This window comes from Gopherus evgoodei, chromosome 2, assembly GCF_007399415.2.
Source record: "Gopherus evgoodei ecotype Sinaloan lineage chromosome 2, rGopEvg1_v1.p, whole genome shotgun sequence".
Classification (NCBI taxonomy): domain Eukaryota; kingdom Metazoa; phylum Chordata; order Testudines; family Testudinidae; genus Gopherus; species Gopherus evgoodei.
In genome coordinates this window covers 137,655,365-138,154,924 of record NC_044323.1, presented here as the reverse complement: position 1 = coordinate 138,154,924, position 499,560 = coordinate 137,655,365, and the positions used below count along the sequence as shown (strand labels likewise).

Genomic DNA, 499,560 nt, shown 5'->3' with positions numbered 1-499,560 from the left:
CCTTGTACACAAATCAATAGATCACACTCTTTAGAGAGGCGCGCATAGTTAGCAAAGTCATGCAGTTCCCATTTTCCTGATATGGACACTTTGTAATACAAAGAATTACAGAAATACACTAGACTGGGAGAGTTAGTGAGCACAAGCCAAAGATCTCGCTAAAGTGATAGCACTCGAGTATTATGCATAATACATCGTCTGTATTTCAGGAGTAACGACGAGCCAGGATTTTGTAGACATTCAAATACAACAGACTGTGTGCGACATGCACATTTCCGCTTTCAAATTTGTCCTTTCAATCTAGCTAATCTGCCTCTTTCAGTATGCAGTAGCTGATGCCATGCCCGTACATTTCCAAAAATGGAAAGCGTCAAGAAATCCACACGTACGGTGTTGCTGGCTCGCTTTCATGCTGGGGACAGCAAGCCCCAGAGAACGCGATTGGAATATAGATCCACATGTTACCATAGAAACTAGAGAGAGAGCCTGCATCGGGATTAAGAGCTGCAAATTCACAAGAACACAGCTTGTGGTTTCCTAGTAGCTGTTCTTATCAAGATCAAAAATCCTGCGCTCTTCGTAGGCATTGATTAAATAGTTTTATTAGCGTAACAAATCTCGATATTCAAAGCCTTACCATAAATCAGTGTTTAACTAATGCCACCCTTAATATCTTTAAGCCTGTAAACCAAGAACAATTCAGTACTTGTAAAAATGTCTTTTGACACAGCTTCCAATGTGTACAGTTAAGGAGATTTCTTACTAATCTTTAAATCTTTTTCAGACAGTATGAAGACATCACAGTATATTCTCTCTCTCTCTCTCTCTCTCTCACACACACACACACACACACACACACCTCTTCCACCTAGCAATCATTTGCAATTTAGGTAAGGTGAAATGGCAAAATGCTGTAATGTAAAATGGCTTTTTGACACCTTACTGCATTAATTTCATTGACTGCAGAGCCTTGAAACCAGTCTGTTTGATTAAAGGAGGTTGGTTAATTGGTAACCAGAGCTGAAATTTAGGGTTATGTTTAATAATTAGAAAGGATTTTCCACCAAGTTAAAGCAGCAGTTCCAATATAAGTTAGGTTGGAGTTTGGTACAATGACACTGCAGAAACAGCTGTGTTGACTAAGCAGACTAATATTCTCCTAAGGCCCAGCAGAGTTTGTCAAGAAAGAGGATGAGACAGTACAGTTGAATTTGGTGCCTGATTGCAGCGCCCAATGTTGCTTTTCTTCACTCTCAATCATTTTAAGGTGTCCACTTTTAGGTGTATAGAGCCACTGCTGCTCGTGCTCACACACCTACGTGTTCACCTGTGGCACCTGAAACAGAGTGCAACTGACTTGAGCCTGACCAGTTTCACCATTATTGCCCTGCGGAGAGTGACATTAAACAAGCTTGCATCAGACAATTACCCTGCTGCTACACCTGCTTCGGACATTCTGTGTGCAGAAATCTGATGTTGAAGTGGGGTCGGGAGGGAGTGTATATTAGATCGACAGGGAAACAAAAGTGAACTGCTTAGTTTTAGTGTGAAAATTACAGAACTAAAAATACTCAAACAGCCTCTTCTGAAAGAGATTAGGCCCTCAGGGTTTCATAAGAGACCTTTGATCAGATATGCTTATTCAAGTAGAGATCAGAAAAAATAAAGCGGGGTGACTGAGGAAGAATTGCGGTGCCTTGCTACAATCCTTGCACATCATTTACACTCATCTATATATATGGGCAAAACATAGGGTTCAATTCCCTTTTGCCCTCCATTTTGTGTCATCAGTTACACTTGTGCAAAGTGCCAAATCAGAGTAGTCCACTCAGAATGGTGGTAGCAATTTACATTGGCTTTGCACCAGCATAAATGATTACACAAGAAGAAAGAGGAGAATCAGGCCCACAGACATTACATGTGTGTGTGTTCATTTCTCCAAATTATTTTTCAGAAGGACAAACACCATGTCCACAGGAGTACATAACTTCTGAACAGGCTGTGATTCGAATGTTGGTAGGTGGGATTCCTGCCTTCACCAAATCAGAGTGCCACTAGTTCTTACATGCTTGCTCATTCATGTATATGGTCCTAAATCTACTCATGATTTGTAGGGTTAACAGGATTCGACCAGATATACCAAAGGAAAATGCAGTTATGAGGTAAATGTGCAAAGTATTTCAAAAATATTCCTCCTAAAGGCATACTGAACAGAGGAGAAAATGGAAGTCAGAAATGAAGTTACTTATTATAGGAAGATTACTGGTGTGCTAGTGCAGATATGTATGCAACTGATATTTACATTGTAAGTACTGTATCACACACACAATGGCCCTACACACCAAAATCTTTTTAGTGTATCATAGGCAAATGCATTAACAAGCCTATACACTCTTTCTGATGGTGCACCCCATAAGGCTTTATGGAAATATGCTTATGAATGTATCTATGACAAAACTGGAATATGTTTTATGCTACATATGCCATGTAACATATCTATGTAAAGATTATGATCTACTGAATATATTCATCCTATTTGTATGCATGTGTCACTGTTGTATTCAAAGTTATGAATATTGGCTGTATACTTGTTTGATTTTAAATAGCCTTACTAAGGCATTTGGCCAGCTTCTTGAGAAAGGAATGTGCAAATTAAGTGCCCAATCAAGAAACACTTAATGAACAATGGATCTTGGAAGGCTCCGATCACATAAGAAGTCTTCCGTGAGACATTCAAGATAGCATGTGGGCAATGGCTGCTGCCTCTAAAAACTGAGTTGTGCATGGACATGTGATTTGCCCATGTGACTCCAAAACTCCATCTTGGAGCTGGACTTTGCAAAGGAGAGAGGAGGAGGTCTCCACCCGCAAGAGAACGTTTATTTAAGCTCATGGGAGACCCTTCCATTTTGTCTTCAGCTGGCTCAAGAGATAGCCTCTCCACCCCCAAAGGATACCTGGAAGAAACTGAAACAAAGGACAGTAACCACAGAGGTGTGAGTGATTGCTGGATCCAGACTAGAAGGAGACTAGTCTGTAAAAGGAAGCTTACTGGAACACCTCTGAGGGTGAGGTTTTATTGGTATTCAGTTTTCTTGCTGTATTAGGCATAGATTGCATGTTCTATTTTATTTTGCTTATTTTACTTTGTTCTGTTGGTTACTACTTGGAACCACTTAAATCCTACTTTCTGCATTTAATAAAAACACTTTTTACTTATTATTTAACCCAAAGTACGTATTAATACCTGGGGCGGGAGAGAACAGCTGTGCATATCTCTCTATCAGTGTTATAGACAGCAAACAATTTATGAGTTTTCCCTATAAGCTTTATACAGTGTAAACTGATTTATTTGGGGTTTGGACCCCATTGGGAGTTGGGCATCTGAGTGTTAAAGACAGGAACACTTCTTAAGCTGCTTTCACTTAAGCTTGAACTTTGTGTGAAGTGCTTCAGACCTGGATCTGTGTTTGTGGCCGGCAAGCATGTCTGGCACAACAAGGCAGGGCTCTGGAATCCCAAGCTGGCAGGAAAGCAGAGACAGAAGTAGTCTTGGCACATCAGTTGGCAGCCCCAAGAGAGTTGAGTGGTTTTACTCTAAAATAGGGTGACCATATATCCTGATTTTATAGGAAGAGTCTCAATGTTCAGGGCTTTGTCTTAGATAAGTGCCTATTACCCTCTACCCCCATCCTGATTTTTCACACTTGCTATCTGGTCACCTGACTCTAAAATGTGTTAAACTGGTCAAAGTCATGTCAGACTCATGGACCTCTCAACATCAGCAGGGTGATTAATGCCCTTACAGTTATTAATAAACAGCCTGAGATACTAGGTGTATGGAGAAAAAGCAAAATACTGTACTGAATTTTGAACTAGAACTTCAGACTCTTGTGTTACAATTTGTGTAATTTCCTCTTCAATCCCTGTGTCTTTAGAGAGGGATTTGGCCCCAAGGATTTAAGGGAAAAAGTTCTTTAAGAAAATTTCTCATCAGTTATGAAAGGTATCAAATTTAAACTCTCTTACCTGATATGTCAAAATTGTGTTGTGAGTTATTGGCAAGGAGATCCATTTTCCAAATCAAATGGATGCCATTTGGGGGGTAGTATACTTTAATTGATATATTACATAGAAGTAGTTTCTCCAGAGTTGTTAGTATTCAAATATTTATTTCTCTCTCCTTCTCCCCAGTGTATTTTACTTAGCAAGCTGGTTTAAAGAGCAAATAAAGAGGAAATGACTAATGGCACTGACAACAGAGAAAAGTTACCATTTTTTTAAAAGGATGGGAGAAACGTGGTTTTGTTGCAATCCAGCCTTTCCTGGGAAGAGTCATCATGACTTCCCTTTCACCTCTGCACCATGTGAAACCTATATCCATTGCTAGGTTCATAAATTGTATGCTTTAGGAGGGCACTGTTCAGTTAAAAAAAAAACAAGTTACCTAACTTAGAGAGACTAGGTTATTAAAAGCAACAGAGTGTCCTGTGGCACCTTTAAGACTAACAGATGTATTGGAGCATAAGCTTTTGTGGGTGAATACCCACTTCGTCAGACACATTAAAGGAGTTACAAAACATGCATCTGGCCTGTGTTTCACAAAATGATGTTCTTTACTTTTCACCTGGGAAAATTAAATCCAGTGAGTAGCCAGTCCGTAATCAATTTTGGTTTCAGGTTCTCATACGCCTGCAAAAACAAACATTCTCATTAATAAACAACAGGTGCATTGTGAAACATGATATGCCATCCAACAAGCATAATTCAATAGCCTTCATTATTTACCAAATCACACTGTTTAACAAGAAGAGAGATGCCTAGCAGTAGCCATTGTTACAGTCCTAGAGCCCACTGATAAAGTAAGCTAGGTATTTTTCCCAGGCTTGAAGAAATACTACAGTTCATAAGAATACACTCTTTATGAACTTCAGAATTTTAACAAATGGTTGTGTTTCCTGAGGACTTTATAAATGTCAGTGTGTTCTATTATCTACACATGCCATTTTCTTTTAAAAGACAAAATCAATATGTATCATAGGAACTAGAGCTCCTAAGAAATGCATGTTATTGTTACCAAGGGAGTTAAAACTCTAGCCATTCTTTTGACTCCTGCCACTGCTATTGTGAGAATCTTAAGTAAGGCAAAATCAAGTGAAACATATAAGAGGAAGTTGTTGAATATCAAAGTGATCCAGAAGAGAGCAGAGACCATGAATACTCCAAATAAGAATGATAAGGTGGGTGAGGTAATATCTTTTATTGGACCGACTTCTGTTGGTGAGAGAGAGACAAGATTTCAAGCCACATGGAGTTCGACAGAAGTTGATCCAATAAAAAGATATTACCTCCTCCATCTTGTCTCTAATATCCTGGGACTGACACTGCTACAACTACAATGCGTACCCCACATAAGAATGACATTCTCAGAGGAGCTTAAACTGAAAGTGTATGTCAATTTCTCTTAAATCTCTTGCTTCTGGTGGCTCTATTCACAGAGTATGTTTAAGTGTGCACTTCAGGATATCGCTGTAGTTGAAAGACATATGATTTAATACTCTGAAACTACAGTAAAATCGTGATTGTCCAAACTTCCCTTTTCTAAGGAACTGCCAGGTTGTCTTCCTGTTCTATGGCTCCCTATTATGCTACTGGTTCTTCCAGTACAACTCAAGTAACCAAGTTTTATTGGCTTTATTACATAAATCATCCAACACAGGCTTTTAATTTTTAATCAACCCACTATTGTTAAACATTTGTAAGTTTATCAGCACAGACCTCTAGAGGGTGCCCTGAGCTTAGAGTTTGGAAGCTCTATTTAGGCTCACAGAAAGTCAGCGATGTTCCTTTCTTCAATCTGAATTCAGAATCTCACAAGGAGTGTGTGAGATGCTATCTTGGGGTGCCCCAAATTGTGAGAGACCTTGTTATCTCTGTCTCAGCAAGAGGGGGACTTGTTTGCACTTAACTCCCTGACGCTAGCAGTCTGTCAATCATTCAAACAATCTCCACAGAACTCTGCCAGCCCTTACTTTGCCTTGCAAGTTAACAATAGGAGCTCCCTATTCCTTGAACCCCTCTGAAAGTGTCCTCTTATCATATCCAGCCCATCACCCACTCACAGAAATTACCATGTAAGCTGTCTCCAGAGGGACTGCGTACAATACATGACTGGCATTACTCAGGATCAGGTCTTTTATAACATTACAGCACTGAAATATATTTATAATGGAATACTCATAAGTTTATTATCAAAGGTTTAATTTTTAAGAGACAGTGAGTAAGGATAATGAATGGAAACAGAAATGGCTAGAAATATAAAACAAAACATATAATGCAATCCTGGCCTTACACTTATTAATGATTATGTTTCCTAATAAAAGAGATTTTCTGCCAAGGATTCAGTCCTCAACAAAGCTGTTGATTTCCAGTCAAAAATCAGGATCCAAACTTCCATGAACTGAACACCCCACACCCTTCAAAGGGTTTCCCCAGTGAATGGATGACAAATGTCTTGTCTCCCAGTCAGTAAATCTTTGAAATGCTAACCTGTTGTTTGTTCTTTGGCAAACTCTTCCCTGTTGGTTTCCCTGTGGGGCTTGTCTACACTGGCACTTTACAGCGCTGCAACTTTCTTGCTCAGAGGTGTGGAAAAACACCCCCCTGAACCCTGCAAGCTTCAGCACTGGAAAGCCTCCGTGTAGATAGCGCACCAGTGCTCAGAGCTATGCTCCCAGGACTGCTAGCTACAACCCTTGTGGAGGTGGTTATTTTAGAGCCATGACTACACAAGCCACATTAACAGCACTTTAAAGTAGCCCACAGTGCCTTGTTGGAGCCACATGCAGATGGAACTTCCATTGTATTGACTTACAACCAGGCAGAGATATACATCTTATCTTCAGCCTGGAAGGAACCTGTTTGTCAGCTCTGCTTGGGACACAGTTTCTAAACCTATCATCAGTACCTACATATTACTCCTTAAATATCATCTGTGCATACATCTCACAACAATTCTGAGGAACAGTCTGATATAAGCTTTTATTAGATACCTCACTGGATCCTGTTTGGATAAATACTATGAAAGCAATGTGTTGGGTGTAGTGAATGTATCAGGTCTCAAGAATTGCTGACAAAGAACAGTGCTCATTTTGTGTGATGCATTCAGACAATCAGCAGATAATGCTGAGAGTGACACAATGAAGTAGGGATTCTAGTGTAGTCCTACATCAGTAGACCCGTCGTGCAAAGGGAGGAGGGGTGTGGGGGGAGGCCAAAGAACTTTAGGGATCTGTTCCTCCTTCCTGTACTTCAAAACTAGAGCCCTACCAAATTCACAGCTGTGAAAAACAAATCACAGACCATGAAATCAGATCTCTCCCATGAAATCTAGCTATTAGTGGAGCAGATTGGGGGCACCCCAGCTGGGGGCTCCTACCATTCACCAGGCTCCAACTACTAGTCTCTGGGGCTGGAGAAGAATGGGACTTCAGCTTCCACTGCATGGCCACTCTTCGGGGGGAGATCAGACCCACCTCTGGGTACCTCCATCAGCCACAGGAAGCTCTGCGACTGCACTACCTTCAGAGTCCAGCTCTAGAAGGGCCCTATTCATAATAGAAGAAAACACAATGACTGGTTGGAGGGAAAGCTGGTATCTCATAGGTTGAATAATCACAGTTGAATAATCTTGGGGGAAATGGGCAAGGAGAGCGAGTGAAATGGAAGCTAACACACCTGGACAATTAAAGACCAACGTGTGCTGAGTATACGGGGGGAGGGAAGCAAGACAAAGGAGAGGCCTGGCAGAGCCAAAAATTGCCTTTTTACTGGTTTTGCAGGATATTTTTTACTTGTTTTCCTTTAGCGCACCTGGGAGAGTGACTTTTTTCAGCTAATTAGCTAGAGGGCACAACTGAAAGCATGCCAGGCAGGTGCTTTACCAATTAGCATTCCATCTTCTTTATAGAACGATATGCAAATTGAGGACACCTGGCCAAACCAAACACAAACCTACACTTGGTATGCCACTTTTCCCTCAGTAATCCTGCTACAGTCTACCCTCTGATAATCAGCACAGCTGGGCGTGGGCTGGGACAGCAGGGATTTCTTTGCTCATAGCCCCCACACACTTTCTTTGCTAAAGCCTAATCTGCAAAGATTCCACAAAGTTTACACATACACTCTACTTGCGAGTAATGGAAGTGTGCAGGGACAGGCAGGGGTCAGCAGGAGAAGTGTTAGGAAGCCTTAGGCTACATGGTTTGCCTTCAGTTACACTGAAAAGCCACTTGTGGCAGCTTACTGCCCCCTGGGAGCTTTAAGAAGATGCCAAGAAAATACAGCTGTTGCCTAACCATAAGTGGGAGTGATTACAGCCTCAGTCTGCAGCATACACCTCCTGGAGCTTGCATGCTGAGGAACCATTGATGAGCAAGCTTACCTGAAACAGATGAACAGCGGTGCTATGAGGTACAGATGTCTGGGTGAGGGGGGGACAGCAGGCCCTGTAATGAAAAAGAGAGCTCTGCCTCTGCTGCCCATCTCTTGCACAGCAGCTCACTGGCCTCTCCTAAATCCTTTCCCATAATTCAACTATTTGCCCTGCTGCCTAAGACCCCTTCCTCTGCAAAACATATTACCCAATTTGCAGCTGTCCTCCCCAGCCAACCCCCACCAGCCCAGCCACAATGGAATCCCCCAAACCTCCTTGCCAGTCCTTTCTCACTCCCATTCCCCCAACCTATACACCATGGTCACTACCCCAGTCCAGCAGTCCCATACTTAACCCCAAACCCCTCAACTCTTCCCTCCAGGATTCATCTTCCCCTTTATATCTTTAGCTCCTCCTTTGGAGAACAAACCCAACTCCTTGTTACCTTCTGCTCCCCCTTCTCACTGAGGCCACTTTAAGTTTCTGATTTTATACTTAGGCTGTAAACTCTTCTGAGCAGAGTCCTTCCTCTGCTCTCACCTCCCTCGAATTGAAGCCCATGCCAGTTTCTCAGGAGACCCCTTATTGCCCATCTTCATCCCCACTGAAGTCCCCTGAGGTCTCCTCCACATCCCAGTCTGCCTATTTCCTGTCTCTCCAGTCATTTTTTTCCTTCTCTCCTCTCCAGTGAATGTTTCCTCAAGTCTTTGATCAGTACTGGCAATTAGTGGCAGGAGCTTGCAAACAGTGAAGGTTTCTTCCCTTTTCCTCCTCAGTTTCACCTTCTGGGGAAAGGGCAGAAATGCTTGGCAGCGGTCAGCAAGAACAAAGAGATGAACAAATGTCCAGTTGCCCCTCCTCCAGATGTTGGAAAGAGGGTAGCATGGCAAGAGAAAAAAATCTTTCTTCCCTTCCATTTAGATTATGGGCGATCAGAAATAAAAACTAAAAAAGAAGTGACCCATCACCATTGCAAGCCAAAACTGTGCATCTGTCAACTCTGACGGCACCATCTGCCTTAGTGGCCTGGCATCTGGAAGATCCTTCATTCTGAGCAACTTGCAAAGGTATTTCCAAGAATTGACCACAAGGGGGTGCTTTCAGTTCATCACATGCTTCAGGCTGAAGCCTTTACTTCTTGCTTCAAGGAAGGAAAGGTAGTCAATTCTTATACCATTTTCACTCATGCTGAGATTTCCCTAAGTAATGACGACCATTTGTCCTTTTCCATATGGTGACCAACACTGCACTGCTGTTGGGATTCCAAAGGTCAGCAGTGCACCACTGCTAGTAGTCTGCCACTCCATTTTATGAAGAGGATTTTAAAATGCATTAAAAGTCCAATTTACTGTTGACCTGCACTTCATGCAGTCATTTACACCAGTGCAAAATCGGTGCAGACTGGGAGTAAAACCCTATTCTAATCTGTTTGCATGCACACCTACGTTGCACAAGTATATCTAACTACCCCACGTTCAGGGTGCTGATGAGTGGGGGCCCATAAAGCTTAAAGTATGGGGGAGGTATTTTTTCAAGTTTTGTATTTAAAACCTTTTGTATTTTTTAGTCATTACTGGGGCTTGTTTCTAAGGCACTGGGACTCAGCCTTAGCATAACAACAACATAGCTCATAGCACAATGTGATCTTATAAGAGTGTTGCCTGGAAATTCCTGTGAAAAGTTCTCTGGCCCAGATCCTCAAGGGTATTTGGGCTCCTAGCTTCAATGGAAGTTAGGAGCTTCAATACCTTTGAAGATGTGGGCCTTTGCCTTTCTATATGTTTGTAAGTGCTGAGCACACATTGGGCACTATTCCAATATATATATATACACTAAATTCCATTCTATTTAGGTTCTTATATCACACCCATGAGCAGTATCTGACATCTAAGTAATTCCATCATAAATCTCTCCACTTTATTGCACAAATACTTGATGATTGATTGACAGGTCGGAAGAAGAAGAATGTGATTTTTATTAATATAACATCAGAAAAGTCTGCAGGGACTGGCCCTATTTGCCTGCTCTATTCCTGGAAGCAGAATGTTTACGTATACAAGTATTCTTGTTCCAATATGGCTAAATCCCAAATTCTGAAAAAAAGCACACAACCTGAATGTGTGAGCTGCTTAGGAAACACATGCAATTGGCGCTGAAGAAGGCACTCCTCAGCCCCAGTCTGCCATAGTGGACACCCTGTGGTTACTACTGCATAGTGTGGACAGGCCCATCCCCTTTCTTCCCCACCCCTCCTTCTGTGCTCCCCTGGACTGCTCTGCCACAGAGATTGGCTTTGTGCCATTCAGGCAGCTGCCATGTTCAGTGTTGTGACCTCTCTAGACTTAGGTCCATAGTTAGGGTTGCCAACTTTACTTTCTGAAAACTGGACCTCCCCTGCTCCACCTCTCCCCCCAGACCCCACCCCATGTTCCACCTATTCCCTTTAGGTCCTGCCCTCACTCACTCCTCCCCCTTTCCCCATCACTTGCTCCTCTCCCCATCCTTCCTCCTCACTGGATCCTCTCCACCTCCTTTTTCCCCCCCTCCAGCTGGGCTCCCTCTGCTCCAGGGCTGGGACAGGAGATGCAGCGCTGATATGAAGCCTGCTGCCTGGCCACCCACAAGATGCAGGTAGGAGATGGCCCCAGCTGAGCAGGAGCTGGTGCGGGTTGATGACCCAGTGCCTTTCCCCACCAGTGGTAAAAAATGGTTACCTACCTTTTTGTAACTGTTGTTCTTCGAGATGTGTTGTTCACATCCATTACACCTTAAGTGTGCGCACACCGCGTGCATAAACATTGGAAACTTTTTCTCTTAGTGGCTCCCGTCGGGCCGGCAGGGGAGCCCCCACCAGAGCGGCGCCTCATGCTGGTGCATATATACCCCTGCCGACCCGACCCGACCCTCCCTCAGTTCCTTCATGTCAGTGACTCCAACAGAGGGGAAGGAGGGTGGGAAGTGTAATGGACATGAACAACACATCTTGAAGAACAACATTTACGAAAGGTTAGGTAACCATTTTTTCTTCTTCAAGTGATTGCTCACATCCATTACACATTAGGTGACTCACAGGCTTACCATAGTAGGCGGGTAGGAGTCATGGAATAATTGATTGAAGCACAGCCCTGCCGACCGCCGCGTCCTCTATGGCCTGTTGATGGACTGCATAGTGGGCTGTGAATGTGTGCACTGATGACCAGGTGGCTGCTCTACAGATCTCTTGGAGCAGAACCTGTGCCAGGAAAGCTGTCAAGGATGCTTGAGCCCTAATCGAGTGAGCCATGATCGCCGGGGCTGGCACCTTGGCGAGCTCATAGCACGCACAGATGCAATCCATGAAGAAATCCTTTGGACCAAGACCGGAAGCCCTTTCACTCTCTCAGCAATGGCGATGAACAACTGTGTCGACTTGCAGAAAGGTCTAGTTCACTCCAGATAGAATGCCAGGGCCCTACGGACATCTGGAGTATGCAGGCTACGGTGAGTCAGGTCAGTGTGTGGTTTTGGAAAGAACACTGGCAAACAAATGTCCTGTTCCATATGAAATTGCAAAATTATTTTAGGGAGGAATTTAGGGAGTGGCCTAAGTTGCACCTTGTCCAAAGTGAGGGCCCTCAGTTCTGACACACTCCTTGCGGACATAATGGCCACCGAAAATGCCATCTTCCAGGAGAGGGGAGTGAAAGAGCAAGAGGCTAGGGGCTTGAAAGGGGGTCCCATGGGTTTGGTCAGGACCAGGTTAAGGTTCCAGGAAGGGACCGGTGGGCAAGAGTAAAGAAACACCCTCTCCAGTCCCTTGAGGAACTGGGCTACCATGGAGTTGGAAAACACCGAATGCCCAGACTCCCCCGGATGGAATGCTGAAATTGCAGCCAGATGCACTCTAATTGAGGAGGGGGTGAGTATGACTGGAACAGAGGCCTGTAGAGGCTGTATGTGCTTTGGTTCACACCAGCAGGAGAACCTCTTCCACTTAGCAAGGTATGTCGCCCTAGTGGAAGGCTTCCTACTACCGAGGAGAATTTGTCGCACCTGAAGGGAGCAATGACTCTCCATAGCATTCAGCCAGCCACAGAGTTTCCACACCATTAGATGTAGCAATAGCAGGTTCGGGTGGAGCAGGCGCCCGCGGTCCTGCGTGATGAGATCTCGGTGCAGGGGCAGGGCAATCAGGGCGGCCACTGACATTTCCAGCAAAGTCATAAACCAGTGTTGGCGGGGCCAAGCCAGTGCGATGAGAATCATCGCCGCTTTGTCCCTGCGAACCTTGAGGAGGACTCTGTGGATGAGCAGGAGCGGTGGAAAGGCATACTTCAGACTCCCACTCCAAGGGATCGCAAAGGCATCTGCGATCGAGCCGGACTGTGGTTTTGGAAGAACAAAACTGCGGGCATTGACTGTTGTCCTTGGTCGCAAAAAGGTCATTTGGGGAAATCCCCACTTCGGTAAGACTGAATGCAGGATATCCGATCTCATCGTCCATGTCATAAACAGATAGCTAAGGGTTAATGTCTCTTTCACCTGGAGCACCTGACCAGAGGACCAATCAGGAAACCGGATTTTTTCAACTTTGGGTGGAGGGAATTGTGTGTCTGGGGTCTTTGTTTTCTGCCTGCCTGCTTTCTCTGAGCTTTGGAGAAGTAGTTCTGTTTTCTAATCTTTTGTTTCTAAGTGTAAGGACAAAGAGATCAGATAGTAAGTTATATGGTTTCTTTTCTTTGGTATTTGCATGAATATAAGTGCTGGAGTGCTTTGATTTGTATTCTTTTTGAATAAGGCTGTTTATTCATATTTCTTTTAAGCAATTGACCCTGTATTGTATCATCTTAATACAGAGAGACCATTTGTATTTTTTCTTTCTTTTTTATATAAAGCTTTCTTTTAAGACCTGTTGGAGTTTTTCTTTACTTCAGGGAAATTGAGTCTGTACTCACCAGGGAATTGGTGGGAGGAAGAAATCAGGGGAGATCGGTGTGTGTTGAATTGGCTAGCCTGATTTTGCATTCCCTCTGGGGGAATAGGAAAGTCCTTTTTGTTCCAGGACCGGGAACGGAGAGGGGGAGTCACTCTGTTTGGATTCACAGAGCTTGTGTCTGTGTATCTCTCCAGGAGCACCTGGAGGGGGGGGAGGGAAAAAGGATTATTTCCCTCTGTTGTGAGACTCAAGGGATTTGGGTCTTGGGGTCCCCAGGGAAGGTTTTTCAGTGGGACCAGAGTGCCCCAAAACACTCTAATTTTTTGGGTGGTGGCAGCAGGTACCAGGTCCAAGCTGGTGACTAAGCTTGGAGGTTTTCATGCTAACCCCCATATTTTGGACGCTAAGGTCCAAATCTGGGACTAAGGTTATGATAGTCCATTCGTGCATTTGGCACAACCTGCTGAGGAGGTCCGCGAGCTCATTTCACCCCCCCGGAAGGTATGACGCTACAAGGTGCACTCAGCGGGCTATACAAATGTCACATAGGAGAAGGGCCTCTCAGCAGAGGGGAGAGGAACGGGCTCTGCCCTGCTTGTTTATATAGAACATGGCGGTGGTGCTGTCTGTCAGAACTGTCACGCTGTGCCCTTCTAAAGTAGTGTGAAAGGTCTGGCAGGTGAGGCAAACCACCCTGAGCTCCTTTGCATTGATGTGGAGCAACATTTTGTCCCTGGACCACAAACCCTGCGTCCGTAGGTCCCCCAAGTGTGCTCCCCAGCCGAAGTCTGACACGTCTGTTACCAGTGTCAGAGTGGGCTGCAGTGCGGCGGAAGGAATCCCTTTGCAAACTACCTGCTGATTGAGCCACCAGCGCAGGGAGTCCAATACCTGGGCAGAGACTGTCACTACAAAGTCCAAGGGGTCTCTGTCGGGGCGATACAACTGGTCTAGCCACAATTGCAAAGCCCTGAGATGCAGACGAGCGTGTTTGACCACATGAGTGCATGCCACCATATGTCCTAAAAGCTGCAGGCAGCGTCTGGCCATGGTTGTGGGGAAACTCAGCATTGAGTCTATGGCACGCTGGATGGCCAGAAATCTGGATTCTGTGAGGCTCGCTCGCGCCTGTACCGAGTCCAGGACTGCCCCAATGATCTCCAGCCTCTGTGCAGGTATCAGGGAGGACTTGTGCACATAGGCTAGGTCTCCTAGTCAGAGGAATACGTCCAGTGCCATCGCCACATGGGAGCGGACCTCCTCCTTGGACTGACCGGCTAGTAGCCAGTTGTCTAAGTATGGGTATACCCGCATTTTACTTTTGTGAAGAAAGGCTGCCACGACTGACATGCATTTCGTGAACACACGTGGGGCAGTCGCCAGGCCGAAGGGTAGCACCGTAAACTGGTAATGGTGCTGGTTTATGGTGAATCGCAGGAACCGCCGGTGAGCGGGATGAATGGCGACGTGAAAGTATGCATCTTTCATATCGAGGGCAGCGTACCAATCCCCCGGACCCAGGGACGGGATAATATAGCCAAGGAAGACTATGCAGAAGCGGACTTTGACTAAGAATTTGTTGAGACCCCCCTTTGCTTTGGGGATAAGGAAATAACAGGCGTAAAACCCCTTTCCCCTTAGGTCCCGAGGGACCTCTTCCACCGCCCTCGCCTCAAGAAGTGCCTGAACCTCCTACATAAGGAGTTGCTCATGAGAGGGGTCCCTGAAGAGGGACGGGGAAGGGGAGTGGGAGGAAGGGGAGAAGGAGAACTGAAGCATGTACCCCACTTTCACTTTCACTGTAGAACCCAATGGTCTGATGTTATATGGGACCACGCACAGCAGAAGCGGGACAAATGGTTCAGGAATCATAGGGAAGGATCTGGTAACTGGTTCGGTGCGCTATCCTCGAGCGCACCTTCAAAACCCTTGTTTGTTGCCGGGTCGCGGCTGGCCTCAGCCCTGGCCTTGGCTAGGCGTGTTGTTCCGCCTATGCCTATTGTCTCTGCCTCTCCTACGGTATGGCTTCTGCCTAGGGTGAGGTTGGTATTGCATTTGTTGCGGCGGCTGGGGCTTGAAGGGTTTCCTCTGTGTCACCAGGGTGTGCATCCCCAATGACTTAAGGGTTGCCCGGGAGTTTTTAAGGCTATGCAGCCTGGCATCCGTTTGGTGCGAGAAGAGGCCAGACCCTTCAAATGAGAGGTCTTGAAAGGTATTTTGGACCTCTGGCCAGAGGAGAAAGGGGATGATGGATCCCAGATATACGGAGGTGTTCTTCGCAGAGAGTTCCTGTGTCGTTCCAGGCTGCGCTCCAGGGTCTGGTCTCCTGAGGAAAGGGGCAGTCTGACAGCCTGAGAGGCTTGAGAGACTTGTGCAACAGCTCAGGGAGACTCAGCAGAGGCATTGTGAGGCACAGTGGACCCTACAGGAACAGTTGGGGCAGCTGGCAAGGGAACAGTGGGACCTGGTAAAACTCCTCAGACAGGAGTTTTGGAGGAACTGTGGAGAATGGTGTGAGAAGCTGAGCACCAGGGCCAGAAGGCCTGGGGCAGAGTTCAGGGCTTGTTAGACCTGTGGGAGGCAGGGACAGGTAAGGGTGGATTGTCCTTACTGGGATGAGGACATGAAGCCTCAACCAGAAAGGGAGAAGGGACAAGCCCCTACGAGAGGCCACCTGGCAAGGGATGTCAGGAGACGAAGAAGGTGTTGGGCCTGTGAGCGGTGGGGGCACCTTTGGAGGGAGTGCCCTGCCTCAAGGAGCACGCCCCAGGGCAGCCCAGGGAGGGCTGTCCCAGAGAAGGACTAACGGAAGAAGTCTGGGACCAGGGCAGCAAAGGGATGGGGAGCCTGCTTTGGCTGCCACAAATTGGGCCACATAAAGAGGAACTGCCCCCTTGGAAGAGGGCGAACTCAGGTGGAGGGTCCTGAGGACCCAAAGAGCTCAAGGACCAGCCAGGTAACTGCTGCAGAGAGAGCAGTAGATCTGCCCGAGAGCCACCGACAGGGGATGGCAGACAAAGAGATTGGGACCGAGTGGGCCCAGCAAGAGGCCGGGACCCAAGCTATTGTGGAGCAGGTCGCAGTAGGAACACAGACCCTGAAGGAGGAGGGCCCGGGGGAATCTGGCCTCCATGCGCAGCTGGAGGCTGCAGAGCAGGCCCGCCACGAGGCCGAAGCAAGCGCCATGGACCTTGCTAAAGAGTATGTGGCCATCCTAGAGGAGGAGACCTGCTTGCGTAAGCAGCTGGAGGAGTCAGAAAAGAAACAAGTGGCTCTGGAGGTGCATGGGCAACTGGTCTAGGCTAGGAGACCTCCCTACCCCCAGAGTTGATGATCTTGGGGGCGGGGTGTAGCAGGGCTGTCACCCTGCTCCGGCTCAGAAGGGTTAAAAGCCAGCCCTTGGTGAGGGCTGGGGCTGAGAGCCAATAAAAAAAGGCTGATTGGGAAGGCAGCCACAGCTGGGGCCACACCCAATTAGGAGACAGCCGGCCCTATAAAAGGGCTGTGAGTGAGGCACTGTGGGAGTCTCTCTCTAGCAGTGGACAGAGAAGGACCTAGATGCCTGGAGGCAGGGTACCAGAGATAGAGCAGTGCTGGGGAAAGGCAAGAGGAGCTGGGGAACTCCATCCTGGCAATCCCCCAGGCTGCAGGCCTTGTGCAAGACCTAAAGAAGGTACTGGGGCTACAGAGGTGCAGTCTTGGGTTAGGCAGAGGCAGCTGGTCCAAACCTCTATGCCAATGATGAGTGGCCATGACAGATTGTAGTTTGCCCCAGTGAGCGGGGGGCTAGATGCTGACTGGCAGTGGCCACTGAAGCAAGGTGGGTGAGAGGGTTGGGAGTTCCCCTGGGAGGGAAGACCCAGAGCGTGGGGGGGTACTGCTGGGGCAGAACCCCGAGGTAAAGGGCACCAAGGTCTGGGGGGGGACATGGGGGCCAGCAGCAGGCGAGACAGCGGCCACTGGGAGGTGCTCCGAGTGCTGGAGAGCTAGTTCCCAAGACACCAGCAAGAGGCGCCGCACCAGCGAGTTTCACTTCGCTACGTGGACCTCTGCATAAAACTCAAAAATTGCTAAAAAAATAAGCTCCCCTGAAATGAAATTAATTATGAATAGGGTCTCTGTTTTCCACAGTTTATTATAGGGTAATTATTACAGTTTACTAGCAATGTTGCTATATTTGAAAGTGCAATTTGTGTTCAGGGGACTAGATTTTTCATGCCCTAAGCATGTACATATAATTACACATTTTTTAAGGGTCAATATATTTTGAGTCTAGTTTTGTTTTTATTTTCAATAGCTTATTGAGGAGTAGTGGGGAGGGTAAATACAAATCCTAAAACTGCGTAGGTTGGATTACATTGAACCAAACCGCCATATTGGAACAGTGCTGAATACAAAGCCAAATTCTGATCCAAATAATGGAGTGAGTCCCTAGCTCCACAGTGGTATGAACAAAATAATTGGATCCAAACACCCTTGAACATTGTGGTGGCTGACATCTAGATCCCAAAGTGTTGTGGTATTTCTGAATATATTATGCTTCTATGTAGTTATTTAGTCCATAGCACATGGTAAAACAAACAGCAACAGGGAAAAAATGACTAACCAAATCCTTTTGGACTTGTAAAATTCATAAAAGTTGCATTATATTTATTTAGCACATTTAGAGAAGACCACATTTTTCTTCATTTCTGAACAGGAAGGGAACTTCCTTTTGCATATTTGGAAAAAAGACAACTATATGTCCACACATTTTGAACACCTGTCAGTTAATTGGCTCTTGTGTTGGCAGCTTCTCCATTGCCAATATTGAGGCTAGCTCCTGACGCCCTAATTCCATTTTCACTTAGCTTTGTCTCTTTTGGACCCTTTACTGGAGGAAGAACTGAATTAAGGGCTTCAGCCTTTGGCACTTTGGCAACAAAGTTCCTTCCAGCTAAGAGTTCAAAAATTATCACATCCTGATATTGATCACAATCCTTATCCTAACCCCACATTATACATGACCTGATCCTGTGCCCACTAACGTCAATGACAACAGTCCCAAAAATTTCAATGACACAGCTCCATATTGATTTATTGGATGAAATCTACTATCTACTTTAAGTATTTATATGGCTCCCATCATCTGAGCACCTCACAATCTCTAATGTATTTATCCTCATACCACTTCTGTAAGGTAGGTAAATTCTATTATCCCCCTTTTACACATGGGGAACTGAGGCAAGCAGACTCGGGCCTAGAAGCTCAAAGATATTTAGGATCCTAAATTCAATTTATTTCAGTCAAAGTTAGGAGAGTAAATACCTTTGAAGATGTGAGCCTAAATGACTTGTCCAAAAGAAGCGTATGATAGAGAATGGACTTGAACCCTTGTTCATTAAAGTCTTAGGCAAGGGCCTTAACCACTTGGGCCATCCTGCCTATCTAGAAAGTAAAGCCCCCACAGCTAGAACACCTGTTCCCTCAATGTAATACAAATGCCAGTAATATTAATGAGATTTTAACCATAGTCCAAAATCCTTTTAACATTGATGTTGTTTTCTTAATGTAGATTTTGCACATAGAGCTTGATCCAATGACTTGATCCACTGACTTCAGAGACAGATGGATCAAGACCTTCCTGTATAGCTACCTTGCGGATGGCATGACTGCTCTGTTCTGTATTAATAATAAAATCTACCAAGTATAATTTACATGCTACTGAGATCAGTTTTTCAAAAAGTTACCTCTAATTTGGGTGCCTCCATTTTTCAGTGTCTGCCTTTAGATATCTAGGGTGAAAACCTGGCCCCATTGACACCACAAGCAAAACTCCCATTGACCTCAATAGGGCCATGATTTCACCCCAGAGGTGCTTTGCAATCAGAAAGGATTTGGGAAAAAGACCCCCACCCCCAGGAGTGTGATTCTCTCCGTTTGCACCTGGTATGATTATTTCTACTTGTGCAAACTGAGTGTAAAACTAATGTAAAATACTACCACTGAAGTGAGTACAGAATTCTGATTTGACTCATTTTGCACAGATGTGAGTGACTAAATAAGGTACAAGGTGCTGAAGAACCAAGCCCTACAGCCCTGAACCTCAGTTCTCAGAATGGTCATTTTGCACCATTAAAAGTGCCCTAAAATTCCCCTAATATGGCCACTTTACATCACCTTCTCCCTATACCACCCCTTGACTCACGGTGCTTTGGAGGTAGCTTGAGGACAGGGAAGAGAGTTTGAAAAAGGCCAGAAGGGCTGGAATTGGAGTATGATGTGTTTTGCTGACCTCTGGCCAATGGAATGGTCCCTAAAGAAAAGGTCTAACCAGCATAAATTAGAACAGCTCTGTGACTCCTCTATCATGCATCAGGGTCTTGTTCAAACCCCAGATGGCCATAGATTAAAGCATAGGCATGACACAGCTGGGAATTGAACCCTAGCAATCAAATTAAGCTAAACACCCAAAAGTGAAGGCATCTAAAACTGAAGGAGAGATTTTTAAAACTTGGGCATAAGTGATTCACCCAAAGTCACATAGAAGCTGGCAAAACAGAGAATGCTGACTGTCAGTCCTCAGCTATAACCATTAGACTGTGTCCAGAAAATACATTATTCTGTAAGATAGATTGCTTCCATGTGGTAATGGAATTCTCGTTTGGCAAATTAATAGTCAACGGTTGTGAGACTCTTTTGTAAAATGAAAATGTTGGCAGAAGATTCTGAAGAGTATATAGCACAATGGTCATGGAAGATAACTGTCTTCTACTGACCTTCAAACTGAGAGACTTGAGTTTCAGCAGGGACATTGGTCATTAAGGTGTGGTTGCATGCAAGTTAATTTGCTATCTCCCATTAAGTAGGATACATTCCCACAGTGGTGCACCAAGGATTTAGCCACAGGACTCTTGTCTATGTTATAGGGAGACATGCTGTCTGTCTCCTGAGCCATGCTTTGGAATGTTACCCCATTTTGTTTGAGATGTTTATTTTCATCTCTGTTTATGTGCTAAGTTTAGTGACCATGGAGGGAAAAAGAATTTGAGCTTTAAAGAATCTTGAAGATGTGTACTACCAGCTGTCTATCTCTGACTGAGTGAGGATCTAATTGCTATACCTTTTGCCTATATTAGGTGACTTGTGTGGTTGCCACAAATGAATGAACATATGGGGAAGGCCTAAAACATATGGCAGGATCAATGCTGTTTTCAGTTTTAGATGTTTGCATTATATACACACTAGAAATGACTATCCTGTAGCTATACTGCAAAACTTCAGAAAGGAAATGAGAGAGAAGCCAGTGGTGTCTGTGGAGATAGAGAAACAGATGATGCACTCAGCTACAGTGAAGAGACCACTAAGTATCTACTGCTTGAGCGATTAGAACTTGCTGATCTGCATGCTTGTGCATCACAAAGGCATATGTTTGCTTGCCCAGTGACACGGATGGACTTATAGGGAGAGACAGGTAACAGCCTTCATGCCAGGCACAAGCTGCCAACACCACTAGGTCCCTCAGGCAAGGTCATTTGATTGCCAAGACCATCCAAGCTTGATTTTGAAAAATGGCAGCAAAGGTTTCCATTTATTTGGTTTAAGGGAGAGATGCTGGCAATGAAACTATGGATACAGGACTAAGAAATTAGGGCCTAATCCAAAATCCACTGAAGTCACTGGACGGTTTCTCATTTATTTTTCAGGCCTGATGCAAAGCCCATTCAAGGAGCATTCTGTTTGAACAGAAAGTGTGAATAACAACATTCTGTAGAGATGAGGTTTCAATGTCACTGGACTGTTCATCCAACGCCTGTATTAAAATTGCTAATTGTGAGCCCTTCTCTGCTTCTTCAGAGAGCTACACACAGAGGAGCTGGCATCAGCAGGGGACAGCAAGAGCTTAGGCTCAGGGGTCTAGGGTTCTCCTCTTCTATATGCTGACTCACTGCCTATGTCCACACTACAGCTTTAAATCGATTTTATAAAACAGGTTTTGTAAAATCGATTTTACGCGTCCACACTAGGGCACATTACTTCAGTGGTGTGCATCCATGGTCCCAGGGTACCATCGATTTCCAGAGCGGTGCACTCTGGGTAGCTCAGTAAAAGAATAGGACCAATAACTTCGATATCCGTCCACACTAACCCTAAATCGATTTAGTAATATCAATTTTAGGGTTACTCCTTTCGTTTAGCTGGAGTACAGAAATCGATTTTAAGACCCCTTAAAATCGATTTTAAGTGCCTTGTAGTGTGGACGGTTACAGCGTTAAATCGATTTAATGCTGTTTAAATCGATTTAACGCTGTAGTATGGACCTGGCCACTGTTAGAGCAGGTGAACACTTTCCCAAGTTTCAGATTTGGACGATAAAGTGTCACCATCATGACAGTTTGTGACAATACTATCCAAATTTTCAACCAGCCCTACTTGTTCTACAATCTCAATTAAGTCATTGTCTGTGCCTTGCTTTAGCCAGCTGTAAAATGAGGTTAATACAGTTATAATTCAAAGGTGCTTTGTCTATATTAGATAATAATGGTATTTTGCACAGAATGAACTTCAAAGCCTAAAGTTGAGCTGTTTGTGTTAACAATTTGAAAGTTAAAAGCAAAGGAATTTGTTAGCACAGTATATGGTTATTCCTGAGTTAACAGGAAGTACCCTCAAACAGCTATTACACAATACTAATATTTTTAATTAAACTTTCCAAATTAAAATGAAAGAAGGAGGAAGAACTACATAACCCAGAATGGCTCTACATCTGCTGAAACATAAAGTGTTTAACACATAAAAGCTTAAGAGATTCCTTTCCAGAGATTCTTGGGTTACAGAGAGGCCAAGTCTGCAATTAATAATACAGATACAAATGTCTCCAGTCACCACCTGGCCACTTTGTTTTTTTGGTTCCCTTTCCCAACTTTCCACCTTTGTCTCTGCTGTCTTCCTAGAGTGTGAGCTCTTTGGGGCGGGGATTCATTTATGCGTATGCAGCACTTGGCTCATTGTGGGTGTGATGGGTTTGATCACCGGGATTCCCTTGGGACTGTCACCTGATGTGCTGAAATTACTTCTGAGCCCATTTTCCCTGACAGTTTGGGACTCCAGAACCCCTGTCTTGTTGAGCCAGACACGCTAGCCTGCTGCAACACATACTCAGGGTCTGGGCCACGCCTCCAAAGCTGTAGACTTTAACCAAAAACACCTCAGCAGGTAACCTCTCCAGCACCCAGGAACCCAGTTCCCAATGGTATCCAAACCCCAAATAAATCCATTTTACTCTGTAGAAAGCTTATACAGGGTAAATTCCTAAATTGTCCACTCTCTATAATGCTGATAGAGAGATATGCACAGCTGTTTGCTCCTCCAGATATTAATCACTTACTCTGAGTTTATTAATAAACAAAAGTGATTTTATTAAGTATAAAAAGTAGGATTTAAGTGGTTTAAAGTAATAAGACAGAACAAAGTAAGTCACCAACAAAGTAAAGTAAAAACATGCAAGTCTAAGCCTAATACATTAAGAAACTTATTACAGGTAATATCTCACCCTCAGAGAAGTTCCAATAAGCTTCTTTCACAGACTAGACTCCTTAGTCTGGGTCCAATCCTTTCCCCTGGTACAATCCTTGTTAGTTCCAGCAGACATCTTAGGTGGTAAACAGGGGTTTTCTTATGACTGGCAGCCTCTTTTGTCCTGCTCCACCCCCTTTTATAGCGTCGGCATAAGGCAGGAATCTTTTGTCTCTCTGGGTCCCCACCCCTTCTTCTAAAAGGAAAAGTACCAGATTTAAGATGGATTTCATTATCAGGTGACATGGTCACATGTCATTGTAAGATTCCCTAGTCTCCATTCTCCAGGGGCTGGCTCACACATACAAAGGAAGGCTTTGAAGTAACTAAGGCCATTTATAACTGATTGTTTCTGGAGCACCCTTAATGGCCTCCAGTTAATATGTTTACATCAGTGATACAGGTTTATATCTTATTCTCCTAATTCCAGACAGAGAAATAATACATGCAAACAAATAGGATGAACACACTTAGTAGATTACAAGCTTTCTAATGACACCATACAAGGGGTATTTAGCATAAAGCATATTCCAGTTATGTCATATTCATAAGCATATTTCCATAGAGTATATGGAGTGCAATGTCACAGGGGGCACTAGCAGAACTAAATAAACAATAGGCAAGAGCATGACCCTGACTACACAACCACATAGAAAAGTAAGCAGTCATAAAAGCCCAGATCCTCAAAGGTATTTTGACTGCTAAATTCTATTGAAATCAATGGAATTTAGCAACCTAAATACCTTTGGGGATCTGGGCCTACGGGCTCCCTGTATCACCAATAGAAGCATATGGTGAGTCAGGGACATGAGTTTCCATCAGGTTGTTACTGCCCATCCTGTGTAATTGACTAGGGAGCAGGTGGACATGGGTGAGTACTGGGAGGAGTCTTGGCTTTACCTTCAACACAGCCAAATTAGCACAGATGGGGGAAATAATCTGCACTAGCTATAGGGCTAGCACAGGTCACTTTGTCCTTGGAGTAAGGGAGAAACCAGGGATCAGAATGTGACTCCAAGTCTTAGTCTGGTCCCTGGTCTTCTCCTGGGGAAGCACGACTAGATCCCATCCCTTGCATAGAGTCCTCCAGTAGTGAGGGGTGGGGGACAATCTTTAATGCTCCAACATGCTCTGTATAAGTTTCCAGTGTGTGAACATTATGCCCTACCACTAGAGGTGAGACATAGTTAATGCTGAGAAATGCCAAGTCATTCTGGATAGCCACAGTGGATTCATCATCGAGCAATTCAGCCCTGATGTTTGTGTGGTTTGATGGTCTAATCTTCACTAAACTGTAATGCAAGCCATGTTGGAATATTGGCTAGCCCAGTACAATCTACTGACACATGGATTTCATTTTCTTCCTCTGCCTGTGCTAGTTTGTGCAGCTTTGTGTGTTTCTTTTATTTGTACATGAGTAAAAAGCAGCATGTTTGTAAGAAGGAGGCAACATAGGATTTACAGGTCGGGGGTGAGAGGCGTTAATGCTTGTGACAGCAGTGGACTTTTCTGCCTTGGGAAGTTAAATCCCCTATCTAAGCATAGAACAAGTACAGCAGGGGCAGCAGTACAAGCTTCCCCGCACTGCCCTGCCAAGTACCTTGACCTTAGGCCAAGTCTACATTACAGCTGTCACAGTAGCACAGCTACAGTGCGGCAGGTGTACCATGGTAACACAGTAGTGTAGATGTTTCCCACATTGATGGAAAGGGTTTTTCAGTTGCTGTAGTTAATCTACCTCTCCAAGACATGGTAACTAGGTCAACAGATGAATTCTTCAATGACCTAGCTGTGTCTGCACCACGGTTTAGGTCGACCTAACTACAGCATTCAGGGCACAAAATTGTTCAAACCCATGAGCAGCATAGTTAGGTCAATCTAATTTTTTAAGGGTACTCTAGGCCTTATTTTAAAGGAATTACTTCTAGGAGTGAGAGAATTTTAGTATCCACTGTCCATTTGATCTTTGGCCTTTCTGCTGACACTGCCATTGGTGATGTAGGCTACTGTCCAGGAACTGGACTGAGACTGGCAATTCATTTCCCTCAGGCCATTACACAGCCAACTAATTGTATTTAACACTTAGTCACTGTATGCCTAAAACAAATTTAAAAAGAAGACTAGAGGGCAAAGATGCTGAAACGAGGAGTGCAGGGGGTGCTGCAGCACCTCCAGGCTTGAAGTGGTTTCAACCATTTACAGGGATTACAGTTTGGTTCAATGGCTCTCAGCACCACCTTTATAAAAATTGCTCCAGCGCCCCTTTCAACTATCCAGACCCACAAGGCTCTTTTAAAGACAATCTGCAAATGAGTTTAAGAAATTGGTCTGGATTTTTTTTTATGATGGTTAAAAGCAGACAGGTTTTCCGAAAACAAATAGTTTTATCTTTGAGTCCCTAGGAGGTACAGTAATACAAATAAGTAATAATCATAATATTTTTATTACCTTAGAAATATCAAGAATGCCAAATACAGTCAGCCTTTATTTTACTGTAGGTGCTCTTGAGAGCCTTAGGAGATGTGTATTGTGAGTGCTTACACCTTAACAGAAAAGGTGCTGAAATTTTAACAAAGCCCATTTTTCTTCCACACTGTTACTTGGGCATTGGAGTTAAGTAGATGTTAAAAAAAATATTGACTAAAAGTCTTTTCCCTCTCAACTGCTCAATTGTCAGTCTCTAGCGATAAACAATTTATTAATTCTCTAGAGTTTTCAGGGTATGTAAGACCTCAAATTCTATCATTTCTGTCTCTTACATACACACACAGAGACAGACAGACACCCACACTTCCTTTCTAAGCCCCTCCCCACTTTTGCTCTCACCCTTGTATACAAAACAAATGAAACAAAATGAAAAAAACCTTGCACACTTCTTTATCCATCATAAAGAAGCAAAGAAGGCATAAGCCAAACTATTTTTCCTTTTCAGGACACAACTAGAGCTTAGGTATCTTTCATAGTCTAACCACAAGTATTATATCAGCCAGTTAGAGGTGTACACTACACATACAAGAAAAAGTGCACCTGCTTGTCAATTTTTAGCTATAGGTTGGAGAGAGGCTCATACTGTACTAGAGGGGAATTTGGAATCTGCATTCAGGACCTAGTTACTTGTTAGAATATAATTAGCTTTCCACCCACTCTCACAGCCATATAAACTCTGGCATTTTAAATGGCATTTCCCTTCCCTCTGGTCACATTAATAGAGAGAAAAAAATCCAGGGCATTATTTTTTCTAACTGGTGTATGTCAGAATTATTGCAACTGGGGGAGAAAGGAAGGGCAGCAGTGCCACTTGCTAATCAAACCAACATCAACCTCAGCTATTTTGAAGCTCCCTTCTATAATGCCACACACCTGCAGCAGCATAGGTTTGTATAGCTATATTTCTGACAATTATTATAAAGCAGAATGAGTCTCTTTAAGGTGCTTATGTGGCCCCCATTACTGTAGTGTCTGGGTGCATCACAACATCCCTTTTGAGTAAGGAAGTACTATTATCCCATTGAACATACGGGGAACTGAGGCACACAGAGAGAGAGACTAAAGCCTGGTCTACACTTAACTATTCCACTAAAATGTAAGTCTGTTCAGGGTGTGATCATTTTTACCAGCATAGCTATACAGGCAAAACCCTCTAGAGTGGCTGCATTTACATTAGTATAAAAGTAGTTACACTGGTATACCTTATGCTGGTTCCCCAAGCCAGCATAAGCCAAATCAATATAAACACTTTTATACCATTATAACTTCATCCATGCTATAGGGTTTTGTTGTATAGCTAAATTGTTATGTAAGCAGAGTTAGGATAAGCTCTACCCTGACATCTGGTGGAAAGCATTTCAGAGAGTGTATTTGCATAGGCATGCCTACCCTATCCCAGACTGCCGAGCTGTGGGACTGCTTGGTGACAAATGACTCACCCTCAGTTGGGTGGTACTTGCTAGACAAGGGACATGGGTTCCAAAACCCAGTGAATTGAGAGAGGTTGGAGACAGGTATCTGTGCCTGGTGGTGCAGTCTCCTTGTGGAGCCAGAAGCACCAGTTCCACCCCCTCCTCTCTCCACTGTGGAATGTCAGAGTTGATTTTTTTTATTCTCTCAAGAATCTAAATACCGGTTACTGAGCTGAACTCACTTTGGGTTAATGGTGCACTAGCACTGGGGCTCCCCCACTAAGAGCTGAGATCACTAAGAGTTGAAATCCCTAAAGAGCTGAAATTACTGAGCTGAGAGCACTGAGTACTGTGCTAACTAGTGGAGGAGCCTGAAGCTATACTGTGGAACAGAACAGCTGGTGGAGTGGAGCAGTTGTGGGGATGGCTGGAGCAGCTCACGGGACAGCTGGTGGCAGTGGAGCGGCTGGCAGAGCGGAGTAGCTGTGGGACGGGTGGAGCATCCCACAGAGCGAGCGGAGCCGAGCAGTTTGCAGAGAGAACTGGAGCAGCTCATGGAGCAGAGCAGCTGGTGGAGCAGAGCAGTTTCTGAGGACGGCTGGAGGAGCAGCGTGGAGCGGCTGGTAAAGCGGAGCAGTTCGTGGCGAAGGCGGAAGCAGAACCCACGGAGAGGCAGGGCAGTTGGCCCCGGACCACGTAAGGTGCCCCTTTCTACCCAGGCAGGGGGGAGGGACCTCTACAGATAAACTCTCAAACTCTGGGGTGGCATTGACCAGAGACTTTTGGGTTGTTGGACTTTGGGGTGATTGGACTTAAAACCCTAAGGGGAAAAAGGACAGTGCCAAACGTACTTGGAGGTGGGTTTTTGTTTATGGTTTGTGTTATAACCCTGTTTGTGGTGTTTCTCCAATGGGATGCCGCATTGATTCCTTCCTTTATTAAAAAGATTTTGCTACACTCAGACTCTGTGCTTGCGAGAGGGAAAGTATTGCCTCATAGAGGCGCTCAGAGGGGTGTGGTATGTGAGTGTCCCAGGTCACTGGGTGGGGGCTCGAGCTGGTTATGCATTGTGTTACTGAAACGGAACCCCTGGATACTGAACCCGGCCCTTGTCGCTGCCAACTCAGAGGGGCAGAAGGGTTACATTTTTAAGTGTACCAGCAAAACCCTTCTAGTGCAGACAAGGCCTACGTGACTTAGGTTCCATTTCAAAAGTGACTTTGTCACTGAAGAGTCTTTCTCAAGGTCTCACAGGAAGTCTGTAGCAGAGCAGTGATTCCAGATCTCCAAGGTCCTTTGCTAATGCCTTAACCACTAGACCATGCTTCCTCTGTAAGATTCAAGTCTCCATACGAATGATATTTTGGATTCCCTTTCCCCAAAATGTACAGACCCACGGGATGCCTGCCAGGGAAAAGAAATACAAATAAATGATGCTAACCTAAAAAGCTGCCAGCATCTTTCTTTGCTTTTTCATTTTACGTATATAGTTCTTTATTCCCTTCTGTCCACCTTATGATGGATTGGATCACAGAACCCCCCCTTGGGAGCTGCCACCTTATGTGCCAAGAATACTCCTGCCCCTGCTTTCCTGCCCCATCGGCTTAGGACTTCAGTGCCCTGCCTGGTTTGAACCAGACTCGCTGGCCTGCCGCAAACCCAGACCGAGGTCTGAATCACATCCCCTAACAGCTATAGGCTTACCTGAAAGCAGCTTACAGAAGTGTTCTTGCCTTTAACACTCAGATGCCCAAATCTCAATGGGGTCTAAACTCAAATAAATCTGTTTTACCCTGTATAAAGCTTATACAGGGTAAACTCAAAAATTGTTTGCCCTCTTTAACACTGATAGAGAGATATGCACAGTTGTTTGCCTGCTCAGGTATTAACACATACTCTGAGTTAATTAATAAGTAAAAAGTGATTTTATTAAATACAGAAAATTGGATATAAGTGGTTCCAAGTAGTAACAGACAGAACAAAGTGAATTACCAAGCAAAATAAAATAAAACAAGCAAATCTAAACCTAATACAGTAATACAATTGAGTACAAATAAAATCTCATTCTGAGAGATGTTTCAACAAGTTTCTTTCACAGACAGGATGCCTTTCTAGTCTGGGCACAGTCCTTTCCCCTGGTACAGCCCTTGTTCCAGCTCAGGTGACAGCTAGGGGATTCCTCATGACGGCTGCCTCTTTTCTCTGTTCCACCCATTTATATATCTTTTGCATAAGGTGGGAATCCTTTGTCCCTCTGGGTTCCCACCTCCACGCCCTTTCTCAATGGAAAAGCACTAGGTTAAAGATGGATTTCAGTTCAGGTGACACGATCACATGTCACTGTAAGACTTCATTACCCCTTGCCAGCACACAAGTATACAGGGAGACTTACAGGTAAATCAGAGCCATCTGCAGTCAATTGTCCTAGTTAATGGGAGTCATCAAGATTCCAAACCACTATTAATGGCCCACACTTTGCATAATTACAACAGGCCCTCAGAGTTATATTTCATATTTCTAGTTTCAGATACAAGAGTGGTACATTTATACAAATAGGATGATCACACTCCATAGATTATAAGCTTTGTAATGATACCTTACCAGAGACCTTTTGTATAAAGCATATTCCAGTTACAGTAGCATATTTTCATAAAATCATATAGAGTGCAACGTCACACCCTTCTATCTTTAATTCCAGCCCTTTAGATTCTGATTTTCCTCCTTTCTGTTTGGTTTGCATTCCTTACTTTGCCTCTCGCTCTCTTTTTCCTCTTCTTTTGAAAATAAAAATCTTCCTTTTGCTTCTGGGAGGAGCAGCTACTCCTTTCCCTTTCATAAAATCATATAGTCATAGCAATGCAGAGCTGGAAGGGACCTTGAGAAGTTATCAAGTCCAGCCCCTTGTTTTGAACCATGACCATTCCTGACAGGTGTTTGTTCAACCTGTTCCTAAAAACCGCCAATAATGAGTATTTCATAGTGTTCCTTGGAAGCCAATTCTAGAGCTTAACTATCCTTATGTTAGAAAGCTTTACCTGATATCTAACCTAAATCCCCCTTGCTACAGATTAAGGCCATTATTTCTTGTCCTACCGTCAGTAGATATGGAGACCAACTGATCACCATCCTCTTTACAACAGCCCTTAGCATATCTGAAGTCTGTTATCAGGTCCCCACAGCAGTCCCCACAGCAGTCATCTTTTCTCAACACTAAACATGCCCTTCTTTTTTTTTTAACTTTTCCTCATTATTCAGGTTATCATTTCTGTTGCTCTCCTCTTTTCTTTCATAGAATCTAGAATATGAGGGTTGGTAGGGACCTCAGGAGGTCATTTAGTCCAACCCCTTGCTCAAAGCAGGACCAATCCCCAACTAAATCATCCCAGCCAGGCCTTCATTAAGCCTGACCTTAAAACTTCTAAGGAAGGAGATTCCACCAGCTCCCTAGGTAACCCATTCCAGTACTTCAGCACCCTCCTAGTGAAAAAGTTTTTCCTAATATCCAGCCTAAACCTCCCCCACTGCAACTTGAGACCATTAATCCTTGTTCTGCCATCTGCTACCACTGAGAACAGCCTAGATCCATCTTCTTTGGAACCCCCTTTCAGATAGTTGAAAGCAGCTATCAAATCCTACGTCATTCTTCTCTTCTGCAGACTAAACAATCCCAGTTCCCTCAGCCTCTCCTCATAAACCATGTGCTCCAGCCCCCTAATCATTTTTGTTGCCCTCTGCTAGACTCTTTCCAATTTTTCCATATCCTTCTTGTAGTGTGGGGCCCAAAACTAGACACAGTACTCCAGATGAGGCCTTACCAATGTTGAATAGAGGGGAATGATTATGTTCCTTGATCTGCTGGCAATGCCCCTACTTCTACAGACCAAAATGCCGTTAGCTTTCTTGGCAACAAGGGCACACTATTGATTCATGTCCAGCTTCTCATCCACTGTAACCCCAGGTCCTTTTCTGCAGAACTGCTGCCTAGCCCCTTGGTCCCTAGCAGGGCTGTTTCCAGGCACCAGAGCAGCAAGCAGGTGCTTGGGATGGCCAATGAAAAGGGGCGGCACGTCCGGCTCTTCTGTGGCAATTTGGCGGTCGGTCTCTCAGTCCCTCTCGGAGGGAAGGACCTGCCACTGAATTGCCGCCGAGGAATGAAGCAGCGGCGGTAGAACTGCTGCTGAAGTGCCGCCAATCATGGGGGGTTGTTTATTTTATTTTGTTTTATTTTGTTGCTGCTTGATCCCTAGTCTGTAGCAGTGCATGGGATTCTTCCATCCTAAATGCAGAACTCTGCACTTGTCCTTGTTGAACCTCATCAGATTTCTTTTGGCCGAATTCTCTAATTTGTCTAATTGGTCCCTCTGTATCCTATCCCTACCCTCCAACATATCTACCATTCCTCCCAGTTTAGAGTCATCTGCAAAATTGCTGAGGGTGCAGTCCACGCCATCCTGCAGGTCATTAATGAAGATATTGAACAAAATCAGCCCCAGGACAGACCCTTGGAGCACTCTGCTTGATACCAGCTGCCAACTAGACGTGGAGCCATTGATCACTACCAGTTGAGCCTAACGATCTAGCCAGCTTTCTATCCTCCTTATAGTCCATTCATCCAGCCCATACTTCTTTAACTTGCTAGCAAGAATACTGTGGGAGACCGTATCGAAAGCTTTGCTAAAGTCAAAGAATAACACGTCCATTGCTTTTCCCTCATCCACAGACCCAGTTATCTCATCATAGAAGGCAATTACATTAGTCAGACATGACTTGCCCTTGGTGAATCCATGCTGACTGTTCTTGATTACTTTCCTCTCCTCTAAGTGCATCAGAATTGATTCCTTGAGGACCTGCTCCATGATTTTTCCAGGGACTGAGGTGAGGCTGACTGGCCTGTAGAGTTCCCCAGATCCTCCTCCTTCCCTTTTTTAAAGATGGGCACTACATTAGCCTTTTTCCAGTCATCCAGGACCTCCCCCGATCGCCATGAGTTTTCAAAGATAATGGCCAATGGTTCTGCAATCACATCCACCACCTCCTTTAGCACCGTCATATGCAGCACATCCAGCCCCATGGACTTCTGCTTGTCCAGCTTTTCTAAATAGTCCCAAACCACTTCTTTCTCCACAGAGGGCTGGTCACCTCCTCCCCATGCAGTGCTGCCCAGTGCAGTAGTCTGAAAGTTGACCTTGTTCATGAAGACAGAGGCAAAAAAAGCATTGAGTACATTAGCTTTTTCCACATCCTCTGTCACTAGGTTGCCTCCCTCATTCAGTAAGGTGCCCACATTTTCCTTGACTTTCTTCTTTTTGCTAACATACCTGAAGAAACCCTTCTTGTTACTCTTAACATCTCTTGCTAGCTGCAACTCCAAGTGTGATTTGGCCTCCCTGATTTTACTCCTGCATGCCCGAGCAATATTTTTATACTTCTCCCTGGTCATTTGTCCAATCTTCCACTACTTGTAAGCTTCTTTTTTGTGTTTAAGATCAGCAAGGATTTCACTGGTAAGCCAAGCTGATCACCTGTCATATTTACTATTCTTTCTACACATGGGGAGGGTTGGTTCCTGCAACCTCAATAAGGATTCTTTAAAATACAGCCAGCTCTCCTAGACTTTTTTCCCCCTCATGTTATTCTCCCAGGGGATCTTGCCCAACAGTTCTCTGAGGGAGTCAAAGTCTGCTTTTCTGAAGTTCAGGGTTCTATTTTGCTGCTCTCCTTTCTTCCTTGTGTCAGGATCCTGAACTCAACCATCTCATGGTCACTGCCTCCCAGGTTCCCATCCACTTTTGCTTCCCCTACTAATTCTTCCCAGTTTGTGAGCAGCAGGTCAAGAAAAGCCCTGCCCCTAGTTGGTTCCTCCAGCACTTGCACCAGGAAATTGTCCCCTACACTTTTAAAAAACTTCCTGGATTGTCTGAGCACCGCTGTATTGCTCTCCCAGCAGATATCAGGGTGATTGAAGTTCCCCATGAGAACTGTGATCTAGTAACTTCTGTTAGTTGCTGGAAGAAAGCCTCGTCCACCTCATCCCTCTGGTCTGGTGGTCTATAGCAGACTCCCACCACGACATCACCCTTGTTGCTCACACTTCTAAACTTAATCCAGAGACTCAGGTTTTTCTGCAATTTTATACTGGAGCTCTGAGCACTCATACCGCTCTCTTACATATAGTGCAACTCCCCCACCTTTTCTGCCCTGCCTGTCCTTCCTGAACAGTTTATATCCATCTTTCTTAAAGTGTGGTGCCAAGAATTAGACACAGTACTCCATCTGAGGCCTCACCAGTGCAAGTACACAGGAGGTAATTATCCTACCCTCTTACATATCACACTCCTGTTAATACGCCTGGGGAAGTTTCATGTCGGAGCCCAGCAGTATTGACCAGCAGCAAGTCTCTATGGCCAACAGTAAGGAAACCTGCCCCTCCCCAGGTCCACCGGGTTCCAACTCAGGCCATGGTCAGATATGTGGCCTGTGGGGGCAGACACTACCATGCCTTTTCCCTCAATCATTTCCTGCTGTGTTCGCAGCACCCTCCAAAATCACAACAAGGATCAGCTTATGGACTCACATCAGTTCTCACTGATCTGGAGACTCTTCTCCTTAACTTGTGGTCTCCACAAGGCCTTCAGCAGCTCTACACTGGGGATTGGTCCAGGCAGGGTGAAGCTCCTACAGCCTCTCTAAAGGAGCTACCAGCATAAGACTGCTCTATTGCTCTGCTTGCCCTGACTGAGCTGGACTGCTCCCTTTTGAGCTCCACCTCCATTGTGAGCATGCCCAGAAGGTGTAGCTGGGTGGGGCCTTCTGGGCCCAGAGATGCTTCCTAAACCTTAGTTTCCTGGTTTGGGACTTATACATCCTCCCCCTCAAGCTAAGAGCCAGGGGCAGATCCTCCTGCCACCTTCCTCCATCCTCAGAAAAAAAATTGGCATTTTTGTGAGCACCTCTTGGGCGATGGAGTACCTGAAAGTCGAAGGGTTCCAGGGAAAGGTACCATATCATGAACCAGATGTTGGTGTCTTTCATGGAGTTTAGCCACCACAGTGGTGTGTGGTCTGTGATGAGTAAGAAGGATTTCCCTAAGGAGATAATATCCAAGTGCCTCTAAGGCCCATTTCACTGCCAGGGCTTTTTTTTTTTTATCATCAAGTAGTTCGCTTCCCAAGGGAACAGCTATGTGTAGGATCAGCTGTTCTTTGCCCTTAACTTCTTGGGACAGCACAGCCCCAAGGCCCACTTTTGATACATCCATTTGCAGAATGAATTGCTTTGTAAAGCTGGGGTGGCCTCTGGATTAGCCAGTCTTACAAGATCTTGAAGGCTTAGTCGTATGCCTGCATCCACTGCACCTTCTTGGGGATAGTGCCTTTCACCAGATAGGTAAAGGGGGCAGCTATTGTGATGAGATCAGGTACAAACCACCTGTAATAGATGGTAAAACCTAGGAAGTATCGCACCTGCTTTTTGGTTGATGGTATCCATCAATCTGTCAGAGCCTGGACTTTGTCCACCAGCAAGTGAAGCCATCCCCATCCCACAGTGTATCCAAGATATGTCACTACCCTCTGTCCTAGGTGGTATTTGCCTGGGTTTGCTTTAAGCCCTGCCTTCTCGAGGGCCAGAAAGACCGTGGTGACATACTGTAAGTGGGCTTCCCAGCTGTAGCTACAGATGACTGTCATCAATATAGGCAGCTGCATACTGGTTGTGGAATCGCAACACTGGTCAATAAGGCACTGAAAGGTGGCTACCATTCCATGGAGGCCAAATGACATAGTCACAAATTGGTACAGTCCAAAGGGGGTAGGGAAGACTTTTGGTACCAGCACAATCAGGCTCCTCCATTCACTGTGGGACTCCTTGATGATTCCCAGCATTAGCAGAACTTGTAGTTCCTTGTGGACCATTTCCCACATCTTTCTCAGCAGGGGCCAATGATTCTGGCTTACCCTCTGCCCTGGCGTTGTCACTATGTGGTGTTAGGTTAGGAGTGTCCTCTCCAGAAGGGGAAGAGACCACACTGAGACTTGAGGGATTTCGTCCACCATGACAACACAGGCTTTAGCATGCACTGTACAGGCAGACCCTAAGTATGCACTCACATTGCAAGCCTGCGCTGAAGTCCATATCACCGTATCTTCAATACTAAATTTAGCAGAGCAAGCTAGATTAAAGCTAGCGTGAGTATGCCAGTCTATTCTTAGCCTTAGAGAGATGGATAGTGATAGTGGAGGATACATATTTTGCAGGGTTCTGAGATGACATGCTCATGCAATAATATCGGGGACAAGGAAAGACAACTGTCACTTGTCCTCCAGGATATAGGAAAGGCTAGTGCCAACACTCATGCTCTACCCACTGAAAGGATGGAAAAGAGAATACAAGGCTTCCAACTGGGAAATACTGACTGTTGGACTCTCTCAGCAGCACTGCCAGACAGAAAACTGGGTATAAAGGAATCCAGATACCACTGTCTCTTCTGCTTGAAAGAGATTTTTTTTCTTATACAAAACCCACAGTTTTAAATTATAAACATGTCAAAGCTAGTGCTGAGTGATCATTCCCAAATATCACTGCGAAGCTTATCATTAGTATTGTATTTCAAAACAGTTCTCGTTTTTTGCTACTGATATTAAATGTAGGAGATTTGAGGGACGTATAACTGGAATACGTCAAAGGTATCCACAACGTACACCCATATTGCCATGGGCTGTGCATGGCCTTGACAGATCTATACTGTTCTATAAAGATTTTTATACTACATTCATCACCGTAGAGTCTGAGCATCTTCCAGCAGTGCATTAAGCAATGTGACTAACATCAGTTGTGTGTTTGTTCTCCATCTAATAAGCTAAGCATTGTCAGGAGAGGAAAGTCCTTCCATTCAACACTACCAAGGAAAAGTCAGGTGCTGCTGAACATAATGTTAGTGATTCAGAAAGTGACACTCTTCACTCTGACATAGGCCAGGTCTATACTTACAGCTAGATCAGCACTGTGATCAATGCAGTGGTGTCGATTTAGCGGGTCTGGTGAAGACAAACTAAATTGATTGCAAAGCACTCTCCCGTTGACTTCTATACTCCAGCTCGCAGAGAAGCATAAGGGAAGTGGACAGGAGAGTATCTCCTGTTGACACAGCATGGTGTAGACATGCTACGTTGACTTAGGTAGCATAACTTAGGTCAACTTACAGCTGTAGTGTAGACCAGCCCTTAGTTACTGAAACAGAGTCCTAGCACAGTGCTGGTAGCCTTTTTTTGAAGGGGACATCAAACTGAAGTCCTAACAACTCCCTTCTATATGGATCTGATATTCTCTATTTCCTGTCTTTAAACTGTTATGTAATGATCCCAGGTTCCATTAAACAGCCGCCAAGAGTTAGCAGCACTTCAGGGGCTTTTCCTCAACTGGTGTCATCAACTTCACCCCTTGATTCCATTGGCACCTACATCAACTCCATCAGCTGACTGAAAAGCTAATGGGCCAGTTATTCCAGTGCAAATTCAGATTAACTCAGCTGAAGCAAGCAGAGGTGTTATTGTGGGTTTACTACAGTATAACCTATGCAGAATTTGGCTCAGTCATTTAGCAAGAGTAGCATCATTTTTTGTAACAATAAACCCAGTTATTTCAGCTTTAATTCTTAAAGGGTTCTGTATATTATCCAATATCAGGAAACAACATTGCAAAAGCACAAAGGGCCTGATTTTATTTAAACTGATGGAGTCACCAAAGTAAACGAGATCAGAGGCAGGCTGTAAGAATGGGTTGTGACAAAAAAAATGAGAGCATGTGCATTACTACAACTACAATTAAAAAGAGAGAGAGAGAGTGAAGCATATACAACTTCTCCACCGTCTTTAAGAAATTAGGGCCTAATACATTTATATTTGTTGACATTTGCTGTGCTTTTGGTGAACAGTTAGGCTGGAAGTATACTAACAGGAAATTCCATTCATGAGATAAGCAGCTGTTCATGCCAAAAGCTTCAGCAGATCAGGGGGGCAAGAAGCTACTTTAGACAACTACTGGTTTAATGAATAGTCAGCATTCCATACTCACCCAAAGGAAATGCTTTGAGGGCAACTTTTATAGATATGTGTAAATCTCATCTGCTTCTGAAAAGGACAGAAGTCTGCCAGTAGTTTATGAAACCGGAATGTGTTTGAAAGGTTATGCTTTCACCACAAAAATCTCAAGCTGTAGGCATTCTGAAATGCGTAAGAAACAGCCAATTTTGCAATGTTGATTTTAAGTGGACTATTACAAATGGGGGGGCCAGACCTTGTCACCAATGTTAAAGTAGAAATCCCCAGGGATATTAACAGTGATTTCTGCTCAAACATTAGTGCTACACTATGGCCTATAACTTCCATAACTCATTCCAGTAGACTACTGAAAAATTCTAATACAATGATCCTTTAATGTTACCTTATGCCATTCAGTAGAGTTCCTCAGCTTCAGGTCTGTTGGCTCAATACATTTTAATTGCATTTAAAGTAATCTTACCAGTGGAGCAGCAAGAACAGAAATGTGTTGCCAGTTATGTACTGTAGTTATGATGAGTTAGTAAGACTATATCACTTTATCTGTAGAGCTCACAGTGCTCTGAAGAGATGGGTATTATTCCTATTTTATAGGTGGGGAAAGTGAGGCATAGAAGACCAGATTTTTAACTGTACTTAGGAGCCTAAAGATGCAGTGGATTCCAAGTGGCATTTTCAAAGGTGCCTAGATACCTAAATACCTTTAAAAATCAGGCCCTACATTGCAACTGGGAATGAGCTTGGCTGGCTCGTCTGTGTCTTTACCAGTGCCGCAACATCCGCACTGCTAAAAATAGCGTGCTAGCTCAAGCCCTGCTAGCGCACATCTGTCTATCCAAGTTAGGAGGCTTGCTCCCGGATGCAGTGTAGACAAACCCTGAGAGGATAAGTGACTTTCCAGGATCGCACAGTGGACCACATCCTCAATGGGGGCAGTTAGCAAAACTCCACTGAAGTCAAGAGCTATGACGATTTATATCTGCTGAGGATCTGACCTGGTGAGTCAGTGGCAATTTTGGAAATACCCCAGGCCATCTGCCTCTTAGCCCCACACTGAATTCAGTATAAAAATTCTGTTCTTGGTAATACACAGTGGGGATCTCCATTGCTTAATCCACACACTTCATCATGAAACTCATTGTTGGCAGTAAAAATTCTGGTGGGGATGTCCAAAATATGCAATAGAGCTCGCTTTGCAGTACAGATCCCAGGCAACAGAGAACTCAACAGGAGAGTCAGCTGTAGAGAGTGACAAATTCAACACGCAAAAAGAGGATAAATTACTGTAGGATCTATATGTTCTATTTGTAGCTGAACAAAGAAACATGAGAGCCCTGAATTCCTCCTGGTGGAAAAAAGCCTATAAGGAGCCTGGCATTCACAGAATCTTAATCCAACAACACTATAGATTTAGTAAACAATGCTTTCCACAGGAAGTCAGGAGTGATTATTTTAAAACCAAAAGATCTTTAAGATCCAAATGATAAAGAATGCAGCTGGACTTCAACCAATCTGGACTTAAGCCATGTTTTTTATTAAACATGATGGCCCAAATTCCAATATTTAATCTGAAGGTTACATTTACTCTTGACTTCAGTAGAGTTATTCTGGATTTACACTGGAGTTTGGCTTACTTTCGCATTTCTTCCAACTCCCCCCACCACCACCACTAGAATAACCAAAGGAAGTTTGTACTTGGTAATGTACTAAGGAATGTTAACATACACAAAACAAATCTTTATGGATTAAAAGAAAATAATTTCAGATATGGAATGCTAATCAGTTGCAAGTTGGGTGTATGTTCAATTTATTGTGACATTTCCCCTACAAGAATGCCCAGATTGTAATCATGTACAATGAGCATTTGGTTGTTCAATTTGAGAGACTGAGAGTAGAGAGAAAGATACAACAGAGTAAAACAAAAACATCAGACTTTGATCATTGTGAAACATATATTGATGTCAGTAGAAATACTGTATCAAATTTCCTTTCATTTTTGTCTTATGAATTTATGGCTAAATATTCATACGGCCAGAATCTCCCGTTGAATCTGGCTCCTTTGTTCTCTTCGGCTGGTGCGGAGCTGGATAAACCAGTTATTCTTATTATTCCACCTTCCCCCAGCCTCATCCCACCACACACACAGCCTGGCATAAGGGACAAGTTGGGTGCAGGAGAATGAATGGCCAGAGGGCAACTGTGCTCCAGCAGTCCTCAACTGGATAGCCCATTGAGGCCATAGCCAACTGCCTTGTGTGTCTACACTGTGTTTTTAACCCGGGGCAGCGAGTCTCAGAGCCTAGGTCTACAGACTCAGGCTCATGCTACAGTGCTAAAAACAGCTGTGTAAATGTTGGGGACTCAGGCTCTGAAACATACCCCTCTCACCAGCCTTCAGAGCCCAAGTTCAACCTCTACACATCTGGTTTTAGCACCGTAGTGCAAGCCCATGTCTGTACATCCAGACTCTGAGTCTTGCTGCTGTGGGTTTTAAAAAGCAGTGAAGCTATACCATAGCTGCAGCAGATCCCACAGCCACAATGGCCTCCTTTCCAGACCTGCACTGGCTATTCTCAGGGGATACAGGGCACAGCTGAGATCCTAGATCACAGCGTGAAAAGGAGTAGGATTTTCTGAAGCTCTCTGGTCTCAGTGGAAAATACAATACTGCCCCCTTAGTCCCTGGACTCTGATAAGCTTTGCACTATATTTCCTAAGTCAGCAGTTATCAAACTTGAGCAACCCAAGGACCCCCATTTTCATTTTAAAAATTTTTGGAGACCCCCAAACCCCCTCCTCAGCCCCAGGCCCTGCCCCCTCTCCACTCCTTCATTTTATCACCATCTACAGTTGTTTACTTTTAGTCCCACATTTCCCATAGGTTCTCCATGTTCTGTGTGCCCAAAGTGCATTCAAACTTTTCCCCCATGCTAGGAAGCCCAGAGTCTTCCAAATCTAGTAACTTCTTTTCTAAGTCCTTATTTTTCCTTGGACACTAATCAAATACTATCTCTCCTCTTTGGAGCTGTTTCCTCCTAGCACTCACTCAGTAGCCTATCCTTCTCCTGTACTGCCTGTCCTCCTGTCACCCTTGGACTGAGCTGGGCTTGTATTATACAGGACTCCATGCCCCTCCCACTGCCAGCAGGCTTTGCTAAGGATTCGTAGTTAACTGGAGCCAGCTGGACAACACCATAGTTCCAATTCTTGTGATAGTCAAACTTTCTACAGATGCATCTTGTAAAATCTAGCTTCTCAAAGGGCTTGGTTTTCCTTTCATTTTTTCCCCAGCTACAGTTTACTCTTCCATCGCCAATTTAGTGCAGCATAATGCACTGCGCTATTTGGAGGATACGCCCATCTGTGTCTTTGAAAATTTCAACCATTTACCCACATTTAGGGATAGTTTGTCACTTATTCAAATTTATTTTTATATTCTGAATGGATATTATTTGGAAGTTCAAATATTATAATTAAGAACAATATCTTATAATAGTAAGTATGGGTAGTTAATGTTGAAATTCAGCTGCTATCCTACCCCCTCTTTTTTGCATTGTTTATAACTCAAACTCCTTTGGGGCTTCAATTTTCCATGCTCAGCCCAAAAGTGATTCTTTTTTAGAAATTTTGAGCAAAATCTGTTGAGCTATTTTTAAATTATTCAGGTGTGGAAAATATACACTCCCCATATGCTCTGACCAGAAATGTTCTGCTGAAATAACACAAAAATAAAAGGAGAGAGACGTTTTAAACAGCAGGCTGTGGTTTGTTGGGGGGGGGGGGAGTTGTTTGTTTTTTAGTTTTTGTAGAGTTCATTGAATAAAACTGGTTGATGATTTTTAAAGTTTCCTTCATCTGAATTAGAATTTTTCAATATTTTATAAAAACACATTTTCAGGATTCATGAAAGAAGGAAACTCAGTTATAGATTTCCTATTCCACTGACAAAACATACAAGTTCCACGTGCTTAGTAAGAGTCGGGTGACTAGACGTCCTATTTTTAAAGGGACAGTCTGTTTTTTTGGGACTTTTTCTTATATAGGCGCCTATTACTCCCCACCCCCTGTCCCGTTTTTTCACAGTTGTTATGTGGTAACCCTAAGTAAGAGCCTCATTGTGTTGCTATGGACTTCATTGGGAGCAGAATTAGATATAATAGGTCTATCTTATTCCAAGAAATTTACAAGCACCACTTACAAAGATATCAAAATTTATGTTTCCCAAACCAAACAGAGCAAGATTTTTCTTTAGATGAGGTTGACGATATGGATGCTGCTAAGTTTCAGAAACAGATTTCCCACATCTACTAGTGCAGCGGTTCTCAAACTGTGGGTCGGGACCCCAAAGTGGGTCACAATCCCATATTAATGGAGTTGCCATAGCTTACCTTAAACTTGCTGAGGCTAAGGGCCAAAGTCGAAGCCCAAGTCCCACCATCTGGGGTAGTGAGGCTTGTGCTTTGCCCCCCGCCCCCAACCTGGGACAGCAGGGATCAGACTTCAACTTCGTCCCCACTCAGGGTGGCGGGCCTCGGCTGGGCTCAGGTTTTAGTCCTCCTTTCGGGGGTCATGTAGTAATTTTTGTTGTCAGAAGGGAGTCATGGTGCAATGCAGTTTAAGAACCCCTGCACTAGTGTCAGTCAATAGTAATTTCACCAATGGAAGAAGAGAAGATTATTTAAAGAAAAGGTTCAACTCATACACTGAGCATGATGAAGACCATATGGACAAGGAGCAGAATAAGGCCATGTCTACATTACCAGCTAAATCGGCACTGCTGTGATCAATGCAGTGGTGTCAATTTAGCATGTCTGGTGAAGACACACTAAATCAATGGGAGAGTGTCCACCTCCGCGAGAAGTGTAAGGGAAGTCAGAAGGAGAGCATCTCCTGTCAACACAGCATGGTGTAGACATCACACTAAATGGATCTAGCTGCGTCAACTTCAGCTATGTTATTCATGTCACTGAATTAGCATAACTTAGATCGATTTACCGTGGTACTGTAGAACAGCTCTAAGAGAGAAGCTGTAATTGAAGTATTATTAATGTGAATAAATGAACAACTGCACACTGTAAGGCTGTTCTAAAATCCATAGAGCCCAATGGAAGTTTTTCCATTGACTTCAGTTGGCTTTGAGTCAGACCCTGTTACAATGAGTTAGGAAGGGAAGAATGCAAGAATGTGTGAGAGAGATTGTGGTGGGGTTGAGTCATACTACTAGTTAAAATGGAGGTAAATTTGCAGTTGAGATTAGAACAGACGTGACTATGGGAGTGAAGGAGGCAGTAATTCCCAGACAGATGAAGTGGTATGGATGATGAAAGAACCTAATGATGGAAGTAAAGTCATAGGGGTGGAACCAAAAAAAAGCCCTCAGAGCAGGCCAAGAAGTGGCTTTCCAGACTTCAAATAATTCTTGTCACTCTTTCCTGAACCCTTTCCAATTTATCCACATCCTTTTAAAAGTGTGGATGCAAGAACTGGACATGGTATCTCATGCATCTCATTACTCATGCATGCTGGGGTAATATCCCCTCCAAACTCTTACTTCTCATGACTCTTAAGCAGGAAGTTTTATGTATCCAATGTCATGTTGTCCTTTTTAGCTACAGTATCTTATGGGGTGCTTATGTTCAGTTGGCTATCTGTCAAGGCCTCCAATCCTTATCAGTTATCAGAGGGGTAGCCATGTTAGTCTATATCCACAAAAACAATGAGGATTCCGGTGGCACCTTAAAGTCTAACAGATTTATTTGGGCATAAGCTTTTGTGGGTAAAAAACCCACTTCTTCACATGCAGTCACGTGAGTTACCCTACCCAGTTTCTGTTATTCCAGATCACATCATAGTTCCTTGACTGTGCCAGGACTTCCAGTTCTTCCTGTTTGTTTCCCGGGCTTCTTGCGTTTGTGTACAGGCATCTAAAATAACAAGCCAATTGCCCTACTTTCTCAGTATGAATCAGGAGGCCTCCCCTGTTGCACCCTCCTCCTTGTGTTTCCTCCTGGTATCCCACTTCCCCACTTACCTCAGGGCTTAGGTCTCCATCTCCTGTCGAGCCTAGTTTAAAGCTCTCCTCACTAGGTTAGCAAACCTGCCTGCGAAGATGTTCTTCCCTCTCTTCATTAGGTGGATTCCATATCTTCCTAGCAATTCTTCTTCTTGGAACAACATCCTATAGTCAAAGAATCCAAAGCCCTCTCTCTGATACCTCCTGTGTAACCACACATTTACCTCCACAATTCGATGGTCCCTACCTGGGCCTTTTCCTTCAAAATGGAAGATGAACAAGAACATGACTTGTGCCTCAGACTTCTTTATCCTTCTTCCCAGAGCCACAAAGTTTGCAGTGACCTGCTCAAGGGCATTCTTGGCAGTATCATTGGTGCTCACGTGGAGAAGTTGGAAGGGGTAGTGGTCCAAGGCTTGATCTGTTTCGGCAGACACTTCTACACATCCTGAATTCTATCTCCCAGCAAGCAGCACGCATCTCAAGTTTCCCAGTCTGGATGGCAGATGGATGACTCCATCCCCCTTAGGAGGGAGTCCCCACATACCACCACCTTCTTCTCTTGGGAGTGATGGTTGTGGAACCCCCATCCCTAGGACAATGCATCTCATGCCTTCCGGTCGATGGGGTCTTCTTCTGATCCCTTCTCTCAGATGACTCTTCCAAACCATTCTCCACCGTGATACCTATACAGAGAGCCTGAAAACTGTTTCTCACCTCTATCTGCATACATGGATATGGGAGTACATGGGTTCTCCTCTTTCTTCTGGAGGTCACATGCTGACAATTTCTTCTGCACTGCCCTCTCAGATTCTTCACCATACTGTGCATGCAGTACCAAATGCTGATTTTTATCCAGAAAGTCTTCATTTTCTCTGATGCAACACAAGGTTGATACTTGTGTCTCTAGTCCTTTAACCTTCTCTTCCAATATGGAGACCAGCTTGCACTTTGTACAGATGAAGTGGTTTCTATCCTCTGGGAGAAAGACAAACATGGCACATCCTGTGCAGGTCACAACAGCTGATCGCTCACTATCCATATTGTCTTCCTTCGAAGAGCTTCTTCAGATGTTGTATTTACTGCTCACAGAAGCCTGAAAGGCATAAAACTCTGTGGGAACTCCCCATAGGCAAACTCCCTCTGTTTGCTTCTCCTGTGTTGCTCTGGCTCAAAGCCTTCCCTCCAATCAACCACTCAAGGCTCACCTGGAACAAAGCACTCCCAATTCACACTTTTCAAACAACCAACCACACGGCCAAACAGTCACACTCTGCAAACATATAAAGAACTGATACACTGCTCATAACTGGTCTGGCAAACATTCCCAAAAGTACATAAGCCACAGACTGGAACTCTCATGTGAGTCAAAACCCTGACGTTTTGTGGTGTTCCCTACCCACCACTAAATTACAGAAAAGATTTCAATATTTCTCCATCAATCCCACTAAAGAATAGGACTCATATTTAACATCTAGGCCATTGGAGGCAGCACAGTCTAGTAAAGAAGGCACTGGATTGGGAATCAGAAGCTGTTCGTTGTAATCCTGGCTCTGCCATAGACCTGCTATGTAACTTGAGCCCAGATTTTTAAATGCAGTGTTATTGCAGTCATGTTGGTCCCAGGAGATTAGAGAGACAAGGTGGATGAGATAATATTTTTATTAAGACCAACTTCTGTTGGCAAGAGAGACAAGCTTTCAAACTTACACAGAACTTTTCTTCAGAGCCTGAAGAACTCACTGTAAGCTCAAAAGCTTGTCTCTTTCACAAACAGAAACTGGTCCAATAAAAGATATTACCTCAATCCTCTTGCCTCAGATTTTTAAAACTACCTAGGTGTTGCAATGCCTAACTGGCTTAGAAACTTGTGTCTCATTGTAAATCAATTGGATTTAGGCACCTAAGTCACTAAGGCTTTGTCTAGACTAGCACTTTTGTCGTCAAAACTTTTGTTGCTCCAGAGTGTGAAAAAACCCACCCCTGACATAAGTTTCACTGACAAAAGCACCAGTTTCACTGACAAAAGCACCAGTGTGGACAGCGCTAGGTCGGTGGGGGATGCTCTACCGCTGGCACAGCTACTGTCACTTGTTGTGGGTGGTTTGATTATGCCAGCGGAAGAGCTCTCTCCCATCAGCATAAAGCGGCTAAACAGGAGACCTTACAGTAGCCCAGCTGCAGCGATACAGCTGTAAGGTCTGTAGTGTGGACATAGGTGTCATACCTTATGTATTGCAATGCTGAGCGGAACCATGCTTAAACACCTTTAAACATTTGGGCTTTCATCTCTCTGTATCTCTATTTTCCCTCCCTTTGTTTTATCTATTTAGACTAGGCATTTGGGGGCTGGGACAGTCTTTTATGATCACTAATCAGACATCTAGGCATGACTGCAATACAAATAACCCTAGTGAAGTATACTATTTACTATTCAAGCAATATCAGCATCCACTACAAGTGCTCTGAGCAATGTCACCTAGAAAATCGCACCCTATTTTCAGATTTGCATTATGAAAGAAATAACAAAAATGCCTCCCAAAACAGCATGCAAAGGAAATGACTGCTGCTTCAGAAATGGCTTTGGAGCCAGGCTGCTACTGTGCAGTTGAAATTATGAATTCTCTGTGTTACAATGTGTTAAGAGTTGAACCAGAACCTCAGTCAGTCTCACTCCATAGCCCAGCAGAGGCTGGAAGGTTGTGAATATGATCTTTTCAGCTCTAGCATTAGTAAAACTCACTGGCCTATTGAGTGGGTAGCATAGAAAGGGTTATAAATGGCCTCCCTGATAACAGTGCAGCGTAAAATTGCCTCTGACTGGGAATGAATGGAGCATGTCAAGCAATAACCATCCTTGATAAGCAAGAGAAAAGTCTATGGAGAAAGAACAGCTCCTATATGAAGAGACTGGTTAAAAAAACCTTCTTGAACCACAGGTTAGTATCTGGGAAGCAGTCTACCCAGTGATAGAAGCAGCAAGGAGGAGAGTAAGGGGCAGAGCTCCTGGGTTTTATTCCTTGCTTTGCTACTGACGTGTTGTGGCCTTCCGCAAGTCACTTACACTGAGACAAAGGGAGGCTATCTGTTTGTAAATGAGTACAACATCTACCTCACAGGTGTGTTATGAGGCTTAATGCTTCTAAATCTTTTGGATAAGATGATGGGTGTATCATCAATTCACCTATATCGACATGCCTAAAGTTTGAGGTTATGTAAGTAGAGTGATCGCCGCTTGAATGGAAAAGAGGAATGGAACAGTGGTTAACAGTCCTGGCAGTCAGGACATGCAACTTCTATGCCCAGCTATGCCACCACACTGTTCTTATTTGGCATTTGGAAATCAGTTAAGTTTTCTGTACTTCCATTTGCTCAACTAAAAATAGATATAATACTCACCTATCCCAGAGGGGTGTTATGACAGTCTGTATCCGTATGTCCACCTCTTTTTTCAAGATTATGATCAATTTCATACAAACTATGCCTTGTAAGGTATCATCTGAAAACCCATGCTGCACTGATCTTTATTGTCCTCCTAATATTGTATTCAAGGTTATAAGATTCTACTCTGTGATATAACTAAGACATATTCCAAATCTGGGGAAGCAGCCACAAACCAGTTCTTCAGAGACAAAAGGCAAACTGATACCTCAGCCAGATGTCAACAAAATCAAATGGATTATCACCTGTTTAAGTGGCCATTCTTTGGCAGGAAAAAGGGTGTGAGCAAAAAATGTACATCCTGGCGAAGAAACAGCTGACCGTTCCCATCCCCACAGATTTTCTGTCTCCTGAACCCCAGCTGGAGATGATTCTCAAAGAAGAGGAAAAGGTATATGAATGGAGAACAGATGCACCAAGATATCTTTCCCTTCATCTCTACTCATGGTATCAACAACACTTGATGAACAAAGGAAGCATCACTGAAATGGGGACGGATCCCGGCAGAAAGGAATTCAGTCAGTAAGACTGCTAGAACATGTGGTGAGAGAGACTTTTGCTTTGAATTTGCTTAGCTTGTTAAGTTAGGTATTAGTTGTGTTTCACCTTTTTATTTCTTTGTAACCAATTCTGACTTTTATGCATCATTACTTGTAATCACTTAAAATTGACCTTTCGGTAGTTAATAAGTTTTTTTTATTGTTTTAACTAAACCACTGTGCTGGGATTGAAGTGTTTGGAAACGCTATTTGAGATAATGGGATATGTGCATATCATTTTCTATTAATAAAATGACAGACTTAACATGAACTTGTGTTTCCAGGAGAGGGCTGGGCAGTACAAGAAGCACATTTCTGGGGAAGAATCTGGGACTGGGAATTTGCTGGTGTTGCTCTACAGTGTAATTCAAGAGTGGCTGGTCATAGCACTTACACAGTAAAAGTGGGAGTAATTTACATGCTGGAGGCTGTGTGTGAGCAGACCAAGAGTGGTTGCTGTCACAGCAAAGCAGTGTAAAAGGCACCCACCTTGGAAAATTGAGGAGACACAGTTGTTCAACAGTCCAGATTGTACCCCGGATAATGTCACAAGTGCTGTGTGGCTTAATCCTTTAATGTGTGTTAGGTTGGTGGATAGAGTCTGCTGCAGGAGAGAAGTCTGAGAAAGGGAGAATCACCCCTAGAACTGGGAGTAGAGTCTCCCTAAAGATTAAGGAGTGCAATATTTTAAAATAGTTACTAAACTTTCCTTTTCCATCCCCCATTAGTTTTCTTGACTAATGGAGGCATTTTAGGTTTGTTTCATCCTTCCTTCCCAGCCAGTGGTGTACACGTCTTGATCATAAATAACCAACGTCAGCCTATGCACAAAGGAAAAAAAAAACAGATTCCAGTGTTCTGTTTAAAATACAGAGTATTTCTATAGTACAATTTCTTTTTTTTTGCACAGCCAATGCCATAGCAGACTAATGATTTGACAGCCACAGAACTACAAGAGATCTAAGCTTTCAATGACATTCTATTCTATATAAAAAGCCTGTAGGCTCTTCATTACCTCCTTTCTCAACCCCTAACACCCACAATGAATTGTTCGGGTTAATCAGGTCATTAGAATTGTTTTTATTTTTTTCCCCCGGGTTACTTGTGTCTCCTTATTCTCATATCAATAGTAATGATCTCTTACTACGCATAGATATAGTTAAATACACACTTACTAGAGAAACAAAGGCTGAAAAATCACATAATTCTAAAGACCATCACCATCTGCTCAAAACATCAATTAATATTGTGTGGATAGATTCTCCTGGCTTCAATTTCACCAGAAACAAGTCTTTCAGCCTTGACTATAGGGTCACTGGTATCAAAAGCTGATCTGTTAAAAATGAATAATCATTCTATGAAAAAAGCTGCAGAGACAAAGGGTTATGTAGGCCACACACTCCCCTTAACTATTCAAAGTATCCATTATAATAGTTTTGTTTGTTTTTAAAAGACTTCCACCAGGAATTAAAACACGCTCTATAATTTTTGTCTATATTCAAAAAATGCCTGACTTTTTTGACTCAAAGCTCTCTAGGTTTTTCTCTTCTCCAAGGGGAAATAAGAGCCCTAGACTAATGCTGTGCAGAGGTGACAATTTTGGAAGAAAAGCTGACTGAGACCAGGAATTAGATGTTATATTCAGATAAGCAGCAGCCATCAGTTTCTCAGTTTCACCATCTGCTTTTTAAATTAATTTCCACTGTGGAAAGTTAAAATTGAAGAAGGGCACAGAGTCCCTATTATTTAAGATAAGTGGCATTTTAAATACTTTGGGCCTGAGCACTGACAGGTAGCCATTAGCCAAGAGGACAGAGAGAGAGAGAGAGAGAGAGAGAGAGAGAGAAGCAGGCAAAATTTGTCTTTCCCCCTCAGATACATAATGGAAAGTACATGCCTTACATTAAACAAAGTTGCTGTTTTATCCACGTTATGGAGAAAGAGTCTTTAAAATCAGATTAACTTCCCAAGTAGCATGTTTGCTTTATTTGGATTTAAAAGAGCAAAGGGTTCCTATTTTACAGATTCGGCTCCATGAACAATTAAAAACACAATAGAGTACAATCAATCTCAACTCAAGAAAAAACAGCAACAGCTCTACAGAGGATAATAACTAAATAAGCCACACAGTAAAATCAAGTAATATTTCCTGCCCTTTTTAATCACCACCACCAAGTAATATGCCTGCTCCCGCCACCTTTGTGTACACACCATTCCAAGCAGGTTTAAAAAGATGATCCTTGTAGCATGCCCTGTCAGTCAACAAGCTCTGGTATTGTGGACCAATGAGAGTGAAAGGAGTGCACTTCTTAAAAAAGGGATCTTAAGGAGAGCTCTCAATCACCGGTTCCTTTATGTCAAGGGAGTTTCTCCAGTTTAGGCACTTCCATAGACCTCAGCTGTGGCAGTTTGCCATCAGGAAAAAGGCAGTCTCTCAAACTGGGCTTAGTGCTAAAAATCTTCAGTGAAATTATTGCCTACATAATAAGTGTGCAATTGGACACCACCACCACACACATACACACACACACACACACACACCATGGGTCAAAATCAGCTTGTTTTACTCACAGGAAGTCCCAATGATTTCTATAGGATTACTCATATGACGGGGAGGAGAATTTGGCCAGATTTCACCATTCAAGGTATTACTCCACTATTAGGTTCCATTCTTGCTGTCATGAGCATGGTACACATTTAAGGGAATCTCATTTTAACTTTTGTAATTAGACTGAACAAATGCTGTTTGGACAGGTCATAAAGTTCTATCACCTTTAGTATCCGTTTCCTGTTTCTGCCTACCATTTAGACTAGAAATATTCCACATGACAAGTTTCAGTCCTTGCATCTTTATAGATTAAGAATTGTCAAGCAAAACCAAGGGAAGAGTCATTTTACAGAGTTGTTTTTTTTAGAGCTCCTTTCCTTGGAGCCATTTAGTTTTACAACAGTCTTATCAAGGGATATGCAGATGAATCCTGGCCTTTTTAGGATACCTTTCCACTCAAGTGTGTACCTTGGTTCTTCTTCTACTAATTTAGACAAACCATGTGAATTAGACAATCATTCGAGACAAATATTTATACACATTTAATTTAAATGGTCTTCCCATTCATATCAGAAGCATCCTTTTAAAGTGAAATTATATTTAGGGCTTGAGTAGTTCAAGCCAACTATCTTTGTCATGTCAGCTTTCTCTGTACAAGATTCAGCCTTCAGTGGCCAGAGTCCAGCAAAACTGTATCAATGCAGACCCCAGGTGTTGTGAAGGAAAGCCAGCTGATCTTCCCATGGTGTCAAGCAGATGCAAATTCAACTGGTGCAAGTCACAGCTCTTCATCAATGCCTGGGGTCACTCCAGTGCAGTTATATCAGATGCTGGCCATCAAAGGCAGAACCAAGGCCAATCCCAAGCATAGGCAAGGCATTCATTAGATTGATCTCATCTTAGTTTTGCTATAGTTCTAGTCAGCTATAGTTATGGTATAATGAGATGGTCATTGGCCATTTTCTGATTGAGACAGGACATGAGGTTCATTCTGTGACCCCTATTCATACAACTAGCCTTCCAGTTGAATTACTCGGATGAACAAGGGCCGCAGACTCAGGCCCAGGGGGAAAGAGCCTGGGTAGATGTAAAAGATACATGCAAGCCATATTTCATGAAATATTTGATGGAATATCAGTAAATATAGGTACTCTTTGAGTCCCTGTATATATTTCTCTTATTATTATTTATACTTTTATCAATTTTTAAAAAACAAAGAGACCAAAATACCAGATTCATCATAATACACAAAGTGAATAAAGAGGGTAGGATAAAGGGAGGGGAGGGACAGCAACACATCTATCCTTAGGGTCTATGTTAATCATAGACCTCTAAAAAGTCAGCCCAAATTGCTTTGAATTTTTTGGGCATTCCCTTTCTACAGAATGTCAACCATTCATTAGCTGCAGGATCAGCCATATCCTGACCCAAGCATCAATATTTGGTGGGGATCAACTTTTCCATTTTTGCTAAATGAATTTTTTAGCAACCAAAGCTGCACTTTTGAACCACACATCCTTGTTACCAGGTAATCTCCAGGTATCAGAAATATATCTAAGAATGAAATTGAAGTGGGATGGCTCCATCTTAGCATCCAATATGAAATTGGTCTTTTGACCCACTTTTTGTAGCATTAGATACAATTGTATTCCATTGGGTTGGAGATAGTTGTGTATCCAAATCTCTATTCCAAGCAACGCACAAATTATCATTCTTTGGCAGAGATTTTTGATCCAGAAAATCAGAAAAGGATGCCAATGACCCAGTAAATCCACGAAGTTTCCTCTAAAATACTAAAAGTTCTGGAGCTCCCTATGCATCCGGTCCAAGCAGATCTGCAAGTAATGTTTTGACTGGAGATATTACCATGCTCCAGAGTAGGGTAAGCCAAATTGTTGCTGGAGGTCCACAAATGGTTTTAATTTCTCATTGTCATTAGCTGCGACACAGTGATCATTTCTCTGACCATCCTCTCCCTCCACATCAAGGATTTGTCACCAATTTTAAGGATAGACTTGCTCCAGAGGAGCACCTCTACATGGAAGAATGGATGGAAACAGAACTTTGACAAAGCTTGCTTCACAGCCATTATTGTGGGAGCTCTGGAGCTATCAAATCTACAATAAATTTGATCCGACAATGCCTGAAAGGGGGAGATGGTATACCAATTCTCATTCAATCTGGGTCTATGTGATCATTACTAATAGCCACAAAGATGGCTGTCTTAACAAAAAGGAGATATGATAATTTTCCAAGTTAGGAAAACAAAATCCTGCCAGAGATAGAGAGAGTTGTAATTTGTTCAGAGTTAGCCTTACCTGTGCCCCAAATAAACTTTCTGAAAATATTACTGAATTTCTTGAAATAAGTTTGAGGAAATAGAAATAGAGAAACCCCTGAGGACATACAAAATTCTTGGAAGGACATTCATTTTCAGTATATAATTTTACCCCACAAACTGAGAATTAACAAACTTCCTCTCCCCAAATGTTAGGCTCTGGGGCAATAATTATTTCTATATTTATCTTATGGCTGTCTTGATTATTTTTGGGAATCAGTATTTCTAAATATTTCCCATAAGAGAATTGCCATTGACAGTCCCAATTTGAGAAAAGGCCTGTGTAGGCCTATTTGTTAATGACTAAGATTTCTGATGTACCTCAGTTAATTTTATATCCTGAGAGGAGTCCAGACTTATTAATAGTGGTTAGAAGAATGGTAATCTTGGGCTTAGACAGTCTGCCTTGAGGTAGACACTCACAGTCATGAGCCACTCCAGATAGTGTGATAATATGGTTAATTTTGCATTGATGCTCCTTTCCCATGTAGTTAAGGCAATAGGAAATAAATTAATATTAACCCTTTATTCCTTCCACCCCAGTGAGAGAGAGAGAAAAGAAAAAGAACTAACATGTCAGAATCAGCTACCATCCACTGAAGTTCATCTAGATAGCTGGATTTTTCATGTTATCCTAGCAATATGGACAGGGGGAGGTTTGTAGCTCCAATGTCAAGAACAGCAAATTATGTTCAGAGAAGCACTAAGCTAGCAACTAGGTCAAGAAAAGTATGTTGTATTATTTTTCCTTAGATCAAGATATTACTATAATAAGTAAAAAGAAAAGGTGAAGAATGCTAAGCCAAGGCACATAAAGACTCCTAAAGCCACTTAGAACCAGATATCAGCCTTTTTGTCTATCACCTAGTGTAAGGAGTACAGCCCAATGAGACATGAAAAGTTTGTCCAGACTCAGTAGTATTTTCTGAACAGTTTCCTCCCTTCAGATGTTGAAATACTTGAAGTCTTTGGCACATGGACCTGTTCCTATATGATACTTAGTTCTTATCTAGCTCTCTTCATCCATAGATCTCAAAGTGCTTTACAAGGGAGGTCAATATCATTATCCCTATTTCACAGAAAGGGAAGTTGAGGCTTAGAGAGGCAAAATGACTTGTCCAAGGTCAGCCAGCATCAGAGCAGGGAATAGCACCCAGATCTCCTGACTTCCAGTTCAGTGTGCTGTCACCTAGGACACTCTGCCACCCAACAAGGTTGCCTTTAACACTTACTCACAAGAGTATTTCCATTGGGCCTGATTTTCCAGTGCCTTGCACCTTGAGTAATCTCTTGCATTTGTGCAGTGCAGTATGTGAAACTCTGTCAAATCAGAATCTTATTGACACCCACATAAATTTGAAGGAACTTAGAAAGTAAATGGAATCACATCGCTTATAAGAAAAGAATTTGGTCCACTGCCTGCAGTGGGGCTGCTTTTATGAGGGTAGCAGGACTGGCCCATCAGCAGGAGTCACATGAGGGGATTATAGGCTGGTGATATATGCCTTGCAGTTTAGGGTATTGTAGTGAGGAGGCATGGCCTCCCTCAGATGTTGCCAGAGAGGGACCACAACATGTCCCCTGGTGTGCAGAATCAGGAAAACCATGCCTCTCCTGCAGGAAGTACAAAAGGTAGTTGGGCTGGAACTACCAAGGGAGACAGACACATCGCATCAGTTGCTGGAACCTGAAGAGGCTCCCCGCCATTCCAAAGACTAGCCAAAACTTCACAGGCCACTAGCCGACCAAGATGCCAAGGAGCTGCTGGGACTGCCACCTGAGGACTGGCTAGAGCTCCCCAAGAAGACAAAAGACCTCCCATGTTAGATGTACCAAACCCCGGAGATGTAAGAAGTAGCCACAGGGAACTAGACTACTGCCTGGTTAAGTGATGGCCTGATTCTAGGTCAGCGTGTTGTGAGCAGATCCCTGCTGACCCAGTGGCAGAACACTTCACCACTGTTATGGCCCTGGGCTGGAACGTGGTGGAGTCAGGTGGGCCCACATCCCCCTATCCCCTGCCACTCCACCCCCAGGATGGCAGCCTCCCCATATTAGGCGAGGAAGCCTGTGTTAGTGTACTGGAGCCCCTAGACTCTGCTGGTGCTCACCCTTACCTGAGCCCAGAGTCTGTGTTGGTGCTCACCCTTACTGGAACTCATAGACTACTTAACCACTTTCCCCTGATTGCAGGCCAGAGCCTGCTAACTGGTTTCTGCCACACCTTGACTGAGGATCTGGGGCTCATAGACTGCTGTACTGCTTTGCCGGGCCAGAGCCCTAGGTACAGCTAATTCCCTCCTTTTGGGCTCACCTTTACTGGTATGTGACGGCAAGGAGGTGTGGCCTCCCTCAGAGGTTGACAGGGATGGGTGGCCATGCAGCTTACAAGTATAGAGATAGCTATAACGCTATAAAGGATGCATACTGTGATTTCCTATTAGTTCTTTTGATAGGTTTTGCTCCCATTCTTTAGGTCTGATCCCAAGAGATGACTGAAGCGTACCCTCCTACTCTCTAGAAGATCATCTCAACATTTTACGAATCCTCTACAGGAGGACTTTCCACTTGAGACACTGCCCCTGTAGAAATACATTTAGGAGATTTGTTACAAGATGAAGTATTGCGGTCAACAGTTAGAGTGAGCTCCCTGAGTTCGCTAACAACCCATTTCTAGAGAAGAAAATTACCCTGTATGAACAGTGTACTCACGCCCCCTAAAGCCCCAGAGCATGTTGTAGGGTAATATGAGGCCAGCATGACACACTGCTTTTGAAAATTAAAGGCAAAGGCAGGCGAGTTAAGGTTAAGAATTTGGGGCAGGCTATGTATGCTATTAATACCTACTCCAACTCAGGAAGATAATGAATATGAGTAATTTATGACATACTTTGTAGTGTTTTGTTCTTTGTTTCTGTGGTTAGATTTTATTTTCTTAGGAAGACCTTTAAAAAGAATAAAACCTAATATATTCCATCTCAGCTGTACATTTGTAACAACAAAAAAAGGTTCATGTAAGTTAGAAGATACGTTTGACACCACATAAAAGTAAATCTATGAACATCATGAAGTTATTTAAAAAAATGCAAAATGAATGAATGTATGTTAGCATATAAGGCATAGTGCTGCCTCTTAAAGGAGCCAGCTCTACACAGAAAGTTCTAGGAGAAACAATGACCATAGCTTACCCCAGTGGTTCTCAAAGCCGGTCTGCCACTTGTTCAAGGAAAGCCCCTGGTGGGCCAGGCTGGTTTGTTTATCTACCACATCTGCAAGTTCGGCCAATCGCGGCTCCCACTGGCCGCGGTTTGCCACTCCGGAAGCGGCAGCCAGCACATCCCTCAGCCCGTGCTGCTTTCCGCCGCCCCCATTGGCCTGGAGCAAAGAGCTGTGGCCAGTGGGAGCCACGATCGGTGGAACCTGTGGATGCAGCAGGTAAACAAACTGGCCCGGCCCACCAGGGGCTTTCCCGAAACAAGCGGAGGATCGACTAAGAATCACTGGCTTACGCAAGTCACCCTATAACAAGTCAATAGAAGTATATACTCCATAGGCCACTTCTTTCCTGGAAAGAAGTGCTCCTGACAGTAACAGCTTTGGAAGACAGGGGAATGGGGAAGTAGCACCCTATAGACCCACAGTATGAAAGTCACACCACACTGCCACATAAAGGAGAGACCCACTAGTCCCTCCTTTAAGGAAACTGCCCTCCCCAGAAGGAAGGGCTTCCAATAGCAGTGGCTGCAGCTTCTGCAGTGAGCAGACATAAGTAGGCAGTTTCACAGCTGTTGAAACTATGCTGAGGTCCTGGGTACCAGGCAAAGATGACACATGCCTACAATAGTGTGGAGGGTGGCAGAGTGAAGGCAACCAGCTGTAGCAGCTTCAGCCCATGTGAGCATGCTCAGTACAAATGGGGGAGGGAGCGCACATGACACTACACACACACACACACACACACACACACACACAGTCTGCTTCTGGTACCGGGCCCGGTGAGTCATTTCTGTGGGACAGGTGGTTTGACTTTGTGGAGGGAGGTATGATGAGAGGAGCGAGGGCCCATGTTGTTGGAAGTATAAGACCAGGGTAATTGCCAATGAAATGGACAGAGTAGGGTGTTAATGAATAGGCAGGGCTGGCTATTGAGGGATGATGCTGGCAGGAGGCAGTGAGCAAATGAGGAAAACTTGAAAATCATGGGAGAGACACATGGTATGGAATGAGCTGGTGTCTCAATTGATGAAAAATAAAGGGTAAGTTGTACCTGGACAGAAAGGTATTTATTTAGTTTAAAGCACAAATACGAAGAACATCCATCCTATGGTTTAAACACCACATATTAGGAGCACCCATCCTATGTTCCAAGCACTGCTTCAATAATTAAATTAACATACCAAAATCCAGTGACCGCCTGTACAATCAATTAATTCCCACTTCATCATACCATTCTCTCAACAGACTAATAAGCACCACAATTTCATCCCATGCCGTGCCTTCCCCAAATGCCTACAGAAATAGCTTTACAGCACCTCAGAAAGGCTAACAAAGGCTGTAATAAATTGGATAGGGGAAAATAAACACGTTCTAGAGTCAACGGGCTCTGCAGTGAAAGCATACTGCTAGCAGGTCAATCTCCTCTATAGAGAGAGCTCCTGCTGATTTCACGCAAGGCAGCATGGAACAGGTGGAGGGGCTGTCTTCTAGGTAACCCAGATTCTAGCCATTTAAGGTTTTAAAAGGTCAAAATTAACACCTTCAGTTCCGCCTGGAAACCCTGATTATAGGGGGGGATCTCTTGGATCTAACTACTTTCAAATAGTAATGTGTGTTCCATTATTCTGCATTAAGACAATGGGAGTAAGCCAGTGATAATTTTTAAAACTGATTTTTTTATTAAACACAAAGGAGGAAGACATTTGAAACATTTGTAGCCTAACTAAATTCAAAACTTTCATTTTGTTTCCTTTATTGTCTGTTCCTTTATAGCTCTACAGTATCTTCTAGAGGGGAAAATCCCCTATTTGGTAGGGTCTTCAGATAATATTAAAAGTTATTTTGGAATATAATCCATTATAGATTTTGAGTTGTTTAAACGACAATATTGATTCTTTTGGGGAGGAGAAAACAGAGTAAGAAATTATAGCAGAGAAAGCGATGCTGCTTCATTCCCTGTTTACTTGCACCCTAAACATCAGGAAGTGAGAAGCCTACTATGTAAACTTGTTAGCCATTTTGACAGCTTGCAAATTTGAATGGGATCAGGCAAAGCTGTTGTTAAGCTTGCCTTTTTAAATATATTCATGTTATAAAGGTAAGTTTGTTTGTTTGTTTTGTTTGTTTGTTTGACTAAGCCAGCATTTATTCAGACAAAGAAAACAAATAGAGAAAAGAGAAGAAATATGAGAAGGAAGAGTGACACTTAAGAAGGCATGAAAATAAGCATCTCAAATTCACATCCCAGATGTTAAGGATAAAGCCAGACCTGATGGAGGCAGTGATATCATCTGATTCCATCTCCTGGCCAAGTCTGGGCAGGCTATCTTTCGATAGCCTGGGATTGGTCCTGCTCTGAGCAGGGGGTTGGACTAGATGACCTCCTGAGGTCCCTTCCAACCCTGATATTCTATGATTCTATAAAATCTACAGCAATGAAGGCTCATCAGTAGGATAGCAGATTCCTGGAACTCAGCAGATGGTAGTATCTATGATAGAGTTACTTGCTCCCGAAAGAAATCTTAAACAAGTGGCCACTAGCTACCACATTCAACAACAGATTCCTGGATCTCATAGGGTGTTGGTATTTAGGATAGCAATCTCCTCCTGAAAGAAATCTTAAGGAAATCTCTAAATTTCAATCACTCATCAAATCAAGCAGTTATCTGTTTTAAGAACAACCATAGTATCCACTGCCAAGATAACTGCACCTCTGAGCCCTTCATAGTCTCCTTGAGGGTGCCACTCTTGGGTCTCAGGCCTATAGCCATCATGCTTCTCAGGGAAAAACCCCATGGACTAAAGCTGCAGTCGTCTGCCATTCCCTGTGATCACTTCAGTCAGCACCTATAGTCCTGTGACAGGGTGGACTAAGCCCAGAGGCCCGCTGTCCCAGAAAGGAGCAGAATGGCCTAGAGTGGTTGCAGGGAAGCAGCCAATGAGGGGGGCCACAGGGAGCAGCCAATCAGGGCCCAGCAAACGCACATAAAACAAGCTGCGGGGTCAGAATCAGTTAGTTGCTGCCTGGAGCTGGAGGAGAGAGGACTCTGTTCCTGGCTGGCTGAAGGAACAGCAGGACCACAGCTAGATCAGTTGCTGGCAGGGACTGGAGGAGCAAAGAGGAAGCTCCTGGCTGGCTGTTGTGACTGAGCCCAAGACAGTCTGTTGGCAGGGACTAGGAGAACAAGGAAGGTGTGCCTGGTTACCTGCTGGGACTGAGTAAGGACTGAGCCCAGGGAGGGCTGCAGGAAGACATCTCCAGGGAGAAAGCTTGGGGGATATGGCCCCATACCAGAGCCAGGACTAGTTAAAGACTGAGCCCAGGGAGGGCTACAGAGATACCAACAGAGGTTTTCAGTGACTCAGCAGAGGGCTGAGTCACTGAAAACCTGCCTGAAAAATCACCAACAGAGGTTACCACAAACTGAGAGACTGCAAGCACACACAGGCTCAATCTGGGGGCACCCATGAGAGGGGGTGCCACCCTGTTACAAGTCATCTTCTCTCAGGGACAATGAGAGGGAACCAGTGATCAGCTTTTATAAAGCAAAGTACTATTTATTCAGAACAAAACCATTTCAAAGAAAACATAATAAAAACAAGAAACAGCTTATTCACATCTAACTTACCAGGCTCTCACTCATCTTCCACAGGGAGACTCTAATAGGACCAACGTACTTCAATCTATCTCACATGACCAGTCTCTCTTCATAGACCCATGGCATTTCTTGAATTTAGTGTAACTGACTCACTCTTCCAGGTGTGGGTTATCACTTTATATCAGTTCAAGTCCTCTGTATCCTTAGGCTTCTTGAACCAGGTCTGTGATAAATGAACGGTGGGAGGTAGCATCCTTTTATGGACACCCAGCCAGTCAGTAGTTATAAAGTCCTTCTTAGTAGCTGTTCTCTAATTGCTCTACCTCTAAAGGGTTAAAAAGTCTCTCTGTGATGCATAGGTAAAAGGAAGTGAGTAGGCACCTGGCCAAAAGAGCCAATGGGAAGGCTAGAACTTTTTAAAAGACTCCCCTTTTGTCTGTCTGTTGTTGTTCTCCAGGGAGAGGCAGACAGGCAGCAATTATGCTATGAGAAGCTTGGGTCAGGTATGAAAAATGATCAGTATCATACCTAGAAACTACACATCTAAAACCCCAGACATGGAAGTAGATCAGGAAATGTCTAGGAAGCCACAATTAGGTTTATTCCTTTTTTTCTTTATGGCTTGTGGATTCCTGTGTGCCAACCCCAGGTGCCTTGCCAGCCCCCACCTTCTGCACTCGAAGTGCCAGCATGGGGAATCAGTCTTGACAAGGTCAAACTAGTATGTACTATTTCCCAAGGGGGCACAACTTCAAAAGGCTTGATTCCTGTATTATTTTAGCATTGAGGATATGGATTAATTACCCTACTCCCATTCCCTTGACTTTAAATTCCTATAGGATGCACCCTTTAGTTCACCCATAAGTCAGAAACACAATCACTAACAAGCTCATTAAGAGATATATAACATGTATAAAGAGAGTACAATAACCTTTGAATATTCCATGTATCCATAGCCTCTGTCATATCTCAATATAATAGTCTTTGAACAGTCCATGCTTCCAAAGTATCATCTCTATCCCACCTCCCTTAGCAATTGTGTGGTTCTGACTTAATGTTCCTTGTACAGTCTTGTCCTTTTGCAGGCACTTTTCCCTCAGCATGGAGAACCCAAGTTGCAGTCCTAAATAGCTATTTTGCACCTGATAGGCTGTGAAGCATATGTTGTTGACTATTGATTGTAATTAAGGAGACTGTATAGTTTTCTAGAGGTATATAACAATAAGGTTAATTAATCAGAATGAAAATAATGAAAATGTCTTTCCCTACTTGTCTCTTTTCCTTTTAGAGTGCAACCTTTTAAAAAATACCATATAGTCCAAAAGGTCAACAAAAGCATACTGGAGATCGAGTAAAGGTATGTTGGCTGGTCGCTGCCTTGGTGGGACTTTTGTGCTATGAACAGGGGATTAAATCTATTTCAGCTGTCTTCTCCCTTTGCACAGGTACATAGGAAAGGTCTATCGGAGCGACTACTTGTGCAATAGGATGGGAAGAGTGCATAGGGCAGGTTAGTCTCCACACATGGGGTAGGGCTGAACCCCAAACTGGGACACTTTCTTGCCAATTTTCAGTAAAACTATTCATTTAAGGCTTTGCTGGTTGTTCCTTCAGTTTTTTTCTGCTGAGTCTTTCCACTAGCTTATAGTATAATCCATTTATACTCATTGATTGTCCAGGCAAGGAGGTCCAGTTTTATGCCATAAGGCTGCATCTATTCTAGAAGAGCCCCAACAACAAAACTGCCCACAATTATCCCATGACTTGAGGGATTTGCCCATTGATTATGGGAGTTTTTACAGCAAGTAGATGGTAGGTAAGACACTTTTCATTCAAAAATTAAGGAAAGCGAAATTCCCAAGATAAACACTAACCATCAGTAAATGTAGGTGATAATCAGAAATGGTGCAAATTGCAAAGTTCAAAATGGAGTTTGAAATCCTTCAAAGCTAGGGGTTGTTCTGATTTCAGCTTTTGGTTTCAGCCCTGCTGTCATGGAAAAGCCATATATTAAAACAATATGTGAAAATAGCACAGTAATAAACTTGGAAGGATATTCATTTTGATACCTGCAATGCAAAGCTTGTATGGTTTATTGCCCCCAGTATCCCTAGCTTCAGTTACATCACTGCACAAATAGTTCTGCTGCATCTAATGTTTTAACAATGCAAATATATCATCCCAGAATATTGTAAAGAATGTATGTGTATCACATCTGGCTATAAAGCTCTCAATATCCTGTGTTATACAATGATAATACTCTTTATTATTTGCATGTGTGACTTCTTATGTGAGCATTTAACACTAACATTTGTGCTAAGCAACAAAAGGCTTGCAACTGTCATTTGCTCATAAACCTATTCTGATCTTCCACATATTAGGAAGGTCTTGTGGTTAAGGCATGAGACTGAAAATAAGCAATCTGGGTTCTATCCTGTGTCTACAGGCTACTGGTATATCTCTTGGCAAGTCATTAGCGACACTGTCAACTTTAAAAGAGTCACAGTTCTTTGTAAAAAATATTTTATGTAACCCTGTCACATACAACATTTAAACTTACTATAATGGAAATTCCAGATAATTTTTTTTTCATTTTGCTTATAGTCTACATTTGACAGCATGTGGTAATATGAACCATTTCTTTCTTTTACCTGTACAGTTAGGTCCCAATCCTGCAAAGTTTTATACACTTGCTTAGCTTGGGTAGTTCCACTGGTTTCAGTGGGGCTACTCACACGCAAATGTATTTGCAGGGTTAGGGCTTTCAGTTTGTGCGGGTCTTTGATCCAGTAAAATACCCACTTTTAAAATCAGAGACTGTGACTGTAAAACCACAAAATGTTGGCAAGATTTAGTGGTAGGTACAGAACTTGGAAGCATTTTAACTTTTTTTTTTTTTTAAAGGAGTAGATTTCAAGTTGACAATGTTCATTTAATATCTCTGTGCTCTAGTTTCCATATACATAAAATGGAGATAATAATACTTCCCTTCCTCACAGGGGAGTTGTGAGAGCTAAATTCAGAGTATGTCAACACTACAAGAGCTACAGTGACAGAAGAGTTTTTTCCTTCATTGTAGTAAATCTACCCTCTCGAGAGGCTGTAGCTACGTTGACAGAAGAATTCTTTCATCAATCTAGCCTCATCTACAGTGCTGGGGTTAGGTTGACCTAACTGTTGCACTGGCCATGAATATTTTCACAGACCTGAGCAACGTAGCTAGGACAACGTAAGTTTTAGGTGTAGACCAGGCCTCATCAAAGTTCATTACATTCTTTGCGATCCTCAGATGCAAAGCACTACACAAGTATAAATGATTCTGATTCTGACAAATGAAGTAAGTACATTTACTATTTTACAGTCAACATCATACTTTAGAGTAAAGATGAGAGAAGCTTTTGGCCTGATCTCCAGAGGTTGTGAATCCCCGAAGTTCCTCCTGACTTCATTTGAAGTTGTGGATGCTCGCCTTCTCTGAAAATCATACCTCTAGGGTGTAAATGTCCTATAGACCACTGAAAAAATAATGGGTACGATATAATACTAGCACCCTTCCAGCAATCTTGTTGAGAACAGAAGGTTTGTAGCATAAGGTCTCTTAATTTTTTAAGCAAAGTAATTAAGGATCAGCACTGAATATTTAAATATTTAAATTTTGAAAATTAGCTATTGCCATCCAAGATTTGGGAATACCATGAAGAAAAATTAGCTCACACATTATTTCAGCCCCATCGGCATAATGCCCTAAGACATTACAACACTCTGAGAAAAGGCAAATACAAACACAAATATTCAAAACACACATGCAAGTAAAACACATGTAAGATCAAACTGATGTAGCTAAGCACCAGGAGTAGCCCCTCCTGAGCTCAGGCTGAGTGTCATTAATGTTTTCACCACTATCTTCCAATGGGAGTTATACTAGGAAACAGAAGCTTTCCCTTTTGGCCAGGCCTCCATTGGTTACCTCTGACAGATGCTGAGACAATGACCCTCTGCTATGGCCAGACTTTGTGAGATAACTTGGTCAGCTCCAGACCTCATAATAAAATGAGATTGGTAGGCAGTTTCAGGAAACATCCCACCATCCATGGTTTCTTTACCACCAGTGTGATCCAGAGGTGAATCAAGTCCATATAGCTGAAATACACGTATGTGTACTCTTATAAATTACAATGAAACCTATCCTAAGCAATCACTCAATGGACCAACAAAAACTGGCTGCTTGGTAGAGGTGACCTGCTAATAAAGTTGTAGAAGCACGCTGCATACATTTGAGGATACCTCCTCAAAGACAAGTCAGGATTCACTCTATCTGATGCATTTATGTAAGAAGAGCTCTCACTTGCTCATCACGGTTCTGCTAGTACAGACATGGTAGTACAGATAACAACACAGAGTTCTTATTAGCTGCCTTTTTCTCCTCTTAGACGCCAAAAATAGCACTCTGCCTTCAACTTGGTTCTACATGATGCACTAGAAACCTACATCCAAGACAAAAGAACTCTAAACCTTTGTACATTATGAGTTAGGACCCAGTGCTGTGCTACATTGCCCTACGGTGCATATCCTTGGTAGGGAGCCACTCTTCCCTCAGTCTTCAGGTCTCATCAAATTCAGTTGGAGTTACATCTGTAGAAATAAGATCAAGATTGGGCCCTTGGAGTTCATAAATAGTTAACGGGTCATTTTTTCTGATTCACAGATTAGATTTTTGAAAAGTGTATCAAATAGGTGATGTCTGTTCTCTGCAGGTGAGGAGTGTGGTCTATGGATTGTACCCTAAAGCATATGTGATTGTTTTTCTTTCACAGGAGTGTGGATTGGTTGGATCTGGCAATATTTAAGTGGAACAGAACATTAAAAATAGTCTTAATTCCCCCCACACAGACACACACCAGTGTATGCAGAGTAAAAAGAAAGCCATGACATAGCAAACAAGAATGTTTTCATGGCTGTAAAAATCTAAATTTAGAAACTGGTCCCAAGCTGGTGAAAAAGAGCACTTTGTTTGGAGATGAAGGGCACCATTTGTAGGGTAACCACATTAAAGTATCATGCAAACCTATGCCTAATCTCTGCTATAAATGTCCTTCAAGAGGTCACATGCGTTGTTGGTTTTCACTAGTCTTTTCTAGACTCTTCAGGTTAAAAATATTATGGGCCTCATTCTGGTCTCAGACTAGTCGGTGGGTGCATTGATTGATTTTAGCTGAGTTGCATCTGATTCTCATCCATATTACCAGAGAAATCAGCTCGTTTTACTGTCACGTACAGTATTGTTTGCATGCCAGAATTGCCCTTATAGACATCCCTGGGGAGAAAAGAAAATATTCTCTAAAGTGGGTAATATTGTACTTTATTCTAAATTATAAATTACAGGCTGCTGGCCTTCCAAGGTCTGGAAAAAAATATACAGGCAAGGAGACTTTGAAATCAAAATTTCTCTCCAACACAAGTGCACAATTGCTATGTCCCATCTCCCCTACCCTCTCCAAGCTGGATAGCAACAGTCGCATGTGCAGGCAGAAAAAGACCAAAATCAGGTTAATGTCATGTGTGGCAAATATCACCCACAAATAAGCACCTAAGTCTGAGATGCCCTCACGCCACTCAAAACAGAGTGGGTAAGGATTGAAAGAAATGGCAGTAGTTCCCCCCGGCATAACTTTTAGCCTAGTGACTGGAACACTCACTGGGGATACAGGAGACTCAATTCTCCCCCTCCTCAAGGAAAAGAGAGCCCCTTGTTCAAATCCTTCCTCTCAGGAGAGTTTGCTAACCACCAAGCTATGGGACATTCTGACATAGGGCTCCCTCAGTCTCTCCTGTTGAAGCTGTTCCATTGTGGATGAATATTTAGAATAATTGGACCAGAGAACAAGTGACTCTGTAGTTCAATGCTTAGGGTACTCACTTCGGCCTGGGAGACCCTGCTCCACAGGCTCTTTAATTATTTATTCACAGTGGAACAGCTTCAACAGGAGAGATTGAGGGAGCCCCCGTTAAAATATTTCATAGCTCAGTGGTTGGCGCACTCACCTGAGAGGAGGGAGACCCTTGTTAAAATCTTTTCTCCCCCTCTGCCTGAGGGTTTCCCACCGTCCAGCTGAATGCTCTAACCACTGGGCTAAAAGTTATAAGATGGGTGTCAGAACCATATCCTCCTCCTCCAGCCAGATTTATAATGGGACCCAATCCAGAAGGCAGCCTGTGAGCAAGTGATTTAGATGTTCATTCCCAGTTTGTGGATCACTCGAGGGCTTAAGCAGAAGATAGGCATCCAGACACCTAGTGAGAGAGGCAGCTGTGCATGTGCTCAGCTGAAGAAACTTAGGCCCCAGGGTGCCAGATGAGTTTAAGTTTTGTGAGTTACAGTGGAACCAAAACGGGACTTAGTATCTAAACCTCAGATGTAGGTGCCTAAGTTCCTTTGTGGATTTGGACCTAAGTGACTTGAGAACACATATCCTATTTATTCCCAGTTGGGCTTGTGCTCTTAAGTCACTTATATGCTTTAGAAAATCCACCAGAATTCTTATCCTAATTTTTTTCACTACTTCTGCTACTCTCACAAGGCAAAAGCTGAGATTTTTACTAACTGGAATCTAGCAGTGTTTTACAAATGCCTCGAGGCCTAACTTGCTCCCACTGAAGTTAATGCCAAAAGTCTCCCGGGCTTCAGTGAGCACAAAATCAGGCCCTTTGTGTGAGTTGTGTACTACTATCTACATAAAGGACAATAGTCAAAATCCTGCTTTCAGTTTACTTCACTACAGCTGCATGTGCATATCTGTTTAAGATATGGAATTCTGCATCACTCACTGGGAACCTGTACACTGAGTGACTATAGCATTTGGTCCTCAGAATAAAAGTCTGCAGAAGAAGCCTACCAGTGTGAAGATTTGGGTGGACAAGTGATAGACACAAGCAAGTAATAAACAGGATCCCACATTTGAATGCCTCCCTGGTTTGCACCTCTTCACTCTAAAAAAGGAAATGAAAGAATTCAGTTAGTATTCTTGTAAACTTCTAATCTTTGAAAAGTGACAACACACTTTGCATGCTAGAAAAATATTTCCATACATTAATAGAACATGAAGGTTGCAATGAGAAGGTCTCAGAAGTCAGGAAACAACAAAGTTAAGGTTATATGTGTGTGTGCTCATTATGATAGAGGCTTTAATTACATGATCCCATGGTAATTTTTCCCCTGGACCCCTGCCTAATTCAGTTAAGACTGAGTGAATCTGGAAACTGGTTGAGTGATAGTGTGTGGTCAAATATCACAAGCAAGTGGAGAAATAACTATGTTTCCAGACTTCCTAACATGTAGGTTTTATTAAGAGGCGTGAAGGGAGGTTTAAAAATATTTGCTTGAGTTTTGCTTTTAAGTGCTTTAAAACCTAACTATCTTGCAAAGTTTGAGTGGGAATATTAACCAATAATCCATAAAAGTACTAATAACATCACAGCATGCACGTAGCGGCCCTATTCTCGCCTCCCAGAACACGTAATAAGCTTGTTCTTTATTCTCTCCTGGCATATTAAAATGAACTGTTGACATAGTTTAAAAACAAAATACAGACTCCTCTGTCCAGCTCTGAGAAAACTGTCCAGGAGAGACAGACTCAGTGCCAACTTCTCCATCCTTTCATGCTCTTTGATTTGAATCTCCCTTTGTGTCCAGTGTGGAGTCAACAGGATACTGCATCATTACCCTTCCTGATGGCAGCTTCCTTTGATTTTTTTCAAAGGTTTACTATTGCCATTAGTACAGACTCCAATCACCTGGAATCCTTCTCCTAACAGTTATCTTGCACTAACAGTAACTATGCTTAGGCACTTATATTGGCAACATTTAACTTCTAAAGATTTGTATAGATAATTAATTTCTCTTCACAACACCCATGTGAGGTAATAGTAAATAAATAATACCTAGCACAAGTGTAGTACATTGTATCTGTAGATCTCAAGCATTTTGCAAAGGTAGGTGTCTCCATTTCACACATGGAAAGACTGAGGCAGGGAGACTGAATGACTTGGCCTGGTAACAAAAGAGTGTGTCAGAGTCAGGATGAGAACTCAGGTTCCTGCGCCCAGTCCTCTGGTTAACAACTCTACTATGATAAAACAATTATTTGATCCCTACTTCCATAAATTCCCCATCATTACCCAATTAACATATTAATATACCAAGTCCAAATGAATTTGCACAGAGAGCAGAATTTGATCTGAGTATTCTTTGTGCATCAGAACTAGCCATACAATTTCTTTCTGTTCTGCAATAAATTCATACATTATTATATATAGACAGAATTATTTCTTTGTGAGTAGGACGTTCACTAGGTATCTAAAAGATATTGGCCAAATCAACTTCTTCATCTGTGACTGTGAAGGTCAAAATGTATTGCTATCTCTTATTGCCTATTTTTGTTCTACAGTAGTATATCGTGTAAAATGACACAACCTATATCCACTTACATCCTGTACAAAACTCAATCCTTGGAACTCATTGTGTGATTTTTCTATGCCAATGAGAAATATGCTAGTGCATGTGAGCCAGGAAGTGAAAATGACTAAAAGCTGATTAGAAACATACATAAAATTAAACTTGTCTGCTATATTTTCATTGTCCAAGCTGAGAAGTGAAAAGCTAAAAAAGAAGAAACAAGAGCATAAATAATTAAAAGTAATTTAGATTTTTAAATGACTTCAGTTTTACTAACCTATGATGCTAGTAATATAGGTGAGGAATATTTTTTTACACATTGAGCTGGTGAGGTTATACCTAGGATGAATCTGACAGTGTACCTTAATGGCCTGCAGCTGAGACTCTGTAGTTTGAAAGCTACTGTAGATGGATTTGGTTGATTTTCTTTAGCTGTGCTTCCAGGTATCTTCATTTGAAGAAAGAAAGATCGTGACAATTTGATCTGATAATTCCAGCATGTGCCTGACATGAGTTAGTGGCCACTGAAAAAGGCAGCTGAGTGGAATACTAAGCACCACTACTTTCATTAATCCTTGCCCATCGAGACAAAGACTTCTATTTTCAGAAGGAATGGAAATAGAGGTGCATTACAAACCAAATCCCTTGAGAGCAGTATATCTTGCTGCATAACGACTAACATTAAATCTTTAAAGATGTTTCTTTTCTTGCAGTATCTGGGCTGATGCTATGCAACTTTACTGCTATCACAAAATAGATCTTGGATGCATAAAAACAACTAAACTCTGAGTAAGACAGGCAGGCACAGAACTCACAGCTCAGGTGGGAGGGGGAGTATGATGATTTCTCCTTTGTATCCTCTCAGTCCTCCTCTACACAGGTGATTGGAGAGGCCCCTAGTGCAGGGGACACCAACCTTTCAGAAGTGGTGTGCCAAGTCTTCATTTATTCACTCTAATTTAAGGTTTTACATGCCAGTAATGCATTTTAAAGTTTTTAGAGGGTCTCTTTCTATAAGTCTATAATATATAACTAAACTATATTGTATGTAAAGTAAATAAGGTTTTTTAAATGTTTAAGAAGCTTCATTTAAAATTAAATTAAAATGCAGAGCCCCCTGGACCAGTGGCCAGGACTCGGGCAGTGTGAGTGCCACTAAAAATCAGTTCAAGTGCCACCTTCGGCACACATGCCATAAGTTGCCTACCCCTGCCCTAGTGTAAGACAGTTATGAGAATCTGTCTAACTTAGGCAGTCTCTCAGGGTTACTCTATGGGCTGCAGTGCTGCCTAGAATCTTGGCGGTGCTGTGTCCCGGCCCCCAACACCCATCTCTTGGCCTCCAGCATGCCCCCTTGCCAAGGCTTGTTGAAAGATCTTTAGAGGGCAGTCTTATGATCTCTTGCCATGATACCTGTGCCAGGGGAATCCTTATCCAACCTGAACTGGGGCTTTTAGGGTCCCTTTATATGACTGCAGCCCTTTTACATAACATAAAGGGACCAGAGCAGGGGTGAGAATCTTACTCTATTAAAGAATTCAACATACATTTTCCATTAATAAAATCCTGCCTTTATCTGAGGGAGGTTAATGGTCCCCAAAAAGAGGGAACATGTGTTAAAACCCAGCTATTTAAAGGGTTAGAGAAAAATCTTACTGAGACAGAGTAGGTAGAAGGTGACATGGAAGGTCACTCTAACCTATAAAGATGTTACGTAAAATGTTATTAGAAACATAAGTACGATACTGAGCTGAAAGTATGTGTAATTAACTGTGTTTTGTCTGGAAAAGTGTTTGAGATTTCCAAGGTCTCTGATTAAGCCTGTAATTGTTATGGGAACCATCGCAAAATAACTTGAGTTCTCAGAGATGGGGAGGTACAGTACCTGCATCCAAAGCAAAGAAAATCTTTCGTTTGTTATTTCTAATGAGATGCTAGTTGAATAACTATTTTTGGACTTTGGAAATTGGCCAAGATGTTCTTCAGGATCCTTCATTTCCTGCATTCTTCTTCTGTCTCACTAAGAGACAAAGCCTTTGGAAGCAGACATCATTTTCCTGCCTCTAAATCTGGATGACGCTTTGCCTAGACAAGATTGAGGGAAGAAGGATCAAGTGGAATAAGCCAGTTCATCTATTGACATCTCACTGATGGTATCCATTCCTGACTCCAGAAGAAAGCTCAATGCCACTCTGGGATCTAGCTTCTTACATGGAGACTGTTACTGTAGCATCTAAGCACCTAAAAGAATGCGTGTGTGCATACTGATATGTTGTTTTCTCTTCCCTCCAGCATCAGTCTGTCTTCCCCTATCGCTTCAGCCTCTCTCTCCATTAGGCCGCCAAACTTGATCATCATCTCTTTGAGATCTCTGCCATTTTGACTCACATAAAGGCAATATGTCTAGATGAGATATTGGCAGCTGTGAATGACAAGTCCATGCTGAGCCTGGTGTCAGAAGACAAGACTGCACCCTCTAAAGCAGCAGATCACCCCATCTTGTGAATGTATGCATGGGCTGGCATGCCAACAGAATGTATCGCCCATTGTCCTCTATCAGGATGCTTCCCTGCACTTGTATAAACATTAAAGGTAATGGAGCAGCTGCAAAATAGAACCAATTATACAAAACTTCTAAATGTTTTGGTGAAATTTAGTGCAAAACTTTCTACTATTAAAATGGCTACAAAAATGTGGTGACCAATTTTTGCATTGCTTTTTTAGAATTTCAAGCTGGGTTGGCTGTTATGGATCCCAAAATGTGTATTCTGGTCCTCTAAGGGGCTGATCCTGCCCTTTAGAGTCTTGAGGGCAATTAGCAAAAATTGTCTTGATTTATTTTCTCACAAGGCATAATTTAATTTTGTGTCTGTGCTCTGAGCCAGAATATAGCCAGCAGGAATGGCTCTGTGCTTACCCCTGTGTCAGAGGATATGGGCCTGGAGGTGCTTTTCAGATATAGAATGGTTTGGTGTGCTGTTTAGAACCGGGAAAGAAATGGTTTTCCCATCCTATGGACATTTTTAAGATTTACAAAAAAAATTCCCATTCCACACTGGGACAAAATCAGAACCTTTCACAATTTTTGGCAAAAAAACCAACACATACAGGGTATATCTACATTGCAATTAGACACCCGTGCATGGCCCATGCCAGATGACTCAGGCTCACAGGACTTGGGCTGCGGTGCTGTTTAACTGCAGAGTAGATGTTTTGGCTCAGACTGCAGCCCAAACTCTGGGACCTTCCCACTTTCCTAGGCCCTAGAGCCCGGGCTCTAGCCTGAGCCCAAACATCTACACAGAAGTTAAACAGCTGGACAGTGGGAAACTCTGATTCAAGTCCCGCTGTGTAGCAAGGGGGTGTGGCCTCCCTCAGAGACTGACAGGGAGAAACCTCCACCCACTTCTTGATGGGCGGAGGCAAGACACCCATGCCCATCCCACTAGAAGAAGATGGGCAGGACAGGAAGTATAAAAGGTGGACCCTGCATCTCAGCTGGGCTGGAGCAGCACAGGGAGACTGAGCCTTCCCGCCTGCTGCTGGAGCAGGAGCCTGAAGAGAACCTTTGCAGCACTGAGGACTCACCAGAACTGCCAGCTGAACAGGGTGCTGAGGAACTACTGGGACTGCTACTGTCAGTGTACCCTGGGGAGACAAAGGATGACCCAGAGATACAGGTACACAGCGAGGGGAGCGTAGAAAGTAGCACAGTGATGCCAGACTTTAGTTCAGGTATGCTGTTGACTGAACCCTGGTCAGCGTGCTTTGTTCGGATTCCTACTGCCCCAGCGGTGGAACATACACCACAGTTAGAAACCTGGGCTGGGACGCAGTAGAGCAGGGTGGGACCAGGTCCCCCTACCTTCTACTGCCATCCCCACCCCTGGGATGGCAGCATCCCCTCCTTAGGCCACGAGGCCTGCATTTGTCTGCCATCTGCCTGAACTAGGACATTAGACTGTTTGGTGCCTCTCCTTGCCTGAGGGCCTGAGTCCCCAGACTGTTTGTTGCTCTGCCCTGCCTGAGGCTGTTGCCCTAGACTACTTGCTGTTTGGTCCTGCCTACAGGGCCAAACCTTAGAGACTACTAATTTCCAATAACCCTTGCCTTGCTAGGGACCAAAGAGTGAGAGAGTGTGGCCTCCCTCCAACAGAGAGAGATGGCCACACACACCTACACACCAAAACTGAGATTTGAGCACGGGATTCCCCCGCTAGAGTTCTTTTGTTTTGACTCAAAATTCTACTCTTCCTCTTCAGCGCTTAGCCTAATGGTCGGCTCTAGTGATCATTTGCCATTTGGCCCATTCCTGTGTCACCACAAAAGCTTGATGAACCAAAAATCCAATGTCAGAAGAGATTTGATGCACCCATATAATAGCGGCTCTGCCTCTGGGCTGCCCCTTGGTTGATGGAATTTTATCCTGGATGTTACAAGCGACACAGAGAACAGTATTTGCCGGAACATCTTTTGGCCTTCTTGCAACATGTCTGAAAAGAATAAGACACTGAAATTCTACTCTGGACTTGAGAAACCTGCTGCCCTCCCCAGTGTCCCTGTGGAGACATTAAGCATGAGTGGTCCATCCAACCAGTATGCAGGAGAAGGGTACTAGTCCACTGTTCTTTCTTGCAGGAAAACAAAATAGGTCAGTGCAGGGGGATTGTAAAGAGACAGTTCTTCTCAGTGCTTGTTGGGTGGGAGGAGTACTGTATGGCCTGGTGGGAGTAGGGTGACCAGCTAGCAACTGTGAAAAAACAGGACGGGGGTGGGGGGTAATAGGCACCTGTATAAGAAAGTCAAAAAAAACGGGACATCTGGTCACCCTAGGTGGGGGTCCTCCATGTGCCTAAATAGCCCAGATAAGCAGCCAGACACTGAATCTTTTGTGGTTCCTCCATCATAGAGCTGAGTTGTATTTTGAGCCTGGCCTTCACCAGCTCCGTTTTTGCCCCTGAAAACTTGGAAGTGCAATCAAGTTGTTAGCTGTCCAAATGGCCTAAATGCCATAGCCAGTCAGGGAGAGCAGGCTGTGGAAATCTGGGCTATGCAATTCTGTTAGATTGAATGGTTTACTGTGTGCTTTTACATGTGAATTTGCAGCGATGAGGCTAGCTTACTGTGTTCCTTTATATGCAGTTTGACTAATATGATGTTGGGGTTAAATGTTTTTCTTTTATTCCCCTTGCAGTCGAAGTGCACAGGTTACAATCAGTTATGCTTTGAGGACACTGTGGGATCTTGCTGGGGGAACAGGCTAGCTATTGTTTTAGTGACCTATTTCTCTTCAGCATTATTGGGAGATTATTGATTTTCCTTAGTTTTCCATGGCTAGGTGGAGTGTGTGTGTGCTTGAGGAGTAGCCAACGGCCCTGAAATAGATCTAAACACCAAAACATAATGTTAATGTAGTATAACACTTTAGTGCAGATGCTCCAGAACTCTGGACACAGAGGCCCTCACGTCACGTTGCACTGGGAAAACCTGACTCCTGGTATCAAAAGGTTAAATTCAAAAGCAGTTTATTTGTAGAAGCATTAAACAGTTCTTAAACCTCAAATAAACAGAGGAGGGGGGAGGAATATATTTTATTCTCCAGATTACTGTGATTCAATCTCCTTGAATCTTAAAACAGAGAGCAGGGGGGTTGGATAGGAGGTAGGGTTCCAGGGAGGCAGTTAGGGGCGGGGGGTCCAGGGATGGGGCGGTCAGGAGACAAGGAGCAGGGGTGGGGGTTGGATGGATCGGAGGTTCTAAGGGGGGCAGTCAGCTCTTACCTGCTGTCAGGGGCAGTGAGTGAAACTCCCCAGTCCACCTCTTCTGCCTGTGGCCCCACCCATACTCCACCCCTGCTCTGCCCCAGGCCCCGCCCCTACTTTGCCCAGGCCCTTCCCTCCCCTTCCCTGCTCACTCCCTTCCACCCAAATCCCTGAACCCAAATGAAGCAAATGATATTTGAAAAAAACACTCTTCTGCAATTTCTTTCTAAAGAAAATGGAGCATATTTTCCACTGCATGCCAGAAGGTGAAGACTGGCCATGCAGAAGGTATCTAATTAAAAGCACTAATCTTGGGAATAAAAAATGTCAGTCACGAGTTTTTTGCAATACCCTGAAGTTTGTCAGAGATTTATTTGCAAAATCTATGTAGTAAGGGCAAGTCAGCTGTCCTGCTGAACACAACATTAAATATGGAATACATGATGCAGCTCTTCTGTTTTACATTTTCTTAATCAGTATTTCTAAGATGATTTTATTTTTAAATTTATTCTTAAGCCTTCATAAAGTAATCATTCCAGATTACAACATATTTAAGTCACTGAAACAAAGACATTATTTTAAATTAATCAGTCACAGAAGTTTAGTGGGTTCATAACAATGCTCATTGCTTTTAGAAAAAGGGAACAGTAATTTACTTTGGGAGGGAGGATAGCTCAGTGGTTTGAGCATTGGCCTGCTAAACCAAGGGTTGTGAATTCAGTCCTTAAAGGGACCACTTGGGGATTGGTCCTGCTTTGAGTAGAGGGTTAGGGCTTGGCTACTTTACAGCGCTGCAACTTTCGCGCTCAGGGGTGTGAAAAAACACCCCTCTGAGCGCTGCAAGATACAGCGCTGTAAAGCCTCAGTGTAATGAGTCCCGCAGCACTGGGAGCACGGCTCCCAGCGCCGCAAGCTACACCCATAAGGGATGTGGTTTACGTGCAGCGCTGGGAGAGCTCTGTCCCAGCGCTGGCGCTCCGACCACACTCACACTTCAAAGCTCTGCCGCGGCAGCGCTCCTGCAGCACTGCCATGGCAGCGCTTTGAAATTTCAAGTGTAGCCATACCCTCAGACTAGATGACCTCCTAGGTCCCTTCCAACCCTGATAATCTATGATCTCCATAATAATAAACATGTTTATGAAATTTCACCAACTTTAAAAAATATGATGCCAAAAATTTTAGGCATAACAAAGGAATTTATATCTTACTAAGGTACTGATTTTTCTGGAGGATTCTCCTAAAACTAGTTCATCAAATAGTCAGAAGTAAAGAAAGGCAAACTCATTTGTCCAGCTATCTGGAAGAAAGGGGTGATGATCTTTTAAGGGCTCTCTTCAATAGAGGAGTGAAGGGAGAAAGGGATGTATAGGAAGACTTTGGAAGCAAGTTTTTTGTACTGTAATAATTAAAATTAAAATTTGTATTTTAGATAAGGGTGGTCTTTTGAAGGATTTGTTTTAAAAAATATGTCAGAAGATCCAAGCATTTAAGGCTAAAGATGGATACCCAGATTGTGCATCTAAAAATCTGTGCAAGAATTTTTGAGACATGTGATTTTATAATCTTCAGCAACACATTAATAAAATATTTTTAAAGCAAATTTTAAACTAAGGTCCTGTAGACTAACATGTTCTGAGTAAATATTACAGTAATGCACAACTGGTTTTGTCAGTAAATTCAGAAACTGATGGTATATACCTGGGGGTTGGCAAATGCCTGTTAAATGGTTTCGTTACCACTTGAATGGCTCTTTAACAGTTTCAATGTTGTGCTAAAAGGTCTGGCAGGCTGGAAAGCTTTTTCACTTCTAAGGGCTTGGCTACACTGGCACTTTACACCGCTGCAACTTTCGCGCTCAGGGTTGTGAAAAAACACCCCCCTGAGCGCTGCAAGATACAGCGCTGTAAAGCCTCAGTGTAATCAGTGCTGCAACGCTGGAAGCGCAGCTCCCAGCGCTGCAAGCTACACCCGTAAGGGATGTGGTTTACGTGCAGCGCTGGGAGAACTCTCTCCCAGCGCTGGCGCTCTGACCACACTCACACTTCAAAGCACTGCCACGGCAGAGCTTTGAAATTTCAAGTGTAGCCATACCCTAAGTTACTAGATCCCCTCCAGAGGAAGACTCACCAGGCTCCAGCAGCCAGCTGTGGAAGCCTGCAGGAAGGGTCAGAACAGGGATAGGAAGAGGCAGGAGGGTGGACACTAAGGGTATGGCTACACTTACATTTGTGCAGCGCAGGGAGTTACAGCTGTGTTCGTACAGCTGTGTAGGGACAGCGCTGCAGTGTGGCCACATTTGCAGCATTTGCAGCGCTGTTGGGAGTGGTGCATTGTGGGTAACTATCCCACAGAGCACCTCGTCCCATTTTGGCGCCGTGGGTTGTGGGAAGGGGACGGAAGGGTGCGGGTCATTCCGCTTCCTGTCCCAATGCCCCATGGTGCTTCGCTACACATTCCAAGCAGTTTGGCGCCATTGTGAGTCTGCAGCACAATTTCTGTTACATATGGAGCCCGAACTGCTGAGGACCTTGCTGATGAATGTTGCCAGCACATCACGTTTGGCAGTTGAGCTATTCCTTCAGCTCCAAAGTGACAGTGAGGAGTCAGACGATGATATTGATTCGCCTGACGCGCAAGACACTAAATTGCTTGTGGCAGTAACGGACGTGCTCAGCACCATGGAACGCCACCTTTGGGCTCGGGAAACAAGCACTGAGTGGTGGGATCACATCGTCCTGCAAGTCTGGGATGACGAGCAGTGGCTGCAGAACTTTCGGATGAGAAAAGTCACTTTCATGGGACTGTGTGAGGAACTCACCCCCACCCTGCAGCGCAAGGACACGAGATTGAGAGCTGCCCTGCCAGTGGAGAAGCGGGTGACTATTGCAATCTGGAAGCTGGCAACTCCAGACATCTACCGATCGGTCACGAACCAGTTTGGAGTGGGAAAGTCGACCGTTAGAATTGTGTTGATGCAAGTTTGCATGGCCATTAATCGCATCCTGCTAAGAAGAACCGTGAGTCTGGGGGACGTGCAGGACATTGTGGATGGCTTTGAACAAATGGGTTTCCCTAACTGTGGAGGGGCAATAGATGGGACACATATTCCTATTCTGGCACCACCCCACCTGGCATCCGAGTACATTAATCGCAAGGGGTATTTCTCTGTGGTTCTGCAAGCACTTGTGGATCACCTTGGGCGTTTCACTGACATTTACTCAGGAAGGCCTGGAAAGGTGCATGATGCACGCGTCTTTCGGAACAGTGCCCTGTTCAGGAAGCTGCAGGCCGGGACTTTTTTCCCAGACCGCAAGATCACAGTAGGGGACGTCGAAATGCCCATTGTGATCCTTGGAGACCCCACTTACCCCTTAATGCCATGGCTCATGAAACCGTATACAGGGAAGCTTGACAGGAGCAAGGACCGGTTCAACTACAGGCTGAGCCGCTGCAGAATGACTGTGGAGTGTGCTTTCGGCCATTTAAAGGGACGCTGGAGGTGTCTTTATGGGAAGCTAGATTTGGGGGAAAGCAGCATCCCCGCTGTTATATCCGCGTGCTGTACCCTCCATAATATTTGTGAAGGGAAGGGTGAAACATTCAGTGAGGAATGGACCTCCGAGGTTCAACGCCTAGAGGCTGAATTTGCACAGCCAGAGAGCAGGGCTACTAGAGAGGCCCAGCACAGGGCTTCAAGGATTAGGGATGCCTTAAGGGAGCAATTTGAGGCTGAAAGCCAACAGTAATCATAGATTATTAGGGTTGGAAGGGACCTCAAGAGATCAGCTAGTCCAACCCCCTGCTCAAAGCAGGACCAATCCCCAAATCCTTAAATGACTCCCTCAAGGATTGAACTCACAACCCTGGGTTTAGCAGGCCAATGCTCAAACCACTGAGCTATCCCTCCCCCATTTGGTGTTTGGTGCCTTGCACGGGTGTGAAGTGCAGTGGTTACAATGTTTTGCTGTGCCTGTTTTTCCCTTGGGGTACAGTATTTCTCACTTTCTGCAATAATAAAAAATGTTTTAAAAGCTAAGAAATTATTTATTCAAAATACAGTACATACACAGCAGGGGGGTAGGGTGGTGGACTGTACATTCAGAGGTTTGAATATGTCCTGCCTGGATTGCTGTGCAATGCCTGCTGCACTTCAGGATTAATATGCTGCATGGTGATGGGGGTTGAGTGCATAGGGTAAGGGTCGTAGTTCTCAGGGCTGGTAGGTGAACCTACAGGTGTTGGGGGCAACTGGTGGTGGTAAGAACCAGGCTGCTGGAGAAAGGTGTTTTGAGCAAACACTGGGGCACAAGGGAGAGAGCTTGGGAGTGGGAGGGGTTAGCACGGTACTGACCTGCCTGCATGGCTATGAGAGACTGCATACAGTCCGTTTGGCGTGCCAGGAGGCTTATCAGCTGCTTTGTGCTTTTCTTGGTAGCCAATTCCTTTCTCCTGCTTTGTGTTTCCCTCCACTCATGCATTTTCTCTCTCCAGTCCTGCAGCCTCTTGCTCTCTCTGGCATACTGATTCATAACTGCTTTCACCAAATCTTCTTTGCTTTTCCTTGGTTTACGCCTCAAGTTCTGTAATTTTTCATCAGGCTGTGATAGGGCGGGAGAATTCAAGGACACTTAAAAAAACAGAAATAGAAACATTTAATACAGAGGCTGCATTGTTTATTATCACAGTGAAGGAGTTTGTAGACTATTTGTAGCATCATTTACACATAGCAAACATAGCACAGAGAGGCCACAGCAGTGAAGACCTGGTGAGTAATGGGGTGAGTGTTTCTGCCGCGACTCACCTGGGAAGGGGAGCTGCTTGAGTCAGGGCTCACTGGGGTTTCTGTGCATTGGGGAAAGCAGAGAGCAGCTGTGGGGAAAGTGCACTGAACACCACCCCCACAATTGCCACAGCAGTTACTCCTCTGGGAAGGGAAGCTGCTTGAGTCATGGCTCACTGGGGTTTCTGTGCATTGGGGAAAGTAGAGAGCAGCTAGGGGGGACCTGCACTGAACACTATCCCTACATTTTCAACAGGATTTTCTACTGCCAGATATATCACTGCTGCGTGTTACCTGGGAAGAGAGGGAGGGTCTTCTACAGCAATGTGGATTCCGCCCTGGTCCCTATGCAGCATGCCTGTGTGCAGCAATGGTCCTCCCACCCCTCACGGCACAGTGGTGCGGACACGTTAGCCTGACTGGGACAAGGACCATGGTGGCTCTCCCTATAAACTTGCGCAAGCGCATTGCCCATGCTCTGACTGAAACTTTTGAAGAGATTACCAAGGCCGATTACAGAGACGTGATAGACCAAATCAATGGGCTATTCCACATCTAGGCATGCATGCATGCAGCCATAACCCCCCCCTCCTCCTCCTCCTCCTCCTCTCCCAAAACATTTCCATCCTTAAAATAAAAGCTGCTTACCGGGAACCCGCTCCTCTGCTTCTTCTTCACCAACAAGTTCCAGCTGCTGCGACTGGCTAAGTTCCTCCTGGCTTGAGAAGAGCTCCTGGCTGCATGCCTCCTGGGACTCTGGGGTGTCTCCCTCCACCCCAGTAGCCTCACTCTCGGCTTCCTCTACACCCACCCCCACTTCTCCCTGCTCTGAACTCTCCATCGTGGTCCTCAGATTGGTAGTGGGGTCACACCCAAGTATGGCTTCCAGCTTCTTGTAAAAACGGCAGGTCGTGGGGGCAGTTCCTGAGCGGCGGTTTCCCTCACGGGCTTTGCAATAGGCACTCCGCAGCTCCTTTACTTTAACCCTGCACTGCAACGCGTCCCGTTCGTGGCCCCTTCGCAGCAAGGACTTTGATATCTGCCCATAGGTATCATAATTTCTACGGCTGGGAGCGCAGCTGTGACTGCACAGCTTCCTCACCCCAAACACTGATGAGGTCCTGCAGTTCGGAAGTGTTCCATGCTGGGGCTTGTTTGGGGCGTGGAGGCATGGTCACTGATTGATTGATTGATTGCACTCCACACCTGGCTGAGCAAATAGGAAGGAATTTTTTAAAATTCCCGGGGCATTTAAAGGGCGGGTCACCTGAGCCCAGGGCAGTGGAGTGCGAAACGATGAGCAGAGTGGCTGAAAAGGTATGCTGGGATACCTTCTAATACCCTGGAGGCCAATAAAAGCGCTTTTGGTGGCCACACTTGATGACCAGCGCTGGAATCACTCCACCCCAAAGACCAGGTGTATAGCCAGCGCTACAGCCAGGGAGTTGCAGCGCTGGCTGTGCTTTGCAAGTGTGGACACAGAGTGAGTTGCAGCACTGTAACCCCAAAACCAGCGCTGCAACACTCCAGTGTAGCCAAGCCCTAAGATCCAGGGGTGCCCCAAATTTTCCAGTGCCCTATGCAGCTGCATATGCTGAGTATGTCTAAGGACCGCCCTGTTCAGTAGCTGCCTGGAGCTCGAGGAGGGAAAGTCAAGCTCCTAGCAGGAGAAAGGAGTGCCAGCACCCTGGACAGAGCAGTGCTGCCAGCAGGGACCAGGGGAAGCTAAAGACTGCTCCTGGGTGGCTGCAGGGATTCACAGGCTGAGAACCTGAGGCAAGAGCAAAGAGGGTGCTGGGGGAAAGTGGTCCAGGGAAATTAACTGAGGAGTTGGAGGGAATATAGCAATTGGTGGCCATTTACAGAGTCTCTAGTCTGGGATCTGAAGTAGTAGGCAGGCCTGGGTCTTCTCCCCAACTTTGCCACTGAGAAAGTGCCCAGACAACTGATGGCAGTTGCCACCGAGGGAAATGGCTGGACAGCAGACTGCAGTTCCCCCAGAAGTGGGGAAAACAGACTGTGATATGGCTGGAGAGTTGTGTCATGAAGAGGATGCTGCAGTCCTAGGAGTGACATGGGTCCTGGAGCAGAAGTGACGGTGGGCGAGACACCATCGAGAGTCAGCGTACCAACCTGTGGAGCTGATTGGCAAGAGCCAGCAGGAGGTACAACAATAGTAAGTGACACACCTGTCACACAGCCCTTAAAAGAATCTCAGTGGCAGAGCATATTATATAATGTTCAAAATGGCTCTCTGAATCTTGGATGATACTGAAACAACAAAATATTTGATTCAAAATGGATTGGATGCCACAGAGATTGTGCAAGATAAAGGTCTTAGCCTACGTGATTCCACCATTATCACAGCATGGTGTACAAGCCTGGGCTAAGGACCTGGGGGGAGAGGGCGGTGAGTGACATGATTTCTGGCTGCAGAGGCAAAGCTTCAATCCTAGTGATGGGTTTATATTGGTTTACATTTTAAAAGATATCTTCACAAGGAAGAAGGCTAGAAACCCTTTAGAAGATTGAGGATATCGTCAATTTTTAGACTCCCAGTTCTTCTCAGATCAGACAGGGTACACAGAGCCATCGAGCCCAAAGTCTGGTTTTGCCTGCATGACTGCAGGGTCTCCCTGGCTGAGTGATAAACATCCTGTGGCCCCCTCCCTGGAGACACAGGACATCGTCATCTTAATTATTTCTCCCATTCCTGATTAATCATGGTCAGAGGAGCAGAAGCATACATAATCCCACATGATCACTAGACTTCTTTAGTGGACTTTGACTCAGTGCCTCCACCCCTTGATGGGGAGTCTCACTGGCAGCTACAGCAGTCCCTGGGCAGCAGAAGTCTCTAAGGTCCTTGATTGTGATGCAAAGGGGACCAGTATCTGCAAACTGTGGAGAGGGGATTGGGAATTCATTTGCATGAGCTTCCCATCTCTGCTGAGCTCCACAGGTGTTGGCTACATGGCATCTGAACAGCCATCCACACCACTACACTAGTCTGACCGTCCTGCTAATCGGTCTTGAAGCCACAGACCTCCTCTCCAGAGAGCATAACATTTGGACCATATATTTTGGAGATGAACCCAAACTGCAACATATGGATTAAGATCTGGATCCCAGCTTACAAAAAGTTCAGAGCTGTTTGGATCTGGAGTTCTGGTGCTGCCTATTAGAGAGAAGGATCAACTAAGAAGGTTGAATCCCGAATGCTTCAACATTCAGGGCTTTTCAGACCCCAGGGTTTGGTTTGGGCCATCTCTACACAGAAAAAGGACTACTTTTTCATAACATTTTTCACTATGCCAATTCAGCATTCACTCGAATAAGGTCTAGCACCATAAAAAAATTCCCATGATGAAGTCAGTGGAAGCCTAGAAAAACGACACTGTGAGGGACACATACAAGATTTAAATGGAAATTTAAGATACAAAAAAGACACAATTACATTGATCATGCAACTCTATAGCAAAGATATCACAGTGTAAAGAAAAAAAATTAATCAGAGCTGTAGATTTTGACATATTTAGTTGTGAGCAAACCTCACACAGTCTGGCAATTCCATTCAGATCATCATACACAGGTTTGGATTCTTATCCAAGCCTCATTGAGCTGGAAGTAAGCTATGATAACAAGTATACTCGACTGTGTGCCTCTACCTTCCCTTCCTCAATATGAGCTCTACCTCCCCACAGTCTTGTTCCCCCATCCACCCACTTACAGACCTCTCCCTGCAGCACTGGAAGTAACCTATGAGCAGGCAAAGAGTCACAAGTCTCTCCTCTGGTGTTAGCCTCACCTTTCTGTAAGGAAATATTTTGGATACTGTGCCAGTTCTTATATTCCAGCCTCTACCCTTCTCATAGGTGCTAGCTCTCCCCTGGTAGTTTTTGGCCTTCAGGGAACCTATGTTTCCATAAAGGGCAGGGATGAGGTTGGAGCCACCTGGACTCCCAGCAGGTATAAAGCCTGAACCTGGTCCGACATCCAGTGATCAGAAATCTTACCTCCCTACGACATACTTCTCAGTGGCCCTGAAGAAACTAGTCATTGCCCAGTTCTAGGCTGACATCCATATGAGGATTAGTTTGTTTAAAATGTGAGTAAAGTTGAGAGGGCTGCATTTAAACTATCTGCTTGTCATCACTACTCGCTTTTAAAACAAACCACCCTGCTGAAATTCCCTTCCCAGAGGAACTGTCTGGATCATGTCACAGTGAAGCAAACTGGAGGCTGATGCCATAACAAGATCTCCAGAAGTACTACTTTCTACAGTGTCACTCTTGGAAATTGAAGGACAACTATTGGTTAATAGGTAATGGGGCAAACATGTATTTTCTGAGTCTGTTTTGCTGATCAACAGTGTTTAGCTAAATCAGCTAATAGAAATTATACTATGATAGGAGGAAGGTCAAAATAATGTACAGCCAAAGCATGTGTCCATGAAGCTACAGAATGCAAAACAATGTCAGTTTGTATTGGTGGAGATCAAATTACCAGGAAAGGAAAAGAGTAATTGAGGTCAGGAAAAAGAAACCTGGTAAGTATGTTGTATTACTATGTTGTACCGTATGTTTATATCTGTGTGAATAATGTAGTTACACCAATTTCCATCAAAAAGTTTCCAATTTTGGATATTAAAAGCTATTCTGAAAAAGTTGTAACGTAAGCTGCATCAGCTTGTTTAACCTTGGACCACTAGCTTCAGACTACACCACTAAACGGAGTCAATATTATTTTTTGCTTTTATTGCTATATCTTATCATCCCATGCTCTATAGCAGTGGTTTTCAAACTTTTTTTCTGGGGACCCCGTTGAAGAAAATTGTTGATGCCCGCAACCCAATGAAGCTGGGGATGAGGAGTTCAGGGAGTGGGAGGGGCTCAGGGCTAGGGTGTGGGGGTGAGGGCTACGTGGGGCTGGGAATGAGGGATTCAAGGTGTGGGAGGGGGCTCTGGGCTGGAGCATGGAGTTGGGATGTGGGAGGGGGTCAGGGCTCTGGGCTGGGGATGCAGGCTCTGGGTGGGGCCAGGGATGAGGAGTTTGGGGTGCAGGAAGGGGTTCCAGGTTTGGTGGGGCTCAGGACTGTGGCAGGGGATTGGGGTGCAGGGTTAGGGTTTGGAATTACCTCCAGTGGCTCCTGGTCAGCAGCGCAGCCGGCGTGCAGAGACAGGCTTCCCGTCTGTCCTGGCACCATGGATCATGGCCAGCAGCAAATCTGTCTCCTAGGTGGAGGCGTACAAGCAGCTTTGTGCAACACTTGCCTGCAGGCTCTGCCCCCCAAGCTCCCATTGGCCAGTTTCCAGTGCTCAGGGCAGGGGCAGCGTGCGGAGCCCTGTGGCCCCCCGTCTATAAACCAGACCCGCTGCTGGCCGCTTCCAGGGCACAGCGCAGTGTCGGAACAGGTAGACATTAGCCTGCCTTAGCTGGGCAGCACTGCCAACGGGACTTTTAACATCCTGCTCAGCAGTGCTGACCAGAGCAAGGCGACCCAGTGCCTTATATGCCGTGACCCAGTAGTGGGTTGCAACCCACGGTTTGAAAAACACTGCTCTATAGGTACTTATCTACTTTGATCAGGGGGAACAATCAAAATATTAGTTATGTTGATGCTGACCCCACAAAGAAGAAGAAAAGACTCCCGTTAAGGACTAGTAATGTAAAATCTTACAGAATATAACATTTGTTGGTTTTTTAACCATCCTATAAAATTTAATCATTATCTCCCCTCATACGAAATTCTATTTAAAAAAAAAACCCTACAGAGAGGCTACCATTTTCTATCAAACTGTGTGTGATTTAAAGAGCATTTTCTATAGAACCCTACTGATTTATCTGCATTAAATTCTATAGGATTTTCCCATAAGGATGAAAATATGTTGCATGGTTAGTTTTCATTTGTAACTGTGTCTAATGGATAGCCACATTGTATTGGCCTTATTTTTTTTTCACACTTGCAGAGATGATTTTATTTTTGTGGATTTAATTTTATTTATGTTGGCTGCCACATCCTTCTTTAAACCTTCTACAAATACACAGTGAAGACTGGGATCTTTAAAAGCTATTGGCATTGACCTAATTCTGGATACCACTGGTATAAACGGCAGCAGAAAGAGGATAAAACTAAGCATTTTGAAAATCCCATCTCTCAGGTGTGTATAAAACCTTTGCTCCTAATCTAACCAGCTAAAACTGTTATCCTTTCTTCACTTGCAGGGTGGTTGCCCCCTTTCTGTCACAGCATATCATACTGTAACACAGCTAGCCCCCAAAACAGGGTGTGATGGGTTCTCCCCAGGTGCCACCTGGAACTGGGATTCCACTGAGCCCTCTGACTCACTAGCCTGGGCTCCCTCTCACACTGTGCTGCTGGGACAAGCTGCAGACCCGCTCCTGGTCTTACACTTACACAAGCATTCCGCAGGTAGTGACACACCCAGCTGCAGTTATATACAGGCTCTCGGACCAGCCACTGAATGAACCAACAATACAGAGGCTACAGCTAAGATAATCCTCAACTCCCCTAGACACTTGCCCCCTCTAGAATAAAAACCCAAAATTATACCACCTTGCGCTGCACAGGGAACTGTACAGTGTAAGCTCATGGAGTTAATCCCTCCCTCAATGTGGAGAGGAAATGCAACAGCCCCTCCCCCTCGAGCAGTTCACTCCAAACTTACTGGTTTAGAAAAAAAAAAAAACAAGTTGACTAACTACTAAACAATAGATTTTAAGTGATTGTAAGTGATAGCAAACAGATCAGAGCAGATTACCTAGTAAATAAACAAAAATGCAAACTAAGCTTAAAATACTAGAAAGATAGGATATGAATTAGCAAATTCTCACTCTGGCTGATGATACAAGCAGGCTTGCAGATTCTCAAGGCCCAAGCTGCACTTGCTTTGCAGCTTGGGATTCCCCAGGTTTTCATACACAAGCTAGAAATCCCTTTAGCCTGGGTCCAGCATTTCCTCCAGTTCAGTCTTTTTGTTCCTTGGGTATTTCCAGGAGTTTTCTTGTGTGGGGAGTGAAGAACAACATATGATGTCACTCCCTACCTTATATAGCGTTAGCATCTGGTGGGAACCCTTTGTTTTAAAATTGGTTCCCAGACCAGTTTGTGGAAAAATACAGACATCCCAAAATGGAGTCCAGAGTCATATGGCCTGGTCATATGCCCTTGCATATCTTGCTGAGTCATAGCAGCCATTACTTACAGGCTGTCTGGAGCATTCTCAGAAAGGCTTACTAGGTGGCAGCTTTTCCTATTCAAGGCGATGGGCCATTAGGAAAAACAATAGGGTTTTTCCTAATGGCCCATCACCCTGAATAGGCCCTTCACAGACAGCTAGCCTAATGGGTGTCATCCAGGTGTAATTACATTTGAAATACAGATACATAGTCAATATTTATAACTTCAGATGAAAAAATGATACATGCATACAAATAAGATAATCATACTCAGCAAATCAGCTATTTCAATGACACCTCACATGACCTGTCTTGTACAAAATCATCATAATTATGCCATAATCATATCATAATATCACTGTGAAGACTCTGGGGTGTAGTGTCGCACAAGATTCTTAGGGCTAGTTACACTGGCAACACTAAAGCGCTGCCATGGCAGTGCTTTAATGTGGCTTGTGTAGTCATGGCAGAATGCCGAAGAGAGCTCTGTCAGCGCTCTAAAAAAAACACTTCCATGAGAGGCGTTGCTACCACTGGTGCACTGTATACACTGGTGCTTTACAGCACTGAAACTTGCTGCGCTGGGGTGGGTGTTTTTTCACACACCTGAGCAAGAAAGTTGCAGCACTGTAAATTGCCAGTGTAGACAAGCCCTTAGTCAATTTCTCTTCTTTCCTCCTAAGTAAGAGCTCTGATTATGGGCTTAGTGCAGTAACATCCCCCCAGAATTCTGATATAATCCTAAATGCAAAAATCTTTCACCACTCAGCAGTCCAACATAATCAGCTTCAGAAAACACCTTACAGGCTTCTTACAGCCATTTGATACCCCCCTTGGAGAATATAACCATAGTAGCTGGAGTCACACAGACTCTATGAATTAATTTATCATTTACTTATTTGAATTGTGTCATCCTAGGACCTGATCTTACAAACTCTTCCTTATGCAAGTAACATTGGTCCTACTACAAAGTGGCACTACTGCCATGAGTAATTAGTACTCACTGAGTAAGGGTTTTACATGATCGGGCCCTTAGACAACAAGACATTCCTATATTTTTGCAGTCTTCTTTCCCTTTCACAGAGGTTTCTTAATTTATTATCCCGTGGTCCTTTGATCTCCTACAGAGAGAGAGAGAGAGACTAAAAGCCTAGATCCAAACATTTCCAAACTGGATAGGAAAGTTTGCATCCAAACTTTGTGGCTCATCCGTCTCACATTTCTGAACCAAATCAAACCCCTGGCAAAAAGCTCTACCCAAACTTTGTAAAGTTAGAATCTGGGTAAAAAGACCAACTGTACAACTCATTAGACTTATCCCTATACTATTTTGTGTAAGTCATGAATGCTAGGCCCCTTTTCCCTTACTTTAACTGTGATTCTTTTGTCCTATTCTACCTTTGCTGTGCTCTAGACCTACTTGCACTTAATAAAAGAAAGGGGAAATAAGTACAAGTTGAGGAATTCAAAGAACTGAGTTGCATTGTATAGTCTTTAAATCCAGTTATCCTCTGAGGTCCACATTCAGTGAGAGCTAATCCCCTTCCTTTCTCTCCAGTTTGGTTCAAACTGGAATGTGAGGGTTATAGCTCCCTCTCATTTGTCATTTATTTAGCACAGAGAGATTTTATACAATCTTAAAGATTAGCAAGTAATAAAACTGGACACTGAAGTAATCAAATCACCGAGGAAAAGAATAATTGTGTATGACCCAGAGTCACCAATGGCATCTCTCTGGCAAAGTGTCGACTGCACAAAAGACATAAAATATTAACCATAGAAACACAGGGGTCTTGATTCTCCACTGTGCTGCACTTCATGATGGCATTTACAGCTGTGCAAAATGAGCATGAAATACTACCAGACAAAATGGTAGCGCTCTATAGTGGGTCCAGCTGGGGATGTTGCGGCAAGTTTGGTTTTGCTGTCTTTTGAGAAAATTATGACTAAACACAGAACCAGGAAACATTAATCACTGGTGAAGTTAATGGAGTTACACCGGGGATCTAATTGGCCCCAAAGGTGCAGAACGGAATTGCCTTCTTCTAAATCAATATTGATCCAAGGTCTCAGCATATTGTTAGGGAGTACTGGCAGCTCATCTGTTAGAGGAGATGAATATATATCAAACAAAGATCCAGATCACTTATCATCAACAAAAGATCCCATAGGACTTTTTGTAAAGTGTTAGTGCCAGTGCCCCCACCAAATTCCAACAAAAGTAACTATATTCTACCTTCAGTGAATAAAACTGTGTTTTCAATTTGGAGGATATTTTCTTTACTTCATCTACCAAGAGCTGTTCTATAGCGTTGATAGTGCAAAACAGCTTCCACACATGCAACCTTAGAGCTATGACGCTATGAAACACAGTCCAAAAAATTCTCTAAGTCCCTAGAAGTTGCTTTTGGGGATGATGATGCTTATTTCCATCTCCCGCCCCTGCTGCAGAATTAAAAACCTAGTGGAGTGACCTTGAACTGGATAGGAGGTAAATGTGCATGCTCCAGGGCATAAATCACCCTCTAATTCATAGGGATTAGGAAAAAAATTCTCCAGTGTGCAGGTTTTCATAAATGTCCACTATGGGATTTCTTCTACCTTCTTCTGAAGCATCTGACCTGGCCACTGTCAGAGACTGAACTAGATGGATTGCTGGTGTGACCCAGTATGGCAATTCCTAGGTTAATCCATAATACGTTCAAGTTGCTACAAAAATAGCCAAATTTGTTAAATGGTGGTAAAATCCTATTAAATGATAGTATGGATAAATTGACATGACTGATGTAAAATGAAGTAGGGACCACAGGGAGGTAGGTGATTGAATCTAAATGCTTTCATCTCCTAGTTAGAATTCAAACCCTACCTAGTTTGGAAGCAACACAAAATTATTATCTGATTGTCCAGTGGTTTGGTAACTTCTGTCCATTTTCCTGTGGAAAAGAGCCCACACAACAAAAAAACACTACTACACATGATGCTTATTGGTTTTCTGAGGACAGATATAAAAGACTGAAGAGATATGGAGCCTGAACCAGTGGCAGATTATCCAACAGGCCCACGGGGCCCATGCCCATGCTCATGCCCAGGGACCCCAGCCAATTGGCCCCTGGAAAATGAGTATCTCAGCAGAAATCTGCTGCAGGGCGGAAGAAGTCCAGAGCCCTGGCAGAAGCCACAGGGCAGCCCAATGTCCCTACCCCAATCCCCGGCAGCAGCGCCTGGCAGGGTGGGTGAAGCACTAGCACCCAGACCCTGACTGCGGCCCCAGCACTGGAGGAGTTCTCGCTCCCTGCCGTGGCCTCAGGGCTGGAGTAACTCTCTCTCCCCACTGCAGCCCTGAGACTGTGGTTGTGGGGGACAGTGTTTCCCATCCAGTGGGAAGGGGGATAACAGAAAGAAGCAAACGGGGCAGGGCCACAAGAGGGGGCGGAATGGGGCAGGGCCACGGGGGAAGGGCCAGAACGGAGGAAGGGCCATGGGTGGGCCACAGAGAGAAGAGGCGGAACGGGGGTAAAGCCAAGGGCAGAAGGGTGGGGCAGGACCACAGTTCTGCCGCCGGGGGCCCCTCCACTTCCTATGGCCCTGGACCCCAGAAGACCTTAATCCACCTCTGGCCTGAACTATCTTCTAACTCCTAGAGTGGTGCCCTCCATGGCAATATGAGGATGCTCAGGCAATATTCGTTATAATTATACATGACCCACCTTTCTGCACCTCAGCAGAAGCACTGTCTTTTCAGGAGATTTCAAAAAGCATTACACAGAGTTAACCTCAAGGCTTTTGTGTGTAAAATCTTCATAAATGGATGTTATTAGTCCGCAGTCAATTTCAAAGAGAGAGCACCATACACTTCCTTAATATTTGCTTCCAAAAAAACCACTGCAGGTAGTAAATTTTATTGTAAATAATATTTGGATTACTATAAATAACTTATAAAGCAAAGCTATTAGACAACTGGTGTCCCTTATGCAGAGTTCCTCCCTTTTCCTTCTGTTACAAACATTCAAATTTAAGATTTCAGAGTAATATTTTCTATATTTAAGCCCACACATAAAAACACATCCCCGGTGATCTTTTCTAACAGCTGATTTCTCACTCTTTATAGTATATCCATTGTACATGTGCGTCACATGAACCAGGAGTGGCAATAGGTCCCTAGAAGTGGGGGGCCCACCGATGCCCAAACTGTGGCCCTGCCCTCCCATGCCTCCCCTTCCTCCTGAGTCCCTGCCACCTCACCGCCCCTCCTCCCTGAGCCCTCACCCTCACACCACCCAAGGCCCTGCTCCAGCACTGCCCTCACCCCCAGGCCTCTTCTAACTCTTGTCCACCCCCAACTCTCCCCCGCCCCAATTGCTTGTCCTAACAGCCAATAAAAAGTAGAAGGACATAGCCTCCCACTTTTAAAATTGGGAAGGGCCATGACCCCCTGGCACCTCCATCCCCTGACGTGAACTCTCCAGAGACTGAGAAATGGTAGCATCTCTGTCCTTTCAAAGACTTCAGAACCCTATCAGCAAACAAACAGGCTGGATCTCCACAGACAGTGGCATTCCAGCCCTTAAGTTAATAGCTGACTGTTCCTCTCAGTCGCTAGTGAAACTGAAGTCTATAGCCTGTATCCAAAGTGGTGCAGGGATTGGGATCAGCATATAGCATATCAATTTCCTGGATCCCTATAAGACTCTCACTCTATAAACTACCATCTTCTCCCATAAGCCCAGCTAATTCAGGCAAGAATTCACAAACCCTCACCTCATTAACTGCTGCCCTGTTCTCGCTCTTTAACTGAGATAGAATCCCAATTTACTGCAGTTAGTTGATAGCTAAATGCAAGTTCAACAGATTCTGTAGCTTCTAAGGGTAACAAATGCCTCAGCTCTACCTCTTGGCCCATAAAACACACCACAGTGGACCAAACATTATCATAATGAAGGGATTCCCTAGTAAATAAAATTAGAATAGCATTAAGTTGTATCCAAAGTGGTACAGACAGTGGGACCCAGCCCTCACAGTTGACACATCTTGGTCTTGTGTTGATCAGCCACTGAGTCCACAGGGACAAGAAAAACTGTCTTTTACTTTTGTATTCATAGCCTTTCCCCTCTTGCATTCTGATTGGCTCAGCTCTAAAAGGGTGTGACCTGCCACGTGGGTTGCCAACTTGACAACAATTAGAACTATACAGCCTCAGAAACAGCTACTGTGCATGTGTAGAACTGCCATACCCTGTTCTGGATGTTTCTGGATCCTTCTAATGGAGTTGCCCTGCCCTGCTCTCTGCATGTGTGCAGAGACACAGAATATCCAGCTAAGATCCATGTCTCCACCCTACTGCTTCTCTTCTCCTCCCCTTGAGAAACAAAGTCAAATGCTGCAATACAAAACATGTTCGTTACACATACAGCTTGGCTTGATTTAGGTGCTTCAATGGCCCTCATCACCATTCTTCACGTGTAGAGTACATATTGCATTGCAAAATTGAGACCGTCATTCATTTAAATTTTGCCCACAAAGTATGCTCTTACTAGCAAATTACCAGGGACTTTTTAAAATGTTTATAGCCTACATCATCTGCTTGGGTGTGTGAGTCTGTGTAGTGGAACAGGCAAAAGAATGGTACTGAGAAATCAGTACAGTTACTAAAATATCCAGTACCAGCTCTGATATAAAATTATTGTACCTATAGAGAAAGCACTATTGGAAGGTAAGAATGCATCACAAATATCTTCTCTTCAGGCTTTCTACTGGATCTTCTCCAGTATTCTTGATTAATTTCATTATTTAGTATCACTGGCTCCTAGAGATTTATCACTCCCCATTTGATAAAAAGCCAGTACAATTTCCTCTCATGTTAAGCATTAGGGTTTTGGGGTTTTTTAAGTCCTCTTCATCCGTAGTACACAAACCATGCTTCTGGGCCAGTTAAGCTCTGTCCCATTCTTTACTGACACAATCAATTCTCCCTCTCTCTTATAGACTACAAAATTCTCATGTTATTTTAAGGCAGCCCTAGCAATCCCGCTCAAGCAGTTTAATTTACAGAAAGGCTACAAGTTAAATGAGGGGCATGGAGGAAAGGAATCATTTCTCTTAGAATTACAGCACCAAGTGTGAGTATAATCCACTTACAAATGATACAAGTTAACATCCCTTAAATCTGCTGCAAGGGAGTCTTGCTTCTAGCACAGAGAGCAATAGAAGGCATTCACTACAGCCTTCATTAGGGCTTCTCCAGTCTGAGCAGCTGGCTTGGAGCGGTGCAGGAGTTTTATCCACAGCATCACCACGATGTGAACCAGCCTACAATAACTTCCTATCATGGAGCCTGATCATCCTTTCTACGCCTTGAGTAGATGGAGTCCAGAGCAGGTGAAACTGGGCTTGAGGAGCCCAACTAAACTCCACTGCAACCTGAACTTGCAATAAACCCTCTATGGGTACACCATGGATACCAGACCATGTGGGACTGGATGGGAGATGGCTGCTGTCTGCAGCAGCATCCCCCACAACTTTAGCGTACAACATAACATAATACTAATACATGCAGCATTACTTTATATTGGTAGATGTCTCTACAGAAGGGTCCTGGTGGGAAGACACCAACAGCCAGGCCAAAAGAAGTGGCCTGGTACCTTGAAATTAAGATTTTGCAGCTATAGGTACTTTAAAACCAGGTCATGCCTGAATCTAGATAAAAATGACACTGAAGCATCTAGTGTCCTCCATGTGAGATTAGTTGTTCATATCCTATGGGAAGACAGATGAACAAGTCAAAAGACATATACCTAGGGTGACCATATATCCCATTTTGGCCAAGATGGTCCCTTTTTTAAGCCCTGTCCCAGCTGTCCTGACCTTTTTAGCAAAAGTGAGATGCAGAGGGACAAGTGGTAATGCCAGCCCAGTGCAGAGTGGGGAAGGAAGGCCTAGGTGGGGGGCAGGCAGGGCTCGGGAGAGCAGCTCGGGCCAGTCCCACATGGGGATGAGGGTTAAGGCAAGCAGCTCAGGCCAGCCCTGCACAGAGGGAGGGGGAGCTCAGACAAGTGGATCAAGCCAGGCCAGGCCAGCCCCACCTGGGCGGCAGGGGCGGCTCCAGGCACCAGCACGCCAAGCGCGTGCCTGGGGCGGCAAGCCTCGAGGGGCGCTCTGCCGGTCGCCGTGAGGGTGGCAGGCAGGTTGCCTTCGGCAGCATGCCTGCAGAGGGTCCGCTAGTCCTGCGGCTTCGGCGAACCTCCCGCAGGCGTGCTGCCGAATCCCCGGGACCGGGGACCTCCCGCAGGCAAGCCACCGAAGGCAGCCTGCCTGCCGTGCTTTGGACGGCAAAATACCTAGAGCTACCCCTGCTGGGGGGGATGGCCTCGAGCTAGCCTTAGGGCATCCCATTTTCCTTTTGAGAAATATGGTCACTCTACATATACCAGAGACCTGACAGGTTAAATTGTAGATCCCTCGCAGCAGTTTCCTATCATTGTCAATAGCTCAACACACGTGGATACTGTCAGGGATCTTGTAGCCACATTACTCAAACCCTATCAGTTTTCATGCCAGAAGTCTGACCAGCCTATCCATTATTTGGAGAAGAATGAGGAGAGGAAGGCTTTTCTAATGACTTTCCTCAGGATGATCCTGCTGACAGGGAACGAAGCAGCCTAAGAGGCATGGTGAGGAAAACAGGACCTTGCTTGAAAGTGGGAGCAGATTGGAAAATTGCTAGGATTTCAGTATCAGAATAGTGACCATCAGAGATTTGTCTTAGTAGGACTTTGAATTCCAGATTTATAAACCTCTCAGAATATTTGGGGAAATTTTTGTGATCACTCACTTCAGCTGCCTTATGGTTTACAGTGGAAGGAACTGGCTGGCCCCAGGCAGTTTCCAAAATACTTGTAATGGTAGATTAGCGAGTGTAGTCAGGGTAAACAATGGGGATTGAATCTCCAGAGCTAAAAGCATGAGCTGAAGACATCTCTGCGGGTCAAGCACAGAGGAAAATATATAACATCCACTAATAATAATATATATGGAGATATGCCTATCTCATAGAGCTGGAAGGGACCTGGAAAGGTCATTGAGTTAAGTCTCCTGCCTTCACTAGCAGGACCAAGTACTATCACTGACAAGTTTTTTTTTTTCTTCTTTTTGCCACCCTTAAATGGCCCCCTCAAGGATTAAACTCACAATCCTAGGTTTAGCAGGCCAATGCACAAACCACTGAGCTATCCCTCCCCCCTAAGTCATGTGTGAAGTCCCATTAAAATCAATGAGGTTCTTTTGAACAAAGTCTGGAAATGTGTTGATAGATAAGCATACAAGCAACATTTAATATATGGCAATAGGTAGATAACATCTGCCCCCGGCTCTTCATATTGACATGACCTCCTATGATGCTTCTCCACTGGCAGAGAAGCTACTTCAGTATGAGAACAGAGTTGCGGGGTGTCTTTTAAAATGCCATTTAATAACTGAATAATATTAGAAACATTTGAAAGGACTTAAAAGCAATAAGGCAGAATGGCATAATCACTGTATAGAACTGCTGGTGTTCTGGTACCATTCTCTGACTGCTGTTTTTCATCCCCAAATGGTGATTATGGGAGAAAAAATGAGCATGATAACAATGAGAATTTTTCCAAAGATGGTGATAAAGATCTCTTCCCTTGTTTGGAATTGCCCTTTGACCACTAGACTCTTAATCAACAGAAAGAGGAAACAAAAGGTTCCTTCCCTGACTTGACCTGGTTTCAACTGAGATGCAAGATTACCTTTCACAAAACACTCTCGTCATCATCTATGTAAAAGCCAGTTTTTAAAAATAGCTTAGGGCCTTGCTTCCTCCACTTCTTAGACTAAATAATATTTATAACAGCACTCTTTTTAATGTGCGTTTGTACAAGGGAAAAGCCCTTCTTGCTTAACACAGATATAGCAGCTTCAGTGGTGTTATTCAGTCTGCTTTACAAGCGCCACAACTGTTTACATCTAATTCAAGGAATGACATTTCAGTAGGTAACCTACATTTAGGAACAAAAAAAAAAAAACCTAGCCAGCTCTGCGGGAAGTCAGACTAATTGCAGGTTGCTGACAGTTGTCTGCATGTTTGAAAGCAGCTAATCAGTCCCTATGTATTACTTGGAAATGTTTTGAACTCTAGATCTGGTGAAGAGCGGTCCAAATATGGGACTATGGGCTATATTATCCTTTAAGTGGGGAAAAATCCATGGACTTATGGAGTTTCAATTCTGTTGTTCCATTTGGGGCTGGGATTTACCACCACCCCTTGCAGAACAGACAGGGAGTTCATACTATTAGCCCATATAAATTGGTACATCTACCAAGGCCAGAAGCACATCTGTGCCTATAGCTCCCTGGACTATCACCGCTGGGCTTCTCCAATAGTGGCTTCATCCAAAGCCACCTTCAAAGAGCTGTACTATGTGCAGGGGAATGACCGCTAAATTCCCTCTAAGCTGTGCGGCCACACACCTGCCTATTAAGCCCCATGCAGGAGCTCAGGGCTGCGGCAGGGAAAGATGCCTCTCCTCCAGCACAGACCTGTCCCGGACTTGCCCCTGCCAGGGAAGAGGCATCCCTCTCCTGGCTCCAGCACAGACCTGCCATGGCCTGGGGGACAGGTGTCTCCCCCTGCCCCCGCCCATCCCAGGTGCTGCTGCGGGGAAAGAGAGCTGGGGTGAGTCCTCTCTCCCCACCATAGCCTCCGGGCAGCCTGCATCCCAAGCCCCTCATCCCCGCCCCAGCCCAGAACCTGCACCCCCAGCTGGAGCCCTCACACAGCTCCGCACATCCTAATCCTCTGCCCCAGCCCTGAGCCCCGCCCCCGGCACCCCAATCCTCTCCCCCAGCCCTGAGCCTCCCTCCCACACTCTAAACCCCTCAGCCCCACCACATGAATTTTGTCATGTGCACCAATATGGAGGTGATGTGTCTCTTCACAAAATTCATTCTGCACATATACATGGGAGAAATTAGAGGGAACACTGGTTGACTGCATAAGCTTGTGTTGACTGGCAGCAGTATTACAGGATGCACACCAGGTTTGAGGGGGAAAGAACCATTATAGAAAGGGGTGTGGTTAAAAAAGAGAGGAGAAATAGAAGGAACTGGAGATATTGGACAGCAGCAACAAAGCTAGGCAGTCAGACGTGATTACATGCTTCACCCTTCTAATGGTGAATTGTGCAATAAACACACACCTCCTGAAGACAGGGAAGCTCTGGGAAGAGTTATGGGTAAAATTTACAAAGGCACCTTAGTAACTTTGCCTAAGTCACTTAGGCACTGTAGAAAATTTTACACTGTATCTTCTTGAAGCACAACGCCTTCTGGGGTTCCCGCTGGGGTGGTGCATCTTTGCAACTGTGTACTGTCCCCAACACAGGAAATGCTTATCTGCTGCAGTTTGGCCCCAGATCTGTGCTGGAGACCTAGAAACATGTAGAAAAGGGACAAAATGTTTCACAGTCTTTTTTGATACGCATACTTACTTACAGCTGCGTACGGTTACAGCACTGAAAAGGATATGCAATGCCTGTAAATTTGGTAAATTACCGTGTTACTTTTATTTTCATAGTAATAAGAGTGCTGTATCTGCATGTGTGTGTACAAGTATATATAGATATAAAGCTCTATAGATAAATCCAACTGTCATTTGCTCAGAATTGAAATTCTGAATATGCCCTTCCCCAGGGCTTTTGAGGCTTTTTTCAGTTTCTGCCCAGATTTCTTCCATCTTCCTTGTTGCTTTTATAAATGTCCCAGGGAAGGAGCCCTACTGAAAACTGTCATATACGGGCAGGAGCAGGCTACAATGGCCACCGTGCAGCTGACTGGATGGCAAATGCAGAGCATGCCTGCAGGAATGAGGAGGGTGAAAGTGCAATAGACTTTGAATGTTCCTATCTGTGGTATGCCACTAACAAGTCCTCCACAGACTCCAGTTGTCCACAGATCACAGTATGAGAAACCTCTGTTTCCCTGTAGAGTTTGTCACCTTACTCAGACGTGTATCTTCAGTACTTTCAACAGAGAGAGAGAAAGTAATCAGCACACAGGAAAGAGACATCGGGCTAAGTTAAGGTCTGAAAATACACTGATATAATTATACCACTATAATGTCACCATGTGGACACTCTTCTTTCAGAATGAGTATGGCTTTTTTCAGTTTATCTTATACTACTTTGGAAGGGGTTCAAACTAAAATCAAAGAAAGCTACTCTTATTCCAAAATAGGTGTGTCCACACAGGGGGGTTATACCAGTATTCGTTTAACTATATCAGTATAATTATATTGGTATAACTTGGGGTCTGTCTACATGGGAAAGTTTCACTAGAGAGTACATAACCTGTTGGAATGAAATGTAGGAGTGCTAACCCTGAATTATTTCCACTTGTTATTGACCTTACAATACTTTTAATTTAAAAACAAGACCAAAAAAAAACAAACCTGTGAATGTAACCACAGTGACCTCATTCAGATATCTCAACTATCCTTCCCTATGGTATAGGATGTGTTGAATCAAAAGCATTTTTGCACTTGACAAGTTCCCTTGATCCATATTTTCCAGTTGTCATGAAGAAAACGCTATGAAGTACACATGGACAACTTTTCTATAAACACTGATCAGGAAAACTCCTGAGAAGAAGCTTCCAAGTTAAAAAGTAGAAGTTCAAGATTGAGAATCTTCACCCAAATGGGACATCACTGTTCACTGTGTTGACCAGTGTGATAAGGAAAAGAGATCCTAACATTACCAAACAGGTTTTTAGTTGTGAAAAATTGTAATGAAAGTTTAACAACCCATGAAAAAAGAAAAATGTATGCACTTTTGTACTGTATTTTAATAAAGTGTAAAAATTACAAATTGTCACTTTAAATCCTAAGGAGTTTACTGGTCCTGCTTGCAGAGCAGGGGGCGCTGAGGGAAGCAGATGATTGGAGTCCTCTCTCTGCAGTGAGCCTGCAAAGAGCCAGCCTCAAGTCAGGTGGGTTGAGCTGCGACTTTCTGCCATACGGAGCAGCCCATTTTTTCTGTGGTTTTGGTTCTTATAAGAAATAAAGTAGTTTATATTGCAACCTTCCAGGAGCAGCATTTCATGTTTTTATATAACTGTTTGGATGCCATAAGCATAACATCTTTCACCACAATGACTGAGATGGAAAACCTAATGTTTTACATAACCATCAAAAAAGTTATTTGCCCCAATGGTGTGTAGAATTTTTGTAAGGCTGCATTATTCAGCTACTGAGATTCATTGCTCATGCTAGATTGGGCAATGTGGTCTCTTTACAGTGGAATGTACTTTTCAGTCAACCTAACTTGAATAAAAAAAGAAGTGACTGTTTGTATCGCTTGTTAGAGAGAAGGTCAGTTAGGCCTGTAGCTGCACAGCAAGTGCTGCTCCAGTTTTATACTGGCTCACAAATGACCAGAAAGGGATCTCTATAGGAAAACAGAAAGTGCAGGGTTCACAAGCAGCCACAAGATGTTTTTGACATCTGGCTAGGCAAAAAGACAACAGGGTCAACAGAGGGGCCCCGGGGGGCCACCATCTTCAGTGAACATAGGAACAATAGTGAGCATGTTTACCCAAACAAGGTACAGTGGTTTTGAACTACTATAGTCGGGTCCCATAAACACAGATGTCACTGGGAAAGAACTTGAAATCTCCATGTTGCCAGAGGTTGTGAAAGGAATAAACAGGGATGAGATAATGCAATTCAGTTATATATGTTTATGTCCTCAGAGCATTCTTCCCAAGAAAGTGCCAGCCTGACTTATTCCAGCCTATACACTATTCATTCTGCCTAGTGGATGAGTGTGTTAATGGTTATTTAGACCCTCTGCTATATTCAGTGTCATATGCCACTCTAGATTAGGTGAGGGTAGCAATTATGAATTTTGCCTAAGGCTCACTGTGATACAGAGTGAGCTTTTCACTTTCTTATCCAGCCAACCAATTTTCACTAGGTTGGCTCTGACTATGAAGACAGCAAAATATGCAGGTAAACATATGCCTGCCGGGTGTCACTTTTCTTCATTTTTTGAGACATTAAAGTGTGGTTCTGTGCTTAAAAATCAATATTCAAAATTACACTTTCTTACTTAGCATTTCCATTCCCTGACTCTATTTCTATTTGCATCTGCTTTCTGTGGTGACAAAAGTAAGTTTTCAGTACTTTTAACCCTGAAGAACCAACACCGCTCTGGGAGAGTGAAGTAGATCTCTTCTGGCTCAGATATCAACAGAATTGTAAATTATTAAGGGGTAGATTTTCTTTCAATCAGCCCCAACAGTTGGGATCAGATTTTCAGAGGAGCTCAGCTCCCATTTCGATGCCAGAATGAATAGCCAGATTTTCAGTATGGCTCACTGACTTGGGTGCTGAGCTGTTGTGAAAATCTGGCCCTAGTGTAGGTGTTTAAATGGGTGCTGGGGTATTCTGGAAAATCTGGTCCTGGTTATGGGTGCTGACCACTTGAAAAATTAGGCCCCATGTTCCCCTTGCAGAGGCACCTGTGCAACTCTCTTACCCTCCAACTATCCCCCTCAGTGACAGCTGTGCAACTCCACTGGTGGAAATAGGGTTGCACAGCCTATGCATCACTAAGAATGCAATTTGATAGTGGGTCTGCACAAATGTAACTCAGGAAGGATTTAGCTTGAAGACTTTATTACTGATGGTGTGATTCCAAGCTGAGTTTCCAGGACCTCCATCTTTACACTGGTAAACTGAACAAATGTGATACGCAAAAGATTTGCAAAAAGTTGGTTAAATATTCTTATAGGCAAAGCTTGGTAACTAGCACTATTTAAGACCCTGCTGTCAATTACTTATAACTTTGACAAACTGTAACTGTTCAGGATGAAATTTTCCATGCCAAGTGTCTGCTGCAGGTTGAATTTTTTTCCAGTTTCAGCTAAAATGGTTCATTTATGTCTGAGATTGAGACTAGGAAAAAATACATTGTTTTGACTATGCTAAACAAAAAAATTTCAACCACTTTGTTGAAAAGGTTGGGTCCCCCATGCTTTGAAGCAAGGCCTTGAATTTCATAGGAGGGTGGCCTGTCTATCAGGTATGTCTTTTGCTGTCTCTATAAAATTGAGCCAAGTTATATGCCTCTGAAAACTCTGTTTGCACATGATCTATAGAGGTTTTTAGAGTTTAGCAGCTAAATTTTCCAAAGATTGCATCTGCCATCCAGACAGAATATCTAGCCCTAATGTGCTGACTGGAGGGCACATGTGCCACTTCCATGAAGCAACAGAGCATGCTCTAGCCCAGGGATGCAGAGGCTGAGCGGGGCTGTTTCTGTAATTGCTCCTCCTAGCAGCTGGGGGACTACTGTGGCATCAGACCTGAGAGCAGGGAGATACTGGTTGGTGCTTTCAGTGCCTCCTCCACTAGTTCCCAGGCAGTGGAGAAGAAGGGGGAAATAAGTGACTTCAATGCAAAGAAGTATAGGGGGGCAGGGACAGTAGGCATCAGGGTGTAAATAGGAAATGAGGGGCACAGGGACAGTAGGCATCAGGGTGGGGATGGACAGTGGCCAAGGGCATGGAGAAGAGGGCTAGGAGTGGAGTGGGGCAGTGGCAGGAGCCAGGTGAAAAGAGAGTTGCGGGGAGGGATACAGGGACAAGAACTGGGGACTTGGATAGGAGCAGACCAGGACAGAAACGGGCAGAAGATTCTATACCATTTGAGAAGATTCCCCTACAGAACCAAGAATTGAACCCATGATTCTTCAGTCTCAACATTCCTCTGCTGTCTTACAAATAGATGAGAAAACTTCTGGAAAATTGTCTTCTTCCTCTAGTGGTTGGTCCATGTAGACAATAACAGTCTGATACTACTAGTTACTCTGTTGGTTGTAGTGACAGTCTGTGCTGTGGATCAAAAAGTTACAGTCCTGCTGATGAGTGAAGGCCCACATGGGTGTCAGTACTGTTCCAAAAGATGGAATTTGATTTTCTGTTTGTTTTTTAAAAAACTTTAGCTTTTCTGTATGTAATTTTCTATGTTAAAAGAACATGATTAAAGTTTCAAGTCAAGACCTCAAAAGTTAGGAAATGCCAGAAATAAATTTGCCTTTGTAACCTTAGTTGGGCCTCACGTGCATATGCATTATGATACAATCTTTAATTAAGTGATTATATATTTTTTCCATATGTCCATAGATTTGTCCAGTATGAATTATACTTTTACTGGCAACTTTCTGGATGTGTCAAGTGCTTCTACCAGCACTGATCTAGAAACATTGCTAATAATTTCAGAGGACTAATGTTTGCTGTCACTTAAACCCATGTAATTCTGAGAAGAATTTGGTGTAGATATTTTAGCAGAAGAAAAGCTTTAAATTAAAAAAACTAGAAAAAGGAATTAATTAAAATACTTTGTATTAAAATTAGGATTGTTTAATGCCCCCATTTACAGATAGATGGATTAAAAACTGAGCAGGGAATCTCATTCTATTTTTGTATCAGTTTACAATCAAGAAAAGGAGATGAATTAAAAGGATGGATCTCTTGCTAGTAAAAAGTTAATTCAGATATCTAAAGTAACTTTGATCTTTCTAAACTACTTTGTTGTGTAAACATGTAGACAAATCCAGAGAGTTTAAATTATAGGGGATTTAGTAAAGTATCATCTTAAAAATAAGTAAAGAAACTGAATGCTTGAAGAATGGCTCATACATTCGTCACTGATTAAATATGGGTATTTTTTCAGTGACTTACTTTATTTTTAATAACTAAAAGAAAATATAGCCAGATGTGCTATCCAAAACAAAAGCAGCTTTATATTAATGTTGTTAATAAAGTTGGGATTTTTGGCTGCAATTAAAAGGACCTTCCTGTCTTTCTCAGTATTAAGCCAAATACAGATATGAGGGCTCTTATGACTTTAGTATTTAGAGACTTGTTAATTATGCACCTATTGCAACTATTAAGTACAGTTACAACAAGGGCACTGTTTGTGTTTATTACATGAATCTGGCCTATATCTGAATGTTCATAGTGATGACAAATTCTCTTTAGGCCCCTTTTTGCTTATGAGCCCAATCCTTTTATGAAGTGCTCAACACCTGCAGCTCCTGGTATGCCAAATTCTGAAGTCCTTGCATAGGGCATGCCATGTCATCAATTTTTAAGTAACTTTGAGATTAATGGAAAGTGTTTAAAACCTGATAAGTTCAGGCCTGCAGTTTTAACTCAGTCCTTCCTCAAGCAAAACTTGTATCAACTAATGGGTGCATGATCAAGACCTAAGATTATTTGGAATGGTTAGCATGTTGTATTTTATGGCTTCCACTGTGTTTATTCTGTAAGGATAAAATATATTAAGGACCAGCTCAGAATCTCAGCTTCACTTAGGTCAGGGCCCTCAAAAGTTTTGAAGTGCTTCTCTGCACTGGCATGAATTTCATCCTCAATGCAAAAAGGATATGAATATATCAAATTCAAGATCTTGGCCATCATTTTCAAGGCTGATCTGGGCCTGGGATACTTAAAATTGCTGCATAATCCTGAATCAAAATGGCATTAGTCCATCCTACTCATCTGGCACAGAAGAACTGCCATCAGTAAGTTGGAGAGCTCTCACGGGCACTGCTGTTATAGTCCTGCTGACAGCCAGAGCTCTGTGCTCTGCATTCTGCTAGATGATTTTTTTTTAAATAGGTAAACACCCTAGAATGGCTTCTACTGCATGCACAATCTTTCTGGTGCACTAGAGCATGAAAAAAAGCTGTGCTTTACAGCATAGGCACCAACAGCATCGATGCTCTGGGGCTGGAGCACCCAGGGAAAAGAAGTAGAGGGTACTTAGCATCCACCAGCCACAGCTGTCAGGCAGTTGAGGGAGGGCAGAAAGCAGCAGGCAGGCGTGGGCCTCGGAGGAGGGACAGAGTGGAGTGGGAAGAGTCGGAGCAGGGGAGGGGGCGGAGCGGGACAGGAGGAGGCAGAACAAGGGCAGGGCCTCGGGAGAAGAGGCAGAGTGGGGGCAGGGCCAGGGGTGGAACAGGGGTAGAGCACCACCAGGAAAAAATAAAAGTCAGCACCTATGCTTTGCAGAAGAGAGGCTTCAGTGAATGGAGAGGCCTCACTTGAAAGGAAAGGCCACTTATACTGCAGACCTGAAGAAGGGGGAACAAATCACCAGAAGCCTGCCTTGAAAAGCCAATGGAGGAAATACATGTCCTATCTTTCCTGATTTTCCTGATTGCCAGTCGATAGATCCTATAGTATCTGGCCTTATTTGGAATGGTTTTACCACCAGCGAAGCAATAGAGCTCTGCAGAGTATAAAGGAGAGGCAAGATGGGCATGTTAGATTTGTTGCATCAGTCATTAGAACCTAGGACAGTAGGAAGTTTCCCTAGCCAGATACAGCATGTCCAAGACAGCTGAGCCCTGTGTAATCTCTCCCCAGCAGGGGCGGTTCTATGTTTTTTGCCTCCCCAAGCATGTCAGGCAGTCCGCTTTCGGCGGCGAGCCTGCAGATAGTCCGCTGGTCACACGGTTATGACGGTGTGCCTGCGGAAGGTCTGCCGGTGCCACAGATTCGGTGTCCCCGCCGCCGAATTGCTGCCAAAGTCACGGGACTGGTGGACTTCCTGCAGGCACGCCGCTGAAAGCTGCCTGCCTGCCACCCTCAAAGCGACCACTGAGCAGATACTTGATAGTAACAACTTTTGGTCACTACCAACCCTGCCCATTCAGGTCTCAGGTAAGGTATAGGTGCCATAGGCCTGACTCCTGCTCGTGCAGTGGTATGATCAGTTCAGAATCTCAGCTTTCATTTCTAATAAAGTTAGTTTCTCGCCTTCATGGTTGTGAAGAAAAGCTTGAAAATGTGACCTGAGTGTGAACTGGTGCAACAGCAGGCTGCAGGAGCCTGGTACAATAGTTTTGGGAAGGGGAATAGCCCCATTTATCTCAATGGAGTGTTAATACAAAGACCCAGTGCTCTGAGTAGCCCAGCCTATCCAGTGAGGCACATTGTCCCAGCCGCTGGGGTAAGTACTGCCTCCCACCTCACCTTCTATCACCTGCCTCTCTGGGAGGAAGAGGATGCCTGCTGCTCCCAAAGGGAGGGGGCCCCTTTTGCCATTCCTAGGGAGGAAAAGGATGCCACATGCTGCAGCCCAGACCCCTCTTTGGAAGAGGAAGCCCTGGCATGGCTACTGTAAGTGCAGAAAGAGCAGGACCATGGTGTGTCAACAGCAGACAGCTGTTCCTAGATCCACAGATTAGCTTAGACCCTGACCCCATTATTAAACCCCTTGCTCTTTCAGTGTCCACAGACGAGGTTACTTTGCTTGCTAACATTATGCTGTATAACAATACATGCACATACAACACGAAACAAAAAACAATAGTGTTTACCTTTGCTGCCATGCTGCCTTTTTCTAAAACAAACCAAAGAAACATTCCCCTGGTGAGAACTTAAGGGCTCGTATTGCTTACTGAGGAAGGAGTGTGGGGCTAGCTATTTCTGTCAAAGGAGGAAAAGCTCCAATGAATGTTGATGATTGTTCCCATAGTATTCGGACTTATTGTTTTTCAGCAGCATTGTGGAGCAGGTTGTGCCAGGAATGCAATGGGCTTTGAATGGAAGTGGATGTTGATTGGTAGTGCACCTCTCATTGTGTGCCACAATGGACTTTGTGAAAAAGGAATTTGTGCTGTGTGTATTGCACTGCTCAGACCCTCACATGCTAAACTGGCTTTAGAGATCCATAAAAGGAAATATACCTTAACCATGAAAATACAACTCTGATCAAATAAAAACAAAACAAAACAAGGGGGCCAGCTAAGATGGGGTGCAGCTGTAGAGAAACAGGTACATGGAGAGTTAATTTCAGACACTTAATGTAATTATCAATGTGGTCCAGTAGACAAGCACTGAACTAATAGTCACAAGACTACTATTCTGCATAGACTCATGACCTGCTGTGGTCTTGGACAAGTCCTTGTGCCTGTTTTCACTCCTGCACATGTCTCTAATCCATTAAGACTGTGCAAGTACTATGTTTGTTAGTACAGCACCTAGCACAATGGAGCTCTGACCTTTTGGGGGGGTCTCTAAATGCTAAGATAAATAATCTTATCTGACAAATCAGTTTCTCCGTCTGATTTGAATTTTGCAGGCAAAGTAAGATGGGACAAAAAACACTTCATGTTTTAATGTTGTAATAATTTGCACTTTTACTGCTCCTTCCATCCAGAAAGTTTCAGAACACTTCCACTCCGATAAATTAAGCCTCCTGGGCAATATCCTTTTTAGGCGAGTGATAGGATACCCATTTTAAAGATGAATAAACTAAATTATATTGAGCTCACTTGTGCCATTTAGGCATAGCCTTACATTGGCAGTGATGTTAATCTCACAAGCCCCTAGGGTAGCACTGGCAAGCAAATGAAGAGCAATTGCACTGATGTGCCTGTTTATGAGTACAGTATCCTCTCCCTCTCTCAATCACCATTTAGTGTTAACTATTTCAGTGCCAATCATTAGGTATGAACAACTTAGGCTACTTTTTTAATATAGACAGGGTTTGGGATTGTGGGAGGAGCTTGAGAAGAGTACCTCCTCTTTTTTTCCTCATTTTGCCCTCCGATTAGCTGGTTGAATTTCCCATAAAGAAATCAGAGGGAAGTGTAGATGACCAGTTCTATATATTGTTCAGTCCTTTCATGGATGTAAAAAGAACATGCTCATGAAAGGTTGCATTTGTGCCTAAAACCTAGGCATAGAAACCTAGAACACAGGAATGTGCCAGTATGTGGGACAGAATAAAGTGATGTTTTAGTCCTATCAGCATGTTTAATGAGAAACACTAAGAACACGTAAGACTTGAGATGTGTATCAATAAAGCCCTGTGCTATGAAAAGCTGTTGCAAACTGCATGTTAAAATAATGTTTTCTTTCATCCATCAATGTTTGCAACGTGTAACTCTTGTAATAGAAAATGTGGAAATGGCAGAGGTGCTTAATGACTTCTTTGTTTCGGTTTTCACCAAGAAGGTTGTTGGCGACTGGACATCTAAAATAGTGAACGACAGTGAAAATGAGGTAGGTTCAGAGTCTAAAATAGGGAAAGAACAAGTCAAAAATTACTTAGACAAGATAGATGTTTTCAAATCACGAGGGCCTGATGAAAGGCATCCTAGAATACTCAAGTAGCTGACTGAGGAGATATCTGAGCCATTAGCAATTATCTTTGAAAAGTCATGGAAGACTGGAGCCATTTCAGAAGACTGGAAAAGGGCAAATATAGTGCCCATCTATAAAAAGGGAAATAAGGACAACCCAGGGAATTACAGACCAGTCAGTTTAACTCCTGTACCCAGAAAGATAATGGAGCAAATAACTAAGCAATCAATTTGCAAACACCTAGAAGATAATAAGGTGATAAGTATCAGTCAGCATGGATTTGTCAAGAATAAATCATGTCAGGCCAACCTGATAGCTTTCTTTGATAGTATAACAAGCCTTGTGGATAGGGGGGAAGCAGTAGATGTGGTATATCTTGACTTTAGTAAGGCTTTTGATACTGTCTCACATGGCCTTCTCATAAACAAACTAGGGAAATACAACCTAGATGGAGCTACTATAAGGTGGGAGCATAACTGTTTGGAAAATCGTTCCCAGGGAGTAGTTATCAGTGGCTCACAGTCATGCTGGAAGGGCACAATGAGTGGGGTCCCGCAGGGATAGGTTCTGTTCAATATCTTCATAAATGATTTAGATAATGTCATAGAGAGTACACTTATAAAGTTTGCGGACAATACCAAGCTGGAAGGGGTTGCAAGTACTTTGGAGGATAGGATTAAAATTCAAAATGATCTGGAGAAATGATCTGAAATAAATAGGATGAAATTCAATAAGGACAAATGCAAAGTACTCCACTTACGAAGGAACAGTCAGTTGCACACATGCAAAATGGAAAATTAATGCCTAGGAAGGAGTCCTGCGGAAAGGGATCTGGGGGTCATAGTGGATCAGAAGCTAAATATGAGTCAACAGTGTAACACTGTTGCAAAAAAAGCGAACATCATTCTGGGATGCATTAACAAGTTTATTGTGAGCAAGACATGAGAAGTAATTCTTCTGCTCTACTCCACACTGATTAGGCCTCAACTGGAGTATTGTGTCCAGTTCTGGGTGCCACATTTCAGGAAAGATATGGACAAATTGGAGAAAGTCCAGAGAAGAGCAACAAAAATTATTAAAGGTCTAGAAAACATGATCTATAAGAAAAGATTGAAAAAATTGGGTTTGTTTAGTCTGGAGAAGAGAAGACTGAGAGCGGACATGATAACAATTTTCAGGTACATAAAAGATTGATACAAGGAAGAGGGAGAAAAATTGTTGTTCTTAACTTCTGAGGATAGGACAAGAAGCAATGGGCTTAAATTGAAGCAAGAGCGGTTTAGGTTGGACATTAGGAAAAACTTCCTAACTGTCAGAGTGGTTAAGCACTAGAATAAATTGCCTAGGAAGGTGGTGGAATCTCCATCATTGGGGATTTTTAAGAGCAGGTTGAACAAACACCTTTCAGGGATGGTCTAGAAAATACTTAGTCCTGCCTAGTGCAGGGGACTGGACTAAATGACCTCTTGAGGTCCCTTCCAATTCTATGATTCTATAATAATAACACAGTGTTTCAATTAACCAAGAAAATCTATGGGAAAAGTGAGGTTTCATGGTTCAGCTAGTGGGTGGAGAATCAGGACTCCTCCCTTCTTGCCTGTCTGTGCCAATGACTTGCTGATTTCCTAGGGAAAATCACTTAACATAACCTCTCTGTGACTTAAGTCCTATCACAGGCCAGTATGATGACTACAAAAGTGCTGGTGATGTTCTCACTGCTGAACAAGGCACAACAGAGGCAGATTCTGTCTCACATGTAAAATGCACAGCCAAATGTGAAAAACACATTGTATTCAGTCAATAACAGCAAAATCAAATTATGCTTCAACTTTCTTGGGTTGTTACCCTCTTATAAATCAGATCCCCATCACAATTGTTACATGAGATGATGGAGTTTTGTTTACTACTCTATAAAAGAGGTATAATACTTCACAGGGGTAGTGTTAATAGCATGGTTACTTAATAAATGACTGTGATGTGTTCTAAGATCCTCAGCTGAAAGGGACTGTATACTTGTAATGAATCATGACTGAAAAATATTAATAAAATGTTCTGCATGATTATTATACAGTAGCTTGTGACATGTTTATCATAATAAAAATGATAGATTAAAGTTGAAATTAAATGTCTGTTCCCTGACCACAGTTTTTTTATTATTCCTTCGAAATCTGATTATCTGCGTTAACCAGAGAGGGTCTATGTTCACTTCTTCCTGCAAATTCCAATCTACACTATTAATAACTGTGCTGTATGAAGAGTCATCAGATAACCCATTTAATCACTATTCATTACATATCTGCTCCATGGAGCTCATCTAATCTGTCAGCTTGAGATATTAAATGTTTCTTTGCAGTACTTCTGAGAGATAACAGAACATCTTAAAGGTGAGCTGCAAAAAAGAAAAAAAATTGGGTAAGTGCTTCTTTATAATGGATGAAGAAGGCCTGAAAAAGTTTTATTTTTTCAGCATGTTTTCTTTGGTACTTTTTTTTTATATTAAATCAGGAACTGTCTATGGTCCCACCTGTACAGTGTCAGTTCTGAAAGTAAAAAAAATTGCTTGAGCCCTGGCACCTAATTGCCTGACATCTGGCACCTATTTTATTACAAATTAAGCTATGCACCTATGGATCAATAAAGGACTAACAGAATTATGGACTCACAAGTACCAAAGATGTGACTCTAGAGCAAATAAAAAGGGAAAGGAATTTTAATTGTGCGGTTTAAAATGTTAGGTTTGGGAGGAAGGTGTTTTTTTGTTAATACTTATTTAAGTTAAATGCCAGAAAGTTAAGTTGTGTTAAATATTTAACATCTCAGCCTTTCAATTGGTGGCTTGGAAAGATCACACTGCAGTTCTCATGATCCTCCAAGATCTGTATAAAAAGCAAGGGATACTTGTTATTTCTGGTGCATCTAATACAAAAACAAGCAGGAAAAAGCTTATTAAATACAGAGCTTCATAAGGAATTAAAAGGACACAAATATATTTTCTTTACAAGACACATTTAGCCTCAACTGTAAAAAATTCAACCCCTACAAGTACATGTTCTTAGAAGGTATTTTGAGGTCTAACTACATTATACAAAGGCTGTTGTAATTGTCCACCATATGATGTAATAGTATTTATCAGGATTTTCTAAATGTAGATGTTTAGAACTTTTTTCTAATTACAGACTATCAGTTTAGCCAGTTCTTTGGTTATCTACCAAGAAATTAGAAAGCCATAGGCTCCAGAATGATTTATGATTGTATATATCAGCACGTTGCAGTAACTTATTTCTTAGCATATTTTCTTCTTTAAATTACCCTTCTGATCATTCTGGTTTATTCATTAGCCAAACATAAATCAGGATATATTGGGCAGTATATTTCCAAATGGGGGCACCCACTTTTTAATTTTTTTCTCCAGGTAGTCCCTCAAACTGCTGTAAGATGAGTCTGTTTCAAAATATTGAGTGACCACATTCCATGTTCTTGTCTACATTAAGAAAAAAAGTGTGCAAGACATTTTATTATACTAGCCGAGCACAGAGAAGGAATCTCAATGTAGCTGGTTAAGGTGAACTGACAGGGGCAGAAACTGCCAAAGGAGTATCTGCTTCACTGAGAGAGAAGGGGTAAAATGGGGCCCAGTCAGGGCCACCTCCATCCCCCTCCCGGACTCATATCTGCAAAGAAAAGACACCCCACCCCATACACTTGGGGCACTAGGATCCACAAGGTGTCTCTCTCCCCACCACGCAGGCTTGGGAGGAAACTGCGAAGAGGAGCCAGCCAGAGATTTCAACTAGGAGAAGCAACCAAAGCAGGGATCTCTGGTCCTTTGGAGAAATTTCTACTGTTTTGACTGGACTTCCTCTGCCCTGTGCAGATTGGCTGTTTGCGCCAACCTTCTCCCTCACAGTCTCGCCACCCCAGTCTCACTCCTTCCCTTTAGTGGCCCCTCTCCCTTCCCTTTAGCTTGGCCCTTTCTAACAAAACACATTAAAAAAAGGTGGACCTAACATGACATTTGCTGTCATCACATTGTTCACTCTGCTTGTGTGTTCTACTCCTTTTCCCATCCTGTGTCTGTCATGTCTATTTAGACTACGAGCTCTTTGGGGCTCTTTTCTTTGTACAGTTCCTCGCACACTGGGGACCGAGTGCACGACTAGGGCCTCTAGGTGCTATGATAATGCAAATAATAATAATAATGAAGCCTTGGTGAGTCCTAGTGTTCACCTCCACCAGCTACACTGAGGTAAAAGTACCACTACATTGAGGTTGGTTGTCTCCACTAAGATATTATGTGACAGATATTTCATTGTTAAAATACACACCCATATACCCTTTTTTCCCCTCGTGTAGGCATAGCTCATATTAATTCTGACAAGGGATGCAGGAGGCCATATAATATCTGATCAGATTTTTAGTTTCATTTTGAGGTCTGTATATAAGATTATACAAGACAGGACTGGCAAAGCTCCCAGTTCCACTCATGTTGCTCAAAAACATGCAGCTGGGGGCAAATGTACAGAGGGGTCTTTGATTAATGTTGCCTAAACTCTCTGAGCCACAAAGTAAAATCGAACAGATAAACGGGAAGCATTGTGTTTTTAAAACTGAGACAGTTAACTCCTCCCCTAGGCAGGCTTTTACCTGACACCCACACTTCGATGAGGTGTGACACTAATCGTTGACCCAAAATGAGTCTTGTCCTGCACAAATCTGCTGTTGTCATCTGACTTATTAACATCAGCTTCTGACAAAAATGTTTAACCTTGCTTTCAGGTAAGGTTCTAGAAGGCGGTATACAACCAAAAGAAATTGAATCCCACCTTTTAAGCTTCTGCCTCTGCTAATTTTTGTTGACACCTTCATTTAAAGTGTTTCCAATTTTAATCACTGTCATGTCACACATTTGGACACCAGCCAGCTCAGAGCTATGGGCCTGTGTAGTCAGTGGGAAGCTTTTCATCAGCTTCAATGGGCTTTGAATTAGGCCCTGTGTCACTAACGCCTTGGTGAGACAAGGAAACAAGGTGCTCCCCATCACCGCAGACAAATTAATTCAATCAAGCTAACTTAACTTGATTAAAAACCCCATTAACATCCACGTAGACGGGTTATATTGTCACTGCCAAAAAAGCTGTCTCCACTAGGAGTTTACAAGGAGATAAGTCAGGCCTTGGCTACACTGGCGCTTTACAGCGCTGCAACTTTCACGCTCAGGGGTGTGAAAAAAACACACCCGAGCGCTGCAAGATACAGCACTGTAAAGCGCCAGTGTAAATAGTGCCGCAGCGCTGGGAGCGTAGCTCCCAGCGCTGCAAGCTAATCCCCATGAGGAGGTGGAGTACATGCAGCGCTGGGAGAGCTCTCTCCCAGTGCTGGCGATGTGACCACACTTACACTTCGAAGTGCTGCTTCAGCAGCGATCCCGGGGCAGCGCTTTGAAGTTTCGAGTGTAGCCAAGCCCTCAGGGTTAGTTTTTACCTTGATGTAACTAGGTAAACCTTATAAGCTCCACCTGGAGTTTACCACACTAGCTACATCAGGGTAAAAAGCCAAGTGTCTTGAGTCCACTAGGATTTTACACTGAGATAGCTGACATGAGTGATCTAGCTTGCTGTAAAAAACACTCATTTTATTCAGTGAAGACAGCCTGTGAGAATGGAGCGGGCAGGCAGAGTGCAGCTGTGGTGGGTGTGGTGGGCACAGGTGCAGTAGAGATCTCAAACACAGTGGCTGGAAAGTTGCCTAGCTTTTAAAATATCCATCATCCTTTTCCTGTGCTAACAACAGCATACAGTGCTCACTCAGCAACTAAAATGTTCTCAGAGTGAAAATATGGAACAATGCCTCTAGCAGAGGTAGTTTCTAAAATACAGGTCTCCTCTTGGCAAGTTTGAGTCTGTCTTAGAATATTTTAAATAAAGGATCTGATCTGGCAGCTACTGAGCCTCCTCCACTCCCATTGAAGTCAATGGGAATAAAAGGCATGTGGTACTCTACACAAGGCCCACAGAACTTCTCAGGGTCAGCCCCAGCAGAGTGGTTCCTAATGCCCCAAGCCTGCACTGGTTGGCTCCTTTGCTCATGGAGAGCTCATCACAGGGTCATGGTCAATGTTAGAAATATCAGCGCTAGCAAACCCTTTAATTTCATAAGAGCTTTTTCTGGAAGCTCTGAGGTTTCATCCACATAAGGAAAAAAATGGGTGTTCTTGCCCCACATACTAGTTAATATATGGTAAAATCCATAGTAAAGACAAGGCAGTTTTTAGTTTTACATGTATTAACAGGTCAGGGTACATTTTAATGATAAGAACACGCCTTTCTTAGTAGGGAAGACAAGGCCTCTATTATACAGCCATGTCACAACATGTTACAATGCCACTAGCAAAAAATATTCCAGCTTGTGTTTTCTCCACCCATCTATCACATTCCACCCCAGCGTTAATACTATAAATCAGCTGCTCACTTTTGTCAATAGCACTCGCTAGACATCTTTCTAATGCTAATAGGAAAGTTTACGCAGACCAGCGGGCTCATCTGAATTTGTCATAACTCCATTTCAAAGGATAAGAAGGATAGACTTCTGACTCTTCTCCTTCTCCTCACCTCTAGTTGCTGTGAGTGGGGATAAAATTGGGCCCAGGTTGCCCTTTAATTTTGGTATTTGTCTATAAGTGATAGTGATAAGGGCTAAAGTTAATTTATTCCTCTCGATATGCTGCCCTCTTTCAGTCCATTCTCCTTCTGTTGGCTGGGGCGTGGTTTCCTTGTTCTGAGATATAAGCCCACATTACTTGCAGCCAAGATCAAACAGTTACATGTCTTGATTAGAGGGACTTCATCTGGCAAAACTCAGATTTGGATTTGAACACTACAAAGTTTAGAAGCAGTCCCATCCAATCCAATTTAAAAATGTGGAAATCACCAGGGCTTTGGAGCGGATCCCGGAGTTGGAGTGCAGAGCAGCTCCAGAGCAGTGGAGCTGCAGGTTTTTGCCTGGAGCTGGAGCAGAGCTGGAGCACAGCTCCAAAGTCCTGGAAATCACAATATGAAGATACTGCCATTACTTGCCAAATATTGTATAGAAATTGTTGCCTGCTTCCCAATGCTGCCATGATAATGGGATCTGACTCATCCTTCCCTTGTACATGCTTCACCAACTCTGACATGATGATAGGGGTCTCTCTCATGCTCTCTCTCTAGAATGGGGTCTGTCTCTCTCTTCCTTTCCCCCCCTAATTTGTGGATAAATTTGAATAGATGGGCCATAAAGTTTGTCTCAGATGAACCTGTCCATAAATTTTTAAAAAAAATAAGTCACATAATCTTCAATTTCTTGTACTTGATTGCATATTTCCTTGACAGATAACTAGGAGCTTGTACTTTGTATTTGCCAGCAGTACAAACCTGTGGGTGACCAGTTTTATCTTACCCTTACTTAACCATAGCATTTGTCCTCAATGCAGAGTTACCCAGGCTCTTACTCAGGTTTTAGCCCAACCCCTCCTACCATCCACACACAAACATTTTACCTGGATTTGGCGATGCTTTAAGACTAAACTAGTTTACCTGGCTTGGGGAGGAGGGATTAAAGCCCAGGTGCCATTTTAAGTCAGGCTGGAACATGGAACCCACCCATTGAACAGGAAGGATGCAGGCTAAATCACTGAAGTGCCGACAGTTCTCCAATGCTTTCCCACAATTCCCCTCAAAGACAGACAAGTTCTTCTGAAATTGACTGAGAAAGAATCCTAGATCATCTCAGCACAAAGAACCATGAGATATGTCCCCCAACACATAGGTGAGTGCAGATACAGTGAGGACTCAGTAACACGCATGGGGCTGTGCAGTGAGGATGCTCACACCAAGGCTAAGCTAACCAGGGTGCTAATCATCCAGGCTAACCCTACAGTGAAGATATATTATAAGAGAGTGACCATGAGCTGTATATGGCCTTTGGGACTCTTTTTCTGGAGTCAAATTCGAAGCAAAGAAGGCATCCTTATGTCATAGTGAGACATAGGACTTGCTTCCATTCACATTGATTTCAACTGAAACAGGATAAGAACAAAAGAACAGCCATACCAATGATCCACCTAGCTCAGTATCCTGTCTCCAGCAGTGGCCAGTACTAGAGCTTCAAGGGGAGAGTACAAAAAAAGGGCAGATGGAGTGATTTCCACCACCACCCCAACTTCTCCTCCTGGCTTCTGGCAGTCAGAGGTTTAGGGTTGCCTGAGCATGGGATTACATCCCTGACCATCTTGGCTAAGAGACGCTGATGAACCTATCTTCTATGAACTTATTTAGTTCTTCTTTGAACTCATTTATCTTTTGGCCATCACCACATCCCATGGCAATGAGTTCCACAGATTAATTGCACATTGTATGAAAAAGTGCTTCCTCTTGTTTGTATTAAACTTGCTACCTATTAATTTCATTGAGTGACCATTGGCTTTGGTATTGTGGGAAAGGGTAAATAGCACTTCTGTATTCATTTTTTCTACAGCATTCGTTGATTTTATGGACCTCAATCATATCCCCCCTTAATCACCTCTTTTCTAAGCTGAACAGTCCTAATTTTTTTAGTCTCTTCTTTTTGAGACGATCAAGCAGAATTTGCTTATTTACCCAAAACAATTTTTTTAAAGTGGAATTACCATGTTTGCTGCCCATTGTTCTGATCCCTTTGCTTGCGTGTTTACATACTTTTTCTCTTCGTACGTCCATATAAAGATTAAGTCCTGCAGAACAAGAACTGTCTCTGAGTCCTGGTCCTCACAACACCTCTGTGAGGTAGGAATTATTGGTATACCCATTTTACAGATAAGGAACTGAGAGGCTAAGTGACTTGCAAAGTACACACAAGCAGCATATAACCAAGCAGGGACCTGAACCTGGCTCTTCCAAGTCCCAGGCTAGCAATCTAATCTCTGGACCAGGCTTGCTCTCTTCATTCTCTATTCATGTCAGGTACTGGTATAGGTAAAGCAATACAACCATCTAGCGCTGATTGGGGCCTCTAGATGCTATTGGAATACAAATAATAAGACCTGACTAACGCTTGATCTACACTAAAAAGTTAGGTCAACCCAGCTAAGGACATAGTTAAACTGACTTAACACATGGCATAGATGGTGCTAGGCTGAGAGAACAGTTCTTCTGTCCACCCAGCTACTGCCTCTCAGGTAGGTGGATTATCTATAGGAGGAGACCCCTCCCATCGCTATAGGGAATGTCTAAACTGAAACTCTACAGCAGTGCAGCTGCAGTGCTGCAGTTGTATTAGTGAAGCATTTCAAGTGTAGACAAATCCTAAGGCTTTGAAAAAAAAGGTCTGCATACCTCATTTCTCAGATAGGCATGCATAGGACCAATTTCTAGCAGGGGCTAAAGTTTTCTGAGGAAAATGGCTATGGCTGAATGAAAACAAATATTTGGAGGATAGTAAAGGATCCTGATAAGATGCAGCATAGCATTCGAAAGATGTACATTTGAGCACTATGTGTCTTTCAAATACTAGAGGAGAAATCTTAAATTATAGGGAGATTCTTTACATACTGAAAAGTATCAGAATTATATTTATAATATTGAAGCATTACTTTTCTCTACCAAAATCTGAGCAAGTCACACCCCCTAATGCTGGCTTCTTTGACAAATCTCTCTTGGAATTTAAAAAGATCACTGAATCCTAATAGGAAGACAATTCCTATGTACTGCTGAACTCATCTTAGCATACGACCACAAGTTGTGCTTACTCTTTTTTTCCAGCATGACTGGAAGATTTACTATAGACTAGGGAACTACTACTACTATTATAATCAGTGTAATAGTAGCCAGTCTGCAAAACATCTGAAAGGTTTTCCCTTCGTGTTCATCATGAGTCCTATTTTCAACTATTAGAAAACTGATTCTGACACTAGAAAATCTGGGATTCACTTCCCATTTGGTGTTCAATTCCTGACGTGCAAAATGCATGCAAAGCCTGATGCTGCAATCCTGTACAGTCAAAACTCCAGTGTTCCCAACCCTCACAATTTTATCATGAGCCTCTCAATATTTGGTGTTTTTACTTAAATCCCCAGCTTCTGGAGTCATGTGATTATTGGGGGGAAATCTCAGTTTTTAAAACAAGATTAGGAGAAAAAGTTTGTGGAAAAAAGTTTGAAAACGTAAATCCTAAAAGATAAAAAAACAGAAGGCAAATAAGAACCAAGAATGTATTATTTTCAAGCCAGTCTTGTGACTGGAAATATTGAAACTCTCATTGATATCAATGGAAGCTTTGCCTGTGTAAGGACAATGGGTTTGGCCTTATAGTCCTTTACATTATATGGTACATCGATTAGCTGCTTTGTTTTACTAAAGATAGAACATGTCATTAGGATTCATCAAACTGCCAAAGTCTGGATAATCACAAATATTGAGATAGTTCCAGTTTGGATGTTGAATATGAAAAAGTGTCAGATGGGTTTTTATTTCTTCTTTCTTTCTAAGAGAACCAATTATGTATTCATTTGTTTATCCGAAACTGACTACAATTAGCTGGAAAAGAAGCCCCATTTTAGGAGCTTAAGCCCACCTCGCCTTCTCCCTGGAAGAACTCTTGAGAATGATCAGAGGAAAGAATCTCTGAATCGTCCATAAAGGGATGGGCACTTGTTCCTTGCAGAAGAGTCGGGGAGTCCAGACTCCATAGCACAGAAGGGATGAACAGAAAATGCTATCCTCATTTGGTAGCATATTCCCTGTGAGGATTGTGGAAGGAAAATTTTGTTAACCCCACCAGGACCACATCTGGCCTAATTCCTTCCATTCAACATGCAGGCTCTGCAACCCACAGAATGGCAGGGGACAGGAGTGTCTGGGGGGAGTGGCTGTCCCATCCTTCTGTTCAGACAGGCATGATCCTTGCACAGAGGACTGCTCCCAGCTTGCCTTTGATCATTGGGGAGCAATAGGGCCTACAGTCGTTAATGAAAGAAAAAACTAAATAGATCATTCAGGGAGCTTTGGGTTTGATGTTAAGAAAAAGCTCCTAACTATAAGGTTAGTTAAGTTATGGAATAGGCATCTAAGGGAGGCTGTGGAATCCCTATCATTGGCAGTTTTTAAAAACAGGTTGGACAAAGGCTTGTCAGGGATGGTCTACATCGGGGTGGCCAATCTGTGGCTCTGGAGCCCCATGCAGCTCTTCAGAAGTTAATACACAGCTCCTTGTATAGGCACCGGCTCCGGGCCTGGAGCTATAGGCGCCAACTTCCCAATATGCCAGGGGGTGCTAAATGCTCAAACCCTGGCTCTGCCACAGGCTCTGCCCCCTCCCCCGAGCCTGCCATGCCCTCGCTTCTCCCCTTCCCTCTCAAGAGCATCCTGCACACCATGAAACAGCTGATTGGGAGGTGTGGGGAGGGAGGGGAAGGCACTGATTGGCGGGGCTGCCAGTGGGTGGGAGGCAGTGGGAGCGGGGGAGGGGGAGGAGCTGATGGGGGGCTGCTGACATATTACTGTGGCTCTTTGGAAATGTACACTGGTAAATTCTGGCTCCTTCTCAGTCTCAGGTTGGTCTAGATTTACTTGGTCCTGCCTCAGCATAGGGAGCTGGACTTGATGACCTCTTGAGGTCCCTTCCAGACCTGCAGGTCTGTGACTCTATGATCACAGAGGACTAGACTTATTTAGGACATAGAACCAGAATATCTCAGATAAACCAATATCAACTGATCTTCACTCAAGAGCCTTCATCAAATGAGGTGACTTTGACTATATTGCTTAGCGGAGTAATCTTGCTCATATCTTGTACATTGTCCAATCATGCATTAATCTGAATTTTAAAAATATAATTAAATACACAAAACACAACAAGGATAAAAATAGCACTGGATCTCTCCTTAATACTTAAATCAACAAGCACTGGAGGACTATGGCCCAGTCCTGAAAAGACTTCAGCACATTAGCAACTTTACTCATTTGAGGTTTTTGCCAAGGAGGCATCTCACAAGTAGTGATGCAACTGGTGTTGTTATCTCTTGCAACTTTACCGTGAGTCTCGCAATACTTGGGTGTAAAAGAGGAAGTTTCTAGCCCTTACTGCAACAGAGAAAAGCTTGAAAACATTAACCAATGCAACCTAGAGGCTCAGAACCTCAGAGGCAAATAAAAAGAACCAAAAATGATTGCTTTTTTAAATCTCATGATTTGTAGGAGGCCTGACTCAAGATTTTTGACTGCTTAGAATTTGAACTGCTCTGGCCCTGATACAAAGACCAATTAAGTTAATGGAAAACACAAAAAAGCTCAGGCGCCTTGTCGTGGTATAAACCCCCGCTCTGAACCTTAGCGTCCAAAAGATGGGGTACCAGCATGAATTCCTCTAAGCTCAATTACCAGCTTAGTACTTGTAGAGCTGCCACCAACCAGGAATTCCAGGGCCTGGTACACGCTGGTCCCCCCAAAACCTTGCCCGGGGACCCCCAAGACCCAGTCCCTCTGGATCTTAACACAAGGAAAGTAAACCCTTTCCCTCACCGTTGCCTCTCCCAGGCTTCCCCTCCCTGGGTTACCCTGGAAGATCACTGTGATTCAAACTCCTTGAATCTTGAAACAGAGAGGAAAATTCACCTTCCCCCCCTTCTCTCTCCCCATCCCAGACTCTCCGTGAGAGAGAAAGTAATCCTAACACAGAGAGAAAATTAACCTCTCTCCCCCTTCCCTCCTTTCTCCCCAACAATTCCCTGGTGAATCCAGACCTCGTCCCCTGGGGTCTCACCAGAATAAAAAAAAACAATCAGGTTCTTAAACAAGAAAAGCTTTTAATTAAAGAAAGAAAAAACAGTAAAAATTATCTTTGTAAATTTAAGATGGAATATGTTACAGGGTCTTTCAGCTATAGACACTGGGAATACCCTCCCAGCCTAAGTATTCAAGTACAAATTAAAATCCTTTCAGCAAAATACAAATTTGAACTCCTTCCAGCCAAATACACATTTGCAAATAAAGAAAACAAACATAAGCCTAACTCGCCTTATCTACCTAGTACTTACTAGTTTGGACACATAAGAGCCTGTATCAGAGAGATTGGAGAGAAATCTGGTTGCACATCTGGTCACTCTCAAAACCCAGAGAGAACAACCAAATTCTAACAGCACACACAAAAACTTCTCTCCCTCAAGGTTTGAAAGTATCCTGTCCCCTGGTCAGGTGACAGCCAGGCTCACTGAACTTGTTAACCCTTTACAGGCAAAAGAGACATGAAGTACTCCTGTTCTATTAACCCTTAACTATCTGTTTATGACACGCCTAGGTAAACTATCTTACAACAATGACATTTTTCCCAGTTATATGGCCACATTCTATGCTTATGGTATTGAAGGAGTTTATTAAAATTAAACTATAAAATATTTGCTTTTCCTAGAGTCTGTTCTATCTATGGATCTCCAAACCCTTTTCAAGCAAGCTAAATAAGACTAACTCCTATGTGAGGGAGGGAAGTATTATCAGACACATTTAAAATGAGGAAACCAAGTCACAGAGAGGTGCGTCAGGCCAAGAATTCTGTTGTAGAACTGGTAATGGAAGCTAGATTGCTTGACTCCCAGTCCTGTGCTTTAACCACAAGACAGTTCTTCCTGCGTTGCTTCAAAGCATAAACTGGGAATACTTAGGAAACAGAGTTAATTGCATCAGAAAATTGATGACATCGGGTAAGCTATCAGCTATAACAACAAGTGTATATTGTAATAAACGTGTAACACAGTAGTTCTGGAAAGAAATTGAATTGTATTTCCTGGGCCCATCACTTGACCTGAGTCACAGTTACAAGAAGCTAATACCCTGCCCTTTGACTTCAGTGGCTCCTGTTACAAATGTGGTGTTCAAAGTGAGTGACTAACAGCGCTGACCAGATCCAGATGCAATGTCGACTCTTTGCAGACTTCCCTGCACACAGCTTTATCTCCCATCTAATTTACATCATCATTGTGTGTCCAGTCTTGAGCCTTTCGTGGACAGAAACTTCCCAAATTTACCATGTTGCACAATGTTTGGTGATGTGGTCAGGCATCCATGAGGGACTGAAAATGAGGCTGCGTTCATTTTCACTATTGATATAAGAAGGATATGAGTAGCATTGTTTTGTGAATTAAATCTCTTGAGGAGAAAAGAAGCTCTTTGTCATTTTATTCTGACTCACAGCTTTTGCACAGTATTTTCCAGCTTGATTGTGGACAGTGTTTTCCTTCATATTTCCCCCCTTATTAAATAACACCTGTCATAAACAGATAGTTAAGGGTTAATGTCTCTTTGTAAAGGGTTAAGAAGCTCAGTAAACCTGGCTGACACCTGACCAGAGGACCAATAGGGGGACAAGATACTTTCAAATCTTGGTGGAGGGAAGTCTTTGTTTGTGCTTTTTGTTTTGGGGGTTGTTCGCTCTTGGGACTAAGAGGGACCAGAGGTACATCCAGGCTCTCCAAATCTTTCTGAATCAGTCTTTCATGTTTCAAAATTGTAAGTAATAGCCAGGCAAGACAGGTTAGTCTTATGTTTGTTTTCTCAACTTGTGAATGTTTCTTTTTGCTGGAAGGATTTTTACCTCTGTTTGCTATAACTTTGAATCTAAGGCTGGGGTGGGGTCCCTCTGGTCTATATGAATCTGAGTACCCTGTAAAGCATTTTCCATTCTGATTTTACAGAGATAATTTTTACCTTTTCTTTCTTTAATTAAAAGCTTTCTTTTTAAGAATCTGATTGATTTTCCTTGTTTTAAGATCCAAGGGGATTGGGTCTGAACTCACCAGGGATTGGTGGGTGGAAAGAAGGGGAAATGGTTAATTCCTCCTTGTTTTAAGATCTAAGGAGTTTAAATCTGTGTTCACCAGGAAATTGGTGAAGTCCCTCAAGGCAGCCCAGGGAGGATAAAGTTTTTGGGGGGACAGGTAGTGCCCCAAACACTGAAATTTCTGGGTGGTGGCAGTGTTACCAGATCTAAGCTGGAAATTAAGCTTAGAAGTGTTCATGCAGGTCCCCCACATTTGTACTCTAAAGTTCAAAGTGGGGGAAAAAACCTTGACAACACCTTTATCTTAAATGAAAAGTGATTCAGGACCTGTGTTTTCATGCACATTCTCTAATACTGTATATACATATGGCCACACGTTTTTCTTTCAAGAGACATTCCTGCAGGGTCCACCTGAGTAGCAGCTGAATAGGAAACCCACAAAGAGTTGTTATAGCTCCAAATGCATTACTTCCTGGCCGGATTTCCACACAGAAATCTGGCAAGCCCACAGGGGCCTGTGCTGTGGGGATCATTCAGTTCCTGTTCCTCCCCTGGCTCCCAGCCTTGCTATCCAAACTAGCTGGAGTCATAGCAGAGAGACTTGCACACGTTTAACACAGTGAGGGCAGCAGGGACAGATGATGTAAGTTGATCCGGGCAGAAACCCATCTTGTGTTTGTACGTCACCTGGCACAATGAAGCCCTGCTCAATAATCGGGGACCCTCGGTCTTACTGCAATTAGAACTAGTTGGGAATGCTTCAAGGAAATGGTTTTTCATTGAAAAATGGAGATGTGTCAAAACTGAAACTTTGCAGGGTGGTGGACTTCCCAGTTTAGTCACAGAGGTTTCTCAGGTCCAGGATGGAACTTGGAGAGACCTTAACCCACAGTAGTCAGTTGACCAGAGCACTTAAAGTCTGATTCAGGCCAGGGAGTTTAACCTATGCTGGGGTGGGTCTCTTACTTGCTCTGTTTTGTTATGAAAAACTTGTGAACGTCTCAGTTTCATCCCACTGCAGAATGGGAACATTTTTGAAATCTCAAAGTTTCATGGACGGAAAACTCATCTCCCACCCTGCACTAATTACCATTCAAATAACCATGCTCCCTACCCAACCAGGCAGAGGAAGAAGCATGTGCAGATGTCCTGCTCTGTGCAGAGCTCCACAGGTGGAGCCAGTGTTAAATCAAAGACTGGTCTTACATTCCAAAATAAACTGCCCACGATTTGCTGTGGGTAAGGAAGAGAATAGATACAGAAGGGCAGAATCTCCATCCTGACCAAGCTACACACAGTGCAGGCAACAGAACCTGTGGCTTGACCTCACCTTTGGGTCTGATCATACTCTGAGCTGGCTGAGGGCCGGTCTGACTTCCAGTGCAACTTCCAGCAGCCTCGGGGCTGCTACAAATTGCAATGATTTGTAAGAGCTGCAAATGAGAATAGCTGGTTAGATGCATGCTCCAGCCATATCCCTGGCACCCTCCCTATTGTCAGAGAAGGAAACAGAGCCATTTTCACAGCTCTGCCTCACCAAGGGAACTCTCTCACCCTAAGAGTATTTCCTGGGGCTGTATTATGACTTCTTTACACTGCTCTGGTAGTGTACAGGTGTCCTTAGCATACTGCAGAAGCTGCCCAAGTATGTTCAAAATCTAGATCTAAGGTGACTTGAGCCCATCTCTTATTTTAACCTTGGTTTGTGACCAGTAATAGAACAGGGAGAGGAAGAACATACTGTTCTTCTTCGAGTGATTGCTCACATCCATTCCAGTTAGGTGTACGCGCCACGCGTGCACGCTCGTCGGAAACTTTTTACCCTAGCAACTCCAGTGGGCCGGCAGGTCGCCCCCTAGAGTGGCGCCGCCATGGCGCTCGATATATACCCCTGCTGGCCCACCCGCTCCTCAGTTCCTTCTTACCGCCATGTCGGTCGTTGGAACTGTGGAGCGCGGCATTGCTGTCCTCCACGTCCCTAGCTCTCCTTGTTACTACCGTTGTTACTACCGTTGTTAGTTAGTGGTTAAGTATAGTTAGTTAATTAGTTTGTAGTGTAATTAATATTGTACATAGCTGTTAGCCGGTCTGGGCTGTAGCCCTTCCAGGCACCCGGCACCGGGCTCATGCCTGGTTCGCCAGGCTTTAAGCAATGTGCGGCCTGTAAAAAGCCTATGCCAACCAGCGACCCTCACGACGCGTGTCTAAAGTGCCTGGGGGAATCGCACAGGTCGGACAAGTGCCACATTTGCAAGGCTTTTAAGCCCAGAACAAAGAAGGAGAGAGACCAGAGACTCAGGACTCTCCTAATGGAAGCGGCACTTAACCCAGCAGCTTCGCAGGCCGTGATCTCTACGCCGGCACTGGATCGCACCGGCACCGGAAAGACTCCCCGGCACCGACCTTCCCCGGCACCGGGTGCAGAAACAGGACCATCGAAGTCTGCAACTCCAGCCAGGCAGACTCGAATGGAACGCCCGGCATCGACATCTGCCGCGGCGCTACCGGCACCGTCGACTCCGGGCCCGGTGGGTCCGTCGAGTCCGGTGCCGCCGAGCTCCCCCATAAGATCTGGGGTTGAGCTATTGGTCCCATCCACTCCAGAGACCTTTGCCTCGGCACGGGACCTCATTGCCCTGACTGAGTCAACTCAGCCGCCACCCCCGGTACCTCCGGTGCGGGTAGCGTCCAGGGGCAAGCCCATGATGACGGCGCCATCTCGGGACTCACGCTCGCGATCGAGGTCCCGACGCCACGGTCGCTCGAGATCCCGCCGCCGCTCGCAGTCCCGGCACCGCTCCCCTCGGCGGTACCGGTCGTACTCGCAGCACCGATCGACCTCCAGACGGTCACGGTCTGGTTCCAGCCGCCGATACCGACACCGTGACTCTAGGAGCCAGTCTCGCCTTCGTTCAGCGCACCGGTCGACCTCCCGGCACCAAGCTGGTGGCAGGTCCCGGTCCCGGTCAACCTCCCGGCACCGTGTCGGTGGCAGGTCCCGGTCCCGATCCCGGCACCGAAGCAGCGGCCGGTACCGGTCCAGATCCCGGCACCGAGACAGAACTCGGTCCCGATCCCGGCGCCGGTATGACTCCCGGTACCGATCCCTGGCACCGAGAACATCTTCGGTGCCGGACCACGGAGACTCTTACCAGCCACGGTCGGCCCCACCATGGCCTTCTAGACAGCCGTCGGTGTCATCACAAGCGGACAGTGTATATGCGCTGGGCACCGACAGGCAAGCGGCTCTATTCCAGGACCCTCTGCAACAGGACCAGGGTCCGCAGCAGTGGGGGTTTTGGACACCCTGGGCGTACCATCAAGCCCAGGGCCCCCAACAGCTTCCTCCTAGGCCTGCAACGGCGGAGCACAGGGTGCCAGAGGCGTCGTTGTCTCGCCCCCCTCCCTCCCCGGATGGAGAGGAAGGATCGAAGCAGCAAGACACTGATCTTGCTCCTGAGCCAGAGGCGAGGGCTGAGGCGGACCCCCCGCTGGACACTTTCTTGCCAGGGGTCTCCTCATCCTCCTCTCCTGACGAAGCGGTGGCTGGCACTTCCTCCAATAGCCCTCCTCCGCTAGATCTCAGGGCACACCAGGACCTCCTTAGGCGAGTAGCACAGAATCTGAGCCTGCAAGCCGAGGAGGTCTCTGAGATCGAGGACCCCGTCGTCAGCATCCTCTCCTCCAATGCTCCCACCAGGGTCACCCTACCCTTCATTAGGACGATCCAGGCCAACGCCAATACAATCTGGCAGTCACCGGCCTCCATCCCCCCTACGGCGAGGGGCGTCGAAAGGAAGTACATGGCCCCCTCCAAGGGCTATGAGTACCTCCACGTTCACCCGACACCATGTTCCCTGGTGGTGCAGTCGGTGAACGAGAGGGAGCACCACGGACAGGAAGCCCCAGCCGACAAATCCAAGGAGGCCAGGCGTATGGACCTCCTCGGCCGCAAGGTCTATTCGGCTGGGGCCCTTCAGCTCAGGGTTTCAAATCAGCAAGCCCTTCTTAGCCACTACGCTTTTAACTCATGGGTGGCAGCGGACAAGTTTAAAGAGCTGCTGCCGCAAGAGGCTCGTCAAGAATTCGCGGCGATTCTTGACGAGGGCAAGAAGGTTGCACGAACCTCGTTACAGGCCTCTTTGGACGCTGCAGACTCGGCTGCCCGTACCCTCGCCTCGGGGGTAACGATGCGCCGCATCTCCTGGCTTCAGGTTTCTGGCCTTCCACCGGAGCTCCAATACACCATCCAGGACCTCCCGTTCGAAGGCCAGGGCCTGTTCTCAGAAAAGACAGACCCCAGACTGAAAAGTCTTAAAGACAATCGGGTCATTATGCGCTCCCTCGGGATGCACACGCCGGGGACGCAGCGCAGACCCTTCCGGCCGCAACAGCAGCAGCAGCGTAGGCCATACCCCCAGTTCCGCCAGCGGCAGGACCTTAATAGGCGCCGCGGCAGGAATGGAAGGCGTAGACAGTCGGGGAACCAAGGGGGGCAAAATCAAAGCTCCTCCAAGCCCCCGCCTGGGCCCAAACCTTCGTTTTGAAGGTGCGCCTGAGGGCGCAGTACCAGTTTCCCCCACGGATCCTTCCCCCCCATTTTCCAACCGCCTTTCGTTTTTCCTCCAGGCGTGGACCCAAATAACATCCGATCGCTGGGTCTTACGCACGGTGCAGACGGGATACCGCCTGCAGTTTGTATCTTTTCCTCCCTCCCGCCCCCCTTCCTTGTCCCTCTTCAGGGACCCCTCTCACGAGCAATTCCTTCGGCAGGAGGTACAGACGCTCCTCGACAAAGGAGCTATAGAGGCGGTTCCGGAAAACGAGAAAGGCAAGGGGTTTTATTCCTGCTACTTTCTGATCCCCAAGGCCAAGGGAGGCCTCAGGCCCATCCTCGACCTGCGAGAGCTCAACAAGTACCTAGCGAAGTTGAAGTTCCGCATGGTGTCCCTGGGGACCATTATTCCATTCCTGGATCCGGGAGACTGGTATGCCGCCCTCGACATGCAGGACGCCTATTTTCATATTGCCATATGGCCACACCACAGACGATTCCTTCGATTCGTGGTAGGCCGCCTTCACTATCAATTTGCAGTCCTCCCATTTGGCCTTTCTACGGCTCCGAGGGTATTCACAAAATGCATGGCCGTCGTTGTGGCACATCTTCGGCGCAGTCGTATCCACGTGTTCCCGTACCTAGACGATTTGTTCATTCGGGGCACGTCGGAGCTACAGGTTTGCAGCCATGTCCGCAGGATCACCGGCCTGTTTGCTACCTTGGGCCTCATGATCAACGTGGGCAAGTCCACCCTGCTCCCCTCGCAGAGGGTGGAGTTCATTGGGGCCACCTGGACTCCACCGTGGCCAGGGCCCTTCTGCCGTTGCCAAGGTTCCAGGCGTTGTCGGCGATCGTTCAGCGCTTGCGGGCAGCCCCTTGACATCGATTCGGACATGTCTAACCCTGTTAGGCCACATGGCAGCATGCACATTTGTGACCGGTTACGCTCGGCTCCGCATGAGGCCCCTCCAGTCGTGGCTCATCGCACACTACCGGCCGGCAAGGCAACCACTAGACATGCTGATCACTATCCCCCAGGGGGTGTTGGATTCTCTCAGCTGATGGCTAGACCAGTCCGTAGTGTGTGCGGGGCTCCCATTCCACCCGCCCCAGCCCTCGGTGTCCCTAACGACGGATGCCTCAGATCTCGGCTGGGGGGCCCACCTGGGAACCCTGAGAACACAGGGCCTGTGGTCCCCACAGGAGGTGAAGCTGCACATCAACATGCGGGAGTTGAGAGCGGTCCGCCTTGCTTGTCAAACGTTCTATCACCAGCTTCAGGGCCGTTGTGTCGCGGTATTTACCGACAACACGACGACCATGTACTATATCAACAAGCAGGGCGGCACCAGATCCTCTCCCCTATGTCACGAGGCGATGCGACTCTGGGACTTTTGTATAGCCCACTCCATTCACCTCACGGCTTCCTTCCTCCCCGGAGTGCGGAACGTGCTGGCGGACCGCCTGAGCAGATCCTTCCTCTCACACGAGTGGTCCCTTCGCCCGGACGTCGCCCTCTCGATCTTCCAGAGGTGGGGTTGTCCCCGTGTGGACCTCTTCGCGTCCGGGGGGAACAGGAAATGCCAGGCGTTCTGCTCCTTTCAGGGCCGGGAACCCGGGTCTATAGCGGACGCCTTCCTTATTCTGTGGACGACCCACTTGTTCTACGCGTTCCCCCCGTTCCCACTGGTCCACAGAGTCCTTCTGAAGGTGCGCAGGGACAGGGCCCGCGTGATCATGGTAGCCCCGGCGTGGCCCAGACAGCATTGGTACCCCATGTTGCTGGACCTGGCCATAGCCGACCCAGTTCCCCTGCCCCTTCACCCAGACCTGATCACCCAGGAACACGGAACTCTCTGTCACCCGGACCTCCAGTCGCTGCACCTAGCAGCGTGGCTCCTGCATGGCTGACCAGTTCTGAGTTGCGCTGCTCCACCCCGGTACGGGAGGTACTCTTGGGCAGCAGGAAGCCTTCCACTAGAGCGACATACTCGGCCAAGTGGAAGCGTTTCTCCTGTTGGTGCGTGGAGAAAGGACTCCGCCCGATGGAAGTTTCGGTGGCCAATATTTTGGACTATATTTGGTCCCTCAAACAACAGGGCCTGGCGATATCGTCCCTGCGGGTCCACCTGGCGGCTATCTCCACCTTTCACCCGGGTGGGGATGGCCGCTCCGTTTTTTCTCACCCGACGGTGACTAGATTCCTGAAGGGGCTGGAACGTCTATACCCTAACGTCCGACTCCCTGCCCCAGCCTGGGATCTTAACCTGGTGTTGTCTCGGCTCATGGGGCCCCCCTTCGAGCCGTTAGCTACTTGCTCCCTACTCTATCTTTCTTGGAAGACTGCCTTTCTAGTAGCTATCACCTCAGCTAGACGGGTGTCGGAACTCCGGGCTCTCACGGTAGACCCCCCGTATACAGTCTTCCATAAAGATAAGGTGAAGCTGAGGCCACACCCTGCCTTTCTCCCTAAGGTGGTCTCAGCCTTCCACGTCAACCAAGAGATATTCCTCCCGGTTTTTTTCCCAAAACCTCACTCTTCAGGCAGGGAGCAACAGCTCCACTCGCTTGACGTCCGTAGGGCTCTCGCGTTCTATGTGGAGAGGAACAAACCGTTCCGCAAATCCCCCCGGCTTTTCATGGCAGTAGCGGACCGCATGAAGGGGCTTCCCATTTCTTCGCAGAGGTTATCCTCATGGGTAACTTCCTGTATCAGGACCTGTTATGAGCTGGCCCATGTTCCTACGGGCCGTGTGATGCGCATTCTACCAGGGCGCAGGCGTCGTCGCTGGCTTTCCTCGCCCATGTGCCCATCCAGGAAATCTGTCGGGCAGCGACCTGGTCATCGGTCCACACCTTTGCTTCCCACTACGCCCTGGTCCAGCAGTCAAGAGAGGATGCGGCCTTCGGATCTGCAGTGCTCCATGCCGTGACTTCTCACTCCGACCCCACCGCCTAGGTATGGCTTGGGATTCATCTAACTGGAATGGATGTGAGCAATCACTCGAAGAAGAAAAGACGGTTACTCACCTTTGTAACTGTTGTTCTTCGAGATGTGTTGCTCACATCCATTTCACACCCGCCCTCCTTCCCCACTGTCGGAGTAGCCGGCAAGAAGGAACTGAGGAGCGGGTGGGCCGGCAGGGGTATATATCGAGCGCCATGGCGGCGCCACTCTAGGGGGCGACCTGCCGGCCCACTGGAGTTGCTAGGGTAAAAAGTTTCCGACGAGCGTGCACGCACGGCGCGCACACCTAACTGGAATGGGTGTGAGCAACACATCTCGAAGAACAACAGTTACAAAGGTGAGTAACCGTCTTTTCTTAGCCTGATAGTGACCTAAGATCAGTCATGGTACTAGCCTGATAGACTCCATCCATGGAAACTCAAACAAAAATGAAAAACAATTCAACAATAACATTCCCTGAGCAACAAGCCAGCCAGTTCCCGTCAGTGACAATATTCAAGCTAGCTGCAGGGTCATCCATGCTAGAAATACATTGGTTAATGGCCAAAACATCTCAAAAGATGTGCATGTGTCCTTGAAATTATACCTTCAGTTTTGTCAGGTATAGAAAAGACAACCTCACATGCATTGTCCTTTAGGCTTTTCTTTGTCAGCATCAACCCTCTGCTTTTCATTTGCATGCTGTGACTCATATTGGGGAAGAAAAGCACTTTACTCTTGTTGTAAGGGAGAATATATTTTCTTCTGTATAGCATGCAAAATCCAAGCCAGTTTCCCATATGTTGGAAACTGTAATTATAATATTTCTCATACTGGTCTTGTTGGCGTCCCAGGTCTCTCATTTTGCAATGCTATAACAGTTAAGTAATATTAGTGGGTTAGACTGAGCGCCAGCGTTAAGATCGTTTTGTGGTGAAGGCATGGGACTAGAACATCTGTGTTCTATGTCCAGTTCTGACACAGACTTAACCTCTCTGTGTCTTGGTTCCTCATCGTAAAATAGGGATAATACTCACCAACCTAACTAGGGTGTGGAAAGGCTACATTCATTAATAATTGTCAAATGCTTTGAGATAGATGGTGTCATAGAAAATTACAAGCCGTTGTAACTTCTGGGATCCTTTTACATTAAAAAACTATGTCTGAATCATTTTCAAAAAGCCCCAGTTTCTTCTTGTTTTGTGTCAGGATCAGTTTGCAAATGATTCACAATAGAAAAAAAGTGCTAAACTCACAGCAAATATGAATAATCTGATCAGCTTTGTTCAAGATTACACTGAGCTTCATCTTAAATTTAAAGAAAATTAAGGTCACACGATCATGTGTCCAGCTCAGGCCCCAGTTCAGGCAAATGCTGAAGAATTGCTTCAGTGGGACTTAAGCACGTGGCTCAGTGCGTCTCTGAATGGGGGCCACAGGCACTAGCTTGCTCACCTGTCTTCAAGCTATATTTTTAAAGTTCATTTAAAAATAATACTTATTGGGGAGATGATTTAGTTGGGGATTGGTCCTGCTTTGAGCAGGGGGTTGGACTAGATGACTTCCTGAGGTCCCTTCGAACCCTGATATTCTATGATTCTATAAGAATTTCCAAACTCTACAAAGAGCATTAAGTCTATATGAGATTTGGTGAATATTCTTATTTTTATTAATTATTGTTGTTATTAATTATTTGATTACCATAACACCTACGCCAGGAGCCTTAGTCATGGGCCAGGACCCCATTGTGCTAGGTGCTGTACAAACACAGAACTAAAAGACAGTCCCTGCCCCGAAAGGGCTTACATTCTAGCCCCCAAGTTCCTGCCAGCTAAGACTGTCAGCCTGTTCTTGACTTCATAGCCTTGGTGGATATTGGATCAGATGTAGTTAACTGTCTCGCAACTGCTAAACAAATATTAAGATGTTGGATATTGGTAGATCAGGTATGAATCAGGCTCGCAGGGTTGTACTGTACTATAGAACTTTGACTCAAATAGAGCTGGCACTAGGCATAAGCACACTAAGCAATTTCCAAGGCCCTGAGCTTGCTCAAGTGGGGGCCTCAGGCCCGCTGAATGCAATTCCCGGGCCCAGGGGAGAACAATCAATGGGTGCTCTTCCAGCATGGCCAGGATTTCCACATGTCCATCCGGCTGCCTTTGCCGCCGCCAGTACCTCCCTGCACGCACCTAGGAGCCCTGCATCCCACTCCCAGGCCCTTTTAAATCTCCTGGGCCCCTGGCCAATTGCCCCCTTTACCATCCTCCCACCCATCAGCAGGCCTGGGGGCCCTATTAATTATTAGTATGTGTTGGGGGGGGCCCAAAATATTCCTACTTAGGGCTCCGAATGGGTTTCCACCAGCAGTTGCAGGGGGCCTAGAGAAACATATGTGGCATGAAAATAACTGCAAATGGACACAATGCAGAGATTAATGAAGACTGTAAAGTGTTGATAAAGTGAATTGATGACCTGGAAAACAAGCTCAGATCAAGATGTTAGATTAGCAGGGGGTTCCCAAAGGCACAGACGCAGCAATAATGAAGCTGTTATTATTTGTCAAAATGGATGAATGGTGCTGTGGATGGAATATTTTAAACTTCCTTTATGGTCTGTTTTGGTTCATTATGGACCTAATTTTGCTCCCAGTGAAATCACTTGCATTTATTTCAATGAAAGCATATCTGGAATATTTGTTTGAGGAGCCCTCTAGGGCAGATGGAGCTTTGGGAAGAAGGAATAAAATGTGAAATTTATAGTTAAGCATTAATAAATATGAGGGTGAAAGAATCTCACATTATTTCATGTTCAGGTTGCAATTTGATGGCATTTATTGAATATTACACAAACATCCTGAGATGAAGCTGAGAAACTGCCAGCCAGCACAACAGGGGTTAAAGATAACCTTTGGGCCCCGCTAGCCCCACCCCGCTATACCTGCGGCCAGTGCCAGGCCTGGGGGTGGGAGGAGAAAAGGCTCAGTTTGGGGCTGACTGGCAAAGAGGCAGGAGCTAGCTGCCTCTCTACCTGAGGGGCCAAGGCAGCCCAGAAGGTGTAAGCACTGGACCACAGCCATGGGAGACTGTGAAGGGGACCTAGTAGCCTCCAGTGCTGGAGGTAGCTGAGTGAGTGAACGCCAGTGCCACTGTGGGGCTTGCCCTCACCACCTTGCAGCTGCCCTGCCTGAAGGAGCCTGGGACTGTGGCCAGGTGCTGCCCGAGACCCCAAAGAAGACCCTATGGGAAGCAAGCAGCCCACCAAATTGTGCTAGATGCCAGGGCCGGTGCAACCACTAGGCAGACTAGGCAGCCCCTAGGACGCCAAGATTTGGGGGCGCTGCCGCCAATCAAGACCCTGGCTGCAGATCGCAGACTGTAGGGAGGGGAAGACGTATATGATAAGAACTACACTCCCAATGAATTGCTCTCCTGCCTTTAGAAAGTCAGCGGAGTCCTTTGATTTGATTGCTGTGTTGATAGGTACATTTACACAGTAATAGCTCCTTTGTCTTGCAGATTGCACAGCAGCCAGAAGGGGAGTGGAGCAGCTTGCGGCAGGAAGGGTAAGACCCCTGCTGGGGCTGAGCTGTGCTGTCATTGAGGTGCAGCCAGGGCGGTTTGCATGGCATGCTCGGAGAGCGGGCTGCAGGATTTGCAGGCAGAGGCTCTGCTGCTCTGTGGGCTCTCTCGCGTGGGGGGGCGACTAAGCCGCTTTAACCCATCTCCCTGTGTCCCAGCTTTCTACTCTCCTGACCCTGCTTTGGCATGAGGGCAGCGCACTCTCTGCCTCACAGTCCTGCCTGTCTCACACCCCCCTGTCAGAGCTAGAGCTCAGCATTCAACTCCTCAGCCCGGGCGCAGGACGGACTCGTGAAGGCAAAGCAGGCGACACACTTCCATTGCCCTGTTGCAGTTGCACTTGGCCTGCTGCTGCTGCATGCCAGGGACTGGAGAGGAGAGCGCCCATCTCACCGTGTGGCTGTTTGAATCCTTCCCCGCTCACCGCTCCCTGGCCAAACCCAGATTGTGCCCTCTCCCCCCTCCACACCCAAAACCGGTCTGCTTCCCTTCCCCACCCCAGCCAAAACCGAACCCGACTGACTGAACCGAATCTGCTTCCCTTCCCCAGCCAAACCCAATCCCCCACTGACCCGAACCCAGTCTGCTTCCTTCTCCTCTTGGCCAAACTCAAACCATCACTGACCGAATCCGGTCTGCTTCTCTTCCCCTCCACAGCCAAACTCAATCCTCCCAGTGACTGAATCCGTTCTGCTCCCCTTGCACTCCCTAGCCAAACCCAATCCCCCACTGACTCAAACTCAGCCTGCTTCCCTTCCCCCCAAACCCAAACCCAATCCCCCTATGACAGAGTATCTGCCATTCTAATTTTATAAAAACAACAAGGAGTCCGGTGGCACCTTAAAGACTAAGATTTATTTAGGCATAAGCTTTTCTGGGTAAAAAACCCACTTCTTCAGACGCATGGAGTGAAAGTTACAGATGCAGGCCCTATATAATGACACATGAAGGGAAGGGAGTTACTTCACAAGTGGAGAACCGGTGTTGACAGGTCCAATTCAATCAGGGTGGATGTAGTCCACTCCCAATAATAGCTGAGGAGGTGTCAATTCCAGGAGAGGCAAAGCTGCTTCTGTTATGAGCCAGCCACTCCCAGTACCTATTCAAGCCCAAACTAATGGTGTTAAATTTGCAAATGAATTGCAGTTTCTCTTTGAAGTCTGTTTCTGAAGTTTTTTTGTTCAAGAATAGTGACTTTTAAATCTGGTATAGAATATCCAGGGAGATTGAAGTGTTCACCTACTGGTTTTTGTATGTTACCATTCTTGATGGCCGATTTGTGTCCATTTATTCTTTTACATAGGGACTGTCTGGTTTGGCCAATGTACCTGGCAGAGGGGCATTGCTGGCACATGATGGCATATATAACATTAGTAGACGTGCAGGTGAATGAGCCCTTGATGGTGTGGCTGTTGTGGTTGGGTCCTCTGATGGTGTTGCCAAAGTAGATCTGGGACAGAGTAGGCAACTAGGTTTGCTACAGGGATTGGTTCCTGGGTTAGTGTTTCTGTGGTGTGGTGTGTAATTGCTGGCGGACTCCATGTTGTTTTTGTGGATACAGACTAAAATGGCTACCCCTGATACTTAACACCATGCAAGGCTCTAATTTTATAAATTTTATTAATAACAGTAATTGGATATTATAAAAGGTAGAATAAAATGTAGTAGATTTTGAAATGAAAGAATGAAGGAAGGAAGTGACAGTGTATTGTGTATAATGTATGTGATTTATTTTAAGATCTGTGCTATGTTGTGCAAAGTGAAAACAATGTCAACACTGTCAGGTTGTTCATTTATTTTTATTAAATATGTAGTCTAAAATAGTGAAATTAATAAATTTTCAAGCCGAACGTGTATTAATTATAATGAACAATGCCACATTATGCAGTATTCATTTTTGAAAGTTTATAAGCAGCGATGCTCCGGGGGGAGAGGAGGAAGTGGGGGGGAGGGAGGGTGGAAGTTTCTCCTAGGGCACAAAATATCCTTGCACCGGTCCTGCTACAGGGGCCATGCCCCAAACTGAACAGACTGGTAGAAAGTAGCCAAGGGCAGTTGATTTTGACTCCCTGCTGGGAGGGCCTCCTCCTCCACCCCGTTCAGGGGTTGATGTACACAGGGCCCTGGACAAGGACCTAGTAGAGACAGAATGCCCACGTGTCCCCATACCCCTTGGCCTTAAATACTGAGGGTCCTCAACCAAGCAGGGGGCTGAGAGCCAGGTACTCTAACCATTAGGCTACCTGGCCCTCCACGCTGCCTGTCACACACACAGTATTGAATAATTTGGGACTGGAATAGAGTGGGTCCAATTATTCATTGGAACTAATATTCATAGGGAAAATAGTTCTTTTTTCTGCTTGTGAATTGGTCCTGATTTCTAAGAGTATATTTTTGGATTATTTGATCAGCTCTGGAACATGCATTGTTTTATTTTGCTAGTGCAAGAAATGGCTGTGCATGTATCCAATGTTATCAAGGCACTTTATTTGTCTTAGCAAATTACTGATGTCCTGAAAACTTACTAACCTTCAAACAATCTTTTAATTAAGAACGCTTTCAAGCCTAACTATCAAGTTTTCATAACCAACAACTTGTTCATTCACCTTGGAGTTTTTCTTCATTGACATTGATACAAGAGCTTCCTTAAAGTGTGGTGCCCAAAACTGGCTTCATCTGGAGCACAGTTTTGAGCACAACACTTCAAGAACGAGGTTGGCAAATTGGAGACAGTCCAGAGGAAAGCAACAAAAATGATAAAAGTCTTAGAAAACATGACTTATGAGGAAAAGTTGAAAGAATTGGGCATGTTTAGTCTCGAGAAGACAGAGGGGAGACATTACATGTCTTCAACTATGTTAAGGACTGTTATAAAGAAGACAGTGATCATTTGTTCTCCAATGGTAGGACAAGAAGTAATGGGCTTAATCTGCAGCAAGGGAGATTTAGGTTACATATTAGGAAAAAAATTTCTAACTATAAGGGTAGTTAAGTACCGCAACAGGTTATCTAAGGAGGTTATGGAACCCCTGTCACTGAAGGTTTTTAGGAACAGGTTAGACAAACATCTGTAAGGTCTTATAGGTATACTTGGTCCTACCGCAGTACAGACTTTTTGAGATCCCTTCCAGCCCTACATATGGACAGGGACGCCCAGAGGATTCAGGGGGCCTGGGACAAAGCAATTTCGGCAGCCCCTTCCATAAAAAAAATTGCAATACTATATAATACTATATTCTCGTGGGGGCCCCTGAGGGGCCCGGTGCAAATTGCCCCACTTGCTCCCCCTCCCCACAGGCGGCCCTGGGAAAAATAAACCTTCTGCATGTCGGCACAAACCCAGTTTTGAGAAAACTTCTTTACAAGGTATCTCTGGTTCTCAGCATCAGCTAGTGCTAAAAGGCACTACAGCTCATTATAAGGGTTGGACAAATATTTTCCATCAAAACTTTTTCTGGATCAAAAACTAGGGGGGTTTACAAAGCAGAAAAAAATCATGGACAATGTCTGCTTTCCTTCAAAATTTGTTGTGGTTTTTTTAATTGAAAAGCTGAGATTAGTTTGCCAAAACCTGAATATGGTTTGGAGTTTCAGAAGTGTGTGGCCAAATATTTGCTGTTTGTTGTGTTTGATTGTTTAAAGAAACAATAAAAAAATTCTGCTTAAAAAAAATCCAAAACTTTTGAACCACCGCAGCTTGTGACCAAACGCCTGAGTCCATCTAGTCAGAGATTTTTCCAGGTTTCTGATACTGTGTTGGCTTCCTTGACTCATATCTGTCTCCATAACTTTGGGTTCATTTAGGTTAGAACATAAAAACAGCCATACTGGGTCAAACCAAAGGTCCATCCAGCCCAGTATCCTGTCTACCGACAATGGCCAATGCTGAGTGCCCCAGAGGAAGTAAACCTAACAGGTTATGATCAAGTGTTCTCTCTCCTGCCATCCATCTCCACCCTCTGACAGAGGCTAGGGACATCATTCCTTACCCATCCTGGCTAATAGCCATTAATGGACTTAACCTCCATGCATTTATCTGTTTCCTGGAGGCTGGCTCCATGGCATCCCTCACAAACTGGAGATGGTTACTCTGGGTTTGTCTTTAGTATAGCTTATGTACATACTCCACAAACTGAGCATTTGAGCTTGTTCCAGAACCTGGGATGAGCCTATGCTGTGAAAACTGAAATGCTCAAAATAGCACATGCATGTGAATGGACACAGGGTGCTAAAATTAAATTAACCCAGGGGTTCTCAAACTGTGGGTCGGGACCCCTCAGAGGGTCACGAGGTTATTACTGGGGGTCATGAGCTGTCAGCCTCCACCTCAAACCCTGCCTTTCCTCCAGCATTTATAATAGTGTTAAATATATAAAAAAAAGTGTTTTTAATTTATAAGGGGGGGGTCACACTCAGAGGTTTGCAATGTGAAAAGGGTCACCAGAATAAAAGTTTGAGAACCACTGAATTAACCCCTCTGGAGCCTCAGGGAATGCAGGGGAGAGGGTCTCCCTTGGTAGGGGTGGGAAGGAGCTAGGTGGTGTAGGATATTGCTCTTCTCATGTGATCCCTCCCCCAGTGGCTAATTTTAAATGAAGCTACCCTCCCCTGACATGAATCTCCCCATGACACTGAAATTAAATGGAGACTATAATTTGGCATTTGAGAAGTGAAAGGGATGGTAGCCCTAATGGAAAAGCTAATAGCTTGGCTCTTCTGCAAGCCTCAAACTGCTTTGAATGAGTTTTAGGGTAGGGAAGGCTGTGCCTCCCAAACAGCCTGGTGATGCCCCCTATTCGACCCCCACCCGCTTCCTGCCCCCTGACTGCCCTCAGAATCCCCAACCCATCCTGCTCCTTGTCCCCTCACCGTCCCCTAGAGACCTCCCCAACCACCACCCCAGGACCCCACCCCTGCTTCCTGTCCCCTAACTGCCCTGATCCCTATCCACCCCCACCCCCTGCTGAGTCCTGACCCCCCCCCAGACTGCCCACAATCCAACCCCCCCATTCCCTGTCCCCTGACTGCCCACCAACCTCTGCCCCCTCCCTGTGCCCTGACTGTCCCTGGGACTCCCTGCCCCTTAGCTAACCCTCCTGCCCTGGCCTTTTACCCCCCTCACCTGGAGCCTCAGTCCATCCAGGAGCGTCCCTCGACAGCTGCAGCGTGGCTCCGGCGGGGGCCCCTGAGCTCAGAGTCGCTCAGAACCGCGTGGTAAGGGGAGGAGCCGCTCGGCCCAGAGCTCGCAGCCCCACCCCTTACCGCGCAGCTCTGAGCGGGGCGGAGCTCAGCGGCCCGGCCAGGGCTATGCTGCAGCTGTTCAGGGACGCTGCTGGATGCGCTGAGGCTCCGGAAGAGAGGCGGAGACGGCATCGGGTGGGGCCGGGGAGGGAGCCTCAGCCATTCTCGTGGGGGCACCTGTACAGCTGGGGATCTGGGGCAAATTGCCCCACTTGCCCCCCCCCCGGGCAGCCCTGCACATGGATGATTATCGTGCTGTTGGTTTAAAGAGAAGTAATTCTCCAAACTTTTAAAATCGCTCTCTTTCTTGAGCATCACAAAATTCTAACACTGTCAGAGATGCCAGTTAATAAAAACAACTGAAATCTGCCTTCAACATAAAAACCAAATGTGAGCTTGCAGGGTCATTCCAAAGCTTAGGTATGCTGAGTCCCGAGCACCATTTATATCAAACGACTTCTCTCCTGCTTCCAATTCTTTAGAGAATTAGCCAAGATTAAAAAAAAAGAAAAAAGTGCCTAAAGTTAGACTCCTAAAGCCATATTTAGGCACTGAAATAGGTAATTTGGTTTTGAAAAGTGCAGAGCACTCAGCAGTTTCTATTGAAACCCAAGAAAAGTGCTAGGGCTCTGCACTTTTGAAAATCAGGCAACCTATTTACCAGGCACTCATTTTAACTTCAGGCACCCATTTTTTAAATTCTTAGCCCCCTTAGTCCAGTAGTCCACATAACTATATTGTCTTGTTAACATAATGCTAAACTTATGTCTACACTGAGCCATGATTACACTTAAAAGCTTGCAACATTATAGTACAGCTGTGCTGCTGTAGGTGCGCGCATTAGTCTTGGGGGAATTCTGTGCCACTGCAGTACAACCAGGGATATTAGTCCCAGCTGGTATGGAGGTGGGGGGGAAGAGGAGGAGGAGGGAGATGGAGATGGCCTCCACCCCACTGAGCCAAGCCCCCTGCATCAGGAGCCCCCCACGCCCAGACTTGCAGCCCCCTGAGCCCCCAACAACTGCACCCTGACCCCTCACCCCACCAAGCCCCACTCACCCAGCCCCCACCCCCCATTGAGCCCTAACCACCTTCACCTGGACTCCCCTGCAGACTCCCATTCCCCCTGCACCCAGAACCCCACACCCACCAGATTGCACCACACAGAACCCTGGTACTCTTGAGGGAATTCTGTGCCAAAAAAATAAATAAAATAATAAAATAAACATTTTATAATTCTGCAAAGTTCTGCATATTTTATTTGTCAAAATAACATAGTAACAACAACAATATAATCACACCATTTTCAGTTATTTTGGTAATTTATTTCAAAATACTTGTCAGCAAATAATTGAAAATAGTGTGATTATATTGTTTCATTATGACAAATAAAATATGCAAAATTTTTAATTTTTGGCACAGAATTCCCTTAGGAGTAGCACTCCTGTAGCCACTTTACACTGATGGGGGAGAGCTCTCCCATCGACACAATAAAACCAGCTCAATGAGCAGCAGTAGCTATGTTACCAGGAGAGCATCTCCCACCGACAGAACTGTGCACTCGAGCGCTTATGCCAGCAAAATTTTTGTTGCTCGGGGGGGGGTGTTTTTTCACACCCCTGAGCAAGAAAAGTTTTGCCGACATAAGTGCTAGTGTAAACATGGCATTAGAAGCAGCATTTTACACATAAGAACCTTTTTTTAAGCTACACTTAAGAGAGTTCTGTAGACCATTTTGCAGTCTATTACTGGTACAATAAAGTGACTACCTCATTAATTGTGAATATTATTTTCTGAATCTATTACTGTTTACAGCAGTTGCTATTAAATTCCTCAGTGCTCCATATTTTACTTTCTACAGCATTTCTATTATTAAAATGAGATCCAACTCAGCTCATCACTATTAAAAGGGCTCTGTCAAGCCTCAGCATTCAGCCTCAACATTGACATCAAAATGATATATTTGGTTTTAAAATAGCCACCGCAGCTTAACTGTGGATCCTCCAAAATGAGTGTTGCAACAGAGTTTCAGTCCCAGCTGTTATGCTGAGTGTCGCAATACCAACAATTTCTAGATAATGGATTTGTTACAAATCTGTATGTTCATATGATGGGAATGCATGTGTGTCTGGCATGCTTTTCCTCTCCCCTCCCTTTTAGTTCCAAGCTTCAGAATCATCAAGGGATTACAATTAACAAGATGCCTACTTTCTAAAACCACTTGAAGAGTGAGAATCTTGTCAATTTCAGTCACGTGCCAGTTCACAAGATGAGACAAGACAGAGCACTGAGACACAGTGCCTCTAAATGAGTGCCTCTGCAGTCATATAACTAAACATTTGGAGTCTGGTGGTGGAAATCTGGGGGCAAGACTTTTAGGTGACTAGTGATTTTGCTGCCCAACTTCGAATACCTTTAAAGAGTTTGATTTTCAGAAAGTGCTGTGCATCCACCTTCTGAAAATCAGGCTCCTCTAAGATGGCCGTTGGGACACCTAAAATCAGAAGTCACATTTGAAAATCCTGGCCAGAGATGTGAAAGTCCTTTGTTATGCCAGATAATATAAGGGAAACATTATCAGGCTTAATAAAAAAAGAAACATCTTGACCTAGGGAGAAATCAAATTATATTCTTCAACAATGATATGTTAGACCAGGGGTCAGCAACCTTTCAGAAGTGGTGTGCCGAGTCTTCATTTATTCACTCTAATTTAAGGTTTTGTGTGCCAGTAATACATTTTAACATTTTTAGAAGGTCTCTTTCTATGTCTATAATATATAACTAAACTATGGTTGTATGTAAAGTAAATAAGGTTTTTAAAGTGTTTAAGAAGCTTCATTTAAAATTAAATTAAAATTCAGAGCTCCCGGACCAGTGGCCAGGATCCAGGCAGAGAGTGCCACTGAAAATCAGCTGGCATTCTGTCTTTGGAATGCGTGCCATAGATTGCCTACCATTGTGTTAGACGCTAAAGTTAAACTAGTTACAAAGAATGGCTAACCCCAAAGGAACATACTAATGGTAATTTTTTAGTTCTGCTTATTTCATTCTTCCAATCCTTGAAGTTGAAAGGCTAGAAGAATGAGGAATTCTTGAGTCAGTACCAGAAGGAAATCTGCTTTTCTTGCAGAATTTAAATATGAAGTGCAAGGCTTTTAGATGAATTCCATACCTGATTTATTACTGTTGTATCATTTCAATCCTTATTTATGACTGTGTAGAATATGCACTTTCTAGTGTTCTTTATACAGATACTCCAGAGACCTTTTTCAAAAGCTGTTTTTTTTAAACTACCAACAAGTTTATTTTGTTTGCTTTCACAATAAGTGGCCCAAGTCCATCACAGTCTAGTGGACATTTGACACTACAAAAGTGAAACTGTTCAAGGTTCTGAACAGCAATTACTCAAATTAAAAATGTGAATCCAGTTACCCATGAGTTTTGAGGAACTTCACATTCGGATGTGCACTTCATAACTTAGGCCCACCCACGATACATAAGTATCCATACTACATACATGGTCCTGCCTCAGTGCCAGGGGATGGATTAGATGACCCCTCACGATGCCTTTGAGCCGTACATTTCCACGAGTCTGTGAATTTTGAAAAACTTCATGTTACAACCACACAATCCCCACATTAACTTGACTGAACAATTAGGTTGCACAGTTAAAAGTTGAACTGTCAGGAAATGCTCAAATTAAGGTAACCTTAATTTTCTCCTTTGATGTAGTCTTTTGTAACCACATACTAAGATCTTATCTACGCTATGGAGTTAGGTCGAATTTAGCTGCGTTAGGTCGATTTAAAAATGACTGTGTCCACACAACCAACCCCGTTCCATCGACCTAAAGGGCTCTTAAAATTGACTGCTGTAATCCTCCCCGGCCAGGGGAGTAGCGCTAAAATCAACTTTGCTAGGTTGAATTTAGGGTAGTGTGGACACAAATTGAAATTATTGGCCTCCGGGAGCTATCCCAGAGTGCTCCATTGTGACCGCTCGGGACAGCACTTTGAACTCCGATGCACTAGACAGGAACACAGGAAAAGCCCTGGGAACTTTTTAATTTCATTTCCTGTTTGGTCAGCATGGCGAATTCAGCAGCACAGGTAACCATGCAGTCCCCCCAGAATTGTAGACCGTAGAATGTTTCTACGCTCCTCCTATCATCTCTATCCCTGAGGTTATCGCAGATTAGAAGGCGAAAAAAAACGCACTCACGATTACATGTTTTCTGAGCTCATGCAGTCCTCCTGCACTGATAGGGCACAGCTTAATGCATGGAGACATTCAGTGGCAGAGGCCAGGAAAAAATTAAGTGAGCGCAAAGAGCAGAGGAAGGATGCGATGCTGAGGCTAATAGGGGAGCAAACAGACATGATGAAGCATCTGTTGGAGCCGCAGGAAAGCCATCAAGAGCACAGACCCCCACTGCATCCACTGTATAACCAGCCACCCTCCTCCCCTTTTTCCCTAGCCTCCTCACCAAGACGCCCAAGAACGCAGGGGGAGGGGAGGCTCCTGGCACCCAGCCACTCCACTCCAGAGGATGGCCCAAGCAACAGAAGGCTGTCATTAAAACAGTTTGATTTTTAGTGTGGCTACAATAAGCAATGTGGCCTTGTCCTTCCCTCCTCCCCCACCCCACCCAGGCTACCTTGTCCATTATCTCTTTTTTTTAATTAATAAAGAAAGAATGCATGGTTTCAAAACAATAGTTACTTTATTTCGAAATGGGGAAGGTGGTTGGCTTAAAGAGAATTAAAATCAACAAAGGGGGCGGAGAAACACATCAAGGAGAAACACACACAACTGTTACACCAAAGCCTGGCCAGTCATGAAACTGGTTTTCAAAGCCTCTCTGATGTACAACACGCCTTGTTGTGCTCTTCTAATCGCCCTGGTGTCTGGTGTGAAACAATTGTCTTCCGTTGCTTTCATGGAGGGAGGGACGACTGACGACATGTACCCAAAACCACCCGCGACAATGTTTTTACCCCATCAGGCATTGGGAGCTCAACCCAGAATTCCAGTGCGTGGCAGAGACTGCAGGAACTGTGGGATAGCTACTCACAGTGCACTGTTCCATAAATCGATGCTAGCCACGGTAGTAAGGACACACTCTGCCAACTTAATGCACTTAGCGTGCACATACAATCGACTGTATAAAATCGATTTCTAAAAATCGACTTCTATAAAATCAAAGCAAGTTCGTAGTGTAGATGTACCCTAAGGGCTCATCTTCACTAGACTTTTGTACCTAAAGTAAATTGATTGCCAATTAACTCTAGGTACTTAATATACTTGTAAAGGCTAGTGTGGACACTCCCTACATGTTTGTTCTTGGTTACTAATGTTTGTTTTTTAGCCTTACCTGATCACTAGTGTAAAGAACATGTATGGAGTGTCCACACTAGCCTTTAGATGTGTTTTACTACTTCAGCTTAATTGATTGACAATTTGTATGTCTTCACTGGGAAAAAAATGGTGTTTTTATATCCATAGCATTCTCAACATAAAATCCTAGTGGAGACAAGAAGCCACTCTAAATTTTTACCTCAGTGTAGCTTGTTGAAGTCAGTCCCCCTTAATATCAACCAGATAAATAGAGGTAAAAACTATAGCACCTTGTTTCTACTAGGTTTATATGGTGATATTGTTATCTTAACGTTAATACACCTTTTTTTCTTTCAGCGACAACAAAGCCAAATGGTATAGATGTGTGGCCTATACCTAGAAGACCTAGAGGGATGGAGCTCCCGGGAGTCCTGTGTAGGTGAAAAGGGGAGGAAACAGCTGTGTGAATTCTACTTCCATAATTATTTACCCAGAGTTCTACTCATCAGGTTGGATATTAATTTGTGTTTGAGTATAAGGGCAATAATAAATAATTTCCTTGTCAGTGCTTATTGTCAGTACTTACAAAAGAGATATTGTAATTGTGTTGAAAATGCCCTGAGTGCAAGGTCACCCTAACACTACCAGAATTAGATTTCAGAGGGGTAATGAAGCTTGAGCCCAGAAAGGACAGATGAAAGGAGCTCTTTCAGGTATGAGTTCCCTGACTCCAAGAAGCAGGCACTCTCCCCAGGGCTTTTGTGTGCCCTTGGTTCCTTAACTGAGGATCCTGCAACCTAAAGGGAGTATCTGTGGATTCCAGACTGCCAGTCGTGTAGGGTGGACTTCCTAGCTGGACCAGCTGAGCACACTTCTGCATTGGAGCGAGAGTGGAACAGAGTGGACTCTAGACAGGAGGCAGTGACAGAGTAGACTCCATAGCCAGTTTAGCAGAGTTATACCAACCCAACTTTGTGGGGCCCCTACCTGCTCCATGCTAGGGCAAGCGGACATCTCAGGGTGGGATCAGGCTGAGCAGCACTGGATAGACCAACAGAGAAGAGACTCAACACTGGATGAAACAATCAAATTGTGAGTGAAGTTTCAAGTGAGTGGAGTTGTGGTGATCAGTGTGTTGGACTTCCAGCTAGTGGAAACTTCCTGAGACTGGGGTTGAATAAACTCCTATTATATTGATTTGGGTTTCTTGCTTATATTATATACATAATACACACACATAAGAACAGCCATCCTGGGTAAGACCAGTATCCTGGTCCAGCATCTAGCCCAGTATCCTGTCTTCTGAAAGCGGCCAATGCCAGGTGCCTCATGCCAGGTGCCCCAGAGGAAATGAACAGAACAGGTAATCATCAAGTGATCCATTCCCTGTCACCTACTCCCAGCTTCTGGCAAACAGAGGCTAGGGGCACCATCCCTGCTTATCCTGGCTAATATCCATTGATGGTCCTATCCTCAATGAATTTATCTAGTTGGTTTTTGAACCATTTGTCCATGTTCCCTTTCTCATTAATAAAATATTTCTTTGTGTTATGTCCCATACTAGACTTGGAACTGCCTGCTAAGGTGACCAAGAAGAGTTTATTTTATTTTTCCCAGAGCTGACATATGAGTAAAAGGCTCAGTGGGCGTGCTCATGCCATTTATTTTTAGTTAATTTCCAAGAAGGACGCCTAGACATTTTGATGGTGGCCCGTATTGCTGTAAGGTAGAAGGGAGAACTCTTTTTTGAGGGATGGATTTTTTGGATGATATTATAATGCTTAGGAAGTTGTCAAAGGGTTTCATGTGCAAATTTTAGATTGCTTGTCTTTGCCTTCTGCCTTTCATTCATCCTAGGAAGAATATCAGCTAAAAGGCACAGTGCTCTGGCAGCCCTCAGACACTTGGCTTGTCGGGGAAATTGTGTCTGGGAACTTTCACGCTATGGTGAGAACACTACGGACAAGGAGACAGACACAGGGATTAAGGACCTGAGCCTCCACAGTGCTACATTCACTCTGTTCTCATTACAGACAATGGGAGCTGAGGGTGTCTGACATTGTGCAGGGCCAGGTCCTAAGTGACTTGTCCAAGCTCAAACAAGAAACCAGGAGCACTGCCACTTCACATTCCATACCTCAAAACCACACCACCATACTTCCTTCCTGATCATGCTAATGCAATATTAAAGCTGTACAGTTAAAAAGCCAAAGTAAGGCCCTGATCCTGCAAAGACTTTTGCACAGGCTTAATTTTACACCCATTGAAGTCAATGGCATTACAGAGCATAAAGTTAAGCACACACAAAAGTCTTCACAGGATTGGGAACTAAGTAAGGGAATGGAAAACTCAAGGTTCCAAGGGCACCCTTAAGTTGAGTATGATGTGGCCTTCTCTCATCCCAGTCGTCTTGTAAAATGTGGAGCTTAGATATAATGTCTTCCCCTTGCAGCTGGCTGTGCCATTGTACAATACCTCGTGGGCAGATACAGCTCAAGGATAAGAGTTGTTGTTGACTAAGTTCTGGAAAAAAAACAAACAAAACACAAGATTTCAATGTATCAGAAACAAAAAATACAGAATGTGCCACATGGCCGTAATAATGTTGCTGTTGGAAAAAGTGTAACTATGTATTTTTTTTTAAAATATTAACTCTGCTAACTTAATAGTGCTTTAATGCAGTTTTTTACAGGAAAAATGTAGAGATAGTGAGAGAGTCCCCTACAGAAAAAGGTTAAAGATCCATCAAAACCAAAAACCAGGCTTCTGAAATTCTGCTGTCAAAAGTATTTGATATTAATTTAGGCTCTGGTTCAGCAAGGTATTTAAGTATGTATGTGAATAGTGCCGCGGACATCAGTGAGACTACTCATGTGCTTAAAGGTAGGCATGTGATTACGTACCTTGCTGAATCATGACAAAGGTTATTTATGGCTTTTATGTGTCCATCCATCTCTATCTGGACCAAACTGAATCCTGGTCTATAGTGAGTACTCTCTCACTGAAGTCAGTCTTAGTTGCATCCACTTTATGCCAGGTCTGAATTTCCCTCTGAGGCCTGGTCTACACTAGCCTGTTATTTTGGAATTAGCCAAGTTAATTAAAAAAAATAGATTCAGTTCACACGACCAAATCATTTTTTCCCATTTAAAGGGCTCTTTAATCCAATTTCTATACTCCACCTCGGCAAGTGGAGTAGCGCTTAAATCGAGATCACAATTCCAGGTTAAAGGTATTGTGGACGCAATTTGACGTTATTGGCCTCCAGGAGCTATCACAGAATGCTCCCTTGTGACCGCTATGGACAACACTCTCAACTCCGATGCACTAGCCAGGTGGGCAGGAAAAGCCCTGGGAACTCTTAAATTTCATTTCCTGTTTGGTCACCATCAGCACAGACTACCATCACAGGAGATCACACAGTCCCAGATTTGCAGACGAGCTCCAGCATGGTCTGAACGGGAGGTACTGGATCTCATCGCATGTTGGGGAGACAAGTCTGTTATGGCAGAACTACGTTCCAAAAAAAGGAACACAAATATTTATGATAAAGTCTCCAGGGCCATGACAGAAAGAGGCTACTCCAGGGACACAGAGCAGTGTCATATAAAAATCAAGGAGCTCAGGCAAGTGTACCAAAAAGCCAGGGAGGCAAATGGGCACTCTAGGTCACAGACCCATACATTCCGCTTCTACCATGAGCTGCATGCAATTATGGGGGCTGACGCCACCACTTCTCCACCACTGTCCATGGACACCTGCAAGGGGAGAGTTGCACGGAGCGAAGAGGAAGAGTCATTGGAGGATGAAGAGGAGGAGGACAGTGCATAGGCGGCAAGTGGAGAATCCATTTTCCCCCCGAGCCAGGAACTATTCTTAATGCTGGAGCCAATAGCCTCCCCCCACTCCCAAGGCGGGCTCCCAGACCATGACCCTGGAGAAGGTACTTCTGGTGAGTGAAAGCCTGATCAGAGCCACACAGTGGAGGGGAAACTCAGCCACCCTGGGCTGTTCGCGTATAGTTTAAAGGGCTCATCCCTACTCAGAGCCTCATCAGAACCATGCGGTGGGGGGGAGGGTGTTGTGTAAAGTAATTGTCCCAGAGAGTCTGCAGGCCCCCCTTTTATATAGCAAACCTACCAGGCATTGCTTATTATGGGAAAGGGCACCCTGCAGTTTGAAAGCATTGAACTGAATGTAGAACTACCACCACCCCACATGTCCCTAGGCTGCCTACAATCTGAATTCTGTTGCCTAGCCGTGTGTGATGGCTTACTCATACCAAAGTGTCCCCTTTGTTCTCTGAAATGTATCTTTTAAAATACTACCCTCTCTTTTTCTCCTCCCACAGGTGCAAATGTTTCAACATGGCTCCTATCTACTCCGTCCCAAAGGCTGGTCTAGATTAGAAGGCGGAAAAAACGAACTCGGGACAATATGTTCGCTAAGGTCATGCAGTTCTCCCGCACTGATAGGGCCCCGCTGAATGCACGGAGGCAAACAATTGCTGAATCCCGTAAAGCATTACAGGAACACGAAGAGAGGAGGGACGCGCACAATGAGAGCAGGCAGGACGCTATGGTCAAGCTCATGGAGGAGCACACTGACATGCTCTGCTGTATGGTGGATCTAATGCGGGAAAGGCAGCAAGACCACAGACTGCCGCTGCAGCCCCTGTATAACCACCCTCCCTCCTCCTCAAGTTCCATAACCTCCTCACCCAGATGCCCAAGAATACGAGGAGGGAGGCTACGGGGACCCACTCACTCAACCAGAAAGCTGGCATATGCAAACTTTTGATTTGATTTCTGGACTTGTCCTTCCCTCCTCCTCCACTGCCCAACCCAATACCCCCCCTTCCCCAGTTTACCTTTGGATTTCTCTCCATGTGTTGTGCAATAAATAATAAAGAACAGTTTTTAAAACAATTTTGACTTTATTTCCTTTCATATATATTATGTATATCGGGAGCAGGTAACTTCAAGAGAAACAAACAATTGTCACACCATACCATGGCCAGTCATGAAACTGGCTTTCAAAGCTTCTCTGATGCGCAGCGCACCCTGCTGTGCTCTTCTAATCACCCTGTTGTCTGGCTGTGCAAAATTGGCTGCCAGGTGAGTTGCCTCAACCTCCCACCCCGCCATAAATGTCTCCCCCTTACTCTCACCATTGTTGTGTGCAACCGCGGGAGCCCAGAGCCCTTTAAATCCCCGCCACAGAAGCCAGTGCAGTCTGGCACGGTGTACTGGCTCTTGCTGGTACGCCATACCGGACCGTACCAGCTTACTTTCACCTCTGAATGGTTGTCTTCTGTAGCTTTCACAGAGTCGGGAAGCTCGCTACAGCTGCAAGAGTGGGATAGAGTTTGGGGCAGAATCGTGAGCAGAGTTTACGGTGGAAGCTGTGTGGCTCAGGTCACGATGGCCGAAAAACAGTGGGGGGAATTGGTGCCTTCTGTAGCTTGCATGCGAGCCCAGGACAGACAACATGGAAAAATTAGCTAGCAATGCAAGAGCGGGGGAGCAGAGTTTGTGGTGGAAGCTATGCTGCTTGGTTCATGGTAGCCGAAAAAAGGCAGGAAATGGTTAGATAAAAGAGTAGATAGAAAGATGACAGGACATGCGAGGTGGATTCATAGTACCAGGAGACAGGTGGTGCACTGTACTGCACCGTCTGCTGGCAGTATGGCATCTGCCATAGCTTTCACGGAGGGAGGAGTGAGTGATGACATACACCCAGAAACTCCCACAAGAATGTTTTTGCCCCATCATGCACTGGGAGCTTAACCCACAGTTCCAATGGGCGGCAGGGACTGCAGGGACTGTGGGATAGCTTCCCAAAGTGCACTGCTCCGACATTCAATGCTAGCCTTGGTACTGTGGACGCACTCTGCTGAGTCCATGCGCTTTAGTGGGGACACAACACCGAATATATAAAATCACTTCCAAAAATTTGAATAGAATAAATTTGAATTAATTTCGTACTGCAGACATACCCCAAGTGTCAATTTTCTCCTAAAAGTTCCATAGAAGTCAAATAGAAGTGGCATCTGATTTAAATTAACAGGATGGCCTAAAACCTTTTCATGAATTTGTTTAGCCAGACTTGAGATGTGGGCTGAGCATTGCTGATCCTTTGGGGATTTCTGACTGTTTAATTATGGTGAATCATATTGAAACATGGAAATTGTCATAAATGCTCACTTCATTTTATGAAATTCTTTGCTTGTGAGCACAGACTTTGATGGCTTGCAATGCCTCTACACCAAGAGAGGAAATTTCAAGACCAGTTTTAGCTATTTCAGTGGCCATGATTATATGCAGCTGTCACAATTCTGCACCTGTATAATCCACTGTCAAGTGCCAAATTCCAGAAGTCCTGACTTTTCATAGCTCCAGGGCCATAGCTCTACTAGCCATTAGATTTGCTTTAACTCTTTCGGTGCAGTGGATCTGCAATGTATGCTCAGATAGTCACAAATCTTTTAAAAATTGTGAAGACTAGGGAAACATTCCAAGGTGCAGCTCACTCAGCATATCAGGATATGAAAAAAAAAATGCTTGTGTGGTAAACCCAAGGGAGTGAGTCATTGGCTTCTCATTACAGCTTGCTTTTAAGTCTGTAAATGACATTAATGAAGAATGAGGCACATTGATAAGACTCAGGAGAGGAACCTGCATACAGAAAAGGCAGTGGTATCTGTTCTGCAGCTAAATAGAAATTAGCAGGACTTTTCTTTTGGCAACTTTTGTATGAGCTAAATTTGCTGTAAAAGAAATGCTATCACCTGAGAAGTCATGAACTGGTAAAGACCATTTTGCTGTGGGCCACTGGTGATCTAAAAAGCACTTGCGAGTGATCCTTGGAAAGCTGGCTGGTAACTTGGTACTGGACCCTCCTGATCACCAGCTACCATATCTCTTTAGAAGAATCTAAAAACTTATATTAAATGCTTTTATTTTTCCATACAAGCAACTGCTGTAGTTGTCAGGGGGATGTTTTGCAGTCATGGATGGAAGAGAAGCTGGTCCTTGGAATGAATCATGACTAGGAGGGAGGTGATGCATGCGAGTGACTCTAAGGGTATGTTTACACTACCTGTTGGATCAGGAGATGTGATATATCAATCCCCGAACTCACCTCCATCAATTCCGGAACTCCACCAGGGCGAGTGGCGGTAGTGGAATCAACACGGGGAGCCGCGGCCGTTGATTCCGCGCTGTGAGGATGGGAGGTAAGTTGAAATAAGATACGTCGACTTCAGCTACGCTATTCCCATAGCTGAAGTTGCGTATCTTATATCGACCCCGCCCCCTAGTGTAGACCAGGCCTAAGATGTGGTCCATGCAGAGAAAAAGCCCCATTGTGCCATGCAATTAAAAATGTCAAGAAAAAACAAAGAGTAGACTGGATCAGCAGAAGGGCTAGATGACCAGGTTTCTTTCTTGGGAGACAGCAAAAAGCCTCTCCCTCAGAAAGCTGCAGAAACAAAGGCTGTACTGATTGCTGATGTTCTAATAGAATCCAACACCCTTTACCTCTGGTGTTATTTAGTTGAGTTTGTTTCCTGTTGACCTCATCCACTGTTGCTAGTCTGATTCAGCTGTTGAATAATGTCGGTGGCATCTCTTTGAATATTTCCATCCACATCCTCCATACAAAAAGGTATGCACTTTGAAATATCGGCTATCTCCTCTCTCCACTAGCAGCAGAAGAATAGTGTAATTCTCTGATAATTAGCTGACACTGAAACCATTACATCTTTACTAACGTGATGCAATGAGATGCACGTAGTTATTAGTAAGCTAATATGTAGCACAATCCATATTCAATAAATCTTATAAGGCACAAGGACGATGTCACATTCAGGAATGGAGACATTCACTTCTCAAAGCCCAGCTGCTTTGGACCCAATTGATACAGGAGTAATTTTAAGAGTGTAGCTGCAGTTTGAAGCAGAAGGGATCAGGACAGAGGGAAAGGAAAGGTGGACGAGGAGCTAAACAGAAGGGAAAGGAGCGGGAGTGGCAAGATGAGTCAAAACAGGAGGGAAGGAAGTGTAAAATGTGGGGAACTCTATGGACATAGTGCTGTACATAACATCAATAATAGGCAAGTTTTGAGTTATGAATCTCTAATTCTATTGGGAGGTTCTAGTGACTCAAGATTCACTATCATAGTTAATGACATCACCTGAAATTTTTGATGGAATTATAACCCTGTAATTTACAGTTGCTCATAATTTATTCCTTATAAATTGGAACAGGGACTTTCAGTGATATCGTAAACCACAGAAGCATCGCTCAAGCTATAAAATCAGAATCTTGATATTAGTTTATAATTGGACAAGCTACCCACATGCATTATTTTTGAGAACATACAGAGAAAATGAAAGCTTGTGCTTAATTGTTAGACGTACCGTATATACTCGATCGTAAGCCAGTTCGTTTCCTATAATTCAGGGGTCAGCAAACTTTGGCTCGGGGCCATCAGGATGGTTTGTTTACCTTGAGCGTCCGCAGGCATGGAGATAAACCTAAGTAAACAAAGTGTCCCGGCGCACCTTCTGCTGACCCTGACGGGTTGGGACAGCAACTGGTGGGGAAATGTTTTGGGGGTGAGAAGCTGGGGTCAGGGAGAAACACCTGTGACTGCCCCCCACATGACCCCACCCCTAACCCGGGACCCCCACACTCTCCCCATCCCATCCCTTCCCACTTTATCTGAGGAGGGTCAGAGGAGGATGTCTCTGTCCTGGCTGGAGCTGCTCCGGTAGGCTGGGCGGCGCAGCCACAGCATGCTCCAGTGGGCTGGGCCGGGCGGCACGGCCACAGTGTGCTCCGGTGGGCCAGGTGGTGCAGCCACAGCCTGCTCTGTGGGGGCAGGGCCAAGCGGCACAGCTGCAGCCTACCAGCTCCAGAGCTGCAGCTGCTCTGGAGGCTGTGGGGAGAGCAGAGTGGCCAGAAACGGAGACACTCTGGCCCCGCCTCTTCCCTTCTGCCTCTGCTGGTTGTGCTGCCTCTGTAGCGGGGAGGGGCTGTGTCCCACCTCTCCCTCTCTATACCTGTTCATAAGCCGACCTCCTTCGCTGGTGCTTCCCTTGTTTACTAAAAAAATTTGGCTTATGAACAAGTATATACAGTGTGCTGTTTAGATGTGCTTGTAATTATTAGAACTGGGAGCACTGGCTATTGGGAGTCTTAAAGGACAGGAAACAGGAAGGAGTAGGGAGGAGTTGAGGAGGCTGAGTGAGAGTTACAGAGGGTGCATGCACTCTGTTTCCACTGTAAAAATAAAGTCCTGTTGAAGTTGTTAGTAACTTGCTTGGTTGATACAACAGACAGTAATTGTTAACATATGAATTTCATTTATAAAATTCCCTCCCATGTGAATGTTGCTCTTATGCCTCAAGATGACTCCATGCTTATTGGATCAATGAACAGGTTCATTAAAAAAAAAGTTTTTGTCAGAGTTGTGATTTTACACTGCATATTAATAACCGATTCTGCAGCGTCTCATGATGTGACTGTGTAACCCAGTGTGATGGGGTGTCCATCGCATACAAGGGGCTAAGGTGGCCATATGGGCCAATTAACTGCATAGGCTACAGCTGGAGAAGCTAGGGAGCAATGCAGATTAAGTAAAGAGGAAGCTCAGCTGGACAGGAAGAGCCTGTATAAAGCCCAGTAACTGAGAATAGAAGTGGGTTATAGAAAGACAAACAGACTGCAGTCACTCTCAGGATGAGCGATGGCAAGATAGGTAGTAGCCCCGGGATACAGCAGTAAGGGATAGAACTGTGCAGATAGGTCCTGCCATGAGGGCAGGGGACTGGACTCGATGACCTCTCGAGGTCCCTTCCAGTCCTAGAGTCTATGAGAACTTGACTGCTGGTTGTAGGGTTCCTGGGCTGGAACCCAGTGTAGAAAGTGGGCCTGAGTTCCCTTACTAGCCACTGGGGAAGTGGCACCGTTAAGGGACAGTGAAAGAGAACATTACAGAGGGCAGTTCTGAGAGACTTTGTGCATGTGATTACCCTGGAAGAGGAGGACTGTTGTGACTTGCCCAGAGAGCTAAGCCACAAAGATGAGGTGCAGCACCACCTAAGGAACAAGAGAGGGGCTGCAAAGCAAGAGAGCAATGGTGACAGGCCAAGGACCTGCAAGAAGAGGGTGTTGGGCCAAAAGAGCTAATTCCCAGAGCAGCCAGGAGGAAGTGCCACCTAGTGGGGAGTAGAGGCCCCCTGACACCTAGCCAAATATTGTATTTACACGTCACAGGTACAAAGAATATCCAGGTTTCTTCTAATCAGAAATTGGTAGCCATGAGCTTAGGCAGTAAATCAGTGTTGGGAATGGTTCAGTGGATATATCATATGTCCCTGAGCTGAATCAATAGCAGCTTGCTTGCCATATCTCTAGTGCTGTCCTCTGTAAAGTCACTGATGTGCTTTATTGACCTTAATAACTGTTAGAATATATCCAGCAGAAATGAAAAAGGCTTTATTCTGTGATGAAAATCTGATATGCTCTTTTCTATAGTCCTTAGACTTTCAATACATATACCTATCTCAGAATGGGAAGGGACCCTGAAGGGTAATAATTGGAGATATACCAATCTCCTAGAACTGGAAGAGACCTTGAAAGGTTATTGAGTCCAGCACTCTGCCTTTGCTAGCAGGACCAATTTTTGCCCCAGATCCCTAAGTGGTCCCCTCAAGGATTGAACACACAACCCTGGATTTAGCAGACCAATGCTCAAACCACTGAGCTATCCCTCCCCCCAGTGTATTGTGCAATTAATGTAAAATTCCTTGCTAGTCATTGACCTACTTATGAAGTATTTCCTAGGAGTAATACTTTTCCATCTCTCTTTATCTTAAAATACACTAGACCTGATTCTTCTTCATCTTACACTTGTTTTACACAGAGGTAACTCCATTTGCTTCAGTAGTTACATCAGTGTAAGTGAAAGAAGAACTAGCTCCATTGCGTGTAGCACCTGTTATCTGTTTAAGTAAAATTAGATGATCGTAACAATGGTCCAGTAAGAGCCATAAGTATTGTCATCTTTTTATCCCCCACTGAATAAGGTCCGTCCATGCAGCAGCACAGACTTCCCCATAGCACCCTGCTAAAGTGCCTCATCTCTGACTTGGAGGGACCACTTAAAGTGAAAGGAAGAGTTCAGCATCCATAACTACTCAATCCTTGGCGTCCCTGGGACTGTTAACAGCAACATGTGTTCTTTATGGTTTTGTGAGGTGGACATTTAGGACCTGATCCAAAGCCTAATGAACTAATGGGAATCTTTCCCCATATTTCAGATCAGACCATTAGGAACAGAGACCATCAACTTGTTCGATACACCTACCTGTAAGGCAGATTCCCTTCTTGACTGGGATGGGGAATTAAAGAGCTCCTTTGTTCCCAATCCACCTCAACTTATTGCACCTGTGAGGCTTGTCCAGCCTGGAGATGAGTAGGCCCTTAAAAGGGAGGATTTCCACTTAGTGCAGGGAAAGTAACAGAATTGCAACCCAGAGCTCCTGGAAATGGGGTTGCTGGCTGGGAAAACAGTTTGAGGGCCTTGGCTAGCCCTCTCAGACAGGGGAAGGCCTAGTACTTTTCCTATTAGCTTCTTGAAGGAAATCTGCTTTTTGTGGCCAGCAGAAGCATGCAGACTTATTTTGTTTGGTCTACTTTAACTCCCCATGTAAGGGGCAGGCACCCTGAATAGCATAGCTGGAGGACTGGGTCTGGATTCAGTCAGAAGCAGCACCCTCTCTCCCTCCAAGGGGGTGCTAGAGAGAGGTAGAGCCTACTACACTACCATGGTATGGTATCAAGTATCAGAGGGGTAGCCATGTTAATCTGGATCTGTAAAAGCAGCAAAGAGTCCTATGGCACCTTATAGACCAGGGGACATATTGGAGCACAAGCTTTCATGGGTGAACACTCATTTTGTCAGATGCATGTCATGGTAGTCACTTTCGATCACTACCAACCTAGATTAGATTTAAACCAGTAATCTAGTATTGCAAAGGACCCTGCTCACATTACTGATCCCCTGAGCTATCTAGTTCCTGTACAAGTGCACTTTCAGACAAAGTGGTGATCAGAATAGCTTGCTATCCCAGCTTCTAAAACAAATTAAAACAGATGCTTCAAGAATCAGCTATGTACCTGTGTCTTGTTACTGAAGATTTTTAAGACTGATAATCCTACGGCTGCAGACTCATTAGTGAACAAGTATTTGCTCAGTATTGTGAGCCTCTTACATGTGTTGTTCATGAAGGTCTCACAAGAAAGCTGATGGACATTCTATGTGAGATTCATACAGCAAATGCTCTATCACACATTTCAAGTGCTGAGGGAGTTGTAGCAAGGAAAGCTTTGCTCATCTATATTTCTGAGTGGTATAATGCTACCATTTCTGGCCTGATAATAGGGCATAATCATGGCATTTTCAACTGCTGTTTTTTCAGGGTAAGAATAAAGACCAACTGCAAGAGATCCTGTGGGATTATCATATTACAAACACATAAAACCACTGGTGCTGCTCTAGCAGCATTCAGATTTTGCTGTAAAGTACCATATAGATTGGCTAGTGCTGAGGTCAAAGTAATCTGGGCAAAAAAAACTGCCTTACAAAAGAGAGACAATATTCCCTTTGTTGGTCTGTTCCTCAAAATGCGAGTGATCCAATCTCGGTACTGTTTCCTGCTGGCATTAGCCTTCAAAAAATCAATTCTGCCTTTGTGAATTTTTTAGAGGTTGTGCAAGCATTAAAAAGGAAACCTCTGTCCATAGATATAATGTAGATGGGACAAAAGACTTAAATGGCTGTGGGGGAGGGCTGCAGTGGAAGGGGTATGAGCATCCTAAACATTCCCCACATTGTAGAGTTTCGGTAATTTGAGGTCACTCAAAAAAACAAGCCAGTTATGACTTTACTGCTTTTTTTTTTTAAGCGATCTTTTAATTACTAAATACAAACAAAGTGCAACTATGGGGGCAGCGAGCTGAGTTCTGCTCTTAGGGTATGGCTACACTTGCAGCTGTACAGCGCTAAAAGATAAACCTGTCCTCGTACAGCTGAATAGGGAAAGCTCTGCAGTCTGGCCACACTGACAGCTACCAGCACACTATCGTGGCCACATTTGCAGCATCTGCAGCGGCATTGGGAGCGGCGCATTATGGGCAGCTAACCCAGCATTCAAGTGGCTGCAACGTGCTTTTCAAAAGGGGTGGAGTAGAGTGTGACAGGGAGTGTGGGGAAGCGAGAGAATGGATTTTTGGAGCTGACACTGTATCAGCAGCTGCAAGTTCCGACCCGCTCCCCCACCCCTCTCTAACTCACTGAAGGCAAAAAACAGCTCTTTTTTTCCTCACAGACCAGATAAGAAGCCTCGTCGAAATGGACCCGCCCGCCGCGCTGCTTCTCTCCTCAAGCAAACACTAGCTGTGGGCATTCCAAAGGGAGCCCCCTTCCTCTGCTCATTCACAGAAAACAGGAGCTGTGTTTGTTTTTTTCACAAGCAGCTCTGGAGCCTGGAGTTCACAACAAAACAAAGAGCAGAACCTTCATTTAAAAGGGTTATGGGAAGCTTCCGGAGGTCAGTCACAGCGCACTAAGATTATTCCCTGTTTACACTGGCAGTGCAGCCCTGCAGCAGCAGCGCTATACTCTTTATTCCTCTCATGGAGGTGGAGTACAAGCAGCGCTGTAGCCACAGAGATACAGCGCTGTATGTGCTTTGCCAGTGTGGACGGGGAGTGAGTTACTGCGCTATAAAGCCACCAATAGCGCTGTAACTCAAGTGTAGCCAAGGCCTTAGAGAAGAATCCAGTCTCTTCCTCTGCAAGCTTAGCTGGCCTCTTTGCAGTGGAACTGCATTGCTCCATTGTGCAAGCTCTGGGGAGGGCACAGAAGGACAGGCACAGGCGTGCCCCAGTATGCAGCAGAATGCCCTGCTCTGCACAAGATCCCTAAACTGCAGCACAGGGGACAAAGCATAGGCAGGCTGCAGGAAGAGGCAAAAGAATAAATGACTGAGCAAATCCATGATGAGTTGTGTTAAAGAGCATTTGGAGGCCACTAGCCTGAAGTAGCCTCTCTGTAGCAACTCTACAATCACTTCATGGCCTAATCTGGGTATACCTCCACACTGCCCATCTTGCCCAGTCTATGGCCTAACTACTCAAGGTGGACTCTGGATTTATCCCTCAATTACACAGATGTAATTAAGATGTAATAGTCATTTCATTACAGCTATTGGAGTTGCACTAATCTGAGTTAATCAGTAGTAAGTCTCTCTCAAAAATGCACTGACCTATGTTACTAATATTACCTGAAAGGCTCTTAAAACTGAAATTTATTTTATCATTTATGCCGTTTGGAGGGTTTTGCATGTCATTCAGCCTGGACAGTGAAGCCAGACTGTTCGGTTATCTGGTTCTCAGTATTAATTATGCAATGCCTGAAAACAGGCTAGGTACTATCCAGAACAACAGTAACAAGGCAAGCTCTTACAACCAGTGGCCCTAGTCTTGCCAAGACTTACACAATCCCCTTTACGTATATGGCTTTGGGGGGCTATTCAGATGCATAAGGGTGAGCACATGTTTGTCTGAGCAGAATGGGTGCCTAATTTATGGCCCCCATCCTGCAGTTGCATCTGTGCAAGTAAATCCCTGCATCCATGCAGACCCCCATTGACTTTGTGTGGCTCTCCACAGTTGCAGTAGTCTACCCCATGTGGGTACAGAGCCATGATGCCTATGAGTGACAGTAACACATAATAGGAGGACATGGAGTGAGGAAGGACAAAAGTTACAGCACTGGGATTATACAGCTACATAGACTCGAATATAAGCAGACCCTGAAGAACTTTTTAAATATTAATAGCTCACGTGATGCATAAGTCTAATATCGTTCCCGGAACCCAAGGGATTGCTGAAACTTTTAAAAAGTTGAAATGAATTAAGACCAAAACCTCATTTCTCTATTAAAATGTTGTAATCCACTTTTTTTTTCCCCACAAAGTTTAAGTTTGGGGACCTGTCTTTTTAAAATTATTTACAAATAGCCAATTATGGGTTGTTGTTTGTTTTTTTTCACCTATTGCATGTACAGCCATAGGTACAATTAAAACACTATGCCTTGATTTAAAATGAATTTATTATTAGTCTCCAAGATCGGATCACAGACCTGCTAAGACCAAGCCAAATCAATTAAATATATGGGAGAAGACAAAATGACTAGTCTGACCCTAAAATGTCCTTATAGGGACAATTCTTTACTATCCTTACGGATGAGAAAGTGAAAAAAAAAATTATAAATGTGATGCTGAGGAGCCCCAAGGCAGGAAAGTAACATGCATTACAAAAACTGTCACCGATGTTAATAGCATGTATTAGAATAGTTCCAATTGCTAGACGGTCACAATGACCTCTGAGTTCAAAGACCAAAAATGGCCTCTTTTAGTCCAACATCTGCCATCCTCCTCCCCGCAGAGAGACCCATGTACAGCCATGTTACCCGAGTTCAACGAAAGGGCAAATTTTATAAATCTAAACAAGGAAAAGTAACACTGAAAACAACAGCACTAATGCCCTTTATTGTAGCCCTTGTTATAAGCTAAACAGCTCAAAGGCAAACACAAAAGCAAGGTGCAAAGAGAAATTACAGTTTCTGGATTGCAAATAAAGATTCTTTGAAATTAGGCTCAATTTGGGCTAAACAATTTAACCAGATTGACGCCTCTCAGCCCTGTGAGTCTGACACCTCTGAGTTGGGATCAATTAAGTCCATAGTCCATCAGATGGCTGACAAATTCAATCACTGCTTCTAGGGATAAAATGTGGTATTGACCTCTTAACGAGTGGGTGTGAAAGGGGCATGCTTCCATTTCAGCTACTCTAGCCTCTAAGTGATTGTCTCCTTTTATAAAACCATGCCGGTAGGTGAATCACGTGGACAGATGATTACGCATCTCTACAGATTCCGCAATAACTTGAGAATTTTGTAGGGTAAACTCAAGGGTGTAAGCAATCATGACAGATTTCAGTTTAATCTGACACCTTGCTTACACAGGGAAAATAGAAGGGCTTCACTGATTCTAGATATATTGGCTCAGAATTGTCCCAAACCACAAGTAGTTCAGTCATCTAGTGAGTCAATCTCTCCTGAGCTGCTACTATTACAGGAACAACAAGCTCTACAAACCTAGTTTAGCACAGTCTGTTCTCAACTGCATCCAACTTAAACTTCTGATGTTCCTTTATTTTTTCTGAGAAGATTATACTCAAGTTTCCCAGAAAATATTTAAAAGGAGCAAACCTTCTACCCATCACCTTGAGCTTGAATTTAGCTGGAGCCTAACCTAGCAAAACTGAGCTACAATGTGCTATGTTGCACCTAAACTATGAAAAAGGTCAAGTGTAGGCTGGGTTTAGCTACCTCATGTTAGCTAAAACTGTTCTAAACTCAGCTACTTTTCCTAGTCAAGACAAAGCCTTAGGTTTGTTTAGATGACCAAGAGAGACTGAAGTTTGCTAGCATATGTTAGCTAACCCTGACGTAACTTAGACCTCTTTGCTTAGTTTACTCTAGTCTAGACAAAGCCTTAGACTAACTCTGCAGGTCAGGATGGAGGCAAACCTATATTGTACCTGTTCTCTGGATGGATAAATAAAGGGCTTCATTCTCCAGCGTTTCCACTCTGGTACCTTTCATTAGCCCTAAATTCACATGAATATGTTTTTAAAAGGACATTAAGAAAAAATTCTTAAAGGTGTCCATTAAAAGCCACAATGTATCATAAGGATGTACTGAACTACTTCTTTCAGCATTTTCTAATAGCTGCCTCCAATGGTAGCTGCTCAAAAACTACCGTCAGTGTGGTATTTTGTACATCCTGCAATAAGCATTCAAACAATAGTATCAAAAGCAAAATAAAAACAGTTCCCCCCATGGTCCATCATCTTGCTATTCAAGTTAACCTGGGAATAAAAAGGATATTTATAGATGACAAACAAGACAAATTCTTAGCATCTGATCAGTGGCTGAATAGACACTCTAAGGAAGGTCCATCATTTTGGGAAATGGTGTTTGCAGTTCATTATTTGCAATATCTCTCTTATCTGAAGCAGCACTGAGCCAGGCTTCATGGTGCTAGGGGCATTATGATACTGGAGGTATGTGGTCTTTGGATCAGATGCAAGTCTGAGGTAGTAACCCAGCTGTGGTTATTGTTAATCTCTAGTAGCATAGCACCCAGAGACCCTGGTTATGGGCAAGGACACATGCCATTGTACTATCACCACAGTAAAGATGTCAGGTCTGGAGTGCTGGCAAAATTCTAATTTAGGTCATTTCCTTCTGTCTGACTCAATTCTGCTGGGAGTTTCAAACGGATATGTTGTCTTTCACTTCCTCTACTTACCTAAGAGGTTGTTTTCTGTTTTTAAAGCTGTTGAATCCAGAGGGTTCAAGTATCCAGATTAGGTTTAGATATTGTAGATTCTATAGAGAGTGAGCTGGGATCCTTTTGCATGAAACTCACTGTGTAACTGTCAAAGATTTAAAAAGCCTGAAATGGAAATACTTACCAGCATATTAACTGAAGAGTAAAATCAAATATATCCCACAATGTTATATACCAACTTCTGTCCAGAACCACAAGAAAATCCTCACAGTTATGGGAATGCTGAAATGTTTAAAAACCCCAAAATCTTTGGCAGGTTATTGTGCGCTTATTGTTGTTAGCCAGAGCCTCATGGGCTCCCACACCGTAACATTCACCACTGGTATAAGCAAATTGCACTCCAATGCCAATAGAGCTTTCCTGCTGCATCTGTGAACTGGCCCCACAGTCTCAATATTCTTGACATGCATGTGACTTGATGAATCCAGACTAACATCAGCTGTCTATGAGGGAGATTTTCAAAGGTACAAATGGCAGTTCTGTAACTGCCACTGAACATCAATGGGAATTAGGGGCCTAACTGCCATTCGTGCCTTTGGAAATCTTCATCTTTTTGCTACTACATTTCCTACGTATCAAAAACCCCATGAGTGTTTTCTGCAGAATTACTCTCCTCTGTTTTTCCATCCAAGATTCAAAATACCACCTACAGTTTATTGCTGCAACCTATTAAAATCCCATCATCTTTGCAGAAGCATAAAATAGGTGCTGCCAGGTGTTAGAGGAATGGTAGGTGCTGGACGAAGCACAAGTTGTATGAACAGTCTAGGCCAATAAAAACTAGAACAATTGCTTTCTTAATATTCATAACTTCTCCAACCAGCTGGGAACAGAAGTTCTTCATCATCTCAGTTTAGTCTGTACTCTGCTGTTGATTGCCATTAATGTTGCACAGACAAAGTGCAAGTGCAGACAGACTTCATGCCACTACCACTACTAGCACTATACTTGTTAATTTCCTGAACTTCCCTGACTTCCTTCGAGTCTTCAAATTGGAGTGCGTAATCTCGTTGTTTACCCAAAAACAAATGCCTTCCTATTTCTAAATAAGGACAAAACTAGACTGATTACATTGTAATCCCAGAACAGACACAAGAACAATCTCAGACAGGAATTTTGCTTTTGTCTAGTTTTAATTAGAGAGCCATTCAAACAAACATACACAATCCAATACATAAGCAAACCTATACAGCTGTAATTCCACAAGGACCCAAGCCACTTCCCAAAATAACTCAAGAAATTTAGACCTTAAAATGACCACAACTAATCAGGCCTGAAATGTATCATGTGTAGTCCACTGCTAAAGAATGTTGTGGGGAGTCTGAGGACAATATACCCAGTTGTTAATAAAATATACCAATATGAAGAAAAATCAAATTTCATTTTTATACTATTGATCACATTTTTGGAAGGTGATTTTACAAACCACTTTGGCCTTGAATTTACAGATTTTCTTTATTCTATATGCCCATTAGCACTTTGGGCAGGGTGCTGTGGTTAATATTTAAATTTGGTACAGGCTGCTGGAGAAGCTTTGAAAATTCTGCCCTGGGTGAAGCGGGTATCACACTTTCATATAAAGTCAATGATGCTGAGACATCCAAAGATGACAGGAACTGAACAAAGACTGTTCTCTCTCCCTATCGGTGTTAAAGTTGTGTGAAAGAGCAGAGAAAACAGGTACTATAGGAGGAAGTGAAGAAAAAGACTACATCTTTTAAGTAGATCATAGCAAGATTTAAAAAATGGGAAGGCAATGCCTGGATGCCCTAACAGAATTTAGAAACTGGAATCTGAAATGCATGGGGAGTCATGGAGTTGACTGAGAATGGAAATCATGGACTTGTGCTTCTTGGTACATGTGTTGCCTGCTGCTAAAGCCAGAGGTAACTGCATTTCAGTAGTAGATGAAGAGATTAGGTTAGACACAGTATGTTCTGGAGAGTGATTGAGGATCCTTTTGAGTACAAGTCACTGTGTAAATGTAGAAGAAAGATTTTTAAATCATGTTATGTAATTACTCAGTAGCATTTTAAGTAAACAGTTAATCCCAATATATCCCACAACATGGTTCTGGGCATAAGTTTGTAAACAATCAAATCCTCACTCTTGTGGGAACTCTGAACAAAAATCATTGGCAGGGTAACACGCATTTAATGCTGTTAATCAGAGCTTCATAGGATCCCAGACACTCAGGACTAAATGCACTGTGGGTGTAAGCAAACTGAAGTCACCAACCAATGGAGTTGTACCCACTTACACAACATGTGAATTTGGCCCACAATCTCAGGACTCTTTATAAGCACCCAGCCTGATAGATACAGAAAAGCAGCAAGTCTCTCTGCATGTTGCTACTAGGGTGACCAGACGAGAGGGAGAAAATATCGGGACACATGGGGTGGGGATGAGGGGGTCTGCCGGCGTAGCAGTGAGAAAAAAAAAAAAGGGAATGCTGCTGGCGGAGCAAAATGTCGGGACAAACTGCGTCCCAACCAAAGATCGGTCGGGATGGAGGACAAATATCGGGACGGTTCCGATTTTATTGGGACGTCTGGTCACCCTAGTTGCTACTATGTTTGCTACCTGTCTATTCCAAAAATCTGCAGTTCTAAATCTTTTTCCACCTAGGAGAAACCCAAAGCTCTCTATACTGAACAGATGGTAGTTTGGAGATCTGGAGCTTAAGGAGGCTATAATGAAGGCAGAGGCATTGGTCAGGCAGGAAGATATAGAGGTTTGTGAAATGATCAAGGCGTCTCCCTTCCTAAATTTTTTCCTCTCCTATAAGAAGCTTGTTTACTTAATGTCGGAAGGTTGGGATTACTCACTGCTACAACTGCTATAAACACATAACCAAATTCTGCCAGCTATACACATTTTTGAATTATTACTCCTGGTGGTTAAGAACTAAAGTTCAGATATAAACATTAATAAATTAACTTGATCCATTACTAGTTAAGATTAAGAGCCTTATTTACCTTTCACATTGGTGTAAATCAGGAGTAAAATCCATTGAACTCAGGTCCCATGTCAGCATATAAAACTGGTGTAAGCGAAAGGAGGTTTGCTCAAAGCCTTACACTGTTCTGCAGTGAACTTCCTGATGATTCTACAATCAAATCCTCACTAGGTATGGAAAGCCATTATGAGTCAACCTTCCTATTTTGTGCTTCATTTTTTAGGTGTAAATAAAGCAGTCTGTGTGGCCTTTTCATGGGATAAGCAGCAAACCATGGTTCAATGGGTGTTATTTTCAAGTCACAGAATTAAGAATTATTCAGGAACACAATGCTAATCTCAGGCATATGCTCATTTAAATGGAGAATCCTGCAATAATACCTTTGAAACAGGAAGTCTTTCCTGACATATCTTAACAGTAAAAACAATTTTGTTCCCTGTTATGGCCCAGCTGGTAGGAATCAAACAGGAAACAGTTTTTTTAATCATAGTTCCAAGCCTCTTTCCACCCATCACTCTGCCCAAAAATCCTTTGCTTTGCCTTTGCTCAGAATCGCACTCCAACTGCTCCTCTTATGGTCTCTTTGGCTTTCTGGCTGCTTCTGCTCACAGACAGTTCACACCCCCAAATATACCCAGTACCCTACATTTGCATTCAGTGCCTAGTGAAGTCCCCCCACCCACACAGCTCAGCTCAGCTTCTTACCAGTATTGCATGTGGCTTATGAATGGCTTCTACTGTTTCATGTCAGGAACTAGCGGCTTGAATTCTCTCAGATCAGTCAAGGACTAGCTTGCTCAGCCTCAGGCCAGTTAATGAATCTAGCTGGGCTGTGTCAGGATCAACTAATTGGCTGGCCCACCCAATTGGCTGCGAGGAGCCAATAAGTCTTCATTTAAGCTCAGCAGTAGTGACAGGTGGCCAGCTACACAATACTTATACCTGCTGCCAGGGCCGGCTTTAGGAAGTGCGGGCCCAATTCGAACAGTTTCGACAGGGCCCCAGCAGGGATAACTGAAAAAAAAAACAAACCAAACCAACAAAAAACACCTGTAGAAAAACACGTGGGGCTTGTACTCACCGGACAGTGCTCTGAGTCTTTGGCGGCACTTCGGTGGTGGGTCCTTCACTCACTCCAGGTCTTTGGTGGCACTGAAGGACTCGCCACCAAAGTGCTGCCGAAGACCCAGAGCAAGCGAAGGACCCGCCGCCGAAGTGCCACTGGATACCTGAAGCGCCGCCAGGTGAGTAAAAATTAAAAAGGAGCCTCTAGCCAGGGAAGGGATTCTCACACAGTGTGGGGCCCTCTTAGGTGTGGGGCCCAATTCGGGGGAATTGGTGGAATTGGCCTAAAGCCAGCCCTACCTGCCACTGCAATTGTTTCTGGGTCTACCTTGCTACTGCCTCATTCCTGTCATGCTCAAGTCTGCTTGGCTTTTGTCTCCAGTTCTGATCCCTGGCTTATCTCCTGGTTCCTGTACTTAGTAGGTCAGATTACCCATATCCTGGTCCCTGAAACTTCCTACATTTGTCCTGAAGGAAGGGCACTATCACATCCATCAGCTTCAACATCTATTAGAATAACACCTTTGCATTTCTAAGGCAAGTCATTATCCAATTGGATTTCACATTTCAGGACAAATGTTTGTAGTGAAAACAAGACCTTTAAAAGATAATATCCAAGATCTAAAAAATACACATGTAGCCATAATGTACTGTCCTACACTGACTGATAATAACCAAGGCTCAAACCCTATCCTGATTGGACAGACCTGTTGTGAATAGCTCCCAGTTCAGCTCCTGGAAAGCTTGGCTGCTAAGCTCTCTTTGTGAATTAAGCGACCCATGCAGTCCACCAGGGTACCTTCACCAAATAGCTTTCACTATTGTTTATGCTCAGGTACCACACAACATAACAGTAGCTATATGAAACCTCTTTCCTGCACCCTAGCTCAGCCATTTATGCTATTCGCTTTCTTCTCAGTGCTACTCAGCTGGTGAACTAATGAACTCAGCAGTGCATCAGGCAGGCTCCCTACAGATGCAAGGGATCCCTTTCACGCATCCCAGCTCACACTACCTAAATTCTTCCTATGCTCTACCCAGTGACTAATGTGCTGGTTTTCAAAGGGCTCAGTTTATACTGCTAACAGCATGCTGTCATCCCCATACACACAGGCAACTAGATGCAATTCTGTTCAGGGGGTCAGACCAGATGAGAATAATGCTTCTCTCCTCACCTTAAAAATCTATGCAGAACTCCCATTACTTCAGAGAAGTCCTATGTGGATGCAAGTTGCCACTTGTGTGAAGCTCATGCTAGTTCTGTGGCTTAACACTTTTTTGTTCTACTGACACTTGCATTGTTACTCTGTAAACTCTGTACATTCTTCTCATGGCCATATTGAGTTTAAAGCTACATCTGGACAAAAAGTGTACATTCTTGTAGGCCAGTCCTATAAATCCTTACTCAGTGTTGTCATAACCTTAGTCCCAGATTTGGACCTTAGCGTCCAAAATATGGGGGTTAGCATGAAAACCTCCAAGCTTAGCTACCAGCTTGGACCTGGTACTTGCTGCCACCACCCAAAAAATTAGAGTGTTTTGGGGCACTCTGGTCCCCCTGAAAAACCTTCCCTGGGGACCCCAAGACCCAAATCCCTTGAGTCTCACAACAAAGGGAAATAATCCTTTTTCCCTTCCCCCCTCCAGGTGCTCCTGGAGAGATACACAGACACAAGCTCTGTGAATCTAAACAGAGTGACTCCCCCTCTCCGTTTCTACTGGCAGAGTAGGGGAGAGAGGGAAACTGGGACTGGATGTTGGACGGGGGAGACTTGAACTATCTGGAAAAGGAGACTGGGAGCTAAGGGAGTGGAACATGACTAACAGAGTAAAGAGGCTGGGACTGTGGGCAGGGGAGGGAAATGTGTGTGGCAGAGACAGAGAATCAGTAAGTGAGGGGGAGACTCAATTCAGATAAGAGGCCAAGATAGCGAGAGGCTTGGAATGGCTGGACAAAGAGAGGGACTGAGAACCAGTGGGACTGGAGAAGGAGGGGAAGGGAGGCAGATCTGACAGAGCCAAAATGTTGGGGGTGGGGGGCAGCTAGGACTGACTGGGCAAAGAATCTGGAACAAGGACCTTGGAGGCTGGAGACAGGAACTATTAATTGCTGGACAAGGAGATTGGGACTGGGAGTTGTGGGGAGACTGAGATGGGCAGTCTCCAGAGTTGAGACTTGGACATGCTAGGCAAGGAGATTGGGAGTGGAGACTGGTACTGGCCAGGTGAGTAGAATGAGAGTGGGGGGAGCCATGGGTGGGGAAGAACAGCCAGGGTGGGAAGGAGACAGAGCAGAAGTGGTGATACCTGTGGGGCAATGGGCAGAAGAAGGGTCTGTGCCACCTGAGAACACTCCCCTCCAGAATCTGGAATGGAACCCAAGATTTCTGAATTTCACTATTCCTCCGCTGTCAACAAATACTGTGAAACCCATAGAGAAGTGTCTCATCCCCCTCTAGTGTTTGTTCTCATAGAGGATGACAACTTACTACTGTTATCAGTTAATCTGTTACCTTAAGTGGCAGAGGTTTAGGCAATGGAGCTAAAAGTTCCAACCCTGATGATTAACCATGTGGGTGTCAACTGAATGCCATGTGATGGAATTTCTGGTTTTCTAGTTTGCTTTTTGAAAAACACACACAAAAACCCTATATTAAAAGAACATTATTAAGGTTTCAAAATCAAGCACTCAAAAGTTAAGAAATGCCAGAATTAAGGTTGCCTGTGCAACATTAATTTGACCCTCTTGTATGTCACTTTATGATACAGTCTTTAATGACAAGATCACATACTATTTTATCCACAGGACCCTGCTTCAGTCACTGTATTAGTTTGAGGGTCAATCAAAGTCAATATGTAATTCCTAACTTTCTCCCACTAGCAAAAACCTTCCATGTTTATTCATAGGCCAAAAAAGGATGATATTGCTATTCAAAACATAAAAAGAGGACCCCTTCCAAAATTCAGGTGCCCCCACCCCCAAAAAAAATGCAAGGCAGTTGTCATATTAGCACTGTTCCATAGTCCCTTCACTTTACTTATCTCAGTTCATCCTTGCTGTCAGTCATGCTAACTACTTATGAAAAGTCAAATATTTTACAAATATTTATAACACATGCATGGCTAAACAGAGTACTAATTTTCTGTGTGGCAGATCCTCAGCTGGTGTACACTGTCACAGTTCTAGAAGGCAATAGTACTTGAATGGTAATGGTTTATTGCAATTTACTAAATGTTTATTTTAAAATACATATGCTACTTTTATAGGAATGATGAAAATTTTTCACTTAACTCTTCGTCTTTATGATTTTAAATTATTTTGTTTTTAAAATTGTAAATTGCATTTAACAGATGTCTGCAAAAGGATGTATAAAAGTCATGCACATGAATTAACTACCAGTTGCACACGGATCCAATGTCAAATAAGAGTCAATCAGAAGTCTAAAGAATTTAATATATCCCCAGCCTGACTCAGCCCTCTTCAAATCAGAGCAGGCCTGCACGACATATGGCCCACAAGGGGTGAATAGGCAAGCAGCGGGGTGAGGCAAGCCAACGGCTGGCTGGCCAGCGGGTGGGCAGGGTGATGAAGAGGCCAGTGGCAGGCTGGGGAGTGAGGGTGAGCCAGCGGCAGAAGGTAAGAGGCCAGCTGGCGGCAGTGGGAGCAGGTGAGCTGGCGGTGGACAGGCAGGTGAGCTGGTGGTTGCAAGCAGGCAGTGAGTAGGCGAGCCGGGGGGGGTGACGAGCCAAGCGGGAGGGCAGTGGCGGGGGGGCCGGTGACCTGGTGGCAGGGGAGGGGGAGCTGAGGAAGTGAATAGCCGGCGGGGGGTGAGTAGGTGAGCCAGGGAGGTGGGGGGATGACGAGTGGTTGGGCAATGGCAGGGGAGCTTTATACTTGAGGGGATGAGGAGGCGAGCGGCAAGTCGGTGGCTGACCTGTTCTACTGATCTTGTCTCTCATAAAAATTGTCAAGTATCAGAGGGGTAGCCATGTTAGTCTGGATCTGTAAAAGCAGCAAAGAGTCCTGTGGCACATTATAGACTAACAGATGTACTGGAGCATAAGCTTTCGTGGGTGAATGCTTCTGACGAAGTAGGTATTCACCCATGAAAGCTCATGCTCCAATACGTCTGTTAGTCTATAAGGGAAGCATTCACCCACGAAAGCTTATGCTCCAATACGTCTGTTAGTCTATAAGGTTCCACAGGACTCTTTGCTGCTCTCATAAAAATTAGTCCTTTTTGCTGCTTTTCTCTGGGTTGGGGGTTGTCCCAATGCTGCAAAGAGGGTGTTGCCAAAGGAAGGCGCTTGCTTCTAACCGCCGAGGCCATCAGTATGTCTGCTCTTCTCTAGTCAGCCTACTTGACAAGTTTTAGGCCATGGCTACACTGGCACTTTACAGCGCTGCAACTTTCGCGCTCAGGGGTGTGAAAAAACACCCCCCTGAGTGCTGCAAGATACAGCGCTGTAAAGCCTCAGTGTAATTAGTGCTGCAGCGCTGGGAGCGCGGCTCCCAGCGCTGCAAGCTACACCCGTAAGGGATGTGGTTTACGTGCAGCGCTGGGAGAGCTCTCTCCCAGCGCTGGCGCTCCGACTACACTCACACTTCGCGGCAGCGCTTTGAAATTTCAAGTGTAGCCATACCCTTATTGTCCTTGGTATGGCTCCCATCTCCTATCCAAGGCTTGCAGCTGTCTGCAGGTGCTCCCTTCCATGCCTTCCTCATTCACTCCTCATTCATTCAGCAGGGCAATTGATTACAAAGTGGGGGGAAGATCTCATTCTACTTCTAGCAAAAAGACATTTTTCTTTTACCTTAATTATACTACCTTAGGGGCTCGCTATAACATATTACCAAGGTTCAATATTGCTGTTTCAGTGGGGTTGCTCTGGGGAAGGACAGTCTGTTTCCGCAGGGCGGGCGGTGCTGGGGGGGGGGTTGTTTCCGTGGAACAGGGCGGTGCTGGGGGGGGCGTGTTTGGGGGGGGCGGTGGATTTCAGCCCTCAGCTGTTTTCTCTGGAGTAATATAGCCCTCGCTGCTTTACGAGTTGTGCAGGCTTGGATTAGAGCTTGTCTATGCAAAGATATTTCCTGTCATAGCTATGGTGGAATCATTATTCAGCTATAGTTATTTGGTATAAATCTCTGAGTAGAGACTTTATTCTGAAATAAAAGTGACTTTATTCCAGCATAACTTTTCCACTTCCTAAGAAGAGTAATTATTCTGGACTAAAATCACTTTAATTCCAAAATAGTATCCATATGGAGACTTATACTGAATAACTGTAGTGGAATAGTATCAGAGGGGTAGCCATGTTACTCTGGATCTGTAAAGCAGCAGAGTCCTGTGGCACCTTTTAGACTAACAGACGTATCGGAGCATGAGCTTTCGTGCGTGAATACTCACTTCGTTGCATCCGACAAAGTGGGTATTCACCCACGAAAGCTCATGCTCCGATAAATCTGTTAGTCTATAAGGTGCCACAGGACTCTTTGCTGTTCTTGTAGTGGAATAATTACTCCACTATAGCTATGCCAGGAAATGTCTCTGTGTCGACAAGCCCTTACTTCTCCAGGTAAAAGCAAGTGTAAATAACCTTGTGTCTTGCAGCATGACCTAAAGATTGACAGATTTGGGCCAACTGTGGAGAAAATTCCAGACTTGAGGGGGCAATTCAAACTCCCTACCACCAACTCCGAGACACTTCAAAGGTGGAGGCTTTTAGCTAAGGAACCTTGGCAGATCTCACCTACTGGAAGTAGAAATCACCTCTCAATGTAAACTCTAAGATGGCCACGCCTCAAATCCTACTGGGCACTACAGGTTAATACAAACACCTTGGATTGTACTTGGAAATGGGTTGGAAGCTAGTTTGGACTATGGAACAGAGGTATTATGTTGTACCCATGAGAATTACTAAATAAACCAGGGGCCCCAATCTTCACTAGCTAAAGTGAATGAGCGGTTTTCAGATGTAGCCTCATGTAGAAAGCTTTGTTTTATTCCAAGCTGGATGTGAAAAAGACAAGGTTCCTGGTGTGCGAGAGTCACAGCAAGAAAAAAGTTACTCTTTGCCAACCACAGATGAAAATACACTCTTGGCTATAGCTGCAACTTGACTATCTAAAGACTCAAAATGTCTAGCTAGAGGCTGAACTTTATTTCGCGGCCTTGGTCACCTGAGCTAAATCAAGGTTCCAAGGTAATTTGCACTATCATATGACAGGGATCAGTATCTGTTGACTCTAATGGCTTATGTTATAACGGTCAAGGGGAGCAATCAGGTGAAGACATTGTGACAATTCTTGTTGCTGGACTGAGGTCCTTAGAGGTCTATCCCCAAACAACAGCCAGACAATACAAGATTCAGAAGATGTGCTGCTTATGTCCCAAGTCTGAATATATGCAGACAACAGCCAGTTTCAGAAGTAGTCACAGGAGCTGGAATGACTAGTGGAGAAAAATGCACTGAGTGGCAGAAGTAGAGAAGTGACAGACAGTGCTGCTTTCACATGGTGATGTCATAGGTTTGGGTGATGCATCCCCAACTACTCTCCTTTCCTGTCCATCTCTATTGTGATCATTGCCTGTACCAGATCACTGTCTTAGGGCTTGTCTACATCAGAAAGTTGCAGCGCTGGTGAGGGAGTTACAGCGCTGCAACTTTGAAGGTGTACACATCTGCAGGGCACCACCAGCACTGCAACTCCCTGTTTGCAGCGCTGGCCGTACTCCCGTTTTGTCTCGGGTGTAGAGGATCCAGCGCTGGTGATCCAGCGCTGGTAATCCAATGTAGACAGTTACCAGCGCTTTTCTTGACCTCCGTGGAAGGAGGAAGCCTCTGGTAATCAAGCTGGTTTCCTTTCCCGGTTTGCTCTCTCGGTCCCGGAGCCACCCAGCAAACCGCAGGGAAGGAGACCTGCTTGCTCGGGGTTCCGGGACCGAGAGAGCAAACCGGGAAAGGAGACCAGCTTCGCCGCGGTTTGCTCTCGCGTTCCCGGAGCCACCCAGCAAACCGCAGGGAAGGAGACCTGCTTGCTCGGGGTTCCGGGACCGAGAGAGCAAACCGGGAACGCCGCGGTTTGCTCTCTCGGTCCCGGAGCCACCCAGCAAACCGCAGGGAAGGAGACCTGCTTGTTCGGGGTTCCGGGACCGAGAGAGCAAACCGGGAAAGGAAACCAGCTTCGCCGCGGTTTGCTCTCTCGGTCCCGGAACCCCGAGCAAGCAGGTCTCCTTCCCTGCGGTTTGCTGGGTGGCTCCGGGACCGAGAGAGCAAACCGCGGCGTTCCCGGTTTGCTCTCTCGGTCCCGGAACCCCGAGCAAGCAGGTCTCCTTCCCTGCGGTTTGCTGGCTGGCTCCGGGACCGAGAGAGCAAACCGCGGCGTTCCCGGTTTGCTCTCTCGGTCCCGGAACCCCGAGCAAGCAGGTCTCCTTCCCTGCGGTTTGCTGGGTGGCTCCGGGACCGAGAGAGCAAACCGCGGCGAAGCTGGTTTCCTTTCCCGGTTTGCTCTCTCGTCCCGGAACCCCCCTTGAAGCCGCCCAACAGCGCTGCAGTGTGGCCACATCTAACACCACTTGCAGCGCTGGTTGCTGTAAGTGTGGCCACTCTGCAGCGCTGGCCCTATACAGCTGTACTAATACAGCTGTAACAACCAGCGCTGCAAAATTTTAGATGTAGACATGGCCTTAGTCTGTCCTGCTGCTCAGGGTGCTATGTGCTTTTGCCTACTCTTTCACAAACATCTCTTTGGGTATGTTACTGCAGCCAGAGGCTCTTTTATTTGAAAATGTTTATTTCATGGGAGCATACAATACAGAGACATTTCCCCTGGCTGTATTCTGTGTTCCTAAGGCTATTGCTTCTGGTGCTGTGTGCTACAGGAATGCAACCATTCCCTTCATCCTTTTATGAGCTGGGGGAGCATAGCTATTAGAAGGGGATTAGTACCTCTTTTCTCACCCTTCTCAGGAGTTTATCCTTTCTTTTGTACCTTCAATGGAGGAGAAGATCAAGTCCGGACTGTTTTCAAACACAACTTAATGTAAATTAAACTAAAGATGTAGCTATTAGTATAAATGACTCCCTTGCCTCAATTGTAGGATTTTTTTTAATATGTCTGATCCTACCTTTCAGCTGTATCTCCCATTGCTTTACCTCTCTTATTTTAGATCTAAATCTACTTTTGTCAATGTCATACCTACTGGAATTTCACTTTTTATTTCTACATATTATGACACCTAAAATGTGAAACTTCAAATGAGGATGAAAGGTAACTTTATACATTTGTACTGAAGAAAAGATCCCATGTTATTTCAAGTTTGTGTAGTAGTGTTTGTTGTGCACCTTACATCTGAGTCTGTTACACCCTAAAAAGGCCAGTGTTGTTGGATGTTATGCTGCTGATTTCCAAGGATCCTGTCCTGTATTACTCACCTATGCAAAACTCCCAAAGAAGCCAACGGGGTTCTAGGTGTGAGAGGAATGCAAGACCGAACACTACATTTTCTTTATCTATTGTTGTAACTCCTTTTTAGTGCAGTTCTTCCTGAAATATAAATGTGCCAGGTCACACCTTTTTAACCATATATTTAGAGGGCCTGACTCTCCCTGGCCTTGCACCTTGTGTAGTGATTTATGACAGCACAAGGCAGGTGTAAAATGATATTAAAGCAAAATGGTAGCATTCTACATTCGCTGTCTACAGACGTAAAAATGGCTGTACAAGATGCAGGAGAATTAAGCCTAGTATACTCTAAAATGATGGACTCCCACACTGAAATAGGACTATTTTGATGTGTACTACTGAGAATATGCCTGTAAAATATTGAATACTACAGTATATTTTTATAAGGGCAGAGGATGTGTCCTGATGAAGTAGATGCTAAGTAAAAAATTCCTATGGACTTTAATGAGTTTGTTGTGTGCAAAAACACTGAAGGATATATATCCTTTAAAATAGGTGTAAACAATGGTCTCCTAGTACCTTTGTTTGATGACAACACTTCACAGGGCTTTGCATTTCAAAATAAACAGAACCTTTTGCACTAGGAACTAAGGGAGTAAGCAGGGCCAACTCTTTGTATCTTACCTGTCTGGGTTTGTTTGCATTTGTGTTTACATTTTGAAAAGGCTTTTGTATGCCTTAGGGTGGGATTTGAAGTGTCTTTTCATGGCAATTCAACTTCTGATTGATAGGAATACACGAAAGGGAACAAATATATATTATTTTTGCCTCCTCCATGGCTCACTGAGGCAAAAAACAGAAACAAAAAACAAGAATTTAAGAACATCCTTCAGCGGGCAGGAACACCACAAAATCCAGACAGGGGTGAATTTCCTTTTTTGCATTATGAGGTGGGAAAGTGCATTGGATTCCACACGAGGCTCCAATAGCTCAAAGTAAGCTGCTTGGGACGAGACTAGCTTCGCTTCTGTATCCTTGGCGGCACTAAACAGATTATTAAACACCAACAAACAGTGCTGTTCCTGAATCGTTTACTGTACACGGCTCCAAACAGCGTGCTGGACTCTTGCGTCTCCCATAGGTTTATTTAGTTTGTGGCTGCCTCAGGGAGCCACCAATGGGGGTGCAAATGAAGCGAGATCAGGTCTTCGCAACCACGCCGCTGCAGAGCAAAGAAGTGACCCTCAATGCCTGCGTTCCACCAGGCAGCTCTGAAATCCCCGTCCCTTCTCCTCTTCAGAAGACTGCGCGGCTTAGAGAACGATATTGCGGGACAGTGGGAGGCTCCACGCGCGGTCCCTTCTCTCCGGATAAACACCCGCAGCAGCAGCAGCGATCGCATCGGCTCTTTGTTGTGCGGGGGCAACCCCGAGCGAGCCCTAGGTGAGCCGGGCAGAGCACGCGGCGACCGCCCCAGCCCGCGGGCAGAGGAGGGCTCGCGCCGGCCGGGCCGGGATTCCAAAGAGGCGCTTGGCCGGGATTGGCGGCGCCTCTCCCGTGGGGGCGGGGACTCTGCCAATCCCTGGGGACTCTCCCGCGAGTGACCTGAGAGGGCCCTGCTGGCTGCTGCTCTGCGCAGGGAGCAGCGCAGCCGGAGCGTGTGTGTGTCTCGCTCTCTCTGCAAGTCCTTGCAGGAGCTGCACGCCCAGGGTAGCTTGGGGGCACTTACGCGGCGCAGACACGTGCTTCTCGGCGGCTGGATCCTCTCTCTCCTCATCATTTTTTCCCCAGCTCCTGCTCCAAGCGAAGGCAGCGGCGTGCCACCAAGGTTTCTGGTGCAGCCACTTGCCACGGAACTGAGGACACTGGGGAGAGAAAGAGACAAAGGAGCCTGTCTGAATGAACGTGCTGCTGACTTTTGGGGGAGAGGAAGGAGTCAAGAGAGGGGGCAAAAGTGATGGAAGGGGTGTGAAAACTGAAATACCTCAGTCTTGCTGGGAGTAATCGCTCTGGCCACACATGGTTTGCTGCTCAGCCCTTTTGCTGGACTGACTTCCTCAAGTTGCATTCTCCACTTCAACAATGGATAACTTCTTCACTGAGGTGAGTACGGCAGGGGGCAGTTTTCTGCTGTAGTGATCAGCTCTTTCTAAAGAGCAGATTTATGAGATCTATTCCCCCCTTCCTCCCTATCTGGATTGCTTTGTTACAGGAGCCTCTCCCCTTTAAAAATAAAAGGGGGGCAAGCTGCTTTTCCAGTTACTAGCCCTCTGGCTGAAAGTTTTCTGCTTTTCGCATGGTTTAAACACATTATTTTTGCTGCTCTGTCAGGGTGTGAGAGTTGGGAGATTACCAGAAGAAAGTGATATATATCACGGAAACTCCCATGGCAAAAAGTATCCTTTAATGACAAGAGGGAGATAGTTTTAAAACTATGAGTCGTGGCAGGTCTGCAGTGCGTTTGCCTCGTTCTCCACGTTGTATTGTAGGTGAGTTTCCTTTTGTGTAGACTGCTGTCTGTGTAGCACATGCACTGTGTACTCTGTATTAGGTCAGCAAATCGTGAGGCTTTTGGCCCATTGACGGCATCTGTGAGCTAAATGCTAGAAGAAAAATGCCGGCTTTGCAAGATCACCCTTGTGCAGAAAGCCCACTAAAACTTTAAACAAGGACATGGCTAAATGCCTGGTTTCTCATGGAGAGGTCTGGTATTTCCTTTCAAAAACTTGTTGGCTTCCTGTGAGAGGGGTACGCTAGTGACTGCAGGGGTTCGTGCACTTCACTGCCAGAGCAGAAGGGGGGGGGCAAGGGGAAAAGAAAAGGATTTATTCCACTTCTGTTTCCCCTGCTGACCAAGTCATAACATTGGCCAGACATTACTTTTTAGTAGTTTGGGATAATTGCAAACAATGCAATTTTAAGATTGTCACTTGTAATCCTGCATTTGGTCAGTTCATGGTTGATATTAATTGTGCTCTGACTCAAGTTAATTTAAGAACACTTTATAAAGAGTATAATAAACATATCTGCGGGACTCTGATGGCCTGATATACAGAAGTGCTGAGAACTCACAGCTCTACTGAAGTCAATGGGACTTGTGGATGCTGTGCACCTTTTGAAAATCTAGATCTAATGTCCCAATCCTGCAAAGATTTACACTCTTGCTCATCTGTACAGCGAGTAGTGCCATTCAGATCCCTGGAACTGCTCACTGCATAAAGTTAAGCACATGTGAAAGTCTCTACAAGATTGGGGCCCAAGTGTGCTACTGATTGTCAACCATAATGTCTTCAGTTTCGCATGCACACACATTTAGAGCTGAAGTCAGCATAGCAGATGAAAAATAACAAAGAGTCCTGTGGCACCTTATAGACTAACATGTATTGGAGCATAAGCTTTCGTGGGTGAATACCCACTCTGTGAGACATCTGACGAAGTGGGTATTCGCCCAGGAAAGCTCATGCTCCAATACATGTTAGTCTATAAGGTGCCACAGGACTCTTTGTTGCTTTTTACAGATCCAGATTAACACAGCTACCCCTCTGATAGTAGGTGAGTTTGCTACTTACAAAATAGCTTTGGTTGCTGTTCCCTTAGCTGACTCAACGGATTTCAGTATTCTTGCACAGTACTTCTGCATGTAATTTTGTATTCAGAGAAGGTGGTGTGTGACAGTTCTCCCAGCTTTTTGTTTTGTTGAATGTTGTGGTTTTAACATAGAAGGGGTCCCCACAAATTCAGTATAGTGCTTTTGATCTTTTGACACCGAGAGAAAAATGAAATGTTTCTGAGGATAACAAGCAATAAAAATGATACAACTTTGACCATCAGAATGTCTTATGGACACTGAGTAAATGCTGGTAATTAAGGTTTTGGATAACTAAGGACTTTCTCAATACAATACATATTGGCGGACAGATCCTGTTTTGGATAACTGGGATAGTACTAATAGAGAACAGGACAAGGTGTTGTGTGTGATTAAAACAGGACCAGGTATCTGGAAGTCTGGTTTCTATTCTTAGCCCGGCCACCAATGTACTATGGGGAAATCACCCTGCTACTCTGTGGCTTAGCTTCCCTCCTCCATAAAAGGGCCAATCCTCTCCTACCTTGGGAGTTTCCCTGTGAATGCTTTTCCCTTCCACTTCAGGAGAAGACACTGTGTTTTACCAAACAGCATGCACTTTAATATGGGTTAATGTATACTTCCTAGGAACAAAGAAAGTAAGCCATATCTACAGGATGAAAGACTTGATTCTGGGAAGCAGATGGGGAAACAGAGTCAGAGAGAAGTTGTCACTTACCTAAGGTTTTGCAGAGGGTCTCTGACATTGCTGGAAGTAGAAACTGAATCCTCTGGCTTTGTCTACACTAGATAGTTGTACCGCTTTAACTATACCAGTACAGTTAAAGCGGTACATCTCCTACTAGTGTGGTTGTAGATATATTGATGCTTTATTTTGGCATAGCTATTCCAGTACAGGAAGTGGAATAACTATACTGGTATAAGCACATCTGCAGTAGGACGTATTCCAGTTTAAAAAAAAAAAATCACACCGCTAATGAAATAGTTATGCCAATAAAGCTTCAGGTGTAGACTGGGCCTCTGTCTTCCAGTACTGTGCTTCAGCCACGAGACTATCCTGTATCCTCAGGATATAGCATCTTTCATGTGTTTGGTGCTGCTATCCCCACCCAGCCACGAAAAATAAAATAGCTAGTCTGTTTCCCAGAATTATAATTAGTCAGATAAAAGAAGGTTGTATACAGCACTGCATACAAGACATCTTCATATGTAAGGCAAGAAAAATTCTGTCATATACCATAAGAGGGAAATTTGCTAGGTTAACTCGCAAGAATTGTGAATGGTAAATCCTAAAGTAATGTTGGCTTTTCTAAAGAGAATGGTCCCTCATCTTTCCAAAGCTTATTTTGCATTAAGAGCAAGTCTCTCTGTAACGTTGCCAAATTGTCTTAAAAAGTCACCAGCCCTGACACAAAATACACTTGTTCATCCTACTATGATGATGAAGAAAAGAACTAATGGTATTTACTTGTCCATTAGCTGAAATTACTTGCTCCAGGCAACTGATTGCCTAAAATTTTGCCAGGCTGCATTAGCATTTCAACGTATGTTTGTTAATTTATGGTTGCTAAATGTGCCTTTGATCTCTCCTAAGAGCTTTTTCAACATGTTGATATTACTTTAAAAGATCGGTAAACATTGCACCTTGGCTTTAATCTATATCCAAAGTCCCACCCAAAAGTATAAACATTTTCTTTCCTTGAGCTGGTAAATGTAAGTTCTATATTGAGCTCAATACATAGTAAAGTAGAAACACATTAAGGGCCTGATCCAGCTGCCACTGAGATCAGTGGAAGTCGTTTGAGTAAGCCGTTAGTTGGCTAAACTTGATTGAAGCAAACATCCTGTAACTGATATCTTTGAGAATTTAATTGTGTCCCATTATATTAATATCCCATTGTACCATGTGAAAGAAAGGAGCTGTGTAAGAAAAATGCGTATCCAGACGACAGGCCTGATTCTGTTCTCTTTTAGCAGCAGCATAGATCAGGAGCAATCCCTTTGAAATCAACGGAGTTAAAAACTGTTGTGAGAACAGAACATATATGACTTTATTTCTTTTTAAAAAATAAAATTTACAGCGCACCTCCAGTCTCTGTGTTCTCAAAATATTGCAGGCCAGGTTATTCACAAAACTCTCCTTTTTTGAGATTTGTGAATAACTGCAAAACAGCGGGACTGTTGCAAACAGGCATTATGGGAAAAACATACCCATTGTTGTCTGCATGTATTTTTTTCATAAGTGCCTAGATAATGGTAGGTGCTAATTGTAACCATCTCTTAATACACTGTGTTACTCACTGGAGCGAACACATCAAGCAATTGCCTAATTGTATTAACGTGTGTGTATGTTACAAAAAAACCCATTCTTGTTGGCACTTGTCTGTTTTAAACAAGATCTGGAATCCTGACTGAATGTTGGGAAGTTCATGCCACTCAGCTGACATACTCACTTCAAACTGATTTTTTTGGAGTGAAAAACCTGAAGGCATTAAACTCACAATTGAGTTTCTGTTTCCTCACCACCTACCTTTGTTAGGCAGTGCTGTAACAAGAACTTGTGTCTGGCCTTCCATAGAAGCCTTTTCTTTTTTCCAGTGGTTTATAACTCAGCCGTTTAAAAATTGCTTCAGGGAGAAAACTAGTTTAGAAGGTCTCAGTCCAAGAATCTGTTTTTCCCCTCCCCTCTTCTAAATCCTGTTAAAGTTATACTTTTAAATAGTTACTTTCTTAAAGTTCTTAATTAAATAAAATTAATTAAAAATTGATTTTGATTTTAGAATACTTTTTCAGGATGGTTAATGTGGATTAAGACCTTTGTTTATTTGAAAGAAACTGATTGGTTAGGTTATTAACTTTCACTGACTATAAACTTAATAGTATTTCATATTCTTTTAAAAATTGTCTGTTAACGTCCTAAGGCTCTATGATAAGCGAAACCATTTTTTAATAATTTTAATTCTTAATAGAGCCATTATGATCCATTAAATAAGACAGCCCAAATATTTCCCACATATATAGCCAACTGGTTAAACAGACTGGCTCAAGAGGAGACATTCTCGTCTTTTAGCTGAGGTCAAAATCTTGGGATTTCAATGGGAGTTTTGCCCAAATAAGCACAGTTGGCTGCGGGATATAATCGTAGTGAGGAAGGAACACAAGCAAATATTGTGTTCGCACACAGAAGTGGAGGCATTGGGGGCAAACAGCACCATCTCTTTTGCCCCTGAAACTTGCAGGAGGCCACATCTAGGGTGACCAGACAGCAAGTGTGAAAAATCGGGATGGGGGTGGGGGGTTATAGGAGCTTATATAAGAAAAAGACCCAAAATGTGGGACTGTCCGTATAAAATCAGGACATCTGGTCACCCTAGCCACATCACATGTTTAGCTTCTGCAGTTTTGGAGGCCAGTAGCAGAGGACGAGGCCAGGCGAAAGTTGCTCTCCATAGCATCCATCCCCTTCTGACCCCATGAGGATGTTGTCAGTGCTGACCCAATGCTCCTTCACATCATGTGAGTTGCCTCTTGGGGTGAAGTTGAGGTTCCTGAGGGAGCTGTGCTATCAGGGGGGCCAAGGGTGCTCCGAGAATGGCCTTCCCTTTCTCATGGAAGTTGCATGGGATTCCCTAAGGCTCACAGGAGCTCTGTGCTCCTGCTGTTTCTTTGGTGGAGCTTGTGTGGCCACATCCTCTTGAGCACTTGTGGGCAGGGGGGCAGAAAACACTTTGGCCTACACAGTTGAGAGACTGATGAGTTGGAAACTGAGAAACTTCACATGCATCAGGATGTATTTCCCTGATTATGCCAAATGGTTCCAAACATAGCGTGTTTCCTTGAAAGACAAACAGAACGTGTTAACCAAAGCAGGTCCAGTTCTGCAACCTATCCACATAGCGATTGAGTTCAGTGGGACTTACACATACAGAAAAGCTGCAAGATGGGACCCAATTGCTGTTATACCTAAAACTCTTTAAAAAGATAGCACCACGGGACTGTTTTCCCTAATTCTTGCAACTCCTGGGCCAATGCTGGCCTCTTCCCTGGACTCAGATGATGTATGGGCCCTGAAGGCACTGCAGCCATCTGAGGGGGAGAATGCTTCCTTGTGCAGGAGCAGCGTAAGACTGCTATATGCATTCCTACCTACACCCCTTTGGAGACTTCGGTACAGAGGATGGCCTGGGGAATAGAGGAGGAATCTCCTGTGGCACAGCATAGACTGAGTCTGTGTGTTTAATTTAAAGTATTTTATTGTACTTGACCTGTCCTTTTACACCAGTGATTCCTAGCCCCATGATAGAACAGAAAAGAAATTTCAGGATACTCTGGACCCCCTCCAATTTAGCCACAAAGGAAAGGAGGATGGCCATGATTCCCCTAGATCTGTTTGTGGAATCCTTCCCCCCCTCCTGATTGAGAGCCCATATATTAGACCAAACACCAGCATTTGACTTCTAATAAGTAGTCGTTCTACTTGAAGATTACCAAGATTATATTTTTATTTGTTTAATGAATAGAATAGCTTACATGTATGTGTAGATCAAATGCCTTTCATTCCAGATGATCACCCACCATTTCACTAACTACATATGCAGCCACTACTAGGCCGGAGAGCAGCCGGAGGTGAGATATGCAGCTCCTCTAGATGTACCTGCACTATCTTTAATGTAGCTAGCTCACTAAAAATAGCAGTGAAGATGCAGCAGTGTGGGTTTGAGCATGGTCTGTACAAGCCCACCTGGCCCCTTGGATTTGTCCTGGAATTGCTAGCCTGTGCTGAAGTCTGCTGCTGTGTTTTTGCTGCTGTTTTTGGTGAGCTACCTGATTAAAGCTAGAATGGGTATTTTTGCAAAACTGCAATTTACACCACTTGTTGCAGTGTAGAGATAGCCAAGTGCCAGTTGTAAGCCTCCTTTTATGTGATTGTCGAATCTGTTTTATAGGCTGAGGAATGGAGGTTACAGCTGAAAATATAGCAAGTACTATAGGTATTTTTCTAAATGAAAGTGTCCTGCAAGTGGACCAGGTATATTTGTTGCTTTTTCCCATCCAGAAACAACCTGAATGGCTGAAAAGATTTACTCTGGAGAAATTAAGTGAGCTGCAATGTGTACAAGAGGCCACCTTTATAAGGCAACTTATTTGTTTTTAAAAAGGAGCTAGTAATTTATCAAAATAAGTCGTCTGTATAGTTTATTGACCAGTGGCGTGTGGTTTATGATTATTTTATTATCGGTTGAAAATGTAATCCAGCAGATGTGTTGGATTAGAGAGTGAGAGTTTCAATATCCATCTATGTGGGGAAACAGAGCTCAAGGGTCTGTTTTACGCTATACCATGCTAATAGAAATCACTTGAAAACCGTGTGGTTTAATATATTTAGCTGACAGACTAACCCTGTATGCAACAGCAGTGTGTGTCACTGACAGATTCCATGGCTTTCAGTGGATTTGCCGCCCTATTATGGCACAGATGATGGGGTGGCGCAACTCATCAATAATTATAGTTTTAATTAGGTCAGGCTTTCAGTAGATTGTACTGTCATTGTAATATTCTTGCTGAATCCTAGGTTTATGCTTGGTGAAAGCCTATTAGTTTTTCATGAAGCTCTTAAATTATTTAGCTTTAAAAGTTGTCTCCAGGAAAAGAGATACTTCTGGATCTTTGTATAAACAACTGTAGTTCCATGGAACAAACAAACAGTCCCAGTCTCTGGTAAGCGTGTGTGCGAATGTTGATATAATTGTATTAGAAACTAACATTCTGCGTTTGTTCAGCTTCTTTTTGTAGAACTCTGAGAAGGTCCAAGTGGCTGGGAACATTCAGCAGATAAAACTGGTCGCAAGGGCTGTACTTTCCTTAGTGAATCACAGTTCCCGCTTGTGGTCTGAGCAGAAACATAGTTCTGGGTGGAGTCATGGTTAAAGGAGCAGGAGATGAGGAAGTCTTTATGAATCAATAGACTGTTGGAAAAAATAATACCAGCCTTCAACTACTAATTCTAGCCACTACTGCATATGTACTTACAGTCTCTTGTAAAGTATTCAAGGCTTGTCATCGTCCCAGACAGATCACAGTTTCAAATTCCAGGGAAAGGGTCCTGGTTTGGGTGTTAGAATTTCTTCTGATTTTCTTCTATTTCCTCATTACCCTGGATTTTGCCAGTAGAGAGGCAATAAGCAACAGGATGGCTGGGCACAATGACAGCAGTTTTCACCGAATTCACATCCATTTATTTTTTGTTTTTGTTCTAATTTTTGGCTGAGTGAAATATAGTTACGTACCCCTGAAGAGGAAGAATAAAGGTATGTTAATAATGGCTATAATTTCAGAGAATGCTACCATGAAGGTCCTGGACTTCAATCTCTTACCTAGCAGCCTAAATTTGGCCTTCAGGACCTCTCTCCTACCTTCCCTGTGGCATCGGTACCTACACATCCCACAACCACTAGCTCCTCCCCACACTACACATACATCTCTCTAGATGTCTCAAGAGACAACCTTCGCACTAGGCTGGCAAGTCACCATGCAATTCTCCTGGTCATCACAAATCCAGCTATCTCTGTTTCTAATGATTGAGTTCCCCATAACTGTTACCTGTCTCTTCCTAATAACTGGAGTTCCCTCCCCCTCTCAGTGCAATTGGATGCCATGACATATCTGGAAGAAGGGTCCCAACTATGGAATCGTTTCCCTCTGTTCCAATTGGATATTCTCCTTCCCTGAGACTTTCATCCTCCTCAACAACACAGAAGCTGTCAGATGGTGGTGGGACCTTTCTACTGTGTCCCGGAGAATCCCATTTGTGTCTCTCTTAGCTCCTCCAGTTCAGCCACTCTGGTCTCCAAAGCCCGTACATGGTGTCTGAGGGCCAGGAGCTCCTTGTACCAAATGGACATATATGCCACCTGCCTATAGGGCAGATAATTATACATGCTGCTTTGGGTGCAATAAACTGGATAGCTCCCACTGTGTTACTGAACTTCTGCCTGCATTCTCTTTTTACTCCTGCAGTTCATTCCTTTGTTGATGTTTTGTTTTTATCAGGGGTGGTTTTGGCTTTAAGTTTAAAGAATGTTAAGTGCATCTAGCCCCCTCTCACAATCCACCTCTAAACTTTTTAAAGTCCTGGTCTTCCTGAGTATCCCTGCCCCGTGGTTAAGGGTTGATGGGTACAAGTACAACTCCGTTTCAGACAACCCCTCCATTAAAACAGGTTTACAACATTTTCATTATTGTAGAAAAGCTGCTAAATAACTCTGGCACTCTGCAGTTTAAAGAGGTGACCTTTTGAAGTTTGGGAGTAAAATGAGAACTGATACTGTGATACAGAGCTAGAAGATAATTTAAGTACATCCATACTAAGGAAAGTATTAAAATGCTGAGTGGTCTGTAATATGCCAAGGCATTATCCATGTTTTGGGAACGTGGGGGGGACAAAACTTCTATCTAGTCTTCAGCATTTCTAAAGATATCATTTAAAGATAGCATAGAGACAGGATTAATTTGATTGGCTTCATCGTAAACTCAAAGATGCATTGAGGGTAATTAACCATTGGAACAATTTATCAAACGTTGTGGATTCTCTGTCCATTTGAAAATCAAGATTGGTGTTTTTCTAAAAGATATGCTCTAGTGGAAACAGGAATTAATTTAGGGAAATTCTTTGACCAGTGTTACAAAAGAGGTCAGACAATTGTCCTTTCTGGTATTATAATATATGAATCTTTTGTATACAGGATGAATCCTTCAAAATTGGAGAAATCTGGATTATTTATTGTTGGTTTTGTCTAAAATTAGCAACAATTGGGAAGGGAAGAATGAAGATGGGGGGGAAACAAGGTTGTCAGTTAACATCAGCTTTGGGTTGATTTGATCTATGGTGTCTGTCTAGATCAAAAGATATTACTATATGATGGCTGTCCAATTGGGTTGGTGATCACTGTTTAGTTTCTCTTGGGCAGGTGTCTATGTCATACAAATCACAACATTTGGCTCCCTTATTAGCAATCTCCTTAGAGAAGCCAATGACTGAGTGGGCAGGGACACTGAATTATCCTACATGCAGTCTCCTGTTATTGCAGTAAACCTTATAAATTAGGTAAAAGGTTCTCCATGGTCACTAGTGCTTTGGCTAAATAACTGTTGTACAAATTCTGTTCAAAGAGGGAAAATATTGGTTATGAATTGATACTGACAGTTTCTAAAAGGCTTTTCTCCAAGTAAGCTCATTATAGTTCACACCAGCATAAGGAGCTCTTCCAGTCACAGATGGGTTCAGATGGATAGGTAAATTGCAGTACAGTCCTTTATAGGTGAGATTATTGAATTTCTCTGTGTGTTGTGTCCCTCCCCCAATGGAAGGAAAGGGAAGCAGGAGGGAGAGGAGCTTTTCAGCATGGAGTCTAAGCCTAAGATTCTTAATTACCCATATGATCCCAACAAAGGGCTATGCTCAATGTATGTAGCACCTTTTTTAAGCTAATGACTCAGAAAATATTAAGTTAGGCTCCCTTGCATGGAGTCAAAATCATTTCCTTTTTATCTTCTCTTCAAAAACCGTCCACCCTCATTTCCTTTCCCCAGTAACAGCACAACACTAAAAAGATTAGGCCAAAACTTTCAAAAATGATCCTGATTTTTGGGCCTCAGGTGCCTGCTTGGAGATAGCAAGGACTTGATTTAAAGAAGTGCCAAGTACCTGCAGCTGTCACTGACTTTAACTGGATTAGTGAGTGCTCAGCACTTTGGAAAATCAGATTCAACCCAGAATCTTCTATCACATTTTCCATATTCCCATAAGTTCTTGCTGGATGCCGAAGGCATCATAATTTAGAGCAGCGTTTCCCAAGGAGACCCCAGGGGGTCCATGGGCCCTGCTGATCAACTGCTCCCCCTTCCTCCCAGCACTCTTAAACATGCTAAAATCAAAATGTGGGTCCTCAGGTGGCTAAAGTTTGAGAACCCCTGATTTAGAGAATGCTCAGTCCACAAAGTTTCTTTACATTCTGGTATCCAGATTCAAAAGTGTCAAATCTGTTACAGACTTGATTAAAAAAAAAGCTTTTATTATCTATCTTCCAACTTGCACATTTTTGTATTGTATGTAATGTGCACGTTCCTGCTTGCATTGAAATTAACAAAATTCCTCTTGACTTCAGTGGAAACAGAATCAAACCTTACAATTGTGTTTAGTGAAATCAGTCCTTTCCCCTCTTTTTTTTTTTAATGAGTCTACTCGTGCATTTCATCTGTTATATTTCAGAAGAATATTTAGTCCCATTTTGTAAATATTAATTGGTTAGCATATCATTAAAATGTTTTCAAATTAAGTTAAATAAATTCCTTATTTAAGATAGCATGTACTTTTTTTTATTAAATTGTTACTACTGTTGGAAAAAATCAAGTAATTGTTTTATGTCTCTCTGTCTAGTTAATGGCAACAAACTGAACTGGGGGAGGGATTATTGCAATTTGACCATTTTCCCTTCACTGAATAATATAATGAATAGCATATCTTGGCACGGGATATTTATGTACTCCAGAAAAAAGCCAAGCTTGCAGAATTGTGGAGTTCAGGTCAGGACAAGAAGTGGTAGAGTCTCTAGTTCAAACTTCTAGTCTTATTTGTCTTGGTGTTTTTTTTACTTAACATACACTGTAGTTTTGTGATTAGAGCTTTTTGTTGTTTTGCATGATGAATAGTTTGCTTGCTGTGTTTTGAGATGTAGAACACATTTATTAATTTTTTTCACAGAGAAGACCAGTGTGGCTTTTATGGCAAAGCTGGCATTTCCTGTTTCTTTTCAAAGTGTATACCAGGAAGAATATCCGATGAAGTGATCTCTTTGTTATTTAAAGTCTGAGAATCATATTCTGCCATGTGATACTTAATAGTCTGTTTTCAAGAATAAGCAAGTCATGGGGCTGTTTGTCTATGCTGCATAGCATAATTTGTGCAGCTGCCTTCTTTTCATGATTTTTTTTCTATTTCCAATATTTTACACTCCAAATCTGAAAATGTATAACAGATGGCAGGCAGTTCTTGGGGCTAAGGAGGCTTGGGGAATGTGGAAGTTGTGTTTTTATCTTATACAGCAGTTGCAACAAAGGATGGTTTTATTACTATTAATTTCTTACATTGCAACACTGAGGGCCAAATTCTAATCTCAGATGTGTATCATCATTACAATGAAACAGCCACAAAATCTGCCTTGCTCATTCAGGTCCTAAGTCCCACACAAGGTCCCTCAGTCACCTGGGTCTGCTCCCTGGCCTTTCCTGAGGGAGCACAAGAAGAATGTAATGTAGCTCTTTATGTTGAGCTGATGATTACCATGCTCCTGCGCATGTGTAATTGGGCTACCTCCTCTTTTATATTATAAAGGCAGGGGCACTGTCAGTGCCTGGTGCAAGGACAGAAGGTTAAAGCCAATTAAATGTGACATTCCTAACATTTTTGCTCGCTTTTGGGATGCTCTTGTTAAAGGCTTAAGCCTTAGCTCTCTGAGGTTCTAAGCAGCAGTTATTGGAGTCTTAAGTGGCAAATTATTCATCACCTAGCACACTATGAATGCAGCTGGAATCTAATATGTGTTGCATTGATGGATTTGAAACTATTCTGAAACTTTTACTGCCACTTTGTAAAAGTAGTAGAATTTGTGTTGCCTGAGAATTGTCTAATTGGGGAGAATCAGCCAAACAGTCCCTTCGTGAAGTCAATAATGCCACAAAAGTTTTGCTGTTTCCCTATCTTTGTCTGTTGGAAACACTCTGGTACAGGCACAGAGAAGGGCTTTGGGAAACCAAACAAACATGAAAGGCAAGAGAATGCCAATGATGCTCCTCAAGGGTAGCCAGGGTTGTGAGGCACCTCACCACCACCTGCTCTTAGTCTGAGGAAGACTTGTTGATGCCTGCTGTGAGTCAGCTCCCTGAATTCACCATCAGCCTTTGGTGACGCAAGCACTACCTTCGAGGCATTGCTCTCCCTGTACAGGTAACGACAGGCGTATTGCAGCCCCTTATCCACTGAATGCTCGCAGAATTACCTGGCCTGCTGTTCCCAAAGGAATGGCGCACACCAGTTAGATTCAATTCAGGATCAGCACTTTGCTTAATACCACAGCACTATTCCTGTTTTCTCCATAAATATATCTCTTATCAAAGAACAGCGATTCAGATGTTCCTGAGGAAGAATATTGGAAGCAAATGGTTACATGTAAAACAAAATCATAACATAGGCGCCGACTCCATGGGTGTTTGAGCACCCACAGGGAAAAATTAATGAGTGCTCTGCACCCACCGGCAGCCAAGCTCCCCAGCTCCTCCTCCGCCTCCTCCCAGGGCATGCCGTGTCCCCACTCCTCCGCCTACCTCCCAGCGCTTCCCGCCTTGCTTCTGTTTGGCTGCGTGCTGGGAGTGAGCGGAAGGAGCAGGAACGCAGCACACTCAAGGGAGGAGGTAGGGCCAGGGCAGCGGTTTGGGGGAGGAGTCAGAATAGGGGCAGGGAGGGGGTGGAGTTGGGGTGGGGACTTTGGGGAAAGGGTTGGAATGGGGGTGGAGTTGGGGTGGGGCCAGAGACAGAGGGAGGTTGAGCACCCACCGGCGGGAGCAGAAGTCGGTGCCAATGAATCATAACATGCTTTCTGGAGACTAAATTTAACTAACAAGTTATCCTTCTGTTTAAGGAAGCTTATCTCACCCAAAGTTCTCACCAGCATTTTCAGCCAAGCCTAGCTGAGATGCCCCACTGTTTACTTCCTGTGTGAAAGATGTCAGCATGTCTTTGTCCAAAAATATACTACAACAAAGCTTTGATGTGTACCTAAAGATAGGGTTCCCTCGTGCCACTGCCCCCCACCCTTCACTAGTTTCTTCTTCTTGTTATTTTTCTCTGAATTTTTCATAATCCTTCATTAGCATTTGATTCAGGTTGATGAATGGAGGCGCATTGTGTACCAGACAATACTTAATTTAACAGATAGATAAAAAGAATTTTGTCTGAAAGAAAACCTGTTTTCCACCTTTCCTGGTGACCAGTCTCTAGACAATGTATATACATAACTCATAAGAATGGCCATATTGGGTGAGTCCAATAGTCCCTCTAGCCCAGTATCTAAAAGTGGCCAGTGCCAGGTGTTTCAGAAGGAATGAACAGAACAGGGCAATTTTCAAATGATCCATCTTGTTCAGTCCCAGCTTCTGGCAATCACAGGTTTAGGGACTCCCAGAGCATAGTCATTGATGGATCTATCCTCCATAAACTTTCGTTCTTTTTTAAACCCATTTATGCTTTTGACGTTCACAATATCCCCTGGCAATGAGCGCCACAGGCTGATTGTGTGTTGTGTGAAGAAATGCTTCCTTTTGTTTGCTTTAAACCTGCTGCCTATTAATTTCATTGGGTGATACCTGCTTCTTGTGTTATGTGAAGGGGTAAATAACACTTCCCTCTTCACTTTCTCTACGAGCTTTTCTAGATGTTTGTCATATCCTCTCTTAGTCGTCTTTCTTTTAATATGAACAGTTCCAATCTTTTTAATCCCTCTCCTCATATGGAAGCTGTTCCATACTCCTAATAATTTTTGTTGCCCTTCCTTGTACCTTTTCCAATTATAATATATCTCTTTTGAGATGGGGCAACCAGAACTGCACACAGTATTCAAGGTATGGGTATACCATGGATTTATAAAGTGGCAATATGATATTTTCTGTCTTATTATCTATCCCTTACTTGATGGTTCCTAACATTCTATTAGGTTTTTTGGCTGCTATTGCACATTGAACAGATGTTTTCAAAGAACTATCCACGAGGACTCCACGATCTCTTTCTTGAATAACAGATAATTTAGATCCTATCATTTTGGATGTATAGTTGGGATTATTTTTTCCAGTGTGCATTACTTTGCACTTATTTGAATTCCATCTCCATGTTGTCACTTGATCACGCCAGTTTTGAGAGATCCCTTTGTAACTCTTTGCAGCCAGACTGGATTTAACTGTTTTGGGTAATTTATTATAATCTGCAAACTTTGCCACCTCACAGTTTACCCCCATTTCCAGATCATTTATGAATATGTTCAACAGCATAAGTCCCAGTACAGCTCCTTGAGAGACCCTGGTATTTACCACTTTATATGGTAAAAACTGAACATTTATTCTTCTTTGTTTCCTGCCTTTTAACCAGTTGTTGATTCATGAGAGGACATTCCCTCTAATCCCTTGACTGTTTACTTTGTTTAAGAGCCTTTGGTGAGGGACTTTGGCAAAGGCTTTCTGAATGTGCATGTGCGCTATATCAACAGGACCTCCCTTGTCCATGTGCTTGTTGACACCCTCAAATAATTCTAATAGATAAATGAGTCATGGGTTTTCTTTACAAAAGACATGTTGACTCTTCCCCAGTATCATCTGTGTTTAATAATTCTGTTCTTTACTGTAGATTCATCCAATTTGCCGAGTACTGAAGTTAGATATACCGGCCTGAAATTGCCAGTATCACCTCTGGAGCCCTTTTAAAAAATTGGGATAACGTTAGCTATCTTCCAGTCATTTGGCACAGAGGTTTCTTTGAGCCATAGGTGGTACATACAACAGTTTGTAGTTCTACAGTTTCTTATTTGAGTTCTTATTTGAGTTCTTGTGTGAATACCATTTGGTCCTGTTTAAAATTGCTGTTTATTTATCAGTTTGTTCAAAAACGTCCTCTGTTGACACCTCAATTTGGGACAGTTCCTCAGATTTGTTACCTAAAAAGAATGGCTCAAGTGTGGGAATCTCCCTCACATCCTCTGCAGTGAAGACCAATGCAAAGAATTCATTTAGCTTATCTGCAGTGGCCATGTCTTCCTTGAGTGCTCCTTTAGCACCCCAATTGTCCAGTGGTCCCACTGATTGTTTGGAAGTCCTCCTGCTTCTGATGTACTTACTTTTTTTTTTTTTTTCGGTTTGTTTTAGTGTTAGAATCTTTGATTAGTTGCTCTTCACATTTTTTTTTTGGTATGCATAATTATATTTGACTTGCCAGATTTATGCTCCTTGCTATTTTCCTTAGTAGGATTTGACTTCCAGTTTTTTTTAAAGGATAGAGGCAAAAATACATCTTCTTTTACTCTTACACAACATCCACACGTGTTTCAGAATGATATTGATGGCCAATGTGACATTGGCTTTTTAGTAGAGACCTCACATGGCACTCTTAGTGAACTAGAATATAAATTCGAGGCCCAGGAGATCCTTGTAATCCCTATGCATCTCCTCTGTGCTCCTTGCGAGTTGCCACTCAGAGGTTCCTGGGTCAGAATGTCCATGAAGGAGCTGATCATAAGATAGAAATAATGGGCCTGATTCAGCGCCTATCATCTGTTGTCATTATGTGGGTGTACAGTGGGGCTGGATAAGGTGGAGGTGCTGTGGGCTAAAATTAAGGAAAGAAAAACAAAATATCTGACAATTAGAGTAACTGATCATTGGATTAAATCACTTAGGATACCTCAACTACATCTCTAACTTTGTGGAGGTAATTATGAGAAGATTAGCTTAGAATCTAGGCAGAATGGAGGAATCAGCCTTGTAAAATACCTGTCAGACTGAGGGCTGATCTACGCTATAGTTAGTCAGTTTAACTACACTGCTCAGGGCTGTGAAAAATATCAGTCCTGGGTGATGTAATTAAGCCAGCCTAAGCTCCAAAGTAGACCCTGCTAGGATGAGAGGTAGATTTACTACAGCGAATGAAGAACCCCTCTACTGCTGTAATGTTTCTAGTGTAGACCTACCCTAAGTGATCAGTCTTTCCTGGCCCCACTATCTACAAGTTCTGTTTAATAAACAATGTATTCGTACATTATTGTTTACAAGTCTCTTCCCTGCTCCCTCCAAGAAGAAAGATTTCTTAATTGTTATTTGACAATAGCCAAGATGGTACTGGCCACAGGTTGAGAGACAGGTCAAGCTGATACATAGACTTGCCAATTTGAAATCCCATCCATTCTGTCAATCCCTGAAAGAACTCGAGTGAAATCCTGACCCTGTTGAAGTGAATGGGAATCTTGCAATTGAAGTCAGTAGGGCCAGGGTTTCATTCTATGGCAAAGCCAGTGGGTTAGATCATATGGTTTTAGTGACTTTCTGTCAATGAGAACTCAGTTTTGAGAGTGTTTTGCTACTTTGGAGAATGGAATTAGTTTCTTTACCCATAATTCTATTAGGTCTGTTGGTTTTATTACCATGTTTTCCTGTCCACAGTGACAATGAAAATGTTTCGTAACACTTATGCTATGATTAGAGATATTCGGCTCTTCTTGTAGCATAGATAGGTCACGGTGCTTGTATTTGCATGAAAGAGAGAAACATGCCTCTTAGGCCTGGGTCTACACTAGGGCGGGGGGAGGGGGGAATGACCTAAGATACGCAACTTCAGCTATGAGAATAGCGTAGCTGAAGTCGACGTATCTTAGTTCGACTTACCTTGTGTCCTCACAGCGCGGGGTCAGTTGCCACGGCTCCCCCATCAACTTTGCTTCCGCCTCTCACCGAGCTGGAGTTCAGCAGTCAACGGGAGAGCAATCTGGGATTGATTTATCGCATCTACATTACACGCGATAAATCGATCCCCGATAGATCAATCACCACCCGCTGATCCCGCGAGTAGTGTAGACGTAGCCTTAGTTGCTAATTAAAAAACAAACCCAAACACCCTTCTGTCTTTGCAGTTCAGATCCAATTAAGGGAATGGCTTTCTGTCACTGTTCTGAGAACAATCAGGTGTTTTCATGGCAGTAATTTGTATGTATGTTTTTATACTCAGTGGGGTGGTATAATCACTAGCAGTTGAGCAAACCTTTGTTCCTATACTTTATTGAGCAAGGAAATCTACTATGACTGTTACAGTGCATGTTTTAGGTTGACTAGAAAGGGATTAGTGGTAATGTTTTACAGAAAACAGCAATTTGTTTCTGTAGAGAGAACAGGCCTTCAGCATTGTTGTTGTTAGCAACGTTGCATTTGTGGGAATATTATTGTGGTAACAAATGTAATTTTGTTTTATTGAGACTGAAATTCTCCATGCACGTTGTCTTCATGAGATATACTGCTCCTCCCATGATTTAGTTCCCGAACTGATCAGAGGTTGCATTTTATGTTGGTATGATATGGTGGTCTTCTCTTTCATAGTGATGCTGTTGCACCACTGTCATTCTTTACCAAATGGTTATTACAGAAGGCTGCATGACTTCTAGTAGATTATGTAGTTACAAGACAGAGAAAAAAGAGGGAAAAGTTTAACACAGAAAAATGCTGAAACATGACTCTTCCACTTCAGAGATTATAAGATGGTAGATCTATAAGGCAGTAAATTGATTAAATGATCAGAATCTTGAGAATAAATTTTTTAAACCTTTAAGGATTTGCGAGGTGTCAGAGCCTGAGAATTGTTTGTCTTATAAAAACAAAACAGAACTTTGACCTGGCTGAAATATTTTTTAAAAATGTCACTACTAGTATGGGCATATTTATTTCAGACTTCTTGCAATACAATAACAGGACATCTCTCCCTATGGCTGCCACCCCCACCTCCAAAACTGGACTGTTTTACATTTCTACAAATACAACACTAAATGTGATATTATTGGAGTTCTCTTTAGATTGCTGCTTTACCGTGCTTTGCATTACAAATGGTGATAATAACCAACTTGTACTTTGGAGTAATGTCCCTGTACTTTGCAGATGCTTTATTCTGTTTGTCCATTTTTGCTTTTGAAGTCTGAATAAATAATTTGACTCAGCTGGGGGGAGTGTCCCTGATATTTTGGAGAAAGCATATCACAATGAATTTATTTGGGAATAATACAGTAAAAAATCAAAATTCTGTTTATGCTGCTTTCCTCTCAAATTTTCCTTGGTTCTCTTAGCTGGAGTTTAATCACTCTGGGGGGAAAAAGTTACATATCTTTTTTGAGTTTATTTGGCAGTATACTAGGAATCATGCTGATAGTTTTGTTTCGGATGGTTTCTGAGCTAACGGAAAAAATCTGAATAGCTGAAATTCAATTTTGAGGAGGTGGTTCATTAAGGAGAAAAAGTACATCTGGAAACAGTAACTGTTGGTAGCTATAAATAGATTGCTTACTCATTTGGATGCTTGGATGGGTAAATGAAGTTGGTGTCTGAGATTTTCATCTGTGCCATCTAGTAAAGACTGAGGTACAACATGATGTATCATATCCAAGATTTCCCTAGAATAACTGCATTCATTTCATTCTGAGCTAAGTTTATGTTCAGTGTTTTCTACTTTATGAGCATATCCATTTTTCTGTAGCAGAGGCTGCCTAAAAAGTAGATTGAATGTAAATGATTTAAGCCTGAAAATCCTTCTGCCCTCCCACCTTCCCCCTTCTCTTCCCCCCCCCCCCCCGCTCTATTTTATGAGCTCTTCAGGGCCAGATCTACTTTGGTATTAGTATGTTCACTGCAGTGTGGGGACTGCAGGATTTTGGTGTAAATTCAGGTCTGTTCTTTAGGATCCTCTTGCAAGATTCCAGTATTCAGAGCAATTGGTGTGTGTGGTGAGGTTGTGCATTGGTCTTTCTAGGGACAGCAATTGGTTTGCATCCTCTTGGTTTGTATGGTTAGAGTGCACCCCTTGTTCCATTTCCCAAGAGTTTTCAGTGGCACTAAAATTTAAGGGAGAGAGAACTGCTTTCATAGTATTGAAAAAAGCAACGTGAAATTAAATTTGGTCTCAAAATTGTGCTCTTTAAGGATTTGGATTAGTGATTTCTGCTTGTGACAGAACACCTGCAAAACTACTTTTAGTTTCAAGTTCAGTTTTGTTGGGTTTAGTGTGCAAGCACTGTCTGGTGTTGGAGGCCTATGATATATAAGAGGTCATGCTACATGATCTGGTGATCCCTTCTGACCTTAAACTTTCTGATTCTGTGACTTTAATTTGTTGTGCTGAAATATTCCCAAACATATAAGATCATCATTTAAGCGAGGAATTTAGGGCACGCTTCTGCTCCCATTTAAGTTAATAGCAAAACTCCCTTTGACTTCACTGGTGCAGAATTTGGGCTTTAATCCTCAAACCTGAATTTCTCTTAGTTTACCTGACCTTTAATTTTGACTTGAACATAGCTTTTTAAAGAATAACATGCTAATATCCATCATGCAGTATCTGCACATGCTTGTCTGTGTGGATGTGTTTCTTCTAAACAAACCTAACTGAACATCCATCTTAAGCAAAAAGTAATTTAAAAGGACAATGTCCAGCACGTTTCGTTAAACTTTAAAATGTTTTTGATGTTGGGAGATCCTGCTCAGTTTCTCTCATTTTAAAGAATAAAACTAATAAAACTACTGTAACATGAAGAAGTAATAAACACTTCCTCTGCAGAGGGTCTTCTCCTGACTTGCAGCAAACTAAGACTCACTAATTCTGTATTTTCGTCCTGTTCCCAGAGGTATTCTAGTTCACAAAAAGTACATAAACAAAAGGGAAGCCAGGACAGCAGTTTCTCAAAACATGGGGAGAGGAAATTTGTTTATTTGGGGGAGAGAGAGAGACAATATTTGTTAGCGATTTGAACCAAAAATATCTGAGATTGTTACCAATAATGGTTAATCAAAACAAACAGTAAAAAAGTAGACTGGTGGGCAGTATGGTCAAAATATTCAGACTTGGATACCTAGATTAGAAGTTAAACTCTGACATTTAGCAGCCTAATTTTTCTGAGGTTCTGCGCTCCTGGAGTATCTGTTGAAGTCATTTTTATTTAGGTACCTGCAGTGTTGATTCAGCAAGGCACTTAATTGTTTTTAAGGCCTAAATGTGCATTTAGGTCCCCTGGATCACACTGGAGCTGTGGTGAATCCCAGTCGGGCTATATCAAGATGATATATAAGTTGGTCCTTGCTGTGGAAGAGTTTATGAACCTCTGGCTTAGTCATAACTCCAAAAAACTGAATTGCTGCTTAATGGTAACTCACTGATTTGTAACAAAATTATTAAAATCCAGCAGACAGATTTTCTTTTGCGCTGAAGTAACAGGCCTCAATCCAACAAAGCCTCTAAGTAGAAAATGTTTAACTCCTGGGACAGGTCATACATTTACAGTTAAGTATAAGATGAAATGCTTTGCTGGATCAGGGTTTTAGTTTGGAATTTGGTAATGAAGTGGAATGGGTCCCACTCTGGTGTATGCTCCTTTGTTTTTCTTTTAACATGGAGTACTGATGTGAGCTCTCTTGCCATGCTTATATCCTGAAGTAATAGAACAGGAAGTGTGTTTCACAGTTTGGTCTGTGTTCTCACTACATAGACTATGACTTTGTTAAAAAGTGACTGTTCTAATGCTTCTACAGCTTTTTAAACCATGTCTGTGTCTTTGATGCAGTGATGTACATGTTGTCTTTAGAGCTGCTTTAGTGGCAGTTACATTCCCCTGGAGCACTGAGATGTCTTCATAAATCAGAAACTAAATTTCCCTTCTCCTTACCTATCCGGTGAAACAGTGGAGGCCATGCTGTGGGGAGAGGGCAGAATACATACTGTGAATTCATGGCTGAGATGCTGAACATTTACTTAAAAGTTCATAAGAAAATCTCTTTGGCTATCTGCTCTACTGTTCTTATTGTGTTATAAAGAGATGTTTATACTAGACTTCTGTAGATTTGGGAGCAAGACAATAACCATACAATATGGAAGCATTGTATTTAGAAATCTTGTTAGGTGAGTATGATGATAGCAATACAGACTGCTGTGAGGAAGACTTGATTTTCCGCAAAACGTCTATTTTTATTCTCTATATCTAGAATTAGGAATTAGACCCAGCAAAGAGGGAGCGGCTTTTCTCAAGGCAGGGTTTTGGACAGTTCTTTGTTCCTTTGCCCCTTTCCTGGTGGAGGAATGAAACTGCACCAGTGGTAGAACAAATCACATGCTGCATTGTGCCTTCTGGGCACAAGATAGTGCCATCTTGGCATTGGAGAAGGGAGAATGGTGCAAATCTTGAGCATGAGAGAGATTGTAGAGGGAAATAGGTAGGCTCACAAGGAGAACTAGGCATTGCTCTTGTCATAGAACATGAGGGGAAAAATGTGTAAATGATGGTTACGTACAATACAGAGTAACCTGAAGAAAATAGATGAGTTATGCAAGACATTCAGATGTTAAACCTCAGCCAGGAAGTATCACCGTGTGTAGTGGTGTACAAATCACACATTACACACTTAACCCTTGGAACTTGTTGGCAGGGGATGTCGTGAAGGCCAAAACTATAATTGGGTTAAAAAAATAATTAGATGTGTTCAGGGTGGATAGGTGCATCAGTGGCCATTAGCCAAGATGTTAAGGAATGCAATCCCATGCTCTAGGTGTCCCTACACCTCTGACTGCCAGAAGATGGGCCTGGACAAACAGGGGATGGATCACTCAATAAATTGTCATGTCCTGTTCACTCCTTTTGAAGCATCTGGCACCGGCGATTGTTGGAAGACAGGATAGTGGGCTAGATGGACCATTGGTCAGTTTGAGTATAGCTATTCATATGCTCTTAGGTAGCATGTACACCCATACAATATTATATCCACACATTTATCTTAAGAAGAGAGGGTATAAACTTACCTGCAATAGGCATGATTCATAGCAAATTAATATAATCATGTGCATGCTCTCTGTCTCTCACACTCACATATTGTTTTTGTCTAAAAATAATTTTATTTGAGAGAAAAGAGAAGCGTAGTGTACTGATGATTGAAAGACTAAGCCAAAACTTTCAAATTTGGGTGTCCAAAATTAGTCATTTAAATTACTGTTTACCATAGGCACCTAAATAAGTGACCTAACTTACAGATGTGCTGAACTGTCACAGCTCATTGTAAATTAAACTGAAGCTGCTCACCACTCTGAAGATCATGGTGTTTAATATAGGTGTCTAAATATGTATTCAGGTGCCTAAATCTAGGCATGCATGTTTGAAAATTGTGGCCATAGGACTTAATCCTGCAATCCTTAAGCAGGCAAAATTCCCATTAACTGCATTAACTTAATTCCCATTAAGAGCTGGAGGTTTAAGCCCATAGAAATAAAGAACAAAACAAAAACAAAAAAACTCACAAAAAATCTTGCATGTAGCTCTGTAAGTGGATATTTAAATACATTGTGTGTGTATAAAAACAATGGGGAAAAATGTTGTACAAGGGCTCTCTTCAATACACAATCATGCAGAAGGCCACACAAGGAGTGCTCAAAATCAAACATGCACCTACTGTGGCCATTTAATAACAAAAATATAGCTGTTTAGATGAACTAGTTAACGTTTGTGCAGTGCTTATCAGATAAAAGCACTACTAACATAAAGTCATTTGCAACGTTTATGTAAAATAAAAACAAGGAATCACTTGGACTCATCAGAAATCATAAGAAAGTTTTGCGATATATAACCTACATAGAAGAAGAAAGATCATGTTAATGTGTGATTAAGGCACTGAAATGGGATGCAGCAGATCTAGGTCCAGTTACTGGCTTTGCCAAAGATCTCCGGTGTGATCTTGGACAAGTAATTTAATCTCTGTGCCTTGATTTCTCCATCCATAAAATGGGGGATAACAGTTCTTCCCTTTCCCCATTTTTGTTTGTCTTATCTATGTAGAACTTGGCTTTATGAGCTAGGAGGTGAAAACATTATGTAAAAATTGTAAGCTCTTCTGGGCAGGTGCTCTCGCTTTCTGTGTGTTACCACAGTGCCTACCACAATAATGCCCTGATCCTGATTGGGACTCCTACATGCTATTGCAGAACAGGAGATAATACTGATAATGGCTAAGTCTTTTTTGTAAACAGATCTACTACCGTTACTTGCTTCGGTAGCAAGGATTATTACAGAATTCCAACATGCCTGGCACATGCTGTTCTCCAGTGGACGTGATCCTGAATGTAGAATGTTCCCTATGCAAATATATTTAGCTCTTTGATAAACACTGATCCTCCTCCCATTTAAGTCAGTGGAAAAACTCCAATTAACATCTATGGTTCAGAATCAGGTCCATAATCCTTGCAATATAAAATGATAGTAGTATGCATGAAGGGAAAGAATGGATCAAGGGATGCTGTCAAACTCTTTAGTTCTCAAAAACAGGGCTGCCCAGAGGATTCAGGGAGCCTGGGGCCCCCGCTGCTGAATTGCCGCCGAAGATTAGGCACTTCGGTAGCAGGTCCTGGAGTGGAAGGACTCCCCGCAGCTGAATTGCCGCCAAAGACCCGCCTCCGGTCCCGCCGCCGAAGTGCCGGAAGGACTCCCTGCTGCGGGTCTTCGGGGCACTTTGGTGTCGGGTCCTGGAGCGGAAGGACCTCCTGCCGCCAAATTGCCAACGACGACCTGGAGCAGAAGAAGCTCTGGGGGCCTGGGCCCCGCAAGAGTTTTCTGGGGCTCCCGGAGCGAGTGAAGAACCTTGCTCCAGGGGCCCCGAAAAGCTCTCATGGGGGCCTGTGGGGCCTGGGCCCTGGGGCAAATTGCCCCATCCCTTCCCCCCCAACCCTGTGCGCGGCCCTGCTCAAAAGGTTAAGGAAAGAGAAAATCTCACTCATCCCTGGTAGGTGAAAGATTTTATATACTGCGTGGGATTTCAAGGTAGGTTAATTTTTTTGGACTGAACAAGCGGTCATTGTTCCTTTTAAATTATTTTTATAGGTGTTTTTGAAAAGCAGATCAGTTACTTTTACAGTCATGTTGTTTGAAATGGACAAGTGTTTTTGACTATCAGTTAAGACGGTAATATGGAGCTGGCAACAGATAAGCATGGAGCTAATGAAAGGTTTATCTATGATAAACTGTAAGCAGATTTTGATAGTTCCTCCTGTTGCAGCCCTAGAAAGCACTATGTTGTCACAGCAGCTTGAGGTTTAATAGTGATGTTTGCGACGGTTCTCAGATGGCTTCTGCATATCTGTAGTTTTTAAGATTAATGATGGTAGGAAAGCTAGTTTACATGTGAGAGAGAGAGAGAGTCAGTTCCTTCTTGGAATGAAAAGCGCTCAAGGAAATCTTTGGACGAAAATGGCCTGTGAATAATCAGCAACACTGTTAAAATGTTTGAAACTACTTTAGGCTCCCATCCTGCCATGAGCCCTGTGTGAGAGTACCCTAATGGGGCAGAGGTCCGCCAGCATGTATGAACTTACAGGATTCTGGCCTGAGTGTTTTATAAAATGAGGCCCTGATTCAGGAAAGCACTTAAGCATGGCCTTAAGTTCCATTGACTTCAATGGGACTTGAGTATGTGCTTTGTCCTTCATGAATAAGGATACTTTCTTCAACTGGGGCCTGAATCCTGTATTGCATATTGTTTCTGACATATCCATATAGCATCTAGCTTTGTACACTTCTACATTTACAAGTTATGAAAAGACTATTTTTAATTTTATGCCATTAATCTCACTACATCTTTTACATCAGATTTTAAAAAATCACAATAAACTAATTACATCGGAAATGAGAAGTTTATTTCAAAGTAATGTCCAATTGTATGAGAAAGTGACAGATATTGCTGTGTTGTGCAAGGAACATAAACATTAATTTAAATCTCTCCTTTAACTTATATATTTGCAAAATATTTTGTGTGATGTGAGTAGCAATGCACATAGGGTTACATTTTGCATTCCTGAATCAGGGCAGTAAAAGTCTATTTGTTAATATGCAATAAATATAACTGAAGCATATTTGGTAGCAATATTTTTAACAGTCAAAGAAAACTATAGATCAGAGTTTGTGCGGTCTGTATGTATTTGGATACTGTTAATCTTGTACATTCTTTTTTTCCTGTGGATGGGATTTTCAAAAGCACCTAAGTGACTTGGAACACTAAGGGATGTGTGCTTCTAATGGCACTTGTGCTCCTAAGTAATTTAGGAGCTTTGAGAATCCCACCCACATACTTAAATATATGTATATTGGTTTTGTTAGGTAACAAAGAACTTGTAAAATTATGGGGTAAAATTGTTTAAAGAAAATTGTGAACACTGGTCTCATCTTCTGCAGGAATGCCCAGATTTCAGCTCTCCTGCTTTCAAAACCCATTTTCCAGACATCAGTGCCATATTTGGGGCACTTACATATGGGTTTAAGCATTCTCAGGCCAAATCTTTATTTAAAATGTACGCCAGCATGGCTGTGTGGGTAAGGCGTGTGAAACCCCTAGTGACGTAGCTATAATGACGCAGTCTAGAAGACACATTTATACTGACAGAACAGGGCTTCTATCATCAGAGTTAATGTCATTTGGGGAGATGATGTTCCTAAGTCCGCAGAACTCCTTCTGACAGCGTACACTGTGTGTTTACACTAGGACTAAGGCAGTGACTCAAACTTTTTTACTGGTGACCCCTTTGAATAACAAGTCTCTGAGTGCGACCCCCCCTTATGAATTAAAAACCTTTTTTATATATTTAACACTATTATAAATGCTGGAGACAAAGCACGGTTTGGGGTGGAGGTTGACAGCTCGCTATCCCCCATGTAATAACCTCGTGACCCCCTGAGGGGTCCCGATCCCCAGTTTGAGAACCCCTGGACTAAGGGGTTATGATGACATAGCTACACCAGCATAAACTCTCTAATGTCGACATGGCCTTATGGTTTGAATAGAACATGTGGCTTTTTTAAAATCAAGATAAGGTTAACCAGCCTCTTTGTGGAGTGTGTAATTTAGCACCTACAAATATTGTCACTTGAAGTAAATGTTTGTGGAGTGTCTTGATGAGCATTTACAACAGCATTAATTGATGGCCAGTTAACTGCACTTAACTAGAGGTAAAAGGGGAGTGACACTGTTGTGTAGGCATACCTTATAGGTGTTTATGGGAAATCACTCCTCCTCTGGAAATGCACATGGTTGGGAAGGTTGTTTATGAAAATTCCTTATTATTCAGTCCTTAAAGTTTCCTACTTATCTTCTTTGGGGGTGGAAGAACAGGTATTTTCCAGCTCACTAGGCACTGTATTAATTGACATGGAATATATGGGCCAAAGGTGTTAACATAACCCAGCCACTGTCCAGCATTAAACAGTGTTAAACAAGATTGGGGGTTTGGTTTACAGAGACCTTAGCTTGCTTAGCACCATGGCAAACACATAATTAATAAGACTGAAAGCATTTTTAAAGCTACGGAAAAGAAGGAAAAATGTTAAAGCATTTGAAATATGAAGTATTAAATGGCTTTCATTTTAACAGCATCCATTGTTCCTTTTCTCTTTAGCTAGAGAGTTTTTAGAAGGATAAAAACCCCTTGTTTGACTGTCTCTTAGATGGTATCTATGGTAACAGCTACCATTTTGGGGAAAAAGGCTGGTGCTGTCGTCATTGCTGTTAAATTCTGATCCTGTTTCCTAAGAAGATGAAAACAAGACCAACACACACAAAATGGGTGTGAAAAAAATAGCAAAGATTTAAACAAATGTAGCTTCTGTCTCTGGTGTTGACTACCACTTGAAACCTCACTTCTGGGAAAACACAGGCGACAGCACACAGTCTTATCATCACTCTGAGGCCTGATCAGCTTGCTCCAGCATGGAGCATTGCTTGTACCTGTGCATTGCTTTTAGTTGCTGCTTCCTGATCACAGGCTCATAGCTAGATTGCAAAATGTACAGTCTTGGCTGACTAAGGCAAATTCTTATTAGACGGAAGGAAAAAGAAGAGGCATAGGAAAGAAAAGAAATAAGGCAGGGAAGTGGGGAGGGAATAAGACAAAGTCTCACATCCCAGCTGGTGCTTGGGATTTAACCAAAACCGATAGAGGTGGCAGTGTCACTGGCTCGGTCTGGGGCCAAGACACCTTTCAGCATTAGAAAAGAGAAGGCCCCGGTGACAGGAGATGGTGGGGGTGGCAGCCATGGTGGTGAAGTTTGCTCCTGTAACCAGTTATTCTCTTTCTGTAAGGAGCCCAAAAGGGACACACCATTTTTGATTAATTGATTTTGGTTCCACGCTGTTCTTGTTTACCAGGCATGACCTTAACGCAGTCCTTGAGTCACATCAGTGAACCTTTTTATTTGGACTAATTCAGTCTTGTTTTTCTCTCCCTTTCATACCTTTTTCCCACTAATATTTTGCATATTAACATGGCAGTTTATTTTAACATCTTATAAACTTACACTCGCTTTTTGCAGTTCAGTTCACTATTAGAGTAGGGTTGTAGGCTCATTACTACAACAGGCTTTGCCTTCAATTAGGAAGAAGGTGTGGGTTTTTCAATACGTTTAAAATCCTAGCATTGACAAGGAAAGATGTAGTTATTGTGTGAGCTGGTTGAGGTAAAGCCTAAGATCCTTAATGAGTTAATGTGTTAACTAACGAGTGTTTAAAAACACACCTTGTTCCTAGTGAAGATAAGGCCATAGAGGGAAGAGGTGTGTCACTCCAGTCACATGCCCACGTCATGTCTCCCAACTGGCAGAATGACTTACTGAGAATCTGCTCTTTTGTTGACTCCCTGTACACATACTTGTGCAGTGTGTGCACGTACACACGCACACACTCTCGCTCCCTCCCCCAACACCTCGGTTTGCAGACTTGGAGATAATGCTGAAATTGTCAACTTTAAAATCTACTGGAATTTCTTGTGGCAATTTCACAAGCTTGTTGGGAGGAAGTAACATTGCTGTGTAAAACAGATGTTTCCCTGCTATATCCCCTCCTGGTTTAACATACAGTCTCCCATCATCCGAACTATACTCACTGGTGTTTCCAGAGTCCTGGAGGAGGAGTGTGTTTGATTGTCTAGCTTCCATATTAGCTTTTCTGCTTATGGATATATTTAGCAGGTATGTGTGCAATGACCATATTATCCTACCCCTTTGAATTTAGTGGACATACTCTGGATTTAGACCCAAGAAACGGAGATCAGAAACTAGCCCCCAGCAAAGTATATTGGGATTAAGAGTCATCACTTAGGGCTAGTCTGCATTGGCAATGCTGAAGCGCTGCTGTGGCAGTGCTTTAACATGGCTTCTGTAGTCATGGCAGAGCGCTGGGAGAGAGCTCTCCTAGTGCTCTAAAAAAACCACCTCCAGAAGGGGAATGGCTTCCAGCGCTGGGAGCACTGTCTACACTGGTGCTTTACAGCAGTGAAACTTGCTGCGCTCAGGGGGGTGTTTTTTCACACCCCTGAGCAAGAAAGTTGTAGCACTGTACATTGCCAGTGTAGACAAGCCCTCAGTTTCAGCCTGATTCTGTACTCCAGTCAGCAGGGTTCAATTCAGGATAGTGTTTGACCCTCACCCATGCTAATGTCCATTGACTAGAGGTGAGAATTGATTGCATGTGCATGCAACTTCATCAAAGCTCTCTGGTTGACACAACACTGAGATCTGAAACAGAACTGATTTTAAGCACACTTTCATTTATGTGCCTTTCTGCCTTTTGCTATTTGAGGCATTCCACAGTTTACCCTTACATTTACGTCAGCTCACCTTCATTGTGCCTACATCCCTGTACACTGAGGGGGCAATCTCAATCAAATAAAGTCTCAGCTCATCTGTGAGGTATCTTTGTACTGAATTACTCCAAGTCCTTGTTCTGTATTTTCTATCAATTATCTCTGGGAGAAATGCTCGTTTTGCCTGGTATTAATGCTCTAAATCACTTTTGTTTAGTTAAGCGTGGTAACTGCTTTGTGGTTTGTTACTGGATTATATGCTGCAGTACAGAATGACATGCGCACACACTTAAAAAGAAATAAAATGAGCAACTGCTTTTTGTTCTCCTTCTCCTGCCACAAATACTGCTCAAACAGATGTTCTTTGCCAGCTGCTGCAAGCCTACCTGTAGCTGTGCCAGAGCACCGGGAAATGTTTATAGCTCCACTATAGTGGAAAAAGAAGGAAGAATGAGAATGAGTCAGATCTCAAGAAGTTACAAAGAGTCCTGTGTCACCTTATAGACTAACAAGTATTGGAGCATGAGCTTTCGTAGGGGGAATGCCCACTTTGTCAGGACTCTTTGTCGCTTTTTACAGATCCAGACTAACGTGGCTACCCCTGCAAGTGAGGAAATTCACACGCCTTTTCTTACTGGAAGGTGGAGTGCAAATGTCTCTTTATTTAAAAAAGAAGCCTTATGCCAAAGGGGAAGGTCTGTTACATGTCCTGTGAGTTGCTTTATATCTGTTGTCCTGAATCAAGCTCTAGCCTGCCATGCACTAACTGTCCATGGGGACCCTGGTGACACACACTGACTGTTAGGGCTTGTTTGCAGTTAAAACGCTACAGCGGTGCAGCTATGCTGCTGTAGCTACAGTGAAGACACTACAATGGGAGGGACTGTCCCATCAGCATAGGTAAGCCACCTCCCTGAGAGGAGTCAGCTAGGTGGATGAGAGAATTCTCCCGTTGACCTAGCACTGTCTACACTGGCAGTTAGGTCAATTTAACTTCGTCGCTCAGGGCTGTGGATTTTTCACGCCCCCTGAGAGACATGGTTATAGTGACCTAATTTCCTAGTGTAGAAGCAGTCATTTTAGTGTGCTTGATGTACCCCTGCTTTGAAATGGTTCTGTTTGTTAATGTTCGTGCACAGCAGCAGGGTCCACATGGACAGTTAGTGCACAGCAGGCTAGCATGGATTAGAGTCACACTCCAGCTTTCTGCAAGCTACATCTTCGTGTAGAGAAGCCCTATATGAATTTATACAGGGTTAGAACTAGACTGAAAGCAACATGGAATTACAAATTTCAGTCAACCCTCTGTAATTAGCTGGAGTATTTGTCTGTAGTGAGATCAGGCGTGCTTTGAAATAAATAACTTCTTGTTATCTGGGTTCTCTAGTGCAAGGTGTTAATTTATCATTGCTTAACGGTGAGCAAGTTTAAAGAAGAGTTAATATCCATTATCTGTAACCTTTGTGATAGACTCTCAATAAAAAAAAACTACTCATGAAAGTGGGTCAGATAGCTTTCCCGTTGAACACTTCATCTTACGGTGGCATAGTTACAGAAAAATAAAAATGCCATCTGCTAATAGAGTGTAGAATTACTAAAAGGAAATGCATCTGGTTGGCGGGAAAGGAGGGAGACCAAGCAAAAACAGGAGATTGCTTTTCGGAGGGTTATGACCTTGAGGGATTGATTATAATGAATGCAGTGTTTCAAACCCTTTTTACCTTGGAATTCATGCATGCTGTTGGAAAGTTCACTCACAGTGATGTGGCTATGCTGTAGAAAATCATACAATAGCATCACCTCATCACTGGTTGAAAGCTTTCATAATGTGAACAGGTAAATATTTTACACAAACCAAAATTCACATTTTGCCAAAGTTAATTAAATCATTAATAGACTTCACTTAAAAGATAACCTTAAAAAGTTTGATATACAGGAGACAACGTTGCATAGCTTATTTATCTTCATTAGAGATCCTGAGCCTGAATTATCACTTCTTCTTTGAGTGCTTGCTCATGTCCATTCCATTTTAGGTGTGTGTGCTTGCCACATTCACGAGTGCCGGAAGTTTTTCCCTCAGTGGACCAGTTCTAGCGCCCTCTGGAGTGCCACGCATATATGTGCCGGGGTCGCTGGTAGGTCTTGAAGTGGACTCAACAGGAGTGGCCACTGCCTGGAGAGGAAGAGCTGCATCGAGCAGATCTTTGCTCACCTCTGGCTCTCTCTTCCCTTGATGGGATGTAGGAGATTGCCCCCTCCTGGACTTTCTTTGCTTTTTAGCTGCTACCGGGGATGGGGTTTGGTGCTGGTCAGTTACGGTGGCACACTCCGCATTGAGGTTGTGGTGCTTGGAGCAGAGTCTGATCTCGTCAGCTGCGAGGCTGGTGCAAGGGCCGACTCCATAAGGAGCGCTTGGAGAGAAATGTCCCTCTCCTTCTTGGTCCATGGCTTGAAGTGCAAATGTGACACTTGTCGTTCACGTGGGTTTCCCCTAAACGCTTCAAGCAGCTTCTATGGGGATCACTGACTGGCATAGATTTTTTTGCAACAGTCATGAGGTTTGAAGCCCGGGGACTGGGGCATGCCCTGTCCCTAGGCTGAGTCCCATATAGGACTATTTCTAATTTAAGACTAGGGTAACTATTAACTATACAACTTTAAACAACTATATACAACAAATTCACTATTAGACACTGTAGAAATAGGAAACCTGGGTGAAGCAAGGAGATGTTCCAGCACAGTCACTGGCGGCAGGAAGGAACTGAGAGAGGGGGGAGCTGGTGGCACCCCTTATACCAGTGCATATGCACGCCACTCCAGAGGGCGCCAGAGCTGGTCCCCTACGGACCCCTACCACTGAGGGAAAAACTTCCAGCACCGATGCATGTGGCAAGCACACACACACCTACAGTGGAATGGACATGAGCAACAAATCTCAAAGAACAATAGTTATGAAAGGTAACCATCTTTTCCTTGCACATTGTGCTGTCATTTACACCTATGTAAAATGCTGTAAAATCTGAATACCCCAAAGTCACGCAGCAAATCATTGATAGATTTGGCACTAGCCCTGATTCCCAGTCCCCTGTTTTCACCACTAAACCAAACTCCCTCTATTTGACTGTTTTAAATTAAAAATGTGACCACATCTTGAGATTCCTCATCTCAATTTTTTTTCATGAAGGCTCCATTCTCTTGATAACGTGATGTGAGTTGAATATTTTTAAAAATTCTGGTGCAGTCAGTTTTTTTTATTATTGTAGTTAATTTTCAAACAACTCTTCAGAAATAACCAGTGACTGATTCAGTACCTGCATTTACATGAATGGAATTGTTCTCTCTCATGGGAAGGATAACTATGGGCATGCCTATATTACAAAATTAAGTTGACTTAAGTTACGTTTATGTATAGCCACCACAGTATTTAAATCGGTTTTGTATGTCTACACTAGCTCCTTCTGTTGGTGGTGTGCACTCTCACCAGGAGCATTTGTACTGGCTGTCAGTGTGGGGAACTGTGTAGAACTAACAGCCAGAGCACCACTGGGCTGATGGCAGGGTTCTGGCTTTCAGCTACCAGGGGCTGATAGCCAGAACAGTCATCACACTGACAACACTGAGGCTGCATCAACCTAACTACACCAACCAGAATGCTACACCTCTGGCAGAGAAGGAGTTAAGTCGGTGCAGTGGTTGACTTACATGAGCGAAAATTCCATGATAGTTTAGACGCTTACAGAGTAGTAAAGTGTAGATCAGGCCTTAGTGATGTATCATTGTATTTTCCAGCAGACGGTTGAGCCTTATCGCTAGGCAGATTAGGACTGAGAAGGTTCAAGTCCCATTTAGGAATAATTGAAAAAGCAGACTGTTTTTAAAGTGAAGTAAGATCAGACATTTAGGGAGCCACCCTTTCTCCTTCCACAACTTTGCATATTCAACACAAATCTGTGTTTTTTTTCCTTTATTGATGCCTTTTAAAATAATCAAGTGAGTGCTGGTATTTGTGCTTTAGCTCGGGGGTGGGTTTCGTTGAGACCCTGCTCTCAGTTCCTGATTGAGAACAAGGGAAATATTTAGTAATAACATGTGGCATAGGAAGAAATGGCAACAGCTGTTGCTGATAGCCAATTTCTCTGCCTACTGAAAAGCCAAGAGAACTGCTTCCCAGACCCTAGCAAGGGGGTTCTTCCCCAAGAGTCATAGTATCTTAGAATGGGAAAACTGCGTAAAGTGAAGCAGGGGGCGGGAGAAGGTGCTGCTGCTTCTCCTTGTAGAGCAGCAGAGGCACAATTCCAACTTGCTAGAGAGGCAGTCAGGCTAGCATCCTCTTTCAGCTGCAGGGAGTGCTGCCTCTGGGCAGGCTGCTTTGCAGTTTAGATTCTAGAATAAATGAACATGAGGGGCAAAATTCTGCCCTTTGCTACACTTAGGTATCCCCCCAGTGGGGCCTGCCTGGGGGGATGAAACTGAGAAAGGATGCTGGGCAGAAAGCTTGCCATTTCAGAAAACTGAGGAAAACTTAATTTAACTGACAAATGCAATAATTGCTGTAGAAGAGAGAAGAAAGAAATGCCTGTTGAATTTTTCTGTTTATTTGCTACTAGGTTCAATGTTCGTCCATCCTTTTATATAATATAAAACTCTTCTTGGACTACGTTGTACATTTCTGTGAAAAAGAGAAGTTGGCTAAAAGACTGCCAGGATTTCATTAAGATAGTGTTGTCTGCCCATGTTTGTTTAAATCATGTTTTTTCTTGTTGTAAATATGGCAATAAACCCCAGGAAATCTGAGGAAAAGGATGTCCGGTATTACATTCTGTAAAGAGCGCAAACATCCTTGTGAGTTGTCTCCAAAAAAGGCAGAGAAAAATGTTGTTCTGTGTGTGTGTTCTTGTGTGCGTTTATTAATATTCTTGTTCCCTTAGGCCCACAACTGACTGACTTTCCCCCTTGTTCCCTTAGGCCCACAACTAACTGACTTTCCCCACATTTTAAGAGTTATGTTAAAGATTGCAGCAAAAATTTTATATTCATAAACGTATTCTGAGTGGAGGCCCATTGGCTTCAGTGGACTCTGTACAGACACAATAGTTTGCCTGAGTGATGTAAAGTATGAGACAGGGCCTTGCTGTGCCCAAACCAGGAGCTACTATCTTTTCTGAACTGACTGGTGTTTGCCAACTATCGATATGCATACCAGTACAAGTACCTCAGTTATTCGTGAATAGGCCCCTGCTCTGTATTTTAATGATATATAAGCTCTGTGCGCCATTGCTGTCTGTTGCCCATGCAATTGGGAGTGCTTTTACCATGTGACCTCACACATTTTGGAGCTGTTCAGTGTGGTTTAGAGTAGGGGTTTACAACTGCTGTGGGTCTCCTGCTGGTGGTATGTGAGCTCGATGTTCCAGCCGTTCATTTCACAACCCTTTTTTGAGACGGTCATGCATAAACCAATGAAGTTTGCTCTAAATCAGCAGTCCCCATACAAACTTGAATGTGAAGCTGCTCGCAGTGGCTGGCAATATTAGGAACCACCTTCTATGCTGATTTTAAAACAAAAAAGGCAACAAAAGAAGAGTTGCAGGAAATTTTACATTCTCTCCTCTGCTCATCATGATGTGTTTATATACTACATTAGTGCCTGTTATTTGAAGACTACCCACTGTTTGGAGACATTCCCCCCCGCAACCCCCCCGTAATACCAAAGCACGACAAGTGTGTTCAGAATGATGTCCCCAAATCTTTAATTTCCTTGCTCTTGTTTGTTGTTACAACTTGGTTTTAGTTGGTTGCATCCTATATACATAGCACGCACTCCCTGCTGTCCCTGCTTGCTTCATAATCCCTCTTAGTACCATTTGTATCATGCTGCAAGTCTAGTAGATTTGTATCATGCTGCAAGTCTAGTAGATACGGTCTCGCATTATATTCTTATACATAAACTAGGAAAGTACAATTTAGATGGGGCTACTATAAGGTGGGTGCATAACTGGCTGGATAACTGTACTCAGAGAGTAGTTATTAATGGCTCCCAAACCTGCTGGAAAGGTATAACAAGTGGGGTTCCGCAGGGGTCTGTTTTGGGACCGGCTCTGTTCAATATCTTCATCAACGATTTAGATGTTGGCATAGAAAGTACGCTTATTAAGTTTGCGGATGATACCAAACTGGGAGGGATTGCAACTGCTTTGGAGGACAGGGTCAAAATTCAAAATGATCTGGACAAATTGGAGAAATGGTCTGAGGTAAACAGGATGAAGTTCAATAAAGATAAATGCAAAGTGCTCCACTTAGGAAGGAACAATCAGTTTCACACATACAGAACGGGAAGAGACTGTCTAGGAAGGAGTATGGCAGAAGGAGATCTAGGGGTCATAGTAGACCACAAGCTTAATATGAGTCAACAGTGTGATACTGTTGCAAAAAAAGCAAACGTGATTCTGGGATGCATTAACAGGTGTGTTGTAAACAAGACACGAGAAGTCATTCTTCCGCTTTACTCTGCGCTGGTTAGGCCTCAACTGGAGTATTGTGTCCAGTTCTGGGCACCACATTTCAAGAAAGATGTGGAGAAATTGGAGAGGGTCCAGAGAAGAGCAACGAGAATGATTAAAGGTCTTGAGAACATGACCTATGAAGGAAGGCTGAAGGAATTGGGTTTGTTTAGTTTGGAAAAGAGAAGACTGAGAGGGGACATGATAGCAGTTTTCAGGTATCTAAAAGGGTGTCATCAGGAGGAGGGAGAAAACTTGTTCACCTTAGCCTCCAATGATAGAACAAGAAGCAATGGGCTTAAACTGCAGCAAGGGAGATTTAGGTTGGACATTAGGAAAAAGTTCCTAACTGTCAGGGTAGTTAAACACTGGAATAGATTGCCTAGGGAAGTTGTGGAATCTCCATCTCTGGAGATATTTAAGAGTAGGTTAGATAAATGTCTATTAGAGATGGTCTAGACAGTATTTGGTCCTGCCATGAGGGCAGGGGACTGGACTCGATGACCTCTCGAGGTCCCTTCCAGTCCTAGAGTCTATGAGTCTATGAGAAATACTTCCTTGAAGTTTCAACACAGTCCTTAACTCTGCCCCTGGCAAGGAGGGGAATTTGGTTGTTGCAGGAATGAAATTTTAGTCTTCCCGGTTGTGTGTGTCTGTTACAATCACATGACCTTTTGTTGCTTGATATTACCTGCACCTACTTTTCTTGCCTGTGTAAAGAGTATGGGTTCTCCTAGACCTATTTTAAGAATGGATGATCTGTTCCATATGCTCCAGGAAGACTTGGAAAAAGTATATCTTCATCCTGTGTCTGGACAACATTGGGACTGTGAATGGAGTGGGATAAGGAGTGTGGTGGTGGAAAGGGGAAGGTTTTAGTGTAGAGTGTAGATCACATGAGTTGTAGTCTGTGGAAAAGGAGTGAGTGGATGCCACCCAGAAGTTAGCAGGTGGGTTTGCAGGTTAGAGTTCATTGTCTTAGGGATAATTGCGATTTGTGTTCCTTTGTTCAAAGTTGTATGGGAAATGGTGATCATTAGTTAAAAAGCAGCACTAAAGTTGCTGGGGGAGTTTCAGCTGAATAATTTAAGTGGAACATTCTGACTTCCTGACTTTCAAACAATTGAGTTCTTTCCTTTTAATGAAAATATTCTAATCAGATATCTATATACAATAAGTCCTGATCCTGCAAACACATGCTCACATAATTTTACTCACATGGGTAATCTCACTGATTCTGATGAAACTGTAGTTGAGTGTAGTTAAGTGCAAGTGGATTATTATTTATTAATTTATTTATTTGTGGTGCTTAGGAACTGCAGTCATGAGAACCAGGAGCTTCATGTGTTAGGTATTGTACAAACACAGAACAAAAAGCCATCAGAGTACAAGACAAGAGACAACAGACGGATATGGACAGAGAGACAAAGTACTACAAGACAACGCGAAAATGTTGTCTAAATAGACATGGCAGACACAGGGTAGGGGAAGAGGTAGTACACACAAGCAGGGTGAACAATGTGATGGCAAAACAATAGTTCCACGATTTTTTTTTTTTGGTTTTCGATAGGGTGACCAGATGTCCCGATTTTATGGGGACAGTCCCGATATTTGGAGCTTTGTCTTATGTAGGCGCCTATTATCTCCCACCCCCGTCCTGATTTTTCACACTTGCTGTCTGGTCACTCTATTTTGGGGGTTTTGGTGTTTTTGGGTGGGGTGAAAAAAAGAAGGGCAGGGGGACAGGGCAGAGAAAGAGACTGTAGAAGGGGCAGGTGTGGAGTGAATCTGAGACAAAGAGACTGTGAGACGGAGGAGTAGGGTTGGAGCAAACAGCCAGTCAGCGCACAGCAGAGACAGAGAACAGTCTCTCTAGCTTTGACAAGAATGTCCAAAGGTCACAGCTTTAACTGCTTCTGGTCCTTCCAGTGTTAGCAGAATCAGGGTCATAAACCGTTAGCTGAAACTGGTCCAGAATTTAAATTTGATAAAAGGTAGGATGATAGAAATATTTCTACAGATTGTTTGTTTGTTTGTTTTTTCTTTAAATTCCCGTGAAAACTTTAAAAACAAATTCATTCCTTGCAGTGTTTGAAACCCAAACATTGCAATGCCCAGACTCTGAAAGTGAAACTATAAACAGAAGTGAAACTGGCTCAATGATTATTCTTTTTTCAAGGTGAAAGAGGCAGTAAGCAAAATAAGTATAAATATGACTTAAATAGTGACAAGTAAATTGGAATTTTAAAATTCTTCCACTTCTTCAATAATCTGTGGTGTTGTTAGTAATATAAGTAAAACAAATGTTTGCTGACCGTGTTCAGCAGTATCCCCTTTATTTGTATTAGATCGGGGAATACAGTATTTCTAATCCAAAGTGCTCAGAAGTCAGGAGCCAAACAATCTTGAGATTGAGTGATTTTAAAAATCAAGAGACTTTTTAAAATTTGAGTTCTTTTTATTTCCCTTTAGCCTTTAGGGTTCACATTTTCAAGTTTATTCTCTGCAGCCATGAGGGATGGATATATATATAAATGCTGAGATTCTCGTGTAATCAGATGTTTCCAGGGGCTAGGACTTTAAGGAAAACACCAAATATTGTGAACCTGGCAGTAAAATCATGAAAATTGGCAATATTGGGAATCGGAAGTGAATCAGTCCTCCTGAGCCTTATTTGATGTTTGTGATTGGCAGAGGTGGAGCCGTGGCTTTCTTACAATGGGAGTACAAGTAACTCCTCACTTAGAGTCGTCCCAGTTAACATTGTTCCATTGTTACGTTGCTGATCAATTAGAGAACATGCTCATTTAAAGTTACGCAATGCTCCCTTATAACTTGTTTGGCAGCCACCTGCTTTGTCCACTGCTTGCAGGAAGAGCAGCTCATTGCAGCTAGCCAGTGGGGGCTTGGAACCCGGGTGGACTGGCAGCCCCCTAGTTCCCCATTCCGCTGAGTTCCCTGTGTGGCAGCCGCCCAGCAGGCTATCAATTTGCTGGCAGTTCAGTTGTCCCTCCCCCCATTGCCATGTGCTGCTCCTGCCCTCTGCCTTGGAGCTGCTCCCTGAAGCCTCCTGCTTGCTGTGCGGGAGGGAGGGGGGGAAAAGGGGGTTAATGTCAGGGTGTCCCCCTTGCTCCTGCACCCCACTTATCCCATCTTTCATAGAGCAGGGGGAACACACGACAGGGCTCAGGTTGGAGGGAGCTTACTGGCAGCAGTTCACAGTGTGTGTCTCTGTCTGCCTGTCTCTCCCTCCGTTTTGCCTTGTAGAGTATGAGGCTATGTTAACAAAGAGTTAACCCTTGAGGGCACAGCCAATTGTTAGTTCATCATTTAGCAGTAAGGCATTCCCTGGGAAATATCCCACCCTCTGACTTCACCACCTCAGGCAAGCTTCACAATCACCATTGCTGTGTACCAGTATTAAATTGTTTGTTCAAACCTTATACTGTGTGTGTGTATGTGTGTATGTATGTATGTATGTATGTATTGTGACAAAGTTTCTCCTCTACCTTGGTGGGTTCTGCGCTTATTGGCAGATTTGCTCACCTCAGTGATCTTCCCCACAGTCTGGGTCAACTTCTCCTGTGTCTGATCAGGAGTTGGGAGGTTTGGGGGGAACCCGGGCCCGCCCTCTGCTCCGGGTTCCAGCTCAGGGCCCTGTGGATTGCAGCTGTCTATAATGCCTCCTGTAACAGCTGCATGACAGCTACAACTCCTTGGGCTACTTCCCCATGGCCTCTTCCAAACACCTTCTTTATCCTCACCACAGGACCTTCCTCCTGGTGTCTGATAATGCTTGTACTCCTTACTCCTCCAGCAGCACACCCTCTCACTCTCGGCTCCTTGCACCTCTTGCTCCCAACTCGTCACACACACTTCCTCTCCTCTGGCTCCCCCTCGCCTGACTGGAGTGAGCTCCCTTTTAAACCCAGGTGCCCTGATTAGCCTGCCTGATTGGCTGCAAGTGTTCTAATCAGCCTGTCTGCCTTAACTGGTTCTAGCTCGTTCCTGATTACTCTAGTGCAGCCCCTGCTCTGGTCACTCAGGGAACAGAAAACTACTCACCCAGTGACCAGTATATTTGCCCTCTACCAGACTCCTGTACCCCACCGGTATGTGTGTGTGTGTGTGTATATATATATGTATGTCTTTTGTCTGGTGAAAAAAAATTCCTTGGAATCTAAGGCCCCCATTTATATTAACGCTTATATGGAAATTGGATTCGCTTAACATCGTTTTGCTTAAAGTGCATTTTTCAGGAACATAACTACAACGTTAAGCGAGGAGTTACTGTACTGATTTGAATGTGCCTATCATTTTGTGCAATCTTCTGTATATTAAAAACAAAATGCTTGCTTTTCAGAAGGATTTCATTGAGCCAAGTAGATGAGGGACAAACTTCACCAGAGTCAGGAAACAGTCTGTCTCACAACTCTGCTTTCAGATCCAAAACTGACATTGCATATTTTAGTGTTAGAGCTTCTTTCAAACAAGCAAATCTTAGTCTGATACACTCCACATACTAGAAAAAATAGGATGACTGGCAAAAAGTAGTTAAATAATAGAGGATTTAGCTACATGACAAATTTACGCCATTGTAACCTAAGAGGTGAATTAAGCTAAATGGACAAAGACTCTTAATTCAAAATAAATATGTCCATACAGACATTTGTACTGGTTTAACTAAACTGGTTTAAAAATTGATTTTAAGTTGAACCAGTGCATCTTCCCTGTGTAGACAAGGCATAATGGTGGTTATGTAATGTAATTACAGCCTGCAAAAAGTACAGTACGACATGGCTGTGGAGTATTATGTTTTATTCTGAAAAGTGAACAGTAAAGTACATCTTATTCAGCAAAAAAATGTTCAGAAACGGATGCAATCATTGGTGTGATGAGCTGGAAAAATGTGCATCTTCCTAAGTAAATGGCAATTGCTTCCCACCCAAGTCTGAAAGGAAGAAAATTATTTCTTTACTGTTAAATAAGTTTAAAATAATTGGATTAAAGCTGTTTGACCCTTGCCTTACTCTGCAAGTAAAGAATTTAAAAATTAGATTATTTTTCCCTTGCTAGTTGAAAAATTGTTTTTGCAGAGGAATCTGCACAAGCCTAATAAACAGTTAGCAAGAAACATATTTATCACCATTGGTCTCGAACTGAACCATGGACTTTGCTAGTGAGTTCTTCCTTTCACATGTTGCTTGAGGCATGCATAAGTCAGCTACAATTCCCTTTGTTGTGTGTTTTTTTCTAATCAGCCAGGTGGCAGGCAGAAGAAAAAAACAACTTGGATGCTAGGACATGCTCCAGGTCTGTTGTGAATAGGGTTGAAATACTCTTCTCTAGATTGCCAGGTTGCTGAAAGTTAAGTAACCTAGAATGTTGTAAGAGGAAGATTTCTGAGTTTAAAAAAACAACAAAAAACTAAGCAGAGTGTTACTGCAAAGCACCAGTGCACGACTAGTGTAGAGGAAAATATTTGTGCATTAATCTAGCTTCTGGGCTACCAAAGTTGTCTGGGCAGAAATCTAAATGTAAGGAGAGGGTGGAAATACTAGAAGATGAGAAACGTGATAATTGTCATATATTAGAATTCTTTCTCCAGTCAGTCCATTTTAGTTTATGACAGCGGACAAGATCATAAATTAAGATTGGGCAAGTCTGGCCAGCTTTTGAACTGGAGACCACCAAACTGCTGAGGTGCTGCATGCACTGTTTGCTCTGAATCCTGGCACAGTGCTAAAATTGCTCCTTGTTGTTTTTGCTGTTGGAGTTGCTGTCTTTGGATGAGATGTAAAACCATGCTCCTGACCATTTGTGACGATTGAAGGTGCCCAAGGTATCAGGAATTAGGGGTGTTAAATCCAGTGTTTGGCCCTATTCCCACTTGTTGGGGCAATTACATTGGGCTAAATACATCCCTTCTGTAACTCCATTGATTTCAGCAACGTTATAGTATGGTGTGAATGTGGATCTTTCCCTTGCCTTCTGCACCTTCATTTACACAGATTATTTTTCTTTCTTCCTGTCAAACTACTGAGTAGTTTTGCTGGTTCTGTTGAGTAACTGCCACGTTCCACTTGGAAGATGAATGTAGTGTGTGTGTGCGTATGTGTGTATAAATTGTCAAAGACTTTGAGATTCCTCTAGATAAAAGGTTCTGTAAGGTAGTTGATCAATTAAAACTAATAAATAGGGGAAGGGAGGAAGGTTCAAAAGTGCTCAGTGTTGGCCTAATCTTGTTCTGTTTGGATTCAGTGGTAAAACTCCCTCTAAAATCAGTGAAAAAAGAGTTAGGGCAATGCTGACTGCTTTTGGAAATCCCTCCCCAAGAGAGTAATATTTATCTATTTATCCTATTATTTCAGTACTTTAGATTTATAAGAAAAAGGCTCCAGACTTATGCAGTGATTCCAGCCCAGCTGTGACCGATGCTGTTAGGGGACTCGATCAGTATGTGCTACTGCAGCTGTGATTCTACAGTATACAATGGGTGTTCTTTACTGTTAGAAACAATCATATTTTTGGGAATTAGTTTAAATTTAAATAACATTTATGACTCTTTAAAAATTAATCATTTTGGTTGTATTAAAGTATAATATTAGTTCTTCGGTGTCAACAATATGGCAGTATAGTTGCTATGTCATCAACTGAAGGATTTTCTTTCTACCTTATCTGTTATAATGGTGTAACTGAAGTAGCCAACATATAGGTGAACTAATATTGCTTGGGGGTCTCCAGTCTCCTGGAGTTGATGTCCTCTTCTGAAATCCATTAATCAAAGAAATTGTGTGTGGCCATAGAAAACCATCCACTAGTAATAGGTGTGTTGAAATCAACCAAAACTGGTGTGCAACATGTGCCTGTGTGTGTGTGTAATTATAAAAATTACACACATACATATATTTGTTTACATGAACAGTTAGGTTCTGTTTATGAAGGAAATTCTTTGTCAATAAAGCATGAGAGAATAAATGGGGTCTCGGGAATGGGGTCCTGGTCCATAACTAGGGCTCTTCTGTTCTGCAATAATACAAACGATAATAGTAATACTATGTACCTAACTTTAAGCGTGTGAGTAGTTCCACCGAGCTTGAAGTTCTTTAAGTATCTTACTAACTCAGGGCCTATGTGAAGTTATCCCATGAAAAGCAGTCATGCCATTTTGTCTCCTTTCAGTGTCTTCACAGACATATTGAGTTCTCCTTGACCCACCGGCCAAATGTCAGTGAAATATTGTTAGTGGAAAGGTAATGCATATTGTGCACTAGGGTCAGTGGATTTTTCCAGAACTGAAATTCTGGAATAGTCATTTATTTTTCTGTGTGGGTTGCATGGTGCTGCTGAAATAGTAGCTCAGATTTTAAATAAATAACATTGATTTAATACTGCACTTTGCATAAAAGTGCAAATTCTTCTTGTGCTTTTATCAGCAAAGTGATTCAGGAAATGTAAACTGGGAAAATCAGTGCTACTGGGAAGGAAACATGGAGCAGACAAAATGGCTAGAGACACTAAACTAGTGGCATAAATACATAAAGCAATGTAAACAAATTGTAAAAAATGTCCACTAAATTTGGTTGCCCCGTTCTTGAGTGTCTAGCCTGACATACACATGGAAGCTTGATATTTAGAAAAGCTGAGCACCCACAACTTGAATTTGAAGTCAGTGGGAGCTAAGAATATTTGACATGTGAAATCCTGGTCCCACTGAAGTCAGTGGAAACTTTGCCACTGACTTTCAGTGAGGCCAGGGTTTCACCCAGCATTTCTGAAAAACTGTCCCCCTAGATGTCTCAAGTTGGACATCCAAAATGGAGACACCCAGAATTGGAGGTCTCTTCTGGAAATGTATATCTTTCTTATTAACCAGAGCAACCTATGTTATTACATTAGTACTGTTGGTGTGTGTGTGGAAGACCTGTTAAATTATCTTTCTTTGAAATGTTGCAAAATGTGTTATTTCTGACTGGAAAACTCCTCAAGTTGTAGCTCCTCCACTGGTGTGAGTGTGAGGTGGAGTCAGGAAGAATGGAAGGCAAACATGGTTTCTTGCGCAGGATTTTTTTGTTTATTCTTAAAAAAAAAAAAAAAAAATTGTAACTTGACCCAATTAAAGTTGCATCATTTCTCTCTCTCAGACTTAGCATTTATAGCCAAGTTGTTGTATGGTGCATAAGCTAGAAATCTCTGCATGGCTCTGACATGTATGACTGTTCCATTTCCCTTGCTGCGCATGAAAACAAAAACACTTAGGCTGATTAGTGAATATAGCTTAAAGAATATTCATCACTAGCCTAAATTTAAAGCAGCTTGAAAATATAGTGTAAATAAATCAGCTGTAATTAACAGTGTAAACATGTAAATGAATGGCATATGATGTGGATCCAAAAACAAATACATGTAACATACAGTATAGTACAACATTTTAATTACTGTGTAAACAAAACATTGTAACAGTCAGTGTCATTAATATGGACTCTCAATAGGTCACGTACGTGTTGTTTTCTGCAGGTAGCTTGTATGCTCACAATTGTCCATGCTTTGAACAATTAACTTTGGACTTTGCTGGCTTTGCAGAAGGTTGGTCTGTCTGTTAGTAAATTCAAATACAGTGTTTGACTAATGTTATCATTTGTAGAACATATATTTCCCCTACAAAGGAAATAAGAGCTGGAATTTTTATCCTGACAGCACATGGGTAAGAAAGTATGGGCCATATTTATATTTCATAGTAAAATATGCTAGATAATCCCCACCCTGAACCTCTTAAAGAAAGTGATCTGCAGATGTGCAATTTACAAACCAAGAGGTAAAACCAATAATTAAAAGCTGTTCTGGAAATGACAGTGGTCTAAGTGACTCAGTACAAAATCTTATTGATAATAGACCTCCCCCCCCCCTTTTTTTTTTTCTTGGCACTCTGGGGAAATGTATTTCCTGGTTATAGAAATGATTGTGATGGCCCTCTTCTATGAATGCTATTCTAAACATTTTTATAGTCTCATTTAACTGAAATAAAAAAGCGTTAGGCTCTAATCCAGTGAGTAGTATCTGTAACAGAAATGTATGTTTCATTGCTTTATTTTGCCATAGAATAACAGACTGGCAGTATGTCAAATTGCACATTAGGGAGCTTTATAGTAACAAAGTTATCAGTTGTTTTTCATCTAAAAATAAGATTGGAACAATGAGTGATAGCATGTGCATTCACCAGATCCCTTTCTCATATGAGCCAGTTGTTTGAATATTAACATGAGGCTGGCCAATAGCATGTGATGGTGATATCCAGGGCCAGTGCAAGGATATTTTGCGCCCTAGGCGAAACTTCCGTCTTCCCCCCCACCCCAAAATCACATACATTATACACAATACATGGTCACAGAGTAACATGTTATAATTTAGAATTTATGTTTCCGCGCTTTAAGTTTAGCAAATTTAGAAACAAGTTCCTCCAAGTCAATGCTGTGAGCAATGTCATGTACTATTGACAAGGTAGATAGCCCAACAAGTCTTTGTTGCAACATTGATGTTCGCATATATGTTTTTATCAACTTGAGCTTCGAGAAGCTTTGCTCACCACTGGCCACAGAAACTGGGAGAGTCAACAGGATGCGAAGAGCAATAACTGTGTTAGGGACACTATCTGTCAGCTTATTTTCCCATATGAAGTTCAATACATCTTGCGGTGATGAACTCCTTTGGACTCGTCTTGCAATAGCTTGCAATTCACTGCACAAGTCAAAGGCATCAATATCTTTGGATTCACCATGTTGCAAAGCTTTCTCCAGATTCAAGCAATGTTCCATAATTTGCTTTGGCGTTTTGTTTTGCAAACTGTAAACATCATATATGAAGCCAAATACTGAACTAATTTGCTGCATCAATGTGAATCTTTCTTCAACCGAATGTATTGCTGTGTCAATGACTGCAAAGTAAAAGTTAACTTTGAATTTTTCTTTCGGATCATAAATAGGTTTGTCATCTGCTTCATATGTGAACTGCTTCCTCTTCTTTCTAATACGGATTGGATCTGGTTCAAAAAGTGCCGGTACATCCAACTCCTCCGCAAGTTCACCTGCATCTACCAATGTTTTCTCAAAGGCTGCGTCACTTCTGCGGCCCACAAGAAACTTCTTGGTTTCTCCAAGTTGATTAATGGCATCACATATATCAAATTCTTTTGCCTGAAGTTGTTTGCTAGTTATGTTGATCTCAAACAATATGTCATACCACAAAACAAGAGAAACAAGAAACTTGAAACTAGAAATGGCTTTTGTAAGAGCCTTTGCATCAACTCGTAATGTATTGCCAGATGATCCTGTCAGAGTATTGTCTTCTTAGATATCTACCAGAGCATCACAGATGTCACCAATGAAAGCAGGATGGAAAAGCTCCCCCCACAGAAGACCTAAGACATGATGCTGGATACATAAACAGACACCTGTCCCTCACAGGCACTACCTCATAACATGCCAATTTTGCTCAGGACAGAACATCATAGAGGAATACTACGCATTCAGTGGTCTCTACACTGGCCAAGCAACAGCATGACAACTAACTTAACCAGTCCATCCAACTTTTTTGACTGCTTCTTGGGCACTGGTGAGGAGTAGCGGTGCCAGACTGAGCCCAGTGATGGGTGCACTACAAATCTACAAACTAAGGCATGGTGCTGGGCCTAGAGTCCTGCTGAGACTGCTGTCCTGCACCAACTGGAGCACAGCCTCCATGAGGAGAGAACTCAAACAAATATCACGCTCCTTCTGCATGATTCCCCTAAGCACTTCGTCAGGCAGCTGCTATGGGGGTCACTCACAGGCTTAGGCCTGCCTGTTGCAGGCAAAACACAGCAGCAGGGCTTAAAACTCAGACAGGGCCGCCCAGAGGACTCAGGGGGCCTTGGGCAAAGCAAAATCGGGGGCCCCTTCCATAAAACATTTGCAATACTATAGTAACATGTATTAGGAAATGTAAAAAATAACTAGTGAAATAAATTCAAAAATTAATTAGTAATAATTTGAAAATAAACTAAATACATTATTTAAAAACATTAAAAGCTGTAATGGTATGTATACATTTGCAATTACATAATGGGCAGTTGCTGAGTGATTGTGATGGTTGGTACCAATGGGCTGTCGTTGCCTGGGGGTGGTGCTGTTGTTGCCCACGGCTGGGTGGGGAGCTGGGCTCTGGGTTCAGGGGTGCCCAGCTCACAGGGGCTGGGCTCAGGGATGTGGGGAGATAGGGTCAGGGGGGTGTCCAGCTCAGAGTGGCTGGGCTCACAGCTGGGAGTCAGGGCTGTTGGGGGGATGGGGTCAGGGGATTTCCAGCTCAGAGGAACTGGGCTCGGAGCTGGGGGTCAGGGCTGTGGGGGGGATGGCATCGAGGGGGTTTCCAGCTCAGAGGGACTGGGCTCGGAGCTAGGGGTAAGGGCTGTGGGGGGATGAGGTCGAGGGGGTTTCCAGCTCAGAAGGACTAGACTTGGAGCTGGGGGGTCAGGGCTGTGGGGGGGATGGGGTCAGGGGGGTGCCTGGGGGCACTGGGGCAGCTCAGCTCTGCAGGCTGCTGTTCTCTCCAGCCGTCCAGGCACAAGGGAAGCAGGAGCAGGGACCAGCTAAGGACCAAGGGGGCAGGAGCACAGGCACCTGAGGCCGACTTGTGGGGAGGCACTTGCTTACCTTGCCCAGTGCATGAGCTCTAGGGTCCTCTTTCTTCCTCCACTCCACCAGACCACTGCTGAGGCTCTTTTCTTCTCCGTGCCTCTCGCTGGGGCTGACGTGGAGGCTGAGCCAGGGGGCAGCCGCGGCTTTCCTCCAGAAGCGAAGCCCTGGTGTTGCGCCGCTGTTGCAGGGCCCCTGCCACGTGCCCTAAGCAGAGCTGCGCAGCTCTGCCCAGCCACCGGTGCCCCCGCCGGGCAACGAGAAAAATTGCAGAGGCTGGAGCCCCTGCTCTGGGAGGGAGAGGAATTCTGAGCCTCTGCCTGCAGCTCAGGGATTCCCCTGGGTCAGCACAGCCGCCCGTCAGCCCAAATCTCTGGGCTGTTGCAGCAACGCGCTGACCCCGGGGGCGCGCTGGGCTGCCGGGCTGCCGCAGCGGCTCCCTGACCCCGGGGGGCGCCCTGACCCCGGGGGGCGCCTTGGGCTGCAGGTCTGCCGCAGCGGCTCCCTGACCCTGGGGGTGCCCCTGGCTGCTGGACTGCCGCGCGGCGGCGCGCTTACCCCAGGGGCGCCCTGGGCTGCCGGGCTGCCTTGCTGGCGCACTGACCCCAGGGGGCGCTGTGGGCTGCCGGGCTGCCTCAGTGGCTCCCTGACCCTGGGGGCGCCCTGGGCTGCCGGGCTGCCGCAGCGGCTCCCTGATCCCTGGGGCGCCCTGGGCTGCCGGGCTGCCGCGGCAGTGCGCTGACCCTGGGGGCGCCCTGGGCTGCCGGGGCTGCATGCTGACCTGGGGGGCGCCCTGTGCTGCCAGGCTGCTGCAGCGGCTCCCTGACCCCGGGGGCGCCCTGGGCTGCCGGGCTGCCGCCCTGACCCTGAAGGCACCCTGGGCTGCCGGGCTGCCGCAGCGGCTCCCTGACCCCGGGGGCGTCCCGGGCGGCTGGGCTGCCGTGCGGCGGTGCGCTGACCCAGGGGGCGTCCTGGGCTGCCGGGCTGCCACAGCGGCTCCCTGACCCCGGGGGCGTCCCGGGCGGCTGAGCTGTCACGCTGCGGCGCGCTGACCCCGGGGGCGGCCCAGGCTGCCGCGCGGCGGCGCGCTGACCTGGGGAGCGCCCCGGGCTGCCGCGGCTGCGCCCTGACCCCAGGGGCGCCCTGGGCTGCCGGGCTGCCGCAGCGGCTCGCTGACCCCGGGGGCGCCCCGGGCTGCCGCGCCGGCGCTCTGACCCCGGGGGCGCCCCAGGCTGCTGGGCTGCTGCGGCTGCGCGCTGACCCTGGGGGCGCTTTGGGCTGCCGGCTGTAGGTAGCTGCTGCCGCGAGCAGCTCAGACTACCTCTCCAGCAGCAGCGGCTGCAATCATTTAAAAAAATTTTTGGGGGTGCCGCTTTTTGGCGCCCTCAAATCTTGGCGCCCTAGGCAACCGCCTAGTTCGCCTAAATGGTTGCACTGGCCCTGGTGATATCCCAACTGATACAAAAAAGAAACAGGCAGTTTCTAGTTATCAGCATTTATTCATAACTGTCCAGAAGACATTTGGAATAAAGCAGTTTGTATTTCTGCTTTTTTCCTCCTTCAGGGAAAAATGTTGCTTTTATGGACATGCACAAAAACCCTTCACTTCAACCTGTGGTAGTTTCTTTCTCTTATCAAAGTGAAGTGAGCACCCATGGTCTTGAAATTGTTCTTATGAATGGAGTTGCCAAAGATATTGACTGACACCAAACCACTGTTCCCCAGTCTCATCTAAAAATGATGCAAACCTAAAAAGGGAAAAATTTCATTATGAGTAAAAAGTTAAAGTGAAAATGTACCTAAAGAATTTAAATGAAGCTTACCTTTGGTAAGATTTATTTTAAAAGCTCTTGATTCTGAGGTAGAAAGAGGTGTCTGTTTTCTAACCAAATATAGTCCAGTGAGATTTCTGTGTCGCTACCCAGTACACGTCTTGGGCTATTGTATAAGATCTAAACCATGGGTACTCAACCTGGGGGTGGGAGGGATCCAAGACACATGCCCTTGGGATCACAAACTAGTTTCAGAAGGTTGGGTGCATCCACCTCTTCTTTATCGCTAGATGTAAATGGTGTACGTTTGTCCAGAATTTTTTTTTTAAATTTCTGTTTTAACATGGGGGCATGGGATGGAAAATTTTGAGAAATATCCTGAATAAACAAAACAGAGGTGCTGCATCCTAAAGCATGTAAGGCCGTTGCACTTAGTAAATGATTTTGAATGCATGTGAATGGGTTACAACAAATTTACAAGATGTACCTTTTGTTTTTCACACCTTTTAAATCTGATTCCAAGCCATTACTTGCTCTGTGTGCCAAATTTTGCCTTGTAATCCAGAAATATTCACAATGGGCAATTTAAATGACAGGCTGAAATTTTTCTCCTCCCCTTATGAGAAAACGATTGGAACACAGAAGTAAAAGGGTAAACGTGTGGGTAAATATTTGTTTTGGCAAACCTTGCAGGTCTGTGTTTGTAAGTCAGACAGTATCCTTACAGAGGAAATGACAAATCCTGCAAAAGTGCATGGACCTGATTTACCACAGTGGATTACTCCAACTGTACATGGGTGTGACTCCGGTTGATTTCAGCAGAATCACGCTAACCTAAAACTAGGGTAATGCAATGGTGAATCAGGCTGCACAGTGGTATTTATGTAACATAATTTGTGCTCAAACAGCTTCTTTCACAGCAGTGTTCTCAAATCACTTTCCTGATATTAAGCCTCACAACACTCCTGTAACCTAGGTATTATTTTCGCTATACAGAGGGACAAAGCTAAAGTGGAAAGGATAATGACATGACCAAGGACATGCACGCAGTCAGTTGCGGATGAGTCCATGCTGTCAATTCTAACCACTTTACTGTCACTCTCTGTATATATGTTATGTCTTAGTTATGTATAGATATGGCCAGATTGTGTAATTGATTCACTGGGGTACTGCTAAATTACACATTACCACAGGGGAAACTTCAGGATTCTATCTGTGTTGGGAGGCATAATCCCTCCCAGAGTTTTAGCCGGTGCAGGGGAAATACGTTTACTGCCCCGTCCTTCAGGTAGTTTGCTCCTTTCTTTGTGATGGCCAGTTTGCAGGCCCAACATTGTTCCTGGGAAAAGGTTTATGGACCTTTTTTGCTCCCCTTGTCTTAGTTTGGACCTCTGGTGCAGAGAGAGAAAAGTCCCTTTACTTGAGTGGATAAAGAGACTGCAATTATGAATGGCCTATAGTGGGAAAGACACTTAGTGCTTCTCTTTTTCCAGTGTCCTTGCACAGGGGCCAGCACAATCCAGGTCTGTGCGTATGTCTACTCTGGCTCTGCGTACATGCAGTTTAAAGCAAACAAAAGCGTGAATGTTAAAACCCCACTTAGTGAATTGGAGAAAACAGCCATGCTTCCTAGGCAGCAGCTGTCTGCTAATAACTGAACTGACTGTGCTGACAAGCAGCTGCAAGTGTCAGTTTTATCTTTTGAGCTACTGCTGTCTTCATATCACACTGTCAACAGTGAAGACTGTTTCGATCCAGAGGGTATGGATCTGTCTGAAAACAATAAGCATGTATCTGAGCAAGCACGGGCTGGCTTTGTGGGATAGTTGTGTTGGCAGAACCTGTTCTTACTGATGGTGACGAATGTATTTATAGCAATAATGTGTCAGTAGTTAACATAAAAAAGCCTTTGTCCTTTGCATTTGGAGTGCTCCCATTTGTAGTAATGTTGAGAAATATTGCTCGATGACAAGCCTGTTTCCTTGTAAGTTGTGTCATCACTCTTGAATCAGAATGAGCATTACACTGATCTATAGGAGAAAAATAACTTTTGTGGGAATACTTTGTACAGACAGATACTTTTTTTACTTACTTTGTTATTGGCTCTTACAGAAATGTTAACAATGGGAGAAAATCCTAAGATAAAATGACTATTGTGCTGCAGTACTAAAGTTGGATAGATCTAAACATGCAAACCACATCACTATCAAGCATCTAGAAACATGGCTGTGCTCAAAGAGGAACAAACCTACCATCCTCCCCTGAAAAGGCAAAATGGAATGTGCTCCCAAGTCATCATTTTAGGGCCTGATCCTGCCAGGGCTAAATGTACTTGAGCGCTTAATTCCTTGTAGGAGAGGCCCATAGGGTTGGGCTGTTACGCAGCTTTAGGGCCTGATCTAAAACTCATTGAAGTCGGTGGGAGTCTTTCCATTGTCTTCACTGAGGTTTAGATTAGATCTTTAACAATCACTTAGGGCTTGTCTATATTTGAAATGCAACAGAGGCACAGCTGTGCTGCAGCAGCTGAGATACTGCCTACACCAATGGGAGAGCTTCTCTGTTGGCGTAAGCAATCCGCCTCCCCAAGAGATGGTAGCTAGGCCAACAGAAATGTTCTTCTGGCAACATAGCGCTGTCTGTGTTGAGTGGGGTTAGGTCAACCCAGGTTCGTCGCTCAAGGGCGTGGATTTTTCATATCCCTGAGCAACGTAGCTGAATCGACCTAACTTTTTAGTGTAGACCAGCCCCTCCCCGCTCCTTCTGCCTTCCTTTGTGACACCTCTTTCCCAGTCCCCCAATGTAAGGAGAGATTCTGAAATGTCTAAAATACAGTTGACTTAAAGGGTGTGGAAGAGCAGTGCCTTCAGGAAAGGTAGAAAATGAAAGCACAGTGGGGTTGCCAGCTCTGGGAAAACCCTTAACTTGGGCTGTAAATTAAAAACTACTTTGATGTAACTTCATGTACGTTAACCCATAAGGCATAGGACTCGGTGATTTGGTTTCAGCTAGTTATGCTGACAATAAAGGGAGCATTGTAGTCTAAATATCCCACAATTACTGTTTGAGTAGTAATTGTCAAATATTCACTGGGAAATGATCTTGTTCCATTCTCTTACTTGCCTACTTGGACCAGACCTTTGTCTCTTGTTTGGCAAATGTTTCCAAGAAAAATATTTCAATTGAATAGTTTGTGTTTGTTGTCTATGTACACCCACCTTCTGAAGTCTGAATGTATTTGTTTGTTATAGGGATCACGAGTCTGGTTGCGAGAAAATGGTCAGCATTATCCAAGCACTGTACATTCCTGTGCAGAGGGAGTTGTTGTATTCAGGACAGATTATGGTCAGGTAAGATGCTACTCTTAATCTTTTTTATCACTGTTTAGAAAATAAAGAAGACACCCTATGTTTTAAAAAATAATTATACGAGTGATGAACTTTGGGGAATCTGGATATAAAAATGTTGCTGTTTTTAATAGATCTTCCGGTTGTATTGCTGGTGGTTTGGTGTAACTATGTTGGACAAAGCTGAAGAAACATTGTCAACATTTGTGAGGGTTTAAAGTTGATCTTCTTCGCAGAAACAAAAATCCAATCCTTATTGACACCAGTTGGAAACTCTGATTTCATACGAGCCATACATTGGTAATCCACAGTTCATATACCTATCGAGTAGTTCTGTCTGTCCCCACTGCATCTCACCCTGTTTCATCCATTGACAGGGATCGAGCTCCAATTATATATTCTCCAATCCTACAGCAGGTGAACGCAGAGAATCAGATTTTTGTTAAGAGTAGTCAGAATCCCTCAGAAAACATCTTTGCCTTAGCCTGATACTAAAAAGTAACAGTAATAGAACCAAAATGTGTGCTATCATAAGAGATAACCCTTTATATTTTGGCTTCTTTATATTGGGGGACACATTAAGTTGGGTGTCAAGTGTAGCTAAAGCTTTAAATGTCAAGCTCTTGCATGTTCCTTCTTTACTCTCCATTCTTCTGTACCAGTTTGAAATGTTGGCTGTAGTTCTATCCACCCTGCAGATGGAAACATCACATGAATTCATTTCAGTTTGTTCAGTGAATTTTTCAAGTTATTTAGGTTTGACCGTTCCTGTTCGATCCATTTGTGTAATGTCGATCCATACCACTTCCCAACCCTTCTGAAATTTTAAGACTAGATCATCAGTTGGTGTAAAATCTGTCACTTTACAAGGACTGATAATCTAATCAGAAAAATGGAAAGACTGGTCACGTTAAAGCACTAACTTTATTTGTGTTTACGGAACAAATTGGTTGTTATGTACATCATGTGTACATATATATTTATTTTTAAAATGCAGGCTGAGTCTGGTACTAGCTGTCTGGTTTAATCACAACCCTACCCAGCTTCTAAAAATAACAGCCCAAATTTTCAGTCTTGGGCATCTACAGTTGGGCATCTAACAGAGCACCGCAACTCCAACTGGAGGTAATGGGAGCTGCTGGTGCTTGGCACCTCTGAGCCAGTTTTAATTAGTTGTTCTAAAAAGTAATTTGGTGACTGACTTTGACCCCCACAATGAAAAATGTGCCCAGTAGTTATTATGTGAGTATGAACAACTCTTGTGTACACATACTATCTGATATGTAGTGTTGCTCTCTTTTCAGCATGTACATACTGAACTGCACAGGACTTGAAGCAGGATTCATGCTGTTACCTTTGTAAAATGTGGATGATTCCATTTCCTGAGGGACCCCTTACCTGATAGTAAATGGCACCTTCAGTGTTTTAACAGACACCATTTACAGTAGCGTGAAACATAAGATGTTGGCAACAATCAGTGGAACCATTAAGTAGCATTTAATATAAATAATACAGTCTACAACTTGATTGGCTAGCATATTTTTAGTGGGACAAAGTAACTTTTAGTGGGACAGTGAGTAATCCTGGTGTTTTTAGAAGGATGCTTTGGGGTTTAGCAGCACCACACCGGTTGACATTAAGGATGTTGCACAAGTAAATTCTCTTGTACCTATTTGAAAGTTTCCCCTTGATACGTTAACCACTTATGTGCTGTGTAACGTAACAAATATATGGCTTAAAACAGATTACCAGTGTTGCCTGTCATACAGTACCTGGCAGTCACCTTTAGAAGTGCTGACAATCCAGTGAGACACTAGAACTTTAAAGGAATACTGCTGCATGGGAAGTCACATGGGTGTAGGACTGAGATTTTCGATAGAGTTAATGTCCAATTGAAATTTTATGTGTTTGGTAACTAATTCCTGGGCTCTTTAGGAAATTCCACGCATGACACTTATGTCTATCAGCAAATTGATTATGGAAGTGTTAAGATCTTTACTGAGCGCAGAACTATGTTTGACCCCATATCTGCTGCCAGAACTTGTAGGTATTGCCCCACGCTCAGTTTTCAATTGTACAGTCAGTCATTTGAGTGGAATGTGAAGATGTAATCAGGGAAACATTAGGAAGACATGTTTCCTGGGGTTGCTCTTGCACCCTTGTTCATTCAAGAGACTCATGTTATCTTAACTTTAGCATGCTCAACATGGGAATCTTTTTCTGTTTGGACTTGAGATCATTGTCACTTTATATTACTGCAATGGACAATTTGCTATAGCTAAGCAGAAGACAGTGTTTCATTTTTCTTCTTCTTTCTTTCCATACTATTCTGAGCACTGGAAACTTATCTTTTAGATGACTCTATGGCACTTAATTGTTCTTTGAAGGAATGCTAATCAAAGTGAATGCTGCTAAATACAAACACCCTTGCGCAATGTTTGATGTGACATTAAGATGACAGTAAATTACATATCAGGAGCCCTCATGGAAAATGGAGTGCACCGCTATTTCTTGATCAGGAAAAATTCAGATAGCATTAAACTAGTCATTTAAAATAAAGCTGTTTTGTTTATTATGATTGAAACACTGTGGTAGCATCACCCTGCTGCTGCTGTGGTACTTTGTGCATATGCATGGAGACAGTTTGAAACTAGTAGCAGCTGGTAGCTTAACTGTAATATGTGGTCCTGGCCATCCCCAAGCATCTGCCCACCCAGGTATTCCTGGGGTCCACTTTTGGGGACTCCCCTTTTATCACCCTCTTCTCTTTTAATTTTTGGTGGAAAGAAATGAGAGAGTGTGTTGCTTCTTCATGTTGCATTGAAATCAGCTGGTGGATGAACTTCCAAAGTGGTTTGAAGACTAGGTTGAAGCAGAGATTTATTTGTCCTGTCTAGAATGAGCTAAAAATTGTGATAAGTGGCAGTTCTAAATTTTCTCTTCTTTCTTTATAAGCTTCTATGGGGTCTGGGTGCCTTCCAGAGTGGGAGAAACTTCACTGTGATTGTTGTTTTTGTATCAGACTCTTTCCTCTGTTTTGACCTGAGTAATGCTAATGTGTGTGTAGTAGTTGAGGCTATGCATAATATTTTGTAAGGTGCATGGAACATCTGTGTATGGTTCTATATAGTATGTGTGTGTCTGTGTGTGTATTACACATACAGAGTATGAGACTTATTCTTCCCTTGGATCCCCATCATATTTCAAAGAGTGCATTAAACTTACTGCATCATTTTTATACTTGTGAGTACTTTCATATGCTCTTTTGGGGATAAAATATGATATTTTCTCATTTTAAAAAGCCTTTATTTATTTAATGATAAAACAGGCATTTCCTCATCTCCACATTCTATAAATTTTAATGGAGTTGTGTGAGCTTATAAAATACTCAACTGAATGAAGTAAAACCCTAAAAGCACTGCTGTCACTGTAAGCACCACTTGAAATGGGTGCATTGCACACACTCAATAAAGAATATGAATGGCTCCATCTATCAAGATGCCACAAGAGACCTCAAGCAGCTGTTGAAGTTAGGAAAGGGTCCATCTATCCTTTTGCACTTCTTCAGATAGTTTGGATTTCACTTTTACTATTATTATTACTTTGTTTTATACACAGTAGTGTCTAAAAGCTCTCCCGAAGATTAGGGCCCCATTGTGCTAGAAGCTGTACGTAGCCATAGTATGAAATTAGTCTCTGCCTCAAAGAGGTTAAATCTAAATAGGTAAGTCAAAGGGTGGGAGAAAGGTGAACCCAGATCTCTTGAGTCCCAGTTTAGTGCTTTAACCACAAGACCATCCTTCCTGTCCTAATCAAGATCCTTTTCCAGCGCTTACATGTCAAAGGGCTGATCCATGTTTAAAAGTGCCCAGAACCTTGTATAAGCTATATAACAGCATACCGGGGATTCAGTTTTTAGGCGTCTGTTCTTGTTTGCAGAAGTTTTATATGATGGATTTGAGATGGATACCTAGCAGTCTTTCTGAACTATCCCATGAAAAATATGATTTCTGTAACATCCTTTTCCTTTCCCTTCCAGAAGACCTTGTCTGTAAGTTTAACAAGACTTGACACAATGAGGGGACACAACTTGTTCTGCTATGAAGAAACTTGCACAGAGAGTATAAGCTGAATTGATTGCCACAAACTGATTAGCATCTGTGACATTGAAATTGCAGAATGCTTAATTACATACTCCTTTAGTTGACTGAGAGAAACTTTTAAATCAAAATGCATTCTAAATGGAAGCAGCTGAGATATAATATCCCTAAAATATAGGTTCTTTAAAAACACAGATGGTAAATATCACTAGCAAAGACCTTGTCAGTCAGAACAACTTTCTTTGAATTTGCTTTACAAAGAAGTAATTCATGGTACAGTATTATGTCAGCAAACAGGACATAGCTTAGTATCCTCGGCCTCAAGTAAGAGCACCTGTAAATGGTTTGGTCTGCATTTTCTAGACGTTTAACTTAACGTGGCTCTGCTGGAGTATTTATGCCCAGCAAGAATGGGAAGACTACATATGTTCTGTGTTAAGCACAACTCAAGTATGTTTTCCACAGGGGTTTACACCTTCCTTTTTTCCTCCTCACTCGGGGGGCTGGGAGAGTTTCTCATGATGAGCTCATTCAGGAAGGTTAGAGCTGGACTTTACTTGAGAATATGCTCAAGGCAGTGATGTTCCTACAGTGAAGTTGCTGTGTGATTATATACATCCATCCAACTAGACAACATTTAAATTTAATTAAAACAAATCCCCCCCAGTGTTACAACAAGCATCCTGAGTCTTATTTTTATATAAACACTCTGTCCTATGTCTCACATCATCTGTTCTTGCATCATAATTTAGGCCCCTATTTTGCAAACCTGTGCTACTGGGTGTAGTGTTAATATGATGAGTTGTCCCTTTGGGTCAGATTCTGCTACCATACTCTGTGTGGCATACTCAACTGTGTAGGTAGACCCACTGAAGTCATTTGAACAAAATTCTTCTTTGCCTTGATGCCTACAAAAAACTTGTGGTTAAGCTGTTTGTGGACAGAGATCATTGTCTATCATGTTTACCAATATTGTCTCATTGTTTACCTGTACTCTGCCATTTGCTGGCTCTGTCTGTTGTCTCCCACTGAGATCGTAAGCCCATTGGGGCAGGGACTGTCTTTTTGTTCTGTATTTCTGCAGAAAGGTCCTGGTCCATGACTAGGGTTCCTAGGTGCTATGGTGATAGTACTACTACTAATAATGAATAATAATGAAAATATTGAAGGCAATTGAACTGGTCATCAGTAAATGCTATACTCTATGTTAAGAGTTTGTAGACTCATCCCAAAATTCTGAATTCTTCAGATCAGGGATTGTACTTTAGTTCACTATTTAAAGTCCTATGCGCTCCTGTGACGCTACATACAAATAAATGCTCAGTAATAATCCCCAAACCATATTTTATTATAACTCCTCGGTTGAACCTGTGTCACTACAGAAGCATGCCTACCAAAAGTGTCTGCTTTTTAACACACCCTCATGGTATTCCTTGCATTTTCAAACTTGCTTAGAAAATATGCAGGGATACTTAGGTGACTTTTTTTTTCTTTTTTTCTGAAAGCAGCTTTTGGAGTTAAACTTTGCATAAATACTGAATGATTATCACTTGTAAGAATTTTTCCAGGATGCTTTCAGTTTAAAAAACTCAATAAAATAATTTGCAGGACTATTGGCTTACACCATTGTAGTTTTACAGCATCTTTCAAATAGCAGATATACACTGTCCCTGGGCTAGATTTCAGATTCAATGGCTTAATTTCAGGAAATTGGATTCCATCTGTCTAAACACTGTGAAATTAGGACTAATTCTTTAGTTAGTGGATATTGGGCTCTGCTATAATAATTCTGGTAAAGATTCTTGGGTATACTTGCAAAACCTACTGCTGCGGGTATTGGGACCTTGGTTTCCCAGAAGAAAAATAGGGCAATATTGGAGATGGAGGCAGGGAAAGCGCTAAAACTCAGATTGTGTTTTTTAGTACCCTGGTTTTATCTTGTGTTGAGTAATGTATAAATCTTTGTGCAGGATGTCAAAGTTCAGTGTCTTTTGCTCCAAGCATCTGTTGACACCCTTGTAAACAGAGCTAATGACATGTTAACTGAGTGACTTCTGGAGATGTATACTTGTGTAAAAATGAGTTAGAGCAGGGGTTCTCAAACCTCATTGCACCAGGACCCCCTTGTGACAACAAAAATTACTATACAACCCCAGGAGGGGGGACCAAAGCCTGAGCCCACCTGAGCCCCGTTGCCTGGGTGGGGCGGGGGAAGGCAAAGTCTGCGCCCCACTGCTCCAGATACGGGGACTGAAGCTGAAGCCCAGAGCTTCACCCCCAGGCAGGGGGCCTGTAACCTGAGCCCCAGCGCCCCGGGCTTAAGCCCTAGAGCTTCGGCTTCAGCCCCAGGCCCCAGCAAGTCTAAGCCAGCCCTGGCAACCTCATTAAAATGGAGTCATGACCCACTTTGGGGTTCCGACCCACAGTTTTAGAACCGCTGGGTTAGAGCATGTCTTACCCCCAGTCAGCAAGTGATTGGGCAGTTTTTGTGCAAATATTGTGATGTTCTAGAAACAGCCTCACAGCGTATAAATGCCAAGATGGCAATAAGCCTTTTAGGTCATTTCTCAGCTTTTGGGTTATGACCCCCAAGGGGTCTCCAGAAGTTGTTGGAGTGAAGAGGACTGTGTGCATAGTCTGTCTCTGATGTGCCTTTGAGACAGGTTTGTTTAAACCAATTCAGTCCTCAGATGCCAAAAGTACCTCATGGGGACCATTGTGCTGAATGTCATAGTGCCTCCTATCAAGCACCTTGTGAACTGTTGCAAAAGATTCTGAGATCCATTTAGCACCTCACTAGTTCACACATCCTATAACTGAAACACAAAAAAGCCTGTCTCTCCACATCAGTACAAAGATTTGATAGAATGCTGTCATGAGGTCTTGTGTTACCAAGGCATTCCTTACTGTTACAAATGTATACTTCAGAACACTTTCTGATATACTAATTCAAGCTAAGTACACTTGCAGAATTAACTAAGTATATTTTCTGATGAATGATTCTTGCCTTTTGAGTACTTTGTTTAATTACTTACTAGTTTGCAAAATTCAGTAGTTTGCAACAGGCCTCGTTAGTCTGTGTTGTGGAGGTTCTGGTTTATATAAATGCTAAAAAGAAAAATGAAAACATTCAGTACAGCCATTACTTTAAAGGAAAATGTGATTCCTTTGCTTGCAGTTGAGCTGATGTAGCAACTGTCCAGTTATCGCTTTGAAAGGCCAAACCACGTGCTCTGTCACTTGCTTTGCACCAAGTGTGATGTTTTTACACACCAATATTAAGTCCTTGAAAGCTTGTTCAGGGCTAATTTAGTCCATAGTGTTTTTATTTGGCCTTGCTCAAGATTAACCCAGTGTTCAGAAAAACAAGCCTTGCTGTGTTTGTTTATATTAAAGGCTGAGTGGAGACATTGCTACTAAGAAGGAGCAGTATTTTTTTCAATTTGTTCCCTCTACTATTTGCTCATTCCATCATACCCTCATGGGCATTTATTGTAAAATGTGTAAAATATCATCTACTGAGGCATACATTGCCTTTTCTTTTCCAAAGGCACAGTCTCTTGGTATTTGTCCCCTTTCACTCACCAAAACACTATCCTTGTTTAGCTGCAGGATGGGAGCATCTGGGAAATAGAGTGTTTAAAATAAAGCTTAAATTGAACAAAGATTATAGGCCAAATTATGCTCTGTTACACCTATGCAACTCCATTAGAGCCACTGGGATTGCAGTTTAGCTCTCTAATTATAGCAGTGTAGCCACCCTGTATTTAACGCTGCATGGTCAAAAATGGGAGTGTTTGAAAGAGGTCGAGCCAAAGAGTTATAAAGCACATGAGTAATTCTTAAAAAAAATAAAAATGACCACCAGGTCAAACAAATTGTTTCTTTTGTTTCTTCCAGGGTACTGTTCTCGACTTACTGAGCATTATTAGGTACTATTTGTTGTAACTGCCGAAATCCATTCTTTTGGGATTAGTGCCGCTATCATTTATGGAAAAATGAATGTTTTAGTGGAGTATGAATTAAAACTTTCCTCTCACCGCTGTGCAATGCAGAAAGTGGTATTTTTAGTCCCCGTGAGATGTCAGTGAGAGCAATTAATTTCTGAGACACCTACATAGGGTACTTTTTTGTCTTCTACAAATTCTTGACCTACTATGATCCCTATGATCTGTCTTGGCTATGTAAACAGTTAAGATGTCAGTCTTTTCAGTTGCTTTCTGTAAAGAAAATCTAAACCATCTGTGCTTTTATTATGCCTGCACTAAAGAGAGCAAAACTGCTTTTGTTTTAAGATTAAAGCAGATGTACACAGACTGCCATTTTAATTTCTTTTGTAAGGGTTACAATACATTTCAGCTGTTCACAAAAAATGGAAAGGAATTCAGGCTACTTTGTTCGTAAAAATCGAGTATTGTGATGAGTAAGCTTGTCGATTCAATTTTGTAGTGCCGTTTCCAGACTCCTTTGGATGTGGAACTGAGTTTATTGTTCGGTGTTATCAGTGCCTTATGAGCATATGGTTTGGTTTAAACAATATATACATTACTGTGTCAGTTTGCAACAAGGAGATGCTTCATATTGCTCAGCTGAAGTATTGTCCATTGGGCCAATTTTCGAGGTTCTTATTCAAATCAAAACTCCTGTTGCCTTGTATGGGACTTTGCCTGAGTAAGAACTAAGTGAAAACATAAGGATCTCTAATGGCTCCATCCTGCAAAATTCTACTTTCAGGGAGACACTGAGACTACTTGTTTGAGTAAGGACTCCTTATGTGTAGGGGTTTGCAGGTCTGGCCCAAACGTTTTAAAGAACATATGTAAGGAAATTAAATTAGCTAAGTCTTTTTCTTGGCGTCATTTAATTGCATCAACTTTTCAAATAGATAAAAATATATTCCGCCCCTTCCCCCAGAATAATTTGTCCCAAACATTGTATAATGGCACATTGCAAACAGCAGTGTCTGAGCCACTACTGTAGAATGCTGCTTTTTTGTTTTTGTTTTTTTAAATAAGGATTTATACATGATGGAATACCACTACTGTGTGTGAACCATGGCAGGGGAAGACAACTACAAGAAAAAGGCAGGCTGAAGTTAAGCAAAGAGCTATGTGGCAGGAACTTCACCACCTGTAATCACATAAAAAGTAACTGCTATCCTATGAAAAGGAGAGGCCAACGATCCTTTTAACACTTAGGCTTGGGTCTCCAATAATTGGCTGTTGAAAAGAATCTGATAGCAGGTACAAGAAACTAAGAGACACTTATTCCGGTAACATGTAATTTGTACTTAGCCACCCTTCATTAGTGTCAGAGCGAGCCATGTCTTTTTCCTCTGTTTTTGTACTATCTCTTTTATTTTGTACATGGTTTCTCAATGTAGCATCACCAAAAAAGATCCAAACTCAAGAACATTAAGAGTCTGCCTCAAATTTTCTGAGGGTCATGTGTGAAGTTGCTGCTTTCTTTCTTTTTTCTTTTCTTTTTTTCCTTTTTTTTAACTCTAGGTTATTGGTTCAAATCCAGCCAAGTGAGTAGTTACAGATTTATTTATTTTTTTTAAGTCATCTGGCAGCTGTTCGGGGCCTATGTGAAATGAGTGATCTCAATCCAGTCCTTAGTGAACAGCTATCCAGGTAGTAAAAAATAAACAGAACAAAACAAAAAAAACACCATGGTCACAGCTGGCATTATTTGGCATAATAGTTGCCAGTTTCAGCAGACAGGCCAAGTTGGGAAGTTTGTGATGCTGACACCTTCTCTGTGCCTGGTTTGTGGATTAAAAAAAAAGACTTTAATTTCCACTGTAGGCAATCAGAATGATTTAAAGAGCTGAATTAACTTTATAGTGTTTTAAAAGAAATAAGGAATAAAGAAAAGTGGACACTACATGAGATCAACACTCCTTTTCCACACAAAGTAGCTTATTTTGTTTATTTAAACCTTTCCCCTCAGGACTCTCAGTGATATTAATATTCATTATGGCTAATGTACAGATTTTTTTTCCTTCAAAAAAAAAACCTGCTGGATTTTGGAAAGAGACAATCAAATGCCTTTTTGTAGTTTTAAGTTTTGCTTTGAACTTGCGGAAATAGAGATTTATAATGGAAATGCTGTTTGCTAACTGCAGTAACTTTAGTAAGAAATATTTAAGCGAGAGAGAACATATGCTTTTCAGATGTAGAGGTAAGCCCCAAATACATGTGTTCTGGAAAATTTCTAAAGTGACCTTTTATTATTTAATTAAGAATATTAAATTATATCATGAATGAGAGGAATATCTGTGCAATGTTTCCTCCCAAAGCATATTGCAACGTGACAGTGAAGTTATTTTGATATGGATATTTTAATTAGCTTCAAAAGAGCTTTGAAGTAATTTTGCATGTTTGGTTTAACTTACTCAAAACACAGAAAAAGACTTTGAACAAATAAGTCACCCTTTCCTCCCCTCCATTTTTAGGAATAAGTAAGTCACACTTCATTGCACACAGGTTGGAACTGAGATAGCTAAACAGACATATTGTATCCAAGCTGATTTATATTAACTATTTTGTACATTAAAATACCTACATTAAAAGCACATTATTAAGGTTGCAGAGTCAAGCACTGAAAAGTTAGGGAATACCGTAATGAAAATTGACTAAAGAACCTTAATTGAGCTCTGTTGTGCATATGGATTATGATGCAGTTTTTAATTACATGATCAAGTACTATTTTAAACTTCTTCACTCAGTCAGTTGTATATTCAACTCCTCAACATTAGCGTTTTGGAAAGAGTCCTCACTTTGTTTCGAATAGTATCATCATCCTTTTGGGGGGCCAGGAATAAACACAGAAAGCTTTTAATGCTGGGAGAACCGCAGGAATTACATATTGACTGTGATTTACCCTCAAACTAATGCACTAAATGAGGCAGGGTCCTGTGAAAAAAATAGTATGTGATCATGTCATTAAGGATTGCATCAAAATGCAACAAACAAGAGGGTCAAAGAAATGTAATGTTGCACAGGCAGCAACCTAAATTCTGGCATTTCCTGACTTTTTAGTGCTTGACTTTGCAATCCTAATCATGTTCTTTTAACATAGTTTTCTGTGCTTATGTCATTCATAGTTTTAAAAAGCCCTGAAAAAACAGGAATTCCACCATGTGGCATCCTGTCGACACTGTACAAGGGTTCACTGGGGCTTGACCCTCTCTGGGGTGGCAGGGAGCCCCACTGGCTCACTATGCACAAGTGATATTGGGGAATTAGTCTATTGGGGAATTAGTTTGGCCGCGGGGTCTCCCTTGGCAGCCCTTGCTATAACAGGGACAAATACTGTAAGCCCAGGCCCTGGGTCAGGGTGGGGCAACACTGGGTCAGGTGCTCAGGCCCTCGGGCCGGAGCTGAGCACTGGTACTATAAACAGTAGTAATAAGTGCAGGCCCTGGGTCAGGGCGGAGCAGTGCAGAGTCACAGGCTCAGGCCCTCAGACAGGGCTGAGCAACAGTAGTAGGCCCCAAGCCTCCAAAGGCCTGGGAGATGGGGAGACGGCCACCCTCGAGTTGGGTAGCAGGGGGGACGCAGGCCCTCCCACTCCCCTGCATCCCAGCCCGGGGCCCTAGCAGCAGCAGGAGACCCGCTGCTGAGTCAGTGGGGATCCCGGCCACAACACACTGACATGGGCTGAGGGTGTGCTACAGCCAGACTAGGGTCGGCTGCACCCAGACTCCCCCTTGGGTAGTACCTGGGTCAGGAGGTGTCCTCTAGGGGGGTCCAGCACCATAGGTTCCTCGGCGAGTGGCACGCTTAGCAACTCCTCTGGGTAGCGAGCGCAGGGCAGGCCTGGCCAGTCCCAGCGGCTGCCTTGGGCCGCGGAGTTTTCCCAGTCACAAGCTAGGCTGGAGGCGTCTGGCCTCTCCAGCGGCTCAGGGCTTACTGAGCTCTGAGGGTGAGCCTTTATACTTCCGGGTCGCCGCCTGACCCTCTATGGGGCGGGCTCTGAGCTCCCTAGCTCCGCCCACTACAGCCTCCGGATGAGCTCTTCCCCCTCTGGGAGCGGCGGGAAGCCACACCACCTCACTTCAGGCCCCAGCATGGTTCATCAGCAGAGTTGGAACCTTTAGATTCACCACACAGACCTCTGCCACTTGAAGTAACCAAGTAACTGATAGCAGCAGTAGGTTATCATCTCTATCAGAAGAAACGCTAGAGGGAGATGAGAAGCTTTGCCAGTGGATTTCACAGATGTTTGCTGACCACAGAGGAATGGTAAGACTCAGGAGTTTTGGGTTCCATTCTAGACTCTGGAATGGAGTGTTCTCAGGTGGGCTCAGACCCTGTACCCTTTCCCACATGCATGACCCCTTCTGTCCCATTTCCTCCAACCTATCTCTGTCTCAGTCCTGTTTCTTTCCTACCACAGCTGCTCATTCCAGTCTCATTCTCCTGACTTACCCAGTCCCAGTCTCCACTCCCAGTCTTTTTGCCCAGTAAGTCCTAATCTTGCCCCTCCTGACTCCTAGTCCCAGTTTCTCCCCACTCCTGGTTTCCTTGACCAGCCATTCCCAGTTTTTTCCCCTTACTTCATTTTCTTAACCCCAGTCGTCTTGCCCTGCCAGTCCCAGTTCTCCTCCTCGCAGCTTCTCATCCAATCTCTCTTCTCCATGACCTCCAGTCACACAGACCTGTCCACTTTCCCCATCCCCGCTGGCTTCCCTGGTTTCTAAATAAAAAGAGGAGGAGCAAAATGACTATATCAGATTTTTTTTTAATTGTTGAACAGGGGCTGCTTGATTTGATGCTTCCTGAACAGAGACATACTTAAATTGAACCCCCAACAAGCTAAACAAACGGAAGTTACCCTAAACGCTTAGCTGTTTAAGCTGCTTGAAGGAGCCAAAGTCTTTAATTTAAATTGTAAAGGTTTAGAGGACATCAGTTGCTGAAACTACTTTAGAAGTATGGGACATATATATGCTTGAATGTTTAGCGGGTTTTAACGCGTTAACTAATTGTCAATTATAGGGTAGCCACTACCCAAACATTAGTTGCTAATCGGGTTTAACTCTGCAAGAAATACTTGTTTTATTCAAGCTTGAATAACTAGGAAGTGGCTGATTGTAAACAGTTGACTATTTTAAAACAACAACAACTACCAAATCAAACTCCAAAACAAATTCATTTTGGGTTGAGAGCAAACATGGAAAACATTAACTGCAAAGCCTTTCCATCTTGGGAAATTTCTAAGTGAAAATGACGTTTATTATGGAAGATGGAATTCAGCCTTAAGTACAATGGGTGCAAAATTCTGTCCTAACATCAAAGTGCGAACTGAGCCTCTCTGCATACCAGTGAGTAAATGGAGATTGCTATGTCATCAAAAAGACAATCTAATCTCCCTCACCATTTGTGTGATGCAGGTTTTAAACCTGTGCTGAATTTGCCTTCAGACCTACTTGCATAAGGAGTGGCTGGCACTGAAAAAATGATTTAGAAGCATGAGGCAGTCATACTAAGCCCTGGCCACAAATCTACACAACATTCCATGACTTACTTGGGAGTTCTACACACAGAGGGATTGCAGGGTTGGGCCCCGTGTTTGCGTCAAAACAGCAAGTCAAACAAACAGTTAAGATTATGGCTGAAGTGTCCGTCGTCTTTCAGTACATCTTTTGGATTTATACATTTTCTTTTGCAGGATAGGTAGATCTAAGGGATAGAATGCTGTACATTTCATGAAAAGACATAACTGCCCTCCTTCCTGTCATATTTACTAAGTCCAAAATGCACTAGGATTATTAAAGTTTTTGGAAGGATTTGTGGAATAGAAATGTCAACTAAATTCTGGGTACTAATCTGGTAATTGAAAATTATCTCTATTGTAATAATTAAACCTTGAGCACTTGTAGTTTTGTTGAGTCTGTGTTTTGTTTGAAGCTAATTTAGTTTACAGTCTGGTGAGAATAATCCCCTGAAGTCAGTTTTTGTTTAGCATTCTTAGTTTAGTGCCTAGTTACAATGGGGATAGTATAAAGTATCTGTCTACTGAACACGTCCCCAGAATATTGACCTAGTTCTTGAGTTATACGCCTACTGTCATGCTTGTCTCCTAGGTGAGTAACAGTTCTGCAGAGCACATTGGGTAAATATTTACATTCTAGTTCCCTCCCACTTGTTAAAATATTCTATTTTAAAATATTTCAATGAAAAGCACGGTGGATATAAAACTCAGACTGTGGTTTTTGTTTTGAGGGGGTGATGTATTTACTTAACAAAGGCCAACCTAGACACAGCATGTGTTTTCCAAGTCCTGTTTTCAACCAATTTCGCAGCTGTGTTGACAGATTTACTAGGAGGTGATGGACTTTCTCAAGGTCACACAGTGGTTGATTAGAGAGTAGAACTCCAGATCCTGCTGGCTTCAGTGCTTTGCTTAGTTACTAGAACATACACCTTTTTCTTTCCAAATTATTGCAACAAATAACCAGTGCTCTACAGTTAATTTATATGAATAAACATTGGCCTTGATTCTATAAGCACTTACAGCGGGATTGGTACTGAGGGACCAAACTTGCTCTCATTGAAGTTGGTGGGAATTTTGAAAATTATTTCAGTGGGATGTGGCCTTGAACGATAAAAAAGATGAGATGTTTGGCAGCTTTACATTAAAATAAATACATATACATGGTTTTTAGGTTAACCAAGTAAATTTTTGTGTTTTTGGTTATCATGGTTTCACATTCATATTGTGGACCCAAAGGCCCCAATCTTGATTGGGGTTCCAGTGTGCAAAGAGCTGTACCAACACAGGTAAAGAGACAGTCCCACAAAGTACTAGCAGCTGTGACAAAATAGCAATGTGTCAATTCTGTATAAGAAACTATTGCTGGTTTGGGCCAATCTCATTCCAAAATATATTTTTTCCCCCATTTTCCCCCCCTGTATTTTGTAATTGGGTAAGGTGGACTCTAGGGAAGAGGATGGGCTTGGGTGATTAAGTGAAGCCAAAATTGACATTAACCATTCTTTTCTAAGAAATAAGTCACTGCTTGGAAAGGGGAGTAGTTTATGGAAGCCAGCAGCCCTGTGGGCAAATTTCATATTGATATGACTTTTTAACTGCAGTAATTTCTGAAGTGAATAGAACACACTCTGTGGCACATATGCCACTGGAAAGGCCAGCTTCTTCTCCCCCTAAACTCAATGTGAGTTTTGCCACGGACTTCAGTAGGATCAGGAGTCCCCAGATTTTCTGACATTAAATAAAGGGAAGCATCAAGTGTTTTTATACTACAAATTTTGCTTATTGTAAAATTAATAATTTTGCAGATGAAGATTATGCCAAACGTCTTCCTTGTTCACCCAATAACTGATGTTTTTGTCACCCATACTCGGATTTATCCGTACAGAATGTTCCATTTATTAAAAATATGCTTTTAAATTCAAATATATAGGTTAGATATGAATGAAACTGTACAGGTGAATACAAGGAAAGAGGATGGAGAACAGTCAGCATTTCTTAAGAGATCTTATACTACAGGAATTTAAAAGCAATTTACAACTATGTAGCTAATATAGTGATCCATACAATACATTTCTCTGTCACCGTACATATATACACACTCACACATGCTATTTTTGCATGTTTGGAGTTGGCTGTATAAGAGTATACACATGTATTTTTCCAGACACAATTAGGACACCTGCTTCTGAAAACTTGGTTAAAACTTTTAAAAAAATCATAAGAACAATCAGCCCTTTAGATTATTCAATTATTATTATTTAATCATTTATTAATACTATATTTTAAACTTTAAAAAAAGTTTTAGCAAGAGTGGAATGGCCAACAGACCATCCCATTCTCATAATTTGGAGTGGGGAATATTTACAACACCTCTTACACCTTTTTGTCAGACGTGTCTGACCAAGTGGATATTTACCCATGAAAGCTTATGCTCCAATACATCTGTTAGTCCGTCAGGTACCACAGGACTCTTTGTTGCTTTTTACAGATCCAGACTAACATGGCTACCCCTCTGATACTTGACACCTTTTTGTTTGTATTTCTTATATAATATCAGGAACCTTGTTTACTTGCACCTGTTGATACACACTTTTGGATTTATTTTTAATTGGTCAGTCTTATAGTTGATTTATTTTGACTATAAGAGATGAGAAGATGCTGCTGGAGTCTTGTATTTGTAACTTTGTCAAAGGACTCTAGAGTATCAAGCAACTTTTCTAACTTCCTTCATAAATTGCAATTCATAAATTTATATGTCATTGTGGTTTTGGTCTGGACATGCCTTGTGGCTTTGGCGTCTTCCAGACAGCTCACAGGGCCATGCCCTGTCAGTGAAATACAGTGATAGGCACAGGAATTTCTAAAATAATACCTTGCATTCAGATAGTAATTTCCATCCCAAAATAAGTACCCTGCACCAGTCCCAGAGACTTTCAGGATGTGACCTATATGTTCAGGAATACCCCCTCACCACCACCCACTTTGGATCACTGATATGTAGCCAGCCCCAGAGAGAAACACAGTGAATCTCATCTATACTAACAGTGTAAGACCAGAATTACTCAAATTGAAATTTGACCTGGTGACTGGACATCACACTTCTCTTGTTAAAAGTACCACGGAATCTCAAATGACCACAAGAGGTCAAGACCTGGGCTTTAAGTCGCCTGTAAAAGAGGGTACCCTCAGCAACCAGAACATGAGTTCAGTTCTGAGCCATGGGAATAGTGCCATCACTACTTCCTGCAGCACTTTGGGTTTTCCTTTGTGGTCTCCTATCCAGCAACTGACCCTGTTTAGCTTGTGAGAGCTGATGAGTTTGCAGGTATGGCTAAATAATAATTGTATGGCTTTCTTTTTAATTTTCACAGCATGCTAAACAAACATCCATTTCAAAAGCCTGTTTCCTTTTTAAGATTAACAAAAGTTTCTTCTACTGCAACCTCTTTATACATACAATACAATATTCCTGATCCAATTTTTTTTCTAGAAACCCGATGTGATGAATCATTTTTTGTTTCAGCACCACTTGTGGGTGAAAAGAATTGTTTAAGAACAGAATGATGCAATACTTCATCTGTGTGAAATACTTACCAAGGCCAAAGCCCAGGTTTCATGTAGGAAGCTAAATGGATATATCTTGCTAGAATGGAAAAGGTCACACAGACCTGTCTTTTTGCCAGTTGCATAACGCCCACCCCCAAAAAACCAAGCTTTATACATTTAATAATTAGATTTTATTGTGGTGTTATCAGCTTCCAGTGGTCTGCTCAGTTGGAAACTTGATGTGTGGTGAGAACTAAAGCTAATACTTGCTGTTCCAGTTTCAAGGAGGAAGGACACCAAGAGCTCAGGATAATGGAACAGCAAATTTTGCTATTGGGCACAGTTTAAAAAGTTCATTAAAGAAGGACAGATTTGAGAGAAGGCTTGGTAGGGAAATGAATTCTATTGTTCAGTTACAAATAACTTAAATTTTGTTACAAGTATTTTGAATCAGAGTAGCTCTAAAAGTCTGTTCAGTTCTGGTGGTCTGCAAATGCCCAGAAAATTAGGTTTCTGGGTCTAAAAATGGAATGTAACAAAACATTCGATTGCTCCTGTTCCTTATACCCAGAAATCCGAAGTAAAACTGACTAGTGAGCACCTCTGGTTTTGCTCTCCACTTCTACTTAATTTTCATTGTTCTTCTATTCTTACTATAAGTACTTTCCAGGTAAAAAGAGAGAGGGGGAAAATGGAGTAATGGAGACACAAATATTTCAAACAAAACTTGTATTAGTCCGTAGCAAATCTTCACAAACACACTCTGTTACAGGCTGTAAAGTAGCTTATCTGAGCTAGTTAATAGCTCACTTGGAACAGGGCTAATTCCTTAGCAGACATCTGTTGCTGTACCCTGGGCAACACTGACATTCTCCTTTTAACCTGCAACATACTTGGAGGATATAGAGCAGGGGTCGGCAACCTTTCAGAAGTGGTGTGCTGAGTCTTCATTTATTCACTCTAATTTAAAGTTCACGTTCCAGTAATACATTTTAACATTTTTAGAGGGTCTCTTTCTATAAGTCTATAATATATAATTAAGCTATTGTTGTATGTAAAATAAATAAGGTTTTTAAAATGCTTAAGAAGCTTCATTTAAAATTAAATTAAAATGCAGAGCCCCCTGGACCGGTGTGGGCAGTGTGAGTGCCACTGAAAATCAGCTTGCGTGCTACCTTCGGCACACGTGCCATAGGTTGCCTACCCCTGATATATAGGTTAGTCAACAGGAAGATTTCGGATCTAAGCTATAGTTAGTGAAGAGCTGAAGAGTCCTCCAGAACTGTATTGTAAACATAGGCTCTCTACTAATATTAATCGTCTTATGAGGAAAAAATTGTCTTATGATAATGGGCAAAAAATTTGAGCTCCCTTACAGGTCTTCCCCAATGGAAGCAACCTCTTTGCAATCCATTACATTAGGTTCACTCCTTTACGCTGCCAACTCATTGCATTTATACTGGATATTTTCCAGTTTGCTACTTAGTTTTGAACTTATAAAAGTAACATTTTTTTACATTCTGTTTACTTTGAGGTGACAACTTTTACTACCATTTAGACTGCCATCAGGTTATGAGACCTGGCCAGAGCTTCCACTTTGTACTTTATTACCATGTATACGCTCCAACACTGTGAAATGTTTTGAAAGAAGATGGGTTGTTTTAGTCATAGTGTCTCTGTTGAGATTTCTGTGAAGAACACAACGCTGTAAACAATCTCTATCTTTGTAACTGTCCAAAACATATTTCAGTACAGCTTTGAACCAGATGCCGTTTAGTCACGCAAATTTTGACTGTCACTGTTATGGAACACTCTGCCCCTCCTCATCTAAACAACCACGTAAACCAATGCCATACTCAATTGCCTCCTGTAAGAAGCTCCTTGAAAAATCACATCTGCTGGTTGGTCCTGTGCTAAAAATATAGTCACTGACAAAAGGAAAAACTTCCTTGAGAATTCTTTTACAGAGCAACTTCGAGATACTTAAGGCGTATCTACACTGGAAAGCTATACTGGTATAAGCTAAGGTGTGAATTTGAGGTGCTGTGGTTATACCTGTGTAACTCCCCGTTTGGTAATAAGAGTACCTTTTCCGGGGTTTATTTGTTGTTTTGGAAGTGGTTTAAGCTAAGCCAAAAACAAAAGTTGCTCTCATTCCAGAATAATTATGTTCATATGGAAGTTACACTGGTTTAGCTCCATTTGTTTAAATATAAGGATATAAATGTAACGGTATAATTGGAAAAATCTCCCACATAGTCAAGTCCTTTCTTTAGAAATTAGATTACTTCAGATAGTCTATGTCAGAAACAGTACATTTGAAGTATATATGAATTGTCTTGCTGCTTGTTGCATAAAGATGCTATTTAAAGATAATAGGCAGATTTGTTTATTGCAGCAGAGTTTACCTGTGCGCTCCTTAGCATGCCTTCTCTGACTTAATCTAGATAAAATGTGGCATTTCTAGCATACAATTTCTTTGATTGTCTCCTACAAATAAGTAGATACATACTTGGAGTTTAATAACAACAAAACCAGTTAACAGAGCTACTCCCTGTACAGCAATCTAGCAGCATGGAGTATGTATCCCTTATAAGGAATATGAAATTCTGCTAATGGCTTGAGCCCAGGAGTGGGAGTACTGAATTCTCTCAGTCTCTGACATCTTTCCTGGTCTTGGGCAAGTCACTTAGCTCAAAATTTTCAAACTGATGCCTGAAGTTAGGCACCTAAATCCACATTTGGGCACTGTGGCTGGATGCTGGGAATCAGCAACTTGAACTCACACTCTGGTTAACCAACTAGGCCCCCAAGGAAGGCTTGATTAAGGAGAGGAGTTTGGGATTACCAGATCAGATTGGGGCTGGGTTGCTAATGAGCTAATTAGCCAATTAACAAAGAGACAAGATAAGAGAGCCCACAAAGAAAATGCAGGAGGGGAGAAGTGAGGAAGAGAAAGAATCAAAGACCGGAAGTGAGAAAGAAAGAAAAGGCTAATAGGGCCTGACAGAAGAGTTTTCTGGATTATGACATCTTCCTCTGCTCAGCCTCCCGCTCTCCCCCTCCCCTTTTGTCCTGTCTTTGGGGAAGGTGTAGTAAAGATGGATAACCTTGTAAATACTGTGACCACACTAAGGGTTTGGCTACACTTGCAGGTGTGCATCACTGGGAGTTAAAGCTGTCTTCGTACAGCTGTGTAGGGAAAGCGCTGCAGTGTGGCCACACTGACAGCAACCAGTGCTGCAGTGTGACCAGATTTGCAGCATTTGCAGCAGTATTGGGAGTGGTGCATTATGGGCAGCTACCCCACAGAGCACCTCTTCCCATTCTGGTGCCGTGGTTGTGAGAAGGGGGCGGAGGGGGCGGGTCATTCTGATTCCTGTCCCAGCACCCCGTGATGCATTGCTTCACATCCGAGCAATCCCTATTTTTCCGTCCATGTTTGGCACCATCTTGCTTCTTTCAATGGTTTCTATGCAGTATGATTTCTGTGGGAAATGGAGCCCGAACTGCTGAGGAATATGCTGATGAGTCTCGCCAGCACATCACGTTTGGCAGTTGAGCTATTCCTTAAGATCCAACGTGACAGTGAGGAGTCCGACGATGATAGCAATACGAAATTGCTTGTGGCATTCACGGACATGCTCAGCACTGTGGAATGCCACTTTTGGGCTTGGGAAACAAGCACTGAGTGGTGGGATCACATCGTCATGGAAGTCTGGGATGACGAGTAGTGGCTGCAGAACTTTCAGATGAGAAAAGCCACTTTCATGGGACAGTGTGCTGAGCTTGCCCCCACCCTGCAACGTAAGGATACGAGATTGAGAGCTTCCCTGCCGGTGGAGAAGATGGGTGGCTATTGCAATCTGGAAGCTGGCAACTCCAGACAGTTATTGATCGGTCGGGAGCCAGTTTGGAGTGGGAAAGTCAACCGTTGGAATCGTGTTGATGCAAGTTTGCAGGGCCATTAATTGCATCCTGCTCAGAAGAACCGTGACTCTGGGAACGTGCAGGACATTGTGGATGGCTTTGCCCAAATGGGTTCCTCTAACTTTGGAGAGGCGATAAATGGGATGCATATTCCTATTCTGGCACCACCCCACCTATTATCCGAGTACATTAATCGGAAGGGGTATTTCTCCATGGTTCTCCAGGCGCTTGTGGATCACTGTGAGCGTTTCATTAACATTAACACAGGCTGGCCCGGAAAGGTGCATGATGCACGCATCTTTCGGAACAGTGGCCTGTTCAGGAAGCTGCAGGCCGGGATTTTTTTCCCAGACCGGAAGATCACAGTAGGGGACGTCAAAATGCCCATTGTGATCCTTGGAGACCCCGCTTACCCGTTAATGCCATGGCTCATGAAACCGTCCACAGGGAGCCTTGACAGCAGCAAGGACCGGTTCAATTACAGGCTGAGCCGGTGCCGAATGACTGTGGAGTGTGCTTTTGGCCGTTTAAAGGGGCACTGGCAATCTCTGTATGGGAAGCTGGACTTGGGAGAAAACAGCATCCCTGCGGTTATATCCACTTGCTGTACCCTTCATAATATTTGTGAAGGGAAGGGTGAAAGATTCAATCAGGCATGGACCTCCGAGGTTCAATGTCTAGAGGCTGAATTTGCACAGCCGAAGAGCAGGGCTACTAGAGAGGCCCAACACAGGGCTTCAAGGATTAGGGATGGCTTGAGGGAGGAATTTGAGGCTGAAAACCAACAGTAATGTTTGGTGCCTTGCACGGGAGTGAAGTGCAGTGGTTACAATGTTAGTAGGAATCTGTGTTTGCTAAGCTGATTTGCAGTGCCTGTTTCTTTCCTGGGCTAAGGTATCTTTGACTTTCTGCAATAATAAAGACTGTTTTCAAAGCCAAGAATTCATTTATTGAAAAGAAAATAACTTTATTGACAGATACACAAGTTTTTGGGAACCCAAAAGGGTAGGGGGTGAGGTGGGGAACTATACAGTCACAGGTTTGAATATGTCTTGTCTGGAGTGCTTTGCAATGACTGCTGCACTTCAGGATGGCTATCCTGCATGGTGATGGGGGTTAAGTGCAGAGGGTAAGGGTCGTAGTTCTCAGAGCTGGTTGGTGAACGTACAGGTGTTGGAGGTAGCTGGTAGTGGTGGTAAGAACCTGGATGCTGGAGAATGGAGTTTTGAGCTGACGAGGACACAAGGGAAAGAGCTTTGGGACAAGGGCGGTGGGGGTGGGTGGGTGCGGTAATGCTCTGCCTGTGTAGAGTCTGCTTGGCGCTCCAGGATTGTTATCAGCTGCTTTGTGCTTTTCTTCCTGTCCGCTGCATTTCTCTGGCGGATCCTGCTTTCCGTTTCCCTCCAGTCCTACACTTTTTGATTCTCTGTGACAGAGTGCTGCATAACTGCTTGCAGCATGTCTTCTTTGCTTTTTCGCAGCTTCTTCCAGAGGTTTTGTAGTCTCTCAGCCTTTGATAACATGGGCAGCTGAGATCTCCAGGTTTCATCTGTAAAGGCAAAAATGCAACACTTAACAGAGGCAGCATTGTTTATACCAGACAGTTATTCCCCCACAGTTAAGGAGGGTAACAGTCTTCACAATAGCATAATTTTCCCATCCCAAAGAGAGCGCACATAACCCATGAGAGCCCCGAAATAGTGAGTAAGGGGGACTGATTGTTTCAGGGCTGTACTGTCCTCAGGGTTTCTGTGCGTTGGGGAAAGTAAACAACTGCAGGGGGCACCTACACTGAACACTATCCCAACATTTTCCACAGAAGTTTATCCTGGAAGATATCTCGCTGCTGCGGGTCACCTGGGAAAGAAGGGAGGGTCTTCTACTGCAATGCAGATTCCGCCTTGGTCCCTACGCAGCTTGCCTGTGTGCAACAATGGTCCCCCCACCCCTTGCAGCACAGTGGTGCGGACATGTTAGCCTGACTGGGACGAGGACCACAGTGGCTCTCCCAAGAAACCTGCGCAAGCGCATTGCCCACGCTCTGGCTGAAACTTTTGAAGAGATTACCGAGGTCGATTACTGCGACGTGATAGACCACATCAGTGCGCTGTTCTGCATCTAGGCATGCATGCATGCAGCCCTAACTCTCCCGAAAAATTTCCATCCTAAAAATAAAAGCCACTTACCGGGAACCAACTTCTCTGTTTGTCCTCCACCAGGCACCGGACGCCGCGACTGGCTACCTTCCTCCTGGCTTGAGAAGAGCTCCTGGCTGCATGCCTCCAGGGACTCTGGGGTGTCTCCCCGAACCCCAGTACCCCCTCTCTCGCTTTCCTCCTCCTCCTCCCACTCCCCCCTGCTCTGAAGTGTCCATCATGGTCCTCGGAGTGGAGTTGGGGTCACCCCCACGTATCGCGTCCAGCTCTTTGTAAAAATGACAGGTTGTGGGGACAGCACCAGAGCGGCGGTTTCCCTCGCGGGCTTTGCAGTAGGCACTCCGCAGCTCCTTCACTTTAACCCTGCACTGCAGCGTGTCCCGGTCATGGACCCTTCCAGCATGACCCTTGATATCTGCCCATAGGTATCGTAATTCCTACGGCTGGAGCGCAGCTGGGACTGCACAGCTTCCTCCCCCCAAACACTGATGAGGTCCAGCAACTCGCCATTGCTCCATGCTGGGGCTTGTTTGGCACGTGGAGGCATGGTCACCTGGAAAGATTCACTGATTTCACTCTACACCTGGCTGAGCAAACAGGAAGGGGATTTTTAAAATTCCTGGGACATTTAAAGGGCAGGTCTGATGGTTGGTCACCTGAGGCCAGGGCAGTAGAGTTCGAACTGATGAGCAGAGTGGCTGAACAGGCATTCTGGCATACCTCCGAATATCTCTGGAGGCCAGTAACAGCACTTTTGGTGGACACACTGTCGGAGCAGCGCTGCAACAGCAGCGCTATAGTCGTTATTCCTCAGGCCGAGGTGGAGTACAACCAGCGTTGTAGCCAGGGAGAAACAGCGCTGTATGTGTCTTGCAAGTATGGACGGTGAGTGAGTTGCAGCACTGTAAAGTCACCACCAGCGCTGCAACTCTTCAGTGTAACCAAGCCCTAATATATAAAAGGTGGTGGAGTGAAACACCATAGGGGCTGGTCTGCACTAGGAACTTACATCGGCATAGCCACGTTGCTCAGGAGTGTGAAAAATCCACACTGCTGAGTGATGTAGTTAAGCCTCCCGAACCTCTAGTGTAGACAATGCTAGGTCAATGGAAGAATTCTTCCTTCAGCCTAGCTACTGCCTCTTGGGGAGGTGGATTACCTACACCAGTGGGAGAATTCCATCGGTGTACATAGCATCTACGCTGAAGTGCTGCGTGGTGAAGCTGTGCCGGCGTAGCATTTCAAGTCTAGACAAGCCCTAAATAAACTGCATGGTGATAGCTACAAAAGGGTAGATCTCTGAGCAGTCAGTGTGAAGCAAAAAAGGATGGGCACAGGGGGATGCCATCACAGGTAAGTAGATTAAGTGACTTATTTTTCATTCAGAGATGCTAAGCATTGATATCAGTGGCACCTTAAAGACTAACAGATTTATTTGGGCATAAGCTTTTGTGGGTAAAAAACCTCACTTCTTCAGATGCATCTGTTTTTTTACCCAGGAAAGCTTATGCCCAAATAAATCTGTTAGGTCTTTAAGGTGCCACTGGACTCCTTGTTGTTTTTGTGGATACAGATTAACATGGCTGCCCCCTGATAATTGATATCAGTGATATCTGTTGGTGCTGAGGACCTCTGAAAATCAGGCCACTTTACTTACTTGCCTAAGTTTAGGCATCCATGTTTGAAAGCTTAGATCCTACTCTCTCTGCTTCCATTTTGCCTTCTGAAAAAATTGGAATAAGTTGCCTACTACACAGTGACATTGTGAGGATTAACTCAGTTAATGTTTTTGGAGTGCTCTGAAAATAAGTGCACGTAAAATTTTCTTACCTTGACTCCCATGTCTTTATATCACTAATTTTGGATCCAGTTCTCTGAGGTATTGCATGTCTCCTTTAAGGTGCTGAACACTCTCAACTTATGTTGACTTAACTAGGAACTGAGGTCACTCAGTGTCGTGAACAGTCTGTGGCTTGCTCAACAAATAACTCATCAACATCAAAAGGAATAACAATCTTAAAATTGGTCTCCTTTAAACCTGTCATAGTGAGGAAGGGCTGATAATTGCCCTTCCAGTAAAGTATAACCTGAGTGTGCTTCCCCTAAACTTGGGGAGAGGAATATAATTTAGCAAATCCCTTTGAAAAAGCAACTCTTTCTGAATTAGTTTGTTTTCGACTGTAAGAAACACACTTAAAGAGCATGTTGTTGAAGCACATTTTGTGTAGGAAAGAGCTTGCAACATAGTTGTTATGAGACCTTTTCAGTAGGATCACAGCATTTATCAAGATTTGTAGTTGGTTTAGAGTTAATCATTAATTAAACAGTACCTGATGATGGGTCAGTTTAGCACTACAAGGTCACTTCACTGTGAATTCATCTTTTCCCAAGAGTAGGGGCGGGAGAGAAGGGAGCAGGGACTTGAAATGAAGAATTACTGTGTCATAAGGCTTTCTGCTCACCCAGGAATCGTGACCTTCTGTAGCAGTGCCACAATCCCTTAGCTCAAGTCAGTTTTTGTGGAGATGGTTCAAATAAAATATTTAGAGGAGGCAGTTAAGTACCCAAGTACTGTGAATACATGATGTATTGTATCTTTCTCATTTTGAATCACCTCATCTTTTCCCTCAGAGGTGTGGCAAGGATGGCCAAAGACTAGAAGGTATAATCCTTGCTTTGGATCTGGAACTCTCAAGTTTTTGTGAAGAGCAGAGTGCCTGCTAGTGTTGCACTAAAGACTCATCTACATTTCACTGAGTTGGGAGCCAGTCTGTACCATGGTTGATTCCACAGATGGTACTTGCCCACACACAACATATTTGAAGCAAGATTGCTTGCTGTGAGGTGAATTGTGTTTTGGCCTTGCTGGTGAGCAGCATTGTAGTACAGTTGCCAAGCTTTTAACATGGTTATGGGATGTTACTGCTGAAGTGTGTATGGGACTGCCTCACCATGTCTGTATAACAGTGTTAGCCAGTCTTCATATGTACCAGATAGGAAGAGCTCCTCTCAGCACTCTGTGATCCCTGGATCAGCTATCCCACAGCATGTTTCGTTGAGGCATGGTGGTTTGCCCTGTACTTTGGTACACAATTGATACAGTAACGTAGCTGGTGGGATTCAGCGGAAGCAGCTGCTTCCACTCAAGCCAGCAGGCATGGAAGCGGCGCCTGCCAGCCGCATGGCCGGAGGAGCCGCGGGGCAGCAGGCCGGCTCGGAAGTCGCACCTGCCGGCCGCGCTGCCCACCGCATAGCCGGAGGAACCACAGAGCGGCAGGACGGCTTGGAAGCAGAGGAGGGAAGGTGAGCAGGGGTGGTGGTGGGGTGTCCGGTCTAGGGACGTGGCCAGAGGGGGGTAGCCAAGGGGGCGTGGCCAGAGGGGGAGCCAAAAGGGGGGCGCCGTTTTTTTTGTTTTTTGCTCCCCCTACCCTGAAAACCTGGCTACGCCACTGAAGTGATGCCATGGAATCTAATGATTCTGGGATCACTACCAAGCCCCCCTAGAGTCCTATGTTCCCAATGGAAGCCAAGAAAGAGTAGAATAGTACTGAGCTCAGACTTTTAAAAAATTAGTGAAACAAAAGATAGATGTTGTAAGACTTGTAAAAAGAACATCTCTACATAAGGGAAAGTTTTCTGTTGCCCATTTAAGTCAGTAATGTGTGTGGCAAGGAAGAATTTCAGACTTGATACCATAAGATAATGAGATTGGGAGAAGAGATACCGTCTTTTAAAGCAGAGGTCTTGCTGTTCTTAAAACAAAGAATTGTAAGCATGCTAGAAACTTCTGGGTTAGTCTACTACACTCAAGAACTGGCTAAATGCACCCAACATTATTAAGTCAATCGAATAATAAAGACGTGCGTAGAATATATATCCAGTGATTAAGCACCTTCGTTCTAAATCATGTAAAGTAGAAGGTGGGGGGAAGGGAGAAGCAAATAGTGTGAATTATGATGACTAAATACTTCCAGTGTGAAATGCCATTAGCTAAAGATCAGATAGATAAACGAAATGGGTATCTAATATAGTCCAACTTTCTTCCAATCTGATTCCGCGGATGCTCCCTAGGAGAAGTTTTCAAGGTTAACTTATTTGCTGTGCTATAGTAGGTGAAGGCAGATGCATCCATCAGCTTGGAAGCCTTGTGTATAATGAATACTCAGAACAACCACTCTGGTATTCGTCGCAGAAATCGTTTTGCTTCTCTTCTGTAATATAAACTAGGTTAATTTTTTTTTTTAAAAGTTCCTTGGCTTTCTAGCATTCCACGACAGAGTGGAATAAACAGGGCAGTCATAGCATGGGATGTGCTTCGCTGTGTTAGTATTATTGTATAGTATTTCCATTGTTGTGTGAGCAAAAAAGTGAGAGCTGAGTTTCAGTCTTCAACTTGTGAGGATAAAAGTGGCCTAAGAGAATCCTTTCCCCTGCATGGTTGTGTTACTTTTATTCCCTACTCTGTCTCATGTTAAAGATGAGACCAACACTAGAAATTGCTGTAACTAAAGAAGAAATGGTACACAGGTAAATTGAGAAAAATGCACGGGAGGCAAGAGCATGCAATATGTAAGATGCTCAAAAGAGAGCCTACATTATCCTCCTTGAGGGGATAATCTCATGGAAAGGAAACATTGATATAGTATCGGTGATTGCTGGGAAATCTGGATGCATTCCCCTTTGTCACACCCTAGTTCCCATTTGCATGACTCCTTTTCCATCGTATTGCAGGCAGAGCTGAATAAGTTGTAATAAATGCTTTTGTTAATTTTCATCAGACAACTTAGTGCAATTCATTTTGGGTAGCTGAGAGGTGCATGGGAAGGTATGTAAAGGGTAATTTATTTGTCAAATTAGAAAGTTGTCCATATAAGTGTCTCACAACCTTTGCTGCTGTGTGAGCCCATCAGAACAAGGCCTGATTTTATTCAGTTCCTTTTAGCTTTAAAGTGTTTTCAGTAACATGCCTGGATAATCTGACCATATTTCCTGTTGAACTCCAGTGTAACCCATGTTATTTAAAAGAATGCAGATGAGGGCTTTTAGGGTCTCATGTGCTGAAGGTTCATCAGGCAAAACTCACAAACAAACAAACGATTTACAGAAAAATGCTGAGGTTTTTTTCTCCTCTTTATCTCAGATTTTCTTTTTTGTACATTTAACTATGTCTGCAGTTTTATAAGGCTAAACAGCTCCCTGTATTTAAATCCTCTTTCTTGCCTACATTCTCCATAACCCCAGCAGTATCTCTAAGAAATACTGTCCTTTGGTGTATCAGATAGATATGGGTTATCCTTTGTGTTAAATGTGCCATAGAATCATAGAATTTAAGGCTGGAAGGAGCCACCAGATCTTCTAGTCTGACCTCATGTATATTACCAGTTGGCCTTGTATTGAGCCCAATAACTTCGGTTAGACTAAATTATGCATCCCTCAGGAGACTATAAACTGTTGTGTGACACTGGCAGAAAAGAGAAGGAACGGAAGTGCACTAATGCCTGAGGACTTTGCAATGGCAGGGAATTGATTTGGCGAGATATACCTACCTAATCCTAGCAAGTGACCCATGCTATTCCTATGTACTCTGAATACCAAATTTTATTAGGGTCCCCCAATATGTATACATGCAAATTGGGGTAGCAAAGTGCAAAATTTTCCAGTATTTAATGCAGATATTGCTTCTGCCTGTAAAAACAGACTAGTTGTACAAATTAATGTGTAAAAACAATGAGGAGTCCTTATGACACCTCAGAGACTAACAAATTTATTTGGGCATAAGCTTTCATGGGCTAAAACCCACTTCATCAAATGCATGGAGTGAAAAATACAATAAGCAGGTTATATACATTACAGCACATGAAAAGATGGGAGTTGCCTTACCACGTGGGGTGTCATTGCTAGTGGGACCAATTCAGTAAAGGTGGAAGGGGTGAATATCAACAGAGGGAATTACTTTTAAATTCACCCCTTCTTGCTGCAGTGGGTGATCAGCTGAACATCTCTTCACATTAGGATGGTCAACTTTCTAGTTGCACAAAACCAAATGCCCTGCCCTGTCCCTTCTCTGAGGCCCCGCCCCCTACTCACATCACCCCCCCGTCCCCCATCACTCACTCTCCTCCACCCTTGCTCACTTTCACCAGGCTGGAGCAGGGGGTTGTGGTGTGGGAGGGGGTGAGGATTCTGGTTGGGGATGCAGGCTCTGGGGCGGGGCTGGGGATGAGGGGTTTGGGGTTCAGGAGAGGGCTCTAGAATGGGGCAAAGGGTAGGGATGCGGGAGGAGGTCAGGGGTGCAGGCTGCAGACGGGTGATGCTTACCACAGGTGGCTCCTGGAAGCAGCCAGCATGCCTGGCTACTAGGTGGAGGGCCGAGGAGGCTCTGCCTGCCCGCCCCTCAGGTGCCACCCCTGCAGCTCCCATTGGCCATAGTTTCTGGCCAATGGAAGCTGCGGAGCGAATGCTTGAGGTGGGGCAGCATGCGGAGCCCCCGTGGCTGCCCCTGCACCTAGGAGCCGGACATGCCGGCCACTTCTGGTAGCTGCATGGAGCCAGGGCAGGCAGGGAGCCTGCCTTAGCCCCACTGCGCTGAGCCCCTGAGGTAAACATTGCCTGGCCAGAGCCCCCACTCTGAGCCCCCTGCCCTAAGTCAGAACCCCCTCCTGCACCCTAACTCCCTCCGAGACCCCACAAGCCAACTCCTTGCCCAAGCCCGCACCCCAAACCCCTTGGCGGCAGCCCGGAGCCCCCTTCTGCACCCCAAACCCCTCATCTCCAGTCCCACCCTGGAGCCCGCAACCTCAACCAGAGCCTTCAACTCCTCTCCTGCACCCCAACGTCCTGCCCTGGCCTGGAGCCCCCCACGCACCCTGAACCCCTAATTTTTGCCCCCCCTGGAGCCTAGGGGAAGCCCCAAGCCTCCGTGCCCCCCCGCGGGACTGTGTGTGGCCCACAGCTGATTTTTTAATGTGGGTCAATTTCCCCTGATTTAAAAAAAAAAAATTCCCCACTGCTGGTCTAAAGGGTGCTTCAGAAACTTCCTCTTAAATGTGTGTTTGTTTGTTTTTTATTAAGTAAACACTAGATTCAAAACCATGAATTCTCTGCTACTTAGACAATTTTATTCAACATTAAAAATGCATTTGTTCGGGTTTTAAATCAGCTTAAACAGCCATATCCTTGCCACATTATATGCATTTCAGAATAGAAGGGTAACAAGTCTGTATAAGCAGCAAAGAATCCTGTGGCACCTTATAGACTAACGGAGGTTTTGGAGCATGAGCTTTCATGGGTGAATACCCACTTCCTCAGATGCATGTAGTGAAAATTTCCAGGGGCAGGTATATATATGCCAACAAGCAAGCTAGAGATAACGAGGTCAGTTCAATCAGGGAGGATGAGGCCCTGTTCTAGCAATTGAGGTGTGAAAACCAAGAGAGGAGAAACTGGTTCTGTAGTTGGCAAGCCATTCACAGTCTTTGTTCAATCCTGAGCAGATGGTGTCAAATTTGCAGATGAACTGAAGCTCAGCAGTTTCTCTTTGAAGTCTGGTCCTGAAGTTTTTTTGCTGCAGGATGGCCACCTTAAGGTCTGCTATAGTGTGGCCAGGGAGGTTGAAGTGCTCTCCTACAGGTTTTTGTATATTGCCATTCCTAATGTCTGATATGTGTCCATTTATCCTTTTCCGTAGAGACTGTCCAGTTTGGCCGATGTACATAGCAGAGGGGCATTGCTGGCATATGATGGCGTATATTACATTGGTGGATGTGCAGGTGAATGAACCAGTGATGGTGTGGCTGATCTGGTTAGGTCCTGTGATGGTGTCGCTGGTGTAGATATGTGGGCAGAGTTGGCATCGAGGTTTGTTGCATGGATTGGTTCCTGAGCTAGAGTTATTATGGTGCGGTGTGCAGTTACTGGTGAGAATATGTTTCAGGTTGGCAGGTTGTCTGTGGGCAAGGACTGGCCTGCCACCCAAGGCCAGTGAAAGTGTGGGATCATTGTCCAGGATGAGTTGTAGATCCTTGATGATGCGTTGGAGGGGTTTTAGCTGGGGGCTGTATGTGATGGCCAGTGGAGTCCTGTTGGTTTCTTTCTTGGGTTTGTCTTGCAGTAGGAGGCTTCTAGGTACACGTCTGGCTCTGTTGATCTGTTTCCTTATTTCCTCATGCGGGTATTGTAGTTTTGAGAATGCTTGGTGGAGATTTTGTAGGTGTTGGTCTCTGTCTGAGGGGTTAGAGTAGATGCAGTTGTACCTCAGTACCTCAGTGTAGACAATGGATCGTGTGATGTGTCCGGGATGAAAGCTGGAGGCATGAAGGTAGGCATAGCAGTCGGTAGGTTTTCGATATAGGGTGGTGTTAATGTGACCATCACTTATTTGCACCGTGGTGTCAAGAAAGTGGACCTCTCGTGTAGATTGGTCCAGGTTGAGGTTGATGGTGGAGTGGAAGCTGTTGAAATCGTGGTGGAATTTTTCCAGAGTCTCCTTCCCATGGGTCCAGATGATGAAGATGTCATCAATGTAGCGTAGGTAGAGAAGGGACGTGAGTGGACGAGAGCTGAGGAAGCGTTGTTCCAGATCAGCCATAAAGATATTGGCATATTGTGGGGCCATGCGGGTGCCCATAGCAGTGCCACTGATCTGGAGATATATATTGTCATCAAATTTGAAATAGTTGTGTGTAAGTATAAAGGCACAGAGCTCAGCAACCAGTTGTGCTGTGGCATCATCAGGGATAGTGTTCCTGACAGCTTGTATTTCATCTGTGTGTGGGATGTTTGTGTAGAGAGCCTCTACATCCATGGTGGCTAGGATGGTGTTTTCTGGGAGGTGACCAATGCATTGTAGTTTCCTCAGGAAATCGGTGGTGTCACGGAGATAGCTGGGAGTGGTGGTGGCATAGGGTCTGAGTAGAGAGTCCATATATCCAGACAGTCCTTCAGTGAGAGTACCAATGCCCGAGATGATGGGGCGTCTAGGATTTCCAGGTTTGTGGATCTTGGGTAGTAGATAGAATAACCCTGGTCGGGGCTCTAAGGGTATGTTGATTTCTTCTGGTGTTAGTGTAGGGAGTGTCCTGAGTAGATGCTGAGTAGATGCTGTAAATATGTAGAGTAGAAGTCTGTATATGCTCTTTTGAGAAAGTACTGGCGCTGAGGAGATACAATAAGGATTTACCCCTCTTTCATTTGTCTTCTCTGCTTCACAGGAGACCAAGATTTACAGTTTAAATTGTTGATCTAATTAATTGTCAATTTGCTAGTCGTGTGGGAGTAATGAGCTGACCTATCAAATATAAAGAGCTGTCAATATTTTTATCAGCCAGCGCAACTTATGTCTGTCTGTACATGTTGGCATGACATCCATGGAATAAACATGGTTCTGCAATTTATCACACACCTTTGACCATTTCACTTGCCCTTTGGCTGCTAATCCATCTCTTGGGGTATCTAACATTCCGGGCCTCTGAGTAGCTTCAAATAGCTGCCTTTGTTGTTTTTGTTTTTTCCAGTAACCTGCTTGCTAGAGAAATCTGCTCTACGATGAGTAATATACAGTCCTGAATCAATGATGTGTTTAAAGTTTGATAGCTTGCATTCCAGCAGGGGATTGGAGAGATGAGGTTCGTGGCTTTCCAATAGGTTGCACAGCATTATTTCTAGATGTACAGGGTGGAAGTTGTGACATTGTAAGCTACAGAAAAGCTATTTTAAGTCATTCTACAGGTTTCATTGGTACTCTCTAAGCCTGATATAATTGGGCTTCTTGTAAGTGAAGTACCTGGTTTTATAGGCAAAGAGATTGGGGGGTGGGAATTCACTAATAAATCATTTTGCATAATTCAGCTTATTATTTGTATTGTGGTAATGCCTGGCCTTGGGGGGCTTAGCCCCACTATACCAGCTACTGCAGAAAGAGATGGTCCCTGCCCCAAAGAGCTTTCATGTTAAGTAAGAGGTTACCATGGCACATCGAGGAATACATGAGGGTGGAGTATAAAGATTTATTAGCACTTACTTGGAATAGCCTACATAATTCATTCACTGCTACACCACTTGTGAGTAATGCAACTGTCCTTACCACATGCTGCTAACACTTTTATATCGCACTGCATCATTATGCACCCTGGAAGATCATTCTGAACGAAGCAGGTCTTCTGTGGTTCACTGGCTCATTCAGTGTGCAAATCTTGATTACAACATGTTTTAATAGTGTAGTACACAACTAGGGTAACTATGCATGTGTGCACTATGTAGCCTTCCTTCATCTTTTACTCTGGCTGATTGACAGTTGTTAAAAATATCATCGTTAGTCTTACAACTATGCACATAGGCTCATAACTCAACCACGTCAAAACCAAGAGCTCTCTTCTTCCACAGTGGTTGAATTTCTCTTTTCTATCCTCAATTGTTAGAACTGTTCCAAACAAAGTGTGCAACAATGCTTTTATACTGGGGAATAGGTGTGTCCCCGTCCCCCCCACTTCCATCATTCTGCAAGACTGCTGAACTGCTTTTGCCCAAATTAGAAACAAAACCAAAGTTTGTGTGTGTGTAAGAGAGAGAGAGAGAATCATCTTTGAGCAGAACAAGGACTGGAAATTTTAGCTAGCTTATTTGGGGGGTGGGAGTGGGAGCCTGAAAAAGGAGCTCGAATAGAAATTCTTGGGCAGTTGTAAGTAGCTGTGAGCAGCACACTAGCTATAATTAGTTAGTTAACATTGCTTTATCCCCGTGCATAGAGGTATGATTTCAGTAAACATGAGTTGGTCATGCTTTGAGGGTGTGGAACATGGTTTCACAGTCCCAACGAAACATCCTCAGGCCAACTTTTTGCTATTATGAGACATGCATGCTCCGGCCTGCCTCTTTGGCTCTCACAGGAAAGATTTTTCCTACTTTGGTTAAAAGTATAGAGAGGGGGAAAACCAGCCTTTAATTACGCATGCTGTGTAATACATGCTCTTCCCTCTCTGACACAGGTTGACTCAGTAGTGGCTATTTAAAGCAACAAGGCTTGGCTGTAGGTGTGGTTCTGTCAAATTGATCACACATCAGTGGAGCTGGAAGACTTCTTACAAAAGTAAAATCTTGATTATTTCATAATCTCTGCCCTTCCTGTGTCCAGCGAGGTGCCTTGGTAATTTTTATAACAGATTCCTTGTAGTGTACAAGTCAAATGAAATGAAGCTGGCACAATGACAGGTGGCAGCAGTATCAGTGTTGCCAGCCCTTGTGATGAGTGGGTGTCTTGCTAAAAGCTGCAGCTGCTGGAATCAAGACACTGGAGAAGTGTCTGTTTTCAGTTGAAGATAAAAGCTTGAAAATATGAACAGGTTTCAGTGGTAGCCATGTTAGTCTGTATCAGCAAAAAAACCAAGGAGTCCTTGTGGTGCATCATAAAGACTCCGAAATCAGCAGGCAAAATTGATTCATTATTAACAGTAAACTTATTATGATTTTAAACTAATCTAATTATTTTAGGGGCCCTGATCTTTGGTTTTTGAATGCTTGGGGCTGTCAGTGTGGAGTATGTGACTTGTATAGTAACCATAAGTGATCTGGAGAAAGGGGTAAACAGTGAGGTAGCAAAGTTTGCACATGACACTAAACTGCTCAAGATAGTTAAGACCAAAGCAGACTGTGAAGAACTTCAAAAAGATCTCACAAAACTAAGTGACTGGGCAACAAAATGGCAAATGAAATTTAATGTGGATAAATGTAAATTGCACATTGGAAAAAATAACCCCACTATACATAGAATATGATGGGGGCTAATTTAGCTACAGCGAGTCAGGAAAAAGATCTTGGAGTCATCGTGAAGAGTTCTCTGAAGATGTCCACGCGCTGTGCAGAGGCGGTCAAGAGAGCAAACAGGATGTTAGGAATCATTAAAAAGGGGATTGAGAATAAAACTGAGAATATCTTATTGCCCTTATATAAATCCATGATATGCCCACATTTCGAATACTGCATACAGATGTGGTCTCCTCATCTCAAAAAAGATATACTAGCACTGGAAAAGGTTCAGAAAAGGGCAACTAAAATGATTAGGGGTTTGGAGAGGGTCCCATATAAGGAAGGATTAAAGAGGCTAGGACTCTTCAGCTTTGGAAAAGAGGAGAGTAAGGGGGGGATATGATAGAGGTATATAAAATCATGAATGATGTGGAGAAAGTGGATAAGGAAAAGTTATTTACTTATTCCTATAATACAAGAACTAGGGGTCACCAAATGAAATTAATAGGCAGCAGATTTAAAACAAATAAAAGGAAGTTCTTCACGCAGCGCACAGTCAACTTATGGAACTCCTTACCTGAGGAGGTTGTGAAGGCTAGGACTATAACAGTGTTTAAAAGAGAACTGGATAAATTAATGGTGGTTAAGTCCATAAATGGCTGTTAGCGAGGATGGGTAAGGAATGGTGTCCCTAGCCTCTGTTTGTCAGAGGATGGAGATGGATGGCAGGAGAGAGATCACTTGATCATTTCCTGTTAGGTTCACTCCCTCTGGGGCGCCTGGCATTGGCCACTGTTGGTAGACAGACTATTGGGCTAGATGGACCTTTGGTCTGATCCGGTACGGCTGTTCTTATGTTCTTATGTTCTCTTTGGGAAGGCTTGCAATCATCCCATCAGAACATTTTGCAGTCCAAATGCTCATGTTGATTTAGATGCTCAGGATATGCAGGTGTTTGGTTTGGGTGATGTCTCCTACTTATGAATGGACATCTGCAGGTTATGTGGGAGGAGTGAGAAAGGGAGGAGCAGCAGCTGGAGTGGAAGGAGATCTTCGGTACATGCCCTATCAACCAAGAGTTATCTGCTTGGCTGGGTGGACTGAGTCCTCTGCACTCTTCTCCTAAGTCCTGACTCAAAGGGCATGTCTTCATTACAGAGTTAACTTCCGTTCTTACCTGAGTCTCGACCCAACCCTCCCCCCCCCACTGTCTACATTCATAAACCTTTTGCTGGCTTTGGAGGTGCTTTAAGCTAGGGCTAGCTGACCTGGCTGGGTGTATAGATTCTACTTTCACTCAAGCTTGAATCTGCCCACTTTGCAGTGAAGATGCAGTTTTAAATCACTTAAGTGCTGATAGTCATCCAGTGGCTTCCCACAAATTCCCTGAAGTTGACTGGGAAAGAATCTTAAAATGTCTCAATGCAAAAAGCCATGGGACTTTCCCCAGACAACCATGAATGCAGAAACAGTGAGGGTACAATAACATGGGTGGGACTTTGCTGGCACACCCAGACTAGGCTAATCCAATGAGCTCACACGTCTGGCTCTGTTGATCTGTTTCCTTATTTCCTCGTGCGGGTATTGTAGTTTTGAGAATGCTTGGTGGAGATTTTGTAGGTGTTGGTCTCTGTCTGAGATACAACCGCATCTGCTCTAACCCCTCAGACAGAGACCAACACCTACAAAATCTCCACCAAGCATTCTCAAAACTACAATACCCGCACGAGGAAATAAGGAAACAGATCAACAGAGCCAGACGTGTACCCAGAAGCCTCCTACTGCAAGACAAACCCAAGAAAGAAACCAACAGGACTCCACTGGCCATCAAATACAGCCCCCAGCTAAAACCCCTCCAACGCATCATCAAGGATTTACAACCCATCCTGGACAATGATCCCACACTTTCACTGGCCTTGGGTGGCAGGCCAGTCCTTGCCTACAGACAACCTGCCAACCTGAAACATATTCTCACCAGTAACTGCACACCGCACCATAATAACTCTAGCTCAGGAACCAATCCATGCAACAAACCTCGATGCCAATTCTGCTCACATATCTACACCAGCGACACCATCACAGGACCTAACCAGATCAGCCACACCATCACTGGTTCATTCACCTGCACATCCACCAATGTAATATACGCCATCATATGCCAGCAATGCCCCTCTGCTATGTACATCGGCCAGACTGGACAGTCTCTATGGAAAAGGATAAATGGACACAAATCAGATATTAGGAATGGCAATATACAAAAACCTGTAGGAGAGCACTTCAACCTCCCTGGCCACACTATAGCAGACCTTAAGGTGGCCATCCTGCAGCAAAAAAACTTCAGGACCAGACTTCAAAGAGAAACTGCTGAGCTTCAGTTCATCTGCAAATTTGACACCATCTGCTCAGGATTGAACAAAGACTGTGAATGGCTTGCCAACTACAGAACCAGTTTCTCCTCTCTTGGTTTTCACACCTCAATTGCTAGAACAGGGCCTCATCCTCCCTGATTGAACTGACCTCGTTATCTCTAGCTTGCTTGCTAGCATATATGTACCTGCCCCTGGAAATTTCCACTACATGCATCTGAGGAAGTGGGTATTCACCCACGAAACTCATGCTCCAAAACGTCTGTTAGTCTATAAAGTGCCACAGGATTCTTTGCTGCTTTTACAGATCCAGACTAACACGGCTACCCCTCTGATATTTAAAAGGAATATATCATTGGTGTCTGAGGAAGCAGCTGTTAAAATGAATGGGATAGTTCATACCTCAGAGCTATGTTTCAGGCGCTCTCCAAATTCTGGACAGGTGTGTCTGCTTGGAATACACTTGCTTCACATTTTGAAAGTTTTTTTTTTCTTTGCAAACATAACAACTAGGTACTCCCTTTTTTTAAACCATGAAAGCTGAGACTTCAGTGTCTGATTCAAAGCCCATTGGAGTCAATGGGTAGACCCTGGGAACAGGACTCTGGAGATCATTTGAGAAATCTGTCCATACCTCTGTCCCCCAACATGCAGGACTTCTATGCATCCCGCACTTTGGGACACTGGCTGAACAAAGGTACCTTAGAGATAGACTTGATATTAAGGTTGGAAAGTCACACTGAAAAGAGAAATTAGGATGAATAAGAAGAGTAGCCCTTTGTAGATTTGTCATATTATGTGCTATTTTTGAAAATATATCACAATGTGCAACCGTTCCTTCACCTGGAGAAATGTACACCAGTCCTTTAACGTTCTGCAGGCTAGGTGTGGCGGTCTGTAGTGAATATATGGGAAAATAAATACTGTACACTTGTGTGGTTTTTTTTTAAACTCACAATCATTTGTGAGATGAGTAATTTGAGAGTAATCAGAGGATGTTGCTACTATGTGTATGATATTTGAAATAGGAGAAACAAAGCCAAGATTTAGTATATATCAGAGAGACTATTATAAAATATACGTTTAATCAAAATACTACCTTGAAAGGAACAATAACATTTCACAGTTGAGGACTCAGAAGCAAGGAAATGTGCAAACTAAGTTTGCATGTGTATCTGAACTCTGTGTCCATCAATTGTTTTTTGTCTTATACCAAGGGTATGTCTATATTACAAACGCTACAGTGGCACAGCTGTAGTGTATGTAGACAGATGGAATGGGTTTTTCTATCCCTGAAGTAAATCCACCTCTTCAAGAGGTGATAGCTAGGTTGATGGAACAATTCTTCTGTTGATCTAGCTGCATCTACAGCGGGGATGAAGGGGGGTTATGTTGGTCTAACTATGTCACACAGGGCTTGAAATTTTTCACAGCAGTGAGCAATGTAGCTAGGCCAACCTAAGTAGTAGGTGTAGACCAGGCCTTAGATTGTAAAATTTATGGGGTATGGACTGTCTTTTTGTTCTGTTTGTATAATGCCTACCGTAATGAGGTCTTGGTGCATGACTAGGGCTCCTGGGCACTATGGTAATAAAAATTATAAATAATAATTAGAGCTGTCAATTAATCACAGTTAACTCAAGCGATTAACTCAAAAAAATTAATCATGATTAAATTAATCTTGATTAATCACACTTATAACAAGAGAATACCAATTTAAATTTATAAAATATTTTTGGATGTTTTTCTACATTTTCAATATTGATTTCAGTTACAATACAGAATACAAAGTGCACAGTGCTCACATTATATTATTATTTTTATTACAAATATATGCACTGTAAAAATGATAAACAGAAGAAATAGTATTTTTCAGTTCACCTCATACGGGTACTGACGTGCAATCTCTTTATTGTGAAAGTGTAACTTACAAATGCAGATTTTTTTGGTTACATAACTGCACTCAAAAACAAAACCGTGTAAAACTTTAGAGCCTACAAGTCCACTCAGTCCTACTTCTTCTTCTGCTAATCGCTAAGACAAACAAGTTTGTTTACAGTGACAGGACGTAATGCCTGCTTCTTATTTACAGTGTCACCTGGAAGTGAGAATGTGCGTTTGCGTGGCACTTATGTAGTCAGTGTTACAAGGTGTTTACATGTCAGATATCCTAAACATTCGTATGCCCCTTCATGCTTTGGCCACTGTTCCAGAGGACATGCTTCCATGCTGATGATGCTTGTTAAAAAAAAATGCATCAGTTAAATTTGTGACTGTGCTCCTTGTGGGGAGAACTGTATGTCTCCTGCTCTGTTTTATCCGCATTCTGCATATATTTCATGTTATAGCAGTCTTGGATGATAACCCATCACATGTTCATTTTAAGCAGCAGATTTCACAGCAGATTTGACAAAATACAAAGATGATGCCAACGTGAGCACTTGACACAAGGTTTAAGAATCTGAAGTGCCTTCTAAAATCTGAGAGGGATGAGGTGTAGAGCATGCTTTCAGAAGCCTTAAAAGAACAGCGCTCTGATGCGGAAACTATAGAACCCAAACCACCAAAAAAGAAAATCAACTTTCTGCTGGTGACATCTGGCTCGGATGATGAAAATGAACATGCATCAGTCCGCACTGCTTTGGATCGTTATCAAGCAGCATCTATCTACGGTGACCAGACAGCAAGTGTGAAAAATTGGGACGGGGTGGGAGGTAATAGGAGCCTATATAAGAAAAAGACCTAAAAATTGGGACTGTCCCTATAAAATTGGGATATCTGGTCATCCTAAACCCATCTCACTTTCAGGTGACGTTGTAAAGAAGAAGTAGGCAGCATTATCTCCTGCAAATTGTAACCAACCTTGTTTGTCTGAGTGATTGGCTGACCAAAAAGTAGAACTGAGTGGACTTGCAGGCTCTAAAGTTTTACATTGTTTTGTTTTGAATGCATTTTTTTTGTACATTATTCTACATTTGTAAGCTCAACTTTCAGGATAAAGAGATTGCACTACAGTACTCATATGAGGTGAATAGAAAAATACTATTTCTTTTGTTTTTTACAGTGCAAATATTTGTAATGAAAAATAAAGTGAGCACTGTAACTTTGTATTCTGTGTTGTAATTCAAATTAATATATTTAAAAATGTAGTAAACATCCAAAAATATTTAAAAGGAATGGTATTCTATTGTTTAACAGCATGATTAATTGTAATTAACTTTTTAAATCATGCAATTAATTTTTTAATTGCTTGACAGCCCTAATAATAAAAATAATAATAATAATTGTGCATTTACATGAAAACACAATCTTCAATCACATACTTTTCTAAAATAATATAATGTACAGTAATAAGCATTTTTGCCTGTTGCAAACCTTAAATCCCTGAGTAACACCTTGCCGTGCTCTTTCAGTGCTTATTTTCATTGTCATGATGGTTCAGTTCATCGTAACTTTGGCTTTATATGATCTAAACTTTTTCTAGAATGTACTCCAGTAATTTAGTCAGCACCCAGGTATTATCTATTTTATTTCCAATTAACACCTCTTCCTTCCTTTGGTGCAATACAGGGTACAAACCAGTTAACTGTAAATCTGGTTCACTAGAGTTCACATGTGTGGTACAGCATTCTGTGGTTGCAATTCAGGGAATGAGGTAGTTAATGACAAATCTAAATTAATACTATATGTCCTATGGGATTGAAGTTAAATGCTTCAGGGGATAATTCACCATTTTGTCACGCACATTATTGGCCTGGCAACGCTGTTGACTGGAATAAATCCAGTGGCCCCACTGAAAACATTCCGTTGGTGGAGAGAAGAAAGGAAGGAAGTGAGGGTAGTAGAGGGAGCAGGAGGGAAGTAGCATTGTGGCTGGAATGGATGAGGGATGTTGGCAGTGGGCAGGTGTGGGATTAGTAGCAGTAATGGAACTGGAATTTGAGTAACTATGGAAAGCTGGAAGAAAGACCAGCAGCAGGAAGAAGTAGGCAGGAAATTAGGATGCCAGGCGAGCTACAAAGATCGCTGTGTGGACTTGTCACAGATAACTATGTACAGTTCTAGGTAATGTATGGTAATACTGGATTACTAGATATTTTCCCTGGTCAGACAATAACATGTTCGTCAGCCCATAAGCATATTTAGGGACTAGATCCTGCAGTGGCAGTGTGATGATCTGATGGGACTTTTCCGACTTGGCCTTCCATGATTTATGTTTTTTGAGTGTGTTTCATTACCATACATGACGGAGGAAGCCTGGGAGCTAGTGCCTGTCAGCACGCTGTCTTAGGTCAGCCAGTTAGCACTTGGCTCCGTACAGTGTGAAGTTCTCTTGGCAGTAACCGTTCAATTGTCGTCACTGCTGTGCGGGAGCATGAGACGCTTCTCACTTCATCATGTCAAGCAAAGCCCTTCGTACAGCTACTGGGAAACGGGATGTAGTTCGCCCTAGCCAGCCTTTCAGTCGGCATTGTTGATCAAGCAGGCAGTAAAACGTGCTTAACATCATGGTATTCACTCACAAATGATTGAAATACAGTGGGACTGGCTTTCAACTAAAAGTAGATTTTGTCTCGGTTATTTTTAGTAAAAGTCACGGACGGGTGACGGGCAATAAACACAAATTTGTGGGCGCGGTGACCTGTCCGTGACTTTTACTAAAAATAATGGGGGAGAGAAGGCTGGGGGGGGGGGAAGGAATGACAGGTGGAGTCCAATGCGGGGGCCTGACAGCCATGGCTCCAGTCCCTTCTGCAGCTACGGGGAGTGTGTGTGTGGGAATAGTCCCAGCCAAAGCTGTGGGGCAGGGGCACACAGCAGTGGCTCCGACCCCATCTGAAGCTATGGGGCGGGGCACACAGCCCCAGCCCTGGCTGAAGCTGCAAGGGGTGTGTGTGTGTGGGGGGAGTGCATAGCTACGGCTCCGTCCCCACTGCTGATAGCTAAAGCTGAAGTCAGGAGGTCCGGTAAAGTCACGTGACCTCTGTGACTAAATCATTTATTGACTCATAACAAACGATCCAGTAAAGTAGAATGGATGTCCTAAATTGTTTCAGTGCACTGAAATGTGCCAGTTGCAACTGTGACTGTGTCAAAGCTCTGCTTAAAATTATTTTGTGAGAATATTCATGTCACCATAAGAGGCTTTCCCTATACTGTGTTCTGGTTTTCTCCTTTCCCAGCCTGCAGATTCTGCCTGCCTCCTGCAATAGCTGAGTGACTGTCACCTTCTAGCCTCTGTTGGAGTTGAGGGCACTCAGCACCTTGCAGGAACTGGGCCTTTGTTTTCAGAGTGAATGCTGAGGAAACCCACTTAATTTTTGAAATCATGTGATAGTAACTCATTCAGGAAAATTTCATATGAGGCATTTCTAACAAACCTGCCGTGTTCTGTTGCATTTCACAGTGCAATTACCTCCCTTGCTTTCTCCTGATGAACAGTCCCCCTGCTAGTCGTGCCTGATATTAATGTCATAAATAACGGCATACTGGTGCCGCTGCAGTGTGGCTTACTCACTTAATCACACACCCGCATACAGAGAACCTTTTGTCTCGGGCAGCAGCCATGACTGCAGAATGTTTAGTCTTTGCTCCCCTAGAATGCCGCAAGGCTAATAAGCATACGTAGGATGAGAGTAAAATAGCAGCTTACGTTGGTGCAAATTATTTCCTAATTCCCACAGGAGGTATGGAGATGGGGCTGCAAGGAACAATTTGGCAAAGGTGTGAAAGTGGGTTGTATATGGAGTAACAAACTGCAAATCCTTCCCCATTTCTCCCTACCATTTGTGGGTGTGGAAGGCCCTATCCTGAGGCAGTTCTGCTGAGTAGAGGGGCCATAATGCCAGGGGCCCTTGCAGGAGATATGCACCATTTTACTCACTGCAAATTACAGTGCCTTCTTTTACACGCACTCAGGGTGAGTTCAAGATGGTGCTGGGCTGAGGGAAAGGTAGGGACAAGGTCCGTGGAACATCAAAAGTGTCTATTTTCCTCAGCTTACGTAACAGGGCTACTAGAGTCTCAGTGACTGACTACCATGGCTCCGGGGGTTCTATGATGCAGCTGCATCCACTACTGCCCCACAGTTTGAAGGAGGATTCATTTGTCTCAGACCCTGGCAGAACTTATCAAAGGACAACCCACTTACTGCTTGGATTTGCATTTGGGACAAGACTTGCTTGACCGTGATGGCCTGACAGATGTTAAAAACAGACAGGCTAATTGTACTGAATTGGCCTCCAGATTTTGTTAGTGTAACATTTCACAAAGATTATCCATTTCTCAGATCCAGAGACAGTCCTGTCAATTGCCTGCAATAAAAAAACAAACAAACTCATTTTAAGACTAATTTTGTTACTTCAGCGGAGCTAGTGTAAGTGACAGGCTGCTAATTGAAGAGGCGTGTTCCAATTTTCATAGCAGGATGCTTTACTCAAATTCTGCCTGGTTTGTTCAATTGAAAATAATCATTGTTTATTTCTCATGAACCATTGAGCAAATACGAATTCAAAGCAAGGAGTTTGACTTGAACTCTACATTATATTGACAGACAAGTGAGCTCATTCAGTGCCATGTGTTATCTATAAATGTATTTCCCATCTCATGGAATATGAGGTGCAAAGAATGATAGTTGTGTTGATCTTCCTTCTGTATGTAACACCAGTTTCTTTCTCTCTACTGGGCTAATCACTGTGGTTTATCCTGAAGATGGATAGCAGATGGAGTATTTCTGCTACTTTTGTAAATTAGATGGCACTAGAGTGACAGCTGTGCATTTAGTCACTCCAGCAAACAAGGAAATGAACCAATTATGGGGGTGACCCAGATTGTTATTCTCCTGATGTTTGTTTGGCCTTGCTTTCTGATTCCATCTCCAACACCCCCAATTTACTGCAGTTTATTCTGAGGCCCCTTTCAATTATTTATCTACCAAGCACTCAGCCTTGGGGTTTGGTCCCGACTCTGCCACTCTGCTGCGTGACATGAGGCAAGTCACTTCACCTCTCTGTGCCTCTGTTCTTCTTCCCACTCTGTCAGTCTTATCTATTTATACACAGTGCCTGCCCCCAAATCTTGCTATCTCTTCCTACATGCGTGTGCAGTGCCTAGCACAATGGGGGCCTCAATTGCAGATGATGATGAGGGAGATTTGCAGGGTGACTTTGTTGACTATACAAACAGACAGGATGACTCTTCATTTGTGCTGTCTCCTGCCTCAAGTTACAAAAAGTTCTGATCAGACGTGCTAGAATGGCAGCTACAAAAATCAGGAGATTCTGAAGGCAGTCAGTTGATTGCACCTGAAATTAGGACATCCTTTCTACACTCAAAAGTTAAGTCAACCCAGCTTCGTCACTCAGGAGTGTAAAAAATCCACACCCCCTGAGTGATATTGTGAAGCCGACCTAATCCCCAGTGTAGACAGTACTAGGTTGACAGAAGAATTCTTCCATTGATTTAGCTACTGCCTCCCGGGGAGGTGGATTACCTAAAATGATGGGAGAACACCTCTCATCACTGTAATGAATGTGTATGCTGAACCACTGCAGCTGTGCCACTGTAGCTTTTCAAGTGTAGACAGGCCCTTTGTCTTTTGGCCTCACTCATTTGTGAGGTATCAAGGGGTAGCCATGTTAGTCTGGATCCACAAAAACAACAAGGTTTTTCTAGTTTTGTGAGGTCCTTTGCATTTCTCTGAACTGAACGTTGGGAGCTGCATTATTGTTGTGTTGGGAGGAGAGGAGGTACTAAAACAGTGTAATCTGCTTAAAGGATAAATTCTCTACAAAATGTGGGATTTATTTATCAATTAAACCACTTTTGTTGCGCAGTTGGGCAAAGGCTGAAACATCTTTACAAACAAATTTTATTCATTGAGGGCAAGATTGTCACTTGTCCTTTGGTGATCCAGACAATAGGTCTGAGTGCTCCAGCTCCTGCCCCTCAGCCCAGATCACCACTCTGAGCATTAGGAGGAGAGTCAGTGAGTGGGGTGGGCTCAGGGAGTGGGCAGGGTCTCTGGCTTCATCCATCCCCAGTATATATCAGTCAGTGGAGCTGGGTTGATGCAAGAGAAAGGATTCTGCTGTAAAGGGCTGTGCCAAAGTATTTCCTTTCCCCAGAAATAAGGGGGGAAACCAGGGGAAAAATTGTGACTTTGAGTTGCAATTGCTTCTCAGGGTTTTGTTTTTGGAGCAATGTAGCTCTGTACCTCCTTTACTCAGGTATAATAGCAATGTCTCAATCTAGGCTTTATATAATCAACACAGTTGAGGAGAACACGTTCCCACCCAAGGATCTTTCAGCCTGAATTAGACAGTCAATACATAGGGCTACATTATTTAATAGAAAAAATTCATTCATTGGTGGTACACCAGTGGTGGATTTGCCCAAGAAATATACCAGATAACCAGAGGATGGCCTGAACTCAAAGCATCATAGGTTTTTATGTCTCTGAACATGTTGTGTTTGTGTTGGTGGATTGTCTTTGGAAGGCTCTGTGGGGGGCAGCATGTATGAAAGAGCGTGAACAGAGAAAGGGTGATCATTTAGCGCACAGGGAAGTGGCTAGGAAGAAGGCACAACGATGAGTCTGAGAAGGATCCAAAAGGGGCTCCCAGGAGGGAGTCTTGGGAGGAGCTTAGACCATGGTAGGCATAGGAGGAAATGAGAGTAGGGATATAGGTGGGGCAGAACTGAGCAGTGCCTTGAAGGCCAAGGTAGTCAGTCAGTACAGGATCTGCCTGGCAATAACGCATTGGTAACAGAAGAGGGGCAAAAGATTTTAGTAGCAGTGTTATGGCTGGAGCAGGGGAAGATTAGACAACTTTTCTGTGAGTGTCTGAAATGACTGATAGGCAGTCTCCAGTGTTAATGAACTAGAAAACCCAAGTCTGGAAAGTGGAATCCACTCCTTGTCATCTGTTGCTTTCCCTGCCCTGGAAGGAAGACTGAAACTATAAGTGGAGCTACCAAAGGGGATCAAGAGTAGCTGGCAGGGGTTGAGCGAGTATTTCTTGGGGAAGTTGCCAGACCCAGTGTGGAGAAAAGCTGGGATCTGGGCTTGTATGAGAAGACTGTTAGAGGTGGTAAGGAGGAGCTGGTACCTGGGATGGGAGGATGCTACCCGGGACAGATAAGGAGGAAGGATTTTGAAATCCTGAAGCTGGTGGAGGGAGCAATCATCAAAGGCAGGACAAAACAGGGAGCAAGGCAGCAATGTGACAAAAATTGCTGGAAAAAACAGATGAGTTCCAGGTGATACATGCACATTACCACACTTGTTGTGGCAAAGACCAGTATCAATCACAATGGTGCAGGGGCCCATTTAGGCAGAAGAAATATCCCTTTCTTGCTAACCAAACAGTGCTTGTTGAAGCGGCAAAGAGTTCTGTGGCACCTTATAGACTAACAAACGTATTGGAGCATGAGCTTTCATGGGTGAATACCCACTTTGTCGGATTCTTGTTGGTTACCTTCAGCAGAAAGAGTGACTGGAGAAAATGGAGGTAGAAAAAGAATGTTTACTCACCTTCTTGTAACTGTGTTTTTCTTCGAGATGTGTTGCTCATATCCATTCCAATGGACAAGAATGGACAAGAACAACGGTTACGAGAATGTGAATAACTGTTCTTCGAGTGATTGCTTATATTGATTCCATTTAGGTGAATGGACAAGAACAACAGTTACGAGAAGGTGAATAACGGTTCTTTGAGCGATTGCTCATATTGATTCCAATTTGGTTACTCCTAAGGCTTACTAGGTGGTGGGGTCGGAGTTATGGAATTGCTGAGTGGAGCATTGCTCTGCTGAAAGCTGCATCATCTCTGACATGTTGGTTGATGACTGTGCACGTGGCACGCGCACACCTAATTGGAATGGATATGACCAACACATCTCGAAGAAAAACTCCATTTTGCAGTTAATCGCAAAAGAAATTAAATGTATGGATTACAATGGCATTTGTTAAAGAAAAACTAGTCTTGGGCTCTAGTAGACTGTTTTGCCTGAGGATCATATTGTCCCATGTGGTAAAATAAATGTTAATAGAATGGAAGTTGAAGGTCAGGTTTCCAGTGGGAGGGGGAAAATAAGGAGGGGAGGATAAAGAATCAAACCACAGTGTTACAGTGGTGTGTAATCTTATTGAAACAAACGCTACAGAAATTTTAAATTCTGCCCTTGCAGTTTGCTGCTTCTCTTTTGTGTTAAATTGTTTTGATTTCTAAGCACTCCTCTTCATCCCACATTTTAAATATTTACATTCTATTTTATATAACTAGAAAAGATAAGAGCTACAAAACATTTCTTTTTTAATCTTTGGGTCCTTGAAGGACTTCTGGTAACTTAAATTTTTCTCCCTAGGATGTTGCATTCCACAGCTTGTAATGTGAGCTCATGGCCTCTGTTCCCCACTTGGACTCACGTCTAGAAAGATTTTGTAAGATTTATTACAATAGGTCTTTTAACTTCTAAACAGAGGGGAAACATGAATGATTACCCTCCATACAGACCAACAGCAGAGAATGCGTAAAGTTATTTTAAAGCGGATGTTCTGGCTGTAAGCAATTTACTGGAATTTACCTACAAAAAATGGAATGATATTATTCTCTCTCTCAAATTTGCAGTACTAAGGCTGAAATTTGAAGGATGTTGTCCAGTTAAAATCCAGAACTTTATAAAATAATACAGACATTACCTGTGTTTTCTTTAAATAGAGATAAATTTAATAAACAATTTTATAATCTAATTGTCAGTTATGCTTCTTGTTCACTTTTTGCACCCCACTCAGGGCTCATCCACATAGGAAGTTATACTGGTATAACTATAGTGGTTTAACTGCCTGTGTAGACACTAAAACAACAAGGAGTCAGTCCGGTGGCACCTTAAAGACTAACAGACTAATATTTGGGCATAAGCTTTTGAGGGTAAAAAACCTCACTTCTTCAGATGCATGGAGAGAAAGTTATAGATGCGGCATTATATAATGACACTCTTAAACATTCTTATTCCACTTTAGCTAAAACTGTTTCCAAAGCAACGTAAGCTAAATAAAAAATGGCACTCATATCAGGATAAGAGTTCCTACCTAGGGATTTATATAGGTATATCTATAGCGGTTTAAATTTATGCCTTACCTTATACTGGTATAACTTCCCATATGGATATGCCCTCAGTTTGAGCAATGAAAGGGGGAGGCCTGTCAGTTTCCCTTTTGTTTATAGTTAAATTCATTTTCTGGCTTCCATGCATTAACAGGAAGTTGTAGGTCTTGGGTTGCATACACTTCAGGGAAATGTTTATTATCAAATGTTTCTGTAACAATAACTTCTGTAAAACTCACTTTCTCTGCCCGCACCTCTTTGAATTTTAGATCTAAACTACAGTACTTTACAATAACCTTCTAATTGTATAAATTCACATAATTAAAATGAAAGTTCCTTTCTTGCACATATGAATTTCAGTAGGGTGTCCCATAGCATTATATATGAAGCCTATGCACTCAACAAAATAATATAGATGTACATTTCAGATGCACGGAAAGTTGCAGTTTAAGTAGATCAGAATGGCAGTACAGAAAAATGTTCAGCTCCTGTACTTTATCCTGCATAAAAACACTTGAGTGTATTTCCACACCACAACACACATGCCAAAAAACAATGGCATCCTAAATTAAGCCAACATTTATGCCTGACTTAACACCAGTCTCCAGCTGCCATCATGATAGTAAACTACACCAACACATTAATACCCCTCTCCCCCGTTAACCAATTTTCAGTTCAACACTGTCACCAACAGCAGAACTGGAAGGGGGAAGAATTAATGTTCCCTGGAAATTATTTTTCACGCCTGCAGCATATATTCTGCTGGGGAGGCACTGAAATTACACCTTTTACCCACCAGGGTCTGCTGTAGCTCCAGAAGAGAGGGCAACTGGCTCACCGCCAGAGCAGCTGGTCGCAGAGAGGGAGGGGCATTTTGGCCTTGTGTCCCCGTCCTCTACTTGTACAAAGTTTCCAGTTCCCTTGGTCACCACCCTCAGTGCTGGATATTTCTGCTAAAATGATCAGAGATGAAATAGTTATAAACAGTGTTGACATTTAAATTGTAACTGCCCACGCCCAGTGAGATTGCTGGCGTGCTGCATCTGAACCATATGAGCTTCTACAAGTCAGTGAGTTTTTCCTGTCCCACACTCCGTGCTGGGAGTCACTTTGACTCAAAGCAAGTATAAATAAAAAGAGAATGACAGAATGAGTGAGCGTATGGAGGCAGGGATACTACTTGCATGGCATGCACATGACAGTGATGTCAGCAGGAGACAGAGCCTAAAGCCCTCAGATTGGGCCCCTAGTGTCTATACATTGAGTTACAAGTTAATTCCGCTACTGTCATGTTTTTCCATTAGTTCTTGGTTCTAAGGGCCGATTTGTTACTAAAGAGAAATTGATGCAGTGATTTTTTTTAAAGGTAATGATTAATGAAAAAAGATTCCTCGCTATTTTCATTAGAGATTAATCACTATGCAAAATAAAGTGGTATACTGCACATAAAGAAACAGGGAGGGGCAAACTAGTGGAGATTTTTAATGTTCTTTTAAAAAGCGTCCTTTGAATGATTTTAATTATAACGTTACACTTCAGTTGCATGGCTTTTTTTTTACTTTTCATAATTCGTCAATGAATTATTGAGTAGATTTTTAAAAAGGCACTTAGGGATCTGGGGCAAAATCAGTACTTGGCCCTGCTAGTAAGGAGAGAGGGCTGGACTTGATGACCTCTCAGGGTCCCTTCCAGTTCTGTGAGATAGGTATATCTCCATATATTTAATTCCCCTTTCTAGCTGTCTTTTCCTTAGCTGACTATGTTAAAGTCACAAAATCATTCCTTGTGTGACCTTGCTTCCACTCCCTCAATCATTTCCTGTTGTCTGTATTACTTCCAAAAGGTGGGTATAGTTTTCGCACTCAATACCCAGAACTGCGTGTGTTATTTCATGGGAGGCCTGGCAAATGGAAGGCTTCAGATGGTACTAGCCTTGAGTGGGTGGGTATTTATTTATTTATTTATTTATTTATTTATTTATTTATTAATTAATTAATTAAGCACTGGATGTTGGTCTGCTTTCAAGTGAAATCAGTGGAATTTTACCATTGACTCAGAGGGAGTAAAGTTAGGCCAACAATGAGCATGTTTGAAAATCCTATCTATTATGTCCCTAAAGTTCTAAACAGAAGTGAGTCAGAAAGTTGAGGTGTGGGGTTATCTCTGGCCCACTTCTCTTGCAAGCTTTGATCAAATCAGGGCAGATTATCCACTGTTTTAATCTCATCTTTCTTCATTCCCTCTCCTCCTCTCTGCCTATGTCACCTTGCTAATGTTAACATTTATCTAATGATCCCTGCTCATCCATGTAACATTCAGTATTTTTAGCTGAGAGAAGTCTAACATAGTGGCCTGTATTTACCTGCCTTCAGTCATATTTTCCCGCTTCTCCAAGTTTGGCACTAAACCAGTTTTTCTCCAGTCCTCAGGTGTGTGTGCTCTGTTTTTAGCAATTTAATGGTATCTGGGGATTTGGCAGTTCCCTTTCTAAATTCCTTTAGAACCCTGGAGGGTTCATGCTTGTTTTTCTTTCACACTTTGTTCCCTCCTGACCATAGTTCACAAATAGTCTTCTCCTCACTATTGTCTGGTCAATAGTCACCTTCATCTTTGCTTTATCTATGGTGTGTTTACCTCTGCAGGCTAGTCATTAAGCATTTCTGAGGTGTCACTGTCCTCACCGGGTGGGGTGCCCTTTACTCCTTTAGAGAGACCTATTTTCTTGTGTATTTTCAGAGCATTTGTTTCGTTTCCAGTTATTCCACACTCTGTGTTCCCTTCTATTTTAACCTCGAACTGATTTTCTTGCAAGACTGAGCCTTCCGATTGTATTCCAGTTTTGCTGCCTCTCCCCCCTCCATGGTAATTTTTAGACCTCTTACTTTTATTTTGCATACCCTTTCTTCCTTAGGATTTAATTCATAGCTTCCCTATGCATTCAGCATGTACAAATTATCTTCCTGGTATATTTATATCTTGAGAGGAAAGCATTTTTGCTGAGTCCTCATCTAGTGCTATCTTAAATTTTGTTCCAACCTTCCTGTGTGTTTTGTATGACCCTCCGATACCGCTGCCAGTTCAGAGAGGGTGTTAGGTTCTGTGTTCTGCCAAAGTTTGATCTTTTAAAGTACAGAAATCTGCTTGTTCATCTTCCTCTTCTAGTGCTTGCATTGGTTCTGTAACCTGTAATGGTGTTGTGGTCACCCCACCCCCGCGGGTTTCCTGTGCTACAGTATCTCACACTGTGACCTTCTAATTAGTCCTTGCAAGGTTTAAGGTTGTTTTTTTTTCTTTTCACCCTTGTTTCATTCCTTTATTTATTACTGATGCTAATAGTGTTTGTGCTTAACTATTCAGGAACTCCCTGCTCACCTGCGTGACCTGCCTGGATTCTGAGGCAGGAATATGAAGGAAATTAAAATCCCCTAAAAATAAATCCCCCCTTTAAAAATGATTTTTGTCTATTTCCTTGGCTAGTGCTTACTCCCTTTACATGACCCATACCCTACAGGAAGCTGACTTCACACACAGTTTTTTTTTCTTTTTGGCTTCTTAACCCTTCTCAACATAACCCATTTTGTTTTAATTTCATCTCTTTCCTCTTTGATAGCCTCTGCTCAAGTTGCTCATTTCTCTCATATAATGCTATCACTCTTCAGTCATTTCCTACGCCCTCCGCCCCTCTTCTTTTTGTCTGTTCCCTGCCCATGATATTCTTCCTTCTATCCTGTTCCTTTTGCTTTTCCACCATATGTCCTGTATTTATTAATTAATTTATTAATACATTTTCTCTGTTTGACATTGTGATAGAGTTTAAGGCTAGGGAACCACCAGATCATCTAGTCTGACATCCTGTATATCACAGGCCACCAACACTACCCAGTGCCTGAAAACTAAACCCAACAACCAAAATTAGACCAAAGTTTTACAGCTCCCAGGAAACTAGACTGTTACATGCCACAGGCAGAGAATAGGAGGGACCGAGGTGTACGAGTGCCCAAGGCCCCAGCAATGGCAAGGAAATTATGCCTGGCTCTGTTTCCAGACTCTGTTCTTTTTGTATGATTTAGTCTTAAGGACTCTAAAAATGTTTGCAGGCCACAGATTTGTTGTGACTTCATTTACCTTTCTGTGCCCCAGCTTTCCTCCTGCCCGTTCTCTCCCTCCCACCACTGCCTGGTTTAATTCCCTTACCCTCCTATTTGGCCATTCCAAACAACTTAAATCTTCCCTGATCAAGTGTTTTTCTTGTCTTCTATATCCAACAGTTCTCCCTGCAGAACACTGTCCAGGGCCTCCAGAAGCTGAATCTTCATTTGCCCTTAGTTAACCATGCATCTTCTGGATCAGCCTGGGTCTTTGTGAATGTGCGTGCAGTACTGAGAGGTTTTGGAAGTCTGCCACTTTTGTTAGAATTGTAAAGTTTTCTGAATTCTTCCTTCTCTTCCACAGTATTTGTTCCAATATGAATAATACCTAGTGGTGGTTCTCAAACTTTCTGCCACAATTCTGCGTTCCATCCTCGTGATTTTTAATGGACTTCCCAGAAGGCCTATTATTCTGATAATGATCCTGAATACTGAATTTCTTCAGCGTTACAACCTGTTTCTGCCTTCCATTCAGTCTGTAACTGATCTTGGTCTCCTTCCTCCCTCTGTTTCTGTTGTAGCAATGACATGGTTTTCACTGTTTTACTGTGTCTAGTAGTGGCAGGCCTCTATTTTTGCAGAGTGGCTTCCTATAATTCTGAACATTACTGCACCTGTTCAGCTCCTCATTAGAAAAAATATGTTCAGTGTTTTTCTCTGAAAATATTTGGGTTTTAGACGTTTTTTCTTTTCCTGAGAAGACTTGGCATCTTGCACCGTATTGTTCCAGTCTCCAGTAACATGAAATTTGTAGCCCACATAGGCAACTCTGAGGTGTTCACAACTAGTTAGACTGCCAGTTATCACAATCTTTAAATCAGAAGAAAGCTTTATAAATATTATTTCAGAAGGCTTTGGAAGATTTTTTTCATGTACCACATTATTAAAATCTCTGCATATTTTCCCAGTGTTTGGATTTCTCAGTTTTTAAGGGTGATTATGTTACCAGTGAATAAGATTGCCAAGTAGAGTTGGCTATATAAATAAAAAAGCAACTCCTACAGAAATTATTTTTATGATATATTCAGTGCATATAGAGGTTAGCTGCCAGGAATGTGAATTGAAAAAGAAACAGGAAACTGAATTCCAAAGATATTAGAAACCTTGGTAATGATTTTGTCACAAGAACCCATACAAGGTGATTTACTTGGATTCTGTATGTAAATATCTTCCAAGCAGATCTTTAGAACAACTGTATGGAAAATGCATGAACTCATTTAATGAGTAAATACTCTGATTGTGTTTTGTCCAATGCATTTTCATCACAGTCTGACCCCTGCTCTTGAAAAGCCTCACCACATGGTACTTAACCTGCACATTAATGTTGGATTAATGACCTAACATGTCATTGATCCTGATTGTAGAGTACAATGGAAAGATTTAAATGAGAGTTGGACCAAGCCCTTAAATGTTTACTTTGCTAGCAATGATTGAATCGATCATTTTTTATTTCAGACACTTGTTACTGCAAAACATGTTTCTTTCCGAGTGTAATTTCACTGAAATCAGTAGTGTTAACTTTAGAGAGAAATTTGTTCTGGTAAATGAAGTCCTAAATAGTGCAGTGTGCAATGATGGGACTTATTCACCTCAAACCGAACTGTCATCCTCTGACTACTCATTATGTAGTTATTAGTAACCTCAGGAGTAGTTTTTTCCTGTGCAGGTCTACAAGGCTTATGTCTCCCATAAATCCTCAAAATAGGTATAAATTGGACGGACATGGTGAAGGTGCTTTGTTTTGACCCTCTGAATTTCACCTCTGTCCAGTTTATCAGCTTGAACAATACTTTTTTGTATAGCCATGATACTTTAATGCACTGCCTGTTTTTCCTCCTTCAGGTATTCACTTACAAACAGAGTACAATCACGCACCAAAAAGTAACAGCTATGCATCAAACAAGTGTGGAAAGTGTGGAAGACATGGCAGCGCTCGTAGACCTCCATGAGGGCTCCATCATGCACAACTTATTCCAGCGATATCAGCAAAATAAAATTTATGTAAGTATCTTCTGAAACAAAAACCATGAAGAATGTTTTCCTGCATGTAACAGAAATATTTTACGCTGATCTAGCACCTCCCATCCCCTAAATTCTTCAGTCTATATAAACGCATAGGACTGAAATGAATCCATCTATGTGTTGGAGGCTGACTTTCCACCAGAAAAAAATGGAGAGAAAGTTTGGTCAAGGACTCCAGGGAAACCCCTGCTTATGAGAAAAGTGCAATGGAATCTTTGATGTCTATGAAAATCAGACACGATACTGATTTTTAAGGTCTTCCTGTTTTATTCGTTAAAATATGTTGGGACAGGACAGGAGAGCAAAGATGCTGGGTTTTTGTTTGTTTTGTTTGTTTGTTTGAATATACTGCAACAGATGAAGTTGTGAGAAGATTGTCTGAGAGGACACAATGGAACAGTGCTTCTCAACTTTTTCCATACTGAGTCCTCCTCTGGGGATCCCACCTGGCCAGGATCTAGCTGAGACCCTTCTCCCATTCTTCAATATGGGTAGGACAGGGTGGTTATCATGATCCCACAAGTGGAGAGCCCATGCCATAGAAATTGGTCAGATTTAGGAGCTTACATCAGTGGAAGCAGCCGGGTGCTCAGGGCCTCTGAAAATCAGACCATTAGTCTACATGGAGTTTTATTTTTCTTGACTTTATATTGGCCACTTCTGTGGCTACTAGAGTTTAAATTTTACTTTTTAGCACCGATCTTGATCCCAGTCTAACATTATTGTGAGCAACTTATGGAGAACAATAATGGCTCCTGTAGGCTTCCTTTTATTCTTATTTTTCATTTTGTAATAAAGTGTAATAAAATAATTTGACATGCAGAAAAATGTAATTTAGCCTAAATTTTCTTTCCAATTTCTTGGACTAGCCAGCATAATGTTATTTTCTACCAAGGTCCATCTCTTATAAACAAATAGGCTGAATTTAAGTAAACGCATATTTAAAATCCAAACAACCACCATAAAGAAACACAAAAGGGCACAAACCTGTTTTTGTTCCATTACATGTCACTACCAAAGGAACAGTAAGTTATGATAATCTTAAATTTTGAGCTTGTCTTTTTTTAATATGTTTTGTGAGGTCCTCATAATTTTTATTAGGGCTGTCAAGCAATTAAAAAAAATTAATCGCTATTAATCGCACTGTTAATAATAGAACACCATTTATTTAAATATTTTTGGATGTTTTCTACATTTTCAAATATATTGCTTTCAGTTACAACACAGAATACAATGTTTACAGTGCTCACTTTATATTTATTTTTGATTACAAGCATTTGCACTGTAAAAAACAAAAGAAATAGTGTTTTTAGTTCACCTATTACAAGCACTGTTATGCAATCTCTTTATCATGAAAGTTGAACTTAGAAATATAGAATTATGTACAAAATAAAACTGCAATCAAAAATAAAACAATGTAAAATTTTAGAGCCTGCTAGTCGACTCAGTCCTACTACTTGTTCAGCCAATCGCTCAGACAAACAAGTTTGGTTACAATTTGAGAGAGATAATACTGCCCACTTCTTGTTCACAATGTCACCTGAAAGTGAGAATAGGTGTTCTCATGGCACTGTCGTAGCCGACGTCGCAAGTTATTTATGTGCCAGATGTGCTAAAGATTCATATGTCCCTTCATTCTTCAACCACCATTCCAGGGGACACACGTCCATGCTGATGATTGGTTCTGCTCAATAACAATCCAAAACAGCTTTCTTTTTTGATGGTTCTGGTTCTGTAGTTTCTGCATCGGAGTATTCCTCTTTTAAGACTTCTGAAAGCATTCTCCACAGCTCACCCTCCTAGATTTTTGGAAGGCACTTCAGATTCTTAAACCTTGGGTCACACACTGTAGATAGCTTTAGAAATCTCACATTAGTATCTTCTTTGCGTTTTTTCAAATCTGCAATGAAAGTGTTCTTAAAATGAACAACATATGCTGAGCCATCATCTCAGACTGCTATAACATGAAATATATGGCAGAATGCAGATAAAACAGAGCAGGGGACATACAATTCTCCCCCAAAGAGTTTAATAATAAATTTAATTGACAATTTCTTTTAATGAGTGTCCTCAGCATGGAAGCATGTTCTCTGGAAAGGTGGCCAAAGCATGAAGGGGCATATGAATGTTTAGCATATCTGGCACATAAATACTTGCAGTGCCCACTCAAAAGTTCTCATTTTCTGTTGACATTGTAAATAAGAAGAAGGCAGCATTATCTCCTGTAAATGTAAATAAACTTGATTGGCTAAACAAGAACTAGGACAGACTGGACTTGTAGGCTCTGAAGTTTTACACTGTTTTGTTTTTGAGTGCAGTTATGTAACAAAAAAAATTCTACATCTGTAAATTGCACTTTCATGACAAAAAGATTGCAGTACAGTACTTGTATGAGGTGAATTGAAAAATATGATTTTTGTTGATATGTTTACAGTGCAGATATTTAGAATAAAAAATCATATATACTTTGATTTCAGTTAGAGCATAGAATACAGTATATATGCAAATGTAGAAAAACATCCAAAATATTTAACAAATTTCACTTGGTATTCTTGTTTAACAGTGCGATTAAAACTGTTATTAATCACGATTACTTTTTAAAATTATGATTAATTTTTTTGTGTTAATCGCATGAATGAACTGCGATTTATCGACAGCCCTAATTTTTACGTTTTCTTCAAACAAATGAACCATTTTCTCTAAAAATAATAATAATAATATAATAAATAATAAAATAAAAATCAATAAATAAAAAATCAATGCTGATAGCTCAGCATACATACTTCCTTTGCATGCACAGAGTTGACGAAATTAAGGAACCCGTTCCAGGCTTCCTTGGGATTGATTGATTGATTGATTGATTGATTGATTGATTTTAAAAGTAAAACTACCTATAAATTTCCCATTGCGTAGACAGGCTGACATTTAGATTCTACCTTTTTTTAAAGGTATAAAAGCCCTTGTGGAAAATCAAGCAACAGCTATATTTACAGAGCTGTTTTCTAGTTTGTTCCCTGTCTTGTTATGGCAACTTGTGGATCTCTCTAATATTCTGGTGAGGAGTGCAGTATAAATTCCTAGACGGACAGATTTGTGTTCTGTTGCTGCTGACATGGCACCTTCAGTTGCTGATGCTGCTCATTGTCCCTGCGATATTGTTGATTTTACTGTTTGGGTCCACTGTGTTGTCATCTCACAAAACCCAGATTCATTCAAATACAATGCAGTGAAATTTGTATTCAAGCAACCCACTTGGCCTACATATGCGACCAGAGTCTGATATAGGAAGCAGTTCTATTCCACCCCAGCTAGAGCACTATCGCAGTGCTGAGGGTGATGCAGTAATGGGATAAGGGTTCCAAGAGTGGTGGCACTTCAGATAGCAAGATGCAACCTGAAATTTTTTGTCATTGGGAGTGGCCAATCATAAAGTGGATACTGTATGCCCTAATCAGAGCTATTGAACCATGTAGGGACGGTGCAATGATACATTACTGAGATAAAGCCAAAAAAAGGTTAGATTAGGTTCACTTAACATTTGCCAAATGTTTTCATACAGCTCAAGGGATAAGCTTCATTGTCATTCTCGCTTTGGACTGGATTGTTCCTTGCACAGAACACACAAGGAACCACCCCTTTACATTGAAGTTTTTTGTACCAGGGCCAGAGGCAACCATAGCCTTCCTCCATGTCCCTCTTCCCCACTGGGTCAGGAAGGGTATGGAGCCATTAGTTCAATGGTTTGAGCATTGGCCTGTTAAACCTAGGGCTGTGAGTTCAATCTTTGAGGGGGCCATGTAGGGTCAAAAATCTGTCTGGGGATTGGTCCTCCTTTGAGCAGGGGGTTGGACTTGAGGTCCCTTCTAACCCTGATATTCTAATGATTAACCTACTCCCTGCCACTAGCCCACAGAGGTGGCTGGTCAACAGGAGCGTAATGCATTGTAGGGAAATTGGCAAAGAATTGTGCCTCTCTAAGCACTGTCCTCTTCCTGGGGTGAGCTGTCTCCAGACCACCCCGTATCACAGGCCATTGTGCAAATGCCACAACCTGGCCTTTAGCTTGTAGATCTGTTGTGGTCTGTCTGCTAACTTAATTTTTTTCTGTGGAAGAATGTATATTCATTGAGTAAAGTTTAATATATGTAACTTTTTTTAAAAAGCAGCATACAAATTCTATTTAAAGTAATACAGACATTATGATGTTTTTAAAAAAACCTTCTGGCTCACATGACAATGAGACTAGGAAGTAGCTTAATACTCATCATAGTGAGTGCAGTATAATGCTGTAATTTACTTGTTTGTTATAACATCCTTGTTTACACAGCAAAATGTCATGATCTAAATGCAGTCCACTAATTTCTAAATTGTATGTAGAAAGGCTTGTGAAGATTATCTGTGAAATTACAGAGGAGAATAAATAGATACAGATATTGTGGAGAGAAAAGTTAACGTTGTTGCTTTCCAATGACGACATTTTAAATGTAGCGCTTTTCTCTTGATAATCCATTTGTTCCAAACAGTAGTTTTTCTTTCTTGTATTAAAATACTCTTATTCCTGCAGAGAAGACATAGGTAAATATCTGAAGATTTATTTACAATTTAAGTTTGCAGTTCACTTCAGTTAATTACACCTTTTATGCCTTTTTGTCTGGCATAATGAGACCTTTATTCTTAAACCCTCCATTATTTCCTTATTATCGTGAAGATATTTGCCATGGATGCCACAGTTTATCAGGCTCCTCATTGATTTGCTCAGCCTCAGCCAGCAACTCCAGCAGTGAAGACTAGTGTAAAATATAAGCCTTGTTATTTTTCCCCTCTTCCATTCAGGGAATGCTAGGCTATAAGGAACTTCTCCACTATCAGAAACTTGTCTAAATCTGTAGTCAATATTCTGAAGCAGATTGAGGCTGGAAGAGATGATAAACTCCATTCTAATTTGAGTTGAACCATTTTGACATCTCAAGTCAAAACTGAACGTATCTAAATCTGTTCTGTATTTAATGTGTTTTCCTCAGACACCGCTTTACTCTTTCCTTGTTTTCCTTTATGGAAATTCAGACAAACGTGCTGTTCCTCTCTCCCTCCTTGTTTTGTTATAGAACCATGGGAGGTACCTGCCCTTTTAAACGACTGTAGAACAGAACGGTCACTTCAGTAGCTAGGTCCCAAACACAATACACAAAGAAGTAAAACTGTTTCCTGAGGAGGGATGCTTTTCTCTGCGCCTCCTTTATTTAGGATGTATTTTTTTTTTGAGAGAAGTTATCTAAGGGAAGGGACAGTCTTCGTAGCTCTTCTGTAGTCTTTCTTGTGGACGTCTCTCCAAAGATGTGTGCTATGGGTTGTGTTCTAAAAGAGGAAACAGGAGCCTTTATCTCTGGTGGTAGGGAGCCCCGTCGTTCGGGCCCTCCTTGCAATGCATTCTTCTTCTAACTGCTGAGAGTTGCACCTTGGGCTCTGTCTGCTGTATTGTCCCTGCTGATAGTAGTTTTCTTGGTGTAGACATGAGGAACAGGTGGATCCTGAGGTAGCCAAGTCCTAGTCTATTGATGGAACTGAAGATAAGGAATTGGCCCTCAAGTGGATCTAGAAATGCACAAGGGAAGAGTGGGGAGCATGTGTCTCTTATCTCTCCTAGAAATGAGGTGAGTTGTCTGGTGTTAGATGAGCTGAAACTTAAATGTGTCTTTCTTGGACAGACCCAAAGAGACCGTGTAACAGTAGCCCAACCTGGGCGGGATGAAGGCACAAGTCACCATGACTAGGGCCAAGTCTGAGCGGAAGAGGTGCAGGCTCCTTGATAATTGAATATGGAAGGATATGTTTGTGACTACTGATGCAGTTACGTAGAGGGGAGCCTGGAAAGACTCTGTAGCAATGCATGACTTCAATAATCAAGGAGCAGAGGTTTTGGATAGAGAGAACAGTTGTTGTTTCTGCCATTAGTGTTATCTGTGTGCCATGTGCAGATCTGAAGCCTTATGAGGAAGTATTTAGGCAGGACACTAGTGGAGATCAGAGGTTGTTGAGGTGATTATCTCTACCTTCTTCATTACTTTGCTGGGGGAAAGCTGGGGTTAATTTAACATTGGAAGTCCAACTTTATGTGTGAGCCTAAAAGAGGTCAGACTCCCATATTTGAAAGCTCAGATCAGCACTCACGGTAGGTATGTGAATGGCCTTTTAATAATATCTAAATGCCAGTATCTGCATCCAAATGCTAAATGTGGACATCATATTAAGGTGCCCATGCTTGAAAATGTGACCTCTTTGAAGGGAAATCAGGAATTGAAACAGTCTTTCTTATAAGTAAGCCAGCGATGTGCACATGATAAAACAGACAACTGAAGGATATAATTTCTACTTCATTTAAATGTTCATTTCCAAAAGTAGAAGTGTCAGGCAGTTCAGTGGTGTAACAGTTATGCTTGTTACCATATCAAAGGGATAAATGTCCCCAAGCACTGTTGAGACTGCCACTCCTTGGGTCAGTTTCAGTTAATCACACATCATAGAAGAGACTAGCTCCGTCTTGGGGAAGACACCATAAACCACATCACTTGGAGTGTACCAGAGGATAGGACATTTAAATTATGGTGTTAGAGCTGCCGCTGAAGAGAGCTGCCTCTTTCTTGTCCCAGCCAGTCAAGTGGTTAGCGACTGGTCCAGGCAAGCACATTTTGTAGAGATCAGAGTAAGGATGTTTTTTTTGAAGTTAGAAGATATCTAAAAATAAAATTAATATGCAAGCTCACCTCCTCTTCTATACTTATAAATACTGCATTATTCAATGTTGAAAGCATCCTTATTTGACTTGTTTGCCATTTAAACACAATCCATAAACACATTTGATTTTCCCTTTGAATTCAACTCTGAAGTAGGAATTAGTTGGTTCTTGCTTTGAAGTGATTATTTCTTTGAAGTGTGCACTTTTCAAGACTTTAGGAAGCCATGAGTAGCTTATTCACTGTAACTTAAACAGCCTTTTCTTTTACCATGCTTGTGATGCCCAGAGTCAGGAATTCATTCCACCAGAGGTTCAATTACCTTGGATTTGCAGTTTTGAATCTGTTTCATTTTCTTAGCTCAGTACACTCAGAGAAATTCAGAGTGGGTTCTCTACCCTGCCCCTCTTTTCCCCACAAGTGCTAAGGAGCAGTTTATCTGTCATTGCTGCAAGTTCTCATGTGAATAATGAGCTGAAGATTGTCAAAAAGGTCAAATAGTTGTCTCAAATTTGGCAGACAGTCTGTAGTGGGATTGCAGGAGGGGTGGAGTAGGTGAACAAAATGGATTATTTTCTAGCTCAAATTAAGACTGTAGCTGCCTGCAGATGATTGTAACCATATGTTAGGTGGTGTGTGTGTGTATACATAGTTCTTGTACCAAGAATTGAGCTGCGAAGTATTCCATCAGACAGTGGCAGTGGTAATTGAGAGCTCTGTTTCCATTTATTTGCGCTTTTATACCTTCTTTTTGCTACCACTCATTCTCCATTAGGTGAAGAGGCAAATGTATAATAACCTGGGATGAGATAGCAAAATCACTCTTAATTTTAAAAAGCTCTGAAATTGGTACTTAGTTCCTTCCTGATTCTTTGTTTGACTGCAGAAATCTCAGCAACTTCGTTGGAATCAAAACTAGTTATATGTACTTAGAAAAGTATATAAAATGTCTACAATCAGATTTAACTCTGCTTTCTTTTCATATGATTTCTTTTAACTGAGTATGCTCTGCTACTAATAATTCAGCCTTCTAATTACGGCATGTTTTTCTCTCGTTTAATTTGCAAGAGTTCCCTGAGGGAACTGATTTATGCTTGTACATAATAATCAATGATATAATGAATTGTCTTGCCTTTTTTTGTTTTTCAAATTCCACTCAGAGAGCTTTAGGTTTAGCATCCAGGTCAGTAAACCCATCCAATCTATCTAGATTCTTATATAGTGTCCATTACTATGGTATTTGGTAATTAACATTTCCAGAGGCAGCTGCCTTAGATTATACCAAAGTTTTATTTTACTCACAAAAATATCATTAGGTTTTGTGTATTAGTTGTGCAGTTGCTCTGTGCTGTACCATGCCTATGTGGCCAACAGGAAACTGATGTCAGTGCATGTTACATGGTAAAATAATGAAACATGCTTCTGCAGCTGTTACCCATCCTAAGAAATTCTGTTTTCTATTGGATTTAACTAATGCACTATAGAGGCATTTGTCTGATATCCCCTGGCATATGTACAAGTTTAAAGAGGTGCAGAGGTGAAGGTGAATGGGAGGACATGGTCAAAAAAATAAAATGTCGGTTTACAAAGCCAAAACCTGTAGTGATTTTATGCAAAAGTTTGGATGTATTAATCACAAGCCTTTATGGTATGTGTAAACTGCCCAAACATGGTCCTAACCAGCTGAATGTAAGCAGCCTTTGGGCCAGATCTTCAGCTAGCACAAATCAGCATAGCTTTACTGAGTTTGGTGGAGCTATGCCAGATTACACTGGCTAATGATATGACCCTTTGCCCCTAATTACACTGAAATTGGTGTAATCAGGAGTAACCCAGAAAACAGTAGAGTTACACTGCTGTGAAACTCTTGTAAATGAGATCATAAGCATTCCTATATGTCAGTGTCAATTGCATCAGTACATTCTCAGTAATTTACAATAGAAGTGACATGGCTGTTCTGTATGCACAGATTGGCCAGGTCATCAGTGCCTCAGCACAGATCTCTAGAATGAAGTTAATTCCTTTGTCTTGGTCCAGTTATTTGAGAATAAGATGCACCATCCACCAGTAATTGCACATTCCCCTGAATTGCTATTCAGTGTTCTGTAACTATCCCATATTATCATTCTCCATGCAGAGACAACCAAACAGTATTAAATACTCATTAAGTAAACTGCTGTTTATCTGGTTACTACACTTGAACTGCATATGTTATAGATATTAGGTCTCTACATTGACAAAGTGGATTGCATGGCTTATTAGGGTCCATCCTGTTGCATCACTGGGCTGAGATAGTTGTGTCTACCAGTTGTTCAGGTCTGTATTAAAGAGAGATAGGGCATGTGTTAAAACTAGGGTTGTCAAGTGATTAAAAAATTAATCGTAATTAATCATGCAATTAAAAAAATAGCAATTGCACGATTAAACGTGCTGTTAATAATAGAATACCATTTATTTAAATATTTTTGGATGTTTTCTACATTTTCAAATATACTGATTTCAGTTACAACACAGAATACAAAGTGTACAGTGCTCACATTATATTTGTTTCTGATTACAAATATTTGCACGGTAAAAAACAAAAGAAATAGTATTTTTCAGTTCACCCAATACAAGTACTATAGTGCAATCTCTTTATCATGAAAGTGAACTATGTACCAAAAAAACCTGCATTCAAAAACAAAACAATGTAAAACTTTAGAGACTACAAGTACACTCAGTCCTACTTCTTGTTCAGCCAATCCCTCAGACAAACAAGTTTGGTTACATTTTGCAGGAGATAATGCTTCCCGCTTCTTGTTCACAATGTCACCTGAAAGTGAGAACAGGTGTTCTTCTTCGAGTGATTGCTCATATGCATTCCAGTTAGGTGTGTACGCGCCGCGTGCACGTTTGTCGGAGAAACTTTTACCCTAGCAACCCAGACGGGTCGGCTGGGCGCCCCCTGGAGTGGCGCCGCTATGGCGCCCCATATATATCCCAGCCGACCCGGCCACCCTTCAGTTCCTTCTTACCGCCCGTGTCGGTCGTTGGAACTGTGGAGCGTTGCTTCGCTGACCTCCACACTCCCTAGCAGCTCGTTTTGCTACCGTTGTATATAGCAGTTATAGTTGTTATTGTACATATATAGATATATAGTTCTTAGTTAGTAAGTTATATAGTGTGTTAGTTTAGTTAGTAGTGGTAGCGAGGGGATCGGGGTACCCCCACCCCCCGCACCGGGAGCCGGAGCCCATGCCCAGCTCATCGGGCTTCAAGCAGTTCTCGGCTTGTCACAAGCCCATGCCCGTGGGAGACCCCCACGACTCATGCTTGAAGTGCGTAGGGGAGTCGCACTTATCAGCCAAGTACGCGATCTGTAAGTCCTTCAAGCTGAGGACCAAGAAAGAGCGGGACATTAGACTGCGACAGCTCCTCATGGAAGCGGCCCTGACACCCTTGCCCTCGGCACCGAGCGCAAGTCAGCAGGTGAGCAAGAGCACCGCCACACCGAGTGCCACCACCAAGAAGCCGGCACCAAAACCGGCCCAGAGCCGCTCCCTCTCCCCGAGGCCAAAGGCTGCAAAGGCACAGATTATCTTGCCTTCAGCCATCCCGCAGTCAGACCCTGCGCAGAAGGTGGATCGCCCGGCACCGATACCTGCCGCGGCACCGCCGAAGCCGGTACCGTTGACTCCGACCCCACGCGGGCTGTCGAGTCCGGCACCTGGCAGCTCCCCGGTACACACCGTGGTGGAGCTCGCCTCTCCCTCTACCCCGGAAACATTTGCAGCGGCGAGGGAGCTAATTGCAATCACCGAGGCACCGATGCCCTTACCCCCGGCACCGCCGGTGCGGGTTCTCTGCTCTGTGGGCAAACCGACCCTGACCAGACCAGCTTCGGTCAGTGTAACAGGCCGGCACCGCTCCAGATCGTGGTCCCGTGGACGCTCCACATCAAGCGCCACTCAGGCTCAAGGCATCGATCACGATCCCGGCACCGATCGCCTCGGCACCGCTCAGACTCCCGGCACCGGTCGAGCTCCCGGCACCGATCACCCCGGTACCGCTCAGACTCCTGGCACCGCTCAGACTCCCGGCACCGGTCGAGCTCCCGGCGCCGGTCTACTTCCCGAGGGTCAACTCGGTACTCCCGACACTGCTCTAGCTCTCGGCACCGAGGTGGGCGCCGCACCTCCAGGAGCAGATCTAGGCAATGGCGCTCGCGATCCCGGTCGACCTCCCGGCACCGAGCCAGTCGCAGGTCCCGGTCTCGATCCCAGCACCGATGCCAGCACCGGTCACCGTTGTCCAGAGGTGTGAGGTCGGTCGGTACCGCGGCACCGACTTTTGAAGCACCACCGTGGCCATCAAGGGGCTCGTCGGCATCCTCCCAGGCGGGCAGTTACTATGGGGACCAGGACCCCGAGGCACCGCTGGGTGTGTTCCAAGACCCCCGACTACAGGACTCGGGTGCCCAACAGTGGGGTTTTTGGACACCCTGGGCTTACCATCAGGCCCAGGGCGCCCCCGTGCCTCAGATACGTCCCACCGCCTCAGAGCATCGGGTACCAGAGGCCACTGTTTCCCGCCCCCCGGTGGTTGAGTCGGACAGACAGTCGCCCACGCACTCCCCGGGACAACAGGAGCAGGAACCAGGTCAAGAGCAAGAGGCCGTACAGGAGAGCCTTATCCCCGGGGTATCCTCCTCCTCTTCCTCACCAGATGAGGCAGTGGCCGGGTTGTTGGCATCGGGGCCTCCACCGATAGACCTCAAGGCCCACCAGGACCTCGTCCGTCGAGTGGCTCTTAATATCAACCTCCCGGTCGAGGAGGTCGCAGAGGTGGAGGACCCGGTAGTGAGCATCCTCTCGGCTGATGCGCCTACCCGGGTAGCCCTTCCGTTCATAAGGACCATTCAGTCCACTGCCGAGAACCTATGGTAATCACCAGCCTCCATCCCGCCGACAGCTAAGGGGGTGGAGAGGAAGTACATGGTACCCTCTCGGGGGTACGAGTACCTGTATGTTCACCCTCCTCCCTAGTGGCCCAGTCGGTTAATGACAGGGAACGGCATGGCCAGCAGGCACCGGCCCCCAAGTCCAAGGAGGCAAAACGGATGGACCTCATGGATCGCAAGGTATACTCGGCGGGGGCTTTGCAACTCCGGGTGGCCAACCAGCAGGCCCTACTGGGACGCTATAACCACAACATCTGGACGGAGGTGGGAAAGTTCGCCGAACTGCTTCCCCAGGACTTGCGCCCGGAATTTAACGCGTTCCTGGAGGAGGGTAAAAAGGTGGCCAGGACCTCCCTCCAGGCCTCCCTCGACGCGGCTGACTCGGCAGCCAGAACCCTGGCGTCCGGGATAACCATGAGGCGCATCTCATGGCTTCAAGCCTCCACACTACCCCGGAACTGCAGTATACAATCCAGGACCTACCCTTTGACGGGAAAGGGTTGTTCTCGGAGAAGACGGACTCCAAATTACAAAATTTAAAGGACAACCGAGTCATCATTCGCTCCCTGGGGATGCATACCCCTTCCACCCAGCGTAGACCCTTCAGGCCCCAAGCACGGCGCCCATACTTCCCACCCCGTCAGAGGCAGGACCTCAATAGACGGCGTGGCCGGGGGGGACGCAAACGCCAACCCAACTCCCAGGGAGGCCAGAACCAAGGGCCTTCCAAACCACAGCCGGGCCCCAAGTCCGGCTTTTGAAGGTGCGCCCGGGGACGACTTACCAGTCTCAACACAGGATCCTTCCCCTACCTTCTCCAACTGCCTCTCCCACTTCCTCCCGAATGGTCCCGATTAACGTCAGACCGTTGGGTGCTACGCACAGTGAAGCAGGGTTACCATCTGCAATTTGCTTCCTCTCCCCCTTCCCGCCCCCCTTCCCAGTCCCTCTTCAGGGACCCCTCTCACGAGCAAACCCTCCTGCAGGAGGTTCGTTCCCTCCTGGCGGCGGGGGCTATAGAGGCAAGGGATTCTACTCCCGATATTTTCTGATTCCAAAATCCAAGGGAGGTCTCAGGCCATCCTAGACCTAAGGGGCCTCAACAAATGGATGCTCAAGTTGAAGTTCCGCATGATCTCCCTGGGAACCATTATCCCATCCCTGGATCCTGGAGACTGGTACGCCGCCCTCGACATGAAGGACACGTACTTCCATATCACCATCTTTCCACCACACAGGAAGTACCTCCGCTTCACGGTCAGACACCAGCACTTCCAGTTCGCAGTTCTGCCCTTCGGCCTCTCAACAGCCCCGAGGGTGTTCACCAAGTGCATGGCTGTCGTGGCTGCCCACCTCCGTCGGCGAAAAATCCACGTCTTCCCGTACCTCGACGACTGGCTCCTGAAAGGGTCCTCCCAGTCTCAGGTGCGACGGCATGTCGAGGCCGTTACGGACCTCTTTTCACAGCTGGGCCTGCTTATCAATGCTGAGAAGTCCAGCCTGATACCCACACAGAGGTTGGACTTCATAGGCGCAACCCTGGACTCAGTTCAAGCCAGGGCCTTCTTACCTCAATCTCGCTTCCAGGCGATCGGGGTGATCATCCGGAGCTTGCAAGCCTCCCCACTCACCTCGGCTCGAACCTGCCTCACACTGCTCGGCCATATGGCCGCTTGCACTTACGTGACAAAGCATGCCAAACTCAGAATGAGGCCCCTCCAAACGTGGCTTCACTCAGTATTCCGACCGAGCAGGGACCAACCAGATGTATTAGTGTCGATCCCCCCCGACCCTCTCCGCTCCCTCAACTGGTGACTGACCCCATCTCTACTATGTGCGGGCATGCCGTTCCATTCAAAGCAACCATCGGTAACTCTAGCAACCGATGCGTCATCCCTGGGGTGGGGAGCCCACTTAGGGGACCTGTGTACCCAGGGCCTCTGGTCGCCCCAGGAGCTGTCACTCCACATAAATGTCCGGGAGCTAAGGGCAGTCCGCCTTGCCTGCCAGGCGTTTCAACGACACCTACAAGGCCGCTGTGTTTCCGTACTCACGGACAACACAACGGCCATGTATTATATCAACAAGCAGGGGGGGACCCGTTCGTCTCCCCTATGTCAGGAGGCCATTCGACTCTGGGACTTCTGTATAGCCCAGTCGATAGACCTGGTGGCATCCTTCCTCCCAGGGGTCGAGAACACGCTGGCGGACAACCTCAGCAGATCCTTCCTCTGCCACGAATGGTCGATCAGACCGGATATCATCCATTCCATCTTCCAGAGGTGGGGATTTCCCCGCATAGACCTCTTCGCAACCAGGTCCAACAGGAAGTGCCAGGAGTTTTGCTCCTTCCAAGGTCTCTCTCCGGGGTCGATCTCGGACGCATTTCTCCTGCCGTGGACCCACCACCTCCTGTATGCCTTCCCGCCGTTTCCTCTGGTGCACAAGGTCCTGTTGAAGCTGCGCAGGGACAAAGCGCATCTGATCTTGATCGCACCTGCGTGGCCCAGACAGCACTGGTTCACCACCTTGCTGAACCTATCTGTGGACTACCCAATTCCCCTTCCTTTCCACCCAGACCTGATTACCCAGGATCACGGCGCGCTTCGTCACCCGGACCTACGAGCGCTACACCTCACAGCGTGGCTCCTGCATGGCTGAGCACAGTGGAGCTCAGTTGCTCCGCACTGATCCAGCATATACTCCTTAACAGCAGGAAGCCCTCCACTCGCTCAACGTACAGGGCCAAGTGGAAGCGTTTCTCTTGCTGGTGCGCTTCTCAAGGGGTGAACCCTACACAGACTCCGATGTCCACGGTCCTGGACTACCTCTGGTACCTTAAGCAGCAGGGCCTGGCAACTGCCTCCTTAAAGGTACACTTAGCGGCCATATCCGCCTTCCGGCCAGGGGAAGGAGTTTGCTCCGTATTCTCCCATCCCTTAGTCTCCAGATTTCTTAAAGGCCTGGAACGTCTATACCCCACAGTACGCCGCCCTGCCCCTTCCTGGGACCTTAACTTGGTCCTGAACAGACTCACGCTCCCACCATTTGAGCCACTGGCAACTTGCTCGCTCACGTACCTGTCATGGAAGACGGCATTCCTGGTGGCCATTACATCGGCCAGGCGGGTCTCCGAGCTGAGAGCTCTCACAGTGGACCCGCCCTACACCGTTTTCCATAAAGACAAGGTACACCTGCGGCCCCACCCGGCGTTCCTCCCTAAAGTGGTTTCCACCTTCCACACCAACCAGGACAACTTCCTCCCCGTCTTCTTCCCGAGACCACACGCTTCTCAGCGGGAGCAACAGCTACACTCCTTAGATGTACGTAGAGCGCTGGCTTTCTACATCGAGAGAACAAAGCCATTTCGGAAGTCCCCTCAGCTGTTTGTGGCGATCGCAGAACGAATGAGAGGGCAGCCTATATCCTCACAGAGGATTTCCTCCTGGGTTACTGCATGCATTCGCGCATGCTACGACTTAGCTCGTGTCCCCTCTGGCCACCTCACGGCACATTCCACGAGGGCTCAGGCGATGTCGCCGGCCTTCCTTGCGCACGTGCCTATGCAGGAGATATGCCGTGCAGCGACCTGGTCGTCGGTCCACACATTTGCCGCGCACTATGCGCTGGTCAGACAATCAAGAGAGGATGCGGCCTTCGGCGTAGCAGTCTTAAATACCGCCACATCGCGCTCCGACTCCACCGCCTAGGTAAGGCTTGGGAATCACCTAACTGGAATGCATATGAGCAATCACTCGAAGAAGAAAAGACGGTTACTTACCTTTGTAACTGTTGTTCTTCGAGATGTGTTGCTCATATCCATTCCAAACCCACCCTCTTTCCCCACTGTCGGAGTAGCCGGCAAGAAGGAACTGAAGGGTGTCTGGGTCGGCTGGGATATATATGGGGCGCCATAGCGGCGCCACTCCAGGGGGCGCCCAGCCGACCTGTCTGGGTTGCTAGGGTAAAAGTTTCTCCGATGAACGTGCACGCGGCGCGTACACACCTAACTGGAATGGATATGAGCAACACATCTCGAAGAACAACAGTTACAAAGGTAAGTAACCTTTTTTTCATGTGGCACTGTTGTAGCCGGCAGTGCAAGATATTTTCATGCCAGATATGCTAAAGATTCATATGTCCCTTCGTGCTTCAACCACCATTCTAGAGGACATGTGTCCATGCTAATGACAGGTTCTGCTTGATAACGATCCAAAGCAGTGCAGCCTGATGCATGTTCATTTTCATCCTCTGAGTTAGATGCCACCAACAGAAGGTTGATTTTCCTTTTTGGTGGTTTGGGTTCTGTAATTTCCGCATCGGAATGTTGTTCTTTTAAGACTTCTGAAGGCATGCTCCACACCTCGTCCCTCTCAGATTTTGAAAGGCACTTCAGATTCTTAAACCTTTGGTCAAGTGCTATAGCTATCTTTAGAAATCTCACATTGGTACCTGCTTTGCGTTTTGTCAAATCTTCAGCGAAAGTGTTCTTAAAACGAACAACATGTGCTGAGTCATCATCCGAGACTGCTATAACATGAAATATATGGCAGAATGCAGGTAAAAGATAGCCGGAGACATACAATTCTCCCGCAAGGAGTTTAATCACAAATTTAATTAACACATTTTTTTTTAACAAGCCTCATCAGCATGGAAGCATGTCCTCTGGAATGGTGGCTAAAGCATGAAGTGGCATGTGAATGTTTAGCATTTCTGGCATGTAGATACCTTGCAATGCTGGCTACAGAAGTCCCACGTGAACATCTGTTCTCACTTTCTGGTGACGTAAATAAGAAGAGGGCTGCATTATTTCCCATAAATGTAAACAAACTTGTTTGTCTTAGCGATTGGCTGAACAAGAAATAGGACTGAGTGGACTTGTAGGCTCTAAAGTTTTGCATTGTTTTGTTTTTGAATGCAGTTATGTAACAAAAATAATCTACATTTGTAAGTTGCACTTTCATAATAAAGAGATTGCACTACAGTACTAGTATGAAGTGCTTTGAAAAATACTATCTTTTGTTTATCATTTTTACTGTGCAAATATTTGGTAATAAAAATAATATAAAGTGAACAGTGTACACTTTGTATTGTGTTGTAATTGAAATCAATATTTTTGAAAATGTATAAAAACATCCAAAAATATTTAATACATTTCAAGTGTTAGTCTATTGTTTAACAGTGTGATTAAAACTGCGATAAATCGTGATTAATTTTTTTGAGTGAATCACGTGAGTTAACTGCAATTAATTGACAGCCCTATTTAAAACACTGTGTGAAATATGTCCATACAGATCCATTTGACGCTATACTGGGCATTTTGAAGACAAAGATCTGCATAAACCGAGTGGATTTATAAATGGAATTATAGTAGCATTTGCTTTTAATGATCTCCATTTCTAGTGGCCATTCAGTTATATGGATCAATAATTTATTTTCCAAAGGCCAAGTGCTATTGATATTGATGTATGCACCTTTATTCGGGTGAACTGAGTTTTAAGGATCAGACTAGAAGTACACTTGTTTATTTTTATTTATTTTCAAAGTTAGGTGAGAATTTTTCATCCCTTTGAATGCCTCTTGGCTGCAGGTAAAGAAACTTACAACTTATAAGAGTGACAATTAGAGCCTTACCTAGCTTGGTATGAAAATATGTAGCTGAATTCACTCCACACTTGTTACTGGAGATGGAGATTTTGCTGCTACTTTGTACATCCCTCAGTTGGGATGTTTGCAGTTGTTTTTGGATTTAGGTGTAGTGATGAGCAGGATATAATCAAAATGGGAACTGTTCAAATAGATTCTGATAACTGAGTTACACTGTAACACTTAGAAAATAGAAGATTACAGATAATGCTCATCACAAGTTGTGTCCATGCTGCATCCACTTGTTTGTCTGTCTGTCTACCTCTGTGGTTCCCATCACCATAATATCCACGCATTGCATAAAGCATAATGTATTTATCCTCACAATACCTCTGTGAGGAGGCAAATATTGTTCCCATTTAATAAATAGGAATTGAGGCACACAAGGGTCTGATCTAAAACCCGTTGAGGCCAATAGGAGTCTTTCTGTTGAAGCCAGTAGATTTTGGATCAAGCCCAAAGTGTTATAGGAAGTCTGTGACAGAACTGGGAAATGAACCAGGAGCTCTAAAGTCCCAGATCTTAGAGTGATTGCTCATGTGTATTCCACAATAGGTGTGTGTGCTCGCAACGTGCACTGGTGCCAGAAGTTTTTCCCCTAGCAGTACCCGTAGGTGAGTGCCTTAGCGACCCCTCGATTGGCGCCTCCATGGCGTGGTATAAGGGGCACTTATCCACAGGGCATGCCAAGAAGGCTAGGAAGAGGCCTTCTTTGCCACCGCACCGGAGTAAACCCGGGATAGAGGCTAGACCCTTGTTGGGCAGTCCTCAATCCCCACCAGCCTCTAGGCTGCTGACTCAAGTCGAGCGGAGTAGCCTGGTCCATTCGGAGCAGGCCTCCCTGGATGTCCGGATGCCCTCCGCACCGGAGGCCCTGCAGGTGGCCCAGGATGTTACGTCCATGCTGGTACCAGGAGCACTGCCGATGTCGGCCCCGCGCTCCAGAGGCAAGCCGCCACTGGGATCTCCGTAGTCAGCCCTGGCTCGGTACCGGGCTCAGTCGAAGGAACATTCCTAACGCCATTCGCTCCTCAATGACCATTCAGGGCAAAGTCAACGTGGCTCACCCTCAACGCCCATGAGACTGTCTGGCTGGGTTCTGTCTGACCAAGACTCTTGGCACCACTCTACTTGAGGAGCGAAAACCGACGGGACCGAGGTAGAAAACGCCAAAGGACATACCATCCATACCAGGGATCAGCAGCTTCTGGCATGCAGCTCACCAGGGTAAGCACCTTGGCGGGCTGGGCCAGTTTGTTTACCTGCTGCGTCCGCAGGTTTGGCTGATCGCAGCTCCCACTGGCCGCAGTTCGCCGCTCCAGGACAATGGGGGTTGCGGGAAGCGGCTCAGGCCGAGGGATGTGCTGGCTGCCCTTTCCGCAGCCCCCATTGGCCTGGAGTGGTGAACCGCAGCCAGTGGGAGCCGTGATTGGCTGAACCTGCTGACGTGGCAGGTAAAAAACTGGCCCTGCCCTTCAGGGTGCTTATCCTGGCAAGTCGCGTGCCAGAGGTTGCTGACCCCTGGTATGGATGGTATGGTAGCAAATTGCACTATTGTTGGGCTGCCTATTAGTCCTTTGATTCAATTTATTCATCCTTGTTCATATTCATGTGGAGATCGAATTTATCAAGCACTGCTAAGGGTTCCTTTTTATCAAAGGTCTTTCCACTTTCACCTCAGTAAGGTTTTGATTTTTCTGTATAGTGAAGTGATTCATAGATGTAAACACTTCTTGCTGTTGTGGATTATTACCAAGTGTCTGGATACCAAATGGAAGTCTGGAGGCTATTTTTCCAACCGTGGATTTTGATGATATGATTCAGTGGCATTGTGTTTCTTATTGTTTACAATCTAGTGTCTGCTTCATTCTGATCACTTGTTCCAACTACAGAAGGAACTGCTGTACTTCTGCAAGTATACACTTGTATGATTAACCATTTATTTCAAAACTATAGTGGTATGTAAAAATATAAGTTTTCAAAATTTTCAAAAGTATCTAAGGCTCACGAATAAGAATTAGGCTCCTAAATGCCTTAGTCTCTTTTGAAAAATGGTCTTGGTTCGTAAGTCTTGGGGGCTGTAGGTTCCTGAAATGGTACTAAACATGGTTTGTCCTTTCCTACGATTGCAGGTAAGCAGTGTTCTGGACCAGTTCAGCTATGCCGTTGTCCAGAATGGATTAGTTGTACTATAGTCAAGGTTATTGTAGTAATAGCTTAGGAGAACAGAGGAGTCTCAAGCAGCTTTCACATAAGCATCCAAACTTTCAACTTAAGGGAATCTAGCTGAGACTCTGAATCTTTTGTGAGTTACCGATCACCAACATGAATGTTTTTAGCATGACAGTTTTAAGAGTAAAGCAGGCAGGGTACATTTTACTGTTTCTGCTACATACTGCTTAACTGCCTCTTTTTCATACAATTCCAATTTAGAAGTGTTGTAAGTGTGAAAGCAACTTGATAATCTGAGCACAAACCAAAATCATTGTTAGGGCTGTCATTTGCCTGCATAAGTGGAATATGGGTCCACAGTCTGCCTTTTGGAAGGATGTAACTTTGTGTGTATTATCCCTCAGTTAGTGTCAATCTTTTCCTGCTGTTCCTTCTGCTCATTAGTGTTTCTTTTAAAGTAAGTGGGAGCCCAGCATTTCCATTTAAGAGAAGAATTTGACTATTAATGTTGTTTGTATGTTTCCCTTTGTGTGGATTTAAGATACGCAGCCATTTGACGGCTAAGACAGTTCAGTGCCCCCACATTATTCTTGGAACTGCTTTAGTTTATTTAACTGATTGCCTTTTTACATGGCAGGTTTTTTCCCCCATGATGGAAGTGAACTGGAATATACATATTCTGATTTGGGATTTTTAGTTTCTTTCCTTTTCACAGTCTGTCTACTAATTGCATAGTAAAAACAAAAAAATATCCTTTTTTGTAGAGAAAGTTTTAAAAGTTTGAAGAAACATGCAGAATATGAAAATCTATGTGCTGGCTTAGAAAATAACCTTAGACAAAATGAGAGCACAGAACTTCAAACTTTATGGTGCCCGTAGAGTTCTCCAGTTCTAGAGCTCTGTTCATCTATATTTCATGTAGCAGAATGGTTTTTCATTTGCATGGGACTCTTCTAGGTGGCCAAGAAGCCTTTTAGTCAACACAACATTTGGCTACCTGATTACTTTTTCTGAATGTAGCTGTATGTCTGCATTGGGGCAGGGCTAGGCGGTGTGCTTGAGCAGAGATTGATGCCATGATGGGCTTGCTTTTGACCTTGCTAGAAATTGCATAGGACTAAGCACTTAGCACAATGGTGAACAATAAATGTATCATTTAGGAGCGGAAGAAGAAAGAGGAGAAACATATCCCGATATAACACAAATTTGGACATAATGCAGTAAAACAATGCTCCGGGGGGGGGGGGGGGGGGGCGATCAAAGCAAGTTTGATATAACGCAGTTTCACCTATAATGCAGTAAGATTTTTTTGGCTCCTGAGGACAGCGTTATTTTGGGGTAGAGGTGTAATACCAATTTGACTCTCTGCAAGGTCTTGGAATTTGAGTTCTTTGCCTGGGGCGGTAGCAACAGGTTCACCCCAACATTTCAGCACTTTACCTGTTTTTCTTTTGAATTAGCATGACTTGATTGCTGCTGCTGCTTCTTCTTTGTTCTCTCTCGCCTTAGAGTGCCTCATTCTTTGGGGTTTTTGGAGTCTTCCTCCAAGCAGAAATCACCTGACTGTGCTGCTGCTCAGACTCTGCACCCACAATAATCTAAATTTCTCTATCGTCACCCATCACTGTGGAATCTGATATGATAAAATATCTCTTCTTCCAGCCCTGCCACTGGGAACAAGTCTAAAGTTATCTTTGGGATGTTTTGGGGTTTTTTAAAATAAATATGCAGAGCTCAGTTCTTCCTCACATCTGAGCTCTGCTTGGCACAGGGAGCAGAAGGGCCATCAGGGAGATGACTGGTAGCTAGAGCAGCCAGCAGGCTGCTCCAATGTATGCCACTGCGTGGCCAGAGCAGAGCAAAAAGTACAGCCTAATATGCAAGAATGCTGATTTATTTGAGAGGAGGGTTATGGGAAAGCTAAGTTAAGGAGGGGGGTATTTTGCATTTAGTTCTGAATGGGGAGAGCTGATCAATCTTATTTCATCTGGTGGTGAATTTTTTAATCTTGTTCTGGCTCCTAAAAAAGCGTGGACTCCTGTGGATACTAGTTTTCCCCTAGTTGTAGTATTACACTCTGTTTCTGTGTGTGTGCGTGCATGTGTTTTGCAACCATTGCTGGCATTGGCCCAATGAAAAGAAAAACAGAAAAATATTTTTTGCTGTGTTTAACAATAAACACTTTGATACTGTGAAGCCACCCAGATTTGTGTTTGTATGGATCATTTGAAACACGTTGAGCCGAATGCACATGGTAAAGCCTACAAAAACCCATGCATAAGCATGATTACAGGGTATGACATTTCCATAACAGAAATGGCTCGACTGGTTGAAAACTTCTTAACTTATAATCAAATTGATGTGCTAAACTAAGGCTTCTAAGAAAGAAACTTGGCCTCAGACATTTAGCTTATAATTTAGGCAGTGAACTGGACTCAGTCCTGTCCAAATTAGTATGGGACAAGCTGAAATACAGGACATACTTACCACAGCATCTGTAAATCAAGCCAGTAGCATGCGCAAGAGCATTAAATTTTTCTCTGTTTGTGATGGCCCCCCCCCAAAAAAAGAATATGCGAAAATGCAGTTGCATCTTGTTTTGCCTTTTGTGCTAACGTGTTTTATTGTTGACCTACTTGACTTTGCCTAGAAAAGCAAGCAAGAAAAACAATGTTAACCCCTTTTACCTGGAAAAATTTAAGGCCTTGTCTACACTGCCACTTTACAGCACTGCAACTTTCTTGCTCAGGGGTGTGAAAAAACACCCCCCTGAGCGATGCAAGTTTCAGTGCTGAAAAGTGGTAGTGTAGACAGTGCACCAATGCTGGGAGCTACTCCCCTCACGAGGGTGGCTTTTATTACAGCGCTAGGAGAACCCTCTGCCAGCCCTGGTGCTGCAACCATGTGGCTGGTTGAAGCGCTGCTGCGGCAGCGCTTTAACATTGGTAGTGAAGACATACCATAAGAAACAACTGAGGAGACATCACAGCATTCAGCAAGCTCTTCTGTTCCCTGGATTTGTTTTTTGAATCCCTGAAGTTTCAGATTGAAAATGGACACAAAGAAGCCTGGCAGCTATTTGTGGCATTTCGGACTGCAAGTCCTTTAGTGCTATCACTTAATATGACCGAGGCCAATCTTTTAATGTATACGTTAGTTTAAAGATAATGTGTAAAAGTTGTATAAATGGTGAGGGCAGTACAAGGTTAGGTACTGAGTACCCCAGCTGTGCAGGGGATTCCAGCAGATAACATTGTTTAAAAACCCAACAAGACATCTTGCTAAATGCCTTTTTAAAAAAAATCATGTACTGCACTTTCTGTACACTCTAGGACACGGAGGGCCAAATTCATCCCAGTAAGGTCAGTGGAGTTACTTAAGAAATAGTTTGAAAAAATGTCTTTAGAAACGTATGTAAGATGCTCTTTTTTTCACAGTGAAGATGAATATGTTCATATGTATGATGTGCATATCATGACCTGAAGAGGAGTATTTGGCCAAGAAAAGCAAAGTCTAAGGCAGTGGTTTTCAAACTGCGGGTCATGACACAGTACTGCAGGGGTGGGCAAACTTTTTGGCTTGAGGGCTGCATCAGGGTTCCGAAACTGTATGGAGGGTCAGGTAGGGAAGGCTATGCCTCCCCAAACAGTCTGGTTGCTGCCCCCCTCACTTCCTGCCCCCTCCCACTTCCTACCCCCTGACTGCCCACCTCAGAACCACCGACTCAACCAACCCCTCCTGCTTCTTGTCCCCTGACTGCCCCCTCCTGGGACCCCCGCCCCCTCGGGACCTCACCCTCATCAAACCCCTGTGCTCCTTGTCCCCTGACTGCTCCCTCAACCTCTGTCCCATTCAACCGCCCCCTGCTCGCTGTCCTCAGACTGCCCCCCAGGATTCCCTGCCCCTTACCTAACCCCTTACCATGCCTCTCAGAGCAGCAGGACCGGCAGCCGCGCCGCCCGGCCAGAGCCAGCCATGTCGCTGCGCTGCCTGGCAGGAGCTCGCAGCCCCCGTGACCAGAGTGCTGGCAGCATGGTGAGCTGAGGCTGGGGAGGGGACCAGCAGCGGAGGGGCTGGGGGCTAGCCTCCCCAGCCGGGAGCTCAAGGGCCAGGCAGGACGGTCCTGTGGGTTGGATGTGGCCCGCAGGCCGTAGTTTGCCCATGTCTGCAGTACTGGGGTGCAGAATGTAAGGCACTGGGTCGCATCAGCTCTGGTCAGCACCGCTAACCGGGCCGTTGTTATCGGTGCTGCCGGCTAAGGCAGGCTAGTCCCTACCTGTTCTGACACTGTGCTGCACCCCGGGAGCGGCCAGCAGCAGGTCTGGCTCCTAGGCAGGAGGGCCACTGGGCTCCATGTGCTGCCCCCACCCTGAGCTCTGGCCAATGGGAGCTGGGTGGGGAGGCACAGTGCCTGCGGGCGAGAGCTGCACCTGCTGCAGGCTGCTTCCAGGGCACTGCATGGTCTGCGGTGCCAGGACAGGTAGGAAGCCTTCCTTAACACCCCTGCTGTGCTGTTGACTGGGAGCCGCCCAAGGTAAGCCTGCGCCCCAATCCCCAGCCCTGAGCCCTCCCAAACCCAGAGCCCCTTCCTGCACCCAAACCTGTCATCTCTGGCCCCACACCAGAGCCTGCACCTTCAGCCCAGAGCCCTGAACTCCTCCCATACCCCAAACCCCTACCCCAGCCCTGAGCCCCCCCAAACGCAGAGTCCCCTCCCACACTCCAGACCCCTCATCCCCAGCTCCTCTGGGTCATGGACATTAACAATTTTCTTCAAGTCGGTCGCCAGAAATTTTTTTTGAAAACCACTGGTCTAAGGTCTGCTCTATGCTTAAAAGTTTTGCTGGCATTGCTGTGTCTATTAGGAATGGTGAAAAAAATCACTGCCTTGATTAGCATAGATATGCTGGCAAAAGTACGGTTAAACTGGCAAAGGAAGACCTGCTGGCAAAAGCATCATTTGCCAGTATAATCTGTGTCTACACTAGGAGGCTTTGCCAGTGTAGCTATAGCAGTATGGTGAGGGAAAATGGGAAGTAATGGGGATGAGTACACGTGGACTCTCTGTCTGGGGTGAGAATGGGGAACCATAGGTGCTGAGGGTGCTGCCACACCCCTGGCTTCACCATCGCTATACAAATTGTTCCAGCATGCCTGGGGGGGAACAGAAGGGGAATGAGGGGCACACAGGAGCCACTGTCATGAGGAAGTGGAGAGGGGAGTCCCACACTGGGAGTTTGCATGAGAGGGCAATGCGGGTGTGCAAGGAGCTCAGGCTTTAGAAGCAATAAAGTTTAAAACTTGGACTTACTCTTCTTTGTGGCTCTATGTGTATGGAAAGGCTGAAAGGTTTTCTGAAGTGTTTAATTTTTTTGTCTGCTTTTCTAACCAAAGTTTTTTTCTACATGAGAAAGTTGCCCTTTTAAAAACTTAAATAGATTCTTAAACCGAGTTAGTTAAACTGTTGCAAACCGATTTCTATTCAGTCTTAATCTTAAACAAGACAAAATGTCCACCCAGCTTTTTGCACCGTTTTGACTAATGTTGCAAATCACACCCTGAGTTAATATTTTTTGGGGGTAGGCGAGTCCTTAGACATATCAGACATGTCCACTCTGATTTTCCCTGGATTTGGTGGAGGACTTAATCTTACTGTGAACTCTAGCACATTAGCTGAAGGATTTGGGTGTTGAGTCTTTAACAAAGGTTTCCTTTCTCCAAGATGTTAATTAGTCACTGAAATTAAGCCCACGTCCACACTACAGGGTAAAATCGATGTTATTAAAATCGATTTTATAAAGCAGGCTTTATAAAATCGATTTTGCGCGTCCACACTAGGGCTACTTACATCGATGTTGAGCGTCCATGTTCCCTGGCGTCCATGTTTTCCCTGAGCGTTGCACTCTGGGTACCTATCCCACAGTTCCTGCACGGGTCCCTGCCCTTTGGAATTATGGGTTACTAGCCCAGTGCATGATGGGATCAAAGTCCCCGTCCTGGGTGGTTCTGGGTACAGCCCCCCCCCCTTCCTGTAAACGGCACACAGTCAGTTCGCGCTGTTTTTACTGGCTGCAGTGAGGGAAACGCCATTTTGCAGCAAGCATGGATCCAGGTCTGCTCTTGTCCTTGATCGCGAATGCTGTAAATAATTCACGCATTCTCGTTCTATCACTGCTGACCCATGATGCAGAAATGCAAGAGAGAATGCTTGAATGCGGGGACGACAGCGATGACGAACTGGAGAACGAGTTTTCTGACACCCCGGGCCCCTGCACGTTGGAGCTCCTGACGGTTATGGGTGAGGTTCTACCCGTTCCGCGCCACTTTTGGGCACGGGAAACAAGCACTGACTGGTGGGACCGCATAGTCCTGCAGGTGTGGGACGATTCGCAGTGGCTGCGGAACTTTCGCATGCGTAAGAGCACTTTCTTTGAACTTTGTGACTCGCTTTCTCCTGTCCTGAAGCGGCATAATACCAGGATGAGACCAGCCCTCACAGTGGAAAAGCGAGTGGCAATAGCCATATGGAAGCTTGCAACGCCAGACAGCTACCGGTCAGTCGGGAATCAATTTGGAGTGGGCAAATCTACTGTGGGGGCTGCTGTGCTGGAAGTATCCAAAGCAATCATTAAGCTGCTGCTTCGAAAGGTTGTGACTCTGGGAAACGTGCAGGCCATTGTGGATGGCTTTGCTGCAATGGGATTCCCTAACTGTGGGGGTGCCATAGATGGAACCCACATCCCTATTTTGGCACCGGAACACCAGGGTGCCCAGTACATTAACCGCAAGGGGTACTTTTCGATGGTTCTGCAAGCCCTGGTGGATCACAAGGGACGTTTCACCAACATCCACGTGGGATGGCCAGGAAGGGTTCACGACGCACGTGTCTTCAGGAGCACTACACTGTTTAAACGGCTGCAGCAAGGGACCTACTTCCCTGATCAGAGAATAACAGTTGGAGATGTCCAAATGCCTATAGTTATCCTTGGGGACCCAGCCTACCCCTTGATGCCCTGGCTAATGAAGCCATACACAGGCAGCCTTGACAGTGCTCAGGAGTTGTTTAATTACAGGCTGAGCAAGTGCAGAATGGTGGTAGAATGTGCATTTGGCAGGCTTAAGGCGAGATGGCGAACGCTTCTCACTCGCTCAGATCTTAGCCAAACCAATATCCCCTTTGTCATTGCTGCTTGCTGTGTGCTCCACAATCTCTGTGAGAGCAAGGGGGAGGCCTTTATAGCGGGGTGGGAGACTGAGGTAAACCACCTGGCCGCTGATTATGCGCAGCCGGACACCAGGGCAATTAGAAGATCTCACCAGGATGCTGTGCGCATCAGAGAAGCACTGAAAAGTAGCTTCCTCATGGGCCAGGGTACAGTTTGAATGCTGATTTTCCTTTCAATTGATTGCTGCCCTCCCCGTCTATGCGGTGTTGCTGCTGCAAGATACTTTGCCTGCAGCATTCCTCAATTGCTTGCTTAGGTTACTTGCGAGAGCTGTCCATTGGAAAACATATAATTCTGTATTTCCCAATTATTACCTACCTCCACCATTAGCTGCTAGGCACAGGACCTGCAACCTTCCTTAACTGCTTTTTTATTGAAAATAAAGTTATTACTATGTGTTACAAGAATTGTGTTCTTTATTTAAAAACAGATCGTTTCATCAATCAAGCATCATGCTTGTTGTTACAATACTGTGCTTGAAATTTCATAACTCAGCGTTCTATGGGGGACGGAGCGAGGGAGGTTTGGAGGAAGGGGGAGGGAGGTTTGAAAGAAGAAAGTGCATCAGAGTAGACAGAACAAGAATTCTCATGGACCAGGGTACGGTATGGCTGCTTTCTTTGTTTTCCCTTTATTACCCATATCCCCAATTGTCAAATCCTGATGCTGATAACTAGCTTCCGTGCAGCTTTCCAAAGCTGCTTGCTTCAGTTCATTACCAAACTACAGTCACACTTCCTTAATAGCATGACCTGAGAGTAAAAATAGGCAAAGGTGCCATGGGAGAAGTTTGGATCATTAGAGGAGGGAAAAAACAGGACACAAAGGGCTTTTCAATCTAATGAAAGCCTTCTGGTTGGAGTGTCCGCAGCAGTGGAGGGGGCTGGTGTAGAGAGCCTTCCCCCACGCGTTCTTACACGCCTGGTTCTGGAAGGTGTGGGACAGGGTGAGTACTGAGGGAGGTTATACACGGGCTGTAGGGGCATTCTGAAACCACGGAGCTCTTGCAGCATATCACGGAGGATGTCAGTCTGATCACGAAGAAGATCCAGAGTTGCTGCTCGCCAGCGCTGATCTTCCTGCCACCTGACATCATTTTTGGCGTCCCTCCTGTCTTCGCGTTGGTCCCTCCTGTCTTCGCGTTGACTGGCAGCCTCCCTGTACTTTGCGACCAATTGCTTCCAGTCTCCCTGCTGAGCTCTCTCTGTACGGGTCACTGCCATAATTTCGGTGAACATGTCCTCACGCGTCCTCCTTTTCCTCAATCTTCTTATGATACCCCCCCCCACGTGGATGAGAAGCGAGAGGGAGGCTGGAGAAATGTGCAGCTGTGTGTGGGGGGGTGGGGTTTGGAAAGAGTGATAAAAGAATCATGAGACACATTTCACACAACCATTCATACAGTCTTTCTCCTCACTGACCTGTGCCTGTTACCGAACCTTGAACATTTTACTTTACCACAAGGTCACCTTAGGATTCCTTTAATACTTATTGCTTGTGGCTGAGGACAGAGAGTTCTGCTCAGACGCAGGTCAGGGAAGCACACAGACCTTGTCCGGAGAAAATGGGAAGTTAATAATGGCTAGTAATCCCTGTAGTAGATTGTACTGGTAATCAAGCTACTGTCCTTCCCTGCTTTGCTCTCGCCTTCCCCGAACAAGCAGGTCTCCTTGCCTGCGGTTTGCTGGTTGGTTCGGGGAACCGGAGAGCAAACCGCGGCGAGGCTGCTCTCCTTCCCTGCTTTGCTCTCGCATTCCCCGAACAAGCAGGTCTCCTTGCCTGCGGTTTGCTGGTTGGTTCGGGGAACCGGAGAGCAAACCGCGGCGAGGCTGCTCTCCTTCCCTGCTTTGCTCTCGCATTCCCCGAACAAGCAGGTCTCCTTGCCTGCGGTTTGCTGGGTGGTTCGTGGAACGGGAGAGCAAACCGCGGCAAGGCTGCTCTCCTTCCCTGCTTTGCTCTCGCATTCCCCGAACAAGCAGGTCTCCTTGCCTGCGGTTTGCTGGGTGGTTCGTGGAACGGGAGAGCAAACCGCGGCGAGGCTGCTCTCCTTCCCTGCTTTGCTCTCGCATTCCCCGAACAAGCAGGTCTCCTTGCCTGCGGTTTGCTGGTTGGTTCGGGGAACCGGAGAGCAAACCGCGGCGAGGCTGCTCTCCTTCCCTGCTTTGCTCTCGCATTCCCCGAACAAGCAGGTCTCCTTGCCTGCGGTTTGCTGGGTGGTTCGTGGAACGGGAGAGCAAACCGCGGCAAGGCTGCTCTCCTTCCCTGCTTTGCTCTCGCATTCCCCGAACAAGCAGGATGGAGACTTTTCTAAAAACCACCTCATGGGTCAGTGTTTTAGGAAAGGTAAGAAAAATTACACTCACCAGAGGACGGTCCCTCAGCTTCATTTTCTGGAGTACTGCCTTGAGATGGCTGGCAGGGAACCTCAGTAAGGGTGAGGAAAAGATCCTGGCTGTTTGGGGGGATAAAATGCTCTGTGCTCTCTGCTGGAGCCTCCTCCTCTTGGTCCTCATCATCCTGATCATCGCCATCAAATAAATCTTCCGTAGTTGCAGGAATCACGATGCCCACCTCTGAATCAACAGACAAGGGGGGGTTCGTCGTTGCGCTGTTCCCCAATATTGCGTTAAGCTCGTCGTAGAACCGGCATGTTTTGGGGGCAGAGCCTGACCTGCCCTTTGCTGCTTTGGTCTTCTGATACGCCTGTCTGAGCTCTTTCACTTTCACTCGGCACTGTAACGAGTCCCTGGTATGTCCCCTCTCCCGCATGGCATTAGAAATTTTTTCAAAGGTTTTCTCATTTCTTCTGCTCGAGCGCAGTTCTGAAAGCACCGACTCTTCTCCCCATACAGCTATCAGATCCTGTAACTCCTGTGTGCTCCATGCTGGAGCTCTTTTCCTATTTTCAGGAGACTGCATTGTTCTCTCTGCTGCTGAGAGCTCCACGCTGTGCAAGCAGGAAATGGAATTTCAAAGTTCCCGGGGCTTTTCCTGTTTACCTGGCCAGCAGAAGAGTACCTTTACCTGTGTAGAGCGGCCACTAGAGCACTGTGGGATACGTACCGGAGGCCATTAACTTCGATGGCCGTCCACACTATCATAAAATCGATTTTAAAAAATCGATTTTGGGGTTACTCCTCTCGTTTTGATGGAGTTCCAAAATCGATTTTAGGGACCCTTAAAATCGATTTTATGCACTCTGTAGTGTGGACGGTTACAGCTTAAAATCGATTTAAAGCTCTTAAAATCGATTTAAAGCTCTAGTCTGGACCTGGCCTAAGTGTTAGCAAAACCGAAAAGAAACTAACAATAAAAGTGTTTTAGACACCAACTAAAAATCCCTTTTTCCCTCAGGTGCTCAACTTTCGCTTTCTTGACTCTTGTTCATCAGTTTTCATAAAGCCTTCTGGGCTAGAAAGGAGCTAATGTAAAAAGACCTTTTTTACAAATATCAGATAAATACTATTTCCCTCTTTCTGAGTTATACAGAAGCAAACCCAATTATCTTCTCCTTTTAAATGGACAGACTCCTTTTTTTATTTATTATTATTAGTAATTATTGTTGTTTAACATTTATATTGCAGTGGTACCAAAGCCTCCTATTCAGATTTGGGCTGCATTGTGCTATGTATTATTTTCTGATTGTTTTGTACTGTAAACCACATTATTAAATAGATTCGTAGCAGACATCTACAAAGAATGAATTATTGTTCTTGGTTTTGTTACATCTTGCTCTCAGTGGCACTGCAGGGTCTCTATAATAACTCTCAGCAATTCTGTGGGAATCTGCAGTGGGGGGTTGCATGGAAGCTGTTGGCCCCAAGTCTTTTATTTGGATGGTGGTTGTGTAATGGGAACGACAGACAAGTGAATATAAGCTTTTCCATCCAAGATGTTTTCACTGATTTATGAAACTTGGGCTTATGGTGGAGGCCAGGAGAGTGAAAGCTCCTTTAACTGTGTTTCTTTGAAACATCCTTTAACTTTTTCAGAAATGTGAAATCCTGTGTGCTTGTTAGACCACTGGCAAATGTAAAAGCTGTTCCGTTCGTTATTCCCTTGTAATGTATGCATCACAGGAAGTTAACTCTTAATTTTCAAAGTCCAATTAGAAGTTTCAGGAAATCAACAGAAAATGGAATTCATTCTGATTTCAGCAAAGGGGAAATGATGGGCATTTAGTGAGAACTGCCTTCCTTCTGGAACAGCCTTTATGTGAACCATTGCTGCATGGTATTTGCATAATGAAGTAGTTAATACGTATTTTTGACTAATGACTGCTTCAGTTTACGATATAAATGAGGGTTGGCATAGACATAGGATTATTAATGTCAAACCCATGTAATAAAAAATTCTGCTCCTACTTTTTTGCACGTGTACCTCCACCCCCCCAATCCTATTCACCAACACATTCACATATGCACACACAGCATTAACAAGGAAAGGATTGTGTCATTTCTAATTTTGCTTATTGTGATTCAGTGTAGTGTAGTGCCCATGCTCCCGTGTGGGCCAGAAAGTTGAGTCCTAAACTAGGACACAAGCCCATAGTAGTTCTGACCCATACCGTTTAGATTATGTGGGTAATGAAAACATCCTTAGTCCATGAGATGGGCTAAAAATTAGAAGTATCGGGATCTCGGCTACTGGGCGCAGGTCAGGGCCTGGGTTAGAGGGGGCTTGATAATGTGGCCTTTGTTCAGTCTATCTGCTCAAGGCCAGAAGCAGAAGTTGGTACAAGTGTCACAGTGTAGGCTAAGGTCAGAGTTCAGATAGATGAGCTGCAGTGGATAGGAGCCAAGTGAGTTAGCCAAAGTAGGATTAGGGGAACAGAGGCAGGGCAAGGGGCCAGGAGCTGGGACCGGACTTGAGGCTAGGTATCAGGAGCAGGGCTGGAACCAGGAACAAGGTAAGATATCAAGCGCAGTGTAGCAGGGTCTGTTTGCAGGAACAAACCAGGGGCATGCCTAGTTGCACAGACACTCTTCACTGCAGCTGCTTTCCCTAGGCTTTAAATAGCATGCCTGAGCCAGTCTGGGCCTCCCTGGGTGGGATATCCAGTGCTCATAGACTGGAGTTTCCGTTTCCCCAGAGCTGTCAGGTGACAGCGAAGACATGGCAGCAGATCCAGACCTCAGATCCTCACAATAAGGAATATAACCTCTCATGCTTAAGGGCATAAATCAGCTGCTATCTAACTGGGGTTAGAAAGAAACTTCCCATATGGCCAAACTCTTGCAGAATTGTCTGTTGCAGAGATTCTAGCAGTGCTCCTCTGAAGCAAATGGTCTTGGCTTCTGGTTTGTCATGAGACCGGGATGGAATGTTCTTTTATTTTGTTGTTACATTTTTGATCGTGGGAGAGGTTTAGGGTGCATGTTTATATTCCATAAAGGTCAGATTAGTATTGATGTGGTTACATGGGGTCTCCTTAAATCAAACACTGAGACTCAATAATGTGGTACGGAACTACGTGCATAGCTGTGAGCTTGATTGTCTGTACTGTATTCACGCAATGCGTACTAGTAGCTGAAAATCTTGCCTATCCCAGCCTGTGCTGGAATCAGTATAAAACCTTCAAGAGATTCTCCAGGGGATGTTTCCTCTTTGGTTATTCCAAAATCCTGGAGGGGATACCCCCAGTAGATTACAGTGATGTTAATGCAATTCAGTAACACGACTAATGTTGTTATTATCTTACATTTAGCTTGTGCCTTTCCTCTAGATGTCATGTGCCCTAACGACTGTTGCACGGCTTGGGAATTTTTGTAAAACCAACAGATTATAAGTATACAGACCTGTAAAATATCCACAGGTTATAATGTGGAATATTGTTCCCCTAACAATGCATAATAAAGCTGTCATAACACCAAGGACATTCTAGTGACATTAGAAAACAAAAGCTCAAAGCATCTGCTTTTATTAGGCCTACTGTATAAAAATGAAGACAAAAGGATTGCGGGAGAGGGAAATATGAGTGCAAGAGAACAATGGGGGATGAGAGCACATACTAAAAAGAGCTTGAGGTAAGGAATGTGAGTACTAGGGTGAGATGGGAGGGAATGAAGGAAAGAACAAGAATATGTAAGGATGACAGAGCAGACCTTGGGAAAGGGAAACTTAGGTTAGTTCATCTTATTAAATTGAATCATGTTTTCAAAGCTTGTTAGAAAGGGGAATTGAAGGGACCAAAGAGCCTGAGGCTATGCTCCTGGGGCATGTAGTGTGAACCTGGTGGGGAAGGTAGCAACAGAGCAGCACTTTTTTAATCTTTCCCAGGTCAGGCACTGAATTAATAGAAATAAGGTCCCAACTCTGCAATGAGCTCCGCACAGGTAGACTCCTGTTGGCTTCATGTAGACACAGGTCTGCTCATGAGGTGCTTGTTTCAGGATCAGGGCCTTGCTATGCAAAAGGTGAGTATAGATACTTTCTAAGTGTCCTGGGTCCAACTCTTCTCTTAACCAGTGTCCATCCAAACCACCTTCTTTGAAAACAGGAATTTGGCCCCTGAATCTAATTTCTAAACATCCCTCAAACCAATGACTAGCAAAATGTAAATCAGAATACCATGCTCAACAATGAGTGAGTACATGCTCCAGAAATATATTCTAAATGAAGCAGCTCCCCAGATGGGGTGAAATGCTCCTGCCCATTTTAACTCAAATTTATTTGAGGGGCCTGCTTGCTGACAAACAGACGCCTGTTTACTTTGTCAGTTGGGAGGAAAGTATCCTCCATAGCTCTTCATTTTGTGTGTGTGTGTGCGTGCGTGCGCACAAGCAAGCGTATGCATGTGTGTATGGATAGGTTTAATTGCAATTGGAATCAGGATGCACATTCCTGTTTAAAATATGCATTTAGACCAGGGATCGGCAACCTTTGGCCTGCGGCCCACTAAGGTAAGTATCCTGGGCCAGTTTGTTTACCTGCCACATCTGCAAGTTTGGCCGATCGCGGCTTCCACTGGCCGCAGTTCGCTGCTCCAGGCCAATGGGGGCTGTGGGAAGTGGCAGCCAGCACATCCCTCAGCCCGCGCCACTTCCTGCAGCCTTCATTGTCCTGGAGTGCCGAACCATGGCTAGTGGGAGCCACAATCGTCCGAACCTGCGGATGCGGCAGGTAAATAAACTGGCCCGGTCCACCAGGGTGCTTACCCTGGCGAGCCAGGGCCAAAGGTTGCCGATCCCTGCATTAGACATTGTGAAGATATGCAAAATGTTAGGTAGACTTAGCAGGTAGCAGTGATTTGTGTATGAGTGAGTTTCATGGTGTGGGGGAGCAGAAGTAGTATATTTGGCTGCTTCATACCCTGTTTGCAACCTTGGGGAGGATGGATATGATATAAAGTTTGCCCTGAAACAATAGAGGAGTCGAAGAAAAAAGAAGAGGCAGTAAGGGCTTATTTACACAGGGAAGTTAATTTGGAGTAAGATGGGATGTGAATTTAATGTGCAATAGCTATTCCTGATTGATTTGTGTGGAAGCTCTTATTCCGGAACAAAAATGCCCTATTCCAAATTAGCATAATCCAAAACGGATTAAATGTATTCAGCATAAAGTACGGTTACTCTGAAATAGGGATGTCCACACAATCAGTTAATCAGGAATAGCTATTCCAGAATACCTTCCGTTGTAGCAAAGCCCCCCAAAGAGAAATACTTAAATTCCTGTCTTTGGGCCTGCGCTAGCACATTGGTGACTGACACAGCAAGATATGCTTCTCTCTCAGTATGGTTGTGGGTTTTGGCACTGTGGATGGTTCAACTGAGTCCTCCAACTGTTTTACAGACCCATGCGTAGCATAAAATGTTAACAGATGAGATTTTAGCTCTCCAAAAGTGTGTGTGAAACAAGCTTTTATTAGTCTTTGTTGACATTTGCATGCAGTTATAATGATGCCCAAATGTGCAAGGCAGGTGGGAACGTTTAACAGGCTGCTGCTAGTATCACAGCAAGACACAGACAACATACTGTACACCTATATCAGATAGTGCCCCTGCCATGTGCCAGGCATTTGCAAACATAGGGTAAGTTGCTCTTTCTGTCTCCAAAGAACTCCTTGTAGATCCTTAACATACATAGTTAACCCGGAGATCCTGTTTTGTATGCCTTTGCAGACCTATATCGGCTCCATTGTTGCCTCTGTGAACCCCTACAAGACCATTCCGGGACTCTATGACCGCACCGCAGTAGAGCAATACAGCAAGCACCACATGGGGGAAATTCCACCTCATATCTTTGCTGTCGCTAACGAGTGCTACCGCTGCCTATGGAAACGTCATGACAACCAGTGTGTTCTCATCAGGTAAGTGGCTACTGCATTCATTATTCCTAGTCCTACCGCTGAGCTTTAAAGGTAAATTGAACATGAATGCTTGGAATGCCAGGGGGAAAAGCACAGAGGAAGAGCATGCTCTGACCCTTTCCCCTATTTGTGCAGATGTAGAATTACTACGTGATCCTAATCAGCCCTTGAAAGACAAGGCATTTTTTGCTCATATATGCCCTGCAGTCATTTAATGAAAAGATGTCTGAACTCCACACACTTTTTGACTGTTCGCTTACTTCCGTATTTTGCTCTAAATGCATCACTTTTTCCATTGGCTTCTGCTTCGCTGTGCAGCATGATAATTTATCATCACTAGTCTTGAAAATTGAATGCATCAAAAAAAGACTGTCAGTGAACCTATAAATAATAATAATGAAGTCCTACCAACTCATTGGCTATTTAATTCAGTGTAATTAATTTTTCTTGTTTCTCCTATTGTTTAACCTGATTATGCTTTAGTTTGATGGAGCTATAATAGTTTCCCCTGTGGTCTGCTGTTTGCTGGTGGTCAGAACTGCAGCTGGCACTTCAGTAGTGCTCAGTCGCAGTTCAGCCCCTGCTTCCCCCTTGTTGCATGGGAGAAGTTCAGTGAGCCAGCTCTTTCCTTGAGGCAGATCACTTCCCCTGCTGACTGAGGGTGAAGCTAAGGCTCCGCCTACTCCGTGAACCTGCTTGCCCATTCTCCACACACCTAAGCAGGATGGGGAACAGCAGCTTGGTGGCAGCTGCTTCCCCACTCTTTGCAGGGTTTAGTGATATGGATAGCCTGCATGCAGGAGCAAGAGGCTCCTCACACCCCCTTACATCCTCTACCTAGCTGAGCTCATGACCGAATGCTTCATGAATTTGCATGTCATCCTTGTGCAGGGGCCATGCTAATCTTCTCTGTATCATTCCAGTTTTAGTATATATGCTGCCGAGCCCCTATTAATTAAGCCTCACAACCTCGTATTGTAAGTAGCTTATTCATCTTGTAGAGGAAAAAATGAAGACATAGTAAAGTCAAAAGATGTGTCCAGGATGACCACTGAAGTTAAACAGTAGCAGAGTGGGGACTAGAACCCTGGAGTTTTGATTTTCCTCTTCTCTAACCAGGAGAAAACACAGCTTTCCGTGAGATTAATGTAAACTGCTGATGTAAGCCCCTCTGACGCAGAATTATTAAAGCTCACGGGTCATTGGATTTCTTCCTCTCTCTCTAGCTTATCTTGCTCACTTTCTTAGAGGAAAACAACCTTTTGAAACAAAAATGATTTCTAGGTTAAGCTGTGGAAAAAGATCAGTTGAAAAGGACAGGTCCCCCTTCCAAGATGGACCCTGGAAATGGAGACATATCACTCCTAATCGAAAAGAGAGGCTGCCTGACCAATACGTTGGAGGTAGGGATAGTTCAGACAAGTAAGATATCACAGGGCCTGACCATGGTCTCTGGAAATGAAAAGGTTCCAGTTTTTGTTAGAGAGGAGGTTTGAGGCTCAGACAGCATCTTTCCTCCCTCCAACTCCACAAAAAGCCCTTCAACAAGTGTGGAGCTCTACTATTGTAAGGGGCATGGCTGGGTTTAGAGGGGATGTGGCCAAGTGAAGCCACTCTGTGGCAACTTTTCCCTCCCATCAGCAGTTTTCCCACATAACCAACACTGCTGATCAGTATCCTCTTTTTCTTGTGAAAGGCATGATCAGCCACATGTAATTCGGAGCCATGCTCTTGCTGGGAATGTAAACCAGACTGAATTATGTTGCCCCTTAAATGTCACTAAAAAGCTCTTAAATACCAATCCCAGCACCCCCCTCCCATGCAAATGCTGCCTAGTAACAGTGCCAGTTTGGCTGGCGGCATGTTTCAAATATGGGCTGAGAGAATCCCATTTCTCTTTGGACTGTGTAATGTTGAGTCCAGGTGGCACCTCTTAAAGCAATAATATACAAAAAGGTCTCTGTCACAGAATATGAAACTGGAGTCAGATGGTTTCATGGCATACTATCAGAAAATTGCTTGAATACAGCCTGTTTGCTCTGAAACACGGAATGTGAAGCCACCTGTGGAACCAGCGTAGTGGCTACTGGTATGACGTCCACCATTTATTAATCCCATTCCATGCTCTTTTGTGTTGAGACAAGAGGCACCTTTCTTCCAGCTCTTCATATGCCCCTGAGAGGAATGCTGGGTTTTGTCATAACTAGGAACCACAGCGCTAGTGAAAAGAGTCAGTATATATAAGCAGTTTCTATAGAGTATTAGCATAGTGAGGGACAGGGAACGGCTTTTGCCAGAAAGACATGGGCATGGGACAAAATCCTACATTCTGTCAAATACGTCTAGCTTACAGACCAAGACAGTGGGAAATCCTTTTACATTAGTCATAGTAATTACTTGGCTTCACAAAAGAGTTGATGAAGGATGACCTGCGTCATATTGGCATTGTGTTCATATTGGCAGTAACTGGTTTGATGCCAGATACAGTAGAAACATTGTAAGTCAACGGTTTTAGCATTTTGAAAGCATCCTCACTAGCATCACCAGTGTTTGTGACAAACCTGGTTAATTTACTTTTTCAGCTGACTTTTAAACCTATGTGTCTCAAATCTTGTCTCTGTTGATTTATATGTGTTTATTTGTTTCATTTTTCTTGTTCACTGTTCTCTCATTTGGTCGTATATGTGCTCTGCCGTGGGTGCAGCTAATGTTTTGGTTAACATCTGACCTGATAACTGTGCAAATTGTTTGGAAGAGGTGTGCTACTGGGACCCTCTATCTAAGACGCTGGGGAAGACTTCCTGTATAATAGCTGAGGGGGCGATAAGAATCATGCCCAACTGTGACACTTCCTTTGGGTGCCCAGGACCGAGTGTAACCTTGTCTCCCCCCACCTCCAGCGTGAGGGAGTCTTTCCTGTGGTAGCTGAGTGTCAGTGCCTGAACAGCACCAGCCTTTCAACCACTCAGGCACTCTCCTCTGGACTCTACCTGTCCTACTCTGCTTTGTAAGTTAACAACAGAGGAACCCCAAGCACCTTTGAAGAGCATTCCCCTGTCACAGACACTCATGGTAGTTACCAGGTTTGCTGCTTCCAAGGAATAGTATAAACACACCAACTTGTTTGGAGCTGATACTCAGTTGAATCAATCTAACAACACAGCGCTGTAATCTACTTATCGTGAAAACAAATCAAAGGTTAAGATTTAAGAGATAGTGAGCAAGGATAACAAGAACAACAGGTTAGAAATAAAAGTATAACATGCTTTTTTGAGACTAAAAAGTAATATAACAAGCTACAATCCTTGTTGAAAGCTGACTTTTCTCACCTAAGCCTTTTCTGCAGCGCTTCAGTCTGGGTTGGCTGAGATCCTGTTTTCATAGATGTAACCGCATTGCCTGGTTATCCCCTCAGGTGCAGGATGAAAGAGGGATCATGTTGCCTTCTTATGCCCCAAAGTTAGACTTCGGTATGTGCTCCCCTGTTGAGTTCACATCCCCACCATCAGCCTGTTTTCCTGTTGACTTTACATGCAAATAGGGATTGTTTTGTATTGGTTTTACAATGCTTAATTTACATTGGAGACCTAGTGAGAGAGGTGATTCCACATCCCATTGTCTGGCAAAACCTGCTTGTCTACCTGCCAGGGACACATTCGAAATATATGTTCAATACATACATACAAATTCTTAAATATTACCCATACCTACATCACACAATGACCAGAAAGATTAGTGTGACGTAAGCTTCCATTGGACACTTTGCACAACCCTTTTTGGGTGAATACTGTGAAGCAGTGTGCTAGATGCAGTGAGTGACTCAGGCCTGATACAAAACCGTGAGTCCTTTGCCAGTTGGCATGGAGAGGTTCTTAGAGGTCACATCAATAATAATAGCAATACCTAGTTTTTATATAGCATTTTCTATCCGTAGATCTTAAAGCAGTTTACAAAAGCAGTAAGTCATAGTACTGCCATTTTACAGATGGGGAAACGGAAGCACAGAAAAGTGAAGCGACTTGTCCAAGATCACCTGGCAGGCTGATGGCACAGCCGGAATAGAACACAGGCCTGCTAAGTTCCAGGAGCCTGCCGGGTCTGTTGAGCCACAGTGCTGGCAAAACATCATTTGGGAAAATTTCACATTCACAGCTTCTATCCTTTCAACAATTTTCTGCAGGCCAGGCCCAAAGCAGTTGGTTAGCATTTGTAAAATGCTACGTTTTGGACAAATACTGGAACACAACTTTATAAGGGATGGTTTCACTTTTACAAAATTTAAAAGGAAATTATGCTCATAGCAATAATTAAAAAGAATCAAAGAAAATCAATGCCAATTTCTGTGATTTTTTTATTTTATTTTTTATTTTTATTTTTTTGGCTGAGAGTCAGTCTGAGCAGACTAATAACATGGGCCAAGACTTTTAAACGTGGCTAGTGTTTTTGACCATCTCAGTTTTGGGTGTCAGACTTGAGACCTTGAAGGGGCCTGGTTTTCAGAAAGCGCTAAAATCCCATTATTTGTGGGGACATGGCTGCCCCATAGAAGCTCCCTGCTGACTGAGTATGGTGTGGCTGAACACTCCCTGTCCCAGTTTCCTTTTCTGAGGTTATTCTCCTTGGCTTCACAGACATGGGTCTGTGCTGGAGTTGTGACTTAACCCTCTAGCCAAGTCACAGAACAAGAAACTCAAATTAAAAATCCCAACAAACAAAAATGTTTTTCTGCCTGTTGAGGGCTTTCCTTCAGCCCATCCTCTCGGGTCTATTCCCAGCCCCTTTCTGGGCTACTGTGAGAGTCTTTATGGCTCTGGGATAGAGCCTTCAGCCCCTGGGTGGACTGTGTTCTCACACCCTGCTGAGCTCTCTTCCTGGCATCCTTGCCTGTTCCACTAGAGAGCACTGGGCCCCCGAACTGGTTCTTCCTGAGCAATCCACCTGCTGCAGACACTGGCTCAGGACGTGCCATAGAAGCCTGCCCACTCCCTGTGGTTCCAGCACACAGACTGGTCTCTAGGCCCTTTTATAAGGCCTAGATGTTTCTTAAGCTATCACGTGCCCCTCCTTAGTCCCGAATCTTCAGGCTGGGGAGCCACTAATTATTTACGGCGCAGGTGTGGCTGGACCCATTCCCATCAGGGTACGTCTACACTACGGGATAATTCCGATTTTACATAAACCGGTTTTATAAAACAGATTGTATAAAGTCGAGTGCACGCAGCCACACTAAGCACATTAATTCGGCGGTGTGCGTCCATGGTCCGAGGCTAGCGTTGATTTCCAGAGCCTTGCACTGTGGGTAGCTATTCCGTAGCTATCCCATAGTTCCCGCAGTCTCCCCCTCCCCTTAGAATTCTGGGTTGAGAGCCCGGTGGCTGATGGGGCAAAAATCATTGTCGCGGGTGGTTCTCGGTAAATGTCGTCAGTCATTCCTTCCTCCAGGAAAGCAACGGCAGACAATCATTTCGCACCCTTTTTCCCTGGATTGTCCTGGCAGACGCCATAGCCCGGCAACCATGGAGCCTGTTTAGCTTTTTTTTTTTTACAGTCACCGTATGTGTACTGGATGCTGCGGACAGAGGCGATACTCCAGCGCTACACAGCAGCATTCATTTGCTTTTGCATGATAGCAGAGATGGTTACTAGTCGTTCTGTACCGTCTGCTGCCGGGGTAATTTGGCAATGAGATGATGGTTATCTGTCCTTTTGTGCTGTCTGCTGCTATCATGGGTGCCCCTGGCTCAGGTCGGCCGGGGGCACAAAAGCAAAACTGGGAATGACTCCCCAAGTCAATCCCTCCTTTATGGTTTCTAAAAATAGTCAGTCCTGCCTAGAATTTGGGGCAAGTGTACTAGAGAAGAGTGTATCAGAGAGTACAGCTGCTCTGTGTCAGATCCCGCAGAAAGGATGAGCTGCATGCCATTCACGGGGGGTGCCCCTGCAACAACCCCACCCGTTGCTTCCCTCCTCCCCCAACCTTCCTGGGCTACCGTGGCAGTGTCCCCCCCATTTGTGTCATGAAGTTATAAAGAATGCAGGAATAAGAAACACTGAGTTTTTAGTGACATAAAATGAGGGGGAGGCAGCCTCCCGGTGCTATGACGCTCCAGGCAGGACATTAAGCGGTGCGGAGGAGAGGAGCCCAGCATCCCGCTGCTATGATAGTCCAGGCAGTACAGAATCTTTTCTTTACACAGGAAAGGGAGGGGGCTGATGGAGCTCAGCCCCCAGTTGCTATGATGAGGACGGTTACCAGCCGTTCTGTCCCATCTACTGGGAATGACCAGGAATCATTCCTATTTTTACCCAGGCGCCTCCAGCCAACCTCTCCTGAGGCAAGCCTGGTGTACTCACGGGCTGATAGTGACGACGGATATCAGTCATACTGTACCGTCTGCCACCAGAGAGGGGAGAGGAGCGGATACTGCTCTTCACTGCTGCAGCATTGCGTCTACCAGCAGCATTCAGTAGACATAGGGTGACACTGAAAAAAGTCAAGAAACGATTTCTTTCCCTTTTCTTTCACGTGGGGGGGAGGGAGTAAATTGACGAGCTATTCCCTGAACTATGCCGGACAATGTGTTTGACCCTACAGGCATTGGGAGCTCAGCCAAGAATGCAAATACTTTTCAGAGACTGCTGTGGACTGTGGGATAGCTGGAGTCCTCAGTACCCCCTCCCTCCATGCATGAGCGTCCTTTTGAGTCTCTGGCTTCCCATTACGCTTGTCACGCAGCACTGTGTAGCCTGGAGATTTTTTTTTCAAACGCTTTGTCATTTCGTCTTCTGTAATGGAGCTCTGATAGAACAGATTTGTTTCCCCATACAGCGATCAGATTCAGTATCTCCCGTACGATCCAAGCTGGAGCTCTTTTTGGATTTGGGACTGCATTGCCACCCATGCTGATCAGAGCTCCACGCTGGGCAAACAGGAAATGAAAATCAAAATTTCGTGGGGCTTTTCCTGTTTACCTGGCCACTGCATCCGAGCTGAGATTGCTGTCCAGAGCGGTCATAGTGGTGCACTGGGGGATACCGCCCGGAGGCCAATACCGTCGATTTGCGGCCACACTAATCCTAATCCGATATGGTAATACCAATTTTAGCGCTACTCTTCTCGTTGGGGAGGAGTACAGAAACCGATATAAAGACCCCTTTATATCGATATAAAGGGCCTCGTAGTGTGGACGGGTACAGCATTAAATCGGTTTAACGCTGCTAAAATCGGTTTAAACGCGTAGTGTAGACCAGGCCTCAAAGTGGCCAGTTATCCTTTGACACCCCCTGAAAATCAGGCTCCATTAAGGCTTCTCATTCGGGTTATGCAAAAATTGATGTGTTCAAAATGACTAGTCACTTTTAAAAACCTTGGCCATGCCTGGTTTATTTGCTTAGAATTGAAAGATGTTGGAATGATTGGTTTTGTCAGTTTTATTGGGCAGGTTAGCTCTGATGTTTGAAAATGGTAATGAGAAGCAGAACTTAGCTGCCACATGTCTGAATTCAGAGTATTAGTTATGTTGCCTGCAAAAGAAGGCACCAAAGGAAGTCTTAGCAAATTCCGTCTTGAAAACTATGATATAAAACAAATATTGTACCCAAGTTAAGATAAAATGAAGTTGTGAGTTGTCAACTTTCAAATCCCACTATATTGCTCCTGGTTCATTGTTACATTGTATCTAAAATTATAGGAGGTTAGAACTGCATTATAAACTAAAGAAGGTTTAGCATCATTTGGAATTGTCTAGACATGAAGCACCTCCTAGTGGAGTTAATCAGTTTTGCAATTTTTTTGAAGAGACTCCTGTGAATTCAAATGTTCAGAATATAATTTAAAAACAAATACGTGGGATTATTTTTAAATGCTATGATTTTTTCTCTAATTGGAGACATAAGGTAGGAAAATGGGAGTGTAATATTACCAGGACTGACTCAGACTGCAAAATAAAACCCAGTGTTTATTAATATAAAGCCATCTTTACCACATAAAAGCTAGAAGAAGGTTGAGGAAGTATTTTTTAAATGAAGTTGCAGAAAAAACACAGTAATTATGCAATTTGTGAGACAATGCTGTATTATTACACTATAATACTGAGTCACAATGATGCAGCATGCTAAGATACTGATCTAATGCCATGTTGCAAATACTGCTATCCAGCATGTGCATAGCATGCTGTGATTCTCATGTGACTCCATTACTCTATTACAACTGGCACTATGTCAAGTGGCCCTTGAGCTCTGTCAGGCTGAATATTACTGTTTTTATTAAGTTTATGTACTTAAAGCCTTTGGTACAGAGATGACTACACCGAGACATGTTCATATTGCTTTAAACTTTGTATCAGTCTACACATTACATCACAGGATCATTTCATTCGAAACAATTAGCTATTATAACACAACAGACAGACTGCACAATAACCTACTGCTGTTATATTTGGAGAGATGAACCCCAGGCTCGGCACCCAGCCTGAGTAGCTGGACTGGGCTCTGGGTATCTCTGCAGGGGTGGGAGAGGAATCTTCCCCTTTTCAGCTTGCAGGGCAGTTGTCTTAACTAGGAAAGTGGTCAAGTTTAGGTCAGGCATAGGTAACACATTAGCTAAGTCAGACCTGAACTGGACCTTTTTCCTAGTGCAGATGTAGGGTAACACCTTAGCTTGGTTTTTAGCTGGCCTTATCTATGTGTATTCTTCTCCTCGTATGTTAGTAGTTCTTCAATTTTTTTAAATTAAAAGCTTAAAAAAATACGAACCCTAAAACAACTAAAGAAATGGAAACAGCAAACCTGAAATCACAATCCAACATCAGACTGTTCACTTTATTATCAGCTGACTGCCTGAAACGTTTTCGCTCAGATTGAAGATCAACATAAAACAAGCTATTCTTTGGACAAGACCTGAACTTTTTGATGGGAAGACTTTATTTATGAGACTGACATACCAAGATTAAACAGTGCATTTGAAGAGCCATGTTTGCTGTGGGGGCTTTATCTTTTAATCTGTCATGTAAGTTATAAATCCAAAATATTGAACTGAGGAGTGATTTAGAGTGTGTTGGTTCAGTCATTTTGCATATGAAAGCCCTCGGAGTGAGAAATCTTTTACTGATCCTCTTTCCCCTCCAGTAGTCCAAAGTTCAGACTGTTTTGCCCTTCAGAAAGCATGACATGTGGAACAAGTGATGGAGAAAGATTAAAGATTTCCAAAATGAGGACCTCACAGACTGCTGTCATACTTTGTGTATCCAGAGTACTGAATGTAATGGATTGGAACAAGCTTTGCATTTAAGAATGTTTGTGGTGAGAGGTTAGTTGAAAGGTTGAGTGCACACTAAAAGAGTCTACTTCCCTGAGGATTTTGTAGGACTGAACTACCACAACACAATGTAAGTGTTTGAGTTGTAGTAGTCATGCAAATGATGAATGGAAAGTTTGGAGTATGTGGTGTTTTTTCATGTTTTTATTAATAATACAACTTGCATTGGGTCAAAGAGCTGCAAAGAAAGCAGCAGCAAAACATAACTAAGCATGGTACCAACTATATTAGAAATAAGAAGAAAAAAAACCTTAAAAACCAAATTTAAAACCATTACTAGCACAAAAGTATAGCCAAATGATGCTCCCAGTTACCACCAGTATAAATCCAGAGTGACTCCATTGGCTTCAATAGAATTACTTCAGATTCACACCAGGGTGAGTCAGAGCAGAATTTGGCTCATGGCACAGGACAGAAATGGCAACTCTAATAATTGGAGAGTGATCCAGATCCTTAGCTGTCCTACACTGGCATAGCTCAGATATCCAGATAATTGCAGTGAGTCTATGCTTATATATGCCAGCCAAAGATCTTGGCCCAGAGGGCAGGCAGGAAAATATACATCAGTAAAGTGGGATGTTTTGTTGTTTTTCATTTGGCAAATGCAAAGGCACTGAAGTATAAAACTATTTAAAAATGAATCCCGGAAATGCTGTTGCTAATTCTCATGTGCGCAAGGTACTAATGGAATGGAAGGATCTCATGAGAGTTATAAAAGGTCAACATAAATTAAATGTAGTGCAGAATTTTTGATAGAATGTAAATGTGTGATGTATGAATGAAGGTCAGCCAAGAGCCTGTTACGATGCTGGAGTTGAAGAGACTCCAGCACATATCAGAATAAATATACTGTATCTTATATGAAGTTGTGAATCATTTTTAAGAGTTGCTGACACCTTCTGGAAAGCTGTGCAAAACATTTAGACATAGCTCTATCGATACATTTTATATATATATTCTAGATTTCTCTTCCCTGATTTATATTTTATTTTTAATTGTTGAGGTGTACTTGCATGGAAATCTGATGTTTGCTTCTTGGGGCTGTATCTGTTCTTTGCTCCTCACTAGAAACCTCTGTGATAACATAAGGGCACCACAGTTACCACTTTTGCTTAGTAACCAAATTGTGCATTGTATATATGCCCAGTTCTCATCCATTAAAGTCAATGACAGAACTCCCATTGGCTGCAATGTGGAGGTGGGATCAGGACCTAAGTGTGCCTAATTTCCATGAAAGTGAATAGGAATTAAGTGCATGTATTTAAAGTCACAGTTTTGTCCAATGACTTCAGGTGAGAAATAAGCAAGTCAGATAATTGAGTTTTTAGGAAATAAGCTCAGTTAAATTATTGGTTAAATTATGCTCTGAACTTGCCCACATGCAACATTATTGAAGGAAATGGATTTGGACCGGAAAGCAAAGTTTGGCTCACTGTTTTTAGGCAAATGGTCTAGTAATGGAAATTCAGTATTTCATATTCTGTTTGTGCATTGATTGTTTTTAAATGGTCTCTTTTTTCAGATATCAGTGGGTCTTTAAATGTGTCACATCAAAATCTCGGTACATTTAACTTTTTCCTTTGTTTTGGCACAAATTTTGCATATAATTTGACCAAATCAGATTAGTTGCTATATGAGGCAATAGGTGTGTTTTTGGATTCTGTTTAAAATAAAATATAATTTATACATATGATATTTGTATATGTAAAATAAAAATGAGTGAGGACTAGGTAAATGTACATAGAGTTGCTGTGGATTTATGCTAGTATGACTAAGTTCAGAGTCTGCCCTTACATGAAAAACATTTGTTTAAAAGCAACCTGTATCATCATCATCATCATCATCATCATCATCATCATCATCATCATCTTTATTATGAACAGTAGTAATAATATTTACGTATGCAGTGCCATAAATGTGCATAGATGATCTCACACTTATTAATGCTCCGTTTCATACCAAGGCTCCCTCCCCTATGGTTATCCTTCTACAAATAACCATGCTGCAGCCTTACCAAGTCTCCCCCATGTGGTAGAAGACTCCTGATTTTGAATTAGCTTTTACAGCAGTTTTTAGTGTATCTGTAGCTATGTGGCCATGCCTCCTTGTGCTGTTTTCCATTCCGTGGTGGCTGCATTTCAGCGGTGGTGTTTTATGTCATCTCTGTAGCCCTGGGGTGCCTCACAGGAGTTGAAGGGATGCTTGTCATATGTTAATAAATTGAGATCCGGCTGAAAAGTGCTGTAGAAGCGTGGAGCTATTATGTGTTTAGCACTGTGTTCCAATGAGACATTTAAATTCTCATAGCGTTTTAAATCTCACTCATTTCAATTGTCATGGTCTGACAGCCCTCGCTAATCACTCCCTTCACTTTGGCTTGTGAGTGCCTTGATGTAGGCCAGACCAAGGATTTTTTTCCCTCCATGAGCATAGTCAAAGTAGAAACACTGTGGTATGTTTTTTTGTCTTTCAGTGGTGAAAGTGGTGCTGGTAAGACAGAAAGTACTAAGCTGATTCTCAAGTTCTTATCTGCCATGAGCCAACATTCGCTGGAACTGTCCTGTAAGGAAAAGACCTCCTGTGTGGAGCAAGCTATTCTTGAGAGCAGGTATTATGTTCATATCCTCATACGTGGTCCGTAGTGTTGCACGCAATACAGAGTGACAGAGGTAGAACAACCACTGAAGCTGAAGATATTTAAAACTAGACTGCTGCACAAAACACTGGAAAATAATCCTGCACTGGCATTCAGGGAGTGGCCAGATGACCTGTGAGGTCTTTTCGATCTCCAGTGTTTGTGGTTCTTTGGCATTAAAATCTGTGTAGCAGACACCAATTCTTGGTATATGTGGAGCTGCTGATTTACATTGCAGGTTTTTCCCAGTGATTTTTTTCTCTTTTATAATTTCATATGCACTATGGATTTTCCACTGTTTTCCCCCGTACATTTTAAATTACAGCTCTAATTTTTGAAAATCAGAATAAAAGTCAGTGGAGCTCTAGGTCAGGTTTGAAGTATATTGATAAGGCAGCATGGACGAAGCCTGCCTTTCAGATGCTATAGCATTACTGATTATTTGTGTTATGTATTTGTAAATCACCCAAATGTGAGGCATTTTATAGAACAAACTAGACTGTCCCTGCTTTGAAGAACTTGCAATCTATTTTACACATGACACATGGGTGCATTTAGAAAACAATAAGCGTGAGGGGGGAGGGCCTGGGTCACAGTAACAGGATCACCAGTGGAATGGTTCTGTGCAATGCGTGAAGTGGTTTTGTACATATTGGGATTGTTTCTTAGTTGTTTTTTTTTTTTCATTTTTGTTTGGGGCTGAGCTGGGGGGATGGGAGTGAGGAAGGCAGCAGGAGGTGCGAGGGAGGGAGAGGCAGATGGGGTGGGGAGATTTTATTATTTGGTGGATAGGAGAGAGGTTTGAGGGGGAGCTAAAGGGAAACAGAAGGGAGTAGTAAGGATCAGCAGGGCAACTGCAGGTAGCTTGCTGAGGTAAGGGAAAATCAGGCGAGCTGATTTGATAGATCTATCTGTTGTTAATCAGGTACCTTCCACAAGCACTAAATTCACTCAACGTTTTACAAGAAGTTGTGCACACAGCTAGACTATGAACAGATCTGCTGCTATCACTGTCACACATCTTCCCTGTCCCTCCCTCATCTCTGTTTTCATCCACTAAAGTAAGATTGTATAAGTTCTTTAGGACAAGAATGGTCTCCCATACACACATATGGCACGCTGCACAATTGGGTCTTGGCTTGACCGGGGGCCTCTGTCTTTACTATAATGCAAACACTAAACAACACTTATAATATAGACCTGTTATAATAAATCCTATTTAGGTTATATACGCAAAGCTGTACAGTGGTTAATGTCTTTTTGTTATATAATATTATAGCTACTTTACTACCTGCAGGCATACAGCCTGTGGTATAACTGAGTTGTCTAGGGCAGCAGTTCTCAAACTGGGGGTCAGGACCCCAAAGTGAGCCACGAGCCCATTTTAATGGGATCAGCAGGGCTGGCTTAACTTGCTGGGGCCCGGGGCCTAAGGGCGTCAGCCCTGGGTGGTCAGACTCAGGTTACAGCCCCCTGCCTGGGGCTGAAGCCCTGGAGCTTTGGCTTTGGCCGCTGAATGGTGGGGCTCATGTGGACTCAGTCCCCCCTTCTGGGGTCGTGCAGTAATTTTGTTGTCAGAAGGGATGGTGGTGCAATGAAGTTTGAGACCCCCCTGGAGTAGAGCTATGGTAAGAGTAAGATGTAGGCCATGTCTGAGGATAATGTTAGAGCTGGGCTTTATGGGGATTATGCCTTTCCTTGAGCACTGGAGGCAGTGCTCCTATCAGTGCATTCCAGTCACAAGTTAATACTTTTGTCGTCCTCCCTATTTTCACAGCCCAATTATGAAGCTTTTGGCAATGCGAAGACTGTTTACAACAACAACTCGAGTCGCTTTGGGAAGTTTGTTCAGCTGAACATCTGTCAGAAGGGAAACATCCAGGGAGGAAGTAATTGTAGATTGTATCCTCTCTTCTGCTAAGTCCCTTTGTAGTTCAGGGTGATGTGCTCCCTGTACCTGTTCTGTGGAGAGTAGTGGGGGGAAATATTGGCCTTTGCCTGTCCCTCTGCCTACACCCAAAGATTCCAGGTTAAAAAAATTGTCCTGGGTGAACTTCAAGAGAAATCAGTAAGTCCAGATTCAGTGTGTGTGTCCATCTGTCCATGCCTTTATCTAGATATAACATCACCAACCTCTCTTATTTTTGGTATTATGGCTAATGAGCATGTTTCTTCAGAGTGAGCTAATAATGTCTTAGCTTCATGGGGAAAAACTCTGATTACCAGCTCTTCACCAGCCAGATGAAATTCATCCAAGGGCATAATGGGCAGGAAAAGGCCTGTACAGAGCAGAAGTGAGAGGTTCCATTGTGTGAGGCGGTATCCTCAGGTTGGCCGCACTGCTTCCTCTCTGCAGCTCTGGGCTATGCAACAGTTCCACATAGGACACTGCAGGTTGGGGAGGATTAGGGGTGTATCCTCAGGATTTGCAGTTACGTAGATGAAGTAGGCATAGGCCCTGTATAGGGGTGTTGGGTTGTGATGCTGTTCCTGCATTGTAGCAGGATTACTGGCTGTGGAACAGCTGCATCCCACTTGCATGTCTTGGAGGGGGGTGATTCTGTCCCCCTCACTCTCAACCGCCAAATCCTGCCTAGATCTTTTGCACAAAATGTTTGTTCACAGTTCATGCAAGGTGGGTGAATTTCACCCTTAAAGCAGGCACCAAACTAACCAGCAAGCAGAAAGATAAGCAGAAAGGTAGGTGTCACTTCAAATCCTGATTTGGTCCAGAATATGACAATACTTCAGTATGCTCTGTTGAAAAAACTTTTGGGATTTGAAGTGGCTGAATGTGTTAGTTATGGAAACTCTCCTTTTGCTGTGCAAACAGATACATGACACAGACCACAATGTTCTTTTTAGTCTCTGAAGTCAAGCACTAGGGAGTTGTAAACATATAGTTCTTTAACTTCACCATTTTATTCCTTGAGGATCACTTTCTTCCACACTAAAGATTTATTAGAAAAAGTAAGTCAACGTTTTGCTGTCATCCATTATTTTTGTTTATCACAGACTTTCTCAAAATTGCTGCTAAATAGGTTCCCTTTAAAAATAATCCCCTAAACAGAATTCTATTTGCTTTGACAGAACGTTGTAGTAAGGCAGAAACCCTGGGGATGAGAAATTATCACATATTCTATGCACTGCTGGCAGGGATAGAAGAGGAAGAGAAAGGTGAGTGACAAAGCTCAGCTCACACAACTGTTTGCAATGGCTCTTTGCCAGTACTATTTCAGTCATGAAACACCATTTTGCGGTGGACAGTGCTGTGGTAAACCAATAACCAAACAGAGAAATAGATTATTTATTTAATCTGAATTCAACGAGCATGTTTTGTGAGCTCATCTTGCTACAAGCAGTGCCTCCAGCATAGGAATGCTACCAGGCTCCTGGGGCTTATTCCCAGTGCTGTAGACTCACTTTGGACCCTTGGGATAGTCACTCAGGCTGGACACTGCGATGTGGGCTTGGTCCCTGACTATCTTGGCTTGAGCATAGGAAATTCCAAAGGGAAGAGAGGAGAAGGAATCATACTCTCACATCCTTTGTCATGAAGGTTAACCCCCAGCAAGAGAAATAGCATTTGTGTAAAAATGTCTAAGCTGTGTTAGCACCACCTTTTTGGCCAACTATACAGTTCATGGTGTTTCACAACTAGTTAAAATGAAAATTATCCAATGAATGTGATACATTTTCCATTGCTATAAACCAGAGGCTCCTAACGTTTCCAAACTACTGTACCCCTTTCAGGAGTCTGATTTGTCTTGCGTACCCCGAAGTTACACCTCACTTAAAACCTACTTGTTTAAAAAAACAGACATAAAAATACAAGTGTCACAGCACACTGTTAGTGAGAAATTGCTTACTTTCTCATTTTCCCCATATAATTATAAAATAAATCAATTGGAATATAAACATTGTCCTTACATTTCTGTGTATAGTATATAGAACAGTATAAACAAGTCATTGTATGAAAGTTTAGTTTGCTGGTGCTTTTTATGTAGCTTGCTGTAAAACTAGGCAAATATCTAGATGAGTTGCTGTACTCCCTGGAAGACCTGTGTGTATACCCCTGGTTGAGAACCACTGCTATAAACCACTTGATTTTGTGTCCCTGCTCATGTATATCTCAAGTAAATGAAACATTAATTATTTTTTTAACTGCTAAGGTGCGTGACTTGTTTTTTCTCTTTGCAGATGCATTTTACTTATCTGTACCAGAGCACTACCACTACCTGAATCAGTCCGGATGTGTAGCGGATAAGACAATCAATGACAAAGACTCCTTCAAGGAAGTCATTGTGAGTTGTTCGACCAGTTAATTATCGTTCAAGGGTGATAAGTTTCACTTCTCTTTGCTTGCTAGTGGTTTCAATGAAAGCTATCATGATCTGCAGCTAACTGGGGTCCTAATCCTGCAGAAGGATCAGTCCATGGTCATGGCTAGGTGCAATCCCACTCACTTGAACAGCACTCCAACATGGGCAATAAGGTGCCTCATGGAGGATCAGAGTCTGCTGTTGCTCAGAAGTGACTAATGTTTTGTCATACACTTTGCTATCACAGGGAGTGTTTCTTTCTTTGAATGCAGGATATGAAGTCACTCTCCCACCACTCCTTGGAAAGGAAAGCAATTAAATTGCAGAACAAAGAAGACAGCAGTGGAAGGCAATCAGACATTCACCCACCTTACCTTCCAATCCACGACTTATGTAGAATTACGTTACAGTAGTTTATAAGAAAGGACATATGCATTCATACCTAGGTGCAAATTACTCAATGCATGATGGTGAGGATGGGATGCTATAGAGTAAATACGTTAATAATGCATGTCCGAAATAGGACACCACAGGATATATAACAAGGGATGTACACAGAGAGCGATAGAAGCATGAAGCATCTTGTTTCACGGTTGATTGAGAACCTGTACATTTTCTGATTCATTCCCACTTTTTTTGACAAAACCAAACAAGTGTTCTGTTGTTTACCTAACTTGCCCCAAGCAGCCTTTAGAATACAGTGTAGCACTCCCATCCCATTCCAAAGTGTTTGCGCCTGTGTGTAATATTTTAGTATCTGGAATAACTAGATGGCTTTTTTCTTCATAACTATTGGGTGTACACTCCTGAGAGCTGGCTGTGTGTATAAAAGAGAAGCATCACTTCCTTATCTGTCTGCTCTTTATGCTCCTGGGACAGTTTATACAAAATTTGTCAAATAAAAATACCGAGCAAGCAGGAAGCAGCCTTTCTTTTATGGGAACATTAACCTTCTTACTAAAAGAAAACAAGCCACCTTATTTTACATGACCAGTGTACATATTTCTGCTGCTTCTCTCATTTCAAGGGTTCATACACTTTCTGCAGCATTTACTGAAATATGGAAATAGCAAATCCATGGGTAGTGTTGTGGACTTCTGCATCTTTCAATCTCTTCTAGCCATGTGCCTTTGGAGTAGAAGGGTGCGATAAAGATAATCTGGTATGTAGAGTAATGATCAATACGATTATTAAATAGAATGGAAACATGGGTGAAATGGAGGCATTCACACTAATTGAGGATTGCTCTAGGTAGCCTTAACTTTCACACCCACATTAGCATCAGCGATTAGCTACAGTAATTAGCTGACTCTTACTATTACCAGAATTACCAATTTCTTTTCCTAGTACCACCACCATTTCAGTGTGGCATGTATTCTATGAGATTTGAAAACCAATAAAAATGGCCCTGTACAGTTTATTTAAAGATGTTTATGTATATTTGTTTTTACAACTGTAAAATTACCTAATTTCGTGACAGAAATATTTTTTTGGAAGTGGGTGTTATACACATTGCAGTCATATAGTTCAGGTTGAGTAGCATGACATTTAATTTGCGCTAATCGGCTTGAGGCAGGTAGAGCATGAATTAACTTGACATGTAAATCTTGCATTCTGGAGTATTTTAGAAGCAGAAATTTGGGAACAGAGGGGGGCTTTTCCACACAGCTTTCCTTATAATGAGGGACAAGGACATTTTGCATCATGGGTTCCTGTTCCTTCCCCGTTTCATGCACCCCCATCCCTTGTTTCCTTACAGATCTTCCTAAGGCCTGAGAATGTGGCTTCAGTGACTTCAAAATTCCTAAGCCATATTTCATTCTTCTCTTTCTGTCATATGCATACTAATGATCTTTTCCAAGAGGCTATAGATGATTTCCCCTCTAGATGTTTTTCTTTTCTTTGTGTTCCAAAAGTTCTTCTCCAGTGGAGTGGGGATATGCAGTGTGAGCACACACACATGCATTTCTAAGTATTCTTGTGACATCTGTTATTATTGTGCCATGAACTGGATCCTATTAATAAAATCTCTTCAGCTTGTACCTCCCTCTGTAGCTATAACTATGGCTGATCGGATTAGAGACAAGCACAAGAAATTTGTTAAAAATCATCAGGAATAAGTGGAATTACTGGGTGAAGTTCCATGGTCTGTGTTATGCTGATTTCAGATTAGATCAGGTTTTCTCAGTCTGTGGCTTATGAACCAAAAGGCTCCAGTTCCACGGAGCTGGCCGAGTTCAGTTCCTCACGTCTGATGTTGTGACTTCTGGGGTCACAGTGCCACTGGGCTTTGGCTGAGCCGCCCCTCCATCATGATGGGCGGTGTGGGCAGCCAGACCAAATTTGAGTGAGTGGCACTGTGACCTCATTTGACAAGTCACAAAACCACTCACGAAAACTTGGCCCTGCAGCCCCTCATTAGGGAAACTGAGCCAAAACTGAGTGGTGCTGCTACCTGAATGTCACCACGTCTGGAGCCCAGCCAGCCCTGCAGAACCAGAACTGCAATAGCTGCTGTTATGGTATGCACAGTGTCATTATTTAGTACCAATTACGTTAATATGTATATTCTATATCATGGGTAAGGAATACTTAGTAAGACAGGTGTTTTTTGCACTAAAGCTATTTACTGGGTTGTGACAGGCCATCAAGGTTTATGAATGGGTCTTGAGCCCAGAAAGATTTGAGAACCACTGGACTAGATGATCATTGTGACCATAAAATTATGAATCTACCTACAAAGTATTGGCGATCGTATATATTTATTGTGTATTGGAAGAGTGTACATTTTCTCAGGTCTACGGTACTAAAAGATGTTGTATGTTCTGTGGGATTTTAGTAGTAGTTATAACAGCTCTTTCTGTGCAGACACAGTGGAATGGATTCCCAGAGCTTCTGCAGATATCCCTTTCCTCCTTATTTACTAAAAATGTTATTGCAAGTACGTGACTGGAGGTGTGGCAGGGGGAACAGGATGATCCCCTACCAATACCTTGGAGGGATGATAGGTATGAGAGAGAGGAGAGAAGAGAACTTCTTCCTCAAACCCTAAGCTGGCTGACATTGGGTAGAGCTCCTTTGTGGGGAGGAAGTAATTCCGAGAGCAGTTGCAAAAACACCTCTCAGTGCTGCTTGCGTTTTGCAAAATGACACTATTGTCATTATTGATACACACTATGACCAAAGACCGTCTTTTTGTAATAACATTTGCACAGAAATACAACACACTGAAATAGCCCTACTCAAATATGTCATGCTCTGTATATTCCGCGTCCCTGAATTAAGAGTATTTCATCAGTGCAAACCATGAATTACAGTGAATTTGCACAATCTGGTTGAGATTGCAGCACTATAGAGAGACATTTGGAAAAAACAAGCCATTCCCAAAGAAAATAGTTGTCTGTTTTTCTTGCATTAATCAAATAATACATGTTTTACATTGATTTTTTGTTTGTTCGTTTTGTTCCTGATATACAGTGGAACCGTGGGCGTTCTTACTTTGTTCATCCGTAAATCTAGTAGTTTTCACAAAAAAATTGTGTCTCACCCCAGTTAGTAGCGTACAATAATGAGTTTTTCACTTAGACTTTATTAATTTCTCAAAATATGAAGCAGAATATTAGTGTTACAAGTAAAACTAAATTACAGTGCACTGACAACGTACATTGCATGATACACATTTGGTCGCTTCCAGGACTAATCTGCAAAATCTGGTAACACACAGGGTAGGTTCCTCCCAGTTGCTAGTACAAATTAGAGAGGTTTTTTACTATGGTCCTGATCTTGTAAAGTACCCAAGCACAAGCATAACTTTAATAACATTCTGTTGCAGTGGAACAGCTCTTTAGAGGGTCAATGACACTCAGGGGGATGAGATTTTAAAGATGTCAGTGTGTTACTTTATGTGCTTAAAGTTGCACACATCATGTGTTAAAATGCTTGTGTAGATCGAGGGCTAAGACAAGAGATGCATTTGCTATTCCCATTCCACTGTCCCTATGTCGTTTCAAATGCTAAAGGCTTCAAAAGTCAGTTGTTGTGTTTTGTAATTTATCCTCCATAATCTGTTTGTTTCTGGTTCTCCAATAAAATCAGACACAAACTGAAAAAAATATTTTCTTCTAGACTGCAATGGAAGTGATGCAGTTCAGCAAGGAGGAGGTGCGAGAAGTTCTTAGGCTGCTAGCTGGAATTCTGCATCTAGGGAACATTGAGTTTATCACTGCTGGTGGGGCACAGGTGTCCTTCAAAACAGGTGAGATTGTTATGGGATGAGGAAATGTCCATGAATGCTTAATAGCAGTGTTGGAAACCAGGGCTGGCGCTTCCATTTAGGCGACCTAGGCGGTCGCCTAGGGTGCCAGGATTTGGGAGGGTGGCAGACTGCTCCGGTGGACCTCCCACAGGTGTGCCTGTGGACGGTCCATTGGTCCCGGGGCTCTGGTGGGGCATCCGCAGGCATGCCTGCGGCAGGTCCACCGGAGCCGCAGGGCCAGCGGACCCTCCGCAGGAACGCCTGCGGGAGGTCCACTGGAGCTGCGGGACCGGCGAGCCGGCCCTGCGCCTAGGGTGCCAAAAACCCTGGCGCCGCTCCTGTTGGAAACCATGCAGGACAAAAGTCTCTGGTTCCTTTTTAAGATCTGTGAATGATGGTTAAAATACTATTGTTGTTGTTTTATGAAGATGAAATGAGTTACTCCTTGGCACTGAACTCTGCCTCCAGTTCAGGAAAGAACTCAAGCGTATGCTTAACTTCCTCATGTGCTTAAGTCCCCTGAAGCCAATGCTGTCCTGAATTTGGAATGCTTCATTCTTAGGTTGATGAGACTTAAGTGCATTCTGGATTCAAGACTTTAGTGCACTGTTCCTGACTTGGTTGCCTTGTCAGCAAGTTACACCTGAAGCTGTGTAACCATGGGACAGAAAGTTCAGGGATTGGGTTTGGGAACAATGACATTATCCCTTACTTTTATACCAAATAATGGCAAAGTGCAAATTCAGATGCACAGTTTGGACAAACTCTTCTTCTATTCACCAGAAACATCTACATGATCTGGGGAGAAAGCAGAAGTACCTTCTAATGAATGAGGAAGTGGGTATTAGGTTTCTGTATCCATAAAACCAAACATTAGTATTAGCAATAAGATTAGGTTTGGATTTTTATTATGTTAAGAACAAATTAAAGGCTTCCAACTGTGATCTGTAATGAGTTGGGGGTGTTTTCAATCAGGTTCTTTCTTTTGTGCACGTTTATAACACTGTATCCTATTATTTCAGGAGCACTGAAAAGGAATAAGTGACTTAGACAACCACTGTATCAATTTATTGTAAATGCATTTTTAAGACAATATTTCAACCTTGTCTCTCTGAAGTTGAGCATCCAGACATTAATAACTGGGTTCGACTGGACAGTGAAATGAGTACAGGGATTTAACCTATGTAGAGATGCTGTACTGGGATGCATTAGCAGCTGGATTTATGCATATATTTCAGGGGATATTAGACCTCTGTGACTGGCAATTTCTTTATGATTATAGGTTCTCAGAGGAAGAATTAAAGGGACATTCTCACTCTGAAATTTAGTTAGTTTCAAATATGAGTTAAATGTTTTCCAGAATTTCAACTGTCCCTGAACTTCCTTGCTAATTTTTTTGGGTTTACCATGTCATTTTCCTATTTCTTAAAATGTGCTTTTTTCCTCCATTACTGGGTGAAACATCCACATGACTAAGAAGGGAAACTGACTGACCTGACCTGTACAGGGAAGAGAGTGAAAACTGAGTGAAACAACACAGAATGCTATTAAGTGCATAAAGTAAAGAAAATGGGAAGTAGACGGTGGTGCCAGTTCTGCTCTCCAATGGAGTGGATGAGAGTGGTGGCTGATGGGAGCCAGGTTTGGTTCCCTGACTAATGGCTGCCTGGCTCCAGCAGAAGTTAGAGCAGGAATGGAGCTCAATCGTGTCCGCTTAAGCTGTAGATGAGGGATGTCTGGTGTAGAAGGCAGCTACATTACCTCTACCAGCACTTTGCGTAAGGAGAGCAAAGTCCCTTTAGCAGACCAGAGAATCCAGCTCAATATTTTTTTCTAGTCTCTGTCAGAAGCTGCTTGGGTTTTGCTTCTAATTACAGTAGGTTAAAAAAATGTTGAGAGAATTGTGCCTTCTGCATACACGTGTGTATTTATTTTTGGCTCCTTCTGTTGCTAGCTCTGGGCAGATCTGCAGAGTTACTTGGGTTGGACTCAACACAACTGACTGAAGCATTGACACAGAGATCAATGATACTCAGGGGAGAAGAAATCTTAACACCTCTCAGTGTACAACAGGTAAAGACATACCACTTCAGATATATTTTAACAAAACAATTGGGCCAGACTTTCATCTGATGTAAATCCAGCGCAGAGTTCCATTGAGGTCAATGACTACAATGAACCAACAGCTTGAAGCATGTATAAGGGCTTGTCTTCACGGGGGTACTCAGGAAAATTCCAAATTAACAAATTTAGAATTGAAGTAATCTTCATTCTGTGTCCATAAAGGGGTTTAATTGACTTTAAATAATCCACTTTTAATTCACACCTTTGGTTCATTTGGATTAATTTTCCTCAGAGTCCCTATGTAGACAAGCCCTAAGAATTTTAGTCAGATAACTTGTTGGGGAGGTTCAAGTAACCAATACATCACAGGATTTTCTAATATGGTTTTAAAACAAGTTGTTATGATTGAGTCACATAATGCCAGAGATGTGCATAGCATTTTATAACATAGATAAAGACCAAATCCCTGCCTGTTTAGGGGCCAATCCCGCATGGGATCCACTAGCCCTCTGCCTTTTGTAGAGTTCAGTTGACTTTAATGAGTCTCTGCACAAGTGCAGGAATCCAGGCTAGCAGATCCCAGTGCAGATTAAGGCCTAAATTAGATGAGAACAAGAGTAGATAACCTCATGGGATGGAAAGAAGCGGTGGTCAAGACACAAAACAATTGGTTGTCAGTCATTTGGAAGCTAATGCATGCTGCTTCTTTGTTACATTTAAAAAAAAAATCTTAATCCATAAAATACAGAAATATAATTTATAAACGTCCTTGAAGAAGGAGTTGTGGGACTAGGCTGAGAGGAAGAAGAGAGTGGAATTGTAGCTCCCATGGTCATGAAGGGTCTTCCTGTCCTAGAGAGCGCAGGAAAGAAAGCATGGCGGAGGCAGGGTGGAAAAGGGGTACAAAGGGATAGGGCATTCAGATTAGCAGTTTGGGCTGAACAAACAGGATTAGAGGAGCATAAAAGGAGGCAGAACCTGAGAGGTAATCATAAGAAATGTTATTGAGAGCCTTGAAGGTAAGACTACCTAATTATTTATTTAGGGGCATGTTCTCCTGATATCCTGACTCACATTGGGTAGCAGCTTACTCTGCAGGTAGCTCCGTTGATTGCACTGAGGCTTCTCTTGTGGTACAGAGCTATTCAGTGTAGGATAAGAATCTGGCCCTTAGATTTTTAGAAATCTCTATGGATGTCCATCTAGTAATTATAAGAACATGAGAGCGCCATGCTGATCTAGATCATGGTCTATCCAGAGCAGCCAGTACCAAAGTTCAGGGCCATGTACAGAGCAGAGCAGCTGGAGTGATCCACTCAGTCTTCCTCTTCGTTTTTTGGCAGTCAGAGATTTAGACTCACCTTGTGCACGGGGTTGCATCCCTGACCATCTTGGCTAATAGCATTGATGGACTTATCCTCCATGAACTTACCTAGTTCTTTTCTTGAGTACAGTTATACTTTTGACCTTCACAACATCCCACGGCAATGAGTTCCACAATTCATTATGCACTGTGTCAAAAATTACGTCTTCTTGTTTGTATTCAGCTTGCTGCCTATTAATTGCATTGCATAACTGCTGGTTTTTGAATTGTGGGAAATGGTAAATAGCACTATTCACTTTCTCCAGACCAGTCATGATTTTATAGACCTCTGTAGGTGGAGCAGGAAGGGCTTCCTTTGGTTAAAGGGAGGAGGGATAGCTCAGTGGCTTGAGCATTGGCCTGCTAAACCCCGACTTGTAAGTTCAATCCTTGAGGGAGCCACTTAGAGATCTGGGGCAAAATCAGTACTTGGTCCTGCTAGTGAAAGCAGGAGGCTGGGACTTGATGACCTTTCAGTTCTATGAGATAGGTATATCTTTATTTATTTAAAGGTTGCTCACCACTTCTCACTGTAGGATCCTGTTTTTAAGTTGCCTTAACTTTGTAAGACTAGAACCATTTGGGCTAAATTTCCCAAGCCAGATAGATGCCTACCTCAGGCTCAGTTTTGGAAGTTTCAGCAACTATGGTTCAGCCGCTTCTGAGAATGAGATTAGGGAAAAGCATACTGTACATTCAGATTATATATGTTTATGTACAAGGAGCTGAATTTAGGTAGCACAGACACCCTTATTGTGGTATTTCCTAATTTTTGAGTGTTTGACTTTGAAACCTTAACTTCTTTTTTAAATGCAGTATAAATACTGAGTTACAATAACTCACAATGGAGCTTTTCAATCATTAGTGCTTTAATTGTAACCAATGTAATGTATACAGACTCTGATAGAAATATAAAACTACTTTTTCATTGCACTGGGCAAAGGACACTGGCAAAATGTGATAATTAAATTACTATGCTGTGTATTACCTCTCCAATGCAGGCAGTAGATAGCAGAGATTCTGTGGCTATGGCACTTTACTCCCAGTGTTTTGCATGGGTTATTAAAAAAATCAACAGCAGAATCAGAGGCAAAGAAGATTTCAAGTCCATCGGAATTCTTGATATATTTGGATTTGAAACTTTGAGGTATGTTCCAAAAAATTGCTGGGAATTTATTCTTAATTTTTATGTATGCCATTGTTCCACAATTCCATTTAACTTCTCTAGAACTGGATTATCAAATGCTTTAGGACTTGAAACAAATCAGTTTATCATTTACAAAACAAATGGAGTTGGAAGTTTTTACCTTTGAATGTCTGTGGTTTTTCAGGTTAATCATTTTGAGCAGTTCAATATTAACTATGCAAATGAAAAGCTTCAGGAATATTTCAACAAGCACATTTTTTCCTTGGAGCAACTGGAATATAGCAGGTAAGAATTGCAGCTGGAGTTTGGAAGGTGCCTAGGGGAGAGAAATAACCAAAGCCTTAACATTCAATGGGATTTGAGTGCCTAACTTCCATAAGCACATTTAAAAAATCCTGGCCTATAGCTGCATATCATTATTTTTTTTAATTGATTTTACCCTAACTTGCATGATAGGCATAGCAAACCGCCTCTCCTCCTAACACGTTTGTAATTATGAATAAAATGTCCTCTCTTTTCTTACATTAGAGAAGGACTAGTCTGGAAAGATATTGACTGGACAGACAATGGAGAGTGCCTGGACCTGATTGAAAAGGTAATACGTTATTTGATATTGTGGTATGCTTGGACAGATTACTGTGTTCTCATCACTTATGTGAGCAGGAATTTTAAAGCAGCATGTAGTCAAAAGACAGCGTATATTTTATTTGTTTAAATGTTGATCTTTAATACAGTGGTTTTCAAGCTTTAGTATATTGTGGATCACTTCATAGGATCAGTATACTTTAATGGACATATACCCCTCCCAGTCCTGATGAGATCATTAAAGAGATAGGTTGGAGAGAGATTCACATTACTGTGATGCTTTGGGACTTCAACCATGATCAGGATTCGGTTGCACTAGGCACTGCAGAAATGTAGATAAAGAGAGTCCCTGCCTGAACTCTTTACAACCTAAATAGACAAGACATACAAATGGCTGGGGGAAGAGATGAAACATACAAGCAGAATGAACTGTAGGATGGTTGACAAAGATCAAATTAGTTCCACAATTTTTAAATTGCTTTATTGGGTGGGGTTTTGTTGAGATGGGGATTGTATATTCTGTCTCTACTCTTAAATTCCTTTTCCTGAATGGTATACTTCGCATTTCAATGTATCTAGTCTTCTCTTATTGCCCGTTTTCCCCCCACTGCCATAGTGGCTCCAGGTCACTTCTGCAATTTATTTCTGTCCTCCTGTGTTTTATTATTTGCCCCTCCCCTAGTTTTCTTCCATCCATAAAATTGATTATGGTTGAATGTGCACCAAAGAAACACAAAACCTGTGAAACAGCTGCACAGTGTTGATATGTGTGAGTGCATTTTGTTTTGTTGGGATGGAGGAGAGATGAAATGGATTTAAGTTCTCTCCTTGGAACCAGTAACTCAGAAGTTCCGGTCCCTGTTCAACAGTGACTCCGTTTGGGGCATAGGACAAGTTACTTAACCTCTGTGTCCCTTTCGGTAGAACTATAATACCTGCCCGCTTCCCAGGGCTGTTATGAGAATTAATCAATACTGTAAAGCACTTATAAAAGATTAGATGTGGTGGTGGTTAGTAAAATTTGAATGTAGTTGGTTAAAAAAGATTCTGGAAACTCTAACAGAGACGTATATTGTTATGAAGTTACCAGTAAACTGACTTGAAGAATGACACATGCTTCAACGCTGTGACAGAAGCAGCTCCGTGCACCATTTGGAAGTGTTCTTCAAACCTCAGGTTGAGAATACTTGGGCAAATAACCACATTGCAGTTTCTAGCTATTCAGAATATAGCTCGAGCTGGACTACTGGCTCACCCAAAGCAAATTTTAAAGAAAAACAGGATAAATCCCCTTCACTTGAACAATGAATTTGGGCTAAAAAGTGCTCACATTTTCAATAACTGCTTTTTCCTCCATTGTTTGCTTTTACTTGCTTATACGTTCCCAGAGAATCCTTTTCCTCTAACAACGTTACAGTTCCTGTGAGAGTTTTTATGATATATTGGTTCGCTTATGCCTCTCTTGACAGCATCTTCAAGACGATTTTCACTAGTGGAAAGGTCAGTGTAAACACTCGATGGACTAATTCATCTTCATTCTCTTTATTTTTACTGATCTAGAAACTTGGCCTGCTAGCACTAATCAATGAAGAGAGTCATTTTCCTCAAGCGACTGATTGCACCTTGTTGGAGAAGTTACACTCCCAACACGCTGTATGTGTTTCTCTAATTTATTTAGTGTGCCATTTGTAAGATCCTTTGTTTCTCCAGAGGTCTGTGATTCATATGCATGGATGCATAATCTTACAGTACATATTAGGCCCAATTCTATTCCCAGTGAAGTCAGTGGCCAAGTCATTTGCTTCAGTGGGAGAAAGAGGGAGCTTGTTATCTGAAAATACGCAATGTGGAGATAGATACTTCCATATGCATAGGTAGTGAAATAGGCCAGATTCTAATCTCAGCTACACCAATGTAAATCTGGAGTAACTCTATTCACTTCTCCAGAGTTACTCCAGATTTACATTGATATGACAAACTGGAATCTGGCCTGATGTCCATATTCAGATGATCATTTCCTTTATTGTACAAGAGCCCCTTTAATATAGAGACAAGGTGGGTGAGATAATATCTTTTATTGGACCAACTTCTGCTGGCGAGAGAGACAAGCTTTCAAGCTCCACAGAGTTCTTCTTCAGGTCTTGGAAAGGTGAACCTACAACACCCCCTTTAATACAGTCATATTTCTGTTTTCACAATTACCTAACCTGACAACAGCCAGTTCAGGCAAGCCCTTCTTGTCCACCATGTCTTTAACTGATCACCTTTGCCAGATGGCTTAGAGTTAGTCTAATGCCTTTAATGTACTATAAATCTCCCGTTACTGTGTTTGAAGCAGCTCCAGACTAACAAATCCTATTACCAATATAGAAATGGTGTTTGCTTTTGGAGCACTAAAATTTTAGGGTGTTCACTGGAAGACAGTGGTTTGGACAAATTCAGATTGAAGACAACTTGGCTGTTTATCTAGATTCCAATTGTTTTCTCCACTAAAATGTTTTTATTTTTCCTTAAATTAGAACAATTCCTTTTATGTGAAACCAAGAGTCGCTGTTCACAACTTTGGAGTGAAACACTATGCTGGGAGGTAATTTCTTTTCTTCATTTGGTAAAATGCTTCCAACAGTGTTTCAGAATCACAGCCACTCACAAATTAACTGAAGCATTCTGTTCCCTCAGTGCACTTTATGGTACTGCCTTTGTGAGAGGTACTTAACAACTGTGCTATTTTATCTGAGCCTGTTCTGCTTTTTACTAGGTCCACTATGACGTCAGGGGAATCTTAGAGAAAACAGAGATACTTTCAGAGATGATCTCCTAAACTTGTTACGTGAAAGCAGGTATGTTGGTGCATTTGCATCTTGGGATGATACTGGGAGGTGCCACGTGCTCGGATGTCAGTGGAGTTGAGAGCAGTACCTGCAACATAGGATTGGACCTTTACTGAGGAGAAGTGAGCAACGACAAGTGGCTGAGGAGATTGGCACTTAATGAACTTCTCTTGTGTACAGTTCTAAATATAATACTACTTCTCTCTCATATTGGGCCAGATTCTGATATCCTCACCAGGTGGCAGAGTATCTTATTCCTAGTGATTGCAGTGCATTTGTTAGAGTAATGTCTACACTATGGGATTAGTCTGATTTTACAGAAACCGGTTTTGTAAAACAGATTGTATAAAGTTGAGTGCACGTGGCCACACTAAGCACATTATTTCGGTGGTGGGCGACCATGTACCAAGGCTTGCGTCGATTTCCAGAGCGTTGCACTATGGGTAGCTATCTCATAGATATCCCATAGTTCCTGCAGTCTCCCTCGCCCATTGGAATTCTGGGTTGAGATCACAATGCATGATGGAGCAAAAACAGTGTCGCGGGTGATTCTGGGTAAATGTCGTCACTCAATCCTTCCTCCGTGAAAAGCAACGGCAGACAATAATTTTGCGCCCTTTTTCTCTGGATTGCCCTGGCAGACGCCATAGCATGGCAATCATGGAGCCTGTTTAGCCTTTTTTCACTGTCACCGTATGTGTACTGGATGCTGCTGACAGACGCGGTACTGCAGCGCTACACAGCAGCATTCATTTGCCTTTGCAAGGTAGTAGAGACGGTTACCAGCCCTATATCACCATCTGCAATTGGAAATTGTCGATGATGGTTACCAGTCATATTGTACCGTCTGCTGCTGTCATGGGTGCTCCTGGCTGGCCTCGCTGAGGTCGGCCGGGGGCGCATGGACAAAAATGGGAATGACTTCTCAGGTCATTCCCTTCTTTATGTTTTGTCTAAAAATAGAATCAGTCCTGCCTAGAATATGGGGCAAGTCTACTAGAGAACCAGAGAGCACAGCCGCTCTGGGTCAAAGCCCCAGATATCCCGCAGAAATGATGAACTGCATGCCATTCTAGGGGGTGCTTCTGGAACAACCCCACCCGTTGCTTCCCTCCTCCCTCACCCCTCCTGGGCTACCGTGGCAGTTATCCCCCCATTTGTGTGATGAAGTAATAAAGAATGCAGGAATAAGAAACACTGACTTTTTAATGAGATAAAATGAGGGGGAGGCAGCCTCCAACTGCTACAATATTCCAGGAAGGACATCTCCATTACTCATTAAAGGATGAGGGGGAGAGGAGCACAGCCTCCTGCTGCTATGATAGTCCAGAATCTCCATTAGACATGAAAGCAGGGAGGAGAGGAGCTCAGCCTCCAACTGCTATGATGAGGACGGTTACCAGCCCTATTGCACCATCTGCCAGGACTGAATCTCCAGGACACAATGCTTAAAGAAGGGAATGACTAGGAGTCATTCCCATTTTTGCCCAGGCACCCCCGGCCAACCTCACCAAGGCCAGCCAGGAGCATTCACAGGATGATGACGAGGACGGCTATCAGTCGTTTTGTACTGTAGCATTTGCCACCAGGGAGGGGAGAGGATGCTGCTGTTTAGCGCTGCAGCACCCCGTCTACCAGCAGCATCCAGTAGACATATGATGACATTGAAAAGAGGCGAGAAATGATGTTTTTCCCTTTTCTTTGAGGAGGGGGAAGAAGGGGTAAATTGACAACATATTCCCTGAACCACTGGTGACAATGTTTTCGACCCTTCAGGCACTGGGAGCTCAGCCAATAATGCAAATGCTTTTCGGAGACTGCAGGAACTGTGGGATAGCTCGAGTCCTCAGTTCCCCCTCCCTCCCTCCATGAGCATCCATTTTATTCTTTGGCTTTCCATTACACTTGTCACACAGCACTGTGTTGAGTCTCTGCTTTGGCATTTCATCTTCTGGAACGGAGCTCTGATAGAACAGATTTGTCTCCCCAGACAGCAATCAGATCCAGTATCTCCCGTACGGTCCATGCTGGAGCTCTTTTTGGATTTGGGACTGCATGGCCACCGATGCTGATCAGCGCTCCACGCTGGGCAAACAGGAAATGAAATTCAAAAGTTCACGGGGCTTTTCCTGTCTACCTGGCCAGTGCATCTGAGTTCAGATCGCTTTCCAGAGCGGTCACAATGGTGCACTGTGGGATACCACCCGGAGGCCAATACTGTCGAATTGCGGCCACACTAACCCTAATCCGACATGGCAATACCAATTTCAGCGCTACTCCCCTTGTTGGGGAGGACTACAGAAATCGGTTTTAAGAATCCTTTATATCGATATAAAGGGCTTCATTGCATGGACGGGTGCAGGGTTAAATCGGTTTAACGCTGCTAAATTCGGTATAAACGCGTAGTGTAGACCAGGCCTTAGAGGAGTAAGGTACTACTCAGTGTGAGTAAATGTATTAGAATTTGGCCCAGGATACTTCATATTTTCAAGGTGCTTACCAAATGTATGTGTGATTTTTTTTTTCAGTGCCTCTCATAAGGCTTGATTCCGCATTCTTTGCACTTCTCTGACCCTTACTTCACTTGGGGTTGGGTGCACAAGGAATTGACAGTCAGGCCTGTACGCTCTCTGGGGCAGCGACCATCTTTTTGTTCATTGTTTGTACGGTGCCTAGCTCTGGGGGGTCCTGATCCGTGATGAGGGCTCCCAGGAGCTATGGTAGCACAAATCACAACAACAGTAATGTAGTAAGTGACTTACAGGGAGATTTTCAGGGATTTAAGTGCATACATACTGTTGAAAGTCAGTGGGACTTATTCTGCTCCTAAATCCCTTAGATGTTTTTTAAAAATGTCATTTTAATAAATCCCTAATTGTGTATACTGTTTTCATGTTATGCCTGAGGCCACATTTCTCTCAGCTGAAATATGCAGATATATGCAATAGGGGAGTTAAAGCTATAGGGCTTGATTCTCTTCTCACTTACCCTCATATCAATCAGGAACAATTCCATTCAAGTCAGCGGTTATGCTGCTGTCAAAGCGGTGTGAGGGGCCTCTTGTAGTCCTCTGTAATGTACATACAACACCCACAACTAAGTGCTGAAGCTTAAGTTCCCACACACAGTTATTTGCACCCTTGTGAAAAGCAAACAGGAAATGTTATTTCTTGGTCTTCACTCCAGCATAGCATCCATTAAGGTCAATCGGTTGAGTAACGATCAAGTAAAAAGTGATAAAATCTGGCCATTCATTTCCAAGAGGAGGTGTTGAGAATGTAGTATATGGCATTTAGACTGTTTTTTCTTGGTCTCATTACATAAATGATACATCTGAAAGATCTGTGGTTAATTGTTGTTGAGGGTAAGAGGAGAGTCAATAGGAGTTATTTTTCTTTATGGAACAAAGTTTGCTCTGGATTGTACTGTGGTAAATTTTGTGGTGTCTTGGGATATTTTGTAAATATTTTTCCTTCCCTGTTTCAGACTTGATTTTATCTATGATCTGTTTGAACACGTTTCAAGTCGGAACAACCAAGACACCCTTAAATGTGGAAGCAAACACCGGAAACCCACTGTCAGCTTACAGTTCAAGGTTGGTTAGTATGTCCTCTCCTCTACTGTCAGCAACTGACAAATGATAAATAATCAGTAATCAACAAAGACTCAGAATGACTGGGTTGGGGGTATGTGTCCCTTGGAGATTTTAAAATGCTGAAAATCTTCAGTACCAAAATGTTGCTTCCTCCCATATGAAACTTCAGTCACTAATCACGTAATCAGCAATGTTAGCCTCAGGAAGAAGCTGACCTGCACAGCACCTCCATCTTCAAAGAACTGTTGCTTCCCATTCATTGACTTGTCCTCCTTGTTTTAACCATGTTGGCCTCTCCATGGACTAGACCCGGCAGACTTCGTAGGTATGTCTTGCTCTTACTCCCCATCTTGCTCAGTTTCCATTTCTATCATTGGTTATTTCACAGTCTCACTACTTTTAGGCCTGGTCTACACTAGGAAATTACATATATTGGTATAATTATGTCGTGCAGGGGTATGAAAAATCCACCACCCTGAGTGACGCAGTTAGTCTGACGTAACCCCCAGTGTAGACAGTGCTAGATCAGCAGGAGAATTCTCCCATCAACCTAGCTGCCGCCTCTTAGGGAGGTGGATTGCCTGTGGTGATAGGAGAACCCTCCCTTCAACGTAAGTAGTGTCTTCGCTGAACTGCTGTAGCGTTTTAAGTATAGACAGGCCTTAAGTGCCTCTCCGTCTGTTACTTTTATTTTAAATTGGCTATGCTAATGTATAATCCTATAAAACCAGGGGAGTCTGTGCCTGAACAGAGTGGGTGCAAAAGGCTTCCAGTATGAATGGAAAGCATTTTGCACCCATTTTGCACAGGTGTAAAGGACTAGCAAAGGGCTAAGGCAATGGAGACTCAGGATATGTCTACATTATGCACCTTACAGTGGCACAGCTGTACTGCTAAAGCTGTGCCACTGTGAGGTCTCCTGTGTAGCCACTCCCCTGCTGGCATAACTAAACTACCCCCAAAGAGTGGTGTTAGCTATGTCGTCAGGAGAGCCTCTCCTCCTGACACAGTGCTGTCAACACCAGTTCTTTTGTTGATGAAACTTAAGTTGGTCAGAGGGGTGGTTTTTTTCAAACTCCTGACTGACAAAAGTGCAAGTGCAGACAAAGCCTAAGGCTCCCTGTGATTGCTTCTGTCCTCTGTGGACTTAGCAGCAGGCCTTCAGTGGGCATAAATCACCATAACTCCATTGAAGTCAGTGGAGCTGACTTACACCAGCCAGAGATCTGGCCCATAGTGGCTCCAACATTGTGACTTGGGAGGTGCTTACAGCCGTACATATGAAATTATCCCAAAATCAGCTGTGAAATTGGCCTGAGACACTGAAACGAGGTCTGCACACTGGGAAAAATAAGCACCAAATACCTAATAAAAATGCTTTCAGTCCTTGTATTGAATAGGGATGCAGGGCAACATTTTAATTATCTGCCTTGTTGGACAAGGAGAAGCAAGTGAAAGATTGTCAGACACATGGGATGGGTTTAAATGGGAGGCTGCAACTTTATTAATTATATCTTGAGGAGGGGCACAACATTACCAGCTCCCAGCTGTCGTGTACCAGCCATTTAATTGGTTCTGCAGTGCACGTTATATGGCTTTATCATGAACCAAAAACTAACTTGGGGTAGGCCTTCCCTGGTCTCGATTCAGTTCTGAAATCTCTCCTCCCTTCCTCCCTCTTAAGGGAATGGAGTGACAGAAGCCACAATGCTGGGTGGGGGAAAACTCAGTCCACAAAAACTTCAGGCTCCTTCCCCCTTATAAGCACACGGCCCACTTGCACAATCCTGGGTCTCGTTTACCTCTGGGAGCTGGCAGTTTAGTCTTTACTCACACTGGACACCAGCTGCCAGTCGTGAAAAGTCGGTAGTTTAACAGCAATATAGGAACCTCGAATCCTTGTTTCTAACCCAACTGTGCCTCCAGAAGGCTACAAGGAAGGTGAAAAAACTCACAGGACTACTTGCCAATTTGGTGGTTTGGGACAAAATTCCTTCCTGACTTTTTAAAGCAGACAATCGGTAAGATCCGCAGCATCATAAGTGGCAAAGCTGCTAATCTTCCATGGGACAGCTAACTGGCGGTAAACCCTGGCTTAACTTACGTAGGCAAGGACCCGAGAGAGGGTGCACATCAGCCAAACAGCTGGCCCCATTTCCCTTTGTCCAACCAATAGTCAAGCAGAGAACTGAAAGGGAGGGTTGGGGGAGTGGAAGGGACAGCCCCCATCTTCCTCTCTCTGCCATACAATGTGTTTTGGATTCTCTCATTTGCTGCTGTCCAGTCAAAGTACCTCCCCTGCTACTCAGGGTTTATAATTCAGCCATTAAAAATTCCCTTGGGCAGAAACTCAGCATAAACATTTTCATCTGAAAGTGATTATTTTAAAGAAAGATGGGTCCAAAGTCTGCTCTGAGTTACATTAGTATAAATTCAGATTAACTCCTTTTCATTGGAGTTATTGCACCTTTATGCTAGTACAAACAAAAGCAGAATCGAGCCCATTGCTAGTGGAATCATTACAAAGAAAATCTTCCTCTGATGCCTTTTTGTTGTGTTGGACAGAACAACCTACGGAACATATGGTGAGAGGAGCACTGCTATTCCTTTGAAAAGGAGCATTGCATCCCCTGGTTGGTGCATGCTGCATACACAAGTGAGGCTGGAGAAATGGCTCTGACCCTTGAGTAGCACACAGCACCCCCTTGAGATTGTGGAGCGCCATTGGCTGCAGAAGCTCATTCTCCTAACCCTCCTTGGTATCTCTTCAGATCACTGAGGGCTTGATTCACTGCTGCCTTTGCAGTCATTTGCACTTGGGCAAAGCAAGCGTGATATGAGTAGCAGTGTTTTGCACTCACTTTACCCCGGGGTAAATGACTACAGAAGATGTAAGGCAAGGGAAAATCAGGTCCCTTCTTTCTCTTTGTCTCCTCTCTCCCAGGGGCCCTGAACAACACATGATTTGTTCAAAAGTTTAAAATGTAAAGGAATAGAACTGGTGACGATTCATTATGACAACTTGGTTATTGATTTGTAATGACCCTGATTCAGAGTAGTCTCTAGATCCTATCTTGAGGTGTGGTGAGCATCCTCCTATCCCACTGACTTGGGTGGCAGTGGGAGTCCAGGATGTTAGTAGCTCATGAGATCAATCCAGAGCTGAGCTGCATATGAAAATGGAATATATCATCATCCTACCTTTGTTCAGGCTCACTTGCCTTCCCTGTTACATTTACAAAGTGATTGCCATGACTACTATCCTCTATTGCAGGGGTCAGCAACCTCTGGCATACGGCTTGCCAGGATAAGTACCCTGGCAGGCCGGGCCAGTTTGTTTACCTGCCGCGTCAGCAGGTTCGGCTGATCGCGGCTCCCACTGGCCGCGGTTCGCTGCTCCAGGCCAATAGGGGTAGCAGGAAGCCACAGCCAGCACGTTGCTCGGCCCGTGCTGCTTCCTGCAACCCCATTGGCCTGGACCGACGAACCACAGCCAGTGGGAGCCATGATCGGCTGAACCTGCCAACGCGACAGGTAAACAAACTGGCCCGGCCCACCAGGGTGCTTACCCTGGCAAGCCACGTGCCAGAGGTTGCCGATCCCTGATCTATTGTCAGAGATCACCAAGGTTAGCCAAGTTGTCCTGAAATATAGTGTTCACACAGCTTAAGCATGGATAAAGCTTACATTTTTTTCAAGAGGTAAATATTTTACTGCTAGAAGCTGGAGCCTTTTCTATGAAATATTTGCTGCTTGGTTCTTTTGCCCTCTTTGTTCTGTAGCAAACAATGGTTAACCAGACACACTGGAAATAATGGTCAAGTTTCAAATCACTTCAGCATTTGCTTTCTTTGCCCCCACTGTAATAGATTTACAAAAACATCTCAGTATTTCCTCGAATAGTATGGGGGAACATTAAATTGGCAGTTCAGTGAAGGGGTGAATTTTTCATGTAAATAATACTTGTCAGAAGAGTATAACTTCATTGGCGACCTTTATTTTCAGTTAGATGAGGTAATAATACATTAGATAATCTATGTTATATTGTGTATTTTATAATTCAGAATTCTGTTAGTGCTGAGGAGAAAATAGTGTGTGTGTATAGTTACACAATATATATGTAATCTGTTTTACTTTTTATATTGTATTGTAAACTTGATGTTTTCTTGCTAAGGATATTATAGGAATTTTATTTAATGGAAAAACGTGCCTCTGATGCACTGTATTTTACATTAAATTACAGCTACACTTAGTAAAATGCATATGAATGTCTTTGTTACAGATATACTCATTGTGAATTTTGTTCATTGATTTTTTTTTAAATCTAGTTTCTGAAAAAGTGTTTTTTAAACACAATTTTAATGTTACTTTTTAAAGAACTTTTGAAATACTAGAGCTAGGTTTTTCTGTGCCGTTATTGATTTAGTATCTTTCTTATAAGTGTCTTTTCATCAAGAGAGAAACTGATTGCCATATAGGAGAAAGAGTGAAACCAACTATACACAAAATGCTGTCAAATGCACAGAATAGAAAAACCGGGGGAAAATGGGAGGAGGGGAAATTATTTTTGCTAACTTCTTTCAGTAACAATGTTATCTTATGCCTGGATCGTGCATTGTGATTTGCATGAGCACAGCAATGCATACATACAGATCACAATGCAGGACAGAATTCTTAAGTGTTACTTGTAACTACAACAGGTTCAGCATTTTGAGAGAGGAATGAGATTCTCAGGTTGACGGTGTACCTTTATAAAAAGAGCTTTCTTCATGCTGATCAGAACTCTTGTCAGTACTTTTAATCAAAAGGGAAAACAATAGAGCAGTGTGTCACCTCACATGTTAAGGCCTGTATCTCCATTAGCATGACTGACTCTATCATGGAAACGCTCGTACTATTGTAATTTCTAGTCTACATCACTAGGTGTTGCTATAGGGACTGCCTGCAAAGCTTAGTTTTGAGAGAGCTAAAGTGTAGGACTTAAGAAAAAGCCATTTATAAAGTACTGTCTTCTCTTCTACCTTTTGTTTTAGGACTCACTGCATTCCTTAATGGCAACATTAAGTTCCTCTAATCCTTTCTTCGTTCGATGTATCAAGCCAAATACGCAGAAGGTAAGATTTAAAACTCTGTTTGTCTGAGTTGCTTTTCCACATATGTAGGGCCCAATGCTCCATATCTTGTATGGTCATTTTTACATATGCAAATCAGAATAGTAGCATTTTGGACTCACTTTCACAGGTACAATTGACTCCAAAAAACAGTGGCAGGTTCTGGAGAAGTCTCCAGACTTCTGCAGCTCTCATGTCTGGGCTTTTTCATAGCAAGCTATTTCACATGCACTGTACGCAATTAGAATAATCATTACCACAATGAAATCTGTTTTAAGTGACTACCCAAAGATCTGACAAAAATCACTTAACCTCACCATGTTGGTCTTCTAATAAAGGTGGAGCAGAATTGTACTCAATACATTTGGGGATTTTACAATAACAGTTTCTTACAGCAGGAAATTGCCAAGTAAAGATGGTCACTTGTACAGGTTTCACTGTGCTATTGCTGTTCTGCTTACTACAATTTAATTTTTAAAAATACTGTTTATTTCCTTTAATGACTTGCAATCCAGTAATTTGGGGGGTTTGCTTTACTGTATTTTCTTTATCATCTGCCACTTAACCTTTCAGTTTCTGTAAAATATCAGGTGAAGTCATGTTTGTTCTTATGTTGTAGTTCTGAGACACTTAAGTACCTAAAACAGAAAAAAATGTTTCAAAGAGATTAATATTCACTGTACCAAGTTGCCAGGCATGCAGGGGAATGTGGGGCCCTCTAGAAAATCAAAAAGTTTGAGATCTAGGAGTCACTTAGTCTCATGATGGTACCCTGATCCTAAAATGTCAAAGTAGTCCTTTTTATTTGCTCATCATGGTGTGATGTCTAAAGTTGAAATTGCAACAAGCAAAGACATTAACAAATGTTAAGCTTTCATAGTATAGTCTGCAAACAGTAGCTAGAAATACACTACACCTCTACCCCAATAGAACGCAGGTTTGCATATAACGTGGTAAAGCTCTGACACTCTGCACTGAGCTGTGTGTTAAGGGTGCTGGACCAGGCCGGGGCCGAGGTGTTTGATAAGGGGCAGAGGGTCTCGGGGGCGGTCAGGGGCTTCCACCTCCCAGAGTCTGGGGGGCAGGAGCTGTGGGAGGGCACTTTTGAGGACCCCACAGTCCCAGAGTGGCCTGGGAGATTAGCGGGGGGCCAGGAGCAGCTCACTCTGCTTCCCTTGCCCCAGCCCCAGCCGTGTTGCTCAGGGGAAGGGATAACCCCCCCACACTCACGGGCAGCGGCAGGAAGCGGAGCAGCCCGGCCCCAGCCCACTCCACTCTGTCAGCTCCCAGCTGCAGCGCTCCACTTCCTGCCGCAGGTGAGTACGGGGGGGCATCCTTTCCCCAACCTCCCCGCACTCACCGGTGGCGGGAAGTGGAACAGCCCAACCCCAGCCAGCTCCACTCCGCAGCTCCCAACCGTGGCACTTCGCTTCCTGCTGGGCAGGTGAGTGCAGGACCTTTCCCCAGGCGCCCCCCCAAAGAAACACCTGGGGCCGGAGCTGACAGAGTGGAGCGGGCTGGGGCCACGTCACTCCACTTCCCGCCGCAGGTGAGTGGGGAGGGCCATCCTTTCCTCAGCTTCTCTGTACTCACCAACAACGGGAAGCGGAGTGCCGTGGATGGGAGCTGGCAGGGTGGAGCAGACTGGGGCTGGGCTGCTCCACTTCCTGCCGCTGCCGCTGAGTGCCTGTCAGGGTTGGGGAGGGGTAGATAGGGGTCGGAGCAGTCAGGGGACAGGGGGGTTGGGTAGGGAGTGGGATCCTAGGGGTGATTAGGGATGGGAGTATCTGAAGGGGACGGTCAGGAAACAAGGAACGAAAGGGGGGGGCAAAGCAAATTTGATATAACGCGGTCTCGCCTATAACGCGGTGAGATTTTTTTGTCTCCTGAGAACCACGTTATATCAGGGTAGAGGTGTATTTTGTGACACAACCTCGGTGTCTGATTTATCAGGGCTGTAAAACATCAAGGAAGTTGGCTAGATTCCACTAAAGATTTCATGGCTGTCTATCCCCAGAGCTTTAAAATGTGTTAGCTGCAAACTGTCCTTCAAGTTTTCTTTATAAGGGGAAAACTTTAACCTAGGTTTTGGGGTTTCAAATGATGTGTCTGTGATGCTGCCCATGCAATATCTGGGCATTGTGGGGAAACAGCCTGATGCTGGCTCTGAGTGGATCTTGAGACCAAATGTTCTCAGCCTTGGGGCCTCTAGGGTGCTAAGGCCAAAATCTATACATAAAAATCCCTCTGCTTGGTACATAACCAGTGGCTAGGACCAGTGAGGGCCCACTTAGTCAAGTCACAGCACTGCTCAGGGAGGGGTTCATGCACCTGAGAAGACTATTCTCCCTCTTGCTGCAAGGACCCACAGAGCCCTGATCAAGCCCCCCTTCTTCTGCCATTTGGGAATAAGAGGGGCCCTTTTGTATCTTCTTGCAGCCAGGAGCCCTGAGCAAGCCCCACCCAACAGCAGTAAAAATGCAAGGACCACAGATGGATGATGCAAGGATCAGTCTCATTGCATTATATTGCTTGCATCACTTGTGCATGATCCTTGCATTTTGCCAGCATGGCTCTTTCAACTCCTAATGCTGTTGCCACCAGGGAAGAGAGCACAAACTATCTTGCCTCCAGCTCCCGCTGGGGAGCCAGAGAGTTCTCGGCAGCCTCCTTTCTTGCCTCTTGCTGCCACTATCTGGGAACAACAGGGCCCTGGGTAGCCTTCCCTCTTCAGCCTGCCAGTGACACTGAGGTAAGGTAAGAGGGGAAGAGAGTGGGAATAAGGAGAGTGGGAGCTCACTGAGTACCACCTCCAAAGTCAGGAGGTTTTCCTCCTATCCTGAATCTTCTTAAAGACTCTACCCACTACTCTGAACCCCCCAGTACTTCCAATCCAGCACCCCATTACTTCCCACCCAGTCCTCTCCAGCCAGTATTCTTACCCTAGTCTGCCCAAATTCAGTAAAATATGCTGCCATCCTAATCTGTGCATACATTTAATTAAAAATCCTCTCAAAGTTAGCAGCTGTGAAGGAGATTGGGCCATGGCTATAAAGAATCCTGGAATCGAGGCTGCAGCAAAAGTCCATGGCTAGTTGTGGGATAAGACTGAGAACTCCTTTCCTAGATAGTCCCTTTCAATGTGTTAATAAACTGTCAGCAAAATCTTGGTCACAAAGAGTTTATTCCCTAGTTTTCTTCTTGCCTTGCTGTGATCGTAAATTTAAGTTAAAGAAATGTAAGATGACTTTGCCAAACAATAAGCCCTATTTGAAGAACTAGATTGATGGCTTAATTACTAAGAAAGAAGTCAAAAATGTTCTAACCAGCAGTGCCAATTCATACAAGATTTTGTAGAAAAGAGGAGGGGCAGGCAAGCAAAAATTTCAGTCAATGGCAATATCCATTCAGTTTAAGATTCAAAAATCAATGTCGGAAAATTTCTGTTTTTAAATTTAACCCATTGTGCACTGGCTTTTCCTCCGGCGTCTCAATAGAACCACTTCTATTTATTCATCTTTTTATTTCTGTACTATTATTTTTGTGAAAGAGAGTAAAATTGTGTAGGTTGATTTTAAGATCCTTTTTTTTTTTTTTTTTTTTGGAAAAGGAAGTTGATTAATGTGTCACTATAAAGCAGGGATTTTATTATTTATAATTCCTGAGATTGCAAACCTCAAAATTATATGAGGAGTTGTTCTGGTCTTATTTTCCCTCAGATCTACTTTGGATTTAGTGAGGCAAACATCAATGGAGTTTAGCAACATTGGGCCTGTGACTTTTTTATTAGTTGTACATCAGTGTAACAGCAGTGAGGTCACTGGAGTTGGTCCTCATTTAAACTGTTGTAAGATCAGTATCAGGCCCTGTCATGGTATAATCCCCACTCTGAACCTTAGCGTCCAAAAGATGGGGTACCAGCATGAATTCCTCTAAGCTCAATTACCAGCTTAGTACTTGTAGCGCTGCCACCAACTAGGAATTCCAGTGCCTGGTACACTCTGGTCCCCCCAAAACCTTGCCCGGGAACCCCCAAGACCCAGACTCTCTGGATCGTAACACAAGGAAAGTAAACCCTTTCCCTCACTGTTGCCTCTCCCAGACTTCCCCTCCCTGGGTTACCCTGGAAGATCACTGTGATTCAAACTCCTTGAATCTAAAACAGAGAGGAAAATTCACCTCCCCCCCGCCTTCACTCTTCCCCTCCCAGACTCTTCCTGAGAGAGAAAGTAATCCTGACACAGAGAGAAAATTAACCTTTCTCTCCCCTTTTCCTCCTTTCTCCCCACCAATTCTCTGGTGGATCCAGACCCAGTCCCCTGGGGTCTCACCAGAATATAAAAAACAATCAGGTTCTTAAACAAGAAAAGCTTTTAATTAAAGAAAGAAAAAACAGTAAAAATTATCTTTGTAAATTTAAGATGGAATATGTTACAGGGTCTTTCAGCTATAGACACTGGGAATACCCTCCCAGCCTAAGTATACAAGTACAAATTAAAATCCTTTCAGCAAAATACAAATTTGCACTCCTTCCAGCCAAATACACATTTGCAAATAAAGAAAACAAACATAGGCCTAACTCGCCTTATCTATCTAGTACTATTCTGGACATATAAGAGATTGTATCAGAGAGATTGGAGAGAAACCTGGTTGCACGTCTGGTCAGTCTCAGAACCCAGAGAGAACAACAACCAAAAACTAACAGCACACACAAAACTTCCCTCCCTCAAGATTTGAAAGTATCCTGTCCTCTGATTGGTCCTCTGGTCAGGTGACAGCCAGGCTCACTGATCTTGTTAACCCTTTACAGGCAAAAGAGATATGAAGTACTTCTGTTCTATTAACTCTTACTTATCTGTTTATGACAGGCCCACTAAACCAGATTTGACCCTGGTGTAAGTCAGTTGAATTTTTTTTTAAATAGGAACTTTCCAAAGACAACCACTCCCTGAACACTGCTTGTAACCTATTGTTTGACTTCTTCAGGTTCGGGTCTTTTGTAATTGTTACTGTCAGGTGATTTTCCTTTGCAAAAAAAAAAAAAAAGTACTGTATGATTTATATTGACTGAGAAAGGTGTGTCAGTTTGTTTAACTCCAAGACAGCTTGGCTAAAAGAAAATTTAACCTTGTGCTCGCATTACTAGGGAATTGATGGCATGTATGTGAGTCAGAGTGCAGGCTCTGATAGGTAGACTTGATTGCATGAGCTATTTAGATTAGCTGCTAATACAGAGAAACAAAGGTTGGAAGAACAAGAACTTAGTGACTGTCAAGTCCTTGTCATGTATTGTTTCTGCTCCTAGTTTTTACCCTAGGTAAGCAAATAAAGAAGTAACAGGGATCACCCTTTAAATGATGGTACTTAACATACGTGGCATTTATAAAGTAGCAAATGATACAAAAGGAGACATAGCTACTTTTCCTGCCTTTTGAAACAATACTGCATTATGGAAAGAGGCACAGGAGAGAATCAGAGAGGCGATGATAAAAAAGGAAAGAAACCTTCCTAAACCACTTGTTGCCCTTTTGATTTAGTACATACAAGTTACATCCCTTAGTAAGAAAGTCTGTAATATTTCCAGAGGGCAATAGATGTAGGAACTTCAGTATAGTAAATACGTATTTGGACTCCTTAGTAAAGGAGATAAGACGTATGGAAGATAAAATTCAAAATCTGAAAAGCAGAAAAGTGCAAGGGCAATACTCCACATTCTGTGCTATATATCAAAGGCTGTTAACAGTGGACAAGAGATTTGATAATTTGTAACAATTATTGAAGTTGTAATTGATTAAGAAGATTTTTATCAAATGTTACAGAAGCAGGCAAGAACAATCCACCAAATGCAGCAGACCACTCATCATTTACATATCAGAGCAGAATCTGCCCTCATTAGAGCTACTCCCTAAAGTGAGCGCACAGATTGCATAACCTTTTGTCTGAAGGCATTTCAGCAAATACGCCGTAGATGCGAGAATAAGAGTCCTGTTCATCTTTCTTGGGAGACCCCTAAACAATCAGTGCATCTGTTTTCACATATTTCAGTCTGAGTTCTGCTCTAGGCAGAGCATGGAAACTGCTCTATGCTGTGTGATTAAGTAATACTTTCTGCTAATGAAGGGTCCTTCTCCCTCATTCTTGACCTTCATGCAACTTTGAGCACTGTGCATCCTTCCATCCTGCTGAACTTTATCCACGATGATTCAGGTGTCTCTCAGTTCCTCCTGTCATGATTCCACTTCTAACTTATCAAAACTGCTCATGCAGTGTATCTGATGATGATTTCTCCTCTGTACCAAGACCCTTGCTCTAAAGAGTCCCAAAATTTCATTCTTTCTCTTTTTTCCATGTTCCTCTCTTTCATCTTCGTACCTTGAAGCTCATCAACCACCATCTCAGTTGATAATGTTCACAGTTGTAGATATTTTCCAATGCAATGCCTTTAGCATGACTCCTTCCTGTTAACGCCCTCTGTCTGTCTTTAGACTGATCCATGGAAATTTAGGTTATTGATTTTCTATGCTGAATGTCTCAAAGACTGAAGTTTGTCTCTTGTTGGGCAGGAGGAGCACCCTCAAACTCAGGTCCATCTTCTCAGTCTCCTTTCCTAATTCAGACTTTCTACTTGTCTTTACTGTCCGTAACACTGGTATAATTCTTAACCCAAAGCTTTCCTGCTTCTTCCCAATTCCCTATGTCTGCAAATCTGTCTAGCACGACCTCTGAAACATTGCCCACATATGTCATTATCTCAGCTTCCCCTCTGCTGGAATCCTCATCCATTCCTTCATCTCTTTTTACCTTGACTATTGTAACTGTCTTCTCTATGGCTTCCCCAAGTCACAGCTCTTCAGACTGCTGCATGTGCAGAATGGTGCTGCCTGCCTTCTCACATGTAGAAAGAAGCATGGTCACATCACCTTCATCCTCAAAAAACCCCATTAGTTACCTCAGGATCTTGTTCTAAATCACCCAGCTTGGGTGAAATCCCCATGGGCACAATGAAGTAGATTACAGGCTGTAGCATATTAATTTTTAAACTGGGTTTCAAACTGACCTCTAATACTGCACCCTAATTACTTTGCTTTAGTAGCCAGGTTTGATTAGGCTTCTGAACAGCTACAACTGCTGCCACAAATAATTGGGCTACTACTTATTCTTTCTAAATCACCCACTTACTCATAAGGCTTTATTGTTCTTAGGAAAGCCACCATTAGGTGTGGCATCCTGTCCAGCTGATATGCTGCTGAATTCAGCTACCTTCATTTTCAGGCCTAGAATTTTGCAGAATTTTATTGTTTCAAAATCAATTCCTGTGAAGTGTGTCCAGCTGTACCTTCTCCTGACACACTGCTCGAGTAACGGGGCTGGGCTCTGAAGAACTCCTTTGAGGAGAGGAGGCAAGGTTGTGGAGCAGCAACAATACAGTTCTGAAGCTACTGTTGCAGTCCATATTATGTAGGACCAGATGATGTATACAGTGGCATGTGTGCTGCCCAGGTGGTGCCTATCCCCTGCGTAGTCTCCCAACAAGCTTGCTCCCTCCTTGTGCAGCCACAATAGTTCTGCTGCCAAGAGTTTGTCCTTCAGTCCATACCTCTGAATATAGCTGCCTTGAGATGTTGAAGTGGGTGAGATTCTGTAGCCTGCATTGTGCAGGAGGTCAGACTAGATGATCGTAACAGTCCCTTCTGACCTTAAAGTCTATGAGTTTATTGTGTGGATAAGTCAGCTTTCTTGAACCAGTGTTCATTAAGATGGGTTGCCTTATTAGTAGCAGAGTGCTTTATTGTTGTATACTATTTGAAAATGCACTGTAGCCATTGGAATATATTTTGATATTTGGTTATTACATCTTCTGATAATTTTATCACTGTCTTGTGTGTGTGAAATGCATTTGGGCAATCACACATGCAGATCATGTGTGTGGAGTGTTTGCCTTTATAAACATCAAGCCACCGTTTTTTCCCTTTTTTTTCCCCTTTGTGTGCTATATCAGTTATGTTCGCATTTTCTTGCAGGTGTATGGATCAAAAAATTGTACTTTTGAAAAGCTATTCTCCAACGCACACCCCCTTACCCCCAGATCTCTAGATAGAAATTCAAATCCTGTTTACCATGTCGTCATGGTAACGGCACCAAGAAGCTATGCATGGCCCATGATAAATAGCTATAGTTAATGCTCCAGAAGCACAAAACGGGAGAGCAGAATTATGTATTCTAGCAAAAACTTTTAAAGCTTCTAAGTCCCTGGCTATACTATGTCCCTGTTGCATTTTACACAGTTTTTCTCTGAAGGTCTAGGAATTCTTTAGCTTTGAAACATATTTACATTCTTGATATTCATAAGGTGAGATTTGCCCTCATATACTGTTGGTCAGGGAGTATCTGCAGTGATTACTGTTGAACCAACCCTTGCTAGGCGTGACTTCCTGTTGAGTAGCAGCAGGAATGAATTAAACAAGCTCAGCCAAAGATATCACATGAATGACTTGAAATACCAGGGAGCTGAAGAAAGCCCTGTTCTGTGTGTCAGTGGTCTGTGTGTGCTTGCGTTGCTGCAACAACTAAAGATGCAGCCTTTCACAATGGACAAAAACTGAAGGGGGGGAAAGCCTCAAAGGTAGGGGGGTTTGTTTCAGCTGAGGTTTTAAAAAGTTTTCGTCTTGTGTGCTGGAGCCTTAGTGGACTTGTAGAGGGAGAACACATAGGTGACTGGAGTTTGTTGTTGCAGACTATATTGGAAATGTTTCTAGCCTTGCAATTTATTTTAAAGAGGGTAAGTGCTGACTCAGCTTATAAATAACTAATCTAATCATTTGTTAATGCCAAGGAAGCCGTATAGCCACACAGACTGCTTTGGCAAGGGTATTCCCTTTATGACTGAAAGGGCTGATTGGAAAAAAAAGAAAAAGAAGCAGAAAGTAAATGAGCACATAGTTTTAAATTGAGCTGCGTGTGTGTAAAAGGGTAGAGAGGGTGGTGCTGCATTGATGCTTTGTGTTTTGTACAGAAATATCCCTTCTATCAATCCAGTTTATTAAATAGTTATAGCTAAAAGCAGATATGCACCTCATTAAGTATCAACGGTTTTGGAACAAATTGTTCTGGTTGTACATTAGAATATAAAGCACGTCTGTATTTTTGCTTTGATTGCATTATGGCCCACAAGAAAGCCAGAGGGTGAAATGGAAAGTATTAAAGTAGAATGAGTTGTCTGCTGCATAAGTCTGTTTTATACAAGCACCCACAAGTCTAAATGAATTTTGCAGTCGTAGTGGAGAAACCTGATGGGGCACATTTGTTGAAATAACGATTCTTTCTTCACTGGAGCAAAGGCAAAATAATTTGCATGAAAGAGAATGTGGAGCAGTAACAAAGAGGTGATACTCTAACGCCTCTACATTTGACCCTGCCTTTTTAGTGGAGTTTATTTTTAACTTTTAACAGGTGTAAAAGTGGTACTGCTTTGTGGGTCAGATTCTAATGAGTGCTGAGCACCCTCACTGTGGCTACAGAAGGAGATGAGGGAGCTCAGCATCTGGCAGGTTCAGGCCCTTTAGATGGGAGAGCAAGAAGTAATTATTGTACATTCAGCCTGAAGAAAATCTTAAAGGAGAAAAGAATGATAATAAATTTTTCTAACCTGATTTTAAAGTATATGGGCTTGATCTTGTACCATTGAACTCAGTAGGAGTTTTACCATGGTCTTCAATAGGGGCAAGCTTAAATTCCCATTACAAATCTGGTGTGATGAACAGCCTATGAAGCTGGGAAGCAGGAGACTTCTAACTTGTAATGCTTGTTCTACCACTGACATTCCATATGGTCTGGGCAAGGAGTTGCGCCTGTTTTCCCTCATCTGTAAAGAGTGGTAGTTATACTTGGTTATCTGCCTCACTGAGGTGTCATGAAAATTTGTCAATGCTTGAACAGTGTTTTGATAATATAAAATGCTACATGGTGTATTGTTAGGTAGAGCATCATAAATGTTTAGAATATTTCTTTTGCTAGAAGTGGTTAGTAACATATGACTAGATATTTGGGGGGTTTTATATGTATATATGTGTATATATGTGTGTGTATATATATATATATATATATATATAGTTTTGCATTTTGCATTTGCTTTGTCATAAATTTATAGTTAAGAGCCTTGCACCTGGCCACCTTGCAACAAGAGAAGCAAAATAAATAATTATAAGAATGATAATTTAGATTTTTTTCCCTATACAGCTAGGTCACACAGCATTTATCTAATAATTACACTATCGCCAAGCCTAGGTGCTTAAAAATCATGAGTCAGGCCCTCAACAACATGTGTTTGGTGTAAAAATCAGGAGGTTTTTTGGTTTTTTTCCGCAAAAAAATCTATTTTGGTTTCTGTCTATATCTGTCTTCATTTTTGAGACTTTATGGTGCACTTCGGTCATATTTTAAAGCTTTTTCTCCTTAACCATGAGCCTAGAAACTTGTATTTCTTTCTCCTTTTCATACTGGAAGCTGAATTTCTCTCATAATCACAGGATTCCATAAGCAAGCTAGGACTTTAAGAAGCACACCAATTACTGTAATAAAATCACAAGGGTCGGCAACACTTCAGTTATTTTACATTCATCTAATAACGTAGTCTAACTCAAGAATATCTTTGGAAATACTACTTAGTATCTCCGGGAGTGTCTTAAAGCATGTTTTTGTTACTTTTATACTGTCTGTTTCCATTTCTCTAAAATTTCTGCAGAGTGATTTATTTACAAGCCTAAAAAGCATGAAAATGTCTTCCAACACTATGCTACTTTAAAGATTGAATATTTGAGACGCAATGGGCCAGATTCTGATTCCTGTTATATCAAACAGAATTTACTAGGTGTAAATCCCCAGTTTTTCTCTTTAAGACAGTAGAGTTGTACCTATGTGACTGATCAAAATCTGGCAGAATACTTTTTGCCCAAAATACACCTCTACCTCGATATAACGCTGTTCTTGGGAGTAAAAAAAATCTTACCACGTTATAGGTGAAACCGTGTTATATCGAACTTGCTTTGATCCACCAGAGTGCGCACCCCCCCCCCCCCGAGCACTGCTTTACTGTGTTATATCTTAATTCACTTTATAGCGGGTTGCATTATATCAAGGTAGCGGTGTATGTTTGAGTTCATCTACGCTAAGGCATCTCTTTCAGGTTATAGCTTTATATATCAGTTCAGCAGATTTTGGCACCAGGAAGTACTGACTGGATAAGAAAGTAATAATGCAGAACTCTTTAGGGTCACATGGCTATGTCAGCCACCTGAATTTTGTCATCCAGTCCAATGATGTAATAAATGTTTTATTCTTGTCTTTGGTGCTGTGAAGTTACGGGTTTTGTTGCATGCAAGCCAAGTGAAACTTCTCCCTATGGGAATGACTCAGGGCACCAAGAAATTCCTATACGTTTATTATACCCATGGATTGTCAAATACACCTTTGCATATTATATCCCACTGTGCTTCACTTGGTTAGCCCATAGGGCAAGTTTACCCGAAATTACGCCCAGCATCATCTTATCTATTCCTCATTTCTATGTACTATTATCAGTGATCTCTCAAATAATACCCACAAAAGCTATATATGTGTAGTGTAATTAGGTGAATAAACAATGGATTTCTAAAGGCATTTTTGAGAGTGCACTCTGGAGACCAAACTATTTTACATTTAAGAAGCAAGGAGCAAATAATTACTTTTTAATACGTTTGACTGTCATTTGGAAATCTCAGTACCTACAACTTTCTGTAGTAAAATGGAGAGAGAATTTACAGATTGAAGGAACGCCTTCGCTTTCAGAGAGTCACTGATAATTGCCAAATCCTGTGTGGTATCAGCTTTCTCCAATGAATGGCTGCCCCAGATTCAGTCTGAAAGGATAGAATACCAGTGCAAAATGTGCCAGCCACATCATTTCTGCTTGTTTCAGCTAAAAGAAATACTTCCCAGGCTCAAAACTACAGTATCATAAATTTTAAGCAGTCTTTCAAAGGAAGAAACAGTGGCTTTGTTACAAGTGCTAAAGCAGATATGTCAGAAACTCTACATAGCTAATTCCAGACCATAATTCCCTTTAGCAAGCAGAAATATGCTCTTGTAGAAAGCAGAATTTGCTTGAAACTTCTAATTCTGACTCAACCAAGGGCTAAATTTTATCACAGGGAAACCTATTAAGGGGGGTGCCACCACCCAAGGAATTTCCCCTGGGGAAGAATTGTAATTTAGGAAGTGAAAATTACCTCCTTTCTTCTAGTAGATAGTAATTTGCTGCTGTCTTATACTATCAGTAAGGTCCCAATTCAGCAACATACTTAAGCACATGCATAAGTGTCACTGACTTCAGTGGGGCTTAAGCACATGCTTCAAAATTAATCCTGCGTTCAAGCATTTAACCACCCGGCACTTGCTCAGCTGTGCTGGCAAGTGAGTAAAGTGGGTAAAGCCAACGTGCCACCTGCTGTGAGGAGAGAGTGGGAAGGCATGTAGTCCTGCTTACTCTTGCACTCCACATCCAAGATCCAGGTAGTCTGTGTAGAGATGCAAGACAGGTTTTTCCTATCCCTCACTCCACTGATATATGGTCCAAATTGCCATCCAGCCCCAAGACATTTCAGTATGTCAGTAATCAAAATGCACATAGATGGCTAATGATAAAATGAAGAGTCTAATACTGAATTGTACTGTAGGTCCCATGACCTTTATCACAGAGCAATCTACTTAGAAAGAACAAGGAGCCAAATTCTGATTTGTCACACTGCAGTAAGATTGCAAAACGTAAGTAAGCGCAAAATCTGGGCTCACAGGTTTGTCTTTTAAAACAAATTATTTAAGGGAGTAGGTATATACCTTCATACAACTAAGAAGGACTCAGTGTTAAGATAAGTCAAGATCAAAAGGACTATGGGTCACAAACTCTGCAGGAGTCAGTTGTCAGAGCTCCATTGATGTGAGCAGTTTTGCCAATTTTATGCCACAGAGAATTTGGCCCTACATAGGAAATTTTAAGTAATTTAGGGCCTGATCCAATGCTTTTTGAAGTCAATGGGTGTCTTTCCGTTGACTTCTGGGAGCATTGCATCAGGCTAATAATGAGGAGTTGTCTTCCTGTGTGCTTATCTCTGCCCTGAGAACAGACTAGGAATCTGGACAGACAAGTAATCTATGCAGTTTTGTCTAGAGAATTATCTGGTAATATTTAGCAGTTTCCATTAAAAGGTCAGCATTTACCAACAGTTATCCTGCTGCAGTATCTGAGATCACATTACTTTCCTACATTACAATAAGAAATTCCACTGGTATCACAGATGCTGTATTGTGGTAATTATTGTGGTACATGGTTACCACTCTAAGTTGATCATATGTGTCAAATTGTGAATACCACAATCCACTGGGCAGATGAAGTTAAGTTACTGTTGCTTTAGAAATCGTATCAATAAGGGTTACCGGCAAAGAAGGGATGGGGGGGGGAAGAGTGTGTGCCATTTTGTATGGTTACCCGAGGTATAAATAAATCATGAAAGATTTGTTGCTGTTTTTAGGGGAGGGTTGGGTTGAGGAAGGGACAGCTTTGTTTGTTTGTTTGTTTGTTTGTTTGTTTGTTTGTTTGTTTGTTTGTTTGTTTGTTTGTTTGTTTGTTTGTTTGTTTGTTATTTGCCTGGTGTGTTTTTACCTTAGAAATATCAAGTCTTATTTTTGATGGAGGTCTCACTGGAGCACCAGAGAAGTGTAATGGGAGATTTTTCAGCTGCTAACAAGGCAGGATATGTTGAGTCTGGAACAAAATCTGTTCTCCAAACTGTGTGTCAGGCATGTCAGTAAAGTAGGTGTTAATGAAAGCAAACAATTACCACACTGTTCTTAAACATTCTAACTGAAATCACTCCCCTTTTCAATTGGTCAGGTTCACTTGAATCTCCTTATTCTAGTTGCTATCCAGTTACCTGCACAGTCTTCTAGACAAGACCTGAATTTCTAATATAAAAACAAGTAGGAAAACAAGACCAGTGTGTGAGAGTAAATTCTGAAGAGAACAGCAAAGAGAGATGCAAGAAGACCAGCTGAGATTGTCTTTAAATATGTGACCTCAGAGTCACCAGCTACAGAAAAATACTGTTTAGGCCCGAGAGGAAATTAGTTGGAAGGTTTTTACACAATAGAGTAGCTAATATGTTGAATATATCGGATAAAGCTGGATCATGTTCCAAGAGCATGGCATGAATCTTTTGTAGTTAGTGAGGTGGCAAAATGAAACATTTCAGTGCTGATATAAAAGGTCAGTGCAGTTTTTCATAAGTTGAGTTTCTAAGCTTGGAGCTAGAGAGGCCATTTAAAATATGTAATAGATCCTATCAGGCTGGTCACAATTGGTTATCTTAAAGATAGCTGGCAGTCACTCTCTGGGAGCCCTCATAATGACACCATTGGACTCCCTGACTATAAATTGACTGGACACCTTGAGTGTAAATTGGGCCCTCAGTTCCATATTAAGGCAAGCAGGCAGCATTACTTGAATCTCCAGGCAAGGGGAAACTGAAGCATTCAGCCACCATCAGAGTTCAGGGAGGCTGGTGTCATGGGACTCAGATCTGAATCACAACTAGTCTCTATGAGTGTCAGGTCAGAGAGTCTTTGCAGCCAGCACCCACGGAGTCAGGAATTTGGAATGAATAAACCCTATGAATTTACCAGGGGATGGGAATAATCTGACCTTTGAATGCTGCCTGACCCTTGGTTTCCTAGCAACACAAAGCTGGTCAGTGGAATATTTTGTAGTGCTCTAACTTACACATATCAAATATTAGCTGTGATCTAAGCTTGGCTAATTTCCCTTTATGACTTTCAGACCACTACCTTAATACATGAAGAAGCAAAAAGAAAGGCTCCTAGGAGGCAACATTTTTTAAATTGTCATTTTCTTCCTCCAGAGTAAGAATTACTAAAACATTAACCTGCTTGAGAAAACACTGAGAAACAAGCCTACTTATTACAGTTGGCTTGTTGCAGAGATTTTTTTCCTGATCTATGAATATGATATTGAAATAAACTCTGTGTGGGAACTAATTATATCAGAGAAAGAGAAGTAATTCATTTCCTAGTTAAAGAAAAAGAACAGTGATCAAATATTACGTTTTTAGTGCTACCAACACCCACAATTTTATCATGAGTCATGAACTAATTTATGTTTTTCTAAAATCCCCAGCTGCTGGCATCCTGAGAATATATGAGAATCTCAGGTTTTCATTATTTGAAAAGGCACTTTCTAGCCCTTACGATTGGGAGAAGAGCATGAAAATGGGACCTTGGTACACCCTAAAGTCTCAAAAATCCAGAAACAATTAAAAAGAACGGTATCTTTATTGTTCTTAAATCTTGTGGTTTTTAAGCCAATCTCACGATTTTCTGAGGCCTAACTCATGATTGATTGATTGATTGAATTTTAACATTTGGGGTGGCAGTGCTGTGTTTTCATCATCTGATGGCTGTGAAATGGTTTAAGTGAAGCCAGTTGATGCTCTCTGTCTGCATCCTAGTGGGTAGGTGTCCATATCACAGTTGGCACCCTTCCTAGCATTGTCAAACATGGGCATAGAGAAGGGATGTGTTTACCGCAGAGACTGTTCGCCCAGGTTGGGGATGAGAGTCAGGATTGAGGCACATTGGTGGCACAGTACACACTTTGCTAGTGCCCGTCCTCTACATGTTCTGTGGATAAATTAAGAAATTCAGTCTTTGTGGCTGTCTATCCAACACCTAAGGTCAAATAAGCACAGAACTAAGTTCCCTTTAAATAAGTAAAAGTTGTAGTTTTTTATAGATCCTAAAGCTAGAAAGGGAACACTGTGATCAGCTAGTCTGATCTCCTGTAGAGCTACAGCTCATAGGATTACCCTGAATTAATTCCTGTTTGAACTTGAGCATATCTTTTTAGAGAAGGAAAAAAAATGCAATCTTGATTTTAAAAATTACCAGTGATAGAGAATCCACCACAACTCTTGGTAAATTGTTCCAAGGGTTAATTACCCTCACTGTTAAAAATTTACACCTTAATTTTAGTTTTAATTTGTCTTGTATCAGCTTCCAGCCATTGGATCATTTTATACCTTTCTCTGTTAGATCAAAGAGCATATTATTAAATATTTGTTCCCATGAAGGTACATATAGAGTGTAATCACATCACCCCTTACCATCGCCATTTCAACCCAAGAAAGCGATAATTGCCCTGAAATGTAACACTTCAGTGCTACTATCGTAATTACATTGAGTTTTAAATAATAGCCAAGGGGAAAGTCTAAAATTCTGTGATAAGCTTAGATAGATTTGCTCCGTGAATCTATCACTATCCGGCATGTTTTCTAATCCTTTAATCATTCTCGTGGCTCTTCTCCGAACCCTCTCCTATTTATCAACATCCTTCTTGAGTTATGGACACCAGAATTGGACACACTATTCAGTGGCAGTTGCACCAGTGCCAAATATGGTAATTTAACCTCTTTGCTTTGTGAATAATGAAGAATGCTGAGCAGCCTCTGCAAGATAACGCTTCAGAATGGAAGCCCATCAAATCACTGATAGCATTCAGGCTTGCAATCTAAAAGAGCTAGATAGTAACTTTATAATCTGCCCTAAGCAAGGGGCAGCATGTTGCTGCAATGCTCCAGGAGCAGACCAGAGAATAAATTGGTTTCAGAGTAGCAGCCGTGTTAGTCTATATCCGCACAAAGAACAGGAGTACTTGTGGCACCTTAGAGACTAACAAATTTATTTGAGCATAAGATTTTGTGGGCTACAGCCCACTTCATCGGATGCATAGAATGGAACATATAGTGAGGAGAGATATATACATACATACAGAGAACATGAAAAGATGGGAGCTTATGGTCAAATAAATTTGTTAGTCTCTAAGGTGCCACAAGTACGCCTCTTCTTTGTTTAGACAATAAATTGTGACTTACAGTAACGGTTCCTCCCATGCATTCTCCTGGCTCTGGGGAGGGAGTTTACTTTTTTGTGTGGAGCAGTGCATTGCCCACTTACAGACATCCAGCTACTCTGGCTGGTGAGAAGGAAGTGTGGAGCCAGGACTCCACCCACTTCCCATCCCTTTTCTTTCTCCTCCGTGCCCACTTGCTCACTGTACGGAATATTAGGCAAGCAGTCCCATGACTCCTCCCCATGTCTGGAGTCACAGTCTGAGCAAGGGGGCCTCATTCCCCGTCCTCCCCTTAGTAAGGATTCTGACAATCAAGCCCATCACTGTTTGTGCCATTGTGTTCAGGATATGCTGCTGTTGCCATAGTGGCAAAAGAGACACATATTAGCACCTGAGTGAGGACTAGCCACATGGACAGTTTCACATTTTAAAGACCGCTGAGTAGTAGTAAGTACTACGCTGGCTAATAAAATGTTTGTGGGATCAGACTCTGTTATAACATTGACTGTGCTTGGTGGTGTAGATTGAACAGATCATGTTCTATCAGATCCATGATCCATCCCAGGTATTAATCAGTAGTAAAAAATATGATTTTGTAACATGTTTTTATTTCTGTGCCACACAGGCAAGAGTGAACCATGTTACAACCACCATATTTCAATGTTGTTTTGTTTTGTTTTTTAAATGTAGATGTGGATTTTTAAAGAAAATGTCTTAATATATACCAATTGTAAACTGCTGAAAATGAATCCATATGCCTTGATTTAAAAAATCGAATGTGGATGGGACTGCCATTGAAAATTAAAGTTTATGGGTGAAACCTTGGCCCCATTTAAGTCAGTGGGAGTTGTGCCATAGGTTTCTACAGGATCCGTATTTCACTCTGTGAGACTAGTTTGTATGCAGCCGCAGGAAGTGTGCATCTGCTAGTTTTAACAGCAGCCATTATTCTATAAGTGGAGTAGTGTATGTTGCAGACATAGTTCTCTTGACCATTGTCATGAACAGTGATGACCTTGATTCTGGTCATCTTAACAGGGTGTTGCTAGGGAAGGACAGCTGTCTTTTAATTAGTATTTCACAGCATGCTTTTTCATGGTAAGTCTGTAACTAACAGCTTGCTTGATTTTTTTTCAGAGGAGAACTGCTGACCGATTACAATGTGGCGAGAAAGAGTGGCCAGATTGAGGTTTAGCCTGCAGGGATTGGAGCCTTTAATTAGGATGACTTTAGATAAAATGGCAACAGATTATTCACAGGTGGAGAGGAGGGTCTATGAAGATTTCCAGCTGGGGTCTGCATTGTAAGCTGCACCTTCTGTCAGTTTTACCAGGACTGTATCAGTCAAGGCTGCTCCAAATCTCAAATCCCCTTTCTTCAGATGCTCTTAATTGCGTGTGTCTCATGTGGGTGGAGACTCAGTCTCTGTTTTGCGATGAACCCCTGTGAATCTCTCTGTTGATTTCAGTCGGCTCTTTGAAATAACATATTCAAGCAGTAAGGCCCCAATTCAGCAAAACACTTAAGTAAATACTTCGTTGTAAGCATGTAGGCCTAAGAAGTAATGGGGGCTGAACATGTTTAGGAGACAGCATGGCTTGGGATGTATTCGTCACCAGGCTGAAGGCACAGCTGGCCAAATTCTGCCCTTGTATCTCTGTGGACCCCATTATAATTGAGGGTAGAATTTGGCCCAAGAAAGGGCTGGTCTACACTAGGGGAGGGGATCGATCTAAGATACGCAACTTCAGCTATGTGAATAACGTAGCTGAAGTCGAAGTATCTTAGATCGATTTACCTACCGTCCTCACGGCGCGGGATTGATGTTTGCGGCTCCCCCTGTTGACTCCACTACCGCCGTTCGCATTGGTGGAGTTTCAGAGTTGACAGGAGTGTGTTCGGGGATCGATATATCGCTTCTAGATGAGACGCGATATATCGATCCCAGAGAAATCGATTGCTACCCGCCGATACCGTGGGTAGGTGGGTAGTGAGGACGTAGCCAAAGTGATAATTGCCCTGAAATGTAACACTTCGGTACTACTATCTTAATTACACTGAATTTTAAATAATAGCCAAGGGGAAAGCCTAAAATTCTGTGAATTGATTGGTCATTATTGACAATAGTATGGGATTAGAGCCATTTAGAAGGATCCTGTCTCCCCCTCCCCCCCTCAAATTTGTAAAGCCACTTCTAAATCACATCTTTGCCATAAAAACTATTATAAACTCTGGGGGGCAGGCACTGTCACTACTGTATGTGTGTGCAATATTTAGCACTATGGAGCCTTGGCCTGGTTGAGACCTCTGGGTGCTACTGCAATACAAATGTAATGGTAATAAAACTGCTCAATAGCTACAGCAACTGTTTAACAGTGCAGCATTTCATGTGTCTTAGAGATAGCAATGTGTGTGTGAGGGAGAGAGAAACATGCAGTCAGTAAACGTTTGTAAAGCAGTTTGAATGAAAAGCCTTATATAAATGCCATTGTCATTTGTGGTGTTTCCTTATTTAATAACTATTCTCGTGAAGAAGAATAGGTAAAGTTGCAGCATTCCTACAGCATTATTTTAAGCATAAGGGTACAGTATGGTACTGTACTCTTTGGCATGGTAATCACCAAAATTCTGTTGTCCCTCGTCAGTCCGAAATATTCAAGCTGAACAAACTAGAGAAGTCATACTGTAGCATGCAATAACTGGAATTAAATAGAAGATAGCTAATTGCATATACAGTTAGAAATCATTAGATATTCTTTGTAATTGGCCAATGTGGTGCTATCGTGTTTGTTGTACAGATGATACAAAAGAGCTAAGAGATTGTTATCAAATTAGCGATGAAATCTTGCCTGGAATTTGGTACAGAATGTTTAATCTGAGTATCCATTTCTCAAATCCTCACTTGGCACTGCTAGATGTGTGTAACTGTCAATTTAATAGTCACACACCCTCTCTCTGTATTGTCGCCTTAATCTTAGCAATTAATCACCATCAGTGTTACTATCTCTCCAATTTTTGTTAGAGCTTTTTTTGTGGGGGAGGGGATGGATCAGGGAGAAATATATGCACACACATGTATTTACATGCTCACTCACTCAAGGAGATCCTCTTCATTGTTTCTTACCTATCCAAATATTTCCTTGCCTAATATTGTAGTCTAGTAGTGGCGGCATGTGAATTTCTAGCATTTGTTATCCTGTTCTGTGTCGATGGAGTTTATTTTCTCTCTCTCATGTTCACTGGAATAGAGAAAGAACATCTTCCAAAGCCAGCGAACCGTCACTTTTGCAGCAGTTCTTTTCAGAGCACTCAGGAGTTGCTGCTGGCTGCATGCTGGAGGGACCAGACACTTCTACATACTCTTTGGGGTTTTTTTAAGTTGCCTTCAAAGTGTGTTTTCTTTAAGTTGGTGAGGTGAGACACTCCACACCTTGCTGGATTTGCTCAGCTGTAAATAGGATTGAGCCCTCCATGCCACCTAAGACACTGTCTAAATTTATTTACTCTCTTACCTTATAAAACATTCACCTTTTATTCTCATGTGCATTGAGAATTAACTCTGTGGACATTGCAGTGCCATAGAAACTGAAAAGAATGCTTAGATTCCACCCCTTGTGGCCTGTGTACCTGAGGGAGATTTGGAGCAATGTAGCTAGACTAGTGCAAACCCCTAACATAGAAGTGCTGCACCAGTACAAAACAAGGCTTACACCTCTGTGACTTGCCCTGGTAATTTAACCTTTGGGGGCAAAAACTTTAAAACAATGTGGTTCTACTGTACAGAAGGATGAGGTGGGGCAGAGCAGGTTTCTAAAGGAACACAGGTGGTCTGAGGGAGGGGAAGGCATTTGGCCTTCCAGTCTTTTCAGGGGCCACATGGGGCTGGAGTAACTTCCCCAGAGTAGCCCTTCAGCCTGGAAGAAGGATTTATCTGCCTGGCATTCTCTGTCCTGACTGAGATTGGAGCCCCACTGTGCATAAATACACAAACAGTCCCTGCCCCCAAGGAATTTACAGCTTAAATAGACAAGACCAATGTAAGATGGGGAAGATGGGCAGACAGATGATAATGCTGACAGAGATATTTTTGTAAGAAAAATATCACCCTGGCTGGATTACATATGTGGAATTAAATGTGCTCCCACTCATCAAATTCATATAGAAAAAACAAGTAAGACTGTGGATTAATCGCAATTAACTCATGCAATTAATAAAAAAAATTAATTGTGATTAATCAGTTTTAATTGCACTGTTAAACAATAGAATACCAATCAAAATGTATTCAATATTTTTGGATGTTTTTCTACATTTTCAAATATATTGATTTCAGTTACAACACAGAATACAAAGTGTACAGTACTCACTTTATATTATTTTTATTTATTACAGATATTTGCACTGAAAATGATAAACAAAAGAAATAGTATTTTTCAGTTCACCTCATACAAGTACCATAATTCAATCTCTTTATTGTGAAAGTGCAACTTACAAATGTAGTTTTTTGTTACATAACTGCATTCAGAAATAAAACAATGTAAAATTTTAGAGCTGACAAGTCCAATCAGTCCTACTTCTTGTTCAGCCAATCGCAAAGAGAAACAAGGTTGGTTACAATTTGCAGGAGATAATGCGGCCTCTTCTTGTTTACAGTGTCACCTGAAAGTGAGAACAGACATTCCCATGGCACTGTTGTAGCCAGCGTCACAAGATATTTATGTGCCACATGCGCTAAAGATCATATGTCCTTTCAAGCTTCAACTACCATTCTAGAGGACATGCGTCCATGCTGATGACGGGTTGTGCTTGATAATGATCCAAAGCAGTGCAGACCGACGCATGTTCACTTTCATCATCTGAGTCAGATGCCACAAGCAGAAAGTTGATTTTTTTTTTTTTTTTGGTGGTTCAGGTTCTGTAGTTTCCACATTGGAGTGTTGCTCTTTTAAGACTTCTGAAAGCATGCGCCACGCTTAGTCCCTCTCAGATTTTGGAAAGCACTTCAGATTCTTAAACCTTGGGTTGAGTGCTGTAGCTATCTTTAGAAATTTCACATTGATACCTTCTTTGCATTTTGTCAAATCTGTAGTGAAAGTGATCTTAAAATGAACAATATGTGCTGGGTCATCATCCGAGACTGCTATAACATGAAATATATGGCAGAATATTGGTAAAATAGAGCAGGAGACAGAATTCTCCCCAAAAGAGTTCAGTCAAAATTTAATTAACAAATTATTATTTTTTTAAAGAGTACCATCAGCATGGAAGCATGTCCTCTGGAACGGTGGCTGAAGCATGAAAGGGCATACAAAAGTTTAGCATGTCTGGCACCTTGCAATGTCGGCAACAAAAGTTCTCACTTTTAGATGACATTGTAAATAAGAAGCCAGCAGCATTATCTTCCGTAAATGGAAACAAACTTCTTTCTTTTAGCAATTGGCTGAACAAGAAGTAGAACTGAGTGGACTTATAGGCTCTAAAGTTTTACCTTGTTTTATTTTTGAATGCAGTTATTTTTTGTATATAATTCTACATTTTTAAGTTCAATCTTCATGATAAAGAGATTGCACTACAGTCCTTGTATTAGGTGAACTGAAAAATATAATTTTTTTTTTACAAAGCAAATATTTGTAATAAAAAATAAATATAAAGTGAGCACGGTACACATTGTATTGTGTGTTGTAATTGAAATCAATATATTTGAAAATGTAGAAAATATCCAAAAATATTTAAATAAATGCTATTCTGTTATTATTTAACAGTGCGATTATTCGCGATTAATTTTTTTTATTTCTTGACAGCCCTAAAAACAAGCATGCATTTTGGAAGAGCACAGTGACCCAACTGCAAAGACCTGGTGTAATAAATCCCTGCAGGGAGCCAAATTAATTTGTCTTTGAATAGAAATCAATAAGCTTTAGACTTATGCATTAGTACAAAATTCACTATAAAACAAACAAGGAACAAATGAGCTCTTTTAATCAAGTGTGTCTCCCTCAAGATACAATATTGCCAAGATATCCTGGCTTTGGATGTAAAGTGTTTACAAACAGGGAAAGACTTCTCATTTTTAAATGTATCTTGCCACGTCCCTTCAGTTAAATCCTTTGCTCTCTCTCTATATATCTGGCTGTTTCTTAAACTCATTTATACTATTTGTTTCAGTGGACTTGTCAGCCTATTCCATGTGTTTCTTCTTTGCCTGAGATAGTTCTTCCTGACTTTTCTTAGGCAATCTAGAAATGAGGAACTATTTATTTTTTATAACGTCTCTGAGCTGTGAAGTTCTTTCTACCTAGCCAAAATCAGTCTGACTGTTTCGCTTGGCAGGGCCATGACCGCCTTACACTTACAAGGCAAGGTTTCCAGGGCAGTTGTAATTATCTTTTGAAATGCAGACTAAATCCAAACTACTCCTTCTACTATTTTAGGTGAGGTTTAACCAATGATTGTCACAGTAAGAAAATTGCATCTTTTTACGTGTATTTTTTTCCCTCTAAACTCTAGCCCCCCCACAGCCAGTTTACAAACTAAGGAACTAATTCATATGAAAAACACCCATGAAGGTGTTAATGTCTGCCCTAAGGACTTTTACTGATGATAATCTCAGGCACAAGCTTTGCACTTTCAGGAGGCTCAGTACAGATCAGAGTGTGCATTTAGCATCTTAAGGAGCCAGAGTTGTGCCTGCATGGACTTCAGGTCATATTAAAGCCCTGGCACAAATTTATTGGAGATCTGTGGACATCACAAACTGATAAATTGCAAGTTGCTTTTCCAAAAAGGAGAAGGAGGAGAACAACAACAAAAACATAGCATCAAGCAGAATGGTTCTTACTTGCAGCTATTAAAACCAGGGAAATTCCAAGTTAAGGTTACCTCGCTGCCCTAAACGTGGCTGAGGTGAGATTCTATTACAGTTACACCAGTGTAAATATGGAGTATTTCCATTAAAACATTTTGGCGTGTTAGTGCAGCTTCATGTGATCCTCTGTCAGAGTAGCCCACAGCACAGTTTAGTCTGATCACTGATGAGTTATTTATTTTTCCAACGTGGACTGTGTGCTGATGGAGCAAATATTTGACAGAGGATCTAGTGTGCAGCATTGAATAGGTGGCAATAAGTCAAGATAAAGGGATACTCAGTTTAAAAATAAAATTGCCCTCCTTCGGAAACTTTGAATATACTCTTGTTACAAGTAACGTTTAAGATTCCTATAAACGAAAAAGAAGAGAGAGGAAAAAAAAATTTGCTTCAGTTTATTTTGCGCATTGCTCAGTGCTTTTTGTCAAGTAATTTTCACAGTTTCACCTGGATAGTTAAGTCATTTCCCTCTTTTGTTTGGGGAGGAGGGGGAAACATGATTATTAAAAAGGAAGAAAGGAAAATGCATAGGTATTCAGAGCTGGTACAGAACCTGAAACAATTTCAACTAATTTTGGAAATTGACTAGATTTTATGTTGAGAATATTATAGAAAGGAGCTTTGAGAGCCTTCAGTTGAATCTCTGTGCTTTTCTGAGTTTGCTAGAACGTTGGTGTTATTTTAAGATAGTTTTATTTTTAGTGTGTTATTAATTTTTACATCAGAAGATACAGTGTATGTTCAATACAGTGTTTTAGAAGAGATAAGTTGTGGTTCTGCTCACTTTAAAATACTTCACAAAATCCACTCCTTTACATGTGTGTTTATAAAGTAAACTGCTTTGAAAGCAGTAGCAATCAAAGGAGTTTCTGTCTCGCTCTAGTCTACTGGATGCCAGGGCCAAATCTGCCCTCACATTACACTGATTTAAATTGGAAGTACTCTACTGGTGTTACTTCAGACTTAGACTAGTGTAAGTGAAATCAGATCCAGCACAGTGCATGAAATAGACACTCTGTCTGTGCTAAAGTGAGCATATTCTGTAGTTCAGAATACAGTTGGCTGCCATTTTCAGTCTCAGAAGTGGCTGTATTTTAATAGTAGTGTATATACACTATTTAGCCTCCAGTTCCACAAACACACACAATTAACTTTAAGGACATGAGTAGTCACATTGATCTGAGGCATAAGTGTTCGCAAGTTTGGGACCATAGTTTGTAAAGTTCTGTTAGATAAAGAAGGAAGTGAGCTACCTACCATCAGTTATTGGTCTGTGTACAGTACCTTCCACGGGGGTCATGGTCTATGACTATGGCTCCTAAGTGCTAATAATTAATAGTAGGTGTAAGATATATTTATTATTACATCTTAAGGTTTCTGTACTTTCTTTATTTAAATAAGCTTTGAATGAGTCTGCTGGATAGTTAAGATTAGGACTCATAAAATGATCCTTTTCTGTGTATATGTTGCATGTTGTGGTATTGTGCTTAGGATGGAATTAGTGTTTCTTTTAGTTGTTTTACTTCTAACTGTAAAATGGTGGATATGCTTAAATGTCTTATCTCCTGGCGCTCTGCAATTTCTCCCCCCTGACTGCAGTCTGAGAGCACCCCAAACAGCTTCTTGTGTTGTCAGTGGCAATATTTGCTGCTTATGTTCCTGAGAGCAGAATAGCCAGCAGCTCTCCCTCAGGACAATAAAATTCACTGCCTCTACAGGCCCAGGTAGTGTGAAATTTGTATCTGCCACCATGGGGCAGACACACCACACAGCAGGCAGTGGCTATTCAAAATGTATTGATGAAAGTAGCTTACATAATGGTGGAATTCCTTGAAACAGTAACTACACTAGTAAAAGGAATAAATTATTAAAGTAATACCAGGTGTGACAAGCAATTTTTATAGATCGTTTGCCCCTCCCCTTAGGTAAATCAGCATCTGGGTTACAGACATCCAATCTCAGTGCGGTGGTGAGAGAAGTAAATTTTAGTGGCTGAATTTCTTACTGGCCCACCGTTCTCCCTCTAACCCTTTATCAAATCCTGCAGCCACACCACACTAATTATCCTGAGAATGGGAGGGGTTGCCATGGTGACCAAGCACTTTTTAAAGCACAGGAATGGTGTTCATTACTGTTCAGTGTCTTTAGGTGTGGGGAAAAGGTCAGTGTGGCAGTTGTTTTCCATGTGAATTTTGGCCTCTGTGCCAAAGAGGAGGCTGAAATGTACTTGCGATGTCGGTAAAATGGTGAGTGTTACTGAACTTTATAGAATTATTTGGACTAAGCAGTTTGGTTCAGAAATTTTTTACTGCCCACAGAGATAAACATGATCAAATATTGCTATGAGAGAGAAATGAATGAAAGGAAGACTGTTCTGGTATTAACATCTTTGTTTTAAATGCTGATTGCTTTTTGTGGGGGGGAGGAGAGGTTGAAATTAATATGCTAATATTTTTAAGTTCCTTTCTGTACATATTTTGCTTTGTTTTAAATGTCTAGTAAATAGAACATAAAACTAATAAATTAGTTTAATTGTGACTGGCAGCAACAGAAGATATTATGAAGTTGTGCAGTTCCAAAATAATTATTGTGAGGTTGTGTTTTCTGAAAATTACTTGTGATAAATAAAGCGTCATTTAAAGTTCACTGTTTGACAAGTAATGGGAAAAGCATTTTGAACCAGTGTCACTTAGCACTCCCACTGATGTCCATTGACTGCGGTAGGAGCTGGATCAGGCCCTATATAACCCATTAGCCATATGTGCCATACTGTGCACTCAAGGCTTACTCAGGTAGATGGCCTGTACCAGCAAAACAAGTGGTTTACCGTAAGCAAGTGAGTAGCCCCACTGAACTCAATGGAATTACTCACCTTGTGTAGTTAAGCACATTCATATGTACTTTTCAGGACTGGGGTTAGAGTGCTCAGTGCCTTGCAGGATTGCCACCTTACACTGACTTCAGTGGCTTTTTTATGGTTGTAATTTAGGGGAGAATTTGATTCTTCCACTGCAGCATCTGGTCAAAAAGCAAGATATGGCAAAAAAAGTAGCGGTGGATTCTAAATAAGAAACACCACTGCTGTTAATTTTTAAACTTTAATATGTAAATGACTGGGTTTGTAACTTATCTGGTGCATCTCTGTTCTAAATAAAAAAGGATGTTAAAATAGCTAAACATAAAGCTAAAGAAACAGAATTGGCTGAATATGCTAGGTAAATAAATGTTTTCTACCACGTACACACAATAAAATGACATGTCTGCTGCTTTGAATTGGTAGCCAATACATGACTAGTATGAAATAATAGTAATGAAATCTATGGCTAATCAGAAGAGGGGAGAGACTGACAAACTTTTCATCATCAATCTTAAATAGGAAATGAAGTGTTTATTGTTGTTACAAAATTAAGAAAACAGAACACACACAAACCTGTTCCTTAGCTATTTTAACTGGGCTCAAGCCCTATGTTTGTGTCACTGACATTTGACACAGAAGCAGGATTGATTATCTCCAGGAAATGCAGATTAAGGGTTTGTTTTTTTTCAAGCTTGTAGCTATTAATTTAGCAATCCCTTGGTCCTTTTCACTGTTTCATTATTGAGAGCAATGTCTAATTAACAAATACAAGTGAAATGAAAAGAGATGGCTGATTGGGTTAAACAGGAGTTGCAGTGCTGCATAAGGAGATTGCATTGTGTAATTATCCTTTTAGTTTGTTTCATCCTGAAGAGAGATTTTTATATACCCTGAAATGTTCATGTGTTTAGAAACTATACCTCCAGTGTAAGGTATTTTGGGCTTAGGAAGCTCTGACTTGGCTCCATGCTTTTCTGATTTGTATGTATAGCTTTTCATTTATTTTCCCAAGATCTCACATTACAAATTTGATAGAGACCATGTTAATATCCATTATTGTTAAGAAAGTTATTTTAATTTTGAAAATCCATTTGTTTTAGATGCCAGACCAGTTTGACCAGGCCGTGGTGCTTAACCAGCTACATTATTCTGGGATGCTGGAGACAGTGAGGATACGAAGGGCTGGCTTTCCAGTGAGAAGGCAATTTCAAGATTTTTATAAAAGGTAAACGTAGTGGGACAATTCTATGAAACAAACATAAATCCTGGATATTGAGCTCATGCTCTTAACTAAGGGGATTTGAAACCTTACGAAATGGAAGGGGTGAGGGGAATCTCTGTCGTCAAATTAAGAGATAAGTAATTTTTTTTCTTGTGGTGGGGGCCAGGTATAAAGTCCTAATGAGAAACTTGACTGTGCCTGACGATTTAAAAGGGAAGTGTGCCGTCCTCCTTCGTTGGTATGACAGTACTAGCACTGAATGGCAGCTTGGAAAAAATAAGGTAACGTAATCTTGCTAGATGGTTGTCCTCTTTAATTAGAATCATAGAACCATAGAATATGAGGGTTGGAAGAGACCTTAGGAGGTCATCTAGTCCAAGCCCCTGCTCAAAGCATGACCAGTCCCCAACTAAATCATACTAGCCAGGCTTTGTCAAGCCTGACCTTAAAAACCTCCACCACCTCCCTTGGTAACCCATTCCAGTGCTTCACCATCCTCCTAGTGAAAAAGTTTTTCCTAATATCCAACCTAAACCTCCTCCACTGCAACTTGAACTCCTTGTTCTGTCATCTGCTAACACTGAGAACAGTCTAGAGCCATCCTCTTTGGAACCCCCTTTCAGGTAGTTGAAAGCAGCTATCAAATCCTCCCTCATTCTTCTCTTCTGCAGACTAACCATCCCAGTTCCCTCAGCCTCTCCTCATAAGTCATGTGCTCCAGCCCCCTAATCATTTTTGTTGCCCTTTGCTGGACTCTTTCCAATTTTTCCACATCCTTCTTCTAGTGTGGGGTCCAGAACTGGACATAGTGTTCCAGATGAGGCCTCACCAATGTCAAATAGAGGGGAATGATCACGTCCCTCGATCTGCTGGTAATGCCCGTACTTATACAGCCCAAAATGCCGTTAGCCTTCTTGGCAACAAGGGCACATTGTAGACTCATATCCAGCTTCTCATCCACTGTAACCCCTAGGTCCTTTTCTGCAGAAGAAATCCCATGGCTAATATGAGTCCAAGGACAGTATTTAGGCAGCTCCCACACTTTTTGTTTGTTTGTTTGTTTTGTTTTGTTGCAACAACAGAGAAAAAAGCTTGATCTCAAACAACAGGCCTTTGCAGAGATTCCATCCTTCCTGTGAATTTATGCTCCTAGCCTTCTCAAATCATTTAATAGTATTGCATGCATAGATATTCCATTTTATGGGAGTCTAAGAAACAATTAAAAGTATACTGGGTAAAGTACTAGGGAATATTCTGTAAAGATAAATTCCGAATTGGTCAAGATCGTCCAGCAGGCCTCTCATCTGTTACTGCAATGTCCCTTGGTGTAACTCCCACTGATGCCTTGTGTATGGGGAATAAGAAGATAACAGACCCAGAAGTAAAGCTGGCTGAATTGTCGGTGGTCCAGTATAAATATTTGTGACGAGCTTTATTGTTGTTCTTCGTGTGTTTTTACCATAAGGAATCCATGGCTAAGATACCTTGTAAAATCCCATTGATTTCAGTGAGACTTTCTATAGTAGCATTTACATTTAACTGTTCCGTCCACTCCATAACTCATCTAAAGGGCTTGAAAAGAAGTGAATGGAAGTACCACATGGTTCCTGTGTGTTGTGTTCTTACAAGGTGAAATCTCAACAAAAAAGCAGCATGTTTGTAAATCCAAACGAACCTATTAAGATAATATAGGTAGAACTGAAACTGTCTCCCATTATTAAGGGACCTAAAGATTTATAGATCACTTTGATTTACATTGACATTGGTCCCACCTTCTTGTACACCACTGTTTACAAATAATGCAATAAATTCAAAGCTAGGTTTTGCTTCACATTGCATGTTCTCTCAGCCATGCAGTGTGTTAACCGTATTACACCCATTCATGTGAATTAGAGTAATGTTGATTAAACCATGGGCATTGCTTCAAAATTTAGGGAAATATATAGGAGAGACTCCGCACTGCTCTGAAAGCTCCATATACATTAGCACCTTTGGTCAGAGCTGGTTTTACAACTTTTCCAGCGATGCGCAAGAATCACCTAAGGGAATTGGTAAATGTACTAGTGAAGCAAGTCAGTAAGGAGCTTATTTCTGAGGAGGGCAAGAGGGCATTAAATTCAAACCGTACATCTTGCATGGACACAAGATCACCCGTATCACCTGCAAGAATCAGTACAGGGAATAAGCCAAGGGCAAAGTGGCAGCCAGTTGTTTTGATTTTTGCAGTCAGACCCTAAATGTTGTTTTAACTTTACCAGTAATTGCCCTTCACGTTATTGAGGAAAGAACAATACAGTTCATCTGTACTATTGTAAAGAGGAAAAGGAGAGCTTCATATCCATTTTTTAAAATTACAGTATACAAAAAGAGGAATAAAACAGTTTTAACAGATAGAAAAAGACTTACTGTTTGTAGTATTTAATGATAGTATCCCTTCCATTTTGACGTAAAAGGAGTGATGATAACATCATGCGGATTATGGCAGAAGTTGCGATACTTCTTGTTCTTACAAGCCCAGATTGAGGAAAGCACTCTTCTATGGGAAAACACACAAGCCCATGCTTAACACATGATTAAATCCATCCTCTTTCAGGAAAGCAATTTAGTGCTTTCCTGAATCAGGACCATAGTGATCTAGAGAGTGCTAGAGCAAAATTGGATAGGAAAGGACAGTAGACCCACTGAAGCAGAGGCTGTTTCACACATGGGAGTAAAGACTTTCTATAAAAAGCTTATAAAAAACTAGATGGTGCAACCTTTACATTGGTGAGCCCTTAGGCAGTGGGACTTCTTATGCAAGCAAGTGCTCACCAATATTGGGTAACTGTTGTATAATCCAGCCCCTTTGAGGCTCCACTCAGGACTGGATTATACCCTCCCATACGGGGAGTGCAGCTGTCTTCATTGGTGAGAAGTTGGTTTGGTGTTTTGTTGTTGTTGTACGGAAGTAAAACAATTCCAGAAAAAGCCCTTATTCCTAGGGAAATGCTCTCTTTCCCATTGAAAAATGCATCAGTGCAGAATAATAAATTTTAGTCATATCTGACCGTCACCCTTTTTAATGGTTATTTCTGCCAAGTTAATAAACCCTGCTTCAAAAACAAGGGGCCACAATCCAACAGAGCTCTCTTGCTAAGTAACTAGCTTGCGCTTTCCTCACAACTCATTTCCTCGGTGCCCATTGACACTGGAAGAGTGGTGAGGATTCTGGCTCCAAACAGCCAGGAGAATTGCATTTTTTTTCATCTGAACTCTACACAAGATTTTCTTCCTCTCATCTCATAGCAAAACTTAACCAGTAGAATGTCACCCTGTGAGAACCGTATCGGAGGGGAGGAATGTGAAGGCAAGGTGCAAAGCAGCTGCACAACCACTACAGCCTGTGGACGGGAGTAGCAGCTGCTGCCCTCTTTGCCTCCTTCTGACACCTTCTTGCCCTCCTGCACTACACAGAGTTTTGGCTCAGTGAAGCTAGTGTGTGCCTGTGTGTCCACACTGGCCACACAGTCACCTCACCTCCACAATCCCTAACTCCAGGCTCCTATAAACAGCTGCCCTGAGCTTGGCTCTGGTGTGCTTCAGATGCACACTGTCCTTGCACTAGGCTTCCGCCACTTCCTCTGCCCCAGTGCAGCCTAACACCACATTACCACCATATTCCAAGCCATATACCCATAGTAGGTACCAGACAATTGGGTCCTAAGATGCAGATGGAAGAGGAGGCCTGGAAAAGGTCTTATACCACACAGGGCACATAGCACAGGACTACGTTATAGCGTCTTAATCAGCACCATTATTATTAAGATTGGATCAAGCACAGAAGATTTGTGATTCAACCATAAAAACTTGCTCCAGGCTGAAAATGAACTTTAAACCCTCCACTTGGTAACAGACTTTCTTTTTTGAGTTCCAGATTGTTTAAAAAAAATCAGGTTACAGGAGTGCGAGAATATAAGTAAGATTTACTCATTTCAGTTGCAATTTACACACTACTGTAAACCTCAGAAGCCAAGTGCAACTTTGCAGAGTTGGTGTGGCTTTCGCATGAGTGCTGTAGCTAAGAAGGTGTTAAAAAAACAGAAAATATAGAAATACATCATTTACTACAGAAGTGGTTATTCTGCATACCTTTTGCTCATCAAATTTCCAAAGTTTTTTCAGTGAGCAGATTATGCTTTCATCTCAGCAAGTGCATGTAAATCTTACTGAGCTATTTGTCCACAGCAGTAGATTCACTGCTTAACAACAGGACAAAAATCTGCTCCTTAGTCAAGCCTCTGGACCTAAAACTGCTTTCATTTACATAGATGCTACTCCTGTTGATTTGATTTGTGCTCTGGCAAGAGGAATTTGCAGGAATGGGCCCTCTAAGAGTTTGTAGTAATTTGTTGTTACTGTGAAGCAGTTTAAGGCTCAAGGCTGAATTTTCTGGCTCTGTCAGTGTAAGTCAAATTGTTCACATTGCCAAGCCAAAGTTCTTTTATGTGTGTATTAATCTTCAGAAGGATAAAGTTACTTTGAAGAAAGTCTAGTAATAATGTTGCTGACTATAGTCATTAGTGAGTAGACAATTTGGGTAAAATCCTGGCCCTGTTTAAGTCAATGGGAAAATTGCCATTGACTTCAGTAGGGTCAGGATCTCATGGAATGGAGGAGGAGGAGTTACCATTTTGGGGATTTTTTGTTTTTTATTTTTAAGAGAAAATGTCCCCCGCCCCCCTTAGGAAAATACATATATTGGATTCTGAATTCCTCCTTCAATGTCAACAGTGCTATCTAGCTATCGATGTAACCTTGCATCCCAACAGCCTTTTATTATTGTCATTGTTATGTTCATGTGCATTTGTAAGACATCCGTCACTGTGGTAGCTGAATTCAATTAAGCCAGAACTTTTCTTGCATAGGTCTTTCTTCGGGAGTCCTTGGAAAACAAGTTGGAGAAGCAGAGAGAGGTAGAAGTCACCAAGGCAGCCATGATTATCCGAGCACATGTCTTAGGCTATGTGGCACGGTAGGTAACAAGGTGGGAATATTAACTAGTGGGCTGCATCTGCAGACTGTCCTCTGGGAGGGATTTCCAACGCTGCCTAGAGGATTCTCATTAATTTTTGTTAGGAATTGGGCACCCAGATCCCATAGGTGGTTTGGAAATCTCAACCCCATTTTGTCAACCTTTTAATAAAACAGTAGGTGGTTTGAATTGTTTTTAGTAACTAAGATGTCAGAGTGTAGAAGATACACAGAGGAGCATTCATATAATATCATGGGACCAGATACACAGTAACTCCACTGAAGCCTATGGAATTACACTGAGTTACACTAGCTGAGGATCTGGCTTACCCTTTTTGCCATGACAGACAGAGGGAAGAGAAGGTAAATTAGGAATAATCAGTTTGATTCTCTGTTCAAGAACAAAAGAACAATGGCACTGGGTGACTGAATTATGATGATGTATTTGCTCACCTAGTTTCATGCGTTATGTATTAGAGTCGGGGTAGTACATCCCATCTGTTTACTTCTCTATTTCCTCTAAGTCAATAGAGGACAGTTCAATAGTTGTTTGCGTAATGAGGTAATTTCTTTTCATGTGCATATTAGTCCTGTCCATACAGTATGTCTCGTAAAACAACAAGAATTCTTTTTTTTTTTTTTTAAGGACAAAGCTATCTTGCTGTGTGTGATTTTTCTTTTCATGGTGCAGGATATATATAAAAAACCCTGGTAGTTTTTAACAGCATCTCCTTGTCAGGAGGTATTAAAAATGTAAGGCTGGATGGTGTGTATTTACTTAGTCAAGATACAGCTAGCTCTCTCACAGAAAGGCCTTGTCAACTTTCTTGGGAGAGATAACAAACTATAATGGGAGAGCTGTCACAGGACCAGAGTTAGTACCTCTGTCCTTTTTACTACCATGGACTCTTTAAAGCAGGGCAGTTACATAGAAACCTCAGTTAGTTGGTAGTCAAACCCTCTTTACAGAGAAGCTCTTTCTGACTTCTTCCAGAAAGCATTATAAAAAGGTGCTGTACTTCGTGGTTGTGATACAGAAGAACTACAGGGCATTCCTTCAAAGAAGAAAGTTCCTTCACCTGAGGAAAGCAGCCATAACCTTTCAGAAGCAGCTGCGAGGCCAGATTGCTCGACGTGTTTACAGACAGCTACTAGAGGAGAAACGGCGACAAGAGGACGAGAGGAGGAGGAAAGAAGAGGAGGAAAGGTGTGCAGTGTGTGCTGTTGTCTGCCTTTCAGATCCAGTCAAACATTAAGTTTCAAGCTGTATCACCTTTGCCTTAAGCAATCACAGCTGATTTCGTAAATCTTTACTAATGATGACAAGAGATATATGCAGCCTTTGTGGGAGTTTCTCACGCACACAAGAGGAGAACATACCCTTTGTGGTTTCTTTTTGAGTTGCTATTTGTATTTGACAAAACGCCTCTGAAAATTCTATTACTGCCCTAATGAAGTCCCCTCTCCGCTTTCTTATTCTTGCTAACTTTTTTTTTTTCTTATCCTTGCAGGGAAAGGCAAAGGCAAGAAGCAGAACGTCTTGCCCAGCAGGTAAATTACACTGTTAATACTTTCTGCTACCCTGTTTATTTCTGTCTCTTGCCCCAACCAATGTAAAAAAAAAAAAGAAAAAGCACCCAGGGCATTTAAACTAAACTTATTACAGAAGTTGGCAGGTGAAGCCAAAAGAAACTTGATATAGTTGTTTGCATGGGGATGTCTTTCACATCACACTTCATTTAGTTCTTGGCAAGGATTGAGCCTGTTGCATGCATTTGAGCTTTCCAGTGTCTATGGGTAAATGTACCAACACTTTCACTTCATCCTCTTATATGGAGGGGAGAAGGGTTCTTTTAAATGAACAGCATGGAAGAATTATGGAGCTTGAACAACAGAAAGTAAGGAATCTTGCATTTCTTTTTGGAATGCAGGCTGAAGAGGAGAGGAAGCAGCAGGAACTGGCAGCCATTCAGAAAGCCCAGAAGGAAGCAGAGCTGAAGCAGGAGCTGGAGAAACAGAAAGAAAACAAACAGGTGGAAGAGATCCTGCGCCTGGAGAAAGAGATTGAAGACTTGCAACGCATGAAGGAGCAGCAGGAGCTGTCCTTGACAGAGGCTTCCTTGCAGAGGCTACAGCAGCTCCGAGACGAGGAACTCAAACGGCTCGAGGATGAGGCATGCCGAGCAGCTCAAGAATTCCTGGAGTCTCTGAACTTCGATGAGATTGATGAATGTGTCCGAAACATCGAGAGGTCACTTTCTGTGGGCAGTGGTTATTCTGCCAAGCTCAGTGAACTGACTGGGAATGCATGCAGTGAAAAGCCCAACTTTAACTTCAGCCAGCCGTACCCTGAGGAGGAGGTGGACGAAGGCTTTGAAGCTGATGATGATGCGTTTAAGGATTCACCCAATCCAAGTGAGCATGGCCATTCAGATCAGAGGACGAGTGGCATTAGAACAAGTGATGACTCTTCAGAAGAGGATCCTTATATGAATGACACAGTAGTGCCCACAAGTCCTGCTGCTAGCAACACCATGCTTATTGCTTCCGGCCACGACTCTCTTAGTCTCCACAACTCTTCGAGTGGTGAATCCACATACTGCATGCCAGAAAATGTGTCCTGCAGACCCCAGAATTCTGAGGAACTGATTTCTCCTGATGGGGACTATGATTATGATCAAGATGACTATGAAGATGGTGCCATCACTTCTGGCAGCAGCGTGACTTTTTCTAATTCTCACAGTAGCCAGTGGTCTCCTGATTACCGCTGCTCAGTGGGGACGTACAACAGTTCTGGAGCATACAGGTTCAGCTCTGAAGGAGCCCAGTCATCTGTGAGTACCTTTATTTCTTCTTATCCACTAACATTATACATTCAGAAGAAATGATAGTTAAATTTTTCTTTGAATGGTAGAGGTACCAAATCCAGTAGCTGTGTCTGTTCCTATAAATATGTGCGTGCGTTATATATAGCTTGACCTTGATTACATTGAACTTGGACATAGTTATCAACTGGCAACTAGATACCATTGGGATGGGTGTACTAGAAATCCACAGACCAATTAGATGTGTGAACTGCATTCCTAGTTAGAAGAATCTCTGGTTACAGGGTTATAGCCTATCAATTTTGATGCAGAACTTCCCATTAATTTTAATCGGGAGTTTCATGCCTGGATTAGGACACAGTCTAACTGCAGTTCTTATATGGGGAAGAGGAGTGAATTCATTGTAAGAAGATTCAACTATATATACAGGATAGAATAGTATTGAATCAACTGTTTGCAAAAAGCCTTGAGAAACTAGATACATAAAACCTTTCTTTGTCAAAAGTAACTATTCTATGATAGCAAATGTTCATATTACTGAATGTGAATTCTTGGGCACTTCTTTCCCCTTTGTTGAAGGCTCTTCTTCAGGGCTGTTGCTCACACCCTCTGTAGGCTTTCAGTCCTTTTATTCTTCCAATCATAAATCTCTTGAAAGAACTTGGTTTCATCTACCAAATATACACCCAAAAGATTTATGTCTAGGAGAAAAAAGGGACTAGAACCTATAGAGTGTTTGAGCAACCATGAAAACATACAAATACTGACTGGCTCTGAGGACAAAAGCAGCACTACAGTGTCTCAGACTGTTATATTTCAGGCAATACAATACAAAATGAGTTATTTTTACTCTTTGTTTTGATTGCTGTTGCCCTAGGAATAAGTTGGTATTTATTTGACTAATTCTGGGGGGTTTGTTTTTTCATCAGCTTATCTTCTGAGGAAGGCTCTTCCTCTGCTGGACAAGAGCAGTCTTCAGGAGACATGGAACAGTTTTGGGGGCAGAGGATTAGGACCTGGGGATCTCTCCAGATAGGAATGTGTTACAGGGAAGAAGTAAACTCTGGTGCCTTTTCTCTCCCTGACATCAGGGAATTAGCTCATGTGGTGCTATTTGGGAACCTTTCCATACCAGCTTTGCCTAGGATACCTAGTGACCAATTTCCCACCTCAGAGAACGAGTGAACAATTACATGTTTCATCCTGCTACATTTCAACAGTATAGACTGAAGACTCTTTCTATACCGCACCCCCCCCCCGCATGGTTATCTGTATATGAAACCCGATCAGGAACTTGGCAAACCTCTGAATATTTAAGGGATGGGGGGACAGGAAGGGAACTTGCCCGATACCTAAGAATACTTTGTAGATTTTCCTTTTTGAAAACCTTCTAAATTGAGTGTTACATACAGGCCTTGAGGGGTGGGAGGAGGTAGTGTACACCAGTCGCACCCTTCAAAAGGATAACTCCTCTAACAGCTGCAAAGCTGTTATATATGTTTGTTATAGATAGATAGTAGGGCTAATTATAAACCAAGTGCACAGAGTGAGCTGCTGAGCTTGCTTTGACTTCAGTGGGAATTGTGAAAGCTCAGTTCTCCTCAGGATTAGACCATAAGGATTAAATTCAGATGTACATGTGTGTGATCGGGCACTAGGGAATAATAACTGAGGAGGCAGTGACTTTCCCAGTGTTCCAGCCGAGGTAGGGGGCTTCTTTCTCAGATGGGATGCCTGAATGGGCCACACTGTTCAACATAGTGGGAGGCATTTCAAACAAGCTTAAGTGAGTTAGTTATGCCACTAGAGGTTAAGCAACAAACTCACTCAGCTGTTTTTGAAAATCCCACCCTGTAGTCCTGACTGACAGCTCCAAAATGAAATTGTCAGCCCTGTGGAAGATAATAAATAGACTGAAAGTCTGCCCACAATGGGAATTGGGAGAAGAAAGAGCCTTGTTCCCAGCAACACTGCCTACTCTGGCCCCCTTTTTTTGTCCCCACAGCACCTTTCCTTCCCCACTGGAGCAACCTGGGGATTACTATCAATGAGGGTAATAACTACAATGGGGAACATTATGTTCCCAGCTGGAAGGATATGGAGATGGTAAAGATCCTCCAAGAGCTGTTTGACAAGTGGGTAGGGTTAAGTTTTTCATGTCTAACAGATTTCAGAGTAGTAGCCGTGTTAGTCTGTATCAGCAAAAATAACGGGGAGTCCTTGTGGCACCTTAGAGACTAATACATTTATTTGGGCATAAACTTTTGTGGGCTAAAACCCACTTCACATCATCTGATGAAGTGGTTTGTAGCCCACGAAAACTTATGCCCAAATAAATTTGTTAGTCTCTAAGGTGCCACAAGGACCCCTCATTGTTTTTTCATGTGTGTTTCTCTACTCTCCCGACCAATCCCCCTTATTCTGTTGTGCAATACATACCTGACCATGGAGCATGTGCCGTGGAACATGTCACAAAATGGTATCAGACTTAAAAAAATCTGCTGCATAAAAATCTAAACTTTGCTTTTTCTTAAAATGTTTTTATTCTGCAGCCATTAGCCATTATGGTATAAGCTCCATCCTATATGAGAGGCAGTTAACGTTTGTTTGGCACACTATGGTTCCAGCCTCCTGGCTACTCATTTCCCCTTTCTTCCCTTTCTTCCACAGTTTGAAGACAGCGAAGAAGATTTTGACTCCAGGTTTGATACAGATGACGAACTTTCCTATCGGAGGGATTCGGTCTACAGTTGTGTCAGCCTGCCCTACTTCCACAGCTTTTTATACATGAAAGGTACAGAGCCAACCAGAGATGGTTAAAGAACCAAAATGTTCAGAAATCTCTCTAGTATTTTCCCCTTTTAAGGATTACAGCTCCACTTCAGTACTGCTTGCTGTTCTATGATTTCTGTAAGGGGTGAGAGAATGACCTGGAGAGAGCCATTCTCAACTTAAGCTCCGATTGTAATGTCTTATATCAGGCAGATTTCAGATAGTTCCTCTTCTGCAAAGGGTTATGGACTGAGCAGCGCAACTTCATTACCTTTTATAGTCCGCATTCATTTGACATAACATCTTCACAGACTAGTGAACAACTGAACATCGGATATGTCTTATAGAGTGGCGAGACAGCCTAGAAAGCCAGGTTGTACCACAGGTAAAGGAGAGACTGTCCCTGACCCAAGGACCTTACAATCTAAATAGATAAATAAAAACATTCTGACATGCAATGTACTGGGGCCAGTGCCAGAGACCACTCTGAAGTCAATAGAAGTCTTTCAGTGGGCTTAGGATCAGTAATCCAAAAGAAGGCTACATTACAAAGTACCATGAGAGATTTAGAAAAGAATATATTCAGGAGTTTTTGCGTTACGATTCTTAGTTTTTCCAGCAGATGAGGGGCAGCAACCTATAGATTCTATTCTATATATGAGGTTTATCAACTTAGTGCCCTCACGTAAGAAGCCATGGGAACTTACGTGACCCACGAAAATTCAAAAATTTGCTGTATCTCTCCCCTCTAATAACGACAATTACTCTACAAACCATTCAGCACTACAGCAACTCTCTGTACTAGTCACAACATCATTCCATTCACAAATCCAATATTACAAAAATACATTCATCCCCCAAAAATAAATCCTTAAAACCAGTTAAAGTTCCAGAGGGCATATCAGACATAAATCACAACCAAATTAATGAGTAAATATCCTCCAGGAACACTGCCCATCCTACAATGGACAGAGTTAAGGTTATCTGAGTTTGTGTCAGCATGATGACTGTGGCTGATTCGTATAGAGATGGTGAGGTGTGTGTGTGTGTTGTGTGTGTGTGTGAAAAGGTGATGTATGCAGAATGGCTTTATGCTGTGGCCTGGCCTACCCTCAAAAGTTTTACTACTGTAACTATGTTGATTGGGGGATGGGTTGTTTGCTAATGTAGTTACATTAAAAAATCCTAGTTGGGTTGCAATTAGTTCTGGTATCTCTTATTTTGTTTCCCAAACCATAATAAGCTATGTTAGTATAAGCACTGTTATAGAGGTTTAACTGCACCCACACTATGGGAGTTATGGTGCTTTAACTGTGCGTGTATAGTTAAAGCAGCAACAGTTTCCATGTTAAATTCAGTTTCCTCAGCTGTACCAGCTCTGGTGGTTTTGAGTTTGGCATTATTTGCTCATAGAAACCTTAAATGTTTACGGAGGTTTTTTGTAAGTTTGAATATGTATTAAACTCTGGTGTTAGCATTGCTTTTGTTGGGATAAACTACTAGGGGCCTAATTCTTATTTCCAGTAAGGCCTGTTTTCACCGTTCACCCACTTTAAAGCTGTTTTACATTGCCAAAACAGTGTGAGGTGGTCTTAGGGTACATGAAGATGAGGTCTTCAGTCTCATGACTCATAACAGAATATGGTGACCAGACAGCAAATGTGAAAAATCGGGATAGGGATGGAGGGTAATAGAAGCCTATATAAGAAAAAGACCCAACAATCGGGACTGTCCCTATAAAATTGGGACATCTGGTCACCCTATAACAGAAAGGCATTGATATTGTCACTTCACTGATTGGTTAACACCTTCCCATCGTCCATGTCAATTCAGTCTCTTGATTTCATTATAAATAAAGGTTTCTTATTTCTTAGTTTCTTCGAGATAGACATACTCAGGGGATTAAATTTTTTGGATTGGTGTTTTTTGTTGTTTATTTTTAATGTAACCTTTTAAGCTAATCCTCTCTCTTTTCTGCCAGGCGGTTTAATGAACACATGGAAGCGACGCTGGTGTGTCTTGAAAGACGAGACCTTTCTATGGTTCCGTTCCAAGCAGGAAGCTCTCAAACAGGGCTGGCTGCACAAAAAGGGGGGTGGATCATCTACGCTTTCCAGAAGGAACTGGAAGAAACGCTGGTTTGTACTCAGACAATCCAGGCTCATGTACTTCGAAAATGACAGTGAAGAAAAGCTGAAGGGCACCATTCAAATCCGAACAGCCAGGTAGGTTTAGATGTGCATTTTGGTTGGACAGAGCTTTACATAAACACCTGTCAGGACTCAACCCTGAAAGGTGCTGAGTGCCCTCAACTACCATGCATTCATTCATGTATGTGTGTGTGTGAGAAAGTACTCAGCACTGGCTTAACTTGACTCCAGCTGAAGTCAACTGAGGTCTTACCACAGTCAGACCAACGCTGAGCATGTTTGAAAATCTCAGCCCTACTTATTCAGTAGTCACTCAGGACAGTTTGAGAAATGCTGTCAAGTCTTCAACCACAGGGAGACCTAGAATGAAGAAGGTGAAAGAAGTATTGTCCAACCTTTAGTCTTAGTAATTTTTAATCTACCTTGAGTCACAGTGAGATGTCTTCTCAGGGAGGCCTGTAACCACACACACATTTTCCTTTACCTTTAATATAAATGCACTAATTTCCTGGCCAAACCAGTTTTCTAAAATTATATGGTGGTTAAAAGAGGGCTTTACAATGGAAGCTGGTTAAAACCTTAACTGTGGAGAGGCTACCATTTCTCTGCACTATACCAGATTCTTATAATTAATCAAAATGCTTTCAGTCACTAGAAAGTGCATTTTCACAACACTGTTTGGGGCTTTAACCAGCATTGATTTTAATTGGAATCAAGTCACTAAAACTCCCACACAGCACTTTAACAATGTAGGAGTGGGCGTATATACTATCAGGTACAGATAGTTCCACAAGTTTCACAATTCCAAGCCTCTGAAGGCATGTTTGAAAAAAAGATTTTCTATGTGAAAATGTCTTTGCTTTCTCTTCTAAAATTTCAGTACATCGTATAGGTTTGGGGATAGGAGGGTTCGTAAGTGGGTATGAAGATGAAGACTGATAGTGCTGGCTAGTCTCAGTTCTGTGTGGAAATGTGTGTAATTTTCCCCACATGGCTTTGCTAATGTATGTTAGGATTGGTTACAACATCTTGTTCCATATCTCTGCCTATCTTGAGCAGAGCCTATCATTTGTATTCTGTTACTACTAAATTATTTTTAACCTAAATCAAAGCTCTGTCAAGTTTTCTTTGTGGAAGTGGTTGCTCTCTATCTGCTCCTTGGGCTTGATCCAGTGCCTACTGAAGTGAGTGGGATTCCCACTGACTTCAGTGGGCTTTGGATCAGGCCCTTTGAGCATGTACAGGTCTGTCACAATAGTAGTAATGGGCAGCTACTGACATAGAATATAGAATATATTCATGAATATGGAGCCTGGATTCTTACAACTAGCCTTTTCTTACTCTTGAATTCAGTATTCACATACACCATATCGGTTATGGCTAAGGCTCTGTGTTTGTCACAGAGATCTTTCTGTGACCTCTGCAGTCGGTGCGCCTGGCCCAGGGCCACCTAAGCAGCTCAAGCAGCCCCTGGGCCAGGCCCCCCTGCCCACCAGCAGCAAGAGTTTCGGTGTGTGAGCCTGAGCTGGGGGTTGGGGTGCAGGGTGGTGCTTATCGGGAGGGGGGAAGGCTCCCCAGAAGGATGACGGGAACTCCCCTCTCTCAGGTCCTAGCTGCATGTGCTGCCTCCACCCACAGGCACCGCCCCCACAGTTCCCACTGACCGCAGTTCCCAACAAATGGGAGCTGCAGAACAGAGGCAGCACCTGGAGCTAGAAGCTGGGGTTGCTGCTTCCCAGGAGCCAGGTAGGAAGTCTGCACCCCCCAGCCCCTGAGCACCACCCCCCCTCCTCCAGCCACGACGCAATTCTCCAGCACCCACAGTACCTCCCCTCCCCCCGGCCGTGACACCCACACACCCCATGGTGCCCTCAGGGCCACCCTCCCGAGCCACCTCCATTCCCACCCCCCCACGTTTTAGTCGGTATGTAGTAAAAGTCATGGACAGGTCACAGGCCGTGAATTTTTGTTTACTGCCTGTGACCTGTCCATGACTTTTACTAAAAATACCAGTGACTAAAATGTAGCCTTCATTATGATAGTCCTTACTATGATATCTGTCAAAATCCAGATTTCTTATTGCTACATTGTATCAGAATATTGTTTCACTAATGGTCATCTTAAAAAGCTTTTTGATGAATTCATCCATTATCCACTCTTTTAAAGATGAACCTCAAAGAAGATGTTTAAAGCTAAACTGAACTCTTCGGATTTTTCTAATCAATAACGGAACATTTATAAACATAGAATAACAAAAAGGAGCTTGTATCTGAAAAGATCTACATGGAACAAAAAATAAAGTGTAGTTTCTAGGCAGTGGAATTGGAATTTAAGGGATTTATTTAATCAGTGAGCAGATTCCTAAAGCATCTGAGCTTTAGTCAAAGAGAATGAAATTTTGTGCTCCTTCACTTATTTAAAAGGCAAATGCTAGGGTAACATCATATGGCAGGGAGGGCTAGCTCACGGGTTTGAGCATTGGCTTGCTAAACCTAGGGTTATGAGTTCAATCCATGATGGGGCCATTTAGGGATCTCGGGCAAAAATCTGTCTGGGGATGTTTCCTGCTTTGAGCAGGGGGTTGGACTAGATGACCTCCCAAAGTCCCATCCAATTCTGTGATATTCTATTCTATAGTAAGGAGGAAGAAAGTAAAATTCAGGAAAAGGACAAAATATGGGATCACTTTTTTTCTCTTACATTTAAAATTGCTTTTTAATTTTTTTATCTGTACATGGATGACAAGGGTAAATCAGAAATGTCATGTGTTGTGATAGGAAAGAGATTTATGAGAAGAGTGTTGGTTAATTAACAAGGGGAAAAATAAGCTTAAGATAGTAACTGGGCAGGAGGGACAAAAAGCCAAAAATCACTCTTTAAGCCTTGGGAAATGCTTAGCAGTACATGGAAATAACCAAAGTTTTTGTGTATTGCTTTAAACACACAGGGTAAGATTTAAAAAAATGATTTGTGGTATTTTGGGGGCCTTGATATTTCCATGTCTGACTTGAAACACCTCAAAAGGGTTGGTTTTCAGAGGGTGCGTGCTCAGCACTTCCTGGAAACCAGGCCCCTTTAATGTGTCTTAAATTGGGCACCCAAAAACTGACAGACAAAATGTGTTACGTTTGAAAATCTTGGCCTGCATTTCTGGCATCTTTAGCAACCTCTTGAATATTTTAAGGAGTCCGAGTAAGACCTTATGTTCCTTTCCTCAACACTGGTTATTTTTTCAGAGATGACTCTCTTACCCCTTTTGTTGCTCTTAGTAAGGTTTTTCTTCGTTGTTGTAAGTATTTATTTTTTAAATGACAAGTGGAAAAAAAAGGCCACTTTAAAAAGTGAGGCTTCATAGTGCTTTAAACATGGGTAACTTGGACAGTGGCTGCAGTGGCCATGACAAATATTGTTTTGGTGAATTGATAATGTTTAAGTAACAGAAGTCTGCATTACATATCTTAAGTGAATCAGGGTAAAATTAAGTAAATATTATTCTGAAATATTAGAGTGTTTAAGCCACTCACTAGAAGGGCATATTCACTGTGCATGAGGTATCTCTCTAGCTTTAATTCTGGCATTTGCATTCATTTCAGAGAGATTGTTGATAATACTGGTAAAGAAAACGGGATTGATATAGTAATGGCCGACAGGACCTACCACTTGATTGCTGATTCTCCTGAGGATGCTAGGTAAGAGAATCATTAAGCTCTTCATCTCCGTATCATTTTAACTCTTGCAAACAGCAGCAATGTATTGGCTGTCTTTTACATGCGATCTCTGAAGGTATTGGCCAGCAGTATTAAACACACTGCATTTAATCCCCTTTGAAAGCTCTTGTGAGGCAGTTGGAGATTGCAGCCACCAGAAGCTGCCAGTGGCAGTGTGGTACAGAAAAGAGCCATATCAACAGTGCTGCGATAACCAAGATTCGGTCATGCCTGCTCCCTGTGACACCTTTAATGTTCTCTTGCCTGTACAGAGTCATTTCCTTTGGCCACTTCTCTCACTGCTTTTTGTGCTTCTCAGGCCCTTCTTCACCTGCTTAAAAAACTGATGCAATCCATATGATCCACTGTAGGCTGTCTGAAATAAGGCCCTGGTCTGGCAGGCTCCTACATTGTTCTCTTTGCAGGATTAGAGCTTAAAATCTTTTCATATGTGAGATTTCACATGGTCACTGTAATGCAGAAAGGTGCACTCACATTCACAAATGAGAAGACTGTGGTATTTAGAGCAAAGCACATGATCTCCGTCTGCTCAGCTGTTAAAGGTCTTAGAATCTGATATGGATCCTTGGCAGCAGCAAAGAAAAATCGCTAACCATAGTCTTATGGGCTAGGAGCAAGCTAATGCTGCTAGATCTATTATTTTCCAAATCCAAAAATCTGAATTTAAAAAACTACCTGCAGTTGCTGAGTGACAATAACATACTTGCCTATCACATCATTTACAAAAACACAAGCATTCAAATGTAAGAACATAAATAATTAAGGTTATTTTAAAATCTCACACTGCCCACTGAGCTGGACTGCCAGGATGAGAAGTGAGGATATATGGGTATTTTTACTCTGTGGCCTCATCCAAATTACTTAGTGCTAGATCCACAAGGGACTTAACCTCCACTGAAATCTTGATAACCCCACTCAGCTGCCACCTAACCATGTAGACATCTAAGTTTCTATCAGCAAAGTTCCCTAGGTGCCCAAGTTTCTACCAGGAGACGTGCAATATCACCTAAATTCTGATCCCGCTGAGCTGTGCAGCATCCTAGCCAGGGGTGAAAGTAACTTAAAGGACTTACTGGTACTCCAGAGTCCTTAGGGGTGGGGGTGGGGCCTCTTCCGGAAGAGGCATGGCCTTTAAATCCCCAGACTCTTTAAATCACCCCCGAGCTACCAGCTGCACAGGCGGCTGGAAGCCCCAGAGCTTGGGGTGATTTAAAGGGCTTGGGGCTCCAGCTGCCCTACCGCAGCGCAGCCCCAGGCACTTTAAATCATCATTGGAGCCTGGGGGGCTCCCAGCTGCCACCCCAGGCTCTGGTGGAGCTTTAAAGGGCCCTGGGCTCCACTGCAGAAGCAGCAGCCGGTCACCCCTGCCCCGCGCCTCCATCAGTGCCCCGCCAGCCGGTCCCCCTGCCCCGCGCCCCCAGCAGCGCCCCACCAGTGGCTGGAGCCCTGGCCCTTTAAATTGTCCCCGAGCCCTGCTGCCGGATCCCCGAGGAGGCGGCAGCAGGGCCCTGGCGGCTATTTAAAGGGCTGGGGCTCCAGCCGCTGGCGGGGTGCTGCTGGGGGCGCGGGGCAGGGGGACCGGCTGGCGGGGCACTGCTGGAGGTGCAGGCCAGGGGTGACCAGCTGGCGGGGCGCTGCTGGAAGCGCGGGGCAGGGGTGATCGGCTGGCGGGGCACTGCTGGAGGCGCGGGGCAGGGGGACCGGCTGGCGGGGAGCTGCTGGAGGCGTGGGGTAGGGGGGACCAGCTGGCTGGGCACTGCTGGAGGCATGGGGCAGGGGGACCGGCTGGCGGAGAATTGCTGGAGGCGTGGGGTAGGGGGGGACTGGCTGGCGGGGTGCTGTTGGAGGCACGGGTAGGGGGACTGGTTGTCAGGGCAGCACAAGGCAATTTGAAATATAGGAAATTTCAGAATTCTAGAAAGTGGAAGGTGTTTGCTCTCACTAGCTATAGGGATAGTTTTTGAGTGAAAATCTTTAAATGTTTGGGTCCTTCTCTCCTCCCCACCCCAGCAATCTAAGGACTAGTTCTTCTTCGAGTGATTGCTCATATCCATTCCAGTTAGGTGTGCGCGCCGCGCATGCACATTCGTCGGAAAACTTTTACCCTAGCACCTCAGTGGGCCGGCAGGTCGCCCCCTAGAGTGGCGCCATCATGGTGCTCGATATATACCCCTGCCGGCCCATGTGCTCCTCAGTTCCTTCTTACCGCCCGTGTCGGTCGTTGGAACAGTGGAGCGCGGCTTAGCTGACCTCCACTTCCCTAGCTACTCGTAGTTCTCGTATATAGTTATGCAGTTATAATCCTTTTATATATATATTTGTATAGTTGTACGTTTTTCTTTGCTAACATAGTTAGTTTAGTAATAGTTAGCGGGGTTCAGGAAGTAGCCCCTTTCCTGCACCCGGTGCCGGAGCCCATGCACGGCTCACTGGGTTTTAAAATGGGCTCGGCCTGCCAGAAGCCGATGCCAAAGGGAGATCCACACGACTCCTGTTTGAAGTGCCTCAGGGAATCACACTTGACAGCTAAGTGCCCCGTTTGCAAGGCTTTTAAGCCGAGAACAAAAAGGAGCAGGACTTTCACTTACCCCTCCACCTTTGGCACCGAGCGATGATCAAGCGGCTGGCAGAAGCGCCTCCTCGGCACTGGACCCGCTGGTACTGCCAAGGCCTTTCGGCACCGGCCGTCGCTGGCACCAAAGTTGACTCGGCACCGCTCCCTTCCTCCGAGGTCGAGAAAGCCTATAATTTCTGCTGGTGCCTGACAGCTCCCCGGCACGCGCCGTGGTTGAGCCCCCTGCTCCTGCTGCTTCCGTGCCACCTGCATCGCAGCCAGAGAGCCCGTCTAAGTTGGATTGCCCGGCACCGACACCTGCAGAGGCACCGATGACATCGGCACCGTCGATTCCAGTCCCCCAGGGCCATTGAATCCAGTGCCTGACAGCTCCCCGGCACACGCCGTGGTAGAGCTTACTGCTCCCGCTGCTTCTGTGCCAACTGCACCACAGCCAGAGAGCTCGTCTAAGTCGGATCGCCCGGCACCAACACCTGCTGAGGCACCGACGACGTCGGCACCGTTGATCCCGGTCCCACAAGGGCCGTTGAATCCGGTGCCTGACAGCTCCCCGGCACGCGCTGTGGTTGAGCTTACTGCTCCTGCTGCTTCCGTGCCAACTGCACCGCAGCCAGAGAGCTCGTCTAAGTCGTATCGCCCGGCACCAACACCTGCTGAGGCACCGACGACGTCGGCACCGTCGATCCCGGTCCCACAATGGCTGTCGAATCCGGTGCCTGACAGCTCCCCGGCACGCGCCGTGGTTGAGCTTACTGCTCCTGCTGCTTCCGTGCCAACTGCACCGCAGCCAGAGAGCTTGTCTAAGTCGGATCACCCGGCACCGACACCTACAGAAGCTCTGACGACCTCGGTACTGTCGATCCCGGTCCCATGAGAGCCGTCGAATCCAGTGCCTGACAGCTCCCCAGTATGCACTGTGGTTGAGCCTGCTGTTCCCTCCACGCCGGAGACATTACCAACAGTGAGGGATCTCATTGCCATGACAGAGTCGATGCTGCCTGACCCCGGCACCGCCGGTGCGGGTAATACAGTCTCTTCATATGACCGTCCTCTGTCAGCACAGCAGAGCGGCATCGTTCATGATCACGGGCCCGCAGACGCTCCAGGTCCCGTTGGCACACCCGACACCACTTGCAGTCCCAGTGCTGTTTTCCTCATCGGTACTGGTCGCACTCGCCGCACCGGTCGGTATCCCATTCGCCAACCCGCTACTATCGGCACCATTCCGACTCCCGGCACCGCGACAGGTACCGTGACTCCTGTAGCCTCTCCCCGAGCCTCGAGATCTCGGTCGACCTCCCGGCACCGTTCTGGTTGCAGGTCTGGATCTCGTTCCAGGTACCGGTACGCCTTCCGGTGCCGGTCCCCGGTGCTGAGTTGGGCAAGGTCCGATAGAGTCAGAGACTCTGCCCTTGCCTTTTTTTAGTACCTCCATGGCCATCCAGACACGCATCCGTGTCATCCCACATGTGCAGATCTTATGCTCAGGACCACGATTCTGATACGCCCCCCCGACAACCTGAGGTGGAGGAGGTCCCAGAGGTAGAGGACCCGGTATGGTGCCCTCTAAGGGGTACGACTACTCGTCTGTCCGCTCTCCTCTCTGCTCACTAGTCTTTCAGTCTGTTAAGGAGAGGTATTGGCATGGCCAGCGGGCGCCAGCCCCGAAACCGAAGGAGGCTTGGCGAATGAACCTAGTTGGCCGCCAGGTGTACTCTGCAGAGGCCCTGCAGCTCTGGGTAGCAAAGCAACAAGCCTTGCTTAGCTGCTATAATTATAGCACCTGGATGAAGGTAGTTTAGTTTATGGAGTTTCTCCCTCAAAACTCCCGCCAAGAGTTCGCTGCCGTCTTGGAGGACGGGGGAAAAAGGTACCCAGAGCGTCCCTCCAGGCCTCGTTGGGCGCAGCAGACTCAGCAGCCAGGACTCTGGCCTTTGGTGTCGCCATGAGGTGCATCTCATGGCTTCAGGTTTCAAACCTCCGGCTGGAGCTGCAGTATGCCATTCAGGACTTATCCTTTGTTGGTAAAAACCTCTTCGCGGCAAAGACAGCCCCAGGCTGCGAAGCCTGATGGACAATAGGGTCCTAATGCGCTCTCTCAGCATGCATATGCCAGCGACAAAACGCAGGCCTTTCTGTCCCCAGCCGCCATACTCTGTGCCTAGCCAGAGACAGGACTTTGGCAAACGGCGAGGCCAAGGTGGTCGCAGACAAACGTCAGGACCCCTAAAGAGCCAAGGTCATGGTCGCTCGCAATTACCACTGGGACCAAAGACGAACCTTCCAAGGTGCGCCTGAAGGCGGTGTACCAGTCACAGGCCGGGATCCCAATCCCGCTTTCTCCTGGCGTGGCCCCAGTTAATTTCAGATCGCTGGGTCCTGCGCACGGTGGAGCATGGGTACCACCTCTAATTTGTTCCAACCCTGTCCCCCTTCAGGGACCCCTCTCACGAGCAATTCCTCGTACAAGAGGTGCAGATGCCGACGGACGAAAGGGGCAAGGGGGTTTACTCCCGTTATGCCCTAGTCCCCCACTCGAACGGAGGTCTCAGACCTTCCTAGTCCTGCGCGGACTCAACCAGTTTAGGATAAGGTTGAAGTTCCGCATGGTATCCCTGGGAACCATTATCCCATCCTTGCCTCCTGGGGACTGCTATGCCGCCCTCGATATGAAGGACGCGTACTTTCACCACGCCATCTTCCCTCCGCACAGGAGATACCTCCGCTTTCTAGCCAACCATCAGTACTTCTGGTTTACGGTCCTACTGTTTGGCCTTTCTGCAGCCCCACAGGTATTGACCAAGTATATGGCCATAGTCGCCGCCTACCTTCGCTGATGTCGGATATGCGTTTTTCCATATTTGGACGATTCGCTTATCCGAGGAGACTCCAAGACACAAACCACTCAGCACGTGGGCATCGTCATGGTCTTATTCACAGGTCTAGGCCTGATGATTACTATAGAGCAATCCACTCTGGTTCCCACGCAGAGGTTGGACTTCCTAGGGGCTATCCTGGTCTCCGACCTAGCCGGAGCCTGCTTATCACAGCCGCGGTTTTAGGCGATGGCAACAATCATCCGAGGTCTGCAGACTTTCCCAACGACCTCGGCTCGCACTTGTCTCGGTCTCCTGGGTCCATGGCTGCCCACAAGTTTGTAACCAAACACGCCAAGCTCTGCCTCCGTCCTCTCCAAGTCCGGCTCACCTCGGCATACCGCCCGGACAGGGAGACAATGGTCATGGTAGTCACCGTTCCCTCGAGCACCTTAGGCTCCCTAGAGTGGTGGCTAACTCCCTCCCTGGTGTGGGCAGGGATGCGGTTCCATCCGCCCCAGCCCTCACTGCCCCTGACGACGGACGCGTCATCTCTCTGCTAGAGTGTTCATGGTCACCTCCGAGCTTAAGGCCTTTGGTCTTCTCGGGAGCTGGCATTCCACATCAATGCCCCAAAAATGAGAGTAGTCCGCCTGGCGTGCCAGGGGTTCCGGCGGCAGCTGCGAGGCCGTGGTATCTCGGTGTTTACGGCCAACACAACGGCCATGTGCTTCATAAATAACCAGGGAGGGACATGGTCCTCCCCCCTTTTGTCAGGAGGCCATCCATTTCTGGGACTTTTGCATGGCCCACTCGATGGAGCTGGTGACGTCCTTTCTCCCAGGCGTTCGGAACGCCTTGGCGCTTTGACTCAGCAGGTCTTTCCTGTCTTACGAGTGGTCACTCTGCCCCATATAAGGCGTTCTCCTTTCCAGAAGTGGAGATTTTTCCTCACATAGACCTGTTCGCTCACCGCGAGAGCAGAAAATGCCAGATGTTCTGCTCCTTCCAAGGTCTCTCCTCGGGATCGATCTTGGACGCATTCCTGATGCCGTGGAAAGGCCAACTCTTTTATGCCTTCCCACTGTTCCCACTGGTTCATTAGGTCCTACTCGAACTCCGCAGGGGCAGAGCACACATCATCATGATCACTCCAGCATGGTCCAGGCAGCACTGATATACCATGTTGCTCGGCCTGTCAATAACCAACCCAATTACCCTGCTACCCCACCCAGACCTCATCACTCAGGGCCACGACAGGCTTCGTCACCCGGACTTGCAGCCTCTTCGCCTCACGGTGTGGCTGCTGCGTAACTGAGCCGGGGTGGCAGGAAGCCTTCCACCTGGTCAACGTACCTGGCCGAGTGGAAGCATTTCTTCTACAGGTGCAATACGCTCGATCTTGCTCCTACTGAGGTCTCGATCCCCTCTATTTGGCCTGCCTCTGGCCTTCAGCGGCAGGACCTGGCGGTATCATCGCTGAAGGTACACTTGGCAGCCATCTCTACCTTCCAGCCAGGCTAAGGTGGACGTTCCGTGTTCTCACACTCTATGGGTTCGAGGTCCCTCAAGGGCTTGGAGCGCTTGCACCCTCGGGTGCGCCGCCCAGCCCCAACCTGGGACCTCAACCTAGTTTTAACCAGACTTATGTCTCCCCCATTCGAGCCGTTCGCGACCGGCCCTCTGCTATACCTGTCTTGGACGACAACTTTCCTCGTAGCTGTTACATCGGCCAGACGAGTCTCCGAGCTCAGAGCTCTTACAGTGGTTCCGCCGTACACTAGGTTTCACAAAGACAAGGTGCAGTTATGACCACACCCGGCTTTCCTCCCTAAGGTGGTTTCGGCCTTTCATGTTACCCACAGCTCAACGCAATGGGCGCAACAGTTGCACTCCCTGGACATCTGTAGAGTGCTCGCATTTATATTGCGCTGACAGAACCATTTCGTAAGGTGCCCCAGCTCTGTCACGGTAGCAGACCAAAGGGAAGGCTTGCTTGTTTTCCTCTCAGAGGATCTCATCTCGGGTGATGGCGTACATCCGCACTTGTTATGATTTGGCTCCTATTTCCCCAAGCCACATCACCGTGCATTCTACCAGGGCTCAGGCTTCATCTGCCGCCTTGCTGGCTCGTGTTCCTACCCACAAGATCTGTCGCGCAGCTCCATTGGTCCTCGGTCCATACCTTTGCTTCGCAGTATGCCCTGGTTCAACAGTCAAGAGATGCTGTAGCCTCTGGCTCAGCAGTTTTCATTCTGCCACATTTCACTCCGACCCCACCGCCTACGTAAGGCTTGGGATTCACCTAACTGGAATGGATATGAGCAATCACTCGAAGAAGAAAAGACGGTTACTCACCTTTGTAACTGTTGTTCTTCGAGATGTGTTGCTCTTATCCATTCCACACCCGCCCTCCTTCCCCACTGTCGGAGTACCCGGCAAGAAGGAACTGAGGAGCAGGTGGGCCGGCAGGGGTATATATTGAGCACCATGATGGCGCCACTCTAGGGGGCGACCTGCCGGCCCACTGAGTTGCTAGGGTAAAAGTTTTCTGACGAATGTGCACGCGCGGCGCACACACCTAACTGGAATGGATATGAGCAACACATCTCGAAGAACAACAGTTACAAAGGTGAGTAACCGTCTTTTTCATGCAGTTGAGAAGGAACTGCAAAAATCCTGCCCAGTTAGTGTTTTCTGAGTGACTTAAAGGGGCCGCAAGCCCTTTAAATGGTTGCCGGGGAAGCCGATCTGCCCCGGTAGAGTGCACCGGCTCTTGCTGGTACGCCGTACCAGGGCGCACCAGCTTACTTTTACCTCTGATCCTAGCTCATGCCTAAGCCAGGCCTGATGGGATTCACAAGCTTGGCATTTCCATTTATCTTGCCTGTGGGGTGACCATGCCTACTGGATTGGGCCTCACATAAAACAGCTGGAAGTGACAGATTGGGAGTTTTTCACATTGGGTGTGTGTGTCTATCCCAGAATGCTTAATAGCCCAGTGGTTAGGTCTCCCACGCTCCACATGAGTGTCTTCAAATCCCCCTTCTGCCTGAGTTGGAGCAGGGACTTGAGAATGGATAGTTGGTGGTGTGGCTCCTTCAGTCTCTCCTGTTGACGCTGTTCCATTTTGTATAAATAATTGTTCACTGGACCAGAGAGAGAGACAGACTTTATAGCCTGCTGGTCAGAGCATTCCCCTGCATATGGGAGACCCAAAGTCAAGTACCTGCTCTTTATCAGACAGAGCAAGGATTTGAAATCAGATATGTCCCGTCCCCCCCACCCCCAGTGAATGCCATAACCACTACACTATATAAGCGGGGGATGGGCACTCTCACTCATGAGCACATGTGAAAAGGCTGACCTGGCTTAGCCATCTATCTTCAGGAGTGGGTTCAGGGCTGTGAATCCTAAGTAGAGATAGATGCCTCCAACCCAGAGCTAGGTGCCTAACTATGTTTGAGCGGTGGGTCTTAGGTCCCCAGCCCCCTTCCTACTGGCTGTCTTGGGCAGCTCCTCACTCAGCATGCTGGCTTCTGTGGATCCTATTCTTAGCTGCCTTTCTCTCCCCTGGCAATATTTAGGGAGCCTGGGCACCTAACTCATGGCTGAAGGTTCCATTGGGCAGCAGGGCATCTAAAAGTCAGGTGTTTCGACACTGAGCCTAAGTTCCCTGTGTGGATTTAGTCCTTAACATTCCTATTACTCTGTTTTCTCATTTGTAAGATGGGAATAATGCTTCCCTCCATCACAGGTGTATTGAATATAAATTAATTGATATATATTCAGAGGGCCTTGAGATCTTCAGATTGCAGTTCTTCTTATTCATACTTTAAAGGGCAACTTTTCATAGGCTATAACAGCACAGTTAATTCAGTGATCTCTTTTTTGAAATTAAAATGAGCTGCTATATCATCCTTAAAATTAGAGTCTGAATCCATTTGTAAGCTTTCCATTATTAACTTGAGAGATTTGTCATAAGATACAGTAACATCTAAGCATATAAAGATCCAGTTAGTTAGTTTTGTCTGTTTGAACTACTGTACGTCTCCGGCAAACTGCTCTACTGAGGAGCCAACAAGAAATTACCAGCGTTTAGGGGCTTTCATGTTCTCAGTCACGTAACTCTACCTTTTTCCAAAACACAGGAGATGACAACGACTTCAGTTTCAGTGTTCATTTAGTATACACACCACACACATTACAGGTTAATTCACCTGCTGGCATTTTCCTTGTTTCTGTTTTCACAATACACAGTGGTTCCAGTAGGAGATGTGTAAGGATTTTCAGAGGTGCTGAAGTCAAGGCAGCTCTGAATGTTCAGCACTGCTGAAAAGCGGGTCAAAAAATGATTTAGAAGTATCTGTTAGTTAATTCTGATTACATTGAATGAAGTAATGTGTTGTTCCCTATGCAGGTTAATCTCATACATGAGATTTGTACTTATTGTTTTCTTTGCATTGTTCTGGTGTGGGGAGAAAGGGCACAGGCATGCAAACAAACAGTTTAGGGGTTAGCTGATCCTCTGAGACCCAATCATTAACTTGGGAACTGTAGAGCTGAGCTGCCATCTTCCTTTCATCCAAGCGCAGGGTTTTCATTCATTTTGAACTAAGTAATTTCTAAAAAATATTTTAGGAAAATATGTACACCACTTGTACTTGAAGTTAAACTTCGATCACTCTTTTTAAAAATACTACACCTCTACCTTGATATAACGTGACCCGATATAAACGAATTCAGATATAATGCAGTAAAGCAGTGCTTGGGGGGGTGGGGGAGCTGCGCACTTGGGTGGATCAAAACAAGTTCAATATAACGCGGTTTCACCTATGACGCGGTAAGATTTTTTGACTCCTGAGGACTGTTATATTGAGATAGAGCTGTACTATGTGCCCACATTAGCTGTTGTATAATAAAAGATTAGTAGGTGGCTTATACTACAAGGTCTAGCTTTTTTTATATGATTTAATTAATACATTGGATTTTAAATAAAATACCTGTGGGTCAGAATCTGGAAAGGAAAGGGAAGATGAATCACTGTTTATAATCGATGGGAATATTTTGGGTTTAGGATCCTTTAAGAGCCGAACCTTTCCCTCTCTCTTCAGAGGGGCCCTCCTCATGTCAATACTCCCTCCAGCAAAGGAGGGCTGGAGGTGATGCTCTCTGGAATCTGTGACGTTCTAAGCATTGACTTGGGAGCTGTTTGAGAGCTAACAGACACTGGATTAGAACTGGGCCAGACTTCCATAATGAAACCATTTTGCTTGCTTTCAGATTTTGTCACAAACTAAATTTCAGGCCAAGTTCAGGAAAAGGCTTGTGCAACTTTTGATCAACATGAGTTTTGAGTAAACCTGGGCTTATTTATGACCGTGAGTGGAAACCATGTGAGACACATCCTAGGTTTGAATGGTTTCACCTGAAACTTGGCAGCTCTCCTTCAAGAATTGCCCTGTGCCAAGCTCCATTGCTAGGGCACCTGCACCCTCAGGATGCAGGTACAGAGCCAGTTGGAAATCAGTGTCCAATGTGGATCCTGATTTTTTTCATGCAGAGGTATATAAAGGACCATAACTCTATTCTCAGCTTCTTTCCTACTAACATAGGGTCTGGATCAGAACCAGCACTCTCATTCACTCCCCATTTCCTAGATACTGAAGTTTTTATAGCTGCTATTAATTAAAATGTTACATTTGTGGAAGGAGTTAGGCAGGGTACTAAACCCCTGCCTGTTGTGATGCTGTTTTAACCACCTAGTCTCTCTAAAACTGTTACCAGAATCCAGTTTCCAGATGTGTATGGGTGTGGAAACCTGGCATTTCCTAAACACCACAGTTTTCAATTACATATGTGTGGGCAGAGGATCCATGAATGTAAGCAGTTGTTTCAAAGAGGCCTCTAAACTTAAACCCACAATTTTGCACAGAAAATGTTCATGTATACACAACTTCTGCAGTTGCAAAAAGTGCGAAGATGCAGTTTTAGAGGCTGGGATGAGGCCCTTTGAAACTTAGCCCTAGAGTAAGTATCTTTAGAATGGCAAGTTTCTCAAAGAATGATGTTCAGGAAACCTGCAGAACTGGCCAAGTTTGGTGCTCATATTTCAGTGGGATTGCACAAGATAATCGGGTTCTAACTGTACAGGGACCAGAAGTAGATGAAATATATGCCAAAGGCAGACCACATGGCTGAAGTTCAGCCCTTCTGTAATTGCTACTCAGGGTTACAGTTTGGAATAGCAACTCCTGCTCCACCACCTGCCAGCTATTTGGGGATATCTGACCACTGGATTGGAATAAATTGACACCGGCCCATCTTCAGTGCTTCCTTCCAAAGCAGCCTAGTGCAGACTGATTTTTGCCCTGCTCCTGACTACAGACAAACGGAATGTGTGGGGAATTCTTTTTGTCCTCCCCTTCCTTTGCCACATGCACATAGGACTTAAATACAAAATTATATAAACACTCACTTTTTCAGCTGTATAGTAATAAGAAATGTCCAATCACAACATTCCTGCATCAGGATTTAGGGAATCATTTGAGGTGTGAACATCCAGTGTTTTAAAACAAACAAACAAAATGTGCAGATTACTAATGTATCTATTCCAGCTGAACTGTTTGCTGTATGTTTGGGTACATCCAGGTCATAGAAGAGCTTCAGTGGGATTACAGTCAATTCTTTATAGATACCTTGTGTTAACAAAGAGTATTTACCTTAAAATGGTATGGTGTAAAGGGAATTGGTACTGGAGATCTAGGAAAAAGACTTTGGGGCAGAGGGGGTATTCAAGGATATTCTGGTTACCAGGGCCATCCCTACCCATATGGCACATACTCAAATTTCCTGGTGCCCTGCTGAGCTGCATGTTGTCCCAGCCCTGCCTCTTCCCACCCCTTCCCCAAAGCCCTTGCCCTACTCCAGCCCCACCCCCACTCCCCAGAGGACTGCCGCAGGGCTGGGCCTGCACTCACTAGCAGTGGGAAGTGCAGTGACTGAGTCCCAGCCACACCACCAGTGAGTGCTGGGGGGGCAGTTCTCTCCTGTCTCCCAAGCCAGTCCCCCCCCATGGGGTGTGTGTGTGTGTGTGTGCTGCGTAGGGCTCCAGAATAGCTAGGGATGGCCCTGCTGGTTCTCTCTTCTGGGATTCTGTCGTTATTTGAAGTGACTGCACAGAAGCTATCTGTTTTTTTGAGTGCTGAGAACAGAGATCCTTTCTGAGGCAGTTCAGGAAACCTGTAGAACCTGTTGCTTTTCTACAGGCCACAAATGTGATAGAGATTTCTTGGGTGTGAGCCTTTTGTCATGCTGGTGTTTGCCTTTCTCTTTTGCAGCCAGTGGTTCAGCGTGCTGAGTCAGGTCAATGCTTCCACAGAACAGGAGATCCAGGAGATGCATGATGAGCAGGCAAACCCACAGAATGCTGTGGTGAGTCAAAATGTAAAGGCATAGAAGCCTATATTTTTAGAAAACAAAGGGCCTGATTGTGACAGGGGATTGAACACCTCTGACAATCAGGCACAAATTTCCTTGTGTAATTTACAAACATATTTGTGGTAGTGGCTAGAGGGCCCCATTGTGCTAAGCACTTTGCGCACACACATAATGAGAAGATGGACCCTGCCCCAAGGAGATATACCTATCTCATAGAGCTGGAAGGGACCCTGAAAAGTCATTGAGTCCAGGCCCCTGCCTTCACTAGCGGGACCAAGTACTGATTTTTGCCCCAGATCCCTAAGTGGCCTGCCTTAAGAATTGAACTCACAACCTTGGGTTTAGCTGGTTAATGCTCAAACCACTGAGCTATCCCTTCCCCCATTAAAGCCAATATCTAGAGGTTAAGATTTCTTTTATTAATCTAAATTTCCTTTTTACTATTTATAGCCTCTTGATTTTGCATTTCACTGTCCTTAAGAAAAGAAAATGTATTAGTTAGTTTCACCTTTTTTCTAGTCAGTTTCCCTATCAAATTTCCATGCTCAAACACAGTAGTGCAGTACTTGGGGTTAAAGTACTGGAAAGGCATGCTTGTTTGATTTCATTAAAAAATACAACTATCTGTTAATTTAAAAAAAAATTGGAACATTTCCATTGGTTATTTTTACAGAACATATAACTGGGGGGCAGATTTAACCCATTCAGTTTAGAGAGTGCTAACAAGGAAACAAAGGAAAATAAAAATCTAGATTTCTGTTTGATGTTGGCTTCCCAAGGTTCTATGCTGTGTGGTGGTAAGTTCACTAGAGGGTAGTGTAAATTATGTCAAAATTGCAACTGAGTTGTGAAACTCAGAAAAATAGAAGTTGTTTTTGAACTTGCTTTGCAGTGAATGTAACTAAAGTTGATCTGTTATTAGATCTGTTTATCTGAAACCCCTGTTTCCTTTGCCCTAAATTTTAGTGGTTAGAAGAAATTGGGACCTAGATCTATATAGTTTTGCATAACCAAAGTATACAAAGTAATTCCAAGTTTTGCTTATATCTAAAAGTAATATATTGAATAATATATTTTAGTGATGTTAAAATGTCTGCCTCTTTTTTTTGGTTGGGTTTTTGTTGCACAGGGCACACTGGATGTTGGACTGATTGATTCTGTATGTGCTTCTGATAACCCAGATAGGTAAGTTTCACTGCCATTTTTGGCTGGGGTGGATGTTTCCTCTTTCAAAAATTGACATTTTTTACACTGCTCTCCATATTTTGCACATGAAACTATCTCACTGCCTTTCCTTTTTGATAGTGCCAAAACTGAGATTTTCCAACATAATGTACGAAGTGGGTGGGAAAGGATCTGCATCAGTTCTAGAATGGGTTCTGCTGACTTGCCTGGCACAAATGTCTCTCTTGTTTGGGTCAGCATGTGCATCAATCAACAGTCTTGTTTCTCAAGAGGCCTGAAAGTAGGAGAGGAACAATAATGCATTTTTATTTATACAAACTACTTTTAAAGAACAAAGCTTCTTGTTTTAAATCACTGTAAAAAGTAGGATTTTTATCTACCCTTACCAGGAAAATGCCTTTGCATTTTGTTATGGCTCTCTTGCATTTCCTTTTCCTTGGAGGTTATGTTCTATTAAGAAAATTATTTGGATGACACATACAGGTAGAGCAGAATGTTTTTGGAAAACATTTATTGAAATGTTAGAAATGATTTATTGAAACCCCAGAATTTTGGCCAGGATGTACTTCACTTTGAATAACAATGCATGACAGAGGAGGAAAAAACTGACATTATTTTGGAACATAGGGCTAGATTCACTAAGAAATTTAAGCATGGCTAACTTTTGTCACTTAGAAAACCACCAAGATTTACAAAGCCAGAGGTCAGTGTCTAGGCTCCCTAGAATGGGATTCAGAAAAGCCAGCATTTCTAGGAGGTTCTTCACTGAAACTAGCCAATAGGAGATGCTAACCTACGGGATGTGCGCTAAGCCCCCTCCCTCTCTTGGAGATAGGTGCCTAAGCCTCAGCTGCATGGAGGCACTTCCCTCTACTTGGGATTCTCAGCTGCAAACCTCTTGGGGTTAGGTGCCTGTGCCAGTTTGCGGGGGGGGGGGGGGGTGCAGGAGGCAGAGAAGCTCACTCATAATTTTGAGCCCAATGGCTAGGTTACTCATCTAGGATGTAGGAGACCCCTGGTTCAAGTCCCCCATCTGCCTGAGTAAGAGAAGGGATTTCGCCAAGAATCTGCTACGCCTCAGCTAAGTGCCTTTAACCACTGGGCGATGGGATATTCTGGTCTGAGGCTCCCTCGGTCTCTCTTATTGAAACTTTTGCACTATGGCCAAATAATGAATAATTGGGCAGGAGAGAGAGCAAGCATGAGAATGACTCTGTAGCTGGTGGTTAGAGTCCTGCTTCTCCAGTGATGTTTTGAATTATTCTGAGCATTTGGCTAAAAGTTATGAAGAAGGTTGTCCTCCCCACCCCCCATTTTATGTAAGTTTCTCCATAGGGGTCCACTGTGGTAGGTGAGCTCTGAGCACACTTATTGGATCAGGCCTTGCAGGCAAGTTATGCAGAGGAAAACTTGTCTTCCCTAAATGTGTGCATTGCTTTGGGGCATAGATGTTCCGACACCTGGCATGGGGCTGCATTGCGCATGCTCAGAGGCAGTAACATAGGTACCTAGGGAATTTTAACTGTAAAAAAAATTAGGCCCCGAGTGAGCTTATGTGCCTCCATGGTTTGGGGACAGCTGAGCAGGGGCTTTGTGAATCCCAGTCAGGCCTGACTATGGGATTTAGGTACTTAAAGTGGCAGTTATGTGCCTAAATCCTTTTGTGAATCTAGCCCATACTAGCTTGGGCCTTAATAATACTGCAGTGTTATCAGGTCAAAAATGCATATGATACAGTTCCTTTCTATCCCCTCATTTACAAATATGCATGGAGCAGCTGTTCTGAAGTTATTAACCCCACCACAACCTATAAAGATCTGAACATTCCCAGTTAAGTTAGTAGTGAACTGAAGCTTTATAAACAAGGCAATGCAAGAAAGCAAAAATCTGCAAATGCGATGGTAGTTAGGTTAAAAAAGTGTTGCTTAGGAAATGTCTGATGTTCATGTCAGCATCCCCATGGGACTCATCTTAAAAAGAAAAAACTTCTCATCCTCTCACTTGCTGTGTTAAGAATCACATAGAAATACAATTTTTGCATCCCCTAGAAATCAGTTATCAGAAAAGGAAAAGAAATATTAGGTTATATAGTCAATTCTATTGCCAGTACAGATTGTTCCTTTCAGTGCTAGTGCCTAGTGCTTTATCTAATTCAGTTTCAAGGACCAAATTTAAAAAAAATATATCTTCAATTAGGAGGTGCAGGACACAGAAAATATATATCTGCCTGATGTGGGTGATAGGACACTTGTGTTGTCCAATTAGATAGCTGATGGCAGTAGTCATAGTTGCAGGCTCAAAAGTTAGAGGCTGGGTTGAGATCCCTTTAAATATTTACTCATAAATATTCTAGAATAGGCTTCTGCCACTTTGCTAAGTAGATCTTTTGATGTTATTGATTACAATCTCCTGCCTGATTGTTTGTCCTGCTTTGTCTTTTGCAATTTATTCCTGGGGGAATTCTGCTCCAAAAATTTAAAAATTCTGCACACAATATTTTAAAATTCTGGAAATTTCGGCATATTTTATTTATCAAAATAACACAATATAATCATGCAATTTTTAATTATGTTGGGAATTTATTTCAAAATACCTGTCAGCAAGTATGTCTAACAATACAGACAACAAAAAAGATTTAGGAACTTTTTTTTGACAAATAGATTTCTTAGTAGGCATATTAATACAGAACTTTGAGTAATAATTCATTTAAATTACAATACAGAAATGTATTTCCCATGCCCCTCAAAAGCAGTGCAAACACTTAAGGGAATCGGGGTAACGGAGGAGCTCAGGGAGAGGAAAATAATTAAGGGGAAGGAGCCTGGGAGTGAACCTGGAGGTTTGTTGGATGTGGGTGGGAAAAGTATGGACCATGGGTTTTTTTTGAGGGGAGAGAGATTGTTAGGGAGTTGAAAGCCTCCTCCTGCAGACCCTGGCTGACCCCAAGCCTCTCCCGTTCAGTCAGACACTCCATCCCCATGTGTCCCTGCACCCCTACTCAGCCATCCCTGTCCCCCCATCTCCACATGGTCCTGCATCCCCTCCCATTCAGCCCCTGGCTCAGTGCTGTCATACCACTAGCTTCTGTTCCTCTGTCCCAGTTTGTGCCTCCCACGAGCCCTTCTGAACCCTGTCTGTGAACCACCAGCAACCCCATCAATTCCCCCATATCCTGTGCCTCCTCACCTGGCCTCTGCCTCCTCCCTCTCTGTGGCTGGCTGTGCTGGCTTGTGAGCTGGCTGCCCTCTCCTTTGGTGCCACAGCAACTCCTGGTGGGGGAAAGGTGTAATTGCAGTACCTCTCCAGCAGAATGTATTATCTATGGGGGACATGAAGTCTCTGCTTGCACAGTGATGCAGAATTCCCCCAGGAGTAGCAATTTTGTCCTCCCTTGGTTCTTTTCCCACCTCTTTGACCTCATCTTCAGCCACTCGTTTGGATGTCTGTCTTCTCCAGCTTTCCAGGAGGGTTGTTTACCGGGCTCTGTCCTAGGCCCTCTTTTCTTCATGCTCTCCACCCTCATCTACTCATCTGGTTTCAACTTCCATCCAGTTCCACCTCTCCACCTGTCTCCTGTATGTCTCTCAGAATGGTCCACCATCAGGTTAAATGTAACATACCCAAAACTTTGAACTGTTGCTCATTCCTCCTGAACTCTCTCTACTCCTGTTTTTGTTGTTGTTGAGTTTATAACCTAGGGACCAGTTTTGACACAGCCCCAGCCCTTTCAACACATCCAGACAGTGGCCAGATCTTGCCACTTCTTTCTACATAATATTTACCTGTCTACACAAAGCTAAAACTAGTCTAGGCCCTTCATTCTCTCCCATTTTGACTATTGTAACCTCCTCCTCACTGGCCTTCCTGATACCCATGTTATCCCCCATCCAGTCAATGCAAAACAGTTGCCTGCAGTCACCCTGATCACTTTGTAGGTTCTCTCTCTTTTCCTTGCCTTTCATCTGTCTTTTGGATTGCACACAGTTTGTTCCAGGAATTATCTTCCTTTGTGTTTGGAAAGTGCCCATCACATTAGGATGAAAGCCTAGTAGCTATTTTTTGCTGCTCTTCTCTGAGTTGTCTCCAAATAATTTTGCCATTAAAATGTCCAGAACTGAGTGCAATATTCCTAATGTCTTCTCACTAGAACTGCAAAGTGAGAGTCTGTTATCTTCCTGCTTGATGCTGATGATCTGCTTTGGCATCCCAAAATGGCATGGGCCCTGATAAAGGCGTTCTGTTATAATTCTTGTGAGCTGGTATCTTGGGGAGAAAAAGGGTCTGAAGAGTTCAAAGCACATGGCTTGTGGAGACAGAAGGGCACAACAGTAGAATCTAATCCATGTAGAGCCACCAAGACAGTCCACTCGTGTGATCTTAGGCAAGCAGGTCAATTTGCTGGTGCTTCAGTGAATGCTGGGGTAGGATTGGATGAAAGCCAGAATCTCATTAAAAAGAGACTCTTCTGCCTTAATTGCACTGTATTAAAAATAAAGGGATCTGTGTTCACATGCTGCTTCATTATAAATCTTCGTAAATTAGAGTTGGTTTTAGCTAAAGTGGCTACTGAAGCAAACACTTTATATGGAGATGACCATGAACTACAAAGTTTGGATCCAGAGCCAAATTTTAAAGTGATTTTTTTGTTGTTGGAGTAGGGAAGGGTTTATGTTGGGCTGACATAAAGATGGGGCAAAGTCTGGATATAAGTTTTCCCAAAGTTTAGGGCTGCATAGACCCAGCATTTGGTAGAAACCCATCTCTCATTTTAAACAGTCTTTTTAAAAGCTTGACATGTTATAGGGCTAGAGTTCTTGAAATAAATGGTGCAGAAGTGAGAAACACTTGCCTGAATATAAAATACAAACAAGAGGGAAGTGTTTATGCTTATGACAAGTAAGGTAAGTCAGTCATTTAGTTGTGGTGCAAACAGTAGTTATATTTACTGTATGAGTTTTTCCACCTTTGTTTTTTTCCATAGACCCAATTCATTTGTGATCATCACTGCTAATCGTGTTCTCCACTGTAATGCTGACACCCCTGAGGAGATGCACCACTGGATAACACTGCTGCAGAGATCAAAGGGAGATACCAGAGTGGAGGGGCAAGAATTCATAGTGAGGGGTAAGAATTAATGGGAAAGCAAATCAGAGGAGTTGAATTGTATAGATAAGTGGTTCCCAAACAGTGGTCTGTGGAGCACTTGCTGGTGGTTTGCAGAGAGCTTGCTGGTCACATGCTGCTGGCTTTGTTTCCTGCTGCTAACTCAAGAGATACTACTAAAAACACATTCAGACTTTTTCTTAATATCACTCTTCCAGGTAAATAGTTGCTGTAGCTTCCACAAGGATGTTTTGTGATTTGTGAATGGATGGGGAAGGGTGTCCAAGAGTCAGTCTTTTTAGTAAAATGTGGTTCATGCCATTAACGTTTGAGAAGCCCCAGTACAGATATATATTTCAACCTCACCTTTTCTTGGGAGTTAATTTGACACTGTTAACTTAAACAAAAGTTATTTAAAAAGAGGACTTGGCAGTACTTAGTGATACTTTTATAAATTGTATTCATCATTTTTTAAAAAAGTCTAAGCTGCCAAAAGTTAACCACAGCTTTGCCTAATTCCATGAAAAGCTTTAATTCATGGGGTGTCTATTTAACAGGATGGTTACACAAAGAAGTGAAAAACAGTCCGAAGATGTCTTCACTAAAGCTGAAGAAGCGCTGGTTTGTCTTAACGCACAATTCTTTGGACTACTACAAGAGCTCAGAGAAGAATGCCCTGAAATTGGGTACCCTAGTCCTGAATAGCCTCTGCTCAGTGGTACCGCCTGATGAGAAAATCTTCAAAGAGACAGGTAATTTGTTCATGAGCATTAGGTTTTTGTGTACACTGAGCTGCGCTCCAGCCTACCTGGAAACGCAACAAGCACAGTAGGAAAATATTTTACATCCACTATTTGGATTACAGGAATACATATGGGTAAAGAGCAGTGGAACTTAGGCTTCTAAATCACTGAGGTACTTCACAAAATATTTTGCCGGTAGAGACATCTGAACTCTTTGGGACAAACTGCAGAGGTGATGTGTAAGGTGGTATAATTCATTCTTCCTAACACTCCTAATACTGCTAAATTAGTGTACAGTAGATTACACATCAAGGATTTGGAAGAAGAAATAAATTAAGGCAGCCTTCACCCTACTTTCTAGCTTCTTTCTAGCTTCTCAGCATGTAACTTAGAGCAACTGAGACCCTATTTAGTGTCTAAGTAGATCTACAGTAACAGAGTCAAATTTACACCACTTTCCAAGTCACCTCTGAATTTGGCCAAGAACATTTTCTAAACTGGTTTTCAGCTCTGATTCAGTTCTTTTCAAACAAGAGGCTCCTTTTTGGGGGATATAAGGAAAATAAAGTTTGAATATATGCTGCTTCTCATTGGGACTGAATCAGTGGTGTATTTTTAAGGTGCAAGAAAGCTACACAGATGAGAACACGTATTGGTTTTACAGACTGAGTAGCCTGTGTGTTAATGATGCATGTTTACGTAAATAATACAGGCTATTAAAGGATTTCTTCTGTAAGACAATGTTGTCCCAGTATCCTCTTGTACAGCTAGGATGAGACAAGTCTGTCTTTACAATGTGGCCTATGGTCACCTTCAGCCTTACCAAGATGAGGCCTGTGGAGATTGCACATGTATGAATCAGGATGGAGTGTTCCACGCTGGCACTGGTTGTCTCGGAGGCTGTACCTCCCTAACAGAAACATGAGTAACTGCAGCTTGCTCTATTTTAGGCTACTTAGTTGCAGACTTTGGGTTCCAGAGAAGTTGCCAGTGAGACTCCAGTGGAGCAGTTTAGCTATTCCTGACATGCAGTTTGTGTCTTAGTAAAACACTGACATCTCTGCTTACATCAGAATAAGCAAAGCCACAAAATGTTTTGTAATAACTAATTTTTACTATTTTCATAGGCTATTGGAATGTAACTGTGTATGGACGCAAGCACTGCTACCGTCTCTATACGAAATTGCTCAATGAGGCCACCCGCTGGTCAAGTGCCATCCAGAATGTGACTGATACAAAAGCACCGATTGATACACCAACCCAGCAGCTTATTCAAGATATTAAGGTAAAAATAAAACTCTGAAGGGGGAGACAGTATATACATTTGGAACCTGAGCCCTTTATGCTCCCTCTGTCATGTGACTTGAAAGGAAATAGAAGCCCAATGACCCAATTTCTAAACAATTAGATGCCTGATATAAACAATCTCAGACACACATACACCATCCAGCAGCTCAAGGAACCTCTCCTTTAACTGTTACAAGAGCAAAAGAACATGGGGTATATAGCCTGTGGAGGGGAAAGAGTCAGGGAAAAGCTACTCTGTATGTATGTTTCCCTTGGAAACCAGTGTAACTTTTGCCCTGATAATTTGTGTAACTTAATACTGCTTAAAGCAGCATTAACTAATGCACTTTGTGATCTCATTGGAGGGGTTACGTGCCTGGGCTCTCACCATCTCTCCCAATGGATCTCTGTTGGTCTCACTTCAGCAGATAATGTGGTGGATCTTCAGAAAAGATAAAAATTGCAGGATTCTTCAGAAGGTTTCTAGGGTCCAGAGCTGTCTGACTACTTTTCACCAGAGAGGGATTAATTGAAAACCTGATCTTTTTGATCGGAAAACATGTTTTGACACAATTCCATTTTGCAAAAATTTTAGAAAGGTTTTGTTTTCATACCAATGTGACATGAAGATAAATTTTGAAACCTCAAAATTCTTCCAAAAATGGATTTTCCATCCTCTGCACAGCTCTTTTGATTAGTCTGTGCAATAAAAGCGTTAAAGTGTGGCTCATTCTGGGCCTCATCTTGGAGGCTGCTGAGCACCCATTGCTCCCTTTGATGCCAGTGGGAACTGGAAATACCAAGCACCTCTCATGATCATTACTTATAGTAGTGTGTTTTAGAGAACAGCTGCTTGATCTTGTCTGTCAAACTCTGAAAACATCTGGCCAGACATTCTATAAGTAGGGAAACTGGCAGGACTATGAAGTGTACCGGATTTAGGAGAGTCACGTATACCATATTCTGCTTTGGGCATAAAAACAAGATGAGAATGCCACTTTGCCATGATACAAGTTTCTACATCTTCAATGTGTAGAAGAATGGCTGGCACTTCTCATACCCTTCTGAAATGATGCCTGACCCCCTGAAGAAAATTCTGCAGGTCAGTTTTTATTCCTGTATCTTTTAGCAACAAGTAATTTTACTAACAGACCTTTTCACATGGTACTGCAGTTGAATAATTTTTTGGACCAATCTGTTCACATGCATCCATCACTGGATTATCGTTCACACTGAACCAGGAATTATGCCTTTTCTTTTTTTAAACCCACCAGGAGAACTGCCTGAACTCTGAGGTTGTTGAACAGATTTATAAGAGAAACCCTATTCTCCGTTACACGCATCATCCACTGCATTCCCCATTACTGCCGTTGCCATATGGGGACATCAATCTAAACTGTAAGTTTTTCAGACATGTAAACTCCCTCTCTCTTTCCCCCAGGTTACCTACTATACCCTAGGGAGCACAACTTTAGTTTCCCATCAGGGGCTCCATAGAAGCCCTGCCTTGTAAAGGCTGCAACAGAGATTAGTTAAATAATTTAATCCCATCAACCACCCTGAACACATCTCCTTCCCTCATTATCACTATGCACGTCAGAGCCCCTCTCTTCCTGAGTGGAGAGGGGACTGCAGCTGCCTTAAGCCACTACAGCCTCCAGTTTAAAACTGTTACATATTTCATAATTTGTGTGGGGAAAACATGGAATCCAATATACATGTATTATTATTGAGGCTATTTAATTTGAAAAGTCATTGATTTAGATAGATATTGTGAACTTTGATTTCCAAAAAAACAGGTGTAATAACCACGCCAGCCAACTCATGTTTTACCTCCAGGTTAGCACCTCATAGACTTTGAACACTGGGACAGAGTTGTTGCACGATGGTTATGAATTTGATTTCCTTAAAAAGATAAACTTAAGTTATTTTAAAACTCATATTGCCTGTCAAAGAGAGAAGCCCATCCAGATCAGGACTGTTCTGTGAAGAAAAGGTGGCAATCATGGGGCTAAACATCAGGATATCAAATGGCATGTGTGTCAGATTTTCTTCTCATCTTCTCTCAGACCCAAGTTACACCCTGCTGCCCCATGGATTTCCTGGGAGGAGGAAGGGGAACTGCAAGAGGCCCCCCCCAATTCTTGTGCAGTGGTAGAATATAGGAGCTGCAGCTCTTCACTCTTTTAAGCTGGCTGTGCATGCAGGAAGAGTAAGCTACACCCCTTGACGGGTATAGCAGTGGGCATGCTCCAGGAAGAACGCTGGCTACTGAGCAGTGGCGCTGGAGCACTTTTAATAGTGGGGGTGCTGAAAGCAGTTTTACTTCTTACCTCATCCCTCCCCGCCCCCTTTACCCCGTCCATGCCCCCAAGCCCCCAGATCTGGGGCCAGGAGCAGGGCTGTGTCTCTGGGAGGGGGGACCCAGACAGGGGTGAGGGGGCCAAGGCTGGGGCCACAGATGGGGGCAGGCACAGGGCCCCAGGTGTGGGGCTGGAAGTGGGGTGCCAGGAATGGGGCTGGGAGCAGGGCCCTGCACGCAGAGCCCCCGGCACGAGGCCAGTGGCCGGGGAGTGGGGCCGGCTGCTGAGACCTGCGCCCCAGGCCGGGGAGTGGAGTCCTGGGCGCAGAGCCAGCGGCCAAGGCCCTGCATAAAACCTGGGGGTGCTGCTCCTGAGGTAAGATTCCTGCCAGAGTTGTCCCTGAAATGATGTAGCTTCACATAGCTCAGATCTGAGATATTTTAAATTTCATTTGAGCCCAAAGTTATTTTCTATAATGATAACACAGTAAAGAAAAGTCAATCACTCACCACTCATAAAATAGACTGCTACCTATCTTGCCAGAGGGATTAAACCTAACTATGAATCAAACATAAGGATTACTCATCCATGCAGTGTAGTCCCTCCCATTCCTCAAACCCAAATTGTATACAGTGCTTTTAGCTGTACTGACTAAGGCCCTAGTCAACATTAGGCAATACAAAGAGTGATTAATTCTTTTTCTTGCATTAAAAAGCAATAAGCAATTAGCTAGTTTGGCTATTAGAGTTTAAGCAATATGCTAATATAGAAAAACAATTCCATGTATATTGAAAATGAGTAAATGCAAGAATTCAACAACTAACTTGTGATCTCCACTTAATTTTCGTTATGTTGTTGAAAGAGCAATAGATATTTCAGCAGTACAGATTCTAAGCTGGTCAAAAATTTTCTGACAATGTTTTTATGTTGGAAAATGATGACTCATTTGGGAGGGAAACAATTTTGATAAGGGGACTTCAATGTTTTTTATTTCAAAATTTTATATTGTACATTATAATATAAAATGTTAAAGTCAAAATCAAAACAAAATGCTTCAATTGACCTGAAACCATTTTTTAAAATTAATTTCCTTTCATGGGAATTCTGAAATTTTTGTTTTTTGTTCAGGTTCAGAATAAAAACAAACTTCAACATGGAATTTTCATTTTATGAGAAATTGTTAGTTTCCACACATTTCTAATGGATTCATAGATTTCAAAGTGAGACGGGACCACTATGATCATCTGAATAACACAGGCGATACAATTCCACCCAGTAATTCCTGCTTCAAGCCCATATTTTTTGGTTGAGCTAGAGCAGGGGTTCTCAACCTCTTTTTCTCTGAGGCCCCCCTTGACATGCTATAAAAACTCCAGGGCTCAGCCTGGGGGTAGAGGGGAGAGCAGCTCAGGGCAGGGGCCTTGGGCATAGACACAGTTCGACTTCTGGGGAGGGCGGCGGCAGGGGCAGAGGCCAGCGGTCCAGGGAAGGAGTGCCACCTCCACCCACTGACTCACCTCAACAGGCCATCCGCCTGTCTGGGTTGGGGACAGGAAGGGGCGCAACCAAAAATTATAACTCAAAGATGAGGTGCTTAGCTCAGAAAGTTTGAAAACAGCTTAGGTGCAGGGAGAGGGTAGGTAGGGGCTGTGTGCAGGCAGGGGAGTAGCTGGGGCTGTGTGCACACAGGGTGGCTGTGGGTGCAAGGAGATGGGAGGCTAGGGGCTGTGCATGGGCGAGGGGGTAGATTAGTATACAGGAGGGAGGTAGCTGGGGCTCAGAGTGTGGGTTTCAGCCATGGGGCCCCGCAGCCCCCTTGAAAGGGCTCGTGGACCCCCAGTTGAGAACAGCTGAGCTAGAGCATCTCTTTTATAAGACCTTCTTATGTCTTACTCTCTTTTTGTAGTGCTGAAAGATAAAGGTTACACAACTCTCCAGGATGAAGCCATCAAGATATTTAATTCTCTGCAGCAGCTAGAGTCTATGTCTGATCCCATACCTATAATCCAGGGTATCCTTCAGACGGGGCATGATTTACGACCCCTTCGAGATGAGCTCTACTGTCAGCTCATCAAACAGACTAACAAAGTGCCTAACCCAGGGAGTGTGGGGAATCTGTATAGCTGGCAGATACTCACATGCATGAGTTGCACATTCCTGCCTAGCCGTGGTATCCTCAAGTATCTGAAATTCCATCTCAAAAGGTAAGAGGCTGCAAATATTTAGGATATATAAATACTGTTTTCAGCTCTTTTTTCTTCACTTTGTCTCCTCTCCTGGTAATTTTTCATAACAGTTTCCAATAAACAGGTATCTTTTGAGGAAAGGGTTAGGAATCCCTTGAAGTGTACCAAGTATTTCAACCACTGAGTCTAAAATGTAGAGGAAAAGTAATCAAATTCATTTAAAATGTACATGGAATAATTTTAATAGACTTTAATGTTATCTTTTGAAGAATCGGTTAGGACCTCATTCCTGCAAAAACTTACTCATGTGCTTAGCTTTATGCACAGTGCATAGTACTTTTTAAGTGAATGGCACTAATGACAGCATCTAAAGTAAGGCATATGCACAAGTCTTTGCAGGATCAGGGCCTTCTTTTTGTAAACCTGCACAGATCTTGTATTTACTATAAAAACTCTTACCTACAGAAGTAGTCTTAATAGTTTAGAGCCAGAACTCCTGGGTCCTACTCCTGGCTCTCCCATCAACTTGCAACTTGCACATGTCACTTCACCTATTTATGCCAGTGTTTAGTGAGAGAAGATAACAAGAGTGTTACGATGCTTACAGAGATATTATGTTAAAACAAATATTTTAAAAAAACTTTCTTTTCTGCCATTTAAAGTGTTACTAGTTAACTTTACTATTTAAAAAGGAAACAGTTTTTAAAATTGACTCCCCCCCCAATTATTGTTGTCTACTTTATTTTGACAATGAAATAGATTAGTCAATTTCACTCTGGATTATAGTATCATTAGGTTCACTTTTGGTTCTTTTATAGTAGAAAGGTACAAGTGTCTGGGTCACTGGGAAAGTTATTCCTTTAAAAATAAACAATTTCTGTTGGAATTTAAGTCATGTCAACATTTCTGTTCATGTTTGTATTGGTAGAAATGCATTTTTACAAACCAAAGTTTTGCACCTGAATTGTTTGTGTTGCTTTTAATTTTAAGGTGTTCCTTAGTATTTGTGAAGCATTTTGAGATCACTGGCTGAAAGATATGAATGCGATTATTATTAAAAAACAGTAGTCATTGACTTTAAGCATATGTTGGCTTGGCAGAATTGGAATTTTGACAGATATGGATGGGTTTTTTAAAAAACATTTTTCACAATATTTTAAATTTTCACAGTTGCGCAAATATGTGTTTGAAGTTTGTTGTGTTTTTGTCTGATTTGTGTCATTTTAAATTCTCACAGTTGTCGGAAGTTATGTTGGTGGGGAGGTCAGACAATTATTTAATGAAGGCTAGGACTATAACAGCGTTTAAAAGGGAACTGGATAAATTCATGGTGATTAAGTCCATAAATGGCTATTAGCCAGGATGGGTAAGAAATGGTGTCCCTAGCCTCTGTTTGTCAGAGGATGGAGAAGGATGGCAGGAGAAAGATCACTTGATCATTACCTGTTAGGTTCACTCCCTCTGAGGCACCTGGCATTGGCCACTATCAGTAGACAAGATACTGGCCTAGATAGACCTTTGGTCTGACCCAGTACGGCCGTTCTTATCACAGTAAGTGTTAAGATTAAAAAAGCTAAAGCTTTGTAACTTAACACAAAGCACCAACACAATATGTCAAAATATACCAAGCAAATAGTGTTAAATCAAACGCTAAGATGTTCTTAAGTAGCATTTTTCTTACTTTGCCTAGCTCTAAATTTCAATTATAGATGGAAATCGTTTTTGCCAGTTTGTGTGTGTGTGTGTATGATGAAATTAGAGAGACAAGGTGGGTGAGGCAATATCTTTTAGTGGACCACCATCTGTTGGTGAAAGAGACACATTTTCGAGCTTACACAGAGCCATTATTCAGGTCTGGGAAAGATACTCAGGTTTTGTCTACACTAGCACTTTTGTCGGCAAAACTTCTGTCACTCAGGGGTGTGGAAAAAAACACACACACACACCCCGACCAACATAAGTTTCACTGACAAAAGCACGGGTGTGCACAGCACTATGTCAGCAGGAGATGCTCTCCCACTGCCATAGGTACTGCCTTTCGTTGGGGTGGGTTAATTATTCCATCAGGAGAGCTCTCTCCCACCGGCACAGAGCAGTTACACAAGAGACCTTTGGTATAGATGTGCCACCGTAAGGTCTGTAGTGTAGACACAATCTTAGAGTGTCACAGCTAACTACAAGGTGGAACAGATCATGTAGCATAAGGAGTTAAAACACATTGTGAGACACCATTCAGGGTGAAGTAGTCAGTTAACACCTCTGCAGTGAGGAGGCAAAAATGGGCGGTTGGGAGGGGGGGTTATTGGGTTATAGGTTGTTGTAATAAGCCATGAATCCAGTGTCTTTATTATGTCCATGATTTTTAGAGTCTAGCAAAGTTATGAATATAAGCTTCCTTTCCCAGACCTGAAGAAAAGCTGTGTGTAAGCTCAAAAGCTTGTCTTTCACCAAGAGAAGTTAGTTCTTTAAAAGTTATTACCTCACCTCCTTGTCTCTCTAATATCCTAGGACCAACATGACTACAACACTGCAAACTATGGTGAAACTGACGTTTACTGATAAAAATCTAATCTTTCTAAGCCTACGTATATGTTACAAAGAGTGAAGACTTATTTGTAAATCTAGAACAAATGTTTAAAACTTGTTTGATGTAGAATTGAGCAACCACAGGTATGGCCATGGTTCAGACTTTTGTGCTGTACTGCTGCACGTTTAAAGGAAATCAGGTTACTTCCTGAATCCAAACTATTTTATAACACAAGATAAATCCTCCAGTTTTCTTAAAACGAGAATCTGAATTTGTGTTTCATGTAACTGAGTTTTTCCTTTGTAGGCCAGTTGTAGAATATCTGTGCATAAGAATACCATAGTATAGTTGTAGTCCTATAAACAGTACTTCCATATGCACATGGGTATGTCTACACTGCAGCTGGAAGAGTAACTTTCAGCTCAGGTAGATTTTCACACATTAGCTTTGATTGAGCTAGCACGCTAAAAATAGCAGGGTAGTCCTGGGAGGTTAGGTACCTGGGTCTCAGATGGGATTGTTGTATTCGGGCAGCTAGCCTCTCCCACCACCCTTGCAGGCGCTGCTTTTCCGCTATTTTTAGTACAGTAGCTCAATCAAATCTACCAAACGTACCTCTGCCCAAGCTGGAAATTGCATCTCCAGTGTAGATGTACCCCCCTGATTTGGGGATCTCGTAGCTCTTTTCACACATCAATGAATTAAGCCTCACAATGCCCCTGTGAGGAAGGTGGTATTAGATCTGTTTTACAGATGGGCAGAGCATGGAATCTCTCCATGCTTCAAGTTGTCTAAGATTATCAAGGCCCAGCCTCTGCGATGGTTACATTGTTGAGCACTTACCCAAATTGTCCCATTCAGGTCCATTGATTTACTTGTGTGAGTAGATACTCACCAATATGAGTAAATGTTATACGGTATAACTCAGCCGGGAGGAGACACCAGGAGTCCTGACCCCCACTACTCTAGCTGATAAACTACATTCCCTCCCTACTGCCACTATTGCAACATTGAGTAGTCAGGACACATTTTGTTGGGCCTTTCTTGCTTTTGATTCTTTTTTTGGGGAAAAACATTCTGAGCAAAATAGAACATATTAAGGCTTTGTCTTCACTGTCAAAAAAGTTTGGTTTTACAGTGAGATTACAGCAAGATAACGATCACATTAGTTAAGACCTAGTGGAAACAAGGCACCTGTAGTTTTTATCATGAGGGAGCTGGGCAAGATCAACACTAATGCCCTCCCTTACCTTCCACTCCTGCAATGGTTGATCTCCCCTAACTTTCCTCGTGATGTAAACTATAGTGCTTGGTCTCCACTAGGATTTTTACATTAGGATAGCTAACATGCATTAGTTGTCATGCAGGGGTTTTTTAGCAGTGAAGACAAGCTTCTGCATGTCAGTACACAACTGTGCAGACTTGTACTAACCACTGGAACACTGTGTGTTCACCGCCTCAGTGTCATTTAGTCAAGGAGCCCCTGGTGCTCCCTACAGATCTTTTATTTTATCAGCAGGTGATTTAAGTTCAGTGTTTGTGTCACAGGGCTCGTGACCAGTTTCCAGGAACCGAAATGGAAAAGTATGCTCTCTTCACTTACGAATCTCTCAAAAAAACCAAATGCAGAGAATTTGTGCCATCACGGGATGAAATAGAAGCCCTGATCAGAAGACAAGAAATGACATCTACAGTTTATTGCCATGGTGGTGGCTCCTGTAAAATCACAATCAACTCCCATACCACAGCTGGAGAGGTGAGAAGAGGTAGTGACAGAGCAGGGCCTCATAGGGATAAGTGTTAAATCTTCTTGTGGACACTACAATTTTAGCCATTAATTCTCACTGAAACTCTGGAGGTGCTGAGGCATTTTGGGCTCCACATTGGGCCCGGCTGATGGAGGTTATCAGCATCTCTGTTCAGCAGAGGTGAAATTTCAAGGTTTGTTCAAGGAGGCACTGATAAGACCTCTGCTTAGGAAACTATCTTTTTGCTGGAGAGTCTTGGTGACCATTGATCTGCATCAAATCTGGTTTTCGGAAAGATAGCTAGCAAGAATGTGAAGAAGTAACCCTGGTACTATCCAGACTTCATAGGAGTTATTCCACTATACCCAGGTGTAGATGAGAGCATATATGTCCCCATGCCTGGAAAAATTCAGCCCAAATTTTGATACTTCAGAAATTTGAGTTTGGAAAATTAGGGCATTAACTGTTGCATGCTGCCATGTACCTGCTACAATTCAATAATGTCTATCGCAAAAGGAGGAGCAATTGAAAATAGATAAATGTTTGGAGAAAACCATTATTAAATCATTCTAGATAGTAGCTTGGCCACTTTTTTGCCCTAAAATGACTCCTACCTTGTCTTAATTTTCCTTAGACTTAATTACCCTCTAAGGTACTAACTTTTTTGTTATGGTTTTGTTGTTGTGCTTTTTTCATTAGGTTGTTGAAAAGTTAATTCGAGGCTTAGCCATGGAGGATAGCAGAAATATGTTTGCCTTGTTTGAATACAATGGAACTACTGATAAAGCAATTGAAAGCAGGACCATTGTGGCTGATATCTTGGCAAAGTTTGAAAAGTGAGTCTCTTTCTCTGTGCTAATAAGCAGCAATTAAAAAAGAAAACTTCCTAACATCAGCAATATGCTCAATTCTCCCTTTCTTTAGACTTGTTAGTGGTGAGGCAGCATATACAACTGCATTCCACATACTGCTATTTCTGAAACAATAGCATCTTTTTTAGAATGATTAATGAAGTGCTTGTAAACTTGATTTCCTCAGTCTCATGACAATGAACTACAAATTTTCCATCATAGTGGTTTTTGCATTCTGTTGTTTCTCTCTCTTTGTCTCCTAACCTCCCATTCTCCTCCCGCCTCCCACCCCAGTTATGTCTGTGCTTGCCTGTTCTTCTCTAAAATTTCCCACCATAACTGTGGTGCAGCTCCATGGGTGAGAGCAGTGCCAGAAGCAACAATATCAACAGGATTCCAGGCAGTCACTGCTATTTGAATCACTGTGTCATTTAACCTTGCTCAGAGCAGATGCTTAAGACACTAGTGTTCCCAAATTGCTACTGCCAATGATAGCAATGGTGGGAGATTTTAGGAAAAACTCACTAGTGTAATTCAATGCTTAAATCCATATTTCTGTCCTTTTCTCTCATCTAAGGCTACTGTGCTCGGTGTTCCACTACTTCTAAATCCAGTTATAATAAAAATATTTGCAGCACTTCCTCCAGAGATTCCCTACCTTTCAGTTGTCATTAGCCAATCAGACTTTCTGATATCGTTGGTGCTTTTCTCTTATTACACATTGTTCAAAAATTTGTTCATTAAATTATTGATGATTTGTGGTGGAAACAGTTGCCTCAAATCAGAACCAACATTTGTAATACCGGAGTCTTTTTGTAGCCTAACAGATTTACAGCCATGAGCAAAATCATCTTTTTAAAGCAAATTGAAAATACTGGGCCAAATTCTTGATCTGTTACTCTGGTATAACTCTAAAATAATTCCACAGATGTTACCAAGTTACTCCAGTTTTACATTGGGTATATGACAGAGCAGAATTTGGTTGCTGTCTTGTTTGGAATTCTCAATATTTGTTAATTTAGAAAATAGTTCTGGTCACTGATGTCTGCTCCAAACTTCTGTTTCTAGGCTTGCTGCCACTTCAGAAGCTGGGGACATGCCATGGAAGTTCTACTTCAAGCTTTACTGCTTCCTGGACACACAAAATGTGCCTAAAGACAGTGTGGAATTTGCATTTATGTTCGAGCAGGTAAAGAATGGGGGAAATGAGATTTATTTTCTTTTGGAGAGACAAGGAGGACAGGAGATCAAGGCAACAGAAACAAATGCTTAATATGCCAGATGGGAAAGGACTGTGCATTCCAGAGAAGATTGCTCAGAACAGGAGGCTTCCCATATTAACTTTTAGGGCTAAATTCAGAGATGAGTCTAAGATAGTGCAGTTTACACATTGTTTTCCCCCCGCTTTGCTTGTACGCTGCAGCAGCTTAGGGTATGGCTACATTTGGAATTTCAAAGCGCTGCCCCGGCAGCACTGCGGGAGCACTGCCGGGGCAGTGCTTTGAAGTGTGAGTGTAGTCGGAGCAGCAGCGCTGGGAGAGAGCTCTCCCAGCACTGCATGTAAACCACATCCTTTACGGGTGTAGCTGGGAGCCCTGATTACACTGACGCTTTACAGCGCTGTATCTTGCAGCGTCGGGGGTGTTTTTTCACACCCCTGAGCGCAAAAGTTGCAGCGCTGTAAAGTGTGAGTGTAGCCATGGCCTTAGACTACTTTGCCCATCCTAGTCTCTCACCAGTACCATTATGTTATCTACACCCTCCCTTACACATCCCATTTGAATTTGGCTCACTGCATCTAAGCTAGCGTAATTTACACATCTAGAGGTCAGAAGAGAAGGATATAACATTAAAAGCATTTGGCAGGAGCTATAAACATACTGGTCAAAATAATCTCCTTGTTCTTGCTATAAAGGTAAGTCTTCCAGCTTCTCAGTATGCAAGTCAAGCTAGTTTAGACACCTTTGGATTTCCTTAGTCTACACTTATCTTATACATCTAATCTGAAGAACTAATAAATATTTGGAACCAAGTCCTCAGATGGTATAAACTGGCTAGCTCCATTTATTTCAATGGAGCTACACCAGTTTATACCAGCTGAGGACCACCTGGTCTTCACGATCAGTTACAACTCCTTACGCTTCACCTCTGAATTTGGCCCCTAGCTTTGTGACCCTTTTTCTTCCTAAACCCCTTCGTTGTTAAGTCGAAATCATAACTCCATCCCCCAGAGATAGGAACCTGGATTTGCATCCATATATGCTCTTAAATTAGCACAAGAAACATAAAAGGTAAATAGAAAAGGGAACAATGAGTTTCTACAGAAATACATAAGAGTTGGCTTTTTTTTTTTTTTAAATTCCAAAACTTATACTGACAACTGCAGGCAACTAATAACTCTTGCATTTTTCAGCAGTAGATTAGAGCTTAATAAACTCGGTAATAAGCAATCAGTCTGGCTCCCCCTGTACCCATCACATCACTGTGATAAGTAATGAATGTGCTCTGCTCACCCTAGAATGGGGTTTATTATTGCAAAACTGGTAATAAACTAAATGGATTTGTGGGTGTAAATCTTAAAATAAATATTGACAGGAAACAGTTTGTTTTGCTTGGTAACAAGCCCTCTATTATGCCAGCAAAGATTCTCACTGTTGGGATTTATTATTGCAGAAGGTTTTAGCTGTTGTTTCATTTTGTGCCAGCCACACTGTGAAGGACTAAGGAAAACGCTTAAGTAGGCTGTCATCTTCTCTGTCTAGTGACCACTTTAAAATGTCCCCAAGGTTTCCTGAATAAGTATGTTTGACCTTTTGTTCCTTCTGTTGACCTAGCATGGTCTGCAGTAGGTAGGTCAACTTAACTTTTTAGTTAAAACCTGGCTTAAGTATCCACATTACAGACACAGTCCTGGTCTACTTGGGCGCCTCTCTTCAGAGCTGATCAACACACTCCTTAATTACTACTCCTTGTTTACTCCACTGTCTGCACAGATCTCAGAGGCTGAACAGGCTACCACTGCAGTACTCCAAGCCCCTGCCAATCTAGAGAGATATTGTTAGGCATTGAACAGCCAAGCAGTTTTTTTATATGAAACTTGAACAGAATCATTAAGAAAATCTTTTACATAATATAACCTAGAAGAGCTGTGGAGCACTGAAGTGCTGTCTTCTGAAATATCACATTGTGGTATTGATCTGAACTGCATACATGTGCTTGCAGAGTTTGCAATTCAAATGAGTGCAATTATATGAAGGCAATTTCCTCAGAGAATCTGCCTCCTCACTGTCTTATGGCAAGGGTCACTCAAGCACTCTGTGTATATTGATAGGAACAATAGTAATCCAGCTAGAAAGCATAGAGCATTCAATCACTAAAATGAACTTCATGGATATATCTTCAGGATGTGATTAATTGTGATGTGGTTTCAGCCATGCTGCTCCCTTTTTTATTCGCTGCATGGGTTTGCTGCCAAGTAATTGGTATTATTTTATCAGTTAAAAATCAGGGTCTCCAGTTTTGAATTTTAGTGTCTCTAAACCTCTGAACTGTTTAAATCTCTAAAGTTAACCCTTACAGTGAAGGCACTTCTTTGACACTAAGGTGCTTCCTTCACTACTTATCTCCGCTGCACACATATGCGCACACGCAGCCTCAGTCCAACTATTCATCTCTTTCCCTCCCCTCTTTTCCCCCAGGACCCCTGGTTAGACAATCGGGTTTTTTTTTTCCTTCATGGAAAATTTTGATCAAAAAATTTCCACAGAAAAAATTGACTTTTCAGGGAAAAAAATTATTGAAAACTTTTGGCTGAAAATTTCAATTCAGAAATATCACCACAGTGGCAGTGAGTTGTAGTTTGGCTTCCTCTTGCCTCATGCTCCTTTTATGGGCTGGACTACATCTCTCACAATGCACCATGATCTTTCTTTTTGATGAGCTAGTACAGTGCATCGTGGAAAATGGCAGCCCAACACATAGAGGAGAACCAAGACATGAGTCACCTGAACTATAACTCCCATAAGGCACGAGAGGAGCATTTCCAAATTGAAAGTTTCTGATTTTTTAATGGTCATCATTTTCCACAAAAAGCAGACACTTTTCACAAATTTCATTTTATCAAACAAAGTTCTCTTATCAAACCAGTTGATGGACATTTTTCAGCCAGCCTGTAACCCAGATTAATTTCTTCTCCCCCATTGCTGCCACCGCTACTGCTGCCTGGTTGCCTCTCTGACCCCACTATATTTCCTGCTGATTTCTTGCTGTTCTTGGCTTTATAGTCCAATTAAGAAGGCACTTTGAGATACTTTCCATTTACGCTTCCTGATCTACCCTCCCTCTCTAGTCTGCTAGAGACAGTCTCTCAAATCCCTATACTAGCTCTCTAAATCTGCTCCTAGGAAGAAGCTAGTTTGCAGGTATTATCTAGTTTCCAAAGAGTTGAATCCTACTACCTGTGTGTAAAGCTAGCCCTCTTCTTACTTTCCATTAGGCTCATGAAGCAGTGATTAAAGGACACTACCCTGCTCCTGAAGAAACCCTCCAGGTCCTTGCTGCCTTGCGACTCCAATATCTACAAGGAGACTACAGTCTGCACACCACAATACCAGAAATAGAAGAAGTCTATCCCTTACAAAGGCTGAAGTCTCGTATTACACAGTCTACTAAAATGTTTACCCCCGCAGAGAGGATTGAGAGGAAGCGAGCCAGCTTTCTTGAAGGAACGCTGAGGAGGAGTTTCCGCAGTGGCTCCATCAGCAAACAGAAGATGGAGGAGGAGCAGATGCTGGATATGTGGATCAAAGAGGAAGTCTCAGCTGCAAGGACTAGTGTTATCGACAAGTGGAAAAAACTGCAGGGAATGAACCAGGAACAAGCTATGGCCAAGTACATGTATTTGATTAAGGAGTGGCCTGGCTATGGGTCAGCACTCTTTGATGTGGAGGTGAGCAACATAATAAGCACTGGTGAGCTGCTACTATTCTGGGCAATGAACTTGATGCCAAAGTGTCCCCACTGAATGTAACAGTATATTATTTCAATGAATATTACTATTTTTCTCTTGGAGGGAGAGAAGGCTGGCATAATATGGAGTATTTAGTTAAAAAGCACTCTAGTTATAATCCCCAGTGTAGACATTTATATTTGTCTATTCATGAACCATAATATTTTTCTACAAGATCAAATAACTGTCTCCCATAAAAAAGTTGGCAGGATGGAGAATAGAAAATATTCTACAGAACGTAATATTGTACTTGAACTGTGATTTAGGGTGCACAGAAGGTGACCTCAGTGCTAAGTGCCCCCCCCCCCCAAGTTTTCCTGAATGTTCATTTATACTCTTTCCTTCACTAGTGTAAAGAAGGGGGCTTCCCACAAGAACTCTGGTTGGGAGTCAGTGCTGATGCAGTTTCTGTCTACAAGCGTGGGGAAGGCAGGCCTTTAGAAGTGTTCCAGTATGAACATATCTTGTCCTTTGGGGCACCACTTGCCAACACCTACAAGATTGTAGTGGATGAGAGAGAACTGCTTTTTGAGACCAGTAAGGTAAGTAAAGAGCAAGAGGAATTTTAATATGCTCTTCTTGTTAATTTCATCTCTTATTAACTAGCATTCATTTTTCCAGGTAATACTTCTAGCTCAGTTTTTAAAGGTTTAAATACCATTTTGTAGATCTTCATCTAAAACTGACAATTGTTGTTAAAAATCAATATAAGTAATTGTTGTTCTGTAGCAGAGACAGAAAATAGAGGCAAAACAGGAACTGGGTAGAAGCAACTAAGTTTCTAAGTATTTGTGTTAACTTACAGTAAGGGGTTTTTGTAAGTGGTTAGATAATGAAGTCAGACTTGTATTTTATGTGCTGAGATGCATTACTGTATCACATTAAAAGGTTTGGGTTATTTTTACTCTCTTGGCAGGTGGTTGACATCGCAAAACTGATGAAAGCTTATATCAGTATGATTGTGAAAAAACGTTACAGCACCTCTCGATCAGTGAGTAGCCATGGGAGTCACAGCAGCTCCAGGTGAAAACAGAACCAGTCTCACTGTGCCATTACTATCAAAACATACCACTGCTGGCCTGGAAATACTGCTCAAATTTGTCAACGAGCTACCTAAGAAACAGAATTTGGGGGAAATCTTCAAAAAAAAATTTTTCAGGAGGCCTTTGTAAAATATCGACTTAAATAGCCATATACTAAAAACAGTTGGCTAACGCTCTTCCAAAGCTTTATTACTTTTAGTTGACATACTGTATGCCTTAATACACTGCCATCCAAGCAGTAAGAAGTGCCTTAAGACATTAAAACCAACTTGCATTTACATAAATCGTGGTGTTGAGCGGGATGTGCTTTTTCCCCCTCTTCAGAATACGAAGAAAAGATGGAAGAGGAATTAATTGATCCATAATGCACTAACCTACTGGCCTGATCCATGTGTGAGGGAGAAAGTATTTTTGTCGGAATGCTGCTGGCAGCCTTCCTTATGGACTTAGTTAACAGTGTGTTTTGTTTTCCCCTTGTTTTCATGGATGCATGCTTGTGTGTGCATGCATATGACCTGTGTAGACTCTAATTTTATTCCATATTTCACAAGCATTTAAAGCAAAGGGAATAATGATGTGCAATGGTGTAAACAGTCTTTCTGTACATTTTAATAGTCCAGAGAGTTATAGTTGTCTCAATTTTACAATTACTTTTATAAGCCAGTTTTATTAACAAATCAAAATCTGGGATTTTCATATCTTTTTGATTTACTATTACAAATGCATTTTACCACGTATGTAGCAAGTCTGCATTCTGTATGTGCTGTATTATAAATAGATATGTAGCTGAAAAACTATTTATAAACTGCTCTAATAAGGAAATGCAGTTATCCGTACAATATTCTTTTATTTGTTTCAATTAAAAATTTTAAATATTACACATTACTTTTAAAGATGCTATTCTTATAAAACTCTGATTGGATGCTCCAAAATAAACCAATCAGAAAAAGTCAGAATCCTTCAAAGTAGAAATTAAACAGGAGAACAATTATATATAGTTAAACTATTGTATTGTTATAAATGCCTCTCAATATTTTACCCTGCTGCCTAATGATGGTTCTTGACAAAGCACCTGTAAATAAGTCAGTGCTATCAGCCAACAGTAAAGCTGATTTGGGACTTTTATTTTTATATGGAAAAGCTGTAATATAAGGTAAAACTTGAATTGATGTCTTTTGTCCATAGCAATAAACACATGTATTAGCCCTTATTGATGACCTCAGCCTTTAAGAAATATTGATTATTTGCTCAAAGAAAATCCAGCAATAAAAGATCTTAGTTATCATGCTTGTTTCCCATTTATATTGAATCTGGTTTCTAGAAAAACATTAGTTGTCTTCCAACTTTTTGGGGACAAGGCTATGAATACACTGCAAACTGGAGTTGCTTTTACATCTGTGATGGTATTTGTTTTACATCAAGTAGAGAACAGTACAGTAATATATAAACACTTCTAATATATACAGCTTCCAAAAGCCCAAGTATAAGCCCAAATCACCTGCTTGGTAAGAAGCTTTATGAATTACAACAAAAATTGGTATTATATAAACAATCCACAAATAGCAAAAGATCTGAGTGCAGCCTGAGGAAATGTGGGAGGAATCAGGGAAATGCTAAAGCATGAGAATTGTTGAGTTATCCCTATACAACGTAAAATCTCTCTGGAAACAATGCAATTAAACACAAGAGCTTTCACTTGTGCTGCCCTAGCAATCAATAACTTAATCAGCAACCAGACACACCCTAGGGCTGCACAGCATACACTACAGCAACTTTGATCATTCATAAGTGTGACAAATGTGTGGCCAAGAGAGGTCTTCATCACAAGCTGTAAGGGGCTTGAAAAAAGCTTGCTACAAATCGTGGCCTCTCTTTCTCTGTGGCAGGTACATGTAGCTACTTATAGGTCCCTATGAAATCCATTTTATTATTGTGCATTTTCTGATTTTGTGTTTTCCATTTTAAAAAAATTCCATCTTTATGGTTTTTTAATCAAAATTGTTTGATATATTAATAATAAAGTAGCCTTGCTATAAATGTATTAAAATGTTCAGAATTGGATTGCAATGGGAAAAACTACATTGGGGGAGGGAAGTGTTTTAAAATCAAACAAAATATCTTGCAGATATACAGTACAAGGTAAAAGTAACACATTTTAAATCACTTTTTAAAGTAGCATTTGGTAATTATGACCAAGTGACATTGCTGAACAGCAGCACAAGAAGGCCTCAGAAGTAAGAGTCTCTTACAGTGTCAATTTAACGGAATTCATATTTGAATAATTAAAAAAATAAAAAATGCACCAAACATAATATAATCCATCTTTGCAGCAGATACATGGTTGCCATTTTAAATTAAGCTCAGTACTTCGAAGGAATGCTTACATTAATTTCAAATGTGATTAAATAATTTCAACCTATCAAATCAACAGTTTATTGCTGAGTAGAATGGCAAAAATAATGACTCCGTCAATTTGTAATCTCTGGCAGACATTTCCCTTGTGGTAATTTATGGCTAGCTTTTTAGAGTTTCTCTGAAAGTGATTCCCTCTTCTCTGTAAGTAGATTTTTATATGTACTAAAGCTGCTCTCTGTGTCTACAGAGCTTACAGGGAAAAAGATGTAAGGTAGGGCAACCTCTGCTCCTTCAGGCTCTTGTTCCTTCATAACACATATACCTGTATACACATTCTGGTTTTGTGTGTATACATGTGTCTTTGAGGAGTGAGACACTGATACCACATAAAGGAGCATGAAGAGGTTCTTTCAAATGAACCTGTGCTCCCTTGGGCACTGAATACTTCCATTAACATTGCGCCCCGAGGTAATGTCAGCTTCTCCCTTAGTGGGAGGCCAATGTCCCAGAGGAGCACCTCAGCTCCACTGCAACTCCTGGCTCTGAACACGTATCAGATCATTCCATTCCTCCTGAGCAAGAGGAACGTATCCTAAAGGAGGTCCTGTAGCATTGTTACAACATAAGGAGATGGGGGTGAGAGAAGCAACACGTGGCAGCAATAACATTAAATTGCAATATACATAGACCTTTGGTCCATTGTAAGGTATAAGACAAAAATCAGAACTGTGGTGGTTCAAGTGATTATCGACATATATTCCGCTTCTGGTGCGTGTGTGCCCCATCCTGTGAGACTGGAATCATTCTGAACAGCAGTGTCAGTTGGGCCACATTTATGCCATCCATAACAGAGGGAAAAAAGGGTAGGGCAGCCTCAGCTGCTCTCCCATTCCTTCTTGCTGCCCATGACTGCAGGATGGAACACCGGCAGTGTCTGCATTTCCACATACTGTGCAACTTTTTTTTTTCCCCAGTCAGTTCTAATTTGTTGTTTCAGCCCATTGACAATAAAATAAAATCTTAGATTGAATAGCTGAGGTCTTCAAATCCATGTGCTGCCTCTGTACTCTGGACCCACCAGCCCTTGAATATGGTGGAGGCCAACTCCCCAGGATTCAAGATCTGCCCCCTCTTGTGAGGGAGCCATTTCTATCAATGATGGACACATAAGGTGCCTTCTGTTTGGGGTAAGTGCCTAGACCACACAAGTGTTCTACATGCTGCACCTTTTTCTAGAGAAACCAAAAAAAGTCTTACCTTGAAACTCTTCCTCCCTGAGAGCTCCATGAGGGCTTCCTCAGCACTGGAGGCAGAGACAAGTGCACGACTGGACCCAGGCTAACCTTTCAAGCACTAGGTAAGTCAAGTTAACCCTGAGTCCAGAGCTCATCCAGCGTTGAAGTCCCACTACTCAGCCACAGAGTTGGCCAGAGACTCCCTAGTGTCTTCAGTTCCTTGGGAAGACAGAGGCTGCAAGAAATAGTGATCCCATGGTGACCAGAGAAGCAGGTCCAGCATAGGAGGCACATTAAGGCCAACACCGGGGCTCGCTGAGGCCTCAGTGCTGAGTGGTCACCACAAGACCTCTGCATAACAACCGTATGCCCTTAATGAATCTGCTATCAGCAACTGCAGACTGACTCTCATAAACAGACTAGGGAACTGTGACCTAGATTAAATTTCTATAAGAAAGGTACACAACTTGTTAAACTGTACTCAGGGTAGTTATCAATGGTTCAGTGTCAAACTGGGAGGACATATCTAGTAGGATCTTGCACCGCCTCTGTCCTGAGTCCAGTATTCGTCAGTGTTTTTATTAATGACTTAGCTAACAGAATGGAGAGTATGCTTATAAAATTTGTCGATGACACCAGGTTGGGAGGAGTTGCAAGCAGCTTGGAGGACAGGATTAGAACTGAAAATGACCTTGATACATTTTGAAATCAACAAGATAAAATTCAGTAAAGATAAGTGCAAAGTTCTACATTTAGGAAGGAAAAACTACATGCACAATTACAAACTGGGGGATAACTGGATAGGCAGTAAAACTGCTGAAAAGGCTCTGGGGGTTATAGTGGATCACAAATTGAATATAAGACAACTGGGTGCAGTTGCAAAAAAGGCTAATCATTATATGGCATATAGCAAAAAAGTTTTGTATGTAAGACAGAGGTAACTGTCCTGCGCTGCTCAGTATTGGTGAGGCCTCATCTGGAGTACTGTGTCCAATTCTAGGTGCCACGCTTCTGGAAAAATGTGAACAAATTGGAGAATGTCCAGAGGAGAACAAAAACAATAAGTTTAGAAAACCTGATGTATGAAGAAAGGTTAAAAAACCTGAGCATGTTTAGTCTTGAGAAAAGATGACTGAAAGGAGACCTGATAACATATTTGATAATTGATAAAGACTATTAAAGATAAGACAGTGATCAATTGTTCTCCATGACTACTGAAGGTAGGACAAGAATTAATGAGCTCAACATGCAGCAAGGGAAATTTGTTACATATTGGAAAAAACTTCCTAACTATAAGAGTACTTAAGCACTGGAATAGGTTTCTAAGGGAAGTTGTGGAATCCCCATCATGAGAGGATTTTAAGAACAGTTTGAACAAACCCAACTGGCAGGGATGGTCCAGGTATCCTGGGTCCTTCCCCAGCACAGGGGGATGGACTAGTTTACCTCTCAAGGTCCCTTCCAGCACTACATTTCTATGAATCTATGAAGCGCTCAGTACTGACACTTCTGGTACCAAAGACCTCATCACTGGAGCCCCAGATGAACGAGTATTCTGCCCCACTTCGACTGAAGATCCTAGGATTGAGGGACAACCCTCAGAAGGAGCCAATCATGGCACCAAATGCACTGGCAAAATATGTGAGTTCTCATACACACATTGGTACTGACTATGCTTCCTGAGATCTTGCCACCCAAGCCTCTATTTATGGCACCCACCCAGTTCACAGTACTAGGAGACCTATTGTTATCTGACCTCATCTCCCACCCCCAAGAAAACAATATGAACCTCAACCACACCAGGGCAGACAGTAGTCCTCCTACTTTTATGGTCAGTAAAGATCATTCAAACCTCTAAGGAAGGGTCCAGAGGTTTCAGAAGAGGAACCCTCTGCTGCTTCTTTTTCTGTTGCACATTTGCCACCTCATTCCTGCCATCAAGTTTGATGTTGTGGTTGGGAGCCATTTACTTTTCTTTAGAGACAGATGGGTGCAGATCACTCAGACCATTGGGTCCTGGAGATGACAGACAAGGAGCTCATGTCCAAATCCTTCCTATCATTTCTCCTCATCCCCACTGGGGGACCCTCTCATGAGTTATTGCTCAGGAAGGAAGTGGACTCCCTTCTGCAACTTGGAGCAGTGGAAAAAGTATCCAAAGAATTCCAGGACAAGGGGTTCTACTCTCACTATTTCCTGGTTTCAAATAAATATGGGGGATGACACCCCATCCAAAATCTTCAGTAGCTCAACAGGTTGATCTGTTGGTTTGAGTTCAGAATGGATATTGGATCCTTAAGACATACTTTCATATTGCAAATTTACCCAGACGACAGGAAATACCTCAATACCAATACAAAGTGCTCCCCTTCAGCCTCTCCACACCTTTGAGGATCTTCACTAAGTGTCTGATGATCATGCCTGCATATCTGAGAAGACAAGGAATCGAGGTCTACTCTTTTCTTCACAATTGTCTGATCTGAAGTCAATCACTGCAGCTGATGAACAATTTTGTCCAATTAATCTTACATAAGAACATGTTCCATCTACCCCAGTATCCTGTTTCTGACAGTGGGCAGTGCCAGATGCTTCAGTGGGAATTAACAGAGGAAAAGGTTACTCACCCTGTGCAGTAACTCAAGTTCTTTGAGATGATTGTCCTTATGAATACTCCACTTTAGGTGAATCTGTGTCCCTGTGATTGGAGAATTTCAGTAGCAGTGCCTAATTGGGTCACACATGTGCTGTCCCCATCTTACACCACCTTTGGTGGTTACATAGCGCTGTGCAATCAAACCCCACTTGGTTCCTTCTCTACCACAGCGTCTTTAGCATGAAAGCTCTTAAGTAGTGGGGAGAAAGGAGGGTAGTGGAGCACCTACAGAGACAACAATCTCTAAGAACCTCAGTTACTGCACAGGGTGCGTAACCTCTTCTTTGAGGAATGTCCCTGTGGTACTCCACTTTAGGTGACTGTAGAGCAGTGCCCCTCAGTGGAAGGAAGGGGCTTCAGAGTTGTACAGATATCATCAGACACGCTACTTCGACTTTTGGTTTTGAGTCTTTCTCTACAGCTTAATGCTTTGTGAACATATGGGCAGATGCCAGGTTGCTGCTTCGCAGGTGTCTATAAAGGGCACATTGTTGACGAAGGCTATCGATGTAGAGTGTCATAGGCAACTTGGTGGGGAGGGGACATGAAGAGTCGAGTGTTCCCCAAGCAGCCTGGGAACGGAAGGGGCGGCACCAGAGCTGGAAAAGAAGGGGCAGGGCCAGAGGCAGCCAAGCGACGCCCCCCCACGCATGATCGGAGTCGGTTCCTGTCCCAGAAGCCAAGCCTGGGCGGGCAGCGGGCTGCCACAGCTACCCCTCCCCAGCCAGGCTCTCTCGCAGCCAGCTGCTGCAGAGAGCATGCTGTGGGGGAAGGGGGAGCCTTCAACTCACTCAGCCGCTGTCCTGTGCTGTGACCAGCATTCTCCTAGGTAGCTGTTGCGCTGTACCGGACAGCCTCTGGGAGTGGCTCCATTCCACTCCCTGCCTAGGTCTGGCTGCCAGGAAGAGCAGCCGAATGTGCTGGCAGCAGGAGCTGCGGCAGCAGGACAGACCCTTCCTCCCCCCCAGTTAACAAGGGGTAGGCAGGGAGGAGGAGACGTGGAGAGGTCGTGTCCTCTTTACCTGGTGCTCCCCATCTATGTATAGAGTGCTCTGGAGGAGTATGTGCAGGTTCCCAGTGGGGGCTGTACCTGTTGCTGGCCATAACAAGTCAATGCAACCAGAGATCCACTTTGACAGCCTCCATTTGGATATGGTATCTCCCTTAGATCATTCTGTGATACTAAAAAATGCCTTATGGGACTAAGTCGTTCAGAAAGTCACCTCAGTGTAAAGCTAGCTAGCGCCTAGTGTGAAACATTGCTTGTTGTTTGTTCCCATGAGACTTTGGGATGAATGATAGGAGGTGGATGGGTTGATTCAAATGGAACGAGGAAACATTTTTAGGTAAGAATTTTGGATGGTGTCTTAAAGTAACTTCGTTTTTTGAAAAATATTGTGTATGGGGGGTTGCCATGAGGACCCCAGGTTCTCCTACTCATCAGGTGGATGTGACAGCGATAAGAAATGCCACCTCCATTGAGAGGTGGAGAAGTAAACCTGTCACTCAGAGCTCAGTAAGGCATCGTAGCACCAGATTAAGATCCCATTATGGAGCAGGAGCTTGTATGTCAAGGTAAAGGTTATGAAGACCCTTTAGTGGGTGAGTGAAGATTGAGAACTCATCAACTTTGTGTTGGAAAGCCGTGATTGCCATTAGGTGTACTCTGATCGAGCTCATTGAAAGACCTGATTTCTTACATTCCAGTATGTAATCTAACGCCATGGGTAAAGGAGAGGTAGTCGCCATTGTTCATCTATTCTGGCACCATGTGTGGAATCTCTTCATTTGTGCAGGTAAGTATATCATGTAGTACAGTGCTTCTCAAGCTATCTGATGTGGGGGACTGGCAATTTTTTTTTCCAATGTGCCAGGGACCGGTGCCATATTATTATCCTATTCAACGCTCTTATGAGGAAACTCGTCGTGGACCAGCAGCCGATGGCTCGTGGACCGGCACCGGTCCGCAGACCACCACTTTAAGAAGCACTGATGTAGTAGACGTTCTGCTGTTTAAGAGACTGTCCCTTACTTCCTCTGAACAGGCCATTTCACTGCCTTTGAACCATGAAGTAGTCCACTTCAGGTGGAGTATTGCCAAATTTGGGTGGTGGACCTGGTCCATGTCCTGAGACAGGAGATTTGGGCATACAGACATCTTCAAGAGGTAAGGAAACTACATTTGTCTGGCCCACATGGAGGCTATCAAGATGACTCTGGAGTTGTTGGTCCTTATCTTGTGTATGACCCTGGATGTGGGGGGTGCGGGAGGGTACGTATACTGTAGAGGGGATCTCATTTGAGGAGAAAAGCATAACCTAGAGAACAGGGTTCTTCTTTGAGTGCTTGCTCATATCCATTCCAGTTAGGTGTGCGTGCGTGCCGCATGCACATTCGTTGGAAGATTTTTTGCCCTAGCAATACTCAGTGGGTCGGCTGGGCGCCGCCTGGAGTGGCGCCGCCATGGCGCCGGATATATACCCCTGCCGACCCAACCGCCCCTCATTTCCTTCTTACCACCCGTCTCGGTCGTTGAAACAGTGGAGTGCAGTTTTACTGACCTCCACCTCCCTAGCTACTCGTAGTTCTCTAGTTATTTTGTGTATATAGTTCAAAGTTATATAGTTATAGTTAATATTTATTGTTCATAGTTAGTGCATAATTAAGAAGCATTCGGGGATTAGCCCCTTTCCCGCACTCAGTGCCAGGGCCCATGCCCGGTTCACTGGGTTTCAAACCGTGCTCAGCCTGTCATAAGCCGATGCCAACAGGAGATCCACACAACTCCTGCCTTAAGTGCCTCAGGGAATCTCACCTGACAGATAAGTGTCACATTTGCAAGGCTTTTAAGCCGAGAACAAAAAAGGAGCGGGACTTTCAGCTAAAGCAGCTCCTCGTGGAGGCGGCTCTTACCCCTCCGCCTTCGGCACCAAGCGCTGGTCAATCGGTGGGCAGAAGCACCTCCTCGGCACCGGACCACGCCGGTACTGCCAAGGCCTCTCGGCACCGGCCGTCACCAGCACAGAAGTCGACTCAGCACTGCTCCCTCTCCCCGAGGTTGAGAAAGCCTAAGACTCCTGATGCTTCCGTGCCACTTGCACTGCAGCAAGAGAGCTTGTCTAAGTCGGATCGCCCGGCACCGACACCTGCCGCGGCACCAACGACGTCGGTACCGTCGATTCCGGTCCCATGAGGACCATTGAGTCCGGTGACTGTCAGCTCCCTGGCGCCAGCCGTGGTCGGGCTTACTATTCCATCCACGCTGGAGACATTCTCAACGGCGAGGGATCTGATTGCCATGACAGAGTTGACACTGCCTCAACCCCCGGCACCGCAGATGCGGGTAATACAGTCTGTCGGTAAGTCTGACTTGATAAGACCATCCTCTGTCAGCACAGCAGAGCGGCACCGTTCACGATCGCGGTCCCACACACGCTCCAGGTCCCGTCGGCGCTCCTGCTCCCAATGCCGCTCGCAGTCCCTGTACCGTTCTCCTCGGTACCGATCGCACTCGTGGCACTGGTCGGTATCCCGTTCGCCAGCCCGCTACTCTCGGCACCATTCCAGCTCCCAGAACTGCTCCAGGCACCGTGACTCCCGTAGCCGCTCCTGACGTCGAGCCTCGAGATCTTGGTCGATCTCCCGACACCGCTCCGGTCGCAAGTCCCAATCTCATTCCCAGTACGCCTCCTGGTACCAGTCCCCAGTGCTGAGTAGGGCAAGGTCTTCTAGAGACAGAGACTCTGCCCAGGGCTTTTCAGCACCTCCATGGCCATCCAGACACGCATCAGTGTCGTCCCATGCGGACAGCTCTTATGCTCAGGAGCACGATTCTGATGTGCCCACCAGAGTCTTCCAAGAGACCCAGGCCCAGGACCAAGGACCCCATCAGTGGTCTTTCTGGACACCTTGGGCATACCAGGCTCAAGGCATACCAGTAGTTCCGTCCCACTCTGTCTCATCAGAGCACCGAGTGCCAGAGGCAACGGTTAGCCGTCCCCCTCCGACTGCTGCGGAGGAAGCCCCAGTTCACCCACTGGATTCCCAGGTTCTTCTTCGAGTGATTGCTCACATCCATTCCAGTTAGGTGTGCGCGCCGCGCGTGCACGTTCGCCGGAAACTTTTTACACTAGCAACTCCAGTGGGCCGGCAGGTCGCCCCCTGGAGTGGCGCCGCCATGGCGCCCAATATATATCCCTGCCAGCCCGCCCGCTCCTCAGTTCCTTCTTACCGCCGTGTCGGTCGTTGGAACTGTGGAGCGCGGCATAGCTGTCCTCCACGTCCCTAGCTCTCCTAGTTATCTATCGTTTATCTATCGTTTATCTCTAGTACTATTGTAGTTGTTAATTAGTTTGTTAAGTAGTAGTTAAGTTAAGTAGTTGTTAAATAGTTCTTCGCCGGGGGATTAGCCCTTCCCGGCACCCGGCGCCAGGCTCATGCCTGTTTCGCCGGGCTTCAAGCAGTGTGCGGCCTGCAAAAAGCCCATGCCTACCAGCGATCCCCACGAAGCGTGCCTGAAGTGCCTAGGGGAATCGCACAGATCCGACAAGTGCCGCATCTGTAAGGCTTTTAAGCCAAGGACAAAGAAGGAGAGGGATCAAAGACTCCGAACTCTCCTTATGGAGGCGGCACTTGACCCGACGGCTTCGCAGGCCGTGATCTCGGCGCCGGCACCGGATCGCACCGGCACAGAGAAGACTCCCCGGCACTGACCTTCTCCGGCACGGGAGACAGAGCCAAGGCCGTCGAAGTCCGCTACTCCGGCCAGGCAGACCCGGCTAGAGCGCCCGGCCTCGACATCGGCCGCGGCGCCGCCGGCACCATCGACTCCGGGCCCGGCGGGTCCGTCGAGTCCGTTGCCGCCGAGCTCCCCCACGAGATCTGGGGTTGAGATAGTGGTCCCATCCACACCGGAGACCTTCGCCTCGGCTCGGGACCTCATAGCCCTGACTGAGCCCACTCGGCTGCCACCCCCGGTACCTCCGGTGCGGGTCGTGTCCAGAGGCAAGCCCCTGATGTCGGCACCACCTCGAGACTCTCGTTCGCGATCCAGGTCCCGACGTCATGGTCGCTCCAGGTCCCGCCGCCGCTCGCAGTCCCGGCACCGCTCCCCTCAGCGGTACCGGTCGCACTCGCGGCACCGGTCGACATCAAGACGATCGCAGTCAGGTTCCAGTCGCCGAGACCGGCACCGCGATTCCAGGAGCAGGTCCCGACGCTATTCGCCGCACCGGTCGACCTCCCGGCACCGAGCTGGTGGCAGGTCCCGGTCGACCTCCTGGCATTGAGCTGGTGGTAGGTCCAGGTCCCGGTCGACCTCCCGGCACCGAGCTGGTGGCAGGTCCCGGCACCGAAGCGGCGCCCGGTACCGATCCGGATCCCGGCACCGTGACAGAACCCGGTCCCGATCCCGATACCGATATGACTCCCGGCACCGGTCCCAGGCACCGAGACGATCCTCCGTGCCGACCCGCGCAGACCCTTACCATCCAGGGTCGGCCCCACCATGGCCCTCTAGACAGCCGTCCGTATCCTCGCAAACGGACAGCGGGTATGCGCTGGGCACCGACCGGCAGGCGGCGCTGTTCAGTGATCCACCGCAGCAGGACCAAGGCCCGCAACAATGGGGATTCTGGACACCCTGGGCATACCATCAGGCCCAGGGCCCCCAACAGCTCCCTGCTAGGCCGGCGACTGCGGAGCGTAGGGCTCCTGAAGCCTCGTTGTCTCGCCCCCCTCCCTCCCCGGATGGGGAGGAAGGGTCCAAGCAACAAGACTCCGCTTTGGCTCCTGAGGCAGAGGCGAGGGCTGAGGAAGACCCACAGTTAGACACTCTCTTGCCTGGGTTCTCCTCATCCTCCTCCCCGGATGAAGCTGTGGCTGGTACCTCCTCCAACAGCCCCCCCCCCCCCCCCCCGCTGGATCTCAGGGCGCACCAAGACCTCCTCAGGCGATTAGCTCAAAATCTGAGTCTGCAAGCCGAGGAGGTCTCGGAGATAGAGGATCCAATTGTCACCATCCTCTCATCTGACGCTCCCACCAGGGTCGCCCTGCCCTTCATACGAACCATCCAGGCCAACGCCAACACCATCTGGCAGTCTCCGGCCTCCATTCCTCCTACTGCCAAGGGCGTCGAGAGGAAGTACATGGCCCCTTCTAAAGTCTATGAGTACCTCCATGTGCACCCGACACCGGGTTCCCTGGTGGTTCAATCCGTGAATGATAGAGAGCGTCATGGCCAGGAGGCTCCAGCCCCCAAATCCAGAGAAGCCAGGCGGATGGACCTCCTCGGCCGTAAGGTGTACTCGGCTGGGGCGCTGCAGCTCAGGGTCTCCAACCAGCAAGCCCTGCTGAGCAGATACGCCTTCAATTCCTGGGTGGCAGCAGACAAATTTAAGGAGCTGCTGCCACAAGACGCTCGCCAAGAGTGGGCGGCCATCTCGGAGGAAGGCAAGAAGGTCGCACGCACGGCCTTGCAAGCCTCCTTGGACGCTGCAGACTCGGCTGCCCGTACCCTCGCGTCTGGAGTTACGATGCGTCGCATCTCCTGGCTGCAGGTTTCCGGCCTTCCGCCTGAACTCCAGCATACTATACAGGACCTTCCTTTCGAAGGCCAGGGCTTGTTCTCCGACAAGACAGACCCCAGACTCAAGAGTCTGAAAGATAACCGAGTCATTATGCGGTCCCTCGGGATGCACACTCCCGTGACGCAGCGTAGACCTTTCCGGCCACAGCAACAACAACAGCGCAGGCCGTTTTCCCAGTTCCGCCAGCGGCAGGACCTTAACAGGCGCCGCGGCAGGAATGGAAGGCGCAGGCATTCGGGGAACCAAGGAGGGCAGAACCAAGGCTCCTCTAAGCCCCCGCCTGGGCCTAAGCCTTCATTTTGAAGGTGCGCCCGAGGGCGCAGTAACAGTTTCCCTAATGGATCCTTCCCCCCCGTTTTCCAACCGCCTTTCGTTTTTCTTCCCGGCGTGGTCCCAAATAACATCGGACCGCTGGGTCTTAAGCACGGTGCAGACGGGATACCGCCTGCAGTTTGTTTCATTTCCTCCTCCCCGCCCCCCTTCCTCGTCCCTCTTCAGGGACCCCTCTCACGAGCAATTCCTTCGGCAGGAGGTGCAGACGCTCCTCAGCAAAGGAGCTATAGAGGCGGTTCCGGAAAATGAGAAAGGCAAGGGGTTTTATTCCCGCTACTTTCTGATCCCCAAGGCCAAGGGAGGCCTCAGGCCTATCCTCGACCTGCGAGAGCTCAACAAATACCTGGTGAAGTTGAAGTTCCGCATGGTATCCCTGGGGACCATTATCCCATCCCTGGATCCGGGAGACTGGTACGCCGCCCTCGACATGCAGGACGCGTATTTTCACATTGCCATTTGGCCACGCCACAGACGTTTCCTCCGCTTCGTTGTGGGGGCTCTTCATTATCAATTTGCAGTCCTCCCATTTGGCCTGTCCACGGCCCCGAGGGTGTTTACAAAATGCATGGCAGTTGTTGTGGCGCATCTTCGGCGCAATCGTGTCCACGTGTTTCCTTATCTGGACGATTGGTTGATTCGGGGCACGTCGGAACAACAAGTCAACAGCCATGTCCGCGTGATCACCGGCATGTTCGCAAGTCTGGGCCTCTTGGTAAACACAGACAAGTCCACCCTGATGCCCACACAGAAGGTGGAATTTATCGGGGCCGTCCTGGACGCCACTGTGGGCAAGGCCTTGCTGCCACTGCAACGATTCCAGACCATGTCGGCGATCGTTCAACGTTTGCGGTCAGCCCCATTGACGTCAGTGCGGACATGTCTAACCCTGTTAGGCCACATGGCGGCTTGCACCTTTGTGACCGATTACGCTCGGCTCCGCATGAGGCCCCTCCAGCTGTGGCTTATCAATCATTACAGGCCATCAAGGCAGCCGTTAGACATGTTAGTCACAATCCCCCAGAAGGTCTTAGACTCTCTCGGCTGGTGGCTGGACCAGTCCGTGTTATGTGCGGGTCTCCCTTTCCACCCCCCTCAGCCCTCGGTATCCCTAACAACGGATGCCTCAGATCTAGGCTGGGGGGCCCACCTAGGGACCCTGCGGACGCAGAGCCTGTGGTCCCAGGAGGAGGTGGGGCTACACATCAACATGCGGGAGTTGAGAGCGGTCCGCCTTGCTTGTCAAGCGTTCTGTCATCAGCTTCAGGGTCGTTGTGTCGCCGTGTTCACGGACAACACGACGACCATGTACTATATCAACAAGCAGGGCGGCACCAGGTCCTCCTCCCTGTGCCACGAGGCGATACGACTCTGGGACTTTTGCGTAGCCCACTCCATTCACCTCAGGGCTTCCTTCCTCCCCGGAGTACGGAACACGCTGGCGGATCGATTGAGCAGATCCTTCCTGTCACACGAGTGGTCCCTCCGCCCGGACGTCGCTCTCTCCATTTTCCGGAGGTGGGGTTATCCCCGGGTGGACCTCTTTGCGTCCAAGGGGAACAGCAAGTGCCAAGCGTTCTGCTCCTTTCAGGGCAGGGAGCCGGGGTCGATAGCGGATGCCTTCCTCATCCAGTGGTCGACCCACCTGTATTATGCGTTTCCCCCGTTCCCTCTGGTCCACAAGGTCCTGCTGAAGGTGCGCAGGGACAGGGCTCACGTGATCATGGTGGCCCCGGCATGGCCCAGGCAGCACTGGTACACCATGCTGCTGGACCTGGCCGTAGCCGACCCAGTTCCCCTGCCCCTTCATCCGGACCTGATCACCCAGGAACACGGGACCCTCTGTCACCCAGACCTGCAGTCGCTGCACCTGGCGGCGTGGCTCCTGCGTGGCTGACTGGTTCTGAGCTGCGCTGCTCCACGCCGGTGAGGGAGGTGCTCTTGAGCAGCAGGAAACCGTCCACAAGAGCCACATATTCGGCAAAATGGAAGCGCTTCTCCTGTTGGTGCGTAGAGAGAAATCTCCGCCCTATGGAAGTTTCGGTGACCGACATCTTAGACTACGTTTGGTCCCTCAAAGGGCAAGGTCTGGCCATATCGTCGTTGCGAGTCCACCTAGCAGCTATCTCCACCTTTCACCCGGGTGCGGATGGTCGCTCCGTTTTTTCTCACCCAACGGTGTCGAGATTCCTTAAGGGGCTGGAACATTTATTCCCTAACGTCCGTCCCCCTGCTCCAACCTGGGATCTTAACCTGGTGTTGTCCCGGCTCATGGGGCCCCCCTTTGAGCCGTTAGCTACTTGCTCCCTGCTTTACCTCTCTTGGAAGACTGCCTTTCTAGTAGCTATCACCTCAGCTAGACGGGTGTCGGAACTCCGAGCTCTTGTGGTAGACCCCCCATATACGGTCTTCCACAAAGACAAGGTGCAACTGAGACCACACCCTGCCTTTCTACCCAAGGTGGTCTCAGCCTTCCATGTCAACCAAGAGATATTCCTCACGGTTTTTTTCCCGAAACCTCACTCTTCAGGCAGGGAGCAGCAGCTCCACTCGCTTGATGTCCGTAGGGCTCTCGCGTTCTACGTGGAGAGGACCAAACCCTTCCGCAAATCCCCCCAGCTTTTCGTGGCGGTAGCGGACCGTATGAAAGGGCTTCCTATCTCCTCCCAGAGGTTATCCTCTTGGGTAACGTCCTGCATCAGGACCTGTTATGACTTGGCCCGTGTCCCTACGGGCCGTGTGACTGCGCATTCTACCAGGGTGCAGGCGTCGTCGCTGGCTTTCCTCGCCCGTGTGCCCATCCAGGAAATCTGTCGGGCAGCAACCTGGTCATCGGTCCACACCTTTGCTGCCCACTACGCCCTGGTCCAGCAGTCGAGAGAGGATGCGGCCTTCGGATCTGCAGTGCTCCATGCCGCGACTTCTCACTCCGACCCCACCGCCTAGGTATGGCTTGGGAGTCACCTAACTGGAATGGATGTGAGCAATCACTCGAAGAAGAAAAGACGGTTACTCACCTTTGTAACTGTTGTTCTTCGAGATGTGTTGCTCACATCCATTCCGCACCCGCCCTCCTTCCCCACTGTCGGAGTAGCCGGCAAGAAGGAACTGAGGAGCGGGCGGGCCGGCAGGGATATATATTGGGCGCCATGGCGGCGCCACTCCAGGGGGCGACCTGCCGGCCCACTGGAGTTGCTAGGGTAAAAAGTTTCCGGCGAACGTGCACACGCGGCGCGCACACCTAACTGGAATGGATGTGAGCAACACATCTCGAAGAACAACAGTTACAAAGGTGAGTAACCGTCTTTTCCTCTGGAGCAGGAGATCTCCCAAGAGCAACAGGCCACCCAGGACCTGCTCATCGCCGGAATCTCCTCTTCCTCTTCTCCAGATGAGGCAGTGACAGGAACATCCTCCTTGGGCCCTCCTCCAATCGACCTGTGAGCCCATCAGGACCTCCTAAGGAGGGTAGCACTCAATATGAACCTCCAGGTGGAGGAGGTCCCGGAGCTAGAGGACCCGGTAGTGGACATTCTATTGGTGGATGCCCCCACTAGAGTGGCCCTGCTGTTTATTCGGACCATCCCGGCGAATGCCGATACTATATGGCAGTCCCCAGCCTCTATCCCTCCTGCGGCCAGGGGAGTCAAGCGTAAATATATGGTGCCCTCTAAAGGGTACGAGTACTTGTATGTCCATCCTCCTCCCTGCTCACTAGTTGTCCAGTCCGTTAATGAGAGGCAACGCCATGGCCAGCAGGCGCCAGCCCCAAAATCGAAGGAGACTAGGCGAATGGACCTACTCGGCTTCAAGGTGTACTCGGCAGGGGCCCTACAGCTCCGGGTGGCAAATCAACAAGCCTTGCTTAGCCTCTATAATTATAACACCTGGGTGGCGGTGGGTAAGTTTACGGAGCTTCTCCCTCAAGACTCCCACCAAGAGTTCGCTGCCCTCTTGGAGGAAGGGAAAAAAGGTGGCCAGAACTTCCCTCCAGGCCTCGTTGGATGCAGCAGACTCAGCAGCCAGGACTCTGGCCTCGGGTGTTGCCATGAGGCGCATCTCATGGCTTCAGGTTTCAAACCTCCCACCGGAGCTGCAGTATACCATTCAGGACTTACCATTTGATGTTAAAGGCCTCTTCTCGGAAAAGACTGACCCTAGGCTGCAAAGCCTGAAGGACAACAGGGCCATAATGCGCTCTCTCGGCATGCATACGCCGGTGACCCAACGCAGGCCTTTCCGTCCCCAGCCTCACTGCCCATACTCTGTGCCTAGACAAAGACAGGACTTTGGCAGGTGGTGCGGCCGAGGTGGTCGCACACGACCTTCTGGACCCCAAGGGGGCCAAAACAAGGTCCCTCGAAACCACCACTGGGACCAAAGACGAGCTTTTGAAGGTGCGCCCGAGGGTGACATACCAGTTACAGGCCAGGATCCCTCTCCTCCCTTCTTCAACCGTCTCTCCTACTTCCTCCCGGCATGGTCCCAGTTAACTTCAGATCGCTGGGTCCTATGCACGGTGGAGTATGGGTACCACCTCCAATTTATTTCAACCCCGCCCTTCCACCCTCCAAACCTGTCCCTCTTCAGGGACCCCTCTCACGAGCAATTCCTCTTACAAGAGGTGCAGACGCTCCTTGCCATAGAAGCTATAGAGGAGGTACCGATGGACGAAAGGGGCAAAGGGTTTTACTCCCGTTATTTCCTAATCCCCAAGTCGAAGGGAGGTCTCAGACCTATCCTAGACCTGTGAGGACTCAACCAGTTTATGATAAAGTTGAAGTTCCGCATGGTATCCCTGGGGACCATTATCCCGTCCTTGGATCCTGGAGACTGGTATGCCGCCCTCGATATGAAGGACACGTACTTTCACATCACCATCTTCCCTCCGCTCAGGAGATACCTCCGCTTTGTAGCCAACCGTCAGCACTTCCAGTTTACGGTCCTGCTGTTTGGCCTTTCTGCAGCCCCAAGGGTATTTACAAAGTGTATGGCTGTAGTCGCCACCTACCTCCGCCGACGTCGGATACACGTTTTTCCGTATCTGGACGATTGGCTCATACGAGGGGCCTCCGAGACACAAGTCACTCAGCGTGTGGGCATCATCACGGACCTATTCACACGTCTAGGCCTGATGATCAATATAGAAAAATCTACTCTGGTTCCCATGCAGAGGTTAGACTTCATAGGAGCTATCCTGGACTCCAGTCTAGCCAGAGCCTGCTTACCACAGCTGTGGTTTCAGGCGATGGCAACAATCATCCGAGGTCTACAGAATTTCCCGAAGACCTCGGCTCGCACTTGTCTGGGTCTCCTGGGTCACATGGCTGCCTGCACGTTTGTAACCAAACACGCCAGGCTCCGCCTCTGTCCTCTCCAAGTTTGGCTCAACTTGGTATACCGCCCGGGCAGGGACCCAATAGACACGATAGTCACCATTCCCCCGAGCACCCTAGGCTCCCTAGAATGGTGGCTAACTCCCTCCCTGGTGTGTGCAGGGATGCCGTTCCATCCGCCCCAACCCTCAATGTCCCTGACAACAGACACGTCATCTCTCGGCTGGGGTGCTCACCTCAGTCACCTTCGTACTCAAGGCCTTTGGTCTTCTCAGGAGCTGGCACTACACATAAATGTCCGAGAACTGAGAGCAGTACACCTGGCGTGCCAGGCGTTCCAGCAATGGTTGTGAGGCCGTTGTGTCTCAGTGTTTACAGACAACACAACAGCCATGTACTACATAAACAAACAGGCAGGGACACGATCCTCCCCCCTTTGTTAGGAAGCCATCCAACTCTGGGACTTTTGCATAGCCCACTCGATAGATCTGGTAGCGTCCTTTCTCCCAGGCATTCGGAACACCCTGGCGGATCGACTCAGCAGGTCTTTCCTGTCTCACGAGTGGTTGATCCGCCCGGACGTTATGCATTCTGTTTTCCAGAAGTGGGGATTTCCCCACGTAGACCTGTTCTCTTTCCGCGACAACAGGAAATGCTAGATGTTCTGCTCCTTCCAAGGTCTCTCCCCGGGATCGATCTCGGACGCTTTTCTGATGCCGTGGAAGAGCCAGCTCCTTTATGCCTTCCCACCATTCCTGCTGGTTCACAAGGTCCTGCTGAAACTCCGCAGGGACAGAGTGTGCATCATCATGATCGCTCCAGTGTGGCCCAGGCAGCACTGGTACACCACGTTGCTCGACCTGTCGATAGCCAACCCAATTACCCTGCCACTCCACCCAGACCTCATAACTCAGGACCACGACAGGCTTCGCCACCCGGACCTGCAGGCTCTTCGCCTCACGGCTTGGCTGCTGTGTGGCTAAACCAATCAGAGTAACGTTGCTCTCAATAAGTACAACAAGTTCTCCTGGGTAGCAGGAAGCCTTCCACCCGGTCAACATACCTGGCCAAGTGGAAGCGTTTCTCCTGCTGGTGCGAAACCCTTAATCTTACTCCCACTGAGGTCTCAATCCACTCTATTTTGGACTACCTCTGGTCTCTCAAACAGAAGGGCCTAGCAGTATCATCACTTAGGGTACACTTGGCAGCCATCTCTACCTTCCACCCAGGCAAAGGTGGTCGTTCCGTGTTCTCAAACCCTATGGTTTCGAGGTTACTCAAGGGCTTGGGGCACTTATACACTCAAGTACGCTGCCCAGCCCCGACCTGGGACCTCAACCTGGTTTTAAGCAGACTTATGTCTCCCCCATTCGAGCCATTAGCAACCTGCTCGCTACTATACCTGTCTTGGAAGACAGCTTTCCTCGTAGCCATTACATCGGCCAGACGAGTCTCCAAGCTTAGGGCTCTTATGGTGGATCCGCCCGTACACTGTGTTCCACAAAGACAAGGTGCAGTTGCGACCACACCTGGCTTTCCTCCCTAAGGTGGTTTCAGCCTTTCATGTTAACCAGGACATCTTTCTCCCGGTCTTCTTCCCGAAGCCACACTCAACGCGACGGGAGCAACAACTGCACTCCCTGGATGTCCATAGAGCACTCGCATTTTATATTGAGCGGACAAAACCGTTTCATAAAACGTCCCAACTCTTTGTCATGGTAGCAGACCGAATGAAAGGCCTACCTGTTTCCTCTCAGAGGATCTCATCTTGGATGATGGCGTGCATCCACACTTGTTATGATTTGGCTCATATTTCCCCAAGCCACATCACCGCGCATTCTACCAGAGCTCAGGCTTCATCTGCCGCCTTCCTGGCTCGTGTACCTATCCAGGAGATATGTCGCGCAGCTACCTGGTCCTCGGTCCACACCTTTGCTTCACATTATGCTCTGGTTCAACAGTCAAGAGATGATGCAGCCTTTGGCTCAGCAGTTTTGCATTCTGCCACATCTCACTCCGACCCCACCGCCTAGGTAAGGCTTGGGAATCACCTAAATGGAATGGATATGAGCAAGCACTCGAAGAAAAGATGGTTACTCACCTTTGTAACTGCTGTTCTTCGAGATGTGTTGCTCATATCCATTCCAAACCCACCCTCCTTCCCCACTGTCAGAGTAGCCGGCAAGAAGGAACTGAGAGGCGGTTGGGTCGGCAGGGGTATATATCTGGAGCCATGGCGGCGCCACTCCAGGGGGCGCCCAGCCGACCCACCGAGTGTTGCTAGGGTAAAAAATCTTCCAACGAACATGCACGTGGCGCGCACACACCTAACTGGAATGGATATGAGCAACACATCTCGAAGAACAACAGTTACAAAGGTGAGTAACCGTCTTTTCCAGTCCAGCTCTTGAGCAGAAGTGTGGGCACTTGGCATTCTGGGTTGTCACGAAGAGATCTATATTTGGAAACCCACAGTGTCTGAACATGCTCTGTAGTACACTGTGTTAGTATATAGGCTTGTTTGTTAGCCTGAGATAGAATTTTGGGTTTGATTTTTTGATACTCTTATATCTTATATGAATGTGTGTGCACAAAGGACGAAGACACTGTGTGTGTTGCTTCTGCCTGGCCAAATAGGTTTGTTAGTATAATGGGAACAGAAAAGAACAGTTAAGTGTTACAGGATATGGTGGGAGTGTAATATATGAGCATACACAGGAAGGCTGCCTGGCTCTTCTCTCAAGTCAAGGTCAAGCAACCAGTTAGGAGGGGTTGTGGGGGGGGAGGAAGCATAAGAAACACTAAAAGCCAAAGAAAAGCCTGGCCGTGGCCAGAACACAGTCTCACTCCTTACCCCTCCCATAGGATACAAAAGAGGTGGGACGAAGACCCCAAACTCACGACCCTCCAAAACAGAACATGACCAAAAGTTGTAAGGGGTGGGATAGGACATGCATTGCAGGTATATTTGGGCCTACTTAGGAGGAGGAGGTGGGAATGGAGAACGAGGACACAGGCAAGGTTCTGAGGCATCAGAGCTGGGAAGGATGACACTGGGTAAACACTTCGTGGCATCAAAGCTCGGAACAGAACACTGGGAAACAGACTCTGCCAGCACGTAGAGCTATGGATATGCTTGCTTGGAACTAACACTAATAAACATTGCAATGCCCGCACTTTAATTCTTGTACCAGTTAACTATGAAGGCCACCTTTTTAGTGGCCATTACCTCAGCCAGGATAAGAGAGATTCAGGCATACATGGCAGGGCCTCCTGACTTGGTATTCCACAAGGACAAAGTGACCGTGAGGCCTGGTCTACACTACAGCATTAGGACGACTTAAGGCAGCTTATGTCAACCTAATTATGTCACCATACACACTACAGCCTTGCTACAGCTGAGGCAACTGCCCTACTACACCGACATAATAACTCCAGCTCCATGAGAGGTATAGGGTTTAAGTCTGTGAGTTACGATGACGTAGTATCCCTGTAGACACTGCATTACTTACATCTATTGGCTGTCATTCTTGCCAATTTCACAGCTCCAAAGTCGGCTCCCCAGCCAGGCTGCTGCCTGATTTCCTCGCTTCCTGTGGGAAGCCCTGCTGCCTTCCAGGGTCCTGGCTCCCTCTTCCCAGCTGGGCTGTTGCCCAGGCTCCCAGCTCCAATCAGGGAACATGGCAACCAAACGAACTCCAGGGGCGGATCTCCCCACTGGAAGTCCAGCTGTCCCCACCCCACCCCCCCGGGCTCTCTGCTCCCTGCCAGAAACCGGGCAGCTGTATTGGGCTTCTCGACTCCTCAGTCCTTGCCGGGAACAGGGCAGCTGCACCGGACTCCAGGTGCGGATCTCCCCACCAGGAGCCCAGCTGCCCCACTGGGCTCTTGGCTCCCCACTCCCCACTGGGAGGATGGCTGCGCTCAGTGTGGAGCTTTTCACCTGGAGTCTGGTCAGCTGCCGTGCTCCCAGCAGGGAACTGAGAGCCATGGGGGGCAGCTGAACTCCTGGCAGGGAAATCCGCACCCAGTGGGATTCCCCATTCCTGGCAGGGAGCTGGGAAGCCCACTGCCCCTTTTAACTCACTGGAAGTGCTCTTCGTGAGGATGCGCACCACTGACAGAAGAAGGGCAGCATGGACATGAACCACCATAGTAATTACTGTGGTGGCTGTAAGTCAACCTAGCATACGTTGACTTACGTTTTATAGTGTACACATGCCATGAGACTTCACTCAAGGTTCCTACTAAGTGTTTTTTTCAATCATTCATATTAATCAGCTGATTCACCTGCCTGACTTCTTTTTCCCCCTCCAGCCTCACCCCCCCGAAGGGGAAGCCAAAACATCATACTCTGGTTATTGTCAGGTGTCCCTCTCCCATTATTTGGGCAGAAAGAAGCTGTTCAGGAAATCTAGACTGTTGTAAGCATTTGCTGACAAAATGGGTCTTAGACTGTAGTAAAACATGATAAGAGCAGGCCTACTTAGACCTATCTGGACATATTCGTGCTCCCTCTACGAGAACTCAAGCTGACTCTGCTTCATCTTTCCATGGTATCCCACTCTTAAGAGATTTGTAAAGTTGTTGTCTAGAACTCAATTCACACCTTTACTCAGCACTCCTTAGTAGAGAGCTCCCAATCCAATGCTCAATTCATTAAAGCTGACTTGCAGTCCTTATTTCAATAGATTCAGAGTACCCACCTACAGGATATGAATTCACTGCTTGTTAGTTACCAGATGAGGAAGGAATATACATGGCCAAGAAAAGAAGAAAACAGTTACTTACCCTATTGTAAGGTTGAGGTTCTTCAAGATGTATTGTCCACATGTACTCCATAACCTGCTCTCCTTCCCTGCTTTTGTGGAGTCCTTGACCATTGGGATACTGCTCAGGTAAGGAACTGGAGAGCAGTTGCAGCCACCCTGTCCTTTATATCCTCCTCTATGGATTACTAGAGGACATGCAGGGCACAGGTGCAATTCCAAAATACACCGCTACTCAGAAAGATTTGTCTTGAAGACATGGGGTCCGTGCGCTCTAGAAGCGGGATACATGTGGTCAACACATCTCAAAGAACCACAGTTATTTTAAGGTAAGTAACTGTTCTTGCTGCTCATAATAAGTTGTTTAGATACATAAGACTGCTGTTGCCTTCATTGGGGCCCAGATTTCAGCACTGAAGTGACACTAATGAGGAAGGGGTACACTTTAGATTTAACTATTACAAATAACTATTTAAAGTACTGCATTACAATAGCATCCTATGACTCTAGCCAAGATTGAGCCTCATTGAGCTTAGTGCTGCACATCTGCATAGTAAGAGGACATCCCTGCCCCGAAGAGTTTGCAATCCAAGCAGACAGACAAAAGGGTGGTGATCCCCGTTTTGTAGATGGATAACAGGGAGACGAAGTGACTTGTCCAAGGCCACACAGGAAATCTGTAACAGAGCTGGGAATCAAACCCAAGTCTCCAGCGTCTCAGTCCAGTGCCTTAACCACAAGTCTGTCCTCACAGTAGTACCCCAAAATCTCATCCCTTGTTAGGTGACATAGAGAGTAAGACTGTTCCTGCCTCGGTAGCCAAGTTATTCATTTTTACTAGATATAAAATCCTGCTGCAAACCATATCTATATCCAAGCTTTACACCTCAACATTTTTATAAAAACCAGATACTTCTCACTAATGCCAAAGCCAAACTATGCCCAGAAGTGGTGTGCCGAGTCTTCATTTATTCACTCTAATTTAAGGTTTCGCGTGCCAGTAACACATTTTAACGTTTTTAGAAGGTCTCTTTCTCTAAGTCTATAATATATAACTAAACTAATGTATGTATAGTAAATAAGGTTTTAAAATGTTTAAGAGCTTCATTTAAAATTAAATTAAAATGCAGAGCCCCCCGGACTGGTGGGCAGGACCCCGGCAGTGTGAGTGCCACTGAAAATCAGCTCGCATGCTGCTTTTGGCACGCATGCCATAGGTTGCCTACCCCTACCCCAGATCCAAACGAGACCCTCAACACAGCCAGTCCTTTCCGTTCCTCTCAGGCTACATTTGTGGCTTGTAATCCAACTCAGCAATTGAAATAAAACAAAGATTTACAAACTGACATTTGGGTCATGGAAAATTAGAACTCTTCTTGACAGTGACCAAATACCAGATTGTAGAACAGCCCTTTTGGCCAAAATACTGCCTCATTGAAACCAGACTCACTGATGAGTCACACCTTGAGGAGGTGGGAGCAGGCTACACCTACCACTGGACTGGCAAGACCAAGGATAAGCCAAGACCGTCAGTTCGCCATATGGTCTGACACTTCCAATCAGTTTCACTCACTCCCCAAAGGAGTGAATGACTGACTTTGGTGTTCCACATAAACTTGCCCAGAGACTAGCAGGCTACCATTACCAGTTCCCACATGACATCAGTGACGCAGACAGATGAGGTAAAGGAGGCATTTTATGAAGATCTCAGCATTGTCGTCAGAGGACTGCAATACCAGGACAAACTCATTGCCCTTGGGGCGTTTAATGCTTGTGTGACACATAGATTAGGATACTAGGCAATCAAGGCATTGGAAGGTCAAATTCCAATGGCCAGTTACTTCTCTCCAAAAGTACTGAGTTCAATCTCACCATTACCAACAGTCTTCCAACAGGCCAACTAATATAAGATAACATGGATGCATCCCAGGGCAAAACAGTGGCACATGCTGGACTATGTAATTGTATAGTCTAAAGATATTAAAGCTGTGCACAGCATCTGCTCACTGAGAGGTGCCGAATGCTGGTGTCTGACCATTGGTTTGTGAGAAGCATTAGGTCACTGAACTTCTTACCAAAGCATGCCAGAAGACACCTCCAACCACCAAAGAAGAACAATGTGGCTGCCATGAAAGACTAACAACCAAGCAAAGTTGGACCCTTCTTTAGATGAGGTTACTAAGGCCATCAAGCAGCAGTCTGTAGGCAAGTCTCCAAGCCCTGATAGCATGCCAGCTGAAGTGTACAAATGTGGAGGTGCCTACCTGGTCAGGAAACTTAAACCAGCCTTTTCAAGACTAAAGGAACAGGGTACCATGCCCCAGGAGTATAAAGATGCTTCCTGTGGTTAGATGTTAATAGATGTTTGGCTATGTGTGTGTTTCCTTTGTGTGTCACCCCAGCCCTGCGCAGACAGCTGGCATGGCAGACCTTGAGTAAACCACCCAATAACCACAAGATCTGTTAAGGGACGAAGGCACCCACCCAGGTTTATTGTTGACAAAGCATGGTACTAGTTTCCGGTAGACTTTACCGGACCACTAATACACATATGCCCATAACAATGGACCAGCTCAGTGAATGGTGGGACTTTCCATTCCTCCCTAAGGCCAGACAGACAAATATATTCCGTCTGAGATACATCTTTATACCCCGATACAAACAAGTTAGTACTGCCTCTCTGCCGTAGTTACTGCCCCTTGACATGGCTAGTTATTATTCATTATTTTGTACAAGTTGTTTGATTAAAACATTTCTATTACATACTGTCATCCTGACCTTTTCTTTTATGAGGAGTCAGTGCATTCCTATTATTTTTGGGGAATGTTTTTGTACCATCCTTGATATTGGGATGTTCTGATGTTACTTGATATCCGGAAGTGTTTGCGTAAGCACTCTGTGACTAGCACTTTTTAGGAATATGTATTTCTGCAATATTAGCCCTGTTCTTGCTAAATTCTGTTAACAGGTGCTGCCTCATACCAAGCCTCTGATACAAGGGCTTATGTCTTAGGCTCTCTTCCTACTACATTTCCATAGTCCATTTATACAAAAAGAAAGGAAGCATATCTAGCCATGACAGCCATTGCCAAATCTCACTGCTGTTTATAGTGGGGAAGGTCTTTGCACAGGCTGTCCTCAATATGCTTGTGTCTCACCTAGTGGACCTGGTGTATCTAGAGTCAGTGTCATTTTCATGCTGGCTGTGGCACCATGGACATGATCTTTGCAGCCTGACAAATACAAGACAAGGCTTGTGAACAGATCAAGGACCTGTATATAGTGTCTGTTGACCTGACCAAGGCCTTCGACACAGTGAATCATGAGGGACTATGGAAACTCATTCACAAATTTGACTGCCCAGAGAAGATGACTGCTGTCATCCACTCATTTCACAATGGTATGATGGCCAGGGTGACAGAGCATGATGATTCATCAGAAGCCTTCCCTATTGCCAACAGCGCCAAACAAGGATGTGTAATGGCTCCAGTTCTCTGTGCCATTGTCTTTTCAACCACAGTCTTGTTAGCATTCCAGGACTTTGACAGAGGAGTAACCATCCAGTCTATTCAATGTATAGTGACTGAGGACCCACACCAAAGTAACTGAGCAGCTATTCAGAGAGCCGTTTGCTGACAATTGCACCCTCACTGCGCACACACTTGAGGACATTCCATGGATCGCTTTGCCTACGCCTCAAAATCATAATCAGCTTGCAAAAGACAGAGGTGCCATGGCAGCCAACACCAGACCACCAGCATAATGAGAACCATGATCCCATTGTCACAATTGACAACACATACCTCAACTCAGTCAGGAAATTCTGCTACTTGGGTAACACGCTTTTCAACACCCTCCTGTTGGATGCTGAAATTATTCAGGGCCTGGCAAGGTCAGCTTGGCATTTAGCAGGCTCACCCACTGGCTCTTGAGGAAGCATGGAGTCTGCCCTAAGAACCAAAGTAAAAATGTACTGTGCTGTTGTACTCACCTCACTCCTGTATGGCTTTGAGACATGGATACTCTAACATTACCATCTCAAAACATGGAGACCTTCCAACTTTGCTGCCTAACATCAATTGGCAGGACAGGATGCCCAACACTGAAGTCCTTGAAAGGTGTTAAATCCCTGGCATGTGGTCCATATGGAAGTTTCCCATATACCAAAAGCGGTGCTCTACAGCCAACTGAGCATGCAAACCCACTCTAAGGCAATGTCTACACTACGCAGCTTTTAGCGACAGCTGTGTAGCTACAGCTGTGTTGATAAAAGGCACGCAGTGCAGCTGCTGTTTGTCAGCTCTCCTGCCACCAAAAAACTTCCACCTCCAACGAATGGTGTTAGCGTTGTCAGCAGGAGTGCTCCTGCCGACAAAAAGCTGTTCACACCAGCACTTGTTGGCAAAACTTGTCTTTTGGGGGATTAGGGGGGTTTAAAACACCTCTGAAAGACAAAAGGTTTGTCGTTCAGTTGTCAGTGTAGACATAGCCTAAGTGTCAATCCATCCTTATATATAAAGACAGCCTGAAGGCAACCTCAAAGCATGCACAATAGTCATTAAAACCTGGGAACTTGTTGCACTGGACAGGCCCAGATGGAGAAGTCTGTGCCACGAGGCCACGTCCACTTTTGAGGAGTGGCATGTGAGGTCTCTGCAGGAGAAGAGAGCACATCACAACAATGGCTACACTTCCAGACATGGAACCACATTTGCAAATCCAGGATCAGACTCACGTTTCATGTAAGAAGCCATAAAAACAAAAATTCAGAACTCAAGTCAACACTAGCTGAACATTCATCTGTCAAAGTGACAGGAGAACCCAGAATGCCAAACTATGCCACCTTGTCAAGCAGCTCCTTTGAAGTCACTGCTGCAGAGACAAATGGAGGCCTTTTCAGAAATGTTGTCATTTGCACAAAAACAAACCGAAACTTATGCCAAACAAAACACCCACAACGCCAACAAGCCACATGACTTTTAAAATGCAGAATGTGGCCCATTGTCTAAAAGACTTGAAACCTGACTGTGGTCATGAAACCAGAAATCTTAAATACCAGCACTTTTTATAAAACAAGGGGGAGGTGCAAGTGATCAGCCCTGCTATAAGTCAGATATTTTAATATGAAACTAGGAGGCACACATTAAATAACCATTTTTGAAAAATGTTGACAGGCTTTACAAGCCAGTATTACAAGGAATTTCGTGCTAGTTCTGTAAATCAGAGGTTCTTCTTCGAGTGATTGCTCATATCCATTCCAGTTAGGTGTGCGCGCCGTGCGTGCACGTTCGTTGGAAGACTTTTTACCCTACCAACTCCAGTGGGCCGGCAGGTCGCCCTCTAGAGTTGCGCCGCCATGGTGCTCGATATATACCCCTGCCGGCCCACCCGCTCCTCAGTTCCTTCTTACGGCCGTGTCGGTCGTTGGAACTGTGGAGCGCGGCATAGCTGTCCTCCACGTCCCTAGCTCTCCTTCGTTTCACTGTTCTCATAGTTGTAGATAGTTTGTAAATAGTTGTAAATTGTAGTTAGTTATAGTTAATTGTAGTATAGTGTATATACTTATTAGCGGGTTTGGGCTGTAGCCCTTCCCTGCGCCCGGCACCGGGCCCATGCCTGGTTCGCCGGGGTTCAAACAATGCTCGGCCTGTAAAAAGCCGATGCCGACCAGCGATCCCCACGATGCCTGTCTGAAGTGCCTGGGGGAATCGCACATTTCAGACAAGTGCCGCATCTGTAAGGCTTTTAAGCCTCGTACAAAAAAGGAGAGGGACCAGACATTAAGGACTCTCCTAATGGAAGCGGCACTTAATCCTGTGGCCTCGACGCAGAGCGCCGGCTCCGCACCGGCACCGGACCGCACCGGCACCGGACCACGCCAGCACCGGACCGCACCGGCACCGGAAAGACGCCCTGGCACCGACCTTCCCCGGCACTGGGACCTGACGCAAGACCCTCAAAGTCTGCGACTCCATCCTTGCAGGCTCGAGCGGAGCGCCCGGCACCTACCTCTGCCGCGGCACCACCAGCAGGGATTCCGTCGACTCCGGGCCCCGGAGGTCCGTCGAGTCCGGTCCCTCCTAGCTCCCCTATAAAATCTGGGGTTGAGCTATTGGTCCCTTCGACGCCAGAGACATTCACTTCGGCACGGGACCTAATTGCTCTCACGCAGCCTATCCAGCCTCAACCCCCGGTACCGCCGGTGTGGGTCATATCTAGAGGCAAGCCTGCAACAATGCGAGCGCATTCTCTGGACTCGCCCAGCCGGCACCGATCCCCTTCGAGGTCCTGGCACCGTGGACGCTCTCGCTCCAGGCGCCGCTTGCAGTCCCGGCACCGCTCCCCTCGGCGGTACCGGTCGCACTCGCGGCACTGGTCATCTTCCAGACAGTCTCGCTACTCCCGGCACCGGTCTTGATCGAGTCGCCGCTACCGGCACCGAGACTCCAGGAGCCGTTCCCGTCAGCGGTCAGCACCCCGGTCGACCTCCCGGCACCGAGCTGGTGGCAGGTCCCGGTCCCGGTCGACCTCCCGGCACCACGCCGGCGGCAGGTCCCGATCGACCTCCCGGCACCGCGCTGGTGGCAGGTCCCGGTCCCGTTCCCAGCAGCGGTATGATTCCCGGTACTGGTCCCCGGCACCGAGAAGATCTTCGATGTCGAGACCGAGGGAGCCCTACCAGCCACGTTCGGCCCCACTATGGCCCTCCCGGCAGCTGTCTGTCTCATCGCAGACAGACAGCATGTACACCCTAGATGCAGACAGACCCGCAGCCCTCTTCCATGACCCTCCGCCACAGGATCAGGGACTGCAGCAGTGGGGTTCTGGACGCCCTGGGCGTACCATCAAGCCCAGGGCCCTCAACACATTCCACCTCAACCTGTGGCGTCTGAGCGCAGGGCTCTGGAGGCCTCGTTGTCTCGCCCTCCCCCCTCTCCAGCGGGGGAAGACCGATCCAACCAGCGGGACCCTGAGCTCCCTCCAGAATCAGAGGCACTGGTACAGACGGAGCCCCCCCGTGGACCCGCTCCTACCGGGGGTCTCCTCGTCGTCTTCCCCCGATGAGGCAGTGGCGGGAACGTCATCCTCCAGTCCTCCCCCACTCAACCTCAGGGCGCACCAGGATCTCCTCAGGCGTGTAGCGCAAAACTTGAACTTGCAGGCTGAGGAGGTTTTGGAAATCGAAGATCCTGTGGTGAGCATTCTCTCAGCAGATTCTCCCACCAGAGTCGCCCTTCCCTTTATCAGGACTATGCAAACCAATGCTAATACCATCTGGCAATCACCGGCCTCCATCCCTCCTGCTGCATGCGGGCTGGAGTGCAGGTATATGGTACCCTCCAAAGGGTATGAGTACCTGCATGTACACCCAACCCCGTGCTCCCTCATCGTGCAGTCTGTGAACGAGAGGGAGCGCCACGGGCAGCAGGCCCCAGCACCGAAGTCCAAGGAGGCGAGGCGTATGGACCTGCTAGGCCAGAAGGTCTACTCAGCAGGCGCCCTTCAACTCAGGGTCTCTAACCAACAGGCCCTCCTTAGCCGCTATGCCTATAACTCCTGGGTGGCAGCGGATAAGTTCAAGGAGTTGTTGCCTCAGGATGCACGTCAAGAATTCGTGGCAATTCTTGACGAGGGCAAGAAGGTCACAAGAACTTCATTGCAGGCATCCTTGGGCTCGGCAGACTCGGCTGCCAGAACTCTGGCTTCAGGGGTTACAATGCGCCGCATCTCCTGACTACAGGTTTCTGGCCTTCCTCCGGAGCTCCAACACACCATCCAGGACCTCCCGTTCGAAGGTCAGGGCCTGTTTTCAGAGAAGACGGACCCCAGGCTGAAAAGCCTGAAAGACAATAGGGTCATCATGCGCTCTCTAGGGATGCACATGCCCGGGACGCAGCGTAGACCCTTCCAGCCACAACAGCAACAACAGCGCCGGCCCTATCCCCCGTACCGCCAGCGGCAGGACTTTAGTAGATGCCGAAGCAGGAATGGCCGGAGCAGACAATCGGGCAACCAAGGGGGGCAGAATCAGGGCTCCTCTAAAGCCCCGCCAGGCCCAAAACCTTCGTTTTGAAGGTGCACCCGAGGACGCTGTACCAGTTTCCCCCACAGATCCATCCCCCCCCCCGTTTTCCAACCGCCTTTCGTTCTTCCTCCCGGCGTGGACCCAAAGAACTTCCGACCGTTGGGTCTTACGCACTGTGCAAATGGGATACTGTCTGCAGTTTATTTCACAACCTCCCTCCCGCCCCCACCCTCGTCCCTCTTCAGGGACCCCTCTCACGAGCAATTCCTCTTTCAGGAGGTGCAGACGCTCCTCGACAAAGGAGCCAAAGAGGCGATTCCAGAGAACGAGAAGGGCAAGGGGCTTTATTCCTGCTACTTTCTGATCCCCAAGGCCAAGGGAGGCCTCAGACCTATCCTCGACCTGCAGGAACTCAACAAACATATGGTGAAGTTGAAATTCCGCATGGTATCCCTGGGGACCATCATCCCATCTCTGGATCCTGGAGACTGGTACATCGCCCTCGACATGCAGGACGCTTATTTTCACATAGCCATTTTTCCGCAACACAGACACTTCCTTCGGTTCGTGGTCGACCGCCACCATTATCAATTTGCGGTCCACCCGTTTGGCCTCTCCACGGCCCCCAGGGTATTTACGAAATGCATGGCGGTCGTCGTCACATATCTTCGGCGCAGTCGCATACACATATTCCTCTACCTCGACGACTGGCTGATTTGAGGCATGTCAGAGTCGCAGGTCTGCAACCATGTCCGCAAGATCAGCAGGCTCTTTGGAGCTTTGGGCCTCATTATCAATGTGGACAAGTCCACTCTGCTCCCCAAGCAGAGGATAGAGTTCATCGGGGCCATTCTGGACTCCACCTTGGCCAGGGCCGTGCTGCCGCTGCCCAGGTTCCAGTCGCTGTTGGCCATTATTCGGCGCCTACAGACGGCCCCCTTGACCTCTATAAGGACGTGCCTAACCCTCTTAGGCCACATGGCAGCCTGCACCTTTGTTACGGGTTATGCGCGGCTTCGCATGAGGCCCCTCCAGTCTTGGCTTACCGCACAATACCGTCCGGCCAGACATCTGCTGGACACGGTTATCACCATCCCCCAGGAGGTATTGGATTCCCTCCGGTGGTGGCTAGACCAGTCCGTAGTGTGTGCGGGGCTCCTGTTTCATCCGCCCCAACCCTCGGTGTCCCTAACAACAGATGCCTCCGACCTGGGCTGGGGGGCCCACCTCGGAACCCTAAGGACGCAGGGCCAGTGGTCCCCTCAGGAAGTGGCCCTCCACATCAACATACGGGAGTTGAGAGCGGTCCGTCTTGCTTGCCAAGTGTTCTCCCATCAGCTTCAAGGTCGCTGTGTCTCGGTATTCACCGACAACACGACGACCATGTACTATATCAACAAGCAGGGTGGCACGAGATCCTCTCCCCTATGTCAGGAGGCGATGCGGCTCTGGGACTTTTGTATAGCCCACTCCATTCACCTCATGGCTTCCTTTCTCCTCGGAGTACGGAACACACTGGCAGACCGTCTGAGCAGATCCTTCCTTTCACACGAATGGTCCCTTCGCCCGGACGTCGCCCTCTCACTCTTCCAGAGGTGGGGTTGTCCCCGGCTGGACCTCTTCGCGTCCAGAGGGAACAGGAAATGCCAGATGTTCTGCTCTTTTCAAGGGCGGGAACCAGGGTCGGTAGCAGATGCCTTCCTTATCCCGTGGACGACACACCTGCTCTATGCGTTCCCTCCGTTCCCGCTTGTCCACAAGGTCCTTCTGAAGGTGCGCAGGACAGGGCCCGCTTGATTATGATAGCGTCAGCGTGGCCCAGACAGCATTGGTATCCGATGTTGCTGGACCTGTCTCTGGCCGACCCAGTCCCCCTTCCCCTTTACCTGGACCTGATCACCCAGGACCACGGCAAGCTCCGTCACCCGGACCTCCAGTCTCCACATCTCACAGCGTGGCTCCTGAGTGGCTGACCAGGTCGGAACTACGGTGCTCTACCCCTGTACGTCAGGTACTACTGGGCAGCAGGAAACCTTCCACTAGAGCGACGTACTTGGCCAAGTGGAAGCGTTTCTTCTGTTGGTGTACGGAGAGGGGTAACCTCCCTATGGAGGTTTCTATTGCCAGTATTCTCGATTACATCTGGTTCCTCAAGCAGCAGGGCCTGGCGATATCGTCCCTTCGAGTTCACCTGGCGGCTATCTCCACCTTTCATCCGGGAGGAGACGGCCGTTCGGTTTTCTCTCACCCTACGGTGACTAGATTCCTGAAAGGTCTAGAACGTCTCTACCCCCAGGTTCGACCCCCTGCCTCTACCTGGGATCTCAACCTGGTTCTGACTCGGCTCATGGGCCCTCCATTTGAGCTGTTAGCGACTTGCTCCCTGCTCTATCTCTCCTGGAAGACTGCTTTCCTGGTGGCCATCACCTCACTCAGACGGGTGTCAGAACTCCGGGCCCTCACGGTAGATCCCCCGTATACGGTCTTCCATAAAGACAAGGTGCAGCTGAGGCCACACCCTGCCTTTCTCCCCAAGGTGGTCTCAGCCTTTCATGTCAATCAGGAGATCTTTCTCCCCGTCTTTTTCCCAAAGCCCCATTCGTCCCACAGGGAGCAACAACTCCACTCGCTCGATGTCCGTCGGGCACTCGCGTTTTATGTGGAGAGGACCAAACCGTTCTGCAAATCCCCCCAGCTCTTTGTGGCAGTAGCGGACCGAATCAAGGGGCTTCCCATTTCCTCACAGAGGATATCCTCGTGGGTAACGTCCTGTAACAGGACCTGTTATGACTTGGCTCACACCCCTGCGGGCCATGTGACTGCGCACTCCACCAGGGCACAAGCATCATTGATGGCTTTCCTTGCCCGCGTGCCCATCCAGGAGATCTGTAGGGTGGCGACCTGGTCCTCCGTCCACACCTTCGCTTCCCATTACGCCCTGGTCCAGCAGTCCAGAGATGATGCGCCCTTCGGCTCTGCAGTGCTTCATGCCGCGACTTCTCACTCCAACCCCACCGCCTAGGTAAGGCTTGGGATTCACCTAACTGGAATAGATATGAGCAATCACTCGAAGAAGAAAAGACGGTTACTCACCTTTGTAACTGTTGTTCTTCGAGATGTGTTGCTCATATCCATTCCACACCCGCCCTCCTTCCCCACTGTCGGAGTAGCCGGCAAGAAGGAACTGAGGAGCAGGTGGGCCAGCAGGGGTATATATCGAGCGCCATGGCGGTGCCACTCTAGGGGGCGACCTGACGGCCCACTGGAGTTGCTAGGGTAAAAAGTCTTCCGACGAACATGTACGCGCGGCGCGCACACCTAACTGGAATGGATATGAGCAACACATCTCGAAGAACAACAGTTACAAAGGTGAGTAACCGTCTTTTCTCAATCGGTGTAATGCGTATCCCCAGGGGTATGCAGAGGTTTTCAAGGGGGTATATCAACGCCTCTAGATATTTGTCTAATTTTACAATAGGCTTCATAAAAACCACTAGAGAATTCAGTACAAACTAAAATTTCATACGACTTGTTTATACTGTTCTACATACTATAAACTCAAATGTCAGTACAATATTTATATTCCAATTCATTTATAATTATATGGTAAAAATGAGAAAGTAAGCAATTTTTCAGTAATAGTGTGCTGTGACACTTTTATATTGTTGTCTGGTTTTGTAAGCAAGCATAGGCACCAATTACCCCTCTGCCCTGTGGGGGCTCGACCCCCCCCCAGGCCCTGCCCAATTCCACTTCTTTCCCCGCCTCTTTACTGCCTCTATCCCAGAGAATGCTGCATCCCCACTCCTCCCCCTCCCTCCCGAAAAGTCCTAAGCGCCACCAAACACCTGTTAGGCGGTAAGCAGGCAGTGCTGGGAGGGGGAGGAGTGGGGACATGGCAAGCTCAGGGAATGAGGAGGCAAGAAAGGGGAGAGGGCAGGGGGAGCTTGGCTGCTGGTGGGTACAGAGCACCCGCTAATTTTCTCCCATGGGTGCTTCAGCCCTGCAGCACCCAGGGAGTCGGCGCCTATGTAAGCAAGTAGTTTTTAAGTGAGGTAAAACTTTGGGGGTACACAAGACAAATCAGACTCCTGAAAGGGGGACAGTACTCTGGAAAGGTTAAGAGCCATGGCTGTAAATCATCCTTGACAACATAAAGATGACATCAACCGGGGAGGTAATAGTCAGAAAGTGAAGGTTAGTTACTTGTAACTGGACATCCAAAAAGAAGCACTGCATGTTTTGCCACATTTTGTCCCTCTATCAAGATCACATTGGCCAATCTCCTCTGATCATTCAGTAAATCTTGCACAAATGTAGCCATTTTTCCAACTGATGAAATAGGTTGCAGGATATTACCACCTGGTACTTAGCTACTCTAATACCAAGAGATAAAAGGGGGAAAAAAAAAACTTTTTTCCAAGGGCATCCGATTCCCTTCCTTCTTTATCTGTAGGAATTGAATGGGATTGACTAGATCTAAATTTATTACTCACAACTGCAACCATCAAAGAATTTGGGGTGGGGAAAGTCTGAAAATATTAAATCCCTTCATGTGGGATTCGATACAGTTTATCTGCCTTCTTTAAATGGGCTGGCAGGAAGTAGGATTAACCCAAACTGCTTTAGCATGTTGCAAAAGACCATCCAGAATTGATAAAGACATCCTGTTCTTTGATGGAGCCCCAAGAATATCAAAGCCAATATCAAATGGATGTGAAGCCTCTTCTATAACCATTGAAGGTAAATTAAAAGTAGATGCCATTCAATCCATCAATTCATGTAAATATGAAGCATCTTCTGACCAGAGATGAAACAGAAACAATACTTACATCAGGAGAAAAGTCCGGTGCTCCAAAAAAGGAACCAACTCCTCTTCTTCAGATAGTGTGTCAGGTACCAATATCTAGGGTGCAGATAGCTCCCGTAGAATCAGATTCAAAGACTCCTCTACAACCAGACCCTTATCTGCTGGAATATCACTCCTCCATCCATACAGTGGATGACTCAAGAACTTGAGAGGCAGAGCCCAGTAAAGATCACCGAGCCCAAGATGGACATTCTCTCTCTCCAATAATTAGGATCAGGGAACATATCCATAGTATGTGGAGGCAAATTGTCCACAAGACTGAGGACCATCAGTCCTGAGTGGCTTAAACTGGGGGTGGGGGAGTGTGATGGGGTGGATCACCACAAATCATATGCATAGGCATAGAGAGGCGGGGTTACCTCTCACCCCTGCCCCCCGACTTAAGGGGTCAATGAGGTACAAAACGCACCACAGGGAGCTCAGGTCTTTTGAGTCTTTTTTGACCCTCATAACTGTGGAGCCATTCTGCAGTAGATCTTAATGGAGATAACACTGGCACGCGTGTTAAAGACGACACGTGAGACGGTTTTTAATGGCATGCTGCTGCCTGCCGGAGCCCCAGCAGGCAGCAGTGTGCCATTAAAAATCCTGCCCAGCCCGGCCCGCTCTTCTCCTCCCTTCGCCCCTCCCCCACGGGGGCAGGGGGCAAAAGCTTGGTCCTGCTGGCTCCCCTGCCTCTTCCCGTAGCGTGCTGAGTTCCTGCCCCTCCTCTGCATTTCCGTCCCTCTCTCCCTGCCGGCTGATCAGCTAATGGTCCTTGCAAGGGGGGGTCGGGAAGGCACAGAGTCAGCGTGCTCACTGCTCCCAGCAGAGGCAGAGAAGCAGCAGGGGGCAGAGGGTGGTGGTGGAATAGGGGCATATCCCCTCCAGCCCCCTGCCCTCACCCCACCCCACCCCACCCCCCTCACACACACACCCCAGCCCTGTGCCCCGCACACCCCCCTAGGCCCCTGCCCTGAGCCCTGTACTCCCCTCATACACACCCAGCCCTCTGCTTGACTCCTTCACCCCCCCATGACTCCAGCCCTGTCTCTGGTACCCCCACACATACCCAGTCCCCCGCACCCTGACACCTGCATCCCCTCACATGTCCCCAGCCCTCTGCCCTGACTCTTGCACCCCCTCACATACCCAGCCCCCCACATCCCACACACCCTGACTCTTGCACCCCCACATTCCCACCCCCACCCTGAGCACCAAATGGGAGCTCCTGCACCCCCCCATATATTCCCATTTGCATCCCTTGCATCAAATGGGAGCTGCCCAGCTAAGTGCCCCACACCCAAACCTCCTGCCCCAAACCTGAGCCCCCTCCCTCCTTCTAGCTCCTGGCCAGACCCTTCACCCCCAGCCCTGCGCTCCGTGCACTCCCACCATCAGCTCAGTGCAGAGAGAGGAAGAGAATGGGCCAGAACCAGGGAGAAGGTAGGTACCCACTATATGTGGGCGGGGCAGTGGGCTGAGTGGGTCCGGCAGCCAGGATCCCGGCTGGCAGGACCCAGTGGATGGAACCCCTGAGTGTCCGTGGGCTGAGCCCCTCAGCCCACTGCTGGTCTGGGGTCCCAGCCACCGGCCCCACACAGCCTGCTGCCGGCCTAGGTGAACAGAACCCCAGATCAGCAGCAGGCTGAGCGGGCCGGCAGTGTAAGATCAACATTTTAATTTAATTTGAAATGAAGCTTATTAAACATTTTGAAAACCTTGTTTATTTTACAATACAACAATAGTTTAGTTATATAATATATAGACTTATAGCGAGAGACTTTCTAAAAAACATTAAAATGTATTACCGGCACGCGAAACCTTAAGTTAAAGTGAATAAATGAAGACTCAGCACACCACTTCTGAAAGGTTGCCGACCCCTGCTCTAGAGGATGAAGAGACATGAAAAGTGAGAAAGGTCTGCACGGTGATTCTGTAGGAGTCTTCGGAGGTAGAGGTGGAGAGGACTGCAGAGACAGACTTACAATCGTACCCTCTTTTCAGGAGTAATGGATTTAGGCCTTGGATTTAACCATCCAAGTCTTTCTCCTTCTGTCCCCCAACAATTTCTTACTTGGATCTGAAGAACAATCAGATGTCACATCAGATCTGCTACTACCATAATAGTCCTCTTCAGATATGACATCGCTACTGGGATTTGTAAAACAACAGCGCTACACTTACAAACTTAGGCATCATTGGATCTGGACTGAGACTTAAATGGGATCATAAAGTAGAAAGTGGAACTGACTTGAGTTTTAGAATCAGAACTGTGGAAGACTGATCCAAATCAGAAGCATCTGATAAATATGACCCAGGGGATCTGGCACTGCCAACAGTGGCAATCTTCTCGGTTTCAGAGTAGCAGCCGTGTTAGCCTGTATCCGCAAAAAGAACAGGAGTACTTGTGGCACTTTAGAGACTAACAAATTTATTTGAGCATAAGCTTTTGTGGGCTACAGCCCATTTCATCAGATGCATCTTCTCGTTTATCATCTTCTTAGAAACAGGCACAACTGAAACTGAAGGTCTTGGCATAGGGTCCTTAACTGCGGTCTGGAAAGAAGTTGCCTCCTACGCTTTAGCAGCCTTAATAGGAAGATCCAATGAACTGGAACCTGAATGTGGAATGTCAGTCAGAACCAATAAAGACACAGATCACTAGAACTTCCTTAGCACTTTAGCCTTACCTGATGATGCAGTCAGAGCCAATATAAGTCTCTTAGGCTACGTCCAGACTACTCGCCGGATCGGCGGGTAGCGATCGATTTATCGGGGCTCGATATAACGTGTCTCATCTAGATGCGATATATCAATCCCTGAACGCGCTCCTGTCGACTCCAGAACTCCAACAGAGTGAGCAGTGGTAGCAGAGTCAACGGAGGAGCCATGGCCATCGATTCCCAATCTGTGAGGAGGGGAGGTAAGTCAAAATAAGATACGTCGACTTCAGCTACAGTACTCCCGTAGCTGAAGTTGCATATCTTACACTGACCCCACCCCCAGCATAGATCAGGCCTTAACCTTGAAATCTTGAGATCTCCCATTATCAGAAGGCCTAACAGCAAGACCTTCCTCAAGTAGGAGCACTTGCAACCCGTCTGCCTTTCCTTATGTGTGCTGAGTGTGAAGATCTGGTAGATGGACCACTCCAAAAGAGAGTGACCTTCCCCAAGGCACTTCAGAAACATCATGTGGTCATCCATCATCAAGAAGACCACTGGACATGACACACACTTCTTTGAAGCTCTGTTTCTTCGGGTCCGCTATCCCATGGAACCAAAATAAAATCTAACTTAAATAATGCAAACTATTAACACACTAACTGATCCTGACACTAAAGCTAACAACAGACCATTCTAAAAAGGCACTTAAGGAAGGAGAAAACCCCAGATCTGAAGATCAGAGTGGTTCACTTTCATCTGGCACTTGCAGTTGGAAGAACTGAAGTGGTAGAGGGCACAATGCCTCCTTATATAGCCTCTCCCTCAGAACATTTATGAACACTGTGGGGTGGGATGGAGTGCATGTGCACCACCTTCTCACATGCACTGACTGGAGAAGGTTCCCCATTTAGGTTGCAATGGTAAGTAGGAATATGCAGACCCACTCAAAGAACAACTCAGCTGAACAATTAAGAGGAATTCATATAAACATAAAGAAGTATGTTCTGGTGTATCAACCCGTTCTGAAAATACACAGCCCCCTTTATTTCAGTGGTGATATTTCAAAGACCCAAAGAGTCTACATAATTAGAGATAGGCCTTTGCAGCAAAGATAAGACCCAAACCTTCTGAGAGCACCAGGATTTTGGTTCAGTACATTGCAGAGATGGGGACAAAGAGTAAAGTTCAGCTCTGGATTCAAATTTCTGCCCAGACAAGGATTGTGTTTGGTCTCATCTCTGTGTAGGTGGTTTACACTGTTGCTATTGACATCCACTGTATAGAACTTTAGGCGTACATGGCTGCTTTAGAGATAGCTGCAGTATCACAGAAGAGAGGCTGTTGATCAGCTGAAGTGCATGAGCCAACAGTTCCCAATTTGAAATGGGAGCAGGTTGACAGCAGGACCTTCTATGCAAAGGGTCTTAGACTCTGAAACTAATTCCATCAGTCTTGCTTTTTATAAAGCATTAATGTGTTGACCTCCAGGTGATACTGCAGAGCCTTTTTTCCCAGGCTTGCTTTGAGCAAGAGGAGGCATAACTGATTGGGAGGGAGAATGTTAATTTGGTGGGTTGAGGAATGTTTTCAACTGGAAGTACTACATAATAATTTATATGAAGTAAAAAAATGTTGCGCATGCATGCAGAGCCAAGGACAGACCGTTTTAAATCCAAATCTATGAAAATCTGCTAGAGGAATGTGTAAGTAAGGAATTCTAAAACTGTGGTGTCTGTAAAGCATAAGAATGGCTAGACAAGCTGAATGATTACTTGTAGTCAAAAGATCACAGGCTATAATTCTAAAGGGAGTGTTGGTTCTGTCTGTTTCATTGAAATGACAGACATTCATTTAAATATTCAACTGAGCTTTGGTATTTGATACAGGGATGATATTAGTGGATTTTTCCTTTACATCATGAATCAATGAGCAAAGTCATCACAGTGGGGTTTTAAGGCTACTGTTGGAAGAATAAGGCAAAAACAGAATGTAAGCACAAAACTGTAGATACAGCCGGCTGGAAATGTGGCAGAAGGTATGAGATGGCTGATAGAGAGGGAGGGATGTAAAAACTAAATTGTTTAAAAAAAAAAAAAAAGCAGAATTGATGGTGCAGAACAGGAGGGGAAAAAAATCTAGTAGGAGAATAGCAGCAGAAAGACATGAGGCCACATCCTGTCCCCTTTGAGAGAATGGGAGTTTTACTACCCATTATGGCATCCAAGCCCAAAAGTTGGAGTAACCATCTGCAGGGTGACCACGCTAGGGTAGACATGAAGCTAGTGCAGTTTCTCTTATGCCACTATCCCCATAACTACTACTGCCATGGCTTGAGATTCTCCACAGCCTGCTGATCCCTGACTGATCTTTAGGCCCCTTGGTAGCTAGTATAAGTCAGAGCTGCCCTGAGTTATAACAGAGAATTTTCAGAAGCAGAGGACCACTTAAGCCACCTTTGCACCATACTACTCACTTGTGAACTGCATAGGGGCTCCTCAGCCATAAACAAGGATCTGCATCATGGACATCAAAATGGAGAAAATAGGAAGCATGGGGGAACAGGCACAGTGTCGCAATGTGAAGGAAAGAAAGGCTGGAGCCAAGGGAGAATGAGACAATGACAGGAGCAAAAAGACAGTTCAGATGGTCATTCATAGAATCATAGGGTTAGAAGGGACCTCAAGAGGTCATCTAGTCCAACCCCCAGCTCAAAGCAGGACCAATCCCTAGATTTTTACCCTGATTCCCCAAATGGCCCCCTCAAGGATTGAACTCATAACCTGGGGCTTAGCAGACCAATGCTCAAACCACTGAGCTATCCCTCCCCCCATATATAGTTTATGTGGGCGGGAGTCTCAAAAAATAGTTCAGAGATGTTGTGAGGCTTAATGTATGAAAGCCTGTAAAGAGTTTGAGATCCTTGGATGAAAGACGTAGTAACAGTGTGAATGTATACAAGAACTACAAACAATTCCTGAATGTTCATTTTTATTCTGTATACAATATTATCCATTTTAACTTTTGCTAATCCGGGACAGACAGAATCCATTCTGGAGAACTTTAGATAATTGATTAGCACTTTTGTAATACACAAGAGAATGGAGGTATAGCCCACAAGTTGTTTTTTTTTAAAGGCAAAGCTAAGCTGATCCAAATACAGCAAATACTGATAACAGTTGTGACACTGGCAAAAGAGAAGTGCCAGCTCATGCCAAGGCCCAGGGCCTCACTGAATAATGACAAATGCATAACTGGAAACCTGTGGGTTTGTATAGTTAAAACAGATATTAGTGTTATAAAAATGTGTTTAGACTTTATTAAATGCTTGTATGATGCTGGATGTATACAACATGGCAAAGTTATATTGAGTATTTGCATTGTAAACCCCTATAACTATGTAACTCGCCAAACAAGAATAGAAGCATAGAAGAATTAATTAATGTAAAGTCCTGATCCTGCAGATGAGAGGGCCTTTGAAACCATAGGAGCCATTGTGTGACATCAAAAGGACAAAGATTTTGTTGACTGCCCTCCCCAGTTCAGTTATATGAAGAAAAGTCAGACACTGAGACTTGTTCTATCAGTTTGGACTTTAGGAAGAAGGGCATAAAAATCCCTGACAAGGAGAAACTAGGTCTCAGGGGAGGTGGAGTGGGGACAGATAGCTCAGTGGTTTGACCATTGGCCTGCTAAACCCAGGGTTGTGAGCTCAATCCTTGAGGGCGGGTATCTGGGGCAAAAATCTGTCTGGAAATTGGTCCTGCATTGAGTGGGGGATTGAACTAGATGACCTCCTGAGGTCCCTTCCAACCCTGATATTCTATGATTATGCTTTCTGGACTCTGATGGGCAAATATTCCTCAACAACAAGAAATCTCCATGTTGTTTGGCAGGGTCAGCCCTAAAAAGACAAATAAAGCTTCTTATAGAGTTCATAAGACAATAGAAGCTTCTAAGACTGTAACTCGGTTATGTGTGTTTCATGTTTTAACATTGTAAATAACTCATTTCTCTTCTTAGTTAATAAATATTTAGTTAGGTTATTATAGGATTGCCTACAGCTGTTGTCCTCTGTTTGAGATCAGTAAAAATGACCAGGGGTAAAAGTGACTGGTCCTTTGGGACTGGGAGTAACCTGAATATTATTGTGATTTTTGGTGTAAAGTGGTCATCTATCACACAACCCAGCTTGCCTGGGTGGCAAGATAGACTGGAATGCCCAAGGGGACTGTCTGCGACTACATGGTAAGTCTGTTTTTGCTTTTGGAGTTCACATTTGGTATTGGGTTAGTGAAATCTAATTACAGAACATACAACCAGTTCGGGGTTTCTGTCTTACTTTTTGACAGGCTGCCCTGAAGTAGGCACTCTCAGTCATGAGCCACTCCAGAAAGCATGACAATAGTAATGGGAGCAAATGAGAACTCTTATGGTAAAATAACAAAGAAGACATCCACACACTGGCACATTTAGCCATTTCCTGTTGAATGAGATTTTCCTTGACACTAACTATAAAAAAGATATAATTTAGTAAAAGGGAATTTTTTTTTGTTCTTATTAAGTGGGCTTGATCTTTCCCTGAAGAACCAACATCTGGCATCTCCCTGAGTATAAAATATGTCCAAAAGTCAGATTCCCCTGACTGCTCCTCCCCCACCATATTGGGCTCTGTCTTGATTAGTAAAGAAAGGAATAAACACTCAGGATGAGCAGCAAATGCAGCCAATATATTAACATGCCAGATTACAGGTCTGGCTGATATAAAGTTCAATAATACATGTAGGGTTAAAGATCACAGCCATTTCATAACACTACAGTTTCTGATATTTTAGGTATTTATATGACCGTCATCACTGAGCACCTCAGAATTTTTAATATATTTATCCTGGCAACAACTTTGTGAGGAAGGGGAGTGGTATTAGCTCTGTTTACAGGATGGGGAACTAAGGCCCAGAAGCTCAGATCCTCAAAAGTATTTAGTCACCAAACTCCCACTGAAATCAGTTAGGAACCTAAATGCCTTTTAAGTTCTGAGCCAAAGAGACTAAGGCTCAGATTATACCAAGTGGGATTTTCAAAAGTACCTACATGCCTAATACCCATTGAAATAAATGGCTATTAGGTACCTAGATGGTTTTGAAAAATCCCACCAGATAGCTCAATACCTTTAAAAATCTGGCCCTAAGTGACTTGCCCAGGGTCATCTAGGATGTTTGTGGCAGAGTAAAAATTGAACCCAGGTCTCCCACAGCAAATGCTAGTGCTCTCTCCATTGGATCATCCTTCCTTAAAATCAACATCAACAATGCAATGCAGCAGAAATGCAACAATTTCTGATCAACACCAATAATCCATGCTTAAATAATACCCATGCTTAAATAAGCTTCATGGGACAACATGTACAATTCACGATGGAATATGAATGCATGACTCCACAGTATTGGACTTAAGAGTTTAAAATAGCACCTAAGGAAAAAGCCTCTTACTTTAATTTAAAATATCTGCAGCTAACCCCATTGAAGAGAAGATAATACTATACTTGTGACTCCTTTTTAAGATTATCCTTAAAATCAAAAGGATACATTGTACCCAGTACACAATAAGATAATAATAATGCTGCTAAAGTACCTCCATCTAGTGGCCATAAAGACATCATCTAGTATTTTCCAGTCAATTACAATCCTGTTACTCCTACTGTAAAAAAATTCTATAGTTTTGCACAATAGAAGTATCTCACTACATCTTGCTTCAAGTATAAGGATTCACACAATTCAAACTACCCTGTGCCATTGTAAGAACTCTGTTATTTACATGCAATTTACCATTTATACAATGTAAAGGCTATTTGCATATAGTGACCCTGTCAACGTTCTTTGAGAAAGACAAGAATACAGATGTCTCCCTGCCACTGTGTGCATTTTGTGCAGTATAGCCAGAGGAAGAAGTTCCCTGACTCCATGGGACATAGACGCTGTTAGAGTCTGTCAGGGGACCTGTTGTGTAAAACCCATTCAAAAAGCCAATGAACCTGTTAGGCTGAATGATGTAAGAAGGAAAACGTAGCTGCACTGACAATATGACTGTGTCAAAGTCTTATAAGAATGCTCGTATGCAAATCCCCTAAAACCTGACCACAGCCTGGAGACAGTAAGGGACTTCAGGCCTAATCTAATGACCATGTTTCCCTTTTGCCTCATGACACAAATATATCAGACAAAGCAAGTCATTTAAACATTATGAAACAGATAATTAATATCTTTCACTAATATAATGCCTTTCATTCCTAAGGAAACTCTTTAGAAACTGAAATTGATATACAAACTAGACAGAGGGAGTATCAGAGGGCTAGCCGTCTTAGTCTGGATCTGTAAAAGTGGCAAAGAGTCCTGTGGCACCTTATAGACCAACAGACGTTTTGGAGCATGAGCTTTCTTGGGACTGCATGAAGTGGGTATTCACCTACAAAAGCTCATGCTCCAAAACATCTGTTAATCTATAAGGTGCCACAGGACTCTTTGCTGCTTTTATAGACAGAGGGAATCACTTCATCCAGAAAGCAACAACAAGTGTTTGATCAGAAACAGGCCTGGAGTCCTGTCTGCATGAAAGAAATTTAGACTGCATTACTATACTGATCTAGTAACACCAGTACAATCCGCTAATGTAGATGTGCTACTCACAGGTAAGTCACAATGGTGTAACAACAGGTAAGTCACAGCAGTGCAGCACATCTACATCAATATAATCACATCAGTGCAAGTTTCTCTAATGTAGATTGGACCCAATTCCCCATTGGCTTGCATCTTGGATCATCATTTACACCTACACAAAGTGAGGGTAAAAGACCCTCAGAACAGAATACCACATTTTATGCAAGTGTAAATAACTCCACAATGTGCCAGGCAACAGAAAATCAGACCTTAATTTTTTCTAAAGCAGTTTAGTGCTTCATCAAAGCCAGTATTAAGGCAGATGCTTACAAATTCATGGTCCAATACATGAACTTGGTAAAAAACAATGCTTGCATTGCTAAAACACAGGCACTCCTACAAAGCAACATAGCTGAAGTCGACGTACTTAGATCTACCTACCGTGCTGTCTTCACTGCGGTAAGTTGACAACTGACGCGCTCCCGTCAACTCCGCTTGCATTCCGAGTTCTGGTGGAGTACCGAAGTCGACGGGAGAGCACTCAGCAGTCGATTTATACTAGATGCAGTAAATCGACCCCCGCTGGATCTATCACTGCCCTCCGATCTGGCCCACTGTTGACTGAGCTACTCCTTGCCACTGGGCACTCCTGTTAATGTAACCTGCAACCATGGAGCAGGATGCCAGGACTGTGCCTTCAGGGCAATAAACCTGGCCAAGTGCCTTTGTCACCAAACCATGCCTTTGGTCTTTCTTTATGAGTAACACTGAGGTCTGCTAAATTAGCAGGCTGCATTCTCTGCTAGTGCTAATAACACCAGAGCTACAGAACAGAAACATTGAACAGCCAGGACAAGATTCTTCAGCAACATTCTTAAAAATAGGGAAAAAAGCTTAAATTGTTATCTATTTAAATGTTAGGAGTTGGACAATTATTTCATGACAGTAAATATTCAGATTAAAGATGTTAAAGCTTTATAACCATTAAAACTCAAACTGTCAACTTCAGACATCAAAATATAAAAAGTTAATAAATAGTCTTAAATCAAACTGTAATAAGTTCTCAAAACAGCATTTTTTTCTTACTTTGCCTAAACTGTAAATTGCTATTATTACTGACTGAAATATTGTTTCACTGGTGTGTGTGTACAGTAAAATTGATGTTTACTGACATTTACCAATAAAAATCTAATCCTTCCAACCCTAATTACTCCAATGTTACATCTTAACATCAAAAGAGTTCCAATGGCATGTAATGGAGCAGAGAAACAGGCCCAGAAATTTTAACAATGTCTAAACACTATGGCAGCATCAGTCAATATTTATGAATCTTTTTGTCAACAAGACTGCAACAAGTTCCAAGTTCTAAGGAAAATATTGTATTTTGGAGTTTTGAATATTTCAAATTATAACTCTTTTTGAAGTGATCACATTTTACAGCAGTTGCTAATAAAATAGTGCATGTTTCCTGGCCCCTGCAAATGAAAATTACTTATTTCCACTTACGTGACATTACAACAGAGGTGTCCTGTATTTAATCACCAGGACTTATCTTTCTGTTCCATGGGTCAGGAGCTTTGTGTAGGCAGTGAACTCAATTCTGGATGGAGAAGTGTGCAAAACTTGTTAAAAGAATTTTATATAATCATTACATCTAAATAAGTAGTTAGAAAGGGACAGTTCTTTTGTTTTGAGCTAAATATTTACATTTTTGAGTCCTGTCCAGTTACCAACCTGAAGAATATAGCATAACTGCCAACATCTGAAAGAAACAGAGATATCTGGTCTGAAAATAAGTCATGCCCCTTCAGATAGAAATAGATTGGATTAGAAGAGTTTTTTGAAAGGGACAGAATGAGAAAAAAGTAAATATTTAGCTCAAAACATAAGAGCTGTCCCATCATACACAGCTGTGACAGAAAGCCTCAAAAATGTGAGGAAGAGAATTTAATCTTAGTGGCTAACTAACGTAAATACACGTCTACCCCAATATAATGTGACCCGATGTAACACGAATTTGTATATAACAGGGTAAAGCAGCACTCTGGGGGAGGACGGGGGCGCTGCGCACTCCGGTGGATCAAAGCAAGTTTGCTATAACATGGTTTCACCTATAACGCGGCTCCCGAGGACAACATTATATTGGGGTAGAGGTGTATATTGAGCCAAGTCTTACCATATGCCAAATTCCCTTTTGTGCCACTCCAGCTGCACCAAACTCTCAGGAACCAGGACTTACAGCACAGCCAGTCTTCAGGCAAACTAATGACCACAGCTGGCCTGCAGCAGGTTGACTAATTGGCTCCAGCACCTGATTGATTGGAAGGGTCAGCAGACTGGCTCTTAAGCCCAGCAGAAGCACCTCACTAGCTCCTCAAAGCATATGCCTATGTTGCAATAGTATCTGTCTGTTCCCAGCCTTACTCCAAGTAAACTGGTTCTGAGCCCTAACTTTGGCTCTGATCCTTTGCTCTGGCATTGGCCCTCTGACTCCTGTTACAGTTACTAGGTATGACTACCCATATCCCAGTCACTGATAGAAATGGACTTAAAGCTTCTCTGAAGTGGCAGCTGGGGTTTTGCCTTGCACACAGGAATCCTCAGATGGCATCAACTCAGCTGTGTGCCTCCTGCTCCCAAGTTGCACTTATAAAATCAGTGAGAATTGAGTGTTCCTAAGGGACTGGCCATAAATCACTTAACACATCTTATGTGATTTTTTTAAACTATTCCCACCTCTGCCTCCAAGACATTGTAATACTGAAACAAACATGCAAAATTAAAAACCCACCCTCTGCTTCATGGGTTATATAATTCATGGGCAGCTCCTAAGAATTTTACCCACTGTGGTGTTATACATAATTTTGAAATATACTTATTTGCACCTTGTGCGGTTGAAGTTATGGAATTTTCAGCTAATACTCTTTAGTGGTATAGTCTATTACTTTAGGCCCCAATCCTCGAGGACCTAAGCTCCAAGAGACTACTCACATTCTTAAAGTTAAGCACATGCATGATTCTTTGCAGGATCAGCCCCCCCCAGCCTGAAACAAAATACTCAGCAATAACCACACACCACAGAACAAAAACACTAACCAAGAACCTATCCTCGCAACAAAGCCCATTGCCAACTTTGTCTACATATCTATTCAAGTGACACCATCATAGGTAGATGGGCAGGTGATGTAAGTAGCTGGGAGCAGCTTACATGCCAGAAGCTGTATGTGACCAGCCCAGAAATGGGGGTTCTCACAGTAGAGCAGGGTAAGGCTGGCTCCCAGACTCAAGGACTGGAATGGCCTAGAAGATCACTGGTCCAGACAACACCAGAGGGGAACGTCACAACATCTCTTTGGGAAAACCCAAGAGATGGAGCCAGGAAGCTCATCACATTACTATGGAGCATGCCACTGTGTCTGCTGAGTCCAGGGAAGCTTGTAAAGCTGTGCAAACTAGTAGCTGACCCTCAGATATAAAAAACTTTAAAATTTTCCCTTTTTGTCCTCAGGTATGTGCTCAATAAATCAGACATTTTTGAATAACTGGAGTGATTGGATTTGGCCAATAATGCTTCATAATTTGTGATCCTGAATCATAAGGTCACTGAAGAGTAAGCTTTATGACCAAAAAGGTCCAATCTCTTCCAGTCACTGTCAGATGGGGTGGATCTGGAAAGTTGTCTGTTCCGCTTGTTCACGGCTTTTATCACCAGAGAGTTTGGTGTAAGTTGTGAAAGGAGAAATTCCATTCCCTTGGAAGGGACATAGTATTTTTAATCTGCTCTTTTGCAGGTGGGTGGAATTGTTGCTGGGGTCTGGGAACAGGTTCTTGGCTAGATCTATGAGAGCCTTGTTTATTGGGAGGGCAATCCTGGAAGAGGTTGACATCTGGAGAATATCCAACAACTTATGCTGAGACTTTGCAGGCTCTTCCATCAGTATCTCCAGTGAATCTGTGATCTTCTTGAACAGTTCTTGGAACTGTTTAAAAGCATCCTCAGTCGTGGGTGGTGAGGGCAGGATAGCTTTATCTAGAGAGAAAGATGAAAAATTGGCAGCTAGGGTGACTTCTTGATCCAAAGTTTCCTCCAGTTCCTCAACTGCCTCTTCTGGAGGTTCAGAGGGTGATGGAGAATGCCTTAACCTCTCCCTATGTGGGCTGGAAGGCTTATGGTAGTGTTGGTGGTATGCTTCCCCTGGGTCCCAGTAAGACCACTGTGGTAGGAATAGCATTGGTGGTGGCATCCATGGTATCTGTACCACCCTTGAATTTCAGGTCTGGGGTGGTATTCATGATGCTCTAGCAGAGCTGGTCTGGTAGCTGTGTGGACAGGCAAGGAGTGATGGTAAGAGTAGACTTGCCCATCATAATCCTCCTCGTCACTGGATAAGGGAGGAATTGATCTGGGTGGTGTGGTAAGATAGCACAGTACTGAGCATGCTGGCAAAGGTCAGTACTGAAGAGTGGACACTCTGGTGCTGAGGAGACCAGATCTTTATGGCGGAGAAACTACTGCAGTACCGAGAGCATTGGTACCAAAGAGGGTGTTGTTGGCAGTACTGGCCCCTTTATTGTGGTTATCAGTGACAAGAATCATGTGCTATGGAGGCACGAGGTGGCACCACAGAGCATAGTGCTGCCCAGCTGCTCGTTGCCACAAGTGTGAGCAGCTTCGATGGCACTTTTTCTGAGACAGACCACTTTGGGTCTTTTGCTCACATGGTACCCACAGGACTGGATGGTCCCACTACCTCAGAGGTGGATGGTATTGGTGCGGACACTACTGAAGTAGTCTGACAGGAAGGTCTCTTTTTGGCAGGTTCCCGAGACAGGGATGTCGGAGCCCATTTCTTTGCTGCCTTTTGGGGGGAGTGCTTCTTCCTCCGAGAGGGTGGTGGGGAACCTCTTTCAAATGCCGCCGTTGGAGACTGGTGACCAGGAGGAGTCCAGTATCCAGGATCAGATGCTGGATGCAGAGACTTCTCCATCATGAGGAGTTTTAGCTGTATGTCTCTCGCTTTCCTGGAAGGGGATTTCAAATTGTGGCAGTGGGAGTACTTTTGAGGAATGTGTGTCTTGCCAAGATAACAGACACATTAGACGTGCCGGTCAGAGACCAGGATAGACAATCGGCAACTGAAGCGAACTTTAAAACCCAGAGAGCCAGGCACGGCCCTTAGAATAGGGCTTTTCCCCTGAGGGAGGGTAATTATACTATTGTAGTGGTCCCTTGCTCTCAAGTGGGGAGGGAGGCCACTCTGCCGCACTGCATCAGACAGCAGCACTCAGGCTCAGGTCCCACTGGTGGGGCCGAGCAATAAGCAGTCTATAGCTCATAGGCTTCTAGCAGAGGCAAACAGCCATTAATAGCCTGTAGCTCTCCAGACCCCTCAGATGGGCAGAGCAGTAAACAGTCTTTAGCCCAGTTTCCCAGCTAGGGCTGCCATAAATTGAGAGTCTAAAGCTCTGGCCCTTTAGGTGGGCAGACCATAAACAGTCTTTAGAGGACAGTCTGCTGGCTGAGGCAGAAAGCAATTAACAGTCTATAAGGGAAGTTCTGGCCCTCTGGGCAGGGCAGAGCAGGTAGCAATCTTTAGCCTAAGCCTCCAAGCTAAGGCAGCCTGGAAACAAACCATCTGGGTTCCAGAGTCTCATGGCTGGGGCAAGCCACAAGCAATGCATAGGCCTTCTGGCCTAGTGGGGAATAGAGCAGCACCATAGGGGTGAAATTAGTGGAAGGAGTTAGGGGGACCTGGGCCCAGCCTGCTCCACTGGGTCCCAGTCCAGGGCCCTAAAAGTGGTGAAGGGTTCCACCACTGGGTCAGCGGGCAATCTACTGAAACACGACCTGTGCTCCGGCAACAAAACTGGACTAAAGTCTGAATTCCCTGGGCTATTTCCTACCACAGTCTGGGCGTGGGGGTTGCATAGTCCAAGGGTCCTCTGTCTCCTCAGGGTACACTGTGGATGGCAGTCCTGTCAACTTTTCTCCAGGGTTGGTCTCCTCCAGGGGGCATGATGTTGCACAGAATAAGTTCAGCTCCGGAGTCCTGCAGCGAGCTAGGGATATGTGTCTCCTTTCCTGGCTCCCTTTCGACTGATCTGCGGGGCCCTCCCTTTATACCTCCTGCCCTGCCTCAGTACTTCCAGTGAGGGAGGCGGTGCGGGTTTGGCTCTGCCCACCAGGGGATGACAGTGGTCTCGCTCTCAAGTCCAGAGGGAGACCACTCCGCCTCACTACAACTATACTAAGGGGTATACTAATAACTGAATTTAAACAGCTAAGGTAAGAATTTTTTTAAAGAAAAAAAATAAACGGGGAAGAGATAGGGTAGTAAATTATGAACTAACTGACTGGATTCTAACTGGTAGTCTAAAGTTAACACTAGACTAAAGATAAGCTCAGAGGCACTGCCAACTGCTCTGCCTCAAGTTGATGGTGGTAGAGAAGTAAAGGAGGGGAGGGTGTTGATCACATCACACTATGTAACCACATGAGGCAGCACGAGACTGGGACAGCGCATGTGCAAACCAACTAAGCATTGCTATTAAAAATCTCCAATTACAAGTGCTGGCACACAGATTCACCTAAAGAGGAGCATCCACAGGGACACTCCTCGAAGAGCCCAGGACTTTGGCATCCACACTGCAGTGCACACATCTGAGTCAAAGTTACCCTATCCCAGAGTGCCTAGTGTCCCCCTGCCCACTGTCAACACTCTAACCCTACAAACTTGTTGCACTGTGGGAAAACTCTACTGCCAATCCTGTTTCCTAACTGTGATGGTGCTATTGATGGGACTCAGGTGCCCATAAGGAGCCCATGAGTACGTGGACCACATAATTAGCTTATTTGGTGGCTGTCTCAGTAGAATGACTGCAGTTTGAGAAGGCTTTATACTGAACTATCATCTAATCTGATAAATTGGGCTCTCCACCGCTAGACTGAGTCACATTGGCAGGAAAATGCCCCTGTGCACCTGTTATTAGGATAATTAGGAAAGCAGTCTCCAGGGCTGTCAAACTGTTAAAATGAAACTTAACAATTTGTAATTTTTAAAATGAGGTGTGCAGTGTTGGTGGTTTTGTATGATTGGTTTTTATTTATTTATTTTTGGTCTGTTTTAAAGTTTGACATAGAAGAAGAAGTTACTCACCTTATGCAGTAACGATGGTTCTTCAAGATGTGTGTACCTGTGGGTGCTCCACTTTACGTGTTGGTGCATCTCTGCGCCGCAGATCGGAGATTTTCCGTAACAGTGCTTGGTCGAGACGCACATGCGCAGAAGTTGCCTTCAGTGCTGTTGGTGCCTCATGTAGCACACACATGACTCGGCCCTTCAATTCCTTCTCAACCATCCTCAGCTGCAGACGGATCTCAGTGGCAGCATTGCTCTTCATTTTTTATCTCTATAGAACAAGTTAGACTAGTTGTAGTTTAGTAAATTTTGTTTAATTAGTTAGTTAGCTAGTGCTCTTTTTAAAACATTTTTTTAAAGTTAGAGATTTTTTTTCCACCCTTTCCTCATTGGGAAACTTTGACACAATGCTCAGCTTGCCCCGGTTTAAACCATGTGACTCTTGCCATGAGGCGATGCCTGTGTCACACAGCCACTCATCACGTCTGTTTTCTGTGTCCCACTGCAGTAATCTTAAAGAAAAGGCAAAGTGTGACAAAGATCTCCATCTCAAGATAATTTTAATGGAGAAGTCCTTTCAGCCTACTACTCAGGGACCAAAATCAACACCAGCAGATGGTTCCCCAGACAAAACCTCTGCTAATGGGAGTGCTTAGTCTTCCAAATGGTCCAGGAAGTGAGACATGACTTCTCCAAATAGAGGAACTCAAAGATGGGGCGGGGGGGGAAAGGTCCCCAACAAGGTTGCTCTCCTCAGTGCCAAGCTCAAGTAGAGTGAGCACCTTTGAGGCTCTCGGCACCTTCAGCACTGTCCCTTTGCAGACCTCTGCCGAGCCCCGCTGCTCCGGAACAGAATCAAGATGCTTCTCCTCCCCGGCACTGATCACCCCGGTGCGGGAGTTGGCACCAAGATCGTTAGAACAGATAATGCCACCCCCACCAGCACCAATCCAGTCATAGGAACTGACAGACAGACCAAAAATGGCACCGACCATCTCAACAAAGGCACCACCTGCATCTACACCAGTGGCACCACCATCACAGAAACAAGTGACGCCACAGCAGTTACTACAGCACAAGGATATAGCGATCACCTCGGTGCCGCAATCACTCTTGCTCGGTACTGAGGGATCTCCGGGTCAAATAACTGAGCAGTTATCCACTTCTCCTGCTCCCCAGCCTATCTCCAGTGACAAAGAGGAGGAAGTACAAGGGAGCCATTTCTCTTTCCACCACTCTTCACCACAGGACGAAGACCACCATGGGAAGCTGCTAGGACCAAATCTTGCGAGATGCAGCAATGGTATAGACAAACCTGGATGTGCCCACTGATGGTCCGCCTGGGGCCTCTGGCCGGTGTATAGGGCTCAAAACACTAGGCCCTGGAACCTAGCCCAAAGGGAAATTCATTCTCCACCTTCACCAAACAGGGAGATATCAGAAACACAGGGAGACATGGGAGATGAGGAGGAAGAAGGTTCGGACCACAGCTCATCATCCTCCCCTGCTGAAGCAGTCATAACACCGTCTCCAAGCACACTAGACAATTTGGAACAATTTCAGGAACTCTTTAAAAGAGTAGCTGCTAGCCAATACATCCCCCTAGAAGAGGTGCAAGAAAACCAACACAAACTACTGCAAATCTTACAGATATCCACTACCTTCAAAATTGCTCTACCAATCAATGATGCTCTAATGGAACTGGCAGAGAACATCTGGCAGACCCCTGCCTTGATACCATCTACCAGCAAATGAGCTGACAAAGTATTTTGTCCCAGCTAAGGGGATGGACTTTCTCCTCTCTCATCCACAACCCAATTGCCGCCAATCACTGCAGCAAACAACCTCAATTCCAGTCCACTTCACAAGACAAAGAACACAAACATTTAGACCTTCTTAGTAGAAAGGTATACTCATCAGGTACACTCCAATTCAGGGTAGCCAATTACTCCGTCCTAGCCAAGTACAATTTCGATAACTATGGTAAGCTGCAAGAAGTCCTTGAGGTCTAACTGGAAGAAAAACGCCCCCAACTCAACGTGATCATGATGGAGGGCAACTAATTGCCTGTACAGCCCTATAGGCCTCAAAGAAACTGCTGAGAGAACAACGGCCACAGGTGTTGTAATCCGCATGGCCTCGTGGTTCCAGTCGTCCGGGATCCCAAAAGTGCTCCAACTCAAGGTAGAGGATCTACCTTTTGTTCAGGAGAAACTTTTTACCACAAAAACTGATGACGTTCTTCACTTGATGAAGGACTCTCGGCCACTCTATGCACTTTAGGCATTGTGACAGACCCAGGCCAGCGGAGTACAGGAGTCTGGTAGAGGGTAAATATACTGGCTGAGTAGTTTTCTGTTCCCTGAGTGAACAGAGCAGAGGTTGCACTAGAGTAATCAGGAACCTGCTAGAATCAGTTCAGGCAGACAAGCTGATTAGAACACCTGCAGCCAATCAAGGCAGGCTAATCAGGGCACCTGGGTTTAAAAAGGAGCTCACTCCAGGGAGGGGGGAGCCAGAGGAGAGGAAGTGTGTGTGAGGAGCTGGGAGCAAGAGGCACAAGGAGCTGAGAGTGAGAGGGTGTGCTCCTGGAGGACTAAGGAGTACAAGCGTTATCAGACACCAGGAGGAAGATCCTGTGGTGAGGATAAAGAAGGTGTTTGGAGGAGGCCATGGGGAAGTAGCCCAGGGAGGTGTAGCTGTCATGCAGCTGTTATAGGAGGTACTATAGACAGCTGTGTTCCCCAGGGCCCCGGCTGGAACCCGGAGTAGAGGGCGGGCCCGGGTTCCCCCTAAACCTCCCAACTCCTGATTAGAGACACAGGAGAAGCTGACCCTGACTGCGGGGAAGATCACTGAGGTAAGCAAATCTGCCAATAAGCGCAGGACCCACCCAGGTAGAGGAGGAACTTTGTCACAGCATATACACGCCGCCAGACAAAATGTCAGTATCAACCATGCCAAAAGGGCACAGACACCTCTTTCCATTGCCCACAACAACGACACTTTGACCAGAACAGAAATAAGCAATGCTCACAAAGACGTAGGGCTCCCCAAACTCAGTCCTCATCTTTGCAACCATCTACCACTAACCCACAGTTTTGAAATCTTGGTCGAGGGCATGAATGATCTCCCTCATAATACAACACTGTTAGATACTCCTACCCAACCTTATCGTAACTGCCCGCGCTCATTCTACCATGCCTGGGCAGCAATAGCAATGGACCAATGGGTACCGGAGACAATAAAATCAGGTTATGCCATCCCTTTCCTCTCCCTTTCTTCCATCCTACTCCCTTCCCTGTCCCTCTTCAGGGACCCCTCTCAAGCATCTTTTACAACAGGGAGTGAACCATCTTCTATAATTGAGTGCTGTGGAACAAGTTCCAACTCAATACAAAAGGATGGGCTTTTACTCCCATTATTTTCTCACCAAAAAAGAAAAATGGTGGATGGAGACCCATCTTAGATCTTCAGAAGCTCAACAAATATGTGATTCACAGATTCAAAATGGTCACACTAGCCAGTATCATCTCAGTGCTGGACAAGGGGGACTGTTTTTGAGCCCTCAACATCCAAGATGCTTATTTTCATATTACCATACATCCAGCTCACAGATGATTTCTACAATTCATGGTGGGTTTCAATTGCTATCAGTACAGAGTACTACCTTTTGGTCTTTCCATTGCTCCTCGAATTTTTGGGGTGTGCAATGAAGGTGGTTTTGTATGGTTGTTTATTTTTAAAATTTTTGTCTTTTGTTTTGAAGTTTGACACAAAATGTAGGTTTCAGAGGAAAAACACCCCCACCCCCAACCTGGCTGCTGCTGGCTCCAGAGCAACGAAGTGCATCCACAGTGCTTCATGTACAGTGTGCTCCAGCACCCCATGGATATCTAATCCCTGCCTCTGCCGCATACCAGGAGGCAGGGATACAGGAGTCTTCAGGAAGCTGTGGGGAAGTTTTGGGATTGGCTCCCACTCACTGCCCTCATATTGCACATTGCCTGGGTACCCCTGCACACATGGCCTTAGGGAAGGTGGTGAGTGGAGGGGGGCAGAAGGAGCAAGGGACAGAGAGCAGAGTGAGACCAAGCGGCTGTCCTGCAGGGAAGGGGAGTGGCAGAGCTCAGCATGGCTAGGGGAGAGATGACCTCAAACATCCTGGCAGCTGTCTCCCTCCTATCAGCTTTGCTCCCTGCTCTGGGGAAGCTCTGCACAGCAGTGAGGAAGAGCCAGAGCCACCACTATGGGAGGTTGCAGGAAAGTTTTGGGGCTGGATCCCACTCACCGCCCTGACAGTGCATGCTAACCAGGCGCCCCTGCACATGCAGCAGCAGGTGCAGACAGAGAAAGTGAAGCATGGACCAAGCAGCTGCCCTGCAGGGAGTGGGAGTGGTTGGGGGATGGAGGGAGTCATCCCTCCCCTAGCCATGCTGGGCCGGGAACTTTGCTGCTCCCTCTTCCTGCATGTCAGCTGCTTGGCTCCCATTCTGCTGTCATTCGTTCCCCCTCCATCCACCTTGGGGCTGCATGAGCAGGGCTGCCTAGGCAGCATGCATTAAAATCTAGCTGTGCTCTTGTGACCAGGAAGCAGCTCTTTGCAAAAAGCTTCTTCTGATCTGTCTCCACTGAAAACCCTGCAAACTCTCTGATAGTGTGCTTGTAAACCACTGTTCAGCAGACAATGGGTTAATTCTGATCTGAGCTGCTGCCATTTGCAAAGGGAGGTGTGGCTTCCATTTGCAATAGAGTGCACCACAGATTGTTGGCATAGAGAGGACTAAGGAAGTTGCTCCAAGTAATTCTGGGATACATCCGGAGCAGTTCCAAGACCAGAGACAAGCTGGGGCCACAGGCACATGTGAAAGCACTGACTCAGATCCTCCAGTCCTTCAGAGTCCTGGGATGCTAGGTTTGAGCCCTAGGTTAACACAACTAGGGTGCAGGCGCAAGGGGGATAGGCTTACACTGCTGCGTAGATATACCCACAGAGCTCTTCTTCCAGGATCACAATTGAACAGATTGTTTAGCAAAAGTAGTTAACACATATTGTAAGGGACCATTCAAGAATGGCCCGTTAACATCTCTGCAGTTAATTGGCCACCCTACCTTGAATGGTCGCTTACAACGTATGCTAACTACTTAAGCTAAACAATCTGTTCCACCTGGCATTTTGCTGTGACACTGGGAGTACCCTAACCAGACCTGAAAAAGAGCTCTGTGCAGCTCAAAAGCTTGTCTCTCTCACCACCTTGGTCTTGGGAGATCAAAGCCGGATGCAATGGGAGTGAGATTGGAGTTACAACTGAGAGGTCCAATAGAGTGGAGAACCAATGTTGGCGAGGCCACACTGGTACTATTAATATAACCTGGGTGTCATCCCACTTGATCTTTAGTAGCCCTCCGTGTAGGAGTGGGATTGGGGGAAAAGTGCAGTAAAGCTTTTTTGTCCCAAGGGTAGTAGGAAGGCATCTGTGATGAAGCTTGGACTGTGGCCTTGCAGGGAGAAGACCTGATGGAATTTTCTTTGGACATGTTTTCAAATAGTTATACCTAGAGAGTCTCCCCCCCGACCCCCACCCCCGCTGGAAAATGTATATAGGTATATCCAGGCAGAGATACCACTCCTGATGACTCAAAAATGACCTGCTCAGATGGCCTGATAGCTCGTTTTATGTCCCTGGCAGGTAAGAGGTCTCAAGGTTGATTGAATGGGTTATGCAAAATTCCCACAAGTGAACCACTTCCTGACAAGGATGAGTGAGCTCTTCGCTGTCTGAGATAAAATATTGCTGCATTGTTCTCTGTGAAAACAAACAGTCTCCACCCCCCCTTGATATGACGCCCTTAGCTCTCTGACGTTGATACGAAGAGTGTCCACAGAAGGGCAGCTTGGTGAGTAAACTGAGACTAGCCAAGTCTAGAGGGGCCTGAGGTGCAGCCTTGCCCTGTTGTACTACATATCTGCAAACGACCTTCCCAGGTGCAATCCAGACCAGCAAGAGGCTGTCTCCCCCCTGACCTGCAACCTTAGGTGCCTCACAATGCTTTGTTGCTGTGGCTTCCATCTGGGCCACTCACAAGCAGCGTGACAACATACAGGTAACACCCTGAGTCTCAGGACCCAGTCCTGTGAGGTATTTAGTGCACTACTCACCTCTGTAGGATTAGGCCCTTGATAAAATTTTGGGAATGATTGCCTCAGTGTACTGTTTGTTGTTTATAACCGTGAAGCAGATCAACTGCTATATTATTACTGTTTACTGTATTACCATAGATCTCAGAAGTCCTAGTCATGGACCAGGATCCCACTTATGCTAGGAGCTGAACAAAACACAAATCAAAAGGATAATCCCTCCCCTAAAGAGCAATCTGACACAAGAGAAAAGAGATGAATACAGACTGACAGGGGAGTACAAGAAAACAATGAGGCAGTATTGGTCAGCATAACAAGCAGTGATATCAGTGCACAAGTAACCTAACCACTGACAAGTCTTTTAGGTTTTTTTTGTTGGTATCAGTGGCGGGCCTAGCACATTACTGCCCCTTTGGGCAGGGGGCGGGGATGGGTGTTGCTGGAGCCTTGCCACTCCCAAGTATGCACACTTACCTCTCTCTGCAGGCGGCCCGATGTGGCCTAATGGCCTCTCTCCATGCAATTACCCCCTTTGTCTGGGTGCTGAGTCCCAAAGTCCATGTAATTCACCCCAAATGTCAGAGCTGTGTGGCCCAATGGCCAGAGTCCACATGACCCCCCTCACAGGCAGGGTAGTGTGGCCTAGCGGCTGGAGTCCACGTGATTTTCGTGCTGGGCCACTCCCACTCCTAAGTGGGCAGGCGGCAGGGAGAGATAGGGGGACCTGGACCCACCCTCTCCTCTGGGTCCCGACCTGGGCCCTGTTAGTAGCAAGTTCAGGGATCTGCTCAAAACACGCTGAGCCTCTGTGCAGCTCTAATGCCGTTTTCTTCTAAAGTTCCCCTGGGTCACTTCCTACCGTAACCTCCGGGTCCTCCGTTTCAGGGGGTCCTCTGGTCTGTTCCCCTTCTGTGATGTACTCGGTCTGGGCATCAGGGTGCATCCCGGCTTGGCTGGCTCCCGGATCCTGGAGCACAGGCTGTCCCTCCTTGGGAGCTGGCAGCGAGCTTCCTTGCCCTCTGGCAGTCCGCCCAGATTGATCAGCTCTGCAGGCTTTTATACCTGTTCTCCAGTTGGAGCATACCCAGCAGAGCCTCAGGGGAATGGCTTCCTCTGCCAGGAAGAAAGGGTTAACCCCTGTGGTACCAGTGCGGGGACGTTCTGCCCCATCACAGTATCATGGCAAACGAGGGACCTGAAGGAAAGTAATGAGGTAGCTTTGAATATTTTATGGGGAGCTCTTCCCAAGTGAGAGGGATAGCATGGGAGAAAGCAGAACATTTTTTATTTGAACATGTAAAAAGTGGGTGATGGAGATGCATCATTTGACCAATTGGAAACGGGAATGATCACGAATGAGAGATGATAGATAAGATGGGGATAGTCTGCAAAGGGCCTTGAAAGTGAAGACAAGCAATTTCTGTTTGATGCAATAGAGAAAGGGGAGCCAGTGAAGGGATGAAAAGAGAGGGGTGATATGGTCACAGCAACAGGCTGGGGAAATGATCTTATGTAGCAGCATTCTGAATGTGTATGATCAGGGCAAGAATGTATTAGTCAACACCAAAGAAAAAATGTTACAGTAACCAAGATGCAAGATGAGAGTTTTAACTGTGTGGATGGATAGAAAAGGCCATATCTTAAAAATGGTATGCAGAAAGAATCAGAAAAAACTTATACATAGCCTATATGTGGGGGGTCTAAAGAGGGGTATGAGTTGAAGGGTTAAAGGCCTGAGCGGCAGGCAGGGAGAAACAGGCCCAGTTTGATTTGGATAGAAGGAGACAGGTCTATAGTAGAGAGGTAGATCTTTGAGTAATCAGCACAGAGATCACTGTTGAATTTGTATTTGTGGATGAGATATCCAGAAGGGGATCAAGGGGAGAGTCCTGTGGAATCAGCACAGAAAGCTGGAAGTGGGATGAAGAGGATCCTGCAATGGACATGCTGAAGGAACAATTAAAGGATCTAGGAGGAAACCCCCTGCCCCAACCCTGATCCCCCTCCTGCCCTCCAAACCCCTTGGTCCCAGCCCAGAGCACCTTCCTGCACCCCGAACCCTCATCCCCAGCCCCACCCCAGAAACCACACCTCCAGCCAAAGCCTCACACTCCCCCCCCACCACACCCCAACCCCTAGCCCAGAGTCCCTTCCTGCACACTGAACTCTTCATTTCTGGACACAGCCTGCACCCCATGCCAGATCCCTCAGCCTCTCCCACCCCCAACTTCGTGAGCATTCATGGCCTGCCAAACAATTTCCATATCCAGATGTGGCCCTCAGGCCAAAAAATTTGCCCACGTCAATGTATCATTTTTGTATCTGAAGTTAGGAATATTGACTAGGTATCTGTATTTCTAATGTGCTTACTCTGGGAACACCCACAGCTAGCCTTTCAGGTACAACAATGAAGAAGCTAAACAATGCTGATGGCCCATCAGCAAAGACAATGGACTATGGAAGAGTTTAACCTTCCTGTAAATGTTTCAGCCAGCTTGTAAGTAATTGCTGCTATGACTTACCAAGGGCATGTGACCAGATCACATGACACTAAACTCCATTTTGGTACCTGTATTTTTACACAACCTGGACTGGGAACTTAGCTTGGAACAAAGGTTTCCCACCATATGGCAAAGCTTGTGGGGTGTGACAGCATCTAGGGGGCCTCACTTCCCACACAAGGAAACTCCTGGAAATAGCTGAAGAACAAAGACTGAACTGGGGGAAGTGCTGGTCCCAGGCTAAAAGGGATTTCTAGCTTGCGTATGGAATCTTGGTGGACTCTATTTGTGACGTTACACTCCATATTCTTTACAGAAAATATGCTTATGATATGGATATGACATAACTGAGATATACTTTATGCAAGATGGCTCATGTAAGCAATCATTGGAAAGATTATGATTTACTGAATGTGATTATCCAATTTGCATGCCTGTATCATTTCTGTATCTGAAGTTAGGAATATTGACCATGTATCTGCATTTCAAATGTGCTACTTTGGGTGTCACCCATAACTAGTTCTTCAGATACAACAATGGAAAAGCCAAACAGGACTGATGGCCCATTAGCAAAGACAATGGACTGTGAAAGAGCATAGTCCTCATGTGGACGCCTCAGACAGCATACAAGTAATGGCTGCTACAGCCCTGCAGAGACATGGGTCTGGGTCACCTGATACTGGACCCACCCATTGGAATACCAGTGTTTTTCCACTGGAAGACAAAGTGTTCCTGCCATACACAAAAGCTATATAAGGCAGGGGAGTGAGGGTTCTCCTCAGCCTCCCTACCCAAAGAGACACTGAAAAACATCTGGAAATAAGAACTGAACTGACAGAAGAAGGGTTGAACTCAGGCTGGGAGGGTGTTCAGTCTGTGAGTGGAAACACCTGAAGTCTCAAGCTGCAGGCCAGTGCATCTGCCTTTCAAGACTTTCTGTAATCTACCTGTGACAATATTATGGGTGAGAAATTACATTTTGCAACCTGTTTCTTTAGTGAATCAAGCTTAGTTTGCATGTTTTGTTTTATTTGCTTAGTAATCTGCTTTGTTCTGTTTGCTATCTCTTATACTCATTTAAAATTTACTCTTTCTAGTTAATAAACTTGTTTTTTGTTTATTCTGAAACCCAGTTAGTGCAAATCATAATCGGGGAGGAGGAGGCTGTGCATGCCTTCATCCACATTGAGGGAGGGGGTGGATTTCACAGTATACCTTTGCGTCTGCTCCAAGGGAAGTGGGCACTTGAGTGCTGGGGCAAGTCCCTTAAGCGGAGTCTTCCCAGAACTGATCTCAGTGTCTGTGTCTTTCTACGGCAGGGTATGGCCCTGTGTGTGCTAGAGGAGGCTTAAGAGCCTGGCTCAGCAAGACAGGTTAAAGGGGGCCCATGCTGGAAGAACAGGTGGGCTCAATGGTATCTCAGCACATCAGGTGGCATCTTAAAGAGGGCAACCCATCACACCTTGTATCATCAGTCAGGGTGATAAATAGATTGGATACGAATTAGCAATCTAGTATGTTAGGCTTAGTTTGCAGTTTTATTTATGAGGTGATCTGTTTGCTATCACTTGTAATCATTTAAAAACTATCTTTCTGTCATTAATAAACTTGTTTTATGCTTTATCTAAACCAGTGTGCCTTTGAGTGAAGTGTCTGGGGAAAAGTCTCAGCTTGGCTAACACAAGCTAGTTGTGCATACCTTTCCCACATTGAGGGGAAAGCGAACCTATTAATGAGCTTACATTGTACAGATCCCTTTGCAGTGTAAAATGGTATAATTCTGGGGTTTATACTCCAGCAAGGGTGTGAGGTGGGAGGAGCTGGGAAATTGGCTGTTTCCTGCCTGTCTTTGATTGGCATAGGTAAAGCACTCAGGTAACAAGTTTGGGTGTGTGCCGCCATCTGCTGTCATGTTGGGTGATAACAGGGCCCAGAGAGGCTGAACCAGCAGCAGAGCAGGGCTAGCCGAGCTGGCTGATTAGAGGGGCACAGCAGTTCTCATGGCTCCCAGACTGCACCCCAGGCATGACAACCCATCACACATGGTTGATAGTGTCAAAGGTGAATGACATGTCAAGGAGGACAGGGATGCAGTACTGGTTCTGAGCTCTGGCTTAGAGTAGGCCATTAAAAGCTTTGGTGAGAAGTGGTTTCAGTGGAGTGCAAGGGGTGGAAGCCAGATTGGATGGAACTGGAGAAGAAATCCACAATGTAATCATAGACAATACATTCAAAGATGAAGGCAAAGTGGGAGCCATAATTGGAGACAAGTGAAGTCAAGGATTTTTTTTTTTTTAAAGAGGATAGAGGTTAAAACATGCTAATATTGTGAAGGGAAAGAATCAGGAAGAGAATTTAAGGACAAGTGCAAGGAAGGGGATAAGTGAGTGCAAGGGAGATCAGGAAATGAAATGGCATCACCGAGGCAAGTGTAAGGGTTAGAGAAAGAAAGTAGATGAAAAATGTATGTGTCTGTGACAGGAGAGAAAAAGATTTGAAGGAGAGGAGTAGCAAGTCGAGGTGAGGAGGAAGGTCAAATTGTATTTTGTTAATATTCTCATGGCAGAAACTGGCAAGGTCCTTTCAATACTATCAGTTTCTATGGTCTCACCAACGGATGGAGAGTAGTATGGGGAAAAGTCAGTATAGGGTGTACTGTTTAAGAACAGTTTTAACTCTGTATGTCCTCTGTTTTTAACAGGGCCATCCCTAGACATTTTGGTGCCCTATACAGTCCCCATGCGGGGGGGGGGGTGGCCCCAGACCTCTGTGGGGAGAGGGGAGGGCACCAAGGCCTCCACGGGGGGGGCACCCAAGAGCAAGCTGGGGGGTAGAGGGGAAACCGCCCCCCAGCATGAACTGGTGGAGCAGAGTGGGTTGGGGCCGGGTCGCTCCACTTCCTTCCACCTGGTGATTGCAGGCTGGGCAAGTGGAGTGATCCAGAGTGAAGTGGACTGATCCGGCCCCAGCCCATTCTGCTCCGCTCCCCTGGCTCCCAGCCTTGGGACTTGGGGGGCAGGAGGGAACCACCCCCCAGCACGCACTGGTGGCACGGCTGGGAGCCAGCGGAGTGGGCTGGGTCGCTCCACTTCCCTCCGCCTGGTGAGTGCAGGGCATGCCCGACCCCTTATGCAGTCCCCCAGGATGTCAGGGGAAGCGATGGAGTGGGGGAAGGCCGGAGTGCAGCAGGGGTGGGAAAAGGTGGTGCGGAGCAGGAGCGGGGGACTCTGGGGACAAAGTGGGGCAGGGGCAGAGCAGGGCCGGGGGGGGGGGGCAGCTTTCCTGGCGAGCTCAGCCGGCTGGGGGATCGGGTTGGCCACTGAAGCAGCATGCAGCTGCGAAGGGCACCAGAAAATTTAGGGTAATTTGGTGCCCCAAATTTCCTAGTGCCCTATGCAGCTGTGTAGTTTGCATATGGGTAAGGACAGCCCTAGTTTTTAACATCTGTGGGTTTTTTGCAATGTACATGAAACACAGTATCTTTTGAATGTAGGTCAAAAATCTTCAAACCTGAGTACTTTAAGTTAAGCACTTACATCCATGTTTTCAAAGTGCCTGATTTTTAGAAGTTGAGTACCAACAAATATCAGTTGTACTGTTTTAGTACTGTATCCAAGTGTCACTGTGCCTTAGTGAGTCACAGCTGAGGATGCCAAATTCAGAAAAACTTGCTGAGAAATAGGACAAACTCACGCCAAACTGGTGGTTTTTCTATCATTAGATTATATCAAGGCAGAAACAAAAGTAAACTTCCATTTTACCAAACTACTTAGCAAAAAATCAAAGATGCAGTCTCCTTAGGCATTACAGCCATTGTCTCAATTTCATCATACATAGCATTCTTCTAATCCCAAGAGATCAACCACATAGCCAGGTCAATAAATAACCCAAATCTTACCCAATAATCACACTGATGCCAATCCTTTAGTAACTAAAACTAAAAGTTTAATAATAAAAGAAGAGTTAAAATGGTTAATAGATCATATACATACAAATAATTGAAAAGTCCTTATAATCAGATTTGTAGCAGTGACGGAATAGACTGCTGGCTTATAAAGTCTCTCTCTTTTGGAAGGTCCTCAGCCCATAGTTCAAAATGCTCCTTTTAGTTGTAAATCCACAGTCCAGCAAATCAGGGAAGGAAAGAGGCAAACTGGAGATATCTCAGGGGTCTTTTATATCCTTTACCATGTGCATGGAATTTTAACATCTCAAACAATGCTCACAGCCTCTCTTTGTGGAAAGTTACTGACCCAAGATGGAGTCCAGGCTCATATGAGCATATCACAGGTCCTTGCATGCTCTGATGACTCATAGGGGCAACCATTACCCATATTCTTGCTGAGGCATCTACAGGAAGGCTTACAGGGTAGGATGAGTTTCTTCTATGGCCCATTGTTACAGTGAAGTATCCTTCATGGGCCATCAAAACATAGCTGTCTATGCAAGCCTCCTGCTCTCCAGGATGGAGGCTCTAACAACCTCCACCAATTCTGGATCCTACACTTCTCCACTGGCCTTCACCAGGCCATGGTGCAATGCAGTCTGAAGGTCCCACCTCTCTTAATTTTCCCCACACCAAAGTGAATAACAACACAGGCTGAACCCTAGAAGAAAAGGCTCCTGTCCCATCTACATGCTGCTCTGCC

General features: G+C 44.2%; 2 protein-coding genes and 1 non-coding gene across 3 annotated transcripts; 2 read left to right on the top strand and 1 right to left on the bottom strand.

The window, feature by feature from the left end:
- The first annotated feature begins 172,973 nt into the window (after window positions 1–172,973).
- LOC115646181 (unconventional myosin-X-like) lies at window positions 172,974–330,175 on the top strand. The gene is made up of 7 exons (XM_030551743.1): window positions 172,974–173,403; window positions 225,515–225,613; window positions 280,053–280,211; window positions 315,067–315,254; window positions 327,044–327,178; window positions 328,983–329,107; window positions 330,162–330,175. The coding sequence occupies exons 1-6, from the start codon at window positions 173,383–173,385 to the stop codon at window positions 329,059–329,061; spliced, it is 681 nt and encodes a 226-aa protein (XP_030407603.1). The 5' UTR covers window positions 172,974–173,382; the 3' UTR covers window positions 329,062–329,107; window positions 330,162–330,175.
- LOC115647300 lies at window positions 316,101–316,202 on the bottom strand. Its single transcript, XR_003999260.1, has one exon. It is a non-coding gene; the product is annotated as a U6 spliceosomal RNA (small nuclear RNA).
- A 132-nt stretch (window positions 330,176–330,307) lies between the features above and the next one.
- On the top strand, window positions 330,308–434,931 carry MYO10 (myosin X). Its single transcript, XM_030551744.1, is given in 36 exon segments — window positions 330,308–330,382; window positions 331,406–331,509; window positions 335,653–335,782; window positions 337,737–337,855; window positions 340,211–340,360; window positions 340,541–340,641; window positions 340,885–340,951; window positions 342,502–342,594; window positions 343,461–343,528; window position 343,568; window positions 343,700–343,727; window positions 343,730–343,781; window positions 347,259–347,367; window positions 352,401–352,481; window positions 380,252–380,376; window positions 380,540–380,654; window positions 385,278–385,384; window positions 386,378–386,590; window positions 386,895–386,934; window positions 387,315–388,217; window positions 390,879–391,002; window positions 392,962–393,205; window positions 396,724–396,819; window positions 409,590–409,683; window positions 410,819–410,874; window positions 415,856–415,998; window positions 416,535–416,729; window positions 417,848–418,005; window positions 419,282–419,405; window positions 422,217–422,514; window positions 426,572–426,779; window positions 427,471–427,607; window positions 428,691–428,811; window positions 432,118–432,570; window positions 432,981–433,172; window positions 433,547–434,931. Coding segments are annotated over 36 exon segments (5,418 nt in total). The 5' UTR covers window positions 330,308–330,324; the 3' UTR covers window positions 433,658–434,931.
- The last annotated feature ends 64,629 nt before the right edge of the window (window positions 434,932–499,560 follow it).

Bases quoted from the DNA above. Each gene is read 5' to 3' on its own strand.
- LOC115646181 (XM_030551743.1), top strand. From the start codon at position 173,383: ATGGATAACTTCTTCACTGAG. The intron at 173,404-225,514 runs GTGAGTACGGCA...TGTTTGTTATAG, and splicing joins TGGATAACTTCTTCACTGAG to GGATCACGAGTCTGGTTGCG. The intron at 315,255-327,043 runs GTAAGTGGCTAC...TTTGTCTTTCAG, and splicing joins AACCAGTGTGTTCTCATCAG to TGGTGAAAGTGGTGCTGGTA.